Source organism: Rhinoderma darwinii, chromosome 6 (assembly GCF_050947455.1).
Source record: "Rhinoderma darwinii isolate aRhiDar2 chromosome 6, aRhiDar2.hap1, whole genome shotgun sequence".
Lineage (NCBI taxonomy): Eukaryota > Metazoa > Chordata > Amphibia > Anura > Rhinodermatidae > Rhinoderma > Rhinoderma darwinii.
Window position 1 is genome coordinate 15,190,803 of NC_134692.1, and position 576,716 is coordinate 15,767,518.

The following is a 576,716-nucleotide window of genomic DNA, read 5'->3' on the forward strand; positions in this document are numbered from 1 at the left end:
TACCCTTAATCCTCCACTAATAGGATGCAGCAAAAACGATTTTTCACCCTCGGTCCTTGCTGGGGTTTTATCTGCACAATCCATAGACGAGTTTGTTCATTTGATTAATTCTTAACAGGATAATATTTAGCGTCTGTGTCATGCGCTGACAGCTTCTTACTGGCGGAGCAGATAATGTGCCACCAGGTTTAATAAAGAGAGAAGGTGCCGGACCGCACTGGCGGAGACCTCAGATCAATTTTCATTTGCGTCCTGCAGCTAAGACGGCCATGGTGGACTGACTTTATGGATTTAGATAATGACTTATGGCCCGAGGACTATTGAGAAAATACCATTTATTGAAGTTTGCCTGTAAACATCAGCGTTTAAAGTGCCCCAGACGGCTACTTGAGATGGAAGGAGGCATCATAGGAGGGAAAAACAGGGACTGGTGAGAATATGGTCAATAGGTAGAGCAGATTTTAATCTTTATAGGAATTTTGTCCTTAGGCAGAACCTTTTAAATGAAGCGATTGGGAATATACGCCCCATTTATTAAAGCAGCGCCTTACGCCGCAGTGGGCGCTAAGAGGGTGTATTAATATTTATATGTAGAATTTTTTACAATTTAAAATGTTTTTCTGCAAGGTTGTGCACTGAAGCACTAATATACCTGAAAGATAACCTATAGCGCTGCTCATCCAGAGCTTCCTGGTTCATGTATGTACTGCCAGAATTACAGGCACAGGCAGAACAATGGGAAAGAGAGAAGAACGGGTAAAAAAAATAATGCTAATTAGTATGCCATTCAGGGTCTGTAGAAAGCTGGGTGATTGATAACCTTAATTCTTGCACTGCCGTCCTCTTATGTGGTCGAAAGGGACATTGCACCTACGCCAGCACCAGGGATGTGACTGCAACCTCTGCCCCCTATAGTTAGGTTTCCTTAGGTTTGGTTTTTTTAGGCTTTTTTTAGGCTTGTGAAAAAACGGCAAGAGTTTCATATGTTTATTCATCATACATTTTTTATTTGTGTTTTTTCGGGCGTTTTTTTCCCCTGTAGAGATGCCTAAGGTAAAAATGCTGGAAAAAATGGCACACTTAGGGTATGTTCACACGGCCTATTTACGGATGTAATTCGGGCGTTTTTGCCCCAAATTACGTCCGAAAATAGCGCCTCAATAGCGCTGACAAACATCTGCCCATTGAAAGCAATGGGCAGACGTTTGTCTGTTCACACGAGGCGTAATTTACGCGCCGCTGTCAAATGACGGCGCGTAAATAGACCTGTCACTTCTTTGGCCGTAATTGGAGCCGTTATTTTTGACTCCAATGAATAGCAGCACTAATTACGGCCGTAATGGACGCGGCGTTCAAGCGCCTGCACATGCCGGTACGGCTGAAATTACGGGGATGTTTTCAGGCTGAAACATCCCCGTAATTTCAGCCGTAACGGACGCCCTCGTGTGAACATACCCTTAGAGCATGCTGCGTTATGAAAAAAAATGGCATGGACCAAAAAAACACAAAACACCGAAAGTGAAGGAAAAGGCAGCAAAAATCAAACAAAAACACTATTGGGGAATCTATACATCAGAAACTGGCGTAAATTATGGTGCAATTCTATACCAGCTCATGGCTGATTTCGATTTCAATTTCTGGTGCAGGAGTAGCCAGAGATGCGCCTAACTTATTGAGAGGGGTGTCCCTTGTAATAAATAATAGGAGTTTTCTCATCTTAGACATATATGGCATATAAACAGGATACCGTATGCCATAAATGTCTCATACATGGGGGTCCCAGCTCTGTGGTCCGCACCTATATCGCGAACAGGGTTCTCCTGACCCCCATTCCATCTGGTGCAGTAGCCGCACGCACACGTCACCCTCTCTCCACTCGTCTCTGCCTGGATTCTGTGGCAAAAGCCGCACCGAGCGGAACGGGGGTCGAGAGAGGGTTAATCAGAAATACACTCTATACATTGATAGGGTATGTGTAATCATGTTTTCAGTACGAGACAGTTGTCCTGCAGCGAGGCAGGGACTCCTAGCATCGTACATAACTATGATGCTAGGAGCCCGGCTCCCTGCACTGTGTTCGGTCCGGGACTTGCGGCCAAAATACGTCCGTCAATTACGGACGTAATTAGTGTGTGTGCACATACCCTTAATGTGCTAAATGACTATTCTAGCTGCAAACGTCTGGTTTTTAATGCAATATCTACATAGGTGTAAGAGGCCCATTTCCAGCAACCATCACTCCAGTGTTCTAATGGTACATTGTGTTTGCTAACTGTGTTAGAAGGCTAATGGATGATTAGAAAACACTTGAAAACCCTTGTGCAATTATGTTAGCACCGCTGTAAACAGTTTTGCTGTTTAGAGGAGCTATAAAACTGACCTTCCTTTGAGCTAGTTGAGAATCTGGAGCATTACATTTGTGGGTTCAATTAAACTCTCCAAATGGCTAGAAAAAGAGAGCTTTCATGTGAAACTCGACAGTCTATTCTTGTTCTTAGAAATGAAGGCTATTCCATGCGAGAAATTGCCAAGAAACTGAAGATTTTCTACAACGGTGTGTACTACTCCCTTCAGAGGACAGCACAAACAGGCTCTAACCAGAGTAGAAAGAGAAGTGGGAGGCCCCGCTGCACAACTGAGCAACAAGACAAGTACAATAGAGTCTCTAGTTTGAGAAATAGACGCCTCACAGGTCCTCAACTGGCAGCTTCATTAAATAGTACCCGCAAAACGCCAGTGTCAACGTCTACAGTGAAGAGGCGACTCCGGGATGCTGGCCTTCAGGGCAGAGTGGCAAAGAAAAGCCATATCTGAGACTGGCTAATAAAAGGAAAAGATTAATATGGGCAAAAGCTCAGACATTGGACAGAGGAAGATTGGAAAAAAGTGTTATGGACAGACAAATCGAAGTTTGAGGTGTTTGGATCACACAGAAGAACATTTGTGAGACGCAGAACAACTGAAAAGATGCTGGAAGAGCGCCTGACGCCATCTGTCAAGAATGGTGGAGGTCATGTGATGGTCTGGGGTTGCTTTGGTGCTGGTAAAGTGGGAGATTTGTACAAGGTAAAGGGATTTTGAATAAGGAAGGCTATCACTCCATTTTGCAACACCATGCCATACCCTGTGGACAGCGCTTGATTGGAGCAAATTTCATCCTACAACAGGACGATGACCGAAAGCACACCTCCAAATGATGCAAGAACTATTTAGGGAAGAAGCCGGCAGCTGGTATTCTATCTGTAATGGAGTGGCCAGCGCAGTCACCAGATCTCAACCCCATAGAGCTGTTGTGGGAGCAGCTTGACCGTATGGTACGCAAGAAGTGCCCATCAAGCCAATCCAACTTGTGGGAGGGGCTTCTGGAAGCATGGGGTGAAATTTCTCCCGATTACCTCAGCAAATTAACAGCTAGAATGCCAAAGGTCTGCAATGCTGGAATTGCTGCAAATGGAGCATTCCAAGACCAAAGCAAAGTCTGAAGGAGAAAATTATTATTTCTAACCTTGTCAATATCTTAACTATATTTTCTAGTCATTTTGCAACTCCTTTGATAAATATATACACAGAACAAGAGCAAGTAAACACAGCACTCCACAGATCCAAAAACTCAGGCGATGTGCTCGTCACCAGGGGATGAATCAATTCCCCTTCTTTTTAGATAGAAAACAGCATAGGACGTAGTAACGGCACCAGGACTTCAAGCTTGAGAAAGGTTCCTGTTGAACCGAAACGTTGCTGTGTTTGAGGTGAATAAATCCACCCTGTTTTTCATCTACCTTGAAGTCCTGGTGCTGTTACTACGTCCTATGCTGTTTTATATATATATATATATATATATATATATATATATATATATTAATATATTAATAAAACAGTGTACCAGTGTGTTTGGAGCAACTTTGTAATTACTTTTTATTAATAATAATTTAAGCTTTTTGAGATACAGCTGCTTTGTATCCTGTATATAGAGCAGCTGTATCTAGCGCTGAATCCGTCAGGTCCACGGGACTGACGGGTTCAGTGTCAGCGGGCCCTGTGTGTCTCTGACATGCAGGATCCAGCTGTTATCGAGCACATCTAAGTTATGAACTTGGATATGATCGGCAACAGCTCGATCCTGCGTGTCAGAGACACACAGGGCCCGCTGACACTGAACCCGTCAGTCCCGTGGACCTGACGGATTCAGGATTCAGCGCTAGATACAGCTGCTCTATATACAGGATACAAAGCAGCTGTATCTCAAAAAGCTTAAATTATTATTAATAAAAAGTAATTACAAAGTTGCTCCAAACACACTGATATATATATTGTTTTAAAAGGTGGATCTGCCCTAAATGTCAGATAGATGCGGGTTGCAGCTCTGGTTGGTTTCCCCCCCCCCCCAAACAGGAGCCCCGGGCAATTTCCCAGTTTGCCAACCCATAATACCGGGCGAGTCTGGATGTCCAGAACTTATGAGTGTGCTGTAGGCCACACGTCGGCTCCATATGGAGGTCAATCACCTCCTATACAGCAACATCCCCGACCTCTCCTCTCCTACCCATGAAATAAAACATGCCCGGCACAGAGACTTATAGAAATAATCGAAATACTTTTTTTTTCCTTTAGTTATATTATTTTTGTTTCTCATTTTTTTATTTGTAGGTCAGTAAAACGTCTTCTTTGTTGATCACGGTTATTGCGATGGTTGAGTCATTATCACAGCGGACTATTATCACCGTGCACTATACAATACAGAGTGTATATTGATCAGGAGCCGTATACTGACTGTAGCATGTTTAGTGCACAGCTGTGCATACAAATCAAGGGACCCTATGCCGGGGCGTCCGCCATTCATTTCCTGGGGAGATCGTATCTCCGACATTCATCTTCTGTAGGTCAGGACAGATGGAGTCGCACATTCAGGAAAATTACCCCATTGATGTGAACATGATAATGAGCCTGAAAGTGAATCCTTGAGATCTGAGATTTATAGTGACTTTAATAAAGATTTATTTTCCCTTTTTTAATCAATATTGTGAATATGAAAGCGCATTTCCCCCTATAATTATATAAAAAAAATTCACATTATATAAAAATCTTCCTCTGTCAAGTTAATTCCATAAATTTTTGAGTTTTATCTGCTTCTGGCAAGGCTAGGTGGCTATTAATATGTTTGCTATGTATCCCTCCATAATTAGGTAGGTTTGCCATTCAGGATTCTAGGAAAGATGGATACAAGCCCCGATAGAGGTAATAATGGTGGTGCCAAAGACATAGCTTGAAGCTCCTGGGCCCAAATACAAAATATGTAACAAGCCCCCCCCACCCCACCATGTACCGCCTATCATACTGGTGTCTTATTATGTGGCATTGGGAACTTTGCACCTCCCCTAGGACACCAAAACCTGGGTGTGACTGCTACCTCTGCAGCCCCTATAGTTATGCCCTGGGTGACTCTATTGGATGTCACCTATTATTCCCAGAAACAGATATAACCGATAAATGGCCAAATAGAATTTTTCACATTTGACAGAAGAGGCAACATAATGACTTACTGGGGATATTGGGGTTTACGGTCTTGTTCTTAAAATGATTATATTAAAGGGGGATTCCGGTTTTAGCAGATTAAAGATTTTAAAGATTATTCTTTGCCTAATGAAAAGTTATACACGTTTCCAATCTACATTCTGTATCAATTTCCCACAGTTTTCAAAATCTCTGCTTGCTGTCACTCAATAGCTCAATGTTAATTTTTTACTTCCATAGGATAAAAATCTGTCCTGGTCATGTGATGGACACACAGATGCATGGCTCGTTACGAGACACAGCTCTGATAACTGTACTGTAACCAGGGTGGGATTTTAGGGAGGGTACAAGGGGTCTCCACCACTCACCCTTCCTTCTGTATCTATCTATCTATCTATCTATCTATCTATCTATCTATCTATCTATCTATCTATCTATCTATCTATCTATCTATCTATCTATCTATCCCATATCTATCTATCTATCTATCTATCTATCTATCTATCTATCTATCTATCTATCTATCTATCTATCTATCTATCTATCTATCTATCTATCTATCTATCTATCCATCCATCCATCCATCTATCTCTTTATTTTTATATATGTAACTGTGCATTGTAAAGCATTGTGCCATTTGTATTTTATTAACTATAATTTCTCCAGAGCTTAGTGGTGCTGTAGAGGATTGTGCTGCAGAGACCTTCTGCTCTATAAAGTCTACGGATACAAATCACTGCAAATTACAACAGCAAACCGTGTGGTCAGGCTTGGTATTACAAGTAAAACCTAAAAACACTAAATAAATAAAAACAATTTATCTATCTATTATGGCTGCCTCTCCTATGTGTTGCTGCTATAATGGGTCAAGTGGTCTAGGTTCCAGAAGTGGGATAAGGCCTCACCAAATCTTTTGCCCAGGGACCTCCACCAACATGAATCCACCCCTGACTGTAACTGAAATGTGAATCAGTATCCCTATATTTCTATTTGCTGGGCTCATTATTCAGCACAGTTGGGCTACGTTCACACGGTTAACAAAAAACGGCTGTAAAATACGGAGATGTTTTCAAGGGAAAACAGCCTCTGATTTTCAGCCGGTTTTTATGCATCAAGTCTTTTTTATGCGTTTTTTACGGCTGTTTTTGGAGCTGTTTTGCTTTTGAGACAATGAAAAACGGCTCAAGTAGCGACGTGCACTTCTTTTTTACGGGGAGATTTTTGCGAGTCGTTTTTACAATCGGCACGTAAAAAAATGCCCCGTGGGAATGAAACACCGTTTTTCCCATTAAAATCAGAAGACAGATGTTTGGAGGCGTTCAGCCCCCGAATTCTCAGCCATTTTTGGGGGCGTTTACGGCCCAAAAAACGCCTGAAAATAAGCCGTGTGAACATACCCTTGCCATTGTTTGTGTTCTCTTTCTTATAATGGCAAAACTCTGCTGACAATGTTGTGATTTCCATACATGGCCCAGTGCTAGGACTATATACAATGACCAGGCCGCGTAGGGAGAAAATAAATTGTGTTTCCAACATTCGCAATCCCTCTTTATCATACAGGGAAATTTTCCAACACATCTCAACATTTATCTCTGAAAATGTGTCACCCGTGAGAACTCATCATGGACCCAGAGTTTGAAGTTTTAAGCTTTTGGAGCCTAGAGGTTCTCAACTCTGGACATAGGCGACACGAAGCACTCATCTTGGCATTTTTCTGAACTCCCATTAAAGATCAAAGGGCTGATAACAGTAGACAATAGACTGCATTTAACTGCATAGCACTTGAAGATAAGTTTAGTGTCCCTTTAAGAGTTTCAACTTTGCTGACAAGAAGGAAGCCGTATAAATATGGATCAATATCCCAATACATACGGCATCTGATAGAATTCAGGCAACAGATGGCGCCAGTCATGTCCTATTACACTTTACAGGGCCCTGCGGGGTGATATGGACTATTTATACCTTACAAACAAAACAAAATATAGAAGAAATCACAATACCTGTGCCCGCTGACCGGCTCTTCTTTATTCGTGGAAATAGCGGCAAAGGTAATTCTGCGCAATAAACCATAGGCCGGTCTGGATACATTAACCGGGCAGTCGGATTCTTTCCAAGGAATTCCAAAGTCTTCTCTTGAAATGTCAGACCACTTAGTGTTATAATTGTACTTTTTTCAGGTCATCGGAACAGTTTCTTCTGAATCTGCACGTCTACATTTTAAATAATGGATGATGTCATGGCGGCCGCTCTTTTATCGGAGGCTGGTGTGGCCCTCACTCTCTAGCCGGGGCCTCGGTAATAATTTAAGTGCAAGTAAATGGATCTTCGGTGTCATTGCGCTGAATATAACCTTTCACCTATTACTGAGTATTAGATTGCGCCTCTGGGGTGCCGCCATCTGTCGGTGAAAATAACAATTTTTTTTATATATTTGTTCCTTTATGATATTCGCTTTAAAGGGACATGTCAGGTATAAGGGAAAAAAGTGTTCTTTTATTTAATGTGAAGTTTAATGCGGCCTGATCCGTACGAGCGTTTCCATTCTGTTCAATCTGCTCTTCCGGTCGTGTTCCGGTAATATTCTCTGTGACAAATTAGTTTCTTTGCGGAACGCTTTTCTGGCTCACGGTTTTCTAGATGTTGATCATTTCTTTATAACTTTGAGTTGCGGAAGCGCTGAGTTCTGACCCTGGGCATACATGGGCGATGATCGTGCCTTGTATACACCCTGTCACTATACTGTAAGTGAGATCCCTATGGAGACACCATGGCAGATGGTGTGGAAACGCTTAAGAAGTTTTTGAAGAAATGGCGGACTAAGGCTATCGCAGAGGGCGCATAAGTCACACAGGTTGGCTGGCACCGAGGCTTGTGACCACCACAAGTCTTTATAGTAATTGTATAGCAGTATTATTTATACATTTTATATAGACGTTATAAGATTATTTTATGTATGGCACTTTTTTTTGGTCACTGTATGTTGGCATTATTTGAGCACTGCATGGTGGTATTCAGAAGCCTGACTACTGTAGGGCTGCTGGGGCATGTGCCCTGGGTAGTGGGTGCCATGGGGCACCAACAGTCCATTCTGACTTGGCCAAAGTATTCAGATATAGATCTAGGGCCATGAACTGAATCTTTGCCCTGGGTGAAGGAAAGCCTAGCTACGATTCTGGTGGTATTTACATGCACGTAGGCACTGCACAGTATATTATTTTTGCAGTGTACGGTGGTAGTGGCCAGAGCTATTCTTATGTTGGATTGCGCCCTATGCGGTACTTTCTCCTGGCGCCCCCTGTATGGTGTACTGTCATACAATGAACAAATAACTATCACATACAGTGCCTAATTATGAGTGTCATACAGGATGGTGCCCAAATAACAAGGTCATAAGTTGGGCAAATAAAATCCATACAGTTGTCTAAATAACAATCCCATACAGTGCCACCACCACCATACACTGCAAAAATAATATAGTGTGCTGAGTAGCAGTGCCACAAAATGCCTAAATAAATACCACCATACAGTGCTCAAATAATACTGCCATACAGTTCTCAAATAATACCACCATACAGTGCTCACATAATACCACCATACAGTGCTCAAATAATACCGCCATACAGTTCTCAAATATTACTACCATACAGTGCACAAATAATGCCGCAATACAGTGCTCAAATAATACCGCCATACAGTTCTCAAATATTACTACCATACAGTGCACAAATAATGCCGCAATACAGTGCTCAAATAATACTGCCATACAGTGCTCAAATAATAACACCATACAGTGCTCAAATAATAACACCATACAGTGCTTAAATATTACCAACTTACAGTGCTCAAAAAATACCAACATACAGTGATCAATTAATACCGCCATATAGTTCTCAAAGAATACCAACACACGGTGCTCAAATAGTACCAACATACAGTGCTCAAATAATACTGTTATACTGTGCTCAAATAATACCACCATATCGTGCTCAAATAATACCGCCATACAGTAATTAAATAAAACCAACAAACACTGATCAAATAATGCCGACATATAGTGACCAATTAACATCTCCATACATAAAGTAATCTATTAACAATGATATACAATGTATAAATAATGCTGCTATATAATTGATACTAAAAATAATGGTGGTCACATGCCTCACGTGTCAGTCCATATGGCTCCTCCTTCAACAGGGAGGACTAATGCGACCGCACAGGTTGCACACCCCTAAGGCCACCCCTGGTGGTGGCACTATATAACAATGTTATTTAGGCAACTGTATGGAAGTGTTCTTTGGCAAACCTACTGTATGGCGCTTATAATTTGACACTGTATGGTATGATTATTTGTACACGATATCACCACACACCATATGGGGGAGGGGGGACCAACAGAAGGTAAGGTACGGGGCATCGTCCATGCACTATGGAGGGCAATGTTCCAGCACAGGGATGTCTTTATTTTGAGGGCCATTGTAGGTTAATAATCTATGTATGGTTTTTCACCTTTTAATACATAATATTAAATGTTAGACGTTTTTTATATCAGACATTTGCATTACAAATAATAGAGACAGCCAGTGCAGCTGCTATGAGGCCCATGAGATCTGGGGCCCGGGTTGACTTACCCCAATACTTTTGGGCTATAGAAACCTGTACAATGTTCCCCCGTTCAACCATTGCCACAATGTTATCAAGCAAGTGAGAAGGAAAGGGCTTGAAGGAATCGGTACGTGATATGGGCAGGCGACAAGCACTGGGTTCTCCTTTCCCAACAAAAAGAGGGACCCCAATTTTTGTTGTGAGTCTCCCTCTGGCCTGCGTATGTCCATGAGGACAGCGAAAATGTCTTGTATGAGATATAATGAGCTCATTTGACAATCGAAAGGGTGGAACGTTGCCCAAAGAAGAGCGTTCTGGTGTATAAGAACAAGTTCCTTATGGGAATAATATAAAAAAATTATGAATTTCTCAATGTTCTTATATTAGCAATTTTCATGGACGATACGTCACGTGACTATAACGCAGTTGGCCTATGTCATCCATAGCCCATCTGCCACCATCACGTGACGTGGATGACACATCACTATGCAGAAGAGTGAAGGCCAGTTCACACAGAGTCTTTTTACACGTTTTTTGACGCAGAAACCGGGTCGGAAAAAGTGCCAAAAAACGTCCGAAAGTGCCTCCCATTGATTTCAACCGGCTCGCGGGAAAAAGAAGGGACATGCCCTATCTTCGGGCGTTTACGCTTCTGATCTACCATTGACATCAATGTGAGGTAGAAGAAGCATATATAGCAGCGTTTTTTGCCCGTGGTGCTCAATGGCCACGGGCAAACAACGCCGCGAAAATCGGCGTGCAGGCAGAGCAAAATCTGCCTCAAAATTCCAAACGCAATTTTGAGGCAGATTTTGTGCCTGCAAAAAACTCAGTGTGAACCCAGCCTGAGAATGGGAAATATGAGTCATGGAGATAACAGCCGCAGATTGTAAGGGCATGTTCAGACGTGGCGGAATTGCTGCAGACACTGTCCGCATCAATGCCGCACATAGTCCGCGTTGCGGATTCTGATGCGGATTTGGCTAAAATGTTCGGTAAAATGCTGCGGATTTGTCGTTGCGGATTCAGGTTCGGATCAGACCCTGCTCTCTTTCAAACATTCCATCCCAGTCTGGGTAGAGACCTCGACACACATAAGTCCAGCCTTGATCCCGTGTATTGCGCTCACTATTCCCTGCACTGGAGGTGTCCCACAATTCGGGACGGTTATGTACCTGAAAAACAAATAGACAGTGCATATTAAAGTTTGATTTGTACTTATGAATAATGTTATATATGTTTTATGTTTAACTTTGTTATAATGTTTACATACTGCAAATGCTACTAGTCAGACATCATACATACAAGTAAACTAGTGAAAACATGACATAAACATGTAAAGTTACTTACAAGGTTAATAAGAGTGGACACTTCCATATCCATTCGCCTATATCTGGCCATGGTAATGGCTCCGTGTTCATGTAATAAGCCTGGAAGGCAAAAATTGAGGTTTTCTCTTCCTCATCAGAATGATGAAATATCCTGTTCCTGAATAAATCCGCAACGCAACACACAGGAAATCCGCAACACACATTATATCTGCGTCATTTTGAAACTACATTGAAGTCAATGGGGAAATTCCGAAACAAGTCCGCAACAGACAGTGCATGCTGCGGTCTGAAAATTCCACACCGCAGCCTATGTTCCGCAGCGGAGTTTTCCGCAACGTCTGGTGTTGAAACCAATGGACAAACTGTCCGCAGCGGAATTCCACAGCAATTCCGCCAGGTCTGAACGTGCCCTAACAATGTAGAAACCATAGTGTAACAGTGCAAGGAGAATAGCGCCATACAGAAAGCAATACAAGCCCCATGTTCCGGACCAGGTTGACTGGAATATTCCTTTTATCCTACCATCAGTTTTCGAAATGAAAAGTTTTGATTTTCCCCTCTTACATCCCCATCCCCATGTTCCACAATCTTTACACCATTTTTCGAACATGTTTCACATCGTCTTCTTGTATTAACATTTTTTATAAATGTCCCCCAATGATTGCAGGATTGAATAATGGCAAAGTCAGGGTTTAAGGTCGTGCTACGCTTTTGTTATGAAAACCACAAAAAAGGCCATACTCACTAGGTAGGTGGGTGGGTGAAAACCCGTTCCCATCAGGACGCAGACGGGTCAAAGAATGCTGCAGAAGGAGTGTGCATTAAATAGTGATAGCCCCTCCCACTAGTCTTGAGGGGAGTGGCGGACTAAGTGCTCAAAGGTGTGCGATAAATGAGTGTCAGTGTAGTGCTAGGGTGTGAATGGATGGTAAAAAATAAATATGTATGTATGAAAGTGTGTAATAATGTAATAAAAATAAATAAATAAATAAATAAATGTGATGAATAGGGGTCAGTGCTGTGAATAGTACATGGGGTGTCAGTACTATGTGTAATACGTGGAGGGATAATGTGCTGGTCGTCAGGCATGGCGTATCTTGCCGAATAACAGCCTATTTGTAACGCCGCTAGTGTTAGCTAAAGCGGGCTGCTCTGCATTCCAAACCAAACGCCAGCACATCATGCCCTCCCAGCATATAAGACCCGGCTGCGTCCTGAAAAAAAGTGTAGTATACGTAGTAAGAAATATCCATGAAACATGGGGTATTAGTTGTTATTTTGGCCAAAATACGCAAAGCTCGCAACCCAACGTCAAGGGTCCCCAGTGCCTTGCGAGTCCCTAACCAGAACTTTTCGTTCCTAATTTAAAAACACAAACAGAAAAAATGGGACATAAAGATCATCAAAACCACAAAAAAGGCCATACTCACTAGGTAGGTGGGTGGGTGAAAACCCGTTCCCATCAGGACGCAGACGGGTCAAAGAATGCTGCAGAAGGAGTGTGCATTAAATAGTGATAGCCCCTCCCACTAGTCTTGAGGGGAGTGGCGGACTAAGTGCTCAAAGGTGTGCGATAAATGAGTGTCAGTGTAGTGCTAGGGTGTGAATGGATGGTAAAAAATAAATATGTATGTATGAAAGTGTGTAATAATGTAATAAAAATAAATAAATAAATAAATAAATAAATGTGATGAATAGGGGTCAGTGCTGTGAATAGTACATGGGGTGTCAGTACTATGTGTAATACGTGGAGGGATAATGTGCTGGTCGTCAGGCATGGCGTATCTTGCCGAATAACAGCCTATTTGTAACGCCGCTAGTGTTAGCTAAAGCGGGCTGCTCTGCATTCCAAACCAAACGCCAGCACATCATGCCCTCCCAGCATATAAGACCCGGCTGCGTCCTGAAAAAAAGTGTAGTATACGTAGTAAGAAATATCCATGAAACATGGGGTATTAGTTGTTATTTTGGCCAAAATACGCAAAGCTCGCAACCCAACGTCAAGGGTCCCCAGTGCCTTGCGAGTCCCTAACCAGAACTTTTCGTTCCTAATTTAAAAACACAAACAGAAAAAATGGGACATAAAGATCATCAAAACCACAAAAAAGGCCATACTCACTAGGTAGGTGGGTGGGTGAAAACCCGTTCCCATCAGGACGCAGACGGGTCAAAGAATGCTGCAGAAGGAGTGTGCATTAAATAGTGATAGCCCCTCCCACTAGTCTTGAGGGGAGTGGCGGACTAAGTGCTCAAAGGTGTGCGATAAATGAGTGTCAGTGTAGTGCTAGGGTGTGAATGGATGGTAAAAAATAAATATGTATGTATGAAAGTGTGTAATAATGTAATAAAAATAAATAAATAAATAAATGTGATGAATAGGGGTCAGTGCTGTGAATAGTACATGGGGTGTCAGTACTATGTGTAATACGTGGAGGGATAATGTGCTGGTCGTCAGGCATGGCGTATCTTGCCGAATAACAGCCTATTTGTAACGCCGCTAGTGTTAGCTAAAGCGGGCTGCTCTGCATTCCAAACCAAACGCCAGCACATCATGCCCTCCCAGCATATAAGACCCGGCTGCGTCCTGAAAAAAAGTGTAGTATACGTAGTAAGAAATATCCATGAAACATGGGGTATTAGTTGTTATTTTGGCCAAAATACGCAAAGCTCGCAACCCAACGTCAAGGGTCCCCAGTGCCTTGCGAGTCCCTAACCAGAACTTTTCGTTCCTAATTTAAAAACACAAACAGAAAAAATGGGACATAAAGATCATCAAAACCACAAAAAAGGCCATACTCACTAGGTAGGTGGGTGGGTGGGTGAAAACCCGTTCCCATCAGGACGCAGACGGGTCAAAGAATGCTGCAGAAGGAGTGTGCATTAAATAGTGATAGCCCCTCCCACTAGTCTTGAGGGGAGTGGCGGACTAAGTGCTCAAAGGTGTGCGATAAATGAGTGTCAGTGTAGTGCTAGGGTGTGAATGGATGGTAAAAAATAAATATGTATGTATGAAAGTGTGTAATAATGTAATAAAAATAAATAAATAAATAAATAAATGTGATGAATAGGGGTCAGTGCTGTGAATAGTACATGGGGTGTCAGTACTATGTGTAATACGTGGAGGGATAATGTGCTGGTCGTCAGGCATGGCGTATCTTGCCGAATAACAGCCTATTTGTAACGCCGCTAGTGTTAGCTAAAGCGGGCTGCTCTGCATTCCAAACCAAACGCCAGCACATCATGCCCTCCCAGCATATAAGACCCGGCTGCGTCCTGAAAAAAAGTGTAGTATACGTAGTAAGAAATATCCATGAAACATGGGGTATTAGTTGTTATTTTGGCCAAAATACGCAAAGCTCGCAACCCAACGTCAAGGGTCCCCAGTGCCTTGCGAGTCCCTAACCAGAACTTTTCGTTCCTAATTTAAAAACACAAACAGAAAAAATGGGACATAAAGATCATCAAAACCACAAAAAAGGCCATACTCACTAGGTAGGTGGGTGGGTGGGTGAAAACCCGTTCCCATCAGGACGCAGACGGGTCAAAGAATGCTGCAGAAGGAGTGTGCATTAAATAGTGATAGCCCCTCCCACTAGTCTTGAGGGGAGTGGCGGACTAAGTGCTCAAAGGTGTGCGATAAATGAGTGTCAGTGTAGTGCTAGGGTGTGAATGGATGGTATAAAATAAATATGTATGTATGAAAGTGTGTAATAATGTAATAAAAATAAATAAATAAATAAATAAATGTGATGAATAGGGGTCAGTGCTGTGAATAGTACATGGGGTGTCAGTACTATGTGTAATACGTGGAGGGATAATGTGCTGGTCGTCAGGCATGGCGTATCTTGCTTTCATACATACATATTTATTTTTTACCATCCATTCACACCCTAGCACTACACTGACACTCATTTATCGCACACCTTTGAGCACTTAGTCCGCCACTCCCCTCAAGACTAGTGGGAGGGGCTATCACTATTTAATGCACACTCCTTCTGCAGCATTCTTTGACCCGTCTGCGTCCTGATGGGAACGGGTTTTCACCCACCCACCCACCTACCTAGTGAGTATGGCCTTTTTTGTGGTTTTGATGAGCTTTTGTTATGAAGGAGCATCACGCCAAAATAGATCTCACCCAGAAGGGGAGTTCTGGCTTGTACAAATTGATCCATAATTCATAAAGATTCTCCTACTACAAGTCAGAATGTTAATTCGCAGCCAGGCTGTAAGTGTAACATCGAGAATAAAAGACACTCCTTGACTTTCAAGTCTGTAATCTGGGATATTTATTTCCAGCATCTCAAAGTTAAATTCGGAGGTGAATTATTATTCAGATAAAAAGTCCAAATGTAGTGAAATGCTGGGGGTAGAAAACCCTCTCACGACACCTAAAGGGCATCTGTCACCCGGGCAGACCCCTATACATTAGAAAAGGGGAAGCGCTGTGTGCACTATATACAAAGGGGGAGCGCTGTGTGCACTATATACAAAGGGGGAGCGCTGTGTGCACTATATACAAAGGGAGAGCGCTGTGTGCACTATATACAAAGGGGGAGCACTGTGTGCACTATATACAAAGGGGGAGCACTGTGTGCACTATATACTAAGGGGGAGCACTGTGTGCGCTATATACTAAGGGGGAGCACTGTGTGCACTATATACTAAGGGGGAGCGCTGTGTGCACTATATACAAAGGGGGAGCGCTGTGTGCACTATATACAAAGGGGAGCGCTGTGTGCACTATATACAAAGGGGGAGCACTGTGTGCACTATATACAAAGGGGGAGCACTGTGTGCACTATATACTAAGGGGGAGCACTGTGTGCGCTATATACTAAGGGGGAGCGCTGTGTGCACTATATACTAAGGGGGAGCGCTGTGTGCACTATATACAAAGGGGGAGCGCTGTGTGCACTATATACAAAGGGGAGCGCTGTGTGCACTATATACAAAGGGGGAGCGCTGTGTGCACTATATACAAAGGGGGAGCGCTGTGTGCACTATATACAAAGGGAGAGCGCTGTGTGCACTATATACAAAGGGGGAGCACTGTGTGCACTATATACTAAGGGGGAGCACTGTGTGCGCTATATACTAAGGGGGAGCACTGTGTGCGCTATATACTAAGGGGGAGCGCTGTGTGCACTATATACAAAGGGGGAGCGCTGTGTGCACTATATACAAAGGGGAGCGCTGTGTGCACTATATACAAAGGGGGAGCGCTGTGTGCACTATATACAAAGGGGGAGCGCTGTGTGCACTATATACAAAGGGGGAGCGCTGTGTGCACTATATACAAAGGGGGAGCGCTGTGTGCACTATATACAAAGGGGAGCGCTGTGTGCACTATATACAAAGGGGGAGCGCTGTGTGCACTATATACAAAGGGGGAGCGCTGTGTGCACTATATACAAAGGGGGAGCGCTGTGTGCACTATATACAAAGGGGGAGCGCTGTGTGCACTATATACAAAGGGGGAGCGCTGTGTGCACTATATACAAAGGGGGAGCGCTGTGTGCACTATATACAAAGGGGGAGCGCTGTGTGCACTATATACAAAGGGGGAGCGCTGTGTGCACTATATACAAAGGGGGAGCGCTGTGTGCACTATATACAAAGGGGGAGCGCTGTGTGCACTATATACAAAGGGGGAGCGCTGTGTGCACTATATACAAAGGGGGAGCGCTGTGTGCACTATATACAAAGGGGGAGCGCTGTGTGCACTATATACAAAGGGGGAGCGCTGTGTGCACTATATACAAAGGGGGAGCGCTGTGTGCACTATATACAAAGGGGGAGCGCTGTGTGCACTATATACAAAGGGGGAGCGCTGTGTGCACTATATACAAAGGGGGAGCGCTGTGTGCACTATATACAAAGGGGGAGCGCTGTGTGCACTATATACAAAGGGGGAGCGCTGTGTGTACTATATACAAAGGGGGAGCGCTGTGTGCACTATATACAAAGGGGAGCGCTGTGTGCACTATATACAAAGGGGGAGCGCTGTGTGTACTATATACAAAGGGGAGCGCTGTGTGCACTATATACAAAGGGGAGCGCTGTGTGCACTATATACAAAGGGGAGCGCTGTGTGCACTATATACAAAGGGGAGCGCTGTGTGCACTATATACAAAGGGGAGCGCTGTGTGCACTATATACAAAGGGGGAGCGCTGTGTGCACTATATACAAAGGGGAGCGCTGTGTGTACTATATACAAAGGGAGAGCGCTGTGTGCACTTTATACAAAGGGGGAGCGCTGTGTGCACTATATACAAAGCGGGGAGCGCTGTGTGCACTATATACAAAGCGGGGAGCGCTGTGTGCATTATATACAAATGGGAGCGCTGTGTGCACTATATACAAAGGGGGAGCGCTGTGTGCACTATATACAAAGGGGAGCGCTGTGTGCACTATATACAAAGGGGGAGCGCTGTGTGCACTATATACAAAGGGGGAGCGCTGTGTGCACTATCTACAAAGGGGGAGCGCTGTGTGCACTATATACAAAGGGGAGCGCTGTGTGCACTATATACAAAGGGGGAGCGCTGTGTGCACTATATACAAAGGGGGAGCGCTGTGTGCACTATCTACAAAGGGGGGAGCGCTGTGTGCACTTTATACAAAGGGGGAGCGCTGTATGCACTATATACAAAGGGGAGCGCTGTGTGCGCTATATACAAAGGGGAGCGCTGTGTGCGCTATATACAAAGGGGGAGCGCTGTGTGCACTATATACAAAGGGGAGCACTGTGTGCACTATATACAAAGGGGAGCGCTGTGAGCACTATATACAAAGGGGGAGTGCTGTGTGCACTATATACAAAGGGGGAGCGCTGTGTGCACTATATACAAAGGGGGAGCGCTGTGTGCACTATATACAAAGGGGAGCGCTGTGTGCACTATATACAAAGGGGAGCGCTGTGTGCACTATATACAAAGGGGAGCGCTGTGTGCAATATATACAAAGGGGAGCGCTGTGTGCAATATATACAAAGGGGAGCGCTGTGTGCACTATATACAAAGGGGATCACTGTGTGCACTATATACAAAGGGGAGCGCTGTGTGCAATATATACAAAGGGGAGCGCTGTGTGCACTATATACAAAGGGGGAGAGCTGTGTGCACTATTTACAAAGGGGATCACTGTGTGCACTATATACAAAGGGGAGCGCTGTGTGCACTATATACAAAGGGGAGCGCTGTGTGCACTATATACAAAGGGGGAGAGCTGTGTGCACTATATACAAAGGGGAGCACTGTGTGCACTATATACAAGGGGGGGGGGCTGTGTGGCGCTATCCACAGCGGTATGTTTGTGGCGCTCTTTACAGGGGGGCTCTGTGGCGCTATATACAAAGGGGGAGAGCTGTGTGCACTATATACAAAGGGGAGCACTGTGTGCACTATATACAAAGGGGGAGCGCTGTGTGTACTATATACAAAGGGGGAGTGCTGTGTGCATTATATACAAAGGGGGAGCGCTGTGTGCACTATATACAAAGGGGAGCGCTGTGTGCACTATATACAAAGCGGGAGCGCTGTGTGCACTATCTACAAAGGGGGAGCGCTGTGTGCACTATCTACAAAGGGGGAGCGCTGTGTGCACTATCTACAAAGGGGGAGCGCTGTGTGCACTATCTACAAAGGGGGAGCGCTGTGTGCACTATATACAAAGGGGGAGCGCTGTGTGCACTATATACAAAGGGGAGCGCTGTGTGCACTATATACAAAGGGGAGCGCTGTGTGCGCTATATACAAAGGGGGAGCGCTGTGTGCACTATATACAAAGGGGAGCACTTTGTGCACTATATACAAAGGGGAGCGCTGTGTGCACTATTTACAAAGGGGATCACTGTGTGCACTATATACAAAGGGGAGCGCTGTGTGCAATATATACAAAGGGGAGCGCTGTGTGCACTATATACAAAGGGGGAGAGCTGTGTGCACTATATACAAAGGGGAGCACTGTGTGCACTATATACAAGGGGGGGGGGGCTGTGTGGCGCTATCCACAGCGGTATGTTTGTGGCGCTCTTTACAGGGGGGCTCTGTGGCGCTATTTACAAGAGGGGGAGAGCTGTGTGGCACTCTCTACAGGGGGGCTGTATGGCACTATCTATAGAGGGCTGTGTGTAACGCTCTCTACGGGGGATGTGTGTGGTGCTAGCTATAGGGGAGATGTGTGAAATCTACAGGGGGCTGTGTGTGGCGCTATCTATGGGGGTGTGTAATATCTACAGGGGCTATGTGTGGCACTATGTACAGGGGGCTGTGTGTGGCACTATGTACAGGGGGCTGTGTGTTTGTGGTGGTTTACAGTGTATGGTATTATTATATTCAGGGGCGCAGTGTTTGGTGCTATTATATTTAGGGGTACAGTATGTGGCACTATGATAATTTTATTTTCAATTATAGGTGTGGAAATGTTGGAAAAGTGAGGAGCCGAAGACATCTGAGTGGCAAATTCTGCAGAAATGGGTCATGGCCGGGAGAAGTCGTCATGAGCTCTGGACCGGATGGAGAAGAAAATAGAAAAAAAAATACTAGAATCTGAGAAATAGTCACCTGTGAGTCACTAGATTTATAGAGAATTTGTCACCTCTCCTGACATGTTTATTATAGGACATCCTTGTATTTCACAAAAAGTCTTTCTGCAGTCCAGGACTGATAGACAATTGCCCTTGTCAGGAGGACGTGTCCCAGCACAGTGTGATACTGTCAGTATGTAGGGACACAACCCTGTGACAAGGGGGGTTGTAGCACCCATTTGTTAATGCTTGCACAAAAGGTAGTGTTAAAAATAGTTACGGTGCGGCAGGGCGGAAGGCGGGGGCCCAAGGTTTGGTAACAGCCCAGGGCCTATGGTCTACTTAATCCGCCACTGGATATGATAGATAGATAGGACAGACAGACAGACAGACAGATAGATATGAGATAGATATGAGATAGATAGATGACAGATAGATAGATAGATAGATAGATAGATATGAGATAGATAGATAGATAGATAGATAGATATGAGATAGATAGATAGATAGATAGATAGATAGATATGAGATAGATAGATAGATAGATAGATAGATAGATAGATAGATAGATCGATCGAGCGAAAAAGAATAGACTATTTCCCTCTCTCATTGTTAAAGAACATTATTGTCTGTAAATAATAGCAGAAAACACTGAGTATTGGATGGAAGTCACTACATTCCTATATATATATGTTGGGGGTCAGTATTGAAGAGGCTATCTTGACAGTGCCCCTACCCTATGATGTTGCAGGCAGCCAGGTGGGCACATGCTGTACAGCAGGTAGTAGTTGTGCACATACATGTACGGCATGCATCCCTGAGACTTGTGCGGAGACAGATGGCATCACAGCCAGGAGGTGGGTCTTGCTGCTGGTAGCATTGGTGATGTTGGGGCTGAGGAGCAGTGTTTTGCTGAGCCTGTGCTGTGTGTGATGTACCCGGGACCACTGCATCCCTCTCCTTCCAGCCATTCCCACCTAAAAGTGGATTATACTTCTCTCCAGCAATGGATCCTGCAAACCTAGGGGGATCAGCTGCCATTAACCCCCTCCATCCCATGCAGCTGTGAACAATCTGAATGCTCAATGACAAGATCTGGGCACTTTCCTCAATGCTCTGGCTCCAGCTTCTTCCATTTATCCTGCAGTGTCCAAGATGCTCCAGTGTTCATTGCATGAAGCGGGTCTCCAGTGTGCACGGTCTTCTTAGAGGTAAGTGATGGCCACAATTGCTATATGCTCATCTGACTTGTGTGCTCTTTAGCTTTTCAGCTGTTGGGAAACTACAAGCCTCTAGCTAGCCGAGCATGCTGGGGGTGGTTGTTCTACTACTGTATACTCAGTGACAGGCAGCAGGAGTACAGTCTACAGATCCTCTAGGTGACAAGGATGCAGAAGTGCTGTCGTTGACTTGTACTCCTCCACAGCTATGATTTGCCCCTAATAAGAAATGCAGCCTATTGTGAGATTCATTGGTTAATAGAAGTTGACCTTGCTTGACAGAGATCAGCAGGGAAAAAAAGGAAAACCATTTGTTTTCTCTGAAGAAGAATTGTTCTGATCTATCTATCTATCTATCTATCTATCTATCTATCTATCTATCTATCTATCTATCTATCTATCTATCTATCTATCTATCTATCTATCTATCTATCTATCTATCTATCTATCTATCTATCTATCTATCTATCTATGAAATAGCACTCTCAGATTGGATACATTGTCGCTCTTATACTTATACACTTGGGAATTGCATAACTAACAATTGCATAATATAGAGGTATTATCCATTGCTACCTTCACAGGTTGGGTGGTTGCAATTACTAAGCAGGGAATCTTAAAAAAAATCCTATTCCCAGCAGCATCCCCCCCCCCCCCTCTGTGATTACCAAAAGATGTTTGAATTCCCATCATCCCTGTTGGGCTTTCACTTTGGGTGTCCCTTTAAGGAATTGTTATTTTTGCAACTTCTTCATGTGTAAGGTGAAGCATTGCTTTCATGCCATTGTGACCACCATATTGGAGAACATGTGTCAATCTAGGCGCATGGGACATCCATAAGACTGGTGCTCTAAGCCTTGGCGCACACCCTGGCACACAATCACAGCTGTTCTTCTACATGTGTGCCATTTCAAAAAGTTTGTTCCTCATGGACTCAAGGGCTGTGACATAAAAAAAAACAAAAAAAAAACTGTCTGATGCCATCTTTGCCTCCTTGGCACTGCCAGTGGAAGTGGTGTCCATGAATATAAGTACATGCCACCACCTCTCCTCCAGTATAATGAATGACACTGCCAGATTTCCAAAGATTTGATGTAAAAAGTTGTCCATTAGGGCAATGGTTTCCAACCTATGACTCTCCGGCTGCTCTCCATAGACACTGAACAAGCAGGGGCTACCAGGAGATGCGAGCTCAGCAGCCAACAGATCTGTAAATGCTCCTCTACATTATAATACAAGCTGTAAACATTGTGGTGGGCGCATTTCAAAATCCCTACCTTGGGCACCAAAATAACTTTTTGGTGAGACTGGTCCTGCCCTGATCTCAATTACTATATTGCAAGAGTAAGGCCACACGGAGCGGCACTAACCCGGCCACTATAATCTGCCATCTAATAATCTGGCATTTTTATAATCTGAAAAATATATTGTAGGTCCCACCAAATTCCTTTTATCTACCATCCAATAAACCAGAAGTCTAGTAATCCGGCACTCGTTTCTAGCGCAGAACTGAAATGTAATGGTGAGTTTCACAAGCCCAAAGGTTATGGCAGCAGATTATGTGTATAATGCATGATTGATGATGATGATGATGATGATTGATGATGATGATGATGATGATGATGATGATGATGGTAGTAGTAGTAATAATAATGATGATGATGATGATGATAGTAGTAATAATAAGTTGAATAACTCTGAATTAATCAAGGGGGACGGGGATTCGGGATTATCCGACCTGTTCATGACTCTCATCAATTAGCAAAAGAGGCGATCAGCCACCAAGAGCATCTCCCACTTTGGAGGACCAGGCATGCCCATGCATTGCACAGACACTACATTGATTTCAATGCTTCATTTTTCCTGTGGTGGCGCTGCAGAGAAATTGAACACGTGCTTCCACATATTATAGCTGATTCCTAGGGGTCTAAGCAGCGGGACACCTTGTGATCATCTCATTATCCAGGGACCTGTCTAGCAAGAGGGATTGTCCAAAATTGACAACTCCTTTGATACGTTTCGTTAATATAACAAAATTTATGTTATAAGATCACTATTCCATATGTCTGAATGTGTTGTTTATGTCTGTCAGACAAAATTGAGTATGATGTTTTAGGGCGGTTGTATGAAATTGGAAAAAAGGGCCTTCTTTTTCTCTTCCCCCAGAAACAGCGCCACTCTTGTCCATGGCCATGTCTGGTATTGCAGCTTCATTGAAGGGAATATTGCAATACCAGCCTATGGACAAAAAGTGTTAGCGTTACTGGAAAAATTTATAAAAATAACCCTTCTTTCCAATTTCCTTCAACCCCCTTTAACTTCAATCTGGAATTATTGGCTTGACTTTCTTTTAAAGGGGACTTTTCAGTAGGGTTATTCTTATATTTAAAAAAAAAAAAAATTCTACTTCAAGCTCCGTCTTACCGGCTTATTATACTGGGTTCTTGATTTGATAAAAAAATGGCACACGTGAAACATCATCTAAGTACTGTTTGATTTTTGACTTTTTCACCACTAGGGGCGCTGTTTCATTAGAGACTATGAATAAAGTAATTTTTAAATTAGCTATAAATCAATGCAACACCTCTCAAGGATTGGTGAACGGTGTAACAACTTAGGTTTTAGATGTGAAATGTCAGTATGACTTTATAGAAAAGCTGAAGTGATAAAAGGCTAAGAAAAAACAAGTCTGTATAAGGGTTGATGGATACTGATGCTTAGGGGTTTGCCAAATAAATTGGATAATTTTGGTAAGCTGAGCTCATTCTAGATTGAAGATAGGCAACCAGTGATCTTCCAGGAGTAGTTGTACAGGATCATACAGAGGCCTGGATCAAGCGTCAACACGATGAATGAGGATGGTGCTGCGCTCAGTATAGCTATGCTCCATGGTGGGCAGCTCCTCTTGTCCCTTTAAATTAGACATTAAAAAAAAAATGCCTAGTCGTATCCTTCATAAATCTTAATTATTCTGTAATGAAAAGTTCTGCAACTTTCTAATATAATGTGTGTTTCAATTTCTGCTTGCAGTCAGTGAATGAAAACATTCCGGTTTAAAATGAGACCTAATTGTTTGTTACAATTGTATCCAGTCTAGACAATCCCCTGTGAGCTAAATAAATCAACATCAGCAGCACAAAGCTCTCTCCTGTCCTGATAGTTTGCTACAATGTATTAGTGCAGGTAAAATGTATCAGTCTGGAGTCCAGGTTGTTATGTTTACAGAGAATTATCTAAGTTTGATAACATTATATCCACCTCCTGGTTGTGTGAGCAAGACTAGCTCAGAATCGGTTTTGAGCTTCTCGATGTAAATACAAATTTATTTAACTGACAGCAAGCAGAGATCTTGAATATTGAAAGGAATTGAAACACAAATTATATTAGAAAATTTTGGAACTTTCCATTATACAATGATTCAAATTCTTTAATCAAAAAATAAAAAATAAAAGTGGTTAACCATTTGATTACATGGACTATTAAGACTTTGACGATAACACTGTTGATCGTGTGATCCATAGGGTTGTAGGGATTTCATCTGATTGGGTACAAATATATCCCAGTAAAAGGGCCACGCTGTATTGTTGAGCTGTCCCTTGCTTGTATTGTTTGGGGGATTGCGGTTGCATAGTGCCTCCTCTCTCCTGCGCTGTATGTAGGGTATTTAAAGGGGTTGTCTGGTTTAGAAAACCCATTATAAAATACTCTACAAATGCATTTGAACCTAATAAAGGGAATCTCTCACTTGAGACCACCATAAATTAGCTGGAGTAGACAGCAGCTACAAAGAGTTTCCATCACTCTGGAGGACCTGGCACATTTGTGCATTACACAGGCAGCCCATTGGCACTGTAGGGAGATTGAACATTTGCTGTTCGGTCCCCCCATAGTTAACAAATGATCGCAAAGGGTCCCAGCAATGTGATAACCTATAAACAGCTTATTTTTAGAAACCCTCATAACAAAAAGAGATTGTCCAAAGTGGAGAACCCCTTTAAAACCTGTCCTAATTCCTCATACAATGTGCCCCTCGAGCCTTCTTTTCAATACTCAGTTTGCGCATTACTTATAATTTGTCTTGTTCCTGCACCCCCCCCCCCCAAACGTTCTCTTCTTCCTCTTCTTTTAGGGTATGTTCACACGCTTACTAAAAGACGTCTGAAAATACGAAGCTGTTTTCAAAGGAAAACAGCTCCTGATTTTCAGTCATTTTTTTTAGCAACTCGCTTTTTTTGCTGTGTTTTTTACGGACTTTTTGGGGCTGTTTTTCTATGGAGTCAATGAAAAACGGCTCCAAAAATGGCTCAAGAAGTGACATTCCCTTCTTTTTCGCAGGTGTCTTTTTATGTGCCCTTTTTGGAAAACAAGGCGTAAAAAAACGCCCCGTCGTTTCAGCAGTTTTCGGAAAATGGCCGAAAATAGCCTGTGTGAACAAACCCTTATACTTTTATGTAGCATGTTGCAGTCTTCCTATGATTTCTGTTGTCTGAGTTGGAGGAATCTAAAACAAGTCTGTGTAATATGGGGAGGTGGTGCAGTATACAGCAGGAGGGGTACAGAAAGAAAAAAAATTATATTCTGCAGAGTTTACCAATTTCACACTGGAGTCTGAGCCTTCACAATATTCCGATACTTCCTATCACTATTCAACTTGTGCTGTGTACACTGAGGGCAGGAGCAGCAGTCATATCATTATAATCTGAAAGGATAATTATAATGAAAGGTAAAACCTCTATTATACAGCTTGAGGCAGATAACACAGGGTCACATCATTGACAGTAGGTGATGGGGACAGCTCATCTCCTCCCCTCCCTGCACAGTGACTACTTCACATGTCACAGAGCACGCTCACTACATTCTCCCACTTCACATGTCACATAGCATTCTCACCACATTCTCCAACTGCACATGTCACAGAGCACGCTCACTACATTCTCCCACTGCACATGTCACAGAGCATGCCCACTACATTCTCCCACTGCACATGTCATAGAGCACGCTCACTACATTCTCCCACTGCACAGGTCATAGAGCATGCACACTACATTCCCCCACTGCACATGTCACAAAGCATGCTTACTACATTCTCCAACTGCACATGTCAGAGAGCATGCTTGCTACATTCTCCAACTGCACATGTCACAGAGCATGCTTACTACATTCTCCAACTGCACATGTCACAGAGCATGCTCGCTACAGTCTCCAAATGCAGATGTCATAGTGCATGCACACTACATTCTCCCGCTGCACATGTCACAGAGCATGCTCACTACATTCTCCCACTACACTTCACAGAGCATGCTCACTACATTCTCCAACTGCATATGTCACAGAGCATGCTCACTACATTCTCTCACTGCACATGTCATAGAGCATGCACACTTCATTCTCCCACTGCACATGTCATAGAGCAGGCACACTACATTCTCCCTACTGCACATGTCACAGAGCATGCTCACTACATTCTCCCACTACACTTAACAGAGCATGCTCACTACATTCTCCAACTGCATATGTCACAGAGCATGCTCACTACATTCTCTCACTGCACATGTCATAGAGCATGCACACTTCATTCTCCCACTGCACATGTCATAGAGCAGGCACACTACATTCTCCCTACTGCACATGTCACAGAGCATGCTCACTACATTCTCCCACTACACTTCACAGAGCATGCTCACTACATTCTCCAACTGCATATGTCACAGAGCATGCTCACTACATTCTCTCACTGCACATGTCATAGAGCATGCACACTTCATTCTCCCTACTGCACATGTCAGAGCATGGTCACTACATTCTCCCACTGCACATGTCATAGAGCATGCACACTACATTCTCTTATAAAAGTCAGTGAGTCACTTTCTGACTTTGCTTTCTTATGTCCAGGTACCTGCTGTAAAGCAGATCTCTGCAGCTGAACAGTTGAGTCAGCTGCTGCCCCATAATCATGTAAAGGAAATAGAAGTAAAAATATATGAAAAGCAATACAATGAAAATAATACATTTTCTTTTAACAGAATCTTTTCATCATATTTTTCTGTTGATATTTTGAGGTGAGTGCCCTGGTTATACAATACTGGCGCTGCCTTCATGTTTTCTGCAAGAAAGAAATCCCGAAGCAGCAGTAAAGGGATCCTGGAAGTTTATCAGGTGCTGGGAACAACTTTATTACAGGAACAGTGAGACTAGCGGGGACAGAGGTTGTATCTCCTGCACGATTGTTGCCACTGCATCAGATTTTCCAAGTTATTGTTGTTGTCTGGGGAGCTGGTTTATTGGGGATGAGAGAGGGCAGCACTTACTCCAATATGATCTGCCTCATGCCCACAGCAAATCCGTGCACACAGCGATATGAAGGCCCATACAACCCGCTATAAGGCACCTTCTTACGACACTGTATTTTTACCACCAATCTCCCCTACGGAAGAATACCTGTAAAATAGCAAGTGGTGAAACATACAACTTTTTTTTTTCCATAGGAATACATGAGAAAAAAAACTTCTATGAAATCGGAGGCACATGGAGGTAATGTATGGGCCCATAGACTTTAATGGGGGCCCTAGAGGTTGCCTCATAAATTTGGGCAAATGGATGTTATAGAGGAGGATCCAGTACTTCCATGCATTACGTGGTTTGCCATTTATTTGGATGACGGCCACTACAGGTAAAGCTACATTTAACCTATAGTGGCCGCTGCAGGGGAAATGTATAACACCCCCTATCCTGGGGATCAGAGCAGATTGCCGAAACTGCAGCTTCTTGGTTCAAAATTAGAAAAACATGGCTGCTTTCTTTTCAAAACAGTGCCACATCTGACCACAGGTTCTATGTGGTATTGCAGCTCAGTCCTATTGACTTCAATGGAGCTGATCTGCAATACCAGACACAATCCACATTCAGGTGGGGTGCTAAAAAGCAGCCATGTTTTTCTAATCCCGGACAACCATTTAAAAAAGGGATTGTATTCACAAGACAACACTTTTAAGGACAACATGGGTCTATTATATGGCCGTGTGCACGAAACCTTCAACAAATGTGAACTGCTCATCCAGTAAGTCGAAACATTGTGACTATGGATCCCATTTATTATATGTATTCTGTCACTGGATGGTCAGAGCGCCTGTTGTGATACACATGGTGAGCAGCAGTCCTATATACATGGTGAGCAGTCCTATATACATGGTGAACAGTCCTATGTACATGGTGAGCAGTCCTATATACATGGTGAGCAGTCCTATATACATGGTGAGCAGTCCTATATACATGGTGAGAAGTCCTATATACATGGTGAGCAGTCCTACATACATGGTGAGCAGTCCTATATACATGGTGAGCAGTCCTATAGTTAGATGATGGCGCCTGCAGGACACAGGAGGAGAATTTGATTACCTTGCTGCCCTGTAGGGTTATTATCTGATCTTTCTAGCTGTAATAATAACATATAAAGGAATTTCCTAAACGTGAACTTCACTTTACAGCATGTAAATTATCAAAGGGAGAAAAAAATTGTTAATAGAAAACTCACAGAGTCTCCAGTTAAGGCCATGTTCAGACGTGGCAGAGTTTTTCCGCTGCAAATGTTGGTGCAGATTTGGGGCAATTACGCAACGAATCTGCACCAACATTTGCATATTTGACAGGTAATTCAGACGTTGCAGATATCACAGCGGACTTGCCACAGATTTCAGTTTTTGCATTGCAATGGCTGAAATCGGCAGTGAAATTCCACTTCTTCTCTGCAACAGACAGTGCATGCTGCGGAGGGAAAAATCCGCCCCGCAGTCTATGGTCCACAGCGGAGATTTCCGCAACGTCTGAACTAACTTGCCTAAAAATGTATAGAAACAAATGTAAGAAACGGCCGCTGGAGAATTCCACTGCAATTCCGCCACACCTCAACGTGCCATAACTGGCTTTACCCCATTTCAAACACCCTATTTGGGAATTCTAAGTTAATAGTGGACAAACCCCAGTTCAGGACCCCTTTCTATTAGCCAGAGGGACGAGCAGATACAAAGAGCTTTTCTCGCTCCAGAGTACCCGACACATCCGTACATTACACAGACAGCTCATTGATTTCAATATTAACTGTATAATGCTTCATTACCCCTGTGGTGGTGCTGCAAGGGAATTAAATACTTGCAGTATTATAATAATTATTTTCGTGTATATAGGGGGCAGTATAAGGGCATGTCCACACGTGGCGTTTTTCTTCCGCAACTGTCCGCATCAATGGCGCACATAATTTGCGTTGCAGATTCTGTTGCGACTTTGCCTAAAATGGGCATTAAATTGATGCGGACTGGCCGTTGAGTATTGAGGTGAAGAGGGCTTCCCTTCTCTCTATCAGTGCAGGATAAAGAGAAGGGACAGCCCTTTCCCTAGTGAAAGTAAAAGAATTTCATACTTACCGGCCGTTGTCTTGGTGACGCGTCCCTCTCTTGACATCCAGCCCGACCTCCCTGGATGACACGGCAGTCCATGTGACCGCTGCAGCCTGTGATTGGCCTGTGATTGGCTGCAGCCTGTGATTGGCCTGTGATTGGCTGCAGCCTGTGATTGGCCTGTGATTGGCTGCAGCCTGTGATTGGCCTGTGATTGGCTGCAGCCGTCACTTGGACTGAAACGTCATCCCGGGAGGCCGGACTGGAGGAAGAAGCAGGGAGTTCTCGATAAGTATGAACTTCTATTTTTTTTACAGGTTGCTGTATCTTGTGATCGGAAGTCACTGTCCAGGGTGCTGAAACAGTTACTGCCGATCGCTTAACTCTTTCAGCACCCTGGACAGTGACTATTTAGGGTATGTGCACACACACTAATTACGTCCGTAATTGACGGACGTATTTCGGCCGCAAGTCCCGGACCGAACACAATGCAGGGAGCCGGGCTCCTAGCATCATACTTATGTACGATGCTAGGAGTCTCTGCCTCGCTGCAGGACAACTGTCCAGTACTGTTATCATGTTTTCAGTACGTGACAGTGGTCCTGCAGCGAGGCAGGGACTCCTAGCATCGTACATAAGTATGATGCTAGGAGCCCGGCTCCCTGCACTGTGTTCGGTCCGGTACTTGCGGCCGAAATACGTCCGTCAATTACGGACGTAATTAGTGTGTGTGCACATACCCTTACTGACGTCGCCTAGCAACGCTCCTGTAATTACGGGTGCACACACGTAGTCACCCGTGATTACGGGAGCCCCATTGACTTCTATGGGCCTGCCTGTGCCGTAATAACGGCCCATAATTACGGGCGTTTTTACGTTAGTGTGCATGGGGCCTCAGTGGCTGTAGACCTAGAAATACACAGGTCCAGCCAGAATGAAGAAATGTAATGTTCGTAAAACAAATACGCTACGCAGCACACATAACATCTGCGGACTTCATTGCAGAATTTTGACTCTCCATTGAAGTCAATAGAGAAATTCCGCAATGAGTCCGCAACAAGTCCGCTACACGTCCGCAACAGTCAGTGTATGCTGCAGACACCAAATTCCGCACCGCAGCCTATGGTCCGCAACGTGTAAACGAACCTCACTAAAAAGCTGTGGAAAGCAATGGAGAAACGTGCGCGCTGCAGATTTCCGCAGCGGACTGTCTGCAGCGGAATTCCAGAGCAATTCCGCCACGTCTGGTCATGCCCTTATAGTATTTATGTTCTTGTATATAGGGGGCAGTATTATAGTAGTTATATTCTTGTATATAGGAGCAGTATTATAGTAGTTATAGTCTTGTATATAGGGGGCAGTATTAGGCTGGGTTCACACGTGGCGGAATTTCACTTAAATTCCGCTGCGGACACTCCGCAGCGTTAATCCGCAGCGGAGCCGTTTGTCCATTGACTTTCACTTTAATTTAGCAGTGTTCGTTTAGACGATGCGTAAAATTCCGCTGCGGAGCATAGGCTGCGGAGCGGAATTTGGTGTCCGCAGCATGCTCTGTCTGTTGCGGAGCAGTGGCGGACTCATGGCGGAATTTCTCCATTGACTTCAATGGAGATTCTAATTTCCGCAATGAAGTCCGCAGCTGTCATGCACATGTTATGTGTGCTGCGGATGCGTCTTGCTTTTTTAACTTGACATTTCTTCATTCTGGCTGGACCTATGTATTTCTAGGTCTACAGCCAGACTGAGGAAGTCAATGGGGCTCCCGTAATTACGGGAGCGTTGCTAGGAGACGTCTGTAAATAGTCACTGTCCAGGGTGCTGAAAGAGTTAAGCGATCGGCAGTAACTGTTTCTGCACCCGGGACAGTGACTACCGATCACAATATAGAGCAACCTGTCAAAAAAATAGAAGTTCATACTTACCGAGAACTCCCTGCTTCTGTCTCCAGTCCGGCCTCCCAGGATGACGTTTCAGTCTAAGTGACGGCTGCAGCCAATCACAGGCCAAGCACAGGCTGCAGCGGTCACATGGACTGGCGCGTCATCCAGGGAGGTCGGGCTGGATGCCGAAAGAGGGACGCGTCACCAAGACAACGGCCGGTAAGTATGAAATTCGTTTACTTTCACTAGGGAAAGTGCTGTCCCTTCTCTCTATCCTGCACTGATAGGAAGAAGGGAAGCACTTTTCCCGCAGTCCGCAGCAGCTAGTCCGCATCAATTTTCTGCACATTTTGTGCAGATCCGCAGCAGAATCTGCAACGCAGATTCTGTGCGGCATTGATGCGGACAGTTGCGGAGGAAATCCGCCACGTGTGGTCATGCCCTAATAGTAGTTATATTCTTGTACATAGGGGGCAGTATTATAGTAGTTATATTCTTGTATATAGGGGGCAGTATTATAGTAGTTATATTCTTTTACATAGGGGGCAGTATTATAGTAGTTATATTCTTGTGCATAGGGGCAGTATTATAGTAGTTATATTCTTGTATGTAGGGAGCAGTAGTATAGTAGTTATATTCTTGTATATAGGGGGCAGTATTATAGTAGTTATATTCTTGTATATAGGGGGCAGTATTATAGTAATTATATTCTTGTATAGAGGTGGCAGAATTATAGTAGTTCTATTCTTGTATATAGGGGCAGTATTATAGTAGTTATATTCTTGTATATAGGGGCAGTATTATAGTAGATATATTCCTTTATATAGGGGAAGTATTATAGTAGTTATATTCTTGTATATAGGAGCAGTATTATAGTAGTTATATTCTTGTATATAGGGGGCAGTATTATAGTAGTTATATTCTTGTATATAGGGGCAGTATTATAGTAGTTATATTCTTGTATATAGGGGGCAGTATTAGGGCATGACCACACATGGCGGAATTCCTCCGCAACTGTCCGCATCAATGCCGCACAGAATCTGCGTTGCAGATTCTGCAGCGGATCTGCACAAAATGTGCAGAAAATTGATGCGGACTGGCCGCTGCGGACTGCAGGAAAAGTGCTTCTCTTCTCCCTATTCAGTGCAGGATAGAGAGAAGGGACAGCACTTTCCCTAGTGAAAGTCAAAGAAATTCATACTTACCGCCCGTTGTCTTGGTGACGCGTCCCTCTTTCGGCATCCGGCCCGACCTCCCTGGATGACGCACCAGTCCATGTGACCGCTGCAGCCTGTGCTTGGCCTGTGATTGGCTGCAGCCGTCACTTACACTGAAACGTCATCCTGGGAGGCCGGACTGGAGACAGACGCAGGGAGTTCTCGGTAAGTATGAACTTATATTTTTTTTTTACAGATACATGTATATTGAGATCGGTAGTCACTGTCCCGGGTGCAGAAACAGTTACTGCCGATCGCGTAACTCTTTCAGCACCCTGGACAGTGACTATTTACAGACGTCTCCTAGCAACGCTCCCGTCATTACGGGAGCCCCATTGACTTCCTCAGTCTGGCTGTAGACCTAGAAATACATAGGTCCAGCCAGAATGAAGAAATGTCATGGTAGTAAAAACAATACGCTCCGCAGCACACATAAGATCTGCGGACTTCATTGCGGAATTTTGACTCTCCATTGAAGTCAATGGAGAAATTCCGCCATGAGTCCGCAACCAGTCCGCCACTGCTCCGCAACAGACAGAGCATGCTGCGGACACCAAATTCCGCTCCGCAGCCTATGCTCCGCAGCGGAATTGTACGCATCGTGTAAACGAACACTGCTAAATTAAAGTGAAAGTCAATGGAGAAACGGCTCCGCTGCGGATTAACGCTGCGGAGTGTCCGCAGCGGAATTTAAGTGAAATTCCGCCATGTGTGAACCCGCCCTTATAGTAGTTATATTCTTGTACATAGGAGCAGTATTATAGTAGTTATATTCTTGTATATAGGAGCAGTATTATAGTAGTTATATTCTTGTATATAGGGGGCAGTATTATAGTAGTTATATTCTTGTACATAGGAGCAGTATTATAGTAGTTATATTCTTGTATATAGGAGCAGTATTATAGTAGTTATATTCTTGTATATAGGGGGCAGTATTATAGTATTTATATTCTTGTACATAGGAGCAGTATTATAGTAGTTATATTCTTGTATATAGGAGCAGTATTATAGTAGTTATATTCTTGCATATAGGGGCAGTATTATAGTAGTTATATTCTTGTATATAGGAGCAGTATTATAGTAGTTATATTCTTGTATATAGGGGGCAGTATTATAGTAGTTATATTCTTGTATATAGGAGCAGTATTATAGAAGTTATATTATTGTACATAGGGGGCAGTATTATAGTAGTTATATTCTTTTACATAGAGGCAGTATTATAGTAGTTATATTCTTGTATATAGAGGGCAGTATTATAGTAGTTATATTCTTGTACATAGGAGCAGTATTATAGTAGTTATATTCTTGTATATAGGGGGCAGTATTATAGTAGTTATATTCTTGTATATAGGGGGCAGTATTATAGTAGTTATATTCTTGTATATAGGAGGCAGTATTATAGTAGTTATATTCTTGTATATAGGGGGCAGTATTATAGTAGTTATATTCTTGTATATAGGAGCAGTATTATAGAAGTTATATTATTGTACATAGGGGGCAGTATTATAGTAGTTATATTCTTTTACATAGAGGCAGTATTATAGTAGTTATATTCTTGTATATAGAGGGCAGTATTATAGTAGTTATATTCTTGTATATAGAGGCAGTATTATAGTAGTTATATTCTTGTATATAGGAGGCAGTATTATAGTAGTTATATGGTATATAGAGGCAGTATTATAGTAGTTATATTCTTGTATATAGGAGGCAGTATTATAGTAGTTATATTCTTGTATATAGAGGCAGTATTATAGTAGTTATATTCTTGTATATAGGAGCAGTATTATAGTAGTTATATTCTTGTATATTGGGCAGTATTATAGTAGTTATATTCTTGTATATAGGGGGCAGTATTATAGTAGTTATATTCTTGTACATAGGGGGAAGTATTATAGTAGTTATATTCTTGTACATAGGGGGCAGTATTATAGTAGTTATATTCTTGTATATAGGAGCAGTATTATAGTAGTTATATTCTTGTATATAGGGGGCAGTATTATAGTAGTTATATTCTTGTATATAGGTGGCAGTATTATAGTAGTTATATTCTTTTATATAAGGGCAGTATTATAGTAGTTATATTCTTGTATATAGGGGCAGTAGTATAGTAGTTATATTCTTGTATATAGGGAGCAGTATTATAGTAGTTATATTCTTGTATATAGGGGGCAGTATTATAGTAGTTATATTCTTGTATATAGGGGGCAGTATTATAGTAGTTATATTCTTGTACTTAGGGGGTAGTATTATAGTAGTTATATTCTTGTATATAGAGACAGTATTATAGTAGTTATATTCTTGTACTTAGGGGGTAGTATTATAGTAGTTATATTCTTGTATATAGGGGACAGTATTATAGTAGTTATATTCTTGTATATAGGGAGCAGTATTATAGTAGTTATATTCTTGTATATAGGGGGCAGTATTATAGTAGTTATATTCTTGTATATAGGGGGCAGTATTATAGTAGTTATATTCTTGTACTTAGGGGGTAGTATTATAGTAGTTATATTCTTGTATATAGGGGCAGTATTATAGTAGTTATATTCTTGTATATAGGAGCAGTATTATAGTAGTTATATTCTTGTATATAGGAGCAGTATTATAGTAGTTATATTCTTGTATATAGGTTCAGTATTATAGTTGTTATATTCTTGTATATAGGGACAGTATTATAGTAGTTATATTCTTGTAGGCACGTTTTGATTATTTGTATCTTCACTCTGTTCCCTGTGTCTTGTCCTCTCTTCGTTATTAATCTCCCAGTCATCTACATGTCTTTTCCTATTCTTGCCTGTTATCATCTACTTTCATCACTTACTACACCTTACCTCTGAGTATAATTTGGGCCTTTAAAGACACGTCCAGACATGGCGGAATTGCAGTGGAATTCTCCAGCGGCCGTTTTTTACATTTGTTTCAATACATTTTTAGGCAAGTTAGTATAGACATTGCGGAAAACTCCGCTGCGGACCATGGGCTGCGGTGCGGAATTTTCCCTCCACGGCATGCACTGTCTGTTGCGGAGAAGAAGCAGAATTTCACTGCGGATTTCAGCCTTTGCAATGCAAAAACTGAAATCTGTGGCAAGTCCGCTGTGATATCTGCAACGTCTGAATTACCTGTCAAATATGCAAATGCTGGCGCAGATTCGTTGCGTGATTGCCCCGAATCTGCACCAACATTTGCAGCGGGAAAACGCCGCCACGTCTGGCCGTGCCCTAATTGCTGGGCCCCATAGCGCTGGTATGCCTGCTACCCTGGTTGTTATGCCCTTAATTATAATCTTTCTCTCTTTCATTTGTGACTGTAATGGCATTTTTCTGTGTTCTACATTTATATTATATATTTTTTATTATTATTATTACTATGAAAAATAATTAGAATAGTAATTTGACCACATAAGAAGTGTTTTCCACTAGCCGGGTCCTTACAGATACATTTGCACTGATTCCATCAATAAATGTCCCCTGCTGTGTCGCTGCATTGCAATTCCTCATCCTCCATCAGAATGTAGAAGGTGTTATATACAGCAAACATCTTAAGTACGTTTTGCAGCATGCAGCAGTGTCAGGGGGTGATGGATGATGCATGCCGGTATATTCTGCTTCCCAAGTGTGGTAATCACTTGTAAAATAGGATATATTCTACCTCCAACATGTTTTTATTAGATTTCACAACGCATTGGTGCATGCCCGCTTCTGAGACTTCTGCTGCTGGGGTGTATTTATATTAATCTCGCTCTTTGGCAAGGACCTTTAACTAGGTAGACATCACACAGCACATACATTGCACACGTTTCCTAGGCCATTACATGAGTAAGGACATGTATTAACCTTTTGGTCCTGGCTGACTAATGTTGTGTGTCGCTAACATAAGATTGTCATCCCAAGGACGCATATAATTCATGGTTGTGAATTCATCTGCAGCAGAAAGCATTGTTGAACTACAAATCCCAGCATGAAAGGCTATGAGACAAATAAGAAGGACAGAAAGAAAGAAAGAAAGAAAGAAAGAATAAAAAGATATGGAAATTAGATATATAGTAGATTGACAGACAGATAGATATATTTTTAGATTGAGGTAAAAAGAAAAAAATATAGATAAAAATGAGATATAATGACATTTCAAAAGACCACCCCCGATCTACACCAGATTTTTCTGTGACCTGTATATTTTTTTCTGAGAGCACTAGCCCTCTAGAAAACTATTTTTTTATGAAATTCTGGATGGGTGGCTCAAAGTGGTATAAGGATAGATAGATAGATAGATAGATAGATAGATAGATAGATAGATAGATAGATAGATAGATAGATAGATAGATAGATAGATATGAGAGATAGATAGATAGATAGATATGAGATAGATAGATACATGGCCGGCCTTAGCTATGTTCGACCAGTGCGGTCGCACAGGGCGCCTGCCGCCAAACGGCAAGGGGGGCACCAGCGGGTGTGTGTATCCCCACGCCGTTGCAACTACCAGCGGGGATACACACATTAACTGCAGTCGCACCCGGGCACTTCTTCACTTAGTGGCCATCGCTACCGCTGTAGCAGCCATAGCGGTTGCTAGCGGTGACACCCGGCATGAGGGCGGTGGCGCCGCTAGCAGCTGCTGTGGCTGCTATAGCGGTAGCGACGGCACTATAGCAGAGAAGGGAGATATCTCCCTGCTCTGCTGTCTACTAGCGCCACTGTAGCTCCCTTCAGCTACAGTGGCGGTAGTAGACAGCAGAGCAGGGAGATACATCCCTTGCTCTGCTATAGTGCCCCCCTGTAGATATCAAACCCCCCCTTCCAGGATAGCGTCACCGTAGCTACCTGAAGGAGCGGAATCACCGTGTGACCGGGGATTACGGTGCTAGGGCGCTGCTTGATGCCTCGGTCCATATATGGACAGTGACATCAGGGAAAACTCCTGAAGCGGAATCCCCGGTCACAGCATTGCAGACTCTATGATCGGGGATTCCACTCCAGGACACAGATGTCAGGAGCATCTCCTGGAGTGGAATCGACGGTCATAGCGTCTGCAACGCTGTGACCGGGGATTCCGCTTCAGGAGTTTTCCCTGATGTCACTGTCCATATATGGACAGAGGCATCAAGCAGCGCTCCAGGACCAGAATCCCCGGCCACACGGGGATTCTGCTCCTTCAGGGAGCTACAGTGGCGCTATCTTTACTGGAAGGAGTGGGGGTTGCTATCTACAGGGGGGCTGTGGGCTGTGTGGCACTACCTACAAAGGACAACTGTGCAGGAGCACACAAAATACCCAGCTTTCCTGGGTATCAAAAAAAAAAAGTGTGGAAATAAACTAAGATATAACTTTTATTTAATCTAGCTAAAAGGATTAATCCTTTACTCAGACTAAATAAAATGTATAACTTAGTTTATTTCCAGACATTTATTTGATAGCTGGGAAAGCTTGGTATTCTGTGTGCTCCTGCACAGTTGTCCTTTTTTGAATGTCTATTGCCCGCCAGCTATCGGTCATTTCGTAGTCCTTGCACTACCTACAAGGGAGCTGTGGGCTGTGTGGCACTACCAACCAGGGGGCTGTGGGCTGTGTGGCACTACCAACCAGTGGGCTGTGTGGCACTACCTACTAGGGGGATGTGTGGCACTACCTACCAGGGGGCTGTGGGCTGTGTGGCACTACCAACCAGTGGGCTTCGTGGCACTACCTACTAGGGGGCTGTGTGGCACTACCTACCAGGGGGCTGTGGGCTGTGTGGCTCTACCAACCAGGGGGCTGTCGGCTGTGTGGCACTACCAACCAGTGGGCTGTGTGGCACTACCAACCAGGGAGCTGTGGGCTGTGTGGCACTACCAACCAGGGGGCTGTGGGGCAGTACCAACCAGGGGGCTGTGGGCACTACCAACCAGGGGGCTGTGTGGCACTACCAACCAGGGGGCTCTGGGTTGTGTGGCACTCCCTACCAGGTGTCTTTGCGACACTTCCTACCAGGGGGCTGTGCGGCACTCCCTACAGGGGGCTGTGTGGCGCTACCTACAAGGGGGCTGTGTGGCGCTACCTACAAGGGGGCTGTCTGGCGCTACCCACAAGGGGCTGTGTGGGGCTATCTACAAGGGGCTGTGTGGCGCTACCCACAAGGGGCTGTGTGGCGCTACCTACAAGGGGCTGTGTGGCGCTACCTACAGGGGGAATCTGTGAGTGGGGGTCTGATGGTCATTTTACTGAGTGGTGGGCTGATGGTCATTTTACTGTGAGTGGGGGGTTGATGGTCATTTTTCTGTGAGTGAGGGGCTGATGGTCTTCAAGTGGTTTCCACCTCTGACCTCCAATTGAAATTAATAGGAGGCAGAAGATACCTGCGGCGCTCGTTTGGAGCTTTTTTTCCTGCGTCTTTTGCATTCGCTTCAACAGCTTAAGAAAAAACACAAAAAAAAGGTCAAACAACGCTGTCAGTTGCTGAAGGAATTTTGAGGCAGATTTTTTTTGCCTAACAAAAAACGTGTGTGAACATGCCCTACGAGTGGAGTGCTTGTTCTTAACCGTTTTCTGTCTTTCTCAAAACAACTTTTGGTAGGGGGGCCCTGAGGAAATTTTGTTTTTCCAGTGCTGCCTCGAGTCCGAAAAGGTTGGGAAACTCTGTACTAGGCTACAGGGTCCCGTCATGGAGCAGCTCAGTTCGTCATGGGAACGGGGCCTAGGTGAGTGCAATTTATGTTTTTGTTTGGGGGCAATGTCTACAAGTGGCAGGTGCGGGGACTGTATGGCACGATCTACAAGGGGGAGGTGGGGGACTGTATGGCAATGTCTACAAGGGGGAGGTGGGAGATTGTATGGCACTGTCTACAAGGGGGAAGTGGTGGGGGGCTGTATGGCACGATCTACAAAAAGGAGGTGGGGGTTTATGGCACTGTCTACAGGGAGGCTATATGGCAAAATCTACAGGGGGGCACTATACTGTGTGGGGGCCACTAAGCGGATATTATACTGTGTAGGGGTACTACAGGGGGCATAATACTGTGGGCACAATTAGAGGACAAAATACTGTGTCCTTGAAGGGGTTGTAATATATTATTAAATATTATTATTATACTGTATGGGGGCACTAAAGGGGCATTATAATTGTTTTATGGGGAATTTTTTTTTAATGATGGGGTGGGGCACCGAGAGATCATTTCGCACAGGGCGCCATCTATCCTAGGGCCGGCCCTGGATAGATATGAGATAGATTAGATAGATAGATACATCACAACAAAACAAGAGGCAACCTATTTACGCACGGAAGCCGCGGCAGGTAGCGATGTGAGGAGTAGCCCAATTGGATTAAGTGTTAAGCGAAAACCACAATGGAGTTTTTCGACTGAAAAATCCTTAGTGTGTACATTTAAGTCAAAAATTGCAAAAAGTTATTTTGGCCTTTGAGATATTTACACAGAAACGTCAGGATTTCATTGAACCAGCAGCAGAATGATAATTTTCATCCTCCGTTTCTTGAGCAGTGTGACCTGCGCGGTGCGTGATTAAAAGCTGTAGATCAGGATAAATAAGCCTGAGGTCTCTTCTGTTCTAGTGACTGTGACAGCAGTTTTTATGTTACTTGTAATGACAAACAGCATCTTGTAGTCAATACTGGCAGTCATTTACAGCCGGGCAGCACGGGGCCATCTCATTTACTAGAGGTTAGACTTAATTTCATCTGTTTGCTGCTCTTTGCAGAACATTTGCTCATTTTTATTTGTAACCATTTTAAAACAGAGAACACAAAAGTACACAAGACTTATTCCCGGAAGCCCGTAGATCGCACACGGCTTAAAAAAGTGAAAAGTTATACTTTATGTCCCCAAAAAATTCAGTGTACTGTGGGATCAATGTGGATAAACAGCTGGGATCATTGATTTCTCTGACTCTTGTAGTAAGAGCAGGAGCTTCGCTGTCAATCACAGAAGCGAATACAGTACAGTTTTATCTAGTGACTCACAGGTGACGTCTTTTCAGATTGGTGTAGCTCACTTTCCCCTTTCTTCTCCATCCGACCCAGACCACCATGCCGACTTCTACCAGCCACCACTCGTCTCTGCCGACTATGCTGCCCAGACATCTTTGGCTCCTCACTTTTCCAGCACCCTCTGCTTCTATTCTTTACCCTCTACACAAACTTCCCATCCTGCCTCCCCTTTAACAGTACCATCTTGCTTTCCCCATTACTTTGCCTGCTGCTGCCCCAGGTGCCCACATTACTGTAGCTACTGCATAGTAAATTGTCCCCAAATACTGTACTTCAGAAATAATTGGCATTACTATTGTAATCCCTAAATTTATAGACAGTGCCTAAGATGATAATTGTTCCCCACACAGTAATGTGTCCGTCTTTGTGCCCTACACAGTAATAGTGATGCCTTGGTGGCATCAACACAGTAGTAATGCCCCTATTTGTGCCCCTACACAGTAAGGCCACGTTCACACGTGGCAGAATTTTTCCGCTGCAAATGTTGGTGCAGATTTGGGGCAACGAATAACGCAATGAATCTGCAGCAACATTTGCATATTTGACAGGTAATTCAGACGTTGCAGATATCACAGCGGACTTGCCACAGATTTCAGTTTTTGCATTGCAATGGCTGAAATCCGCAGTGAAATTCTGCTTCTTCTCCGCAATGTAATGAGCTGCTGCGGAGGGAAAATTCTGCACCGCGGCCTGATTTCCGCACAGTTATTTTCTGCAACGTCTGAACTAAGTTTCCTAAAGATGTAGAGAAACAAATGTAAAAAACGTCCGCTGCAGAATTCCACTGCGGAATGTCCGTAGCAGAATTCAACAGCAATTCCGCCACGTCTGAACGTGGCCTTGTAGATGATAGATAGATAGATAGATAGATAGATAGATAGATAGATAGATAGATAGATAGATATGCGATAGATAGATATGCGATAGATAGATATGCGATAGATAGATATGCGATAGATAGATAGATAGATATGAGATAGATAGATAGATAGATAGATTGATAGATAGATAGATAGATAGATAGATAGATAGATAGATAGATAGATAGATATGAGATAGATGGATAGATAGATAGATAGATAGACATGATAATTTTTTTAATGATCAATTACCAACTTTCAAACCCTGTGTAATCCTCTACTTTACTAGTTCTGCACTGGGCTCTATAACATCTTTTGCCACCAACCTTATCAGATACAGAGAGAAAAATGTAACGAGTGGAACTGAATTGTGCTGCAATTCTCTGTTTATCTTTGCAAATGACCTCATTCATGGATCTTTACATTCATATATTTGTGCAGTTGTCTGCAGAATTGGGAAGGAGATGTGAACTGTTACCCTAGAAATCTACAACTGTATGACAACCGAAGATGTCTCTGTTCTAATTGCAAATCCTTTTTTTTTGTTGTTATTCTATTAGGCCAAGTTCCGACGTGGCAGAATTATTCCTCTACAAATGTTGGTGCAGGTTCGGGGCAATTACGCAACGAATCTTCTGCAGCATTTGCATATTTGACAGGTAATTCAGACGTTGCAGATATCACAACGGACTTGCCACAGATTTCAGTTTTTGCATTGCAAAAGATGAAATACGCACTGAAATTCCGCTGAGCAGAGCATCACCAGACTCCAGTACTGCTGCCGACGTCATTGTCCATATACAGACAGTGACAGTGACGTTGGCAGAAGTTGTGGAGTCCCCAGGCAGAGCATAACCTAGGAAACCCACGAATTGACCAAATATGGACGTCGGCAGCAGGGCTGGAATCCCGAGCAAAGCGCTAGCTGATGCTCTGATTGGGACTCAAGCAATAGGCAATGTGACTGCCCCTTGCGGTCATGTTCACGAACAGCACAGGAAGCAAGAGCTCAGTCACGTGGGAGCGTCATCATTATTAGAAAAGCTCCAGCACTTCCGGGAACAATTCACGGGGTTTGAACTGTACCTTTTAGTACAGAATTTTTTATTAAAGTACATTAGTAAGTTACTTTATTTCACATAAATATATTATTGCAATGCAATTTTTGGTCCCCGGATAACCCCTTTAAGCTTTATGTATATTTTTGTCTCATACCTATTCAGTTATAGTAAGGCTTTACTTTACCAGGGACAAGATTAAGGGTATGTTCACACGAGGGCGTCCGTAACGGCTGAAATTACGGGGAAGTTTCCGCCTGAAAACATCCCCGTAATTTCAGCCAAAACGGCATGTGCAGGCGCTTGAACGCCGCGTCCATTACGGACGTAATTGACGCTGCTATTCATTGGAGTCAATGAATGATGGCTCCAATTACGGCCAAAGAAGTGACAGGTCACTTCTTTGACGCGGGCGTCTATTTACGCGCCGTCATTTGACAGCGGCGCGTAAATATATACGCCTCGTGTGAACAGACAAACGTCTGCCCATTGCTTTCAATGGGCAGATGTTTGTCAACTCTATCGAGGCGCTATTTTCGGACGTAATTCGGGGCAAAAACGCCCGAATTACGTCCGTAATTAGTGCGTGTGAACATACCCTAAATCTGCTCTCTCAACGCTATATTTTATTATCCTGGCAAGGCAGAGAAACTTGTTGGTAGCCTCTACCTCTAGCTCAAACCACCAGGGGCACCATCCACCAGCCCACCTATAGATATACCTATCCTATCTATCTATCTATCTATCTATCTATCTATCTATCTATCTATCTATCTATCTATCTCATATTGATCTATCTATCTATCTATCTATCTATCTATCTATCTATCTATCTATCTATCTATCTATCTATCTATCTATCTATCTATCTATCTATCTATCTATCTATCTATCTATCTATCTATCTATCTATCTATCTTTATTATTTCTGAATGATTTTTACACCAATAGGTCATCAACCACCTAGTAATATATTACTACCGTGTTATGAGAAATATACACTGCAGTAGACGCACACGATTTTTCAATTAAGCCACATTCTGGATGACTTCTACCGTGGCTATAGACACGTGTCCATGGTGTATATGTCTGACATTTACCTATAAATGTGCCAAGTAGTAGTGTTAATCCTCAACAGCACTTCTGCTTTGGGTCTGGATGATTAAGTAGACGCAGGTCATAGCCGCTGGTGTTACTGGCTCATTATAGTCCACAGCTTGAGGGCTGTGGAGGGGATGAAGCTGCTCCTACTGTGGGATATGAATATTACAGAACTACACTGGCTTCTCATGTCCTACTATGTGAGTTACATGCTGGAGTCTCCAGCTGATCCAACCATGGAAAGTGATCATTATATGACCCAGGACCTTGTCTTTTCCAGCCCTGGGTGTCGCTTCATCCGTTTTCTGCTCACACGCTGTGTAATTAATGTACAATATTACTGCCCTTACTGCAGTCAGCATCATGATTTATATGAGATTGATCCTTAGGCTTCTAATAGAACGTTACCCTATTATGTGCTTGTATAATTTGTCCTAAATCCAAATAAAAAACACCAGTAAATGTAAGTCCCCGGCTGTTAGTTATATTTGCTTCTGGGAAAGATGGGTGCCAGCCAACTGATTGCAATTAGAACGCCCATAAAGATAATCACTCAGCTTTCCAAGACTAATAAGTGTCAGGATTGCCGTGTAATGAAGCAGGATGGAAGCCGTGGATCTATCAACACATACACAAATTTGATATCTACAAAACTGGGAAAGTTGATTGACAAACCCTATGAAAGCTGTAATGGAAGCCATATGAGATATCATTCAACTTTGGCAGAAACACAACTAAGACATCTTTAACAACTTGGCTGATGGACTTATATTTAGTGTGTTTTTAATGGAAAAAGGCTCTTTGAGTTCTGTAAAAATGTTATTACTTTCAGTGGAAATATTTACTAATGAAAGTGTGTGTATTAACACCTGATACATTGAAAATAACAGTAAAGTATAGAAAGCAGAATGTTAACATGTATAATACTGCCCCTATGTACAAGAATAGAACTACTATAATACTGCCCCCTATGTACAAGAATATAACTACTATAATACTGCCCCATATGTACAAGAATATAACTACTATAATACTGCCCCCTATATACAAAAATATAACTACTATAATACTGCCCCTATATACAGGAATATAACTACTATAATACTGCTCCCTATATACAAGAATATAACTACTATAATACTGCCCGCTATATACAAGAATATAACTACTATAATACTGCCCCCTATATACAAGAATATAACTACTATAATACTGCCCCTATATACAGGAATATAACTACTATAATACTGCCCCCTATATACAAGAATATAACTACTATAATACTACCCCCTATATACAAGAATATAACTACTATAATACTGCCCCCTATATACAAGAATATAACTACTATAATACTGCCCCCTATGTACAAGAATATAACTACTATAATACTGCCCCATATGTACAAGAATATAACTACTATAATACTGCCCCCTATATACAAAAATATAACTACTATAATACTGCCCCTATATACAGGAATATAACTACTATAATACTGCTCCCTATATACAAGAATATAACTACTATAATACTGCCCGCTATATACAAGAATATAACTACTATAATACTGCCCCCTATATACAAGAATATAACTACTATAATACTGCCCCCTATATACAAGAATATAACTACTATAATACTGCCCCCTATATACAAGAATATAACTACTATAATACTGCCCCCTATATACAAGAATATAAATACTATAATACTGCCCCCTATATACAAGAATATAAATACTATAATACAGCCCCTATATACAAGAATATAACTACTATACTACTGCCTCCTGTGTACAAGTATATAACTACCATGATACTGCTCCTATGTACAAGAATATAACTACTATAATACTGCCTCTATATACAAGAATATAATTACTATAATACTGCTCCCTATGTACACGAATATAGCTACAATAATACTGCCCCCTATATACAAGAATATAACTACTATAATACTGCCCCTATATACAAGAATATGACTACTATAATACTGCCCCCTATATACAAGAATATAACTACTATAATACTGCCCCCTATATACAAGAATATAACTACTATAATACTGCCTCCTATATACAAGAATATAACTACTATAATACTGCTCCTATATACAAGAATATAACTACTATAATACTGCCCCCTGTATACAAGAATATAACTACTATGATACTGCCCCCTATGTACAAGAATATAACTACTATAATACTGCCCCCTATATACAAGAATATAACTACTATAATACTGCCCCCTATATACAAGAATATAACTACTATAATACCCCTATATACAAGAATATAACTACTATAATACTGCCTCCTATATGCAAGAATATAACTACTATAATACTGCTCCCTATATACAAGAATATAACTACTATAATACTGCCACCTATATACAAGAATATAACTACTATAATACTGCCCCCTATATACAAGAATATAACTACTATAATACTGCCCCCTATATACAAGAATATAACTACTATAATACTGCCCCTATATACAAGAATATAACTACTATAATACTGCTCCTATATGCAAGAATATAACTACTATAATACTGCTCCCTATGTACAAGAATATAACTACTATAATACTACCCTTTATATACAAGAATATAGCTACTATAATACTGCCTCCTATATACAAGAATATAACTACTATAATACTGCCTCCTATATGCAAGAATATAACTACTATAATACTGCTCCCTATATACAAGAATATAACTACTATAATACTGCCACCTATATACAAGAATATAACTACTATAATACTGCCCCCTATATACAAGAATATAACTACTATAATACTGCCCCCTATATACAAGAATATAACTACTATAATACTGCCCCTATATACAAGAATATAACTACTATAATACTGCTCCTATATGCAAGAATATAACTACTATAATACTGCTCCCTATGTACAAGAATATAACTACTATAATACTACCCTTTATATACAAGAATATAACTACTATAATACTGCTCCTATATGCAAGAATATAACTACTATAATACTGCTCCCTATGTACAAGAATATAACTACTATAATACTACCCTTTATATACAAGAATATAGCTACTATAATATTGCCCCCTATATACAAGAATATAACTAATATAATACTGCCCCCCCCATATACAAGAATATAACTACTATAATACTGCCCCAAATGGTTCAAAATATAACATGTAAGCAATTTTTCATCATTTTGCTGGTTTACTGTTTCAAGAGAACATGTTGGAGCTCAGATCATAGTTATACAATTAGATCTAAAATGTTAGGTCACATGTGTAATAATGTGAAGGAGCTAAATAGCTGTTTCTTCCCAAGGACAACCAGCAGAGGCTTAAAACCAGCTATGTATATATAAATAGAAAAACAATACATAAAATAACTTAAATTCAGAACAAAAACATTAAAACAAAGTATCTGCAAAATTACTCGGCTTCTTCTGTGGATTCGAATTGTGGAATGTTGTTAAAAGCTACATTTTGACTTTTTAGTGACTGTCCGCTGTAGAGCACCATTTGTTTTATTTAAATATCCACAATATTCTGTGTTGAACAATTTTTCTATATATCGTTGTAGGGGTTAAAGCTATTTTTTGTTTTTTAAATCCTCTGCATAGACATAGAGTGAACTGATACAATTATGATTGTCTGCAGCCACCACTAGGGGGAGATTAGGAGTTTACTGTGTACTGTTTATCAACTGAACTTCATAATAAATCAGTCTGCAGTTAGCTCCTAAGCTCCTCCTAGTGGTGACTGTCCAGCACTATATTAAGACTATGTACACCTTTGAAAGAAAATAAAAATGTGTATCAGTGTGATTGGTGAAACTTTGTAATTACTTTTTATTAAAAATTATTTTTACTCTTTGAGATACAGCTGCTTTGTATCCTGTATACAGAAGAGCTGTATCTTGCGCTGAAACCTGTATTTGTCAGGTCAGCGGCACTGACAGGTTCAGTGTCAGCGGGTCCTGTGTGTCTCTGACAGTTCATAACTTGTAGGTGATCGATTACAGGTGGATCCTGCGTGGACTCACTGTCACGGAACCCGTCAGTCAGATTCAGGTTTCAGCGCAAGATACAGCTGCTCTGTATACAGTATACAAAACAGCTGTATCTCAAAAAATTAAAGTAATTTTTAATAAAAAGTAATCAAAAGTAATACAAAGTTGCACCAAACACCCTGATAGACATTTTTCGGAAATTGGAGGCACACAGAAGTGCAGTACAGCCCCATATATTTCTATGGGTGCTGAATTAATAATAATAATAATAATAATAATAATCAATTAATAATCTATACAAACCAGATCCATAATACGGCCGTCTGCTTAAGGGCTTATATATAAATGTTTTATAATGTGAAGACAGTGAATTGTGAAGTAAAATAAATTTCAATTTACACAATTTAGTATAAAAAATGGCAATTACTACAGTATATGGAGGAAAAAGAGGGCATATTGTAGTGTAGCATGTAAGCCTTTTATGTTCTGTAAAAAGCCCATTATAGCTGTGTGTAGGAAGAGTCACACCTTGCAGGGGGTCTTGTCAAGTGACAACATTGAAATCCAAAGGTCACGACTATAAAAAGCATCTGACAGGTTTTCAGAGGTAAAGAATCTAATTACTGAATGCGGGAGCAGAATGTGAAAATTAATTCTGGATCCAGTGGGGCCAGACAGTGCGAAATCACAAGGTGGGTACGATATGTGCTCAGTGGCAATGTAACAGTGGATAGATGTCGAAGGCGGCATTTCCACAATATATTGACATAGATGTAACCTGCGTCTAGGTCTTTGGGTGGATATTACATCGGGAAAACCAGCACAGAGCAAATCTGAAGATGTCGGCCGTAGAACTTGGTATTTTTCTCCCATTGACTTTGATGGACAATGTAAAAAAAGATTTAAAAATCTATAATCTGATGCGGTTTTCTATGGGGCGACTTAAGCCACATTTTCTAGAACTGTTTCCTTGAGAAGTTCGGGTACAGCCCTGCCGGGACCTTCCTTCTCAATGCCATCACCATGTAATTACAATTCTATGCACTCCAGTGTGTGGTGGGCCGGACGGACTTACATTGGATAATGCCCTGTGCAGTATCTTCTGTCCCCCCCTCCATATGGTATATAGTCATACAACGTATAAATAATCATACCATACAGTTCATAATCAGAAGCATCATACAGTACGGTGACTTCAAAACAGTGCCATACTTTAACCAAATAACATTTGCATATTTGTGCCCTAATAACAATGCTATACTGTGCACCGCCACCCTACACAACAAAAATAATAGCAGTGCCACATAATGTAAATACTGCCATACAGTGCTTAAAAATTTCCAACATACAGAAACCAAATAACAGTTCTATACAAGGTCTAAATACTATTCAATTTATATTAAGATTCGTGGTGGTCACAAGCTTTGGGTGCCAGGTTATCTGTGGCGCCCCCTTTATCAGGCTCAGCTGAGTGCCCCTGGGCAACTTCACGGCTCGCTCTTTCCTGAGGCTGTCCCTGGTGATGGGCATAGCTATTCCTGCAGAGTTTGGGCTCTACTTGTCTCTCTCTATAGAGGTATATCAACTGATTATAGGGCTCCATACCAAAAATAAGAATGCGGACCAGTTTCCGCCATGGCAGAAGAACGCAAAATGCATGAAATTAACATACTAAAAACCATTACCCACATAACAAAATAAAAATGCTTGTGTAAACACTCATACACTCCCATACATGCACGTACTTAAAGGGGTTGGCCACTACCGTTAATCCGCTCAGGCTGCCTCCGAGCACCGGACGTACATGCCAGAAGCTGTTGCCTCCAGCCACTGAAAAGCGGCAACCTGCCATGCTGCAGCTCTGCTCCTATTCAAGTGAATGGGAGGAGAGTTGCGGCACGGCCGCTATGCTTTGTACAGAGGCAACTGCTTCCGGCTACGTACATAGCATAATGGGCCATAACATCCGGTGCCTGGAGATAGCCAGAGCGGCTTAACGGTGTGGGGTCCGGGTGTCGGACCTGCACCGATGATATACTGATGACCTATCCGGTGGATAAATCATCAGTTGTTCAGTAGTGGAAAACCCCTTTAGCAACATTTAGGCCCAGTTCACACAGCATTTCGGGCGCTGATTTTGGTGTAGAAACCGTGTTGGAATCAACACCAAAAAAATTACCCAAATCTCCCTCCATTGAGGTAAAGGCGTTTTTTTGTTCCTGGTGGTTTTTGACCACTCGCAAAGAAACCAAAACCTTCATGCCCTATCTTGGACCAGTTTCTGCCTCTGAACCTCCATTGAAATCAATGGGAGGCAGAGAAAAAAGGTGCCGCTCGTTGATAGTGTTTTTGAAGCGTTTTTTGCATATGTTTAATAAGAATAAACACCTAAAAAAAAGTCAAAAAAAGCGTCAAAATACTTTTGCATTTGAAAATCTGCCCTAAAAAAATTGTGAAAGAATTTAGAGGCAGATTGTTTTGCTTGACAAGAAAACTCAGTGTGAACATACCCTTAAGTCCCAAATAATGGGGCATTTGTAAGCCCCTCCTTTTCAGTCCAGAAACACTCCTATTAATGCAAAATTTGCATAATCACAGCCTTTTGCCCCTTAAAGTAGCTCTAAAACTGAACTTGGCCGCTTATAAAAGTCCAACAATGTTATAAAATGAGAACATGACAGCCGGCCTCGTCCCAGTCTGAACTGGCTGATAACAGGGAACAGTAGATTGCATTCAAATCCATATCCAATGTAAATTAGACAGGTTTAACGTTGAGTGTCCCTTTAAATGAGTCACTTTAACTAATGTCTTGAGAAAAAGACAGAAACTTGTTAATGTGAAAATGTGAGAAGCGAAGGAGGTGCGAGCAAAGTTTCTACGTGTTTGTCACTTCTCTACCTGATGAACCGCATCTTTCAGGTCAGGCCCCCAGGAAACATTGTCTGCTTTAATGAACATTGGTTGTGAAGTGACTATTACTTCATGGGGTAAAGCTTAAGATGGAACCGCAAATTGTCAGTAAGCCGTGGTTAACCATCTCCAAGACCTTTTATAAAAATCAATAAGACATTGCCGCACTCAGAGTTTTAGCTCTCACCCTGGACTGTAATTGTAGTGGTGAAGTGCGGTGCCAAGTAAACGACTGCGGATAAAATGTGCTAGAAAGTAAAAGGATTGACCAATAATTTCTCGAAAAAGGTTTCTGTTTAATAGGTTAGTCATTAATCCATATTCTCTATCCTAAAAGGATGAAATGGGCAGAATGTAGACTTCAGTAAATTGAAAACATGATGATGTCCATTGAGTGTAAAACGGGTTACTTCAATGAAGAATGTGAGAACATATAGAGATGTGGGGCAGATTGTGTTTTTTCATCTGTGACACGCTCATAATGAAAGTGGTCGAGAGCAACTTTGAGAGTAGCTGAGCAGAATTGATTGTAGTTCCACTCCCGGAAACAGTGAACATAGGTATGTCTGCATGGGGCCTTGTGTATAGACTACCCACCCCCCACCCAAATGCCGATCCCAACAGTATGCTCTATAGGTTCGGGACAAGGCGTAGGCAGAGTAGGGGGAAGCGAAGCTTACCAATGAGTTGGGCAATTTATGGATAAGAGTACGTGAGGTGAGGGATGTAGCTGGGAGAGGAGATGGTGCCAGAAGACCCTACTACATATAAGCGTTGTTAGGAAGGAGGGGGTGCGGTATTAAATAAATGAATGCAAATCTCACAGCTATCATGCTGAACTTCGAGGAAGGAAGTATTGTGGGGCACATTATGAAACCCCTGAGATCTGCAACGTCTCTACATGTACTGAACTAGTAAGGGCTGCCAGGAAATGCGAGCTCAGCAGCCAGCAGATCTGTGAATGCTGCTCTAGGCTTTATTTTAGGCTTAGTACAAGATAAAAAAAACTAAATATCTGCAAATGTCCTCAAACTATGTAGATTATATCAAAATACCAACTGGCAGGTGGGATAAAATACAGATCAATAGGGGGCAGACTTTTTCCTGTTTTTGAAGGGAGTTTCCCACTAACATATATTATCTATCCACAGGATTGGTGCTATATGTTAGATTGCTGGGGGGCCTTCACTGAGACTCTCACAATTACTAGTATGGGGGTTCCCAGTCCTCCTCACAAGCATGCCCACAGTGAAGAGGAGCATGCCCACAACTTTGTGGGAGATATCAAAACAAACGGGCTGACAGTTATCAGTGAGGATATCCCTTTAAGTATTTCCATTGAAGAACATTAACACCAGCCTCTCCTCAACCTGAAATGGTTGATAACAGAGAAAAAGAGATTATTTAAAATTTAACAAGTATAGATAGCTTTTAGGTTTACTGTCTCTCTTTAAAGCACATTGCACCCAATTTGTAAATTCCCCTAGGATAATATCCATTGGGAGTAGTGATAATGGCAGAGCAGGTCCTCCCAGGTAACGGCTTTGGGGCAGCTGCAAAAGTAACAGCATCTCTGAGTGCCCTCTTGTGGAGGGAAGAGGGATTGTCATGTCCCTTGTCTATATAGCAGTGAACAGAAAGGGAGATATCCCAGCTCTGGGAGAAGACCAACCCAGGTGTAGAGCTGCTGCTGCTGTTGCTGCTTACTAAAGGGTTGAGAGGATGAGCACATGTAATCACCCCCTGCACCTAATGAGGACATTTGTTGACTCTGTGACCGGCATCTGGATCGCAGAGATTGTTGGTCTCTTTGGTTCTGGTGATTATGTTCTTATTGCTCTCACCCACAAAGCTCTCCATCTTCTTATATCTCCTCCCTCATCTCTGTCTACCACCCAACTCGTGCTCTACGTTCTAACATCCTCCCTGATCTGAACCGCCCACTCCCGTCTCAGACTTCTCTCGTGCTGCACCGTCCTCTGGAATGTTCTGCCCCGGACAATCAGATTAATTCTCAACATCCACAGTTTTAGGCGTGCCCTGAAAACACGTCTTTTACACAGTCCTAAAGCATTCCCTAATCAGACTCCTTTCCTTTGCCCCCTATTACATTATTCATCAGAACCTGACCCCCTCATTCAGCAGTATCCCAATGCACCCTAATGCACTTCATGTCTGTCATACACAGAGACTGCCTGGTGACCGGCTCATGCAGCTTTATGTTACTACCCCATGTGTATAAAAGATGGCCGGACCATTGTACTGAACAAGCACTTTATATTTTATGTCTCTATCTCCTCATAGATTGTAAGCTCTTGTGATCAAGGTCCTCACTCCTCTTGTGTCTCCTCTGTCTCCTCATAGATTGTAAACTCTTGTGATCAGGGTCCTCACTCCTCTTGTGTCTCCTCTATCTCCTCATAGATTGTAAGCTCTTGTGATCAAGGTCCTCACTCTTGTGTCTCCTCTGTCTCCTCATAGATTGTAAACTCTTGTGATCAGGGTCCTCACTCCTCTTGTGTCTCCTCTATCTCCTCATAGATTGTAAGCTCTTGTGATCAGGGTCCTCACTCCTCTTGTGTCTCCTCTATCTCCTCATAGATTGTAAGCTCTTGTGATCAGGGTCCTTACTCCTCTTGTGTCTCCTCTATCTTCTCATAGATTGTAAGCTCTTGTGATCAGGGTCCTCAGTCCCCTTGTGTCTCCTCTATCTCCTCATAGATTGTAAGCTCTTGTGATCAGGGTCCTCACTCCTCTTGTGTCTCCTCTATCTTCTCATAGATTGTAAGCTCTTGTGATCAGGGTCCTCACTCCTCTTGTGTCTCCTCTATCTCTTCATAGATTGTAAGCTCTTGTGATCGGGGTCCTCACTCCTCGTGTCTCCTCTATCTCCTCATAGATTGTAAGCTCTTGTGATCAGGGTCCTCAGTCCCCTTGTGTCTCCTCTATCTTCTCATAGATTGTAAGCTCTTGTGATCAGGGTCCTCACTCCTCTTGTGTCTCCTCTATCTCCTCATAGATTGTAAGCTCTTGTGATCGGGGTCCTCACTCCTCGTGTCTCCTCTATCTCCTCATAGATTGTAAGCTCTTGTGATCAGGGTCCTCACTCCTCTTGTGTCCCCTCTATCTCTATGTAATGTCTGATATTGTCTGTACGTGTTCCCTCTGAATTGTAAAGTGCTGCACTATATGTTGGCGCTATATAAAGATTATTATTATTATATTATTATTACTACCATTACAACCATTATTGTTATTACTATTATTTTCATTATTATTGTTATTATTATTACTACTATTATTATTATTTGGATATATAGCTGTAGAGATAGACATAAATGTCATGTATGAACTCTACAGATCTTGAACTTCTATTTTTAGGAGGTTTTGTGCGTCTCAGGTTCTGATTGGGTGAGACTTTTAACCACAAACATGAATGTTTACACATTTTTCACAAGTTACGTTCTGATACAAAATTGCATGAAGGTGCCAATGAGTGTGGTTGGCTTTTTCACAATGTGCCTGGCGCATACTTGCAGAAAATATATGGGTATGGTGGTATAATAGGATTTTATAATTCAGATTTTATTTGTGTATATGAAAAGTGTGAAAATTGCCACGGCAGTGAAATGGTTTTTAGGTGACTTCTTGGTCCTTCACCCTAGATCCAAAGTAGAGAAGCCTAATCTATTTTCAGTGTGGGAAATTAAATATAATCTCCATAATGAAATAATGTAACACTTCCCAAACAAATTGACCTTTAAATATACAGTAAATGTACATTCTGCATAATTATAAGGGCGCATCTGTATTTGCATATTTAATCCATATGGCTAATTAAGTATTCCAGAGCAGACAGCGACTAAAAGGACAGATAATCAGCTCCATGGTGGGGGATGGAGATGGCTCTGGATGTCAGGATTATAAATCTTGGAAATCTCCCCACAAGTAGAATACTAAAACATTTCAGATGAAGAATAATTGCTGTTTAGGGAGTTACTGATTGAAAAGGAAAAAAAAATTGTTGCTATATCATTTTCCTGTTTTTCATGTTCTGTGGTCCACAAGGGGGAGATCCTTCAAATCTTTCTAAATGACTCCTAGACTTCTTCCACTAATAAATTATTACTGATTATTAGCATGTGGCGTTTACTTACACACAGCAAAAGCAACCATATTATTGCTGAGAAAACATTCCCATGACAACACTGCCTGGCCTGTACCATGATATTTAATGTCTACAAAAATGATGAGCAACTTACAAAATAATTTGTAATACTTTGTAATACTGCGCAGGTCCTCAAGTCTGAGTTCTATATGACATGCTGCGGTTGTCAGGCTGTGATGGTGCTTCCTCGGGGAGGTGGCAGGTCTCTTTAAGTTGAGCTCTGCAGTTTGTGGAACGTGGATGCGTGGTATGCCACGGCCACACATTCAGGAGGCGGGGGCAACAGGAATTTACAAAAGTTGGGCATATGACCGTGGTGAGGGAAGGAGGTAGAAGTCAGTAACCAGGTCCCAAGTGGTGACACGGCGGAGCGGAGGAGGCCAAGAGTGGGCCAGAGACAGTGTGCCGTGAACGGGGTCTGAGTGTCTGATAAATAATTTGGCTAGGGAGTCATGGGATGTCTGACACCCGTTTTGGGCACAACACTTTCTTTAACCCCACTTTTCAATAATTACCCTTCACATATAGTTTCCATTATCTCCAGCGGGATAACACTGCGACAGCAAATCCTCAACAGAAACTGCAATTATTTGTAAACTTCTGCAGCTGGTGAATTACAGATCCATCGAATCGCATAAATTATTATTGTCTGTCGTATGCCTAGTGACCCTGATATCAGGGACTTATATGATCCGTGTTCCCAGATTAGCTGCATTGTCTAATAGGGGTCGGAGGCCCCCTGAAATCCATCTCCAGTTTGAGGGTATGTTCATACGTAGTGACCAAAAACGTCTGAAAATACGGAGCTGTTCTCAGGCGAAAACAGCTCCTGATTTTCAGACGTTTTTGTAGCAACTCGCGTTTCGTTTTTCGAGTTAATGAAAAACGGCTCCAAAAATATCTCAAGAAGTGTCCTGCACTTCTTTTGACGAAACGTCATTTTACGCGCCGTATTTTGACAGCGACGCGTAAAATAAAGGCTCGTGGGAACAGAACATCGTAATTCCCATTACAGGCAATGGGCAGATGTTTGTAGGCGTATTAGGGGCGTTTTTTCAGGCGTAATTCGAGGCGTAAAATGCCCAAATTACGTTTGAAAACACTGCGTGTGAACATACCCTTAGGCTGCTCCTTAGTTCCTCCCCATGCTTTACACTGCAGCTCTGCTTGTTTTCATTCGAAAACAAGTCCACAAGGAGGTAATAGCAATAAGGGATAATGTTCATTGCAGCAAGGATAGAATCTGTGGTGTGTCTATAGGGGGGTCACAGTTGCAACCCAGCCCTGAAGACAGGGGGGCCCAGGTGGCCCTGCACCACGTCTGTCCACATTTACTGGGGCCTATGTAGTTTCCAGTAGGTGATACTACACAACCCCCTTATTAGGGCATGACCAGACGTGGCGGAATTGCTCTTGAATTCCGCTGCGGACAGTCTGCTGCGGAAATCCGCAGCGTACACGTTTCTCCATTGCCTTCCACAGCTTTTTAGTGAGGTTCGTTTACACGTTGCGGACCATAGGCTGCGGTGCGGAATTTGGTGTCCGCAGCATACACTGACTGTTGCAGACGTGTAGCGGACTCGTTGCGGACTCATTGCGGAATTTCTCTATTGACTTCAATGGAGAGTCAAAATTCCGCAATGAAGTCTGCAGATGTAATGTAGATGTTATGTGTGCTGCGGAGCGTATTGGTTTTATGAACATGACATTTCTTCATTCTGGCTGGACCTGTGTATTTCTAGGTCTACAGCCAGACTGAGGCCCCATGCACACTAACGTAAAAACACCCGTAGTCACGGGCCGTTTTACGGCACGGGCAGGCCCATAGAAGTCAATGCGGCTCCCGTAATTACGGGTGACTACGTGTGTTCACTCGTAATTACGGGAGCGTTGCTAGGCGACGTCAGTAAATAGTCACTGTCCAGGGTGCTGAAAGAGTTAAGCGATCGGCAGTAACTGTTTCTGCACCCTGGACAGTGACTTCCGATCACAATATACATCAACCTGTAAAAAAAATAGAAGTTCATACTTACCGAGAACTCCCTGCTTCTTCCTCCAGTCCGGCTTCCCAGGATGACGTTTCAGTCCAAGTGACGGCTGCAGCCAATCACAGGCCAATCACAGGCTGCAGCCAATCACAGGCCAATCACAGGCTGCAGCCAATCCCAGGCCAATCACAGGCTGCAGCCAATCACAGGCCAATCACAGGCTGCAGCGGTCACATGGACTGCCACGTCATCCAGGGAGGTCGGGCTGGATGTCAAGAGAGGGACGCGTCACCAAGACAACGGCCGGTAAGTATGAATTTCTTTTACTTTCACTAGGGAAAGTGCTGTCCCTTCTCTCTATCCTGCACTGATAGAGAGAAGAAAGCACTTTCACCTCAATACGCAGCAGCTAGTCCACATCAATTTAATGCCGATTTTAGGCAGAGCCACAACAGAATCTGCAACGCAGATTATGTGCGGCATTAATGCGGACAGTGGTGGAAGAAAAACGCCACGTCTGGTCATGCCCTTACAGTAACTCCTCCATAGACTTATGCTCCTGAGTCGGTTCCCCTTCAGCACTGTTCAATGTCAGGACGTTGCATGCGTGGAGCACAAAACGTCTTAATGTTGAAAGGCTACCGGACCCAGTGCTGCGCCCAGAGCCCAAAGAGGACCCAACTCAGGAGCAAAGGGGGAAAGAGTATGGAAACTGTCTACTTAGCCGCTGTATCTAAGCCTATCATTTGTAATACTACCTGCTAAGTAGCTGTATCTAAGCCTATCATGTGTAATACTACCTGCTAATTAGCTGTATCTAAGCCTATCATGTGTGATACTGTCTTCTGAGTGCTGTATCTAAGCCTATCATGTGTGAAACATTCTGCTGAGTAGCTACGGTATATCTAAGCCTATCATGTGTGATACTGTCTGCTGAGTACTGTATCTAACCCTGTCATGTGTGACATTGTCTGCTGAGCCTCTGTATCTAAACCTCTAGTTTGTAATACTGTCTGGTGAGGTGCTGTATCTAAGCCTATCATGTGTGATACTGTCTGATGAGCAAGTGTATCTAATCCCATCATGTGTGATACTGTCTGATAAGCCAGTGTATCTAATTCCATCATGTGTGATACTGTTTGCTGAGCCGCTGTATCTAATCCTATTCAGTATGAACGATGTAGGAGGCACAGCTATGGATATGCTGTCTTCGATGTGTATATATATATATATATATATATATGTATACACATATATATATTTGGGGGGTTATCTTGCGGCTGGTGCCCCATGTTTTTTAAGACCCTGGCTGTGCCCCTGGCTGCTTGTGCTGCATTGAATGATGACTTGAGAGAACCAGCGAGGCAACTGAAAGTTACGGTCGGGCCGCGGCCGTGAAGAGAAATTGCGCAGGGGAAGCTTAACTTTTGCGCCGGTGACCTTGAGCCTTCAGCTTCACCCCTGGGTAGAATAATAATAAACTGCAAGCAACTAAATCAGCAGTTATAAAAGAAGATTATCCGGTTACTGCCGTCCGTAGAGGGGCCACAACGCCGGCGGTCCGGAGCTCGGCTTTACTTTATTAACACGCGTATTTTATGTATTCTGCGTAATTAAATAATGAAACGTTCCAGGAATCCGTTGTGCTCATACTTCATAGGTATCTTTATTCCTCGCGTGATACTTTTCATAAACTAGTTATCGTCTCTCAGCCATAAACGACACATGACAGGAGATGAGGAGCGCCGCATATTCACCTCTCAGTCTGCATTCATTTCCAGCGGTATTTGATTTATACAAGTGGAATAAGAATGTCAGACGCTTTATTTATCTTCCAATCAAACATGGGAATATGACGGAGACATTAAAACTAGTAACTGTATCTTGATTGTGTATTCTGCACACATATGATACGGCTGTAGTGATAGCGCTGGTCCAGCTCTGCTATAACTAACACTGGATCCATCATCTGTGACGTCATTTTTACTGATCACTGTTTCGTCACATCAATCAACTTTGGAGCTGGGAACGAGGAACTGGTATATATGGCACAGGCTACAGCAGATATAAGGTTGCCCATTAATCACATTGCCTCAATAACAATACAACTTACAGTGCCCCATAGCAGGGAAAATATAGTGCCCTTATTACAGTGCCAGTCACAGTGCCCCATAACAATGTCAGTGTGGTGCCCTTATTACAGCACACCATAATAGTGCCAGTACAGTTATCTCATCACAGTGACATCCACAATGTCACATAACAATGCCAGCATAATACATTCATCACAGTGCCAGTGTTGTGCCTCATAACAGTGCCAGGGCAAGCCATTACATCTCATAACAATGTCAGTGTGGTGCCCTCTTTACAGCACCCCATAATAGTGCTAGTATAGTGGGGTTCTCATTACAGTGCCCCATAATATTGCCAGTGTGGTGCTCATAACAGTGCCAGTGCAAGCCACAACATCTCATAACTGTGGAAGTGTAGTGCCTTTATCACAGTGCCAGCCACAGCGCCTCATAACAGTGCCAGTGTGGTGCCTTCATTACAGTGCCAGTGTAGTGCCTTCATTACAGTGCCAGTCGCAGTGCCTCATAACAGTGTAAGTGTGGTGCCTTCATCAGTGCTAGCCACAGTGCCTCATAACAGTGCCAGTGTGGTGCCTTTATAACAGTGCCAGTGTGGTGCCTTTATAACAGTGCCAGTGTGGTGCCTTTATAACAGTGCCAGTGTGGTGCTTTCATTATAGTGCAAGTGTGGTGCCTTCATCAGTGCTAGCCACAGTGCCTCATAACAGTGCCAGTGTAGTGCACTCATCACAATGCTACTTCCGATACAATACAATATTTCCTAAATATTATAAAATCATATAAAACTTAAGTTCAGGTTTTCATTTTTCAGGTTACCAGTGAACAGCTCTGTGTCCAGACTGTGGATAAAGCAGTTCTCTGTCTCCCTCTCCCAGCTAGAAATCTCAGCATAATCTAAAGCCTCAACCAGCAGCTCAATAAAATCCAGTTAATCAATTGCATCTAAGTCCCAGCATCTCTTGCTCTGGAGGATTACACAGACAACACATAGATTGAAATGGGGATCTTTGTGGCGGCACTGCCGAGGAATTGAACACTTGATGCCGTTACAGGTTCTCTCTAGGGTACTAGCTATGGGAGGACCCTTCAAATGAAACGTGGTTGTCCAAAGTGGACAACCACTTTAGGCCATGTTCACACGTTCAGAATGCTATCCGAATTTAGGCGCAGATTTTAACATTTGTCCATTATTGGAGCAGATTCTGTTACAGAAACATGTATTTATGTTTTTATAGTAACCCACTTACAGCAAATCAATTATTATTTTACCTTAAAAATATTCCATTTGCTATTATAATTTATAGTCTTTTGGAATTTTTAGCCTTTTATTTATTTTATTTTTATTTAAATATATTTTTCCTAAATAAAGTCTAGTTTCCAGTCATCAACATTTTGCAAATAGATTTGGAGACAAATAATGTTTTGTCGAGTCTTTCCAGATTTGTGGGTGGCCCGCGGGTCACCTTGTAACGAACCTCCTTCATCAATTAAAAGACTGGATTTTATAACAGTTGGCATAATCATTACAGATGCCAACAGGGGGTATATTTTTTTCATCCAATTACCCACAGTACGAGAACTATAGGACCTCGGGCACTGGCATTGTTCATACTTCTAAAAATAATTAATTCCCCACCAGGGCGTGCAAATTCTTGAACCAAAAGTCAACAAAGAAGCTTTAATGGGTTATCTTTCCCTCATGCTGACAGCAAAGCGTATACAGAGAACAGAGTCCTTGGCGTGAGAGTCCTTGTAGATAGGAACGTGTGGTCGCCCGCGTTTCTAAAGGAATAGAGACCTTGCTACGAAAACAAAATCGGAATGATTTTAGCAGAACAAGAACGCAATGTTTCTGTCTTATAGTAGACGACTTGTCACGAGGAAGATGAGAAGAATCTGGTCCATTCATGTAACGAATAATGGGGTCATTTTCCTTATTGTGAATGTTCAACCAAAAACATGGCTGTGTTGTATAGATCATGACCTGTCAGGTCATGTGATGTAACATCGATAAGACCTAAAAGATAATTTGGGTTGAACCTGGACCATCAGTGGATTCTTTAGCCCAATGGTTGCCAACCTATGGCTCTCCAGCTTTTGCAAAACTACAACTCTCTCCGTACCCAGACAGCACTGCTCAATGTGATAGACCCCGATATAGGTGGGATTGATCCTGGACCATCAAGGGACCCTTTATTCCAGTAATGTCCAAACTGTTACAATGTTTCCATCTGTTGCAAAACTAGAACACTCTGCATACCCTGACAGCACTGCTCAATCCGATAGACCCTGATATGGCTAAACTTCAACCTGGACCACCAGAGGATCCTCTAGACCAGTAATCTCTAACCCGTGGCTCTCCTGCTGGGAGTTATAATTTTGCAATAGTGGGACAGTGACAGGTTGGAGGCCACTGTTCTAGCCCTAGTGGGGTTTTAGATCACCCCTGAATAATACGGCTCTATTCCCATGTTTGACCCATACCGTACATCTGACATACACATCCTGAATATCATAAAAAAAATATTCTGTAATAATCTCATAGGTTTCTAAGGGGCAAATGTGCCCCGAAATGATAATAGAAACTTTTTTTAAATTTTTTTTTTATTTTTCACCAAGCAAATTTCCTATTATAAAGTCATGTGTAGGACAATAAAGGTGGAAATGCCTTACTATATCACAGATACTATATATATCTATCTATAAATTCTATAGATCCCCTAGATCAGCCCTCATTGTCTTATATGGGGGAAGTACAGCACCTGTAAGGGTATGTTCACACGGCCTATTTACGGACGTAAGTCGGGCGTTTTTGCCCCGAATTACGTCTGAAAATAGCGCCTCAATAGCGCTGACAAACATCTGCCCATTGAAAGCAATGGGCAGACGTTTGTCTGTTCACACGAGGCGTATATTTACGCGCCGCTGTCAAATGACGGCGCGTAATAAAGACGCCCGCGTAGAAGAAGTGACCTGTCACTTCTTTGGCCGTAATTGGAGCCGCTATTCATTGACTCCAATGAATAGCAGCGCTAATTACGGCCGTAATTGACGCGGCGTTCAAGCGCCTGCACATGCCGGTACGGCTGAAATTACGGGGATGTTTTCAGGCTGAAACATCCCCGTAATTTCAGCCGTTACGGACCCCCGCCGTGTGAACATACCCTAATAGGAAATTTGTCCTTCGGCAAAATGGCAATTTTCGCAAGTTGCTCATCTCTAGTACCCAATGGAAGTTTTTTCTTCTTCTTTACAGTAGAAGTCAATGGCCAGATGCCCTCAGCGTACTAAATAGAGACACATAATATAAGTGAAATAGGTTGATAGTGATTAACCTGCTTGTTGATGGTTTCCAGGGAGTAACAGAAGCATATTCTTTCCTGAAAATAGGTAAGAAAACAAGATAATGAAGATATTTTTTTATAAAGATACATTTGTTGACTTCGAGTCAATGTTAATAAAAGGTGGCGCTCCACTTATAAGCCTCAGCAGATTTCCCATGATGGATTGGGAGGTTAATAAGAGTTGCTTTGATTTTGAAAATGATTGACTGAGACTGATGAATGTGCCGGATTGTTCTTCCCCTGTCATATGTGCTTTACTGCTGAGAGACATTCAATGGTTTATGAAAATTATCATGCAAATTTTTTAAATTTTTTTTTTTCTGGCAAGAAAATCAAAGCCTGAAGGGAACCTGTCAGTGATTGGCATAAAGCAAAGAAAATGACTGCTAATCAGGGAGAGTATGAACTGGTCTGTGCTCCCACATCATGCAAGAAATGTACTGGGTTATAATTACAAGGGGCTTCGGTGGAGTAATTGTATGAAAATAAGATCACGTCGAGGAATTGTCACAGATCTTCAACACAGATTTTACCCATTGCAATGTAAAGAGTGAGATCCACGACAAAATCCACGACAAATCCGCAACGTGTCTGCCTTACGCCACTGTCACCAATACTACCTTCATCTAAATATTGACTGGTTGATGATGCGTGACGAGTGTGCTCATCCTGATCACATGGGCATAGCAAGTGTACCCATGTGATCAGGAGCGGGGGAATGGCTGTAATACACAGCCGCAGCCCCACTCTAATGGCGGGGATCAGAGGAATCACCGGGGGGGGAGGGGGGGGGCGATATGCTGTCGGAGTAGGCGGCCCCTTTTTCTAGCGGCTTAGATGCCATGGTCGCTATTTTTTATTTTGTGCATTATTTTAGAGGGAAAATGAAGTTTTTTTTGAACTTGTAATATTTTTTTTTTCACTACTAAAAACGTTATTTCACTTTTTTCACATTTTATTAGTGCCTCTAGAGGACTTGAACCAGCGATTTTTTTAGATCGCTGGTATAATACACTGCAATACTAATGCAGTATATTGTAAATTTTACAAGCTTCTGTTAAGCCCTACCGCAGGCTGAGCTTAACAGAGGCAGAGTGAAGGCAGTCATTAGGCCCCTGGGCTGCCATGACAATCATCGGCACCTCCCAATTGCGTTGCGGGGGGGGGGGGGCGCTGAGCTGTCGGAGGGAGGTGCCCCTTCTTTCTAACGCCTCAGATGCTGCAATTGACTGCAGCATTTGAGGGGTTAAACAGCCAGGAACAGCGTGATCGGTGTTCCTGGCCATTAGTCCTGGGTGTCAGCTGTAAAACACAGCTGACACCCGCAGCGTATGGAGCGCACTCAGCCCGTACCATACTTCTCCCCCTGCACGAGGACGTATCGGCATGTCCTGGTGCGTGAAGGCGTTAACAGATGCCTGTGACGTATGCCATACAGTGGCTTATGTCACCTATAGGTTTCTATCTTTAAAAAAATGTATAGCGCACGTTATAAGTTTTTTTGCAAAAAAAGAAGATATACCGAGATATACCAGCCCGACGGAGGCCCGAGAGATTCTTTTTTTACCTCTATTGGCTAATAGGCACATTTGGCGTGCCCGCCGGAGGCTTTCCTGGCATACACGCTAAACGTACATCACGTACAGGGCCTTATTAATAGCCAAATTCACATTAACAGACTCTGTATTTTATATGTGTTCACGTTCCGCTTGGTAATCCAGAATATTTGATAATCCAGCACCAACCCAATTTTTCTACCAATAGAATTTTTTACATTTTTATGTATTTAACGCTCATAAAAGCCATAAAAACCCTGGACATTTAGAGACTATATAAGATGCAGCTTTCTGCGGCCTCCCACTGTACGTTGTCTCCTCCGGGGGAGCAGGATGTCATTCACCGAACACTTTACTTGCTGCTACAATCATCGCTAGATTGGAAGTTGCCATCTCTCATCAGTCCGAGTCCCTTGATACAATCAACTTGTTTCACCTTCAGCCTTATTGAGCTTGAAGAACCCAGCGCATTCAGTGACTCTGACAGCCGGCCGCGTGATTAGCGCCTGATTCCCCTCCACGTAATTGTTGTAGAGATGCGGCTGAATGCCGCCGGTTCCATACAGCCGAGTGACTAAATTGTTCACAACGTCTCATTCTTCTCCCTCACACATTGGTCACTTTGCAGGGATTGTATTAATTGTATTACAAAGTGCGTTTGGCATTCCAGCAAATTGAATTCCCATTATGTTTCGAGGATGAACAGATTGATGTTGTCACTGTTTTTTTGCCGCTTCGAAAGGTGGAAATAATTTTAATGATAATATGACGCTGATCGTCGCGGGAAATATTAATGAAGCTCTTGAATCAAATTGTAACATTCAACAATGTCAACATTGTGCGAATATAAAGAAGAAGAGCCTCAGATCTGTCGTATGGATGCACAATGATTTTCCTATAATCCGGCATCTAATGACTGTCCAATAATCCAGAGCACATGTGAATCCTGCAATCAGATCCCATTACTTGTATATTAAAGGAATTTTACTATATATATATAAAATAAAGGGGGCACATAGGTTCTGAATTTTGCTATGGGGGTCACGTGATTTCTAAGTCATAGACTCACTGTTCATGTCTCTTTCCTCTGCATCTGGCTCAGACCCTCATCGAGGCTTCTTACAGATATAATTTGCCTGCTGCTACCCCTAATGTTGTTCCTAGTACTGTCTCCGATACTGTGCTCGCTGTGCCCCCTAATATTGCGCCTGCTATGCCCCCTTGTACTTTGCTTGCTTGTCCCATTTAAATGGGTTTTCCTACCATGCTGCAATGTTTCCATATCTCCCATAGACTTTAAAGGTTTTCTCAGGTAGACAACCTTCTCTCACATGTCTATGTTTTACTTGATTGGCGTTCATTTCAATGGCCGGCATGTTATCCTACTTATCCAGACGCATCTTCCCCAGTGATAACTGCTGATCACCGGAGATGATTAAAACCAGACTCATAGCGTCATCTAAAAAGCGGTTGCCTTGATGAGAGAACCCCTTTAATGGAGAGCGTCCACACAAGGACAGTCACTTCTCCACCTGGTACTGGACTGAGCCCCCCCCCCCCCCTGTTGCCCCATTCGTTGGGCACCACCACCAATCTAGAGATGATATATCACAGTATAGATCACAGATTTTGTTGGCTTGACGAATACAGAACCATTGAATCTGTTTTATCTATCTATCTACCTATCTATCTATCTATCTATCTATCTATCTATCTATCTATCTATCTATCTATCTGTCTGTCTGTCTGTCTGTCTGTCTGTCTGTCTGTCTGTCTGTCTGTCTGTCTGTCTGTCTGTCTGTCTGTCTGTCTGTCTGTCTGTCTGTCTGTCTGTCTGTCTGTCTGTCTGTCTGTCTGTCTGTCTGTCTGTCTGTCTGTCTGTCTGTCTGTCTGTCTGTCTGTCTGTCTGTCTGTCTGTCTGTCTATCTATCTATCTATCTATCTATCTATCTATCTATCTATCTATCTATCTATCTATCTATCTATCTATCTATCTATCTATCTATCTATCTATCTATCTATCTATCTATCTATCTATCTATCTATCTATCTATCTATCTATCTATCTATCTATCTATCTATCTATCTATCTATCTATCTATCTATCTATCTATCTATCTATCTATCTATCCTCCTGCGAGGACGGTCCCTGACAACTCAACCTGACATCACTGGACCCACTTTAGATTCTCTCCTTCATCTCGTGCTCACCAGTAATATAATTTTTTACTGCACACATGGGCGTCATTTGCGGACTGAACCACGTTAGGCAGGAACAGCCACCTTTTATCACTTAAGCACCACCCAGTGTAAGGCATGCAGCGTCCTTCGTACCGCTGTTGGCGTAACAAAATATACTAAAGATGGCAGCGAAAGAATAAAGGATAAATATATACAGATATAACATAGCAGGAGATGGACCTGTGGAGGACAGCAAGTTAAACAACATAGATTGGTTAAAAGCTATATCTGTGTGCAATGTTAATACTAAGCAGCCAACCCCCCTCTTATATAGTATGCGTGTGAGTGGCTGTTCATCAGTATATTGCACCTGTGTGATCTCCCTCTATGTAGCATTTTGGTTTATCTGCGTCCTGCTGGGAAGTGGTGTGTGTACCTAACCCTGTGATTAAGCATGGCCTCTTCAGTGATTTATAGATCAGAGATAGTAGTATCTTTCTTAGAACGAGAGACTCCTCCACATCCTTATATCCACAGCGCTGCGGAATATGCTGGTGCTATAGAGGAAATAGTATACAAATCAATACACATTGGCTGGCCTTATTATTTAGCCATTTAGGAGGGATCTGAGCCAAAACAAAGTTTAGCTCACAGAAATAAGCAAAAATGCTAAGGATGCAAGTAACAAATCTGCCGCCGCGTGAGCCAAGGAACACGCCATGCCAGCCTTGCAAAATTGAAGCTGTGCCTGATTAACGGTTCTTCCGGCTGCTATCATTTATAACATCATGGTGGCTGCAGAGTCTTCAGCTCTCCATTTTCTGAGCCATTTAACAGGAAACTGACAACCCCGCTGATTTGATCTCTAGGGTGTAAAAACAGTGAAAACAGATAAATCATAGGTTTATATGGCTGTATAAATGGCTTTATATGGCCGTCTCTGGCTACCGGGAATTCTCCGGACAATTACTATAGAGGATCTTGTCATCAGATGAGAAGAGATCAGAACTGGTCTGTAGAAGATGAATTATGTATTATTGATAAGTCAGTTATGTATTGAGGTTATAGTCATAGAAAACATGACTGCTGCTTTGAGTTATAAGAGAAGAGACCCTATAGAATGGATTAAAATGGGGACTGGGGTGCCCAATGCTTGTTCACCCCTCCCATCCATTAGGGTATTGAAGAGCGGCATGAAACTAGGGACAGATCCACCTGGTGCTTGTAGAAAGAGAGATGGGACAATCCTGAGATGGTGGGACCTCCCTCTCTCCATAGCAGTCATAAGGCTCCATGGTCAGTGATGGGTCCAGTTGTAGGTGGGTTTCTGGAAGATAGAGTCAAAGTGAGCCCTCTGTTTATCCCACCCTTCGTGTCATAGAGCATTCTTACCCACATAACTGGTTGGCTTCCGACGCCCAGTTGGCCGGACATCTAGTCAAACTTGCCCTCCATGTGGTACATACAGAAGAGAGAGGTTCATCTGATAGCCGTTTCCTTGAAGCCTACTAGGAAAGAGAAGACAAAGTATATTTTCTAGAGATTTGAACAATGTGGACAATAAAACTTCCAATTTTCTTTTTATATAACTGTCCCAGGTTGTGTTCATTTGTATTGAACTTAAGAAAGAGGAGAAGCTAGCTACTTCCTTCGTCACTTATGTCACCATTGAAGCACACAACCCTATATTCAACTTTTTTAACTCATAAAGGTGGAGGCTCTGGTCTATCTGGCACATTTCTGAGGGACAAATAATGATTGGGTTTCTGTTATCAAATTAGGCTTCATACTATGCAGGCAAGGAAACAATCACAGTGAAACAGATGGGAGAGGGAGGGTATTCTCACTGTGATTGACTGTCAGGGAAAGGAGAGGGAGGAGGAGCCTCTGGGTGACAAAACATCCACATGAGAGATAATATCAGCCAGACAGCTACTTCCTGTTTCAGAAACTGAAGACAGGAGCACCAACAACTAGATAACAGGAGAAAAAAGTTGCTACTAACATAGCATTGAAAAGGAACAAAGAACTGAAGGTTCAGCTCAGGATAAAGAAAGTTTAAAGGCTGCTCCAAAAGTTCAGTATCATGAATAAATGATATTTAGACCATTGGGGATCTCCCTGCAAACTCTTTTTTTTTTTTTTTTACATTGAACTTAATAATAAAACAGTATGCTGTAAAACAGTATACTTGGCTCCCTCTAGTGGTGGCTGGAGACAGCTAGAATTTTATCATTTAAATCTTTGTTTATACAGGGCATTTGGAGAACTGTATCAAAAACATGGAGCTCTGACTGCTATAAAGATATATCAAGAAATTATTCAGCACAGAATGTTGGACTTGGTGCATTGGTGTTAAAGGGTTGACATTCTCTTTAAGGATTTATACTATTAATCTGATAATGATCAATGCAATGAAGCTACTGAAACTTAAAGGGGTTTTCCGGTCTTTAAAAATTGTGTACAGTTGGTGTAACTGCAGTAAGATTAGTCACTTACTAATCTGATGTCTGTAGCTGACATTTGTTAGCCAATAAAACATGCACTTACTTGACCATGCTACTGGTGTTTATCTGCTTCTGTACACTGAACACGTGGTTATGTCCCCTCTCCCCCCTCCCTGTCGTAGAGGACCATACACATAAAATGCTTCTTATTTTCACTGTTCCCTGCTCTCTCCGCTTCCTGTCTCTGGAGGGATCGTGTTTCACATGCTCGGCAGCAGATAGTGCGGAGTCTAGCGGAAGAACTGTGTCTCAGTAGCACTACCTTACACCTTGTAATAGAGGGGCATGCAAGCAGCTATAAATATAGGCTATGTCTGGAAGAGGAATAATGGGAACTATAGTACTTTACATGGATAATCCCACCCTGAGCAAGCCCTAGCAATTGGAAAACAACAGTGCTGTACAGAGCAACATAATAAAATGAAAAATAACTACTTCTGAGCTATGGTGACCGTTCAGACACATATAATATACCTCATTCCTCACCAATGTCCCTGCTTCCTGCTGAATAGATAAACTATAGCACATTACCCTATGTATTGGTTCACTCCCACAAATGACCATTTCCAGTACATGTAAGGCTATGTTCACATCAGGGCTCCGTTGCGACGTTTCGTCTGAGCTTTCCGTCGAAATGGAGCCCTGACTGACACAAACGGAAACCATAGGTTTCCGTTTCCATCAACATTGATTTCAATGGTGACGGATCCGGTGCAAATGGTTTCCGTTTGTCTCATTTGTGCAAGGGTACCGTCGTTTTGACGGAATCAATACCGTAATCGACTACAGTTTCCGTTTGTTTCAGTCAGGGCTCCATTCTGACAGAAAGCTCAGATGGAACGTCAGAATAGAACCCTGACGGATATGTGAATGAAGCCTAAGACTTCGTTTACATCTGCGTCGGGACTCCGTTCGTAGGTTCCGTCGGACCTTTCGGTCAGGGGAACCCATGAATGAAATCCAAACCTAAAGAAACGGAAAACATAGGTTTCCGTATTCATCACCATTGATTTCAATGATGGCGGATCCTATGCAAATGGTTTCCGTTTCCCACCATTGTGCAAGGGTTCCGTCGTTTTGATGGAAACAATACCGTAGTGGACTGCGCTATTCATTCCGTCAAAACAACGGAGCCCTTACACAATGGTGACAAACGGAAACCATTTGCACCGGATCCGTTACCATTGAAATCAATGGTGATGCAAACGGAAACCTATGTTTTCCGTTTGTTTCAGTTTGGATCCGTTCGTGGGTTCCCCTGACGGAAAGGTGTGACGGAACCCATGAACGGAGTCCTGACGCAGATGAGAACGAAGTGCGTTCTGGATTTATTGCCTTTTTATCAGCCGTCCGTTGGTCGATCTCATTATTCAGGGACGACTCCGTCCGCAGGTCCTGTCCTGCTCATTATCCGGGGAAGGTTTTATGTTTCATTGGGCTGGGTTTGAAGATAAATGACATGCATCTGAGCTCCTGGTGGCATATTTTCCATTCCATAAAGAATTCAAATATTTGTCCAAACGGAATTGGTTTGCGAGACGCTGCGCGGGATGACACATTAGAAGAAAAGGCTTTTGTCTGAATTAATTGTGCTAGTGACAGAAGTTTGCTACAAAGAAAATATGATATGAATTCATACTGTCATCTCCAGATGTACGATAAGAGCGGGCGGGAGGCGTCTCTGCTTTGTGCTGTTCCGTCGTCTAACAAAATAAATGTACATTTTAGCCAAGGACAATGTTCATTAAAGAGCCTTTCCCTTTAAAAGTCCTTGAGTCGTCCTATTCTGAGAAGGTGTTTATACACTTTATACAGCTGTCGGCCAAACTATTCCTCCCGACTCCCCCATACACATGGTCACTCAGCTCGGCAGCGGCTTTTCTCACGCAGGAACAAAGAATTCAAATTTAATATGCCCGATCTTTCTATTCCTCATCATTTGCCGTTGGGGTAGAGTCAGGACACCCCCATACACATGAAATAGTCGGCAGCGTACGCTATAACTGCGCCTGTAAAGCTGGGTGACAAGTAATCAGTACGTCTCATAATACAGTACATCATATAATACACAATATACATAGTATAGTTCATAATGTCAGTACATAATATACATAACATACATACAGGGCCGGCCTTTGGGGTGTGCGACCTGTACCATCGCAAAGGGCGCATCACTCCAGCAGGTGGAAGGGGGCGCAGAGCTGGCACCCTTCCTCTGCTTGTGTTTCTGAAGCGGTAGTTACGGCGAGACCAAAGAAGGAGAGCCCGGGCGGAAAGGCAGCTGCAGAGTCGCCGGGGCTGGACGCTCCCTTTCTACTCTCGGCGTAACTACCACTGTAGCAGCCATAGCGGCTGCTATGGGGCTTGTGCCATGCGCCGGGACTGGTCCCCGCATGCCAGGTGGCGCCGCTATCAGCCGCTATGGCTGCTACAGCAGAAGCGACACCACATAGTATCTGCGTCCTTAGGATGCCTAAGCAAGGATCCTGTTGCCGTTCTAAAGCAGCTCCGTTAGTTGCAGTAACGGGGCGTAGGCAGGGCCGGCTCCAGTTTTATGTGGGCCCTTGGGCGACACAGACTTAGTAGGCCCCTTTACGGGGGAATGCACGGCGGCAGTAAAATGGCAGAAAACATCACTTTGTGCCTCCATATAGACGTTAAGCCCTGTTTATGCACCCATATAGAAGTTAGGCCCCCAATTTGTATCCCCATAAATTTAGTGCCCTCTGTACATAGTGACACACAGCCCCCCATCCCTGGTAGTACCACACAGCCCCCCTCCCAGGTAATTCCACACAGCCCCCACCTCCCATGTATTGGCACACTGTCCCCACCTCCCAGGTAGTGCCACACAGCCCCCACATTCCAGGTAGTGCCACACAGCCCCCATCTCCCAGGTAGTGCCACACAGCCCCCTCCTGCCAGGTAGTGTCACACAGCCCCCTCCTCCCAGGTAGTGGCACACATACCCTCCTCCCAGGTAGTGGCACACAGCCCCCTCCTCCCAGGTAGTGGCACACAGCCCCCTCCTCCCAGGTAGTGGCACACAGTCCCCTCCTCCCAGGTAGTGGCACACAGCTCCCCTCCATGGTAGTGCCCTACAGCCACCCTCCCTGGTAGTATCACACAGCCACCCTCCCTGTAGGTAGCACCTTTGGGGCTGGGGATTCTGCTTCAGGAGAAACCCCTGATGTCACTGTCCATATATGGACAGTGTTGTCAGGGGCAACCCCCGAGCCATAGTCCCGGTCAGAGCACTACTAGCATTCTGCCTGAGACTCCTGCTCTGCTCCTGAGATCACTGTCCATATGTGCATAGTGATGTCTGGAGTAGAGATGAAGTCCCAGGCAGAGCGCTATTAAAGCCTCTGCTCTGGTACTTCAGCTCCAGGAAGCCCCTGACATCACTGTCCATATACAGCTAGTGATTTCAAGGGCAACCCCAGAGCAAAAGTCCCGGGCAGAGCGCTACTAGAACTCTGCCTGGGACACTGCTCTGCTCCTCACAACACTGTCCATATATGGACAGTGATGTCAGGAGCTTCCCCAGAGACGGAGTCCCAGAGCAGAGCCGCTAGCACTCCGCTTGGGACTCCTTCTCTCCTAAGGACATCACTGTCCATATATGGACAGTGATGTTAGAGGCTTCCCCGGAGATGGAGTCCCGGAGCAGAGCCGCTAGCGCTCTGCCTGGGACTCCTTCTGACATCACTGTCCATATATGGACAGTGATGCCGTGATGACGGCAGCGACAGCACCCGGCGGCCGAGTGGGCCCCCCCAAGGGCAGTGGGCCCTGGCACTTGCTTAGGTTCGCCGATTTTATACCGTGTAGGGGCACAACGGCAGGCAATATACTGTGTGTGGCACTTAGAGGCATTATACTGTGTGGGAGCACTAAAATGGGCATTATACTGTGGGGAGGCACCATACCTTTTTTTGGGGTATTTTTTTTACGATGGGGGTGCGGCGCCGAAAGGAATTTTCGCGCCATCTATCCTAAGGTATTGTTGATATTAGAGCCTCCAAAGGTGTTGCGATCCGGCTTTCCTAGACTCCTGAGTGTCAAATCTGCCTCTTTATGTAATCATACATCTACCATTCCTGTAGTGCTTCATAATTAGGCAGATTTGCCTATCAGGACTCTAGGAAAGCTGAGTCATAGCCCATGAGAGCTGCAATGGAAGACATATAGCTGTCACCCAGCTTTCCTAAAATCAGATATAACTACAAAACTTTGAAATATCATTTTTTAACGAGCTGACAGAAAAAGACGATTCAATTATTTCTATTTACTGCTGTTTTTTATGTTGTTTTTTTATTTTAATGGAAAGGAATGGAAACAAACTGGCAGATTGGCCTTTCAGAGCTTTAGGAAAGCTGGGTGATAGCTCATAGGTAGCTGCAATAGCAGATGTATAACGTGTCACTCAGCTTTCCTAGAATCAGATAACATCTGAATAGAATTGTTAGCAACCTGACAGGAGACGTCTCAGGGATTTATATATATATTGATAAACTAATAATGTGTCTTATTATTTCTGTGATATTTTTATCTCCTTGTAAGTTCCTTGTGTGGTTACTGAGATCCATATGTTTGGAAACCCCAAAAAAGTCCCTGCGCAGAACTGTCCCAGCATATCCACAACATAGTTATACAGTCTATGCCATCTAAACCGGCTTGTAGCGCACTCCACACTGCTACTCCTCCACTCCACTCTGCTACTCCTCCACTCCACTCTGCTACTCCTCCAACAATTCTGACTTCTTCTACCTGTAATTATTGTTGTGATGACGTTTCCGCTAATTAACCATACGCATTGTTATCAGCGCTGTCATTATGCTGCCGAGAAGAGCATTTCATAGGAGAACTAACAATATGGAATTAATTGCATCTTCTTATTTGAAAGGATTGGCCATTATCCGGCTACAAACACAAGGTCTGACTCTGCGTTATTTCCCATAAATCCTGCTCTATGGAGTTGAAGGTGGAGATGTGCCAATTGGTATATTATATGCCCTCTATAGACCCCCTATTGAATGAATGCAGCTGCGTTACATCATGGATGTGGTGGAAAAAGTGGCGCTATATATACAGATTACTTATGGTTTTATATACTTGCCTTGGTGGTGTTCCGCCTCTTGGTGGCACTACAATTTGCATGGAGACTACATTAGGGAATGTCACAAATAGTATTAAAGTGATGCCCAGATGCAGTTACAAATTGAGATTTATCTGGGCCTGCAGGCAATATGTGCCCCTTACTACCCATGATAAAGGTTTTTTTCTTGACTTTAAAAAAAAAAAAAAAAAAGCTTTTCTCATCATAGACAACCCCTTTCCTATGGGAGCTGCCGCAGCAATCAGCTGATCGCCCCGAGTTCGGCTTATGTAGCCATCACCAGCCAGGCATTTCATCCTTATTACCTTGTCACTGTGGGGTTATTGGTAGGGGTCATACTGGTGGGGCAACCCATTTAATTCAATACTTTGATTTAGGCTTCATTCACATCTGCATCGGGACTGCGTTCATGGGTTCCGTCGGATCTTTCCGTCAGGGGAATCCATGAACGGAATCCAAACTGAAACAATCGGAAACCGTAGGTTTCCTCTTGTATCACCATTGATTTCAATGATGACGGATCCGGTGCAAATGGTTTCCATTTGTCACCGTTGTTTAAGGGCTCCGTCGTTTTGACGGAATCAATACCGTAGTTGACTGCGCTATTCAATCCATCAAAACGACAAAACCCTTACACAACGGTGACAAACAGAAACCATTTGCACCAGATCTGTCACCATTGAAATCAATGGTAATGCAAACGGAAAACTATGCTTTCCGTTTGTTTCAGTTTGGCTTCTGTTCATGGGTTCCCCTGACGGAAAGGTCCGACGTAACCCATGAACAGAGTCTCGCCGCAGATGTGAACGAAGCCTTAAACATCACTTCGGATAACATCCCCACACACTATAGACATTGGACGACGCTGGTTCACGACTGATTATCAAGACCGGAGACAAGGATTGGTCGGGAATTTTTACAGATATGATATACTTTTTTTCAAATATTGAATGCTTTCACAGGAGCTTAGTTTTTCTTACAGAGAGCCCCAAATCTCCTGTTTCCCATCACACAGCAATAGCGTTAAATTTTAAAATATTGGCTGCCTGCAGTCGCCACTAGGGGGAGCTCACTGCATGGATTTATACAGCTCTTATTAAACACAATCAGACGCCAAGTGGACAGAATTACATAATTTAAAGGGGTATTCTCATTACAGACAGCACACTCGGCTGTCTCCATAACTCCATAGAAGTAATTACGCAGCTCTTCTCCATTCATTATCAGCCTGGATGTGTTAGTCCACGGCCACCTCAACAGGCAAGTCAGGGGACCCTTATCCTCGAATTGCACGTCCCAGTCCCATTGATGGCATATCCTGTGGATAAGAAATACTATGGGAATATCCCAGTGAAGTCAGAGCTCTATATAAGAAAAACCGCGGTCCCCCCCACAAAGTTATATGGTGAAAGTCTGTTGGCCCACCCAATGCTCTGGGCCCTTGTGTACTTCCCAGGCATCCAGGAACTGTAGGCATCCTTTAGTCTAAGACCAAGAAGGAATAATCACGAGATGCATTGCGATTGCATACTACAGTATACATGGACGTAGCCATGGCAACCAGAATGAAAATACCCAATGTTTACACTGCCGGCTGCATTCAGACAAACGGAAGCCATTGCACAATAATACAAAACATCTTTTTAAAAAATCATTCAGCCCCTTTGACCAAAAATCATTTCGCTGTGTCCCATTAGACTAATACATTAAACTCTGCAAAGAAAAAAAAAGCGATAAGGTCTGGGGATTAATAGCCGATCTGTACATCCATGACCCAGTTATCAGTCTGCACTTTTCTACATTGAACCGGCAAGGCTTAAAGTTTCTGCTCTCAAAGATTTATTTCCAAGGGGAAAAAAAAATCAATTCAGCATTTCTTGAGCAAAACTGTAAAACTGGCTTAGGGTTTCATTGGGTGAATTGTATTTTTAAGCTTTCCACAAAGGGGATTTTGCTTTTTTTGTTCTTAGCAGTCATTTTCACTTACAGTCTCTTCTTTTAACTTTACGTTCTCCTCCTTCTGTTTCTGCAGCATCTCTGGCTCCCTGGAGCGAATTCATCTGCAATATAGAGTAATGAGCACATAATCGGATATTGAGGGTCGTCTCATCACAGACATTGGTGGCCCATCGCTACGCCACCAATTTCCAGTTGGCAAGGGGCAGACCTTTGACTCCTCCTGATCGATAGAACAAAATAAGATCAGCGCTAGAATAAGCGCCATGACATCTGTCACTTCCGTTTGGTTTCTTCTGGGCGGCCACATGAGCTGCGATATGCCAGCAATATCTGTGATGAGACAGCCCTTTCAATACTGAAACACATATGTCGCCATATCTAACAGTTAGAGGGACTGCCATCACCACCAGGCAAACCAGGGCAGATACCAGGACCCAGTGGCGGATTAAGTAGACCATGGGCCCTGGGCTGTTACCCAAACTTGGGCCCCCCTTCCCCACCGCCGCCCTGCCGCGCCGTAACTATTTTTAACACTACTTTTTTGGGCAAGCATTAACAGTGTTACGATTCCCCTTGTCACAGGGCTGTGTCCCTACATACTGACAGTATCACACTGTGCTGGGACACGTCCTCCTGACAAGGGGAATTGTCTATCAGTCCTGGACTGCAGAAAGACTTTTTGTGAAATACAAGGATTTCCTATAATAAACATGTCAGGAGAGGTGACAAATTCTCTATAAATCTAGTGACTCACAGGTGACGACGTCTCAGATTCTAGTAGTTTTTTTCCTCTTTTCTTCTCCATCCGGTCCAGAGCTCATGACGACTTCTCCCGGCCATGACTCATTTCTGCAGAATTTGCCACTCAGATGTCTTCGGCTCCTCACTTTTCCAACATTTCCACACCTATAAACGAAAATAAAGTTATCATGGTGCCACATACTGTACCCCTAAATATAATAGCACCAAACACTGCGTGCCTGAATATAATACCACACACTGTAAAACGCCACATACACACAGCCCCCTGTACATAGTGCCACACACAGCCCCTGTAGATATTACACACCCCCATAGATATCGCCATACACAGCCCCCTCTATATACCACACATAGAGAGTGTTACACACAGCCCCATATAGATAGTGCTATACAGCCCCCCTGTAGAGAGCGCCACACAGCACTCCCCCTCTTGTAAATAGCACCAAAAAGCCCCCCCTATAAAGAGCACCACACACATACCACTGTGGATAGCACTACACAGCCCCCCCTTGTATATAGTGCTACACAGCCCTCCCCCTTTTTATATAGTGCCACACAGTGCTCCCCCTTGTATATAGTGCCACACAGCGCTCCCCCTTGTATATAGTGCCTCATAGCGCTCCCCCTTGTATATAGTGCCACATGTACACATTTAAAAACTTTATATTATATATATATATATATATATATATATATATATATATATATATATATATATATATATATATATAATGTATGTGTGTGTATCAGTGTGATTGATTTTATTAAAAAATATTTTTACTTTTTGAGATACAGCTGTTTTGTATCCTCTATCCGTCAGGTCAGCAGGACTGAAAGGATCAGTGACACGCAGGATCCACCTCAAATCTATCACATCTAAGATTATAATTTAGCGCAGGGCCCGTTTCACTGATCCTGTCAGTCCTGCTGACCTGACGGATACAGGATACAAAGCAGCTGTATCTCAAAAAGTGAAAATATTTTTTAATAAAACGTAATTACAAAGTTGCACCAAACACACATTTTTATAAAAAAAATAAAATTAAATATAATAACTGCTGAGAGCTCTATGGGGTGGGGGGGGGGGAGAGTTATACTGTAAGGGGGTCTAACCATCTGACTGCAGGCAGAGGGCTCTAGGAATAATCCCGCCTTCCCCCATAGGGTCCTCATTAGTTACTATACTGCAAGGGGGAGGGGGGTTGAACGTCTAACTGACTGAAGAGAGCTCTATGGGTGGAAACTACTATCCCCCCATAGAGCTAGCTGCCGTCAGTTAGATGGTAAGCCCACCCCCTTACTGCATAATCCCCCACCTAGCGTCGGCCAGTGACTTTAACCAGGACCGGGCTATTTTGAGCCTTCAGGACCAGACACCGTATATAAATTTTTAGCATGCGTTAGTTAAATGGCTATAACTTTTTTATTTGTTATGCTAACGACGTGAGTTTTGCGACATTTTTTATGTAGACAATGCAGGTTTCTTTTTTTATCGTTTTTATACACACCTTTTTTGCTATTTTAGAATTTTTATTCATAAAGTTTGAAAATAATAGTAAAAAAATAAGCTTTTTAACGTTTCAGCTATTTTTTTTGGTAATAACATAGTTTTACCCTAAAATAGACCTTTTATTTGTGATCGTCATTGTTTACCGTAAATTTTAATATATTACATGTCTATATTAGGGTAATTTGGTCAGCGCTAGCGTTACAACAATTATTGGCGGGGGGGAACGTTTTTTTTGGGGTGGGTATTTTATGTGTATTTATTATTTTATTTTTTTTGCACTTTACGTTACTATTTTTTTATTACTATGGTCTGTCCCTCAAAAGGTCAAAAAAGACCTTTGGGGAACTTTATATATATATTTTTTTCTTTCTTTTACACCATGTTTTTCCACTGTAACAGGGGAAATCAGCCCTCTCATAGTGACGATTGTCACTAACTGGGCAGTGCTGGGTCTAGTAAGACCCAGCAGCAGTCTGTCACTACCGGCACCCGGCGATCATGTGACCAGTCACATGATCACCGGGAGGAATAGAGACAGCACCGCTGCTGCTGTCTCTATTCCTATACACAGCGTTCATTGATCGCTGTGTAAAAAGACATCGGAGAAGACAGAAGCAGCGAAAGCTGCTTCTATCCTCTCCTCAGGGTCCCCGGCAGTCACTGACAGCCGGAGACCCGACATTCAGCTGCCCGATCGCGCGGGCAGCAAGTTAAAACCCGAGCCGTAAAAAGTCTATGGCTCAGGTTTTAAGCCGTAAAAATACAGCAAACGGTCGGGAACCAGTTGGGCAGGAGGATAAACCGGCAGCCAGTACTAACCTCAGCGACGGTGACCGCCCGCCCGGCTCTTCTCTTCCAGCTTTGGAGTAACAGAACAGCCGTCCGTCGCTGTTCTATTACTCAATTGCGGCGCCCGCACTGTCAGGGAGGCGTGTCCTAAGCACTAGCAGACGTGCTTAACGCCTGCTACCTACCCCGGCCAATTCCCTGCTCCTTCTCCCCATCTCCGTAGCGGCAGTTAGCAGCGCTAGCGCGCTGAATAGTTTTATAAGACGATGTGCGGTTCGGGCTGCCATGGGCCCCCTGGGAGCCTCGGGTCCCGGGCGGCCGCCCGAACCGCCCATATGATAATCCGCCACTGCCAGGACCTATTGGACTTGGTGGGCCCATGGCAATATGGGTAAACATGCTCTATTCATGTCGTATAGACGGAGCCCAATGTGCCTGCCGCTCGAGGCTCCTCATAGACCAGACTGTTTTTGCCAATTGTCATCCAATAATTGGTAACGTTCTCGACAAGACAACTGAAAACAAAGACATGTTGATGTAAAGGTCTTGTAGTTGGCATCTCTTCGCCCACTATAGCCAAGTATAAAGATTGGTGGTAAAATGTGACTGGTTTTTAGGACGGATAAAAATAATGAGTTGTACTGCCGTAATACTTCCCAAATAAGTGTATATTACACTAAAGACAACAATTGTTCAATGCCAAAAGAAGTGCAACATATACAGTGCCCACATAATATGGCCAAAAAATGTCTACATAACACTACCACACAATACCTAAATAACACCTAAATTTCAGAGGACCTTCCCGGGTGGAACTTTATAGTAAACTGCGTGTTAAGAAAATTGGATGACTGAGACCCTTAACGGCTCTTGGACACGACCGAGTGCCACTCGGGCCGTTTTTCACCGAGTGGCACCCAATACTTTTCATGGACCCATTCACTTCAGTGGATGAATCGGATCTGTGAAAACAGATCCGACTCTCCGATCCGTGGAAAGATAGAACATGTCTTACCTTTCCATTTATCACGGATGGGACTCGGGCGGCACACACAATCATGAGCAAGAGCCCGAATTGGGGGAGGTCCCAGGGCATTAGCCCCTTTTGCCCATGCTATAATCTGGCCCTGACTTTTGCTCTACCAGAAAAAGGTGCCCCACTGTGACAGAGTAGAGATGGGCAGAGGCAGAACCTGAAGCTCATGGGCCTCAATGTAAAATCTTTAACAGGAGCCCCCACCTCCGATGTGCCATTTACACTACTGGTATCTTTCTACGTGCCAGTGCGACATTTGAGCCCCTCAGGCACAAGGTCCCAGGGGCGACTGCTTCCTCTGAACCCGCGTCCCTGGAGACATGTGATCTAATTCAGGAACTTTAGAGTAGTGTAAAATATGTCTCAATATGAAATAAAGTTATTGCCTGTCTTTTAACCACGCGTTATTTAAGATGTTCTGTAAGACTGTCTCCCGCAGAATCCACAATCCATCACTGTCACACATGGGCAAAACAGATTGTCAAGATTGAGAGTTTGATGGATTGTTTGATAAGTGGAATTGCTAAAAATCGTTTTCTAAATTATATGTCTGGCTTTCTCAATTTTTTTATTTCTCAAAATTTGGTGAAAAAAGTTGTTTTTTTAATACCAATCCTATAGACATTTGTAGTCAGTTAGTTGTACTCCCTGGTAGCATACATAAGTACATGCCAAAGTTGCTAAGTTTAAGTAGTCCATCAACTTTGTTATTTTGATATTGAACTTTGCTGTATTCAGGTAGTTTTTCAATCTCCCCCTTACACTATTCTGGACGGGAGCAATAGATAGAAGAATACATGCCTCCAACCAGACAGGCCCACCAGAAGTTCCTCTAGTGGGCAAGGTCTTTGACAATAATGGTCCCCAAAGGTCCAGCAGAAGACAACCACATTTGGAGTTGACTTCGCCAATGACTTACCTCTAGGGTCTATTTCTTATAGATTTATCACAAAAGATCTATTAGATCTTATTGACGATGTCCTGTGGGTACAATGATAACAACAAAGATTTGGAGGAATTAAATGTGGACGATCAAATGTTTTGTATACATGGAAGGTGCCCCTCAGAATCATCTCCTCTGGTGGACCCAAGGATCCCAGTCCGACTCCGTCTACAGCCATTAATCTCAATGCAAGTGGCTATACTAGGTCTACACTAGAAAGAATAGATCCAGGATTGTCACCCGGCAGCCTTATTGCTCAGTACAAAAACGCGGCCCAAATATGTGCCGGCCACAACCTAGTATCTAGCGAATAGATCTCTAGAATCTCTCTATGAATATTTATTTTTACAAAATTTCCCTTTTATAAGGTTTCACACAATTAACTTTTATAGTACATCAATTACACAGGTGTGATAAGTGGGGGTCTTACCTCTGGGACCCCTATGAACCCAAAGAACAGGAGGTTGTGTGGCCACTCTCCCAGTCCCATTGTTTTAAAGTAGAGTGATTCATGTCCACCATTTATTGATGTTCTAGTAACAGTCAGTTAGTGGGTGGTGGACGTTGGCATATGTACCATAGACTGGGCAGACCATGCAGCTGCTATAGTTTCCTGGAGAGACAGGGCCCAATCCAGGTTGGCTCCATCTTTTATATTATCTCATAGGAACAATTCTTGTCCATATGCCCTATTAGTGGACTCGAGCCCTCATCTGAATGGCCGCTAAGTGATACTACATTTACCTGGCAGATGCTATTGTGGGGTAAATAGCTGGCCAGAGAAGACTTTCCAGCTGTTTGCCGAGAGCGTCAGGAGAAGGTAGGGGCCCAAAATACTTCTTGTTATGGAGCCCCCTCACCTCTATGTATGCCCCTAGTGCCAGAGCTACATTTTCAATTCTGCTGGTTGTCATTGGAAACAGTCGACAAACTTGTCAGACACTCCCCTAAAAGCTGTACAGCCCCTGGTATAAAGCTTTGTGCAGACACTGAGCAAGCAGGGGATACTAGGATTTTTAAGCTTTGAAACCTGCAAAATTAATTAATGTATTGACAACTTTACTGAACTTTTTATGAAAATGAATCCTATACACGTGTTCTGGGGGGTCTCTCTGGTGACTGATACTTTTTAATATAGTTCGATCCAACGCGCCGTGTTATAGAAAAATACCCATCCCCCCATCCTACGCACCCACAAATACAGTAAGATTAGAGTCAGATGCAGCTGCCATTAGCTTTGAACCCACACAGGGTTGCAAGACTTTTTTTTTTACAGACGTACAAGAAAAGCTTTTTACTTGGTGAGGAAAACTGACACATTAACTTCTATAATTGCTCCTAAGGCGTCCATTATTTCTCGCTATCTGCTGGTTTTACAGCATCTCAATTAGGTCGGGGGCACAGTGCTGACTTAGCTGAGTACGTCTTTATGTTAGCGCTGCAGTTTGACACATCTCACGAGTCAACAGAAATGTTTGTTCACAATACCTTGTATTAGGATAAGAGAAAGTCTCATCATTGCGGGAAAATGGGGAGATACATCCTGTCTCCGGCATCTGCTATCAAGGAGAAAATACAGCATATTTATCTGCTGCCTGTTTCTTCTCTGTTTTTCTATAAACGGTCAATAAATCAGCCGCATATCGGTTAGTCAAAGGCTGCGTCCTTAAACCATTGCTGTGTTTTAAAGGCGTTGTCCATTTTGGACAATCCCTTTTTGTTAAAAAGGTCCATTGATAAGCATAGAATAGGTTGTTCTGCTGAAAGAATTACCCTCAGTTGCAATCTATGGGGGAACCAAGCAACAAGTGTTCAATTTCTCTGCAGTGCCACCACAGGAGAAGTGAAGTATTACACAGTTCTCATTAAAATGAATGGGCTGTCTATGGGATGCATGGATGTGCTGGGTCCTCCGAGGCAAGAGATTCCCCATGAACCAGCTCTGGTTAATAGATGGGGGTCATAAACAGGGTTCCTCCTCTATCAACCCAGAATTAGCTAATAGGGTATTTAAAATTGGGGTTTCCAAACAAACAATCCCTTTAAGAGAGTAATTAATGTGCAGTATTAGTGTTTAGGCATTTCTGTGACTTTTAGGGTTTTTATCCCCCAAAATTTTTTAGAATGCAAAGAAAAATGGTGGCAATTCCCATAACAATTTACCTTTCTGACACGTTAAAGAGATATTCCAGTAGCCAGTAGTAGTTGGGCTGTTGCCAAGCAACAAAGGCCGTGGCTGGCAAGTGACAACCCGAACATCCAGACTTGCCATATAGTAGAACATTGATCTTTTAAGCTGGTAACGAACTACCACTCCCAGCTTCCTGTAGTTTTGCAACAGCTGGAAGTCACTGGTTGGAGACCTATCCATTAAAAGGACTGTTGGCACCAACATAACCGGTACCTAATGCTGTATCGTAGACTTCTTGGCATTTATTTATTCATTTTCATATGTTTACAAGTTAAAGTTATAGAGGGGCACCAACACCAATTTTGGATCTCCCCAGAAAGGCACCCACATGGGATTTTTGTGACTCCTCAGGAGAGTTTTTCTTGGCGTAGGTGGGTGAGGGGCACAGGCAGAATAATTTTGTGTCTTCTTGGCGTAGGTGGGGGGAGGGGTGGATTTTGTGTTTCCTCTGTAGCTTTACTTGGTAATGATGGGGGAAAGAGACTGATAAGTGGATTTTGTGTTTCCCCAGTAAAGTTTTTCTTGGTGACAGTGGGGGAGGGGCACCGACAAGGGAATTTTGTTTCTACTTAGCAGAGTTTTTCTTGGTGTCAGTGGGGGCAAGGGGCTCCAACAAGGGAATTTGTGGTCTCCAGCAGAGTTTTTCTTTTATACTGTGGAGTATTTGAGACACATGCTGTTTCTTTATCCTTTTGACACAAAGCCTAGAAATTATCCTATTTGTTAGTCCCTCAAAATTGATTTCCAGGTGAGTCTGAAACTTTGGAGCTTCTATAAAATTTGGTTCAGTGCCTTCCCTTTGCAGCATGCTGTGACCTAACTTTCAGAATAATAGTCGCTTTTCAGACTCGCAATTTAGTCGGTGATTCTTTTGTAAGCCGCATATTCCGAAAAGCCGAAAAAAAAAATTATTCTGATTCAACAAGATTTTTACTTGTAAATGATTCAGTTCAGTAGTTCAGATGAGAGAGGATTTCAAGCCAGCGCTCTTAAAATCTGTCAGCGACACTTGTGCAGATCTGCTGCAAATGCTGACATTATATTATCAGTAACATAATGTTTCAGTCAATCTCCTGTACGAAGCCAAAACTACTAGAAAATGTAAATTAATTGAGGATCTTACTTTGTGTAATCAGGAGATGAAGCTACAGGACTCCAGTGAGAAGAGATTTTTTTTTTGTCCCCATGATAACACTTCCTGTCCCTGTCCCCTGGCAGCTCAGTGTTAACTTAGTAAAACTTTCATAGCCACTCAACCACTCATATCTCTTCTTTCATCGTCATGGCTTCTGTTATTAATGGAGTCATGACAATTATGACAGATCATAATTTATCCTAACAGATCCCGTTGACTTATAACGGGATCCGCTAGGTTTCCTTTGTGGCTTTGTTTTTTACAGGAAAGAATAGTACAGCAGACTACACTATTCTGGCTGTCAAAAACCAACGCAAACCTGGTTCACACGGACATCGTGGCTTTCGTTTTTACAGGATCCATGATGGAAGCGATGAATGAGTTATGATTTGTTATGATCTGTTTTTTTCCCACTATTAACTAAGAATGGGTTCGTTAGCTTTTTGTCTGGTATCTTTTTTTTTTTTACTAGTTACAACCGCGCAGCATACTTTCCTATTTTGACAGAAAAGATCTTGGAAGGTACTGATTCTCCTTGTGGAGATCCAGCTGGTAGGGAGATTTAAGAGCAATGCTTCCTGGGTAAAAGTATGCAAAATAGTTCTCACTATCTCTAGTGCCACCTAGAGGTGATTAACATTTAAGCCAATGTCTGACCCTTTATAGAGCCTTGAAACAAGACCCTAGTTAATTGCCAAACCAGAGACACCTGTACCTTAGCTTTGTGTATACAGTGGATATAAAAAGTCTACACAACCCTATTAAAATGCCAGGTTTTTGTCATGTCAAAAAAACAGTACAAGGTGAATAATTTCAGAACTTTTTTCACCTTTAATGTGACCCATAATTTCTACAATTCCATTAAAAACAAACTGAAATCATTTAGAGGGGGAAAAAAAACTACAATAATGTAATGCCATAATTATTAACACCCTCTTATAATTGGGGATGTGGTTGTGTTCAGAATTAGCCAATCAAATTTAAACTCATGTTAAATAGTAGTCACTACACAGCTGCCATTATTTATAGTGATTCTGAGTAACCCCATATAAAGTTCAGCTGTTCTATTAGGATTTTCCTGACATTTTCTTTGTTGCACGTGACAGCAAAAGCCATGCTCCGTAAAGAGCTTACAACACATCAAAGGGATCTGATTGTTGAAAGACATCAGTCAGGAGAAGGGTACCAAATAATTTCCAAGGCATTAGATATACAATGGAACACAGTGAAGACGGTCATCAAGAAGTGGATTACATTTGGCACAACAGTGACATTACCAAGAACTGGACGTTCCTCAAAACTTGATGAAAACACAAGACGAAAATTGGTCCGGGAGGCTTCCAAGAGGCCTACAGAAACATTAAAGGAGCTGCAGTACTTTCTGGCCGGTACTGGTTGTGTAGTGCATGTGACAACAATTTCCAGTATTCTTCATATGTCTGGGCTGTGGGATAGGGTGGCTAGACGGAAGCCTTTTCTAACAAAGGAAAACATCCAAGCATGGCTATGTTTTGCAAAGACCTACATCAAGACTGCCAAAAGCATGTGGGAAAACGTGTTATGGTCTAATGAGACCAAGGTTGAACTTTTTGGCCATAATTCCAAAAGGTATGTTTGCGCAGAGCCAACACTGCACATCACCAAAAGAACACCATACCCACAGTGAAGCATGGTGGAAGCAGCATTATGAAGCATGGTGGAGGCAGCATTATGGAGCATGGTGGAGGCAGCATTATGAAGCATGGTGGAGGAAGCATTATGGAGCATGGTGGAGGCAGCATTATGGAGCATGGTGGAGGCAGCATTATGGAGCATGGTGGCGGCAGCATTATGAAGCATGGTGGCGGCAGCATTATGGCGCATAGTGGGGGTAGCATTATGAAGCATGGTGGAGGCAGCATTATGGAGCATGTTGGAGGCAGCATTACGGAGCATGGTGGAGGCAGCATTATGGAGCACGGTGGAGGCAGCATTATGGAGCATAGTGGAGGCAGCATTATGGAGCATGGCGGAGGCAGCATTATTGCATTATGGAGCATGGCGGAGGCAGCATTATGGCATTATGGAGCATGGTGGAGGCAGCATTATGGAGCATGGTGGAGGCAGCATTATGGAGCATGGTGGGGGCATCATTATGGAGCATGGTGGGGGCAGCATTATGGAGCACGGTGGAGGCAGCATTATGGAGCATGGTGGAGGCAGCATTATGGAGCATGGTGGGGGCAGCATTATGGAGCATGGTGGAGGCAGCATTATGGAGCATGGTGGAGGCAGCATTATGGAGCATGGTGGGGGCAGCATTATGGAGCATGGTTGAGGCAGCATTATGAAGCATGGCGGAGGCAGCATTATGGAGCATGGTGGAGGCAGCATTATGGAGCATGGTGGGGGCAGCATTATGGAGCACGGTGGAGGCAGCATTATGGAGCATGGTGGAGGCAGCATTATGGAGCATGGTGGGGGCATCATTATGGAGCATGGTGGGGGCAGCATTATGGAGCACGGTGGAGGCAGCATTATGGAGCATGGTGGAGGCAGCATTATGGAACATGGTGGGGGCAGCATTATGGAGCATGGTGGAGGCAGCATTATGGAGCATGGTTGAGGCACCATTATGGAGCATGGTGGGGGCAGCATTATGGAGCATGGTTGAGGCAGCATTATGAAGCATGGCGGAGGCAACATTATGCAGCATGGTGGAGGCAGCATTATGGAGCATGGTGGAGGCAGCATTATGGAGCATGGTGGAGGCAGCATTATGCTCTGGGGCTCTTTTTCTGCAGCTGGAACTGGGGCTTTAGTCAAGGTGCAGGACATTATGAACAGTTCCAAATATCAGTCAATATTGGCCTCTGCTAAAAAGCTGAAGATGAAGAGGAATTTCACCTTTCAGCACGACAACGACCCAAAGCAGAACCTCCAAATCAAGAAAAAGAATAGCTTCACCAGAAGAAGATCAAAGTTTTGTAATGGCCCAGCTAGAGCTCAGACCTGAATTCCATTGACAATCTGTGGGGTGACCTGGAGAGGGCTGTACACAGGAGATGCCCTCACAATCTGACAGATTTGGAGCTTTTGCATGGAAGAGTGGGCAACAATTGCCAAGTCAAGATGTGCCGCGCTGATAGACTTCTACCCAAAAAGACTGAATGCTGTCATAAAGTCAAAGGGGAATTCTACAAAAGTATTAGTTTTAGGGTGTGCAGATTTATGCAACCACATCATTTTTGTTTTTTATTTTTCCACCCTAATAGGCTAAGTTCACACAGAGTATTTTGCCAAGTTTTTTGACGCGGAAACCGCGTCGCAAAACTCTGCAAAAACGGCCCTAAAATGCCTCCCATTGATTTCAATGGGAGGCGTCGGCGTCTTTTTCCCGCGAGCGGTAAAACTGCCTCGCGGGAAAAAGAAGCGACATGCCCGATCTTCGGACGTTTACGTCTCTGACCTCCCATTGACTTCAATGGGAGGCAGAGAAAGCGTATTTCGCTGTGTTTTATGCCCGCGGAATTTTGAGGCAGATATTCCTCCTGCAAAATACCCCGTGTGAACATAGCCTAAGATTTCGGTTTGTTTTTCAATACAATTGTACATATTATGGGTCACATTAAAGGTGTAAAAAGTTCTGAAATGAATGCATAATAGCAGTAGCGCGCCTCAGGCATTATTATTTTAGGTTGTATAGTCATGTACATACTGTATTGAGAATTTCATGCTTAATTAAAATATGGGACAGGTCCCTCTCCGGAGCTTCTAACTTTAAATACTGTTAAGTGTTTGCTCTGATCTTTGGAGGAGCCGCGTTCATTAAAATACTTCTATCTGCTTTTGTAATTAAGATTCTTAATAACCATAATGAGGTTCAGCGTCTCAAAAGAAGATAGCAGAAAAGAGCCAGCATGCTACTTGTTACTAAAATAAGCGGGGGCCGTGTATCAAGAGCGTCGTGTCTACGACTTTGTCTCGTGTCGGCAAAGATAAAGGCATCTGCGATGAAGGTCTAAAAACCTGCACTAATGTCTGGCAAGTTTAAGTGGCAAGGAGCTTGTTTGCCAAGTCTAGTCTATTGCAAGAACCAGGGGCAAAAGTTGTAGCTCTGGGGCCCCAATGCACAATCTGTACCAGGGCCCCCACTTACCATATACTGTATAATACTGCTGTTCTTCTATGTAGAAGAGAGCACCAGGACTTGGGTGTGAGTGCTACCTCTCATGGGATAATCCTTGGAAAAAATGGACGGTGGACGGTTGGGAAAGGCTGAAAAAAGGCTAAAAATACGGAGGCTGAACGCGTCCAAACATCTGCCCATTGATTTCAATGGGAAAAATAGCGTCCCATTCCCACGGGGCGTTTTCTTACGCAACCGTTTTTAAAAACGGCCCGTAAAAAAAGGCCTCGTAAAAAAGAAATGCAGTTTTTCATTGGTTCAATAGAAAAACGGCTCCAATAATGGCTCAAGAAGTGGCATGCACTTTTTCAAACGACCACGTAAAAAAAGCCCGGTCTGAAGGAAACGCTAAGGGTAAGTTCATGCGCAGTGTTTTCAGATGTTTTTCTCCAAAAGCATTTTGTTCAGACGGGGCGCTATCTTACGCGTTTGAAAAAATGGTGCGTAAGAAAACACCCCGTGTACATAAGTGCGTGTCACTTCTTGAGACGTTTTTGAGCCATTTTTTATTGTGTCAATAGAAAAACAGCTCCAAAAACGGCACCAAAAAACGCCTGAAAAAAACGTTTGATGCTTTAAAAACAGCTGAAAATCAGAGTCTGTTTTCCCTTGATTACAGCTTTGTATGTTACAGCCGTTTTTACTTTAGCGTGTGAACACAGCCTTATATTTGCCTATGGGAAGCGGAGTCCTGCAAATTTTCCACGTCTCGAGTGACCAAATGTGTCGTGCAGCCCTAGTCTTAATTTTATCAGGGAAGTTGGGTAAAGCTTTGTAAAGAGCAGGCCGCCCGTGATCTGTGTCGTCTCCTCTGGAAATGTTGAATTGCTAATAGGGTAAATAAGAATCCCAGGATTAGCATCTTCACAGAAAAGCTGTAAAGTAGTAACAGAGATTTTCACAAAGAGGGACGTGAATATTATTTTGAAGAGCTGAAAACAAAAAGCACTAAAAGTATGAATTATTCATTTCACAGTCTAAGGAACAAACTTATTTAATATACTTAAAGGGATTGTCCAGTTTAGAAAACTTATTTCCATACACCCTATTAGGGAAATCTAAGTTAATAGAGGGGCGTCCTCTGTTCAGGATTCCCATCTCTTGGCCAGAATGGAGAGCACGACCCAATGGAGACCCAATTGTTGCCAGAAAAACGTATTTTTAGTGGAGTAACTCCGATCCTCTAGCCAATGAGCAGCACTGATAACTTTTACAATCCCTCTCGCTGGAGCCTGGATATGTGACTTGTCTGCCCTCCTCATGCAATCGTGCCCCTACTCTAAGAGCTGCCCATACTATGCTCCTCTGTATAGGCTGTATGTATGGAGGGGGGCTGCACAGAACTAGGATATCAGGATTTGTGCATATTTTTTTTCTTATTATTTTTTTGCCACTTGTGTTTGTAAATTAGCTAGGTCTAAAAATAAAAATAATGAGGAGGAGGTGTTGTTATTAGGTGGCTAATTTAGCCTATATTCACATACAGTGCCTCCGGAGCCTCCAGACAGAAATACAGATGTGTCTTGTGTTTACTGGATGTTACATTGTGTCACTTATATGTATGAGTTACATGCAGAGCTAATAATTCTTCATATAAAGTGCCTTGCAAAAGTATTCAACCCCCTACAGAAAGCCAAGAGATTTAACAAGTGATACATCTACATTAAAAGCATACTATTGTGCAATATAAAGACTATCTGGAACATTCTGTATAAGGGTCTCTTCACACGTGGCATTTTTTGCAGAAATGTTTGTGACTTTTCCATTCATTTGAACAGGGTTTGCAGAAATCCATGCACATGCCGCAGAACGAACCCTGTGAATACACCCTGAGGCCAGGACCACATTCACAGTTTGGATGCAGTTTTTGGCTCTGTTTTTTTAACCAAACACAGGACTGGACATAAAATAATGGAGATGTATCAGTCTTTGCTTTATACCTTTCCTTCCTTTTATATCCACTTCTGGCTTTGGCTAAAAAAAAACGGAGCCAAAAACGGCACCAAATACTGCGTGTGTGGTCCTGGCCTTAGTATCATTTGTAATTCAGATAAATATCTTGACTTTTTAGGGGGGTTGAATACTTTTGCAAGGGGGAATTAGGGAAGGTTTCTTCTTCTATTTCCTACCACATGACAACAGTCCCAACCAGTGGCAGGTTTGGAGTCCAGACAACCTATACACAACCAGAAAAGGAGCACAAAAGCCCAAAATAGCAAAAATATCAGACATCAAACATATATAGGACACTGTAAAAAATAGGACCATAGATGGATAGGAATACAGTAAAGGCAGGATGAGGCTGTGCATATGAAAATGTATAACCCACTGGTAGTCTAGTTAATTAAATAACCTCTTAATAAATTAACCAACGACACAACTTCTTTGAATGTGGGGTTGACCCGGGGGTCGGACACAGCTTTATTAATTTGAATAAATAATAAAATAACATTTTGTTAACCTTATCGAAATATCAAAACTCTAAATGACCTTAACCAAAGGTCAATGACAAACCCGTATGCATGACTATTCCAAGGACATGTAGGTAAATACCTTTCTAATACCGTCAGCATACAACAAAATTACACACCACCGTGCCAGAAATAAAATCATGAAAAGAAAATCTCGTCATGCAATCAGCAATATATATATATTTTTTATTATACATTTTTTTTAGCTCCGCATTGGTGTGCAGGAAGTTGTTTTTCATGTTGTAGTTTATTTTTTTATTTTTTTGTCAAGAGACCGCAAATGCAAAATAAAACCAAACAGGTACACAAATAGAGACATAAAATGACAAATGAAAAATTCCATCACCACCACCATTGTGCTACCAGGGAGGGAGGGAGGGAGGGAAAAAGTTAGGCCAAAAAGGGCTAATAAGGTGTAAAGGATCTGCCAGACACAGCTTCTGTGTCGACACCCGTGGTTAATCAGTCTGCATCTGCTCCTAGGCCGGATAGAGTGACTCGATCTGCTACCACTCAGGCTCGTAGGCTCAGGAGTGGGAGAACCTATCACAGCCTGGCCAGACAGAGCTAGCTCCCGCCCTCTGTCTATTTATACCTTCATTTCCTGCTCCTCCTTTTCCTGTGATTCTGTCTTGTTTCCTGGCTCTGCTGTTCCTGCTAGTACAATTGACCTCTGCTTCAAATTGACCCTGGCTTTACTGACTACGCTCCTGCTCTGCGTTTGGTACCTCGTACACTCCTGGTTTGACTCGGCTCGTTCACTACTCTTGTTGCTCACGGTGTTGCCGTGGGCAACTGCCCCATTTCTCTTAGCTTCTGTGTACCCTTGTCTGTTTGTCTGTTGTGCACGTATTGAGCGTAGGGACCGTCGCCCAGTTGTACGTCGTAAGTAGGCAGGGACTGAGTGGCGGGTAGATTAGGGTAGATTAGGGCTCACCTGTCTGTCTCCCTACCCCGTCATTACATAAGGAAGGGGAACTATATACTACCCCCCTATTAACATAATCCACCCCCCCTGCACAACCCATGCGTCCTCCTCCTCCTAGAATAGCTGACACCAGAGCAAAGGAGGGAGGGAAGACTACCCCAACCATAATTACCCCTTAGCCCGCAACAATCCAAGGCTCAGCGGTTATACACCTGTGAGCCTCCAAAAAGATGCCAGGTGGTATACAGTACAACCACCCACAGGTATAGCTTAACTACTGCATCTATGTAAAGCCTGCATATAGATATATAAATATAGAAATGAAAGAAGGATAACAATAACACAGGACTAACTATATGGAGCTACCAATAGTAGTTCAGGGTGTATAGATACCAAACATGAATACAAACCAGGCACAGGGAGGTGTATACAAGAAAAACTCCACGTTTAAGGCAGGAAAAAGATGAACATACCCTTAGATATGGTGACCCAGTAGTGGGCAGTAGAATGGATAGGCACAAAGACCTAGATGCGCATTTCGCCTAGGAAAAAGGATCGGCTTCATCAGAATTTTTTAGGGGGTTGAATACTTTTGCAAGGAGGAATCAGGGAAGGTTTCTTATTCTATGTCCTACCACATGACAACAGTCCCAACCAGTGGCAGGTCTGGAGTCCAGCACGGAAGCCTCCATCCCAGGTCTCAGGAGGTACCAACTTGGGCGTAACCCACCCTCACCATAAATAGTCATGTATTGCTAGAGGATGGGGACATGACATCACAATATTGATGGAATTATTGTCATTCTCATCATCAATTTGTTGCAATGTAGAGGGTGTATTATCCTGACAAAGCCAAATTAAATATACTGTATATTTGTATAATGTAGCAGAGACATCACATTAAAAAAGCAAATAGAGAAGCTAATAAAGATTACAGACGGATGAATCAGAAACAAATTACATTAGATTAGATTTTATTAAGGGGAGCACAGATGGAGCACACAGAGTGATTAAATACATAATTTATTTACTGCATGCCGTAATTAAATTGCTGTTTTGTTTATTGTGAGCGTCGACACATTATTTGATCTTTTCCGGATTCTCAAACTATTGACAGAAAGGATTCGCCCTTCCCGTATTCAGCGCCTGTCCTTGGAAAATATCCGGGAAAATTACAGCGTTTTTGGAGGAAACATACTGAAATAATTCAAAATGTGACTTTATTGTCAAAAGATTTTTACTTTATCAGTTCAAGTGAATAATTTTTTAAAGGGGTTCTCTGCTTTGGAAAATCCCTACTTATAAGAAGGGTTAGTCGAAAATAAGCTGATCACAAAGTGTCCCCCTGCTGGGATCCCCAGTGATCAGCTGTAATCTGTGGAGAAAACTGTCAGTAAGCGTTCAATTTCCCTGCAGCACCACCACAGGTGAAATTAAGCATTACACAGTGCTCATACACATCCAGAACAAGAGACACTCTATGTAACCGCTCTCCACTCTGGCCAAGAGATGAGGATCCTGAACAAGAGACCCCCCCCCCCTCTAATAACTCAGAATTCACTAATGACAATGGGTTTTCTAAACTGGACAACCAGATAAGCCATCAATATTGCCTAATAGGGTATTCCGCAGAACAGGTCGTAAATGTTTAAGATGGACATTACCCCTTTAAAGTGAATGTCCACCTTTGGCACAGTTTTGTTGTTTAAGCGAAGTGTGGTCTCACAGTTTGCTACAATTTATCAGCGTAGTTGAAGAGGACCAGTGACCTCTCCTGACACGTCTGTTTTAGTAAATAACTGTATTCACCATGAAATAAAAATTCTGCAACATATTTTCATAGAAGGCTACGTTGTGCCCTTCCTCTATTATTCCTCCTAAACAAATATGATTAAATTGACAACTGGGTGTTACCATTTACTTTGTCAAAGGGGCGTGTCCCTCCACAGTTTCTCTCTGTCAGCGCTGATTGGACATTGTCAGTCTGTGTAGAGACACGCCCCCAACTGGTAACGTCAAGTTATTCAAACATTTCTAGGAGGAATAACAGAGTAACGCCACAACACAGAGTTCTAAAAAAAAGATGGTCCAGAATTGTTATTTCATGGCGAATACAATTATGTACTAAAACAGACATGTCAGGAGAGAGGACAGATACTCTTTAAAAGGGTTTTACAGTTTTATATAAACAAAGCTTAATCATATAATGATAGGTCATATGGGCAGAAGTTCTTGTCGTGAGACAACCCGTTCAAGGTCAAAAATGGCCTGGTCTTCAAGGATTAAATAGCCAAAAGTGTGTAAAATTACTTATGTAATAAAACGAATAATAAGTGGTTCTAATGATTATAACTTCATGTAATTGAGCAAAGTAATCATTCCATATGCTCTGATAGGGAACAGGTCGACACTCATTATTATTTAATTGCATCGTATAATGACCCTCCAGATTAGGCTTCATTCACATATGCGCCAGGGTCCCGTTCTGACGTTCCATCTGAGCTTTGCGTTGGAACAGGACCCTGACTGACACAAACGGAAACCAAAGTCGACTACGCTATTGATTCCGGCAAAACGACGGAACCCTTCCACAACCGATACAAATGCAAACCATTGGGACCGGATCCGTCACCATTGAAATCAATGGTAATGGAAACGGAAACCTTTGGTTTCCGTTTGTGTCAGTCAGGGTCCCGCTCCGACGGAAAGCTCAGACGGAACGTCGGAACGGGACCCTGGCGCATATGTGAACGAAGCCTAACCTATACTATAAATTTCATAAATTATGCAATTTTATGTGGGAAATGGGCATATCCCTTGGGAAAGATGCCGCTCAAGAATCTCAGGCAGCTGGATGGCATTCTCTGTGGGAATTATAATGGCAGCCATATTGGTTGTCACCCAGCTTTACTGGAAATAGATGTAACAAATTTTTCACAACCTGACTGTTCAATGTGTCTTACGCTATTTAACCTTATTTCTGTTTGTAGGAGCAAAAAGGAAGTGAAGAACAGCAGCAGAATGTATGTAAGAAACGGGCCAGTCCCATGCACGGGTCCAAAGCAGACAATGCACAAGTATCTGCTGGTCATGACGTTGCTGCTGCCACTTACCAGAGCAGATTTTACAGTTCAAGAAGTCAAACCGTTCACATGGAAATCAGGTAACAGATTTTATTATATGGTATGGATTGTGGTGTCATATTTGATTCTCTTTGATGGAGCCTGTATCATCCTACACAATACGCCCAGTCTTGTTAAAAGTGCCGGCGTACCATACCCCTGATGATGCCGTGTAGACGGCAAAACATGACGGGGAGACACTAGGAGCCAATCACTGGATATAATTTCTAAAAAGACTGAATAAAAGTACATTTTAAATGACTTGTTAGCAAAGGGCTACGTCTCTAGTGGGGCGAATGGCCTTTGAGTGAATTATTATGTACCTTCTTAAAAGCAATTGTTAAATTTGCGTTGTTCTGCAGTAAAACAATAAACTGTCATAGTTGTGCTTACCTTCACCTGGGACAGAAAATCAGTTTGCAGACGTCTCTCTGTATCTAAAATAATTAGCCTTGTTGGCACCCCCATGACATCCATCACCAGATTAATATGCCCCAGTACCCAATAGATACAACCCAACACCCTTAGCAAATTTTCTAAGTGTTAGAGTTATCACCCAGATTTTCCAGAAAAAGATATTCCCAGATATTTCAAAAATTTCTAAAATCGTGAAAACAAAAGGACTACTTGAAGACCTGTCAGCTGTCCTGTGTGGTGTACTATAGAGGATCTGTCAGTTCTCCTGTCTGGTGTAGTATAGAGGATCTGTCAGTTCTCCTGTGTGGTGTAGTATAGAGGAGCTATCAACTCTCCTGTGTGGTGTAGCATAGAGGAGCTGTCAGTTCTCCTGTGTGGTGTAGTATAGAGGATCTGTCAGTTCTCCTGTGTGGTGTAGTATAGAGGAGCTATCAACTCTCCTGTGTGGTGTAGTATAGAGGAGCTGTCAGTTCTTCTGTGTAGTATTGAGGATCTGTCAGCTCTCCTGTGTGGTGTAGTATAGAGGATCTGTCAGCTCTCCTGTGTGGTGCAGTATAGAGGATCTATCAGTTCTCCTGTGTGGTGTAGTATAGAGGACCAGTCAGTTCTCCTGTGTGGTGTAGCATAGAGTATCTGTCAGTTCTCCTGTGTGGTGTAGTATAGAGGATCTGTCAGTTCTCCTGTGTGGTGTAGTATAGAGGATCTGTCAGTTCTCCTGTGTGGTGTAGTATAGAGGAGCTGTCAGCTCTCCTGTGTGGTGTAGTATAGAGGATCTGTCAGCTCTCTTGTGTGGTGTAGTATAGAGGATCTGTCAGCTCTCCTGTGTGGTGCAGTGTAGAGGAGCTGTCAGTTCTCCTGTGTGGTGTAGTATAGAGGACCTGTCAGTTCTCCTGTGTGGTGTAGTATAGAGGATCTGTCAGCTCTCCTGTGTGGTGTAGTATAGAGGATCTGTCAGCTCTCCTGTGTGGTGTAGTGTAGAGGAGCTGTCAGCTATCCTGTGTGGTGTATTATAGAGGATCTGTCAGCACTCCTGCGTGGTGTAGTATAGAGGATCTGTCAGGTCTCCTGTGTGGTGTAGTATAGAGGATCTGTCAGCTCTTCTGTGTGGTGTAGTATAGAGGAGCTGTCAGTTCTCCTGTGTGGTGTAGTATAGAGGATCTGTCAGCTCTTCTGTGTGGTGTAGTATAGAGGAGCTGTCAGCTCTCCTGTGTGGTGCAGTGTAGAGGAGCTATCAGTTCTCCTGTGTGGTGTAGTATAGAGGAGCTGTCAGTTCTCCTGTGTGGTGTAGCATAGAGGATCTGTCAGCTCTCCTGTGTGGTGTAGTATAGAGGATCTGTTAGTTCTCCTGTGTGTAGTATAGAGGATCTGTCAGCTCTCCTGTGTGGTGTAGTATAGAGGATCTGTCAGCTCTCCTGTGTGGTGTAGTTTAGAGGAGCTGTCAGCTTTCCTGTGTGGTGTATTATAGAGGATCTGTCAGCTCTCCTGTGTGGTGTAGTATAGAGGATCTATCAGTTCTCCTGTCTGGTGTAGTATAGAGGAGCTGTCAGCTCTCCTGTGTGGTGTAGTATAGAGGATCTGTCAGCTTTCCTAAGTGGTGTAGTATAGAGGATCTATCAGTTCTCCTGTCTGGTGTAGTATAGAGGAGCTGTCAGCTCTCCTGTGTGGTGTAGTATAGAGGAGCTGTCAGTTCTCCTGTGTGGTGTAGTATAGAGCATCTGTCAGCTCTCCTGTGTGGTGTAGTATAGAGGAGCTGTCAGCTCTCCTGTGTGGTGTAGTATAGAGGAGCTGTCAGCTCTCCTGTGTGGTGTAGTATAGAGGATCTGTCAGCTCTCCTGTGTGGTGTAGTATAGAGGAGCTGTCAGTTCTCGTGTGTGGTGTAGTATAGAGGACATGTCAGCTCTCCTGTGTGGTGTAGTATAGAGGAGCTGTCAGTTCTCCTGTCTGGTGTAGTATAGAGGAGCTGTCAGTTCTTTCTTGTGTTGACACACCCTTTTGACAAAGGGAAAGTTAACGGCCAGTAGTCAATTAATTTATACATTTTCAGGAGGAATAACACAGTAAAAGCACAATGCAGCGTTTTAAGAATTTTTTTTTTTTACAGAATTGTTATATTATGGAAAATAACAAGCATTTTCTAAAACAGACATGTCAGGAGAACAAGTACATCTTTTGAAGGGAGTCAAGGCTGCGTTCACATCTGCGTCAGGGCTCCGTTCCAACATTCCTTCTGAGCTTTCCATCGGATGCGGAGCCATGACTGACACAAACGGAAACCAGAGAGATTTCAATAGTGACGTATCCGGTGCCAATGGTTTCCGTTTGTCTCCGTTGTGCAGGGGTTCCGTCGTTTTGATCGAATCAATAGTGTAGTCGATGGAAAATTTCTATGGAACGTCAGGACGGAGCCCTGGCGCAGATGTGAAAGCAGTCTAAATCTGTTTTATATTTTTATTAAAAAACAGGGGCACCCTTTGCCAAAGGATGTGGCCAGGATTGCAGCATGCCCTTAAGTGAGGCTGAGCTGCAATATCAGAAACAGCCATGGACAAGGGTGGCACTTTTTCTAGAAAAAAAACCAATTTTTTTTGTTTTTACTAATCCCATATAACCCATTAAATAAAAAGTTAAGAACCCCTTTCAGTTTTTCTGGAAAATAAACATATTCAACCTTTTCTCACGTGTAAATCGATATAACTGCGGGTGCCTAAAAGATAACACAATATTTTAAATCAGTGCCTTTTTTGCTTGCGCCAAAATAATGGAGATTGATTGCTGGATTGTAAAATTTGGTCTCTTTATACTTTCCACCAATTGCTCTATTTTAGTCATCTCCATTTTTTTTTAAATTGAACTGTATAAATTGAGATCTTAGAATTTTGTACAATTTTACCACCAGAGATGATTTATTGCAGCAACAACTACTATTACGATTGCCCGAGGCTCTTTGCTTAGCATTTATCTGTGAAGAAGAGGCATTGTGCATATAGCCGCTGTATGCAAATCATTTTCATTTGTATAGTGAACAGGGAAATACTGTATATTATTTACTGCAGCCCCATCCCCCTCCTCCCCTTCCCCCAAATCTACTCTGGATGTACCATTGTTTAGTCTGCAGTGGAAAAAACTATGAATTTTCGTACAATTCTGCGGTTTGTACAGACACCACAGTGAGCTAGTTTGTACATCTGTCATAATCATACTGATAAATACGGCAGCCGTGGGATATAAAACACACTGATTTTATATTCAGCTGTACGCCTTCTGTTCTCTGCTTATTATACCACCAGAGAAGAAGCCTCGTCTATTAACATGCCCTGTGTGTTTAATAATTCACTGCACTTATCTCACTTGTGCGTCTCTCTGTTCTTGATCGAAAATGAACCCTTTATTGTAGTCGTTCATTACCCTTCCGCCATTGAAACGATGGTGCACAAATATATTTTTGAAAAAATTGTGAACAATACGGACGACTAACTAAATACCAGATGCTATAAAGCCTGAGGTGCCCGGTCACGTGATGGTAACTGTTGAACGGAATGTATCATGTATTTAATATCAATTGTATTACTTAGGCCCTGTTCACACAGAGTTTTTTTGCAGGAGGAAAATTCTGCCTCACAATTCAGTTTGGAATTTTGAGGCAGATTTTGAACTTCCTGCACGGCGTTTGCCGCGATTTTCAATGCGTTTTTTGCTTGCGCCCGTTGAGTGCTACGGGCAAAAAACTCAGCAAAATACTCTTCTCTGCCTCCCATTGATGTCAATGGGAGGTCAGAGGCGTAACCGCGCGAAGATAGGGCATGTCCCTTCTTTCTCCCGCGACGCTGTTTTACCGCTCGCGGGAGAAAACCGCCCCTGCCTCCCATTGAAATGGGAGGCATTTTCGGTCGGTTTTTGAAGAGTTTTGCAAAGCGGTTTCCTTAGGGGATGGGCCTTAGATTTAAGTCTGTAGTAATGAAATTATGTATTTTTTATTTCCTTAGATGTTTATTTTTTATTTTGAAAAACTTCCCTGAAAGTGGCCATATTGGAGGCACATACTCCGTTCCTGTATTGTCTGTGTAGACAGTGCAGCAGGGTATGTGTGCTTTATGGCAGCTGCAATGAATGGGAGTTAATGGTCGAAAAGTGCCCATAGAAATACAGTATAGCCCCCTGCCCCAGATACGAGGGAGTGATGAGGGAGCTTACACATAGGCTTATCTGCGTGTATAGTTTTACTCTCCTGCCTTATCTATTTCTCATGAAGTACAAAAGAGCTGTCATTAAATCCCTACTGTCTTAATATAATGAGATGACCCTGCTCATCCTGTCCCTGTCTACAAAGCAAAGCTAAAAATTGAGCTGCAGAAAACAGGAAATGTCAGTCTATTTTATGTGCTCCAGTAGCCGGTGTAAAAACTGGAATATTTCGGGATTTTTTTATATGAAAAAAAATCATGAAAGATGAAAAAAATCTAAAATAAGTGAATACAAAAGTTTTTATTTAAATAATGTCAGATGAAGAATGGACTTATCTGCTATGTGGCACATGTTATATGCAGTATTCTGTTCCAGTCAATGCAATTAGAGATGAGTGAATTTACCAAAATTAGTTTCTGTTCAGATTCGGTCAATTCAGATGTCCGATTCGATTCTGTCCGCATAAATTTGTCACAAATTGAAAGTTTTCCGATTTCCCTGAAAACTCTTGTCTAAATTTCTGATGTCTTCTAGAACTGTATACAAGTTAAATCCAACCCCTTTCAAGCTCTTTAACGCCTAATCAGGGCCTAGTTCACATCACGTACAATGGTCTATGTTTGGCCTATATGTTAATAGGATTTGACGAATGCCCTAACAGTGGCATTTGGCACAATAGACTGTAATGGTTTCCGTTAAACGAATACGGCATGAACTGGGGTCATAGGAGTTCATGACGTATCTGTTAAACCATTATAGTCCATGGGTGACAGATGCCACTATTAGGTATCGGTTTAACGCATCTGTCACCCATAGACAAGTGACAGCAACTGTAATGATGGGGTAGGGAGACAGACAGGTGAGCCCTAATCTACCCGCCACTCAGTCCCTGCCTACTTGCAACGGCCTGTCCTAGGCGACGGCGTACAACTGGGCGACGGTCCCTACTCTCACTAAGTGCACGACAGACAGACAAGGGTACAAAGAAGCTAAGGGAAAAGGGGCAGATGCCCACGGCAACACCGTGAGCTACAAGAGTAGTGAACGAGGTACCAAACGCAGAGCAAGAGAGTAGTCAGTTAAGCCAGGGTCAGTATGAAGCAGAGGACAAATAGTACAAGCAGCAGCAGCAGAGCCAGGAAACCAGAAGAATCACAGGCAAAGGAGAAACAGGAAACAAAGGTATAAATAGACAGAGGGCGGGAGCTAGCTCCATCTGGCCAGGCTGTGATAGGCTCTCCCACTTCTCAGCCTCCCAGCCCGAGTGGTAGATGATCGAGTCACTCTAACAGACTTAGGAGCAGGTGCAGACTGAGTAACCACGGGCGTCAACACAGAAGCTGTGTCTGGCAGATCCTTTACAGCAACAAATATAGGTAGAGAGAGGTACAGCTGCAGTGCATTTTGGGAAGGCTTCCTGAAGGCATTATGGGAAAGTCCGCCCGAGGTCATGTTATCCTCTTTCTAATCTGTAAAATGGCGGCCAGTGCTATTTTGCTGAGATTCATACACCACAAACCTCAAAAGTTTTGGGAATTCACTGAATCAGAAACTTATTCTAAATTCGAACCGAATTTGATTTATGTAGAATTGATTCACTCATCTCTAAGGCCCAGTTCACACCAGTTTTTTTTACGCTGAAATTGACGCGGAAATAGTGTCGGAATCAGCGGCAAATAAACGCCGAAACAACATCCCATTGATTTCAATGCGTTTTTTTCTGCGGCGGTTTTTTACTGCTCGCGGTAAAAAAAGCGGCATGCTCTTTCTTGCCATGGTTCTACCTCTGATCTCCCACTAAAATCAATGGGAGGCAGAGAAAGCGTTTTTCTCTGCGTTTTTTGCCTGTGTCCCTAAATGTCCGCGGGCAAAAAACACAGCGAAAAAAAAAAAAAATCACGGCAAGAATTTTCAAGTAGGACAAAGATCAGGTCAAAGATTTTTTTGCCTATAAAAAAAAACTCTGTGTGAACAGGGCCAAGTTGCAATGCATTAATCTATTTTGTAAGAGTTCTTTGAGTTATTAAAAGGGGTTTTACACTGGGCAATTCTCGGGCAATTATCTGGCAATCGCTCGATCATCTGCATATACTGTTGTGTTTGCTACATTTCTACCACCAAGTTGCAAAACAAAAACATGATTATTAAAGGAACACTCCAGGCAAAACTGTTACACTGAGTCTTGCCTAGTGCAAGGCCTGAGGAGGAGGAGCATGACTCAATGAATCAAAGACAAAATCCCTGTGTCAAGCCCCACCCCCTCAGGACCTACACTAGGCCTAACACAGTGTATCAGTTTTGCCCGGAATGTTCCCTTAAATGAGGAGACTACAAGTTCTGTAGCTTACAGTTTATAGTCCTTGTTTTAATCAGTCTTATCACTTTAGTTCAGTGTTATTTCCTAATGAGCACATTTATCTCCTAAGCGGCATGAATGTGTATATCTTCTACTATGTTACGTTTAGTAGTTGATCATATTGTGCAGAATTATTAGACTCTTGGCACATTTGCCTGCTGGGTTTTTATCTCCCATTTGCTGTCCCTTTCCAGCGACTCCATTGAATTTAGTTACAAATAGACTCCGACATTGTAATTCTGGGATAGAACATCCTTGTAGTTGATATCAGTAGGTAGACGAGGAGATTATTACAACGAGAATCCTCGGCTGGACCATTTATCTGCAGATCGTGATTAACCGCAGAATGAAATCAGTTCATTAATAGGAACATTCAGCATTTGGGTGTCTCTAAGTGTTTTCTTTTGATAATGTAATGAACGCAATTTACAGCCCCTGGTGGGCCACTATCTCCTTCCTGATGGGTTGTGACTCTTGGGGCATTCTATTAATCTTTCATTACTGGCCCACACGAGTTAATTGGAAATTCTTTATTTAAAAGAAAACTTTAGCACATTTCGAGATTAATTTAGGTCATAGAAATCCTCGTTATAGATAAAAGTTTTTAAAGGAATCTATTCAATTGGGTCCCCCAGAGTGAAGTAGATGTGGGCATTCTGGCTTCTAGGACCCCTATGATCATTGGGGGATCTTGTAACAGGCATAAAGCAAAGCCAACAAAGAAATTTGTTGAAGGTTTATGGAAAGGAGGTAAATGGCAAAAAGGCAACTATAAGCAGGGCTGTTTTAACACATTGGTAGGCCCAGTGCAAAGATGTCATTAGTGAGCCCTCCCTTTTCGAGTAAGGGGCCCCTATAGTGCCCCGATGTACCCGTATACACTGTATCATGCCCACATAGTGCCCCACAAAGTATAATACCCTCACAGTGCCCCCACACAGTATATTGCCCAAAGAGGGCCTCCACACAGTATCATGCCACTATAGAACCTCCTCACACATATAATGCCCTCATAGTGTCCCTCACACAGTATAATGTCCCCAAAGTGCCTCCCCGCACAGTATAATCCCCATCCCCACACAATATTATGTTCCTATAGTGCCTCTCCACACAGTATAATGCCCCCATACAGTATAATGCCCCTATAGAGTCCCCACAAAGTATAATGCCCCTATAGTGCCTCCCCACAAAGTATGATACCCCCATAGTGCCTCTCCACACAGTATAATGACGCCATACAGCATTAATGCCCCTACTGAGCCTCTCCACACAGTATAATGCCCCTATAGTGCCTCCTGAAAACACAGTATAATGCCCACATAGTGCCTCCACACAGTATAATGCCAAACGAAGGCCTCCCCACACAGTATAATGACCCTACAGTGCTTCACCACGGAGTATAATGCCCCTATAGTGCCTCCCCACACAGTATAATGCACCCATAGTGCCTCCATATAGTATAATGTCCTTATAGTTCTTCCTCACCCAGTATAACGACCCATAGTGCCTCTGCACATAGTATAATGCCCCCATAGTGACCCCTCATGCAGTTCATGCCCCCATCGTGCCCCTACACAGTTTATTGCCCCCATAGTACATCGTCCACAGTATAATGCCCCCATACACAGTATATAATGCCCCCTCACACAGTATGATGCCCCATAGTGCCCCCTCACATAGTATGATGCCCCCTTAGTGCCCCCACACAGTTTACTTCACCTGTAGTGCCCCTCACACAGTATAATGCTCCAATAGTGCTTCCACACACAGTATATAATGTCCCAATAGTACCTGCTAAAAATAATTTAAAAAAATACTCACATATCTCCGTTAATACAACGAATGGAGGATATCCGTCTTCAAGTCTGCTCCGGTCTGTGCTGTGTGTGTGTGGCTCGGTGCAGACAGGGGCGATTACATCTCTGCATCACATCTGTCTGCACCAATGTGCTCACAGCAAGCTGACAGCTCCCTAGCACATTATTCCCACCGCCACGTCCTGTCAAAAATGGCATTGCAGGTAGCCGATGGTTTAAACTGCATCCGCATACTGAGGACGTGGATACAGTTGAAAATGGTGCCGCTGCAAGGGGGCCCAGCTGGCAAGGGGCCCGGCGAAAGTGCACCGTTTGCCCTGTGGTTAAAGGTTTATAAGACCTTTCAGGGTAGAAGGAGGTTGTAGTACCATAAACCAACACCAGAAGGAGGCCTCCATCTTTAATTTTTCTATGGAAACCTCTCTTCTCTATGTACGTCTTCGTCTGATATTGAGGACTTTTATTCATGGATCAGATTGTCTGGATAACAGGAGCAACAGATGCCCAGCAGCTCTGAGGGGCAGGCCACCAATGTAAGAGGAACCTCAGAGGATATAAGATAGAGAAGGAGAATAGAGGCAGTGGGTCATTAACTGAAGAACATCTGGAGGAGCGATGACCATGATTTCATAACTTTTCAATGTCTAGAACACCCTCCCGGTCAATGATGGCCATCCCTGACCGTGGCTCCATAGTGACTTGTTACCTCTTTCTAATAATTGAAAATGCTCTTTTTGGTTTATTTTGGTGCTTTTGCAATATTCTAGACTTATATGAAATAAAATGAATTAAGTGTAACGTTGATGAAACCTTAGACGTTGGTTGATGATGAATGGATTTGCATATAATTACAGATAACTACAGATAATAACCACACAATTTGCAAATTAAACTTGGGTCAGATAAAGGGCCGGCAGGAACCGGAGACTCAAAAGCTTCAGTTTGAAGAGAACCCCTTCCCATGATATTGGATTTGAGCAGAATCATTGAGCCCATACTTCATCACCCTGGGTAGGATGTACGAGGAATATTAAGGGACGATGCCTCCGTTTAAGGTGTCAGGATAAAATCTTCTTTCCAAAAATGTTCTCAGCAGCGTGCGGCCTCTGATTTTGGATGCTGCAGCTCATTTGTCAATGTCCCAGCAATTTTATAGGCAGCCAAATTTCTCTATTAGAGTGTACGGCTACAATTCATTCATGCCTTCACACTCGGCTCAGTCCTGGCAAAGAGTTGGGACCCAGAACGGGTCTTAATTAACATCAGTCAGACAATTTATCACCGCAGAAAGCCCTGTCCTGGTCCGTTAAGCAAATACGAGAATGTAATGAACACGATGGGAAATGTAGTCCTGCGTGAGTCTCTGTGTACATGCCATAGAGGCAGACTATGTGGCTGCTATAAGGGGTCCTTGGAGAGGGTTGGGTCTTGTCCAGGTCGGGGTGTAACTTGAAGCTCCTGGGCGCCAATGCAAAATCTATAACAGGACCCCCACCTAGCATGTGCCATTTATAATACTGGTGTATTCTTATGCGGCTGAGGGGCTTTTGGACTCCCTCAAGCTCCTGGGCCCAGCTGTGACTGCTACCTCTGCACCCCTATAGCTACGCCCCTGGTGGGGAATTGGCCCAATGGTCAAGAAAAAAACACCAGGCCCCTTTATTCTGGGTGGCAAATCCAGGCACCTTAATGCTAATATCTGCTTTGACTCTCCATTTCTTATGTGTAGACCACTGACTGTATCACACATAATAGGCTTAGATACACAAGTCCAGCAGATCGTATTGCCCATTGGCTACACGACAATGGAAGTAATGTCACTGAGGAATGACACATGAGATCAAGAGCTGTGACCAGAAAAAGGTGTTAAGTATATTATCATTCTTCTTCTGTTTCTTACAGATTCCTACTAAACCCAAGAAAACCCATTGAACCCCTTCCCCTGCATTCTGGGCCTTAATGGCCAAGCAACTTTTTTTAGTTTTTCCATCGTCACATTCAAAGTGCTATAACTTTTTTATTTTCCCTTCGACATGGCTGTATGAGGACTTGTTTTTTGCAGGATGAGTTATATTTTTCAATGGCACCATTTTGGGGTATATAGAATTTTTTAATTAACTTTTATTAACTTTTTTTGTGGGGGGATATAAAAAACAGCAATTTAGCCATTGTTCTATGCATTTTAAATTTACGCCGTTCACCATGCGGCGTCAATATTTTGCTACCTTTATTTTATGGGTCGATACGATTACGACGATTCCAAATCCGTATAGTTTTTTATGTTTTACTACTTTTGCAGAATAAAAACACTTTTGAACTAAAATAATTTTATTTTGCATAGTCGCTTTCCAAGAGCCATAACTTTTTTATTTTTCTGTCGATGTCGCCATATGAGGGTTTGTTTTTTGCGGGACTTCATTTCTACCATTTTGGGGTACATGGGACTTATTGATTAACCTTTATTATTATTTTTTGTGGGAAAATGGGGATAAAATAGCAAGTTTGCCGTTGTTCTTTGTGTTTATTTTTTATGGCTTTCACCTTGCTGTTTAAATAATATATATATAATATAATATATAGGCCGCCGTGAAAAGGCGTATCGGCGGTCATTAAGGGGTTAAAGGAGTTTTTGAGTTGTATGTCAACACAGCTAGATAATTAGATAATGAATAAGTTCTGCAACTTTCTCATATACTTTTTGCTTTGATTGCTCACCATTGCAAGATCTCTGCTTGCTATCAGTGAATTTAGACATTATTGTTTACATTCAGAGACTGAAAACCAGTACAGACCTAATACTACTCACGGAAAATGTGGACATAATTGTAGTCTAGTCTAGGCAATCCTCTGTGAGCTAAATACATCATCAGTACAAATCTCTCTCCTGCCTGATGTAGGTTTTCTGAAGCAATATCACACAGGATCTGTCTCGATCCACTGCCTCCGTGGCACTTTATCCCACATGATAGGCTTAGATACATTGACTAAGAAGCATGCAGTTTACTAGGCTTTATTAGCAAAACGGCACAATATGTTTTGTGCCATCTGGGCTAATAGTAGAGTAGACGTGTCCCCATGCCATACTATAGTGCAGAATAGTATCCTACGCTACCTCTATTAGTGCCTTCTCTGCTGTCCAGTGCCCACAAATACTCGCTTGCAGAAATAATAATTCCCCAAAAAACTAATAATCAAATAATTACTATAGTGTTAACAAAAATAATAGTAAATATAGATAGTGCCCCCACAAAAAACAGTGCCCCCCCACAGTGAATAACACCATTCAATTAGTACACCACAGTAAATTCAGCCCTTCACATAGTACTCCCTCTAAAGTGCCCCATATAATGCCATATATACAATTTTTGCTATATACATAGTCCCCAATATAAAATCATGCCTCATTGTGTCTCCCAAAGTGCCCCATATGTAAGTATTTCATATAGGGTGCTCCCCGAAGTGCCCCATATAAAATGATATGAAATTATGCTATATGTAAAGTGCCCTATTTAAAATTATGCCATTAATAAAGCTTTTCCTCTAATGCCACATATAAAATTATATCATGCATAGCCCCCAAATTTCCCCATAACCGTGACCAATTCACATTACTTATTCAACGAGGAGGATACCCGCATTGCCTCTTCTTGCCTATTGCCTGCATTTATGTGCAGCCTCAGACTGATGGTACCCATCATGACGTCATCACACAGGTGAGCATGCGGTGTGTTACGTAGGCTTCGGAATACAAGAAGTTGATGGTCTATGTAGTGGATGGCGGGATAGGGAAACAAAGGTTCCTTTGAACCTGCCATCATTTGTCTCATAGAGATCCCGCCCATTGATGAATCTGACCAGAAGATAACAAAAATTGCACAAAAAAATATATTTTTTTATGTGTGTATTTACCCATTAAATGCCGCCTTAGGCACTGAACCTCCATCACTGAAATACGGCCCTGGGCCCACACTTGATCTGACGACTGTACATAATATGAAGTGAGAGAATCACAGAGAGTGTGCAGTCAGCCAGCGTGTCCTTGTCCAACCTAATGTTCAGCTCAGAGTTTGCAACTAAAAGGAATCTGAAAAATAACTTGTTTTGTCTTTGTTCTTTCCTGCTAAATATCAAAGTAATTTCCTTTAATCAATACCACAGAAAAGTCAAGTGAATGTGTTCTCGGAGATAAAATTGCTTTGTGCAGGTCTGTGACTCTGAACTGAGAATCCAACACTGAATAAATATATCTAACACACCTGGAGATGTAGCAGAGCTGACTGTGTCATGTAACTATTTCTTCTGTGTATCATGATAACTCTACAGATAAGCTATCACAGCACATCGGGTCAAATTACAAACTCAGCACTACTACATCTGTACATACAAACACTTTACAATATAAGGGAGAATAGTTACAATATACACAATTGAGTCACATTATTATGAGCAGCAGCGAATATCCAGAGTAACCGGCGTGTGCAGCACGGGCAGCAGCTAGACGGACGGGCAGTGACTCAATAAGGTACTGGTCGGCGGTCTCCGGTATCTGGCGCCGTGCTGACTGCAGTACATCCCACATTTGCTGGAGGGTGGGTGGGGGAGGATCCCTAGAGCGAACAAGACGATCGAGGTCCCACAGATGATCAATTGGGTTCAAGTCTGGTGAATTAGGGGTCCAGGGAAGTACTTGGAAGTCTTGGTCGTGATCTTCCAGCCACTGTTGGACATTTCTAGCCGTGTGACATGTCGCATTGTCTTGCTGGAAGATTCCATCTGCACCAGGGAAAACAATCAGCATGTATGGGGGGGACTTGATCTGCAATGATGGATTCACACCCAGATCGCTTCAGAGCCGTCCACATGGATGAGTGGCCCAGAGAATGCCATGAAAATATCCCCCAGACCATAACGCTGCCGCCACCGGCTTGTGTTCCTCCAGCAATGGTTGCCGGGTGTGTGCCCTCTGATGTTTCTCGCCTGACGTGCCAACGTCCATCCGTTCGATGAAGCAGGAAATGTGGCTCATCGTAGAAGACAACCTGTGCCGATCATCGCTGGTCCAATTCCGATACTGACGTGCAAATGAAAGCCTTTTTTTTTCCGATGCGCCTTTGTTACATAAGAGCAGTGACCATCCGTCTATTTCAGAGCTCCATACGCAGTCGGGTTCGATGAACGTTTGTTTTAGACACACGTCTGGTAGCCCTCTGGATGATTTTCACTATGAGCTGCTCCACTGTCGTTCGGCCCTCGCGCACCTTCGAAGCCGACGTTCACCTCTCATATCACTGGCACGTGGTGCTCCGCAGTTTCCACGGCGGTTATTCACAATGGCGCCATTTATCCACTCTTGATAAATTTTCACCACAGTAGCACGCGAACAGTTCACAAACTGCGATTTCTGAGAAATACCGCCATGCTGGGCCCGAAAAGCCAATAACAATCCATTTTTTGCAACTCTGATAAATCGCCCCTTTTACCCATGACCACAAGTTATATGTGATCAGACAGCCTATCCCACACCTTATATACATATCAAACCAGCCCACGACACATCATCACTTCCTTCACTGGCTAAACGCTGCCGACGTCGAAAGTAGGAGGTGGTCATAATAATGTGACTCGACTGTGTAGTGATTATAATAATAATAATAATAATAAGATTCATTATTTTTCTCTTTCCGCATTTTCTTTCTTATCCAACTGTCATAGGGGTTGTAAACTTTTGTTTTCGTTTCATGAAAAAAATACTTTTTCCCCATTGCAACCTGCAGTATAAAGCATGGAGGATTTGTATTCTGTTTTATCTAAGGGACATTTATATAAATAAATCTACAGGTTCTATGATTCAGTGCCATTTACTGCAACTTCTCTTTGCCATGGTTTTGCGGATGAGGAACAAGGTGTACCGGGTCCCTTGTTCTAGTGATCGATGGGTGCCCCAGCAGTCGGACCCCCACTGATCTAACATGTATTACCTATCCAATGACTATTATTTTGGGCTGTTTTGAATTTACATAATTTTCTATGACAATCTGATCATCCAGAATATCTGATAATTTGCCACTTATAACGTCTATTGATGCCAGATTAAAGGAATTTTACTATATATATATATATATTACACAGTTAGGTCCAGAATTATTTGGATAGTGACACAATCTTCATGATTTGGGCTCTGCATGGCACGACATCGGATTTGAAATGAAACAACTGAGATGCAATTGACGTTAAGGGCATGCCCCCACGTGGCGGATTTCCTCCGCAACTGTCCGCATCAATGCCGCACAGAATCTGCGTTGCAGATTCTGCGGCGGATCTGCCCAAAATGTGCAGTAAATTGATGCGGACTAGCTGCTGCGGACTGCGGGAAAAGTGCTTCTCTTCTCTCTATCAGTGCAGGATAGAGAGAAGGGACAGCACTTTCCCTAGTGAAAGTAAACGAATTTCATACTTACCGGCCATTGTCTTGGTGACGCGTCCCTCTTTCGGCATCCAGCCCGACCTCCCTGGATGACGCGGCAGTCCATGTGACCGCTGCAGCCTGTGATTGGCCTGTGATTGGCTGCAGCCTGTGATTGGCCTGTGATTGGCTGCAGCTTGTGATTGGCCTGTAATTGGTTGCAGCCGTCACTTAGACTGAAACGTCATCCTGGGAAGCCGGACTGGAGACAGAAGCAGGGAGTTCTCGGTAAGTATGAACTTCTATTTTTTTTACAGGTTGCTGTATATTGTGATCGGTAGTCACTGTCCAGGGTGCAGAAACAGTTACTGCCGATCGCTTAACTCTTTCAGCACCCTGGACAGTGACTATTTACTGACGTCTCCTAGCAACGCTCCCGTAATTCCGGGAGCCCCATTGACTTCCTCAGTCTGGCTGTAGACCTAGAAATACATAGGTCCAGCCAGAATGAAGAAATGTCATGTTAAATAAGCAAGACGCATCCGCAGCACACATAACATGTGCATGACAGCTGTGGACTTCATTGCGGAATTTTTAGAATCTCCATTGAAGTCAATGGAGAAATTCCGCCATGAGTCCGCAACCAGTCCGCCACAACTCCGCAACATCCCTTGCATGCTGCGGACACCAAATTCCGCTCTGCAGCCTATGCTCCGCAGCGGAATTTTACGCATCGTCTAAACGAACACTGCTAAATAAAAGTGGAAGTCAATGGAGAAACGGCTCAGCGGATGGAATAACGCTGCGGAGTGTCCGCTGCGGAATTCAAGAGGAATTCCGCCACGTGTGGCTTTGCCCTTAGACTTTCAGGTTTAAAAATATCCTGTGAAACGTTTAGGAATCGCCACCATTTTTCTACACAGCCTCCTCATTACAGGGGCTCAAAAGTAATTGGACAAATTAACATTACCAGAAATAAAATGTTTTTTTAATACTTTGTAGAGAAAATCTTCTCTTTATGGTAGACTTGGATACTGATACATCTACTTCCAGGAGAGTGTTCGTCACTTGGGTAGATGTTGTGAAGGGGTTTTTCTTCACCATGGAAAGGATTCTGCGATCAACCACCACTGTTGTCTTCCGTGGACGTCCAGGCCTTTTGGAGTTCACGAGGTCACCAGTGCGCTCTTTTTATTCAAGAATGTAACAAACTGTTGATTTGGCCACTCCTAAAATTTGTGCTATCTCTCTGATGGATTTCTTCATTTTTTCAGCCTACTGATGGTCTGTTTCACTAGCATTGAGAGCTCCTTTGACCTCATGTTGTGGGTTCACAGCAACAGCTTCCAAATGCAAATGCCACACCTGGAATCAACTCCAGACCTTTTACCTGCTTAATTGATGATGGATTGACGAAGGAATAGCCCATGCAGCCCATTATATAGCTCTTGAGATAATTGTCCAATTACCTTTGGTCCCTTGAAAAAGAGGCAGCTACATATTAAAGAGCTGTAATTCCTAAACCCATCCTCAAATTAGGATGTGAATACCCTCAAATTAAAGCTGAGAGTCTGCACTTTAAGACCATATTGCTTATATAACTGTATATTCAATATGTTTTGGTAAACAGCTAAAATGCCAAAACCTGTGTCACTGTCGAAATAATTCTGGACCTAACTGTAAATATATATATATTACAGTTTTCCTACAGTCAATGGGATTTTAAAACACCTGGAGTTTGGCGCTTTCTGGGTGACATAGAAAACACCATGGAATATAATGCACAAGTATAAAATAAAATGCCAGGCTGCCGCTTGTTTATTTCGATCCCGTGGCGAGCGGTTGCTATAGTGAGAACCTCCTGGTGGATGTGGAATCCTGAACAGACAACTCCAAAGAATAATTCTCCAAATTAGAACTTCACAAAAACTTTTTTTCCTCCGAGCGCTAAGCCTGTCTCCCAGGGCGATTAGCAGTTTCATTCCTTTCTCAGCAGTTGGGTAATGATTACGGCTCCAGATGCTGCCGGAGTGATAAAGAGATTGATTAATTTCACTTGAAAGGGCATATGTTCAAAGAGAATCCAATCGGAACACAGAGAAGGAGCATTTGACATCTTGCAAGTCAGACTACCAGGACTTAGTGTCGAGCAAATAAGAGTTATGTATCTTGTCTGTTTAGCGCGTGGGGAATCAGATTTGTTATGCAGCCGTTTAATACAGGGATTGAGCCGTGGCGGCGGAGAGAGTAAGCGCTGGGAATCACGAGTACGCACAGTCAACCCAATATGTGTTTTAGAGATTAATGCACAGCAAAGATAATCTGTTCAGTGGCTCGATACAATATCTTGTACGCTGAGCTTAGAATTGATGCCATTTCTATATCTCTGAACCTATTTGGATTTCAAATGGGCTTTTGATTTTGGAAATATATCCTAATAGAAGTAAGGGCCTGTTCACATCACTGTTCATTTCCGTTCCGGGGTTCCGTCTGAGGTTTCCGTCGGGTGAACCCCTTAACGGAAAAGTGAAAGCACAGCTTCCATTTCAGTCACGATTGAGCTCAATGGTGACGGAAATATCACTAATGGTTTCCGTTCGTCACCATTCCGGCAGGTTTCGGTTTTCCGACGGAATAAATAGCGGAGTCGACTACGCTATTGATTCAGTCGGAAAACCGGAAACCTGCCGGAATGGTGACGAACGGAAACCATTAGCGATGTTTCCGTCACCATTGAGATCATTGGTGACTGAAACGGAAGCTGTGGTTTCACTTTCACTTTCCGTTGCGGGGTTCACCTGACGGAAACCTCCGACGGAACCCCGGAACGGAAAGCGAACGGGGATATGAACAGGCCCTTACTCAGCCAAATATAACCCTCATGTCAGGGGATTAAATAGGTCAAACCACCAACCACCAATAATTTCCATACTAAAAGACTGGAGTTGACCTGTAGAATCCCTTTTGGCCCTTTCAAAAATTTCCATTGATGCAATCATCTAAGGTTGACCATATCCATTAGATAATTGTCAGTGAATTGGTGAGATGGTGGGTCTAATGTGTATGGGGACAGCCTAACTATCCACATTTTATTCTATTCTGTTGACCTTCATCACTTTAAAGTGAGTCTCTACCTTTTAACACTATGGTGTTTTTAGGTCCAAAACTCTGTGCTGATCAATTTCTTAATATATCTTTATAGTGGTCGGAGCTTTCTTTTCCTTATACAGAGCTCCAAAGTAAAACATACAGTAAAACTACAAAATTCAGCCTGCAGCAACCACTAGGTGGAGCTTAGGAGCTTACTAGTATGCAGTAAGCTCCTAAGCTCCCTCTAGTGGTGGCTGCAGGCACACCGAATGTTATCATTTATGTCTGTACAATGAATTTGGGGCTCAGCATTATAAAAATGGACCTCCGACCTCTACAAAGATATATTATGGAATTAATTTGCATATAATATTTGATCCATTTAAATTAACAATAAAAAACAAATAGTGATCAAAGCTGGACATTCACTTTAAAGGATCATACACATATATTTAGTTTGTTTTATGTCCATATATTAAGGTATATGGACCTGATATAAACTATAAATCAGGCTGTGTGAATGTACCTTAAAGGGGTTTTCCACGACCAGACAACTCATGACCTATCCACAGGATAGGTCATCAGTATATGATCAGTGGGCGTCCGACACCCAGACCCCGCACCGATCAGCTGTTCCGGCTGCTTCTGGACACCAGACGTCCATGCCGCAAGCAGATGGCTACTGTCACGGAATAGCGGCCGAGGTGCAGTACTGCAGCTCTGCTCCTATTTAAGTGAATATGAGCAGAGCTGCAGTTCTGCAGAACGGACGCTATGCAATCTACGGAGCCATCTGCTTTTCCGGCTCCAACTACTGCATACCGTTCAAAACATTTGGAGCGCGGAGTCAGCCGGAACAGTAGATCGGTGCAGGTTCCGGGTGTCGGACTGACACCGATTATATACTGATGACCTATCCTGCGTATAGGTCATCAATTGTCTGGTCATAGACAACCCCTTTAAAGCAAAATTGCTGTAAAAACGGAAAAATCACATGATGTTTGTATATGTTCCATTCAAGCCCAAGTTTTGTGTTCTCTGTGTACATTGTTACAGTATAGTTTCTACATTGTAGCTGATAGTGACTGTTAACATCCTAACATATTTTCCCATAGTATCAAATTTGTGAGACTCCATCCAATTATATTTTTTAGTGTTGCTTACAGTTGGGGGGTGCCCGCAGTCACATGACAACTAAGCTCCATCCAAGGTAGAAAAATAACATTAGAAAATTATGCCTCATTAGACTTTGAAAAGTTTTGTTACAATGTTCAGTATTGGCCATCACTGGTATTCTACTCGTGGTCATCATTATAATATGTGATGATCAAAATAATTTTTCAGTTTCTCAGTGGCTCAGTCTTGTATACATTACTATTCACAATGGCAATCCATGTGTTAACATCAGCACTAATGAATGAAAGTTAATGAACCATTATTTATCCTCTAATGGACTCTTACCATATTGAACAAGGAATGATAAAAATAGACTCCATATTGCCTGAATCTGTTCTGTTCCCCCCGCGCTCCGCAGAGTCTTGGTCTCTGTGCACATTCTTTAATAGTGAAGTAATGAAATCGTTATCACAATGCCAATATCTCTGCTGATTGCTGCAAGAAGGATTCCTGCTCTCAACCTCAAATCCCTTGTGGGTTTCTGATCAAAAAAAGAGATGAGGAAGTTTCATGATCAGTCAAAACAATTAATTGTTGTAGATGTTTTCACATTGCATCATGAATCAGTAACAAATGTTAAGTAAAAAGCAAATGATCTGATGAATTCACATGAAACAAGACAACGAATTATAAATGTCAAATAACAACTAAAACAAAGCAATATAAAAATATTATTGTAGTTATAGTATTATAGTTATATAGTTTTATAGTAGTTATATTCTTGTATATAGGAGCAGTATTATAGTAGTTATATTCTTGTATATAGGGGCAGTATTGTAGTAGTTATAGTCTTGTATATAGGGGGCAGCATTATAGTAGTTATATTCTTGTATATAGGGGCAGTATTATAGTAGTTATATTCTTGTATATAGGGGGTAGTATTATAGTAGTTATATTCTTGTATATAGGAGCAGTATTATAGTAGTTATATTCTTGTATATAGGAGGCTGTATTATAGTAGTTATATTCTTGTATATAGGGGCAGTATTGTAGTAGTTATAGTCTTGTATATAGAGGGCAGTATTATAGTAGTTATATTCTTGTATATAGGGGGTAGTATTATAGTAGTTATATTCTTGTATATAGGGGCAGTATTGTAGTAGTTATAGTCTTGTATATAGGGGCTGTATTATAGAAGTTATATTCTTGTACATAGGAGGCAGTATTATAGTAGTTATATTCTTGTATATAGGGGCAGTATTGTAGTAGTTATAGTCTTGTATATAGGGGGCAGTATTATAGTAGTTATATTCTTGTATATAGGGGGCAGTATTATAGTAGTTATATTCTTGTATATAGGGGCAGTATTGTAGTAGTTATAGTCTTGTATATAGAGGGCAGTATTATAGTAGTTATATTCTTGTATATAGGAGCTGTATTATAGTAGTTATATTCTTGTATATAGGAGCAGTATTATAGTAGTTATATTCTTGTATATAGGGGCAGTATTGTAGTAGTTATAGTCTTGTATATAGGGGGCAGTATTATAGTAGTTATATTCTTGTATATAGGGGGCAGTATTATAGTAGTTATATTCTTGTATATAGGGTCAGTATTGTAGTAGTTATAGTCTTGTATATAGAGGGCAGTATTATAGTAGTTATATTCTTGTATATAGGAGCAGTATTATAGTAGTTATATTCTTGTATATAGAGGCAGTATTATAGTAATTATATTCTTGTATATAGGGGGCAGTATTATAGTAGTTATATTCTTGTATATAGGGGGGCAGTATTATAGTAATTATATTCTTGTATATAGGTGCAGTATTATAGTAGTTATATTCTTGTATATAGGGGCAGTATTGTAGTAGTTATAGTCTTGTATATAGGGGGCAGTATTATAGTAGTTATATTCTTGTATATAGGAGCAGTATTATAGTAGTTATATTCTTGTATATAGAGGCAGTATTATAGTAGTTATATTCTTGTATATAGGGGGCAGTATTATAGTAGTTATATTCTTGTATATAGGGGGCAGTATTATAGTAGTTATATTCTTGTATATAGGAGCAGTATTATAGTAGTTATATTCTTGTATATAGGGGCAGTATTATAGTAGTTATATTCTTGTATATAGGGGGCAGTATTATAGTAGTTATATTCTTGTATATAGGAGCAGTATTATAGTAGTTATATTCTTGTATATAGGGGCAGTATTATAGTAGTTATATTCTTGTATATAGGGGGCAGTATTATAGTAGTTATATTCTTGTATATAGGGGGCAGTATTATAGTAGTTATATTCTTGTATATAGGAGCAGTATTATAGTAGTTATATTCTTGTATATACGAGCAGTATTATAGTAGTTATATTCTTGTATATAGGAGCAGTATTATAGTAGTTCTATTCTTGTACATAGGGGGCAGTATTATAGCAGTTCCCTTATGTCCTAGCACAATAATGGGGAAAGCCTGCCCCTGTGAACTGGTAGGACAGATGAAACTTTTAATAAATTTAAATATTTAAATAACTGAGACCTACCCCTATACTATATAGGCCTAGACAGTCCGACCCACAGTGCATTTTTTTGTGTATTGTGGACATGTGGCGGATGTTTTGTAGCGAGATGCTGGTTTGGCATCTCACCTCTTAGTAGTAGAGTTTTTTTTCTCCAGCGGTTCTCTTCTGTATCAGGGAATTGGCTGGTGTCTCTGCTTCTTTTTGTTGTAACATCACTTCCGCCCCCCCCCCCCCCGTATTTTATTGGGGGTGGTTTAGTTTGTATTTCTTTACTTTTAGTACAGAGTTTCAAGAGAAAACTCTGCGTGGTTTAGTCACTTCAAGGGATATCTCCCTTTTGAATGAACCTGAGCTCTCATAATTTAATTAGGGTGTTCCCTAGCCTTGTCTGCTGGTATCTATGAGCCAGTGCAGCGAAGTGTTTTTCTTCTCTGGTCATTGAGTCCCATTGTGTAGAATTGAGAGTTATAAAACATGTTCTGCTTCTTTCAAGGTGTTTTTTTCCTTTCCAGTTCCTTTTCTAATTTATTCCTGTACTCCAGATTAATTTTTCTGTATTGTCTTTTAGATGTCCTCTGCAGGGTCAGGTGAACGTGTTGCAAGTGGTAGGAAGGTGAATTCCAAATGTAAACATCTATCCTGTGATGAATGCGGAGTTCCTTTACCTGACAGTTATGAGTTTAATAGATGTCAGACATGCCGTCCGCAAGTGCCGGCTGCAGAACCGTTCCTGCAAGACGTCATAATCTGGGTGAAGGATTATGTGCATGAATCCATGAAGGAGATGATGGAATCTTTTGCACAGATGTCGAAGTTGTCTACACGGCACGCTAAACGCGGAAGATTGGTTCGTCAACCTGAAGACGAATTTCAAGTTATTGATGAAGCCTATTCATCACCATCAGAGGAGGAGGAAGAGGAAACAGGAAAGACCCTTTTATTTTACTATTGTGAAGATCCAAAAATTATTAAAATCCATTCGCTCATGCGACCAGGATGTTTATCAGGGGGAAGCTCCAGAGTCCACCTCTAGGGAGGCTATGGCCTTCAAAGTGGATGAGACTTTATGTAAGTCTATGATGGCTAAATGGAAACATCCAGATAAAGGTCAAGTTTTTTCAAGAAGATTTAGCAACATGTTCCCTATACTGGAGGAACAGTATGAATGGGGACTACCACCAAAGGTTGATATGGCAATTGCCAAACTTTCACGTCATACCATCCTACCTTCAGGAGATGGTTCAAATTTGCAAGAGCCTGTGGATCGGCACTCAGACTGTGCCCTCAGGAGGGATTACTCTATTGCAGCAGCCCAGTGTTAAGTCGGTAAAGCCTCTGATGAGGTTTCTAAGAGTCCCCGGAAATGAATCCTTCAACTCCTGAGGGATATTGATTCCAGGGTTCCCCGAGACTATATGTTAGCCTCTTTCAAATATATCAATCTGGTGACTAATATCCTGTGCGACGTCTCCTATCAACAGGTAATATTGTCAGCCAGAGCATGGCCCTTTCTACTGCCGATATGCGCTCCCTGTGGCTAAACCTCAGGATAGCTGATAATGCTTTTAAATACAATTTATATAGGCTTCTATTTGAGCCAGATGGGCTCTTCGGATCTGAGCTGGATAAGCTCATGGAGAGCTTCTCTGACAAGAAGGGTAATTATATTATCCCAGTCCTTTTAGGTAGTCGTGGTCCATCTTGCTGGTATGTAATTCCAGCGACGATCTAGTTTTCAGAGAGGGGCTAGGCATGCTAGTGGGGCCAATAGACAGAGAAGGTCTAATTTCTGATGCCAGGGTTTCTCTGTTACTTCCTCCAGTCTCAGAGAACATTCCTGTAGGGGGTTGCCTGTCACACTTCCTAGAGGCTTGGATTTCCTCCATCTCAGACCCTTAGGTCTTGAACATCATCCGCTTCGGCTACTCCATCTATTAAATTGACATTCCTTCAGACAGGTTTGTTCGAACCAGCCTCCAACCTTCATTAAAGAGGCTCTGTCACCAGATTTTGCAACCCCTATCTGCTATTGCAGCAGATCGGCGCTGCAATGTAGATTACAGTAACGTTTTTATTTTTAAAAAACGAGCATTTTTGGCCAAGTTATGACCATTTTTGTATTTATGCAAATGAGGCTTGCAAAAGTACAACTGGGCGTGTTGAAAAGTAAAAGTACAACTGGGCGTGTATTATGTGCGTACATCGGGGCGTGTTTACTACTTTTACTAGCTGGGCGTTCTGATGAGAAGTATCTTCCACTTCTCTTCAGAACGCCCAGCTTCTGGCAGTGCAGATCTGTGACGTCACTCACAGGTCCTGCATCGTGTCGGACACATCGGCACCAGAGGCTACAGTTGATTCTGCAGCAGCATCAGCGTTTGCAGGTAAGTAGCTACATCGATTTACCTGCAAACGCCGATGCTGCTGCAGAATCATCTGTAGCCTCTGGTGCCGATGTGTCCTCGCTCGTCTGACACGATGCAGGACCTGTGAGTGACGTCACAGCGTGATCTCTCGAGAACACGGCTGTGTCTGCACTGCCAGAAGCTGGGTGTTCTGAAGAGAAGTGGATGATACTTCTCGTCAGAAAGCCCAGCTAGTAAAAGTAGTAAACACGCCCCGATGTACGCACATAATACACGCCCACTTGTACTTTTACTTTTGAACACGCCCAGTTGTACTTTTGCAAGCCTCATTTGCATAAATACAAAAATGGTCATAACTTGGCCAAAAATGCTCGTTTTTTAAAAATAAAAACGTTACTGTAATCTACATTGCAGCGCCGATCTGCTGCAATAGCAGATAGGGGCTGCAAAATCTGGTGACAGAGCCTCTTTAAAGCAAGCGGTTCTGGAGCACTCCATTCAGGATTTTCTCCTAAAGAGAGTACTGGAAGAAGTTCCAATTGATGAAAGAAGAAGGGATGTATTCTCCTCATATTTTCTAGTTCCCAATGTCACGAGGGGTACATGGACCCACTGGGCCGTACTGCCTTGATGGTATGTCATCTGGCCAACAACACAGGTCACAGTCTATAGTTCGTATAGGTGTACCTGTGGTAGCTCAGACAGTAGCAAGACATGCTCGGCTGGGACTAAGCAGCAGGCAGGCATGGTACTCAGCGCAGCGCGGCTCAAACTCAATACGGCACTTGACCAGGATAACATGGGATACAGGTTACAGGTAGCAGGAATGCGAAAACACTTAGGAGACCATTCGCATAGACAGACTAGGATAACGACAACAAAGCTCAGGTATTGCAGGGAGGGGCACAGACCTTCTTATAGTCCTGGGTGCTCTCGGAGCAATCAGCTCAATCTCCCACCTGTGAGTGCTCTGGCTCCTTAAGTCTGGACTGAGCTCGCGAGCGCACCCTGGTGGTCACTGTGGAACAGGACGGCCGCATGTGCAGACATCTCTGGAGAGAGGGGTGTCGACCGGATGGAAGAAGTTCGTGGTCAGCGACCACAGACGTTACACCCAAATCATCAGGAGATTGGAGTATAATTTTAGATTTAAGAAACCTTAACAGTTTCATTCGGGAAAATAAGTTCTGTAAGGAAACATTACGATTTGTCATTTCTATCCTAAATCCAGGAGACTTTATGGTAACTTTGGATATTAAGAGGTATCTCAGTACCATAGAAGGTTTTTGAGGATTCCTGTTCAGTTAAATGATGCGGTCAAGCAGCTTAAATTTACCACTTTTCCCTTTGAGATAACCTAGTTTCCACATACGTTTACCAAGATAGTCTCGACAGTGGTATCTCCCCTGAGGACTCGTGGAATCTCCATCATCCCCTATCTGGATGATTAGTTATTGAAAGCATCTTCAGAAGATCTGCTACTGGATCATCTGCAGAGTACTCTCTCTTTTCTACAACATCTCGGGTGGATGATCAATTGGGAAAACTTATGCGTTCATCCGTCCACCACGGTGGTGTTTCTGGAGTTTATTGTAGACCCTCAAGGGATGTCGCTGTCCCTACTTGCAGCAAGACGAACAAAGATTCCGGCAGCGTTGTATCTTCTGTCAGTACCTAAGCGGGCCTCAAGAACGCTAATGTGTGTACTGGGTCTGATGTCATCTGCTGTTGAGGCAGTTTTCTGGGCCCTGTGGCACTTACGGCTCCTACAGAGGGAAGTCCTGTGTCTATGGAATCACAATCTCAATGAGTTAGATGTAAGGTGCTGCCTGTCTTTGGAAGCTCGAAGCTCCCCCAGCTTGTGGAAGCATCCCAAGGATGGAAAGTCCAATGTTCAGCCTCGCTGGATCCTGTTGACAACTGATGCATACCAAACAGGTTGGTGAGCCCATCTAGACGGTATCCCTGTACAAGTCACATGGAACTATCAGGAAGTGCTGATGTCTGCAAACCTAAGGGAGCTCAGGGCCATTAGTTAAGCCCTTCAACATTTTGCCTCTCGGATCAGGGGGAAGGCGTTCAAAGTAATATCGAACAATATGACGTCTGTCCTGTACATAAACAAACAGGGAGGCACTCGATCCCAAACTATTCTTGGGGTAGTGAGATGATCCTATTATGGGCAGAGAAGAACCTTTCCCATTTGTTGGCGGATCACATTTGTGGATTCTTGAATTTGGTGGCCGATCATCTGAGTCGAGGACACGCCGAACTGGTCCTTAAGCACAGAGATTTTTCTTCAGATATGTTAGAGATGGGGAATACCAGAGATAGATCACATGGAGACGAAGTTCAATGCCAAGGTGAGGAATTTCTGGTCCCTTTACCAGTAGAACAGTCCCTTGGCAGTGGATGTTCTGTCCATACCTTGGAAGTTCAGGCTGCCCCCCATTTTCCTTGATACCGAGGGCATTGATGAAAATCAGGCAGGACCAGGCCATGGTAACAGCCATCATACTGTTTTGACCAAAGAGGTCTTGTTTACCCAATTGATTCAGATGAGTCAAGGGTGCTATTGAAGACTTCCCCCAGTGCAGAACCTGGTTTCTCAAAGCTCGCAGCTCTGCCCGGACCTAGCCAGATTCAACCTGACAGCCTGGAGGTTGACCAGTCCCTACTACAAGCTAGAGGGCTTTCTGAGACTGTCCTAAGGACAATATCACAGTCAAGGTCGGATGCCACAAAGAAGGTCTACCCCAAAATCAGAATTATATTCTCGGCCTGCTGTCTAGAGAAGGATGTGGACACGCAAAATACTCAACACAACAAGATTCTGGATTCTGGATTTCCCTCAGGACTGTCTAGACAAAGGGCTCAGTCCCTCTACTCTAAAGGTTCAAGTTGCTCCTATGTCAGAATTCCTTGACACACAGTTGTCGCAGGAGCCCTTAGTGAAAAGATTTCTCAAAGGTTCTGTTAAACAGAAACCTTCCATCATGAGACATGTTCCTCAGTGGGACTTGCCAGTTGTGTTAAAAGGCCTATGCTCTTCATCATGTGAGCCTGTGGCTTAGTTTAATCATAAATATCTATCTTTTAAGATAGCTTTTTTTTTTAGCCATTACCTCGGCCAGGAGAATAGGGGAACTTAAAACTCTATCTGCAATTGATCCATATATTATCTTTCTTCTGGACAAAGTCTTATTAAGATTTTTTTTTCCTTTCTCTCATTGTTTTTTCCTTTTATTATTAAAATATTTTTTATTTACTTGTCAGTTAGTTTTCCAATTGTAAAGCCTTGTAAAATCCATCTATCATTCTGTCTGTCAATCTTCCTACATATATACACATACATACATACATGATTGCATACATACTGTATATGTGTATATATTGTATTCTCACACTAGTATGTTTGTATTTTTGTTTTTTGTTTGTTTTTTTTAGCTATTTTTAGATTTGAGCTTTTGTTCGCATACAGAATCAGAAATAATGTCCTCAATTTCTGTATCCTCTGCTCTTGCCGCTGGATTTTTACTGTACTTTAATTTTATTTTCTCTGTTACTTTTTTTTATTTTATGGGGTTTGAGGATTTCTGGCAATTTACCATCAGCCACACATCACTTCAGAAACACAAAAAGTCATTTATTGCTATTCAGTCCTTCTATCTTTGAAGAAATCTTGAGATATAATCATTTTTTTCCTACATAATATATAAACCCAAAGGAACGGCAGAACAAGTTTGAGAATCTTTTCATGTGGGCCGAGCTCCAGCATCTAAGCATTATTCGGGGTTTTATTTTTCACAGTGATTCACAGACGATCACGTCTCAGTTGGGAGTTACTGTACAATCATCTTTGTGAGTGTAATGGGAAAGGCAAACTGAATAGATTAACAATGTTACCACCGTCTTGTAAACTGTAAGCTCTTGGGACCAGTAAACCAAAAATGCTTTGTATTACTAAAGAGCGCCTGTCGCTGCGAATTAACATTTTAATAGCGTAGTAAAAACGCTCAGATTTCATGCTTTCAATTTTCATGCTTTCATTCTATTTTTCTATTTGACTTTTAAATGGTGATGGTGTATTATGTAAATAAGACATATTCTGTAACTTTTGCGCAATAGAGAGAATTAAGATGTCCCCTGTTATTGCGACTTGAGAAGGGGAAAGTAAGAAGTCATTGCTAAAATGAAGGAAATTCAGTAACCCGGGGTGAACTGAAAGTTTACTGAGCCCAATGCGGAGGAGATCACCCGTTAAATTCTGTCAATGAAGTAGTTAACTGCTACAGGTGGGGACTCACTGCTATCATCACCCACACGGGTTGGAAAGTGAAGTCTAGGGGGTCACCTCAGCTATGGGACCCATGGGCGTCAGGGTTGTTCAAGAAAAGCCCACCTAAACATCTTCTGAAATCATTCGGACGACTCAGAAGATTCATTATTGAAGGTCCATGAGCCAAGACCACCGCCAATTCTAAGGACAAAGAACAATGACGCATGATCAGGACGAGGTTTTAGAAACGTAATATATTAAAAAAATTAATTCTGTTTATATTCAAAGACAGCAAGCAGAGATGTTGACCACTGTGACTAATTATGTTGTATCATTGCTGCATATATGCCATTCAGGAGTCTGGGGATGCTGGACAACGACACCTGTGGGAGTTGGTGGTTATATTGGTTGTTGTCGAGCTTTCCAAGGTATGGCTGACTGGGAATTTTTCAGATGACTTTTGGACTTAGATTTACTAGAAATATTTGATTGCGGGTAAAATGCTCTTAAGTAGATGATTATATTATTATTCTGTACAAAAAGCATGAAATGGTCCTTGCAGTGAGTTCTGTGTTTTGCTGCTGTGATCTCACAGCCGGGGACCCTGATCTAAAGAGTTGTACAAACAGAGATATACTGCGCCCTACTCCATAGTTATCTATAGTGCAGCGATTGCACTTCATCCTGCTAAAGAGCTCTCCAGGGCTGATTTATAAGAGCTCTTCCCTCAGCATACATCCAAATTAAATGTGAGAACCTCCGACTAAAAAGTAATTGCTCCAAGGCCATGATTCAAAAGGATAAAAAAAAATCAATTTTCGTTTTATTTAAAAAGGAAAGAAAGTTTAGATCCACAGTTGTCTCCCATCTAATACTGAAATCATTGATTGAGCTGATTTACATTGTAAATAAATATATTTCTTACAGTAATAAACAGGAAAGGATATTTATTTAGGTAGCGCAAGGGAAACTCAGCTTATCCTTTGCATTACTTTTGATGTATTTCCCCCTGCAAAAATATAACTACTGTGGTACTGCCCCCTATGTACAAGACTATAACTACTATAATGCTGCCCCCTATGTACAGGACTATAACTACTATAATGCTGCCCCCTATATACAAGAATATAACTACTATAATACTACTCCTATATACAAGAATATAACTACTATAATACTACCCCTATATACAAGAATATAACTACTATAATACTGCCCCCTATATACAAGAATATAACTACTATAATACTGCTCCTATATACAAGAATATAACTACTATAATACTGCTCCTATATACAAGAATATAACTACTATAATACTGCCCCCTATATACAAGAATATAACTACTATAATACTGCCCCCTATATACAAGAATATAACTACTATAATACTGCCCCAATATACAAGAATATAACTACTATAATACTGCACCCTATATACAAGAATATAACTACTATAATACTGCCCCTATATACAAGAATATAACTACTATAATACTGCCCCTATATACAAGAATATAACTACTATAATACTGCCCCCTATATACAAGAATATAATTACTATAATACTGCTCCTATATACAAGAAAATAACTACTATAATACTGCCACCTATATACAAGAATATAACTACTATAATACTGCTCCTATATACAAGAAAATAACTACTTTAATGCTGCCCCCTATGTACAAGACTATAACTACTATAATGCTGCCCCCTATATACAAGAATATAACTACTATAATACTGCCCCTATATACAAGAATATAACTACTATAATACTGCCCCCTATATACAAGAATATAATTACTATAATACTGCCCCTATATACAAGAATATAACTACTATAATACTGCCACCTATATACAAGAATATAACTACTATAATACTGCTCCTATATACAAGAAAATAACTACTTTAATGCTGCCCCCTATGTACAAGACTATAACTACTATAATGCTGCCCCCTATGTACAAGACATATAACTACTATAATACTGCCCCCTATGTACAAGAATATAAGTGCTATAATACTAACCAATATGGAGACGATTATTATTATTAGTCCTCATTCACACATTACAGATTTGGTTAGTATTTTGCATCAGTATTTTGAAGTAAATCTGTAGTAGATGGAAAGAAGGGAAGAAGTATGAATTCTTCCAATATATTTCCCGTGTTCAGTATCCAGTCCTGGTTTTGGCTTACAAATACTAATGCAAAATACTGATTAAAAGTTGCAATATGTGAATTAGACCTTATCATTGATACTGCTATGAATAAGAATATGCACATACAGGAGAATAGTAATTTCAATATAAAGTTGATATTAGATGACTCTACATAACCAGGAAATGTTTCTATACTTATGAAGGCTCTTTCATTGATATAATTTTGAGATGTGCTGTTGCTGTTTACGACTCCTATTGGTCTTTATTAGCTGCTTTAGGGCATGCCCACATGTGGCGGTTTTCCTCCGCAACTGTCCGCATCAATGCCGCACAGAATCTGCGTTGCAGATTCTGCGGCGGATCTGCCCAAAATGTGCAGTAAATTGATGCGGACTAGCTGCTGCGGACTGCGGGAAAAGTGCTTCTCTTCTCTCTATCAGTGCAGGATAGAGAGAAGGGCCAGCACTTTCCCTAGTGAAAGTAAAAGAATTTCATACTTACCGGCCGTTGTCTTGGTGACGCGTCCCTCTTTCGGCATCCAGCCCGACCTCCCTGGATGATGCGGCAGTCCATGTGACCGCTGCAGCCTGTGATTGGCTGCAGCCGTCACTTAGACTGAAACGTCATCCTGGGAAGCCGGACTGGAGACAGAAGCAGGGAGTTCTCGGTAAGTATGAACTTCTATTTTTTTACAGGTTGCTGTATATTGGGATCGGTAGTCACTGTCCAGGGGGCAGAAACAGTTACTGCCGATCGCTTAACTCTTTCAGCACCCTGGACAGTGACTATTTACTGACGTCTCCTAGCAACGCTCCCGTAATTACGGGAGCCCCATTGACTTCCTCAGTCTGGCTGTAGACCTAGAAATACATAGGTCCAGCCAGAATGAAGAAATGTCATGTCAAAAAAGCAAGACGGATCCGCAGCACACATAACATGTGCATGACAGCTGCGGACTTCATTGCGGAAATTAGAATCTCCATTGAAGTCAATGGAGAAATTCCGCCATGTGTCCGCAACCAGTCCGCCACACCTCCGCAACAGACAGAGCATGCTGCGGACACCAAATTCCGCTCCGCAGCCTATGCTCCGCAGCGGAATTTTACGCATCGTCTAAACGAACACTGCTAAATAGAAGTGGAAGTCAATGGAGAAACGTCTCCGCTGCGGATTAACGCCGCGGAGTGTCCGCAGCGGAATTCAAGTGCAATTCCACTACGTGGGGCTTTATCCTTATAGTTTGTATTGTCCAAGCATAGAAAGTTTTTCTAAAATCTGTAGTGGAATTGCTGCAGTTGCTTTGTTTGGTGTTGATTTCCTCCCGAATCACTTGCATAGTCCACTTGGTTTCCCATCTGTTCATTGCGAGGCTTCCAGGTATTACCAGCTGAGCACATTGATACCCATGAGGCGCTAGTAACTCGATTGGACAGCGACTGTTCAAGTGCTGACACATCCGTCATTGGTCGGATTATCTTTGTCGCAATGACGATCTACAGTTGGGATTTTAATATTACGTTAGGTTTTAGGAAACTTTTTGTTCAAAGTGACTGTTAAAATGGAACTTAAAAAGTAGTTACAATAAGATACATAACATCCCTATTAATATTTTTAGTCTTTTATGGATTTTTTTGTACATTTGACAGTCCGGTCAGAAGATCCACAATGTCCACTAACCTATGATGCAGATAGATTTATAAACTGAGACTACCTCAAATTTTTTTACAAAATGTTTTCAATTGTTTTCATTTACATTTTTTTTTAAATCATTTAAAAAAATAAAATAAAAAAAGACTGAAGCCTTTTCTTTTGTCTCGACAGGTCCCCTTTAAAACAAATTTGTTAAAGGGGTTGTCCTATTTGAGCAATCCTTTTTTTTGTTGGGAGGGTAGAAGTTGATCACAGACTATTCCATTGCTAGTATTCCCAGCAATCAGCTGTAATCTGTGGGGAATCGTGGTAGCAAGTGAATCATTTTCCTGCAGCGTCACCACAGGGGAAATTAGGCATTACACAGAACCCATTGAAATCACTCGTCTGTTCGTGGGTGTGTTCAGTCCTCCACTGTGAGAGACACTCTTTGTAGCCACTCTGGCTAAGAGATAAAGGTCCTGAATGGGAGACGCCCTTTATTAACTCCAAATTCCTTGTTACGGTATTTGAAAATGGGTCTTCTAAACCAGACAACCCCTTTAAGAAAATTGGGGGCCATTTGGCAGCTCATCTGTAAAGTGAATGTCTTTGAAACCCTTTCATAATATATATGTATATGGGCAGGAGCAAAGTTTTTCTAATACAGATCTCCAAGTCTCCTGTTTTCCCTGACACTGTAATAGATAAATGATAACATTCTGCCTGCCTGCAGTCTCCACTAGGGGGAGCTTACTGAAGGAGCTTACTTACCCCAGGAGCTTACTGAAGATCGATCTATAATTGAATATTGTAATATTGAAATAATAAATTCATATGCATTAAACTCAAAAGGGAAACGGTCAGTAGGTTTGGCGCCACTAAACCACCAGCATGCCATTCTGCAGTTTGGGTTTTGGGTCTACGTCAAAAATGTATGTTTCAGGAATTATTACCAAAGTAAATTACAACCTCCCAGAGAGGAGTCCAGGTAAGGGGCTCAGCTGCATTGGGCGCAAGCGCATTGTGCACATGAAGTGGAGGACAGTTCACCGTATTTCTCTGTGCATGCGCAGTGTACTGTCCTCAGCTTCATGGGCATGCACCCGATGCAGCTGGACTCCTTTCGGTAAGTTGTAATTTACTTTACTAACTATTCCTGAAACGCCCATTTTTTACATCGGCAGGTTGCATAGTGGCGTGCCTGTGGTTTAGTGGATCCAAACCTACTGACAGGTTCCCTTTTAGCTCCCCTAGTGGTGGCTAAAGGAAGATAGAATTTTATGGCTTTGAAAAAGGAAGCAAGGAGTTTGGGGATCCATGAGCTTTATTTTTCTGATATAGAACCCCAAAGTTGCAACGTTTTGTAGGGTCTCTTAAAACCCAGGTGCTATTTCAAAGCAGCAAATCTAGGTTATATAGTGTAGAGTATTTTTCACTCCGATTTGTAAGTGTCTAACACAAAATACCATCTATTCAATATATTCAGTGTTCCCATGTGCAGCTCTGGGATCTAAGGCAACTAGTCTAATTAAAATAATTATAATTGCAAAAAAAAATTCTCTTTAAAATGTTCTTTGTGTAGGAGTTCTTCATATCTGCGGCAATACAAAAATGCCCCCCCCCCTTTCTAAAGGCCCCTATTATTACATATTTGTCACAATTATGGTTTCTGATTTTCAAACCAAGTATAATATTAAATGAAGGTAACTTGATTAAATATTCATTTATTAGTTTACATCCATATCACCCATATGAAGATGCAGTTGGTTGAGCACAGTTTATTATACCAAACCCTAATGTGTATTTATATGTGCAGATTGCGTGGGTTTTTTGCTACATTGGGTTTTCCATGGCATTTTTGTGTAACTCTGCCATTTATTTGCCTTGATTTTGCTACAATCACTGCAAAAAATACCTTAAAACCTGTACATGTAAATACATACTTAAAGGGGTTCTCCGCTTTAGACAATCCCTATAGTGAAAAGGGTCCCTTTACAATAAGCAGATCACAAAGTGTCCCCCTGCTGGGACCCTTAGTGATCAGCTATAATCCGTGGGAAAATCTGGGATGAAATGTTAAATTTCCCTGCAGCACCTCCACAGGACAAACTAAGCATTACACGGCGCCCTTTTAAATTAATGGGCTGTCTGTGTAATACAGGACAGGTCCTCCAGAGTGAGAAATGCTCCTTGTAACCGGGGAAAGTTTAAAGGTGTTATGTAGGGACCGAAAAATATTAGCAGTGTTGCTGTAAGCTATGTACAAGCAGTAGCAGTAGTACAGCGATTACATAGAGTACAGCGGGATCGGCCACATGACGAAGAGTCATATCGTCATCAAAGAAGGCTGTGCAACCAGACTTACGGTCCCTCGGAAGCGCTATTAAAGATTTAAATCTCAGAATCAGTGCGACGGGGGACCGGAATATATATTAGCGATTTTATTCACATCCTGCAGGGACTACAATGCTAATAATTTTTGGTCCCCACATAACCCCTTAAATTTAGCTTTGCTAGTCCTATATCTAAATACCCTTGCCAAGGCAGAATTGCTTCTTGGTGCCCTCTGGCACTCATCACCCGGGCACATGCCCTGCCAGCTCCCCACTGTCCTTGCCCCTGGCAGGAACAATTCATGAAATATCCCAGAAGAACAATCACGGGAATGGAGGACTCCTGATGCATTGGAAGGTAGCTCACTTTGGTGGGTGGTAAGGGGCCAATGACCACTCGTAGTCTACCAATTGTGGGTGTTTACTTTTACATCACTATCTTGACGATGTAGCCATCGTATTAAGTACGTACGTATGGAATATAAGGTTATTGACTATGTTGGGGCAGTAGCAGATGAAGGGGGACAACCTCTTTCTGCACTTTCTTACACACAATGGAGAAGATTTATCAAAACTGGTGGAAGAGAAAAGTGGAGCAGTTGTCTTGCAGGTCTCATTTCCGACACGTCCGCCACCTGATTGGTTGATATGGACAACCGCTCTACATTAGTATTAATACATCTCCCCCAGTGACTCTCTGACTAGCTACAATGGGCAAACTTACAATCTGATAGCGAATCACCCCTCCGACTCTTTATTCCAATGTCATACATTGACGAATCGCTCTGCCGCACCGCGGTCGTGAACTTTACCTTGTGTACTATGTATCCAGACAGTATTTGAAACTAACATTTATTACACGCAGCACTTGGTGTTAGGAAAACAGTGCTCTTAAACAGATGGATACGCTGCTATAACAGCCAGGAGCAGATGGGCTTATTAGGTTTTAATACAAAAAGTTCGAGAGAAGAAATGTGCGAGGAGCGGTTTTCGTTTCCAGACAAAAAAAAAAAATAGTAATCATTGAGCAGGAGCCGAGCATAATGAGTCCTGCTGGATAAATACAACTTGCTTGTGCATTATAGAAGTGGTGCAAAAATCTGTTCCTTGTTCTTTGTGTTGTAGTGATTGGTGCTCATGTATAAGTAATGGGGGAGATGCCGTAATGTAGTCTTTATAAAGTGTTCAAAGAGGAGCAGTGTGAAACTTTTTTTTACTTACAAAATCTTTTTAAGACGTCTTGTTCATTTTGCAACATATGCGTAAGGCAAGGTTCACTTTTCATTGCTGCACCGCATCTAAACACCATGGCATAAAGACACAATAATATATGTGCTTTTGTTACAATTGTTGGTGAAATCGTTTTTCTTAAAGGCTATGTACACCTTAAAATTCGTAAAAATTCGTAGTAGTCCAGTGACAGTGCGTCCTGTGTGTCTCTGAGACGTAGGATCCATCTGTTACTGATCACATCTAAGTTATGAACTTAGATGTGATCGATAACAGCTCAATCCTGTGTGTGAGAGACACATAGGACCCGATGACACTGAACCCGTCAGTGCTCCAGACCTGACGCAGCTGTATCTCAAAAAGTAAAAATCATTTTTAATAAAAACTATTTATAAAGTTGCACTAATCCCACTGACTGACATTTTTATTTAAAAGAAAAATTACATTCAAAGGTTTACATAGCCTCTAAGGAAGTATTATTTGGATAATGCATATTATTTGGGCACTATGAGGTGGTATTTTGTGGGCTGCATATGAAGTATTATCCGGTCATTTTAAGAGAGTATTATCTACAAACTGTATAGTGGCATTATTTGGACACTGAGTGGCACTATTATTTGGGCATCTTTTGCAGCTTTTCAACTTGCAAGAAAAAAACATCTAAAAAATGTTGTGTGGGGACCCTACTTTGCTGGTCCTGGTTCTGGAATTGTCACCCAGCTTTTCCAGACTCCATCATGGAAAATCAAGTTATATAGTGACATGGATGTCAGACAGATTTCCCAGACATAGATATACTTAGGCAAAATATTGTCTTATCGGTTAGTGCAGTATTTATGCAGTTTCACTGGTTTTAGCCGCATTTTTATCTTTTCACAAAGTATAACCTTGAAAAGGGCTGAAATACAGAAATATGGAAAACGACTAAGCTGTATGAAGAAACCCACGTAGACGGCAGAAGATAACACTTCCAGCAGCAAATAATGACAAGTCTCTTAAAATTAACAATTGCATGCATTGAGAATGTTGTATTCCATAATGAGGTTATAGTTCTCCTTCTCTGTACTCTGTATAAATGTGTCTACATATAATTGTTTCCTTTGTTACTAAAGCCCAAGTAATGACCCCAGATAACTTAAAGCGCAGCTCAAACTCCAAAAGATATTTACATCAAGGAAACTTTTACAATCAACGGAAAGAAAATAAAACACATTGGGGCAAATTAATTAATAATGGCTTAAAGAGCATCCTTCTGCAGTGATAAAGGCCATGAGAGAATCTAACTACTATAATACTGCCCCCTATGTACAAGAATATAACTACTATGATACTGCCCCCTATGTACAAGACTTTAACTACTATAATACTGCCCCCTATGTACAAGAATATAACTACAATAATACTGCCCCTATATACAAGAATATAACTACTATAATACTGTCCCCTATATACAAGAATATAACTACTATAATACTGCCCCCTGTATACAAGAATATAACTACTATAATTCTGCCCCTATGTACAAGAATATAACTACTATAATACTGCTCCTATATACAAGAATATAACTACTATAATACTGCCCTCGGTATACAAGAATATAACTACTATAATACTGCCCCTATATACAAGAATATAACTACTATAATACTGCCCCCTATATACAAGAATATAACTACTATAATACTGCTCCTATGTACAAGAATATAACTACTATAATACTGCTCCTATATACAAGAATATAACTACTATAATTCTGCTCCTATGTACAAGAATATAACTACTATAATACTGCTCCTATATACAAGAATATAACTACTATAATACTGCCCTCGGTATACAAGAATATAACTACTATAATACTGCCCCCTATATACAAGAATATAACTACTATAATACTGCCTCCTATATACAAGAATATAACTACTATAATACTGCCCCCTATGTACAAGAATATAACTACTATAATACTGCCCCCTATATACAAAAATATAACTACTATAATACTGCTCCTATATACAAGAATATAACTACTATAATACTGCTGCTATATACAAGAATATAACTACTATAATACTGCCCTCGGTATACAAGAATATAACTACTATAATACTGCCCCGTATATACAAGAATATAACTACTATAATACTGCCTCCTATATACAAGAATATAACTACTATAATACTGCCCTCGGTATACAAGAATATAACTACTATAATACTGCCCCCTATATACAAGAATATAACTACTATAATACTGCCCCTGTATACAAGAATATAAGTACTATAATACTGCCTCCTATATACAAGAATATAACTACTATAATACTGCCCTCGGTATACAAGAATATAACTACTATAATACTGCCCCCTATATACAAGAATATAACTACTATAATACTGCCTCCTATATACAAGAATATAACTACTATAATACTGCCCCCTATGTACAAGAATATAACTATTATAATACTGCCCCCTATATACAAGAATATAACTACTATAATACTGCTCCTATATACAAGAATATAAGTACTATAATACTGCTCCTATATACAAGAATATAACTACTATAATACTGCCCCTATATACAAGAATATAACTACTATAATACTGCCTCCTATATACAAGAATATAACTACTATAATACTGCCCTCGGTATACAAGAATATAACTACTATAATACTGCCCCCTATATACAAGAATATAACTACTATAATACTGCCTCCTATATACACACGAATATAACTACTATAATACTGCCCCCTATGTACAAGAATATAACTACTATAATACTGCTCCTATATACAAGAATATAACTACTATAATACTGCTCCTATATACAAGAATATAACTACTATAATACTGCCCCCTATATACAAGAATATAACTACTATAATACTGCCCCCTATATACAAGAATATAACTACTAGAATACTGCCCCTATATACAAGAATATAACTACTATAATACTGCCTCTATATACAAGAATATAACTACTATAATACTGCCCCTATATACAAGAATATAACTACTATAATACTGCCCCCTATATACAAGAATATAACTACTATAAGGGCGGGTTCACACATAGCGGAATTTCACTTAAATTCCGCTGCGGACACTCCGCAGCGTTAATCCGCAGCGGAGCCGTTTCTCCATTGACTTTCACTTTAATTTAGCAGTGTTCGTTTACACGATGCGTACAATTCCGCTGCGGAGCATAGGCTGCGGAGCGGAATTTGGTGTCCGCAGCATGCTCTGTCTGTTGCGGAGCAGTGGCGGACTGGTTGCGGACTCATGGCGGAATTTCTCCATTGACTTCAATGGAGAGTCAAAATTCCGCAATGAAGTCCGCAGATCTTATGTGTGCTGCGGAGCGTATTGTTTTTACTACCATGACATTTCTTCATTCTGGCTGGACCTATGTATTTCTAGGTCTACAGCCAGACTGAGGAAGTCAATGGGGCTCCCGTAATGACGGGAGCGTTGCTAGGAGACGTCTGTAAATAGTCACTGTCCAGGGTGCTGAAAGAGTTACGCGATCGGCAGTAACTGTTTCTGCACCCGGGACAGTGACTACCGATCACAATATACATGTATCTGTAAAAAAACATATAAGTTCATACTTACCGAGAACTCCCTGCGTCTGTCTCCAGTCCGGCCTCCCAGGATGACGTTTCAGTGTAAGTGACGGCTGCAGCCAATCACAGGCCAAGCACAGGCTGCAGCGGTCACATGGACTGGAGCGTCATCCAGGGAGGTCGGGCCGGATGCCGAAAGAGGGACGCGTCACCAAGACAACGGGCGGTAAGTATGAATTTCTTTGACTTTCACTAGGGAAAGTGCTGTCCCTTCTCTCTATCCTGCACTGAATAGGGAGAAGAGAAGCACTTTTCCTGCAGTCCGCAGCGGCCAGTCCGCATCAATTTTCTGCACATTTTGTGCAGATCCGCTGCAGAATCTGCAACGCAGATTCTGTGCGGTATTGATGCGGACAGTTGCGGAGGAATTCCGCCATGTGTGGTCATGCCCTAATACTGCCCATATATTCAAGAATATAACTACTATAATACTGCCCTCTATATACAAGAATATAACTACTATAATACTGCCCCTATATACAAGACTATAACTACTATAATACTGCCCCCTATATACAAGAATATAACTACTATAATACTGCTCCTATATACAAGAATATAACTACTATAATACTGCCCCCTATGTACAAGAATATAACTATTATAATACTGCCCCCTATATACAAGAATATAACTACTATAATACTGCTCCTATATACAAGAATATAAGTACTATAATACTGCTCCTATATACAAGAATATAACTACTATAATACTGCCCCTATATACAAGAATATAACTACTATAATACTGCCTCCTATATACAAGAATATAACTACTATAATACTGCCCTCGGTATACAAGAATATAACTACTATAATACTGCCCCCTATATACAAGAATATAACTACTATAATACTGCCTCCTATATACACACGAATATAACTACTATAATACTGCCCCCTATGTACAAGAATATAACTACTATAATACTGCTCCTATATACAAGAATATAACTACTATAATACTGCTCCTATATACAAGAATATAACTACTATAATACTGCCCCCTATATACAAGAATATAACTACTATAATACTGCCCCCTATATACAAGAATATAACTACTAGAATACTGCCCCTATATACAAGAATATAACTACTATAATACTGCCTCTATATACAAGAATCTAACTACTATAATACTGCCCCTATATACAAGAATATAACTACTATAATACTGCCCCCTATATACAAGAATATAACTACTATAATACTGCCCATATATTCAAGAATATAACTACTATAATACTGCCCTCTATATACAAGAATATAACTACTATAATACTGCCCCCTATATACAAGAATATAACTACTATAATACTGCCCCTATATACAAGAATATAACTACTATAATACTGCCCCTATATACAAGAATATAACTACTATAATACTGCCCTCTATATACAAGAATATAACTACTATAATACTGCCCCCTATATACAAGAATATAACTACTATAATACTGCCCCTATATACAAGAATATAACTACTATAATACTGCCCATATATTCAAGAATATAACTACTATAATACTGCCCTCTATATACAAGAATATAACTACTATAATACTGCCCCCTATATACAAGAATATAACTACTATAATACTGCCCCTATATACAAGAATATAACTACTATAATACTGCCCCTATATACAAGAATATAACTACTATAATACTGCCCTCTATATACAAGAATATAACTACTATAATACTGCCCCCTATATACAAGAATATAACTACTATAATACTGCCCCTATATACAAGAATATAACTACTATAATACTGCCCATATATTCAAGAATATAACTACTATAATACTGCCCTCTATATACAAGAATATAACTACTATAATACTGCCCCTATATACAAGAATATAACTACTATAATACTGCCCCTATATACAAGAATATAACTACTATAATACTGCCCCTATATACAAGAATATAACTACTATAATACTGCCCTCTATATACAAGAATATAACTACTATAATACTGCCCCCTATATACAAGAATATAACTACTATAATACTGCCCCTATATACAAGAATATAACTACTATAATACTGCCCCTATATACAAGAATATAACTACTATAATACTGCCCCTATATACAAGACTATAACTACTATAATACTGCTCCTATATACAAGAATATAACTACTATAATACCAGAACAGAAAAAGAGCTAATGTAGAACGGCATGCCACCAAAATGTGTTCCTATTCCGTTTTCATATAAATCATAATACACAGTAGAACTGGTAGAGTAAACTTCAGTATATATTGACAATTACAATTTAAAAAGGTCACTGAATCATTGTACAAAAATAAAGATTATTATTAATATTATTATTACATTTATTCTTAGAGGCTATTAAAATGATAGATAACACATGTGTATATTTTGTATCTTTCCCAGCTAATAAATACTTAATGGTTTTCCAGGTACATGGGGTCAATGCATAGGTGAATGTGGACCTGGTGGACTACAAAGCCGCTCAGTTTGGTGTGAGCATGGAGAAGGTTGGGTGGCTCATATCAAAAACTGTGATCCACAGGATGAGCCTGCAAGCCAAAGGAACTGTTTTAAAATCTGTGACTGGCACATTGACCTCTATCATTGGGAGCCTACAGAATGGGCCACTTGTGTTCTTGTGCCCTCTGCCCACAGTGAGGTTAAAACCGGATCCTTGGAGTGTGTCACTGCTCAACGAGGCTTACAGCAGAGAGAAATCACCTGTATCCACAACATCAACAGATCCATTGTTCATTCTGAAATCTGTGAACATTTTTCACCACGGCCACCAATTGAACAAGCTTGTCTGGTACCTTGCCCCCAGAATTGTATAGTTTCCGAATTCTTACCATGGTCTACATGCAGTACAAACTGTGGAACCCATCTCCAGCACAGAACTCGATCCGTCATCTCTCCACCTTCATATGGTGGAGCAGATTGTCCAAACCTCACAGAATGGAGGTCATGTCCATTTCGCAGCTTCTGCTCTTTCGGAGAAGAGGAACATACATACAGTCTTAAGGTTGGACCATGGAGTGAGTGCAGACTGCCACATTTAAAAGAACTAAACCTGAGTGGAAGGACCATGTTGGATTTTGGGTCGGATTCTGGGGAAAGAAGTACATTCAGACAAGACGGTTCCAGGTCTTATGAGCGTTCAGATACCTTGGATTTGGTGATTGGTTATCAGACAAGACAAGTGCAATGCACACGGAGCGATGGAAAGAATGCTTTACTAAGGTAGGAACGACTATTAGTAAAAAACCTTTATAACACATGTCTAACTTAGGCTTCGTTCACATCTGCGTCGGGACTCTGTTCATGGGTTCAATTGGACCTTTCCGTCAGGGGAACCCATGAACGGAATCCAAACTGAAAAAAACTGAAGCCATAGGTTTCCGTTTGCACCACCATTGATTCCAATGGTGACGGATGCGGTACAAATGGTTTCCGTTTATCAACATTGTGTAAGGGTTCTGTTGTTTTGATGGAATCAATACCGTAGTCGACTGCGCTCTTCATTCAGTCAAAACAACAGAACCCTTACACAACGGTGACAAACGGAAACCTTTTGCACCGGATTCGTCATCATTGAAATCAATGGTGATGCAAACGGAAACCTATGGTTTCCGTCTACTTTAGTTTGGATCGTTCATGGGTTCCCCTGATGGAAAGATCCGACGGAACCCATGAACGGAGCCCTGATGCAGATGTGAACGAAGCCTAAAAAGGCAAGAATGCCCTTATGCCCTCATCCCAATTGTGTCTGACTTTGATAGGTAAATGCTAAAAATTGGTGAACCAGGAGTGGGAAAAGGTTTATGGCACCTAAGCTGCATTTTGTTGAGCCAGAGCCAAGTGATTGACCGGCTACCGAAAAACTGGGTCTATCCTCCACCCAGAGGCAAAAGGAGGGCAAAAACGACAGCCCATGACAGGGCATTTGGCAGTCATGAGGAGTAGTAACTAAGAACATAGAGCGCATAAGACAAGCTGTTAATATCGTTGACACAGATATGTGTGGAACTTCCCAGAACTGGAGATATGTACGATAAGTGTCTGTAATTCCCACGAGAGAGCACGGCCAACTTATCCTTTAGTCTCATTCTGGATGAGGCCACCACTGGCCACTTTTGCTTATAGCAGCAGGGTACCCCACATTTCCAATAAGTCGAGGCCTAGAGGTGGAACCCGACTTATCAGATATTTCTGTATTATATCCTGTGCATATGCCAATTAATGTCTAAAATGGGAAAACCCTTTAAATGTAGTGTCCTTTTCCCAGGCAACACTACAGTTTTTCTTACCTTCTGCCTCTATAAATGTAATGTCCAATTGAGGACGTTGTGCCAAAACCTATCAATTAGACATCAGTCATTAAAGTCTGATGAGTAGGAGTAATCTCATTAACAGGCTGGTGCTGGTGTTCGTGGTACTCATCAATGGTGCCGTGAGAGCACTTGTAGGTTTCCATAACTCCCCTTCAGTTTAATAGGGAATGCACAGCTGCTTTCCACTGATGGATGGCAACGACGTGTGAATAAAGGGAATGCGTCATAAATTATATTTTATTTCTTATTACTTGAATGTAAGAATAGTAATCAATTGTTGTCGTTTTTTTATTTTTAAAAATATCCCTGGTGGCAACAATATTGGAGACACATACTTCCTTCTTGTATAGTCTGTATTGACAGTGCAGCAGGGTGTGTGTGCTTTATGGCAGCTGCAATGAATGGTCAGAAATGTATCTATAGACTAATACATTCTCAAGATGGAATAGAGCCCCTCCCCATGAGACCAGGGAGTGGCAGGGAAGCTGCATACAGAGCCTTAACTGTGTATATAGTGTTACTTTCCAGCAGTACAATAGAGCTGTCATCTTTCATTAAATTCCCCACCTTCTAATAATGAGATGACTCTGCTGAGGCTCTCCCAGTCTATACAACAAAGCTGAAAGTGAGCTGCAGAAAAACGGAAATATCAGCCTATTGTCTGTGTTCCACTGGTTCAAAAAGAGAATATTTCAGAAGATTTTTATATATAGTCACAAAAAAATAAAACACCAACAAAAATGTTTCAAAATATGTTTACGTTAAACTTCTGATGACACATTCCCTTTAAAGATGTATGAGTTTAGAAAAAAAGTGCTTTCTTTCCAGAAACTGTGCCACTCTTATCCATGGGCCACATTGTAGCTCAGATCCATTCAAGTTAAATACACCGCAATACCAGACACAACCCATGAACAAGAGTGGCGCCATTTCCAGAAGAGTGTGCAGATCAAAATGCAAATCTATGAGTAATTTTGATGACACTTGTTTTTTTTGCCGTTTAATTTTTCCTTGAATAAAAAAGATAAAAGTTTCTGCCTTCCGTACTGGGTGTCTCCCCAACACGTGATCGCAGCTGCAGTATTGGGATACGTACACTTTATGCAAATTTGTACGCTTTAACTACATACATATATGAATTTAATAAACAAAAGAGGCACTCATGAAATGTATCTCCCCAAAACAACTTGAATGCTAATAATATGTAACTTTGTAAAATTATTATCGATATCTTTTTTTTATTAGAGACATGTAAGGGTATGTTCACACGTAGTCAACAAAAACGTCTGAAAATCCAGAGCTGTTTTCAAGGGAAAACAGACCCTGCTTTTCAGACGGTTTTTTACCAACTCGCATTTTTCGCGGTGTTTTTCGCGCCGTTTTCGCGGCGTTTTTTACGTCCGTTTTTGGAGCTGTTTTCATTGGAGTCTATGAGAAAACAGCTCCAAAAACGTCCAAAGAAGTGTCCTGCACTTCTTTTGACGAGGCTGTATTTTTACGCGTCGTCGTTTGACAGCTGTCAAACGACGATGCGTAAATAACAGGTCGTCTGCACAGTACGTCGGCAAACCCATTCAAATGAATGGGCAGATGTTTGCCGACGTATTGTAGCCCTATTTTCAGACGTAAAACGAGGCATAATACGCCTCGTTTACGTCTGAAATTTGGCCGTGTGAACATACCCTAAAGGAAAAACATCATGACGTGTCATTTTTGGAGAACTTAACGGCTATGAACACCTTTGAAGATTTCTTTTTTACTAAAATAATTTATTATAGTGTTTATGCAACTTTGTGATTGGCTCTCGTTAAAAAATTTTTTTTACTTTTTGAGATGCAGCTTCTATGTATCCTGGTTACCTAGAAGCTGTATCTTGCACTGAAGCCCAAATCCGTCATTTCAGCGGGACTGACGGCTTCGGTTAGGATCTTAGATGTGATAGATAACAGGTGGTTCCTGTGGATCAGAGACACGCAGGACCCGCTGTCACTGAAGCCGTCAGTCCTGCTGACCTGACGGATTCGGCCCTTAGCGCAAGATACAGCTTCTATGTATCCAGGATACACAGAAGCTACCTCTCAAAAAGTAGGAAAAAAAAATGTTTAATAAAAACAAATTAAAGTTGCACTAAACACTGTAATTTATTGTTTTAATAAAAAAAAAAGTATTCAAAAGTGTGCATAGCATTTAAAGCACTTCAATATTTTTGCCACTAGGGGGCGCTTTAGAGTTTTGCGTTACATGTGCCTGAAAGAAAGCACTTTGGGGCAGTTTTACTAAGATTTAGAAAGCATCAACTTAGACCAGGCAGTCTAAAATTGGGCCAAATTTATCACAGAGGTGCATGCCAGATTACCAATTTGACGCACGCATCTTGCTATACACGCTAGACAATTTTCTCTTCCTTACACCATCTCTTGGTTGTATTAGTTTTCGTTTGGGCACTTTGGTGAGTTTAAGCCGCGCCCATTCCCGCAGAGCCACACCAATTTCTAGACCATTTTTTAAAGTGTCCAGTGAGGTGCAAAAATCTGTTCTCAAATTAGTCTAAACTGAAATGCGCCAAACTACACCTAATTGCGCCAGAATTTGGCGCATTTTAAGACACATTATGGATGCAGACACAGTAGTAAATCTGTCCCTTTGTGCTCTCCATTCCTCATGGCATGCTTTCTCTTAACAGCGCACCATGTGGTCAAGTATGGTATTGCAGTTAAAATGAAATGGTTTCATGGAAATCATTGAAGTGCAGAATTACTTTATTAGAACAGAATATATTTATGATGTCATCACTTCCGTCAGAAATCCCAAATAAGGTGTTTATTCTTCATTTAAGAATAGTAGTTGGAGTTATTTAAATCATTCCCTGTTGTCCCTTGAATTATTATTGTAATGATTAAATAATACAATGTGACATAATACGTAAGTACTAAAGGACAATACATAAAGTAATTGCTATAATTTGTCGTCCTAGCATCTGCACTCAGGACAACATGCCTCTACATTACCAGTCGTGTATGATGACAAAAGACTGTGAAGTATCAGGGTGGTCTGAATGGAGTGTCTGTTCTAAGTCCTGTCAGTCGGAAGGGACCATTCTTGGACTGCGGAGCAGGAGGAGGAACGTCAAGCACATGGCCATTGGAGGGGGGAAACCCTGTCCGGCACTGGAAGAAGCGGGGGCATGTGAAACAGGAGGACGTCAGCCTCCATGTCTTGGGTACGTCGCTTTTTATCTAGGTCCCATGCTACCTCCTGTTTTAACTTCGTCCCATGTGGCTTCTATGAGGCCCTTGTAGAGTGAGTCCTCAGCCCTATTTAGTCCCATCTTCTTTGCTACTGGATGATGATAATCCCTGAAAGTCTCCCCTATACAGAGAAACTGTAGGGTATAGAGGGGAAACAACGTCAAGCACTTCTGTCCGTAGTGGAAAAACCCAGTGCTATAATGGGGGGCACCATTTGTTCTCAGCTCTTCTATGTACACCACTGACTACTGCTTACAGCTTATTATAGACCTATAGCTTTATAATTTCATGTGAAAGTTGCCGGCAGATTAAATATTGACTACATGTCCCTATGTCTCATATATATTATTTATATTGAGCATCAATTAAATTGTTTACTCGCAGCCAATAAAACAGCAGTTTCAGATATTGTGTAGTGAATACAATGAAAATTTCCTAAGTGTGATGCTACAGTTATACTCCATTTTTTAAAGGGACACTCCAAGAAGACTTGATAAGCTGTGATATGCCTAGTGCATGGAGTGAAGAGGCGGTGCATGACTTATATATATTTTCTAAGCCTCTGAGTCATTCACCGCACTCTCGGCCCTGCCCTAAGCATAAGGAGAGGGGAATGTATCAAGAGGCACACGCCATAGTTGTGCAAAAATTTGCGTCTTTTTACTTTCCTTGCCACTCAAAAAGTGTAGAGAAATGGGTGACATGGTTCAGCTGAAGAGGAGGGTCCTCCCTGGAACGACACATTTATCATATCCCACGGACAGCCAAAAATATGCTAAATATATTAAGAGGTATAATTCTCTTATTACCTTTGGTTCATTTACCGCCGGCATAAATACGTTTAAGACTGCCATTTTAGGAGTGTTCCTTTACGTTTTACACTAGTTGTGTTTGACTTGACTCGCATGGAGCCCCAATGTCGTCCGTTTTCCTTCTTGATATAGATGCTCCTTTTTGATGGAGTTTTTTTTTCGTGCTCCTTCATTTCTTAGACCTTCTTATTGTATAATCTAACATCGAGAACAGATTTGCAATAGGATAGTCAAAGACTTCCAATTAAACTCTTCCCTATCATGTAAAGAAATGTCAAATCAGTCAGATGGTTCATCTGTAATGTTGAAAACACTTTTCATTTAATCCCATAATAGATTTATATGACACGTCATCAGGCACATCACTCACATAACTCCCATTGATTTAATTTGAGAAGTGACTGTATTTGCCTTTTTATATAACTTTAAAATTAGCACAGGGGCCAATTTTCTTCTAACAATAATATGGATCCTGTTACGACTCTCCCATAAGAGGGTATGGTCTTTCCCGGTTGCATCTCATATAGTAGTCACCGATTGGCGGCAGGTGAGCGGTTAGGAACATCAGGAGCAGATGCAGATACGAAGTCAGAGGTCAATACCGAGAGAGCGGACAATGTTCTGACAAAGCCAAAAGAGTAGACAGAGAGGTGACCTGGGATTAAGCCGGGGGTTCAGTAACGCGGGGCGCGATCAAGTACCAGATGATGGAACCAAGACGATAGCAAAAATCCAGGGGCGAAGCGAAGGTCAATATCAGGGTCAAAATGCAAAACAGACAACGACTAGTAGCAATGTAAATGTACCTATATCCACAGGCAGTGATCTATAGAAGAAACTCTCCTTTAACCCCTTAGGGACCAGCCTATTTTAGGCCTTAATAACCAAGCTATGTTTTACGTTTTTCCATCGTGTCATTCAAAGACCTATAACTTTTTTTATATTTGCATCAACATAGCTGTATAAGGACTTGTTTTTTGCGGGACAAGTTGTATTTTTTAATAGCACCATTTTGGGGAACATATCATTTATTGATTAACTTTTCTTAACTCTTTTGGGGGGGGGGGGTAGAAAAAGAACCAGCAATTTCGCCAAATTTTTTTTGCGTCCTAAATTGACGCTGTTTCAAATGTTGTATAAATAACATAACTGTATTCAGCGGGACATTACGAAATGTAATATTTTCTAATGTTTTACTACTTTTACACAGTAAAAAAAACTTTTTACAGTTATTTATTTTTGTGTTGCCATATTTTAGGAGCCATAACTTTTTTATTTTTCCGCCGATGCAGCTGTATGAGGGCTTTTTTTTTTTGCGGGACGACTCGTAGTTTTTATTGGTACCATTTTGGAGTAAATGCGACTTTTTGATCACTTTTTATCAAAATTGTTTGAAGGCAGGATGAACAGAAAACAGCAATTCTGACATTGCTTTTTTATTTTTTACAGCGTTCACCGTCCGGGTTAAATAATGTAATAGCTTTATAGGTGGGGTCGTTACAGACGTGGTGATACCAAATATGTGTGACTTTTTGCAACTTTTTTTTTATAATAAAGCATTTTGTAAAAGGTCAAAGTGTTTTTTTTATTTTTTTTACTCTGGATTTTTATTTATTTATTATAAACTTTATCAAACGTTTTATTTTATTTTTATTAGTCCCACTATGCGATTATTTGATCGCTTTTATAATACACTGCAATATTTCTGTATTGCAGTGTATTACTGCCTGTTAGGGTATGTTCACACGCTGAGTCAAAAACATCTGAAAATACAGAGCGGTTTTCAAGGGAAAACAGCTCCTGATTTTCAGACGCTTTTTAAGCCACTCGCAATTTTCGCTGCGTTTTTCGCAGCGTTTTTTATGGACATTTTTGGAGCTGTTTTCCATAGAGTCAATGAAAAACGGCTCCAAAAACATCCCAAGAAGTGACCTGCACTTCTTTTTCGCGGCCATTTTTCTACGCGGCCGTTTTTCAAAACGGCCGCGTAAAAAAAACGGCCCGTAGAAACAGAACGCCGTTTTTCCCATTGAAATCAATGGGCAGATGTTTGGAGGCGTTCTCCCTCCTATTTTTCGGCCGCTTTTCGGGTGTTTACAGCCCGAAAAACGGCCAAAAATAGGCCGTGTGAACATACCCTCAGTGTAAAACTGAGAGACATCTGTTAGGCATTGACTAGCGGCAGACCTAAGGTCCCACGGCTGCCAGAGAAACCACCGGCACCCTGCGATCGCATCGTGGGTGTTCCGGTGCAGTGAGAGAGGGAGTCCCCTCACTCTAAAACCACTCAGATGCGTCACTCGCTATTGATCTGAGGGGCTAAACGGGCGAGATTGATACTGATTTCGATCCCGCCCGTTCGAGTAGGTCTGCTTCCAGCCCTCAGCTACCTCCGTATTTACTGTACCCGGAGGCATTTATTTATTTTGATGCAGCGCCATAAAAAGGCTCCTGTATCAGACTAAAGCCCGTTAGTGGCCGCCGTAAAAACACCTACGGGCGGTCACTAACAGGTTAATCCGCTGTCATGTGTGGCACTATCAGAGCACGCCGATTCCCGGGGTGTTAGCGGGATAGCAGCGCTGGTCCCAGTTAATAGACCAATGGTGTGACCCTATGAACTATTTTCCAATTGACACATATTTTTAAGTATATTATTGGACAGTCCCTTTAATACAGCTGGAATATCAGAGGTCTAGTTGTCTTCCATTGATTTCAGAGGACAAGAATTATATTTTTTAAAAATATTCACAATTTTTAATTGAGCCACCACTTTTTTATTCATCAATTGAGAAATATAAGAAGGGAACACTTGTCTCCAGAGCCTAAAGTAGCTTGTCTCCTGCTAATCGGCAACTGGCCCTTTTTGTCCGGATGCCGCATCAGTTTGAATTTAATCAGATTCTGTTTTGGTTTTTTTTACATCAAATTTTCCGTACGACATTAAACAAAATAAAATAGGATTCGGCTGTCAGGCATTTTTTCGCAGTCTGCAAACACAATTTTAATTTCCGCAATCTCCATTCTTCCCTTGGCTAAGATAGTAATATGATGGCTTTCCTGCTCGGCAGATAATGTACTGTAAGTGCCTAATAATGCGTTTTATCCGCTCTATTAAACATGGTAAACATTACTTCTCTTCCTGGAGGATGAATTTATTGAGAAGTTAAAAGAGATAACAAGTTATTGCGCTTATTGATTATAAATGAAAAGTTGTAATTTAAAAAAGTTGTCAGCGTTCCCTGTGTTTAAATATTAATGATGTGGGAGAAACCATATCTATGCTGAGAGGGGCTGCAAGAATGTTTTTGATTTTCACTTTTGCATTTTCTAGTGGAGATGATGTATAATAATGTCTATTGGAGGGGGGCGGATAATAGTGCATGTCAGGCACCCCAAAGAAACATCAAGAGCCACAGAGTGAGGAAACACAGACATAGACATTGTAGAATGGCATATATTGTATTTTTCAGGCAATAAAATGCACACCAACACAAACCCAAGTTATGACACAGGAAATAAGGAACATATATTTTTGGGGAAGTTTGTCAGCTATTCAGCTCTGTGTCTTTAAATAGCTGATTGGTTGGATTTACATATTATGCATAACTCCCAACTGTCAAGTAACACAAAAAGGGACAATCAAAGCGATGCGCGCAGCGCAACATTTTTTTTTCCATTTTAAGCCACGCCTCTAATCCCACCCAATCCCCGCCCATACACACCTGATTCAGCCCACACAGTATCATACTCCCATAGTGCCTCCCACACAGTATAATACCAAATAGCTTCCCCCACACAGTATAATTCCCTCTAGCTGCCACCATACAGTATAATGCCCCCATAGATGCCACCATACAGTTTACTGCCCCATAGATGCACCCATACAGTATAAAGCCAACACAGATGCCCCCATACAGTATAATGCCCACACAGATTCTCCCGTGCAGTATAATGCCCATACAGATGCCCCAATGCAGTATAATGCCCAAATTCCCCCTTACAGCATAATGCCCACACTCAGTATAATGCCCCCTTAGCTGCCCCTTGTGCCAGTGCCCATGTAGATAGTGACACAGTGCCCATGTAGATAGTGCCCATGTACATAGCGCCACACTGTCCCCTGTAGATAGTGCCCCTATATAGTGCCACAGTGTCCATGTAGATAGTGTCCATGTAGATAGCGTCATTGGGACTCCCTCTATGAGCGGAATCCCCAGCCAGAGCATATGCCGGAGATTCTGCTCCTAGAGGGAAGCCCTGATGTCACTGCCCATATATGGACAGTGATGTCAGTAGCTACTCCATGAGCTGAATCCCCGTTGCCGACTCTGTCTGGGGATTCCGCACCAAGAGGAGCCACTGACGTCAATGTCCATATATGGACAGTGACCTCAGGGATTTCCTCTAGGAGCGGAATCCCCGGCCAGATCAGCAGCAATGTGGATTCCGCTCAAGGAGTAGCCACTAATTCTGAAGCAGGGAACCATCAGCTCCCTGCTTCAGAATTCGTTCAGAGCAGAGGGAGCGCCTCCGCTCATTGAGGACTCCCCCGGCACAGCGCTACTTTAAGCGCTGTGCTCGGGGAAGCCCTTGGCGGTACTGCCCATATATGAACAGTGACGTCAGTGGTTACTCCTTGAGCGGAATCCCCGTTGCCAATGATCTGGCCGGGGATTCCGCTCCAGGAGTAGCCACTGAAGTCACTATCCATACATGGACAGTAACGTCAGGGCTTCCCCGAGCACAGCGCTTAAAGTAGTGCTGTGCCCGGGGAGTCCTCGGTGAGCAGAGGAGCTCCCTCTGCTGATGGTTCCCTGCTTCAGAATTAGTTTGACAGCGGGACATACCCTCGGCCGCCCGGGACTGTCCCGCTGAATCCGGGACGGTTGGGAGGTCATTATGTATCCCATCACAGCCAATCATATTCATTATTTTGTGATTATTATATATCTGTAACGTGTGGTATAAATGACAGGCTGCTCCCAGTGACTATTTTTTAAAAGTCAGGTTCCCCTGCACAGCCTCAAGGTTATAGTACAGATTGTGGAACAACAAGATTTAGACGTCTTACGGTTTAGGCCCAGAACGGGCATTATGTGTCAGTATTATATATCTACAGCAGTGATGATAACTTCAAATACCTGTCATTGCTTTCCTGTTAGAAACAGGTTCAAATTTGACCTAATCCCATTCAAGTCCCCATCAGTCATTCTGTATCTTGTTAATATACTTGGTTGACTCCACTCATAGTTTATTGACAGGTCAGGGAGTTTAACAGCAGTTTAATTATAATTTCCTTTGGAGTTGGATCTAATGGGCGTTTTCACCTTCTCTGAGCAGAACTAGACAACATATAGGTAAAATAATAATAAATGATTATAAATGATTCTGTCATAAATTACGTAGATAAAAAAATAACTCCAGTCACATATAATACTGGCCTGGGTCCATATTCTAATCAATAGTTGACAGTATTAGAATATTAGTTATATTCTTTACATAGGAGGCAGTATTATAGTAGTTATATTCTTGTATATAGGGGGCAGTGTTATAGTAGTTATATTGTACATAGGGGGCAGTATTATAGTAGTTATATTCTTGTATATAGGGGCAGTATTATAGTAGTTATATTGTACATAGGGGGCAGTATTATAGTAGTTATATTCTTGTATATAGTAGCAGTATTATAGTAGTTACATTCTTGTATATAGGGGGCAGTATTATAGTAGTTATATTCTTGTATATAGGAGCAGTATTATAGTAGTTATATTCTTGTACATAGGAGGCAGTATTATAGTAGTTACATTCTTGTATATAGGAGGCAGTATTATAGTAGTAATAGTCTTGTATATAGGAGCAGTATTATAGTAGTTATAGTCTTGTATATAGGGGCAGTAATATAGTAGTTATATTCTTGTATATAGGGGCAGTATTATAGTAGTTATATTCTTGTATATAGGAGCAGTATTATAGTAGTTATATTCTTGTGTATAGGAGCAGCATTATAGTAGTTATATTCTTGTATATAGGAGCAGTATTATAGTCGTTATATTCTTGTATATAGGAGCAGTATTATAGTAGTTATATTCTTGTATATAGGAGCAGTATTATAGTAGTTATATTCTTGTATATTGGAGCAGTATTATAGTAGTTATATTCTTGTATATAGGAGCAGTATTAATGCAGTTATATTCTTGTATATAGGGGGCAGCATTATAGTAGTTATATTCTTGTATATAGGAGGCAGTATTATAGTACTTATATTCTTGTATATAGGAGCAGTATTATAGTAGTTATATTCTTGTATATAGGAGGCAGTATTATAGTACTTATATTCTTGTATATAGGGGGCAGTATTATAGTAGTTATATTCTTGTATATAGGAGGCAGTATTATAGTACTTATATTCTTGTATATAGGAGCAGCATTATAGTAGTTATATTCTTGTATATAGGAGGCAGTATTATAGTACTTATATTCTTGTATATAGGGGGCAGTATTATAGTAGTTATATTCTTGTATATAGGAGGCAGTATTATAGTAGTTATATTCTTGTATATAGGGGGCAGTATTATAGTAGTTATGTTCTTTTATATAGGGGGCAGTATTCTAGTAGTCATATTCTTGTATATAGGGGGTAGTATTATAGTAGTTATATACTTGTATATTGGAGCCGTATTATAATAGTTATATTCTTGTATATAGGCGCAGTATCATAGTAGTTATATTCTTGTATATAGGAGCAGTATTATACTAGTTATATTCTTGTACATAGGGGGCAGTATTATACTAGTTTTATTTCTGTATATAGGGGGCAGTGTTATAATAGTTATATTCTTGTATATAGGGGGCAGTATTATAGTAGTTACATTATTGTACATAGGGGGCAGTATTATAGTATTTATATTATTGTACATAGGGGGCAGTATTATAGTAGTTATATTATTGTACATAGGGGGAGTATTATAGTAGTTAAATTAATGATAAATATATATTTAGTAAAACCTGTTATTCAATTAATGTTAAAACGGTTACCTACTTCTTACAAGTCCTTTATGTTAGAAAGGTCCCTCAAAATCACTGATCACAGGGTGTCCTGCTGCTAGGACCTCCAGTGATCAGCTGTAATCCGCAGGAGAACCCTGCAGCAAGTGTTTAATTTCACTGCAGCGCTACTACAGAGGAAATAAAGGGTATGTTCACACGGCAGCGTCTGTTACGGCTAAAATTACGGTGCTGTTTTCAGGAGAAAACAGCACCATAATTTCAGCCGTAATGGCAAGTGCAGGCGTCTTTCGCTGCGTCCATTACGGACGTAATTGGAGCTGTTTTTCCATGGAGTCCATGGGAAACGGCTCCATTTATGTCTCAAGAAGTGACAGGCACTTCTTTGACGTGGGCGTCTTTTTTACGCGCCGCCTTTTGACAGCGGCGCGTAAAAATAATGACCGTCGGCACAGAACATCGTAAGAACCATTCAAATGAATGGGCAGATGTTTGCAGACGGTTTTGAGCCACATTTTCGGACGTAATTCGAGGCTAAAACGCCTGAATTACGTCCGTAAATGGGGCGTGTGAACCCAGCCTAAGCATTACATGGTGCACATTCAAATCAATGGGCTGTCCATGGAATACGTGTGAATGTTGAGTCCTCCAGAGCAAGAGTAGCTCTTTATAGATAATTAATGAGGGTCCTGAATTAGGACTGCTCATCTATTAACTCATGATGCCCTTATGTTTTATTCTAAGCCTGACAACTCATGTAATATTAATAGGGACAGGAATCGCTTGAAAAGACAAACCCTTAAATCTGCATGGTTAAGCAATTTGTAGCTGAACTCTACTTGTGGGATTTTTATTGTAAACCCTGTGTTTGTTGGAAACAAATTCATTTGTCACTATATCACTTTGCCTCCAACCACTGCAAGTGAAGGGAAAAAAATAATAATGGAGCGTTGTAGTGCTGTCAGCATTAGTACATTTCCTTTAAATTACAGTCATTACCAGATCATCAGATTGAGCTGTTTCCTCGCTTAATGACACCCTGCCGCTTGTGATTCGGGAATCCTGCAGGTTCACTAAGAGGAAAACTCTCCGGCAACATTGTAATTATATGTTTGTATAAATGTTTCTCTAAGAAAAAATCTGTGTGCGTTTTTTACTAGAGAACAAACAAACACGGCTGCTAAAATATTAATTTGTAAGATGCCACATTGTCGCTAGTGAGGTCCACCCGCACTGTACGGAATATAAAAGTGAGCGAGGACTCCGCCATTAGCAGAGACTAATGCGCTAATTCTGCCCGACGCCTCGGATCATGTAATCATCTCTTGGTGGAAATTATAATCTTTATTATATTTGTTTATAAATGGACACCACTTTCCGCAGACTGGTGAAATTAATCTGCATTAGTGGGAGCCCCCAGCGGGCACACGCAAAGCCTGGGAACGGGCAGAGAAAATGAATACGGTAAATAAGCAATTGATATGTAATTGCAAACCTATACAAATGAGAGATTGTTAAACATCGGCGCTCCGGGACTGCAGTGCTGTGAGGTGGATTACGCTATCTCCAGCCCTGGTTTATTCACCTACTAGTCCGGAGAGTAGATAGGAGCAAGGACGGGGCTTCACTGAAACTTTTTGTAGTGCTTTTGATTGATTTTAACTGCTGCAGTCCACATGAATACATTGAGTTGTATGCAATCCTGTGGACTGCAGCTGTCACTCAATAGTTAAAATCAACCATTAGCACCACAAAAAGCCTAAGGGTATGTTCACACGGCTTATTTTCGGCCGTTTATGCCCCGAAAAACGGCCGATAATCAGAAGCAGAACGCCTCCAAACATCTGCCCATTGATTTCAGTGGGAAAAACGGCGTTCTGTTTTCCGACGGGCCGTTTTTTTACGCGGCCGTTTGGAAAAACGGCCGCGTAAAAAAACACCTGCGAAAAAGTAGTGCATGTCACTTCTTGAGCCGTTTTTGGAGCCTTTTTTCATTGACTCCATAGAATATCCGCTCAGTGCAGTTTTCCTCAGCAGACATTATGGCCGAAAAACTGCACCGCAACTGCATGCACCATATCCGCCCTGTGTGAACATAGCCTTAAATTTCATTGACCATGAAGATCGGAACACATTTTACATCCCTTTGTGTTAACTATGACAGTTGTGGTTGATTTGTACTTTCAGTGTGACATCGAATTATCGCTAAATGGGACTTCTATTGTATTTATTTAATTCCTGTTGCGTATATAGTGGCAACACATTCTGCTGCACTGTATAGGTTTCCATCACTCACATCAGTCCCTTCCTCCAATCTAATTTCCCTTTCTCAGACACAGACTTGGCTCAATTTTATTCGGAGCAAATTAACCTATCAGAATGTTTTTGGAGTGTATGGGTAGGCCAGAGTACCCTGAGGAAACCCAGGCAGACGTGGGAAGAACATACAATCTGTATGCAGATGTCCCTGGTGGGATTAGAACCCAGAACCTAAGTAACTGTGCTAACCACTGAGCCACCATTGTGCTGCTGGATACTAGATAGGCAGGACTACACCACTGGCAGTAGCAGAGGGGAGCGTGTATTATACACACATTCTGCTGTTTTTGACCGCTATATGCACTTTACCTACCTTTTGGCCTTGACGAGCAGTTTACCCTTTGTAGTCCCATTAGCTCTCATCCCCAAAAACGCTATAACCGTTATTGCATGTGTTGCAGTTGCTCTGAATTATTATTTTTTTTCTTCCAGCTTTGTTTGGAAAACCTCTGAATGGACAGAATGTAAGATATCACTGCTCACCGACTGGGACACTGCTTCCCAGGTGGAGGACGCAGCCCAATGTGGTGGTGGCGCTCAAACTCGTCAAGTGTTCTGTGCCCGACGCATCATGGAGTCTGGAACAAATAAAGAAGGTGAATGGGGTGACCATCATGATCATCATCTATCATGTTCAGCATTTCATATTAATAATAGTGATGTACTACACCTAATATGCTCAATGTTTTTGGACCCCCCCATGCATCAACATTCTCAGATCCAAAATGGTAATATTCTATAAGTTTGGAGTCCCATATGGGAAGTTTCTAAGAGAGTGTTCTGCATAAGTCATAATACAGAGATGTGCTTTAGATAATCTTAAATCATGTGGACAAGATTGAACTTTGGAAATGCCTACAAATTATTTTTTTTTAAATGTGGGTTCCGGAGCAGTATATGGGGTATGTATCCTCCTGATCGAAATAATTTAGTCAGACAACCATATGCCAAGAAACAGCTGTGCCCACAACATCAGTAAAAATTACAGCCACAATTCCCTGGCAACGGTCAGGATCGGAGAAATCCCCAATCCCGGGTTTTTAACCCCTTCTATGCTGCGATCAATAGTGATTGCAGCACCTATGTGGTGCTAATAAAGAAAAGTGCTCCCTTTCTTCACACTCCGTCAGCCCCGCCGATCTAATAACACCGGCTGACAGATTTAAATGGAAGGCCCAGGGTCTAAAAAAGGCCCTGGGCTGCACAGTGATTATGCCTGTTAGTTTATTACTGACCATCAGTCATGCATTGTAAACTTTTTTTTACAACTTTTGCTTTACTTTTTATTTATAATGCATTGGAATACATTTGTATTCCAATGTAGTCGTGCCTTGTCAAAAATTGACAAGCAGCTGGTAGGGCATAAGTAAGGCATGCCCTAAACATAATCACAAGACAGGCCTAGGAGCCTTTGTTATGCCCTGGGCTGATGGTTTTATATAGAGAGCCAATGGCCGATTTAAGAGCCCCAGGGCAGGTGATCATGCCCGCTAGAGAACAGCTTATAGGTACGCCCTAAAACCTGCCTGGCAGTTTTTCACTGTCAGGCAATTATACATTGTAATATGAAAATAATTTTAAAAAAATTGTTGCAAATTAAGTTTAAAAAAGTTTTTCTATAGAACTTACTAAAGTAAAGAAATAAAACAGTATTTATTAAATAATTAATAAAACAGGAAATTATACATATTTGGTGTCCTCATAAGTGTAATAACCGGTACAATAAAGTTGATTTGTAATTTTTAGAACAGGGCAAAGCCCAACAAATTAAAAAAGATGAACTGTCTTTTTTTTTTCACCCCCCCAAAAAAGATCGGTACACATTATGCTTTATACGGCCTCAAATTTTACCATATAAAATATAACTGGTCCTGCAAAAAACAATTCAGCTACGTAAACGCGTAAAATCTCCCCGAGGCAAAGACTACAAACCTTTGCTGCATCCTCAGGCTTTGTTCACATCACATTTGAGGCTTGTGTTGAGAAATGTTACCAATGTATCGTCAACTTTCCAACGTATGCCACTTTATTGGTATGTTCACCCAGGGCGGATACGCTGCATAAAAGCACACAGCCTATCCGCCCGGGTCACCGCGGGGAATTCTGGCCAAAATAAAAAAACAAAAACATTTCATACTTCTGTAGACGTGGCGACACGTCTCTTCCATCCTGCAGCCCGGCCTCCTGGGATAATGTTTCATCAAATGTGACCCCCTGAAGTCTGTGATTGGCTGCAGCAGTCACATGGTATGAAACGTCATGCCAGGAGGCCGGCCTCGACGAAGAAGCACAGAATTCTGGGAAAGATTTTTTTTTCCTTAGTTGTGTTTTTTTGTGGCGGAATCGCAACTTTTTCACCTAAAAAATCGCAACAACTGCTATTTGTTGCCGGTTTTACCTCCCCATTAAATTCAATGGACAAAACCCGCAACAAAAAAGCAGCAATTACCCAAATACAATTGAAATGCTGCGGATTAAAAAACCGCACCGCAGGTCAATTTCTGAGCGTTTTTTCTGCTTATCATTTACGTAGCGTGTGGTGCAGATTTGTTCAAATCTGACCCACTTTGCTGCTACTGTATTATGCTGCGGATATTCTGCAACAAAATCCATTGCGGAAAATCCGCAGTATTTATGCTACATGTGAACTGACCCTACAGGTATACAGTGGCATATGTAGCCCATAGATACCCATGATAAAAACGTATTCTGCGCAGTATACATGACTCTGTATAGGTAAGTGCAGGAGGCTATCCTTTCCTAAACCGACATTTACCCTACCGACAGATGCCAAAAAGGACACTCGTTGGCATCCGTCAGGTAAATGAGACCCTATGATTACATTCCACAAATGCATCGGGAGCTTTCCTGGCATATATATGCAGAACGTAGTCTAGAAACTCTATGTGAACGGAGCCTTAGGGCTGTGTCCACACATCGAGGACAATTTGCACACATGGCACGATTTTACAGAAATCGCGGCAAAATAACACGATTTGACTGCGATATGTGCACACAACCCGAAGGGTTAAAATGTTCTAAATAATACGAGTTTCACCTGTAAATGTAAAACAATTTTTTTGGGTGCAGTAGTAACATTTCCAATCCTCCGTCGTCCCTTTACTGCATCTAAACTGTGTAATTGGTTTACATTTTCCGAGCTTGTAAGATGAAAGTAGCGATTTAATACGGTGAACGCAGCTTTAATTAAAATTGATGGCCACTGGAATAACTATTAAAGAAACGCTGCTATGATCCATTGGGGCTTCTGCTAATCGAAAATTCTCAAATTATTAGACCGGCACAAACGTGATACATAATTTGCAATGTAAACACATCATCTCCCCGGAATCTGAGATACGGCCTTATGGGTTCATTAAATTATTCACCGCAATGTCTCTGAATAGTTTGTATTGTCAGATAAAAGGATGATCTGAGTGATACTCCCCGATATAAGCTGAAAGTCGCTTCTCTCTGAATCAGTGGGAATTGAAGAGCAGTTCTGAAAATAGAATGTATGGATTATATTACTAATCCGCGGCCTACAGATGTATGCAAGTCAATTATTTTGACACGTTCAATTAAGTCGCTGAAGAAAATTACAGTCACGTTACATCGAGAAGGTGAGACTCGTCTACGCCGTTATATTGTTATTTCGCTTTATCTACTTTGGTTTTAAGGTAGATTTCTTAAAGGGAACCTGTCACCAGCATTTCACCTATTAAACCAGCAACACCTGGTGGAAGTGGGTGAAAAATCATTTCTATGTAACTTATTCAGATATTTAGTGTTCCCGTACCGTATGCTAATGAGCATAAGAGCCATATCTTCATTCTTCAAGGCTTTCCGAGTTGACCCCGCCTCCTTACTTGTGATTGACAGCTCCTCGCCTCCCCCCAGCGCACATGAAATCTTGCGCTTGCGCATCGATGTCCTGTACTGGTGCGTGCGCACAACGGGACACCATAGCGGCGCATGCGCAGTAACTAGATTTGAGGCCTTGATAAATCAGGGAAGGGTGTCAGACCATATGTGACGGGCGCATGCGCGTTATCTCAGACGAGATTTCGACATTCGGGGCGGGCCCGTTTTCATCGGTGGGCGGGCATAAGAAGAGGAACGAATGAGACTGCCGGATTATTACCATAAAAGGTGCGAAATGTTTGCAGACCGTTTACGGTCAGAGGAAGAGTTTAGGAGCGGGGATAACAACAATATACTTTTGACTGCAGCGGCCAGCGAGGGGTGAGGAGAGTTCTATAGGTGAAGGCTGGTGACAGGTTCCCTTTAAAGAAATTTGCGGGACTGTTGTGACAGTGCAGCGAAACTTTCAGAATAAATTTGGTAAATGTGCTCCGCATAGAAACTGCATTTCACGTTGGGTGGAGCAACCACTGGGTGTTTACGTCATCGGAAATGTCGGGGCCGCCCAAAGACTTCGGAAGAGTCAGTGAACAGGATTCAAGCCGTGTATAAATGTAGTCCTAGAAAGTCGACCAGGCTGACTAGTATGGAACTACAGGTGCCACAGACCACGGTATGGTGTATCTTACATAAACCTCTGCGTTGTAAGCCACACATATTACAACTTCTTTAGGAGCTGAAACCAGACGACAAACCGAAACGCTGTGACTTTTGCATTGACTTGCAGGGCCGATTGGAAGAGGATGAATTCGCTGGCAGCCTTGAGTTCAGCGATGAGGCGACCTTACATCTCAGTCGGAAGGTCAATCGCCACAATGTTAGAATTTGGGGACCAGAAAAACCATGTGTCTTATCGAGCACATGAGGGACTCACCCAAAGTAAACGTATTCAGTGCAATGAGAAGGCGCAAAGTCTACCGTCCCTTCTTTTTTTGCAGAGGATACTGTCACTGCCCGCTCCTACCTGGACATGATAAAGGAATGGCTTATACCACAGGTAGATGAAGATCCGCCAAACGTAGTCTATCAGCAGGATGCTGCACCTCCACATTTCCATTTGGATGTTCGCCGATACCTGAATGAAACTCTACCGGAACGTTGGATCGGCCACGCCGGAAACAACCATTCACCACTGTTGCGCTGACCTCCACGATTGCCAGATCTAACACCCTGCTACATCAAGGACTCAGTGTATCTGCCCCCCCCCCAGCCACAGGCACTGAATGACCTGAGACAAGGCATCACTGAAACAGTGGAGTCCATATCTGAGGATATGCTGCACGCGTCTGAACAGAACTGGACTACCACCTAGACATCTGCCGTGTCACCAATGGAAGTCACTTTGAACATTTGTAGTGTATAGATAAAACTTGTACAGATAGTGTGTCTTGTCATGTTAATAAATTTGTGTTATGTTCTCTCGGTTATGAATACCGAGGCTATAATTTTGCACCATCCTTTTATAATCACCTTGTATTGTGGGAAAAAAATTAGGTATAACTTGTCATTTATTGATTGATATCCCTGCTTTGTGGATTTAGGAGTCCAGTGGGCGGTGCTACTCAGTGATTGACAGCTGTCTCTGCATGTTCATTCAGGGAAGACAATCAATCGCTGATTAACTCCACCCGCTGGACTCATAAACCCACAGAGCTGGGATTTCTATACATAAATTACAAGTTATACTAAATATTTTCCTTCAAAACCATTAGAACAATGTTTATTTTCACATATTTTATCTTAGCAGACAATTCACTACTTGTGAGACTTTTGTGGCCTGGCAGTGAATGGAAGCATTCTTAAAGGGGTATCGCAGTTTCCACACATATAGCTTATTCATCTTACAATGAAATGTTAGGCATTGTTTTCAAATTCTCTATGGTCATTGAATGGAAACCATCTTGCTTGTAGCCAAAGGTTGAAAATCCATTTCTGGTCATGTGATGCTCACACAGGTTCAAGTTACGTTGCAGTTACAGTACAGTTATCAGAGTTCTGTTTTGTAACGTGCTGAGCACCTGTGTGAGAATCACATGATTAGGACAGGTATCCAGCCTCCACAAGTAAACAAAGAAGGTTTTAATTCATTGACACATGCATCATATGTCCTAGGGGGCGCTACACTGGCGGATTCACTTGTTGAGAAGGATCTGGGTGTACTTGTAAATCATAAACTCAATAACAGCATGCAGTGTCAATCAGCTGCTTCAAAGGCCAGCAGGATATTGTCGTGTATTAAAAGAGGCATGGACTCGCGGGACAGGGATGTAATATTACCACTTTACAAAGCATTAGTGAGGCCTCATCTAGAATATGCAGTTCAGTTCTGGGCTCCAGTTCATAGAAAGGATGCCCTGGAGTTGGAAAAAATACAAAGAAGAGCAACGAAGCTAATATGGGGCATGGAGAATTTAAGTTATGAGGAAAGATTGAAAGAATTAAACCTATTTAGCCTTGAAAAAAGACGACTAAGGGGGGACATGATTAACTTATATAAATATATTAATGGCACATACAAAAAATATGGTGATATCCTGTTCCTTGTAAAACCCGCTCAAAAAACAAGGGGGCACTCCCTCCTTCTGGAGAAAAAAAGGTTCAAGCTGCAGAGGCGACAAGGCTTCTTTACAGTGAGAACTGTGAATCTATGGACTAGTCACCGCAGGAGCCGTCACAGCAGGGACAGGAGATGCTTTAAAAAAGGGTTAGATAATTTCCTAGAACAAAAAAATATTAGCTCCTATGTGTAGAAATTTTTCCTTCCCTTCCCTTCCCTTGGTTGAACTTGATGGACATGTGTCTTTTTTCAGCCGTACAAACTATGTAACTATGTAACTATGTAACTATGACTTCAGGGGGGATTCACACGAACGTGTATTGAGTCCGTGCGGGCCGCGTGGTTTTCACGCGCCACGCACAGAACAATACAAGTCTATGGGGCAGTACAGACAGTCCGTGCTTTTTGCGCAGCGTTTGTCAGATGCGCAAAAAGCGCGACATGCTCAATATCTCCGCGTATTTCGCGCATCACGCACCCATTGAAGTCAATGGGTGCGTGAAAACCACGCAGGTCGCACGGAAGCACTTCCGTGCGAACCGACTGAAACAGCGCACCAGCTGTCAAAAGGATGAATGTAAACAGAAAAGCACCACGTGCTTTTCTGTTTCCAAACATCCAAATGGAGTGTCTTTGAGATGAGCGAACCCGGACAACCGAACCGAACTTCACCGGGTTCGGCCAAACTCGTTTTGGCCGAACCCGGCAAAAAAAATTCCGGTACGCGACGTCAGGAGATAGTCACTGTCCAGGGTGCTGAAAGAGTTAAACTGTTTCAGCACCATGGACAGTGACTTCCGATCCCAATATACATGAACCTGTAAAAAAAAAACGAAGTTCTGACTTACCGATAACTCCCGGCTTCTTCCTCCAGTCTGACCTCCCGGGATGACAATTCAGTCCAAGTGACAGCTCCAGCCAATCACAGGCCAAGCACAGGCTGCAGCGGTCACATGGACTGCCGCGTCATCCAGGGAGGTGGGGCCCGATGTCAAGAGAGGCGCGTCACCAAGGACGCGTCACCAAGGCAACGGCCGGGAGGGAAGTTCTCGGTAAGTACGAACTTTTTCTTTTTTTTTAACAGGTTTCTCGATATTGTGTTCGCCATTCACTGTCGAGGGTGCTGAAAGAGTTACTGCCGATCAGTTAGCTCTTTCAGCACCTTGGACAGTGACGGGCGTCGACTAGCCTCATCTCTATGATGGCGGCTGCGCGAAAATCACGCAGCCGCGCATCATACACGGATGACACACGCAGCTGTCAAGTGGTTTTTGCGTGCGCAAAACGCCGCGTTGTTTGCGCGCGCAAAAACGCAACGTTCGTCTGAATCTGCCCTCAAACAGAGATTGCAGAAACTGTGACGAATTGACATTGAAAATATATTAGAAAATGGCATAACTTTTCATTATACAATCAAACTTGTTTTTTTTACTGACCTAGTCCTGCTTACAACTGCTGGGTTTGTTACAATGTATCAGTGCAGGTAAGGGTACGGCCACACGGAGTGGCCCTGACACGGTCGCAACGCGACCAACAACCGCGCTGGCACTATGTAGGACCGGCTGTCAAATACCTCGTTAACGGGTATTCCGGTTACATGCGCATTCGCACTGCCACTCCATTCATTCTCTATGGGAGCGCCGGAGTTAGCCGAGTGCAGTGTTCGGCTTTTTCCGTCGGTGCCATAGACAATGAATAGGAGGTAAGTTGTTGTAATTTGCAAAATTGTGGCGCCATAAAGGATGTATTAATTCATGGCCGCATGATTTTGCAGATAAAGGGACGGTTTATCCGCGTTAACATGCGGCCACTAACAGGCAGTTTGACAGCCGCACCAAACATGGTGCCGGTGCGGTTGTTAACCGCGTTGCGACCGTGTCAGGGCTGGTCCGTGTGGCCCTACCCTGAGACTTGGAATGGGAATTGTCTTGTTTAGACCCAGAGGCTGAAAATTTATCCTGCTCATGTAATGATCACACAGGTGCACATCTCGTTACCGTACAGTTCTGAGCCCTATTTTGCAACGAGCCGTGCTCCTGTGTGAGCATCAGGGTATGTGCACACACACTAATTACGTCCGTAAATGACGGACGTATTTCGGCCGCAAGTAGTGGACCGAACACAGTGCAGGGAGCCGGGCTCCTAGCATCATACTTATGTACGATGCTAGGAGTCCCTGCCTCTCCGTGGAACTACTGTCCCGTACTGAAAACATGATTACAGTACGTCATAGTTGTCCTGCAGAGAGGCAGGGACTCCTAGCATCGTACATAACTATGATGCTAGGAGCCCGGCTCCCTGCACTGTGTTCGGTCCGGTACTTGCGGCCGTTATACGTCCGTCAATTACGGACGTAATGACCTCGTGTGAACATACCCTCACATGTAAGTAAACATAGTAGATATTGTGAAAACTGAGGAATTGATACAGAAAGTATATACAAAATCTGTAAAGCATTATATTATACAATTATCAAGCTTTTTTTGTTGAAAACTTTCTTGACCTAGTCCTGCTCACATTGCTTAAAGAGGCTCTGTCACCACATTATAAGTGGCCTATCTTGTACATGATGTGATCGGCGCTGTAATGTAGATTACAGCAGTGTTTTTTTATTTAGAAAAACGATCATTTTTTACAGAGTTATGACCTATATTAGCTTTATGCTAATGAGTTTCTTAATGGACAACTGGGCGTGTTTTACTTTTTGACCAAGTGGGCGTTGTACAGAGGAGTGTATGACGCTGACCAATCAGTGACCAATCAGCGTCATGCACTTCTCTCCATTAATTTACACTGCAGATAGCGATATAGCAGCCACATAAACACCCTATAGCGTTACTGCAGTATCCTGACAATGAATATACATTACCTCCAGCCAGGACGTGATGTGTATTCATAATCCTGACACTTCGCTAACACAATCCCGACACTACAGCACAGCAAGCGTAATCTCGCGAGATTACGCTGTAAACTGTCATTTCAAACGAGATTACGCTAGCTGTGCTGTAGTGTCGAGATTCTGTTAGCGAAGTGTCAGGATTCTGAATAAACATCCCGTCCTAGCTGGAGGTAATGTATATTCATTGTCAGGACACTGCAGTAACGTTATAGTGTGTTTATGAGGCTGCACATAGCGATATAGCTATATCGCCATCTGCAGTGTAAATGAATGGAGAGAAGTATTTGAAACTGATTGGTCCCTGATTGGTCACTGATTGGTCAGCGTCATACACTTCTCTTCACAACGCCCACTCACTTGGCCATTAAGAAACTCATTAGCATAAAGCTAATATAGGTCATAACTCTGTCAAAAATGATTGTTTTTCTAAATAAAAAACACTGATGTAATCTACATTACAACGCCGATCACATCATGTACAAGATAGACCACTTATAATGTGGTGACAGAGCCTCTTTAATGGTTTGTTACAATGTAACAATGTAGGTAAGAGCTGGAATTTAGGATAGGAGAGAAATATTTGCTGCTAATGTCTTGAGCAAACAAGGAATTGCCATATCTCCCAACATATGGCTCCCCATCGGCGGGACGTTATTGAGCCACGACCATGATCTGCCCAGGAACGCCCACAAAACCTCATGAAACGCCCACTTTTGACATATTTGTATACGCGCCGCTCCCTTAGTGGTCCGTTTTGCAAGACAGTCCCGCAAAAAACGGGATGTTGGGAGGTAGTGATTGGGTAAACTAATATGTAATTAGAAAAGGTATACAGCCAGCCTAATTGAATGGTATTTTTTAGATGGAGTTACCAATGAAATGGTGGCTTGATATGAAAATGAAAAAAAATATTTGCAAATCTTAAATACTCAGCCGTGCCCGATAATCACACATAATTGACAGCTCTGACCCTCACTAATAAAGCTCCATAAAGTAACATATTCCTAGTTGGCATTTCCAAAATCATTTGCTTGTGAAATGCTCAAATGTCGCTAAGCTGTGGAAATAATTACGTTTGTACGACTGGCAAATGACTAGTTCATTTAAACGACTGTCCTACCCTGGAGATTGCTACCTCAGAGAAAGGATATATAACTTTATAACCCGATTCATTATTCCCAGCTGGTGAAAATGAAGCGAAAATGATTGCAAATGGCACAACTCAAACTTTTGGCAGAACATTGATATTAGGCAGTGGAATAATTTAATTTGATATCATCTGCTCAACGTATCTGGGGCTGAAATCTGCCGGGCAGAGTTTAGTGCTGAAAACAAGGTGGTTTTATTGAGGTGACTGCAATTCTCTAGCTGTGCAGATCGATCACTGAAAACAGATATGCAATGTAGATTTATAGTATCTGTAAGGTTGGGCATAATAAAATGTCTCTACGCCCCATGAATTGTAATTTACTGATATATATATATACACAGGAAAACTCCTTTAATCTGGTGTCCGACAATCCAGAAAGGATAATAATTTAGCACTTGCTTCGAGCATAGGAATGTAAGATATAGGGGAACACATAGAGGAGCCCTCTTCTATAGCTCTCCTGGGAGAGGAGAACTTGGCGCTTGTTTGACACTCAACTGCTTCCCATGAACCTTAGGTTAATTCTCCATGCCCTTGTTTGTAGGACCTGCGGAGATACCCCTTCATTGAGTTCACTTTTTCCATAACTGAACTAGGTATACAGATGCATAATTGGCAGTATAAAAAACATACCTTGGATATTTTTTTATTATTTTCTAATTATTTAAAAGGAATTTATAATGAGGACATTACATATTGATCTATTTTAACATGACTATGCAAATGAAGAAAAAAACAAATCTTGAGATATTGTGCCGCTGGTGGTGCTCAAGACCACAACACTAGACAACTGCTATCACATGGGTGAAGCACGCATCAACACTGACAGAAAACAAAAGCCACAAGTTACTTACCAGTAGATGAGTGGGACCGAACACCGAAGGCAGTAGAAGATGGACACGATACATAAATGGAGTGGATGGTAGATGAATAGCATGCAAGCAGTTAACAGATGAATAGATGGTGGCCAAGAATTAACAGACTCACTGACCCTATCTGAATACTATCCCACAGCAGGGTAAGACAACAGCTTGGCAGCAGACCAAATGCACAGGAAAGACAAACAAACCAATGGAACTACTGATCCAGGATACGTATAAAACCACTATACAAAAGCTAGATCTCTCAGAGGACCAACACGTCCCACCGTACAAACAAACACTAGACAAAAACAAAGTCACAAAAAGAATCTGGAAAAAGTTAACACATGCCAGAAAAAGTATAACCAGCACCTGAGTAATCCAGACCTGAAGTATATATAGGCCCAAAAAAGGTACTTCGCCCTAACAAGGCAAAGCTAAATGATGACCACATACTGATTCAGACCAAAGGCATTGCCTAGCAGCGGCCAAACAAAGAGATAACAGAATCATTGATTAGCACATTTCTGCTGCTAATCGTAACAGATATTCCAGTTTTCACATCATACACTGGAGAAGACACAATAGGCTGGCATTTCAGTTTTCTGTGGATCACTTTTTACCTTTGCTGTATAGATTGGGATATAATAAGCAGAGACATCTCATTGTCATTAGGGATTGAAGAACAGCTCTATTGTATTACTGTAAGCCTACATAATGCAATATAGAAACACCTTACACACAGATAAGGCTCTGTACACATCTCTTCTGTCACTCCCACATTTCTGTGGGAGATAGCAGTACTAATCACTTCCTGGAGACTGTATAAGTCTATGGACATTTTTCTGTCCATTAACTCCCATTTATTGCTGCAGATATAAAGCACACACCCTGCAGGATTTCCACCAACAATACAGAAAGGATGTGTAGGATGTGTGAGCCTCCAATATGACCCCGAGGTAAGTTTTTAACAGATTTGTAGTTGATATACTGGTGAACATGGGTTATCTATAACTAAAATCGATTGGTTGGTGGGTTTGGAATATATCCAATAACATGAGATACAGAAATGCCCTTGTTAATCTCATTGTCTCACACTGGAAGATAAACCCCTTATTGACCGCCCATGCGTGCAGAATAGCGGTTGCATAGGGGTACTCTGCAGTCATAGGTCTGGTGCTGTTAGAGACAGCTGAGCTCCAAGGAGAGTAGGCAGAAATGTTTTTTCACCGTTCCTGCCTTCTTGATCTGTGGATACAATAGAGGAAGCGGAAGTGCAAAGACAACTGACAGGTGACACTGCTGCTGGGTCTAACTAGTATAAATATATTGTGTCATATATAGTGGTCATTAAGTAGAAAAATATGTGCAGTATTAGGCGGGGTTTTCCCCCTTTTAGGCCACCTAGCCTTTATCTATTAAGTAATAACCTTCCCCGACCATCATCTATGCAGAGATAATGAGCTTTATACATGCATTAAATATGAATGGAAGATAATTGGTCGAAACTTCTTCAAGCTCCAGTTACTTTTATCTTTAATTATAAGAACTTTGATCCAAATTAATTGTTTTACTTGGATTGTAGTATGACCATTAAGATACATCTGGACTGTTATCCTCTCTATTATACAAGTATGTAATTATAATAGCGGCCCCAATGCCGGAAACGTATACGTCTATTAATACTAATTCTATCTGTGCTCGGTTTTAGAAGCTTCTGGAAGTATTTTTAAGTAGTCTGACCGTTTTGTTCTTTTGTCTGTAACCCAAGGGGCAATGAGTTGCAATGTATTGTGTTACTGTACGATAATATCCCACCAAATTATACCAATTAGAGATAAAATTTTCATATCAGCCTCTTGGGGCCGGATCTGTTATTATTATGTAATTGCTATATAGGAATAATCCTGTAGTAAGTTTTATTTTTCCGCATGATCTGCCCAGACGCTTTGCTGGTGGCTGTAGAATTTCTTATGAGATTTTAAATGGAGACGGGAGAAAGTCAGTCTAATGTTGGGAATGCGACATATCAATGCTCTTGAATGAGCTATTAAGAAATTAATCTTTTCCTTCTAGGGGGGGGGGGGAATCTCACATATACGACACCGGATGGAGCACCATATGGCAGCACATGGAGTCCACGCGGCCCCTAGTATAGAGTCAGGGGACTCTGTGTGCCTTCCTGCACAGGGGGAATCTAACTTGTCTAATTTTTTAAAGTGACTGTGGGGGCAAAAGCTTAAAATCTAGCTTTAACCCAAGAGTTGATATGGCCTCCCTTGCGCAGAGAGTTAGGTCCTGTACAAGTTCCTGGGCGGGTCATGACAAACTACTGCCCCGGATCTGAGCGTGCAGCCATGCCTACAAGAACACCCCCATGAATCTCTGGATCGGCAGGGACCAGGTAAGTATTATATTGGGGGTAAGATGGTTTAGCGCCTTAATTGGATTTTCAGCTTTTGCCCAGAGGGTCACTTTAAATCAGAGTATTTGTAATATTAATAAGGAATAATAATCCATATTAATATGGAAGCTGCCATATTGAAGGCATACCACCTTATTGTGTTGTTTGCTGCAGGATATGTACGTTCTTTAATGAAACAGCAATAAAATGGGGCTGATGGGACTGAAATTAAAGTCTACATGAAGAAGAGAGTTATTGCTCCCCGCCACTACCTCCTCTTATACTTAGTAAAAGCAATATTTATACGGATATACATCTCTTTTCTTTAATCCTTGCCTGTCTAGTCCCAGCAGTGTGATCCTTGCCTGTCTAGTCCCAGCAGTACAATAGACTTACAATTCAGTCATTGTATGGATTGTCACGAAATATTAAAACTAACATTTTTTACAATGCTTGTTTCAAATTGTCCTTTTAGGGTTATAGTTGTAGGCTAAATGGCTGGATCTGACTTCTACTTGTAAGAAATGTCCTTGTCAAACGTCTCCATCGTCATCAGTTCCAAGTTGTAGACTGCTTCACCTTATACTCTTGCATGCCCTCTGTATTATGTAAGTTGTGTCTTGGAGTAGGAACACTATAGCCAGGGGCGTAACTAGGAAAGACTGGGCCCCATAGCAAACTTTTGACTGGGCCCCCCCCCCCTCTGCTGGGTATTACACAACCCCCCCCCCTTGTAGATAGTGCCTCCCTATAGATTCCACCACACAGCGCCCCCCTATAGATAGCACCATACACAGCCCCCTGTAGATAACGCCATACAGCCCCCTCTGTAGATAACGCCATACAGCCCCCTCTGTAGATTACGCCATACAGACCCCCCCCCCCAAAAAAAAAAACGGCCTATAGTTTGTCCTACAAAAGACATGCATCCCCTATCCACAGGATAGGGGATACATGTGTGATCGCTGGCAGCGATAAGGAGAACGGGGGACCGAAAGTCCCCCGAAGTTCTCCATGACTAACCTCGGACTTCCGGCGTCTGCGCAGTTCAATAAAAATGAAAGGAGCGCTGGTCACGCATGCACACAAGCACGACCGGTGCGCAAGTCATTTCCATGGAGCTGCAGACAGACTACGGAAGTCCGAGGTTTGTCATGGAGAACTTAAGGGGGACTTTCGGTCCCCCGTTCTCCTCATCGCTGGGCGTCCCAGAGATCCCACATGTATCCCCTATCCTGTGGTTAGGGGATGCATGTCTTTTGTAGGAACAACCCCTTCAGTGGCGTCGCGCTGTAGCAGCCATAGCGGCTGCTAGCGGAGCCTGCGGCCATGGGAGGGGCCGTGCGGTGGGTGGCACGGGCCCCCTCATGCTGCAGGCCCCGTAGAAGTCGCTACGGCTGCTATAGCGGTAGTTACGCAACTGCGCATAGGTTTGTACCGCGTAAAACTACAGCTCCCAGCATGGCCGAAACAATGATAAGGATATGCTGGGAGATGCGGTTTCACAAAAAAAAATCATACCACCCATCATCTCGCTGCAGATCATACAGTGACTACAATACTGATTAGAGGCAGAATAAACATTTACATTAAGTGACTCACCGGTGACGTATCAGATTCTAGTTCTTTTCTTCTCCCTCCGGTTCAGACATCTATGATGGATTTCTCCCGGCCATGACCCATTTCTGCAGTTTTCTGTTTAGATGTCTTCAGCTTCTCACTTTTAAAACATTTCTGCACCTATAAACAAAGTTAAAATTCTCAACACCTCTAAATATAACTGTCACACACACACACACACACACACACACACACACACACACACACACACACACACACACACACACACACACACACACACACACACACAGTGCCCCCTGTAGATAGTGCCCCCTATAGATTGTGACCTACATAGAAGCCCCTGTAGATAGTGCCCACATATGGACTCCAGAGCTGCAAGGCAATAGTACTAACCACTGAGCCACCGTGCTGCCCTACATATAGCTTCCCTTATAGTTAGTGCTCCACGTATAGCCCACCTCTGTAGATATTGTCCCACATATAGCCCACCCCTGTAGACTGTGCACTACATATAGCCACCCTGTTGCTAGTGCCCCACAGGTAACCCACCCCTGTATATAGTGTCCCACACATAGCCCACCCCTATAGAAAGTACCCTAAAAAATAGCTCCCCTATAGATAGTGCTCTACATATAGCCCACCCCTGTATAGTGTCTCACATATACTGCCCCACATATAGACCCCCCTGTAGATAGTGGCCCACATCCCCACATACAGACCTCCCCTGTAGCTAGTGCCCCACATATAGACCCCCCCCTGTATATAGTGGCCCACATATAGACCCCCCTGTATATAGTGGCCCACACCCCCACATATAGACCCCCCTGTAGCTACTGCCCCACATATAGACCCCCCTGTAGCTACTGCCCCACATATAGACCCCCCTATATATAATAGCCCACATAAAGACGACCCCCCCACTATAGATAATGCCATTCTCATTTTTATGAGGAAAAAAATATATAAAGTTGACATACTCACATTCTCCGGTTCCCACGCTGTTCACTGGCGATGCAGACATGCTCTCTTCTGAGCATGTCTGAAGGAGCTGAATGAGCGTCCTTCAATGACGCTGATTGGCGGGGCAGAATGACTTGCCCCGCCAATCAGCACCTTCCAAGCATGGAAGCGGCGCGATGATGTCATCGCGCCGCTAGCCAATCAGTGTCATTGTAAGGCACTGGATGGTCAGGCACGGAACATGCCCGGCCATTCAGTGCGAATACATGTATTTGGCTGCCGCTAGCACCGGGGCCCCCTCCGGTGCTAGCGACACCTACAGGCATGAGAGTGCCTGTGTAAGGCTCGGTGGCGCGGGCCCCACAGTAGCGGCGCCACCCCTGTAGCAGCCATAACGGCTGCTAGCGGCGCCACCGGGCATTTGGGAGGGCGTGTCGGCTGTCGGCACGGGCCCCCTCAAGCCCCGGGCCCCGTAGCAGCCGCTACTGCTGCTACCGCGGTAGTTACGCCACTGACTATAGCAAAACATTTGAGTTGCAAAAGTTTAGAAAAAAACGGCTCTGGAGATGAATGTTGCTGATTAGAATGGATAAATGCTGTATATACGATGAATGTCACATTTTAAGACCTTTAAATGTAGATATAGACGGTTGTAAAGTCCCAAACCTCAGTCCTGTTGTTTGTAAAGAACTTCTTTTCTTATCAAGACAAAGATTCATGTGCCGCACGGAGGGAAATGAGCAAATGTGGTTTTATCTTATAAAAATAATGTATTGAATTGATTCTAAACAATTTCTCCTTTCTTATGGCCGCCAACCTCCTTCCTTCTATTATCTGAATGGAAGACGGATTTTATCTGCTTAGAAAATAGTTTATTTTTAAACTGTTTTTTTATTCTTTACCTTCACAAATTAGGAATAAAGATACTGGTACTGCATTCCAGGAGGGTCCGCATAGAGATCACAGGGACCAATATAGACTTGTTTTAGGCTAACTTGTGCTAATCTATTGTTTAGGTACCGTATATATCGCCATTTATTCACTTTTATTTTTGATCTTACAGTTGCCTGCACTGCATATAGGAGATAACAAGGACAATGCTCATCCTGATCCTCCTGGTGCACAGATATAATCTACATTGTTATTCCTCTTTGCTTACTATCTTCTACTACTCTGCCTATGTAACATTTATGTTTATGGATTAGAACCCCTATGGGCACTCTTATACCAGCATTAAGACATGTTATAAAACACTGACCAGTTGGAATCCCTACCATTCATGAGAATGGGACATTTTTAGTCCTGGCTGCTCGTTCGTGGCCACTGTCCAGTGAAATGAATGGGTATTACAGAAGGTAAAAGCGGCAAAGCTATATGGGGTGCCGAGGTAGCAGTCGCCCCCGGGCCCTGGTGCCTGAGGTTCCCAAATGCCCCTCTGCCATATAAGAAGACACCAGTATTATCAATAGCACATGGTATATGAGGGGCCATGTTACTGATCTTGCATTGGGGCCCAGGAGCACTCAGACTAAAACAGACCCATAGATAGGATTGCTGTGGGTCACAGTGCCCGGACCCCACTGATAAGTGTTTTATCATATGTCCTATTGACATTTTCGTAGGAAAAACCCCTTTAAGGACTCATTGGGAATAACAGACTATCTGAACCTGGAAATGTATCTATATCTTAAATGTCACATTTATTATTGTGTCTTGTTTAGCTTTTAGACCTGTAGAGCCTGAATTTTGTGTGGAATCGGCACCATCGACAGTTCAGATGTGCAACGTCCCCTGCCCATCGGATAGCTTGTTGTCTCCATGGACTGACTGGGGCCCATGTATACATGAAAATTGTCTGGACCCTCATGGGAGAAAAGGTACAGTTTTTTTCTTTGAAAAGGTATTTTTTCTCTTTTTTCTTTAGTACAAAAAAAGATACATGAAAAGGATAAAGCTTGTCAGATATAATAACCTATCTTTGCAAACACAGTCACAAAAACAGAAAAAAAAAAAGACCCATGAATGATCATAAATCTGGGCAACGCCATATCAACAGCCCACAAATATAGCATTTTGATATATATGCTCCCTTAAAATTTCTTAGAAAAATTGCCAGGGCCGGCTCCAGGTATGTGGGCCCTTGGGCGACACAGACTTAGTGGGACCTTTGCGGGGAAACTCACGGTAGCAGTAAAATGGCAGAAAACTTCACTGTTTGTCCCCATATAGAAGTTAGGCACTGTTTATCCCTCTGTAGTTAGTGCCACACAGCCCTCCCTCCCAGGTAGTACCATACAGCCCCCTCCCTGGTAGTGCCACACAGCCCCCTCCCTAGTAGTTCCACACAGCCCCACTCCCTTGTAGTTCCACTTAGCCCTCTTCCCTGTAGGTAGCGCCTTTGGAGCTCCCTCTAGGAGTGTAATCCCCAGCAGAGCATTGCTGTCGCTCTGGCCGGGGATTCCACTTCAGGAGCTGCCCCTGACGTCACTGTCCATATATGGACCGTGATGTCAGGGGCAACCCCAGAGCCATAGTCCCGGGCAGACCGCTACTAGGACTCTGACTGGGACTCTTGCTCTGTTACTGACATCACTGTCCATATATTGATAGTGATGTCTGGAGCAGAGCTGAAGTCCCGGCAGAGTGCTAGTAAAGGCTATGCTCCTGTACTCTGGCTCTGTGGAAGCCTCTAACATCACTGTCCATATATGGACAGTGATATCAGGGGCAACCCCAGAGCCGGAGTCCTGCCTGGGACTCCAGCTCTCCTCCTGGCATCACTGTCCATATATGGACAGTGATGTCAGGGGCAACTCCAGAGCCAAAGTCCCAGGCAGAACGCTACTAGCACTCTGCCTGGGTGTCTGTAGCCTAGTAAATGGCAGAGGAGGGAGATACCTCCCTGCTTTGCCATAGCGTTCAATAGTATCTGCGTCCTGGGGTGGCCCGTGACGGCGTGCAGCACAGGGCCCCCCATGCCGCTATGGGTGCTACAGTGGTAGTTACGCTACCTCCAAGACAGGGGCTCCCTCCAGAAGGTGATTCCACTCCTGGAGTAGCCTTGATGGCAGCGTCAGCACCTGGCGGCTGAGTGGGCCCCCCAAGTGTAGTGGGCCCCCAGGACTTGACCGGGTTCGCAGGGTGCTGATGCCGGCCCTGGAAATTGCAATTTAGTTTTGTAGTAAAAATATTTTTGTTTTTAGACAAAGTAACACTGCTGTTGTTTTAGGTTTTAAGTTCAGAAGAAGACAAGTGGTAGTGGAGCCTGCAAAAACTGGTGGAAATTGTCCCCATTTAGTAGAATCGGTCCCGTGTGACGATCCTGTGTGCCATAGATGGGCGGTATCTGGAGCGTTACACTGTGTACCTGAAAATAGAGAATGTGGACATGGAAAATACAACATTAACACAACATGCCTGGGGGAGAATGGTGAGTCTTCTGTGCAGTTCTCTTTCTCCGGTTTATGATGTCTATTCAATAATTAATTTCTCTTGGAAGGTACTGATTCTTCTTGTGGAGATCCAGCTGGTAGGGAGTCTTTAGAGCAATGCCCCCTGGGAAAAAGTATGCAAAATAGCTCTCCTTCAGAAGTGCCACCTACATCTCGAGTGCCACCTACACGTTACCGACCACCTTGTACGTGATACTTTTGTAGGTGTGTTGAGTGGCCTTGTGTATAAAGGGGGGGTCGATATGCCTCTTTCTTTCTGTCAAGTGCTGGTTTATGTCTATATTCCCTTCTCATCTCTTGTATGGACTAACCCACAGGTTGATTCTCTGCTCCTTTGAGTGTTAACCTTACTGTACCTTATAGATTGGACTGGAGAAATCCATTGCAGATCTCCCCACCCAGAGAGGAAAGAGAATAGTTCCAAGATGAGTTGCCCACCCCCTCCAACGTCATAGTAGTCACAAGACCTGCCTCTATGTATCATATACCCCTCTGTGCTTGAATAGAAATAGCCCACGTAGAAAGAGGTGTTAATTAGACTGTGTTAGAGTATTAGATTATTGGGATTTTAAATTTTAGTCTTTTTTTTAAGAGTTTCCCAGTTTGCTGTAAAGCAAGATCCCTGCTTGCTGTAATTGAACAGAAACTTTATTATTTATATCGCGAGGGTGAAAACCAGTCATAACCTACTACATCTCACAAGATTGGGCTATAGTTGTATCCAGCTTGGGAAATCTTCTACACTTTACTTGCAATTATACATTGTAGGAAAAAACTAATCAGGACAGTGGAGAAATTTGCGCTGCTAGTGATGTTTTCTATGTAGCTATAGTATGTTGCCGGCATTTCATGCAATTCATTCTACAACTCAGCAGTGAGAATTCGGTTTATACAGGATTTAAGCTTGGTTTTAAACAAGAATGTTTCCATTCATTGACAGCAAGCAGATACCTTTAAAAAAAAAAAAAAAAAAAAAGTGTCATTGAAAAACAAAATATATGAAAAAGTTGCAGATTTTTTCTGTTTTATGATGAATACGTTTTATTTTTATTGAAATGAAAAACCCCTTTAAGGAGCGCAGTCATCGGTATAGCCATGTTGGCTCCTGGTGGCTCATCCTAATCTGCAATGTTTATGTTCTATGGACCTCCTTTATTTTACATGGTTGTCTTTTTAGCTTTTTTGGTCCACCAATGCTGGAGTCCTAAGCAGGAGGTCCACAATTACCATCGTCTAATATAATATAAATAGGTTATTAATGCCATGGGCAGATATCCCTTTTCTGCTGCTCCAGGATTATATATGGTTAATCTTTTAATCCCGTTCCCTACATATCAGTCCACAGTGGTACAGAACAGATTTTGATTAACGATAGTCCTGGGAATCAGCGTGTTGCTTGTTATCGTGGCAGGGGTTACTGATATATGTAATAAAAAAGAATTACGTTCAGCAGGCTGGTAGGGTGCTTGCTCAAAAAGTTATATAAATATATTGAACTTTATGTCTAACACAGTTTAGTACATAAAACCCAGAGTTTAAGGCCTAGTTCACACAGAGATTATTTGCAGGCAGGAGAAAAAAATCTGCCGCAAAATTCCTTCAGGAATTCCTTTTTTGCAGCATTTTACAAGGACCATGGGCAAAAAACAGCGAAAAACGCTCGGAATTTCTTCCTCCCATTGATTTTAATGAGGTGCAGCCAATCGCAGCAAGAAAGGACATGCCGCTTTTTTTTTCTGCGAGCAGCTATAAGCCACACCGGAAAAAAAACGCCCCTGCCTCCCATTGAAATCAATGGTGGGCGTTTTCCGATGTTTTTTGGCGCTGATTCCAATGTGGTTTCAACGTCAAAATCAGCACCAAAAAACTGAGCGTGAACTGGGCCTTGCACTTTCAAAAACATTGCTATGAATTTATTTTGACTATGTAAATTTAAAAAGGTTTGATTGATGTGGAGATATAATATATAACTGTACAAGATTATTGATAAAAAAAAGAACAGCCATGTTACAAATGCAAAGTAGTGAATTTAAAGGGGTGGTCCACTTTGGTCAATCCCTGTCTATTAGACAATTCCTCCGATGATAAGCGAAGTGACCCACTATTGGAACTCAAGCGATCAGCTGTAAACTCTGTGGGAAACTGGAAGCAAGTCTTCCATTCACCTGCAGCGCCACCACAGGGGAAATAATGCATAACACAGTTCACATAGAAATCAGTAGGCTGTCTGTGTAATGTGTGAACACTTTGGGTCCTCCAGAACAAGAGACTCTTTATGTAACATCATTGCCATTCACACCCCCAAAAAAAATTATAAAGTTAGTCAATAACACAACAAAATGGTGTTAAAAAAAACCCTGCGATTCGCTTTGCAAAAAACCAGCATTTCTCCATGCTACATCGTCAGAAAACAAAAAACTAATTTCTGTGTCCTGGAGGCCCAAAGGCCATGTTCTTAAAGTGATTTCCCACGAATGGCACTTACCACCTAACCGCAGAGCAGGTGATAAGTGTCTGAGCACTTAAGGGCCCCACCGCTGGGACCCCTGATCACAAGAAAAGGGGGTCCCGAATCTCCCGTATGTAGCAGTGGTCGGGCATACGTACTGATACTCCATTCATCTCTGGAACTGACAGAGATAGTCGCGTACAACGCCCAGTAATCTCCATCAGTCCATGGTAGCTCACATGCCGACCATTGCTCCATTCAAATGGGGGACACGGGACCATTGTTCTTGTGATGAGCAATCATGGGTCTTGTGGATAGGTGATAAGTGTCGTTTGTGGGAAAATGTATTTAAGGGGTTAAAAGACTAGGGGGCCTAATGAGAGAGGTGGGTGGAACAAAATGTTTCAGCGCCACAGGCGGAAATGGCAAATCGTGCATCGGAGCCTGGATCCATCAACAGCACAAGAAGTGGTACTAGAGCGATCACCAGGTTTAATATACGTGTAACTTGTTCACAACTGGCCACATATGGTTTTCCTAAGTAAAATGGACTCCAGCCCAGAAGAGAGCAAGCGGCAGCAGCTGATGCAGGGCTGAATTAAGGATTCTTAGAACATGGATCAGTTCATTGTTGGAGGGCGCCCCAACTAACCGAGCCCCTCCACCAACCACACTGGGAGAGATTTCCTAAGGAAACGTGCCAAAGTTCTATTGCCCAATTTGTACCGGGAAAAAAAAATAATTACATGTCATGCACCGAATTTTTTATAATGCATTTTTTTTCTGAAAATCGCAGCAAAAAATTACACCAAACCACCAAAATTCATCTACATTGCATGCCATAAATTAAGTAAAACCCATACTTGCGAGGGGCCCCTTATGGGCTGTAATGTACTGGGGCCCAGAGTTGGAGCTCCTCTAGCTCTAATGATATGCAGCACTAAGCTTATGTCCAGCAGCAGGGTTGTATTTTTCACTGTTTAGCAGGGTCCCTGATGGCTGTACCAGTCCTGATCATACTTGTCCATACTTATTGATCAAGATGATAACCATTAAAAGGTTAATTGCCCTATAGTCCTACAGTGGCTAACCCTACAATAGGGACTAGTTGACCTATAAGGGCATGTTCAGATGTGGCGGACTTGTTGTTTAATTCCACTGCGGACAGAAATCCGCAGCAGCCGTTTTTCCATTGCTTTCTATACCTGCTTAGGTAACTTTGTTCAGATGTTGCGGAAAACAACAGTGAAGAATTCCCTCGCTGCAGATTCGTTGCGTAATTGCCGCAAATTTGCAGCAACATGTGCAGCAGAAAAATTACGCCAGGTCTGAACATGGCCTAAGATGACCATTAAGGGGTTAGTTGTTGACCATTAAGGGGTTAGTTGTCCTAAATGTCATGCACAAGATGATAACTACTGAGAGAATATGTGAGATTTTCTTACCGCCCAAGATATAGAAGCCCTAGTTGTACTTGATGCAGAAGATCGTTATCATTGAGGGACTAGTTGACCGACTCTTTTAGCTCAAAATCAAGATCTGTACGGTTCAAGATCTTAGCCACTGATGGATTAGTTAACCCAAACCTATAGTATAAGACTTTATCCACTGAGAGACTAGTTGACCGATGCTCACAGGTCAGGATATTACTTGTCATGGAGCTGGTTGACCCAACTCTTTCTACGGATGTAAGCCACTGATGGATTAGTTGAGCATCTGTATGCTTACTACTCAAGATGTTAAAGTGTAGCTAAACGTTTAACAAACTTCTGACATGTCCGAGCACTGAGACCCCCACCAATCGCTAGAACGAAGCAGCTGAAGCGCTCGAGTGAGCGCTCATCCGCTTAGTGTCTGTTCGGCTTTCTCCAGAAATGAATGTATCGGAGTACGGACTCAATAGAAAGTCTATGAGCCCGTACACCGATACATTTATTTCTGGAAAAACCCGAACAGACACGAAGCAGCTGAGTGCTTATGTTGGTGACTGATTCCATATACTAAACATTGAAGCATGGCAACTAACTAGGACATTGTATGACTCCAAACTCCTCTGATTATGGACTGGATGGGGTGATTAGCCATCAAAGTCAAATGGTGTGGTCAATAAATGATATACCATATATGCAGTTTGTTACGACCAGCAAGTTGTGGACCCACTGTCTACTCCATTGGCTTGTGGCCACCTCGAAGTACATTAACTAAGTAGCCACCCCAGTCTTCCCCCTTTAACCCCTATACAGGGATCTGGTCTTCGCTGCGAGGAGGCTACCAGGTCGCTACCTCTTGAGGTGTTCCCGGCAGAGTGTCTGCTGGCCCTTTGGAACAGTCACTGGCAGATGGTACCTTGAGGGATGGAAGCTTCAGGCTTGTCACCGACAGTAGGAGGCAGATTGGCAGCGGGCAACTGGATGGTAACTGATAGTGGAACGCTGGACACAGGTGGATAGCAGGTAGATGGACACAGTCAGGTAGCGGGTAGCTGGATACTGGCTGACAACAGGCAGCAATAGCGGACTGGATACAGGCTGGCAGTGGATAACTGGATACAGACTGACATCAGAGAGCAATAGCAGACTGGATACAGGCTGGTAGCAGAAAACTGGACACAGGCTGACAACAGATAGCAATAGTGGACTGGAATTAGATGTACACAGGAACCTACGACTAGGTTGTTCCAAAGTTGCTCAGGCACCAGGTGTATTGTGGAGGTGCCGTAAAAAGTCCAGGAGCAACAGGGATGATATTTGAATTGCGTGCGTGCTGGCCTTTTAAGAGACAGCCGGAGCTTGCGCGCATACACTAGGGGACATGCGGCCGTGGCCAGAGGAACACAAAAGAAGCCACCGGCCAGAGAAGGTACAAGACCGCTGGCGTTACAGAGTTGCATAGGTACCGTATTGGTAAGGGAGACCATCCCAATAAAAAAGAGAGAGATTGGCACATCAGTGAAGGATTTGCGATCAGAGAGGAGCTCTATGATGATCACTTAGCTCTTGACAGGGGCCCACATACTGTTCATCCACAGGAATTTGGATCCCTACATATGTGAAGAACCTTTTTTTTTCTGCTAAGTTCTTAAGTTGGCAGCCAGAGTAGAATATATTTCGGAGGTGTCTAGCAGAGAAATTTATTTCGAAGTCCAACCTACAACCCCCAAGGGATCAGCGACTTTCTTCATTTCAACCTTTATATTTTGTTCCTAAAATATTTACACACATTCTGAATTAATTATGAGTAAAAGAACTTTTGGAGTGAAGGAACATCCCAACACTACTTGGAGACATCACACATCTGTTTTACTACATTCACTGAATTTCAAGCTCATCTAAAATGCATGTCCCTAGTTTTTGGGGACAAGTCCAAAACAAGTCAAGCTGCATGCATAAAAATAGACAGCACGTCCCTAGGGGAGCCCTAAATGTACCGGAGAATAAAATATGAATTAACCATTGTGGCACTTTCATGTGCTTGGAGCACAGTGAGCTAGATAAGTGCCGGGCCTTTCCATTGACTTCTATTAGAAACTGACACCAGCCCCGAGACATCATGAACACGTCAAAGCCATGTACAAGGAGCGTGTATAGCGGCACTTGGAGTATCAACGTTACTGTATTACAGAGCCATAGGAACTCTGTGTGAGGCCATATCGGGCCTTCGTATGACACCAAATACTCCTCAAGAAGGAATTGGTCACAGCATGCCGTAATAATTCTTTTCTCACACAGCCTGTATGAATCTGGGAGGGAAAAAGCTGCCCTTTGCCTCCATGTGAAATCAGAAGCATACTGAGATACAGTAAGGGCCCCTACATTTCTATAGACACCGTATTACCAATCCGTACAACACAGAGGTATGAGGCCTCAAGGTACTGATTCTCATTGTGGAGATCCAGCGAGAGGTAGGGAGCAATGATCCATGGGAAAATTATGCAAAATAGGTCTCCACCAGAAGACTTAAAATAGACTCTCTAGTGCCATCTATAGGGGACTGCCCTGTAAATTATTTTGTGCAGTAAAGGAATTGTGGGGAATGATCAAAAACAAAAATTCCTGATAGAAAACTTGAGGTTAGAAAATCCCTTTCCATCTACCTAAGTGAACTCTTCCGGCAAAATACATGAGAGAAAATATACCAATCTGGGCAAATGTGGGTAACACATTCAGATTTTTGTTGCTTCTTAGGGTCTGTATTAATGCTTCATCACCATGGGGTTCTATAAGTCCAGGCCCTAATACGGACCCTAGAATGGCGCTTTATTATAGCGGTGTAAAACCTGCCGTCTTGGCGCTTCTTGCCATTATCAGTCCGCCAGATTCTTTGGTCGGGCATATTGTGGGACAATATTATCTTCTTATTTGCCTGGTTCCTCGGACAACTCGGGTCCACACAACACTAATACTGTTACAAAGGGACCGAATTCATGAAATTATTCTCACCATGTACACAACTTGATTCATTTTCTTGACATAAATATTAATTACCAGTGTTTGTCGCCTTTCACCTCTGAAATGACAAGATCTCAGGCAGCAGTGCCACCGCCACACGAGGATTCTCAAGTCCTAGCACCTGGTGACTCATTTCATTGAAATACCAAGATGATGCGTCCGATGGAAAAGAATCATGGGTTATATAACAATATATGACAATGCCATCATGCACTGCTGTATACGAGGATCAGATATAAGGTTCAGCTATGTGGCAGGTATTATCATTTACTGGAGTCCCACTGGATTGCACAAGGAGGCGTGATAGCAAAAAGTATTTTCGGAGTATATCCTGCTAACGGGTTGCCCGTTACTTAGATCCAGGGGTCTGGATAGAGGAATCCCCCTGCCTGGCGTTGGTTCTTGCCACCACAGACCATTATCCTGGAACATAAGTCATTGTCCCCAAATATCCATCCATTGTAGGAGAGAAACATAGTGTAACTCCAAGGCCAGTTCCTCGTCCTTGGAATAATAATTTACTAGTGCTGGGGGGAGGGGGAGGCCATTGTACATGTTTGGCTCAGCATCCACCTCGCCTTTACCTTGACACCTTCCCTCTGCCACCAATGTAGCTGCAGAGATGACTTCTATGGCAAGTCCCTATTAATACCTATTCTACTGCTTCTATAATTGTCACGGAGCGGGTTAGTGGACCCACTAGGCCGTACCGCCGCAGCGGGGAGGCAGCTGGCCAAGCAACAGGACACCCCAGAAATACAATGTCCCGCACAAGGGTACCTGAATAGTCCAGATGGTGGCCGCAGCTCTGGCACAGATGAGATGGGTGCAGCAGATGGCACCAAACGTGGCGGATGACACAGGAGCCGCAAGTTGCGCCAGACGTGGTGAATTCCTCCGGACGTGGCAGACGACACAGGACGTGGCGGATTCCTCCGGACGTGGCAGATGATGCAGGACGTGGCACGACTCGATACTAAGGCACAGCACGGGAAACAGGAATGGGTAACAAGGCCGGGCGCGAGCGTGCACGCGCACCCTACGGGACACAGCCGAACGGAGCGGAAGTAAGCGCTGGCGTCTCCTAGGAGGGAGACGGGGACCAGCGCTCACGGATCCATGGCTGCGGGCGTCGGGAGGTAAGTGAACCCGATGGCCCGCGGCCATGGATGCTACAATAATGATATACAGATGTAGCAGAGATGAATTTGTCATTTAGCTCTATGAGACTACATTGTTTGTACATTGGAATAACTATTTGAGTATAGATCATGCAGTCCTCAAAACAGTATATAATGTGCCTTTTACTTCAACTTGTGGAATAACATTGTGGGCTACAAATTCATATACAAAACCTATGTCAGGGCTCTCCCAACCATTACACTGTATGGTATCTATCTATCTATCTATCTATCTATCGATCTATCTATCTATCTATCTATCTATCTATCTATCTATCTATCTATCTATCTATCTATCTATCTATCTATCTATCTATCTATCTATCTATCTATCGATCGATCGATCGATCGATCGATCGATCTATCTATCGACTGACCATTAGGGCAGGGCCTAAGTGATCAGCTGTAATCAGTGGGGATACCTTTTAGTAAGTGTTCAATTTCCCTGCAGCGCCATCACAGGGGAAATAAAGCATTACACAGTGTCCATTTACATCAAGGGGCTGTCTCTGTAATGCAGGACAGGGCAGAGCGGGATATGATCTTTATATTCGCTCTCCACTCTGGCCAGGAGATGAGGATCCTGAGCAGAGGACCCCCCTCTATTACCTAAGAAATCACTAATAGGGTGTATGGTAAGGGGTTTTCTAAACTGGACAATCCACTTAAGCCAAATAAAGAGTGTCATGGCTATAGTAGTTGAAAAAGGGTCATGGCCTTTAATGCCCACTGGCCCAGATTAATCTCAGTTCTCCCATTTATCTATTTATTATAAAATATGATGGTAATTTGTACGATAGCTCGGGCTCACACCTCTGCACTGACTTATAGTACTGCCGTCTGTCTCCTGATGTGGCAGAGGGACCCTCGGGTGCAACCTCTGCACCCGCTATGGTCACACAACCAATCAAATCCACTGAATCAAACTATAAATTGACTTGGTTGCTTTCCAAAATGATTCCTGCTCACTTAGCAATCCACCAATCAAGGCAGAGGCAAATAATTCCTATTATCGAATGTGTCATAAAGAGCGAGGTTCATATCTCCGAGACCTCACTCTAAAATGCAATATCTCTACCGGCTCCCATACAATGGTCGTCTCATTGCTCGATTTCTCAGGCATTGCTTTTACTATCAGCTTAATATTTTGCAGTGACTCAATCAGAGAGCGAAATATTCAAATAAAGGAGATTTTGAGAAAAGAGACGTTCTAGGAACTAACAAGATTGTGAGAAGCAGCCATTGCCTGGTGTGATAAATTCATAAATCATACATGTGGATAATATTGGGCTTGAGTTTCTAAATTACTTTCCGTTTCTCAGCTCTGCTTATATTTATCTCACCCCTGAACTCTTATTTATTGCGTTTTCGAGTACCTGGGAGAAGTAATGCATTGCCGTCTGGATTCTATTCATGCATATTTAATGAAAATGCCGCAGACTCATCCACTTCTTCACATGTCGTGGGTGGGCTGTGGCGGGTAAGTGTTTGTCCTAGACCTACCAGGACCATTCATGTTGGGTTTTAGATTGGAATGAATTTGCTTTCCGTCATCTAATTGAAGAGGTTGTCTTGAATAAGTTTGTGCTGATCTTAAGATCCCGCATTAATATTACCAGCGTAAAAATGTGGCGTGCATTGTCATAAAATACAGCAGATTAAGTCATACATCAATTCCCTGGCTATATGACGGCGGATATAAATTTCCCTTATCAGAATTAGGGTTGTCATATAAAGATATATTGTAACAAGAACAGGTCTTAACTTTTTTCCAAGCTGAACAAGCCCCGATTTTTCTATTCTGGCATCCCATTTAATAATCTAGTCACGAGCCCAAAACTGATTCCCATATTTAAGATGTGGTCTTACAAGGCATCTCTAGAGTGGTAATATTACCTTTGAATCACAGCTTTTTATCTCTCTTTTTATACACCCTAAAATCTTATTTGCTTTTGCAGCTGCTGCTTGACATTGAGTATTGCTGCTTAGCTTACTTGTAACCAGAATAGGTCATTAATAAAGGTATTAAATAAAGAGATTAAAAATAATTGCGTCTAACACAGATCCTAGGGGTACCCCATTGCTGACTTTAGCCCATTTTTAGTATATACCATTTACAATGACTTTTTTCTGTCCGTTAACTAATTCTTGAGATATGTGCATACATTATCCCCATGTGCCTGCATCTGTTGCTTCAGCACAAGGTTGTTGTGTGGTACAGTATGAAATGCTTTGGCAAAATTCAAATAAATCTCATCAGCCGCATGACCAACATCCAGATTTGCACTTAACTTCTTATAGAAACTAAACATGTTGGTTAGGCACGACCTGTTTTATCCAAGTCCCCCCTCCCCCCATGGCATACGTCGGAGTATGGTCTGAAAATCAACATAGACATGAGATTGTCATTGAATTCCAGTAAAATTGGCCTCAATAGCAGGTGTCACACTGAACCTTCATGCAACTTTGTCTTTGTATTGCAGCTGTCACTATAGTACAAGTCTGTTCATAGCCTCAGCCTAAGAGATGTGAATCATGTTTATAGACTATAATGGACGCACACGAGAGATTATAGGAGTTTCATAGCAGTAAATGAATGTCCTGGATGAAGTAGCACAGTGATCGTGAGAAATTAATCTCGTGAGATTTAATAACAGAATAAAAACCACTCATGTAGTCCGTTACCTCTGCATAAGAGTCGGTAATTTTATGTTCTGTACTCAGAAAGTACTGAAAACATAAAACATCTTCTGATATAATTATCATTTGGAGGATCTGGATTTAAAAAAGAGAAATTAAAGTTGACTTTTCACCGTAAAAATCTACATAGACCTACAGGCGCATTTTAGCATCTGTATTATGGCTACAAAACCTTCCACGGTTTAAGTACCTTCGTGGTACTTTGCTTTATTATTTTTGAAACAATTTTGAGTTATTTCTTATGGTTTCTATACCGTATACTTAGATCATTTCAAAATTCTGCTTGTTGCCCTTTAAAGCAGATTGGGGTTTTAGCTCCACCCACTATTAGACATGTGACCTAACAAAATGTGTGTCCTATTTCATATAGAGGTACAAAAAGTTTTCGTTTTTTTTAGATTCATACAGAAGCATTATCAGTTTGTGATGCTGCTACAAGGCAAGCTACAAACTTTTTTTGTTGCTGTCTTGTAGACAAAAGGTTGAAAGAGGTTGCGCCACTCTACAACTTTTACCTTTCCACTACCAAATACAAGACTTGCTTAGGCCACGACAGCAGTGTTTATTACTGAGTGCGTATACAGATCCGTAGTCATCCACAAGTAATCCGCAAGTCATCCGCATATCTGGTGCGCTGTCCGCAAACATAATCCGTAGTGTATCTGTAGTGAATCCGTATTTACGGATCCGCAAGGAAAAAAAGGGAGGCTACAAATGATGTCACCAATATGTCCCAACCACTTTAAAAGGTCACTTGATCGCTCAGGCGCAATTTTCTTTGGGAATCCCCTGCCGTCGCATAGCAACACTTCCGCAATTACGGACAGCTGCGGGTGAACATCCGTAGCCGTCTGCAATTTTGCACGTGCCCATAGACTTCTATGGGCGAGTCTGTGCCGCATTTGCAGACTGGAATAGGACATGTTCTATATTTTGCGCATCATTTCTACACCTCGTAGCCTGTAGAAATGAATGGGTTCTCCGATTATCCCTAATTACTGATTCGTAATTGCAGATAAAAACTACGTTCGTGTGCATGAGACCTAACTGGTGGTGGAGGTCTACCTAAGAAGAGTTTTTTAAAGGGTAACTAAAGTATTGAAAAACTTCTGACATGTCATTGTGACATATCCGAAGTTTTGATTGGTGCGGGACCGAGCACTGAAACCCCCATCGCTTTCTTTACGCGATCGTTGGGGGACCCATTGCTCAGACCCCCACCGATCAAAACTTCTGAAATGTCACAATGGTATGTAAGAAGTTTTTCGAAAGTTTAGTTACCCTTTAAAGAAAATCTGCCAACAGGACGGTTTCCCCGCTCCAAATTGGCAATCAGAGGACCAGGAGAAGCATAACCGTCCCTACCTGACCCCTTAGAAGCCGGAAGAACCATGTTTTATAAGAATCCGAGTTAAATTGCTTATGGGGCACACACCGAGAAGGGGCATATGTGGCAAACTATCTTTCAGCCTCCCGAGATCACTGATTGGTATTGTGGGTAGACCCAATACACCCTCTATTCCTCCATTATTCCCATAAATGTGTCTCTGATATAATCCCACAAGAATTACACTGTGCCCATAGTTGCAGACACCCAAATTGGTCCTCATTTACTTTTCTAATAGTGTATGAGGTTTTCCATGCGTTGTATTGTGCAATGTGTTGTTCTAATATTAAAAAATATAATAATCATTAAAAAGCCATAAACAAGAATAAAGCAGTAAAACTGCAATAAGCAGAGACTAAACTTTTGTAATGAGGCTCCTCTCCAGAGACCCCACCAATGCAGAGATGCTGAACGGGAGTAAAATCCAGCTAATATTCCATGTTTTTCCACACTGAAATATTTATTAGTTCAGATTAAATTTTTAAAGGGCTTGAGGCAAAATATAATGCACGAGATGCCGTCACTTTCTTCTTAAGCTTAGGCATTCTGGCATTGTTCTCTGGTTCTAATAAACCAATATTAAACCTTTCCTGCAAAAAGACATAAATATACGTCCTAGCGGGTCCGGAGAAGAATGGAATAGCAGTTATGGTGACTGTTTATTACATCTGACCAGTGGCGTAACTACCGCGGTAGCAGCCGTAGTGGCTGCTACGGGGCCCGTGGCTTGAGGGGGCCGTGCCGCCAGCCGACACGGCACCCCATATGCCCGGTGACGCTGCTAGCAGTCGTTATGGCTGTTACAGTGGTAGTGCCGCTACTATGGGGCCCGCACTGCCGAGCCTCCAACAAGTATGGGCCGGGCGACACAGGCCCTCTCATGCCTGTAGGCGTCGCTAGCACCGGAGGGGGCCCTGGTGTTAGCCACAGCCAACTAAATGCATTAGCACTGAATGCCCGACCATTCAGCGCCTTACAACGACGCTGATTGGTGAGCGGCGCGATGATGTAATCGCGCCGCTTCCATGCTTGAAAGGCGTTGACTGACGGGGCAAGTCATTCTGCCCCGCCAATCAGCGTCATTGGACAATGCTCGTTCAGCTCCAGCATTGCCAGCGAACAGCGTGGGAGCGGGATCATGTAAGTATGTAAAGTTTTTTTTTCTCATAAAACAGTGAGTGGCATTATCTATAGTGGGGGCTCTATCTACAGGGGGGTCATCTATATGTGGGCCACTATATACAGGGGGGTCTATATGTGAGGCACTATCTACAAGGGGGAGGTGGGGGCGCTGTCTACAAATGGGGTGTGACACTGTCTATAGGCGGGGTTATATAGCACTGTCTACAGAGGGGCTGTATGGCACATTCTACAGGGGGCACTATTTATAAGGGGGGCTGCTTGTGGCACCCAGGGGGGGGACCCGGTCAAGAGTTTGCTATGGGGCCCAGTCTTTTCTAGTTACGCCCCTGCAATATATGCCAGGTAAGCCAAACGTTCATAGTGTAATATGTATTATCAACTATGTGACCAAGGATAGGAACAGTGACCAGTCACACTATGGTAGGTAGAAAAGCAAAGACCATATTCAGACCGGAGTCGGCTACAATGTAGGTACCCTCTGCTGTGTCCCCTCACCACACCCTCCAATGCGCATTTTGGGAGCCTTCTTCAAGTCTTGCTCACATGAAGTCTGGTTAAGTCTATTCTGATCTCTCTGCTCTTGCATTCAGTCTGGCCTCCAGGGATGACGTTTCATCCCTTGTGACCTCTGCAGCCAATCACAGGCTGCAGCGGTCACATGGGATGAAACGTCATCCCAGGAGTCCGGGCTGCATGATGTCAGAGTGACGCATCACCATGGCTACAGGTAAGTATAGTTTTTTGGGTTTTTTTATGGGCTGTTTTCTACAGCAATCTCATTGGCTGAAAATCTGCACCACAATTTGGTGCAGTTTTTTTGTCCGGAGTTCCCTGTGGGCTCCAGGGCAGATACGCTGCTTACCTTTACACAGCGTTTCCGCGCTGTGTGAACATAGCCTAATTGTGAATTTTGGGGTCCATGCAAAGCACTGCTGATCATGGCCGGCGAACATATATGGACAGTGATGTCAGGAGGAAAGAAGGAGATCAAGGCAGATCGCTAGCGGCTCTTCTCTGGGACTCCGTCTCTGGGGAAGCCCCTGACATCACTGTCCATATATGGACAGTGTTGTCAGGAGCAGAGCAGTGTGCCAGGCAGAGTGCCAATAGCGCTCTGCCCGGGACTTTGGCTCTGGGGTTGCCCCTGACATCACTAGCCGTATATGCACAGTGATGTCAGGGGCTTCCCCAAAGCCAGAGTATCGGAGCAGAGCCTTTACTAGTGCTCTGCCTTGGATTTCAGCTCTGCTCAGGACATCACTATTCATATATGGACAGTGATGTAAGGAGCAGAGCAGTAGTCCCAGGCAGAGTGCTAGCAGTGCTCTGCCGGGACTATGGCTCTGAGGTTGCCCCTGACAACACTGTCCATATATGGACAGTGACGTCAGGGGCTTCTCCTGAAGCGGAATCCCCAGCCAGAGCGTCGGCAATGCTCTGGCTGGAAATTCCACTACTAGAGGAAGTCTCAAAGGCGCTACCTACAGGGAGGGTGGCTGTGTGGCACTAACAGAGAGGGTGGCTGTGTGGCACTACCAGGAAGGGGAGCTGTGTGGCACTACCTGGGAGGAGGGGGCTGTGTGGCACTACCTGCGAGGAGGGGGCTGTGTGGCACTACCTAGGTGGAGGGCTGTGGGGCACTACCTGGGAGGTGGGGGCTGTGTGGCACTACCTGGGAGGGGGGGCTGTGTGGCACTACCTGGGAGGTGGGGGCTGAGTGGCACTACCTGGGAGGGGGAGATGTGTAGCACTACCAGGAAGTGGAGGCTGTGTGACACTACCTGGGGGGGAGTGTGACAATACCTGGGAGGAGAGGGCTGTGTGGCACTACCTGGGATGGGGGGCTGTGTGACACTACCTGGGAGGGGGGTCTGTGTGGCACTATCTACAGAGGGCACAACATTTATGGGGGTACAAACCGATGGCCTAACTTCTATATGGGGGCATAAACAGGGCCTAATGTCTATATGGGGGCACAAAGTGAAGTTTTCTGCCATTTAACTGCTGCCGTGAGCTCCCCCGCAAAGGGGCCTACTAAGTCTGTGTCGCCCAAGGGACCACATAAACCTGGAGCCGAACCTGATACTGATGCCCACATCTTCAGGGCTTCCAATCTTCTGGCTGACGAAGGGTTTTCTCTCTCACCCTATGTGATGCGGCCCTTTCCAAGGCGAGCTTTGTACAACTGGAGGCGCCTTTTTAACTACCAGGTGACCAGAGTCGGTCGGAGTGCGCCTTCAGAAAACTTTTCAACAAATGGATGGTGTTCATGTCGTCCATACAGACGGATCCGGACAATGCGACCCTGGTGATTCAAGCCTCTGTGGTCTTCCACAATTTCACCAGGATCCACAATGCTGCCTTGGATGGTGATCTGGACCAATACGTGACTACCTCACCGGACACTGGACCAGACCCTGCATGGACGACCTGGAACATCAGGACTGGTTATCCAGGGACTTTATGCTGACTTCTTCATCTCTTCTGAGGGAGCAGTTCCATGGCAGCTGAACGATATCCGTGGCGGTCATTAACTTCGTTTGGACTCCGGACTGTTTAGTTTAGCTGTTTCCTAGTTAATTTTAATGTTCCCGTTTAGTTAGTGTAGGAACTCGCAAGAGAATGAAGACCCTTGACGTGGTCTTGTGAGATGCGGTATTACTGGCAAAATGCCATATTTTTTAGATTGGTATGGACACAATTTTTACTACATTTATTATTATTTTATATACAATTTTACATATTTCATATATAATATCAACATTGAAATTTTGTCAGAAATACTTTCCAATACCTCATTAAAATAAAATAAATACAAAATGTCTTCAGAGTGTTCATGTGTCTGCTATCAGCCAAACAATATTGGACCCATGGAAAGGTAAGTAGCATCTGTTCATTTAATTTTCTTTTTATTGAAAACCTTGAATGAAAAGAGCAATTTTACACAACGGACTCTGCTGGAAACAGAAACCAAAAATTCACTGTGTTGTGGCTTTGATGTGTTTCATTAAACTCAAAAAACATAAGACAAGCTGCAACAAGCCGTCACAAACTCAACACTATGGATGCGTCTTTTTGTTTCCTGCTCAACCCGTTGTCTTTACTCCGGTAGGGTGCAATTCACATCATTGTTGTTGTTTCAGTTGTTCTGCTCCGTTACGAAGTGCTGGATTCGGCACATAACTGAACAGAGCAAAACAGATGTCATTGAATATAATGTGGTCCGTTTGGGACTACGCATTTTAAGTGGAGAAAAAAAAGTTCCGCATGTGGACTTTTCTCTACACTGTTTTTGATGGAATCTGTGACAGAGGCTGCGAAAATAACCTCCAATGTAGATGTGAACAAGCCCTTATAGACAACCCACCAACCCAAGAGATTTCGCTATTGATAACCCTTATGCCTCATGCACACGACCATTGTGCCACGTGGGCCGCTTTTGACGGCAATTGAGTGGCACCCGATAGTCTTCAGGGACCCATTCACTTTAGCGGGTGAATCGGGTCAGTGAAAAATGATCCGAGTCTCCGATCTGAGGAAAGATAGGACATGTTCTATCTTTCCTCGGATCACTGACGGGACTCAGCCGGCGCACACGGTCGTGTGCATGATGCGTTACTCGCCCTCAATATCAGATCAGTGTTGGTACAACACCAGGCACTGCCGCATATCAGCTGTTTCGTTGTAGCTCCGGCACCGGAACAATTGAACAGCTGTCTGGTGGTGTTGTGTGGCTCCAACATTGATCTAATATTGAGGGTCTTTCCTGAGGATAAGTCATTAATTTCTAATACTGGGACATAATCCACCAACCACCCGATCCAAAACAAGTAACTTAAAAATGACAGCAGACATTTTTTTTTAAAGAACATTCATATTGAATAAACAAATGAAACAAGTATCACTGGTGCAAAAACTAAATGTACAATAGCACAGACCAATGGCATTAACATGTTCTGACAGCGTAGCTGGCGGTCTTTTGGCACATGTTGGAGTTGGGACACGAGACCTGCGAAGGAAGATAGCCTCCGGACCTTCATCGTTGCTCTGATTCAGATAGTCGAGCACGCTGGTGTCAATCATGGCTCGTGTATCAGGTTTGGTTGTGGGTGCAGTGTCGCTACGCCCCTACTACAGCACGGTGCAAGGCGATTTGGCCGCGTGTCTGCAGCCACTCTGAAATTTTTAGAATGTTGACTTCCTCAGGGATTTGTTACTGGGAGGTGCTGGTGCTCCTCTCAGCCGATTCCACCACTAGTGCCTCAATTTGGGTGTTATCAGAATCCTCCTGTGGGTCATCCAGACTGTCAACGGTTCTACAATGGAAAAATAAATCATAAACCTAATTATAATTAAAAAGAAAAAAAAAAGATAGAATAAAGTGACATATGGAAGAATGGTCCTCACCCTAGGCCTATGTGGTACATACCATTACTTCCATGCTGGCACTTTCAAGACAGCAAGACTACTTTAGAAGAAGAAGGGGGAGGGATCCTCCAGCTCACCTGACACTATGAAATGTGTCTCAGCAGCGCCCGGAATCTCGTGTCGGCACACGTTCAAAAGCACGGAAGGAGAGAAGGAAGTGTTGTTCCAGCGCTGCATGAAGTTTTAAAATGGAAACAGGTTTCCAAGTTTAATGGTATTCAATTAAAAAATAGTCCAGAGGTATAGTCCTGATGTGAGGGTAAGCGGGCGGTAGTCCTCAGAGCCTACGTGTTTCGGATGCTACTGCATCCTTAGTCTTGGCTGTAATGTCTGTTTTGAAAAGCGCGCGTTGTCTCATTTTTATCCTCGTCTCTGAGATACAGCTGATTGCTGAGTGCGTTCCACTGTTGTTAACCATTTGGAACGCAAACCGGAAGTGAAAGTAGTAACTACCCATTGTGTTGTTTATATTTTCATTTGCGTACTGTAAGCTGACAGCTGAGTCAGTATTGTGATTTGGGGTATAGGTTCGACCTAACATGGGCTTACTTCACACTCCAGGTGATGTTTATCGTGTGGAGTGGAAGCTTGATAGACGGAAGGTCTCGTAATTCACCCCTCCCCTGTGGCTCGGATGACTTCCTAACAGACAGTGATGTATATGAAGTAGGTAAGTGTTATATATATTTGTTTAAATGGAATACTACTTGGTCATAGTTATTTTGTATCGTCATACAAATGTTAACATCTTTTCTTTTGATTTATGGAATGGTATGTATTGTGATGTCTGTAGGTGGTACGTTATTTGATAATTGCTGTAAGTGGGTAGTAATAATGTATACTAATAAACGGTGTTATTAGAGGGGTTTTCTCCATGTTCCCAGGAGACGGACGCGCACTTTTGGATAATGAGGAACTGACGTGGGAGGGAGGTGAGGGTAGGACAACAACTGGAGCAAAAATAGTGTGTGATATAAAACATGATTAATGAGTGTAACTAACGAAAAAGTGGTTTAAAAAATATGAACAGTGGTGTACATAGCAAAAAGCACATGTTATGTATGCACAGACTGTAAATATACAGGGAAGGGAGTCTTGGAGAACCATGGAGTTGGATCTTTCTTATAGTTAGATTATTATTATATTATCTTTTAATATGATTTCGTTCTTGGGTTATTAATACTGAAACATTAAATCTCTTCTGAGATTGAGGCCATCTGGATATCTGGTTTTTAATCTGTAAATCCAGTATGCCTCCCTGAGGTGGGTTTTGTGTTTAAGGTCGCCTCCCCTTTTGGGGGGGTAGATTTTTTCGATAGCATAACAGCGTAAATTTTTTGTGTTACGGTTGTGTTGTACAATAAAATGTTTTGAGACATTGGAGATGTTAGTGATATTGATATTTCTCACGTAACTGAGATGTTCGAGAATTCTTGTCTTTAATTTTCTGTTTGTACAACCCACATATTTTAGTTGCCATTCCGTACATTCAATAACGTAAATAACAGATTCACTGTTACAATTGATATAATTCTGGATACTGTATGTATCTGTTTGTGTGGAGTTACTAAATGTTTTGGTTGGATGGGCAAAAGAGCAAGTCTTGCATGGATGCTGCCCACATCTGTAAAAACCTTTTGTTTCTAGCCATGTTGTTTTAATATTTTCGTTTGGTGTGAACAGTGACGGAGACAACACGCTGCCTAGAGAGGGTGCCTTTCTTGCCACAATACGACAACAACCTTCGGCCAGAATAGAGCGTAGACTATCGTCTTCTTGGAGGATAGGTAAGTTGTTGGTAACTAACTTTTTGATTTGCATAAACTGGTTACTTTGTTGCAAGATTAAAGTAGGTTGGTTGTCCTTAGATGGAATTTTGGAACTTTTTTTAGTATGTTTTTTACTGTATGCAAGTAAGTCGGTTCTGGGTATTTTGGTCATGATTTCACTTGCTCTATTTAGTGACCATGTGGGATACCCTCTTGCTCTAAGTCTGGTTTTGATTTCATTTTGTTCAACTTCAAATTGACTGTGGGAGGTGCACTGACACTGACATCATCCCTGCCTTTGTAGAAACCCTTAACCAAAATCACTGCAACCTCAAATTCACTTATAACTTTGATTCCACCAATATCGTATTTTTAGATCTTGAATTAAAAGGCAAAGAAGGGCAAATAATTTCTACCCAGACTCACCGAAAACCTACCTCCTCAAATAATATCCTTCATGCAAGAAGTAATCATTTAATACAGACCATAAAGGCCATACCAGTGGGGGAGTTGCATCGTGCAAAACGAAATTGCACCTCCCACAGTCAATTTGAAGTTGAACAAAATGAAATCAAAACCAGACTTAGAGCAAGAGGGTATCCCACATGGTCACTAAATAGAGCAAGTGAAATCATGACCAAAATACCCAGAACCGACTTACTTGCATACAGTAAAAAACATACTAAAAAAAGTTCCAAAATTCCATCTAAGGACAACCAACCTACTTTAATCTTGCAACAAAGTAACCAGTTTATGCAAATCAAAAAGTTAGTTACCAACAACTTACCTATCCTCCAAGAAGACGATAGTCTACGCTCTATTCTGGCCGAAGGTTGTCGTATTGTGGCAAGAAAGGCACCCTCTCTAGGCAGCGTGTTGTCTCCGTCACTGTTCACACCAAACGAAAATATTAAAACAACATGGCTAGAAACAAAAGGTTTTTACAGATGTGGGCAGCATCCATGCAAGACTTGCTCTTTTGCCCATCCAACCAAAACATTTAGTAACTCCACACAAACAGATACATACAGTATCCAGAATTATATCAATTGTAACAGTGAATCTGTTATTTACGTTATTGAATGTACGGAATGTCAACTAAAATATGTGGGTTGTACAAACAGAAAATTAAAGACAAGAATTCTCGAACATCTCAGTTACGTGAGAAATATCAATATCACTAACATCTCCAATGTCTCAAAACATTTTATTGTACAACACAACCGTAACACAAAAAATTTACGCTGTTATGCTATCGAAAAAATCTACCCCCCCAAAAGGGGAGGCGACCTTAAACACAAAACCCACCTCAGGGAGGCATACTGGATTTACAGATTAAAAACCAGATATCCAGATGGCCTCAATCTCAGAAGAGATTTAATGTTTCAGTATTAATAACCCAAGAACGAAATCATATTAAAAGATAATATAATAATAATCTAACTATAAGAAAGATCCAACTCCATGGTTCTCCAAGACTCCCTTCCCTGTATATTTACAGTCTGTGCATACATAACATGTGCTTTTTGCTATGTACACCACTGTTCATATTTTTTAAACCACTTTTTCGTTAGTTACACTCATTAATCATGTTTTATATCACACACTATTTTTGCTCCAGTTGTTGTCCTACCCTCACCTCCCTCCCACGTCAGTTCCTCATTATCCAAAAGTGCGCGTCCGTCTCCTGGGAACATGGAGAAAACCCCTCTAATAACACCGTTTATTAGTATACATTATTACTACCCACTTACAGCAATTATCAAATAACGTACCACCTACAGACATCACAATACATACCATTCCATAAATCAAAAGAAAAGATGTTAACATTTGTATGACGATACAAAATAACTATGACCAAGTAGTATTCCATTTAAACAAATATATATAACACTTACCTACTTCATATACATCACTGTCTGTTAGGAAGTCATCCGAGCCACAGGGGAGGGGTGAATTACGAGACCTTCCGTCTATCAAGCTTCTACTCCACACGATAAACATCACCTGGAGTGTGAAGTAAGCCCATGTTAGGTCGAACCTATACAACCTTATACCCCAAATCACAATACTGACTCAGCTGTCAGCTTACAGTACGCAAATGAAAATATAAACAACACAATGGGTAGTTACTACTTTCACTTCCGGTTTGCGTTCCAAATGGTTAACAACAGTGGAACGCACTCAGCAATCAGCTGTATCTCAGAGACGAGGATAAAAATGAGACAACGCGCGCTTTTCAAAACAGACATTACAGCCAAGACTAAGGATGCAGTAGCATCCGAAACGCGTAGGCTCTGAGGACTACCGCCCGCTTACCCTCACATCAGGACTATACCTCTGGACTATTTTTTAATTGAATACCATTAAACTTGGAAACCTGTTTCCATTTTAAAACTTCATGCAGCGCTGGAACAACACTTCCTTCTCTCCTTCCGTGCTTTTGAACGTGTGCCGACACGAGATTCCGGGCGCTGCTGAGACACATTTCATAGTGTCAGGTGAGCTGGAGGATCCCTCCCCCTTCTTCTTCTATTTTTGTGACAATCATCGGCTTTTCCTACGAGCTCCCTATAGTACTCTCTCATGTTCTAACACAGAACACCGGAGGATCCAAAATAGATGTGTGCATCCTAAGCGTGACTATATATAACCTTCAATAATACAAGGGTCTAAACAACTAACAAAAACTATATATATTATTGGAACGAATACGCTGGTTTTATACTGTGAATCACATTGCTTTTAAATTCACTATATTTTGTACCTGTGTCCTGGAGAACTTTCTTGGTCACAATATGATGCATCAATCTGCCAACATGCCCCCTGGGGTTCAAATCACTCGCTCAGAACTAGCTGAAAAAGTTTTTGGCAATCATGGCAATCATACCGAAAACAACCAAGAGTTGGAAGATTTGTTTCACACCTTAGAAAAGCACCTCGCACAACAGGCTAAAATCTGGTGGGACCTCACAACGTTAAAGAATTATATCGCAAAAGATATGATACCCAGAGGTCTACGCCTCAGGAAAACTCCAACTTTCATCTATACCGAAGATTTTCAAAAGGAATGGAACCAGACCCTCTCCACATGTTCCATGAGTTTGATGAAACTAATTACCAAACAAGAGGAGCTTAAACTATCTGAATTTGACATCAACATCACTGACATTAGAAAATCAATTGATGTTTTTTCAGACTCACCTTCCTTTTCTCTTCTTCAAAATCGAACAACGACTGCCATTGATAAACTGGATCAATCCATTGCTGAAACAAAAAAAAGCAAGTTCCAGCGAGACATAAGAGACTATACACATAACGAAATTTATAATTGGAGCCAGAGAACGAGAAATTATACAAGACCGAGACCCATCCTCAAAAAACGCAACCAATATCGCAACCAATACAGAGATTTACCAAACAGAGTGAGTTTCAGCTCCACAGAACCGGATTCCGCTGATGGTTTGTCAGAAGATGACAATACAAGGACTCGCCCATACTCTGCCCATAGAACACAAAACTCAAGTCACCAGTCAAAAAACGAGGCAGGAGGGGGGGCAGGAAGCACAAATCGAATAAACCAGGACTTCAACCGTTGCCTCCGCCCCCGGAAATTTCAACAGTACTAGAAATGAATGTTACCAACCTATCCTCCTTCACTCTAACCACGGAACAAACTGAAGTTCTATCCTTGGGCCTCAATTTTGCTCCAAAAAATAACTTCAACCTATTTAATACATTACTGGACATTAATAAATTTATCCGAAATTTGACTGTGAAAAAACATTTCCTAACGCAGGAGAATATCCCTCCGGATGATGTTCCAACTTCATCTCCTCCTACTATTCTTGTTGAAGAATTTGTCCTTCCAGCTCACCCACCGCCTAGTTTAGACCAATTCTCTTTTCAAGAACTTACCACCCTAGCGTGTTTAGATCACTTACGTACAGAAACTCATAATCAAACGGTGACTACAGCTCCGAATTTTCATACCTCCAACCCTAAGTTCTATCCAACGAACTCACGAACAGACTCAATGGACCGTTTCCAAACGGTAATGGAAAAAGAATTGCAAAACTTGGCGGATAGCCTCAAATTTCAACATCCAACAACCAATATGACGACCAAACACAAACAAGCGGTCAAGTCCTTACATGACAACAAAGACATAGTGATAAAAATGGCTGATAAAGGAGGTAGTGTTACTGTAATGAATAAGAACGATTATAAACAATCCATTACCAACTTGCTATCTGACAAAACAACCTATAGGGTGCTAGAGAAGAACCCAGTAGACAATATAAAAAATCGCATGAACAAACTCTTAAATGACGGTCAACGAGGAGGCTTTATAAACAAAAAACAAGCTGAATTCATTCTTGTTGATCAACCCATTACGCCAATTATTCATGCACTCCCAAAGACCCACAAGTTAATTTTTCCACCTCCAATGAGACCAATTGTCTCAGGCATTGGGTCAATTTTGGAACGATTGTCAGAATGGCTAGACACACTACTGCAACCATTAGCACAAACAGCTCCCGGATTTTTAAAGGACACCAAAAATGTCCTTAATTCATTATGTCACAAAAGATGGGAAAAAAACTACACATGGCTCACATGTGATGTCGTGTCCTTATATACCTCTATCCCTCATCACATAGCTTATGCCGCCCTTGACTACCACTTAACCAAACATAGCATGTATGAAAAAAATTTCCAAATATTCATTCTGGAAGTACTCATGTTTTTAATGACCAATAACTACTTCCAATTTGACACAAAATACTATCTTCAACTTAAGGGCGTATCCATGGGTGCCAAATTTTCTCCATCGATAGCCAATTTAGTCATGTCCTGGTGGGAACAGTCCTACATTTTTTCTACCGATAACACATATGGCCACTGTATTGAATGGTACGGAAGGTATATTGACGATATTTTACTTATCTGGAAAGGGGACACTGACATCATCCCTGCCTTTGTAGAAACCCTTAACCAAAATCACTGCAACCTCAAATTCACTTATAACTTTGATTCCACCAATATCGTATTTTTAGATCTTGAATTAAAAGGCAAAGAAGGGCAAATAATTTCTACCCAGACTCACCGAAAACCTACCTCCTCAAATAATATCCTTCATGCAAGAAGTAATCATTTAATACAGACCATAAAGGCCATACCAGTGAGGGAGTTGCATCGTGCAAAACGAAATTGCACCTCCCACAGTCAATTTGAAGTTGAACAAAATGAAATCAAAACCAGACTTAGAGCAAGAGGGTATCCCACATGGTCACTAAATAGAGCAAGTGAAATCATGACCAAAATACCCAGAACCGACTTACTTGCATACAGTAAAAAACATACTAAAAAAAGTTCCAAAATTCCATCTAAGGACAACCAACCTACTTTAATCTTGCAACAAAGTAACCAGTTTATGCAAATCAAAAAGTTAGTTACCAACAACTTACCTATCCTCCAAGAAGACGATAGTCTACGCTCTATTCTGGCCGAAGGTTGTCGTATTGTGGCAAGAAAGGCACCCTCTCTAGGCAGCGTGTTGTCTCCGTCACTGTTCACACCAAACGAAAATATTAAAACAACATGGCTAGAAACAAAAGGTTTTTACAGATGTGGGCAGCATCCATGCAAGACTTGCTCTTTTGCCCATCCAACCAAAACATTTAGTAACTCCACACAAACAGATACATACAGTATCCAGAATTATATCAATTGTAACAGTGAATCTGTTATTTACGTTATTGAATGTACGGAATGGCAACTAAAATATGTGGGTTGTACAAACAGAAAATTAAAGACAAGAATTCTCGAACATCTCAGTTACGTGAGAAATATCAATATCACTAACATCTCCAATGTCTCAAAACATTTTATTGTACAACACAACCGTAACACAAAAAATTTACGCTGTTATGCTATCGAAAAAATCTACCCCCCCAAAAGGGGAGGCGACCTTAAACACAAAACCCACCTCAGGGAGGCATACTGGATTTACAGATTAAAAACCAGATATCCAGATGGCCTCAATCTCAGAAGAGATTTAATGTTTCAGTATTAATAACCCAAGAACGAAATCATATTAAAAGATAATATAATAATAATCTAACTATAAGAAAGATCCAACTCCATGGTTCTCCAAGACTCCCTTCCCTGTATATTTACAGTCTGTGCATACATAACATGTGCTTTTTGCTATGTACACCACTGTTCATATTTTTTAAACCACTTTTTCGTTAGTTACACTCATTAATCATGTTTTATATCACACACTATTTTTGCTCCAGTTGTTGTCCTACCCTCACCTCCCTCCCACGTCAGTTCCTCATTATCCAAAAGTGCGCGTCCGTCTCCTGGGAACATGGAGAAAACCCCTCTAATAACACCGTTTATTAGTATACATTATTACTACCCACTTACAGCAATTATCAAATAACGTACCACCTACAGACATCACAATACATACCATTCCATAAATCAAAAGAAAAGATGTTAACATTTGTATGACGATACAAAATAACTATGACCAAGTAGTATTCCATTTAAACAAATATATATAACACTTACCTACTTCATATACATCACTGTCTGTTAGGAAGTCATCCGAGCCACAGGGGAGGGGTGAATTACGAGACCTTCCGTCTATCAAGCTTCTACTCCACACGATAAACATCACCTGGAGTGTGAAGTAAGCCCATGTTAGGTCGAACCTATACAACCTTATACCCCAAATCACAATACTGACTCAGCTGTCAGCTTACAGTACGCAAATGAAAATATAAACAACACAATGGGTAGTTACTACTTTCACTTCCGGTTTGCGTTCCAAATGGTTAACAACAGTGGAACGCACTCAGCAATCAGCTGTATCTCAGAGACGAGGATAAAAATGAGACAACGCGCGCTTTTCAAAACAGACATTACAGCCAAGACTAAGGATGCAGTAGCATCCGAAACGCGTAGGCTCTGAGGACTACCGCCCGCTTACCCTCACATCAGGACTATACCTCTGGACTATTTTTTAATTGAATACCATTAAACTTGGAAACCTGTTTCCATTTTAAAACTTCATGCAGCGCTGGAACAACACTTCCTTCTCTCCTTCCGAGCAAGACTACTTTCTTCTGAAAGTGACATGTGGAAGTATGGTAGGAACCACAGAAGTCTGGGCTGCATACTATACTTCCATACGCAACTTCCAGACAAAATTTGTCTTGCCATCTGGAACAGCATGTTCCTCCTGGAAATGTATGAATAAATTAACAACTGGATGTTAGCATTATCCCTGTGAATAGGGTGTGTCTCTACACTGTCTAATATTGCCAGCACTGATTGGACAGTTTCAGTGTGTGTAGGGACAAGCCCCTTTGACAAGGGGATTAATAAGAGGCAGTTTTTAATTTATTCATACATTTCTAAGATGAATAACAGAGGAACAGCACAACGCAGAGTTCCAAGAAAAGATTCTCCAGATTACAAGTATACACTGATAAGTCCTTTTTAAAGCAGTTTATACCTACAGTACAGGTGTGTGAGTGTGTATGTGTGCGTGTGTGTGTCCCCTGCAGAGCACTAGTATAGGCTCTGCTCCGGGACTCTGTGGAATTCCCTGACATCGCTGTCCATATATGGACAGTGTTGTCAGGGTCTTCCCCAGAGCGGAGTCCCGGGCAGACCGCTAGTAAAGGCTCTGCTCCGGGACTCTGTGGAATCTTCTGTCATCGCTGTCCACATATAGACAGCGATGTCTCGGGCTTCCCCAGAGCTGGAGTTCCGGGCAGAGCGCTAGTATAGGCTCTGCTCCGGGACTCTGGGGAAGCCACTGAGATCGCTGTCCATACATTGACAGTGATGTCAGGGGCTTCTCCAGAGCAGGAGTCCCAGTGATGTCAGGAGCACAGCTGGAGTCCCAGGAAGAGCCTACTAGCGCTCTGCCTGGGACAACAGCTCTGGGGTTGCCCCTGACATCCATGTCCATATATGGACAGTGATGTCAGTAGCAGAGCTGGAATCCCAGGTAGAGTGCTAGAAGCGGCTATGTGCAAAGGGCACTGTGGCAGCTTCTGCAGAGGGCATTGTGGCAGCGTCTACGGAGGGCACTGTGGCAGCGTCTACAGAGGGCACTGTGGCAGCGTCTACAGAGGGCACTGTGGCAGCATCTACAAGTGTGTGTGGCAGTATCTACAGAGGACACTGTGGCATTATCTAGGGGTGTGTTGCATTATCTACAGAGGGCATTGTGGCATTATCTACAGAGGGCACTGTGGTATTATCTACAGAGGGCACATTGGCAGTATCTACAGGGGGCACTGTGGCAGTATCTACAGCTGGCACTGTGGCATTATCTACAGAGGGCACTGTGGCATTATTTACAGAGGGCACTGTGGCATTATCTACAGAGGGCACTGTGACATTATCTACAGAGGGCATTGTGGCATTATCTACAGAGGGCACTGTGACATTATCTACAGAGGGCACTGTGGCAGCATCTACAGAGGGCACTGTGGCAGCATCTACAGAGGGCACTGTGACATTATCTACAGAGGGCACTGTGACATTATCTACAGAGGACTCTGTTGCACTATTTAAAAAGGGGCTGCCCAATCTTGACATGTGTGTCTGCCAAACGCTGCCAACTGATCCCCCGGACTGCATTTAGCGACACTTAAACTGGAAAACTGGATTGTTGAAATAAGCACGTGGAGAATTCTCTCTTTAAACCTAGCTCTATTATTATAGTGATGTAGTGTTGTTGTTATTATTATAGTAATGTAGTGTTGTTGTTATTATTATAGTGATGTAGTATTGTTGTTGTTGTTGTTATTATAGTAATATAGTGTTATAGTAGTTCAAATAACTAATTGATTAGCAATAATTTTGTATTATATCAAATTTGAAAGTAATGCGGCCCGTCAACTTCCCTTTTATTCTATATGTGGCCCACTTACCCGGCCGAGTTTGAGACCCCTGGACTAGAGTCTATGGAGGGATGCATGTCCTATTTTTCACGAACCCTTCATACGCTCCATTGAAACAACGGTCGTGTGAGCGGCCCCATTGAAGTACATGTGTCTGTGTGACGGTGGTTGTTTTAACGGCTGTCACACGGACTACATATATTCTCGTATGAATGAGCCCCAACTCTGAGAGAACATTACATTCTTTACACATTGATTTTCTGATCCCTCCACTGCTTTCTGTCATTACCTGAGATGAATGGTGATAAAATGTGTAAATCACTGGTGGTATAAAACATAAGGGGCACAACGTTCAAAGACTTGGATTTCTGGGCCTGGAAAGATATTGAAATAAAATTAGATTTATGTTAGTGTAACATTACATTATAATCTCAGCGTTCAATGAAAGCCCAAATCTTACTGAATTCTGAACATATTACATTTTACTAAATAAAATAATGTGAATGTAAATATTCCCAAGTCAATACAAACATAATATATAGTACAGGAAAGTCAAATTATAGAGACCATAATATTACACCCACTAAACGGCTCCTGAAGGGCTGAACTGGGGGGGGACAAACAAAATAGATCAGTGGCTGCAATCTATAGGGGCCTTATGGAATAGTGATTATGTAGTTGTATCAGGAAGACATCCCTCTTCTATATGTGCTATTAGGGTAAGTTTACACGTTGTGCAAATACTGCAGATTCTCCACAACTAATTTCATGCAGAAAATCTGCAGCATAATAAAGTAGGAGCCGAGTGGATGAGGTTTGAACAAATCTCCTCCACACTCTGCGTAAATGATAAACTGAAAAAAACGCTCAGAAATGACGTGCGGTGCAGTTTTTAATCCGCAGCGTGTCAATTGCGTTTCCGGAATCGCTGCTTTTTTGTTGCAGGTTTTCCCCATTGAATTCAATGGGGGGTAAATCCTGCAACAAATAGCAGATGTTATGTTTTTTTACAAAAAAGAAAAGCAGCGATTCCACCGCATAAATCGAAATTCAGAAAAAAAGAATCCTATACTTACCCAGAATTCTGTGTTTCTTCATCCAGACCGACCTCCTGGGATAACGTTTCATCCCATGTGACCGCTGCAGCAAAGCATAGGCTGCAACAGTCACATGGGATAAAACGTCATCCCAGAAGGCCGGGCTGCAGTGGGACACATCGCAATGGCTACGTAAGGGGCAATTTTCCGCAGCAGACATTCCGGTTGAAAAACTGCACCACAATTTGGTGCGGTTTTTCGTCCAGAATTCTCTGCGGCCCACAGGGCGGATACGCTGTGTGCTTTTCCATGTTTGAACATACCCTTACGAAAGGAAGATGTCATAGTGGAGCATCTCCTGCTCGGGAACCTCCTCTAAAACGTCCATTTTAAAACATTGGTGGTCCCAGTGCAAAGGCTTCATGAGTGCCCCCCCTCCTAATTATGTTACAATGTTTTCACATTCAATTAAACATAACAACAATTCTATTCATTTAGAGGTGATTTGTTAGACACATTAATGGGAAAGGTTTGGACTCACAGGTGACGTCTTCTATGATTTGAGTCATTCACTTTCCCTTTTCTTCTTTATCCGTCCTAGACTACCATGATGATTTCTTCTAGCACGACTCAATACTGCCCCTAAAAACAATAATGCCAGATAGTGACCCCAACAGTTATAATGGCTAAGACAGTAATAATGTCCTGCAAAAGAGAAACTTGGCCTTTAAATAATATAAAATTGACATTTCTCTTATTTGAGAACAATCCTGAGTTCTATAGTGATGTTTTTTCCAAACAATCTGTAGGTAAAAATGACCAAATAACAGCGTACATGATGTCACCTTATATCAGATTTCCAGATGATTTACAAAAATGAAACGAAAATCAGTCAGGAAATTACTAGAATAGCAGTTACCAAGATACCAAAGAGGAATAGCATGGGTAAGTATGTTGTCAGCATCTTCAAAATACCATTTGGGAGAAACATATATTGTCATACCCCTAGGGGTACTTATACAGGAACACCTCCCTATGTAATTGTCTCTCAAGCAATTACCGAAGCTTAATATAAATGACTGAATACTCTGCCCCTCACACTATTGCAGCGTGTCCAAAGCATTCCGCATATGTTTGGGCCCTACCCTTCCTAGTTCCATAATTTTAGGGCCTTGATAAATCGCCTTTTGAAACAGAAGAAATGTTTCCCTCGGGCCGGCACAACTGAATATTTTTCTTTCCTGACATATTGGAGCCTTAACTAATTTATTTTTTCATAGACGTAGTGGTATGAGGGCTGTTGTTTGTGGAACGAGCTGTAGTTTTTATTGGTACCATTTTGGGGTACATGCGACTTTATGATCACTTGATTTTTTTGGGAGGCAAGGTGACCCAAAAAACAGCAATTCTGGCATTGTTTTTTATGGGTTTTTTTATACAGCGTTCACCATGCGTCATAAATTACATGTTAACTTTATTCTGCGGGTCAGTACGATTCCGGCGATACATAATTTATAGAACTTTTTTATGTTTTACAACTTTTTGCACAATAAAATTACTTTTGTATAAAGAATGTCTTTTTTCTGTCGCCGTGTTCTGAGAACCATAACTTTTTAATTTTCTCATTGACGGAGCTGTATGAGGACTGTTTTTTTTGCAGGACAAGCAATATTGGTACCATTTTTGGATACATGCGACTATTTGATCACTTTTTATTCCAATTTTTGTAGCGCAAAGTGACCAAAAAACAAATTCTGGCATTGTTTTTTACGGGTTTTTTTTACATAATAATTTTATAGTTCAGGCCATTGCAGACGCAGCGATATCAAATATGTATGGTTTATTAATTTTTTTCAATAATAAAGGACTTGATAAGGGAAAAAGGGTGATTGTGTTTTAATTTATTACTTGAAACTTTTATTTTACTTTTAACAACTTTTTTTTTTTTTCACTTTTCTTTAGTCCCACTAGGGGACTTGAAAGTCCAACGGTCAGATTATTTTTCTAAGACATTGCACTACCTATGTAATGCAATGTATTAGATCTGTCAGTGATTCACTGACAGCAAGCCGATTAGGCTTCGCCTCCAGACGAGGCCTAATCGGCTTCCGTATTGGCAAAGCAGGAGGCCATTGTTAGTGTTAGGCGTCCTGTTGCCATAGTAGAGGTCAGCAATCCTGCGATTGCAGGGCAGAGCTGCCGATCCAACCATTAAGATGCAGCAATCGCTTTCGATCACTGCATCTAAGGGGTTAATGGCAGGAAGCGGAGCTAGCTCCACTTCCTGCCATTACAGGGGGATGTCATCTGTAACATACAGCTGACATCCACCGCTGATGACTCTGGCTCAGCTCCTGTGCCAGCACCATCTTGCCGTCGGCTATGGAAGACTTTTAGGATCCGCCTCCGGTCGGGGCCTGAAAGTCTTCCATACTAGGCATACCGCTCACCTCCGCTTGCCTTTGTAGCCACCGGCATCCCGGCAATTTCATTGCTGGGGTGCCATGAGCTGCAAACACCTTAAATGCAGCGATCACTTTTGACCACTGCATTTAAGGGGTTAATGGCGGTGATCGGAGCAAACTTCGGTCCTCGCCATTACCCCATGGTGTCAGCTGTAACATGCAGCCGACACCCAGGGATGTTGGCACTGACTCAGCTTCTGAGCCGGTGTCCACCATTTGACGTATGGATACAGCAAAATGCGGGAAGCACTGGCTTTCTATGACGTTTCCATGTGAAAATGTAAAGAAGGGGTTAAAGATAAAGATCTTCACTAGTTGATAATTAATGAGCATTTCCCCCTCAGATGAAAATATTGCCTTTAAATATACGTTTTTAGTTGTCTTCTTGTGTGAAGTCACTTATCATTCTCATTATTAGGTCTAGCTGGCTGACAACCAATATGGCCACCTAAAGTGGCGCTGGTTTTATTCCAAGAAACATGACATTTTGCATGTTGCTGATGCTCTGGCCGGGGTCTCCGGCATTGTAGCTCCTGACATAACTGTACATATATGGGCAGTGACATCAGCAGCTCCCCTGGGCACCACCCGTCAGGTAGCGCCGACATTTCCCACTGTATACCTAAACAGTGCGATACGTTTCAGACTTCCGTCAAGGGGTACACAGCGGAAGTCCCCCGGAAGGCTATAACATAATGTGAACAGGGCCTAACATTCCATTAAGCATCACATCAAAGTGTATAGTTAAGGCCTTATTTACACGAACGTGTTAAACATCCTGGGGACAGCTGTTGAAACAGCGGCCGTCCTACGGACCTATGTAATTCAATGTGGCCGTTCACACAGCTGTTGTTTCAACGGACCGTGTGAAGGGTCCGTGGGAAAAAAGGACATGTCCTATCTTTTCACGCATCACGCATCCCTCTCAACTATGGGGGATGTGTGACATCACGTCCCGCAGCGCTGAGAACGGATGCACCTCGGACTGCTGTTTTTCACGCCCGAGATGCGCAGCGTTCGTGTGAATCAGGCCTAAGTCTGTGTTCATACATTGCGGTCAGATCACCGTTTTTGCAACGATTTTCACTAAATGACAACAAGGACACAGTGGTTTTGCAAAAAAGCTGCATTTTTGCCATGGAATCTTGACAAAAAAATTTTATATGACTGCAATGTGTGAACACAGCCCAAGAGGTCAAGGTAAAGCAATGAGAGTGGTCGTGTGAACGTGTAATTCAGACTACAGAATCCTGAAGAGACATCATGTAAGAAGTATTGGCACATACTAAATTATCATCAGGGAACACAGTGAGTATTTAGACTTACCATCACCGTCCATTATAGTCCATTCATGAGTTTCCAGGATTATTCTTTTATGGTGGTGACGGAGTTTCTCGATGGTGATGGGTCAGGAGTTTCCTTTTCTTCAAGACTTTCAGAGCTGCAGAAGGTGTTGTGATGACATAATGATGGATATTTTTCGACATTATTAGTTTGATGGGAATCTTCATTTGTAGGCAATAATTTCGGTGTAATGATGAGATTAGTCAAAATAGTCCAACTCTGGGGGAAGATATTTCAGCTTTGGGGCCAGTGTTTTCTCTACGGTAGAGACATCTGGATGAAGAATTCTAATGAAGTCGGTGACTTAGAGACCAAATCCAGGATTCCTCAAAGTCAATTGTGGTTGAATAGGGATTGTCCTCCTATGTCCATAATTGTTTTTTTCCATTTCTTCCTCCATTTCCACATTTTTATTAATCAGTTCATTCTGTGATTTGGCAATGGTCTCCTGATTGGAGCAATTCCTCTTTTAGAGAGTCAACAATTAATTACATTTTATACAATTCTAGTTGCCTCAACAGATGCTTTATGAACTTCTCAGTTCGCAGAGGATTCATGGATAAACAAGTCTACTCCATCAGCTGGAATACTGTGACATGGAAAGGATGCCTCTTCTTTCTTTTTATATAGAGTTATCCTAGTACTGAGGTCCAGAGTAGAGTCAATTACTAGAGTAAGTTGTCCCAGAGATAGGCATGGGCCCTTTAAGAGTCAGTACAACAATATAGGACATTTCGATCTTTCTTTGATCAGATGAAGAGGCAGCAAGGATGGTTTCCTGTGGGATATGACATTCTCCCGGTTGGGCCCTCAACAAACACCTCATGGACTACTTAGCTACCAGAGGGTGCAGGGATGAGGGAGTCTCTCTCCTACATCAACTAAAATACTGTGACAGGCAGAGGAGGTCTCTGATGAAGACCCCAGTTGACAATTATTCAATCGATGAAAACATTCAGTAAGTCTGGCAGGACTGCCTTTGTGTTTAGACTTGCCCATGCTATAGCAGGATTCTGCGTGGCATAGTGGGAGTAGTAGTGCCGTGCTGATACCTCCACAAGGCCATCAAGTAAAATGTAGGAGGCTGAACGCATTGTTTAATACAGGAGGGTGCCCTTAAATACAATTATCTTTGTGTTGTTTAGGAGGAGACAAATGCGGATATAAGGGTCAAATTAGAGTCATTTACCAGAGCCCCTTAAAGTCCAGCAGCTTTCCCAGGGATTGGGCCAGCGGGACAGCAATAGTGTTTATGTTCAATGGTCCAATTGTTGAATAAAGAGACCGCTGCTGGTTGGCGCCCATCAAGTAAAATGTACATCAGTGCAAAAGGTAAAATCTGCTTAAAAATCACCAGGTACCGCTCTCAACATTGGTTTTGACACCACCCTGCACATAGAGAATACAACGGCAGTAGTGACCGGCCCACGTAAAGGGGGTTTCAATCTTCTCAACACTTCAAAACTCTCACAAGTCTTACAAACTTTTAAAATGATTACCCATTGCTGCCCTATAGTGTTGCAGAGGGAACATCTTTTGATATATCTATCTGTGTATATTTATATCTGTTATAATATCCTACGTCTTAGGAGGCTGCAGCGCTGTGAACCATGACAGGGACAGTTGAATGCAGCTGTAGAAGAGGGTACAAGTCAAGGCCATAGAGTTTCAGCGTCCACTGGGTAAGGGATGAGATCCAGTATGACCATTCCGCTACATTTACGTGTTACACTCCAAAAAACATTTTATTGCGCCAAAATGCAGCGGTTTTATTTAGTCAGTCAAGGCACAACGCGATTTGACTGCAAGTATATTCAAAACCAGCATTAAAGGTCTAGGGGTCACAACCTAAAGAACGTTCCATAGTGTAATGGTTAGCACTCTGTGTATAGGCCAGACTGTCCATCAGCAGTCAGGAAACTGAGGATGCTCCGTGCGTGCCAGCCCAGAAACCAGGGGGGCACTGAAGTTACCCATGTACTAGGAGGATACACAGGGGGTATGAAAAGGAGACCCCAGGCAGTAGTGGAGAGTTCTGGTGTGGAATTTGGAGTCTGGTCTAGGGGTCATGACCTAAAGTACGTTCCATAGTGTAAAGGCTAGCACTCTGGACCTCGGCCAGACTATCCACTAACAGCATGGACATAAGGGTACTAAGCATATACAGGGCTGGCCGGCCTTTAAAGCAGGGAGCACAGAAGGTACCCGTGTGCTAGGAGTAGACAGGGGACATAAAAAGGGGACCCCAGGCAGTGAAGTAGAGTTGTGGTGTGGGAATTAGAGCCTCGTCTAGGGGTCACAACCTAAAGAACGTTCCATAAGTGTAATGGCTAGCACTCTGCATCTAGGCCAGACTATCCATAAGCAGCCGGGATGCGAGGTAATCTAGGATTCTCAGCCTAGAAAGCAGGTGGGCACTACATATATTTTGCAGGGAGCGCCCTGATAAGCAGCACAGCAGTGGTGCTTGTGGAGCCGGGAGCAAACATAGTCAATATGTGGGCCAGGATCAGGCAGGGCAGGCAGCAAATAAGCATAGTCCATGAACAGGCTGAGGTCAGGGCAGGCAGCATACAAGCGTAGTCCATAAACAGGCTGAGGTCAGGGCAGGCAGCATACAAGCATAGTCCATGAACAGGCTGAGGTCAGGGCAGGCAGCATACAAGCGTAGTCCATAAACAGTCCGGGGTCAGGGCAGGCGGCAAATAGGAATAGTAAAAAAACAGGCAGAGGTCAGGGCAGGCGGCAGTCAAAAAGAATAGTCAAAAAATCAAGCCAAGGTCAAAACCGGAAAATCAATCAATTGGAAAAGCAGCTAGTGCACTAAGATGGTCGTTGCACGCTGCAGGAGACTCCACCACTAGACTTTTTGAGGTGACATGATGTTTTGGTATGGTGTACTTCTCCAGTAAGATGGTATTTCCGGAGAAGGTGTACCTGACATACTCTCCCTCGTCGCTGGCAAAGAAACTGCGAGTATCCGGCACTGTCCTGTTCAGCGTGGCTCTCAGGATCCTGCGTGAATCACAACCCAAAAGGACACATAGTGGGTCGTCATGCAGCTGTCTGGCAGTCACCTTAATGCGCGGTGGTACGACATAAGGTGCACTGCGGACCCTCGATGATCTTGCCACTGCTGACCCTTTCTGACTTGACAAGATGGATGACTGTCTTGCAAGAAAGTTCTCATAGGCATATGGTCTCCTGAGCAATGGGGCAGGGACCTCACCTGGTCTTTTGGTGGGTTTTGGTACCTGAGGATCGTCGCTTGCTGCGCAGGTGTTGGCCACAGATGTTGATGCTGGTGGTGGTGGTGGTGATTTTAGTCTCCAGTATCGGCCAACTTCTTTTTCAGGTGTTTTCCACAGCTTTTTAATGAATGGCACGATATTTAAAGCTGACGTTAGACGTCCAAAATAGCCAGTCTGCCTCTCATGTTGTTTAGGCTCCTGGCTGTACGGGCTCTTCCCGGGACGATGGAGATGTCTCCGGGGCTGGAGCTTTCCAGCAGCCCCCGGTGCAGCCATCTGGCTGCCTCTTCCTCCACACACTCAGATATGTGTGTCTGGAAGGTCTAACAAAAATGTAAAAAAAATAAAATAAATAAAAAAGATATAAAAGAAATAGAAACCCAGCCGGGACAATCGCAATAGTGCTTAGCCGCTCCTCTCTCCTCGATACCTGCCTCGCACTGACGTTCTTGCTGAGTATTCCGTGACTGGATGACGACGCTTCTGTGATGTAATAATGCTGTCCATGGCAACAAGGTCCTAAGTGGTGCCGCTCATGGCATCCAATCAGATTCTAGCTCTCACTGTACAAGTTGTAGGTTAGAAAATAAAAATGTGCCCGGATTGGCATGGACAGATTGTACCCAATGTGTTTTTCTTCCACCTTCTCTGTTCGATGAGACGCCAATAGAGATGCTATGGTTTAAAAAGTCTAAATGTATCCATGTAGTTAATTTCTTTCTGACAGTAGAAGATCATGCTGGGATCTGTAGTGCACACTATCTGTGCTGTTGACCAGATCAATTTAAAAAAAAAAATCAGTTGGATTTTTGCTGTTGAAGGGGATGGGAGAGACGTGATAGGGCGCTCTCCCAACAGTTAGGGTATGTTCACATGCAAGAGAAAACAGCTCCTGATTATCAGACGTTTTTTGTGCCACTCACGATTTTCGCTGCGTTTTTCGCTGCGTTTATTACGGCCGTTTTTGGATCTTTTTTCAATAGTGTCTATGGAAAACGGCTCCAAAAACGTCCCAAGAAGTGTCCTGCACTTCTTCGCGGCCGTTTTTTAACGCGTAAAAAAACTCAGCGAAAAATGCTCCGTCGGAACAGAACGCCGTTTTCCCATTGAAATCAATGGGCAGATGTTTGGAGGCGTTCTGCTTCCGATTTTTCGGCTGTTTTTCGGGCGTTTACGGCTGTGTGAACATACCCTTATTTCTCACTGCCATATAAACCGTACATAGGTTATAGGAGTTATGTGCGCCGGGATCTTGTGGCTGCTCCGCTGTATAACCACTGAGAGATCTTCTCTTCGCTGATGCACAGACCACAAATATGGCGGTTTTTATTGAGCTCTTACATGCCACACAGTACAGTCAGTGGAAAAGTGTACACTGTAATCTATATAATAATGTCAGGTGCAAACCTATCCCTACAGGTGTCCATATGTTGGAAGCCATTCATTTCAGTCATAAGACGACAGACATATTTAATCCAAATTTCTATGGCAAAAGAACACGCACCTCAAATCTATAAAAGCATGGATAAGTTCAGAATCTACGAATAGGGAAAATAATCATAAAGATGAGATCTGTCAGCCAAACCATTTATACAAAGATCCAATTATGGCGATGGAAAGATCCATTTGATATGATGTAAAGTCATAGAGGCGTGCGCTAATGAGGGACCGGCTCATAGTAAAACAAATATAGACCACCCACCTAGTGTGCCCTTAGAACCTACAGTGTGCCTTGCTTACTACTCCTATGCAATGCAACACATCCGCAAATTTTGGAACTTTGGCGCATTTCAGCCACATTTTAGGACGCATACTACGGTTGCCACGTTTGGAGCCTATGCGGTACTACTCAACCAAACTTAGGTCACCATACAGCTCTTTAGTGATCTAAGTTCTGTTCAGCAGGTTGTGATGCTGCAGCCGCAATTGCGACCCTAAAATGTGGCAAAAAATTAGGATCCAATGCCAGAATCCTCCTCCTCCAAGTGTCCATTCCAGAATTGAGAACAAGCACTTTGGGATTACATGGGTAACAGGGAAGATTTGGTGACAACCCCTGATAGAAATGTAATTGCAGCCATACCGGCAGTATACGGCTTTCTCAGGACGTGATAGAACTATGAAATCATTGAATAGAAGAATTTTTTTACAATCTCACACAAGACGAAAACTTAAGGACTTGTTTCCAAGGACAATCTTTTTTTTTAATTTAGACTGAAATCGCTTTTAGTGACTGGGTATTATTAACATTTTTGCATCAAAATATCCCCCCCCCCCCCCCTATCTGTGTAGAAAACCATTGGAGTAGACATAAGTGAAGCTATAATCAGAATCTACCGTAGCCCAGAGGATGCAGCTCAACGCCAAGCTACAGCATACAAAGGAAATGAAAGCAGTAAGAAAACGTCCACATACAGCAGTGGAATATCCTAATAAAAGAGAAAACACTGAAGGAGCATGGCCGATTATTTTCTCTTTTTTTAACCCCTTAGTGTCTAAGCCTGTTTTGGCCTTAAGGACCAGACCATTTTTTTTCAAATCTGACATGTATCACTTGAAGTGATAATAACTTGGGAATGCTTTTATTTTTTCAAGCAATTCTGAGATTGTTTTCTCGTGACACATTGGACTTTAAATTAGTGGCAAAATTTGGTTGACATATTCAATGTTGATTTTTGAAAAACACCAAAATTTTGAGAAAAATTGCAAAAATTTGCATTTTTTTAAATTTAAATGTATCTTCTTGTAAGACAGATAGTAATACCACACAAAATAGTTACTAGTTTACCTTTCACATATGTCTACTTTATGTTTGCATCCAGTGGTAGAACTACCGTGGTAGCAGCCGTAGCAGCTACGGGGCCCGCAGCTTGAGTCGGCCCGTGCCGCCAGCCGACACTCCCCCCCATATGCCTGGTAGCGCCGCTACTATGGGGCCCGCACCGCCGAGCCTCCAACAAGTATGGGCCGGGCGACACAGGCCCTCTCATGCCTGTAGGCGTCGCTAGCACCGGAGGGGGCCCCGATGCTAGCGACAGTTAAATACATGCATTAGCGCTGAATGGCCGACCATTCAGCGCCTTATAATGACGCTGATTAGCTAGCGGCGCGAACATTGCTTGAAAGGCGTTAATTGACGGGGTAAGTCATTCTGCCCTGCCAATCAGCGTCATTGGACGATGCTCGTTCAGCTCCAGCATTGCCAGCGAACAGTGTGGGAACTGGATCATGTGAGTATGTAAAGTTTTTTTTTTCTCTCTCATAAAACGGTGAGTGGCATTATCTATAGTGGGGGCTCTATCTACAGGGGGGTCATCTATATGTGGGCCACTATATATAGGGGAGGTCTATATGTGGGGATGTGGGGCACTATCTACAGGGGGGTCTATATGTGGGGATGTGGGCCACTATATACAGGGGGGTCTATATGTGGGCCACTATCTACAGGGGGGGTGTCTATATGTGGGGATGTGGGGCACTATCTACAGGGGGGGTCTATATGGGGGGCACTATATACAGGGGGAGCTATATGTGAGACACTATACAGGGATGGGCTATATGTAGAGCACTATCTATAGGGGAGCTATTTTTAGGGCACTTTCTATAGGGGTGGGCCATATGTGGGACACTATATACAGGGGAAGCGATATGTGAAACACTATCTACAGAGGTGGGCTATAGGTGGAGCACTATCTATAGGGAAAGCTATATGTAGGGCAGCACGGTGTCTCAGTGGTTAGCACTATTGCTTTGCAGCTCTGGAGTCCATATGTGGGCACTATCTACAGAGGGTTGTATGTGGGACACTATCTATAGGGGCTTCTATGTAGGTTACTATCTACAGAGGCTCTATGGGGGTCACTCTCTACAGGGGGCTATGGGGGCACTATCTACAGGGGGCACGGTGTGTGTGTGACAGTGTATGGTACTATTATAATCAGGGACACAGTGTATGGCACTATTATAGTTAGAGGTGCAGTGTATGGCACTTTATTATATTTAGGTGAGAAGCTGAAGATATCTGAGCGGAATACTGCAGAAATGGGTCTTGGCCGATAAAAATCCATCATAGATGTCTGGACCGGAGGGAGAAGAAAAGAACTAGACTCTGAGACGTCACCTGTGAGTCACTTAATGTAAATGTTTATTCTGCCTCTAATCAGTACTGTAGTCACTGTATGATCTGCAGCGAGATGATGGGTGGTATGATTTTTTTTTGTGAAACAGCATCCTCACCAAACCTATACGGCAGGGGTTGCACTAAATTGAACTGTATTTGTTCTGGTGTTGTGTATATGTACTGATCTTGGTTCTGATGTATGTAAGTACTGAGATTGCTTTTGGTGCTGTGTATATATGTAATGAGTTTGGTTCTGGTGCTGTATATATGTACTTAGCTTGGTTCTAGTGCTGTATTTATGTACTGATCTTGATTGTGGTACTGTATTTATGTACTGAGCTTGGTTGTGGTACTGTATATATGTCAGAGCTTGGTTCTGGATCTGTAGTTTATATAGGATATATTTATAATAACAAAATTGCAGGGCAGATGGAATTGTTCTCAATTCATTGTATATTTAATGGGAATCTTTCAGGTAGTTTTAACCCCTTGAACCGCCACCATGCGGTAATACCTGACAATAATTCCAAACATTCCCTTGTATGTTTTTTTCAGATGCAGCAAAATCCTTAAAATCCACTTTTAAAATGGCGCACACTATATGCTAATTACTCATTAGAGGGTCCATGAGCGGTGCCGCTATCCTGAAGAGTCACACAGTCCTGCCTCTAAACCCACCTTTCCATGTTTGAGTGACATCTCCCTGGCTGATACAACTTTCTCGGATGCGCCATTGCCTTGTGGCACTATACACAAGGGGGGGGTGCTGTGTGGCACTATACACAAAGGGGGGCTGTGTGGCACAATACACAAGGGGGAGCTGTGTGGCACTATACACAAGGGGGAGCTGTGTGGCATTATACACAAAGGGGGTCTGTGTGGCACTATACACAAGTGGAAGCTGTGTGGCACTATACACATGGGGGAACTGTATGGCACTATTTACAAGGGGGAGCTGTGTGGCACTATACACATGGGGGAACTGTACGGCACTATTTACTAGGGGAGGGCTGTGGCTCTATCTACAGGGGGCTGAGTGTGGTGCAATCTACAGGGGTCTGTGTGTGGCACTCTCTACTAAGGGGGGCAGTGCTGCACTTTCTACTAAGGGGGGCTGTGTGGCACTATATACAAGGGAGGGGGCTGTGTGACACTATATACAGTGGGAGCTGTATAGCGCTATATACAGTGGGGGCTTTATGGTGATATATAATGGGGGGCTGTATGGCATTATCTACAAGGGGGAGGTGGGACCGCTACCTACAAATGGGGTGTGACACTGCCTATAGGTGGGGCTATATAGCACTGTCTACAGGGGGGCTGTATGGCACATTCTACAGGGGGCACTATTTATAAGGGGGGCTGCTTGTGGCACTGGGGGGGGGGGCCCAGTCAAGAGTTTGCTATGGGGCCCAGTCTTTCCTAGTTACGCCCCTGCATCTGACCCATTGCTCTAACCGCTTTTAGCGACCGCAGCATCTAAGTCGTTAAACAGGGAGGGATCCTCCCTTTCTCATCCCATTGCCCCCCCCCCACACGATCGTGGTGTGTCGTTGGATTGTCATGGAAGCCGGGGGTCTAATAAAAGCTCCCAGGTCTGCCATCACGGTCCTTCTATTAAGCCCTGCCAGAGCCAAGGCAACAGGAGGCTGTTGGAAGTACCATCGAGGGTATTGTACCAACGATCAAGCGATCGCATGTTCGAGTACCTTAGTGGGATAAGAAATAAAGAGATGGTAAAACTAATTTTTTTTATAAAGATTTGAACAGTAAAAACAAAAAATAATAAAAGTTTACATTTTTTCCCCATTTTTAAAAAAATAATAATATAAACAATAAAAAAATAAACATAAGGGGTATTGGCGCCTCCGTGAAAGTCCAAACTATTAAAATGTAACATTATTTGTCCCGCATGGTGAACGTCGTAAAAGCACCAAAATTGCTGTTTTTTGATCACCTCATCTGCCCAAAAAAAATGGAATACAAGGGGATTGAAAGTCATTTAGTATATGCCCTAAAATAGTATCAATGAAACCTACAGCTCGCCCCACAAAAAACAAGCCCATGCGCAGCTTCATAGACAAAATAATAAAAAGTTATGGGCCTCAGAATATGGCAACACAAAACAATTTTTATTTATTTTTTTAAACAAATTATTTCTATTTTGTAAAAGTAGTAAAACATAAAAAAAAAGTTATAGATTAGTTAAAATTTAACATGTCGTTTTTACCACTCGGTTAAAATCCTAAAAACGTAACAAAAAAAAACAATGAAGGAATTGCTGTTTTTTTTTTTTACATTTTTCCCTACAAAATAATTTGTAAGAGTTTTCCAATACATTATATGGTACATAAAATGGTGCCATTAGAGCTACAACATAGTTTCTGCAAATAAAGGTTGTTCAGTGTATATTGAAAAGCTATAGAGTTTCCTATATACTTTCTGTATCTATTCCTTACTATTTTCAAGAACTCTGCTTGCACTCATTCAATTGGGACCTTCATTGTTTACTTCCAGTGCATGAAAAGTGATGGACACGCAGGTGCATGGCTCGTTACAAGACAGAGCTCTGATAGCTGTACTGTAACTCATGGATGTAGCTATACGGGGTGCAAAGGGAGCAGTCGCACTTACACCTTGGTGCCTAAGGGGGCCCCGCCTACCACATCAGAACACATAATAAATAGCACATGGTAGGTGGGGGGCCCGTAACAGATTTTGCATTAGGGCCCAAGAGCTACGCCTCTGCTATAACTTTAAATCGGTCTGCACCTGTGATCACATGACCAGGAAAGATTTTTATCCACTGGAAGGTTCCTATTGAATGACATCAAGCAGATATCTTGAAAGCCGAGGGGAATTGAAACAGAAAGTATATTGCAACATTGTGTAACCTTTGAATATGCAATGAGTCACCTTTGCTGAAACCTGTGTCTGGAAGATTTAGGGTATGTGCACACGTAGCCGTATATGCACAGTGATGTCAGGGGCTTCCCCAAAGCCAGAGTATTGGAGCAGAGCCTTTACTAGTGCTCTGCCTTGGATTTCAGCTCTGCTCAGGACATCACTATTCATATATGGACAGTGATGTAAGGAGCAGAGCAGTAGTCCCAGGCAGAGTGCTAGCAGTGCTCTGCCGGGACTATGGCTCTGAGGTTGCCCCTGACAACACTGTCCATATATGGACAGTGACGTCAGGGGCTTCTCCTGAAGCGGAATCCCCAGCCAGAGCGTCGGCAATGCTCTGGCTGGAAATTCCACTACTAGAGGAAGTCTCAAAGGCGCTACCTACAGGGAGGGTGGCTGTGTGGCACTAACAGAGAGGGTGGCTGTGTGGCACTACCAGGAAGGGGAGCTGTGTGGCACTACCTGGGAGGAGGGGGCTGTGTGGCACTACCTGCGAGGAGGGGGCTGTGTGGCACTACCTAGGTGGAGGGCTGTGGGGCACTACCTGGGAGGTGGGGGCTGTGTGGCACTACCTGGGAGGGGGGGCTGTGTGGCACTACCTGGGAGGTGGGGGCTGAGTGGCACTACCTGGGAGGGGGAGATGTGTAGCACTACCAGGAAGTGGAGGCTGAGTGACACTACCTGGGGGGGAGTGTGACAATACCTGGGAGGAGAGGGCTGTGTGGCACTACCTGGGATGGGGGGGCTGTGTGACACTACCTGGGAGGGGGGTCTGTGTGGCACTATCTACAGAGGGCACAACATTTATGGGGGTACAAACCGATGGCCTAACTTCTATATGGGGGCATAAACAGGGCCTAATGTCTATATGGGGGCACAAAGTGAAGTTTTCTGCCATTTAACTGCTGCCGTGAGCTCCCCCGCAAAGGGGCCTACTAAGTCTGTGTCGCCCAAGGGACCACATAAACCTGGAGCCGAACCTGATACTGATGCCCACATCTTCAGGGCTTCCAATCTTCTGGCTGACGAAGGGTTTTCTCTCTCACCCTATGTGATGCGGCCCTTTCCAAGGCGAGCTTTGTACAACTGGAGACGCCTTTTTAACTACCAGGTGACCAGAGTCGGTCGGAGTGCGCCTTCAGAAAACTTTTCAACAAATGGATGGTGTTCATGTCGTCCATACAGACGGATCCGGACAATGCGACCCTGGTGATTCAAGCCTCTGTGGTCTTCCACAATTTCACCAGGATCCACAATGCTGCCTTGGATGGTGATCTGGACCAATACGTGACTACCTCACCGGACACTGGACCAGACCCTGCATGGACGACCTGGAACATCAGGACTGGTTATCCAGGGACTTTATGCTGACTTCTTCATCTCTTCTGAGGGAGCAGTTCCATGGCAGCTGAACGATATCCGTGGCGGTCATTAACTTCGTTTGGACTCCGGACTGTTTAGTTTAGCTGTTTCCTAGTTAATTGTAATGTTCCCGTTTAGTTAGTGTAGGAACTCGCAAGAGAATGAAGACCCTTGACGTGGTCTTGTGAGATGCGGTATTACTGGCAAAATGCCATATTTTTTAGATTGGTATGGACACAATTTTTACTAAATTTATTATTATTTTATATACAATTTTACATATTTCATATATAATATCAACATTGAAATTTTGTCAGAAATACTTTCCAATACCTCATTAAAATAAAATAAATACAAAATGTCTTCAGAGTGTTCATGTGTCTGCTATCAGCCAAACAATATTGGACCCATGGAAAGGTAAGTAGCATCTGTTCATTTAATTTTCTTTTTATTGAAAACCTTGAATGAAAAGAGCAATTTTACACAACGGACTCTGCTGGAAACAGAAACCAAAAATTCACTGTGTTGTGGCTTTGATGTGTTTCATTAAACTCAAAAAACATAAGACAAGCTGCAACAAGCCGTCACAAACTCAACACAATGGATGCGTCTTTTTGTTTCCTGCTCAACCCGTTGTCTTTACTCCGGTAGGGTGCAATTCACATCATTGTTGTTGTTTCAGTTGTTCTGCTCCGTTACGAAGTGCTGGATTCGGCACATAACTGAACAGAGCAAAACAGATGTCATTGAATATAATGTGGTCCGTTTGGGACTACGCATTTTAAGTGGAGAAAAAAAAGTTCCGCATGTGGACTTTTCTCTACACTGTTTTTGATGGAATCTGTGACAGAGGCTGCGAAAATAACCTCCAATGTAGATGTGAACAAGCCCTTATAGACAACCCACCAACCCAAGAGATTTCGCTATTGATAACCCTTATGCCTCATGCACACGACCATTGTGCCACGTGGGCCGCTTTTGACGGCAATTGAGTGGCACCCGATAGTCTTCAGGGACCCATTCACTTTAGCGGGTGAATCGGGTCAGTGAAAAATGATCCGAGTCTCCGATCCGAGGAAAGATAGGACATGTTCTATCTTTCCTCGGATCACTGACGGGACTCAGCCGGCGCACACGGTCGTGTGCATGATGCGTTACTCGCCCTCAATATCAGATCAGTGTTGGTACAACACCAGGCACTGCCGCATATCAGCTGTTTCGTTGTAGCTCCGGCACCGGAACAATTGAACAGCTGTCTGGTGGTGTTGTGTGGCTCCAACATTGATCTAATATTGAGGGTCTTTCCTGAGGATAAGTCATTAATTTCTAGTACTGGGACATAATCCGCCAACCACCCGATCCAAAACAAGTAACTTAAAAATTACAGCAGACATTTTTTTTTTTAAAGAACATTCATATTGAATAAACAAATGAAACAAGTATCACTGGTGCAAAAACGAAATGTACAATAGCACAGACCAATGGCATTAACATGTTCTGACAGCGTAGCTGGCAGTCTTTTGGCACATGTTGGAGTTGGGACACGAGACCTGCGAAGGAAGATAGCCTCCGGACCTTCATCGTTGCTCTGATTCAGATAGTCGAGCACGCTGGTGTCAATCATGGCTCGTGTATCAGGTTTGGTTGTGGGTGCAGTGTCGCTACGCCCCTACTACAGCACGGTGCACGGCGATTTGGCCGCGTGTCTGCAGCCACTCTGAAATTTTTAGAATGTTGACTTCCTCAGGGATTTGTTACTGGGAGGTGCTGGTGCTCCTCTCAGCCGATTCCACCACTAGTGCCTCAATTTGGGTGTTATCAGAATCCTCCTGTGGGTCATCCAGACTGTCAACGGTTCTACAATGGAAAAATAAATCATAAACCTAATTATAATTAAAAAGAAAAAAAAAAGATAGAATAAAGTGACATATGGAAGAATGGTCCTCACCCTAGGCCTATGTGGTACATACCATACTTCCATGCTGGCACTTTCAAGACAGCAAGACTACTTTCTTCTGAAAGTGACATGTGGAAGTATGGTAGGAACCACAGAAGTCTGGGCTGCATACTATACTTCCATACGCAACTTCCAGACAAAATTTGTCTTGCCATCTGGAACAGCATGTTCCTCCTGGAAATGTATGAATAAATTAACAACTGGATGTTAGCATTATCCCTGTGAATAGGGTGTGTCTCTACACTGTCTAATATTGCCAGCACTGATTGGACAGTTTCAGTGTGTGTAGGGACAAGCCCCTTTGACAAGGGGATTAATAAGAGGCAGTTTTTAATTTATTCATACATTTCTAAGATGAATAACAGAGGAACAGCACAACGCAGAGTTCCAAGAAAAGATTCTCCAGATTACAAGTATACACTGATAAGTCCTTTTTAAAGCAGTTTATACCTACAGTACAGGTGTGTGAGTGTGTGTGTGTGTGTGTGTGTGTGTGTGTGTGTGTGTGTCCCCTGCAGAGCACTAGTATAGGCTCTGCTCCGGGACTCTGTGGAATTCCCTGACATCGCTGTCCATATATGGACAGTGTTGTCAGGGTCTTCCCCAGAGCGGAGTCCCGGGCAGACCGCTAGTAAAGGCTCTGCTCCGGGACTCTGTGGAATCTTCTGTCATCGCTGTCCACATATAGACAGCGATGTCTCGGGCTTCCCCAGAGCTGGAGTTCCGGGCAGAGCGCTAGTATAGGCTCTGCTCCGGGACTCTGGGGAAGCCACTGAGATCGCTGTCCATACATTGACAGTGATGTCAGGGGCTTCTCCAGAGCAGGAGTCCCAGTGATGTCAGGAGCACAGCTGGAGTCCCAGGAAGAGCCTACTAGCGCTCTGCCTGGGACAACAGCTCTGGTGTTGCCCCTGACATCCATGTCCATATATGGACAGTGATGTCAGTAGCAGAGCTGGAATCCCAGGTAGAGTGCTAGAAGCGGCTATGTGCAAAGGGCACTGTGGCAGCTTCTGCAGAGGGCATTGTGGCAGCGTCTACGGAGGGCACTGTGGCAGCATCTACAGAGGGCACTGTGGCAGCATCTACAGAGGGCACTGTGGCATTATCTACAAGTGTGTGTGGCAGTATCTACAGAGGACACTGTGGCATTATCTAGGGGTGTGTTGCATTATCTACAGAGGGCATTGTGGCATTATCTACAGAGGGCACTGTGGTATTATCTACAGAGGGCACATTGGCAGTATCTACAGGGGGCACTGTGGCAGTATCTACAGCTGGCACTGTGGCATTATCTACAGAGGGCACTGTGGCATTATTTACAGAGGGCACTGTGGCATTATCTACAGAGGGCACTGTGGCATTATCTACAGAGGGCACTGTGACATTATCTACAGAGGGCATTGTGGCATTATCTACAGAGGGCACTGTGACATTATCTACAGAGGGCACTGTGACATTATCTACAGGGGGCACTGTGGCAGCATCTACAGAGGGCACTGTGACATTATCTACAGAGGGCACTGTGACATTATCTACAGAGGACTCTGTTGCACTATTTAAAAAGGGGCTGCCCAATCTTGACATGTGTGTCTGCCAAACGCTGCCAACTGATCCCCCGGACTGCATTTAGCGACACTTAAACTGGAAAACTGGATTGTTGAAATAAGCACGTGGAGAATTCTCTCTTTAAACCTAGCTCTATTATTATAGTAATGTAGTGTTGTTGTTATTATTATAGTGATGTAGTGTTATTATTATTATAGTAATGTAGTGTTGTTGTTATTATTATAGTGATGTAGTATTGTTGTTGTTGTTGTTATTATAGTAATATAGTGTTATAGTAGTTCAAATAACTAATTGATTAGCAATAATTTTGTATTATATCAAATTTGAAAGTAATGCGGCCCGTCAACTTCCCTTTTATTCTATATGTGGCCCACTTACCCGGCCGAGTTTGAGACCCCTGGACTAGAGTCTATGGAGGGATGCATGTCCTATTTTTCACGGACCCTTCACACGCTCCATTGAAACAACGGTCGTGTGAGCGGCCCCATTGAAGTACATGTGTCTGTGTGACGGTGGTTGTTTTAACGGCTGTCACACGGACTACATATATTCTCGTATGAATGAGCCCCAACTCTGAGAGAACATTACATTCTTTACACATTGATTTTCTGATCCCTCCACTGCTTTCTGTCATTACCTGAGATGAATGGTGATAAAATGTGTAAATCACTGGTGGTATAAAACATAAGGGGCACAACGTTCAAAGACTTGGATTTCTGGGCCTGGAAAGATATTGAAATAAAATTAGATTTATGTTAGTGTAACATTACATTATAATCTCAGCGGTCAATGAAAGCCCAAATCTTACTGAATTCTGAACATATTACATTTGACTAAATAAAATAATGTGAATGTAAATATTCCCAAGTCAATACAAACATAATATATAGTACAGGAAAGTCAAATTATAGAGACCATAATATTACACCCACTAAACGGCCCCTGAAGGGCTGAACTGGGGGGGAGGGGGGGACAAACAAAATAGATCAGTGGCTGCAATCTATAGGGGCCTTATGGAATAGTGATTATGTAGTTGTATCAGGAAGACATCCCTCTTCTATATGTGCTATTAGGGTAAGTTTACACATCGTGCAAAAACTGCAGATTTTCCACAACTAATTTCATGCAGAAAATCCGCAGCATAATAAAGTAGGAGCCGAGTGGATGAGATTTGAACAAATCTCCTCCACACTCTGCGTAAATGATCAACTGAAAAAACGCTCAGAAATGACCTGCGGTGCAGTTTTTAATCCGCAGCGTGTCAACTGCATTTCCGGAATCGCTGCTTTTTTGTTGCAGGTTTTCCCCATTGAATTCAATGGGGGGTAAATCCTGCAACAAATAGCAGATGTTATGTTTTTTTACAAAAAAGAAAAGCAGCGATTCCACCGCATAAATCGCAATTCAGAAAAAAAGAATCCTATACTTACCCAGAATTCTGTGTTTCTTCATCCAGACCGGTCTCCTGGGATAACGTTTCATCCCATGTGACCGCTGCAGCAAAGCATAGGCTACAACGGTCACATGGGATGAAACGTCATCCCAGAAGGCCGGGCTGCAGTGGGACACATCGCAATGGCTACGTAAGGGGCAATTTTGTATTAGATCTGTCAGTCATTCACTGACAGCAAGCCGATTAGGCTTCGCCTCCAGACGAGGCCTAATCGGCTTCCGTATTGGCAAAGCAGGAGGCCATTGTTAGTGTTAGGCGTCCTGTTGCCATAGTAGAGGTCAGCAATCCTGCGATTGCAGGGCAGAGCTGCCGATCCAACCATTAAGATGCAGCAATCGCTTTCGATCACTGCATCTAAGGGGTTAATGGCAGGAAGCGGAGCTAGCTCCACTTCCTGCCATTACAGGGGGATGTCATCTGTAACATACAGCTGACATCCACCGCTGATGACTCTGGCTCAGCTCCTGTGCCAGCACCATCTTGCCGTCGGCTATGGAAGACTTTTAGGATCCGCCTCCGGTCGGGGCCTGAAAGTCTTCCATACTAGGCATTCCGCTCACCTCCGCTTGCCTTTGTAGCCACCGGCATCCCGGCAATTTCATTGCTGGGGTGCCGATGAGCTGCAAACACCTTAAATGCAGCGATCACTTTTGACCACTGCATTTAAGGTGTTAATGGCGGTGATCGGAGCAAACTTCGGTCCTCGCCATTACCCCATGGTGTCAGCTGTAACATGCAGCCGACACCCAGGGATGGTGGCACCGACTCAGCTTCTGAGGCGGTGTCCACCATTTGTCGTATGGATACAGCAAAATGCGGGAAGCACAGGCTTTCTATGACGTTTCCATGTGACAAATGTCGGGAAGGGGTTAAAGATAAAGATCTTCACTAGTTGATAATTAATGAGCATTTCCCCCTCAGATGAAAATATTGCCTTTAAATATAAGTTTTTAGTTGTCTTCTTGTGTGAAGTCACTTATCATTCTCATTATTAGGTCTAGCTGGCTGACAACCAATATGGCCACCTAAAGTGGCGCTGGTTTTATTCCAAGAAACATGACATTTTGCATGTTGCTGATGCTCTGGCCGGGGTCTCCGGCATTGTAGTTCCTGACATAACTGTACATATATGGGCAGTGACATCAGCAGCTCCCCTGGGCACCACCCGTCAGGTAGCGCCGACATTTCCCACTGTATACCTAAACAGTGCGATACGTTTCAGACTTCCGTCGGGGGTACACAGCGGAAGTCCCCCGGAAGGCTATAACATAATGTGAACAGGGCCTAACATTCCATTAAGCATCACATCAAAGTGTATAGTTAAGGCCTTATTTACACGAACGTGTTAAACGTCCTGGGGACAGCTGTTGAAACAGCGACCGTCCTACGGACCTATGTAATTCAATGTGGCCGTTCACACAGCCGTTGTTTCAACGGACCGTGTGAAGGGTCCGTGGGAAAAAAGGACATGTCCTATCTTTTCACGCATCACGCATCCCTCTCAACTATGGGGGATGTGTGACATCGCGTCCCGCAGCGCTGAGAACGGATGCACCTCGGACTGCAGTTTTTCACGCCCGAGATGCGCAGCGTTCGTGTGAATCAGGCCTAAGTCTGTGCTCATACATTGCGGTCAGATCACGGTTTTTGCAACGATTTTCACTAAATGACAACAAGGACACAGTGGTTTTGCAAAAAAGCTGCATTTTTGCCATGGAATCTTGACAAAAAAATTTGATATGACTGCAATGTGTGAACACAGCCTAAGAGGTCAAGGTAAAGCAATGAGAGTGGTCGTGTGAACATGTATTCAGACTACAGAATCCTGAAGAGACATCATGTAAGAAGTATTGACACATACTAAATTATCATCAGGGAACACAGTGAGTATTTAGACTTACCATCACCGTCCATTATAGTCCATTCATGAGTTTCCAGGATTATTCTTTTATGGTGGTGACGGAGTTTCTCGATGGTGATGGGTCAGGAGTTTCCTTTTCTTCAAGACTTTCAGAGCTGCAGAAGGTGTTGTGATGACATAATGATGGATATTTTTCGACATTATTAGTTTGATGGGAATCTCCATTTGTAGGCAATAATCTCGGTGTAATGATGAGATTAGTCAAAATAGTCCAACTCTGGGGGAAGATATTTCAGCTTTGGGGCCAGTGTTTTCTCTACGGTAGAGACATCTGGATGAAGAATTCTAATGAAGTCGGTGACTTAGAGACCAAATCCAGGATTCCTCAAAGTCAATTGTGGTTGAATAGGGATTGTCCTCCTATGTCCATAATTGTTTTCTTCCATTTCTTCCTCCATTTCCACATTTTTATTAATCAGTTCATTCTGTGATTTGGCAATGGTCTCCTGATTGGAGCAATTCCTCTTTTAGAGAGTCAACAATTAATTAAAATTTATACAATTCTAGTTGCCTCAACAGATGCTTTATGAACTTCTCAGTTCGCAGAGGATTCATGGATAAACAAGTCTACTCCATCAGCTGGAATACTGTGACATGGAAAGGATGCCTCTTCTATCTTTTTATATAGAGTTATCCTAGTACTGAGGTCCAGAGTAGAGTCAATTACTAGAGTAAGTTGTCCCAGAGATAGGCATGGGCCCTTTAAGAGTCAGTACAACAATATAGGACATTTCGATCTTTCTTTGATCAGATGAAGAGGCAGCAAGGATGGTTTCCTGTGGGATATGACATTCTCCCGGTTGGGCCCCCAACAAACACCTCATGGACTACTTAGCTACCAGAGGGTGCAGGGATGAGGGAGTCTCTCTCCTACATCAACTAAAATACTGTGACAGGCAGAGGAGGTCTCTGATGAAGACCCCAGTTGACAATTATTCAATCGATGAAAACATTCAGTAAGTCTGGCAGGACTGCCTTTGCGTTTAGACTTGCCCATGCTATATCAGGATTCTGCGTGGCATAGTGGGAGTAGTAGTGCCGTGCTGATACCTCCACAAGGCCGTCAAGTAAAATGTAGGAGGCTGAACGCATTGTTTAATACAGGAGGGTGCCCTTAAATACAATTATCTTTGTGTTGTTTAGGAGACAAATGCGGATATAAGGGTCAAATTAGAGTAATTTACCAGAGCCCCTTAAAGTCCAGCAGCTTTCCCAGGGATTGGGCCAGCGGGACAGCAGTAGTGTTTATGTTCAATGGTCCAATTGTTGAATAACGAGACCGCTGCTGGTTGGCGCCCATCAAGTATAATGTACACCAGTGCAAAAGGTAAAATCTGCTTAAAAATCACCAGGTACCGCTCTCAACATAGGTTTTGACACCACCCTGCACATAGGGAATACAACGGCAGTAGTGACCGGCCCACGTAAAGGGGGTTTCAATCTTCTCAACACTTCAAAACTCTCACAAGTCTTACAAACTTTTAAAATGATTACCCATTGCTGCCCTATAGTGTTGCAGAGGGAACATCTTTTGATATATCTATCTATCTGTGTATATATATATCTGTTATAATATCCTACGTCTTAGGAGGCTGCAGCGCTGTGAACCATGACAGGGACAGTTGAATGCAGCTGTAGAAGAGGGTGCAAGTCAAGGCCAGAGAGTTTCAGCGTCCACTGGGTAAGGGATGAGATCCAGTAGGACCATTCCGCTACATTTACGTGTTACACTCCAAAAAACATTTTATTGCGGCAAAATGCAGCGGTTTTATTTCGTCAATCAAGGCACAACGCAATTTGACTGCAAGTATATTCAAAACCAGCATTAAAGGTCTAGGGGTCACAACCTAAAGAACGTTCCATAGTGTAATGGTTAGCACTCTGTGTATAGGCCAGACTGTCCATCAGCAGTCAGGAAACTGAGGATGCTCCGTGCGTGCCAGCCCAGAAACCAGGGGGGCACTGAAGTTACCCATGTACTAGGAGGATACACAGGGGGTATGAAAAGGAGACCCCAGGCAGTAGTGGAGAGTTCTGGTGTGGAATTTGGAGTCTGGTCTAGGGGTCATGACCTAAAGTACGTTCCATAGTGTAAAGGCTAGCACTCTGGACCTCGGCCAGACTATCCACTAACAGCATGGACATAAGGGTACTAAGCATATACAGGGCTGGCCGGCCTTTAAAGCAGGGAGCACAGAAGGTACCCGTGTGCTAGGAGTAGACAGGGGACATAAAAAGGGGACCCCAGGCAGTGACGTAGAGTTGTGGTGTGGGAATTAGAGCCTCGTCTAGGGGTCACAACCTAAAGAACGTTCCATAGTGTAATGGCTAGCACTCTGCATCTAGGCCAGACTATCCATAAGCAGCCGGGATGCGAGGTAATCTAGGATTCTCAGCCTAGAAAGCAGGTGGGCACTACATATATTTTGCAGGGAGCGCCCTGATAAGCAGCACAGCAGTGGTGCTTGTGGAGCCGGGAGCAAACATAGTCAATATGTGGGCCAGGATCAGGCAGGGCAGGCAGCAAATAAGCATAGTCCATGAACAGGCTGAGGTCAGGGCAGGCAGCATACAAGCGTAGTCCATAAACAGGCTGAGGTCAGGGCAGGCAGCATACAAGCATAGTCCATGAACAGGCTGAGGTCAGGGCAGGCAGCATACAAGCGTAGTCCATAAACAGTCCGGGGTCAGGGCAGGCGGCAAATAGGAATAGTAAAAAAACAGGCAGAGGTCAGGGCAGGCGGCAGTCAAAAAGAATAGTCAAAAAATCAAGCCAAGGTCAAAACCGGAAAATCAATCAATTGGAAAAGCAGCTAGTGCACTACGATGGTCGTTGCACGCTGCAGGAGACTCCACCACTAGACTTTTTGAGGTGACATGATGTTTTGGTATGGTGTACTTCTCCAGAAAGATGGTATTTCCGGAGAAGGTGTACCTGACATACTCTCCCTCGTCGCTGGCAAAGAAACTGCGAGTATCCGGCACTGTCCTGTTCAGCGTGGCTCTCAGGATCCTGCGTGAATCACAACCCAAAAGGACACATAGTGGGTCGTCATGCAGCTGTCTGGCAGTCACCTTAATGCGCGGTGGTACGACATAAGGTGCACTGCGGACCCTCGATGATCTTGCCACTGCTGACCCTTTCTGACTTGACAAGATGGATGACTGTCTTGCAAGAAAGTTCTCATAGGCATATGGTCTCCTGAGCAATGGGGCAGGGACCTCACCTGGTCTTTTGGTGGGTTTTGGTACCTGAGGATCGTCGCTTGCTGCGCAGGTGTTGGCCACAGATGTTGATGCTGGTGGTGGTGGTGGTGATTTTAGTCTCCAGTATCGGCCAACTTCTTTTTCAGGTGTTTTCCACAGCTTTTTAATGAATGGCACGATATTTAAAGCTGACGTTAGACGTCCAAAATAGCCAGTCTGCCTCTCATGTTGTTTAGGCTCCTGGCTGTACGGGCTCTTCCCGGGACGATGGAGATGTCTCCGGGGCTGGAGCTTTCCAGCAGCCCCCGGTGCAGCCATCTGGCTGCCTCTTCCTCCACACACTCAGATATGTGTGTCTGGAAGGTCTAACAAAAATGTAAAAAAAATAAAATAAATAAAAAAGATATAAAAGAAATAGAAACCCAGCCGGGACAATCGCAATAGTGCTTAGCCGCTCCTCTCTCCTCGATACCTGCCTCGCACTGACGTTCTTGCTGAGTATTCCGTGACTGGATGACGACACTTCTGTGATGTAATAATGCTGTCCATGGCAACAAGGTCCTAAGTGCACACTGGATGGCATCCAATCAGATTCTAGCTCTCACTGTACAAGTTGTAGGTTAGAAAATAAAAATGTGCCCGGATTGGCATGGACAGATTGTACCCAATGTGCTTTTCTTCCACCTTCTCTGTTCGATGAGACGCCAATAGAGATGCTATGGTTTAAAAAGTCTAAATGTATCCATGTAGTTAATTTCTTTCTGACAGTAGAAGAGCATGCTGGGATCTGTAGTGCACACTATCTGTGCTGTTGACCAGATCAATTTAAAAAAAAAAATCAGTTGGATTTTTGCTGTTGAAGGGGATGGGAGAGACGTGATAGGGCGCTCTCCCAACAGTTAGGGTATGTTCACATGCAAGAGAAAACAGCTCCTGATTATCAGACGTTTTTTGTGCCACTCACGATTTTCGCTGCGTTTTTCGCTGCGTTTATTACGGCCGTTTTTGGATCTTTTTTCTATAGTGTCTATGGAAAACGGCTCCAAAAACGTCCCAAGAAGTGTCCTGCACTACTTCGCGGCCGTTTTTTAACGCGTAAAAAAACTCAGCGAAAAATGCTCCGTCGGAACAGAACGCCGTTTTCCCATTGAAATCAATGGGCAGATGTTTGGAGGCGTTCTGCTTCCGATTTTTCGGCTGTTTTTCGGGCGTTTATGGCTGTGTGAACATACCCTTATTTCTCACTGCCATACATACCGTACATAGGTTATAGGAGTTATGTGCGCCGGGATCTTGTGGCTGCTCCGCTGTATAACCACTGAGAGATCTTCTCTTCGCTGATGCACAGACCACAAATATGGCGGTTTTTATTGAGCTCTTACATGCCACACAGTACGGTCAGTGGAAAAGTGTACACTGTAATCTATATAATAATGTCAGGTGCAAACCTATCCCTACAGGTGTCCATATGTTGGAAGGCATTCATTTCAGTCATAAGACGACAGACATATTTAATCCAAATTTCTATGGCAAAAGAACATGCACCTCAAATCTATAAAAGGATGGATAAGTTCAGAATCTACGAATAGGGAAAATAATCCTAAACATGAGATCTGTCAGCCAAACCATTTATACAAAGATCCAATTATGGCGATGGAAAGATCCATTTGATATGATGTAAAGTCATAGAGCCGTGTGCTAATGAGGGACGGGCTCATAGTAAAACAAATATAGACCCCCCACCTAGTGTGCCCTTAGAACCTACAGTGTGCCTTGCTTACTTCTCCTATGCAATGCAACACATCCGCAAATTTTGGAACTTTGGCGCATTTCAGCCACATTTTAGGACGCATACTACGGTTGCCACATTTGGAGCCTATGCGGTACTACTCAACCAAACTCAGGTCACCATACAGCTCTTTAGTGATCTAAGTTCTGTTCAGCAGGTTGTGATGCTGCAGCCGCAATTGGGACCCTAAAATGTGGCAAAAAATTAGGATCCAATGCCAGAAGACTCCTCCAAGTGTCCATTCCAGAATTGAGAACAAGCACTTTGGGATTACATGGGTAACAGGGAAGATTTGGTGACAACCCCTGATAGAAATGTCATTGCAGCCATACCGGCAGTATACGGCTTTCTCAGGACGTGATAGAACTATGAAATCATTGAATAGAAGAATTTTTTTTACAATCTCACACAAGACGAAAACTTAAGGACTTGTTTCCAAGGACAATCTTTTTTTTTAATTTAGACTGAAATCGCTTTTAGTGACTGGGTATTATTAACATTTTTGCATCAAAATATGGAGTAGACATAAGTGAAGCTATAATCAGAATCTACCGTAGCCCAGAGGATGCAGCTCAACGCCAAGCTACAGCATACAAAGGAAATGAAAGCAGTAAGAAAACGTCCACATACAGCAGTGGAATATCCTAATAAAAGAGAAAACACTGAAGGAGCATGGCCGATTATTTTCTCTTTTTTTAACCCCTTAGTGTCTAAGCCTGTTTTGGCCTTAAGGACCAGACCATTTTTTTTCAAATCTGACATGTATCACTTGAAGTGATAATAACTTGGGAATGCTTTTATTTTTTCAAGCAATTCTGAGATTGTTTTCTCGTGACACATTGGACTTTAAATTAGTGGCAAAATTTGGTTGACATATTCAATGTTGATTTTTGAAAAACACCAACATTTTGAGAAAAATTTCAAAAATTAGCATTTTTTAAAATTTTAATGTATCTTCTTGTAAGACAGATAGTAATACCACACAAAATAGTTACTAGTTTAAATTTCACATATATCTACTTTATGTTTGCATCCAGTGGTAGAACTACCGTGGTAGCAGCCGTAGCAGCTACGGGGCCCGCGGCTTGAGGGGGCCCGTGCCGCCAGCCGACACTCCCCTCCCCATATGCCCGGTAGCGCCGCTACTATGGGGCCCGCGCCGCCGAGCCTCCAACATGTATGGGCCGGGCGACACAGGCCCTCTCATTCCTGTAGGCGTCGCTAGCACCGGAGGGGGCCCCGATGCTAGCGACAGTTAAATACATGCAGCGCATTACATTCAGCGCCTTACAATGACGCTGATTAGCTAGCGGCGCGAACATTGCTTGAAAGGCGTTAATTGATGGGGCAAGTCATTCTGCCCTGCCAATCAGCGTCATTGGACGATGCTCGTTCAGCTCCAGCATTGCCAGCGAACAGTGTGGGAACTGGATCATGTGAGTATGTAAAGTTTTTGTTTTTTTCTCTCATAAAACGGTGAGTGGCATTATCTATAGTGGGGGCTCTATCTACAGGGGGGTCATCTATATGTGGGCCACTATATACAGGGGAGGTCTATATGTGGAGATGTGGGGCCCTATATACAGGGGGGTCTATATGTGGGGATGTGGGCCACTATATACAGGGGGGTCTATATGTGGGCCACTATCTACAGGGAGGGTGTCTATATGTGGGGATGTGGGGCACTATCTACAGGGGGGGTCTATATGGGGGGCACTATATACAGGGGGAGCTATATGTGAGACACTATACAGGGATGGGCTATATGTAGAGCACTATCTATAGAGGAGCTATTTTTAGGGCACTTTCTATAGGGGTGGGCCATATGTGGGACACTATATACAGGGGTGGATTACCTGTGGGGCACTAGTAACAGGGTGGCTATATGTAGGGCACTGTCTACAGGGGTGGGCAATATGTGGGACACTATATACAGGGGAAGCTATATGTGAAACACAAAGATGTATGTATGTATGTACTAGCCCGCCTATATGAGGGCATACAACAACAGTTACATGTACATACAGATAAGCAAATGCAGTGATAGTCTGAGTAAATCTGAAGGGCTAACAAGAACCCTAATGTGAATGCTGGAGGATCAACATTGAAAAGTCATGTCGTTCCTCTGTCATCCTTTGTGAGCCCATGTGTATTGTACACCTGACTTTTCAATGTTGATCCTCCAGCATTCACATTAGGGTTCTTGTTAGCCCTTCAGATTTACTCAGACTATCACTGCATTTGCTTATCTGTATGTACATGTAACTGTTGTTGTATGCCCTCATATAGGCGGGCTAGTACATACATACATCTTTGTTGGATTTCATTGGACTGTTCCTCTTGTCATAACTTACCTCGGCTCCATTAGACGTAGGTCTGCATGTATACCTACATCATCCTTGCTGTTTTAACAACATGTTTAGTGCTTACATAATCACTTGATATTTACATCCGGTGCGCGATCGATTTGATGTCTTTTTATTGAGTGACTCATTCCCTGTTTCAATTTTATCCTGTTATGTTTTTATGTCAATAAAATTTTGTATCTCTTTCCATAAATCTCATGTGCTTGAGTCGATCATATTTTCTTGGATTCATCTTATGTCAATTTTTGATCGATGCACCAAGGTTATCTTGGTTATTCTAGGACTTAATACAGTAGATTCTATATAGTTCAGCAACGTTGCCTTACATTGAACATTACTCTGTATTTGTGTCCTTCTCTGTTGGTATCTCATCGGTGTATATCCTGAAGAGTCACACAGTCCTGCCTCCAAACCCACCTTTCCATGTTTGAGTGACATCTCCCTGGCTGATACAACTTTCTCGGATGCGCCATTGCCTTGTGGCACTATACACAAGGGGGGGGGGGTGCTGTGTGGCACTATACACAAAGGGGGGCTGTGTGGCACAATACACAAGGGGGAGCTGTGTGGCACTATACACAAGGGGAAGGTGTGTGGCATTATACACAAAGGGGGTCTGTGTGGCACTATACACAAGTGGATGCTGTATGGCACTATACACATGGGGGAACTGTATGGCACTATTTACAAGGGGGAGCTGCGTGGCACTATACACATGGGGGAACTGTATGGCACTATTTACTAGGGGAGGGCTGTGGCTCTATCTACAGGGGGCTGAGTGTGGCGCAATCTACAGGGGTCTGTGTGTGGCACTCTCTACTAAGGGGGGCAGTGCTGCACTTTCTACTAAGGGGGACTGTGTGGCACGATATACAAGGGAGGGGCCTGTGTGACACTATATACAGTGGGATCTGTATAGCGCTATATACAGTGGGGGCTTTATGGTGATATCTAACGGGGGGCTGTATGGCACTATCTACAAGGGGGAGGTGGGACCGCTACCTACAAATGGGGTGTGACACTGCCTATAGGTGGGGCTATATAGCACTGTCTACAGGGGGGCTGTATGGCACATTCTACAGGGGGCACTATTTATAAGGGGGCTGCTTGTGGCACTGGGGGGGGCCCAGTCAAGAGTTTGCTATGGGGCCCAGTCTTTCCTAGTTACGCCCCTGCATCTGACCCATTGCTCTAACCGCTTTTAGCGACCGCAGCATCTAAGTCGTTAAACAGGGAGGGATCCTCCCTTTCTCATCCCATTGGCCCCCCCCCCACACGATCGTGGTGTGTCGTTGGATTGTCATGGAAGCCGGGGGTCTAATAAAAGCTCCCAGGTCTGCCATCACGGTCCTTCTATTAAGCCCTGCCAGAGCCAAGGCAACAGGAGGCTGTTGGAAGTACCATCGAGGGTATTGTACCAACGATCAAGCGATCGCATGTTCGAGTACCTTAGTGGGATTAGAAATAAAGAGATGGTAAAACTAATTTTTTTTATAAAGATTTGAACAGTAAAAACAAAAAAATAATAAAAGTTTACATTTTTTCCCCATTTAAAAAATAATAATAATATAAACAATAAAAAAATAAACATAAGGGGTATTGGCGCTTCCGTGAAAGTCCAAGCTATTAAAATGTAATATTATTTGTCCCGCATGGTGAACGTCGTAAAAAAAAACCTCAAAGCACCAAAATTGCTGTTGTTTGATCACCTCGTCTGCCCAAAAAAATGGAATACAAAGGGATCGAAAAGTCATTTAGTATATGCCCTAAAATAGTATCAATAAAACCTACAGCTCGCCCCACAAAAAACAAGCCCATGCGCAGCTTCATAGACAAAATAATAAAAAGTTACGGGCCTCAGAATATGGCAACACAAAAGTATTTTTTTTTATTTTTTTTTAAACAAATTATTTCTATTTTGTAAAAGTAGTAAAACATCAAAAAAAAGTTATAAATTTGTTCAAATTTAACATGTCGTTTTTACCACTCGGTTAAAATCCTAAAAACTTAACAAAAAAAAAACAATGAAGGAATTGCTGTTTTTTTTTTACATTTCTCCCTACAAAATAATTTTTCCAATACATTATATGGTACATAAAATGGTGCCATTAGAGCTACAACATAGTTTCTGCAAATAAAGGTTATTCAGTGTATATTGAAAAGCTATAGAGTTTCCGATATACTTTCTGTATCTATTGCTTACTATTTTCAAGAACTCTGCTTGTGCTTGCACTCATTCAATAGGAACCTTCATTGTTTACTTCCAGTGCATGAGAAGTGATGGACACGCAGGTGCATGGCTCGTTACAAGACAGAGCTCTGATAGCTGTACTGTAACTCATGGATGTAGCTATACGGGATGCAAAGGGAGCATTTGCACTTACACCTTGGTGCCTAAGGGGGCCCCGCCTACCACATCAGAACACATAATAAATAGCACATGGTAGGTGGGGGGCCCGTAACAGATTTTGCATTAGGGCCCAAGAGCTACGCCTCTGCTATAACTTTAAATCGTCCTGCACCTGTGATCACATGACCAGGAAAGATTTTTATCCACTGGAAGGTTCCTATTGAATGACAGCAAGCAGAGATCTTGAAAGCCGAGAGGAATTGAAACAGAAAGTATATTGCAACATTGTGTAACCTTTGAATATGCAATGAGTCACCTTTGCTGAAACCTGTGTCTGGAAGATTAAGGGCATGACCACACGTGGCGGATTTCCTCCGCAACTGTCCGCATCAATGCCGCACCTAATCCGGGTTGCGGATTACGGCTGCGGATCTGCCCAAAATGTGCAGTAAATTGATGCGGACTAGCTGCTGCGGACTGCGGGAAAAGTGCTTCCCTTCTCCCTATCAGTGCAGGATAGAGAGAAGGGACAGCACTTTCCCTAGTGAAAGTAAACGATTTTCATACTTACCGGCCGTTGTCTTGGTGACGCGTCCCTCTTTCGGCATCCAGCCCGACCTCCCTGGATGACGCGCCAGTCCATGTGACCGCTGCAGCCTGTGCTTGGCCTGTGATTGGCTGCAGCCGTCACTTAGACTGAAACGTCATCCTGGGAAGCCGGACTGGAGACAGAAGCAGGGAGTTCTCGGTAAGTATGAACTTCTATTTTTTTTACAGGTTGCTGTATAGTGGGATCGGTAGTCACTGTCCAGGGGTCAGAAACAGTTACTGCCGATCGCTTAACTCTTTCAGCACCCTGGACAGTGACTATTTACTGACGTCTCCTAGCAACGCTCCCGTAATTCCAGGAGCCCCATTGACTTCCTCAGTCTGGCTGTAGACCTAGAAATACATAGGTCCAGCCAGAATGAAGAAATGTCAAGTTAAAAAAGCAAGACGCATCCGCAGCACACATAACATGTGCATGACAGCTGCGGACTTCATTGCGGAAATTAGAATCTCCATTGAAGTCAATGGAGAAATTCCGCCATGAGTCCGCAACCAGTCCACCACACCTCCGCAACAGACAGAGCATGCTGCGGACACCAAATTCCGCTCCGCAGCCTATGCTCCGCAGCGGAATTTTACGCATCGTCTAAACGAACACTTCTAAATAGAAGTGTAAGTCAATGCAGAAACGGCTCCGCTGCGGATTAACGCTGCGGAGTGTCCGCAGCGGAATGCTAGTGAAATTCCGCCACGTGTGAACTCAGCCTTAGGGTATGTGCACACGTAGTGTTTTCATCAGTTTTTCGGGCCGTAAACGTCCCGAAAACCGGCTGAAAAATCGGAAGCAGGACGCTCACAAACATCTGCCCTTTGATTTCAATGGGAAATACGGCATTCTATTCCGACGGGGCATTTTTTACGCGGCCGTTATGTGAACATACCTTTAGGTTATGTTCACAGAGTTTTTTTTACGCTGTTTTTAAGGCGGAAACCGCTTTGGAAATATTCAATGGACGGCGGAGGCGTTTTTTTCCCGCGAGCGGAAAAAAGAAGCATCATGCCCTTTCTTCAGGCCTCTCCATCTCTGACCTCCCATTGACATCAACGGGAGGCAAAGAAAGCAGTTTTCGCTGCGTTTTTTGCCCGCAGCACTCAACGGCTGTGGACGAAAAACACTGCAAAAAACGCGGCAAAGAGAATGCAGGCAGGTCAAAATCTGGCTCAAAATTCCTGGCGGATTTTTCCGCCTGCAAAAAAACTCAGTGTGAACAGGGCTTTTTAGAAACACGCACAATTTCCATGTAGCCGAGAAATAATTACGACTCGCTATAATCAGCATAAGAATGAAGCAAACGTGGACCCAGCTGCAAATCCATATTTTTTGGCCGCAGAGATTGGCATCCAGAGCGGTTTTCATCATTTTTCACATTTGGCAATCTTCTGACTTTGGAATAATAGATGAGCGGATCGCGCTACTGTTTTATTTGTTCTGCCATGAAAAGTTGTGAAATATCAGTTATGGATAATGTTTGGGAAGTCTCTTGTGGAGTTGGACCGCAGACAAAAAACGATGTATAATAGATGACGGCTCTTTCATTTCTCGGGAAGTGTTTGGATAAAATAGAGACGTTCGTGGTCTTCACTTTGTGCATCCGGAGCAGCCGCTCACTGCTAATGTTTTATGCATTTATGGAATTAATAGACGTTTAGGGGGATGGGAAAATGGAGCACGACTGCGGCGGCTCCGTCTTGTGTTATAGGTTTTTATAGTTTCTCTAGTAAATGGATGAGATGATGACGCTTTTTAAGTACAGACCAATTCCTTTCGTCCTGCACTACATGGTCTTGAGATCCAACCAGATGTGTAGCTAAGGTTTTCTTCAGTTCGCAGCCCCAGTTTTGTATCTAAATACATTGGCCAAAGCAGCCTTGCCCCTGCTTCTAACATCAATAAATAATTGTATGGATTGTCCAGGAAAAATACAAAAGTTATCACTCTCATGATGCGTTAATTAAAAAAATAAAAAATAAAAATGCAACATCCTAAAGGCCAAAATAGTCCTTACGGTCTAAGCGGGGTTGTCTGATAAAAAACAACCTCTTTTCAAAAAGAAGGCGGCGCGGCGATCATCTCCCTGCCCTACATTTCTCCTGCTGTGGCCATCCATGTAATGCGAGGCTGCGGCGTGTACGCCATAGCTCTTACAGAGCGCCTCTCTGTTCCGGCACATAGAGAGGGTCTGGATTTCCCCAGGACATCGTTTACATAACACTGGAAACCTCCTTTAAGCTTGTTGACCCATCTGCAGACCAACCCTGGTGAATTTAAGGCCCCCATACACAAGAGATTAATGTTGGCCGAACTCGCCGATTCCAGTGGGAATGGCCATACATCTAATTTATATGAGGGTTTCCGGGCACCATTTATCGGGGGAAGGAAGAATTGACCATGTTGAATTTCAAAGCTCCATCCTTTTGTTCTCAGGGGAGATAAGCGGTCGGCAGAGGTGTCTGGCAGCAGCTTATTCCACTCTTCCCATTGAATTCCCATGCACGCTCGGCCGGATGAGCGTTTGGCCGACAGCTATTGAAAGTGTATGGCCACCTGTAATCCTGTATATAATTATGGAAACTTCTGCCGGGCTAAAGGGAAGCGATTTCATTGCTCTACTATGGAATTGCAATTTGTGCTGTTTTCTGACATATTCTTTCGCATTTGAAATATAAGGACTTACCGGGTTAGGTAGATAGTTAGGCGTCAATTAACAAGTGTCCAATACGCCTCGTTATATATAAATAATGTAGCAAACGTAGCGCCCCGTTGTCAGGCTGCAGTGCGGGGCTTCTTATCACGTCCATCTCTATGGGTAAGCCCAGCTTCACACTCTCTATGTAAGATATTTGACTCTTTCCCTGGCGTACTCAGTCACACTACTATATTCTGATCCTAGTTTACTTTATTGCTACATCCTATCTTTTGTAATGCTATAACTTACTATGTTTCAATTTTCTAAACACTTTGAATAACCTTTGGAGGAAACATATGACTCTTTTAGCGAGTCCTTTTTTTCGCTCCAAATTTGCGGATACTTTGCATTTATTATCTCCACTAGCATTTTTTTATCTTCATTGTTACGTATGCAATAATTAATTTATTTAGACTGGATCACCTATTATCCATTCTGGTTTGTGACTTACTGCCAGGGATTTTGTGTTACGGTGGGCCGAATACCCCTAATTTATAAAATCCTTGAAGCCGCCACACTGTGCTCCTATTTTTATTCGGATCTGTTTTTGAATTTTATGTAATACCCTTTATGTTGTATGTCCCAATAAAATATGTTAATTTTTTCACTACATCTATGGCGTAATGACTTCTTTTTCTCTAAGTTTTCCATATTCTTTCGCATGTAAACCAAGATTCATGTAAGAAATCTTGTTTCGAGCAGCCGCCTGTATGATGACCTTACGTCCTTTTTTTGAGCACACATAAAGAAGCATTGCCCGATCCCTTTACTGGATAATGAGCTGTCGTTTTTGGTATGCAGCTCACTTCTCAGCGCTTACATCGGCTTTGTTAACAATCTTTCAGGCTTATTTCCCTACTGATGTAAGTGTTCTCTGCTGCGCTCGGCAGACATGGCAGCATATGCCGGCACAGCGTGGTCAGTGCGTGTTTTACTCAAGAGAAGGAGGCGATTTATATAATTGCGCTTTCTATCGATGCCTCTTTTCCAGTTTATTCTATCATGCAATGTGAAAATGTATCTCGTTTTATTCACCATTGAATATGTTTCTCTACAAGTTTATTTGCTGCTTTTCAACCACAACGTTTCTTAGCATTGACACTATTCTGAAGGTAATCTGAAATAGCTAAAAGTTGTCTAAATCTGTCTTAAAGGGGTATTTTCATTTTACACATTATTACACACCCACCTACCCATTAAATTCAATGATAAAAAACCACCTGCGTGAATTAGCGAACAGGTCAACCGGTAACCTATCTCCCTTTCATGCATTTATGGGATATCCTAATTTATATGCCATACATTTATAAGATAGGTATACCCCTTTAATGATCTCTGTATTCAGCCCTATTTGTTTATACAGTAACTAGAAAATGTGCAATTAGCTCTAGGAGAAGCTGATCATATGATTGGACAGGTTACTGCTTTCCACAAGATCATAATACGTATCTGCTTAAATACTCTGTGCTGCTGAACATTCATCCACTATCAACCTGGGTACCTTCACCTTCTCAAATCATGAACCTATTCAGCTATGCCCTCTCTAACATAACCCATACCCTGCAATATTCTAGGATAAAAAGTAGTCACAGCAGAACAATTATCAGATATGTACGATAAAGCAGTTTTCTCTTGCTCCTTTTTAAGTGCCCCCTCTAGCCCCCCATAAATGGCCACAGCGCTTCCATCATAGTGTCAGTCACAATCCCCCCCATAAAAGAGTAAGCCAGTGTGCTCCCTCAAGTGCCACCCAAAAAGTTCCCATAAGAGATAAACAGAGCCCTCAACCGTGACCCCAAAAGTGTCAACCACAGTGCCCCATTAGTACCGATGCCAGGGAGAGGTACAACTAAGAGCGACCTCGGATGAGATTAAATTTGTCACTAGTGCCCCAATACATTATAGGGGCCTTCTGGTTTAGAAAACTCATTTTCAAATATCTGATTAGTTTCTGAGTTAATGGGGGGGGGGGGGGGAGGAGTAGTCCCATTTGGGACCTCCATCAATTAGCTAATACCAAGCTATAGAGATCTCCTCCCTCTCTGGAGGACCCGGCATATCATTGCATATAAGGATAGTCCATTGATTACAATGGGCACATTGTAATACTTCATTTCCCCTGTGGTGGCGCTGCTGGTAAATTGAACACTTGCTGCCGGGTTCTCTCATAGATTACAGCTGATCGCTAGGTATCTCAGCAGTGGGACACCCTGTCAGGGCATGCTGGGAGTTGTAGTATTTATGTAATTTCCTGTATGAAAAAGGTTTGAATGCTCCTAAACGTTTCCACCTATAAAACTCTATTCTCTCCTCACCCCATAAGTCACCATGTTCATTTATATTTAGAAAACGTAGTCTTGAAAATAACTGAGAAAAGTGGTGGAAAAATAAAGACAATTCAATTACAGCAAGAAGCCAACGTGTTCTGTCCATGCAGATTGATCACAGTCTGGAACACTGCGCAGAGTTTCCTAACAAACAGCAGATTGGATCCCGTGAATTTTTTATAGTGGAAACAATATGTTATATTGCGGCAATAAAATATATGGCTCAGAATGGAATTTAAAGGGGAAGCAACATATTAATACTGAAAGAGTAAATTCACATTTCTAACTAAGGGCATGACAGGGATTTTGCACCTTAAGGGCATGCCCAGACGTGGCGGAATTCTTCCGCAACTGTCCGCATTAATGCCGCACAGAATCTGCGTTGCAGATTCTGTTGCGGATCTGCCCAAATGGGCATTAAATTGATGCGGACTAGCCGCTGCGTATTGAGGTGAAAGTACTTCCCTTCTCTCTATCAGTGCAGGATAGAGAGAAGGGACAGCCCTTTCCCTAGTGAAAGTAAAAGAATTTCATACTTACCGGCCGTTGCCTTTGTGACGCGTCCCTCTTTCGGCATCCAGCCCGACCTCCCTGGATGACGCGGCAGTCCATGTGACCGCTGCAGCCTGTGATTGGCTGCAGCCTGTGATTGGCCTGTGATTGGCTGCAGCCGTCACTTAGACTGAAACGTCATCCTGGGAAGCCGGACTGGAGACAGAAGCAGGGAGTTCTCGGTAAGTATGAACTTCTATTTTTTTGACAGGTTGCTGTATATTGTGATCGGAAGTCACTGTCCAGGGTGCAGAAACAGTTACTGCCGATCGCTTAACTCTTTCAGCACCCTGGACAGTGACTATTTACTGACGTCGCCTAGCAACGCTCCCATAATTACGGGTGCACACACATAGTCACCCATAATTACGGGAGCCCCATTGACTTCCTCAGTCTGGCTGTAGACCTAGAAATACACATAGGTCCAGCCAGAATGAAGAAATGTCATGTTAAAAAACCAATATGCTCCGCAGCACACATAACATGTACATGACATCTGCGGACTTCATTGCCGAATTTAGAATCTCCATTGAAGTCAATGGAGAAATTCCGCAATGAGTCCGCAACCAGTCCGCCACACGTCCGCAACATCCATTGTATGCTGCGGACACCAAATTCCGCACCGCAACCTATGCTCCGCAGCGGAATTGTCTGCAACGTGCAAACGAACCCTACTAAAAAGCTGAGGAAGGCAATGGAGAAACGGGTCCGCTGCGGATTTCCGCTGCGGAGTGTCCGCAGCGGAATTCCAGAGCAATTCCGCCACGTCTGGCCATGCCCTTAGTGTACGAACACACAGAGTAAACACTGCGCATTTTCCTCAACGGAATCATTGCAGAAAATCCGCAGCGTATTACAGTAGCAGCAGCGTGGGTGAGATTTCAACAAATCTCGTCCCCACACTGCGGAAAAATGCAGTCGAAAAAAAACACAAATTGACCTGCGATTTCTTCAACAGCGGCATGTCAGTTAATGCTGCGTATTCGCAGCTCTTTCGTGAAGGGTTTTCCCATTGAATTCTATGGGGTGCTTAAACCCGCAACAAAGTGGTGTGTGTTGCGACATTTGCGGCGGAATCACAGCGAACCCGCCGCAGAAATTGCAAGTAAGAAAAAAAAAAGTTATACTTACCCAGGGTTCCCTGCTTCTTCTCCAGTCCGGCCTTCCTGGATGACGTTGCAGGCCATGTGACCGCTGCAGACAATCACATGGCCTGCAACGTCATCCAGTGGGGCCGGAGAAAACGTCAGAGGAGGAAGGGGGTAAGTATCTGCGATAATTTACGCAGCGGAATTTACGCTTGACGCAGTGTATCCGCCCTGAATACGCTGTGTGTGTTCCTACCCGAAGGGCAATGAATTCGTTGCGGAAAATCCACAGTGTTTACGCTGTGTGTGTTCGTACCCTGAGGAATCAACTGTTTCCACCCTATGAACTATCTCGGCTCTGACTTGCACCCTTCCACAGCACTTTTAGGCTATGTTCACACAGGGCGGATACGCTGCGTAAAAGTACACAGCGTATCTGCCCTGGGCGCCGCAAGTCATCCCAGGAGGCCGGCCTGGATGAAGAAGCACAGAAAACTTGGTAAGTATAACTTTTTTTTTTGAGTTGCGATTTTTGTAATGCGGAATCGCAGCTTTTTCACTGCAAAAAAACACAACATCTGCTATTTGTTGTTGGTTTTACCTCTCATTTAATTCAATAGGGAAAACCCGCAACAAAAAAGCAGCGATTACGCAAATACAATTGACATGCTGCCGATTAAACAAACGCAACTCAGGTTTTTCCGCTTCAAATTTTATCCACTCTGCTGCTACTTTGTTATGCTGTGGATTTTCCACAGCGACATACAATGAGGAAAATCCGCAGTATTTACGCTACGTGTGAATTTACCCTTACTTATACTTGCCAACTCTTCTGGAATGTTTGAGAGACTCCTGCAAAAAAGGGAGATCTCCCAGACTCCCAGAAAAGCCGGCAAATCTCCCGAGCACTGTCATCTTAAAGATATACTCACATCTCCCGTTCCTGTAGTCCTCTACTCTCCCCAACATGGCAGTCAATGTCCTGATGCCAGTCCTTGATCCCACGAGTAAAGAGGACTGCAGGAACGGGACGAGGTGAGTATCTGCACATCTGGTCTGAGGTCTGTATTTAGGGAGGTCTGGTCTGTGGTCTAAAAAAAGGGGATCTGGTCTGAGGTCTTTATTAAGGGGGTCCGGTCTAAAGTTTATATTGAAGGGGATCTGGGGTCTCATTAGGAGGTCTGGTCAAAGAGACTGTATTAAGGAAGGGTTTGGAATCTGTATTACGTGTTTCTGGTCCGAGGACTATATTTGCTGGGGTTTGGGGTCTGTATTTCTTTAGGGGGTCTGTAGGGGGTCTATGTTTATTAATTGGATTTGCACTGGGGTCTGTATTAGTTTCAGGGTACAGGGAGGTTTGTATGTTTATTTGGGGGGTCTGGTCTGGGGTCTGTATTATTTTAGGGGGTCATTTTAGTATGTAATGAAGGTGGGGGTCATATGAACTTTTTGTGTTTTAAATGCCATAGGTTGGGGACGTGCCCTTAATTAATCGGCTGGGCAAAAGGCCAACAACTTTGCGCTATATAGCATTTTTCGGTGTCTCTCTGATGTCCCTTCTCAAAAGTTGGCAAGTATTCTTTAAATGGAGAAGGAGCCAAAATTTTTTACTTGGGATGGGTAACTATATGCCAGGCTCTTTTCACATGTCCCCTATGGTGGAAAACCCCTTTACTGTCGGACATATATGTTGTACTGCACTAAATATTTGCTCTTGAGCTGCAGAGATTGGAAACAATCTTCAGGTAATTGGAGAAAAGGGGCTCCCCAACTACACCGTGCAGGACAAGCAATACAAAAACGGGGTTATCCAAACCTGGCATACTTTAAAAGTCACTAAAAACCAGACACTAGGTGGCGATAGAAGGTGTGGAGGTGCACATGGGCTTGGTGGGCCACAGGCTGCCAAGCCACATATGAGGTGAGCAGTAATGTAACAGTGGAGCCGGCATATATTCATCTTTATAGTGTAGATGAATCCTATACAACAAGATAGATGTCGTATGGTCCGGCAGCACTCAATGTCATTGGTGGTGGGCCCCTGGTATGGCTTTTGCTTCAGGGCCCAGGACCTTCAATCTATGCTGATACTAGGTCTGTAGATAAAATATGGGACCCCTTGAGTTAGATTTGCCTCTCACTTGGGTATGCGGAGTGGTTCATTAATGTTAATGGCACCATAGTCTTCATTTTACAGGAGTCATTGGATTTTCATTACAACCTATGAAAATACAAATCTTAATTTTGGTATTCCCGTTTCTTCTTTTTTGCTGGTAGGGTGGAGAGAGACCAAATCAATGTGGGCATATACAATATAAGTTATATGACGGAATGATAATGTTATTACAGAGGTGACTGTTATTTCATGCCCGCGGTTGGCTGAAGACTCATGTCTTTATTCTCTTGTAGACCTTCCTGTCGCCCCAGAGCTGTGTGTGGACGGGCCCCCGGTGCAGCTGGTATGTAAGGTGCCCTGCAGTCTGGATTGTGTCATCAGTGAGTGGTCAGACTGGTCACCGTGCTCCCGGACTTGTTCTACTAAAAATGCAGAAGGGAAGCAAAGCAGAACCAGATCGATCCTTGCCTACCCTGGAGAAGGTGAGTGCCCAACAGTACTATGTATATGGGCACCTATGATATTACCGGATCCCTCAGATTACCAAACATTCTGGTTTATTAGCCATAGAGAAGTAAACTTTACAATTACCAGGCAGGATCTGATCATCTTGTTGGCAGGGTGGCAACTTTATGGCTGTCCGTTTATCTCTAACAGGAGTAGTCGCCCATCAGAGTGAGCAAGGCAAAGTTGTGCAATGTTACAGGAGCTGAGTGACAACCCTCAGGGCCATATCGGTTGTCGCTCAGCATTCGGGGAAACGGATATAACTAAGAAACGATCCTGAGAATGTTGGGGCCGCAGTGATGGTCTAGTGATGGCCCTGTGGCGGATTTGGCCAACTTCTGGGGGCGCTGCCCGATTCCATTCAATAGAGTGGGGTTGCTGTCAAATGTACAGCCGGTGGCCGGGAGTGCCGCTGGATGAGGAAATCTTTGAAGGGGGTGAGCTGCTAAAGAAGCGCTGCAGCCCCTTCTATTTTAGGATTGTTGTGGGTCCTGGCAGTCCAGACCGACTGGGCTGGGGGCCTGGGAACAATATATTGTAGAATTGTCACATTGTTGTGATTCATATATATGTGTAGTGTGGACAGAGGAAAAATGACCATACAGACAACTAGGCATTCAGAGCATTAGGGGAGGTTTACAGCCAAACGACACTATAGGGATTCACGGGGGCCGGATCTCAGTTTTTTTGTTTGGAGTTCCCCTGTTTCCCATCATACAGTTAAATTATATAATTCTTTGCGCCTGCAGCCACCAGTAGGGGGAGCTTACCACATACAGATATATACAGCTCCTATTCAGATAAGTGGGAGCTATATAAATACCAAATTTTGTCTCATCACAGACAACACTTTTAAGGCCCCATTCACATCATGTTTATTTGTCTATGTTTAAGGTCTATGCCGGGAAAAGCTCCCAAGGTATACGTTAACTATAGGCTGTGACCCATAGGCTACAATGGCATCCATTTTACAGATACTTCATGAAAAATCTATTGAAAAGCTCATGAAATATCCGCGTAACGGATGCCGTGGCGGATCTTATACATTGGCATATGTCCCCCATAGACTCACAAAAATTTTTTACTTTTCATTTTACTGGACTCTGCTGGATAGAATAGTGTAGGATAGAATAGACAAGTTTAGCTTATAGGTTTGGAGCTTTCCGGACGTACGCGCTACATGTTAACAAAATACGTGTTGTGAATAGGGTGCAATATGAGAGTCCAACTCCTGAGACCCCCCCCCCCCCAGCTGATTTTAATGGGGGAAGTTACCGGCCGGGATGTGAAACATTACATGTGGGCCGTTCACATACGCTTGTTAGCGGCACTTAACTCTGGCTGATAGGTGGCGATTCCCAGTGGCGGACGCCCCTCTATGACGTTCCATATCACATGATAGGGCATATGGACTGGGGTTGTCCTGATAGGAAAACCCCTCGAAGAAGACGTCTCCACATTTTAAGATCATTCTGAATTTTCAGTCATATTTTTTTGATGATAGAAAACATCAGACTTTTAAGTGTTGGATTGCAGCAAGTAATATCATGGGTTAAACTGAATTCTACTGAGAAGTTTGAATCTATTTTATTGTAATTATCAACATGATGCAATGATATTATTTACTCCTCCGCCGCAGGTGGAAAACTCTGTCCTTCAAACCAAGCCTTGTATGAGTATCGATTGTGCAACGACCATCCCTGCTCGACATTTTACTGGGAGGCATCACCATGGGAACCGTGCGCTGCAGCCGCAAAGATAACACAACTAAACGGCACCGTCAGCTGGAACAATGAGGCGACATGTGGCCTGGGGGTGCAAACCCGGGGAGTCGCCTGCATTAAGAGTCATGGAGGACAAGTCACGAGCAAAAGGTCATTTTTACTAAATGTTAATGTAATACAAGATAAAAGCTTCTGTACGATGTTCCAAAACAGATTGAAGTAAAATTCGTCATTGTATCTGGAGAAAATTCTTACAGAAAAATTTAATAAACACGGATAGTCTTGGTTTTCTAGGAGTCCATAGCTTGGGGCAACCCCATGATAGAGTTTGGAGAAGGAGGTTCAGGCAGGGCTAAGTTGGGCATTGGGGTGCAGATAGGGTTACCACCTGTTATATTCAAAAACATCGGCCAGGTTCAGGGTATATTTACACATGTTGGTTTTGTTGTGCCAAATACGCCACAAAACCAGAATCTGTAAGTATCCTCCAATATGGGTAACAAGGCGTCAGAATCCTCCGACCTCAGCTCTTGACTCTCAGATCCGGGGTAGACAGGCACTGTGTACATGTTCGACTGCTGAATGTGAGGGTCTCCAACTCCCTGCCGCCTTGCCCACTGCAATTTTCCACCCGCGCCAATCTCAAACTTGACCTAGTCCAGAAGCTTCTGACGTTCCCAGGGCTGGGTGGCCTGGTAAAGGAGGAGTACCCAATGCAAATAAGTAGTAACCTGACTGCACATGCAAAAATACAGACACTTGCTCTTGCTGGTAAATATATTTTACTGCTACCTGCCTCCCAGTTTAAATACCGGCTGGGCCAAAGGTTTATCGGCCTGGTGGCAATCCAAGGTGAAGATAGGGGACGACGACAAGAGTAGGCACTTGCTAGACCAGAAGAGGAAGCGTTAAGTTGTTCACAGGTATCTGGGTTTGGAAGATGATTGAATATATTCTGTAAGGTCCATCAGATGTATGGTGAACATGGCTATGATGGCGCAAATAAAGAAGTTTCCCAACTTATCCAATCACTTTACGATCCCTGGGGGTCTGACTGCTGGGATTCCCACCGATCCTAAGAGTGTAGGTGCCACAGTGCTAGTTTAGTGGTGGCCCTGTGGTGGACTTGCCTTGAGGGACTTGTTGCCTGATCCCATTCAATAGAGTAGGGCCATGCTTCAGTTACCTGCACAGCCGGTGGCCGGGAGTGTCGCTGCATGAGTAAAACTTTGAAGGGGTTGTGTTGCTAAAGCAGTGCTGTGGCCCCTTCAATTTTAGGATTGGTGGGGGGTCGGGGCAGTCAGATTATCCGACTGGGCTGGGGGTCTGGGAACAATATATTGCAGTATTGTGGTATATTTGTCAGTGTGGTGTGGTGCTTGTGCTCTCAGTTTGGCCACTGGGGGTGCATGGCAAGGTGAGCTCTTTCCATCTGTACACATGTTGTGGTGCTGTATGGTGGTGTCTGTTGCTGTAGTGCTGCACTTGTGGGGGGACGTGGCCCAGAGCCAAGGAGGCTTGGCACGTTCTGAAGGCATGGGTGCTTTTGGGCCCCTGGGTTGCTCCCTCTGCAGGAGCGGTGCTGCGGTGGCGGTAGCCGCCATGCGGTGCTGCAACCGCTAGAGTAGGGACCCACTTTAAAGAGGTCGCCGTGAAGTGGCAAGTGGGCTTATACAGTTTGATCAAAATGTTTACAAAGAACCTCATGTTCATGTTTCTAAATTATGCCTAGCGGCTCAGATCAACGTATATACTGTGGATTGTGCGGTCCATGTCTAGTTTCTCACAATGCTGATATTGTGGTATATTTGTCAGTGTGGTGTGGACAGAAGAAGAATGACCATACGGACAACTAGGCATTCAGAGCATTAGGGGAGGCCCACAGCCAAACTGCACTATAGAGATTTACAGGGGCAGGATCTCCGTTTTTTGTATGAAGCTCCCCAGGTAAATTATATAATTCTTCGTGCCGGCAGCCACCAGTAGGGGGAGCTTATTGCATACAAATTTATACAGCTCCCATTCAGATAAATGGGGACTATATAAATCCTGATTTTTGGTAGATAAGTATGTAGATATCTTTAATTGAGGATATTTCAAGTCAGGTGGGTTCCAGAAGTGTCTAGGTTTAAAATTTGACTTCTGCTTTAATTTCAGATGCCCGGAATCGACTAAACCTGAAACAGTTAGATCCTGTACTTTGCCTTGCGCTAAAGATTGTATTGTAACTTTATTTAGTGAGTGGACTCTGTGCCCCAAAACATGCCAGACTGGTGAGTATATAACTCTATGACCATTGTGATGTTTAATATTTAGGTCACCTTGGGCTGGCTTTAAAGAGGTTGTCATACAAAAATCATTTAATAATAAAAGTATAACTGCCGTAGTGATCACTAGGGTCCCGTGGCCCCAGTTTGTATGGAGCAGTGGTCATGCATGCGCACTTCCGCCCCATTTATTCTCCATGGGGCTGACTGAGTACCTCGCTTGGTTATATCCATCTGTTCCATAGAAAGTCAATAGTGTGGTATCGCTCAATATGTATATATTTAATGAGACATGAAGTTTCAGTTTCCAGGAGTTATATTCTTCTATATAGGAGTCAGTAATAAAGTTGTTATATTCTTGTACATAGGGGGCAGTATAATAGTAGTTATATTCTTGTGTATAGGGGAAAATATTGTTGTAGTTATATTCTTGTATATAGGAGCAGTATTATAGTAGTTATATTCTTGTATATAGGGGGCAGTATTATAGTAGTTATATTCTTGTATATAGGAGACAGTATTATAGTAGTTATATTCTTGTATATAGGGGGCAGTATTATAGTAGTTATATTCTTGTATATAGGAGCAGTATTATAGTAGTTATATTCTTGTATATAGGGGGCAGTATTATAGTAGTTATATTCTTGTATATAGGGGCAGTATTATAGTAGTTATATTCTTGTATATAGGGGGCAGTATTATAGTAGTTATATTCTTGTATATAGGGGCAGTATTATAGTAGTTATATTCTTGTATATAGGGAGCAGTATTATAGTACTTATATTCTTGTATATAGGGAGCAGTATTATAGTAGTTATATTCTTGTACATAGGGGCAGTATTATAGTAGGTATATTCTTGTATATAGGAGCAGTATTATAGTAGTTATATTCTTGTACATAGGGGGCAGTATTACAGTAGTTATATTCTTGTATATAGGGAGCAGTATTATAGTAGTTATATTCTTGTATATAGGGGGCAGTATTATAGTAGTTATATTCTTGTACATAGGGGGCAGTGTTATAGTAGTTATATTCTTGTATATAGGAGCAGTATTATAGTAGTTATATTCTTGTATATAGGAGCAGTATTATAGTAGTTATATTCTTGTATATAGGAGCAGTATTATAGTAGTTATATGCTTGTATATAGGAGCAGTATTATAGTAGTTATATTCTTGTATATAGGAGCAGTATTATAGTAGTTATATTCTTGTATATAGGGAGCAGTATTATAGTAGTTATATTCTTGTATATAGGGGGCAGTATTAAAGTAGTTATATTCTTGTATATAGGGGCAGTATTATAGTAGTTATATTCTTGTATATAGGAACAGTATTATAGTAGTTATATTCTTGTATAAAGGGAGCAGTATTAGGGCAAAGCCCCACGTGGCGGAATTGCTCTTGAATTCCGCTGCGGACACTCCGCAGCGTTAATCCGCAGCAGAGCCGTTTCTCCATTGCCTTCCACTTCTTTTTAGTAGGCTTCGTTTAGACGTGGCTGAAAATTCCGCTGCGGACCATAGTCTGCGGTGCGGAATTTGGTGTCCGCATCATACAATGGATGTTGCGGACCAGTGGCGGACTGGTTGCGGACTCATTGCGGAAGTTCTCCATTGACTTCAATGGAGATTCTAAATTCCGCAATGAAGTCCGCAGATGTTATGTACATGTTATGTGTGCTGCGGATGCGTATTGGTTTTTTGACATGACATTTCTTCATTCTGCTTGGACCTATGTATTTCTAGGTCTACAACCAGACTGAGGAAGTCAATGGGGCTCCCGTAATTACGGGAGCGTTGCTAGGAGACATCAGTAAATAGTCACTGTCCAGGGTGCTGAAAGAGTTAAGCGATCGGCAGTAACTGTTTCAGCACCCTGGACAGTGACTACCGATCACAATATACAGCAACCTGTAAAAAAAATAGAAGTTCATACTTACCGAGAACTCCCTGCTTCTGTCTCCAGTCCGGCTTCCCAGGATGACGTTTCAGTCTAAGTGACGGCTGCAGCCAATCACAGGCTGCAGCGGTCACATGGACTGCCGCGTCATCCAGGGAGGTCGGGCTGGATGCCGAAAGAGGGACGCGTCACCAAGACAACTGCCGGTAAGTATGAAATTCTTTTACTTTTACTTTTACTCTGGGCAGGTCATACAAAGCTCATTACTCTGTAGGGGTTAACAGTGAGCACAGAGAATGTTCTTTTAATGAAAATCTGAAATACAGTATGTGCTCCTTCAGGCATGATGAGGCAGAATGAAAAACTTGTTTAGGCTATTTTTCTTAAATTTGCTTGCTATTTTCATATAAGTTAGGAGCTATCTGGGCAATGATGCCCCATGTAAAGAAAGTCATTCTATATTTGTTGTAAATAAAGTCCCAATATAAATGAATAGTGAGCGGAGCGTTCTGAACGTGCAGTGAACCTGACAGAGCCACCGTGTCCCCAGGCTACACCGCCTGAACATTCAAGAACTAATGAAAGGAATAACAGTCTGATGCGCTCCTTGAATGGATTCTGCACCATCTGTGCTACTGTTATTTGCAGCCCAAAATATCTGCTCAATTATAAAAAGAAATGACATAACGTTCATGGGGAAAGCACTTTTCCTCAGCGTGTGAGATTGAAGTTTCTGTGTAAATAGTTCTGCAGAAAACAATAGGGGGAATTTATGAAGCACTCTACATCAGTTTTCTGGCGTGGAAAAGTTGCATTTTGCGCAAAATCTATCTTTTTGTGCAAAAATGTTGCAACTTTTCTACATTTACACTTTTGAAAAATAGATGTACCATAATTTACTACAGCTTATGGCTGGAGAAGATTTTATTTTCAGGCGCACGGACGGCCAGAGATGTGCCTAATTTTTTCAGAGGTGTGCACCTCTGAATAAATTAGTTACTCCAACTTTCTTTAGATTAAAGGGGTTTCCCAGTCCTGTGAAATAGATGGTTTGTCCTCAGGATAAGCCATCAATATGTGATCAGTCGGGGTCCAACTCCCAGCACCCGCGCCGATCAGTTATTTTGAAGGAGCCGCAGCCCTCACTCCCTTCATTTCCTTTACTACTCGCACTGTGAATACCCGACACACTTGTAGCGGCGGTTCACAGCATTACAGCCTTCTCCCATACGATCGCTGCGGCCCCTTAAAAACAGCTGATTGGCGGAGCTGCCTGGAGTCGGACTCCGACCGATCACATATTGATGGCCTATCCCGAGGACAGATTTTCATTTTCCCAGGACTGGAAGACCCCTTTAAGACACCAGTCTTAATAAATTGCTCCCAATGTATTTGATGACATATTGCTGAGGGGAAACTTAGCCCTCTAAATGCCAATTTGAATGTTTTAATATGTAAGGTTATGATCAGTTATTATTTGGTTATGACCAGTGGTGTACATAGAGAAAAGGGCCCTATGGCAAAGATTAAAATGGGGCTCCTTCTGGTGTTGATTGACACCCCCACCCATTTCCCTCTGAGGCAGGAGGACTTGGTTCTGGTTTGTCCCCTATCTCTTTTGCCATGATCCATGAGTTGATTGCCAACTTTGTATGGCTTGGCTAAAGGTGATCCCGGAGAAACAACCTAAAAAGCACAAAAGCGCAGGGGACATAACACCCCAATAGAGTATAAAGATAAATCACTGCCATATATTGTAAAAAATATACATCTTTATTGATACATAACAATACATGGTATCACAATAATAAATATAGTAAGAATAAGACGGATCATATATCGAAAGAAGTAGCGATCAGGTATAGATGACAACATACCATAAGGGAAACAAGAGACAACCAATGTCAAAAACGTCCCAGTACTAACATGCCATGAATGAAAGTGTAACAAGATGCCAATAAGGCAAAAGATGCAAAAATGTCTATATCTGTAAAAAAGATGCTGCCTAATGCAAAACATGCATAGCAGACACCCGCTGAAGATAGACAACGCATATATAAAAAAGCACTAGTACATGCCCCATGTAATGTATAAAAGGGACAACATACCTGTGGACATGATAGAGGCAGGGAACGTGAAGAGATGGCACAGAGACGCCTCGACGCGCGTTTCGCCTGCGACCGGCTTCGTCAGGAGGCTGACTATTATTAAAAACAGGGGGTTTATATAGCGGTGCTGGCATCAAATGATTCATTGGTAGCACCTGTGGACTGCACATTCAAACGGCGCTCAGAAACCATGATGCGAGCACTGATCACCAGAAAACGCCAAGGTGTCCACGTCGTGACGGTGCGTCTCATCAGATGACGATGTACGCACGTCACTATGGTAACGTAAACAACAAGAGAGGCACTCCAGTATACAGTACCCACAGCGCGTGCGCCAATGAGCGTCTGTACAAATAGAGCACAGATTTTATCAAGGGATAGATAGAAGAGCAAAGATCCCATATATACAGAAGAAGAAATGAAGGGAGGAAACCTCCAGCTCACCAGTTAAGTGCGTCTCCTGACTCTCCGCTCGGATTCCCGCTACGGCTGGCGGTGTATAATGGAAAAAACAGAGGAAGTAATCCAGCGCTGAGTCCAGTTGTAAATTAAAAAGGAAGCGTTGTTCCCATCTTTATTCGGGTAATATAATTAAAAATCGTAGGGAGACGCAGTCCCAGAAAGATTGTGAGTAGGCGGTATGCCCTGGCCTACGCGTTTCGAGCAGCTCCTGTGCTCTTAATCATGGCAAAGATTAAGAGCACAGGAGCTGCTCGAAACGCGTAGGCCAGGGCATACCGCCTACTCACAATCTTTCTGGGACTGCGTCTCCCTACGATTTTTAATTATATTACCCGAATAAAGATGGGAACAACGCTTCCTTTTTAATTTACAACTGGACTCAGCGCTGGATTACTTCCTCTGTTTTATCCCATATATACACACATGATTGAATAATGCTGCATGATAAATAAGGTTGTCATACAATACCCAAAATACAGAAAATAATAAATAAATCTATATTATTAAACATACATGATAAATAAAGAATGTATAAACAAATATAAAAAAGAAAAATAATAAATATTTATCAAAAACGAATAATATATAAAACAAATATATGAAAAGTATATTAATACAATATAATGTCTAATCAATACATAATAAATCATTTAATATATAGATACATACATAAAATACAAATAATAAATATATTGAATAGATAAATAAATAGACAAAAATATATGAATATATGCAATAGATTACATAAAAAAACATATATATGTAAATAACAAATATGTGTAAAAGTGAAACATTTTGAAAAATAAAAAATATAGAAAATAAATAATAAAACAATATATATGGGGAAAATATTTATATGACCAACTAAATATTAAGTTATATAGTGTGAATAATTAATATGAAAAGTGTATAATTATATAATGCAATAAAGTGCAAAAAAATATAAGTAAAATTAATTAACGCTGAAGAGAGCATTAATATGTGCCAAACAAAGACAACCGTGTATGATGCATACATAAATATATAATACACATATGAAAAACAATGAATAAATTTTTTTATGATAAATGATAAAAAAAACAAAAACATTTATCATAAAAAATGTATTCATTGTTTTTCATATGTGTATTATATATTTATGTATGCATCATACACAGTTGTCTTTGTTTGCCACATATTAATGCTCTCTTCAGCGTTAATTAATTTTACTTATTTTATGTATGCATCTATATATTAAATGATTTATGTATTGATTAGACATTATATTGTATTAATATACTTTTCATATATTTGTTTTATATATTATTTGTTTTTGATAAATATTTATTATTCTTTTTTATATTTGTTTATACATTCTTTATTTATCATGTATGTTTAATAATATAAATTTATTTATTATTTTCTGTATTTTGGGTATTGTATGACAACCTTATTTATCATGCAGCATTATTCAATCATGTGTGTATATATGGGATCTTTGCTCTTCTATCTATCCCTTGATAGAATCTGTGCTCTATTTGTACAGACGCTCATTGGCGCACGCGCTGTGGGTTCTGTATCCTGGAGTGCCTCTCTTGTTGTTTACGTTACCATAGTGACGTGCGTACATCATCATCTGATGAGATGCACCGTCACGACGTGGACACCTTGGCGCTTTCTGGTGATCAGTGCTCGCATCATGGTTTCTGAGCGCCGTTTGAATGTGCAGTCCACAGGTGCTACCAATGAATCATTTGATGCCAGCACCGCTATATAAACCCCCTGTTTTTAATAATAGTCAGCCTCCTGACGAAGCCGGTCGCAGGCGAAACGCGCGTCGAGGCATCTCTGTGCCATCTCTTCACGTTCCCTGCCTCTATCATGTCCACGGGTATGTTGTCCCTTTTACACATTACATGGGGCATGTACTAGTGCTTTTTTATATATGCGTTGTCTATCTTCAGCGGGTGTCTGCTATGCATGTTTTGCATTAGGCAGCATCTTTTTTACATATATAGACATTTTTGCATCTTTTGCCTTATTGGCATCTTGTTACACTTTCATTCATGGCATGTTAGTACTGGGACGTTTTTGAGATTGGTTGTCTCTTGTTTCCCTTATGGTATGTTGTCATCTATACCTGATAGCTACTTCTTTTGATATATGATCCGTCTTATTCTTACTATATTTATTATTGTGATACCATGTATTGTTATGTATCAATAAAGATGTATATTTTTTACAATATATGGCAGTGATTTATCTTTATACTCTATTGGAGTGTTATGTCCCCTGCGCTTTTGTGCTTTTTAGGTTGTTTCTGAGGCTTGTTGGGGACTTCCCTTCTGTTCTACCTTGTTCTGAGGTTTTTTGTAGGTTTATTAAAGGGGATCCCTGAACAGGTTCTGACCACCCATTAAAAAAAGGAAGGGCACCAACCAAGGCAGGGCCTTCTTGTTACAGGGGACCTAGAATTGTCACATTGGGTACCTTCATGGAACGTATACCCCTAGTTATGACTTTCAGCCCTAATTCATGTTTCACTGTGTGTATTTCACCTAAATCACCTCCTTTTCTGTGGACTTTAGTTTCAGTCTCAAGTACTCAGATGGTCCCAATTGAGAATGAGGTGGTTTTCCCCAGGTCCAATCCCCTGGACATGTTGTAGTGATGGGCTGGTGAGACTAAGGCTCTGTGAACATCATGTTCTAGCCCTCTGTATATCTGGAAAGCTCCGAAAGGACGCACTGAACGTGTCTGTAAGGCTCCATTATATCAAGCAAGGCTAAAAGAGTGTCCTTTTGGCCCACGTCGGACTGGTATACATTGGCATACCATTTTTTCGGTGGATAGAATAGCATAGTAGACTACACTTTTCCATTTGGAGGGATCCCACAGGAAAAGCATGTACCGTGCAGTATACTTTTTAACATGGGAGCTTACGGGTGACGTATGCCACTGTATGGAATACGCCATAGGTATTGACTTAATGGATACATCACAGACATTTCAATAGCTTTTCATGACGTATACATTTAACGTACACCATTAAATTCTATGGTGATGGATGCCACTGTTATAGCATCCGTCACAGCCTACATTTAACGTATACATCAGGAGCTTTTCCCGGGGTATACGTTAAACGTAGGCCAAAAGCGTGATGTGCACAGAGCCTAATATAGATTAACGAGAGAAGACAGTTAGTAGTGCTAATATGACAGGAGTAGTAGTCCAGGCTGGCAACTCCTGTGGTGGTTACAGAATGGGAATGGAGTGGGCATGGAAAGGGAAACTCAGTATTAAATCAAGCAGCCAATGTATAAAAAAATAAAACCACTTTACAGAAGGACTAGGTCATCAGTTGTCAGAAAGTGGAAAACCCCTTTAATTATTTGCCCTATTAGTGAATGTTATATGCTAATCTGACTGAGAGGTTTTTCCCCTGTTGAGTCTTTTTTCTCTGGAGGACTCTAACTGTCCATTGAAATCAACTTATTCCCCTTTATTTTATTGAGCGCTGTGTAATTCCTCATTTGCCGTGCAAAGGCACTGCAGGTAAAATTTACAATTCTACTTGTCTCCAGTTAACCACAAGTATAATTGTATATTCTCCCTAGAGCGCCTCTGCAGGGCAGATGAGGAATTACACAGCATTGGGGCCCCAATGATCAGTTAGTCGTAAGAAGACAGGCATTCAGAAAAAGACAACCACAACCCCTTTTATAACAAGCAGAGGGGATATAAAGATGGTATCTTATCTATATAATGAAGTGCAGTACTGTTGATAGGACACCAGATTGCTAGGTATAGTGTCATGGCGCACCAGCAGAACGGGAGCAGGCGCAGGTAAAATAATGAATTTCTTAGTGCATTGCTGAAGATTTGATGAGGCCGCAACGCTCGAGAATGTTCTACTGCTGTCTAAAGCAAAAAAGTTACCCAAGTCTGTTCATAGGCGCACAGCTAAGTGACAAACCAGGCATCTATGATGATAAAGCTGTCTTTTCTGGCTGAAAACGGATTATCATGGCATATATAGATTGTTTTCATATTTGTTACAGGAAAATTAGGCTAATCTTAACCAAAAAACAAAATTCATATTCATAATCTATAAAAGCTTTGACAATAAAACCATCAATATAAATGTTTGAGGAAAGTCTATAAATAATATTGAAACAGTCCATGTAGAGGCTAAGCTTTACAGAGTTATAAATATTATAGGATTAGAAATAAACAGCGCCACTCTTGTCTATAGGCTGTGTCTGGTATTGCAGGTTAAGCCCCATTCAAGTGGATTCTGCAATACCAAGCACAGCCTATTGATAAGAGTGGCGCTGTTTCTGGCAAAAAATTATAAAGCATAAAATGTAGTATTATAACACTGCTTAATCTAGTTAGTCCACTAGAATGGGAAACGACTCTTCAATCTGTGTGTGTGTGTGTGTGGGGGGGGGGGGGTCTTGCTGAGTTGACTGTGCTTTTGTATTACGTCTATATGCTCCAATTAGGCATTCATACAGGGTTTGTCCACTTCAGACAACTCCAAATTAATGTGCTGATTGCTGGGGGAGGGGTATGGGTACAGTTATTTGACTATTCCTTATCATTTTAGGGAACAACTCTGTGGTCAAGCAGTCGCGATACAGGATAATATTACAAGATGCTGTTAATGGGGGTCAGGAGTGTCCGGATACTCTGTTTGAGGACAGAGAATGTGAGGATGCCCCCGTCTGTTTGATGTACAGGTAAATTCTGTTTACTTTTAGCCTCGTACTATTGATCTGGCGATTACCACATTACTGTTTTTTATTGGCCAAAACCTGAAGGAACCATTATAACCTCTCATAATAGAAGTGACCCTTTAAAGTGATGGTCACCTTTTTAACGCCATGTCATTTTAAAGGGTAACTAAATGTTCAGCAAACTTCTGACATGTCATAGTGACATGTCAGAAGTTTTGATTGGTGGAGGTCCGAGCACTGAGACCCCCACCAATCGCTAAAACAAAACAGCTGAAGCGCTCGGGTGATCGCTGAGCCGCTTAGTTTCTGTTCTGCTTTTTGTGGAAAGCCGATGTATCAGAGTACGGGCTCATAGACTTTCTATTGAGTCCGTACACCGCTACATCGATTTCCGGAAAAAGCGGAACAGAAACTAAGTGGCTCAGCGCTTAAACGAGCGCTTCAGCTGTTTTGTTTTAGTGATTGGTGCGGGTCTCAGTGCTCGAACCCCCACCGATCAAAACTACAAGATTATGTGCTGATTGATTTCTTAACGTTTCTTTAGAACTCTGATACAAAGCTCCAAATTTCCTGCACAGACATGAAATTAAATGATACAATTCTTGTTGCCTACAGGCATCACTAGGGGGAGCTTAAGAGCTTACTGCAGACTGTTTAATTATTACATTTATGGGGGGTTTTCAGGACATGGATATTGATAACCTCATTTGGACCGTGAAAACGAGTGCTGATCAACGAGCCAGCTCTTTGATGGGCGATCGTTTACTCCTTTCACAAGGAGCAGTGATTGATTATGTATGGGGACGAGTGCTCGTTACTACAATCGTTCGTCCCCATACATTTCCATTATGTCGGTAGCGCGTCTCCCTGTTTACACAGGGAGATGCGCTGCCGACTACAATAATATTTCTTGCTGCATAAACTAGCAGATAAGTCGATGAATGAGCGTTTGCTCATTCATTGGCTGATCGTTGACCTGTTTACACAACGCAATGATCAGAAACGAGCATTCTTATGAAAGCACGTTTGCCCAATCATAGGCCCATGTAAAAGGGGCTTTCTCCTAGAGATAGGTCATTATAATTAGACCAGTGGGGGTCCAACTGCTGACACCCCTTACGATCTGCTGATTGCTTAAAGTGTAGCTAAACGTTCGACAAAGTTCTGACATGTCATAAGTTTTTATTGGTGGGGGTCCGAGCACGGAGACCCCCACCAATCGCTAGAACGCAGCAGCTGATGCGTTTGTGTGAGCGCTCAGCTACTTCGTGTCTGTTCGGCTTTTTCCGGAAATAAATGTATTGGTGTACGGACTCAATACAAAGTCAAGTGAATGAGACAGAGCTGCAGTACCAGCCACAGCCACTACTGAATGTACAAAGCTGTGTCTGGTAATCAATGAAAAGGCTGCAGTGCACACCAGAGCGCTGCAGCCCCTTCAATTTGCTGATCATTGGGGGTGCCGTGACTCAGACCCTCACCGACGTGTTATTGATGACTAATCCTAAGGTTAGGTCATCAATACACAAGTCCCTGCTAACCACTTTAATGCATAAACAGTAAAATCTTAAGCTCCCTCTAGTGGTGGCTGCAGGCATCCAGAATTTGATCTTTTAACTGCATGTCTATGACCTCTGACCTCTCTAGACATTTTTTTAATAAATTGATCAGCATAGAATTTCGGATTTTTTTATATTAAAAACAAAATAATGTTCAATGGTAGACATTTACTTTACCTCAGCCACAGATTTCCCTTTTCCTTATACTCTTTCCTGCTTCCTTGGTTTGGTCCTACAACCTACTCCTGTGGGGCACTATTTCTTAATAGTATAGGACCCCCCCTATGAAGGGCTAATATTTCACTGTAGAACAAGCATACAAAGCAGCATAAACCTCAGGACGGTATAATGTAATGTAAACATAACCTGCGCTACCTCCTTACTGTTAGTTTTATCCTTTTAGTATTTGTTTCTGGATGATAAAATGAAGGTTAATAACTAAGCAGATCCGGTGTCAATGATTACGATTAACCGTAGAAGATGTTTTCGGAGATTGCAGGAGATTCATTCTCCACTGTATTTAAAAAAGAATTTCAAAGTAAATTTATGTCCGACGCCGACCCGTGTCCCAGTGATATAATTACCGTTATGTTGGCTGCAATGTTGGAGTAATTACGGATAATACCTAAAATAAGAGTTTCCATGTATTAGCGGAGACAATACTGTGACCTGCCGCATCCCGCAGACGTCTATCTGCTCCGGTATTTATTCTGATCTGGGTAAATTAACCTCAACTCAGTTCATTAATAGCTATCAGGCGATTGTTTGACATCAATTAATTATTTCAGCTTTGGTTTATTCAAATTACATAGTGATAGGAACACATAGCAACTGGAGATGAGCGAATCAATCCACTTGATTCACCAATTTTGCAGCCCATAGAATACTAAAGGCGAATCCACTTGATTCGCCAATTGGTCGAATATGAATAAAAGAATTATCATATTCAATGTATCCAATGTCAATATATAATAATGTAGGACAGATAATGCCACGGATAATAAGCAGATAATCTCATTGATACCCATAATTGGCGAGGGATCGGCCCACCCTTAGGCACTTGTATGGCCATTGAACACCATCCTTCCCTTTTCAATGAAGTTTTCAGACCAAGAGTCACGTAAAGTTGGTGGAGACAAAAAAGTACCTTGCCCGTATGGGGTGGGTGGGGAAGAGTGTAGTGGCATGAGCCAGCATTGGGACGGGGGCCTGTAAACTGGAAATGTTAGCATTCAAAATTGCTGGTAGAGCGATTATTGAACTTTAAGACTTTGATTAGTATAGTCTTTCAACTAAGGCTTTCAAGTAAGGCTTAGGAGGAACATTGGTACTAGGCGTGCCCAGGTGAGCCTAGCGACATGCTAAGATGATACCTAGCGATCTAAGGCTTCTGGCAGCTACCGGTGGAGGTCCAGAGCCTAGCGACATGCTAAGATGATACCTAGCAATCTAAGGCTTCTGGCAGCTACCGGTGGAGGTCCACCGGCGGTTCTAGTTGTCTATGTGGGCTTAGTCAAGGGCCTACAAGGCCCTCAGGAAATGCTAAATTTCTAAACAGACGACCCTGATGGAAATTTCCAAGGGTATAAGAACCCCCTTTGAGATGATCAATATTGGGACAATTCCATTTCATCCTAAATCAGAGAAATAAAAAGATGTTAAGGCAGACGTGGCCCGATGTCCGAGGGTGACGGGGTCAAACGTAATGAAAGTGAGTTTTGTTCTGATCTCGATCCCTGAAGCTCTCGGCTTTCTGGATTGATGTAGAAAGATTGGCACCTAAGGAATTATTCTGTATGTTCCAGGAAAAAGGAAACGTATGTTCAGAGACTTGATGTAAAACATCTAAAAGCGAACGTTACGGTTCAATGTGTGCCATGTAATTGTAGGTTCTTATATATCTGTCAGTGAATCTATGAAGATAAATAGCATTTCTGGCCTACAGTTGACGTTGTGTCTGATGCAGTGAGTGCTGTATAATTACCGATAAGTGGAATAATTTGGTAATCGGGAGGATATTAGGATCAGTTCTGGGGGTTGTGAGAAAAAGCATTTGCAGCTCAAACATAAGAGAATATTTCATTGGCAAAATTGTTAACAAGTTCGACAAAGTGTATACGCATATTAGTAAGAGATGGTATATACATAGCGGACGTCTGACTGCCGGGACACCCACTGATCCTCAGAATAAAGACTTTGCCATACCCGGGAACGGCGCTGTGCAGGATCGCTGGGGTTACCGGCGGTCCCAGATTAATGCCCCAGATACTACAAGGGCAAAACCCTACCGATCATAATGTTGTGGTATATAGTAGTGATGGGAATACCTCTTTAAGGAGGAAGCATCACCATTGATTAACATTGGCCATATAGTCAGCAATTGTAACATTTATCAACCAGGGGCGTAACTAGAATTTATAGCACCCTATAGTAAAATCAGAAATATTCCCTGTGCTGGTGGAAGAATCAGCTCCATCCACTATTATCCCTCTGTCTTTGACCTCCGCCTTGTCATATTTTCTCTTCAATCATGACGATACCCCCTATGTCTCATGCAGTCATGTCTTCACTAACATTATCACATGAGTGGACAGGTCACTATCCCTACAAGATCAGCATAATTCTCTCCTGAAATAATATGTGCTGCTGTTACACATTACTTTATTTTCTGTGTCATCCCTTGCCTTCCATAAGATCAGCATACTTCTCTCCTGAAATACTCTGTGCACCGGGGTACCCTGCAACACCCACTTTTAGGCTGTGACCTTAAGCGTGTCTCAATCCCCCTCCTCACATCATAACATTGCCACATGCTTCCCTATTCTCAATAACATCCTCACATCAGTGAACAGTTCACTCCCCCCCTCACCACAAGATCACTAAACCCATCTCCTGAAATACTCTGTGATGCTGGGAATGCTGTAGATTTTACTTTCTAAGCTTACATTTAAATCCTAAACCCCCCTCCTCACATCCTGACAATGCCCTTGTCCCATGCAGCCCCTACTAACACAACAATAATTGGACAAGTCACTGCCTGCAAACAATGTCAACACACTCCTCTCCTGAAGTCTTCTGTGTTGATAGGAGATCCAGCTTCTGATACTACTACTTCTTATATCTAACACTTTGACCTCCCCCTTGTCGTATTCTTCTTACACTACAACGCGCCCCCTTTCACATGCAGCCCTGTCCACAGTAACAATATCATATGAATGGACAGGTCACTGTTCACCTCAAGATCAGCACACTCTTCTTCTGCTGTCATCAATTCTATCATCTGACTGTGAACAGGTTGTGTTAACCCCATCTACTTCACACCTAAGAACATGGAAAGAACATAATAAGATGCTCAAACATTAGTAGTCAAACAGACCTGAAGAATAGCCACAGTCCACACAGAGGATCCGGTACACAGGTGTGAAGATTTTGTGAAATATATGTATTTATTTAGAAGGAATGACGTGAATAGGGTTTAATTAGCTTTCGATCTTCACTTCTACAAAAATCAATTTTCTCCCATGCACGTTCAGCTGGTTTATGCCTCACAATTAAATGGGAATCAGCAGGAATAGATCCATCGATATCATAATAATTGATTTCCCAGTACACAAGGAAATAGGGAGATGGGGGGGGCGTAAGCGCACCTGTTCTCATATCCATGTCTTGTAATGGTTTGCAGGTGGAGCCCTCAGGAGTGGAGTCAGTGCGTCCTTGTGCCGGATTATGTTAGACAGGGCATTGCGGGGGCCACGGAATCATGTGGCCCCGGGATACAATCTAGAGGTAAGTCTTGTCGCTGTAGAAGCCGTAACGTCATGTTGTTTGTCACCCAGTTTTCCCACTTACAGATATGACTGAGAAATGGAGACGAGAACAATGTAAGCACTGGTAATTTCTTAGCCCGGAAGAAATGATCTAGTTGCCCTCAGATATGTTTTTTTTTGTTGTTGCCAGTAATTATCTATAATTTGTGATAATGTAAAATAAATTACTATAAAAATGACACCTGACATCATTAAATCGTGTGGTAATTGCTGCAGGTTCCATATATCCGCACGCAGGCAAAATCATATAATATAGTGTGTGGGGGAGGGGCTGTGTATTCATTCAGTCTTTGTATAAAGTAATTATTGTGACAAGATAGAAAAACTATTTAATAGACCAATCAGATGGAATAAAATAGAGGTACAAGAATTTAGGTGGGACATGGGAACTTGAACCTCCTACAGACCAAAGTGAAGCCAAATTCAGACGTGGCACGTTTGTTGCGGATTTTGAAGATCCGCAGGATGCCTATTATGTTGATTTTTGCCATGGATTTCACCTCTTGCAATGCAATGTAACAAATGCAAATTTTGCTGAGCATTTGCGGAAAGATTTACGCCAGAATGATTTTTTCCCGTAACTAAAATTACCCTAAGGGTACGTTCACACGCCCTATTTTCAGTCGTTTTTCGGCCCAAAAAACTACTGAAAATACAGGGGCTGAATGCCTCCAAACATCTGACTGTTGACTTCAATAGGAAAAACGACGTTCTGTTCCCACCAGGCGGTTTTTACGTGGCCGTTTTTAAAAATGGCGTGTAAAAAATGTCCCATAAAAAGTGCATGCTTGATTGGGTCAATAGAAAAACAGCTCCAAAAACGGCCGTAAAAAAACGCATCAAAAACGCTTGATGCATAAAAAACAGCTGCAAATCAGAGGCTGTTTTCCCTTGAAAACAACTCTGTATTTTACAGCAATTTTTTGTTTGCCGTGTGAACATAGCCTAATAGTCACAGCCACCGTGTCCCCATAATAGTGCCAGCCACAGTGCCCCTAAAATAGGTGCCAGACACAGTGCCCCTATTATAGTGCCAGCCACAGTGCCCCTGAAATAGTATTAGTCACAGTGCCCCTATAATAGTGGCAGTTGCAGTGCCCCTATAATACTGAGTCACAGTTCCCCTATAGTAGTAAGAGCCAAGGTGCCCCTGAAATAGTGACAGCCACAGTGCCCCTATAATAAGTGCCAGTCATAGTGCCCCTGAAAAAGTAATAGTCACAGTGCCCCTATAATAGTAACACACAGTGCCCCTATAATAGTGCCAGTCACAGTGCCCTTATAATAGTGCTATTCACAGTGCCCCTATAATAGTGCCAGACTCAGTGCCCCTAAAATAGTGCCAGACACAGTGCCCTATAATAGTAAGAGCCACAGTGCCCCTTAATTAGTAAGGGTATGTTCACACGGCCTATTTACGGACGTAATTCGGGCGTTTTTGCCCGGAATTACGTCTGAAAATAGCGCCTCAATAGCGCTGACAAACATCTGCCCATTGAAAGCAATGGGCAGACGTTTGTCTGTTCACACGAGGCGTATATTTACGCGCCGCTGTCAAATGACGGCGCGTAAATAGACGCCCGCGTCAAAGAAGTGACCTGTCACTTCTTTGGCCGTAATTGGAGCCGTTATTCATTGACTCCAATGAATAGCAGCGCTAATTACGGCCGTAATTGATGCAGCGTTCAAGCGCCTGCACATGCCGGTATGGCTGAAATTACGGGGATGTTTTCAGGCTGAAACATCCCCGTAATTTCAGCCGTAACGGACGCCCTCGTGTGAACATACCCTAAGAGTTACAGTGCCCCCATAATAGTGCCACTCACAGTGCCCCTCTAATAGTGTCCATCACAGTGCCCCTAAAATAGTGCCAGTCACAGTGCCTCTATTATAGTGCCAGTCACAGTGCCCCTAAAATAGTGCCAGTCACAGTGCCCCTACAATAGTGCCAGTCACAGTGCCCCTACAATAGTGCCAGACACAGTGCCCCTAAAATAGTGTCAAACACAGTGCCCTATAATAGTAAGAGCCACAGTGCCCCTTAAATGGTAAGAGCCACAGTGCGCCTATAATAGTGCCAGTCACAGTGCCCCTATAATAGTGCCAGTCACAGTGCCCCTAAAAGAGTGCCAGACACAGTGCCCATAAAATAGTGCCAGATACAGTGCCCTATAATTGTAAGAGCCACAGTACACCCATAATAGTACCCATCACAGTGCCCCTGTAATAGTGCCCATCACAGTGTCTCTACAATAGTGTCATTCACAGTTCCCCTATAATAGTGCCAGTCACAGTGCTGCAATAGTGCCAGTCACAGTGCCCCTATAATAGTGACAGCCACAGTGACCATACAATATTGACTGCTGTAATGTTTCTATCACCATACAATTTTGACAGGAAACTTTTTCTGACACAAATTTCCGAGGAAATTCTCATTCAAACTTTCACACGGATTTTGGTGTAGATTTTACCCTATACATTACATAATAGAGTATGGGACAGTGCCCCTATAATAAGTACCAGTCATAGTGCCCCTGAAAAAGTAATAGTCACAGTGCCCCTATAATAGTGCCAGTCACAGTGCCCCTATAATAGTAACAGACACAGTGCCCCTATAATAGTGCCAGTCACAGTGCCCTTATGATAGTGCTATTCACAGTGCCCCTATAATAGTGCCAGACACAGTGCCCCTAAAATAGTGCCAGACACAGTGCCCTATAATAGTAAGAGCCACAGTGCCCCTTAAATAGTAAGAGCTGCAGTGCCCCCATAATAGTGCCAGTCAGAGTGCCCCTCTAATAGTGCCCCCATAATAGTGCCAGTCACAGTGCCCCTCTAATAGTGCCCCTAGCCAGTCACAGTGCCCTTATTATAGTGCCAGTCACAGTGCCCCTAAAATAGTGCCAGTCACAATGCCCCTACAATAGTGCCAGACACAGTGCCCCTAAAATAGTGTCAAACACAGTGCCCTATCATAGTAAGAGCCACAGTGCCCCTTAAATGGTAAGAGCCACAGTGCCCCTATAATAGTGCCAGTCACAGTGCCCCTATAATAGTGCCAGTCACAGTGCCCCTAAAATAGTGCCAGTCACAGTGCCCCTATAATAGTGCCAGACACAGTGCCCATAAAATAGTGCTAGATACAGTGCCCTATAATTGTAAGAGCCACAGTACACCCATAATAGTGCCAGTCACAGTGCCCCTATAATAGTGCCCGTCACAGTGTCCCTACAATAGTGTCATTCACAGTGCCCCTATAATAGTGACAGCCACAGTGACCATACAATATTGACTGCTGTAATGTTTCTATCACCATATAATTTTGACAGGAGACTTTTTCTGACACAAATTTCCGAGGAAATTCCCATTCAAACTTTGACACAGATTTTGGTGTAGATTTTACCCTATACATTACATAATAGAGTATGGGACAGTGCCCATATGATAGTGCAAGCAACTGTGCCCTTATAACAGTGCCTGCCCCAGTTGTAATAATTCTACAGTATGTAGGTATTGCAGCCTTCTCCCATGGAGGTGAATCGCTGCTAAATGCGTGTCGAAGATTCACAGTGAGCAAGAAGAAATGAAGGGGAAGCAGCGGCCCCTTCAAAACAGCTGATCAGCGGGGGTCCTGGGAGTCAGACCCGGTCGGTCGGTTCAGCTATGGAGATGATGTATCCATGTGGCCCATAGGAACCAATCAGAATTCAGCTTTCATATCCTACATAGCTCGGGAAAAATGGAAACTGAACTCTGGTTGCTATGGGCAACAAGGCCTCTTCATCGAAGACGGTTTCATCCAATACCCTCCTAGATTACGTAATCATTTACTGTCCTCTTCTTGGAAGACGTCGTAGTGTGAAGTTAATATCTTTTTTCATGTCTCGAGTACGGAGCTCCTTGTCATAGGCCCGAAATAATCTTCTTATAAGGAGATATCATTGTTATTAAGTCTCGGGAAGAAAATATAGACAATTAATTTCATTATACAAATCACATTAAATTTGCCAGTAGAACATTTCAGACGTTGTGTCCTGATAGAGCAAAGTATGCGGGAAAAAGTCAGACCTCATTACCAGGAGGAACAACCTAATTGCATGTATTAGATGTATTTATTGTACTTGTTATAATCTCACGCAAAGTTCCTTTCAAGCTTTGAATTGGTGATAGTTCTATTAACGGACGGTTTTATTACAGCTTCAAATGGCGCGAAGGCTCCATGCTGTGTAATGCACCAAAGTCTTATGTCCTGTTAGGCTGGATTCACATAGGACCGTAGTCCGCAGCGGAGCACAGTCCAGACATGTGGATGAGATTGGAACAAATGCCGCAGAGTATGCCGCGAATTCTCAAATCCGCAGCACGCTCATTCTGTTCTGGATGTTCACTGTGGATTTTTGCCTTTTCAATGTACAGTAAAATCGTGAAGATCCGCAGCCATTCCATCCTGTGTGAATCCAACCTAAGGGTATGTTCACACAGTTTATTTTCGGACGTTTTTCGGGCCGTAAACGAAAAATCGGAAGCAGAACACCTCCAAACATCTGCCCATTGATTTCAATGGGAAAAACGGCGTTCTGTTCCGATGGGCCGTTTTTTTACGTGGCCGTTTTGAAAAACGACCGCGTTAAAAAAACGCCCGTGAAAAAGAAGTGCATATCACTTCTTGAGCCGTTTTTGGGGCCGTTTTTCAATAACTCTATAGAAAAACAGCACCAAAAATGGCCGTAAATAACGCCGCGAAAAATGGTAGTTTGATTAAAAAACGGTTGAAAATCAGGAGCTGTTTTCCCTTGAAATCAGCTCTGTATTTTCAGCCGTTTTTTATTAAGCGTGTGAACATACCCTCAGGGTACAAACACACAGGGCGGATACACTGCGTAAAAGTACACCGCGTATTCGTCCTGGAAACCGCAGGTAATTTCGCCCGAAAAACCGCACCAAATTCTGGTGCAGTTTTTTGGCCAACATGACCGCTGCGGAAATACTGCAGGAATTAAAAAAAAAGTTTATACTTACCACCCCGGTGTTGTCATGGCGATGCATCCCTCTCTTCTGAGCGCCGCCTGGCCTCCTGGAATTGATGTAAACGATAATGTTCCCATTCACTGACAGCAAGCAGCGATCTAAATTAATACACAAATTGTACTAGACAGTTGTAGAACTTTTCATTATACAGTGATTTAAGAGGACCTGTCGTGTACCCAAAAACTTTAAATTGCGATTTTCCCTGGATTCCAGCGCCATTTTTTAATCTCTCATTCCGCTGCAATCAGCCCTGTTCATTTCGGCCATCTATCAAAGCGGCTTAGTTTCGCAACCTGTTGACGCTGGGTGGTGGAGACTGACCCGTTGTTCATTTTTTCATGTATTAGCAAATAAGAGGGCAAAATTAATAGGGCTGATTGCGGGGGAACGGAGATAAAAAAAAATGGCGCTGGAATCGGGGGGTGGGAGGCAGGAATTTAGTTATGGACACAATTTAACATTTTTGAGGACATGACGTAAAACCAGAATTCTTCGGCGCAGTCTCCACCATTGCTGATCCTATGTCATGTTCTAGAAATAAAACCTACATAGAGAACATTACTACCCATGTTGTTTCCTTGCCTCCTGCTGGATTCGCAGCGTTAGTCGTTGTGCAGATCATTTAATATTCACTCAACCACTTCACACCCGCGATTCCTGACATGGAAACTGCATTAACACTCTGCCCCCAAACCTGAGCCCGGGCCGCGGGAAATGCTCGGACTGCTGCATTTATAACATTATTGGCTCGGCTGGCACTCTTTTTTTGACACTTGTGAGAAGACGCTATTACTGCGGGGGAACTTTCACAGCCATTGGTCACACAAGACAATCAGTAAAGTGTAAAAACTTCAGTGGGTGCAGCAAAACATTAGCGCTGAGGTTGTTGTACGGTTCATCCTCATAGACGTCCCCGAGCAATGAACCGGTGCGGTGATGGGTAAGAGGCCGGTCACGTCAGATCACCGCACGCAGCAACACGAAGAGAACAGGCTCATGGAAGTGTAAAGCTTGTGTTTACTGGAAGGTGCCGTTGGGCTCGTCCAGACGTCTATTTGTGATAATTGCAGGATTGTTTTTGGCTTCTTCATCCGGTGAGAAGGTGGTGGATGCAGCTTCAGCTCCCAGTGCCAAAAAGGCATTTTAAATTTGGCTACAAAACATCTCGTCATTCTGCATTTTTGTTTCTTTTCATAATAAGCACAAAAACAAATCTAGAAAAAAAGATAATAAAATATATGACCGATACGATTGTAAGAGTTGTAATATATTATTATTATTAGTATTATTATTATTATTATTATTATTATTATTATTATTATTATTATTATTAGTATTATTTATTATTATTATTATTATTATTAGTATTAGTATTCTTAGTAGTATTAGGGTATGTTCACACGGCTTATTTACGGACGTAATTCGGGCGTTTTACGTCCGAAAATGCGCCTCGATAGCGTTGGCAAACATCTGCCCATTCATTAGAATGGGCTTTACGATGTTCTGTGCACACGGTCATTTTTTTTACGCCCCGCTGTCAAAAGGCGGGGCGTAAAAAAGACGCCTGCGTCAAAGAAGTGCCAGTCACTTCTTCAGACGTAAATGGAGCCGTTTTCCATGGACTCCATGGAAAAACAGCTCCATTTAACGTCCGTAATGGACGCAGCAAAAAGCGCCTCAACATGCCATTACGGGTGAAATTACGGTGCTGTTTTCTACTGAAAACAGCCCCGTAATATCAGCCGTTACGGAGGCTGCCGTGTGAACATACCAGAAGGGTTCATGCCCACAACTTCCGTAAGCCTCTGAGACTTCTGCTGCGGAAAGTGCATGGATTTGTTGCAGATTTTCTTTATTAAATGCACTGGGGAAGAAGAAATCTGCAAACAAATCCAAATGTGGCAGAATTTGCAGCAGATCACCTACGAATCCACAGCAAAATCCGCCAGTCCAGATAGTTTAAAATATGTATACTATGCTCACCTCCCGTGGCAATGCTTCCCTGGACCCCTGTACAACCAGCCTCCCTTCCACTGTACAGAGACCGGCGGGATACATGGGAAACATTGCCCTGGGAGCGCCGGGGGGTGGGGGGGTGAGTGATGTGTTTCTTTTTTTTCAGATACTCGCCGCATGATCTATTGAGGCTTTGTGGCTGGTGATTTCCCTGCAGCTGTCAATGGATTCGTTGTGGAAATTTTGTGCTGCAAATCTGCTACGTGTGAACATAACCTAATACACCTGATATGGGCTCTAAAAAATGGATCAAAAATACAGACCAAATATGCACTGTGTAAAATAGGCCTAAGGGTATGTGCACACGTAGTGTTTTCAGGCGTATTTCGGGGCGTTTACGCCTGGAAAAACGCCTGAAAAAATGGAAGCAGAACGCCTCCAAACACCTGCCCATTGATTAAAAAAACGCCCCCTGAAAAAGAAGTGCATGTCACTTTTGCGCCATTTCTGGAGCCATTTTTCATTGACGCTATAATAAAAACAGCTCCAAAAACGGCTGTAAAAACCGCGAATGGCTTAAAAATTGTCTGAATATCAGGAGCTGTTTTCTCTTGAAAACAGCTCTGTATTTTCAGACGTTTTTGATTTTGTGTGTGCACATACCCTTATTCTAGTGCGCCACTGAGATTTTGCTACAATGTATCAGTGCAGGTAAAAGTCTACAGGCTGTCAGAACATTCTGGGAGTTGTAGTTACACCACAGGTTGGAGACTACTACCCTTATTATATTATATAGAACGGCCTCTCCTATGTATAATATAGTCATAATTACAGAGCGGACTTCACAATCTGAGATCATTTCACATTTTCTTTCATGAAAGCCGGTGCCGGGGTCATTTATGTTTTACAGATTTACAGATCTTTTTCATTGCTCCGTATTATCTAACACTGGAATCACTGCTAATTAGTGCAGTCGGATTACAGCTCCCGCCTGAAAAGTCGCACTTCTCTCATTCACACTCATTATACAGTCATCTTTATGAAGGTTGCACGACCTTGGTTTTTTTTAGGGTGAAATAAATAAAAGTACAGAGGACGACCCACAGGAAAGAAAAAAGCCATGTTATTATTTACTATGACAAATTGCTGCTTGTTAAGAAAATATTAAAGATCACAGACTGTATTAATATTATAAAATGTGCAGCATGGTAATCATTTATATCCACAAAAACATCAGCCTATGACTGCAGTTATGGGCAAGTTTTTAAGTTGGTGTTTTGAAAAAAAAACAAAAAAAAAAACAGCGCCTCCTCATATCCACTGGTTGTGTCTGGTATTGCAGCTCAGCCTCATGTAAGTTATTTTGTACATGAGTTGCAATACCAGACACTGACACACACACACACACACACACGTGTGTATATATATATATATATATATATATATATATATATACACACACACACACACACACACACACACACGTGTATATATATATATATATATATATATATATATACACACACACACGCACACACTTTTGATGTAGCACACACACACACGCACACACGCACACACACACACACACACACACACACTTTTGATGCAGTTATTGGTGCCTCTTTTTGAGCCACAGCCAGAAGTAGATCCAAAAAGAAAGAAAGGTTTGAAGAAAAGACTGCATCTTTTTTCTTTTGTGTCCAATCCTAGCTCAAAAGACTTCATCAAGGCTGCATGTGTGATCCTGGCTTTACGGACTTGCCTCATGGAAGCTCCACTTTCGGCGGAGTACATGGAGTTATTCGAGCCCCCTGTCCCTATGGCTTCCCCTCTTACTTGTTTTAGGGTTCACACAGCCCATAGAAAGGGAAATGGGGCTATCCTGTGCCGGCTGTAACTAAATACCGTGGCCAACGCAGAATTGCCTGTTGCCCCCCTGACCTTGGTATCCAGTAAATGGCTCACGTTCCCCCCTTGCCTTAGCTACACCCCTATTCTGTGCTGGGCCCCATAGTAGCTTCATGTCCTTGTCCATTTCTATCCATCTTCTGAGACACCATCAGATGATGACATCATTGGGCAGACATATCAGATGATGATCAGGGTCTATGGGCTGGGACTCCACTTATCACTAGAACACACTGCTCAGGGGTGATGAGCTAAAATTCCTGCTCCAACTGGCCACATATTTTTCTTTGCAGCACCCCCTGCTGGGGAAACATGGTGTTACATGCCTTCCATTTAAATGAATGACTGACCATGTCGAATCGGGTCTGCCAGAGCGGCTCTGCACTCGGGCTAAGGCCGCCTTCACACGCAGAAACTTTTTGGCAATTTAAACTGCACCAAAAATGCTTCTAAAAACGCGTTTTTTATGACGTTTTTAGTGCAGTTTTTTTTGCGGTTTTTATCTAGTGTAATTTTGTACATGCATTTTTTTTTTTAGGGTGTTGTTAAAGTCCTATAGAAAAGCCTATGGCAAAAACACCTGAAAAAACGCCATACCCAGAGCATGATGCGTTTGAAAAGAACGGCCACTGACCTTAAAATTGCCTCGTAAACAACACAAACCATGTAGTGCATTTGATATTTTACTATAGACTTTAATGTAACATTTGGCCGCACTAAAAAAAACACATAAAAAACGCAGCAAAAATGCCTTTAAGGCCGGGTACCCACGGGACGTATGCGACCTGGAACCTGCAGGACTTTCTGTCCGTGCGATTTTTCGGACGGAAATTCCTCTGCATAATTAAGCGCACATACTTAGGTTTTATTCGAAAGAGCGTATTTCACATCCGTGTTACGCGCGTTAAAACAACGGACGTCGCACGGACCTATGCAATTCAATGGGTCCATTCAGACATTCCGTATTTTCCACGCAGCGTATGTCCGCTGCATGTCCTATACTTGTGCGTTTTTTGCGCATCACGCACCCTCTGAAGTCAACGGGTGCGTGAAAAAAACTAAAAGCACACAGACATCATCCGTGTGCTGTCTGTGTTTTTCACGCACCGGTTGCAAATGTAAAAAACGCGTGACATACGCGCGTAAAAAACGCAGACGCGCACCGTACACGGATGTCACGTGGAACTGCAATGCAATAAAAACGCGAGGGGTTCCAGAGCTGGGGATACACTCATTTTTTTGCATTCCCAGTCAGTATTTTCATTTAGCGAGAGTTTTGATGTTGGCAGTAACTTGTTCTTTTGCTTTTTTTTTTTTTTTTTTTTTTATGTTTTTATGTCATCAATGTAGTTGCAGATACAATGCTACAAAGAAAATCAGTTTACTGCGGTATATAGAGGAACAAAAAAAAAAGGTTTCCAATTTGTACAAGCAGAACAATGGCAGCTGCTGCTGTACATCTTGCCGCTGGTTCCGCTCCGTAAACTTAATGGAGCTGTTTGTCAGCGCACTAAGTGCACATTAAGTATAATTTCAGTCCCACAGCCCTTGATTTTCAGTAAACTGAGACTTTTTTCATTCCCCACAATTTCCTCTGATTTATTTTATTTTTATCTCAGAAGGTAACAGTTACCATCGACGGCCCCGGCAAGGTATTCACAAGTATAGCATTAAAATGCAATTTGAAATGAATTAGTTCACCCCGAAGAAAACCCGCTGAGGACTCGTTACATCTATAACAAATAGAAGCAATCAACATCAAATTCACAGAAATGTTTCTTTTTTTTTTTCTATTATAAAACGTACTTATCACTATCAATTACCAAAAACGACAGTCAAATGTTAAAAATATAAAATCTTTCAAAACCAATGTATAAAAATGATTCCAATGATTATAACGGGCATTTTATAAAGGGTAATTTTCGTAAATTTGCCATAGTTCAATGTTTATTGGTCGGAGATTGACATATAAAAGAGAAGTAAACAGTTATGTACAATGCTAGGAGTCCCTGCCTCGCTGCAGGACAGCTGTCCCGTACTGTAATCATGTTTTCAGTACGGGACAGTAGTTCCACGGAGAGGCAGGGACTCCTAGCGTCGTACATAACTATGATGCTAGGAGCCTGGCTCCCTGCACTGAGTTCGGTCTGGGACTTCCGCCCGAAATACGTCCGTCCATTACGGACGTTAATGTGCTCGTGTGAACCCAGCCTTAGGGTACATGGAGGGTAGAAGAGGAGCGAGAAGATGAACATCATTTATATTTATTTAATTATCTGATGGGGCGGTTGTCTGATGGGGGTAGTCTGATCTGGGGGAGGCAAGGTACATTCTACCTCGCTACACCACACAGGGTGAAATCTATGCCAGCTAGAAGTTAGTGTAGATTTCCACTATACTTCACGCCAGTTTTCTGGCGTAAATTATAATAAATTTGTTATTCGGGGTGACCCGCCCCTGTATAGAAAGCCACACCCCTTTTCACAAAAGTTATGAGGCTCGCGTAAAAAGGCCAAAAGTGCATTGCAAATTGCTTTGCCGATTATGACTTTTGCAACTTTTCTATGCCAGAAAACTGTTGTAGAAAGTTGATCAATTCCCTGCGTATTCAGCAGCTGCGCCATATGAATTGGGGCCGCACATCTGCAACGTAAGGGCCACTGACACTGATATTTTTCTATAACCTAAAGCATAGTAATAAAAGTTGTGATAAAGATATACAAAATAAGAAAGAGCTAAAGGCTAAAACTTGAGATGACCTCACAATGTATATATATATATATATATCTCCAGTTTCCACACCGGTGAAGCATTTTACCAGACTGGGATGAGATTTACTTTTACCCTCTTTTCTGTCCTAACGCAAGGTGTTCTGTATCGGCTGCTGCGCCGCTAATCCCAACCAGGGGAGTCTGTCAGCTTTCTAATTTTTTTAAGAAGTTTATTCATTTGTGTGACTGCTTGTGCGAGGAATTGTGCACCAGGCGTTGAGATTTCTAGAAAGCAGGAATAGAGCGAGGCGAGCTCTGACCTCGCAGAACATCATGAAGGTGGAAATGAGTTCTGCAGAGCTGCTGGTGGAGGTTTAATAACCAATCCCACTGAAAGCTTTTTATCTTCACACCGGGTGCTGCCAACTCTGTATCTGTGTGAGGCCTCTCCGACTGTGACAACTAAAATCTAAATGGACGTCTTGTAAAACTCCCAGAAGACATCAACAAAGTAAAGAGAATTCTTCATCATTTGTATCTGTGTCTCCAGTACTTAGTGGATTCTAATGTTCCCAAAGGTGCCAGTCTTCAGGCGGATGTGGGCCCGCACTTTACTAATAACCAGAGAAGTGGTTCCCCTTCCACAGTAGTGTTATTGTGATCGATGCATTTAGTTGTGTGGGTTATCTGCAACCCGTGAGGCGCTATTACCCAGAACTCCCAACATTTGAATCACCACTCAGCTCAAAAATGGCCACAAAACCGCCCAGAAATACCCACTTTTGAGTACGTTTGCATAAGCTTTGCCCCTTTGAGGTCTGGCCAGTTGGAAGGGATGGTATCACCTAACCGGTGGCTTTGAGGTTATGTTCACACGGGCTATCTTCAGACATTTTTCGGGCCGTAAACATCCCGAAAAACGGCTGAAAAATCTGAAGCAGAACGCCTACAAACATCTGCCTATTGATTTCAATGGGAAATACGGCCTTCTGTTCCGACGGGGCGTTTTTTTTTACGCCTCATTTTAAAATAACAGCACGTAAAAAGACGACCAGTAAAAATAAATGAATGTCACTTCTTGAGCCGTTTTTTAAGCCGTTTTTCATTGACTCAATAGAAAAGCAGCTCCAAAAACGGCCGTAAAACACGTTTTTGGAGCCGTTTTTCATTGACTATTGAAAACCGTAAAAAACGCAGTGAAAATGCAGTGAAAAACGCGAAAGTCGCGAGTGGCTTAAAAAACGTCTGAAAATCAGGAACTGTTTTCCCTTAAAAACAGTTCTGTATTTTCAGAGGTTTTTTGCTAAGTGTGTGAACATACCCTAAAGCCAATTGTGGGATTTGGGTTCCCTTGTTGTTGGCATCTGCAGATATTATCAACTATAACTGGCACTGGGGAGGTCAAAACATTAGGGTATGTTCACACGCTAGACTAAAAACGTCTGAAAATACGGAGCTGTTTTCAAGGGAAAACAGCTCCTGATTTTCAGACTTTTTTTAAGCCACTCGCGATTTTCGCTGCAATTTTCGCTGCATTTTCGCTGCGTTTTTTACGGTAGTTTTTGGAGCTGTTTTCAATAGAGTCAATGAAAAACGGCTCCAAAAACGTCCCAAGAAGTGACCTGCACTTCTTTATCGCAGCCGTTTTTCAAACGTCTGCTTCTGATTTTTTGGCCGTTTTGGCCCAAATAACGGCCGAAAATAGGCTGTGTGAACATACCCTTACTGGGTAAAAATTAACAAGAAACTTTGTGACTATCATAAAATTCCCAATTGACCAATAATTAATATTAGATAACAAACAGAATTTAAGAGTCTATGACCTAACAAGCTGGGTGTAGACCCAGCCTGTTAGGTAATTGAATGGAAAGTATCATCAGAAAATAACGTATTATTTAAATCTGTTTTCATTATAAACATTTTTTGTTTTTAGTGTATATATATATATATATTTTTTTATTTATTTATTTATTTATTTTTTTACGTGACTATTCTTATTAGAAATCTCCTGATATATTCCAGTTTTCAAACTAGTCACTTGGACAGACAATAGGCTGACACGTCCTGTTCTCTAGAACTATTTTTTTTTAGCTTTGCTGTGTAGATTGGAACAGAGGGCAGGGGAATTTATTCACAGCTCTGTTGTTCTGCTGTAGGCATAGATAAGGCAGGAGACTAAGGATCCTTTTACTCGGCCAAACGTGGAACTACTGTCCCGTACTGAAAACATGAGTACAGTACGGGACAGTTGTCCGTCAGCGAGGCAGGGACTCCTAGCATCGTACATAACTATGATGCTAAGAGCCCAGCTCCCTGCACTGTGTTTGGTCCGGGACTTGCTGCCGAAATACGTCCGTCCATTACGGACCGAACATGCTCGTGTAAATCCAGCCTAACACATGCAGACTGTGCCATGTAGTTGCTACAGATAAGGGACAAAATCCACCGTTATAGAGGGCACCCAGCGATGGCTCAGCAGTGGACTCCTAGGTTTTATTCCGACTAAGGCCAACATCTGCGTTGAGTTCGTTCTCCCCGTGTTTGCGTGGGTTTTTTCCTGTTTCCTCCAACACCCCAAAAATATATTGATAGGTTAATTTTATTCTAATAGAACTGGCCCTGGGGTGTGTAATATAGGGAACTTAGATCGTGAGCCTATTGGATATAGGGGACTGATGTGAATGTTGACAATCTCTGTACAGAGTTGCGGAATATATTGCCGCTAGATAAGCAACATGAAAAAAATAATTTGCCACACGGTACTTTGCACAGACTTTTTACGGTAGCACATGGCATCCCTACGTATCCATATTTCGGACTTATAGGCACTCCATGTGGTAAGGCACCATATTCTCCCCTAGGGACAATGCTAATTTGACATGCAATGAAACATACCATAACTTGTTTCTCTTGGATTCTGCATAAATCTGTAAGGAAAAACCTCTGTGAGTCTCCATATAAACCAGAGAACTGTGTATGGGCCATAGCATAGTATGGCCGCCGTCTTATAGATCCGTACCACACAGATCAGTAATACAGTCATGGGCTGCGGGCCTTCAGCTGTGTATTCAAAAGCATAAACTGCTGTATACTGTCTGTCTGCGTCTACTGATACAGGCTTCGAAAACAAATTGAATTCTCCGCGCACATTTACTACAACTTTGAAAAGTGAAATACTAATCTCTCCGCTGTCACTGCTTATTTCCCAGCCATACAGCGGTAACCTGGTGAGTGAAGAAACGTCTGCGAGGCATTTCACAAATGACGCTTGAAAAGATTTCTCTGGCTGAGTGAAACTTAAATCTAATTTTACTTTTTTTTTTGCTTTTGAAGTTGCAAATTCCTTCTGGATTATTTACTGTTAGGTGCAATTCACACTGAGTTTGCTCACGCACGTGCCGAACGTATCCATAGGTCCCCATTCTGGCATCCTTTGGGCCAGTATACGTTGTCAAGCCTATTTTTCCACTACTCTATTTCATACAGCGGCATCCAGTATCTTTATTTTTTTGAACATGGGACCCTTGTGGGGGACTTATGCCCTTCCATGCCTAAACCGTGGCATACATCGGAGACTTCCATTGAAGTTATACGCCAGAAAAACCTCTGATTGTATACCTCTAATGTACACTTTTACGCCGTGAGAATAGACCCTTAGGTCCCATGCATACGATCGTGCCCATAATCCAGGTCCGTGATTATGGGCACGGCCAGCCACTGACAGCTGTCCGCATTTGCGGGCCATGCTTCCATTATAAAGTATGGGAGCACGGTCCGTAAAATAAAATAATAGGACGTGTCGTATGTTTACGGAAGGTTTCTACGGCACGGACACCTTCCCATAGAAATGAATGGGTCCGTAATTACGGATCGTAATTACGGTCTAAATCTACGGTCGTGTGCATGGGGCCTTAGTGAAGCTGAATGTGATCTGACACAGCTCATATTTACCCCAGGGGCCTCAGACAATGAGACCAGTCTGGTTGTTGACCTTGAACTGGTCTATGCAGTAGATAAAGAACAATGTTTTTTCCAGAGTTGCTCCTGGACCCCGTTGTAAAATCTCAAAAAGGCTCCCAACCTGTTAGTCACCCTATGATCAGAGGAGCTCATAGCTGGATCTACATTCCCATCCACACGGTTTGACTTGGGTGGGTACATGAGTGGCACAATGCGGCCCCCTACATATAACTCAAGGCTATGTAATTTACTGAGACATTAGTTGCTACCTGGTACCCCAATGGCACCATTGTTGGTCTGAGATTATCCTGCCCATGATACTGCCAAGGACGTGTTGCATAATTTCTGTTTCCCCAATGGGTGTTAGGTAATGCATTGACCATGGGACACGTTGGGAGGCAATGTTACCATGCGCTACGCTGTATCCTATCATAAAGTTCTTTAATTGCTACATTCTTTTTCACACAATGGCTACATTGTCTATAGCATTGGTCTCCAACCTGTGGTTCACCAGATATTGTGATACTACAACTCCCAGCTGGGAGCTACAGGATGGAGACCACTGCTCTATAGTTTTATACAATTACTTTAAAATAGGGTACCTACCTATAGGTGGCACTAGAGAGACAATTTTTCTCCCTTTAGAGGCGAGCTAATTTGCATGCTTTTTCCCAGAGAGCATTGCTTGCAAGACTCCCTACATCAACTGGATCTCCACAAGGAGAACTAGTTACCCCCTGAGAGAAATAGGGTTAGTAAATCGAGTAGAAGAACAAAAAATCATAGGAGGAATTCATCAGCCACTCTACGCCAGTTTCCTGGCATAGAAAGTCACAATTTGCACAAAAACATTTGTATTTTGATGCCGCCTCTGCCAAGTTTTTAGTGGAGTTGCAGCTTTGTGAGAGGGGTGTGGACGCTCTTGGCCCGACAAATTTATTCTAATTTGCAGCCCAGCACATTTATTTTAATTTACGCCAGTCTTAATAAATCTACCCCTAGTTGACAAAAATAGGTTGACTAGAACTTAAAAGGGAAGGTGTCACTTAAAGGGAAGGTGTCATGATTTTTTTTTTTTTGTAATTATATTGCTTTTTATATAATGTAAAGACTTTTTTTTAATTTATGCTGTCACTTTCAACTTTTTAATGTATTCATACTTTTACTACTCTATGGGGTCTGCCATTTTTTTCATCTCTGTATGTGTCGATTAACGTCACATACTAAGATGCTATACGGCACATACAATCCCATAGAGAATGCGAACGGGAGCCGTTCCATTCTCAGAAGCGTGCGCCGTATGTGTGTGCTTGCGCAGTTCACACACAGACCTGAACGAATCTCGTTCCTAGAGAGAAATCCGGCGCCATTTTCATGTGGAACGGAAGCCGCTGCCGGACAGTAAGATGATGACTTCCGGCCGCGGCTTCCGGCCATATGTTCAACGAAGCGAAGGCACAAGGAAGAGGAGCGTAGGCGGCAAGAACTTGATAAGACGCTCAGAAAATGGCGGCACACAGTATAGGCGGTTTGACGACATTCAAACCCCTCCCTCGCCTGGCAGTAGCCAGAAGAAGGGAGGGGGGATTGTGTGAGGACACTAGAGGAGAGTGTGTCCACCCCAAATTTGCAGCATAAATCAATGAGGTTGCTTTACCACCGTGACCATGCTGCGATTTTGGGAACTGCTCCCTCTAGTGGCCAGCCCATGGAAATATTATAAATTAGAATCTAATTTATAATATTTTCTGACTTGTGAAAAAATTAATAAAACATTAAAACAATGTGTAATCAGTTATATACTCATTGTTTAACTGAAAAAATAAAAATAAATTTCTAGCGACACATTCCCTTTAACAGGAATCCTGTTCTAACACTAATTTGTCAACCAATCAGGCTGCTAGTAGACTTGCTGACACGTCTTATCTATACAGATGGTGCCTAGGGCCGCCCCATGGTGTGATCCTATATAGGGCAGGCATTGTCATTTATTTCAGATGTTCAGTAGTGAGTGTTAGCGGTCCCGGGCATGCTGTGAGGGATGTCACTTATTAACGGTCACAGGTTGTGAAGATGACAGATCTCACTCCATTTAAAGACTTTTTCTTTACACAGCGTGCGGTGACTTTCTTCCTAACAAGCAGCAGCTCGTAAATACTCACTTAAATAGGTTCTTCTAAGGTACGAAACAAAGTGTTTTGGTACTTTAACGTACATCGACCTGATACTTGTGGCAAGTTACTATGGTGACAAAAAATATAATATACTTTTATGATCCACTGCTTGTCCCTGCTATTCACAACATATTTCTACTTATTCTGAGAGCTTTGTATCTGTTGTCTGCATGAAAGACATTTATGCCGCTGCTGTGTGTTACAATGAATAGCAAACAAAAGTATCAACCATTCATGAATAGCGAAAAATGTTTTGGAATTAAATTTTTTATGTAAAACTAAAAAAAAGTTAAAAGGTTAGGAAAAAAAAAATGGTTGTTGACTGTGAATGAAACTATAATCTATGATCTAATTGTGTTCCTTCCCTATCTCTACATTGCTTGTATGTCCCCTGCTGGGTGGGGATCGGAACTCTCAACCGCCAATCACAGCAATGGGAAATAAGTTTTGACGTGGGTGGGATCATAGAACACGATGTAGCCAATCAAATCATGGGAATGATGAGAGCAGCAGAAGAGGAGTGTGCTGATCTTGTGGGGGAAATAACCGGGATCCTCCAACACACATCTAATGTGTATAACCAGTTTTTAAAGGGGTTATGGGTTACCCCATAATAAAAAACAACAACTTTCAGAAACACTAACCTTGTGAATGATGTCCCGGTCCCTTGTTACCATCACAAGCCTCGGGTCCTCTGTTTTGATCGCGGCAGCCAATCACTGCATGACACAGGGACATTGCAGCCATTACAGCAGTAGTCTTCCACCAGTGGGTCTCCAGTTGTTGGAAAACTACTACTTCCAGCATATCCCGATAGTCTGTGGTCAGGACATGCTTGGAGTAGTAGTTTTCCAACAGATGAAGAGCTACAAGTTGGAGATCACACATTCTGGTCATCATATCACTACTTTTTAATCAAAACATTGGACTGGAGGCATGCGGGGGATTACCTAGTCATCAGATCCGGCCAAAATATTTCACTGCTTCTATTCATCTTGGCTCTGATACAGCTCCTTCACATGTAAGGCCCCGTACACATAGGTGTTGTTTTAGGTTTCGTTATGGTTCCGGTGTTTTCGAGGGCAAGAATAACGTAGTAGGTAGCATTATTCTTCATGTCAAAACCACCATAATATTATATGTTAATGGGATTTTTTTCAAAACAGATATGTCATAGTTACCATAAAAAATGGAAGTCCTAACCCTGGCCTCACCAGCAAAAACGGGGAAAAAACACTCCCCCCTTCAGTTGACAGCCCAATGATCTGGCCGGTGTTGTTTTAGCCCTGCTCTATTTAGAATGCTGGACATACTGATGAGCAGAGACGGTTTTAGGGGGTGGCAAACAGGGCAATTGCCCAGGGCCCCCATTTCCTAGGGTAGCCCGAGAATGGGACATCAATATTCACACTACAGTGAAATGTACTGTAAACAACTATCAAGAAAGTTCAGGCATGATGTATTTTGTGGTCTTGCCTTCCAGAGGTCAACTGTGTCACTGCTGATGGTCGTCCTGCAGATGTAACTGAATGTCTTCGATTTGCCGGGCCAGTCCCACCCTCGGCACAAGAGTGTAAGGTCCCGTGTAAAGAGGATTGTACATTTACTCCATGGACTAAATTTACCTCCTGTACCTCAGACTGCACTTCAACTAGAATTAGGAGAAGATCGCTCACCGGTAGGTTACTTCTTCCCCTCCTAGGAATAACATGTTGGCTATCTTCTCGAGTTATACTTACCATGAAACCTGTTAAATAAACCAAAATAAAAAGTCCATGGTATGTCATTTTTTTTAGATACTTGGGGGCATTCATACAGCCTAAGGCCTCATGTACACGTACATAGTTTTAAGCCGCAATTACGGATCCGTAATTGTAGATAAAATAATGACTCATTCATTTCTATCGGCCACGGACACCTTCCCGTATTTTGACGGGTGTGTGTCCGGGCCGTAGAAATGAGCCGCAAAAATAGAACATATTTATTGCATTTACGGACCGTTTTCCTATACTTATTACTGTGAGCACGGTCCGCGGCCCGTCCGGTTGTGTGCATTTATCCTGTTTCCAAGAGAGAAAATGATCAAGTTTATCTACAAAAGTTAGTCACAAATTTTTACACTCCCATAGTCTCTAGTTTTAAACTATCAATCAAAATATAAAACTATAACTTATTTATCAACTCGAGTCAATGTAGTGAAGTCTCTTATCTCTTTGTTTGAAGCGTATGTTCACCTCTATATACAGTCTGAGTTACAGACTGTATTATAGGCTAGAGCTGCATTCACAATTCTGCAGGTTGTTATTAGAAAGAGTCAACCAGCCTGTTGTCAGAAACACCTCTAAGGGTAAGTTCATATGGAGGTTTTTGTCAGGCAGAAAAACACACAAGGCCTTCATGATTTTTGAGGTACATCTTGAGATGTCAATTCACTGTATTTAATATATATAATTGTGCTCCCACAATATAGAAAAATTGGAAATTCACTGAAGTGACATTTGAGTAAAATATACCTTTTATTATAGTAACTCGCTAAAAACAGGGGTAACACACCACTGTGAAAAAAGCCCCACCGTGTATATTAAAAATGTATTAAACAGTAAACACTGAATCATTTAGATAAGTATATCTCAGTGTTTATAACGATATTCACCGGAATCAGCATTTAACCTGGGCACAACAATAGTACGAGCCCCAAGAACACACCAGGGTCCGTGATCAACACCGGAATCTCCTAGCGCTGGGTCCACCACAATGCTACTGTCCCCTATGCAACAATCCCATATACAAAAACGACCCTACGCGTTTCAAATACTCATCCTCAGGGGTCTGTATCTTGGTCACTCTGGCCTGATTACCAGCGATAAAAATATTCGACAGCAGATATTCTGCTGCGCATCACGGAAGGATGCTTCCGTGATGCGCAGCAGAATATCTGCTGTCGAATATTTTTATCGCTGGTAATCAGGCCAGAGTGACCAAGATACAGACCCCTGAGGATGAGTATTTGAAACGCGTAGGGTCGTTTTTGTATATGGGATTGTTGCATAGGGGACAGTAGCATTGTGGTGGACCCAGCGCTAGGAGATTCCGGTGTTGATCACGGACCCTGGTGTGTTCTTGGGGCTCGTACTATTGTTGTGCCCAGGTTAAATGCTGATTCCGGTGAATATCGTTATAAACACTGAGATATACTTATCTAAATGATTCAGTGTTTACTGTTTAATACATTTTTAATATACATCTTGAGATGTCAGCATTTTTTGATGCTTTCTTTTTACTGATTTTTTGGGCAGTTTTTGACAGTTTTTTTTTACGTATTTTTTATGAAGCAAATGCAAAACCATGCCAAAAAAAACTGCTTCAAATAAGCGGCACTTTTTTATGCCTCCCATTGATTTTAATGGATGTTGAGGGATTTCAGCTCTGACGTCTGCAGAAGTGTGAATGCAGCTCGGGTGTATAATATAGACTGTAACTCAGGATCACTACAGGATAAGTAATGTAATGTATGTTCATAGTGACTCCACCAGCAGAATGGTGAGTGTAGCTCTGGAGTATAATACAGGCTATAACTCAGGATCAGTACAGGATATGTAATGTATGTACACAGTGCCTCCACCAGCAGGATAGTGAGTGCAGCTCTGGAGTATAATACTGGATGCAACTCAGGATCAGTACAGGATAAGTAATGTAATGTATGTACACAGTGACTCCACCAGCAGAATAGTGAGTGCAGCTCTGGAGGAGAATACAGGATGTAACTCAGGATCAGTACATGATAAGTAATATAATGTACTTATACAGTGACTCCAGAGCTGCACTCACTATTCTGCTGGTGGAGTCACTGTATACATACATTACATTACCCATCCTGTACTAATCCTGAGTTACATCCTGTATTATACTCCAGAGCTGCACTCACTATTCTGCTGGTGGAGTATAATACAGGATATAAGTCAGGATCAGTACAGAATAAGTAATGTAATGTATGTACACAGTGACTGCATCAGCAGAATAGTGAGTGCAGCTCTGGAGTATAATACAGGATGTAACTCAGGATCAGTACAGGATAAGTAATGTAATGTATGTACACAGTGACACTACCAGCAGAATAGTAAATACATCTCTGGAGTATAATACAGGATGCAACTCAGGATCCGTACAGGATAAGTAATGTAATGTATGTACACAGTGATTCCACCAGCAGAATAGTGAGTGCAGCTCTGGAGTATAATACAGGATGTAACTCAGGATCAGTACAGGATAAGTAATGTAATGTATGTACACAGTGACACCACCAGCAGAATAGTAAATACAGCTCTGGAGTATAATACAGGATGCAACTCAGGATCCGTACAGGATAAGTAATGTAATGTATGTACACAGTGATTCCACCAGCAGAATAGTGAGTGCAGCTCTGGAGTATAATACAGGATGTAACTCAGGATCAGTACAGGATAAGTAATGTAATGTATGTACACAGTGACACCACCAGCAGAATAGTAAATACAGCTCTGGAGTATAATACAGGATGCAACTCAGGATCCGTACATGACTCAAATAAGTCGAGTCGCTTCTCCCCTTATGTAAATCTACCCTCCCAAAGCAGACACTGAAACAGAGTTGGATTTTAATGGCCACAGCAGCCGTTTATTATTTAAATAACAATAACTTTAAATACCATAATTTTTGAATCCCCAAAAAAGGGGATACATCATAACAACAAATAACCCACTGCGACCCTATCAGGGTCATAACATTATAAACCAACCAGAATGACAGGGGCAAGTCCTTGAAGCCACCGATACTTAATTTTGGCCATCTGCCCACAAATACCTTACCCCCAGCCGTAACCCGGCCCAGGAGCACCAAATTACCTTTTTGCAGATGACCACCATATATATATAAATATATATAACCCAGCTTTCAAAAGGGGTAACACCCTAAGAAGCCGACAAATTGGGGGTGCATCCCGTGATGCATTCCCCCCCACCACTTTTTACGACCTACTTCAAGGACTCCCCCCCGCAGCTGCAATGACAAAATTTAACCTCCCCCAAAGACAAATGTCAATAAGCAAATAAACTTTGACGAGAAGAACCACCATCCGCAGCAACCTTTTGCCGCGGTCAACCGATCCACATCAGGGCGGGCGGGCGGGAACATGTTCCTGCTTCTGTGTCCTGGCGAAGAGAGGGAGAGCACAAACAGGAAACAGGTACATCCCCTTCAATCCCCACCCCTTCTCACTCAAGCCCTCCTGCTGTCCCCCCCCCCTTTCCTCTCATAGGCCAGCCAACTCTGTGTCCCTCCCATCTATTTTAGTCATGGAGGCCTTCCCTTATTCCTTTTTTCTTCTTTCAGTACGGCCTCTTCTTGACTCAAATAAGTCGAGTCGCTTCTCCCCTTATGTAAATCTACCCTCCCAAAGCAGACACTGAAACAGAGTTGGATTTTAATGGCCACAGCAGCCGTTTATTATTTAAATAACAATAACTTTAAATACCATAATTTTTGAATCCCCAAAAAAGGGGATACATCATAACAACAAATAACCCACTGCGACCCTATCAGGGTCATAACATTATAAACCAACCAGAATGACAGGGGCAAGTCCTTGAAGCCACCGATACTTAATTTTGGCCATCTGCCCACAAATACCTTACCCCCAGCCGTAACCCGGCCCAGGAGCACCAAATTACCTTTTTGCAGATGACCACCATATATATATAAATATATATAACCCAGCTTTCAAAAGGGGTAACACCCTAAGAAGCCGACAAATTGGGGGTGCATCCCGTGATGCATTCCCCCCCACCACTTTTTACGACCTACTTCAAGGACTCCCCCCCGCCAAAGCGAAACAGGCCTTGACCACCTCACGCCTGCGAGCTCCTCCACACTCCCACCGCTCGCTCAATTCCATCGGTCAAAGCCAGACTCCACATATCCATCCCCACCTCATTGAGGTGCACACCGTCCTCTCTCCAGTAGCTGCCTGTCCCAGCCTCCAGATCCCAGTGGCGCACCGCAACCCCACCATTACGCGTCACGAAGCTCGATATGGCCCTATTAGCCTTAATGCGAGCCTTGTTAATTTTTCCCACAGAACGGGCCATCCGCCAGTTCTTCCTAGGGACCATCTCAGACCACACCGTCACCAATTTAGGATAAGTTGCCCATAAGCAGAGCAAATCATGCTTGACGTCCCGTACCAACTCCCGGAAAGGGCGTATACCCAAATCGTTGCCTCCCACATGCAACACCAGTACCTCCGGCGCCCTGTCAAGCAGTACAAAATTGTGAAACTCGGGCAATACCCTGTTCCATGTCATTCCCCGTATACCCATCCACCTCACAACCGCCGCGTCCCGCGGAATCCTGAGCTGTCGACCGTCCGGCCGTACATCCACGCGAAGGGCACCCCAGTACACAAAAGAATGTCCCATAATCCACACCATGCATGAGTCACGGCCTGCAAAACAAATGAAGAACATACACGCACCACCTCTTGCTGCCGCGTATCATTAATACTCAGGCGGAAACGCACGCACCCGGAACATGCTATACATCAAGATATCACAACATGTTCAAGCGCACATAAGAACGGAAACGTGCCGACTCCCAACGCCCTATCCGCTGCACGCCTGCATCATCTAAACCCCATCTCACCGCCTCCGTCGCTGCCCCTATACGGAAAGAATGAGACGAGTATTGCTCTGCCTGCACCCCGCTAGCCACCAGACACTTTCTGAAAACCGAAATAAACTGATACCGCGACAGAAACGAGCCATCCTCGTGCCGCAGCAACGGCCCGTCTGAGAGATCTAAACCCGCCAAGTACTCCTTGACACACAACACTGGACAAACCGGATTCTTTGGGACCGCCAGCAAAACCACTCGACGTCCTGCCCCTCCTTGGTCCGTTTTGGACCTTCGCAACACTATCTCCACCCTGTCTTCATACAAATCGACATTATCCTGCAACAAGCCCCCCGCTCTCACCGAACTGGGGGAAACCAATTCCCCTACCCGAAAAGCACCAAAAAAGGCTAACGCAAAAGCCAACCGGAAAAGCTTGCTCTCATACTCTGAACGACACACCTGCCGCACCACCACCTCCAGGGAACACAACAATTGAAATGACACGGGACGCCTCTTATCCCTCACCACTACACCCCGTCTCAGCCCTTTCAATGCCTGGCCCACCAAAAACCGCTTCGTGATATCTGCCAACCCCCGTAACTTACAACCGAAAGCAATGGCCGCCACGAAGCGATTAACCTTAGCGACCGTGCAACCCCGGGCGAACGCATCCCCCAACCAAAACAGCAAGGCCACCATCCTATCATCATCCGAGCACACATCTCCCAAAGATCTCACCCACTCCTCCCATTGCCTCCATCCAGCCGCATACGACGACCACGTCGCACTGGCCAGTGAACGTTTAATCAATGCACCTGCCGCCTGGATACCAGCTCCCACAGATGACTGGGACAGTCCACCCCTGTTAACTCCGCGTCCGGGACCAGCTGCCGGAAACGATCCCACTGCGAGCGAGAAAGCGCGTCAGCAATACAATTCTCTACCCCGGGAACATGCACCGCCACCACCCATGCATTTAAACTCAAACAGGAAAGCACCAACTGACGCAACAAGCGAACCACTGGAGGGGACGACGCCGAAGTATTATTTATAGCCATCACCACCCCCAAATTGTCGCAATGAAAACGCACTTTTTTGTCCCGGAACCTGTCTCCCCAAATGGTGACCGCCACCACGATGGGAAACAGTTCGAGTAGGGCCAAGTTACGCGTCAGTCCCGCCTCCACCCATGCAACCGGCCATTTTCCCGCGCACCATTGACCTTTAAAGAACGCCCCGAACCCCACCGCCCCAGACGCGTCAGTGAACAATTCCAAATCGAAGCTATCTAACGCCCGGGACATCCAAAGAGAGCGCCCATTATACTGTGCCAGAAAATGGAGCCAGACCTGTAAATCTTCCCTGTGCTCTGCAGCCAGACGAATGAAATGATGGGGTTCCCGAACCCCCGCCGTCGCCGCTGCCAACCGCCGACAAAAAACCCTGCCCATCGGCATGATGCGGCAGGCAAAATTCAACTTCCCCAATAAGGACTGCAATTCACGTAGCGTAATTTTCCTAATCCGACACGCTCGCTCCACTACCAACCGCAAATCCCCCAACTTATCCTCCGGCAATCTGCACTCCATTGCTACGGAGTCGATAGTAATTCCCAAAAAACAAATGGTCGTCACCGGACCCTCAGTTTTTTCCACAGCCAAGGGTACACCGAACTCCCTTGACACCCAATTGACCGTCTCCAACAAATTTGCGCAAACCCCCGAACACGACGGGCCAACGCACAAGAAATCGTCGAGATAGTGAATAACTGATTCCACCCCCGCGACCTCCCTGACTACCCATTCCAAAAAAGAACTAAACACCTCAAAGTACGCGCACGACAACGAACAACCCATGGGAAGGCATCGATCAATGTAATAATCCCCTTCCCAATAACATCCCAACAACCTCTGGCTGTCCGGATGAACCGGCAACAAACGAAACGCCGCTTGAATATCAGTTTTTGCCATCAGAGCCCCTCTTCCGTAACCACGTACCAACGCTACCGCCGCATCAAACGACGTGTAGACCACAGAACAGAGATCCTGGTCAATGCCATCGTTAACCGACGCCCCCTTCGGGAAGGACAAATGCTGAATAAGCCGGAATTTGTTACCTTCTCGTTTTGGAACCACCCCTAACGGTGACACCACCAAACCTGGAACTGGGATCGTGCTAAAGGGGCCCGCCATTCTGCCCAGATCAATCTCCTTCCGGATTTTTTCCGAGACTACCCCCGCATGCTGATATGCCGACTTAAGGTTGCGCTGCGTGAAAGGGACCTCATGCAAAGGGGGCGGAATAACGAAACCGTAACCAAAACCTAAACTAATCAACCGCGCCCCCTCCTTATTGGGGTACCTACTTAGAAAGGGGGCCATCTTTATGAGTTTCACCGGAGTCTCCCCCATAACCAGACGCACCGCTGGCTCCCCCTTGTCGTTTACCCTTCTTAAAACATTTAGACGCTCCATGTGACTGCCCGCTGCAATGTGAACACGCATGCTTGAATTTACACGTCGCTCCAAATTTGCACTGCCCCTCATTGAACTGCCAACACGTCCCAAATTTTGAACCTGAGGCCTGACTACCCCCGCCGGAAGTTCCTGCTGCATTCCCGCTCCCGGGAAAGGACTGCCCCTGCTTATAAAGTGCCGTCACTTTCAACCATAAGGCTATGTCCTTATGGTCCCACCGTATATTCGGCCGCACCGCTTTCCTCTGCCGAAACTGCTCATCGTAACGAAGCCAGGCCTGGCCCCCATAAACCCGATGCGCCTCCCCCACCGCATCCAAATAACAAAACAAGCCGGAACAATTATCTGGCGCCTTTTCCCCAATAACGCTCGCCAAAATTGCAAAAGCCTGCATCCAATTGACGAACGTTTTTGGAATCAACCTGTACCGTCTCTTTTCTTCCTCATCCTTTTTTGTTTCATCCCGCTTCACTTTATCTAAATTAAACTTCTCCAGCGGAAGCAAGGAAAAAATCTCCACATACTCGTCCTTCCAAATCCTTTCCTTTACCTCCTGCTTTAAATGCGCCCCTAACGGGCCCTCATAACAAACATAAACCTCCCCGCGCGCACGATCATCAAGACGCACCCTATCAACCTCCTTTGGCGAGTCTGTTTGAACCGCCGCCGCCACTGCCACCGCTGCCCCGGCATTCAACCCCCCACCGTTTTGACGAACCGGAGCGCTTCCAACACTGCCCCCCCCACACCGCGGCCGGCGCCACACCTGACTATCCCCCGCACCCGCCTGTAGCGACGGGACCCCCGACTCCGCCGCGACGCCCACCGCCTCGACACCCTCTACACCGATACCCGACATCAATAAAGCTGGAAATGGTAACGTAGGTGTCAACTCACCAGGCTGCCCAGGGGCTGTGAACCCGTCAGCCGGACCCCCATGTCCACGTGGAGAGGCCCGCCGCTCACCGTCCTCCAATGCTCCGGACTCCCTCTGGCGCTGTCCGCATTGGCAATGTGTGCACGGGGAATTCCGATTTTCGTCTGAGTAAAGGGGGGGTGACATCGCATCATCCAATTGGCCGAGGTCCAGTTCATGCCTCATCCGTCCCGCTGAACCAGCTCCAAGCTGTTCCGTCCCTGGCACTCCAACCACCGACCTCATCCTGCGACCTCTGGTCGTTTCCACCTCGACGACACCATGAGCCGACCCTCTGGCTGGCACATCACCATGCAGGGTCGCCGTTGCCCTTCCGCCACGTGCTGAAGAAGGAGAGGATGTGACCGGAAGTGAAGGCCGCGTCCTCCTCGCCGCTGCCGCCGGGCGCTGCCGCGTTTTGGGATTCCTCCCAGGACCAGACGAAAGAGCAGCAGCAGGCCGCCCTGGGGTCTGGCCTGCAGGGTCCACTGATGGGCTCCTCTTGCGCCACCGCGCCCGCGGGATGTCTTCAGGACACAGCCTTGCGGGCGGGCGCGAGCGCCTCGTGCTGCGCGTCACGCCGGGAGTGCCAGCCCTGGCCTGAGTCATGGGGGAAACGGGCTCTCCTCTTCTCCTGCCCAACCCCCTGGTACGCCGGTCCTGTACCTCGGCCTGCTCCAGCAGCCCCGCGACCACCGGCATGACAGAGCGCTCCCCGCTTGCTCCAGCCGACTCTGCTCGCTCCTGGACCGGAGCGCCCGATTGTCCCTGCAGCAGCGTCGCCACTCGTGCTCCGAGCCATCCAGGACCCTGAGAGGCTGCCGCGGCCCGCAACAGCTCCATAGCCTCCTCATCAGACGCAGCAGGGGTAACAAACATGTTCCTGCTTCTGTGTCCTGGCGAAGAGAGGGAGAGCACAAACAGGAAACAGGTACATCCCCTTCAATCCCCACCCCTTCTCACTCAAGCCCTCCTGCTGTCCCCCCCCCCCTTTCCTCTCATAGGCCAGCCAACTCTGTGTCCCTCCCATCTATTTTAGTCATGGAGGCCTTCCCTTATTCCTTTTTTCTTCTTTCAGTACGGCCTCTTCTGGATAAGTAATGTAATGTATGTACACAGTGATTCCACCAGCAGAATAGTGAGTGCAGCTCTGGAGTATATTACAGGATGTAACTCAGGATCCGTACAGGATAAGTAATGTAATGTATTTACAAAAGTTACATGTAGATTATATCTGTATTTAAACTGTAAAATAATGGTGAAATGATGGATATATACTTTAGGGGTAAGTCCACACGGTGTGTAGTTGACGCGGTTCTGTTGCAGTTTTGTTGCTTTTGAAAACCGCATGCGTTTTTGTCTCGGTAATGCTGCAGTCCTTTTGCGTTTTTTAAAGGAAATAATTGATGGACATGGTTTTCACTGGTGTTGAAGTTTGTTAGGTGCTTCCTGTATATAGTTCATTACAATGCATTGCAGAACTGTTAGGGTCCGGCTACACGGAGCGGCCCAGACACGGTCGCAACGCGGCCAACAACCGCGCTGGCACTATGTAGGAGCTCCTGTCAAATACCTCGTTAAGGGGTATTCCGGTTATATGCGCATTCGCACTGCCGCTCCATTCATTCTCTATGGGAGCACCGGAGTTAGCCGAGTGCAGTGTTCAGCTTTTTCCTTCGGTGCCATAGAGAATGAATAGGGGGAATGTTGTTGTAATTTGCAAAATCGTGCGGCCATAAATGGTGTATTAATTCATGGCCGCACGATTTTGCAGATAAAGGTACAGTTTACCCTATAAATAATTTAATATAATAGCAGCAGTCTGTCCATAACACAAATTTCACCATTGACTTCTATTGAAAAATTACTTGCTGCGTTTAAAGACGCAACATAAACGCAACTTGGCCGCACCGTGTGGACTTACCCTTAGTGCTGTTATTTGATCAAACTTTCATCTTTGCATTCCTAATTCACCTCATTTATAAGATCTGGTGTTACATTATACTTTCTGAGAATGGACTTTAGTATAATCCACCTCCTCATTACCAAATATAACGTATCCTAATCTAGCCGTACTTAACATCCTCCTGAGATACAGCTGCTGTGTCCTGCTGTGACGTTAATTACACTTAATAGATTCATTTATTGTAGGAACTCCGTCTACAACTCATGTAATTAAACTTTAATTACTGTTCTATTACAATTTCAGAAAATAAGGGTAATTCTTTGTATAATGAGTTATACAATTTTTCAATCTACTTTTGTATCAAGTCTTCAGTGTTCAAGATCTCCACTTGCTGTCATATCAGAGGAATCTTTAAGATTTACTTCCAGTGGATAAAATCTAGCCTGGTCATGTGATGATCACACTGGTGGTTGGCTCATTGCAAGACACAGCTCTGATAACTGTAAGGGCATGCCCACACGTGGCGTATTTCCTCCACAACTGTCCGCATCAATGCCGCACAGAATCTGCGTTGCAGATTCTGCGGCGGATCTGCCCAAAATGTGCAGTAAATTGATGCGGACTAGCTGCTGCGGACTGCGGTAAAAGTGCTTCCCTTCTCTCTATCAGTGCAGGATAGAGAGAAGGGCCAGCACTTTCCCTAGTAAACAAATTTCATACTTACCGGCCGTTGTCTTGGTGACGCGTCCCTCTTTCGGCATCCAGCCCGACCTCCCTGGATGACGCGGCAGTCCATGTGACCGCTGCAGCCTGTGATTGGCTGCAGCCGTCACTTAGACTGAAACGTCATCCTGGGAAGCCGGACTGGAGGAAGAAGCAGGGAGTTCTCGGTAAGTATGAACTTCTATTTTTTTGACAGGTTGCTGTATATTGGGATCGGTAGTCACTGTCCAGGGTGTAGAAACAGTTACTGCCGATCGCTTAACTCTTTCAGCACCCTGGACAATGACTATTTACTGAGGTCTCCTAGCAACGCTCCCGTAATTACGGGAGCCCCATTGACTTCCTCAGTCTGGCTGTAGACCTAGAAATACATAGGTCCAGCCAGAATGAAGAAATGTCATGTCAAAAAAGCAAGACGCATCCGCAGCACACATAACATGTGCATGACAGCTGCGGACTTCATTACGGAAATTAGAATCTCCATTGAAGTCAATGGAGAACTTCCGCAATGAGTCCGCAACCAGTCCGCTACACGTCCGGAACATCCATTGTATGCTGCGGACACCAAATTCCGCACCGCAGCCTATGCTCCGCAGCGGAATTTTTAGCCTCGTCTAAACTAACCCTACTAAATAGAAGTGGAAGTCAATGGAGAAACGGCTCCGCTGCGGATTAACGCTGCGGAGTGTCCGCAGTGGAATTCAAGAGCAATTCCGCCACGTGTGGCTTTGCCCTAATGTAACGAACCGTGCACCTGTAGAAGTCAACAATGAAATTGCCTATTAAATGACAGCAAGCAGATATATTGAAAACTGTGAGGAACTTATACTGATAGTATATTGGAAATTTGTACAACTTTTCATTATACAAACAATAACATTTATTTGCTGAAACTGGACAACCCCTTTAAGAGCTAATCAAAATCGAAAGAAAAAGTTATGCATGGTGGGAACCCCTATGTGGACCTTCTGTCGGCCACTGTAAAATCAGTACATACAAGGAAAAAGAGGCAGCTCTCCTGATTATATCAAGCCAAAGCATGACTTTAAAGGGGTTGTCGAAGATATTCCAAAAACAGTGCCACTCTGTCACAGTGGTGGTGTCTGGTATTGCTTTCAATACCAAGCAAATCCCAAGGACAAGAGTGGCTCTGTTTCTGGAAAAAAGCAGACACCCTTTTTTAGTAGGGCCCCATAGATGTCTATAGGTGCTGTTTTACAGCTCTGTAAAACACGAAACTTGAACCGAGCCCTAATGCGTTAGTGTGAATTTGGCCTTACTGGTATTAAAGTCCAATACTGATTCAAGCAAAATACTGTCACAGGCAAATAATATAAGAAATATCGAGATCTTGATTCTATGACCTAACAGGACCCACGCGAGCTCCATAACTTGTTCCAGTTGATCTTACGACAAGTTTTTCAACTCAAGTTCATTACAAGACTCTATAAGTCTGAGTTCATTAGAAGAGCCAGCAGGCGTAGAAATCCAAGTTCATTAGAACAAACAGCATAAAACATCAATAAAAACATAAAAAGCATAATCCTTCTCCATTTCACCTTCATGGGCTTTAAAACTTCAAAAAGAATTGTGTACGGAAAATCTCATCTTCACGTTAAATTTCATTTATTGCCTTTGGTGTAAAATTCAGCGGCCGCCCGAGACAGCAGAAAATTGAGAATAACACTTGAAATGTTTATTGAAAACAAAGGCAGAGTAATTGTTTTACACGGGGCATGTAATTGACGGACATAAATAGCCCATATAACCTTGGTATTAGTAAAGCGGCACAATGGCATTCAAGTCCTACTCTTTGATATACGGTCGGTTTTTCGAGTCTTTCATGAATTACGGTTCTGGAGTCTTGTTCATTCCAATGAGTAATTATATTTTGTATCATCCATTGTTATTATTTGCTAATACAATGTAGCACTCAGATCTATGTCCAAAAAAAAGCTACGAGGGAGGAAATTCGTAATTTTAGGATAGAGACGAGAGGTATAGATATTGTCCTCTATGTCCCAAGTGGTCAACTATAGGTACAAAAAAGTTATTACAGAAACATGTCCAAGGGCATACATAACATACCTAACATAGAGTCAGACCGTGAGACGGCTATGATACCCTTAGATAAAGGGGCCCATTTTGATCTTTGCTATGGACCACCTCTATTTTATGCCTTACCACTGTCTATGTTTGGGAATAATGAGGCCTATCAAGCCCAAAACAATGGCTCTGTTCTGAAAGGAATTCTCCGCTTTGGACAGTCCCTACTTGTTAGAAAGGTTCCTTGACAATAAGCTGATCACAAATTGTCCCCCTGCTGCCCCCACTCTAGCGATCACTTGTAATCTATGGGGAGATTGTCATGTAAGTGTTCAATTTCCCTGCAGTGCCACCACAGGGGAAGTTGAGCATTACATAGTTCCCATTTATATCAATGGGCCTTCTGTGCAATGCAGGACAGACAGAAAAAAACACTTTTTGTTACCGCTCCCCACTCTGGCTATGAGATTAGGATCCTGAACAGAGGACCCCCTTCTATTAACTCAGAATTCCCTAATAGGTTGTTTTCCTATGTCAGAGATCTCCTCTGAAGGCTGATGTCCTCCTGTGCCAGGTGTACGTTACTATGAGTGGTCTCACACTGAGCACTTACAGTAACCCCCTGAGTAGCACCATGGGAGCATAGTAAACTAAGAGTTTTGATATTGTGGATGGTACTGTTATGGGGGTACTTAGATAGACACAGCTGACTTTTATAGGATTATTGTGTGGGGTTCCTATGGGGGCACTGTATTTGTCATTATGACGGGCTCATTTTGGTTGTCTCTGTTAAGGTGGAATTGTAGTTGTCACTGTTAAGGGGGCACTGTGATTTTCACTGATGTGTAGTTACTATTATGGATTTTCAGTGGTTGACACTGTTATGGGGCCACTGTAGCTGTCACTCTTATGAGGGTATGAGTGTTGTCATTGTTATTTGGGCACTTTGACTATCACTGTTTCTAAAGAAAGATGTTCCAGTATTGTTATTTCATGGAAATACAAGTATTTACAAAAAAAAAATAGATCCGCTTTAAAGAGACAGCGTCTCTTTAAAGCGGATCTGTCATCAGACTATGCTGACCAATGTAGTCAAAACAGCACAAAAAGAAAATATTGCGCCTTTTGGCTAATTAGGAGCAATCAAAGAATACACAGGGCTTATAATAAGGTGATTCTTGTATACAAGGCAGCCCACCAGACACTATTAGGATGATGGGGGTGGTCGGAGGGGGAACGTTTCCCTCAGGAATACACCAGACACATAACTATGAGGCACTATACTTTTTTTGTCCTGTTTTGCCTAATAGGAGAGCGGACCATCCCCAGTCCCCACACTATTCTGCCATCACCTAGGGTAGCATAGTCTGATGACAGATCCTTTGACGAGTTCTTTGCTATGGACAGTCCCTATTTGTTAGAAGGGTCCCTGGACAATGAGAAAATCACAAGGTGTCCCATGCTGGGTCCCTCAGTGATCTGTTGTTATCTGTGGGCAAATATCAGTAAGTGTTCAAATTCCCTGCAGCGCCACCACAGGCAAAATTAAACATTACCCAGTGCCCACTCATATCAATGGGATGTCTGTGTGATGCATGGACAGGAAAAATCCTCCAGAGCAAGAGACACTCTTTGTAGCCGCTCTCCATTTAACTCAGAATTCCCTACTAGGGTCTATTGCACAATATGATATACGGCTTTTAAACACTTAGGCACCTGACACGATGAATATTTCCTTATTTTGCAGAGTCCCTTTACACTTACACATTATTTTGTATTTCAATAATACTATTCCGTTCTCGTTACAGGGAGAAGCAAGAAGCGGGACAGGTGTCAGCTCGCAGAAGCTTATCCGTTAGTGGAGATGGAGGCTTGCGCCTGTGAAGTATATAAATCTCAGCCATATGGAAATTGGTCGGACTGCATAATACAAGATGCAAGAAATGAGATGCAGCTGGGAGTAAGAAATCGGGGAATCATGAAAGGCTGCGGCGGAGGCATCCGACTCCGAGCCATCGCTTGTTATGATTTAACTGGCAGCATAGTTGAGCCCACACTCTGTAGTCATTCTGGTAAGAAGAAATACTGCATTATTTTTAGCGCTGCCTTTTATCACTGAATGGTTTTAATTGTGAAGGTTGGGAAGGAGTTAGGTTTTAGATTTAAGCAAACGGAGTTATGTAACATTTACGAGATCCCTGACTGGGCCATGTAGGAAAACCTCACAGAGAGCAGGTCCTCTAATTACAGAACAAGATAAACTGAAAACGTGCCCGAAATGGTCCATATTTTCTTAATTAAAAAGTAATTCCAATGATCTGAGAGTTTACCTGTGTATATTCTTGTACATAGGGGGCAGTATTATAGTAGTTATATTCTTGTATATAGGGGGCAGTATTATAGTAGTTATATTCTTGTATATAGGGGCAGTATTATAGTAGTTATATTCTTGTACATAGTAGCAGTATTATAGTAGTTATATTCTTGTATATAGGGGGCAGTATTATAGTAGTTATATTCTTGTATATAGGGGGCAGTATTATAGTAGTTATATTCTTGTATATAGGGGCAGTATTATAGTAGTTATATTCTTGTATATAGGGGGCAGTATTATAGTAGTTATATTCTTGTATATAGGAGCAGTATTATAGCAGTTATATTCTTGTATACAGGGGGCAATATTCTAATAGTTATATTATTGTATATAGGAGAAATATTATAGTAGTTATATTCTTGTATGTAGGAGCAGTATTATGGTAGTTATATTTTTCGACATATGGGGCAGTATTATAGTAGTTATATTCTTGTATATAGGGAGCAGTATTATAGAAGTTATATCTTTGGATATAGGTAGTAGTACTATAGTAGTTTTATTCTTGTACATAGGGGCAGTATTATAGTAGGTATATTCTTGTACATAGGGAACAATATTATAGTAGTTATATTCTTGTATATAGGGGCAGTATTATAGTAGTTATATTCTTTTATATAGGGGGCAGTGTTATAGTAGTTATGTTCCTGTACATAGGGGTCAGTATTATAGTAGTTATATTCTTGTATATAGGAGCAGTATTATAGTAGTTATGTTCTTGTACATAGGGGGCAGTATTATAGTAGTTATATTCCTGTATATAGGAGCAGTATTAGGGTATGTTCACACGGCGGGGGTCCGTAACGGCTGAAATTACGGGGATGTTTCAGCCTGAAAACATCCCCGTAATTTCAGCCGTACCGGCATGTGCAGGCGCTTGAACGCCGCGTCAATTACGGCCGTAATTAGCGCTGCTATTCATTGGAGTCAATGAATAGCGGCTCCAATTACGGCCAAAGAAGTGACAGGTCACTTCTTTGACGCGGGCGTCTAGTTACGCGCCGTCATTTGACAGCGGCGCGTAAATATACGCCTCGTGTGAACAGACAAACGTCTGCCCATTGCTTTCAATGGGCAGATGTTTGTCAGCGCTATTGAGGCGCTATTTTCAGACGTAATTCGGGGCCAAAACGCCCGAATTACGTCCGTAAATAGGCCGTGTGAACATACCCTTATAGTAGTTATATTCTTGTATATAGGGGCAGTATTATAGTAGTTATATTCTTATACATAGGGGGCAGTATTATAGTAGTTATATTCCTGTATATAGGAGCAGTATTATAGTAGTTATGTTCTTGTACATAGTGGGCAGTATTATAGTAGTTATATTCCTGTATATAGGAGCAGTATTATAGTAGTTATATTCTTGTATATAGGGGCAGTATTATAGTAGTTATATTCTTGTATATAGGGGGCAGTATTATAGTAGTTATATTCTTGTATATAGGGGCAGTATTATAGTAGTTGTATTCTTGTATATAGGGGGCAGTATTATAGTAGTTATATTCTTGTATATAGGGGCAGTATTATAGCAGTTATATTCTTGTATACAGGGGGCAATATTCTAATAGTTATATTATTGTATATAGGAGAAATATTATAGTAGTTATATTCTTGTATGTAGGAGCAGTATTATGGTAGTTATATTTTTCGACATATGGGGCAGTATTATAGTAGTTATATTCTTGTATATAGGGAGCAGTATTATAGAAGTTATATTTTTGTATATAGGTAGTAGTACTATAGTAGTTTTATTCTAGTACATAGGGGCAGTATTATAGTATGTATATTCTTGTACATAGGGAACAATATTATAGTAGTTATATTCTTGTATATAGGGGCAGTATTATAGTAGTTATATTCTTTTATATAGGGGGTAGTGTTATAGTAGTTATGTTCCTGTACATAGGGGTCAGTATTATAGTAGTTATATTCTTGTATATAGGAGCAGTATTATAGTAGTTATGTTCTTGTACATAGGGGGCAGTATTATAGTAGTTATATTCCTGTATATAGGAGCAGTATTATAGTAGTTATATTCTTGTATATAGGGGCAGTATTATAGTAGTTATATTCTTATACATAGGGGGCAGTATTATAGTAGTTATATTCCTGTATATAGGAGCAGTATTATAGTAGTTATGTTCTTGTACATAGTGGGCAGTATTATAGTAGTTATATTCCTGTATATAGGAGCAGTATTATAGTAGTTATATTCTTGTATATAGGGGCAGTATTATAGTAGTTATATTCTTGTATATAGGGGGCAGTATTATAGTAGTTATATTCTTGTATATAGGGGCAGTATTATAGTAGTTGTATTCTTGTATATAGGGGGCAGTATTATAGTAGTTATATTCTTGTATATAGGGGCAGTATTATAGCAGTTATATTCTTGTATACAGGGGGCAATATTCTAATAGTTATATTATTGTATATAGGAGAAATATTATAGTAGTTATATTCTTGTATGTAGGAGCAGTATTATGGTAGTTATATTTTTCGACATATGGGGCAGTATTATAGTAGTTATATTCTTGTATATAGGGAGCAGTATTATAGAAGTTATATTTTTGTATATAGGTAGTAGTACTATAGTAGTTTTATTCTAGTACATAGGGGCAGTATTATAGTATGTATATTCTTGTACATAGGGAACAATATTATAGTAGTTATATTCTTGTATATAGGGGCAGTATTATAGTAGTTATATTCTTTTATATAGGGGGTAGTGTTATAGTAGTTATGTTCCTGTACATAGGGGTCAGTATTATAGTAGTTATATTCTTGTATATAGGAGCAGTATTATAGTAGTTATGTTCTTGTACATAGGGGGCAGTATTATAGTAGTTATATTCCTGTATATAGGAGCAGTATTATAGTAGTTATATTCTTGTATATAGGGGCAGTATTATAGTAGTTATATTCTTATACATAGGGGGCAGTATTATAGTAGTTATATTCCTGTATATAGGAGCAGTATTATAGTAGTTATATTCTTATACATAGGGGGCAGTATTATAGTAGTTATATTCTTGTATATAGGGGCAGTATTATAGTAGTTATATTCTTATACATAGGGGGCAGTATTATAGTAGTTATATTCCTGTATATAGGGGCAGTATTATAGTAGTTATATTCTTATACATAGGGGGCAGTATTATAGTAGTTATATTCTTGTATATAGGGGCAGTATTATAGTAGTTATATTCTTGTATATAGGGGCAGTATTATAGTAGTTATGTTCTTGTACATAGTGGGCAGTATTATAGTAGTTATATTCCTGTATATAGGAGCAGTATTATAGTAGTTATATTCTTGTATATAGGGGCAGTATTATAGTAGTTATATTCTTGTATATAGGGGGCAGTATTATAGTAGTCATATTCTTGTACATAGGGGCAGTATTATAGTAGTTATATTCTTGTACATAGGGGCAGTATTATAGTAGTTATATTCTTGTATATAGGGGCAGTATTATAGTAGTTACATTTTTATACATAGGGGGCAGTATTATAGTAGTCATATTCTTGTACATAGGGGCAGTTGTAAAGGATCTGCCAGGCACAGCTTCGGGGTTAACTCCCTTAATTAATCAGTCAGCACCTGAATCTACATCCCTGAGACTGACTCCAGCTTCCACCACTCAGGCTGGCAGGCTTAGGAGTGGGAGAGCCTATCGCAGTCTGGCCAGACTCAGCTAGCTCCCGCCCTCTGTCTATTTATACCTGCATTTCCTGTTCCTCCTTGCTTGTTATTCTTTTTCGTGTGGTTTCCTGTCCCAGCTACAGCTCCTTCTATTTTGTTCCTGCTCCATACAGACCCTGGCTTACTGACTACTCTTCTGCTCTTCGTTTGGTACCTCGCACGCTCCTGGCTTGACTCGGCTCGTTCACCACTCTGGTTGCTCACGGTGTTGCCGTGGGCAACTGCCCCTTTCCCTTGCTTGTATTCCCTTGTATGTTTGTCGTGTTTGTCGTGCACTTACTGAGTGCAGGGACCGCCGCCCAGTTGTACCCCGTCGCCTAGGGCGGGTCGTTGCAAGTAGGCAGGGACAGAGTGGCGGGTAGATTAGGGCTCACTTGTCCGATTCCCTACCCCCCGGTCATTACATAATAACAAGCCCATACCTAGTCTACCCTGGTCCCTGACACCACTATGGACCCCCGTGAGACCCTGGCTCAGCAAATGCAGGGTCTCTCCCTACAGGTCCAGGCCCTGGCTCAGAGGGTCAACCAGCCTGATGCTACCTTGGTAGTTCCCCTCACCGCACCTCTTGAACCCCACCTCAAGTTGCCCGACCGGTTCTCAGGGGATCGGAGGGCTTTTCTCTCCTTTCGGGAGAGTTGTAGGCTTTACTTTCGTTTAAAGCCTCATTCCTCAGGTTCTGAGAGCCAGCGGGTGGGTATAATTATGTCCCGGCTCCAGGAAGGGCCCCAAGAGTGGGCCTTCTCCTTGGCTCCTGATGCCCCTGAACTTTCCTCCGTTGATTGTTTCTTTTCTGCTCTCGGACTTATTTATGACGAGACTGACAGGACTGCCTTTGCCGAGAGTCAGCTGGTGACCTTACGTCAGGGTAAGAGACCTGTTGAGGAGTATTGCTCTGACTTTAGGAAGTGGTGCGTAGCTTCTCGGTGGAATGACCCTGCCTTAAGGTGCCAGTTTAGGTTGGGTCTGTCGAATGCCCTGAAAGACCTGCTAATTAGCTATCCCTCTTCTGACTCCCTAGACCAGGCTATGGCTTTAGCGGTACGACTTGACCGACGTCTTAGGGAACGACAACATGAACGTTTATGTGTTTTCTCCTCCGACTCCCCCATGATGCCTCCCGAAGTTCCGTTGCTTCGTTCCTCCCCGAAAGACTCAGAGATACCTATGCAACTCGGGGCCTCCGTGTCCCCCCAACAACGTAGAGAATTCCGCAGGAAGAATGGTCTCTGCTTCTACTGTGGGGATGACAAGCATCAAGTGAACAACTGTCCTAAGCGTAAGAATGCAGCCAGAGAACTTCCGCGCCTAAGTGATCATCGGGGAGGTCACTTGGGCGCACAGGTATTTCCAGTAAATAGGAAACGTACTAAGATCTTGCTTCCCTTTCAGGTCTCTTTTGGTGGAAGGTCTGCTACCGGCAGTGCCTTCGTGGATTCAGGGTCCTCTACTAATATTATGTCTGTGGAATTTGCTATGTCTCTTGCTATGCCTCTGATTGATTTGCCTAAACTTGTCCCGGTAGTGGGTATCGACTCCACTCCTCTTGCTAATGGTTATTTTACACAGCATACCCCTGTTTTTGAACTCCTTGTTGGCTCCATGCATTTGGAGCAATGCTCTGTACTGTTGATGCAGGGATTATCGTACGATTTGGTTCTAGGCCTTCCCTGGTTGCAGTTGCATAATCCCACGTTTGACTGGAATACTGGGGAGCTAACCAAATGGGGTAATGAATGTTGTACGTCATGTTTTTCTGTTAATTCTATTTCTCCCCCTGAGGAGGCGAATACGCTACTCGAGTTTGTTCAGGACTTCGCTGATGTTTTCTCTAGGGAGGCCTCCGAAGTGTTACCTCCTCATAGAGAATACGATTGCGCTATCGAATTGGTACCAGGAGCTAAGCTTCCTAAGGGTAGGATATTTAATCTTTCTTGTCCCGAACGTGAAGCCATGAGAGAGTATATCCAGGAATCCCTGGCCAAGGGTTACATTCGTCCCTCTTCTTCTCCGGTAGGTGCTGGCTTCTTCTTCGTGGGGAAGAAGGATGGTGGTCTTAGGCCATGCATTGACTACCGTAGCCTGAATAAGGTCACGGTAAGGAACCAGTATCCCCTTCCTTTGACTCCTGATCTCTTTAATCAGGTTCAGGGGGCCCAATGGTTCTCTAAATTGGATCTACGGGGGGCGTATAACCTTATTCGCATCAAAGAGGGGGATGAGTGGAAGACTGCGTTTAACACGCCCGAAGGCCATTTCGAATACCTCGTCATGCCCTTTGGGTTGTGTAATGCCCCTGCGGTCTTCCAGAATTTCATAAATTAGATTTTGAGAAATTACCTGGGGATATTTCTTGTAGTGTACCTTGATGACATACTGGTGTTTTCCAAGGACTGGTCCTCCCACATTGAGCATGTCAGGAAGGTGCTCCAGGTCCTTCGGGAAAACAAACTGTTTGCCAAAACCGAAAAATGTGTGTTTGGGGTACAGGAGATACCATTTTTGGGTCAAATCCTCACTCCTCATGAATTCCGCATGGACCCCGCCAAGGTTCAGGCTGTGGCGGAATGGGTCCAACCTGCCTCCCTGAAGGCGTTACAGTGTTTTTTGGGGTTCGCTAATTATTACAGGAGATTTATTGCTAACTTCTCGGTCATCGCTAAGCCTCTTACGGACCTCACTCGCAAAGGTGCTGATCTCCTCCACTGGCCTCCTGAGGCTGTCCAGGCTTTTGAGGTCCTTAAGAAGTGCTTTATCTCGGCCCCGGTGCTGGTTCAGCCCAACCAAATGGAGCCATTTATCGTGGAAGTTGACGCATAAGAGGTGGGAGTGGGGGCTGTCTTGTCCCAGGGTACCAGGTCCCTCGCCCATCTCCGCCCCTGTGCCTACTTCTCCAGGAAGTTTTCGCCAACTGAGAGTAACTATGATATTGGCAACCGCGAACTCTTAGCCATTAAATGGGCATTTGAAGAGTGGCGCCACTTCCTGGAGGGGGCTAGACACCAGGTAACGGTCCTTACCGACCACAAGAATCTGGTTTTCCTAGAATATGCCCAGAGGCTAAACCCGAGACAAGCTCGATGGGCGTTATTTTTTACCAGATTCAATTTTTTGGTTACCTATAGGGCTGGGTCTAAAAATATTAAGGCTGATGCACTGTCGCGTAGCTTCATGGCCAGCCCTCCTTCGGAGGAAGATCCTGCTTGTATTTTGCCTCCAGGTATAATCATTTCCTCGATCGATTCTGATTTAGTCTCTGAAATTGCTGCTGATCAAGGTTCAGCTCCCAGGAACCTACCTGAAAACAAGCTGTTTGTTCCACTGCAATTCCGGCTAAGGGTACTTAGGGAAAATCATGACTCCGCACTATCTGGTCATCCAGGCATCCTGGGTACCAAACACCTCATTACCAGAAATTATTGGTGGCCTGGGTTGCCTAAAGACGTTAAGGCCTACGTCGCCGCTTGTGAGGTTTGTGCTAGGTCCAAGACTCCCAGGTCCCGACCAGCGGGCTTACTGCGTTCGTTGCCCATTCCCCAGAGACCTTGGACACATATCTCCATGGATTTTATCACCGATTTGCCTCCATCCCAAGGCAAGTCGGTGGTGTGGGTGGTGGTAGACCGCTTCAGTAAGATGTGCCACTTTGTGCCCCTCAAGAAACTACCCAACGCCAAGACGTTGGCTACCTTGTTTGTCAAACACATCCTGCGTCTCCATGGGGTCCCTGTCAATATTGTTTCGGACAGAGGGGTACAATTTGTTTCATTGTTTTGGAGAGCCTTCTGTATGAAGTTGGGGATTGATCTGTCCTTCTCCTCTGCCTTCCATCCTGAAACCAATGGTCAAACGGAGAGGACTAATCAATCTCTAGAACAATACTTAAGGTGTTTTGTCTCTGACTGTCAATATGATTGGGTCTCATTCATTCCCCTCGCCGAATTTTCCCTTAATAACCGGGTCAGTAACTCGTCAGGGGTCTCTCCCTTTTTCTGTAATTTTGGGTTTAATCCACGGTTCTCCTCCGTTTCACCTGGTAGTTCCAACAATCCCGAGGTAGAGGTCGTTCATCAGGAACTGTGCACAGTCTGGGCCCAGGTTCAGAAGAACCTAGAGGCGTCCCAGAGCGTACAAAAAACTCAGGCTGATAGAAAACGTTCTGCTAACCCCCTGTTTATGGTCGGGGATCTGGTGTGGTTGTCGTCTAGGAACTTGCGTCTCAAGGTTCCGTCCAAGAAGTTTGCTCCCCGGTTTATTGGGCCGTATAAGGTTATTGAGGTCCTCAATCCTGTCTCCTTCCGGCTGGAGTTACCCCCGTCTTTTCGTATACACGACGTGTTTCATGCCTCCCTCCTTAAACGCTGCTCCCCGTCCTTGGCTCCCTCGAGGAGACCTCCTGTTCCCGTCCTCACCCCTGAGGTGGTGGAATTCGAGGTGGCCAGGATTGTGGACAGCAAGATGGTCCAAGGCTCCCTCCAGTACCTGGTCCATTGGAGAGGTTACGGACCCGAGGAGAGGACTTGGGTACCCGCCCGGGATGTTCACGCTGGGGTATTGGTCAGGAGGTTCCACCTGCGATTCCCCAGTAAGCCAGGTCCACTTAGAAAGGGTCCGGTGGCCCCTCATAAAAGGGGGGGTACTGTAAAGGATCTGCCAGGCACAGCTTCGGGGTTAACTCCCTTAATTAATCAGTCAGCACCTGAATCTACATCCCTGAGACTGACTCCAGCTTCCACCACTCAGGCTGGCAGGCTTAGGAGTGGGAGAGCCTATCGCAGCCTGGCCAGACTCAGCTAGCTCCCGCCCTCTGTCTATTTATACCTGCATTTCCTGTTCCTCCTTGCTTGTTATTCTTTTTCATGTGGTTTCCTGGCCCAGCTACAGCTCCTTCTATTTTGTTCCTGCTCCATACAGACCTGCTTACTGACTACTCTTCTGCTCTTCGTTTGGTACCTCGCACGCTCCTGGCTTGACTCGGCTCGTTCACCACTCTGGTTGCTCACGGTGTTGCCGTGGGCAACTGCCCCTTTCCCTTGCTTGTATTCCCTTGTATGTTTGTCGTGTTTGTCGTGCACTTACTGAGTGCAGGGACCGCCGTCCAGTTGTACCCCGTCGCCTAGGGCGGGTCGTTGCAAGTAGGCAGGGACAGAGTGGCGGGTAGATTAGGGCTCACTTGTCCGTTTCCCTACCCCCCGGTCATTACAGCAGTATTATAGTAGTTATATTCTTGTACATAGGGGCAGTATTATAGTAGTTATATTCTTATACATAGGGGCAGTATTATAGTAGTTATATTCTTGTATATAGGGGCAGTGTTATAGTAGTTATGTTCTTGTACATAGGGGCAGTATCATAGTAGTTATATTCTTGTATATAGGAGCAGTATTATAGTAGTTATATTCTTGTACATAGGGGGCAGTATTATAGTAGTTATATTCTTGTATATACGGGGCAGTATTATAGTAGTTACATTCTTGTATATAGGGGGCAGTATTATAGTAGTTATATTCTTGTGTATAGAGGGCAGTATTATAGTAGTAATATTCTTGTACATAGGGGGTAGTATTTTAGTAGTTATATTCTTGTATATAGGGGACAGTATTATAGTAGTCATATTCTTGCATATAGGGGGCAGTAATATAGTAGATATATTCTTATATATAGGGGGCAGTATTATAGTAGTTATATTCTTGTATATAGGGGTCAGTATTATAGTAATTATATTCTCGTATATAGGGGCAGTATTATAGTTGTTATGTTCTTGTACATAGGGGGCAGTATTATAGTAGTTATATTCCTGTATATAGGAGCAGTATTATAGTAGTTATATTCTTGTATATAGGGGCAGTATTATAGTAGTTATATTCTTGTATATAGGGGGCAGTATTATAGTCGTTATATTCTTGTATATAGGGGGCAGTATTATAGTAGTTATATTCTTGTATATAGGGGGCAGTATTATAGTAGTTATATTCTTGTATATAGGAGCAGTATTATAGTAGTTATATTCTTGTATATAGGGGGCAGTATTATAGTAGTTATATTCTTGTACATAGGGGCAGTATTATAGTAGTTATATTCTTGTAAATAGGGGGCAGTATTATAGTAGTTATCTTCTTGTATATAGGGGCAGTATTATAGTAGTTATATTCTTGTATATAGGGGCAGTATTATAGGAGTTATATTCTTATACATAGGGGGCAGTATTATAGTAGTTATATTCTTGTATATAGGGAGCAGTATTATAATAGTTATATTCATGTATATAGGGAGCAATATTATAGTAGTTATATTCTTTTATATAGGGGGCAGTATTATAGTAGTTATATTCTTGTATATAGGGGGAGTATTATAGTAGTTATATTCTTGTATACAGTAGCAGTATTATAGTAGATATATTCTTGTATATAGGGGGCAGTATTATAGTAGTTATATTCTTGTATACAATAGCAGTATTATAGTGGTTATATTCTTGTATATAGGGGGCAGTATTATAGTAGTTATATTCTTGTATATAGGGAGCAGTATTATAGTAGTTATATTCTTGTATATAGGGGGCAGTATTATAGTAGATATATTCTTGTATATAGGGGGCAGTATTATAGTAGTTATATTCTTGTATACAATAGCAGTATTATAGTGGTTATATTCTTGTATATAGAGGGCAGTATTATAGTAGTTGTATTCTTGTATATAGGGGGCAGTATTATAGTAGTTATATTCTTGTATATAGGGGGAGTATTATAGTAGTTATATTCTTGTATACAGTAGCAGTATTATAGTAGTTATATTCTTGTATATAGGGGGCAGTATTATAGTAGTTATATTCTTGTATATAGGGGTAGTATTATAGTAGTTATATTCTTGTATATAGGAGGCAGTATTATAGTAGTTATATTCTTGTATATAGGAGCAGTATTATAGTAGTTATATTCTTGTATATAGGGGGCAGTATTATAGTAGTTATGTTCTTGTACATAGGGGGCAGTATTATAGTAGTTATATTCTTGTACATAGGGGGCAGTATTATAGTAGTTATGTTCTTGTACATAGGGGGCAGTATTATAGTAGTTATGTTCTTGTACATAGGGTATCCGTATTATATTAGCTACATAATCATATGTGTCATTTTAACACAGACATACATGCTAGACTTCTGGTTGCTGCCAGCCAACAATAAGTGGAGTTTCAGAGCTTACTAATGATGGATTTATTATTGGTTGGCTTTGAATGGGAGCTGTGTTATTTACCGTCTCTTAGCAGTGGCTGTAGGCCGTCATTTAACTCCATGTCTGTTTTAAAGGAAGGAGGAGATATAAAGCTATGTAATATAAAAATGAATCAATACAAAAGAAAAAGATATGTACTTTCTTCCACTGGTTCCTCGTCCATTGATGAAAATTTCTGTCATGACTAAAGGGTCACTTTAAAATGTTACAATACTAGAAAGCGCAGTGTCCACTTGCACATTACTTTTTTTGTTACATTGCTGCGATAAAACAAAGCATGTAATCTTTTTTCCCTATTCCCCTTTCCCTTACAAAACCTTTCATTGCTTTCTCATAAACTGTCTTATTTTGTCACAACAGGCGGCATTCTCTGCCGGACAGATTATATCTTGCAGGTTAAGGCACTATTATAGATAATCTTGTTTCATTTACCTGTAGCGGCAGTTCTGTAAGGCCTGTGATAAGGCGATTCAGCTTACATGAGATGTTCCCATTATAAAATGGATGCAGTTACAGCTGGATCAAGATAATTGTACAGGGTATGTGTAGAAAAGCTGATACACCGTTACCAGGAGATAATGCGTGTTTGTGTTTGAAGGGTCAGAGCTGAATGAATAGACTGGGCAGAGTTTTCCCGAGCTCCCGTATGTTACGTCAAGTGCCGCAATAACTTTCTTATCGCTCCTTGCAGACGTTCAAGGGGTCAGTGTAAGTTGGCAACAATAAAAGACGATGGAGACAGAAGCAGGACTCAGCGCTAGATCATTGCTCCTGCCCTTTTCTGACAACTTTAAATGAAAACATCTTATAATTAAAGAGTAATTCCAGTCACAATATATATTAATATTATTAAATAAGAGTAGGAATGTCAGCTCACCCTCCCAGGTGCACGAAGTAGACCGCGATCTCCATGCCACAGAAACCGTATTCAGGCGGAAAGGATCAGCACTCCGCACGTCTGTACATATTGTTATATTGTCTCAATTTGGGAGTCATGGCTCAGAGGGAATGTGATTATATTTTTGTTGAGAAACCGTTAATTCACATTTTTCATTCCCTGCCCAAGATCCACAAGGGTCGCTTCCTGCCCCCTATGAGTCCTATTGTGGCGGGTATCGGCTCTTTGAACGAGAAACTCAGCGACTGGGTAGACTCATTACTGCAACCTTTGGTTACACGTTGCTCTGGGTTTCTTCAGGATACCGAGCATGTGTTATCGTCTGTACAAAACATTAAATGGCAGAATAATTTTGTATGGATAACTTGTGACATTGAGGCATTATACCCACATGTTTACCCCACAAATTAGCGTTAAAGGCAGTCTCATATCATCTAGACATATATTCTAAATACTCCGCAGATCTTAAAAACATTATCATCATGGCAATAGAGTATCTTCTCTCTTCCAACTATTTCATGTTCCATCAGCGCTACTATATACGAAAAACAGGCGCGGCTATGGGGGCCAAATTTTCCCTTTCGCTCACCAACCTATATGTAGCATGGTGGGAGGAATGTTTTCTATTCGCTGACAGCAATTCTTTTGCTCTCAATTTGGTCTGGTATGGTCGTTGCATTGATGATATGATCATCATCTGGTCCTCTGATGTGGCGACCATAGCAGACTTCATCAACTACATCAATAATAACCCATTCGGTTTGACTTTCACCTATGCTTATGATTGCCAAAAAATTACATTCCTTGACCTCACTTTGAGTTGTAGCTCCAGTTTAGAGACTGTTCAGACAGGCACTTATCGCAAGCCTATTTCTGTAAATGCAATTTTGCCTGCTAAATCTTGCCACCCAGAACATACTATTAAGGGCATCCCGGTAGGAGAAATACTTAGAGCAAAAAGAAACTGCTCGTCTGAACAGTTATGTAGGGACGAAACTAATAAAATATGTAGTCGCTTAAAGGACCGAGGCTATCCCCAGTTGAACCTAGATAGGGCCATCAATATAGGTGAGGGCAGAAAACGTTGTGAGTTATGTTTGTTACATCCTATAGCAACGAATATTATTCGATACGATCTATAGTGTCCAAATACTTATCAGTCCCTTTTCAGGATGAAGACTTACGGCACATTCTATAGCCGGGATGTAAATTTTCTTCTCGCATAGCGCCTACTTTGGGTACTATGCTCTCACCTAGTTCAACACATTTTATACTCGAACAAAACACCTGGCTTTCGCCCAGAGTTTTTTTTCCTTGTGGAGCAAACATATGTATGTGTTGCAACCATGTACATCAAATTCCACAAGTTAGTTCGGCCATTGAGGGAAATATACATAAGATAAAACAATTTATCAATTGCAACACACGACATGTGGTATACCAAATAAACTGCACGCTTTGTGATTTATCTTACGTTGGGTGTACAAGTCGCACCCTTAAGGTCAGAATTAGAGAACATCTTAATGGTGCCACTAATCCTGAAGTCAGAAATCCTTAAGTTGATGCATATGAAAAAAATGTCTAGATGCATTGGAACACCAGCAGCTTTCAGTTTTCAGGAATTGTGAGGGTTAATAAACCAGTGTGAGGTGGTGATCATAGGAGGGCACTACTAAATCGTGAGGGATACTGGATTCTTATGTTAAATACTATAGTCCCCAATGGTCTTAATGTGAGAAATGATCTTATTATGAACTACTAATGCATTGTATAAATTTTGTACTTTTTTGAGCTCTTATATGTATTTTAACATTTTTGTATGTTTTATTTGTCAACCACTTTTTGATTATTGTATACACCTGATTAAAGTGGGTGGTTTCCTTTCCTGGCTACTATTTCAGCCACACACTTTCACTTCTATCTATGAGTAGTGGCTCTTTAGAGCTAGAAACGCGTCAGAGGGGACAGACGCTTTATGTTATATGCCCACTTCATGTTGCTTGGTTTTATCCGCTGGCTATTCTAAATAAAGAAGATATATTTTTACATTCCACAAGAAGTGCTGATCCTTTCCTCCTGAATATTAATATTATTGGCAGTAATCATTTCTAAGTTATATGCTAATGACATTTAAAGAACAGATTCTGCTAAATTAATTTTTTTATATCCTTAATATTCCTCCCATCATGTGTTTAGGTAAGAAGTACTTATTTCTATGTTCTTTTTACTTCTGAATGAGCTATCTCCTGTGCTTATTGTCACCCCCTGCTGTTTTATTTTGCAAGAATATAACTACTATAATACTGCCCCCTATGTGCAAGAATATAACTACTATGATACTGCCCACTATGTACAAGAATATAACTACTATAATACTGCCCTCTTATGTGCAAGAATATAACTACTATAATGCTGCACCCTATACCAAAGAATATAACTACTATAATACTGCCCCTATATACAAGAATATAACTACTATAATACTGCCCACTATGTACAAGAATATAACTACTATAATACTGCTCCTATATACAAGAATATAACTACTATAATACTGCCCCCTATATACAAGAATATAACTACTATAATACTGCCCCCTATATACAAGAATATAACTACTATAATACTGCCTACTATATACAATAATATAACTACTATAATACTGCCCCCTATATACAGGAATATAACTACTATTTACATAGTTACATAGTTTGTACGGTTGAAAAAAGACACATGTCTATCAAGTTCAACCAAGGGATGGGAAAGGGGAAGTGGGATGGGAAAGGGGAAGTAAAAAATTTCTACACATAGCAGTTAATATTTTTTGTTCTAGGAAATTATCTAAGCCTTTTTTAAAGCCATCTCCTGTCCCTGCTGTGACGGCTCCTGCAGTCGGCTATTCCATAGATTCACAGTTCTCACAGTAAAGAAGCCTTGTCGCCTCTGCAGGTTGAACCTTTTTTTCTCCAGACGGAGGGAGTGCCCCCTTGTTTTTTGAGGGGGTTTTACATGGAACAGGATTTCACCATATTTTTTGTATGCGCCATTCATATATTTATATAAGTTAATCATGTCCCCCCTTAGTTGTCTTTTCTCAAGGCTAAATAGGTTTAATTCTTTCAATCTTTCCTCATAACTTAACTTCTCCATGCCCCTTATTAGCTTTGTTGCTCTTCTTTGTATTTTTTCCAACTCCAGGGCATCCTTTCTATGAACTGGAGCCCAGAACTGAACTGCATATTCTAGATGAGGCCTCACTAATGCTTTGTAAAGTGGTAATATTACATCCCTGTCCCGCGAGTCCATGCCTCTTTTGATACACGACAATATTTTGCTGGCCTTTGAAGCAGCTGATTGACACTGCATGCTGAAATTTAGTTTATGATTTACAAGTACACCCAGATCCTTCTCAACAATTGACTCCCCCAGTGTAGCTCCCCCTAGGACATATGATGCTTGCAGGTTTTTCGTACCCAGATGCATAACTTTACATTTATCTACATTAAACTTCATTTGCCAAGTGGACGCCCAAACACTTAGTTTGTTTAAATCTGCCTGCAATTCACAAACATCTTCCATAGTCTGAACTATATTGCATAGCTTGGTGTCATCTGCAAAAATGGAAATAGTGCTATTAATCCCATCCTCTATATCATTAATAAGTAAGTTGAATAATAGTGGTCCCAGCACTGAACCCTGGGGTACACCACTTATAACTGGGGACCATTCAGAGTAGGAATCATTGACCATAACTCTCTGGATACGGTCCTTGAGCCAATTCTCAATCCAATTACAAACTATACTTTCTAAACCTATAGTCCTTAATTTACCCATTAGATGTTTATGAGGGACAGTGTCAAATGCCTTTGCAAAGTCCAAAAACACTATATCCACAGCGGCCCCTCTGTCTAGGCTTCTGCTTACCTCTTCATAAAAACAAATCAGGTTGGTTTGACAACTTCTGTCCTTTGTAAAACCGTGCTGGCTGTCACTTATAATACTATTTATTGTCACATAATTCTGTATATAGTCCCTCAATAGCCCCTCAAACATTTTCCCCACAATTGATGTTAAGCTTACTGGTCTATAATTACCCGGCGAAGACCTAGAGCCCTTTTTGAAAATAGGCACCACATTTGCCCTGCGCCAGTCCCTTGGCACTATACCACTCATGAGAGACTCTCTAAATATTATGAAGAGGGGGACAGAAATAACTGAACTAAGCTCTTTAAGAACTCTAGGGTGTAACCCATCTGGTCCCGGGGCCTTGTGTACATTTATTTTATTTAATTTAGCTTGGACCATATCTACATTCATCCAATTCAGTATATCAACTGATATATTAACAGCACCGGCAGCGGCTACATCAGCTGCTCTTTCTTCTGTTGTATATACAGAGCGGAAGAACCCATTTAGTAACTCTGCCTTCTCTTGATCCCCTGTGATCAACTCCCCATTACCACTATCTAGGGGTCCTACATGTTCAGACCTGGGCTTTTTTGCATTTATATGCTTAAAGAATTTTTTAGGATTTGTTTTACTATCCTTGGCCACCTGCCTTTCATTTTGTATTTTTGCTGATTTTATTACATTTTTACAGATTTTATTAAGCTCTTTATATTTTACAAAGGCTGCAGATGTACCCTCAGATTTGTATTTTTTAAATGCCCTTTTTTTGTCATGTATTGCCCCTTTCACAGAAGGTGTAAGCCATGTGGGGTTTAATTTTAGTCGTTTATACTTGTTACCTGTAGGAATACATTTTGCACTATAATTACCCAAAGTAGATTTGAAAATCTCCCATTTATCATTTGTTCCATTATTTGACATTAGTTCTTCCCAGTCTATATCCTGAATTGCCGCCCTCATCCTGGGGAAATTGGCTTTCTTAAAATTAAATGTTTTTGCCCTCCCAGCCTGCGTTTGTTTTTTACAGTATAGGTAAAATATAACTATATTGTGATCACTGTTACCGAGGTTTTCACGAACATTAACATTCCCAACAAGCTCTGCATTATTAGAAATGACCAGATCCAACAGAGCTTCACCTCTAGTCGGGTCTTCCACAAACTGGCACATAAAATTTTCCTGCAACAGGTTGAGGAAATGTCTCCCCTTTGCAGTTGAAGCCGAACCATGACACCAATTAATATCCCGATAATTAAAATCTTCCATTATCACAACAGTACCCGCCTGTGCAGCCCGCTCCATTTGTTTATATATTTGACCTTCTATCTCTTCAGTTATATTGGGGGGTCTATAGATTACACCAAAAGTAATTTTTTTCAGTGTTTACTTCCCTTTGTAATTCCACCCACAAGGTTTCAACCTCCTCACAGTCTTCACCCTCTAATGTCTCATTTACACTCCCCTTCATATCGCTTCTCACATACACTACTATAATACTGCCCCCTATATATAAGAATATAACTACTATAATACTGCCCCTATAGTCAAGAATATAACTACTATAATACTGCCCCTATGCACAAGAATATAACTACTATAATACTGCCTCTATATACAAGAATATAACTACTATAATACTGCCCTTTATATACAAGAATATAACTACTATAATACTGCCCCCTATATACAAGAAAACAACTACTATAATACTGTCATTTATATACAAGAATATAACTACTATAATACTGCCCCCTATATACCAGAATATAACTACTATAATACTGCCCCCTATATACAAGAATATAACTACTATAATACTGCCACCTATATACAAGAATATAACTACTATAATACTGCCCCCTATATACAAGAATATAACTACTATAATACTGCCCCCATATACAAGAATATAACTACTATAATACTGCCCCTATATACAAGAATATAACTACTATAATACTGCACCTATATACAAGAATATAACTACTATACTACTGTCCCTATATACAAGAATATAACTACTATAATACTCCCCCCTATATACAAGAATATAACTACTATGATACTGCTTCCTATTTACAAGAATATAACTACTATAATACTGCCCTCTATGTACAAGAATATAGTTACTATAATACTGCCCCCTATATACAAGAATATAACTACTATAATACTGCCCCTATATACAAGAATATAACTACTATTATACTGCCCCCTATGTACAAGAATATAACTACTATAATACTGCCCCTATATACAAGAATATAACTACTATAATACTGCTCCCTATATACAAGAATATAACTACTATAATACTGCCCCTATATACAAGAATATAACTACTATAATACTGCTCCTATATACAAGAATATAACTACTATAATACTGCTCCTATATACAAGAATATAACTACTATAATACTGCACCCTATATACAAGAATATAACTACTATAATACTGCCCCTATATACAAGAATATAACTACTATAATACTGCCCCATATACAAGAATATAACTACTATAATACTGCCCCTATATACAAGAATATAACTACTATAATACTGCTCCCTATATACAAGAATATAACTACTATAATACTGCTCCTATATACAAGAATATAACTACTATAATACTGCACCCTATATACAAGAATATAACTACTATAATACTGCCCCTATATACAAGAATATAACTACTATAATACTGCTCCCTATATACAAGAATATAACTACTATAATACTGCCCCCTATATACAAGAATATAACTACTGTAATACTGCCCCCTATGTACAAGAATATAACTACTATAATACTGCCCCTATATACAAGAATATAACTACTATAATACTGCCCCTTATATACAAGAATATAACTACTATAATACTGCCCCTATATACAAGAATATAACTACTATAATACTGCCCCCTATATACAAGAATATAACTACTATAATACTGCCCCCTATATACAAGAATATAACTACTATAATACTGCCCCCTATGTACAAGAATATAACTACTATAATACTGCCCCTATATACAAGAATATAACTACTATAATACTGCCCCTTATATACAAGAATATAACTACTATAATACTGCCCCTATATACAAGAATATAACTACTATAATACTGCCCCCTATATACAAGAATATAACTACTATAATACTGCCCCCTATGTACAAGAATATAGCTACTATTATACTGCCCCTATATACAAGAATATAACTACTATAATACTGCCCCCTATATACAAGAATATAACTACTATAATACTGCCCCCTATATACAAGAATATAACTACTATAATACTGCCCCCTATGTACAAGAATATAGCTACTATTATACTGCCCCTATATACAAGAATATAACTACTATAATACTGCCTCTATATACAAGAATATAACTACTATATTACTGCCCCTATATACAAGAGCATAATCACTGCAATTCTGCCCCGTGTGTATGGGGAAGTAGCTTTCTGACAGCTGGCTTTGTAATCTATGTTGGCTGCAATTGGAACAATTTCTTTGTATCTTAGTTCTTTCATTCTGTCAGGTCCCCCTTTCAGTCAAAATAGTGGGTGAACCTTCCCCCTCCCTATACAGAGTCTACAAAGTGTGAATTATGATCTGGTATCAAGGACAAATTATTTATTTTTCCATCGGGAATATGTCAGACATACCTAAGCTTTTGCCAATCAACTTGGTGGTACATTTAATGTAGGCTGGTGTAGTTTAATAGTAATGGAGGAAGTAGCTAGCTTCTCCTCCTACTGGGTTTTTATTAGAAATTAATAAAACTCCAGCCTGGGACATAAGTGTAGGACAAGAAAGGTGGACTATGAGATTTTAAAGATTTGTTGTTTTAAAAATCTCTAAAAATACATTTTGTTATGTTGTTTTTTTTTATCAGATATCTATATTCTGGTGTATATTATTATTGTACTTTCAGGTTACCAAAAATTCAAAGAGCCTCGTTTGTGATAAATATTTAGTAGAAATACTGCATTTCATATAAAATCTATTCCTATTCAGTTTTGGAAATGTAACTTAAATTTTCTCCATTTACAGAAAATGCATTTTTACCCCTTCTCTGATTCCATTTCTGTAATAAACAGCTACTGCCGTTCATTACAGGCCCCAGTAAACGCAATTATCGCCATCAGAAAACCATTGAATGCTTTTACTGCAATGAGCTGTTCCCAGAGAGGTGTTAGTAGTCTCTGCCGCCCTTGCAGGTCATGGAGCGGAGGAACACAGCGTGCCGACTGCAGTTATTACCTGTCACTCCCACAGCACAAGTGACACTTCTATAAAGCTACTAGCTCACAGAGGTACAATGTACTCAGGCACTTTACAAGAGCAAATCAAATAGAACGAAAAGATAAAAAAAATAATGAAGAGGAAAGACCACTCAGGGACTTAATTCTACAGCATAAAACTCCATTACTCTTACACTTTTCAAGCTAAAATAAAAAAAAAGTGAACCTATCCTTTTACTTTTTTTTTGTAATTTGCATTTATTAATTTCAGAATAAATCTTTTGCCTGTCCATAGAGTTAAATCATCAATTTCTGTCTGCCTGAAGCCACCACTAGGGGGAGCACAGTGCACACATATTTTTACAGCACTCATTCAAATCAATAAAAAATCCATGTGCAGTAATAAAGCTCCCCCTAGTGGTGATTGCAATCTTCCAGAATTTCACCATTCATTTCTGTTATATAGCTCTCACCGCTCCAGCGCTGCTCCTCTACGCACTGTCAGGGGTTGCACCACGTTGCTATGGCATATCAGGGATTTCAGATTGTGTCCAGGTTCTGGAGGTCCTTGCGTAAACTTCTGGATCTTTTGCTGGGTTACGCCTCTGTCTATCATCCGGACCAGTAGACAGACCAAACATAATAATCAGTCCCTGGAACAGTTTTTGCACTCCTACATCAGTTCACACCAAGATAACTGGCTCGACCTTCTGCCGTGGGCAGAATTTGCTCATAATATCCACGTCTAGTTTCTGGTGTCTCCATTCAAATCGGTTTTCGGACACCGACCCAGATTTTTTGCTGCCTCTATCTTGCTGTCATCCTTTGCAAAAATCTAAGCTTGATCTACAAAGAAGTAAATCAGAGAATGCAACAGGCTGCAAAAAAAACAAAAACTGTTTGAATATTCTGCCGAGTTTGGTTGTCAGCCAAGAATATCAGGCTAAGAGTACCCTCCTTCAAGTTGGTGCCTTGCTGCATTTGTATCTTCTAGGTTCTCAAACGCAACAAACCTGTGACTTACAGTGTCCATCTTCCTTCCAATCTCCGAATTCCGAACTGTTTCCATATCTATCTGCTGCGATTTTGAACAGTTTCTCCAAATCCCTCAACACTTCCAGACCACCGAGGTTAATCATATCACTAACTCCCAAGTTTTTTCTGGGCAAACTCTACTTCTTCATCGATTGGAAGGGTTACAGTTTAAGGGGAGAGATCATAGATATCGTATCCATGCTCCTCGACTGATTAAGGACTACTTCAAGAAACATCTCAACTCTCCTCACAAAGGGCATACTGGGAGGAACCCTAAGATGGGAGTTACTGTTATATACTTCTCCCTCTAGCCAGTGGCGTAACTACCGCTATAGCAGCCGTAGCGGTTGCTACGGTGCCCGCAGCATGAGGGGGCCCGTGCCACTCGCCAGCACGGGCCCCCCATGGCCGGAGGCTCCGCTAGCAGCCTATATGGCTGCTACAGCGCAACGCCACTGAAGGGTTTGTTCCTACAAAAGACATGCATCCCCTATCCACAGGATAGGGGATACATGTGGGATCGCTGGGACACCCAGCGGTAAGGAGAATGGGGGACCGAAAGTCCCCCTGAAGTTCTCCATGACAAACCTCGGACTTCCGGGGTCTTTCTGCAGCTCCATAGAAATGACTTGCGGATCGGTCGCGCTTGTACGCATGCGTGACCAGCGCTCCATTCATTTTTATTGAACTGCGCAGACTCCGGAAGTCTGAGGTTTGTCATGGAGAACTTCGGAGGACTTTTCGGTCCCCCGTTCTCCTTATCGCTGCCAGTGATCACTCATGTATCCCGTATCCTGTGGATAGGGGATACATCTCTTTTATAGGACAAACTATATGGCGTTATCTACAGGGGGGGTCTGTATGGCATTATCTACAGGGGGGTTCTGTATGGCGTTATCCTAAGGGGGGGTTCTCTATGGTGTTATCTACAAGGGGGGTCTGTATGGCGTTATCTACAGGGGGGCTGTATAGCGTTATCTACAGGGGTGGCTGTATGGCGTTATCTACAGGGGGGGCTGTATGGCGTTATCTACAGGGGGGCTGTATGGCGTTATCTACAGGGGGGATTTGGGGCTTTAAGATGTTATCTACAGGGGGCTGTGTATGGTGTTATCTATAGGGGCGCTGTGTGGTGGAATCTATAGGGAGGCACTATCTACAAGGGGGGGGGTTGTGTGATACCCAGCGGAGGGGAGGCCCCTGTCAAACGTTTGTTATGGGGCCCAGTCTTTCCTAGTTACGCCCCTACCTCTAGCGCTTCCCCTCTGCACTCTGTCGGCGGTTGGTAGAGGTCTATTTAAGCCGGGCGAGGGCCTCCTGACCCTTTCCTGAGTATTAGTTGCCATCTTGGACACTGCCTCTAGCTTGTGACTGTATTCTTCTGTCTGCCTGTGTTGACCTGTGATTCTTCCCTGGACTTTGCCTCTTTCTTTGCCCCTTGGATTTTTCACCTTCCATTGTGCCCCTCCTGTTAGACCTTCAGCTTGGACTTTTGACGCTGTCTCCCTATTACGCCCACTGGATTTGACGTCCTGTGCTGACCTCCCAGTTCTGACAGACATCTGCCGCCAGTTTTATGTTTGTTCTTGATGGGTACGGACCATGACTATTGTAGGGTCTGGGGTCATGTACTCCGCATTAGGCCCCATGCACACAACCGTAAAAAATTTCCGTAATACGGTCCGCAATTACGGACCCGTTCATTTCTATTGGCCGTGGACACTTTTCCGTATCGCTACGGATTGGTATCCATGCCATAGAACTCTGCCGGGAATTATGGAGCATGTCATACTTCTCGTATTTTACGGGCCATGCTCCCATACTTTGTATTGGAGAACAACCCGAAAATGCGGGCTGCTGTCTGTGGTCGTCGGCACCCAGTTGTGCCCGCAAGCCATGCTGTGATTACGGGCATGGCCATGTGCATGAGGCCTAACACAGTGGGCCTCAGTGATCAAAACTGACCTTGTTGCCCATAGCAACCAATCACTGTGCTGGGTTTCATTTTCCCTCAGCAGTTTAAGAAATGAAAGCTGAGCTCTGATTGGTTGCTATGGGCAACAAGACCAATTTTTCAGTTAGCAGTTTTGATAAATGAGGCCGAGGATATCAGTTTTATCTGGAGTGTTCCTTTATCTTTATTAGGGAAGTCACCTAATGGGTTTGAGCTTCTGTGTGAAACTTGTAAGAATATGAAAATGACTGTAATCCTCATTTAAAAAATAATTTCCCAATTACCTTGATGTTTCTGTTCAGATTATAAAACATATTGGTTGGAAATAATAATTTAACTTTGTTCCGTATATAAAAATGATATTTTTCCTCCATCACTCGTCCAACAACGTAACAAATCATGAAGACACGGGGGAAATCTCAGATAAAATTAGCTGTGTGCATTGAGAAGGCATCGGATACTTTATTACTGATATAGAATACAAATATACTTGTACTTGACGTTCACACCCGGAATAACGAGGTTTGATTATAAGTGAAAGAGTAAAGCAGACTTATATCACAGCCCGCGTCACCGACCGTCCGGACGAGAAGAAGAGGAGCACTTTAAATTGGTTTTATGCTGACAGAGCGACAAGCGGTTATTAATATTACAAGACACTGTTGGTTCTGCATTTATGGATGACTGAGCTGAGTGATTTGGTCTCGAGCTGCAACATAAGCAATATATCCGGAATATATTGTACACATTCAGAATCAGGTCTCCAGGCAATCGCCAAGAAATTCTTCTTACAGGAAACTATGAAAAACAGACTCAAGTGTCCAATTTTAGAAAATGGCATCAAAATTGGTAAAATAATATAGAAAGAAACATAGATAGATAGATAGATAGATTAGATAGATAGATAGATCTGAGATAGATAGATAGATAGATAGATAGATAGATAGATAGATAGATAGATAGATAGATAGATAGATAGATAGATAGATAGATAGATAGATAGATACGAGATAGATACGAGATAGATAGATAGATAGATAGATAGATAGATAGATAGATAGATAGATAGATAGATAGATAGATAGATAGATAGATAGATAGATAGATAGATAGATAGATATGAGATAGATAGATAGATATGAGATAGATAGATAGATAGATAGATAGATAGATAGATAGATAGATAGATAGATAGATAGATAGATAGATAGATAGATAGATAGATAGATAGATAGATAGATAGATAGATAGATAGATAGATATGAGATAGATATGAGATAGATGATAGATAGATATGAGATAGATAGATATGAGATAGATAGATATGAGATAGATACGAGATAGATAGATAGATAGATAGATAGATAGATAGATAGATAGATAGATAGATAGATAGATAGATAGATAATGAGAAAGATAATATTTATTAACAAACAATGAATAGGGGCTATTAGCCTGTTTACGGCATAGCCCCTCATGGTAACACGGCGCTCCCCGCCCCCCTTTTTTTCTCCTCTTCTCTCCTTTTTACTATTCAGTTTATTATTATGGTCTTTATATTAATTATTTTTTTGTTTAATCCTTCTTTCCCTATTTCATTTGGTACTTACCTGTTCCAGGTCAAGTTCAGGACAGCGGTGCTCCCCCCACCCCTTTTTATTCTGCGATGCGCAGGTTCTGGATAATTCCATGTTGTGGTGGGAAAATCCTGTGTTTTCATTGGATCCTTTCAGTAAAACGGCAGATTATGGGTATATATTCCCAGGTTTTGAACGGTGTGTTGCCCGTCCGAGCTGGAGCTGAAGAGGATCATCATCGCCCCGCCCTCCCTCTCTTATTCTGTTGCAGTATTTGTTAGTGGGGGTTTAGTCGCCCAGTTTATGGGTGGACATGATCATGAATTATTGGTATATTTTGTATTGGTTTTTAAATATTTGGTATTTATTACAAGTTTAATATTTATTTATTATCTATTTATTATGTAACCCCTTAATAAATACTGTGGCCAACTTATTCCATATGAATAGTCTCTTGGTCTTTATTTATTTAGTGAAGTCATGGTATGTGTGTTTTGTATGTTGGGTGGCGCCTGTGTTACCATGTGCTCCGTTTTAGCTCACTCAATAGTGCCCATCTCAAGCTTGAGAAAGTAATTATTATTATTATTATTATTATTAATAATAATAATAATAATAATAATAATAATTATTATTAATAATAATATTATTTAGTATTACAGGACAGGCAATCAATATAATATTCCTGGAACACCCCTTGTAGTGAAGTTTTACTTCTGTCTAATATATTGAGGTAATGGAGACCACTGATGTGACCCTTAGGGCCGTTTTACCAACATTTGACTTTATTGTATTCATATTGGGTTTTCAACGACTTTGAAAGTCTTTAGTCGTGTCCTGAATTTTCAGATGGATTTTCTAATGCAGTTTTAGGTTAGTATCTGATCATATTGTCACCACTTACTCTAAACTTTTTTTTACTATTTTCTTTTTGCAGGATATATTGAGGAAAAATGTGAAATTCCTTGTCCATTTGACTGTAAGCTGAGTGGCTGGTCCGGCTGGTCCTCGTGCAGCGCCTCATGTGGGATCGGAGTAAAAGTTAGATCTAAATTTTTGAAAGAAAAACCTTACAATAGGGGACGGCCCTGTCCAAAGCTTGACCTTAAAAATCAGGTGGGTAATAATAAAAATAATCATCATTTATTATTTTCAAAATGAGGACTTGGGGTCTTTGTTTCCTTTAGGTGCAAGTTTTCTGTAATTTGGTGCACATTACATTTAGACATTTCTGTTCTTTTTATATTTCTTGCTGCCTATATCCACAAATCTTTTATCTATCTATCTATCTATCTATCTATCTATCTATCTATCTATCTATCTATCTATCTATCTATCTATCTATCTATCTATCTATCTATCTACTTATCTATTTAGCTATCTTTATTTGTACCATATATCTATTAATATCTATACACATATGTATGTATATATATATATATATATATATATATAATGTGTGTGTATATATAGGTGTTTATAATATATCTAACCATTGAATATATTCATATTATACGTACATACATTTGCAGTGATAATTTCTTCCTTCCTACACGGACTATGATAATTGTATTGCTTTTAAATATTGCATTAATTCCCCTACGCAGCGTCACCGCAGGGAGTCTTAACTAGATTATATATAAACACATGCCAAGTTTAGACTCCACAAACATAATGAATTTCATTTCTAGCTGTTTTCACCAGATGTTTTTAACGCCAAATAATACTATTATCTGAGTCACAAATGAGGTTAACAGGCGAGGGGTAAATAAAATCCCACAGCAGTGGTGCAATGCTGCGCTCTACATATACGTCTAATGGTATTAGAATACGTGCGCAGTGGGAAGTCTATTACTTTGGCTCAGAGCTGCATTAATGGTGTTGAATCATTTTCAATAACTATGTCACAATGGGTTATTCAATCATTATGGGGCATAGAAAGATTGATGAAATATATGACTTATCCAGTTACAGCCAATAATGTCATACTGGACAGGGGTCATGTGGCTTTCGGAGAAGTTTACAGATAAGCAAATACTCAAAGTTTTAGCTATACCACAGATGTAACCTAAAACTCCTGGACCCCAATGCCAAACCTGTAACAGGGGAAAGATACGGGAAAAAACAGACACAGAGACACAGAGCGCTCCTCTAAGGTGATAACTTAGGTTCAAAGACAAATGGCACAAACATAGGTGACAGAGGGGTGTGTGATTATACACTCACCTTCTGCGGTTGAGCAAGATGGTCTGCAGAACATGAACATCTTTCATGTGGAGACCATAGGCTCCATAGATTGGCAGTCTGCTGGCCGTCGGGTGGACACCGGTAACTGAAGGGTCTGCACGGTCTATCAGGCTGAAGACCTAAGTACTAGGTCGAAACGCGTAGCTTCTAGATCTACCTATAGTGATACATGCTGTTTTTAAGTACAAGTCGTTTTTTTTATGCAATAAAGCTGTTTTATACTTTATTCACCGAGAAGCCTTTCCGTTATTGGGAACCTAGCCGACTATCCACGCCTGTGCAGGAGCGCCTTCAGTAAGGAGTGAATTCTTTTTTCGGGTATCTTTAAACCTGTAACAGGGCCACCCACCTACATGTGCGATTTATAATGCTGGTGTCTTCTTATGTGGCAAAGGTCAAAGAAAGACACCAGTTCCTCTGCACCCCTAAAACTACACCCGTGCATGATCCCACAATGATTATACCAGCTGTGATCCTATAATAATTATACCAGGAGTGTAATGACGGGGTAGGGAGACAGACAGGTGAGCCCTAATCTACCCGCCACTCAGTCCCTGCCAACTTGCAACGGCCCGTCCTAGGTGACGGCGTACAACTCAACAAGTGCACGACAGACAAACAGACAAGGGTACACAGAAGCTAAGGGAAATGGGGCAGTTGCCCACGGCAACACAGTGAGCAACAAGAGTAGTGAACGAGCCGAGTCAAACCAGGAGTGCACGAGCTACAAATCGCAGAGCAGGAGCGTAGTCAGTAAAGCCAGGGTCAAAAATGAAGCAAGGTCAATAATCATAGCAGGAGCAGCAGAGCCAGGAAACAGAAAAGAATCACAGGCAAAGGAGGAGCAGGAAATGCAGACAGAGGGCGGGAGCTAGCTCCGTCTGGCCAGGCTGTGATAGGCTCTCCCACTCCTCAGCTTCCCAGCCTGACTGGTAGAAGATCGTGTCACTCTCTCAGACTTAGGAACAGGTGCAGACTGATTACCCACGGGCGTCGACACAGAAGCTGTGTCTGGCAGATCCTTTACAAGGAGTGTGGTCCCCAATGCAAAGTCTGTTTCAGTCCCCTCCCTAATGTGCCATTTATAATACTGGTGTCTTCTAATGCTTCTGAGGGACCTTTGGGTCCCCTCAGGTTCCAGGGCCCTGTTGCGACTGCTACCTCTGCTCCCCTGTATTATCCCATAATAATTATACCAGCATTGATCCCTTAATGAGTATACCACAAGTGATTAATTATACCACCACTGATCCCATAATAATTATACCCCCACTGATCCCATTCTGATTATACCAGAACGCATCCCGTAATAATTATTCCTGCACTAATCCCATACTTATTATACCACAGTGATCCTACAATGATTTTACAAACCGTGATCCCATAATAATCAGCACTGCTGTTCTCTAATGTGTCAGAAGTGCTGTTAAGCCCCCTTGGGCACCAGGGTACGACCGCAAACTCGAAACCATGTGATCCATAATACGTATTTATACCACTATTGTTATATTAGAATTTCTAAAAATGTGATTACATTTAAAAAGTAGCAAAATTGGAATTGCAACATTTTAGAATTGTTATGATCATTATTTTTTCTTCTTTTTTTTCCTTAAAACTGCAATAATGGAAAGGGATAATATGAATTTGTTGTCCAAAAGTTTTCAGCACCGCAGGAAAAAAGTAAACCTAAAAATAAATCAATATTCCCACCATGTTCTAGTACTTTTTTATTTATTTAGAGTTGGTTTATATTATTACGGAGTCTGGATAAGCAGACAGAAGACTGAAATCAATTAAACGTACTTGAGCCAATATCTGTAGTAACCAGCGTGGAACACTCTTTGATTTTCTTTGGCGCTGTCATTTTTATACTGTGATAATAAATCTCAAAAACACGACCGTTCCTGCGTGTATTTACAAAGTCAGTTCCTATTTATCAGTTCCAGAGCTGTAATGATGCTCCTCACTATTATACGATTTATACAATAATCATGATAAATGTGCACTCTACATGACAAATTTTAGCTTCAGAGTCGAATTTGCTAATTAGAGAACAGTATCATGTGCGGAGTGCAAAAACATCTAGCACAGTTATCTAGTCATAGCATAGATGAGAGGAAGGGTAATGGGGCCCATGAAGAGGGAGTTCAGCTCAAATTGTCTCCATTCTTCTCCATGGGCATTGTAAACCTGTGTAGGTCTCCATCCATCTACACAAATGGTCACTGTGGATAAGGAGGAGCGTGAACAAGCCCTGGACCATCCTGTTACCCAGACAACATGGGGCATGAATAAATTAAGGAACAGTACGATTTGCTGAGTGCTAAGTCAACACTTTTCTGGTGCTAGTGCAGATTAGGGGAATGGTTGAGGTGTAGAATGTCAAGAATGAGGTTGTCCACCATAGTTTTGGCACAAGTGGCTGCCCGTCGAAAGGGGGTTTGGCTCAGATTGGTTTCATTGAGGGTCACAAAGGATGGGAAGCAGATTAATAAACTCCATAAAGGGTAATCTCGTCAGAGGAAAGGTAGTCAGCTGATACTAAGGAAGGCGGTACATGAGGCTGCTATGGGGTCCATTGAGAAGGGGCTCAGCTCAAGTTGTCTTCATTTTTCTTCCTCATGGGCAGTGTAAAACTGTGGTGGTATCCTTTCGTCCACAGGAGGGGACAACAAGGGTCACAAGGCATGGGAAGGAGTATGAACAAGCACTGGACCTTGACGTAATACTAGAACGACATGGGGAATTAATTAATAAGGGAAAAGTAGGAATTGCTAAGTACAAAAGCAACACAACTATATGGTCATTGTACAGATTGTCATTGTATAAAGGGGGAAGGACATACGGGGGGGGGGGGGAAAGACATATGTAGGCCATGTGGCTGCTATGGGGTCCATGACGGGAAGTTTCAGCTCAAGTTGTTGTTATTCTTTTTCCCCATGGACAATGAAATCCTAGGGAGATCTTCACCCATCCACGGGAAAGACTACCGATCAAATAAATGGACATGGGTCATAGGAGATAGGCAACAGAATGCCCCAGGCCCCCTTAATATTTAGAGGATGACGTGGTGCAGGAACCAATTAGGTATCAGTACAATGTGCTGCATGAAAAAAGCAACACAGTTATCTAGACATAGAGCAGATTAGATGAAGGATAATCCACTTATACCTGGGGACAAGAACATACATACCATAGAACTAGCCCACGTGGCTGGTATGCGTCCAATGGAGAGGGAGCTCAGCTAAGGTTGGCTCCATTCTTCTTGCCTTTGGGCAGTGGAAGTGCCACCAGGCCCAAGAGCGGGCAATAATTTGACCTTGCAATGATGTCCCATTTCTTCATAGTTAGATTATGTTCACACGTAAGAATTTTGCGAATTCTGACGCAAAATTATGCCTCACATTCATTTCAATGGGAGTCGGACGCTTCTTTTTCCCGCTTGCTGATTATTTTAGCTAGCGGGAAAAAGAAGAGTCCTGCTCGATCTCCAGGTGGATTCCGCCCGAACCTCCCATTGATTTGAATGGGAGGGAGGAATAGTTCCGTGGTGGATATTGCGGCGGGACCCGCTCCGCAAAATCCGCAATGTGAACAATCCCTTACAATCCTGATTTGGAGCTTCTCTGGACACTTATAGGAGGCAAGTGATTCTCATACAACTCTTCCATTAAAAATATATAGAATAACTAGCAGTACATGACAAGCCATACATTATTACTATATGTATATCTAAAAGAATCAAGACTGAGATTTGCAATGACAGTTCTGGGTCCAGGGCAGGGGTGGACTGACCATTCCAGCATTAGGGCAGTACCGAGTGTCCATGGCCATAAGAGGTCCACAGACCTTGAGTCAGATGGCATAACCTGGCTCAAGTGTATTATAACTATGTTGGTTAGGGCTCATTCAGACTAGCATGTTCCTATATTGGTTAGTTTTTGCAGATTGTCGCCCATTGAAGTCTATGAGTGTGCTGTCCACGTTTCATGCATCAGAAATGCAGAGAAATAAAACAGGAAGTGCTTGCCGAAGATAATCACGGACATGAAAAAAGGATACCACACGCAAAGCACACTGACATGAAATGCAGGAAATACGGTCCGTTTTTTTGCTCACACAAATCGGACATGCTTGAGTGAACGTAGCCTTAGGAAGGAGCTCAGACCACTATTAGTCCACCATTGGTCCAGGGAAAGCTAGTCATAGAAATGATGATTCTTCACACAATACAACTATAAATGCTGAATATGAAATATAATCAATATGTCTCCATTTTTGTAATGGAGACAAGTATTTGGGCTCATTTTTGTGTCCATCTTTGATCTTTGTAAAGAGCAAAAACCACTTTCAAGTAATTGTATAAGACTGATTTCCTCCAGGCTTTAAAAACATTGTCCCATCATGTTAACCCCCTTTCCTAATGGAGCTATTGGATTCAATGGGCAACCATATAAATACATGGTCGAGTCCTCCGTGGCTCTGTGCAGTGGATCTTCACCCTGACTTATGGGGGGTCTTGATTAAGGGATTGGGATGGTGGGATATGGAAGAGGTGCTGAGTTAGGGGAGCCTCGAGTAGGGCCCTAATAGAGTGACCCTCTAAACAGGATGTATCCTCATAGGACATCCCATTTATTGAGGTTCTACACCTACAATAAATGTATTTTTAGAAAAAGCGGATTAATAAATCAGACTGAGAATCTGGGACTACTGCCGATACAAGACAGGGCCAATCCATTTCTGAGCTGAACTGCTTTGAGACAGCCTGATTGGTCGGGATACACCACATAGCAACCCCAGTCAGGCAGCACGTTCCATAGCAACCATCCTGTCACAGATTGCTCCAGCACAAGGAAACCTTGCTGCTGAACTATGGACAGATAAGGGGCAACAAGGCTTAATCGACTCCACTTATTCCCTATGTAGAAAAAGTTAAAAATAACAAAATTTACCAAGATTGCTTGCTCCTTTTCCCCCTTTTTATTTCTTTATTTTTCTCTTTCTTTTTTACTTTTTCTGTTTATTTCTTCTTTCCTCCTCTCTCTCTTTCTCTCTCTCTCTCTCGTTCTTTCCTTCTTTTTTCTTTATTTCTTTCTATATATGTCTTTCTTTCTTTCTTTCTTTCTTTCTTTCAATATGTCTTTCTCTCTTTCCTTTCTATATGTTTTTCTCTCTTTCTTTCTATTAGTCTATTTAATATCTATTTCTCTATCTCATATCTATCTATTTAATCATATCTCTCTATATTATCCTATCTATCTATCTATCTATCTATCTATCTATCTATCTATCTATCTATCTATCTATCTATCTATCTATCTATCTATCTATCTATCTATCTATCTATCTATCTATCTATCTATCTATCTATCTATCTATCGCCAGCTCCACCCTCAGCTCTTACAATGGAATCTTAATCAAATTATATATAAAGTTTAAAATAAAGATTGGAATATTATTGTTTCACAGTATTTTACCTGTAACTGGACCTCTGGAGGCCCATGTAGAATTTGATCAGGATCTCTGTCATCGTGGAAATATATGCAGCTGTTTCACTGTACAAGTAGCAGAAAAATTCCACAAACTGCTGTAATCTATCATTAGCTGCCAATTATGCCTGGCACCAACGCACGGCAGCAGTAATGGGGTTTACCACACAACGTGGCAGCGTCCATTGTGCTGTAGCCGCGTCAGAACACAGTGTTTTATTAGACCCACAAAGAAATTAAGAGATTTTGACCTCATGACCAAGTGTAACCATGCACGGATCAGAAACAGCAGTAACTGCATATGTTCTCCCCCTAAAGGGAATGATAAACTGTGTGTAATTGTGGCCATTTAAAGATCCAGATGCAATGAGAATGGAGAATAATAGAATTAGTAGCTAAAAATAAGATATGTCATGAACAAATACACAGTAAACAGTGAGGTCCCTGTTCTTCCCAAACCTCTGTCCCTACCTACTTGGGCGGCGTTCCCTATACTGGTACAAGTGAAACTGACAAACCGATAAGACAGAGACGGTACGAAATAACAAAGGGTCACCTGGGAAGACATGGAGGGAGAGGCAGGGCAATGGCACCGTGGACAAGTCTGGGCGCAAAAGGCAGGGGCAGGCAGGGTCAAACCGGGAGAGTGCGGAAAAAACAAAAGTCAGAAGGCAAAGAAAAGTCAGGAGTCCAGCCGAGGTCAGGTCACAAGAAGTCAAAAAGCAAGTCCCTCAGGGGAGTCTGAAACAAGGGAAAACACCAGGCAAGGAAACTCTAATTACAGACAAAGGCCAACTATCCCAGGCTGAACTAAATAAGGAGAGGGCAGGAGCTCAGGAACATCAGCCAGGCTCTGATTGGCCTGACGCTCCTGAGCTCCTATTGGCTGCACACTGCCTCAGTCTGCCAGGCTGGGCGACGCCCAAGCGAGTAACTCTCGATGTCCTGGAGACCGAGGGAGCCGCAGGCAGAGAGTATGTGGCAATACACAAGCGGATGGACACACTGAGAACGGTAACCAACATTTTTAAATTTTTGGGTGGAATTCTCCTTTACACTCGACACAGTGCACCTGAGTCCCCGTCACATGACCAGGACCGATTTCTTCCCTGGAAGTAAAAAATGAAGGTTCCCATTAAAAGACAGCAAACAGAGATCTTGAAAACTATGAGGAATTGATGCAGAAAGTATATTGAAAAATTGTATAACTGTTTAATATAAAAAAAACGAAAACATTTATTTACTGAAACTGGAATACTGAGGTAGTTTCAATGAGAACAATAGCATTGTAACATTGCTTATTGCATACATTGTGCTAATTGTTGATAAATTATGGTGCCTACATCGAACTTTAAGGGTATGTTCACACGCTTAAAAAAAATGGCTGAAAATACGGAGCTGTATTCAAGGGAAAACAGCTCCTGATTTTCAGCTGTTTTTTAAGCAACTTGCATTTTTTATGGCCGTTTTTGGAGCTGTTTTTCTATAGAGTAAAATAAAAACGGCTCCAAAAACTGCTCAAGAAGTGACATGCACTTCTTTTTACGGGGCGACTTTTTTTTTTTTTTAAACGAGGCGTAAAAAAACGCCCTGTCGGAACAGAACGCCGTATTTCCCATTGAAATCAATGGGCAGATGTTTGTAGGCATTCTGCTTCCGATTTTTCAGCCATTTTTTGGGACGTTTACGGTCCAAAAGAAGGCTGAAATTAGCCCGTGTGAACATACCCTAAGGCAGGGGCTACACGGTTACACAGCTGGGGATGCATTGAGTGGTCACAATGCAACTTCTATTATTTCCTAAGGGGAAAAAGGAGTAGGCAATCTTGGTAAATTTTTAAAGCAGGAATAAAAGAAAGAAAGTACGAAAGAGAGAGAGAGAGAGGAGGAAAGAAGAAAGAAACAAAATAAAGTAAAAAAGCGAGAAAGAAAGAGAAAAATAAAGAAAAAAAAGAGTATGAAAGAAAGAAAGAAATAATGAAAGTAAGAAATATAAAGAAAAAAAAGAAAGAGGAAAAAAAGAAAGAGAAAAGGAAAAAAGAAAGAGAATTAAACGAAAGAGCAAGAAAAATAAAAAGAAAGAAAAAAAAAGAGAAAGAAATTGGTGGATAGATATGAAATAGATGTCTATGTCGTTTTTAGTGGGGGAAGTCTGACACCAGAGATATGAAATATGCGGGGTCATTCTTTTTACACGTCAGATTTAGAAGAGTTACGCATTTTTCCACAAATTCGCTGCAAAATCCGCTGTGTCTGACCTTAGATATGCTCTTGTTCTGGATAGCTATAGGGTGGCCACTCAAAATCATATTATTTGCCAGGCCCTGGATAGCAATGTGCCAACGTCCATCATACCAAGTGATAAACTCAACTCTACTATATTTGCAGGCTCACCTGTCCTATACCTATATACAGGACGAGTCTAAAGTCAGGAACCACCCCAAGTTCTGTAAGGTCATCATTCCCACTATGCATGAGACCAATGACCAGAGGATGTACCAATGACTTATGTTACCCTACCCCTCCGCCAGCTTGAAAACCACCAACTTGACTGCATCTTTATAAAGTCGATGAGACTCCTGCCTCCTCTATAACTAAAAAACGGAAATCATCTCGGTCAGTTTCTATCTCAGTGCGACAAGAACTTGTGTCATTAGTAACCGCGATTCCACACCACATTTTATTGTAAATTGATCACAGTGCGGAACACCTACAAATCAGACCTGAAGAGGTTTGTGAAGTTGTAAAAGGCGTCTAAGCGTCTGGTGGGCATTTGTCATCAAGCAGGTGAACTAATGGCTATGTAATTTTCTTTTCTCTTTGCTTGTCACGCGCACTTCTAATCTGGACCTCGACAAAGGCTCAGGTTGGTATTTCATTCTATGTATTGATTATCATTTCAAATACAGTGTTATTACTCTTCATTATGAGCCGGCAGCTTCTCTATTTTGTCTACGCTCTATGTGTAAATACTAATTTGCCTATGAAGTGTTGTATGTCATTTCCATAATGCAGACTGGCGGGGATGTCAGATAAAGCTCCGGGGAACACGCGCCGGCTTATCTGCTGCTTTCATGTGCTGTTTAGTTACCGCACAGGAAATAACGTTGCGTTGTACGAACTTTTCTCCTCATTCAGACGAGCGTATATCTCGTCTTTGTGACGGCCGTTATGTCCTAATTTACTGCGTGTCACGCATCCCTCCATAGACTCTAGACTCACGCACGGGTGCACCTCAGACGTGAAAAACATCCGTTTTTTACATCCAAGGTTGCCGACGCTCGTCTGAATGTAGCCTAAAGGGGTTATCCGGGATGTGAATTTTTTTTAAAAGGGGCAGAAAATTAAATATATAAACCAAAAAAGCAATACTTACTCATCCTTGACCCGGCGATCCAGCGCTGAGTCTCCAGCGGCACTCCTAGTGGTTGTTTACATGCAGGTAGCAGCCAATCAGAGGACTTAGCGGGACTCACTGGTGACATAATGCCAGAAATACAACATATGGTTTCTGAGCCCCGCTGAGCCCTCTGATTGGCTGCAGCAGTCACATGCTACGTGCATGGAAACAACCACTGGGACTGCCACCAGAGCGTCAGCGTTAGATCGCCGGGGTCAAGGATAGGTAAGTATTGATTTTTTGGTTTATTTATTTCCTTTGCAGCACCTAATAAAAGAAAAGTGCACTCCAGATAACCCCAGTTTAAAAATAAAAAGCATGTGATCATTTTCGACAGGTTGCATATTCCCGGACGATCTAAAACGTTAAATAGGGGCGTACCTACCATAGTGGCAGCGCGCGTTATTGCCATGGGGCCTGTAAAGGTAACTAAACCACCTCTTCTGCTTGCCGTGGCACTGTCATAGTGGCTTCCTACAGTTACTAGTAAGGGGGGATTCCTTTCAGGTCAGTGCTAGCTGTATAAATCTATATGCAGTTAGCTATAGCAAGTTTTAATTTCCGATTAAATAACAATTCTAGAGCACATTTTCTTTGAACTCTGTGTTAAACCATTCCTCTGTTATTCCTCTTGGAAATCTATGAATAAATTGACAACTGGCCAATTTTATTATCTTTGTCAATAATGTGTCCTGACACAGTTTGACACTGCCAGAGTGTATAGAGACACACCTCATTGCTGAGGGGAATGGAGTAACGAATTGTCAATTTGTTTATACATTTCCAGGAGGAATAACAGAGAAACTGAATAATGTTGAGTACTGAGAACAGATGCTTCAGAATGTTTTTTTTGGGGTGGAATGCAATTATTTACTAAAAAAGACATATATATAATATAATTTACAGCATCTATTGTAATGTGGGTGCTGGTGAATGGCAAAAGGAAAGACAAAAGCCAGATTTTTGGGGTTTAACTTTGGTAAACCCCATAGTTCTACAACCAAATTTTTCTAATGGGTGAACACATTAAGGGTACGTCCACACGGCACGGATACGCTGCGGATTTTCCATCCGAACTTGCGGGCAGGAAATTCTGCAGCACATTAAAGTAGCAGCAAAGTGAATAAGATTTTAACAAATCTCATCCACATGGAAATTGACCTGCGTTGCAGATTTTTAAAACCGGTGCATGTCAATTTATGTTGCGGATTTCCACCAAGGATCTCACTCCTTTCATGATGGAAACCACAACTAAATCCGCAGCAAAATCCACCTGTGCTTCCGCAGATTAGCAATGCACTCCACAGGTGGATTACCGGCAGAATGTTCTGGCCTGTGTGGATTTACACTTAAATGGAACTGGCACTATTCTTAAAACAAACAAAAAAACAACTTAATTTAAGAATTTCCATAAACATTTTAAAAAAATCAATAATAATTTTTTTTTAAATATAAAATTTGATTTTGGCTATCATGTGTAATTATCCTGTGTGTACTAACCGGAAGGACACTAGAGAAGAAGCTTATCACTATATTGTGTATTCGTAATAAGCAATCGTTCATGTTATCGAAAAAAAAGGAAGGTGATGAGGGCCAAACAAGAAAGGCACATTAGACCCCCTCTTTAGTTCCCATTGACTAATTTGATGACAATGCCTAGACCATTATTGGCTTTTAGATCTCTCATATATATATAGACATAGACTGGTAGAGGTAATAACACCCTAACTGACTCATTCTCCATTCCTGAAGTAATGGCGGAGCACCAGAAAGCCTAGTTCACCCTATATATCCTACGTTGGTCATGAAAAGCAGTGATATAATTACAGTAATCTATTTCATGCAGTCCTGTTAGTCCCGATACATCATGGAAACACATTTGCAGTTATTTAAGGATTTCCAGTGATAAAAGAGGGAACTATTCTGGGAAAGCAAGGACACCTGCAAGACACTGTAATTACCCATTCCTCAGCTGTGGTAGCTTTACAGTATATATTATATCTTATATCAAATACAATGTGCGTTCACCGTAAATTATTTAGTAGCATTTCAGATTCTTCACAAATGTCGCACTAAGAATTGCTCGTGTATTGTACAGCAGTCAGCAGTGCTCAGCCAAATGAATCCTTTTAAGAATAAGTGAAATTACACCCACAATGCTCGGTCTAGCAGCTTCAAAAGAAGCACAGGAAATGAGAAAGAAGTACGAAAAGGTGATACTTTTTTTCTGGAAGAATTTAGAACAATCTATATTTAAAACCTCAACCTATTTAGGTATTGATAATACATGGAAGATTGTATAAAATGTAATACATTTGTAGGGTACTTTAAGAGTAAACAGGGAGGATGGGTGTCACGACTGTGGGGTATATGGACCCACTGGGCTGCTCCGCCGTAGCGGAGTAGCAGTTGGCCAAACAAGAGTCAAGGATAGTCTTTAGGACAAGAGTAGCTGGATAGGAGACTTGGCAGATGCTTGACTTGGCAGATGCTTGACTTGGCAGACGCTTGACTTGACTGACGCTTGACTTGACTGACGCTTGACTTGACGCTCAGGCAAGGAGGAAGAGGGCAGAGACCTTTTTATAGTCCAGGGTGTATTTGGCATTGAGTAGGGACATTTTTACTGGTGCGTTCTGCCCCTTTAAGGCTGGGAAGGAGCGCACGTGCACACCCTAGAGGAAGCAGAGGAGAGCTGCAGCCATGTGCGCCGGCGTCTCTGGAGAGGGAGACGCCGGCAAGCTCTGAGTGCCCTGTGGTCACGGCTGCCGGTGAGTAGGACATGACGGTGGTCAGCATCCGTAGGCATAACAAGGGGGATGTAGCTGCAGTACCTCTTAGTGTCTTTGTGACACTAAGCTGAGAGAGGGGAGATGGAGCAGCAGGAGGGAGATATCTGATTGGCTCAGAGCTCACAGCAATGCCCTTACATACTTGCCAACTGTCCCAAATTTGCCGGGACTGTCCCGAATTTACAGAGACCATCCCGGCAAATTACTGTCCCGGGACTTGTTCCGGCAACTGCTACATTCAATTGTATCTGTGTCCTCAGGCTGCAGATACAATTTAATACTGTGGCAGAGCAGGAAACTATCCGCTGCCTGCTCTGCCATTCACTCCTCCTGGAGCAAAATCCTCGGCCAAAGTGTTGCCAATACCCTGGCCGGGGATTCCACTCATAGACGGGGTCCCTGACTTCACTGTCCATATAAGGGCTGTGACGTCCATGCAGGACACCTCCTGCAGCGGAATCCCCGGCCAAAGCATTGCCGATGCTCTCGCCTCGGATTCCGCTCATAGACGGAGCCCCTGACTTCACTGTCCATATATGGACAGTGATGTCAGGGGCTTCCCCAGAGAAGGAATCCCAGAGCAGAGACTATACTAGCGCTCTGATCCAGGTCTCTGGCTGGGGAAGCCCCTGACGTTACTGTCCATATATGGACAGTGATGTCAGAAGCAAAGCAGGAGGCCCAGGCAGAGTGCTAGTAGCGCTCTGCTCTGGGACTCTGGGTTGGGAAGCCCCTGACATCGCTATGCATATATAGACAGTGATGTCAGGAGCAGAGCTGGAGTACCAGGCAGAGTGCTAGTAGCGCTCTGTCCGGGACTCCTGCTCTGGAGTTGCCCCTGACATCACATTCCCGTCCTGGGGGATCTCCTGACGTCACTGTCTATGGACAGTGAAGTCAGGGGCTCCTCCAGCAGAGGAATCCCCGGCCAAAGCATGGCATCTACAGGAGGGGCTGTGTGGCATCATCTACAGGTGGGCTGTGTGGCATCATCTACAGGAGAGCTGTGTGGCATCAAGTACAGGGGTGTTGTGTGGCATCAAGTACAGGGGGACTGTGTGGTATCATCTATGGGGGACTGTGTGGCATCATCTATGTGGGGATGTGTGGCTCTATCTACAGGGGGCTGTGTGGATCTATCTGCAAGGGGGCTGTGTGGCACTATCTACAGGGGGCAGTGTGGCACTATCTACAGGGGGCACTGTGCTATTATCTACAGAGGGCACTGTGGCACTGTTTACAGGGGGCATTGTGGAATTATCTACAGGGAGCAGTGTGGCAATATCTACAGGGGCAGTGTGTTGCACTATATACTGCGGCCAGTGTGGAGCACCATCTACAAGGGGCACTGAGTGTGGCACTATCTACACTGGTTTTTACGCTACCAGTAGTGGTTAGCACATATGGCCTAGCCCTGCTGATATAGTGAGACATCACCTGCCTGTAAACAACCAGAGACATACTGGCCACCATAGTAGTTGTCAGCCAAACTGGTTCAGACACTTTTGTTTGTTTATTAGTATACAGAAATTCTGGAAAACCACGACCCCACCAGATAAGCCATGCCCCCGAGTACACCACACCCTATGTGTCCCTGGAAAAAAAAACAATTGTTGCCAACTATGCCCTTACATCCCACCAGGAAGAGCAGGCCAACTCTTAGAGAATGGAGGCAAAATTTACATTTACAGAAACCAGCAACGGGAAGGAAAAATACACAAAATATGCATGTTTCACATTTATTTTTGCTATTTGCATTACATCTTAAAGTGTAATGTTTCTTTCTAACAATAGGTACCGTTTGAACAATACATCCCAACTATTTCTTATTCGGTGGGTTTGCCCTTTAAAACGTGTCACAAAGTGGGTGGACTCTTAAGCAAATTTGCCTAAAAGTGGCCATTTTATGGGCATTCCCAGATGGGTTAGGGCAGGGATTAAAAGTGTTTTGCAAATTGGGATGCAAACGTTGGGAGGTATGTTTGAACAAACTTGGTTGAAGCTTTAATACACTTTCAATCTTGTCTCCCAAATAAAAGTTTTCAATGTATTCTGTACCTACAGGTCCTTAACACAATTAGCAATAACAACTACTGCTGCATGTTACTCAGTTGTTCTACAGAAGATGCCAAAACAACACCCCCTTCTCTTTCATCACTTCCTGCTTTGCAGCTATTGGCTGATACCGCCCCTCACAGACTTCCTGCTCTGCTTGCACTCTGCTCATAATACTGTTAGTAATAACTTTCTGGCCAAAATGCAACAGGAAGCAGCTGAAATGGAGTAGAGAGCTCTCAGTGCTACCAGTATTATGTGTGAGTGCATGCAGGGGTCAGGCAGAGAAGGAAGTCTGTGAGATGCAGCTTCAGCCAATAGCTCAGAGCACTGAGTGATGTCAGAGAAGGGGCATAATTTTGGCAGCTACTGCTGTACAGTACAGTCCACTAATATGCAGCTGTAGTTGTTACTGCCTGTGATGTTAAGAACCTATTGTGTACAGAGCACTTTTGGAGTTTTCAGTTGGGGGGGGGGCGGGCAAGAATAAACAAAATAATGGCACTAGTATATTTAATAGTATATTTAATGATTAGATTTTACTAATCATAAAAATTTGCCCAGAGTTTTACTTTAAGGATGAGTAGTTTAAAATCGGAAACTTTATTAGAAATCATTTTATTAAATGGCTTTGTCTTTCGGTAATCGGACTGGAGGGAATATTGCAACGGCAGCACGAAAATGAGTGATTCACTGTGTCCAGCAAGAATAATGGGTTTAGAGAGGTCTCGTCATTTACCAAATTATGCTAAGATGTGTCATAATTATGATTGATGAAATGCTTTATCACATGCCAGCACTTACTCTAATGTGTTCAGTGGTGAGTGTAAGCTTGTCATCGTTCTCTTTTATAACCCAATTTCAAAATTAGTAGCCCTGAAGCCAGATTACTACTACTATAAATATAAAATCCTTTCTCTTTTTTTTTTTTAAAGGGGTATTACAGTCAAAAACATTTATCACCAATATACTGGATAGGTAATAAATGTTAGATCAGTGGGGGTATGACTGTTGAGACCCCCACTGATAGCTAGAACAGGGGACACTGCTACCCTTTACTGTGGCACTAGGATACCAGGAACCAGGAGCAGAGGCCACACATGTACCAGGAAAATTGCCGTACTGGAGAAATAGAATTTTGCACCAGCACTTGCTTAAAAGAGTTGTCTGGGCACGGGGCAGTTTTTCAAACTGATGACCTATCCACCGAATAAAACATCAGTATATGATTGTGGGGGTCCTACACTCCAACCCCACACTGATAAGCTGTTCCGGCTGCCTCCGGCACTGGATATCCGTACCCGAAGGAGATAGCACCGATCACAGTATAGCGGCCGCGCTGCACATATTCAAGTGAATAGGAGCAGAGTTGCAGTATAGCCGCTATACAGAGTACAGAGCCATATGCTTCCGACACCGGCCACTGCATAACATCCGGTGCCTAGAGGCAGCCGAAACAGCTGATAGTTATGGGGTCCTAGTGTCGGATCCCCACCGATCCAATACTGATGACCTATCGTGTGGATAGGTTATCAGTATGAACAACCGCCCTGTTGCCGGACAACCCCTTTGATTGAAATATATCTAAATTATTGTGTAATTTGATTTCCCAACCTCATCCTGTTTTCTTAAAATACCAATTGAAAGAAATACCCCTTTAAGGATAAATCTAAATAGGAGACATTTCCTTTAAATCAGTAAAATACTTGCTTAGATCCAGTAATATATAATGTATGTAATTTTTAACCATAATTAGTTGCAGGATGCTATTAAAATATATTTATTTTTTTCTCCAAAAATGGAGATGATGAATTTCTATCTATGTTACCTATGGGGATGGGGATTATTTTGTTTGTTCTATCAAAGCCGTCCAGTTGTGAACAGAGCGGAATCTTAGTTTCTCCTCTTTTTCTGATATTCATTATACATGAATGGAAGCGTCTAACTATAAGATGATGTGGATGTGTCTTTAATGAGACATGAGAGTTTTTTTCTTCTCTTTGCTGCGATCCTGAGCACTGAACTTAAGTTGAAAAGCTGATCTTGAAATGTCAATCTTTGAAGTCTCTCAGCACAGACAAGACTGGAGAGCCTTTCTCTATTGAACTGCAATGAAAATGTCACAGCAAAAGTACAACTATTCGTAAGGTTAATGATGGAGGTGGGAGCTGAGGATGGAGATTCTAGTTGATAGATTTCACTTTTATACCCCGGACTCTAAAAATGTGAAAATTGAGACTGATATTATAGCATAATTATTTTATTTTAAAAAAAGGCAAGATTTTGTGAAGGATTTGCCCGACACAGCTTCTGTGTCGACGCCCGTGGTTAATCAGCCTGCGTCTGTTCCTAGGTCTGCTAGAGTGACTTGTTCTGCTACCACTCAGGCTGGTAGGCTGAGGAGTGGGAGAGCCTATCGCAGCCTGGCCAGACGGTTCTAGCTCCCACCCTTGGTCCACTTATACCTTCATTGGCTGCTTGTCCTTTGCCTGTGATTCTCCTGTTTCCTGGCTCTGCTGTTCCTGCTGTTACTATTGACCTCTGCTTCATATTCACCCTGGCTTGACTGACTATTCTCCTGCTCTGCATTTGTTACCACGTACACTCCTGGTTTGACTCGGCTCGTCCACTACTCTGTTGCTCACGGTGTTGCCGTGGGGAACTGCCCCACTTTGGCCTGTGATTATGTAATGACAGGATAGGGAGACAGACAGGTGAGCCCTAATCTACCCGCCACTCATTCCCTGCCTACTTTCACAGCCCGTCCTAGGCGACAGCGTACAACTGGGCAACTGCCCCACTTTCCTTTACTTTTGTGTTCCCTTGTCTTGTTTGTCTGTTGTATGGCTTACCTGTCTGTCTCCCTATCCTGTCATTACAGATGTCTAACCAATCATTCCGAATAAATTTTCATTGCTTATAATGTGTAGTGGACAGATCTCTATAGATTATGTACCATAAAGAATCTACCTGTATCTGAATAATGAACCCTTACATGCCCATATACTCAAGAATGTTCCTGCTCTCTTAGTCTACAGCAGTCTGTGCTCAAGAGCTGCTCTTCTCTCTGTAACTGTAGACAGATAATTGCAACCGTAATCAGCCATTTTGGAGGCTGTGGAGAGCTGTCTATTGGTCACCCTGTCACCCACTTACAATACATAGACACATAACTGCTCCTTCCTGCCCTGATACTGTCAACATGGTTGGACTGACACACCAGAGTAGGTTAAGGCCAGGTTTGGACAGAATAGATGGCCCAAAAGGTCCAACATCAAACAACCCAATTTGGAGTTGACTTTAGAGCCAATCACATGCCAGTAGGGTCTATTTTTTTAACACAGAGACCATCACCAATAGCTAAAACAAAGCGGCAGAAGCGCTGTGCCGCTTCGTGTCTGATCGGCTCTGCTCAGATTTCCTCGGAAAGCCGAGCGAGCAGTGTACGGGCTCAATAGAAAGTCTGAGTCCGTACACCACTGGCTCGGCTTTCCAAGGAAAGTCGATCAGAAGTGAAGCCGCACTGCGCTCACCTGAGCACTTCTGCTGTTTTATTTTAGCGATCAGAGGGGATTTCAGTGCTCGGACCCCCACCGATAAAAACTTCTAACATGTCACTATGGCATGTGAAAAGTTTTATGAAACTATGGACCAGAATATGGAACTGAACTGGTTGGAGGATTATTTTTGTTGGGTCCTTTAAGATTACCCCTCACATAAGACTACTGAGGAGCAGGAATATAAACCAATTTGGCCGAATGTGTTTATAATTGATGTTGAAGTGTTAAAGATACTTGTTATTGCCGTATGGAGCTTCAAAGAGCACAAACCTTGAGGACGCCTCACACAAAATCCAACTATCTCAAATAGATTTCACACATTTTTTGGGACAGAAATTTAAAATATGTACATTTTCTGTTTGATTCCAGCTTTTCCCAGCCTCTGATATCTACAAGGAATGATTCGTTTTGTCTCTTCGGACTGCCTCTTGTTTTGCGTTTCTGTCAAATGAAATTCAACGTGATGACATTTAAGGCCGTATGTTGTATGGGTGGAATGCTTTTTTAGAGTCAGTCAATTGAAACTTCTTTGTTTCTCTCAGATCACATTGTAAATCGACTTCATACATCTCACAAAGTGAAGGGAAACGTTTCACTCAATAAATATGCTTGTCTATACAGTCTATTGGAGGAAAGATTCAAGCCTTGCAGAACTGGGTTAATAACACAGAGGGTTGTGCTGAGAAACGGCAGGATATTGGGCCTGGACAGTGGCATAAATATAGGGGGTGCAGAGGTAGCATTTGTCACTGGGCCCCTACTGCTTAGGGGCCCACAGGTGTCATAAGAAAACAGCAACTCTATATGCAGACAATGTGTAAATGCAAAGGCTTATGCTAATTGCACACTTGTTTGTACAATATATATATATATATATTTAAAACATTTTTACAGTACTGTGGAAAAAATATTTGCCCCCTTTTATTTATCTACTTTTCTAAAGATTGGCTGCATTGAATAGTTGTTGATCTTTAAAAATGAAATCAATGAACTATTACTGCAACTTTTTTCAACACGTGTATATAGTTTACATGAAGATGTAATCTACATAAATTGTTGAGTAACTTTGTAGATACTTTACATTATTTATCCTGTACTGATCCTGAGTGACATCCTGTTTTATACTCCACAGCTGCACTCGCTGTTCTGCTGGTGGAGTCACTGTGTACATACATTACTTATCTTATACTGACCCTGAGTTATATCCTGTATTATACTCTAGAGCTGCACTCACTATTCTGCTGGTGGAGTCACTGGGTACATACATTACATTACTTATTCTGTACTAATCTTGTGTTGCATCTTGTATTATACTCCAGAGCTGCACTCACTATTCTGCTGGTGGAGTCACTGTGTACATACATTACATTACTTATCCTGCACTGATCCTGAGTTACATGCTGTATTATACTCCAGAGCTGCACTCACTATTCTGCTGGTGGAGTCACTGTGTACATACATTACATTACTTATCCTGTACTGATCCTGAGTTACATCCTGTATTATACTCCAGAGCTGCATTCACTATTCTGCTGGGGGAATCACTGTGTACATACATTGCATTACTTATCCTGTACTGATCCTAAATGACAGCCTGTATTATACTCCAGAGTTGCACTCACTATTGTGCTGGTGGAGTCACTGTATACATTACATTGCTAATCCTGCACTGATCCTGAGTTATATCCTGTATTATACTCCAGAGCTGCTTTTTCAATTCTGCACACTTCACAGCTGAAATCTCCAAGCATCTCTTGCTGGATAAATGACTGCATAGAGGTGTGCCTGTGTCCTCCACTGTACCTCTGTATGCCTTCGATTTCATACAGAATTTTTTTTTTTCTGTCTGATTCCTGTAAAAAAAAAAAAGAAAAGGACTTTGTATATGCGGAAGTTTTCTTCCCTAGAAGCAATTGCTTTGGTGCCATATTCATGCTCAATTTATCACTGTGGATCCTTAACCTTAAAAAGATGACATTACAGGAAATTAGTGTTGCTTGCTTGCTCTGATCGTTGCAATATTGAGGAATTTTTGGCACCTTACCAGTTAAAAAGTCATCCATGTACCTGCACTGTTAAACTCAGGGTAAAGATGCACAATGCACCAAACAATTGCTTAAATAGCAACTCCTCAGTATAAAAATAGTTATTGGAATTGTACCTGTGAGCTGTGGGGGGTAATTCAAGGAAACGACTGGGCTGCTAGGGCGGTCTCTAACTCCTGTTGCCTTCCCTGATTCTATGTCAATAAACTATGGACGGATTTACAACATTCTGTAGTTTGTAGGAGGGATCTAGACTACAGAATGTCCTAAAACAGTGCAGAAAACTTGCCTGAAAGCCACAGGGAACTGGACTGCCCCCAACCCCCGGTAACCATATAGAAATTGAAATTAGTCCTGTGGGTAATGGGAAAGATACCGATAAGAACTTTACATTGGGGAATTATTTCATTTAAAGGAAAAGTCTGGTTTCAGCAAATTAATGTTATTTTTTTGTATAATTAAAAGTTATACAATTTCCCAATATACTTTCTGTATTCATTCCTCATGGTTTTCAAGATCTCTGCTTGCTGTTATTCAGTAGGAACATTCATTGTTTACGTCCAGGAACTGTAACAGGAACGAGCCGTGCACCTGTCTGTCCATCACATGACACTGTAACAATCCCGGCACCTGTGTGTCCATCACATGACCATGGACAGAACTTTATCCACTGGGAGTAACCAATGAATGTTTCTACTAAAAAACAACAAGCAGAGATCTTGAAAACCGTGATGAATAAATACAGAAAGTATATTGGAAAATGGCATAACTTTTAATTATACAAAAAATAACATTAATTGGCTAAGAAGTGGACAACCCCTTTAATTTCGAAATGTTTTAGGAAAACACTATAAGATTATAAAATCACCACGTGCAGCAATGTTTAATGTTTGTATGACATATATTTTTAGTGGACCTATGACGAATGATACATATATATTGTGCAGCCGGTGGTTGTATGGGATGATCAGGGTTTGACACTGTTAATACTGATTAGTGTTGTTTACACCCTGCACTTTTGTGTTTTCTGACAGGTCTATGAGGCCGTCCCATGCTACAATGAATGCAATCAGTACTTGTGGGTGACTGAGCCGTGGTCTGACTGCAAACTGCACAGCGAGGAAAAGACGGCTAACTGCGGGGCCGGAATACAGATCAGAAGAGTGCGGTGAGTGACGCTGCCACTGACTAACAGATACATTTCCTGCTGCAATGACAGATCCTCCATAAGGACATTACACAAATTATTACATAGTTACATAGTACATATAGTTACATAGTTACATAGTTACATAGTTCGTACGGTTGAAAAAAGACACATGTCCATCAAGTTCAACCAAGGGATGGGAAAAGGGAAAGGAAACATTTCTACACATAGGAGCTAATACTTTTTTGTTCTAGGAAATTATCTAACCCTTTTTTAAAGCCATCTCCTGTCCCTGCTGTGACGGCTCCTGCGGTGACTATTCCATAGATTCACAGTTCTCACAGTAAAGAAGGCTTGTCGCCTCTGCAGGTTGAACCTTTTTTTCTCCAGACGGAGGGAGCGCCCCCTTGGTTTTTGAGGGGGTTTTACATGGAACAGGATTTCCCCATATTTTTTGTATGCGCCATTCATATATTTATATAAGTTAATCATGTCCCCCCTTAGTCGTCTTTTTTCAAGGCTAAATAGGTTTAATTCTTTTAATCTTTCCTCATAACTTAGATTTTCCATGCCCCTTATTAGTTTTGTTGCTCTCCTTTGTATTTTTTCCAACTCCAGGGCATCCTTTCTATGAACTGGAGCCCAGAACTGAACTGCATATTCTAGATGAGGCCTCACTAATGCTTTGTAAAGTGGCAATATTACATCCCTGTCCCGCGAGTCCATGCCTCTTTTAATACACGACAATATCTTGCTGGCCTTAGAAGCAGCTGATTGACACTGCATGCTGTTATTTAGTTTATGATTTACAAGTACACCCAGATCCTTCTCAACAAGTGAATCCCCCAGTAAAGCTCCCCCTAGGACATATGATGCTGCAGATTATTACACCCAGATCCTTCTCAACAAGTGACTCCCCCAGTGCAGCTCCCCCTAGGACATATGATGCTGCAGATTATTACACTCAGATCATTCTCAACAAGTGATTCCCCGAGTGTAGCTCCCCCTAGGACATATGTTGCATGCAGGTTGTTGGTACCCAGATGCATAACTTTACCTTTATCTACATTAAAGCTCATTTGCCAACTTGATGCCCAAACACTCAGTTTGTTTAAATCCGCTTGCAATTCACGAACATCTTCCATAGTATGAACTATATTACATAGTAATCAATATATGCACTCCAAAACGCATTAGTACTGCGGGCTAGGTCTGGATCAAAAACCGACCTCCCATATATGATCAAATAGGCAACTCCATTTAAGTATATCAAAAACACGGAAAGAAGAGAGTTTAAAGCCTGGGATATATATCAAATGTACAAATTTTTATTAACATATACAGACATACAATTATATAAAAAATATATGTATATAATACAATATATTAAAGGGACGAGACTCTAGTAAAAAGGTTCAGGAAGCAGATATCGGCAATATTGATATATAGACTGGGTTGGCTATATTGTCACAAAAGCAAAGTCTCTCAAGTACGTTAGGGAAATCCCTCCTATAGAACGTAGTAGAATTGAATGGCCTCAATATAGAGTAGCAAAGTTTGCATAAATCTCGATATTAAGTATAGCACATGGACAGGGGGATTCCAAATATCTAACTCAAATACTTAGTGAGAGAATACATTGGACAAGGCTTACCCATAGTTTGTTGAAGTGGCAGTCCAATAAGTGCTCCAGCACAAAAGTCTGAACTATATTGCATAGCTTGGTGTCATCTGCAAAAATAGAAATAGTGCTATTAATCCCATCCTCTATTTTATTAATAAATAAGTTGAATAATAGTGGTCCCAGCACTGAACCCTGGGGTCACCACTTATAACCGGGGACCATTCAGAGTAGGAATCATTGACCACAACTCTCTGTAATTGGATTGAGAATTGGCTCAAGGACCGTATCCAAACTATATTTTCTAGACCTATAGTCCTTAATTTACACATTAGACATCTATGGGGGACAGTGTCAAATGCCTTCGCAAAGTCCATAAACACTATAGCCACAGCGGCCCCTCTGTCTAGGCTTCTGCTCACCTCTTCATAAAAACAAATCAGGTTGGTTTGACAACTTCTGTCCTTAGTAAAACCGTGCTGGCTGTCACTTATAATACCATTTATTGTCACATAATTCTGTATATAGTCCCTTAATAGCCCCTCAAACATTTTCCCCACTATGGATGTTAAGCTCACTGGTCTATAAATACCCGGTTAAGACCTAGAGTCCTTTTTGAAAAAAGGCACCACATTTGCGCTGCGCCAGTCCCTTGGCACTATACCAGTCACTAGAGATTCTCTGAATATTATGAAGAGGGGGACAGAAATAACTGAACTAAGCTCTTTAAGAATTCTAGGGTGTAACCCATCTGGTCCCGGGGCCTTGTGTACATTTATTTTATTTAATTTAGCTTGGACCATCTCTACATTCAGCCAATTCAGTATATCAACTGATATATTAACAGCACTGGCACCGGCTACATCAGCTGCTCTTTCTTCTGTTGTATGTACAGAGCTGAAAAACCCATTTAGTAACTCTGCCTTCTCTTGATCCCCCGTGACCAACTCCCCATTACCATTATCTAGGGGTCCTACATGTTCAGACCTTGGTTTTTTTCCATTTACATACTTGAAGAATTTTTGGGGATTTGTTTTACTATCCTTGGCCACCTGCCTTTCATGTTCTATTTTTGCTGATTTTATTACCTTTTTACAGATTTTATCAAGCTTTTTATAATTTACAAAGGCTACAGCTGTACCCTCAGATTTGTATTTGCTCTTTTTTTTGTCATGTATTGCCCTTTTTACAGAAGGTGTAAACCATGTGGGGTTTAATTTTAGTCATTTATAGTTGTTACCTATAGGAATAAATTTTGCACTATAATTACCCAAAGTAGTTTTTAAAATCTCCCATTTATCATTTGTACCATTATTTAACATTAGTTTTTCCCAGTCTATATCCTGAATTGCAGCCCCCATCCTGGGGAAATTGTCCTTCTTAAAAGTGTTTTACAATCCAATTTTTTTTTTTTTTACTGATATTGCATTATACTATGTTATAATATATAAGACCAGGTCTTCTTAAAGGCTGTGTACACCTTTAAAAATGTGTTGTTGTTTTAGTTTTTATAAAAAAAAATGTGTATCAGTGTGTTTGGTTGAACTTTCTAATTACTTTTTATTAAAAATTATTTTAACTTTTTGAGATACAGCTGCTTTGTATCCTTTATACGGAGCAGCTGTACTGAAACCTGTATCCGTTAGGTCTGCGGGACTGTATACGTCAGCTCTGCGGTACTCATGGGTTCAGTGTCAGAAGGACCTGCTGACTCTAAAACTGTCAGTCCCGCTCACCTGACGGATACAGCTTTCAGCGCTAGATACAGCTGGTCCGTATACAGGATACAAAGCAGCTGTATCTCAAAAAGTAAAAATATTTTTAAATAAAAAGTAATTACAAAGTTGCATCAAACACATTGATGCACATTTTTATTAAAAAAAAGAAATAAATAAATAAAAACCTTTTCAAAGGTGTAGATAGCCTTTAAGTATCCTAAGTGCAGTAAGATATTATAGAAGGTTGGGAACCAAGTAAAAACTAGAATAAAGGCAATGATTGCTCCTCTTTCTGATTCTGAGATTTTCACATTTCTGACTACGCTGCCATTGAAATCAATAGGATTATAAGGCCGTGTTCACACAGTCAAGAAGGGAGTTGTAAATATTGCGCCTGGCATGCAACTGAAACAGACATTTGGGAGAAGCATTGTGAGAACACCAGGGGCGGACATACCGCATGTGCAGCCGGTGCAGCTGCACAAGGGCCCCGCGTGGGAAGGGGGCCCGTTCCTCTGCTGGCCGACTCAGTTCTCAGCTGCGCGATGCTGAGGACTGAGACAGAGGCCCGTGGACCACTGGCGTAGCTATAGGGGTCGCAGCGGTCGCAATTGCGACCGGGCCCCGAAGCCAGGGGGGCCCACGGCCCCCCGCACCACATCAATAAAAAGTTACTATAGTAACTCGGGCCGCGGGCCCCTGTTACTATAGTAACATACTTTACTTACCTTCCTGGTTCCGGATCGCAGCGGAGGTCCTGACGTCAGGCGCTGTGCGCAGCACATGACGTCACAGCGCTATGCGCCGCGCACAGCATCGAGACGACAGAACTCCCGCCGCGGCCGAAGAGGAAGGTAAGATAGCCCTGACTGGCGGGGTCCGACTCCTGGGACCCGCCAATCAGCTGTTTTGAAGGGGCCGCAGCACTCGTACGAGAGCTGCTCCCCTTCATTCCTGTCACTTCATTCCGGTCACACTGTGAATCGGTTTCGGCGATTCACAGTGTGGGCGAGTAGTGAAATGAAGGGGAAGCAGCTCTCGTACGAGTGCTGCGGCCCCTTCAAAACAGCTGATTTGCGGGTCCCGGGCGACACATCAGCTATTGATGGCCTATCCTGAGGATAGGCCATCAATGTTTAGGGACTGCACAACCCCTAAGCCTACGATGTAGCAGGCTTAGGGGGCCCATGAGACAGGATCACAGATTGTGTGATGCTGTCTGCTGGGCCCTGTATCTAAGCCAATCACATGGTAGGCTTAGATACATGGCCCATGCGTGATCCTGTCTGCTGGGCCCTGTATCTAAGCCTACCACACTGTAGGTTTAGATACAGGGCCCCAGCACACAGTAATCTTATACTGTATAAGATTACTGTCTGCTGGACCCTGTATCTAAGCCTACCTTGTGGTAGGCTTAGATACAGGGTCCCACAGACAGTATCACACATGGGCCCTGTATCTAAGCCTTAGGGTATGTGCACAGACACTAATTACGTCCGTAAGTGACGGATGTATTTCGGCCGCAAGTACCGGACCGAACACACTGCAGGGAGCCGGGCTCCTAGCGTCGTACTTATGTACGACGCTAGGAGTCCCTGCCTCGCTGTGGGACAACTGTCCTGTACTGTAATCATGTTTTCAGTACCGGACAGTTGTCCGGCAGCGAGGCAGGGACTCCTAGCGTCGTACATAACTATGATGCTAGGAGCCCGGCTCCCTGCAGTGTGTTCGGTCCGGTACTTGCGGCCGAAATACGTCCGTCAATTCCGGACGTAATTAGTGTGTGTGCACATACCCTAACACATGTGTTACTAATCATTTTTTGTGTGTTTTCTTACAGGTTCGGTCGTTGGACTACGGCGGATTCCAGGACTACTTCGATGACAGCTTTTTTTTTTATTAATAAAATGGTTAATGAGGGTTGTGTTTTTTTTTTTTATTTCAATAAAATATTTTTTCTATGTCTTTGTGGTTTTTTTTAAACTATATTACTACCGCCTTAGTAATGTCCGCCGGCTGATTGACAGCATCCATTGCTAAGGCAGGGCTTAGTGTTAGCCGGTGCAGAGGCTAACACTAACCCCCTTTATTACCCCGGTACCCACCGCCACCAGGGGTGCTGGGAAGAGCCGGGTACGATCCAGTACCTGACCATCTGTAGTGATGGTCGGCCACTGGGGTGGCCGCAGGCTGGTATTATCAGGAGGGGAAAGGCCAGATACAGTGGCCCTTCCTACCCTGGTGATGCTAGGCTGCTGCTGCTTTATTGTATCTGGCTGGTTATGAAAATGGGGGGGACGCCACGTCATTTAAAAAATAATTGGAAAGAACGATGTCGGGTCCCCCCCAATTTTCATAACCAGCCAGATACAACACAGCAGCAGCAGGCAGCATTACAAGGGTGGGAAGGGCCACTGTTTTTGGCCTTCCCCAGCCTAATACTACCAGCCTGCGGCCACCCCGGTGCCTGCCCGTCACTACAGCTGGTCGGGTACTGGTTTGTACCCGGCTCTTCCCAGTACCCCTGGTGGCGGTGGGTACCGGGGTAATAATGGGGGTTAGTGTAGACTCTGCACCGGCTAACATTAAGCCTCGCCTTAGTAATGGAGGTTGTCAATCAGCCAGCGGCCATTACTAAGGCGGTGATAATAAAGTTTAAAAAGATACAAGCACATAGAAATTTTTTTTATTGAAATAAAAACACAACCCTCATTAACCATTTTATTGAGAATAAAAAAAACGCCGTCATTGAAGTCCTCGTATCCGAAGTCCAACAACCGAACCTGTAAAAAAAAACACAAACACACAAAAATAATCAGTAACACATAAAGAAGCAAAATTATTATTCTTACCTTTCCTGGGTCCAGCGCTGGAGCCGCAATGTCAGCGAGCTGGGCCCTGTATCTAATCCTATCATGTGTGATACAGTCTGCTGAGCTGTGTATCTAATCCAATCATGTATGATACTGTGCTGGGCCCTATATCTAATCCGATCATGTGTGATACTGTCTGCTGAGCCACTGTATCTAATCCTATCATGTGTGATACTGTCTGCTGAGCCACTGTATCTAATCCTATAATGTGTGGTACTGTCTGCTGAGCCACTGTATCTAATCCTATCATGTGTGATACTGTCTGCTGAGCCACTGTATCTAATCCTATCATGTGTGGTACTGTCTGCTGAGCCACTGTATCTAATCCTATCATGTGTGGTACTGTCTGCTGAGCCACTGTATCTAATCCTATCATGTGTGATACTGTCTGCTGGGCCACTGTATCTAATCCTATCATGTGTGATACTGTCTGCTGAGCTGTGTATCTAATCCTATCATGTGTGATACTGCCTTCTGAGCCACTGTATCTAATCCTATCATGTGTGATACTGTCTGCTCAGCCACTGTATCTAATCCTATCCATAGTTTATAGGGTCGTAGTGCTATAGATATGCTATGCTGTCTCCTATACACACACTTTTTTTTGGGGCGGACACATATGTATTGGGGCTATTTCCCGGACATTTTAAGCCCTGAGGGTATGTTCACACGGCAGCGTCTGTTACGGCTGAAATTACTGTGCTGTTTTCAGGAGAAAACAGCACCGTAATTTCAGCCGTAATGGCATGTGCAGGCGTCTTTTGCTGCGTCCACTACGGAAGTAATTGAAGCTGGTTTTCCATGGAGTCCATGGAAAACGGCTCCATTTACATCTGAAGAAGTGACAGGCAGTTTTTTACGCGCCGCCTTTCGACAGCGGCGCGTAAAAAAAAATGACCATCGGCACAGAACATCGTAAGACCCATTCAAATGAATGGGCAGATGTTTTCCGACGCTTTTGAGCCGCATTTTCGGATGTAATTCAATGCTAAAACGCCCAAATTACGTCCGTAAATAGTGTGTGTGTGAACCCAGCCTTAGTGACGCCCCGGCTGCTAGTGCTGCATTGTTGGGTCACTTAGGAGACCCAGCGATGCAGCTGAAAGCGGACCGTCGGCCATGAGAAGTTTGCGGGGTGGGGGGGGGGGGCCCTGGCACATTATCTGCACAGGGGCCTTTTGCAGTCTGTGTCCGCCACTGGAGAACACGCCAGACAGTACTGATTGGTTGAGAATATCTGATTGACAGATGGCTGCTCACAAAGCTCCTCCCAAATGTCCTTTTCAGCTGGAGCACCAAATTCTTGTTCTTGGAGAATTATTGGGGGGGGGGGGGTCCTTACAGGTGTCTTATACTTGTCCTTGTGTAAAGTGTCTCATGACAGAGGTGCTTTAAATAATATCCAGACCTATCAAACTGTCTTTTTTCGCAGTGAGATAATACTTCTATGTTTCCAAGCTTGTTTTCCTACAGCAGTTGTTTAGGCAGTTAATTATCTTGCGAAAAATACATTTTTGTAACATCGGTTAAGAAATTCAACCCAGGTCATTGCAGCTGAAGAGAAACAGATTATTATCTGACTGTGAAAAGAAGTCCGGATGTAGAGATTGAATATTATTAGTCTAAAGGCCCATTCTTCAGCGAACACAAACCTCCCATTGCAGCAAGACCTCAACCTTGGCCACAAATGTCCACATGCTCAATTGTGCAGATATAGACTGGGCAGCACCCAAAATTACAAGTAGTGGCAGAATTACAGCTCCTTTGGTGCTCAGGTGCAGATTAGTGATGTCATGGGTTGCTAATAGAGTATTGGTGATGTCATGAATAATCATTTGAGGATTAGTGATGTCATTGTTTTCAAGGAGAGGATTGGTTATAGCATGGGTTCCCAAGGTGAAGGTTATTGGTATCACAGGTTTCTAGTGGCGGATTGGGGATGCCATATGTCCCTAGGTAAGTATTAGTGTTGTAATGAGTTCCTAGAATGAGTGCAGTGTAAATGAATGGAGAGAAATGTATGACGCTGACTGGTCACTGATTGGTCAGCGTCATACACTCCTCTGTACAACGCCCACTTGGTCTAAAGTAAAAACACGCCCACTTGGGCATTAAGAAACTCATTAGCATAAAGCTAAAAATCACTCATAAAGTGGTAAAAATAGATTGTTTTTCTAAATAAAAAGCACGGCTGTCACCTACATTATAGTGCCCATGTCCTTATGTAGGAGATAGGGCACTTATAATGTGGTGACAGAGTCTCTTTAAGTTGATTTAGCCCTTTAAATGGTTTGTGTGACGGCTATGACCATTTTTGCAGTAACTCGAGGCATCTCTGCAGCCCGGGGTGGAGAAATAAACTTCTTGGCATGAAGAACAAAACTTAATTCATTTAATTGATTAGTGACACCGTCTGATACAGTCACCTGGTAATCAGAACGACCGCATTAGAACATCAAAGAAGATATTTACGCCGCTGCTGATTCATTTATTTTTGGGCAGGTGACCCAGTAGTTAATTTCCACACACATTAATGAATTGCGACGTGGCCGTTAAATCATCGCCCTGGAATTGCTGCGCTGTTTATAGGGTTCGAAAATAATAATAGAAATACATTGTTTAGATTTAATTAAATTCCGGAATCTTTTTATCCGGAGATTTTATTCTGCATGGCTGACATTTATACAACGTAGGAATACAATAAATGAACTGTGTTTGATGGGTATGGAGATTTATGAAGGTTATTGCCATTTTCATACACTATTCATAAACCTGAGCGTAAATATTGAAAATCGAGCATTGTATGGGAATAGTCTGTAATTTAAGAGGAAATAAGATTCAGAAAACGAAAGATCTGAACAGATTTAAATTTATTTTACAAGTACCTATAATTATATAGATCGAGTAGGGAGGAAACTGTGATCTATGTGACAAGCCCTACGTCCCAGACCTCCCAACAGTCCCGTTTTTTATGGAGGTGCGGCTAATATATATTTACATAAAGAAGGCCTTTTCTAGTCCGTTTTGGCAGAACAGGGCGGGGCTTAAAATGTGAGGGTATATTGTCACTTGTCAGCTGATTGCACAACTTTTTAGAGAGCGGCTTGCTCCCGTAAAATTACCGGTAATTATAAGACATCATGTCGCCCTCTGTTAAATATTCCATGCATACTCTACTTCTGGGTAAGCTGGATGACAAGTAATAAGGCCGCTATTATAGCTCCCATAAAACTTGTCTTTCAAGTTCTTTAACAGAAATTCTGCCTAGTTATATAATGATGGAGCCCCAATACCCCATAAAAATAGTAAGATTTTCCGCAGTCTTTCTAGGTGCCAACACTAGAAGAACTTAATAGAAGCCATATTGGGTATTATCGCCAAGTTTTCCCACAAAAAGATATAAAACCAACACCCCACCCCCATATCACAACATAAATACACAGATTTCTTTCTAGAGAGTTTAGGAAAGTTTGGTGGCACCCTGAAATATCTATAATGGCAACCATATTGTTTATCATCAGCCCTTCCCAGAAACAAATATAACAAATTCATGGATTTATATAAGTTTTTAAAACTTAAAAGAAGAGGACGACTCAAGAAATTATATTTATTGGTGCTTTTTTGTTTGAGGGCATGGAATAGCATTGGCAATTAGGTTATTACATTTATTCTTTAGGGAGGAACCTATAGCAGTGTTCATCCTGATCCTCCTGCTTAGTACAGGACATTACACTTACACGGGGGGCATATTTCTTTTAGTTAGTCAATATTACAGTATTTTCAAATACTCTATTAGGGAATTCTGAGGTAATAGAGAGGGGTCCCTCATTTTGTGATCAGCTATCTTTGGAGGACTGTGCATTACATAGCCTATTGATTTCAATGAGAACTGTGTAATACTTAATTTACACCACTGGTGGCACTGCAGGGCAATTGAACACTTTCTGTCAGGTTCCTCCACAGATTACAGCTGATCGCTGGATGTCCCTGTAGCTTATTTTGAGGAAACTTTTAGGAATGTCCATATGTGCCTCCTATAATTAATATTTCTAATAACGAAATCATTTTTATATTGTAATGATAGGGGTAGGGAAACGGACAAGTGAGCCCTAATCTACCCGCCACTCTGTCCCTGCCTACTTGCAACGACCCGCCCAAGGCGACGGGGTACAACTGGGCGGCGGTCCCTACGCTCAGTAAGTGCACGAGACAAACATACAAGGGAATATAAAGCAAAGGGAAAGGGGCAGTTGCCCACGGCAACACCGTGAGCAACAGAGTGGTGAACGAGCCAAGTCAAACCAGGAGAGCACGGGGTACCAAACGCAGAGCAGGAGAGTAGTCAGTAAGCCAGGGTCAGTATGGAGCTGGATCAAATAGTTAGGAGCTGTAGCTGGGCCAGGAAACCACAAGGAAAGAATCACAAGCAAGGAGGAACAGGAAAGGCAGGTATAAATAGACAGAGGGCGGGAGCTAGCTCCATCTGGCCAGGCTGCGATAGGCTCTCCCACTCCTAAGCCTGCCAGCCTGAGTGGTGGAAGCTGGAGTCAGTCTCAGAGACATAGACTCAGGTGAAGACTGATTACCTATGGAAGTTAACCCCGAAGCTGTGCCTGGCAGATCCTTTACATATATACAGTAAAATGAACCAAAATATTGTATAATTTAGAATGTGTGTGTGTGTGTGTGTGTGTGTGTGTGTGTGTGTGTGTGTGTGTGTGTGTGTGTGTGTGTGTGTGTGTGTGCATTTCACCTTTTAGAGATTTTTTTTTTTAATCTATCCAATACCTATGTCATTTATATGGAAATCTAGAAACATCATTTACTCATGAGTCTGATACGGTTGATGAAGTGAACCCCCCTGCTCTACAATATGGAATATAGAATTATTTAGCAGTATGTATGTATTGTAATCCGCATGATAAATTACTACATGTGGGGTTATTGAGGAGCGCGCTTGTTAATATTTAATAATGCCCAGGTCAACAGATCCACCTAATCCTTTATCTCTGCACTTGTTCTATGTACATGTAAAAATTGCAGGAGCCCCATTGACATGAATGTACGTGGCTTTCAGGGTAAGCGTGAAATATAGGATAGGAAAATGCATGTGATGTTAATGTAGGCAGAAGAGCAGGGGGCATTCTATCAAAGGAGACGTGTATACATGACTAGCCGGCACATAATCCCATCCGGTGGGGCTGTTACAGCGTTCAGAGACCTCATTCATCATCAGGACGGACTCTATCTGTTGATGTTTCCTTCTCTTTTGTAATGTAATTGCTTCCAGCTACAATATTATAAGCTGGAGCTGTTTTCTACAATATTTTACAACTTTTTATACAATATTGTAAAATTATCTTTATTTGTAGATTTTATTTGATCACTTTGATTTATTTAATTTGATCCATTTTTTATTTGACATTTTTATTTATTGGATTTTCAAGCTAAATTTTTGGAGGACATTTTTTTTCAAATGAATTTGATCAATTAATAATATAAAAGTTTAATTTTAATATTTAAAGGGGTTATCCAGGATTAGTAAAAAATGGTTTGTTTTGTTTTCAGAAACAGCGCCACATCTGTCCATGGGCTATGTTTCGTACTGAAAATCATCCATGTTCAAGTGAATGTAGCCGAACCATATTAACAGACACCGCTAATGACCAAACATGACACTGTTTCTGGGGAAAAAAAAGCTATCCTTAGGATAGGCCATCAATATCTGATCGTCTCGCCAGTCAGTGTATTAGTATCAATGTTTACTTAGACACAGTGCCATACCGTACATTTGGTTGTGGCTGTGCCTGGTACTGCAGCTTAGTCTAATTCACTTAAATGAGACTGAGCTGCTGTGAGCTGCAGTACTACACACTGCCACAACGTTGTCGCTGGATAAACAATGAAGGAAACACTCTTTAAGAAGCTGATCGGTTCGAGTGCAGGGGGTCAGACCCCCACCAATCAGATATTGATGGCCTATACTAAGTATAAGCCGTCAATATATCGTTCAGTCCTGGAAAACCCCTTTAGGCTATTTATGCTGACATAAAAGGGTGTAGGCTTGTTTGATGGCCTGTAGGGTCAATGCAACCTGACAATGATCCGTCACAGTTTACATAAACTATGGAATTGGGGTTTAGATTGTCCATGCATGACCAGGTTTGGTCCCAATTAGCACAATCAGAAGGTAGGAAGAAAGTTGGACCATGAATGGTGGAGCTTTAGAGGAAGCCTGTTATGATCTTTCCATCATAAAAAAATTAAATATGATGCTCGCTCCTCGTGTGCTACTAAAGATTCCTGCTCTTCCCAGGGTTTTGGACTACTAGACCTTTTTTCTACGTGGTTAGCTTTTTACTTTGGTCTTGTAGGGTGTCAGTTTTCTTCTTCATTGTGTCTGTGTGGAGATTTGTCTGGAGACACAGCGACGACTGACACCTTATAGGGCCAAATTGGAACAGTGCTGTGGAGTCGGTAAGCCAAACTTCCAACTCCGACTCCTCTATTACCAACTGTCCAACTCTGTGACTCCACAGCCCAGACTATAAGGTCAGTCAACTCCATACGGGTCGGAAATGGTCTAATTGTCCAAACCTTAAGGTAATAGCTATTGTAGAAGCAGGAGATCCTGAGTCACGGTGAGGTATATGTTACTAATAAGCAAGGTTGTCCCACTATGACACATCTTCTTTAAGAAGTTGTTGCAAATTAAAAAGAGTCTCATGGTCAACCACCATGACCAATTATCACCAGAGGGTTAGGACTATATTTCTTTGCCTTGACATGATTGTACTAGTGTTACTGTCACACCGATACCCACAGATGGAGCAGACTGTATTAAAGTATGCCACCATTTAAGTACATTACCACCTCTTTTAAATGTAACTAGTGTAATTAGCGTGAAGCCTTCACATATTGGTGGATCTCCATGCTTGAACTAAGGTCTACTCTACATGTACATGACCCTAAGAGGAGAAACATGGATTAAAGCTCTGCCCAAGTAATACAATTATATTAATTATTAATAACTCTGCTTTTCCTTCTGTGAGACAAAGTTGTAACCATGGTCAGCCATATTGGAAGCTATCGAGCTGATTCATCGTGTCACTTGCCTGCAAATAAATTCATACTTACTCTTTTTTTTGTCCCTCACCTTTCTCCATTTGTCATTTATGTGTATGTTACTTCAGTAGAGATACCCCTGGATTGGTACACCGGGGGTATACACACATGCACTGATTAAAGAGGCTCTGTCACCAGATTTTGCAACCCCTATCTGCTATTGCATGTGATAGGCGCTGCAATGTAGATTACAGTAACGTTTTTATTTTTAAAAAACGAGCATTTTTGGCCAAGTTATGACCATTTTCGTATTTATGCAAATGAGGCTTGCAAAAGTACAACTGGGCGTGTTGAAAAGTAAAAGTACAACTGGGCGTGTATTATGTGCGTACATCGGGGCGTGTTTACTACTTTTACTAGCTGGGCGTTGTGTATAGAAGTGTCATCCACTTCTCTTCACAACGCCCAGCTTCTGGCAGTGCAGCACTGTGACGTCACTCACAGGTCCTGCATCGTGTCGGCACCAGAGGCTACAGATGATTCTGCAGCAGCATCGGCGTTTGCAGGTAAGTCGATGTAGCTACTTACCTGCAAATGCTGATGCTGCTGCAGAATCAAGTGTAGCCTCTGGTGCCGACACGATGCAGGACCTGTGAGTGACGTCACAGTGCTGCACTGCCAGAAGCTGGGCGTTGTGAAGAGAAGTGGATGACACTTCTATACACAACGCCCAGCTAGTAAAAGTAGTAAACACGCCCCGATGTACGCACATAATACACGCCCAGTTGTACTTTTACTTTTCAACACGCCCAGTTGTACTTTTGCAAGCCTCATTTGCATAAATACGAAAATGGTCATAACTTGGCCAAAAATGCTCGTTTTTTAAAAATAAAAACGTTACTGTAATCTACATTGCAGCGCCGATCTGCTGCAATAGCAGATAGGGGCTGCAAAATCTGGTGACAGAGCCTCTTTAAGAGTGTCCACATGACAGCCCACATGCTTATTAGCTAGCAATACACCACCTATTTCATATTTTTACCAAGACTATTGTGAATATTTTTAACCAACAAAGGAATTTCGTTGTTTTATCCTAGATGTATTAATATTTCCGAAAATGCCGAAGACACTTTTGTAAATGATACTTATTGTAACCACCTGGAAGCTCCTTCAGCCATGCAGGAGTGCGCCATTTCTTGCCCCGGGGAATGTGTAATGTCTAACTGGGGTCAGTGGAGCCTGTGCACAAAGGTAACGTACCAACTTCTCTATGGTTTATTTATTTTGCTGAAAAAAAAATAATTAAATAGTGTAAAGATGAAAGGTTACGCTGTTATATTTTTGTATATTGATGATCATATAACTGTGGGCTAAAACCAAAGGACATCAAAAATAGTCCAAGTTACTGTTCCTTTCAGTACTGGGGCCATTGGTTTACATCTATCTAGGCTATGGATCCTAGGGGAACTTATTAAGACTGGTGTTTCATACGCAAGTCTCAAACTAAAGTAAGTCAAAGTGAAAAGCATCAATTTCATTAAGAGGCACTCACCTACTAATAAATTTGGCGCATCTCGGGAAGTCCTAAAGACTGAAAATTAAATCTATGCCTCCGCCATTCTTCGTCTTTGGAAATGATAAATCTGTACCAAACATGCTGACCTCGCCCCCTCTCAGTTAACCATGCCAACTTTTCTAGCCACTTGTCAAAAGTGGTAAGAGGAGAGAAAATTTGCAAATTTCGCCGCACGTCCTATTTGCGCCAAAATTAACGACTTTTCTCTCCTCTTACCACTTTTGAAATGTGGTATAAAGTTAATAATAAATTCCCCCTGTATGTTTTCCTTTCAAACTCTGATTTCCTCCTCCTTTTCAAAAACATACTGATAGGTTTACTGTAGAGTATGAGCTAAGCTTCCTAATTATCCAAGGGTGCAGGAAGGTGTATGTACAGTAGATATGCTATATGATATGCATTGGTAACATTTGCTTCATAGTAAATATACCACTAAGTGGCTTTAGATTGTTTTAAAGTAACACGCTTTAATGACTGTGGACACCGTCGTAAAGTTTTTATTATTGCAAAAAATGCATTTACATGTGGTTTTGATGAAAAAGTTTGCACCGTTTGTCTTCCACAGCTTGTATGTTTTCAACTGCGGGATGCCATTCCCTGCATTGGCCTCATGTTCACATCCTTCACCATTTTCACGTCGGTTAAAAACGGATCCATGTGTCAGTTGTGACATCCGTGTGGTTTCTGTTGTCGCGTCGCTTCCGTTCCTTTGTTCCGTTTTTAACTGATGTTGTGCTTCCGTTTGTCTTCCGTTTTAAACGGTCCGTTAAAATCCATCTTGTGTGTTGAATGAAGGGCAATTTGGCACGCCCTGTCTTTGCTTTGCAACGGATCCCTGAAAAACGGACGGCAAACGGATACCTTCCGTGTGCCGTCCATTGTTTTGATGGATCCATAGGCATCAGACAATGGAATCCAGCATCTTGTATTGTATTATAAGACATAAATGCTACAAAAGAGAAACAGTGCAAATTATTTTTTATCAACTACATACATTGCAATAATAAAATAAAATGTCGGCAAATGTGTCTACAGCCTTTAAGGTGTAACTAAACGTCCAAAAACTTCTGACATGTCATAGTGATATGGCAGAAGTTTTGATCGGTGGGGGTCTGAGCCCTGAGCCCCACACCTATCGCTAAAACAAAGCGGCAGAAGCGCTTGGGCGAGCGCTGAGCTGCTTCATCTCTGATCAACTTTTCTCTGAAAGCCGAGCAATTGGTGCACGGGCGCAATAGAAAGTCTATAAGCCCACACACGAACTGCTCGGCTTTTAAGTAATATAGCGGGACAGATTTACTTATAGTATAAGGTGAATTCCTAATGCATGATTAAGAATGGTGTTCATTTTGAACAACAATTGTATGAAGTATTGTTGACACCTATTTTCAGTTATGTTAATAAAAAGTGGTATTGCCATCCAGTTGCACCAATATTTCCCGGACTTATTTCAGTAGCACGAGTCTATTCCATAAATGATGTGTTTTATTGAGTAATATGGTGCATACTGCACTGATCATTTTGACAGATGCCCTTGAGCTCAGTTCCGCCAGTATTAGTAAATCTAACTGTTCATTCTTTACCTAACTAAGCTCCCTAAACACCCAGGGGTGCAATTATGTGCCTGTATTTTTGGGCTATAAATACATATAGGCTTTAGATTTAGATTTAAGATAGAACACAAAATAATGTCAGATTCTCATTGGCCAAATCCACAAGAGTACAATGAAATATACTTGATATCCAGGGGCATGACAAGTAACTATAGACCCCCATAGAAAAACTTGGAAAGGAGCCCAATCAGCTCCTAAGTCTTTCAGTGCTCAGCAATTTACTACCCTCTAAGGCTCCTCTCAATAGTGGACGGACCCCTTTAGCTGCTGGGCCCATGGTGACATTTATATATGATGCGTGTGCCGTCTATTCTAATAGGCGATTGTGACAGTGTTTTAAATCCAAATAAAGACATTTCCATTATAATAATTTACCTAAAACAAAAAGCTAAAATACCATTTTCAGGGGGACCTCCTAGAGATTAATCAGGGAACTTAATAATAACAGTATTTTAATTTCCTCTATGTATTTGTGTGAAATCGCTCTAAATACAATAGCTGCTCATTACTATTCCCCCTGATGCTGGAATAAATTGCATTGATGTTGTACACTTGACTCCGCTGGAAATTGTCAGTCTCTTCCTTGAATTTGGATTCTGAACATACAAAACGGCAACTTGTTTGTCAAAGCCGCTTCTTCTTCTTCTTTCTTTTTTTTTTTTTTTCATTATTGTGAAATTTCCATAAGCAACATGGACACATTCATGGAGAGGCCATATGAGACACAGATGTATTTTCTGTGCGTCCTCCCCCTGCCAGAGAGGAACACATTCATTAACATAAACCCGAGAATGTATTCCTAGGAAACATGTTCAATATGGATAAAAAAAAAGATGGATGGCGTCTTAGTGCGGCGGAGTGACAGTCACCTCTGTCTTACATTTCCATTGTTCTAGGTGCTTTGCCCTAAGGAAGATTTGAATAAAATTGTAATTCTTTGAATGCCATACCTTCCAACCCAACAGATCGGAATCATTTATCTGAAGAACAAGACATAAGATGCCCTCTGTGGGTAGCACCCCACAATACAATGGCCATTATCTAAGAAGACATTCCTCTGGGCGACATTGTGGCAGGCACCACAATATACTGTGTATATATATATATAATTTAACTGTTTATTTCATAATTATTTAGGACCAAAATCAAAAATTTTCGAATGTATTTCCCTAACCGCAAATCGTGGGTGGCGCACAAAGCCCAATTTCTAGATATTGTATATTCACGGTGGCTTAGAAGATAGACCACGGCCGCACTGCCCATGGTGCACATTTATTGTACGGCAAACGTAGACAGTTATGTCTTTATGTATGGCACAAAAGCTAATATACCAGATTTCATCAGCACCCAGATCCCAGAAGCAAGACTGTCCAGCAGACTCCGGACCTCAGATGGTGACCCCGAATACTCACCGCATAGCATCACAACCCCACAGGCTGAGGGGTTACTCTGACTTCCCATACTACAGACTCCTCCGTGCCAAGTCTCTACTATGGAATTGACAAGAGCTTGCATGCGGGAGAATTTCCTTTTCTTACGGAGGTCTTAAGAAGTCTTCCCTTTTTTGTCAATACTCTCGTAGACATTCCGGGAGAGTAGGCAACACTGCGTGACCGTCTCCTTCTCAGAGCCTGAATCTGTAGGCCATTTGCTGCCACCGCAACATCATGTCCATAATGATTGACGGCTACTGACTGTCTTGTTACTAAGAGGTACTACATGTGCTCGTGTCTCAGTAGTTCTGGCAATATATTTATGAACCAGGGAGATCGGGATGAACACTGCTCTTTTCCATTTTGCAGAGCATAGAATAGTGCATACTTGCAACTCTCCCGAAATGTCCAGGGGACTCCCGGAAAAAGGTGAGATCTCTTGGTTGACAAAATCACCATGTTGGGAAAAAATACTCACCACTCCCCATTCCTGCAGTCCTCTTCGCTCCCGGGCGCCAACGCAGACAATGTCCTGACAGCGGTGCCAGATCAGGATATTGTTTGCCGCGGGGCCTGGGAGTGAAGAGGACTGCAGAAATGGGGAGTGGTGAGTATCTTCCCGTCTGATCTGAGGTCCTTATTTAGGTGATTTGGTCTGGGGTCTGTAGTAGTTTAGGGGTCTGGTCTGGGGTCTTGTTTTTGTATTTTGAGGGTCAGGTCTGTATTTATTAAGGGGTGATCTGGAGCCTATATTTATTTAGAAGGTCTGGGGTTTGTATTTGTTTAGGATGTATAGGGTCTGCATTAATTTTGGGGTGTGATAAAGGGAGTCTAATACACTTTTTGTGACTTTAACGCCATTGTTGAGGGGTGTGTCCTATATAAATGGGTGGGGAACAAGGAAAAAAAATTGCACCATGCGCTGCTTCGGTCAATGCTGTTGATTATTTCCCAGATATCGCTTCTCAAAATGTGGCAAGTATGGAATAGTGGAGGAGCAAACAATAAAACCTGGGATTATGCCCGGTCTGATGCCAGCTGTTCTCTCAGGGCAGGGACCTCAGTCTTTCCTGTATGTGATCTTCGGATGTCTCTGCCGTTAATTTTATTTTTATCAGATTTGCACTGTTAAAATATAACACTTTTTTTTAACACTCATTTTTGACAGCCCGTCCAGGGAGCGCGCTGATATCTGCCGCGCTCTTTAATCATTACTTTGATCAACCTAATTAATGCATCAAAGGGTGAAAGGGAAATATATTTCTATATACGGAGACATTGATGAGGACTATGGAGAGAATACGCTGACATACAATATACACAGGAACATTTAGATGGCAGATAAAAACCAATTAGCCGTCTCGTCCGTCCATTGTGGGTATTAATAGTTCCTCTCAGAACGGACTCAGTAAATTAATTCACTGTTGTTTTCCATTAATAACCGCACGACCCGCGTTCATCGGATCCAGACCCCATTCCTCTAGATAATGAGCACGTCTCTTTCAAAAGGAGCAGAAATGTAATAAAACTCGACCAATTTCCTGTTTTTTCAGTACACATTTTGTTTTTTTCACTTATTTGCGCTTATCAGTCCAGAGTAATTCATCGCGCTGCCGGCATTGAGCGAGGGAAGTTAATTAGTCACAAGAGAATGTACAATGAAATGTAGAAGGACAGTGAATTATTGACAAACTTTAATAACAGTCAGCTCCGAGAGTTAATCGGCAGCACAGGGTGCCGGTTATTGGAAAGTAAATTTGCAGGGAAATGTCGGTGCGGCCTTTAATAAATCTAAAAAAAACAAACAAAACAAAACATTACTTCCTCCCAAAAAAATCAGAGGTGGACGCAAAAATCATAAGGCCCCATAGCAAAATTCAGAATTGGCCCCACCCTCTCTTAAAGCTCTGCCCAATGGACTATACCTTTTATTATTTTCTGTTTTCAGGACAAAAATTGTGTGCTGATTAATTACATAACTTATCTACATAGAGGAGCTTTGCTTTTCTGACTTGATATATTATATAATTCTGGCTACCGGAAACCACCACCAGGGGGAGCTGACAGCATACTGTATATAGCTAGTAGCTGTATGAATCTGAATGCAGTGAGCTCCCCCTAGTGGTTGCTGCAGTTAACCGCTATGAAAGTTTTAAGGTAAGTGGGAGAAGCAGGTTAGCCCCCCTCCCGTCTTGGTAACTGTCTATAGCAGTCACGTGCCCTGCCTATGGTAGGTACATCAATGCTTTTAGTTGTGCTCCATTACTGTATCTTTTCTCATTTATGTCTATTTTTGTGAAAACTACGTAGGTGACCGCCACTATATCTGCCTGTAGGGGTTGTCACAGAACCACTGTCACCTAAAGAGAAGTTCCCTGCTGTCCACTAAATGACTTATGCTATTCAAGAGCAATATATTGTTCTTATACGGGTGCCCTCTGCTGTCTGTGTCCCTTGGTTGTCACCCAACTTTCCCAGACCCCTGAACAGCAGATTTATATTTTTTTAATATAACACATTCCTCGACTAGAACTTGTCTAATTTGCGCCTGATCTTCGCACCGCAATCTTGAGTTTAGTCAGTGTTTGTGAAATTTGCTTTGTATCCTGCAGAGGTCGGATGCAGCGTTTGTGATACTAACCGTCTTCTCCTCTGCTTTTTCCATCAGTCATGCGACACCAACTCGGAGAGGTCAAGGACAAGATTTCCACTGAGAATTCCGACTAACGGAAAAACTTGTCCTGAGGACTCGGAAACTGAGCCGTGTGTCCTGAACAGTAATTGTTTCCACTACCAGTATAATGTCACAGGTACGAGTGCACCCTCCGGATATTATAATCTGTACTACCAGTGCGGCTTAATAAAATCCCTCTAGAGACATCCTCAGTACATAGATGTGCCCGTATATTATTCATTTGGTCTTCCTCTCGTCAGGTGTATCGGATTTGTCACTTACTTAGGGAATTGAATACAGTAAATTTTATTATACAGTATATTGAACCTGGTGAGGTGGTCACTGGTCGCCGTCTCCAGCCAGGGAATTAGTGGGGCTCGGCTGTTTCAGTAGCTCTGTGCTACGCTGTTTACGTAACTCCTGTTCACCTCAATCGGAGTCACAGAAACAGCCTAGCTCCGTAAGCTCAGCTGTTTCTGAAATCACGTCCACATCTCCACTGATTCCACCATAGAGGAATAGGGGCCTATCGCTATGTTCAACGTATGCGCTGATAGTTTTCCGGCACGTACGTCAAGCGTGTTCACATAGCGTGATGTGAACAGAGCCTAACCTACTTGTAAATAAAGTTATGTTTCCCGGGCTGAATTTAGATTGGGGAGGCCCCTGGATGAAAACATTTGGTAGGGGCCACTATAATTTTAATATAACTGGTACACGTGAGAGGCTTTGTGCAATGTAAATGAGAGAGAACAAATTCATTTCTACACAAACCGCCTGAATACCAGTGCAAATAAAAATAGCTTTGTTAAAAACACTGACCTATCAAATTACATCACTCATTTTTTTGTCAGGTTAAAAAATAAAATTAGTGACCTGATTGGTATTTTTTGGTCCACTACAGAAGAGTTAATGACTATAGATAGATATGAGAGACGATAGATGGATGGATGGATGGATGGATAGATGGATGGATGGATGGATGGATGGATGGATAGATAGATAGATAGATAGATAGATAGATAGATAGATAGATAGATAGATAGATAGATAGATAGATAGATAGATAGATAGATAGATAGATAGATAGATAGATAGACTTTACCTTAAAGATACAATTATAATGTAAAATATCATCATAACTTGCTACATAAATCTTACATTACACAAAGTAAAATGAGGATATTGGATCTTTTAAACATTTGTTATCATTAATACCACATTGCCCCCTCCTGTCAGTAATGTAGGACTTAACTGTCTGCAGCAATATATTTCTTGAACCTATAAAATCAGTAGTGTAATTTTCCCTCCGTATATAGTCATTAACTGGTTTAATGATGCACTGGGAGAAGAATTATTAATTGTATATTTCTTAGGCCCATAAATACACTGAGTTCACGCATCATTACTTGTGGTCCTCAGCATATTAATATTGCCCAGATCTCAACAAGTTTGCTAATTGAAAACTTTGAAACTTCAAATCTCAAAGTATCATTTATAATTTTCATTCTCCACTGTGCAAATACTGCTCATATACAAGACAGAAGTGTCGCTGCTACTTATCTGCAAAAGGGAATTCTTCCCAACACCCTACTCCAGTGCTGCACTCACTGTTCTGCTGGTGGAGTCACTGTACATACATTACATTACTTATCGTGTACTGATCCTGAGTTATATCCTGTATTATACTCCAGAGCTGCACTCACTATTCTGCTGGTAGAGTCACTGTGTACATACATTACTTATCCTGTACTGATCCTGAGTTATATCCTGTATTATACTCCAGAGCTGCACTCACTATTTTGCTCATGGAGTCTCTGTGTATATTACATTACTTATCCTGTACTGATCCTGAGTCAAAGCCCATGTTATAATCCAGAGCTGTACTCAATATTCTGCTTGTTAAGTCACTGTGTACATATATTACATTACTTATCCTGTACTGATCCTGAGTGTCATGGGGGGTACGTGGACCAACTGGGCCATACCGCCTTGATAGTATGGCAGCTGGCCAACATGATACAGGTCACAGGCGTGGAGAAGCAGGACAGGCGTGGTACTCAGCACAGCACAGCTCCGACTCAATATGGCACTTGACCAGGATAGCACAGGATACAGGTAGCAGGAACGGGAAAAACTGGGAAGTGGAAAACACTAGGAGAACAGACTAGGGAAACGACAACAAATCTCAGGCAAGGCAGGAAGGGGCTGGGCCCCTCTTATAGTCCAGGGTGCTCATGGGCTAATTTTACTTCAGGTGCGCACGCTGGCCCTTTAAGAGCGGGCACGTGCCTGCGCGCGCACCCTATGGGACCTGGCTGGGAGAAGCGGAAGTGAGTGCTGGCGTCTCCTGAGGACGAGATGGGAACCAGTGCTCACAGATCCATGGCTGCGGCCGTCAGGAGGTGAGTGAGCCTGACGGCCCGCGGCCATAGGCATGACACTGAGTTTATCCTTTATTATACTCCAGAGCTGCACTCACTATTCTGCTGGTGGAGTCACTGTGCACATACATTACATTACTTATCCTGTACTGATCCCGAGTTACATGCTGTATTATACTCCAGAGCTGCACTCAACAATTCTGCTGGTGGAGTCACTGTGTGCATTACATTACATAACTTATCCTGTACTGATCCTGAGTTACATCCTGTATTATACTCCAGAGCTGCACTCACTATTCTGCTGGTGGAGTCACTGTGCACATACATTACATTACTTATCCTGTACTGATCCCGAGTTACATGCTGTATTATACTCCAGAGCTACATTTACAATTCTGCTGCATGTTACTAGAAACAGTCAACAGACTTTTTGTGGGACACAGCTTAGCTGAGCTCCTATAATGCAGGGGGACAGTTCGCTTTTCCTTAATCAGATGACAGTTCTTTGCCTGGTGTAAAGACAACTTTTCCCAAAATTCAAATAGCCAGAATAAGCTCTGTGCAGACACTGAACAAGCAGGCGATGATGGGGAATTTAAGCTCTAAAACCTAAGGCTGGGTTCACACGACCTATTTTCAGACGTAAACGAGGTGTATTATGCCTCCTTTTACGTCTGAAAATAGGGCTCCAATACGTCGGCAAACATCTGCCCATTCATCTGAATGGGTTTGCTGACGTATTGTGCAGACGACCTGTCATTTACGCGTCGTCGTTTGACAGCTGTCAAACGACGACGCGTAAATTGACTGCCTCGGCAAAGAAGTGCAGGGCACTTCTTTGCAACGTAATTTGAGCTGTTCTTCATTGAACTCAATGAAGAGCAGCTCAAGATATACGAGCGTCAAAGACGCCTCGTATATTACGAGGAGGAGCATTTACGGCTGAAACGACGCAGCTGTTTTCTTCTGAAAACAGGCTGTTATTTCAGCCGTAAATGCCTGCTATCGTGTGAACATACCCTAAGGCTGGGTTCACACGACCTATTTTCAGACGTAAACGAGGCGTATTATGCCTCGTTTTACGTCTGAATATAGGGCTACAATACGTCGGCAAACATCTGCCCATTCATTTGAATGGGTTTGCCGACGTACTGTGCCGACGACCTGTCATTTACGCGTCGTCGTTTGTCAGCTGTCAAACGACGACGCGTAAAAATACAGCCTCGTCAAAAGAAGTGCAGGACACTTCTTTGGACGTTTTTGGAGCTGTTTTCTCATAAGGTATGTGCACACACACTAATTACGTCCGTAATTGACAGACGTATTTCGGCCGCAAGTACCGGACCGAACACAGTGCAGGGAGCCGGGCTCCTAGCATCATAGTTATGTACGACGCTAGGAGTCCCTGCCTCTCTGCAGGACAACTGTCCCGTACTGTAATCATGTTTTCAGTACGGGACAGTAGTTCCACGGAGAGGCAGGGACTCCTAGCATCGTACATGAGGCTGGGTTCACACGACCTATTTTCAGACGTATACGAGGCGTTTTTTGCCTCGTTTTACGTCTGAAAATACATCTCAAATACGTTGTCAAACATCTGCCCATTACTTTCAATCGGTATAACGCTGTATTGTTCCCACGACGCGTAATTTTACGCGTCGTACGGCAATTACGACGCGTAAAATTACGCCTAGTAAAAAGAAGTGCAGGACACTTCTTTGGACGTTTTTGGAGCTATTTTCTCATAGACACCAATGAAAACAGCTCCAAAAACGGACGTAAAAAACGCCGCGAAAAATGTGAGTTGCTCAAAAAACGTCTGAAAATCAGGGGCTGTTTTCCCTTGAAAACAGCTCTGTATTTTCAGACGTTTTTGGTCACTACGTGTGCACATACCCTAAGGGTATGTGCACACACACTAATTACGTCCGTAATTGACAGACGTATTTCGGCCGCAAGTACCGGACCGAACACAGTGCAGGGAGCCGGGCTCCTAGCATCATACTTATGTACGATGCTAGGAGTCCCTGCCTCGCTGCAGGACAACTGTCCCGTACTGAAAACATGATTACAGTACGGGACAGTTGTCCTGCAGCGAGGCAGGGACTCCTAGCATCGTACATAAGTATGATGCTAGGAGCCCGGCTCCCTGCACTGTGTTCGGTCCACTACTTGCGGCCGAAATACGTCCGTCAATTACGGACGTAATTAGTGTGTGTGCATATACCCATAGACTCCAATGAAAACAGCTCCAAAAACGGACGTAAAAAAGGGTATGTTCACACGCTGAGCCAAAAACGTCTGAAAATACAAAGCTGTTTTCAAGGGAAAACAGCCCCTGATTTTCAGACGTTTTTTGAGCAACTCGCGTTTTTCGCTGCGTTTTTCGCGCCGTTTTCGCGGCGTTTTCTTGCCGTTTTTTCGCCCGTTTTTGGAGCTGTTTTCAATAGAGTCTGGGTATGTTCACACGGCCTATTTACGGACGTAATTCGGGCGTTTTTGCCCCGAATTACGTCAGAAAATAGCGCCTCAATAGCGCTGACAAACATCTGCCCATTGAAAGCAATGGGCAGACGTTTGTCTGTTCACACGAGGCGTAATTTACGCGCGTAAATAGACGCCCGCGTCAAAGAAGTGACCTGTCACTTCTTTGGCCGTAATTGGAGCCGTTATTCATTGACTTCAATGAATAGCAGCGCCAATTACGTCCGTAATGGACGCGGCGTTCAGGCACCTGCACATGCCGTTATGGCTGAAATTACGGGGATGTTTTCAGGCTGAAACATCCCCATAATTTCAGCCGTAACGGACGCCCTCGTGTGAACATATCCTCTATGAGAAAACGGCTCCAAAAACGTCCCAAGAAGTGTCCTGCACTTCTTTTGACGAGGCTGTAATTTTAAGCGTCGTCTTTTGACAGCTATCAAACGACGACGCGTAAATGACAGGTCGTCGGCACAGTACGTCGACAAACCCACTGGCGTAGCTATAGGGGTCGCAGCGGTCGCAATTGCGACCGGGCCCCGAAGCCAGGGGGGCCCACGGCCCCCCGCACCACATCAATAAAAAGTTACTATAGTAACTCGGGCCGCGGGCCCCTGTTACTATAGTAACATACTTTACTTACCTTCCTGGTTCCGGATCGCAGCGGAGGTCCTGACGTCAAGCGCTGTGCGCAGCGCATGACGTCACAGCGCTATGCCGCCGCGCACAGCATCGAGACTACAGAACTCCCGCCGCGGCCGAAGAGGAAGGTAAGATTTGCCCTGACTGGCGGGGTCCGGGACCCGCCAATCAGCTGTTTTGAAGGGGCCGCAGCAGTCGTACGAGAGCTTCTCCCCTTCATTCCTGTCACTTCATTCCGGTCACACTGTGAATCGGTGTCGGCGATTCACAGTGTGGGCGAGTAGTGAAATGAAGGGGAAGCAGCTCTCGTACGAGTGCTGCGGCCCCTTCAAAACAGCTGATTTGCGGGTCCCGGGCGACACATCAGCTATTGATGGCCTATCCTGTGGATAGGCCATCAATGTTTAGGGACTGCACAACCCCTAAGCCTACGATGTAGCAGGCTTAGGGGGCCCATGAGACAGGATCACAGATTGTGTGATCCTGTCTGCTGGGCCCTGTATCTAAGCCAATCACATGGTAGGCTTAGATACATGGCCCATGCGTGATCCTGTCTGCTGGGCCCTGTATCTAAGCCTACCACACTAGGTTTAGATGCAGGGCCCCAGCACACAGTAATCTTATACTGTATAAGATTACTGTCTGCTGGACCCTGTATCTAAGCCTACCTTGTGGTAGGCTTAGATACAGGGTCCCACAGACAGTATCACACATGGGCCCTGTATCTAAGCCTTAGGGTATGTGCACAGACACTAATTACGTCCGTAATTGACGGACGTATTTCGGCCGCAAGTACCGGACCGAACACAGTGCAGGGAGCCGGGCTCCTAGCGTCGTACTTATGTACGATGCTAGGAGTCCCTGCCTCGCTGCAGGACAACTGTCCCGTACTGTAAACATGTTTTCAGTACGGGACAGTTGTCCGGCAGCGAGGCAGGGACTCCTAGCATCGTACATAAGTATGATGCTAGGAGCCCGGCTCCCTGCACTGTGTTCGGTCCGGGACTTGCGGCCGAAATACGTCCGTCAATTACGGACGTAATTAGTGTGTGTGCACATACCCTAACACATGTGTTACTAATCATTTTTTGTGTGTTTTCTTACAGGTTCGGTCGTTGGAATACGGCGGATTCCAGGACTACTTCGATGACGGCTTTTTTTTTTATTAATAAAATGGTTAATGAGGGTTGTGTGGGGTTTTTTTTTATTTCAATAAAATATTTTTTCTATGTCTTTGTGGTTTTTTTTTAAACTATATTACTACCGCCTTAGTAATGGCCGCCGGCTGATTGACAGCATCCATTGCTAAGGCGGGGCTTAGTGTTAGCAGGTGCAGAGGCTAACACTAACCCCCTTTATTACCCCGGTACCCACCGCCACCAGGGGTGCTGGGAAGAGCCGGGTACGATCCAGTACCTGACCATCTGTAGTGATGGTCGGCCACTGGGGTGGCCGCAGGCTGGTATTATCAGGAGGGGAAAGGCCAAAAACAGTGGCCCTTCCCACCCTGGTAATGCTGCCTGCTGCTGCTTTATTGTATCTGGCTGGTTATGAAAATGGGGGGGACCCCACGTCATTTAAAAAAAATAATAATAATTGGAAAGAACGATGTCGGGTCCCCCCCAATTTTCAGAACCAGCCAGATACAACACAGCAGCAGCAGGCAGCATTATCAGGGTGGTAGGTGCCACTGTTTTTGGCCTTCCCCAGCCTAATACTACCAGCCTGCGGCCACCCCGGTGCCTGCCCGTCACTACAGATGGTCGGGTACTGGTTTGTACCCGGCTCTTCCCAGTACCCCTGGTGGCGGTGGGTACCGGGGTAATAATGGGGGTTGGTGTTAGCCTCTGCACCGGCTGACATTAAGCCTCGCCTTAGTAATGGAGGTTGTCAATCAGCCAGCGGCCATTACTAAGGCGGTGATAATAAAATTTAAAAAGATACAAGCACATAGAAAAAATATTTTATTGAAATAAAAAAACAACCCTCATTAACCATTTAATTGAGAATAATAAAAACGCCGTCATTGAAGTCCTCGAATCCGAAGTCCAACAACCGAACCTGTAAAAAAACACAAACACAAAAATAATCAGTAACACATAAAGAAGCAAAATTATTATTCTTACCTATCCTGGGTCCAGCGCTGGAGACGCAATGTCAGCGAGCTGGGCCCTGTATCTAATCCTATCATGTGTGATACAGTCTGCTGAGCTTTGTATCTAATCCAATCATGTATGATACTGTCTGCTGGGCCCTATATCTAATCCGATCATGTGTGATACTGTCTGCTGGGCCCTATATCTAATCCTATCATGTGTGATACTGTCTGCTGAGCCACTGTATCTAATCCTATCATGTGTGATACTGTCTGCTGAGCCACTGTATCTAATCCTATCATGTGTGGTACTGTCTGCTGAGCCACTGTATCTAATCCTATCATGTGTGATACTGTCTGCTAAGCCACTGTATCTAATCCTATCATGTGTGGTACTGTCTGCTGAGCCACTGTATCTAATCCTATCATGTGTGGTACTGTCTGCTGAGCCACTGTATCTAATCCTATCATGTGTGGTACTGTCTGCTGAGCCACTGTATCTAATCCTATCATGTGTGATACTGTCTGCTGGGCCACTGTATCTAATCCTATCATGTGTGATACTGTCTGCTGAGCTGTGTATCTAATCCTATCATGTGTGATACTGCCTTCTGAGCCACTGTATCTAATCCTATCATGTGTGATACTGCCTTCTGAGCCACTGTATCTAATCCTATCCATAGTTTATAGGGTCGTAGTGCTATAGATATGCTATGCTGTCTCCTATACACACTTTTTTTCGGGTGGACACATATGTATTGGGGCTATTTCCCTGACATTTTAAGCCCTGAGGGTATGTTCACACGGCAGCGTCTGTTACGGCTGAAATTACTGTGCTGTTTTCAGGAGAAAACAGCACCGTAATTTCAGCCATAATGGCATGCGCAGGCGTCTTTCGCTGCGTCCATTACGGACGTAATTGGAGCTGTTTTTCTATGGAGTCCATGGAAAACGGCTCCATTTACGTCTGAAGAAGTGACAGGCACTTCTTTGACGCGGGCGTCTTTTTTACGCGCCGCCTTTTGACAGCGACGCGTAAAAAAAAATGACCGTCGGCACAGAACATCGTAAGACCCATTCAAATGAATGGGCAGATGTTTGCCGACGCTTTTGAGCCGCATTTTCGGACGTAATTCAATGCTAAAACGCCCGAATTACGTCCGTAAATAGTGTGTGTGAACCAAGCCTTAGTGACGCCCCGGCTGTTAGTGCTGCATTGTTGGGTCACTTAGGAGACCCAGCGATGCAGCTGAAAGCGGACCGTCGGCCATGAGAAGTTTGCGGGGGGGGGGGGGGCCCAGTAAGAATTTTTGCATCGGGGCCCATGAGCCTCTAGCTACGCCCCTGGACAAACCCATTCAAATTAATGGGCAGATGTTTGCCGACGTATTGGAGCCGTATTTTCAGGCGTAAATCGAGGCATAATACGCCTCGTTTACGCCTGAAAATAGGTCGTGTGAACCCAGCCTTAGGAATCACTCCTCTCTAGGCTCAGACTTATTTACTTCATCCTTCCAAATGTAATCAATTTTTCTGACAGTAAGTCAATTTAGCTGAAATAAAAAGGTCTTCTAATGTGTTCCTGGGTCTCATACCCAATGAGTGATCTCTAACTTCTAGTTTCCCAATGTTGGGTGCTAGAGCTGAAAATAAGAGCTGAAAAAGTAGGGGTCCTCATTTGGGCCCCTCTCTATTTTTCAGTTTTTAGTGCAGCTATTGGCTTTAAAGTGTATGATTTTCAATGGACATCCTGCAAAGCTTCGGTGCCTGGACATTGCGGCCCCTATGATAAATAATTTGGGGAGGTTCCCAGTAGCAGGAACCCCATGTACTGCAATTAGCCGAAACCAAATAGAGTAATATCCAAAGTGCACAACCCCTTTAAAAAGGAAATAAGTAGCATATAACATCTTATGCATGCAGCCTCTAGCAGCTGAAGTGGCTGACAACAGAGAACAATAGATCGCATTCAACTTCACGGCAAATGGGAATAAGATAGACTGTAGGTGTAGTACCTCTTTATTGTGTAGCATAACTGTAATATGAGGTGTGTTGATCTCATGTTATTCACTTTTACTTTATCGCCAATGCAGCGTAATATTTTCGTTTCAATTTTCCGTTTTTTTTTATCCAAATATATTTTTTATGTAATATTTCAATAGCTTTCTAATAATCTAGCTCTCCACACACCGATCAAAGAAAACATTTCCCATTTTTATTCACTTTAAAATATTCACAGAAATTTCTCGCTGATTACAATGTAAAACAGACATTTAATTAAAATGCAAATGACTGTATTTAATTTAATTATAAAACAATGATAAAATGTAATTAATTTTGCTTGAAATTCATGTAATTGCTTAATTACGAGGACTATTCCATCCATTACCATCCACTCTAATATTTATTACATTATTCCCATGAAGCATCTGTCGTTATCTAGCAATGGGATATTTTGGGAATCGGTTCTAGTGTGAGATGCTCTGTGTTTCTTGCTGAGATTATACACGTTCGCCACATTGGGGGCTCATTTTTATATTGGGCCAATTTCCCAGCAACCAAATGTTGTCATAAACGAACTCGCATTAGACAGACAGAAGCCATTCACTGATTGGTTTACCGAGGCCTAGGTTCTAAACCTGGGGTATGTGTACCCGAGGGGTTCATCCCATGTATGTAGGGGGTACTCATAATGTGCTTATGCTTTGCTTCTAAACGGCAGCACGCTGTAAGATCATAACATTGGGGGTACTTTGATGTCATTTATTTGAGTAGGGGGTACCTAACTTAGAAATGTTGAGAAACATCGGACTAAGGTACTTGACGCCACTTAGTATGGTAATAGTCTATATGATCTATAAGAGTCAGAAAGCGGCTTAGAAGATCTTTGAGTGACAACAGAAGGTCACATAGGATGATGGAGGTCTACTGTTGGCACTCAATGACTGTTGCTATGCAATAAACAAATTAGCATAGAAAAATTAACGGGGAAAGGGGAGTTCTTGGAGCTACAAAAATCAGGCCCAAAAATTTGCCCATCTGCATAATATTTACCCCACAGGCTCAGGGGCACCGTCATAACTGCAGTTGGCTGTTCTTAAGTGCCACCACTCCCCGTGACACCACTTAGCAGGAGTCCAAATTGAGCCAGACCACGGATCAGTTATATAATTCGGGAGGAACTATACCCACGATGAATCCCCCCCAAACAATTTACCACCAACTCCAAAGACCCCCAATCCGCCAACACATGGATCAACTGTGCATCAACTGCCCCACAGCGTCCATAAATCTGTGAAAAAATAAAAAGAAAGAAACGAGCAAAACAGCAAAAAAAAGCAAACAAGACAAACAAAAACACTCAAGCAACATTCAAGAACACCAAAAATTAGGGAGGGCGAGCAGGAACTAAAACCACTATCTGACTCGTTAATGGCGCCAACTCCCCTGCCTCACCTTCTATAACTTATGCCTCGCCCTGTTATTCCCCCTCCCCTACATGTCTTCTACTCCTCCCCTACGCTTCCTTAACTCTTTCCCAGAGGCGTAGCTAGGTTCTCCAGCACCCGGGGCAAAGATTCAGTTTGGCGCCCCCCCCCCAACCTCTTTCCCCCTCGCCGTGTTTGTTTTCTCTACCAATCGACGTGTCATTTCTTTTTATGTAACGCGAGCATAAAATTATTTGTACATTTCACAAGCAATATGGTTCTATACACAACACCAGAACCAAGCTCAGTACATATATACAGCCCCAGAAGCAAGCTCACTACATATATACTACACCAGCACAAATACAGCTCAATTTAGTGCAACCCCTGCCGTATAGGTGTGTACGGCGTAAAACTACAGCTCCCAGCATGGCCCGAACAATGGTAAGGATATGCTGGGAGATGCCGTTTCACAAAAAATAAATCCTATCATAATCATCTCGCTGCAGATCATACAGTGACTACATTACTGATTAGAGGCAGAGTGAACATTTACATTGAGTGACTCAACGGTGACGTCTCAGATTCTAGTTCTTTTTCTCCATTTGGTCCAGACCTCTATGATGACTTCTCCCGGTCCATTTCTGCTGTTTGCCGCTCACATGTCTTCAGCTTCTCACTTTTCCAACATTTCTGCACCTATAAATAAATATAAAGTTATCATTATACCACACACTACACCCCTAAATATAATAGCGCCAAACTATGCACCTCTAATTATAATAGCACCATACACCGTGTCCCACACACACACTGTGCCCCCTGTAGATAGTGCCTGCCATAGAGCCCCCTGTAGATAGTGCCCCCATATAGACCACCCCTGTATATAGTGTCCCACAAATAACTCCCCCTATAGTGCTCTACAGATAGCCCACCCCTGTATATAGCCCCCTGTAGATATAGCCCACCCCTGTATATAGAGCTCTACAGATAGCCCAACCATGTATGTAGCCCCCCTGTAGATATAGCCCACCCCTGTATATAGTGCTCCACATATAGTCCACCCCTGTATAGTGTTTCACAGATAGCCCACCCCTGTATATAGCCCCCCTTGTACATATAGTCCACCCCTGTATATAGTATATACAAGGGTGGGCTATCTGTGGAGCACTATATACAGGGGTGGACTATATGTACAAGGGGGCTATATACAGGGGTGGGCTTTCTGTGGAGCACTATAGGGGGAGCTATTTGTGGGATACTATATACAGGGCTGGGCTATATCTACAGGGGGACCATATCTACAGGGCTGGGCTATATCTACAGGGCTGGGCTATATCTACAGGGGGACTATATCTACAGGGCTGGGCTATATCTACAGGGGGACCATATCTACAGGGCTGGGCTATATCTACAGGGCTGGGCTATATCTACAGGGCTGGGCTATATCTACAGGGCTGGGCTATACACAGGGCTGGGCTATACACAGGGGGGCTATATCTACAGAGGGGGGCTATATACAGGGGTGGGCTAAACACAGGGGGGCTATATCTACAGGGGTGGGCTATACACAGGGGGGCTATATCTACAGAGGGGGGCTATATACAGGGGTGGGCTATACACAGGGGGGCTATATCTACAGGGGTGGGCTATATACAGGGGGAATATATCTACAGGGGGCTATATCTACAGGGCTGGGCTATATACAGGGCGACTAGATCTACAGGGGGGGCTATATACTGGGGTGGGCTATCTATGGAGCACCATATACAGGGGTGGGCTATATCTACAGGGGGCTATATACTATATAGCCCACCCCTGTATATGGTGCTCTATAGACAGCCCACTCCAGTATATAGCCCCCCTGTAGATATAGTCCCCCTGTAGATAGCCCCCCTGTAGATATAGTCCCCCTGTATATAGCCCAGCAGATATAGTCCCCCTGTATATAGCCCAGCCCTGTAGATATAGTCCCCCTGTATATAGCCCCCCTGTAGATATAGTCCCCCTGTATATAGCCCAGCAGATATAGTCCCCCTGTATATAGCCCAGCCCTGTAGATATAGTCTCCCTGTAGATAGACACCCCCCGTAGATAAAGTCCCCCGTGTAGACAAAGTCCGTCCCCCCCCCCCCCCGCAGATACAGCCGCACACTTCTATTGCAATTAAAAAAAAAAAAATTTCAAACTCACCTAATTCCCGCTCCCACGCCGTCCGGCAGCCGTGGAGACCTGCTCTCTTCTGCGCAGGTCTCCAGGGGGTTGAACGCAGCGTCTATGAAAGGCGCTGATTGGCTGGGCAGGATGACTTTCCCTGCCAGTCAGTCAGCGCCTTTCATCGACGGAAGCGTCACTGGTACAAAAGGTACCAGTCGCTTCATTCGTGGAGAGGCGCTGAATGGCAGGGCACGGAACGTACCCGGTCATTCATTGCTACTAATTGTACCTGTGTCCTTGCGACACAGGTGCAATTATAGTGCAGGAGGAGGTGGCGCTGGCGCCCCCCTCCGAACTGCGCCCGGGGCACATGCCCCGCTTGCCCCCCCCCCTAGCTACGCCCCTGTCTTTCCTACCTACGCCCCTGGTCATGCTGGCCTACCCGAAGTCCTCCGGCCTATGACCGGCCTGTACTTTTCCATCGCTCATGTGCGTTCACTTTCCAATTGAATAAATAGCAGACATGTAAATCCAGGAGTATAATAAATCATATCCTAAGGATAAGCAATCAATGTTATAGTCCTGGAAAACCCCTTTAATTGTCAAATGAGTTTAACATGAGATAAATGGGTCTGTAATAGGAAAATTTATCTGTGAACCCCACCGGGGTCTGGGATGGATATCAGTGAGGGTCACAGTGCTAGGACCCCCACGTGTAACATAACGTGAAACAAGAATTAAAACAAGAGTTAAGGAAGAATTAAAATCCAAACTTAAAGGAGCACTCCAGTCACTGATATAAACTCCTCTATGTTTCCTAACTGTACATTGTATAAGATTTATGCTTTCCTTGTATTCGCTGTTACAGTTTGGTTTCTACATTGTAGCAACTTGTGGCTGTTCTTTCCAGGACATCATTTTCCAATCCCAACAAATGTGTCAGCCGTATGTTGATCACTTTCATAGTCATGTGACAGCTAGGCTCCTCCCTGATTTCAAAAATGGTGGCTGGAAATGATTCATTTACTTGCACCATTGGGGATACATGAGAGACAGATCCTATAGCGTTAGAAGTGGAAGCGAGTGATATTTCAAGAGCTCAAGTGGCACTTAAAGGGTCAGTGATGTAGGAAAATGGATAATGTATTGCAGTGTCTGAATCTAAATAGGTTTTTGTTGGTGATTTCAGAGTGGAGCGCCTGTCAGCTCAGTGAAAAGGCCGTCTGCGGAGAGGGAATAAAAACTCGACTTTTAGACTGCACCCGCAGCGATGGAAAATCTGTAAAAATGGCCTTTTGTGAGCAGGTAATGTTTAGCTTACAAAACTGATCCAGCCGGCCTCCCTTAACCTCCGCTGTGCTGGGCCCAGCGTGACGGCGCACGGTTCACTCAACGCGCCGGTTTTATCTCCGAACAATAGTTGTTACATATAGCAACTTGAAAACCTCTAGCTCAAGTTTCCATAAAGAATAAACCCATACAAAAGTAAAATAAAATAAAAAAAAATCATTGTAACTCGGTTAAAACATGTATTCCTCTCAGTGAGGCCATTATTTAGTTTCTCATTAGGAAAGACGATAAAAAAACAGTGTTGGAGTAAAAACTCCTCTTCTCAAAACATAATTGGATTCAAGAGGCTGCGGTGAAAGCTCAAGGAACAATTCAACACACAATTTTGCTTTGAGGATAAATGTTTACACCAAGACCTGGATGATACAGTAGAATCCCATTGATCCGGCATCCAATAGTCCAACAAAAAATTGCAAAATAATCTAGAAATCTACCAAACTAGGAGACTTAGTGGATATAATTGTGAAAATGATAGTTGCAGGTTATTTGTACATTTTAATTTCATTTTTTTAGTAGAAAATTAAAAAATATTAGAAAATCCAGCACCTGTCAGGCCCTGATAAAGCCAAAATTAAAGTTTTTTTTTTTGTTTTTGCTTTTTTTTTTACAAAGCTTGAATGGAGTTGGACTGCAATACCAGTCGCAGCCCATAGACAAGAGTGGTGCTGATTCTGGTAAACAGTCAGACCATTTTTTTTTTTTATTGCAATGCCTGTAAAGTAAATATTTAGCATGAAAAACATTTTTTTTTAAATCTAAATCAGTTCAAAATTCCCTGCTGTTTAAATTCATGATATTGCTTAATTTATCTTTATAGAGGTTAGAGCTCTGCTTTCCTAAAATTGAGCTCCAAACTACCTGCATAAACATAGATTTTAAAAAAAATAAGGCTTGTGTTCACCACGAGGGGGAGCTTAGGACTTTACTGCAATAATAAACCAGTATGCAGTAAGCTCCAGAGCTCCCTCTAGTGGAGGTGGCAGGGAGATCAAATGTAATAATTTAACTCTGTCTATGCAGGGGATTTAGAGCTTTGTATCAAAAGACCAGAGCTCCCATGTATAAAGAAATTAATCCGCACAGAATTTTAGACCTAAAAACGACAAGTTGTTAAAAAGAGGACTTTCCCTTTAAGGTCACTTTGGACTTTGTCAAGTAAAATGTGAGTCTTCTTTTGTTTTTGACCAGTATTACACATCTCTGGAGGGTTATCTCTTATCAGGTAACAGGATGTCTTAAGTTTTCCTCTTTTCTGCCTTTTAGCTTAAATTGAAGAAACCTGATAAGCTGAGCCTTCGATGTCTGGTAGAATGTACCATTGACTGTCGTGTCTTTGATTGGTCGGCCTGGTCATCCTGTTCACTAACGTGTGGAGTCGGAGGTGAGTAATACCAAGTTAATTCTGATTTACATGGTAGTATGTATTGGGAAATAGGTCAAGAACTTTAATAGAATGATATTACTAGTAAGTGCTGACAGTAAAAGGGGAGGGGCTGTGACAACCTCCCTTTCATTCTCAGATGATGGTTGCTATTTATATAAAACTGAATAGCTGTTACTATAGTATAAAGTGTGGGTCTCTCATGAACGTTTCATCAACAATTAAATCTCTTTCAGGGGGTAATAAAGGGAATTTGTCTTTTGTCAAAGTCATAGAGGTCCATACAACGGGACTTGACTTCCATTTTTTATAGCTTATTACATGAACAGAAGCTTATAAACATTATCCAGACTTGTTGCCAGTTTGCCATTCTGAAGTTAAATAGATTAACTAATAATCAGATTTATAGGCAGATGAGGGCTATTGGCTGATGACCAAAATGAACACTAGTTTGCAAAGCTGAATGACCAGCCCTTGTGTAATTCGGTAAGAGAATATATTCACTTTTTTCTTTATGACAACTAAAGTATAGCGCTGTATGTTGTATATTTGGGTTTTTCAATGCGTCAGTTCTCCTGTGTGGTGTCGTATAGAGGAGCTGTCAGCTCTCCTGTGTGGTGTAGTATAGAAGAGCTGTCAGCTCTCCTGTGTGGTGTAGTATAGAGGATCTGTCAGTTCCCCTGTGTGGTGTAGTATAAAGGAGCTGTCAGCTCTCTTGTGTGGTGTAGTATAGAGGATCTGTCAGCTCTCCTGTGTGGTTTAGTATAGAGGAGCTGTCAGCTCTCCTGTGTGGTGTAGTATAGAGGATCTGTCAGTTTTCCTGTGTGGTGTAGTATAGAGGAGCTGTCCGTTCTCCTGTGTGGTGTAGTATAGAGGAGCTGTCAGCTCTCCTGTGTGGTGTAGTATAGAGGATCTGTCAACTCTCCTCTGTAGTGTAGTATAGAAGATCTGTCAGCTCTCCTGTGTGGTGTAGTATAGAGGAGCTGTCAGCTCTCCTGTGTGGTGTAGTATAGAGGATCTGTCAGCTCTCCTGTGTGGTGTGGTGTGGTGTAGTATAGAGGAGCTTTCAGTTCTCCTGTGTGGTGTAGTATAGAGGAGCTGTCAGTTCTCCTGTGTGGTGTAGTATAGAGGATCGGTCAGCTCTCCTGTGTGGTGTAGTATAGAGGAGCTATCAGGTCTCCTGTGTGGTGTAGTATAGAGGATCTGTCAGTTCTCTTGTGTGGTGTAGTATAAAGGATCTGTCAGCTCTCCTGTGTGGTGTAGTATAGAGGATCTGTCAGCTCTCCAGTGTGGTGTAGTATAGAGGATCTGTCAGCTCTCCTGTGTGGTGTAGTATAGAGGATCTGTCAGTTCCCCTGTGTGGTGCAGTATAGAGGATCTGTCGGCTCTCCTGTGTGGTGTGGTGTAGTATAGAGGAGCTGTCAGTTCTCCCGTGTGGTGTAGTATAGAGGAGCTGTCAGTTCTCCTGTGTGGTCTAGTATAGAGGAGCTGTCAGCTCTCCTGTGTGGTGTAGTATAGAGGAGCTGTCAGCTCTCCTGTGTGGTGTAGTATAGCGGAGCTGTCAGCTCTCCTGTGTGGTGTAGTATAGAGGAGCTGTCGGCTCTCCTGTGTGGTGTAGTATAGAGGATCTGTCAGCTCTGCTGTGTGGTGTAGTATAGAGGAGCTGTCAGCTCTCCTGTGTGGTGTAGTATAGCGGAGCTGTCAGCTCTCCTGTGTGGTGTAGTATAGCGGAGCTGTCAGCTCTCCTGTGTGGTGTAGTATAGAGGAGCTGTCAGCTCTCCTGTGTGGTGTAGTATAGAGGATCTGTCAGCTCTCTTGTGTGGTGTAGTATAGAGGATCTGTCAGTTCTCCTGTGTGGTCTAGTATAGAGGAGCTGTCAGCTCTCCTGTGTGGTGTAGTATAGAGGAGCTGTCGGCTCTCCTGTGTGGTGTAGTATAGAGGATCTGTCAGCTCTGCTGTGTGGTGTAGTATAGAGGAGCTGTCAGCTCTCCTGTGTGGTGTAGTATAGAGGAGCTGTCAGCTCTCCTGTGTGGTGTAGTATAGAGGATCTGTCAGCTCTCTTGTGTGGTGTAGTATAGAGGATCTGTCAGTTCTCCTGTGTGGTCTAGTATAGAGGAGCTGTCAGCTCTCCTGTGTGGTGTAGTATAGAGGAGCTGTCGGCTCTCCTGTGTGGTGTAGTATAGAGGATCTGTCAGCTCTGCTGTGTGGTGTAGTATAGAGGAGCTGTCAGCTCTCCTGTGTGGTGTAGTATAGCGGAGCTGTCAGCTCTCCTGTGTGGTGTAGTATAGAGGAGCTGTCAGTTCTCCTGTGTGGTGTAGTATAGAGCAGCTGTCAGTTCTCCTGTGTGGTCTAGTATAGAGGATCTGTCAGCTCTCCTGTGTGGTGTAGTATAGAGGAGCGGTCAGCTCTCCTGTGTGGTGTAGTATAGAGGATCTGTCAGCTCTCCTGTGTGGTGTAGTATAGAGGAGCTGTCAGCTCTCCTGTGTGGTGTAGTATAGAGGAGCTGTCAGCTCTCCTGTGTGGTGTAGTATAGAGGATCTGTCAGCTCTCCTGTATGGTGTAGTATAGAGGAGCTGTCAGCTCTCCTGTGTGGTGTAGTATAGAGGAGCTGTCAGCTCTCCTGTGTGGTGTAGTATAGAGGAGTGTTCAGATCTCCTGTGTGGTTTAGTATAGATGACCTGTCAGTTCCCCTGACAAGTCTGTTTTAGTAAACACTTATATTCCCCATTAAATAATTCTGTGTATATATATATATATATATATATATATATATATATATATTTGGGAGTTCTGCATTGTATCTATCCTCTGTTATTCCTCCTGGAAATTAATTAATTTACAATTGGTTGTTATGATTCCCCTTGTCAAAGATATTTGTGCCTAGTCATTTTAACACTATACAGTCAGTGCTAACTGTGTTGGATTGTATATGTGACATACCCTATTGACAATGGGAATGGTAACGCCCAGGTGTTATTTTATACATACATTTCCAGGAGAAATAAAAGATGAATGTTCTAAAGGAAAGATCCCCAGCATTGTTTTTTCATGGGGAATACAAATGTTTATTAAAATAGATATGTCAGGAGAGCTGACTCTCTTTAAAGTCTTCCAGTCCTCCTATGATGTCAGATATTGGTGAAGAAGCGACCAGACAGATGGATCTTTTACTATTCAATTCTTTGTGTCAATTCTCTTATCTATTGTGTCCCCCAAAAGGTCCCCGGCAGCAGCCTTTCTTATCTGTTTCCATAGAGTTACAGTAAGGCCTGATTTACACGAGCGTGTGCGTTTTGCGCACGCAAAAAATGCGTCATTTTGCGTGCGCAAAATGCACTTAACAGCTGCGTGTGTCATCAGTGTATGATGCGCGGCTGCGTGATTTTCCGTTTGGATGTTTATAAACAGAAAAGCACGTGGTGCTTTTCTGTTTACATTCAGAGTTTGACAGCTGTTGCGTGAATCACGCAGTTCGCACGGAAGTGCTTCCGTGCGACCTGCGTGGTTTTCACGCACCCATTGACTTCAATGGGTGCGTGATGCGCGAAAAATGCTGAAATATAGAACATGTCGTGAGTTTTACGCAGCGCACTCACGCTGCGCAAAACTCACGGACTGTCTGCACTGCACCATAGAGTAATATAGGAGCGTACGACACGCGTGAAAAGCACGCGCGTCGCACGCACGTATATTACGCTCGTGTAAATGATGCCTAACATGCACATTCAGGCTAACCAAGTGCACCCGTAAATGGGGCATCAACCATTTTAATTGGTGGAAAAAAGATCTTCTGGTTGGTTATTTGTTCTAAAAGTTGGGGACCTGCATCTCTCAGACATTTATGTCATATATTTCGTGAATATTCCATAAATGTCTGAGATAGGGATAACCCTTTAAATATTGTGTAATGTGCGATTCATCTACAATCATGCCAACGTTGTGTTGGAATCGCACCCAGTAATCCCTATATTTTCAATATTGTATATGTAGGATTTATGCCATGCCCTGTGACTCTGATCAGTGGGACTATGAGGTGTCTGAGGGCTTTGGAGATGAGTTCTGAATCTGAATTGGCCTCAGCTCATTTTTAGCATACTGAGCGCCTCTATTTCCTCTAGAATTGCAATGCAAGGCAGAGAAATTAACTTAACGCTTTTCTCCTCTTATTAAGCGAGATAGAATTAGGAGATCTGCTACAGAGAACATTTCAATTCATTTCTGCTCAAGGTCGCATTAACTTTCTGCTTGTACTTAGGAGTTCTGAGAACTTTGAGGTGTTTAGTCTTTAACCAGAAATTCACTTGAGACCAGGGAAGATTCAATAGTGGTATTCAATGTCTGATTGTTGGGGGTCGAACCTCTGGGAATCTCTTCCAGATCAAAATGATGGGGCCATGCTGCTCTATAGTGAATCCTTCGACCTTTCAATCTAAGAGGTTCTGCAAAGAAATCTATTTTCTATAGTAGCAAGAGATACAGAAAAGTTTGATGTTGCATATTGCAAGCACTCTTTCTGCGGGTGAAGTGCCATTTCTGCCTTGAGCTGAAGATCTGAGTAATCTGAGACAGACTGGTTGCTAGGAACGCGTTGCCTAACAACCTTATTTAAAATGCTGGGGTTTGGCTGTGTATCCCTAGCAACCAGTCTGTTTAGTTTAAAGCTGGATTGTCACCATGCTGCAAGCTTGACAGCAGCCATATCATGCCATTCCCCATCTCAGCCTCCACTATTAATTTATTTTTTTATTTTTTAAAAACATAAATTTGCACTGGGAGCAGGAGAGCAATATATTTGATAGCAGGCGTCTCTTCCTCTTCAAAGTGCAGCATATAAGTTAAAGAAGCACTCCGTCAATTTCTTTTTTTCTGCACATATAATGCTAACTCACCAGCAATATTCTAGCTGTGTCCGCTTCATCCATACATTTTGAACCCTTTTATTATGGCCAGCTGTGTCATGTGATCTCAGTCTTGCCAGCAAAATAGACCACGCTCTCATGTGTAGACAGGAGGTCACTCCTGACTTCCTGTGAACTTCAGGATTATATCATCACCAATCAAATCCCTCCCAGCAGCTCTGAGACCCAAAACAGGAGGCAGAGGAGGCAGGCTGAAGCTGCATCACACAGGAATACACAGACTCTGCAGTGTCAGTGCAGAATTTCTATGTCACTGATCTATCACTTTCTGCACTTAGATAGGACTCAGAGTGGAGCAAATGCAGTGTGATGAGACTCTGCCCCCTCTGCCTCTGTAAAGCTAGAAGCTTCATGGGAAATGTAGCCTGCATTAGGGGAACCGTATTAGAGGGGAAGAAGGAACCAAGATGGTAGACAACCCATAAATGACACATCAACTAGAACAGGTATACACAAGGCATACACAGGAGTCTCTATATTATTCTTTAATAATAACCTATGCTGAACTATATAGGTAAAAATAATATATTGCTGGAGTGCTTCTTTAATTTGATTTCACGATCCTGTAGTAAAACAGAATCTTGAGTGGCGCCAATGGCGATTAATCAAAATAATTTGATTAATTGCCCAGCCCTGGATGGACAACGCAACCATTTTGGTTCTCTCCGGTTGTTATGCATGTGGCTCATCGCCCACCTATAAATCTGCATTCAGCCTTTGACCATAAATGAGTTATTATTCCCTTTTTTTTATGTATCGTCATGACAGCCCCTTTCTCACGCAATTGACATCCTTATTATAGAGAGGGATATGTGGCGTCTTCAGAGGAGGTTTTTTAGATGTCAGTAAAGCCAGCAATGAAGGAATACATTTATAAAAGTCAATTTCTATTTTTAATAAGCAGATAAATCCATATTTTATTAAAAAGTGAGGAGATGTTTGTATGACAGGTTCATTTTTAGTTGCTGTCAGTGCATGAACAGGCTTTACTTGTATTTAAACATGCAGAACCGTTCCCTTTCACTGCTTCCTTATTTTCCAACACTTTATACTATTTCAGGGGCACTTTGCTATTTGCTGGGTAAATCTTTACAAAATAAGCAGCGTATACTGACAAAGAAGACTGAAATGTAATAACTACACAATAGTCAACATCACCCGACCAGAGGAAAATAATGAAAACACAGTTCTATTAACTTTATACATAGAACACTACAACCCCCAACATGACCTAACCTCTAGACATGACCATAATACAATCTATTATACTTTATACATAGAACACTACAACCCCCAACATGACTTAACCTCTAGACATGACGATAATACAATTATTTTATACATAGAACACTACAACCCCCAACATAACCTGACCACTGGACATGACCATAGTACAATTCTATTATACTTTATACATAGAGCACTACAACCCCCAACATAACCCGACCACTGGACATGACCATAGTACAATTCTATTACACTTTATGCATGGAACACTACAACCCCCAACATAATCTGACCACTGGACATGACCATAATACAATTCTATTACACTTTATGCATGGAACACTACAACCCCCAACATAATCTGACCACTGGACATGACCATAATACAATTCTATTATACTTTATACATAGAACACTACAACCCCCAACATAACCCGATCACTGGTAATATAAATAATATGATTCTGTTCAGTGACGTAGCTATAGGGGTCACAGCGGCCGCAGTTGCGACCTGGCCCCCAAGCCTGGGGGGCCCACAGGCCCCCCGTTGCCACGCAGCGCGCTGATACAAACTTTGTATGTGCCGTGATGCCGGCACTTCCCGATTATGGGCATGGTTTGTTTAGACGTCACAGTCACATGGTACACTCAGTGTACCTTGTGACCGTGACGTCACGTGAGGGGGCGTTCCAGCCACTGTGGAAGAGCCGATGCGGAAGAGCATGGAAGACTGCAGGTGAGCTGCAGAGGGGGCCCGTAATGTATGTGTGTTATATTGTATTGTATTGTACTGTCTGTTGTATTGTACTGTCTGTGTTTGCGGTGCAGAGAGGGGCTTTACATTACAGGCCCCCCTCTCCTCTCTCCACCGCAAACACAAACTGCACGACACAATACATTATAAACTGTGGGACGCACTCCCCCTGGGGGGTCGTGTGAAAACCTCCGGGGGTCGCGAACCACTCACCGAGGTCCTGATTCCAACTGTATTTGCATCCTCAGGACGCAGATCCAGTTGAATTTAATCCTCGAGCAAGGAGCTGATGGCTCCTTCCTCCAGCATTCACTGCCGTGAGATATTAGCGGCTCTTGGCGCAGATAGACGCGATTTAGTGACATGATCGCGCCTGTCTGCGCCGAGTGACTAAACACAGGGCAAAGAAGGAGAAGGATCTGCTCCTCCACCCGTCGTGGGAACGGGGATAGGTACGTAACTTTATTATTTTTCTATTATGCTCATTTGGAGGAATTACACTGTATAAGGAGGGGGGCTGATATCGTGGCAGCTATGAGGGGCATTATACTGTCCGGGGGGGCTGATAAGGTGGCAGCTATGAGGGGTATTATACTGTATGGGGCTGCTATGGGGGCATTATACTGTGTTGGGCAGCTATGAGGGACATTATACCATATGTGGTCTGCTATGGGGGCATTATACTGTCTGGGGGGCTGATATGGTGGCAGCTATGGGAGCATTACACTGTAGGGAGACAGCTATGGGGGCTTTATACTGTGTGGGGCGGCTATGGGGGCATTATATTGTTTGGGGAAGCTAAGGAGGGCATTATACTGTGTGGGAACAGCTATGAGGAGCATTATACTGTATGGGGCTGCTATGGAGGGCATTATACTGTATGGGGGCATTATACTGTGTGGGGTGGCTATGGGGGCATTATACTGTGTGGGGCAGCTGTGAGGGGCATTATACTGTGTGGAACAGCTATGAGGGGCATTATACTGTATGGAGCTGCTATGGAGGGCATTATACTGTATGGGGGCATTATACTGTGTGGGGCAGCTATGAGGGGCATTATACTGTATGGGGCTGCTATAAGGGCATTATCCTGCATGGGGGAATTTATGAGGGGCACTATACTGTATGGGGTCTGCTATGGGAGGCATTATACTGTATGGGGGCAGCTACGGGGAGCATTATACTGTATGGGGCAGCTAATGGGGGGCATTATACTGTGGGGGCGGCTATGGGGGGAATTATACTGGGGGGCTGTTGGGCAAGGCGGATGGCCATAGGCGAGGCAGGGTTCTTGTGGTGTTGGGGAGGGGGCCCAAGCTGAATTCTTGGACCAGGGCTCATGAGCCTTTAGTTACGCTCCTGATTCTATTATACTTAATACATAGAACACTACATAGAACACTACAACCCCCAACATGACTTAACCTCTAGACATGACCATAATACAATTATTTTATACTTTATACATAGAACACTACAACCCCCAACATAACCCGACCACTGGACATGACCATAGTACAATTCTATTATACTTTATACATAGAGCACTACAACCCCCAACATAATCTGACCACTGGACATGACCATAGTACAATTCTATTATACTTTATACATAGAGCACTACAACCCCCAACATGACTCGACCACTGGACATGACCATAATACAATTCTATTATACTTTATACATAGAGCACTACAACCCCCAACATAACCTGACCACTGGACATAACCATAGTACAATTCTATTATACTTTATACATAGAGCACTACAACCCCCAACATAATCTGACCACTGGACATGATCATAATACAATTCCATTATACTTTATACATAGAAAACTACAACTCCCAGCTTGGTTTTCTCTTAACGTTTTTGCTCACAATTATCTTAGAATAGAAAAGATTATAAAGTTCACTTATTACCACCGGGACGCAGTTTCCTAAGTGATTTTTCGGGGAGAGATCCAGAGTAATATGTGCAAGAAGAAAGTGAATCCGTAACGAGGTTGAGTGATAACAATGGGATGTTGCAGAAAATCAATGATCGGTTTATTACAAAACATCTCTTCAAAGACGAGGGAGCTGCATCGTGCGGCCCCTCTAATTGTATCCCGCTACATGTGACCCGTCAGGAATATTAACACCGCATGGAGACGGGGGATCAGGAAGGTTTTCTCCGAAATTACAGATAATTTATTCAATAATTATAACCCGTATGCTGCAGACAAAATACCAGTCAATGTTTCCCGTCACTTGCGCTCGAATTACATTTGTGTTTTCATCTTGGATAATTGTGAGTACTGTACTCTCAGGAATACGCTCTTCACTCTAGATGGGGCTCGTTGTCATCTTAATAATGATATAAAATCGTTGGTAGGTTTTCTAGCAATTTTGAGACAGTTACATATTTTACACATTTCTTCCTCCCTTGAAGCGTTGCTGAGAAGCTTTTCTTGTTCTATAGAAAGGACAGGCGCCGTTGTTTGACTGCATTGCTGTATGTAGATATATAAAAACTGGGCCGGCCTTAGGAGCGTGTGACCTGTGCGGTCAAAGAGTGTATCGGTTGCTTCTGCTAAAGAGGGCACCATAGATAGCCTGGTACCTGAGGCTTGCAACCCCCAGGTATATTAATATTAAAGGAGTTCTTAGATTTGGACAATCCCTGCTTCCGTGACCATAATCTGATCAAAAGTGCCCCCAACCCCAGCGATCAGCTGTAATCTGTGGGGAAACCTGGCTATAAGTGTGCTATTCTCCTGCAGCACCACCACTGGGGAATTGAAGTATTACACAGTATCTATTATTATCAAGAGCGAGAGACGATCTTTCTAACCTCTCTTCACTCTGACCAAGAGATGAGGATCCTATATAGGGGACCCCCCTCTATTAACCCCCCTCTATTAACTCAGAATTCCCTAATAGGGTGTATGAAAATAGGTTTTCTAAACTGCACACCCCTTCTATTGTATATCAATATTATATAAGCATTTTATTACACTGTTATTAGATTACTTTATGTTTGTATCTGTTATTTGGTCGCTGTATGTTGGTATGATGGTTATTTGTACACAGTATATACTATATGGGAGGGAGCACAAACAGAAGATACAACCAGGCTGGACTTTGGCAGTGGCCCTGGACGTTTTTTTGTGGCCCTCTGTGTAGTTGCACAATGTTTGAATTTCTAGAGTCTCAATTTGTATATTTCATTTATGTTTCCCCTTTATTATGGGCTGCAATGAAGTGACCATTAGGTTTCTGTCCTAGGCCAACAGATGCGATCACGCCTCATCAAAATGCAAGCTGAAGGAAACGGGAGACCTTGTCCAATGCAACTCACCCAAAACAGAAGTTGCGCAGTTTACCCCTGCTACTCCTGGGGCTTTGGGGAATGGTCAGAGTGTAAAGTGGAGGTATGTAAAATGATACAGCAATACTACAAGCATATCCACAAGAATTTTGTATCCAATTGGAAATGCTTTTTTAATATAGGTTACAACGTTTAAGGTGTTAAAGGGTTTTTGCATCTCTCCTACTTAACAAATTCTTAAATAACTCGGAAAACCCCTTTAGTTGGTCGATACACAGCAGCACAGTCAAAGTAGGCAAAAATAACTGTTCTGTCAACAGTAGCTTGCTGACAGTTTCCAGGTAGCACCACAATAAGTTATTGCACTGTGCAGAGTAAAAACAAATCGAAAAATATATGAGAAAAAATATACTGACTGGAACGTATAAGATGGACATTGACTTTGATTAAAGGGGAATTCTGGTTTTAGCAAATTTAGGTTATTATTTTATATACTGAAACATTATGCAATTTTCCAATATACTTTTCGAACACACAGGTGCATGGCTCGTTACAGTACAGTGATGAGAGCTGTGTCTTCTACCAAGACATGTATCTGTGTGATCATCACATGACCAGGACAGATTTTCAAGTCAACAATGAAGATTTCTATTGAGTGACTGCAAGCAGAGGTTTCGAAGACCTTTTAGGAATTAATACAGAAAGTATATTTTAGGAATTAATACAGAAAGTATATTTGAAAAATTAAAAAAAATGTCATTATACTATGAAAACCATTTATGTCCAAAAACAGGTATATTCCTTTAAGTGTAATTTAAAGGATTATTGCTAAAGAAGTAAAAATAACAACAAATATGATATATATGCATTACAGAATGGGAATTCTCATGTTTACTGATTATTTAGCCAATTTAAAGGGTAATTAAATGTTCAACAAACTTCTGAAATGTCAGAAGTTTTGATTGGTGGGGGTCCGAGCACTGAGACCCCAACGATCGCTAAAACGAAGTGGCAGAAGTGCTCGTGTGAGCGCTTAGCCGCTTCGTTTCTGTTCGTCTTTTTCCAAAAATCAATGTATCAGAGTACAGACTCAATACAAAGTCTTTAAGCCCGTACTCTGCTTAATCGGCTTTCCAGAAAAAGCCAAACAGAAACTAAGCGGCTGAGCCCTCACATGTGAACTTCTGCAGCTTTGTTTTAGCGATCGGTGGGGGTCTCCGTGCTCGGACCCCCACCAATCAAAACTTCTGCCATGTCACTATGACATGTCAGAAGTTTGTTGAACATTTAGTTACTCTTTAAGTTAAATTGAAACACATTATACGAATAACAGATCCGTCAACAGCAGCTTGATGGCAGTCTTCAGTGTCAGCAGGATATTTGGTAAGCTGTAGAGAGTTAAAAAATAAATGATTGCAAAGAAAGAAAAAATAATACGGATATACTAGAATTATTATACTGATTATATAGCCAATGGGAATTAAGTCTGGGCTTCATAATTTAAAGGGCAATTGCTAATATATAATTACCGAGCCATGAAGTGAGTGTCAGTGAGGAGCCAATTTATGCGATACATTGATTGATCATCACTCACTCCTCCAATGTTCACCGTCCCTTCTAACGTCACGTACATTTACATGGTTATTAATTAAAGGTCATTGTTACTTAGACAAACATTGCTGACACATTCCCGGTTGATCTTGCTGTTTACAATTAGAATAATGGTTCTCAGAATGCAGGTGTGTCCTCCTCGGCTTATAGGACGTTATTGATCAATAAGTCATTATAAAATACATGGAATACTTGTACTTCATTTCTGTAGCTCTCAGAAGACCCTCTGCAATACATTGCAGCACAGTATGATGGTGACCTGCACAGCAATAGTCTCATTTTGCTGTATATCATGGGCAAGGGATAATTATAGGCAGTATTACTAACTAGTATTCCTCTGATGGATAGTGCCATTGGAGATGCCACTGCCATCAAGCTTATGTTATAGCATATTATGACAAATATACTAGCATTGCCTATAGGTGTTAAAGCGTACCTATCCTTACAAAAGAATGCTAATCACTCCTCTAGATGTGGTACGGAAATGTTAGGTGATTTGGAGTCTATTTCCTTCCCGTTGTTGGTTCCTATAAATGTATATCCTGTCTCTCCATGCTTGCTTAATGGGTAGGCTTTTCCTTGTGTGATGTCAGAGCTGTGCTGTATGCTCTGAGCCAATCAGATGTTTACCCTGCTGCTCTTTCTCCCATCTCACAGCATGCAAACACACACACACACACGCACGCACGCACACACGCACGCACGCACACACACACAGACACACAAATTGAGGGAGATAAACTGCAGCTGTGTCCCCCTCCTATCCCCTGTGTAGCCCCTCTGTCTACTACTTAAAGGGGTTGTCCGAGATACGATTAAATTTTCAAAAAGTGTGTCATACATTACCCCTTATACAGACAACCTAAATAAAGCAGTATTTAAAAAAAAAAAATCCACTTACCCCATATCTTCTTTGAATTTAGCGCCCTTTGTTTACATGCACTTCAGGTCCAGTTTGTTGATGTTTCCTTCTCCTGAAACTTCTTTTCCCTGCATGCATTGCAAGAGTTCACGTGAGCTGTCCTTGCTCGTCACCGCTGAAATCCTTCGTGTTTCCTTGCAGACCTTCTTTTTTTGCACCCCAACACCTCCGTAGATGTCATCACCCACCTCCATAGATGTCACACTCCCCTCCCCCACCTATACCTAGCGCTATTGTACGTAGCGCTATTGTACCTCACCGAAGGAGCGGAATCCCACTGTGGTTGTGGATTCCGCTCCTAGACGCTTCGCTTGATGTCTCTGTCCATATATGGACAGAGACATCAAGCGATCCGTTCTGGACAGGAATCACCGGCCACAGTGGCGCTATGTATATAATTGCGAGGGGTGTTTGTGGGGGGTATCTACAAGTGGCTGTGTTTCGCAGGTGCCGTCCTTGTTCACTGTGAACACGCACAGGCGTGCTCACAGTGAACAACTACATAGGCTGGGCGGGCACTAAAAAGCAGCACCCGCGGAAACGACACGTCACCAGTGACGTGTCGTATATCATCCGAGGTCTCTCTGGTCCGAGACCATGTGATGGGTATACGACACGACAGTGGAGGAGGCAGAAAACGTGACGTCGGAGCTCACGTGATCAGCAGGAAAAAGCAGCCAGAGCGGAGAACAGAAGCAAGATTGCAAGGGTAAGTATCATTTTAAATTGTAAATATATTATATTATAAATATATTATATTATATATTATATTATGTGGTTTTAAATGTCCAAAAAATAATAATCTCGGACAACCGCTTTAATAGATTATTTTTTGGAGGCTGAACATTTACAGAAAGCCACCATGCAGGGAAAGGGAGAATATAGGCTGCTGGGAGGTGGGGAAGGTGACACTTCTAATAGTAGATAGTACAATGTTTCATGTATTCACATGCACTACTGAGTTATATATACGGATGGTTACACAATTCAGGCTTCTGCTCTGCCATTCTAAATTGCACATGTTCTATTGCAATGCACAAACAGTATTCAGTTTTGTTTATTTTGTAGCCCATGCCAAAGGTGATGTCACCCTTGTGACTTGATTGTAATTACGTGTCCACCAAAAATTATGCGGAGAACATGTAACAGATGTATATTCTCAAAAGATTTACTATTATCAATGTTAAAATAATTTGTCCACGTATGATTTGAATGTACTTGTTGTTTCCTATATAATATATTGGCAGCATGTAAGGCACTACCTTAGAGGTTGGCATGAGGCAATGAAGGTAGTTTCCCTATTCAAAGCTGTTGTTGTGATTCCTATTGCAATGTAAATGGCATTGAAGCTGCTGTCAGATGACAGCCGTTCTTTTAGTTAAAGAGAGGAGAGCTGTTAAAAGATGACAGCCGCTTCATTTGCTACATCCTGTATGAATCTAATAGACATAAATGACAGCAGTGTCAGTAAGCTTGAGACCAGAATATCAGTAACTAAGGTGCCCAGGCAGTGGACGTAAGAATTTTGCCCACTGGGCATCAAGGAGTGGGGCACCCAACTATTTCTTGCCAAGGAGATGGTCTTAAAGCCACTGATACTTCAGGGACACAATGTGGGCAGCTTATTTTAACATCTTTGCCATGGGCTTTGCACAGGGTTCTGCTGATATATCAGGGGGGGGGGGGGTGTCTGGAAGATCGGATCAGGGCGATATAATCATGCTTGGCACCTGGTTTGTTTTTCATTGTGGCTTTACATGGGGAGTAATATAAATCTATCGTGAGTCTCAGTTTGTCATTGCAGGGTAAAGAATCACATTTCCTTATAACATGATGTGTGGAGCTCATGAAACCTTAGTATTTCCAGAATATGGTAACCAGTAAGTTTTATAGATTTTATACTGGTGACCTCCTGCTCCCAATAACAGGAGTTAAGAGGCAGTAAAAGTGACGGAGAGCTCGGTTAATCTTAGCAACTGCGAAGATGAATACACATTTTACTCCTGCAAGGATTTCATAAAGACACGGCCTTTATAGGACGCTCTCCATCTACGGCGCCGCACAAATATATAAACAGCGATCTATCAAACTGCCAGGCACATCCATAAACGGCAAGACCTATAGAAATATCATCATGTTTAGTGGCTTAAAACGCGTGTTTTTTATTTGATAATGAGACAACAACTACTTTGAAAATTGAAGAATAGATGTTTTTATTAAAATATTTATCTACGTGAAAACTGAAAACTATGGCTGTGGGTAAAGTTGGATCAATGTGATATAGTTTAGGAACTTCTACTTCATCTTTCATCGTCTGTCCTGATGGACCCCTTGACAAGGTAACTGTTCAAGAATAAAATGTATATAAAAGGTCATACTTTTCGATTGTCTGTTTATATTTTACTTCTTATAGGCTCCAAATTCTGTGATGAATCATTACATTATATATCTTTATGGGGTTTAGAGCTCCAAATCCTCTGCTTCCCTTCAAAAAGGGGTTGTCCATAATGGACAACTGATGACCTATCCACAGGATAGGTCATCAGTATATGATCGGTGTGGGTCCGACACCTGGACCCCGCACCGACGGCACCGATCCACCACTCTGGATGATAAGGGATAGGTCGTCAGTTGTCTGGTGACTGGTCGTAAACAACCCCTTTAATAGGAAACAAGCTAAAGTAAGATGTGATAAATTTATTAAGAGGAGCATGCTTCTCAATAACTTTGTTGCATCTCCGGCTGTCCGTGTGCCAGCAGAAGCTGGCATAGATTTCCGGCCATAATTTCCACCAGTTTCTGGTGTAAATGACAGTAAATGTGTCGGTAGATCTGTCCCCTTTCACTCAGACCTGGCCACTTGTCAAGTCGAAATCTTGTTAAATTCCCCCATAGAGTTAAATGATACAATTCTCGCTACCTGCAGCCACCTCTAGGGGGAGCTTGGGGGGTTATTGAAGACAAATTTATTGTTGAGTTCTATCACAGCTGTCTAAATATGTATTTAGTAAGCGCCCTCTAGTGGCAGTTGCAGGCAGCTAGGATTTTATAATTTAACTCTATCGCTGCATAAAGTGGATTTGGAGCTCAGTATCAGAAAAATGGAGCTTAAATCCCGATAAAAATATATTATGAACTTAATAGTGTTATCAGAGTCACTCTCTTTTTAAGTGGGGGTATAAATACAAAAATAAAGCAGGGGCGGAGAGACTTGATTTTCTGACGCTACGTTCAGCATATTACAACTGCTAATTACAGTAATCTGTACTATATAAATGTCATTCTCAAAGGGATTCTGCGATCGTTGAACCATTGGATAAATCATGGAAACCATACAAGGATATAGCACCTGAATTTAAAGGAATTATCCCCTTTTGAACAATTTTTGCCAGCTAAATTCTACATAATAAGTTGAGTAAAGATGTAAATACTGATTTGGAATTAGTAATGTTCTTCTCCATTCACAAATAAAGTAAATTTAGCTGTATCCTTCTTACAATCTGTATGCAGTTTATCTCCACCATGCTATCAGACATATCACCTAACAGCTATTATCTGAGCTCCAACAATGGCTGCTAATTATGTTTCAGCAATTCTATATACCCAGGAACATCGCTAGGTGGTGCGAACAGAGCATGTGCCCCAGGTGCTGGGTGCTAGGGTTATATGGAGCTAAGTGAATATTTCCCCACATAAAGTAAAGCCTAGCTGCACCTCTAGATTTACCATAGTACTGATAGTTTTACTTTTAGAGTATCTTTCTATACTGCACATAATAAAAACTATCTTTTGACTCGAAACCCACCAGCAAGCTGCTGTTTACAGATCTGTTTTTCTTCTAAGTCCTATTGTTGAGTACTTTTAAGCACACAGTGATGTACTGCTTATAATAAGGGATGAATAGGCGGTACAGAGGTATCAGTTGCACCCAGGTCTTGGAGCCTCAGCGGGGGCAAAGGCCCATCTGCCACATAGGAAGACCCCAGTATTATATAGGTGGGGGCACTGTTAAAGATTTTACATTAAGGCCCAGGAGCTTTAAGATGAATGGCAGTTTGGCACCCATAGAAGTCTATAAGGTTTTATTGTACTTTAATATTCCTCCGAATAGATACAGAGGCACATGGAAATTAATTTTTGTCTGGCTTGTACAACAGAAAAAATATTGTGCCATGTTTTATTAAATGTCTTATTACAGACGTATTCTCCTAGTATTATTGTTCCATAGAGGCACCATATGGCAGCATGCGGAGGGCCTACACTCTATGTGCCGCCATACAGGCTCCGTGAACATGGCTCAGGCAAATACCCACTAATGACAGATGCCCTTTTTAAATACAAAACCGCAAATTCAAAAATGTGACATTTTCATAGTACCCCCTCTCCCCGCTTGTGTGTCATGTGCAGTTGGGGATTTGTGGGGTTATTTCCTCTAGAACCGAGTCTTGTATATTGTTTATTTTCTTATCTATACGGTGGCACTCGTTTTATTGGTTCCTTTTATTTACTTTTATTCTTGGTTATCGTTTAACATGTCGCAGTGATACGCTCGGCTGGAATTGGACTATTGCTTTATTTTATAAGACGCACTTTGAATTAACATTATAGCTTTCAACGAAAAATGATGTCGTTTTCCCCTGTCACATTTCCCCTGGATGGGTTTATAACAAGAATCGTGGGTTTTTCCAAGTCGACTGCAGGTCTTCTAGACAAATATCGGTTGGTAAAGACTTTTTGGAGTTAAGATATAAAGGAAAGCAGTTGCTCATAGCAGCCAATCAGCAGCAGAAAGATGGCACCCAAATACTAGGTTCTTCCTGGGGAGGAGGTATTGGTCAAGTGTCCTAAATGATCGTATGGGACACAGTAGGACAGTAATCCAATATGGAAATGTTATTGCCTAAATTCATACTTGGCACCATCCCTAAATATGGTTAGTATGTTCACATTCAGGGATGTTGGTAATTCAAATATTACATCCTGATGGGCAAAAAAATGTTTTATCTGAGCTTGTACGTCAAGATGAACCTAGAAGAACAAAGTTGCAGGAAGGTGTGAGGTTGCAGGAATGTTGGAGGTTGCAGGAAGGTGGGAGGTTGCAGGAAGGTGGGAGGTTGCAGGAATGTTGGAGGTTGCAGGAAGGTGGGAGGTTGCAGGAAGGTGGGAGGTTGCAGGATGGAGGGAGATTGCAGGAATGTGGGAGGTTGCAGGAAAGTGGGAGGTTGCAGGAAGGTGGGAGGTTGCAGGAAGGTGGGAGGTTGCAGGACGGAGGCAGGTTACAGGACGGAGGCAGGTTGTAGGAAGGTGGGAGGTTGCAGGAAGGTGGGAGGTTGCAGGACGGAGGGAGGTTGCAGGAAGGTGGGAGGTTGCAGGACGGAGGGAGATTGCAGGAAGGTGGAAGGTTGCAGGAAGGTGGGAGGTTGCAGGAAGGTGGGAGGTTGCAGGACGGAGGCAGGTTGCAGGAAGGTGGAAGGTTGCAGGAAGGTGGGAGGTTGCAGGAAGGTGGGAGGTTGCAGGACGGAGGCAGGTTGCCGGACGGAGGCAGGTTGCAGGAAAGTGGGAGGTTGCAGGAAGGTGGGAGGTTGCAGGAAGGTGGGAGGTTGCAGGACGGCGGGAGATTGCCGGAAGGTGGGAGGTTGCAGGAAGGTGGGAGGTTGCAGGACGGAGGCAGGTTGCAGGACGGAGGCAGATTGTAGGAAGGTGGGAGGTTGCAGGAAGGTGGGAGGTTGCAGGACGGAGGGAGATTGCAGGAAGGTGAGAGGTTGCCGGAAGGTGGGAGGTTGCAGGAAGGTGGGAGGTTGCAGGAAGGTGGCAGGTTGCAGGACGGAGGCAGGTTGCAGGACGGAGGCAGGTTGTAGGAAGGTGGGAGGTTGCAGGAAGGTGGGAGGTTGCAGGAAGGGGGTATACTGACAGTTGTATTACCCTTGGTGGATTTGTAGGCAGAGTGTGTTCTACCTTTTATATGTACTAAGGTTGCGGGTGCAATGTGATAGTCTGCCAGTTGCCAAGTATCTATGCTGGCAATGATCCTACTGTACCAAATAAATTTGGTGCAAATTGAGTAATTTTCACCATTTCATAAATTGATGCATCCTCTGACACTACTGATAAAGTTGCCTACATAAGGTCACATCCTTTTATTGTGTAGCACGAATTTTAAAGGGGTTGTGCATGTTGGACAATCTCTTTTTGTTAGGTCCTCTTACAAGGCCTGACATTGGCTGTGTAAACGAACGCCGATCAACGAGACAGCTCGCTGATCGGTGCTCGTTTGCTCCTTTCCCAAGGAGCAATGCATGGAGACGAGCGATCATTACTATGATCACTCGTCCCCATACATTTCTAACATGTCGGCAGCACGTGGAGATGTGCTGCCGACAACAATAATATTTTATGCTGCATAAACGATACGATCAGCCGATTGAATGAGCGTTTGCTCGTTCATCGGCCATCATTGCCCTGAATGTTTGCTCGTTTGCCCGATATTTGGCCCATGTAAAAGGGCCTTTAGAAGAGTCCATTGACAATAAGCTGATCACATATCCTGTTAGGACTCCCAGCGATCAGGTGTAATCTATGGGGGAATCTGGAAACAAGTGTTCAATTTCCCCACAGCACCACCACAGGGAAAATTGAGTATTACACCATTCTTATTAAAATGAATGGACTGTCTGTGTAATCTGTAGTCTTGATGGGTCCCCTCCTCCAGAGAGACACTCTTTGTAGCCGCTCTTAACGCTGGCTAAATGGAGGGACCCCCGCCTATTACCTCCCTAATAGGGTTTTCGAAAATGGGTTTTCTAAACCAGACAACCTCCTTAAGTACAAAATTGGTACCTTGGATGACCTTGAACCTGTATCTTGCAGTTTTCGGTGAGGACCGGACGGAAAATCATAAAGAGATTACTTTCTTCTACGTTACTTTTCCCGATTGACATTTAAATTGCTTCTACCGTGTTCCTAAATTCTTCCAGCTGAGGCTCAGATTTGTCAGAAGAAGATAATGGATTTTCTAAAAGATGTTATTTACTGGGACATTTCTACAAGTCTAAGAATATGTACATACTGTACAAGGTACTGATAGCACAACAGAATACATTTAGTGTTTACTGCAGATTATATACTTAGCATAACGTACCCAGCAGGAGCAGTCCGTATTTCTAAATGCAAAGTAAACATTCCCATTTCATGTGACAGAGTCGGAGCAATTTTCTCACTTTCTTGTTTTCTTTACCTCCTGGGGGACTAAAGTTTTGAACATTTTATAGAAGTTTTAGAAATGTAACTTAGGAGTCTAACAAGTTGTCAGAGCTTATTGAATTAGAAACTCATGTATCATAGATATACAAGGATAGTTCCCATTGGAATAGGTCCAATAAGGGCCCAGAGCATTAGGGGGGCCTAAAGCCCCTCATCTAGAAACAGTAACATATATTTTTATAGAGGGTTTAGAGCTCCTTTTTTCTTATACAAGGCTCTAAGTCCCTTGCTTTATGTTATCGAGTTAAACAATAAAATTCTGACTACCTGCAGTCAACACTAGGGGGAGCCCACTGCATACAGATTTATACAGCTCCCATTGAGTTAAAAATCCAAAGCAAAACAAAAATCGTTTGTAGATTGACATTTAGTGGAGTAAAATGCACCCAAATTTATTAAAAGGCGCAATTTGACGCATCCTAAAGACAGTAAATTTAATTTTGCGCAAATTTTGCCGTTAGTTATAATAAATCTGTTGGAAAGTTTTCTCGACAATATTTAAAACTGTTGAGTTTTGAGAAAAGTTGCAAATTTTATTGCAAATATGGCGTGCTCCAAAATGTCTGACTTTTTTTTACGCCAAAAAACTTTTGAAACTTGTAATTCTCTCCCCTTCTCGAACAGTAGACACAGATCCTGGAACATCTGATGATCAGTTGTAATCACCCTTGAGAATTTCCTGCTAAAAACGGGGAAAATGCCACCAGCGGCCTGACAGATTTACTGTAATTTTTGCCAGAAAGTGGCTTAAATTGTAGTGGAAATCTATGCCAATTCCAAGCTCCTTGTAGATTTCACTCTGTGGGGAAAAGCAAGGTAGAGGTCTGTGCCGGTCCCCGTACCTTGCCCGTTCCCTGATCAGACTACATCTTAGGCTTCGTTCACATTTGCGTCGGAACTCCGTTCAATTTGTCTCCGTTGTGCATTTTGACGGAATAAATACTGTAGTTGGCTGCGCTATTCATTCCATCAAAATGATAAAACCCTTAAAGAGGCTCTGTCACCAGATTCTCAAACCCCTATCTCCTAGCATGTGATCGGCGCTGCAATGTAGATAACAGTAACGTTTTTGTTTGTTTTTTAAAAACGTTCATTTTTTGGCCAAGTTATGAGCTATTTTATATATATGCAAATGAGCTTTGAAATGGACAACTGGGCGTTTTTTTTCGATATGTCCAACTGGGCGTGTATTGTGTTTTTAACTGGGCGTGTTTATGTGTATGACGCTGACCAATCAGTGACCAGTCAGCATCATACACTCCTCTCCATTGATTTACACAGCAGCGATGTGCAGCCACATACACAGAGATTAACGTTAATCAAGTGTCCTGATAATGAATACACATGAAATCCAGCCTGGACGTCATGTGTACTCAGAATCCTGACACTTCTGACTCTTTTCTCTGAGATTTCTAGCAAGAGAAACAAAATCTCGTTTACCTCGTAATCTCGCGAGATTACGCGTGGCTTGCTGGAATCTCACAGAAAAGATTCAGAAGTGTCAGGATTCTGAATACACATGACGTCCAGGCTGAATTTCATGTGTATTCATTATCAGGACACTTGTGTATGCGGCTGCACATCGTTCTAGTAAGAACGCTGTGCTGCTTGTAAATGAATGGAGAGGAGTGTATGATGCTGACTGGTCACGGATTGGTCAGCGTCATACACATAAACACGCCCAGTTAAAAACACAATACACGCCCAGTTGGACATAACGAAAAAAAAACGCCCAGTTGTCCATTTCAAAGCTCATTTGCATATATATATAAAATAGCTCATAACTTGGCCAAAAATGAAACGCCACCTTTGTGTTATAATTCTTCACCATTTGCAAGCTGCTCTTCTTGCTGTCAGTGATTAGGACAACTTTTGTTTACATCTAAAGGCTGAAATGCTTTACAGACCCAATACTTCTAACAGCTGAGGATTTGCTACAATTTTATCAAGTCCTCTGTGAACTAAACACATCAGCAGCGCATATTTATTTTCTGATTCAGAACTCTGAATGGACACCCATCAAAACAAGGGTGCTCCCCCTGTAAGAATTCTCTATGGTAACAGCAGAGTTTTGTCAGGATTATTAAAAACAAAGTACAAACGATCCGGTGTTAATGACAATGTTTTCTTCTGATACAGACTGACCAGTCTGACCCTGTATACTGGATATTGTACTAATTACATAACACAATAATGAAGGGGCAAGTGTCTTTATCGCCGCCCATTGGTCAATACTGGAACTGCAGCATTATCATTATTTTAAAGTTGCAGAGTGAGTTGTATTATATGATTCTGTTTCTAGATGTTATAAAAGGAAGTCTGAATTTACAGTCTATAAGGGGTTGGTATAATCTGCAATTAAAACGGTCAACAGAAATACTAAGATACTTATAAGTGCAATTTTAAAGAGTATGAATTTTTTTACTTGCCCCAAATAGTGGTATTTATAGAGGAATATTGATCACATCAGTTTTCCTGAAAAGCAGTTTTTTCTATCTTGACTATTTTTGATCTGTCTTTGATGCACGCATTTCTTTGATTTACTTCATCTCAAAAAAAATTCTGTTGTGTATTAAATCCCTCTAAATTGCAATTCCAAAAATGCTGAAAGATTTTGAGCGATAATGTCGAAATAATGAATTTGGCTAAAAAAAAACTTCTAAGCAACTTATTAGTTCTAAAATTGTTCTATTTTTACCAACTGGATTATTTTAATGGTTTTGTTCTTAGATTCATGTGTCCACTTCGGCCCCCTCCCTCGCTCATTATCTCCCCTGCTGATAGAATATAGATTTCCTAACCCGCCATTCCCCAGTCTACTTTCCCTACTCCGACAAATAATGAATTGCTCCCTCGTTTACAAGTCTCCATTTTCTGCAAATTTAGTTTTTTCATTTTCCTTTGACATTTGTCAGAATAATAATTATAAATGGAGTTGACGTTTTACATCTGAGGAAAAACGATGAAAAGTCAATATTATACAGTAGCCGCAGAGTTAATGCCGCACTCAAAAACAGGGGAATGCAGCATCCGGGTGTTTTATGTGGGTCAAAAACTCAGTCATTATCCTCACACTCAAGCTCATTTGGTTCTCTATTGTAACGTAATATGATGCGCTCTATATAGACAGTACAATCCGCATAGATGAAGATTATGTCGTTTTGATAAGTATGTCCACTTATGAACACTAAAACTCATTATATATAGAATTATTCTACATAAAAAGCTGAGTCACTGTGTACATACATTACATTATTTATCCTGTACAGATCCTGAGTTACATCCTGTATTATACTCCAGAGCTGCACTCACTATTCTGCTGGTGGAGTCACTGTGTACATACATTACATTATTTATCCTGTACAGATCCTGAGTTACATCCTGTATTATACTCCAGAGCTGCACTCACTATTCTGCTGGTGGAGTCACTATGTACATACATTACATAATTTATCCTGTACTGATCCTGAGTTACATCCTGTATTATACTCCAGAGCTGCACTCACTATTCTGCTGGTGGAGTCACTGTGTACATACATTACATTATTTATCCTGTACTGATCCTGAGTTACATCCTGTATTATACTCCAGAGCTGCACTCACTATTCTGCTGGTGTAGTCACTGTGTGCATATATTACATTACTTATCTTGTACTGATCCTGAGTTACATCCTGTATTATACTCCAGAGCTGCACTCACTATTCTGCTGGTGGAGTCACTGTGTACATACATTACATTACTTATCCTGTACTGATCCTGAGTTACATCCTATATTATACTCCAGAGCTGCACTCACTATTCTGCTGGTGGAGTCATTGTGTACATACATTACATTACTTATCCTGTACTGATCCTGAGTTATATCCTGTATTATATACTCCAGAGCTGCACTCACTATTCTTCTGGTGGAGTCACTGTGTACATACATTACGTTATTTATCCTGTACTGATCCTGAGTTATATCCTGTATAAAACTCCAGAGCTGTACTCACTATTCTGCTTGTGGAGTCACTGTGTACGTACATTACATTATTTATCCTGTACTGATCCTGAGTTACATCCTGTATTATACTCCAGAGCTGCACTCACTAATCTGCTGGTGGAGTCACTGTGTACATACATTACTTATCCTGTACTGATCCTGAGTTACATCCTGTGTTATACTTCAGAGCTGCACTCACTATTCTGCTGGTGGAGTCACTGTGTACATACATTACTTCACTTATCCTGTACTGATCCTGAGTTACATCCTGTATTATACTCCAGAGCTGCAGTCACTATTCTGCTGGTGGAGTCACTGTGTACATACATTACATTACTTATCCTGTACTGATCCTGAGTTACATCCTGTATTATACTCTAGAGCTGCACTCACTATTCTGCTGGTGGAGTCACTGTGTACATACATTACATTACTTATCCTGTACTGATCCTGAGTTACATCATGTATTATACTCCAGAGCTGCACTCACTATTCTGCTGGTGGAGTCACTGTGTACATACATTACATTACTTATCCTGTACTGATCCTGAGTTACATCCTGCATTATACTCAAGAGCTGCACTCACTATTCTGCTGGTATAGTCACTGTACATACATTACATTACTTATCTTGTAGAGATTTTCACGCCTATGAGGTTTGTGGAACCACTAGGCCGCTCCGCCGTAGCGGAGTAGCAGCTTGCTAAACTACAGTCAATACCAGTCCCTGGGGTAGGAGTACCTGGGAGGATGTTCAGGCAGATGCTCGGAGTAGCAGACACATGGCACAGGTGATGCTTGGCATGGCAGATGACACCAGACGTGGCAGATGACAACACGTCACCAACATTAGTTGCAGCTCAGGAAGAATCACAGTTACAGTTACGGGATACAGGACACAGGAAGCAGGATATGGGAACAGTGGGAGCAGGATAACAACTAAGGGACCACTTGCAAGACTAACATGGGAATACAACAACAAGGCAAGTAGTGGAAGGGTTTGTGTTCGTTAAGTTTCTGATTTTTATTTACTGAAGCAAAAGTGCAGTCTGCAGAACTTTTGTTATTGTGAATGAAAAAACGAAAACCTAGCGAACGGAGACAAACGGAAAGCAACTGAAACAAAAGAATTATCATTAAAAACAGTAGTAATTCTAACGGAACCGTTGCTTTTCTGTTTAGTCTTTCGATCCTCGCTTCCTCTGACGGAAGAGAGGTAAACGTATATTAACGCTAGTGTGAACTTAGCCTAAGCTACATGCTGACTGTTTCCATTAACAACCAGCATAATTGTAAATGAATCAGTACATGATAAAGAATGCAATGTATATACAGATTTAATTAATTCTATGTGTAAAATGGTGTTCAGAGATGGACAGACACTTTCAATTAAGCTTTTGATTATTTTTTTTTTGCAAAGTGATTATCATTATATTGGCGCCATACCTTCAGACTACCGCTTACCTGGACATAGGAGGGGGGTGGTGCTGCCTGATCGCTCTATGTCCTAACTTCTGATCAATGTAATCAGTGATCTATGGGGGCGGCAGTGTTTGGTTACATGTTCTAAGTCGTTTCATGGAAGGATAGCATTTATTCCATTGATCTTTACAGAACGGTCAATGCGGAGAAGGACTGAAATCTCGGAACCTGACATGTCGGGTGCACAATGCCTCCACCTCCGCAGTGAAGATGCAGGTAGACCCTAAATTCTGTGGTCAAGTGCCAAGAGAGGAAAGTGCACGGAGTCTGCCCTGCTATGTGCCCTGTCCAGGTAAAGTCACTTCCCTAATTTATCATCATCGGATTCATATTGCAAAGGGAACAACTATGTTGATATAATCAACTATTACTGTATCAGAGTAATGACATTTCAGGGGTTTTCCTGGTTCCCTACAGTAGGTATTGGGGTCAAATAGTAACAAGAGCTATAACAGGGCCTATCACTTCAATTTCCACAGACTGTGATATCCGTTCCGCCCTCTCTCCTGCAGATCTGCCTATGTGAGTGTCAGTCCTCACTGTAGTTCTCATATTCTATTCATATATCCAGGGCTGTAGTCTATTGAAAAGCGATTTAAAGTTAGGAGGACATCTATATATTGCCCCTAAAGAGTTAAAGCTGTCTACGATAAGTCATTGGGTTTTTCGCTTGAGGCAATCTAAATCAGCAGAGCAGCGGAAACAGCATACAACTCCCCTGAACCCCAGTATGGGGGCTCCATAGTGGACACTGCTGGTATAGAGGGAAACTCAACAGGACAGATTCTTTTAAGGAAACACTCCAGGGAAAACTGATACATTGTGTCAAGCCTAGTGCAGGACCTAAGGAGGCGGAGCATGGATCAGGGAATTAAAAAAAAAACTAAAAAGCCAAGTCATGCTCCGCCCCCTCAGGTCCTGCACTAGACATGAAACAATGTGGCAGTTTTGGCAGGAGTGTTCCTTTAAGTAACAGCATCTTGGAGCTGTTTTTCATTGTGTCAAAAGACAAACAGCTCCAAAAACGGCCGCAAAAAACGCCTCAAAATACGTTTGTGGTTTCAGATTCTGTGTTCCCTTGAAAACAGCTCCATATTTTACAGCCGTTTTGCGTGTGAACATAGCCTAATTCTGTAGGGGGCGACACCATATAGATGCCTATAACTACAGTGGAGAAGGAGTTGTGTAAATTAGATTTTTGCATTATTATTATTATTCCCTGCACAGGTTCCAGATACAGAGCTGTGAAATATAAAGCTGCCCCTCTATTCCCCTCTACACGATTTTCTCCACAGCTTTATGTTCACTTTGCATTTTATTTCCCTGAAATGTATGCAGCTTTGCATAAAAAGAGCGGCCATATTCAGTGCGGCGGTGCGGGTCGTGTCCCAGGTGTGTCATTACACACAGTGCGATATGTTCCTGCTCATTGACATTTCCAGATTGCATAATATGAGGCTTCATTGAGAGGACGTTACATTATAATCACCCTGATATGTCTGCCTGTGTTTTAGGTGACTGTCATCTCACAGAATGGTCACAGTGGAGCTCCTGCCAGGTCGCCTGCATCGATGGACGCAGTTTTGAAACTAGTGGTCGCCGGTCCCGATCTAGAACTTTCATTGTGCAGTCCTCCGAGAACCAGGAAAATTGTCCGAAGCCGGTCATTGAGACTCGGCCGTGTGCAGGTTAGTGAATAAACATGACATCTTTTTCCGATACCATCACAAATTAGAAGTGTTTGTTCGCCTTTTCCTGCCTGTAAATATTCATAAACGTCCCCAGTCACCAGAAAAAAAATATCCATCTAGTGTAAAACAGGAAAGAGAAGAAAGGTAGGAGGGGGATGCAGCTGCAGCTTTCATTCAGTATTTCAGTAAAACAACAGGAGGGGAGGAAGTAACAAGCGGGAGACATCTGATTGGCTTAGAGCACACAGTACAGCTCTTACATCACACTAAAAAGAGCCCACCCTCTCAGCACACATGGACAGAGAAAATGTACAGATGTAGTCATCTTTATTTTGACTTTTAACGCATTAAACAAAGTGGCAAGAAACATTAAATTAAATTTTTTAATGTCATTTGTTGCGTGATGTCACGCTGCAGCAGGTTATCAGAGTCAAGATAAAGTTGGCTACATCTGTACATTTGCACAAACCAACATGGAAAGACAAATACAAGTTATGTAGGTATACAGTATATGAAACAGGTCACACCATTCAGATCTTTACATAGCTTTACCAATGTGTGTGCATTTATATTTAAAGTGAATCTCCATTATAGACTGAAAATACATTGTTGTCTTGGGTTATGATAGGTGTCTCGATTCCCAGAATTTTACATATCTGGGGTGGCAAGATGCTGAGATCTAGGGGGTTCTTCTCCTAAAGCAGGGGTGGGCAAACTTTTTGACTCGCGGGCCACAATGGGTTCTAAAATTTGACAGAGGGGCCGGGCCAGGAGCATTTGGAGGGAGTGTTTGGGCCGGATATACTAAAGCAGACATGGGCAAACTACGGCCCGCGGGCCACATACGGCCCGTTAGGCTTTTTAATCCGGCCCGCCGAACTTGTCCAAGATATATCCGTCCTCAGCAGCTGCTAGTTCGCGCAGGAGGACGGATATATCCGTCCTGTGATCGCGCTGGTACTGACAGTTTACCCACGCGATCAGCGGCAGGAGCACGGCTGTTATACACAGCCTGGCTCCTGCTGCAACTGCCGGAATCGAAGCACGCGCCGATTCCGGCAGTTTAACCCATTAAATGCCGCTGTCAACAGTGACAGCGGCATTTAATGTGTTTGACAGAGGGGGGAACTCCCTCTGTCTCCCGATCGGCGCCCCCGCAAACAAATCGCGGGTCGCCGTCGGGTTTCCATGACAGCCGGGGGTCTAACAAAGACCCCCAGGTCTGTCTTCAGCATCTGCCTGTTTGGCGATGCCGGAGGCATGACCTAACAGGTTGCCTGTCAGTTTTACACTGACAGGCAATAATGCTTTGGTATACGAAGTATACCAAAGCATTATATATGCGATCGGCATATCGCATAGTGAAGTCCCCTGGTGGGACTAAAAAAAAAAAAGTAAAACCGTTAAATAAAGTTTGTGAAAAAAAAAATAAAAAAAATTACAGTCAAAGTCAAAAAAAATTACTTTTTTGCCCCAAAAAGTGGTTTTATTTAATAAAACGGTCAAAACAAATCACACATACACATATATGGTATCCCCGCGATCGTAACAACTTGACCAATAAAATGAACACATTAATTAAACCGCCGGATGAATGGCGTCCAAAGAAAACGCAAAAAACAACGGCAAAATTCTCTCTTTTCTCCCATTCCCCCCATAAAAAATAAAATAAAAGTTCATCTATAAGTCCTATGTACCCCAAAATAGTACTAATGAAAACTACACATTGTCCCGCAAAAATCAATGCCACGTACGGCCACATCGACGGAAAAATAAAAAAATTACGCCTCTTGGAACGCGGCGATGCAAAAACAAGTAATTTTTTTCTAAAAGGGTTTTTATTGTGCAAACGTAGAAAAAACATATAAAACCTTTACACATTTGGTATCCCTGTAATCGTGCCGACCCATAGAATAAAGTTAACATGTTATTTACGCTGCATAGTAAACGGCGTAAATTTATAACGTGAAAATTAATGCTGGAATAGCTGCTTATTTTCAATTCTCTCCTAAAATAAAGTTAATAAAAGTTAATCAATATGTTATAAGCATCTAAAAATGGTACAATTACAAAATACAACTCGTCCCGGAAAAAACAAGCCCTTATACGGCTATGGCGACGGAATAAAAAAAGAGTTACGACTCTTGGAATGCGACCGTGGAAAAACAAAAAATAATCCTTGGTCATTAACGTGCAAAATGGCCCGGTCATTAAGGGGTTAATGTGGCGCGTATTTCTCTTTATTTCACTTTAATTTTCACTTCGTTTCACGTCACCATTAAGCCCTTCGGTTTTCAAAGAGTACAATATCAGCCGTCACTTTGCCACGAAGCATGCAAACTATGCTAGCAAGCAGTCAACACAAGAACGGGCGGCTACTGCTCAGAGGTTGGCAGCTAATTTACAGAGTCAACAGAACTTTTTTCTTGATAAATCACAGTGCGTATGTTATTTTAATCTATTTACATTTCCTCCTCCCAGTATCTGCGAAATAGTATGTAAATGCCATATCTTGCATATTCCTTGAGACAAATTTATTAACTGATAAGGGCTATTTTTCACATTTGAAAGACAGTTAATAAATTGGGTTGTAGTGTTCTTACTGTGCTATGAGGTTTGCACACACTACATTTAATGCTTTAGTACAGGGGTGGGCAAACTTTTTGACTCGCGGGCCACAATGGGTTCTAAAATTTGACAGAGGGGCCGGGCCAGGAGCATTTGGAGGGAGTGTTTGGGCCGGATATACTAAAGCATTAAATGTAGTGTGTGCAAACCTCATAGCACAGTAAGAACACTACAACCCAATTTATTAACTGTCTTTCAAATGTGAAAAATAGCCCTTATCAGTTAATAAATTTGTCTCAAGGAATATGCAAGATATGGCATTTACATACTATTTCGCAGATACTGGGAGGAGGAAATGTAAATAGATTAAAATAACATACGCACTGTGATTTATCAAGAAAAAAGTTCTGTTGACTCTGTAAATTAGCTGCCAACCTCTGAGCAGTAGCCGCCCCTTCTTGTGTTGACTGCTTGCTAGCATAGTTTGCATGCTTCGTGGCAAAGTGACGGCTGATATTGTACTCTTTGAAAACCGAAGGGCTTAATGGTGACGTGAAACGAAGTGAAAATTAAAGTGAAATAAAGAGAAATACGTGCCACATTAACCCCTTAATGACCGGGCCAGTTTGCACGTTAATGACCAAGGATTATTTTTTGTTTTTCCACGGTCGCATTCCAAGAGTCGTAACTCTTTTTTTATTCCGTCGACATAGCCGTATAAGGGCTTGTTTTTTCCGGGACGAGTTGTATTTTGTAATTGTACCAGTTTTAGATGCTTATAACATATTGATTAACTTTTATTAACTTTATTTTAGGAGAGAATTGAAAATAAGCAGCTATTCCAGCATTAATTTTCACGTTATAAATTTACGCCGTTTACTATGCAGCGTAAATAACATGTTAACTTTATTCTATGGGTCGGCACGATTACAGGGATACCAAATGTGTAAAGGTTTTATATGTTTTTTCTACGTTTGCACAATAAAAACCCTTTTAGAAAAAAATTACTTGTTTTTGCATCGCCGCGTTCCAAGAGGCGTAATTTTTTTATTTTTCCGTCGATGTGGCCGTACGTGGCATTGATTTTTGCGGGACAATGTGTAGTTTTCATTAGTACTATTTTGGGGTACATAGGACTTATAGATGAACTTTTATTTTATTTTTTATGGGGGGAATGGGAGAAAAGAGAGAATTTTGCCGTTGTTTTTTGCGTTTTCTTTGGACGCCGTTCATCCGGCGGTTTAATTAATGTGTTCATTTTATTGGTCAAGTTGTTACGATCGCGGGGATACCATATATGTGTATGTGTGATTTGTTTTGACCGTTTTATTAAATAAAACCACTTTTTGGGGCAAAAAAGTAGTTTTATTTGACTTTGACTGTAATTTTTTTTATTTTTTTTTTCACAAACTTTATTTAACGGTTTTACTTTTTTTTTTTTAGTCCCACCAGGGGACTTCACTATGCGATGTGCCGATCGCATATATAATGCTTTGGTATACTTCGTATACCAAAGCATTATTGCCTGTCAGTGTAAAACTGACAGGCAACCTGTTAGGTCATGCCTCCGGCATCGCCAAACAGGCAGATGCTGAAGACAGACCTGGGGGTCTTTGTTAGACCCCCGGCTGTCATGGAAACCCGACGGCGACCCGCGATTTGTTTGCGGGGGCGCCGATCGGGAGACAGAGGGAGTTCCCCCCTCTGTCAAACACATTAAATGCCGCTGTCACTGTTGACAGCGGCATTTAATGGGTTAAACTGCCGGAATCGGCGCGTGCTTCGATTCCGGCAGTTGCAGCAGGAGCCAGGCTGTGTATAACAGCCGTGCTCCTGCCGCTGATCGCGTGGGTAAACTGTCAGTACCCGCGCGATCACAGGACGGATATATCCGTCCTCCTGCGCGAACTAGCAGCTGCTGAGGACGGATATATCTTGGACAAGTTCGGCGGGCCGGATTAAAAAGCCTAACGGGCCGTATGTGGCCCGCGGGCCGTAGTTTGCCCATGTCTGTCCTAAAGCATCACAATTGAGGGAGTGGTCATGACCCACCTTAGCCTCTGTATACTCAAACACTCCCCCTGCTGGATCCTGGAAATCCTGCAAGGACCTTTTCTTTGCCAGATGTAAGCTTATTATATGGTCTACGGCACAAATAGTGGGGAAAAGTATCAAGTGGGCAATTTCTTCCTTTTTCCGTTGCAGTTTTTTATTGTTTTTTTTATCCCCAATGTGTTTTTAAAGGCATTTACAGTTGTCAAAGTATTTATTGCCACAACTCCTACCAAGGCTGATTTGGCAGCGAAACACGCAGCTGAGATTCAGAACTTGGCAGCGCTCGGACTGTAATAATGGCTGGCATACATTTCAGGTTATTCTCTCGGCCTCTTAGTGTTTATTAATAATCCAGGAACCCGGCTCCACATTAGATGCTTTTGCACCTATTTGGCTCCGGCATCCTATTTGCCCAGTGCTCGGCTTCACTGATATTAGATTTTATATCCCCAAGATTGAGTCTGTCGGTTTCATCTAATTCAAGCAATTAGTCGCCGACAGCTGAGCGTTTCCTGCTTTGGAAAGAGAAACGATAAATAATAATACACGGGTGACGCTGCTTGTGTTTCTTCGCAGGGGGAAAGTGTTTCCGATACTTGTGGAAAATGAGCCCTTGGATGGATAATAAGAGGACGGTCTGGTGTCAGCGGTCGGATGGAGTGAATGTTACGGGTACAGGCAGCGGAGTCATTTCCATATATCGTCTATACTCCAGCGCTATTTATTACCATCTTGCCTTTTAATTGTTTCTTAATGTCAAGTCTCTGAGGATGGAGATATCACATCTTATGGGATCAGTGCCGCGTCTCTGGAGACGTTTGGTTTCCAGGCTTACAGTCATTTGTTACTGTGTTGAAATGATGACCCGAAAAATTACTCATTTTATTTGGATCCTACCTCCTAAATTTTTGATTTTGTAATAGGAAAGAAGGACAGATATATGTGGCACCATGGCAACTTTTTTAGATTCTCAGCGCCCCCATAATAATGCCAAGCAGAGTGCCCCGTAACACTGTCAGCCAGTCATAATGTCCCATAACTTTGGCAGCAATTACAGCGCCCCCTAGAGGCATAGCTTAAAGTTTTTAGGTCCTTATAGAAAATTTGTACTCGGACCCCCACCATTATATGCCCAGACATGTCAATTCGCCCATATTGTTAGTCTCCTTCACCCGGTGATATATCATTATCAGACGGTTGTGAGGGTGGAAGGCTAAAAATAGGGCGCATGCGGAGCAAACATTAACAAATCGGGCAATAAATATTGAAATTATCCGTTAGACAGCGGCCTGTATACTTACCCTCCTCACTTCTGGCTCTTGTTCACTGAGCCCTGGCAATATCCGGCATCGGTGCACGCAACGTCCTGACGCTGGACGGCGTCAGAACCCAGCACGTTGGTGCCAGAGATAAAATAGAGCCGGTAGCGAGGAGGGTAAGTACATAGTCTGGTCTGGGGTCAGAATATTTTTTCAGATATTTATTTGCCTAATCTGGGGTCTGAATGAAGTTAAGGGGTTAATTTAGGGGGTCTGGTCTCAGGGTCCAAGTGCACATAATATCAAGAAATTCTTCTCCACAGGAAGAAAGTCATATGAACAGAGTTAATCCTCAGATTCTTCCTCTTCCTGTGCCAGAGATTGGCAGAGCTCTCTTCTGATCTATTACTGGTCACTTCTGCCAGACAGCCGTGTGGATTCCCAGGACAGTGGGACAGGGGCAGGCAGTCTGGGATATTGGGGAGCCATGGGATATTGGGGTTGTTGCTTGTGTAAGAGATTTATTTTGCAAGTATTCCATCATAGAACTGATAGAGGATAAGAAAGATAAAAATGAGGCCCCTTTCAGTAGCTGCTTGACACTACCACACTCCTAACCACTCAAGACATCTTGGTACCCCCATCCTATATTCATAACGCCAGTACATTTTGTACTTCCTTCTTTGCTACCAGTGCAGCACCACGTCCCTGTGCAGGCTCTTACCACCCATTAAAATGGGGACAAAACCAACCTGAAACCAACAAAAAACACCCGCATGGGCTGCTCCTATGGTACATACGCCCTTAAATGGGTTGTGACATGACGATAACCCTTCTCTATATGCCCTATTAATTCGAATAGACATCGTAGATGGGGGTTACCCACTCAGGACCTACCTCTATGAGCCAGAAAAGAGAGCCACCATGTAATACTTCCCTAGGCAAAAACAGCGGTTTGCTGGGGTTGCCGGGAGCGGGAGCCGTGGCGATCTGCCGATCGCCACAGGGGCAGCATTATGAAAAGGGCTGTCTCTAATGAGACAACCCCTTTAACGTACACGATTCATCCATATCACATGGATCCTAAATACAGAGCCCATAGACTCGGTGGTGCCACGCCGTATCCCATGTGCCAACGATTTTACATGCGGCATACTCTAACGCATGTTGTATTATAGAAGTATTCTGTCCTAGAAGCAGAAAATTTGGGGGAGGATATAGTGGTGCAACATGGGTCCATATACGGAATTGTTGTGCACAGTGAGGCCCGGGCACATCTTAGTTTTCTATGGGTGCTGACACGTTTCACACAGAGAAGTTCATAGAGATAAAACGTGTCCTCATTGCTATGGGCAGAGGCGTCGCTTCATCGCTGATATACTACGTACATTGCTCATTTCAATCAACTTTATTAACAAAATTGCTTTTAATCTTCCTGTGACTAAATATTAACCCCGTTATATTTGTGTGTAAAACTTGGCTAATATAGTCTACGGACATATTTAAAAGTTAATGAATATTCCAGTCATTATTTGGGAGCTGCCAGGTGCAGTTATTAACAGATTCTTATTCAAGTGGGAAATACATAAAAGTACATGCGAAGAAGAAATAAAATACAAATAAATTGAATAAAATTCAAATAATGTAACAAACAATTATAGAACATTTCTACCCCCAGAGACATATTATTAGAATTCTGGTATAAATACAGTGTTAGGGATGACTTACAAAAACAAATCTCATTTAAAAACATCCAAAAATTTTAATTATATCCAAAAACAGTAGTTAAAACTATTGGCTATGATATTATTGCTGCCAATCATATAGACTAGCGCTACCCCTTTAAGGCAAAATTGACAAGATGTCGAATATATAAAGTGGTAGCCTCAAAAAGGACCCGACTCCTCTCCCGTGAGAGCAAAGGATTGGGCATGTCGAAATCCAACATGCCCGATCCCTCTTTTGCCCAACATCAGCCATCGAGGGAGAGTCAGGATGCTGCCATACACATTAGATAGTCAGCTGGTCCCGCCGGTATTGGTGGGTTTGGCCGACATTAATCTAATGTGTATGGGAACCTATAGCCTTTAAAAATCTGCGTTCTCCAGCATTACATCATTTGTTTTTTGTTCTTTTAGGGTTTATGTTTAAATTGGCGCAGTAGGTTTACCTGCAGTCCTACGTAAAACCACTCACCGCCTATCATGCTCTTATATTTTTTCTATAAATGACTGATTTTGATCTCATAATCCTGCAGCTTGAGTGCTGCCTCTGCGGAATTTCCCAGATATATTTGATCCATCAATTTAATGGGCAGTTGCCAAGAACTGCAGATTTGCTTATCTGGTAGGATTCATGATAAATAAACCGTAATTATGACCCCGGAGAAATGACTGTATCGTTCCTGATAGCCTGTCAGTGATGTTGGGGATTAGCCGGTATTCCCTATATGGGAATCCCATATGTCCCATTGCTATTAAATCCCTGGACTGGTAATATTTTATTTCTAGATGAACCCAAATTATTATCACACATCTATTCTCTACTTACATTTTTATAGAATTTTTTTTTTCATTTCAGGGATATGGTGACAATGTCAGGTAATATGCCTAGTGTAGCTCTTCCCACTTGCCACCAGTAGGGGGCCATCTGCATGAAGCTCCTATTTAGGTCAACAGGATTAGTATGCTGCTGTATACAGATTGGCCCCCTAGTGGTGGCAACAGGCAGTCAAGATTTTTACAAGTGTGGGGTAACAGAGCAATGTTGCAGGGTTGTAGCCTTACCAAGTATGTTAGGAAAAGTATCTAAATATTTTATACTGCTTGTTTCTTTAAAAAATAATAATAATTGTAACAGTAGATGCACTTTAAATGACCAAATAATAGGGGTTATGTATCATTAGTGGTGTTTGTTATATTTGTTATAATTGAGATATCCCATGACCTGAAACCAAGCCATTTTATTATTTTTTATTTATTTTTTCATAAAAACACGGTTAGTTACATCATGCCTTATACTCCAGTCACATCCAAAACTGCATTTATTATACCCTCTTCTGGTTAATTGCTTTACAGAGCATGCTCTACTTTACGGGATTATGGGAAATGGAGTGTTTACACTATCCACCGTACAATAGTCTAATGTTGCAAAAAAGCTACATCTCCCTCAATGCAATGCAGCAGATTACAGTGGATTGCGTACAGTAAGGAGTCTATCTGTCAGCACAGAGCTGTTGTATACCAGATGGCAACTAATAAATCTCTGTGCGTTTTATTTTTCTGACTTTTTATTTATTTATTTTTAGGTCTATTTTATTTTCTGAATATTTAACTATTCTGAAGTTGTTGTTTTTTCCCGCATATATGAATGCTAATAATGTTTACTCTATATGATAACCTCTCTCTTTTTACTCGTACCGCCACCATCATTGTTACCCTGCAGAATACTTTGCTGTGCTTTATAATAAACTGTATAATAGACTATTTGCAGCAAGCACAATATCATGGACTTCTGCCTGTGCCACTTAGTATCAGAGAACCTCCTCACAAGCACAAAAGGAAGGGAACAAAAACACAGCCAGAGTGGAGAACATTTTGCAGGGGGGCTGCTGTAAGGATGGGGAGGAGGGTGAAGGTGGCTGAAATAATATCTAGTATTGATGTTTTTCTCCTTGTAGGAGGCTGCGCCCCGAACTCCAGGCCGGCAGCTCTTCGCCACTGCGACCCACCGTGCAAAAAACCCTTTTCTTATTGTATGCAGGTAACCTACTTAGAAAGGAGCTCTATAATCAACCCACTTTCTGCAGGAATACATGCACAGGATTGTCTTTTTAAAGGATATAGTGCCACCTAGTGGAGGTTTATGGTACTAGTTAAAGGGACATGGACAATGATCATGTTGTAGAATATAAATTTTTAAGGATAGAGTTCGATGGAGAATTTTACAGAGCTAATGCCAACCCAAATACATCATGAGAATGTGCAGCAGGGACATCTCCCCATTTCATAGCACACATTAGCGCAATCTTAATACACTTCCCATGCATGGGTCTGCAGCCCATTGAAAAGCAAGCGTTTCTGTGTAGACCCAGCCTTGTGATGATCAGAATTGTAGTTACATATCTGTGCTGAGAAATCTTTAAAGGGGCTCTCTGGAATTATATGAACCAAATCTTAACATAGGTTAATTTATCATTTATAGCAGTAGAGAAAGTCAGAGAAAGCCTTAAAGCAGACCCCCCCCCCCCCTTATCGAGGATCATTTGCCTCAGTCTATGTGCTGCAGTTACCTTATAGTCTTCTAGCACCGACTTCCTGGGTTGAGTTTGTGCATATGGACAGAAGCCAATCAGAGCAGGCAGAGCTGCAGTATAAAGCATGGAGCAGGAGAGAGCCACAGCCTGAGCCTCCAATTTCAGACTACCCCACAATGAATAAATTAAATCGCAGGTGAGCAATGCCTATAGAGGGTGATTTATAAAGACCCACAGATATATTGTGATCCCTTTTTTAAGTTACTCTTAAAGGAAAACTCCACTTTTGAACAAAAATTCCAAACATAAAATCTACTGCTGTGTGACATTCTAAAAACTCAGGGGAGAGGGGTCCCTAGTACCCGGAATCCCCCTGTATAAATCTGCATAAATCTGTATGTAGTGAGCTCCCCCTAGTGGCAGATGCAGGCACCCAGAAGGTTGATGGCCGTGTGAAGGGAAACAGGGAATTTTGAGCTCTGTATGATGGACTTGCAATAAAAACTTTCCTTAAAAGGGTAAATCAGTTTTTCAATAGCTATATGGAGCTAAGAATAAATTAAAAGGGTTCTCTGAGATTAGAAAAATTTGGCTCAGAAACAGCACCACTCCTGCATATGGCTTGTGTGCGGTACTGCAGCTCAGGCTCCTTCACTTGAATGGGGCTGAGCTGCAATAGCACACACAGCCCATGAACAAGGGTGGCGCTGTTTCTGAGAGAAAAAACAGTTACATTTTTCAATCTCCGACAACTCCTTTAAAAACCTATTAAAATTACAAATGTTAAAGGAATGCTCTACATTTGCACAACATTTAAAGGGTTAAATGTACATAAAATGTTAAATATATTTTCATTTACTTTGCTTTACTTATCTTGTTCTGGTTTCCTGTTCCAAGAGAACAGTGCATTGTGGGAGCTCAGATTACAGTTACACAGTTAAAACTCAGTTGTTGGGTCACATGTCTGATAGGGGGTGGAGCTAATCTGCATAAATGTCCCAAGAAGGAAGCAGCTGAATCTTCACTTTCATTTTGGAAGTGAATGGTTAAGAAAAGTACATAGAACTCAAAATCAGTGCAAGATAAGTAATGAAAAGTATTTACAAAGTTAATGAACTTATTATGCAGATTTTAATAATGAAATGTTGTAAAAAAAAAAATGGAATTGTCTTTTAAATTATTTGCAGTTTCTGAGATCCTCAAAGTCAATCTCCAACATGTGAATAAAGATGATACTTATTGGTGTCCAGTCGTTACATGCTGGGTTAGGAAGGGCCATAAGTGCCAGAGGGCCCCGGCTCTGACACGATAATAAACCCCATTTGGAGATAAGTTTAGAGCCACTTACTTGTCACTAGGATTTGTTTCTTATGGGTGGATCATAAATAAATATTAGATGTTATGAAATGTCCTGTGTGTACAATGATAAAATTTACAAAACAATTAAAAGTGGACCATCAGAATTATTTCCTCTATTGGGCCCAAGGGACCCTAATCTGGCACAGGTTACATCCAGGGCACTTGTGATGTGATTCTCGGTTTGCTCATAATAGAGGGTATGCTCTTAGGGTTCTTGCACATGACCGATTCCCGTCCGTGATCTGTGGAAAGACCGGACATCTTTCTTTCCACGGTTCGGTGAGTCAGTCCGTTTTCACGGACCCGATTCACCTACCGAAGTAAATGGGACAGTGAAAAGTATCGGGTGCCACTCGGATGACATGAAAAACGGCCCGAGTGGCACTCAGTCGTGTGCAAGTGGGCTTACACAGGTGACCATCCATTCATTTGGATTGAGACAAAGTATGATCCCTATAGGAAATGTACAAAGCAGGCGCCAGACTTGTACTGCTGGTCAGGTGCTTGTGTCACGATCTAGGGGTATGTGGACCCTCTAGGCCGCTCTGCCATAGCGGAATGGCAGCTGGCCAAATAACAGTCTATAAAGTCTACGCAAAACCTGTAAGAGTCCAGACAGTAGCAGAGGCTTTGGCACAGATGAAACTTGATGTGGCGGATGACGCCAGACGTGGTATATGACCGCAGCCCTGGCGGATGACACAACACGATTCCAACACTAGATAACACACAGGAACAAACTCAGCACAGGATACAGGAAGCAGGATACGGGAACACTGGGAACAGGATACAACTAAGGGACCATTTGCTAAAACTAACATGCGAATACAACAACAAACGCTCAGGCAATGAGTGGAAGGGCAGAGCCTTTTCTATAGTTCACGGTGATCTAGGGATAATGCAATAATTAAATGCATGTGCGTGCACTGGTTCTTTAAGACTGGGGACGAGCGCGCGCGCACCCTAGAGGAAATCACAGAGTGGTGCGGCCAAATGTGCTGGCATCTCCTGGGAGGGAAATGCCGGCAAAGAAGAGAGAGGTCTGCGGTCGCGGCCGTCAGGAGGTAAGGAGAGGCGACTGCGGCCGTTACCGTTTCAACATAACATGAGATCAATACATGTTCAAAAAGAGGAATTCAATGAGGTGCCGAGACTTTTGCAGCTGGGTTTATGATGCTGGATGAACTACAAGTCTTCCCCGAATAAGGAAATAGATACTGATATGCTGGGCATGTTGTATGGACGTGTCTGGCAGGGGGTTCTGAATTCCGGTATAGGTCCCAGGTGACCTCTTTAATATACCATGTATATATATTTCCCTTTATACATTGATATCTGCTGTTTGAACATCCAAGTCTTGTCTTGCTTTATATTCATGACATGAAAAGCCCAGCATATGAAACCAACCATCAATAACCCCAAACCAGAAAAGCAATCAGTGATCGATCATCCCTATTGATCAACTCCACACAGAGATCAATAATCCCTCTTTATAGTTCGGCTCAGACTGCATTCACCGTCCATTGAACTCCACCTGTGAAAACTTATGCTATGTAGGCGGTCGACATCCGGAGTGTATGACACCAGTCTGTCATTTATTTCACAGGGAGCGTTTATGACTTTTATTGGATAGTTTTGGTGATTGTTCATTTTCGTTCCCTAGAGTGGAGTCTGCGGCTGTGAGGACGGATACACGCAGATCCTGAGATCTAGCGGAGTACTCGACTATTGCTTGAAGATGCCGGGCATCGAGTCCAAGAAGGCTGATGTGAAAACGTTTATTCCGAACAGCAAGCCCATTAATTCCAAACTCCCGGAGATATTCAACTGGTCAGTTCAGCTATTTGACCAAGGCAAGTATGGGAACGTTCAAGAAAATGTTACAAAATGTTCAAAGAGTTTATTGGGTTCTTATAGTTACCAAAAGAAAATTCACAATCCCTCCTTAGGTATCTGTAGATGTATATGAGTCGTAGTGCGGCCAGAAATTTGGTGTCTAACTTTTTATTGCATTATTTAATGAGTGGGCCGGTTCTTCTTGGGGGGATGTTGGCCTTTACTTCAGTGTTGTTTTCTGCTGCCTACACATCCTATAGTACAGTACTCAGCAACCTCAGCCAATTAGATCACTTCTGGTTCCCCCTCCCTTCCTAAGAGAGAGAAAAGATGCAGCTGCATCTCCCTCTTCCCCGTCTACTACTTACATATTAGTGCAGATGGATTATTTTTAGGCCTTTAGTAGGTTCTTGAAAATTTTCAGAGTCCTCGAGCAGAAAAAGGGGGGCTATAGGATGCTGGAAGTTGAGGAAGTTGCGATTTACCCAAAATTAGATAAACTACAAAGTTTAATTTTTTGTGTAACTATAGGTACAATTTATTTTCTTAAAAGGGGTTTCCCACTACTGGACAACTGATGACCTATCCACCGGATAGTAGATGATCTATGGGGGTCTGACACACGGACCCCGCACTTTTAAGCCGCTCCAGCTGCCTCCGAGCACCGGTCGTACATGCCGAAAAGCAGTTGGCTCCGGCCACTGAATAGCGGCCGAGCTGCAGTACTGGATGGAGCCAACTACTTCCGGCTCCATACATAGCATAATGGGCCATAACATCTGGGGCCAGAGGCAGCTGGAACAGCTTAACGGCTCAGGGTCCGTGCAGTTGTTCAGTAGTGGACAACCCCTTTAATAGCTGTGTGTGGACAGCTCTAATTACTCAGATTTCCAAAATTGTCTGTGTTCTTACTTGAAGAAAATACCGGATTGTATTAATGACAAGGAAACGTGATTTTGATGCTACAAAATGGAAAGCTCAAGGCCAAGTAGATGTATTAGGATCCTATGAAGCGTGTCTAGAAGATGCTCAAGGTCTTATTGATATTCCATCTTATATTGTAGATCCCAATGGTGATTCCAAAGACCAATCACGTGACCAACCCCATGAGACAATGCAGAGAGAATGCGGCAAACTGGTTTTATAGAGTTGTCCCCATTGTTGTTGACGTGTCTTGTATCTTATTTTCAGATGGACGAGTGAGTCTTTGGGTCTACGTCGTATGTGTTGGGAGCTTCCTCATCTTGTTTTTCCTCATCATCATTTCCTACCTAGTCTGGTAAGTATTTTTGGTTGAACATTAGATTGTAAGGATACAATTGCTGCTATGCTGACAATCACTGTGAATGGTCCCTGCCCAAATTGATGTCCTATCCTCGGGATAGGCCATCAATATCTGATCGGTTGGGGTCCGACTCCGACGAGTACGAGCTGATCGACGAGGGTCCAGGGAGTTGGGCCCCCACCAATCAGATATTGATGGTCTATCCTGAGGATAGGCCATCAATTTTTAGGGACTGGCAAACCCCTTCAAGAAAACCTTAGAGATTTTCACATGGAAGATTTTTATGGCATATCCACAGATGTTACCACTGGTGGATTGGGAAACCCGTTCATCAGGCACCTCACCTCTACTCCTCAAGTGCATCCCATATCCTATATATTCACATGTCCTCTTAGGGCATAGAGTGGTTTCCCTGTAAGAGTGCTGACCATTCTAGAAGGCTTGAGTTGACCATGTATTACATGTTCGGCCATTCACCTGACCAGTGTAAAGAGCTCAATGATATTTCTAACCATTTAGAATAGTAAAAGCAGAAAAATCCTCTTTCTAATACATTCCGCATTCATCCGTTTCAGTAGGGTGTCACAAAGGGCACACAGCTCTCCCAATCCCCGTTTTAGGAGAATGCCCCTAATGCTTTTAGGAGAATGCCCCTAAAGAATTGCCCCTAATGCTTAAAAAGGAAAACGCATCTAAATAAATCTTGGGCATTTGGAATTGTTTGACTGTTTGAATTTCTTTTTACGTCTGCTATCGCCAGCCGTATATGTGTCCACTAATTTGAGCCTTTTTTAACCTTTGTCTTTGATAAATGAGTCTCGTACATTTACAGCATGACCTCACCCACTTTTCTCGCCTGATTTTCAGGTGAGAGGACAAATGTCGCAAAAATTGGTGCAGTTTTAGATGCAAGTTTTTAACTGCATTACGAGGTGTACATATGTAGACATTGATGTGAGTGGTGGTTTGGAGCCACATAGATCTCCAGTCCACCAACATCACCGCCTACATACAATGCTTTCGGAAAGTCTTAGGACCCTTTCACTTTTCTCACATTTTGTTATGTTGAGGACTTGTGCTAAAATAAAAATAAAAATGTACGTTTTTCCCCATCATTCTGCACTCAATACCCCATAATAACAAAGTGAAAACAGAATGTTAGTTTCTTTGATATTATATTGAAAAGGAGAAACTAAAATATTGCATTGACATAAGTATCCATATCCTTTACTCAGGACTTAGTTGAAGCACCTTTGGCAGCGATAACAGCCTCCAGTCTTCTTGGCTTTGATGCCACGAGGTTTGCCCACCTGGATTTTCTGCAATTCTTCTCTGCAGATCCTCTCACGCTCTGACAGGTTGGATGGTGACGTCGGTGGACGGACAATTTCAGGTCTCTCCAGTGATGTACAATTGGGTTGAAGTCAAAGTTCTGGCAGGACATTCACAGAGTTGTCCCCCCACCTCTCCTCTTGGCTGTGTGCTTAGGGTCGTGGTCTTGTTGGAGGTTGAACCTTCGGCCCAGTCTGAGGTCCAGAGAACTCTAGATTAGGTTTTCATTAAGAATATCTCTGTACTTTGCTCCATTCATCTTTCCCTCAACCCTGACCAGTCTCCCTAACCCAGCCGCTGAAAAACACCCCCACAGCATGATGCTGCCACCCCCACGCTTCACTGTAGGGATGGTATTGGGCAGGTGATGAGCGGTGACTGGTTTCCTCCAGAAACGACGCTTAGAATTGAGGCCAAAAAGTTCAATTTTGGTTTCAACAGACCACAGAATCTTGTTTCTCACAGTCTGAGAGTCCTTTAGGTGCTTTTTGCAAACTCCAGATGAGCTTTAATCTGTCTTTTACTAAGGAAAGGCTTCCTTCTGGCCTCTCTGCCATAAAGCCCAGTTTCATGGAGTGCTGCAGTGATAATTGATCTTCTGGAAGTTTCTCCCATCTGCACACAGGATCTTCGGAGCTCAGTCAGAGTGACTATTGGGTTCTTGGTCTCCTCTCTTACCAAGGCCCTTCTCCCATGATTACTTAGTTTGGTGGGAGGCCAGCTCTAGGAAGAGTCCTGGTTGTTCCAAACTTCTTCTATTTAAAAATAATGGAGGCCGCTGTGCTCTTGGGAACTTTCAGTGCAGCAGAATTTTTTGTGTACCCTTCTCCAGATCTGTCTCCACACAATCCTGTCTCTGAGCTCTACAGGCAGTTCTTTCCTCCTCATGGCTTGGTTTTTGCTCTGATATACATTGTCAGCTGTGAGACCTTATATAGACAGCGGTGTGTCTTTCCAAATCAGGTCCAATCAAGGAGTAGAAACATTTCAAAGATGATCTAGAGAAATGCGAGGCCCCCAGAGATAAATTTCAAGTGTCATAGCAAAGGGTCTGAATACTTATGTCCATGTGAAATTTGAGTTTTTCATTCTTTAATAAATTTGCAAAAATGTCTAAAATTCTGTTTTCACTTTGTCATTATGGGGTATTGAGTGTAGAATGATGGGGAAAATAATTTTTTTTATATAGATATTAGCACAAGGCCTCAACAAAACAATATTTGAAAAAAGTGAAAGGGTCTGATGACTTCCCGAATGCATTGTATATACCGTACACATATTTAAGCCGGTTAAGGTGTGGACATTGAATGGCAATTGGTACCCAAACAATGTCTCTGTGACAACATTGAACTTAAAGGGGTTGTTAGTTATTTTCATACAACCTATTAGGAAGTTCTGAGTTAATAGAGGGTGGTCCTCTGTTCAGGATCCTCATCTCTTGGCCAGACTGGAGAGCGGTTACATAGAGCATCTCTCACTCTGGAGGACCTGTCCTGTCCTGTATTACACAGACAACTAATTGATATGAATGGGCACTGTGTAATGCCTAATTTCCCCTGCGGTGGTGCTGCAGGGAAATTGAACACTTACTAGTAGGTTTTTCCACAGATTACAGCTGAGCACTGGAGGTGCCAGCAGGGGGTACTTCGTGATCTGCTTATTGTCAATGGACCCTTATATCAAGTAGGGATTTTCGAATCAGGGAATCCCTTTAAGAAGAAATAAGAATAGGAAAAGTTGTCATCACCTACAAGCAGAACAGCCTCAGGCTTCGGGCCTGTGACTTCAAGCACTGATAACGTAGCCTAGAAGTACGATCGCCATGGAGCCCTAGAATAAAGAGCCTTTTATGTATTTCTTCTAGCAGTTCTTCTTCGAGCAGTTTATATGACATTGTTATTTTCTCTTTTTCAACTTGCAGCAGAAAGCCCCCGGAACCGAAAACTATATTTCCTCAGCAAAAGCCCCTCACCTTGGCCTATGATGGAGATTTTGACATGTGACTTCAAGTTGGACCATTAATATTCCGCTGCCTTAACTGCTCCTCTGTATGAGAATATCACATCTTCCCAAGATGTCTACAAAAAAAATTAAGGAAAATGCATTGTGGGCCTAAATCAAATTTATCTGGAAATATAGAATTTCATAGTTGAGACTAAATAAAATTAATTTGTTGGAATCTCTATTAAAACAGAGGACAAGACACACTTGTGAAGATATGGAACGGCAGAACTCAAATCAGTCGTACAATATTAGCCCCCATGGTTTTTCTAAATATCGGACCCCACATCTAGTTGCCGTTCTGGACTCCTGACGTCTTGTTGACAACGAGATAGAACTGCGAGATCTGTTTTAATGTATCTTGATCCATTCATGAAGAAATGTTGATGACAAATTGAACCTTTTCAGATCAAAATGGCCGCCAAACAACTTATTCTGCCAGCTCTCTCTCAATACTAAGCTTAGTAGTGCCAAGTCTCCTTGTTCCATTTCTGCTCTCACATTGGAATTTCCAGCTTGAATTGAAGACCTGAGTGCAGTGAGAGTGGTTGCTAGGGACATGATGCTTGACAACCCCAATGATGGTTGTTAAGCGGTGTATCCCTGGCAACCATACAGACAGGCATATCCATCTCAATGCTGGGTTGGCTGTGAGTTGGGTTTACTGGCAATATTTGTTTCCCCCATTGAAGTCAATGGGAACATAACACACAAGCCATTGGTAATGGTTTTGAAAAATAGACGCGGTTTGCCCGTCCGTCATAAAATAAAACCTACAATTCTTACCCTCAATGAGAGAGATATAAGCTCCAAATAACTGGAGTACAGGCCGTGCATAAATGTATTAGGTCTTTTTGACACTTTTTACGCAAATTTTTTTTAAAGGCGATAAAAATTGTCTTGGCTAAGAGAAGACATATTTACTACAGACATGCACCATTTTTTGGCGCATAATATTGGTGTTAATGTTCATCAGCCATTAGGTGACATAAGGAGATATGCATAGCGAGCGGCACCAAATTGATCATGCCCCATGCGCCATTTAGATACATTCGGCAAAATTTGTACCATTTCTGCCAGCTGCCAAAATCTTATAAAAAATTGGAGGTGCACTTTAACCCATGGACGAGCGCTTTTATTTGGCGGTCAAAACGGACAGAGCTCCAATCACTCAGCAGATGTCATAGACCAATAATCTCCGAGCTGTGGTACTGCAACTGTCAGGGCATGCTGGGAGTTGTAGTTTTGCAATAGCTGGAGAGGCACAGCTTAAAGATGACTTAATCCCCACAATCATTCTTGAGCTCCAGAACATAGGTGGCGCTGTCATGAGTAAGTCATGTGAATGCCGGTGGGCTCTTCTTGCCCCCAGTATACTATATAATTGTATATACTGTATATACTTGAACTCTTACCACATTTTAACACCTGCAAAACAGTTTTTTCTACATGGGATTTTGTGATATATTTATAACCCAAATTTTGTATTTATGTACAAATCTGTCACATCCGACCAGTGAAGCCTTCAGCTAAAGACTCATGATGGATCCAGTTATTATTGCAAATAAACTTCAATGAGAGACATTCCATGGATTGTCCCAGTGTCCCGTCTCGTGTGTATTATGGGATGCTTTGAGGAGACCACATGGAAAATAAGCTGTGTAGAAGTAGTCTGTCTAGGCGGGCGTGATGTCATCGAGAATCTACATTTAAGGGGTTTTTCCACTGAGCGACATTTATGACATATCCATAGGATATGTCATAAATGTCAGATAGATGCGGGTCCTACCTCTGGGACCCGCACCTATCTCTGGAACGTTGCCTGCTATCACTGACTCCTGGCCACTTCCTGACTTTATGGTCGCTGTGCTACGCTGTTTCTGTAACTCCCATAGTACTGAATAGCAGTTACGGAAGCAGCGTAGCATGCGAGCTACGCTGTTTCCGTAATTGCCATTCAGTTCTATGGGCTTAAACAGCGCTGTTTTCACCTTCATGGTCGGAAATCAGCCGAGGTAGAATGGGGTTTAGGGGCCCCCGTTCTAGAGATAGGTGCAGGTCCCAGAGGTGGGACCCACATCTATCTGACATTTACGACACATCCTGTGGATATGTCATAAATGTCCCTCGTGGGAAAACCTTTTTAAGTGTCATAGCTATAGGGGTTACAAAGAAAGCCATCGCTACTGGGACCAACTTGGCCGACACCTTGTTGGCTCATAGTCAACACAGTCTCATAAGCGGGCAGGTCGGATGATGAGAAGGTAGTACCGTAGTGATATAAATTCATTGGCGCGAGGTATAGCTTTTGCAATGGGCAATAGGACATCCAAAATACGTCTAAATATTTAACCCTCTCCTATCTAGGCAGAACTTATAGGGTCTATTGTGTAATAGTGGCCATGAGTGGTTGTCACCCAGCATCTGGTATCTCTGGCCAAGATTACAACTACTCATGGACTTGTCCAATGTTCAAGGAGGACTTTTTAAAAGGGTTATCTAGTTCAGACAGTCCCTTTTCATATGTCTTATTAGGACATTTTAGGTCATAGAGGTGTCCTAGTCAGGATCACACTCTATTAGTCAGAATGGAGGGGACCCGACACGTCCACTGGAGTCTATGGGAGGCCCGACGACTTCAAAAGGACGCAGTGTATTACATCCCCTGCAGAGGAATGAGCATTGGTCTCCAGGTCCTCCCCTATTGATAATAGATAATAATGGGACTGTCCAGACCGGAGGACTCCTTTAAGGCAAGATGAAGTGTCAATGGAGAAGAACAGATATCGGGATATACCATTGACCATTTGGTTTCCATGATTGTCACCCTAGAAATCCCATTTCTAGAATATATTAATTTGACAGCATGTAACGTACTTACTATTGGCAGAGTCTAAACCTAAAAATGATTAATCCTGTTACGCATAGGAGGATGCAGTCATAAAAAAAATCGTAAAAAGTATTACATACGTTCAAAATGCAGAGCTAAAAGTGGGATCCAAATACAGAACATTGTGCGTGCTTGTGGATTATCCAAGTCTCCTAAAAAATGGAGATCTTCAGGGCTCCTGATAGAGTCTCCCACAAAAGGCCACTAGGGGGAGCTTTATGTATTTACTTTACTTGACTTCAATGCGAGCTGTATAAATCTGTATGCGGTGAGCTCCCCCTTGTGGTGGATGCAGGTAGTCCGAATTTTATCATATTTCTGTCTGTGTGAAGAAAAGCAGAGGTTTGGAGCTTTGTATCAGCAAATGTAGAATAGAAGCAAAATACAAATGTTACATATTTTTAAAGGTTTCATTGAATTCTATAGGTGTGAACACGGCTGTAATATCAACCTCTGATAGAACATAATTTATATTAAAAAATGCAGACCGCAGATACAATTTGGAATTGTAGGTAATTTGGGGAGTATATAGGTTCATGTGAACGAGCCCTCACTTTATCACTCCCCTGGAGGAGTATAAGACTATGAAGCCCCGGGTCTACATAAGGGCATGACCACACATGGCGGAATTCCTCCGCAACTGTCCGCATCAATGCCGCACCTAATCCGGGTTGCGGATTACGGCTGCGGATCTGCACAAAATGTGCAGAAAATTGATGCGGACTAGCTGCTGCGGACTGCGGGAAAAGTGCTTCCCTTCTCCCTATCAGTGCAGGATAGAGAGAAGGGACAGCACTTTCCCTAGTGAAAGTAAAAGAAATTCATACTTACCGGCCGTTGTCTTTATGACGCGTCCCTCCTTCGGCATCCAGCCCGACCTCCCTGGATGACGCGGCAGTCCATGTGACCGCTGCAGCCTGTGCTTGGCCTGTGATTGGCTGCAGCCGTCACTTACACTGAAACGTCATCCTGGGAGGCCGGACTGGAGACAGAAACAGGGAGTTCTCGGTAAGTACGAACTTCATTTTTTTTTACAGATACATGTATATTGGGATCGGTAGTCACTGTCCCGGGTGCAGAAACAGTTACTGCCGATCGCTTAACTCTTTCAGCACCCTGGACAGTGACTATTTACAGACGTCTCCTAGCAACGCTCCCGTCATTACGGGAGCCCCATTGACTTCCTCAGTCTGGCTGTAGACCTAGAAATACATAGGTCCAGCCAGAATGAAGAAATGTCAAGTAAAAAAAGCAAGACGCATCCGCAGCACACATAACATGTGCATGACAGCTGCGGACTTCATTGCGGAACTTTGAATCTCCATTGAAGTCAATGGAGAAATTCCGCCATGAGTCCGCCACTGCTCCGCAACAGACAGAGCATGCTGCGGACACCAAATTCCGCTCCGCAGCCTATGCTCCGCAGCGGAATTGTACGCATCGTGTAAACGAACACTGCTAAATTAAAGTGAAAGTCAATGTAGAAACGGCTCCGCTGCGGATTAACGCTGCGGAGTGTCCGCAGCGGAATTTAAGTGGAATTCCGCCATGTGTGAACCCGCCCTAAGACTTACGTCGGCTGTCAAGAGCCCAGAGAATTGCGACATGAAACGTTTACAGATTACACTGAGCGAACCTCCGGGAGATCAGAGCTGGACGGAGGAATCTTAATAGGCTTGACCAGGGAAACGCTGTGTATTGTAGAAATGTCACGCTGCACCGGGAGTTGTATCAAAGGCAGATCTTCAAATGAGAATGTATCAGATGGAGATGCAGCGACCCGGGAGAACGTCTTCCCACAGGGGCATTTTGCCCCCCAACAGCAATGTTTGATGGGAATGTATCATCAGAAATTGATCTATTATTTTTAATGTTAAAAATATTATTTTTTTTATTTTACGTTTTTTTCCCCCCATGTCAATCTATATTAACCCCTTCCCATCGCAGCCTTTTTTAATTTTTTGCATTTTCTTTTTGTCCACCCCAACTCCCCAAATAAAAGTTTTTATTTTTTCATGAATATAGCCATACGAGGGCTTGTTTTTTAGCGGGACGAGTTGTCGTTTTTAATGGCACCATTTATTGTAGCATATAATGTACTAGAAAACGGCAAAAAAAAGGATTTGTGTAGTGGAACGGAACAAAAATAGCGATGCCTCCACTCCTTTTTGGGTTTTGATTTTACAGCGTTCACCGTGCGGTAAAGATTAGATGGATACTAAATTGATATCGTATTTTTTAATGTTTTACTACTTTTAGAAGGAAAAAAACATTTGTTAAAAAAATAGTTTTATGTCGCCATATTGTGACAGCCAAAACTGTTTTATCGGGGCGGTGTGAGGGCTTGTTTAATATTTAACTAATAGTTTTTTTTACGGTGTTCATCCTGCGAGTTAAATAATTGCATAATGTAATAGTTTGGACTTTCATAAACGTGGTAATACCAATTATGTTAATTTTTACAGTGAGGTGGTTATGGAGAAGGCCGTGAGCCAGCTCCATACCCCCCCCCCCCCTTGATGGCTGTGACGTAGTTACATCACATGTCGCCAAGAGGTAAAAAAAACTAGCCACTGACCCTGATACTTCCATTTTTCAGCATTCATCTCATTATCAAAGGTAGCGCCTTCCTCCTCCCCTTCTCTGCAGAGTGCATGTCATAGAGCATGCCCACAACACTTTCCCACAGGAGTCAATGAGTCATTTCTTATCTCCATGTGGCTGCTGTAGAGTAAATGTGCGCAGCTCGGAGCAGAAGCTCAGGCAAGATGGCTGCCCCATAATAATATACAAATCAATTTCCTTTAAAGTAAAGTACACCTATTATTTGATTGCCTGGTTCTCTTCACAGACATAAAGTTCAACAATAATGATAAAATTCTGGCTTATTCTGGTGCCACTAGGGGGAGCTCACTGCACACAGATTAATACAGTTCTTTATCGTTCTTAGAGTTTTTTCTCTCTATAAGAAAAAATGGACCCGCATGTGTGAGTGAACCATAAAGGTCTATACATATAACAGTTTTTGCAAAATCACGGGGAAAAAAAGCAACGTGTGACTAGACCCTTCTATAATGACTAGCCTGTGGTAGATCAGTTGTACGTTGTAGAAATTGAATTCCCTTTAGCTGCTCTCCCTGATGCTGTCAACAGAATATAGGATGTGTAAACTTTTGCAACCAATCTTGTTACTACAGACACAGATTATCAGTCCATACAACCTATATGTCTATATCACAGGGGCCCAGGCTCTGACACTCAGAAGACCCTTGAAACTTTTTGCAAGAATTGAAATGGTTAAAAATCAGATCCAACAATTTCTGGCAGCTCGCTACAGCAGGAATTGTCTGCAATGGAGACCAGGCGTGATAGACCACGCCCCTTTAAGTAAACCACACCTCCTCAGTGAGTCCCCAGCTAAAATGAGGGATTGGGTGACTGGTAGAAGACAAACCCCTGTTTTATTTCGGGATCCTGCAGAACATCCTGAGGACTGAAAAGTAGAGGTTTTCCTTTAGTTTCTGGGTGTTCTCCCCCTAAGAAATGTCTTTCCATGAGTTTGATCCTTATAGAATTCTGTAGGCAGCGCCTATATGTGACAATGGGACAAAGTATTTAATTGGCTGTACACCCATAAGGCACAAGATATGGGCCTATAGTATGACCGTCATTTATTTCCCTTTTCTTAAAGTAACACCCTTCCCCCAGAGGCAGTGACAATATTCTGAGGCCCTATAAGGACTCCATTGCAGCCGTCCTACAGCGGTCAAAATGTAAAGTCGCTGAATTTTTCCAATAAACACTAAAGTAAACATAAAAAATAAACCTGTTGGAGGAGGAACAACTGCCAGAGATAAGTTCAAGGTAAAAAAATGTATATTGCCTGTGTTAGCGCTAAATGTTTACATCTGTGGCAGGGGGTTACCCATGGTAGATGGAGGCCCAGCACTTATCTGCTTCCCCTGCTTACAGTGACTCTGTCATTGCTACTACCTGCAGCCCCCACTAGGGGGAGCTCACTGCATACTGATTTATACAGCTCCTATTAATTTAAATACTAGCTCCCCCTAGTGGTGGCTGCTGGCAGCCACAAATATATAATTTATCAAGTCAAAAACAGTACTCCACTATAGAGATATATTATAAAAGTAGTCTGTCAGAGGTTTAGGTTGCTGCTTTGCCCCTCCCCCATACTTTACACTGCCGCTTTGCTTGTCCAGATTGGTTGCTGTGAAGTTAACGCATGGAGAGCTGATTTCTATTCCAGCAAAGATGTAACCATTATAAAATACAAGAAACTTATCTACCAGAGCAAAATAAGATATTATGAGAAAAAATGAAATGGGAATGATCCTAAATAAGCCTGAATATGGTTTTCTCCGACAGGATAGTAGAACATTTTGGCTCCCCATTATACTTACGCCTCTAGCTGTAAGTCCCAGCAATCAGATGTAATCTATGGGGAACCAGGCAGCAGGAGTTTAATTCCCCTGCAGCGCCACCACAGGGGAAATGAAGCATTACATGGTGCTTATAAAAATAAAGGTCTGTTTGAAAATGAGTTTTCTAAACTGGACAACACCTTTAGACACAGCAAAGTAAAATTAGGTCGAGTTTATTCAGTGCTGCCTAGAAAAATATTGAATTCTATTCTGCAGCGTCACCTTCAGGGATCTGCCATGTCAAAGTCTTACCCTAGAAGGACATATGGGGGCGATAAAGACTTGCATAGTAGCTTCCTGTAGGGGGCACTGCAGAGATAATATTTTTCCTTCTGGAGGAATTCTATTTCATAATAATATAGTATGCAAGGCTGAAAAGAGACATGAGTCCATCCAGTTCTGCCTATTCGTCTGCAACGTTGAGGAAGGCAATTTCCTCAAATAAAAAAACATTTGGAAATAGTATTATAGATAAGAACCGATAAGTGTGTGCTTTATAAATGTTCCCAATTTGCAAGAAAAGTTTTGAAAATTTATGGTTGCCCTTGGAAATGTTCCCGTCATTTCTCCTATTGATAAATATTTCCAGAATTTCTAATAATCTTTTCATATTCTCTGGAAATACACATTACACGCAGTATAACATCAAATATGGCATTTCAAATACACAGCATATATAATAAAACATTAGATGTGACATAACGCAGCCCGGCAGCCTTGATTGTAGGAAATAAATCCCAAATCTTGAGCTTCAAACTTCAATGAGAATCATTTCTAATGTGATGGCTCATTATTGCCATCTGGTGGCCATTTGTGGTAATGCAATTACTTCTTGTTCCTCAAATTTGTTGCAGGGGAAATTGATTTACATGTTGTTTCCAAAGTATGAGAAATAAAATAGACTATTTAGCCAAGTCAGGATCAGATATATCTTTACAAGTTTAAGTAATTTCCCTACCAGAGTGTGCAGAAAAAGGGAGAATATCTGCAGTAAAAAAAAAATCCTTGGGAGATTTAAAGGTTCTTACCCCAACTTTCTTCTAGACATAGTGATCAGAGATGAACTGTAGCTATAAGTGTGTACAGGTAGCAGTCGCACCTGAGACCTTGTGAATAAGGGGGCCCACATGCCCCTCTGCTACATAAGACATGGCTGTTATTATAAATTGCACATGGTAAATTGGGGGCCCTGTAACAGATTTAACATTGGAACCCAGCGGCTTCAAGTTACTCTCCTGATAGTGAAGGCCAATATTAGTTTAGTTTTAAGATATATCTGTTTCTGGCAAAGCTGGGTAGAAACAATAGACTTTGTTATAGAGCAATAATGGTGATATATTGACCACTTTTTTCTGAGATCGCCTCTCCATTCGCCTGATTAAACAGACACTGCAAAGATCGAGCGTCGCTCTGGAGGACTTGGTGCAACCATGAATTATATAGTCACCCATTGACTTCAGTGGGCGCAATGAATATTTTACTGGATCCACTGGCGGCTTCCGTTGCTAACAACAGCTGAGCACCAGGGTGTTATCCTAGGTGGTCCATCCCTTACAGGATTTGTAGCATTCATGCCACTATGGTCATATATAAGCAATATGATCCCAAGCAAGGCGATGTAGAGTTGTACGATTTCTATGGCATCAGTGGTGATTTTCTTTTTTTCTAGATAACTAATCTCATGCCTCTAACCTGGAATATGTGGAATAAATGGAACACAGACGAGTAAAAACATGAAATAAAGCAGGAAAGAAGTGAAGAAATGTGACCTTATTCATATGGGGAGATCATCACAACCCATGAACGGAGGCAAAAGCCCTGAACCCGACTCCATTTATTTGTATCAAGATGATGGTGGTCAGGATTATTTATTTCTGTTGCCTATATAGCGCCAACATATTCCGCAGCGCTGTACAGAGGTCCTCTTTTACTCTTTTACATTGGGGCTCACAATCTAATTTCCCTGTCGGTATGTTTTTTGGGGTGTGGGAGGAAACTGGAGTACCCGGATTAAGCCCATGCAAACATGAACAGGGCACCCTGTGATCTGCTTATCATTGGGGGATCATTCTAACGCAAATAGGTTGTCCAGAGCAGATAACTCTTCAAAAAGTGATATTCTGGGCCAAAGTTAAAAATACAGCTATTGCCCGGAGTAGAGGCGCCAACCCCAGCCCCAAAGTCTCATCTATGTGATCCTGGCTGATCAGCAGATCTCTGCGTGTTTTCTGACAGACCACTCCTGCAGCCTTATCTTTTTCATACTATTCTCTATGCAGACCGTGCACTCGTGGGGTCCGCGTCTCGCGGCTGTAATACGCATGCTAAAATGCGGCTGCATTACGGCCATCTGAATGAGACCTGAAGCTATTTTAGGGTCTGTATTACTGGGGTTGTACCAAAACTGAACATAGATCAACACAGCATTGCTTTAAGAAATGTCAATTAAGGCAGAGTGCAGGGTTTATATAAAGAACATAAACTAAATTATATGTAAGAGAACTGGGAAAGGGTTTGCGGCGATGCCTTGTTCTTGGCCTGGGCGCAGCCCAGAGGGGACAGGCCATAGGGTACAGGATTGACTGTGCTGGGTGGCAATTGCCCTTTTTTGCCCTTCCTTAAATCTGTCCCTGCCACTTTGTGTGGTCATAATTCAGACATTCTAAATATCCTTTCATAATTATGTATTTGACCACTAGATGGCAGCAGTGCAGGATATCACTAAACCAGTATTCAGTAATATGCTGCACTGCTGCCATCTAGTGTTCAAAACTGAGAAGAACTACTGAGAAATGACTATTTCCTGACTAGCGATCAAAGAAATTTAATGTAGGAATTGAATTTGTCAATCCAGAAGCATGAAATTAGAAAATATACGTAAAAATAAAATATAATTCATCCGAGAAAAGAAAGACTAATTTCTTACCCTAATAAGATCGGTTGTCGTTTTTGGCCCTAAATGTATAGATCTAAAATGAAATAAATCAGAAATGAACATAATGGTGCAAGGAACTGCAAAATATGATAATAGGTATTATTTTTTTACTTAGTAGGTCACTTGTTTGCTCCTGTAAAATAATTCACATTGAACTTCACAAAACCTTTCACTTGTTTGGTATTCAGATGAATGGCGGAAATGGAACACTGCCCCCCAGTGTTCAGAAATGTAAATTTCTTTATACCTTATGGGAGCAGTCCCTATATGCACAAAATATTATATACCAATACTGGACTTTACTGGTATATAGAAGCTGAGCGTACCGGGTCACCTACACATCCTGTGGCACGGGTGTATAGCTGTAATAAAACATGCGATTGAGTGGCACACGTCCTCGTGATTTGTTACTTAAGCCTAATAACTCTATCTATTATTTAATCATGTAATCTCTGGGTGCCCACATATGAAAGCACCAGTTACTGGGGAAAACCAAATGCAAGCGCATTATTTTTAAAATGAGTTCCATGTGCCTTGGGGTCTATGGTGGAAATGGCTAAATTAACCTCAATTTTACAGACAGCACAGGTATTGACGTGGTCTAGACAAGGAAAAGTATCTAGAATTTTATTTAATTCACTTTAAATAAGTCCAAAATCCATTACGGGGTTAGAGTCTTGTTTTTATTAGATAGAACTTTAGATTCCCTGCTTCCCTCCACACAGTCATAGAGTAACGTGATGCAATTCTGTCTGCCTGCAGCCACCACTAGGGGGAGCTCACTGCATATGGCTTTATACAGGTCCTATTACCCTCTATAATAAGTCTATTTGCAGTGAGCTCCCGCTATTGGTGGCAGAAGGAATTTTATCATTTAACTTCACTTCTCATGAATGGCTCAGGGGGGTTTCCAGGTACTAGGAAACCCCCATAAGTGCGCCCCTGGAAAACAGTAATGCAAAAATAACTATAAAGTTAAGATAAAGTGTACCTAACCATTCAGAAGACTTTTCGGAATAAGCTGTTATATGTGTGTACATGAGGAATAACACTTTTTCTTGCCATTATATGACTGGTATTCTGCATAAAAAGTTGCCGTTTTCCCCCTGCAGGCTGCATCTCTAAGTCTCAGTTTTCTCTGACCTAGTGGGTGGAGCCTAACTGCTATCATGTTTTCCATACACTGCACACACAGAAGAGGATAATCTTGGTCTCCTATCTCTAATCTCTATCACATATATAGAAGCTGAAGCAGCGTAGAGGACATTATACAACAGTAATGAGCAGTGTACCTGTGAATCCTGCACTGGGGTGAGATATAACCCTTACTAGAAGCTTCAGCTGTGTTTCTGTATCTCTCTGCCTCTCTCTCCCCCTGCTGCTTCTCCCTCCTCCCCCTCCCCTCCTGTAGACTTCTATGGGCAGCTTTAACTGATTCCCTCAGTGAGCTGATAATCTGTCTTTTCTGGAGAAGACAGAGAGAGCGGTAAATTCTGTGTATTAGAACAGTTAAGAGGGGGTGAGTGGGGGGAGCCTGATAGGTGGAGAAAGAGACATTTTTATTTAATAAGATATATTCCAAAGTTTCTTATATTCACTTGTACTATTGATTTATGCAAAGTTTGTTCAACGTGCAGTGAAAATTTAAAGTGGATCCGTCACATTTCTGCTGCCCTGTTTGAGGGCTGCACATAGAAGAGACAGACGCTCTGATTTCAGCGGTCTGTCACTTCATAGGTAATGTGCCAGAGTTTGAGAGAATTTAGTCGTTATACTTGTGGCCACCGCTGCATGCTTGAGTCTCAGTATATTCCTATATACATAATGTCCCCGCCTCCCACCGCCCTACAGATAATGATTGACACTTTTCTCCCTATGAGGCTACATGAAAATATGCAGCAAAACGGCAGGAAACCGCAAGAAATTCGCAGGTAAAAACCGCACCTGAATGTGCTATTTTGGTGCGTTTTTCTGTGCGGTTTTTACAATTTGCTCCGTAAATTGCAGCGTTTTCATGCTGCGGGTTTTGCTGCGTATTTCTCCAGAACTTGGGAGATAGAATTCTCAAGCGGAATCGCTTGATAAATAGCCATGCTGCGGTTCCGAAAATACGTGCGGTTCCAAAAATACGCGCTGTCAATTTACGTGCAGGAAAATACGTCCATGAGTTTTCCTGGAATCTCATTGCCTAGGCTGGTACTGTAAATAGACGAGGCAAAACCGCACTTAATACGCATCGTGTGCATTGACCCTGACTGTGCATAGGTAGAAAAGTGTCAATCAGCGGCTGGAGGGCAGGGGGAGGCGGGGGGAACGTGAATATATGAATATAATTAAACTTAAGTTTGCAGCAATGGCCACGCTGCAAGTTTAACTACTAAATTCCCTGAAACTATGGACGTTACCTAATAAGTGACGGACCCCTGAAAGACCCCAGACAGGGCTGCAAAAATATATGACAGATTCGCTTTAAGGGTCTCTTTTGACTTTATTGTAAACAAAATAATAATAATAATAATAATAATAGTAAAGCAAAAAAAACAAAAATAAAAATAATTATATATATATGTGTATATATATATATACATATATATATATATATATATATATATATATATATATAAACCAGATGTAGCCGTCTTTATGTTGACTTTTAAAGCATTAAATACACCGTGGCAAGATCCTTTATCTTGACTTTTTTTATCACTTTTTTAATGGCTTGTGTTGTGTGATATCACGCTGCAGTCAAGATAAAGATGGCTACATCCGTACTAAAAATTGGTCAACTATGTCTAATCATTAATGGGGCTAAATACTCTAGTACTGAAGTGGTTAAAGTGCCAAACCACCCCCAAAACTCTCCTAGAGGTGCATTAACGTTGTCTGTTAAAGTTGCAGTTCACAATCCAAACAGCAGGTGGCAGTAGCTGCTCTGAAAAGTCCACAAACCGCAACGCACCGGAAAATAGTCGTATTTAGAAACATTACTATTGCAATGATATAGGTGTCATTTTTTTAACAGTTCTAGAAAATAAAAACACTTTTTCTGAAAAAAAAAATGTAAATAAACTTTATTAAACTCTGAGTATTTTTTTTGTCCCACTCGGGGACTGCTCAATGAAATCTACTGATCGCTTTCATAACCCTGTCAGCAACAAACTGACAGGCAATGTATCAGCCAAAGACTCGGCCTAAGGCTTTATTCAGACGAACGGGAAAAACGTCCGTGCAACGCACGTGATTTGCACGCACGTTGCACGGACCAATATGTGTCTATGGAGCCGTGCAGACATGTCCGTGATTTTTCATCAGCGTGAGTCCGCTGAAAAAAAGTCACGACATGTCCGTTCTTTCGGCGTTTTGCACGCATCACGCACCCATTGAAGTAAATGGGTGCGTGAAAACCACGCATGCCGCACGGAAGCACTTCCGTGCGAACTGCGTGATTCACGCAAGAGCTGTCAAAAGGATGAATGTAAACAGAAAAGCACCACATGCTTTTCTGTTTACAAACATCCAAACGGAGTGTCTTTGAGATGAGCGAACCCGGACAACCGAACCGAACTTCACCGCGTTCGGCCGAACTCGTTTTGGCCGAACCCGGCAAAAAAATTTCCGGTACGCGACGTCAGGAGATAGTCACTGTCCAGGGTGCTGAAAGAGTTAAACTGTTTCAGCACTCTGGACAGTGACTTCCGATCCCAATATACATGAACCTGTAAAAAAAAAAAGAAGTTCTGACTTACCGATAACTCCCGGCTTCTTCCTCCAGTCTGACCTCCCGGGATGACAATTCAGTCCAAGTGACAGCTGCAGCCAATCACAGGCCAAGCACGGGCTGCAGCGGTCACATGGACTGCGGCGTCATCCAGGGAGGTGGGGCCCGATGTCAAGAGAGGCGCGTCACCAAAGACGCGTCACCAAGGCAACGGCCGGGAGGGAAGTTCTCGGTAAGTACGAACTTTTTCTTTTTTTTTAACAGGTTTCTCGATATTGTGATCGGCATTCACTGTCGAGGGTGCTGAAAGAGTTACTGCCGATCAGTTAACTCTTTCAGCACCCTGGACAGTGACTGACGTCGACTAGACTCATCTCTATGATGGCGGCTGCGCGAAAATCACGCAGCCGCGCATCATACACGGATGACACACGGAGCTGTCAAGTGGTTTTTGCGCGCGCAAAACGCCACGTTTTTGCGTCCGCAAAAACGCCACGTTCGTGTGAATCCAGCCTAATGGGCATATAGCTATGGTAGGTCGGGGGCATTTGTTAGTCCCCAGCTGCCTTTACAACCAATAGGTGCCCTACGATTGCGTCGCACGTTGCTGTTGAGGCGAGTAAGGTAACCCCCTAGGTGCTGCGGTTGCTATTGTCTGTGGCATCTAGGGGGTTAAAGGAGTAGCAGTGCTGTTGCAGTACTCCAGGGTCTTCCCTGTGCTGTTCTGTATAGTAATAGCGCAGTCACAGGGATCCACTTCACTACCAGATGCCGGCAGAATGTAGCCGCCATTTAGAAATGATGGTTCTCAGTTAGGCCTCATTCACATCTGCGTTGGAGGCCCCGAAAAAAACCGACAGAACCCTTTAAATCCAATGGATCGCCGGTGGTGTCCGTGGTGCAACGGAACCTGTGTGTCCGATATGTTCATTGCTATGACGGCACAAAGCAGCGGAAATACCGAACACAGATATGAACGTAGCCTTATTGTCTACTGCTGCGATGAATATAATCGTTCCGCAGTAAGCAAGTAGTTAATGATCCCCGTATTTGTCCTTACTAATAAAGAATTTTGCAGTGAATATTAACCATTTCATAGCAGTGCAATGTTCTCTGACTTAAAGGGGCTTTCCAGTTTAATTTAAATAAAGTTACTTTTTTGTATAATGAAAAACTCGGCAACTTTCTAATATACTTTGTGTTTCAATTCCTCATAGTTTAAAATCTCTGCTTGCTGTAAGTGAGCAAGAACATCCAGAGGGTGAAAACCTGACCTAATACTTCTCAGAGCTGAGGAATTGTTACAATTGTATCCAGTCTAGACAAACCCTTGTGAACTGTGCAGCATGGACTCACGGCTGGTACATTTTACCTACACTGATACATTGTAGCAGAGGAATGTCTAGACTGGATACAATTGTAGCAAACTCTCAGCTGTGGGAAGTATTAGGTCTGTACAGAGTTTTAGCTTCTGGATTAAACAAGAATATTCCCATTCACTGAGACCTTAAAACTTTGTTACAAAATAATTCTATCTTTTAAACTTAGTTCCTGAGGGGACTGTCACTGGGCTCCCCACTGCTTCCTGTCATCTCACAGTGATCACATGTGACTCCATGACACTTGGTTACGTCAGGTCGCGGTAGTGACGTCACTATTTATATTTCTCATCGCTCCTGTCAGGAGTTTTTCCTGTATTGACTTCTGGCACAGGAAAAGGACGCTACATGTGACTGGCCATGGAATTACTGCTCATATGTAACTACTACAGGAGGAGAGGTGGACAGCAGCTGGACAGGCACTGACTATTTTGGAGGGCAGTTGCTTGTCATCGTACCGCTACCGTTGTTGAAGGGCGCTGATTGACGGGGCATGTCATTGTAGGTTCATTGTGGCCGAAACTAAAGGGAACGTCGAGGCTGACACTGGGGATGCATTGTGCCTGACACTAGCGGGGTATTACCGCTGGCATAGCGAGTACATTGTGTCCTAAACTAAGGGGGCATTTTCACTGGAACTAGGGGTTACAAAGCGGTAGGCACTGGGTGACATTGTAGCCGGTATTTAGGGTAAATTGTTGCTGACACTAGGTGGGCATTGTGGTTGACACTGTGTAGGACCGGCCGCTATTGTTGGCACTGTAAGTTCATGTGTTTTAGAAAATCCACTGTAGAAATCGACAGCTGCCACCTACTGGCCAGAGGATCCACACATGGGTTAGACAGATTCTAATTCAGTGGAGCTAATCCTCACTATTGCCGGAAACCGTGGCAATAGTGAACATGCTACATATTTTTTATTATTATTATTTTTAATATTATGATTATTATTATTATACTGTCCTACCCTTTATGACCAGCAGGTGTCACTGTTGCTATTGATATTAGAGCATCTTTTTTCTCATACCATCATGCAAAGGGCGGGTTCACACATAGCGGAATTTCACTTAAATTCCGCTGCGGACACTCCGCAGCGTTAATCCGCAGCGGAGCCGTTTCTCCATTGACTTTCACTTTAATTTAGCAGTGTTCGTTTACACGATGCGTACAATTCCGCTGCGGAGCATAGGCTGTGGAGCGGAATTTGTTGTCCGCAGCATGCTCTGTCTGTTGCGGAGCAGTGGCGGACTCATGGCGGAATTTCTCCATTGACTTCAATGGAGAGTCAAAATTCCGCAATGAAGTCCGCAGATCTTATGTGTGCTGCGGAGCGTATTGTTTTTACTACCATGACATTTCTTCATTCTGGCTGGACCTATGTATTTCTAGGTCTACAGCCAGACTGAGGAAGTCAATGGGGCTCCCGTAATGACGGGAGCGTTGCTAGGAGACGTCTGTAAATAGTCACTGTCCAGGGTGCTGAAAGAGTTACGCGATCGGCAGTAACTGTTTCTGCACCCGGGACAGTGACTACCGATCTCAATATACATGTATCTGTAAAAAAACATATAAGTTCATACTTACCGAGAACTCCCTGCGTCTGTCTCCAGTCCGGCCTCCCAGGATGACGTTTCAGTGTAAGTGACGGCTGCAGCCAATCACAGGCCAAGCACAGGCTGCAGCGGTCACATGGACTGGAGCGTCATCCAGGGAGGTCGGGCCGGATGCCGAAAGAGGGACGCGTCACCAAGACAACGGGCGGTAAGTATGAATTTCTTTGACTTTCACTAGGGAAAGTGCTGTCCCTTCTCTCTATCCTGCACTGAATAGGGAGAAGAGAAGCACTTTTCCTGCAGTCCGCAGCGGCCAGTCCGCATCAATTTTCTGCACATTTTGTGCAGATCCGCTGCAGAATCTGCAACGCAGATTCTGTGCGGCATTGATGCGGACAGTTGCGGAGGAATTCCGCCATGTGTGGTCATGCCCAAATAGTGAAGTCGTCATTGATATTAATTTCAATTATAAATGTATTCAGTCATTTATTACGTTTGGTTACGATACCTGCACATTTATTATTACCCGTCAGAACAGCGGTGATCCATTCATATACAGCACCCTCTTCGGCAATGCCTAAAGACACCCCAGTACTAGATGTAAATCCATACATTGCCTAATCCAATGAAAATTTTAATATTAACAAAGTTTTATTTTCTTCCATTGCAGAAAATGTTATTATAGCGACGACCAGGTAAACACGTCTCCCCCAACAAGCCGACACAAGCAAATCACAGGATTTATTTATTTCAAAGGACGCCTTGTGATTAGGTTTCTGGAGAAGACGAAGATAGTACAAGCTCATCCAGCGGACTCCAACACCAGATCCTTCATCAGGATGGAGAGAAGTGTGATTTTATGTCAATTATCATGTTGTTTATTCCGGGGCCGCTGAAGCCTCTCCATACATTATCTGAGAGACACAGCCGCGCCGACTTCACTTTTTTGTGAATTGAAACAAAATTGCATTTGGACGAGATCCTGAAACTTGAAAAAGATTCTGGAGACCGAGGAGCTGTTCAACCTCTGAGAGCTGTGGACTCGTCAAAGGGGGTTCACAATCACGGAGCGCAGGGGTCATTCATAGTCAAGATCCCAGGACTAAACTCAAGAAGACCTCTGTATAGGAAGACAGTAACTAATGAGGGAATCTTCACCAGTGTAAGGATGGGCGATACTTAAAGGGGTTGTGAACTTTAGGCAATCTCTTCTTTTTAGACCGAATTCAGATGAGCAGACATCTCGTCCGTGTGATGGTCGTTAAAACAACGGACCATGTGAAGGGTCCGCTGGAAAACAGAACATGTCCTATTTTCGTCCATTGTCACAGATCCCTCGATAGACTCAAATCTATGGGGATCCTTGAAAATGGGTCCCGCACGGGTGCAACTCGGATGTAAAAAATTGCCGTTTTTCATGTCCGAGTTTTCAATCGGTCATCTGAATTCGGCGTTATACTCCCAGAAATAAAATAATTTCAGAAACCTCCAGTGATCATCTTTGATCCATGGAGGAACCTTTTAGCTAGTGTTAAAGGGGTTCTAGAGCCCCTAAAAATTGATGGCCATCAATAGCTGATGGGTCGGGGTCCAATTGTGGGGAGACCCATCAATCAGCTGTTTTGAAGGGGCCGCAGCGCGTGTACAAGCGCTGCGGCCCTTTTAAAACAGCTGATCAGCGGGGGTCCCGACAGTCGGACCCAGACCTATCAGCTATTGATTGCCTATCCTGTGGATAGGCAATCAATTTTTAGTGTCTGGAAAACCCCTTTAAATCCCCTTGCAGCGCCACCTCAGGGGAAACGGATCATTAGAGGAGATGTTGGCCATTAAAATCAATGGGCTGTCCATGTAATGCACAGATGTACCGGGTCCTCCAGAGCTAGAGATGCTCTTTCTGCTCTAGCTTCTTGACGAGGATCCTGAATGAGAGACTTCCCCCTATTAACTCCTTAATAGGATATAAGAATATTAGACTACTCCCATAGTTGTTCTATAATGAAAAGTTCTGTAACTTTTTCATACATTGCATGTTTAAATTCCTTTAAATAATTTTCAAGACCTCTGCTTGCTTTTACATTTTCAACATATTCCTATTTACTATCCATTACTTGACTTCCCGTCAATCTTTGTGTTTGAGTTGAGTTTTAGTGAATAACGTAAAAACGAGACACATTACCATATCACAGCCGAGAGACGGGCGTCCATTAGAGATGATATCAGCGAACAGCTCTTCAATGATTTAATCAATGTTAATGAACTTCTCCCGTACTAATTAATTCACGTCCTGTACAAAGGTTTATTACACTGCGTCTATTCTGTTCAATCAAATGGACTAAACAATCTATATGTAATTACAGAATCCCAACCAATGTGTCCAGCTGACAGCAAGTGGCTGAATAATGATCACACTCCATTGGCGGCAGGTCAGGAGGGGAAGGAGTGCAGGAAAACTAATATAGATACTTCAAGGTATAACAGTGCCCAAGAAGAAGAACACCAGGCTGCGGAGTAATCCAGTATGAACAAAAAAAAAAACAACCCTTACTGTGTTAACCTACAGGTATAATATGCCCAGTTGCTTCCCAGTCAGTTATATTGAGCTCACCCATTTAAAGAATAAAAAAAACAACAAGAATATAACTTCTATATTACTTCCTCCAATAGAAAAAATATGACTACTATAATACTGCCCCCTATGTACAGGTATATAACTATTATGATACTACCCACTATGTCCAATACTATATTTACTCTAATACTGCCCCCTATGTACAAGAATATAACTACTATAAGGGCATGACCACACATGGCGGAATTCCTCCGCAACTGTCCGCATCGATGCCGCACCTAATCCGGGTTGCGGATTACGGCTGCGGATCTGCACAAAATGTGCAGAAAATTGATGCGGACTAGCTGCTGCGGACTGCGGGAAAAGTGCTTCCCTTCTCCCTATTCAGTGCAGGATAGAGAGAAGGGACAGCACTTTCCCTAGTGATAGTAAAAGAAATTCATACTTACCGCCCGTTGTCTTTATGACGCGTCCCTCCTTCGGCATCCAGCCCGACCTCCCTGGATGACGCTCCAGTCCATGTGACCGCTGCAGCCTGTGCTTGGCCTGTGATTGGCTGCAGCCGTCACTTACACTGAAACGTCATCCTGGGAGGCCGGACTGGAGACAGAAACAGGGAGTTCTCGGTAAGTACGAACTTCATTTTTTTTTACAGATACATGTATATTGGGATCGGTAGTCACTGTCCCGGGTGCAGAAACAGTTACTGCCGATCGCTTAACTCTTTCAGCACCCTGGACAGTGACTATTTACTGACGTCTCCTAGCAACGCTCCCGTCATTACGGGAGCCCCATTGACTTCCTCAGTCTGGCTGTAGACCTAGAAATACATAGGTCCAGCCAGAATGAAGAAATGTCAAGTTAAAAAAGCAAGACGCATCCGCACCACACATGACATGTGCATGACAGCTGCGGACTTCATTGCGGAACTTTGAATCTCCATTGAAGTCAATGGAGAAATTCCGCCATGAGTCCGCCACTGCTCCGCAACAGACAGAGCATGCTGCGGACACCAAATTCCGCTCCGCAGCGGAAGTTAAGTGAAATTCCGCCATGTGTGAACCCGCCCTAATACTGCTCCCCTATATACAAGAATATAACTACTATAATACTGCTCCCCTATATACAAGAATATAACTACTATAATACTGCCCCCTATTTACAAGAATATAACTACTATAATACTGCCCTTATATACAAGAATATAACTACTATAATACTGCCCCCTATTTACAAGAATATAACTACTATATTACTGCTCCTATGTACAAGAATATAACTACTATAATACTGCGCCCTATGTACAAGAATATAACTACTATAATACTGCCCCCTATGTACAAGAATATAACTAATATAATACTGCCCCCTATGTACAAGACTATAACTACTATAATACTGCTCCTATATACAAGAATATAACTACTATAATACTGCTCCTATATACAAAAATATAACTACTATAATACTGCCTCCTATATACAAGAATACAACTACTATAATACTGCCTCCTATGTACAAGAATATAACTACTATAATATGCCTCCTATATACAAGAATATAACTACTATAATACTGCCCCTATATACAAGAATACAACTACTATAATACTGCTCCCTATATACAAGAATATAACTACTATAATACTGCCCCCTACATACAAGAATATAACTACTATAATACTGCCCCCTATATACAAGAATATAACTACTATAATACTGCTCCCTATATACAAGAATATAACTACTATAATACTGCCCCCTATATACAAGAATATAACTACTATAATACTGCTCCCTTTATACAAGAATATAACTACTATAATACTGCCCTCTATATACAAGAATATAACTACTATAAAACTGCCCCTATATACAATAATATAACTACTATAATACTGTCCTCTATGTGCAAGAATATAACTACTATAATACTGCCCCCTATGTACAAGAATATAACTACTATAATACTGCCCCCTATGTACAAGAATATAACTACAATAATACTGCTCTCTATGTATAAGAATATAACTATTATAATACTGCCCCCTATATACAAGAATATAACTACTACAATATTGCCCCCTATGTACAAGAATTTAACTACTATAATACTGCCCCTATGTATAAGAATAGAACTACTATAATACTGCCCCTATGTACAAGAATATAACTACTATAATACTGGCCCTATGTACAAGAATAAAACTACTATAATACTGCCCCTATATACAAGAATATAACTGCTATAATACTGCCCCTATATACAAGAATATAACTACTATAATACTGCCCCTATATACAAGAATATAACAGCTATAATACTGCCCAGTATATGCAAGAATATAACTGCTATAATACTGCCCATATGTATAAGAATATAACTACTGTAATACTGCCCCTATATACAAGAATAGAACTACTATAATACTACCTCCTATATACAAGAATATAACTAATATAATACTGCCTCCTATATACAATATAACTACTATAATACTGCCCCTATATACAAGAATATAACTACTATAATACTGCCTCCTATATACAAGAATATAACTACTATAATACTGCCCCTATATACAAGAATATAACTACTATAATACTGCCCCCTATATACCAGAATATAACTACTGTAATACTGCCCCCTATATACAAGAATATAACTAATATAATACTGCCCCCTATGTACAAGACTATAACTACTATAATACTGCTCCTATATACAAGAATATAACTACTATAATACTGCTCCTATATACAAAAATATAACTACTATAATACTGCCTCCTATATACAAGAATACCACTATTATAATACTGCCTCCTATGTACAAGAATATAACTACTATAATACTGCCTCCTATATACAAGAATATAACTACTATAATACTGCCCCTATATACAAGAATACAACTACTATAATACTGCTCCCTATATACAAGAATATAACTACTATAATACTGCCCCCTACATACAAGAATATAACTACTATAATACTGCCCCCTATATACAAGAATATAACTACTATAATACTGCTCCTAAATACAAGAATATAACTACTATAATACTGCCCCCTATATACAAGAATATAACTACTATAATACTGTCCCTATATACAAGAATATAACTACTATAATACTGCCCCCTATATACAATAATATAACTACTATAATACTGCTCCCTTTATACAAGAATATAACTACTATAATACTGCCCTCTATATACAAGAATATAACTACTATAATACTGCCCCTATATACAAGAATATAACTACTATAATACTGTCCTCTATGTGCAAGAATATAACTACTATAATACTGCCCCCTATGTACAAGAATATAACTACTATAATACTGCCCCCTATGTACAAGAATATAACTACAATAATACTGCTCTCTATGTATAAGAATATAACTATTATAATACTGCCCCCTATATACAAGAATATAACTACTACAATATTGCCCCCTATATACAAGAATATAACTACTATAATACTGCCCCTATGTATAAGAATATAACTACTATAATACTGCCCCTATGTACAAGAATATAACTACTATAATACTGGCCCTATGTACAAGAATATAACTACTATAATACTGCCCCCTATATACAAGAATATAACTGCTATAATACTGCCCCTATATACAAGAATATAACTACTATAATACTGCCCCTATATACAAGAATATAACAGCTATAATACTGCCCAGTATATGCAAGAATATAACTGCTATAATACTGCCCATATGTATAAGAATATATCTACTATAATACTGCCCCTATATACAAGAATATAACTACTATAAGACTGCCCCTATGTATAAGAATATAACTACTGTAATACTGCCCCTATATACAAGAATATAACTACTATAATACTGACCCCTATATACAAGAATATAACTACTATAATACTGCTCCTATATACAAGAATAGAACTACTATAATACTACCTCCTATATACAAGAATATAACTAATATAATACTGCCTCCTATATACAATATAACTACTATAATACTGCCCCTTTATACAAGAATATAACTACTATAATACTGCCTCCTATATACAAGAATATAACTACTATAATACTGCCCCTATATACAAGAATATAACTACTATAATACTGCCCCCTATATACCAGAATATAACTACTGTAATACTGCCCACTATATACAAGAATATAACTACTATAATACTGCCTCTTATATACAAGAATATAACTACTATAATACTGCCCCCTATATACAAGAATATAACTACTATAATACTCCCCCCTATATACAAGAATATAACTACTATAATACTGCTCCCTAGGTACAAGAATATAACTACTATAATACTGCTCCTATATACAAGAATATAACTACTATAATACTGCTCCTATATACAAGAATATAACTACTATAATACTGCCTCCTATATACAAGAATATAACTACTATAATACTGCCCCTATATACAAGAATATAACTACTATAATACTGCCACCTATGTGCAAGAATATATCACTATACTACTGCTCCTATATACAGGAATATAACTACTATACTACTGCTCCTATATACAAGAATATAACTACTATAATACTGCCCCTATATTCAAGAATATAACTACTATAATACTGCCCCCTATGTACAAGAATATAACTACTATAATACTGCCCCCTATATACAAGAATATAACTACTATACTACCTCTATATACAAGAATATGACTACTATAATACTGCCTATATATACAAGAATATAACTACTATAATACTGCCCCCTATGTACAAGAATATAACTACTATAATACTGCCTCCTATGTCCAAGAATATAACTACTGTAATACTGCTCCTATATACAAGAATATAACTACTATAATACTACCTCCTATATACAAGAATATAACTAATATAATACTGCCTCCTATATACAATATAACTACTATAATACTGCCCCTATATACAAGAATATAACTACTATAATACTGCCTCCTATATACAAGAATATAACTACTATAATACTGCCCCTATATACAAGAATATAGCTACTATAATACTGCCCCCTATATACCAGAATATAACTACTGTAATACTGCCCACTATATACAAGAATATAACTACTATAATACTGCCTCTTATATACAAGAATATAACTACTATAATACTGCCCCCTATATACAAGAATATAACTACTATAATACTCCCCCCTATATACAAGAATATAACTACTATAATACTGCTCCCTAGGTACAAGAATATAACTACTATAATACTGCTCCTATATACAAGAATATAACTACTATAATACTGCTCCTATATACAAGAATATAACTACTATAATACTGCCTCCTATATACAAGAATATAACTACTATAATACTGCCCCTATATACAAGAATATAACTACTATAATACTGCCTCCTATATACAAGAATATAACTACTATAATACTGCCCCTATATACAAGAATATAACTACTATAATACTGCCCCCTATATACAAGAATATAACTACTGTAATACTGCTCCTATATACAAGAATATAACTACTATAATACTGCCCCCTATATACAAGAATATAACTACTATAATACTGCCCCCTATATACAAGAATATAACTGCTATAACACTGCCTCTATATACAAGAATATAACTACTATAATACTGCTCCTATGTACAAGAATATAACTACTGTAATACTGCCCCCTATGTACAAGAATATAAAATATATATATAAAATTCAACTCTTGTTGTCCTATAGAAAATGTAGATATTCCCAGTGTCTTTGATTTGTTAATTTCTAGTAACCTGTAAGCAGCTGCTTTGATCCTGCGCGCTCTGCTTCTCCTGGAATTTCTTCACCTCTGGCACAGTTAATTACCTTTCTGCTCACTAATGAGAGAACTAGCCGCCTGTTAAATTGTGCTATGATATAAGCAGGAGGATGTGTAGATTGCTATTACTTTTGTTATATAGAACATGATCATGACGACATACATAGGACACTTTAGTAGATTTATAAATGCTTATACATAATATTTATATTAATGATGATGGTGATGTCATAGTTACTGTTGCAGGAATACGCAATTACTTAGATAATAGGCCCCAAAGGTTAAGAGACTGATGAGAGTAAATACAATCTATAGGTCGATGGAAATTAATTTTGGTTTTACAGTGCATGCCTTAAAGGGTATGTCCACCTTTGGACATCCTTTTCCATGTTATACATAAAATTAATCTACATAAAAAGCTGAGTCACTGTGTACATACATTACATTACTTATCCTGTACTGTTTCTGAGTTACATCCTGTATTATACTCCAGAGCTGCACTCACTATTCTGCTGGTGGAGTCACTGTGTACATACATTACATTACTTATCCTGTACTGTTTCTGAGTTACATCCTGTATTATACTCCAGAGCTGCACTCACTAATCTGCTGGTGGAGTAACTGTGTACATACATTACATTACTTATCCTGTACTGTTTCTGAGTTACATCCTGTATTAGGGCATGACCACACGTGGCGGATTTCCTCCGCAACTGTCCGCATTAATGCCGCACAGAATCTGCGTTGCAGATTCTGCTGCGGATCTGCACAAAATGTGCAGTAAATTGATGCGGACTAGCTGCTGCGGACTGCGGTAAAAGTACTTCCCTTCTCCCTATTCAGTGCAGGATAGAGAGAAGGGACAGCACTTTCCCTTGTGTAAGTCAAAGAAATTCATACTTACCGCCCGTTGTCTTGGTGACGCGTCCCTCCTTCGGCATCCAGCCCGATCTCCCTGGATGACGCGGCAGTCCATGTGACCGCTGCAGCCTGTTATTAGCCTGTGATTGGCTGCAGCCGTCACTTAGACTGAAACGTCATCCTGGGAGGCTGGACTGGAGACAGAAGCAGGGAGTTCTCGGTAAGTATGAACTTCATTTTTTTTTACAGATACATGTATATTGGGATCGGTAGTCACTGTCCCGGGTGCAGAAACAGTTACTGCCGATCGCTTAACTCTTTCAGCACCCTGGACAGTGACTATTTACTGACGTCTCCTAGCAACGCTCCCGTCATTACGGGAGCCCCATTGACTTCCTCAGTCTGGCTGTAGACCTAGAAATACATAGGTCCAGCCAGAATGAAGAAATGTCAAGTTAAAAAAGCAAGACGGATCCGCAGCACACATAACATGTGCATGACAGCTGCGGACTTCATTGCGGAAATTAGAATCTCCATTGAAGTCAATGGAGAAATTCCGCCATGAGTCCGCCACTGCTCCGCAACAGACAGAGCATGCTGCGGACACCAAATTCCGCTCCGCAGCCTATGCTCCGCAGCGGAATTTTACGCCTCGTCTAAACGAACACTGCTAAATTAAAGTGTAAGTCAATGGACAAACGGCTCCGCTGCGGATTAACGCTGCGGAGTGTCCGCAGCGGAATTTAAGTGAAATTCCGCCAAGTGTGAACCCAGCCTTATACTCCAGAGCTGCGCTCACTATTCTGCTGGTGGAGTCACTGTGTACATACATTACATTACTTATCCTGTCCTGATCCTGAGTTACATCCTGAATTATACTCCAGAGCTGCACTCACTATTCTGCTGGTGGAATCACTTTCTACATACATTACATATCCTGTACTGATCCTGAGTAACATTCTGTATTATACGCCAGAGGTGAACTCTGTCACCACATTATAAGTCCTCTATCTTCTACATAATGTGATCGGCACTGTAATGTAGGTGACAGCAGTGTTTTTTATTTAGAAAAACAATCTATTTTCACCAAGTTACGACCTATATTAGCTTTATGCTAATGACTTTCTTAATGCCCAACTAGGCGTGTTTTTACTTTTGACCAAGTGGGCGTTTTGGAGAGAAGTGTATGACGTTGACCAATCAGTGACCAATCACCATCATGCACTTCTCTCCATTCATTTACTCTGCACATAGTGATCCTGCGTTGTTCACTATGTGCAGTCACATACACACACATTAACATTACTGAAGTGCCTTGAGAGTTAATAGACATCGCGTCCAACCAGGATGTGATGTCTATTCACAATCCCCACACTTCGCTAATGTTTCTGTGGTACTTACAGCATAGCAAGCGTAATCTCGCGAGATCTCGCTGTAAATGACAGTTTACACCGAGATTACGCTTGCTGTTCTGTAAGTCCCACACAAATGTTAGCGAAGTGTCGGGATTGTGAATAGACATCGCATCCTGGTTGGACGCGATGTCTATTAACTCTCAAGGCACTTCAGTAACGTTAATGTGTGTGTATGTGGCTGCACATAGTGATCTAGTAAGATCACTATTCTGTGTAAATGAATGGAGAGAAGTGAATGACGCTGATTGGTCACTGATTGGTCAGCGTCATACACTCCTCTGTACAACGCCCACTTGGTCAAAAGTAAAAACACGCTAACTTGATCATTAAGAAAGTCATTAGCATAAAGCTAAAATCGCTCATAACGTGGTGAAAATAGATCGATTTTCTAAGTAAAAAAAACACTGTTGTTACCTACATTACAGCGCCGATCACATTATGTAGGAGATAGGCACTTACAATATGGTGACAGAGCCTCTTTAAGACAAAACTTAAGGCTGAAAGAGCCAAAAACAAGCAACAAAGTGAAGACGCTGCAGTAAAGGCCGGGCAAAGCATCACAAAGGAGGAAACCAGCATGTGGTGATGTCCACGGGTTCCAGACTTCAGGCCGTCATTGCCTGCAAAGGATTCTCTACAAAGTATTTAAAAAAAAACATTTTATTTCTGGTAATGTTAATTTGTCCAGTTACTTTTGAGCCCCTGTAATGAGGCGGCTGTGTAGAAAAATGGCGGCAATTCCTAAACGTTTTAAAGGATATATTTTTTTCAACCCCTTGAATTAAACCTGAAAGTCTAAACTTCAATTGTATCTCAGTTGTTTCATTTCACATCCAATGTGGTGGCAGCAGAGCCCAAATGTTACATAATTTTAAAGCGGAATGGACAAATTGTTAATATTCTTTATTAGGACTTTATTAGGAAAAATTATTTGAAGCCCCGCCCCCTGTCAATAAAACAATGTCCTTCCCTCCGCTACTCGTTTGGGGCCATATATCTGACTTATATGTTTGGTTACCCTAAAGAAGTATACAAATATATAACATAAAGGGGTTTTTGCTTTGGGCAATTTATTTTTGTTAGCAGGGTCCCCTGATAATAAGCTGATGTGAAGGACCGCCAGGGATCAGCTGTAATCTGTGGGGGAACCTGACAGCAAGTATTGAATTTTCCTGCAGCGCCACCACAGGAGAAATAAAGCATTACACAGTTCTCATTGAAATCTATGTGTGGATACTGTGTAATAAGTTTGAACCCCCTTTTTGTGTAGTATAGTTTTTGCAGATAGAAAGAGAATCTAACTTACACAAAACATCCATACATCATGGGATGATGAATTAGGAATTTTCATAGATGTAAAGTTCAATAAAATGAAAATAATAAAACAGAATCAATTATATTATACTTACATTACTGATTCTGCCCGGTACCTGCACTGCCACACCCAACGACTCAGAATAAACCCCTTTAAAGTGGACCTGACACCTCTCCATCTTTTCTTAGAAATCTTCGTTATGCTGTTCCTCTGTTATTAATCCTAGAAATGTATGAATGAATTGACAACTGGGTGTTACTATTCCCCTTATTAAAGGCGGCGTGTCTACACAGTCTCCGTCAGCACTGATTGGACAATGTCAGTCTGTGTAGGGACACGCCCCCCAACTGGTAACACCCAGTTGTCAATTCATTCATTAATTTCTAGGAGAAACAACAGAGGAACGACACAATGTAGAGTTCTCAGAAAAGATGCTCCAGAATTGTTATTTCATAAGGAATACAATTATTTACTAAGTCATGAGAGGTGACAGGTCCTCTTTAATGTGCAAATAGGGACCAGATGGAATCTCTCTGGAGTATTATAGCAAATTAATTATTGCAGAATAAATTAATCAGCTCCAAAACAGGAACATTTCAGAAGCAACCAGGGATAGAAAGATTTGGGTCACTAGTACGGAGTGACACGGGGAGGTATGTCACCACTATGACACTTCTATACACACAGATCTAACATGACATTGTTCTGCAGTCTCATGGGCTGGAATCACTTCCTGGGCACTCGGTTGTAGAAGAATCTGTGGGAGGGGAAAGTCGAGGCTGAGTCTACGGAAACTTTCACATTCCATTCACAGCTGCTGGTGGTGAGTACACAACAGAAGAGAAAGCTGCAAACAAGTCTTCTGCTAAAGGACCAACATAATGTCCCTGTGATGGCGGAAACTCGGGTAGTCATAGAGGGTAGACTAAAGGGTAGTCATAGAGGGTAGTCATAGAGTACAATGTTCATTCTATACTTTCACTCTCAGATCCAGCCGCCCCCTCTCCTGGCCTTCCTGTTTTTCCCCTGCTCTTTTCTCTGTCTCTAGAAATTTGCATGAAAATGTGAAGGAAAGTGACACAGAAAATGCAGACCTGAGATCGAGGAATGGAAATCTGGGCACAGACATTCAATCTTAGTTGGCGGTTCTCCCTGATAATCGAATATCTAAGATAGCTTCCAGATGTACTGTTCTATGATGGACTATTTGGGCTATCATATCAATGATGACTCTCATATGTACAGTTCTATGATAGACTATTTGGTGTGTCATATCAATGGTGGCTTCCATTTGTACAGTTCTATGATGGACTATTTGGGGTGTCAACTATAAGGTGGCTTCCAGATGTACAGTTGTATGATAGAGTATTTGGGGTGTCATATCTATGGTTTCTTTGAGATACACAGCGGGTTGGAGTGTCATATCTATGGTGGCTTCCAGCTATAGAGTTCTATGATGTAGTATTTGGGGTGTCATATCTATAGTTGCTTTCAGATGTTCAGTTCTCTGATGGACTGTTTTGGATGTCATATCTATGGTGGTTTCCAGATACATAATTCTATCATGGACTATTTTAGGTGTCATATCTATGGTGGCTCCCAGATATAGAGTTCTATGATAGAGTATTTGGGGTATCATATCTATGGTGGGTTCCAGTTATACAGTTCTATAATGGAGTACTTGAAGTGTCATATCTAATGTGACTTCCAGATGTTCAGTTCTATGATGGACTATTTGGGGTATCATATCTATGGTGGCTTCCAGATGTACAGTTCTACGATAGAGTATTTGGGGTGTCATATCTATGTTTTTTTTCAGATATACAGTTCTGTGATGGACTGTTTGGAGTGTCATGTCTATAATGGCTTCCAGATGTTCCATCAACTTCTGATGTCGGTGGAAACACGGATCTGGATGGATTTTATCTGTCCAAGGCTTCTGCTTCCACAGAGATAAGCATCATCAGACCTGTGTGGTGGCTGCTTATATCCTTGTACTCCATTGAAATAACATGCACGTTAATGCGGGAACCAGAACTGTAGATCGTTGGGAGTATAATCATGTGGATGAAAGTATCATACAGTATGTCTACAGAAGCTTTAGTAAATAGTGAGTGTGACTTAAGAGGTAAGAATGATGTATCGTTTTTGAGTGACGTTATAAGTCTGACGCGGTTATTTCATCTCAGCAACCCCTTTATATATGCCCTACTAGGCCATACAGATGTCATAGATGTGGTCCTGGTTAGACCTGGATAGTCCTAGTGTCCACCACACCTCAGTAAATTCCTCTAACATTTCTGTGTTTGCCCCGGGAGGAATGTTAGTCAGGAAATACTGGTGTGGTGTGTTGCTATTGCAGCAACCACGAGGAAGAGCTTCCCAGGAGGATGGGAGCAGTAGTGAAGTGCACGGTGTATGGCCTGAGGTATCTGTAGGAATCTCTACCTCTCCTCCCTCGCTCCTTCTCGGGCTGGCACAGTGACAGGGGGGCTGCACTATGGATGATGGTGGTAATAGTCTTTTCCCCCGTAGCAACTCCCGTGATGGTGGTAGTAGTATGTGTGCGCCTGGCAAGGTGGTATGTGGGGTGCCCTTGATGTTATGCAGTGCAGGGACCAGACGACACAGGGGATTTGAATAACTCACATTTACTGAAGAACTTTATACAGTCTTCCAAAATGGAGGCACGTTATCTTCTGTCCACTTCAGCAGTTGAGGGGAAGAAGGGACCAGTGGGTGACCAATGAGGGTTTCAATTGTCCAGCTATATCTAGAAATCATTCACTTTTCCAGCAGCGTGTGTAATAAATGAACTCACTTTTCTCAGTGATGAGGGTTGTAGTTGAGTGACTTGATAGACACTTCTTATATTAATTGTGGCGTGCGGCAGAACCGGTAACAGCGCCAGCAGGAGTTCTGAGGCCCAATATTATATAGACTTCTCCTCAGAAACAGACAGACAGCTTTTCAGCTAAATAATACTTGCTGTGGTGATGATAGAGATGATATGCTGGTTACAATCTCCTTACTGTTCCTCCTCTTGCATTGGGCTGCAGGTGCTGAGACCTGTTGCCAGTTGAAAGGATTGTATTAATCTGCTGTGTCAGAGCAGCTAGCAGACATGTCTGTCTCCTCACAGACACGACCCGACTCCTCTGTGCAGACTGTGAGACAGAGTCAGAGTGAGGCTCTCGGGCTGTAGCCAGGCTCCACCCCCTTTTCAAACAATGCTAGATGTACAATGCACCCTCTAGTGGCTCCCCACTGATACCTTCATCCTACTCTTCAGCTGGTGAACAGCACACTGTGTGAAAAATAATAAAGACATGTAAAACACATACAATGCATGACATACAAATAACAGGGAACCAGAAGGGTATCTTCTGGGATGCTGCATACTCCCGGACTTAAGACAAGACGTCCTTGTCGTTTTCTTGGATATGAACAGCCTAAAAGATGTAAAAAGGGTTAACATGAAATGCAAACATCTTAATAACATTGTATTCCTGTATTCTTGACTCTCGAAGGGGGAATAGGGGCGAAGATTTCTTCTGTAACAGTTGGAAGATGAGGGGCAGAAGTCTCAAGTCAAGATGAGCGGCAGTGTCCAACAGTTTATGGCACTTAGGATATGAGGGGCTCTGGTACGTCAGAGTCTATGGGGATATTCCCTCTTGAACGTAACAAGGGTTGGTAGGCTTCGGCCTAACTTGGATAGGAATAAATGAAGAAATGAAGAAGGGGCTCTAGAACATAAGAGTCTTTCTTGTTCCCTACTTGCAATTATATTCAATCCCTAAAGCGAACTGGTTTCACTCCTTTAGTGGTTCTCTCTGATCTCCTGACAGGTTCAGGTACAACAACAGCAGGTACATGATGTGATCTGTCCCCTGTGTGAGTTGTAGACACTGTAGGTGTAGGATCAGGTGCAAGGAATGACAAAATTGGGGTAAACCACCAACTCAGTGGGTTCTTTATGTCCAAGTGTTGCTCTTGAGTTGAGGACTCAGTAGTTGTTGCTTCAATAGCTTCAGTTACTTCTGGTAGATCAATTGCAACTGGTTCTTCAATTGATATTTCCTGTTCAATGGTAGGCAACTGTTGATCTTGTAGGCACAGTTTAAGCCTGTTACGGTGGACAATTTGCGGTTGTTTACCATCTCTTTGGATCTCATAGATATCTGTTCCTTGGTATGGGACAGCCTTGATGGTATAAGGGATTCTTTCCCACTTAGTGTCCAATTTGCTGGTTCTTTGAAAGTTTTTCAACCAGACAAGGTCTCCAACTTGAAAGGGTTTAGCATTAGCATGTTGGTCATAATCATGTTGTTGCTTCTTTCTCGCTTCTTCCATCCTAGCTTCAACAATTTCATTTGCATCAGCCATGCGTCTTTGGTGTTCACTCACCCACTCTGTGGTTGGTAGAGGGTTCAAGTCATCTGGAACGGACACATTCAATGAAATGTCTGAAGGCAGCTTTCCTTGTCTTCCGAACAATAGGAAGTATGGGGTGTAACCTGTGGAGGCTTGCATAGTGTTGTTGTAGATGTACACCAACTCAGGCAAATGATTTGGCCAGACAGCTCTCTGATGAGGCGGTAAAGTTCTGAGCATCTCAATCAGAATCTGGTTCATCTTCTCACACAACCCATTTCCTTGGGGATGGTAAGCGGTTGTTCTTAGTTTCTTACAGTTGTACAGCTGACAAAGTTCCTGAAATAGTTGGGATTCAAATGCAGAACCTCTATCTGTCAAGATCTTCTCAGGACAGCCATAGGGTAGAAGGAAAGTTTTTAGGAAGACTGCAGCGGTGGTCTTTGCTGTCAAGTCCTTTACTGGTACTGCGACTGTGAATTTGGTGTAATGGTCGATGATGGTCATGGCATAGGTGTATCCTGTTCTACTTGGCTCCATTTTCACATGGTCGATGGCCACGATCTCCAGCGGTCGATGACTCACGATAGGATGCAGAGGGGCCTTTTGGTTTGGCTTCTCTCCTCTTGCTAAGGCACAAGCAGTACATTCTTGACACCATTTCTCGACATCACCTCTAATTCCGATCCAATAGAATCTTCTGCGAATTGTAGCTTCTGTCTTTTGAACTCCAAAGTGTCCAGACTTGTTGTGGTATGCCTCAAGGACAACTTTGGCATCTCTCCTTGGGATGACAATTTGGTGCAGCCGATTACTGGTGATGGGATCCAGCACTCTCCTCAGCAGCAGACCATTCTCTTCAAAGAGACGTTTCCTTTGTCTCCAAAGGCGAAGTAGTTCTGGGTTTGTGTTGCCTCGGCGGATTCTAATGGGTATTTTTTTGGTATCCAGGTAGTCTAGGATATCTCCAATCACTCTGCTCTCAGCTTGCAACAGGGCCCATTGTTCTTGTTCTGGTGACTGCTTCTTGGCCTGTTGGGAAGAACAATGTACCTGGGTTTTGTTGTTGATAGCATCAGGATCTGCAAAGCGGTTGTAGAATGCAGGCATCTCTACTTCCTCTTTGTGGTTGTCATCATCAGGATTCTCCGGGTCTTCTCCTGTAGGCAGGCGGGACAAGGCATCCGCATTGATGTTGGACTTGCCTGTTCTGTATTTGACCACGAAGTTGTAATTTGCTAATCGTGAAGCCCATCTCTGTTCTAAGGCTCCCAGCCTTGCGGTGTTCAGGTGTGCTAGCGGGTTGTTATCTGTGAAGACAGTGAAGGAAGAAGCGGCAAGGTAGTCCTTAAACTTCTCTGTGACGGCCCAGACCAATGCAAGGAACTCCAGCTTGAAGGAACTATAGTTCTGATCGTTTCTTTCAGCTCCTTTGAGTGCTCTACTTGCATAGGCGATCACTCTTTCTTTGTCTCCTTGTTGTTGGGCCAGCACTGCACCAAGTCCTTGGTTGCTTGCATCTGTGTAAAGATGGAAGGGCAGGCTGTAATCTGGGTAGCCCAGAATGGGTGGTTCAGTCAATAATCTTTTTAGTAACTGGAAGGCAATTTCTTGTTCTTCTTTCCAGTTAATGGGAATTCTCCTCTTCAAGTGTTCTTTAGGGTGCCCCCTCAAGAGTTCTTGTAGCGGTTCAGCGATGCGGGCAAAATGAGGAATGAATCTCCTGTAGTACCCGGCAAATCCGAGAAAGCTTCTTACTTCCTTCACAGTGGTAGGTGTAGGCCAACTGTGGACAGCAGCTATCTTCTCAGGATCTGGCTTTATGCCTTCTGCGCTCACTATATGTCCCAAGTACTGGACTTGAGGTTGGAGGAGGTGACACTTGGAGGGTTTGATTTTTAAGCCATTTTTGGTTAGGACCTGGAACACTTCAGCTAGATGCTTGAGATGATCTTCATAGGACTTGGAGTAGACTATGACGTCATCCAGGTATAGGAGCACAGTCTCAAAGTTCCTGTGACCTAGGCATCTTTCCATCAGCCTTTGGAATGTTCCAGGAGCATTGCACAGTCCGAAGGGCATGCAATTGAACTCGAATAAGCCCATTGAGGTGGTGAAGGCTGTCTTCTCCCTATCAGCTGGAGACATTGGTACTTGCCAGTAACCACTTGTGAGATCCAGTGTAGAGAAGTAGGCAGCTGATCCCAGGGCTGTCAGAGATTCTTCAATCCTTGGAAGAGGATAGGCATCCTTGTGGGTAATATTATTAATTTTTCTGTAATCCACACAGAAGCGAAGGTTGCCATCTTTCTTCCTGACAAGAACTAGTGGTGCAGCCCAGGGGCTGTGACTTTCTTGGATGACTTTGGCCTCTTTCATGTCGTGGATCATTTGTTTCACGTCTTGGTATAGGGCAGGTGGTATAGGCCTGTGTCTTTCCTTAATGGGAGGATGAGTACCAGTGGGAATAGTGTGCTCAATGCCTTTTGCTCTCCCATGGTCCAGAGGATGCTTACTGAAGGCTTCATGGTTATCCTGAGCCACTTCAAGTACTCTTTGGATCTGGTAGGCAGGTGTTGTTGCAGTTCCCACATGGATTTCTCCCCACCAGGGTGTTACTGGTGCTTCTTCTGACGTCTTTAGTTGCTGTGCAGCCTGTTTAGCGGTGACAGTTGGAATGTCCACCAGGTCTTGCACACTGAGTTGGGACAGCTGTGCTACAGGGTAGTACTTCCTCAGGGTTACTGAATGGTCTCCTAAGTTGAGAAGACGGATGGGTACTTTCCCTTCGACCACAGTCACTAAACTTCGGGCAGCCATAACCATTGGATGTTCATCTAGTGGTATTGGTTCCACTAGGGCTTGGTAGTCAAGTCCTTGTAGGCCTGAACGGGCCCGACACCATAGCAGTGTTTCTGTGCCAGGTTTTAGGGTTACTGGATGGTGGTCCTTGATGCGAGCTCTGCAGATCTCTCCTCTGGCGTTGGTGAATCGCTGTTGGGCAGCCAGTACACGGATGGTCTTGTGTATTACCTTCTGGGCAGCTTGGGAAGCCGTGGGGACGGATTGTCGTAGGGCCTCTAGCATTTCTCCATAGCAGTGCTTTAGGATGTTCATTCCCAGAATTACTGTGGGTTGTCCTTGATCTTTAACTTTGATCACGAGGACTCCTTGCTGAGGTAAGTGCACTCCTCCCACTTGGACAGTAGGCTCCCAGTACCCGTGCAGAGGTAGGGACTGGCCGTTGGTAGCGATGACGTCTAACCAGGCTTCTGGAGGTTGCATCAGGATCTCGCTACTCCAGTGTTGTTCAAAGGCGGCCTGCTGGATGGTTGTCACTTGGGATCCCGTATCCAGCAGGGCAGCAAATGGTACTCCATTGATGCAGATGGTAACTTCTGGACGAGGTCCGACAAACCGTGGCAGCCATTTTGGATCTTTGGGACCTATTATTTCTCCTCCCGAGGAATGGTCCTCTGCCTCGGGAGACGTCCGTTTAACGCCCAGCATTGACGTTCTTGGTGACCTATCTTATGGCAGTGTCTGCAGGCAGGTCTCCCATGTTCATCAAAGCGATCTGTCGACGTTTTGTTGGGACTATTGCGGTAGCCCTTGCTAGGACTATTTGGATAACTGTCTCTAGATGTTGGCAGCTCACATTTTACTGGAGAGCTGGCTTCTAGATTCTCCAGTCGTTGGCAGACTTGCTCCAGGCTTTTGGCAATGAGTTTCAGTTGATCTTGGTACTGATCTCCTCCAGCTGTGATTTGAGCCTGTGTAGCCTGGTAGGTGATGGGCTTGCAAGGTGTTGGATGTGGTGCTACTGGGGCAGGTTCCTCTTCTGCCTCTTTAAGAGGGGTGGTAGCCCTGACTGTTCTTCTTCTGGGCCTTCTTTCTAGTACCTCTATGGCCAGTTCTTTAAACTCATGGAAGGTGCTGTCAGGGTTCTGGACGGACATCATTTGTAGTTGATGACTCATGGAATCTGAGGCGACTCCTTCAATGAACTGCTCCCTCAGGATTCTGTCTGCTTTTTCAGCCTCATGGGGGTCGGCTTGTATCATGGCCCTCATGGTCTCCTGTAAGGAAAGAGCAAAATTTCGGAGTGTCTCACCTGGTTGCTGAACTCTGTCCATGAACCTCATCCTGAGCTCAGAGATGGATTTGGGCTCAAAGGTGGTACGTAGCTGGACCAGGATCTGATCCACAGCCTTCTTTTGGATACGTGGCCAGGACTCCACTTCTTTTAGGGCCACATCTTGTAGTTGTCCCATTAAAATCTCTACCTTCTGTTCTTCTGGAATGGGGTAGAGGCGGAACATGGCAAGCATCTTTTTTCTAAAGTCTTTTAAGGTGTGTGGTTCACCTTTGTAGTGGGGCAGCCATGGGGCCCCTGCATAGTAGGGCATGGACAGCTGTATGATGCAGGGTGCTGCAGCAGGTGTTGTTCTTTCTGTCATGGCCGGTGTAGTGACCGTGCTGAGACCGGGCTCTTCCGTGTCACTTGAGTCCGACATTGTTACTGTCCCTTTAAATTTTTCCAATGTCTATTATTGGCGCTCCCGGACTTTTAACTGAGTCGGGGGTCTTGTTAAAGGTGCTCCCGGACTTTTTATTGGGTCCGGAGTGATGTCCAGGATGCTCCCGGGCTTTTTATTGGGCACTGGTGGTGGTACAGCAGGGGTTAACTTGATGGCCAATTGAATCGGGACTCACCGATGGTATGCTGCTGCTTCCCTCTGGGCTGTACTTTGTTACCGGGCTGTTCCGTTGCTCTCCTGTGATGTTTTTGGGAGAGTTGCTGGTTGCAGGGGATCCGCGGTGGAGGTGCCGTGCAGAGGCTTCACTCATCCAAGATGGCGGCGCCTAGCAGTTTTCGGCCGTTCCCTCTTGCCTGTGCTGGATATTGTGAGTTCCTATAATCATCCAGATGGTGGCGCTAGACTGGCGCCGCAGGTTAACCTGTCTGGAGCGGGTAAATGGAACTGTGACGCAGCAGTTTGTGAGGTAAAATGGCAGATTAACCCCTTTTGGGCTGGAACTGCCGGGAAACAGTGATTTTAACCCCTTTTGGGGCTGAAATAGTCTCTTGCAGCTGCGGTTGCAGCTTTATACGGTGGGGACCAGGGCTTTGGGACAAAGTCTCTCTGGTTTGGGGCCCACATGAGATTTAAACGTATCCTGTTCGTGACGCCAAAGTTTATATGCAGCAACCACGAGGAAGAGCTTCCCAGGAGGATGGGAGCAGTAGTGAAGTGCACGGTGTATGGCCTGAGGTATCTGTAGGAATCTCTACCTCTCCTCCCTCGCTCCTTCTCGGGCTGGCACAGTGACAGGGGGGCTGCACTATGGATGATGGTGGTAATAGTCTTTTCCCCCGTAGCAACTCCCGTGATGGTGGTAGTAGTATGTGTGCGCCTGGCAAGGTGGTATGTGGGGTGCCCTTGATGTTATGCAGTGCAGGGACCAGACGACACAGGGGATTTGAATAACTCACATTTACTGAAGAACTTTATACAGTCTTCCAAAATGGAGGCACGTTATCTTCTGTCCACTTCAGCAGTTGAGGGGAAGAAGGGACCAGTGGGTGACCAATGAGGGTTTCAATTGTCCAGCTATATCTAGAAATCATTCACTTTTCCAGCAGCGTGTGTAATAAATGAACTCACTTTTCTCAGTGATGAGGGTTGTAGTTGAGTGACTTGATAGACACTTCTTATATTAATTGTGGCGTGCGGCAGAACCGGTAACAGCGCCAGCAGGAGTTCTGAGGCCCAATATTATATAGACTTCTCCTCAGAAACAGACAGACAGCTTTTCAGCTAAATAATACTTGCTGTGGTGATGATAGAGATGATATGCTGGTTACAATCTCCTTACTGTTCCTCCTCTTGCATTGGGCTGCAGGTGCTGAGACCTGTTGCCAGTTGAAAGGATTGTATTAATCTGCTGTGTCAGAGCAGCTAGCAGACATGTCTGTCTCCTCACAGACACGACCCGACTCCTCTGTGCAGACTGTGAGACAGAGTCAGAGTGAGGCTCTCGGGCTGTAGCCAGGCTCCACCCCCTTTTCAAACAATGCTAGATGTACAATGCACCCTCTAGTGGCTCCCCACTGATACCTTCATCCTACTCTTCAGCTGGTGAACAGCACACTGTGTGAAAAATAATAAAGACATGTAAAACACATACAATGCATGACATACAAATAACAGGGAACCAGAAGGGTATCTTCTGGGATGCTGCACTATGAAAGAGTCTTATGACAATAGCGGGTATGTTCACACTGGTCAGATTTGCTGGGGAAAATTCCCCAGCAAATCCGACCCAGATTCAGCAGAGAATTCCAGACAAAAATCTTCAGAAAATCGTGTTTTATTCGGCACAGATTTTAGGACGGATTTATCGCAACGGACACCAGAAGAGGGGATGAAAAAACTACCCTGCTCACCGCATCTCATCCCCCCCCCCCCGACTGGTCTCTGACAAGGGAGAGCATGTGCCCTGCTGCTCCATTCAATGTTTGTGAGACAGATGGAAACAGCCAAGTGCTGTACTGAGCTGTCCCTGTCAATCCCATAGACTTTGAATGGAGCGGTACCACATATGCTCAACCACAGCTCCATCACTGCGGTCTTCAGCAAGAAGGAACAGGGGGTTCGGGACCCCCATTCTAGTGATCGTTGGGGCCAGCGATCAGACACTTATCACCTATCCTGTAGATAAGTGATAATTGTTAATTCTGGGAATACCCCTTTAATAGCCAGATATACTGCAGCTGTGGGTATCCATGTGTAAAAAGCATATAAATACAGTACAAACCTCTATAAACTGTATGGCATGTGATATTAAAATGTTTTATTGAATATGTGTCCTCTTACAAAGTCAGACATGGGCCATGTAAACGAGCACCGATCAACAAGACAGCTCCTTGATCGGCGCTCGTTTCCTCCTGTCTAAAGGAGCAATCAATGGGGAAGAGCGATCGTTACTACGATCGCACCTCCCCACACATTTCTATCATGTGCTGCCGACAATGATAATATTTCATGCTGTATAAACGATACGATCAACCGATGAACGATTGTTTGCTGTTTCATTGGCTGATGATTGTCCTGTTTACACCGGGCTATGATCGGGAACTAGCGTTGATTTGAACGCTCATTTTCCTGATTATGGGCCCGTGTAGAAGAGCCTTAAGACACATAAACATGTATGGCGACCAAGGGAGTGCCCCTATAATCGGCCTTTGGGTCGCTTTTACTTGGATATCAGTATACAGTATTTTTTTTGTGTATCGATCGAACATCATCAAGAACAGATAAGGAAGCCGTGAGTTAGTACTTACTAAGGAAGGATCCGTGCAGACCTTCATTTATAAGAACGTGCAGTGGCATAGCTATAGGGGTCGCAGCGGTCGCAATTGCGACCGGGCCCTGAAGCCAGGGGGGCCCGCGGCCCCCCGCACCACATCAGTAAAAATTTACTATAGTAACTCGGGCCGCGTAACTCGGTTACTATAGTAACTGACAGTACTTACCTTCCTGGTTACGGAGCGCAGCGGAGATCCTGACGTCACAGCGATATGCGCTGCGCACAACATCGTGATCCTGGATAGAGTCAGGATAGAAATTCCGCCGCGGCTGAAGAGGAAGGTAAGATTAATATCCCTGTCTGCTGAAGCTGATTGGCGGGGTCCGTCTCCCGGGAGCCGGCCAATCAGCTGTTTTGAAGGGGCCACATCACTCGTACGAGAGCTGCTTCCCCGGTCATTCCGGTCACTTCATTCCGGTCACACTGTGAATCGGTGTTGGCGATTCACAGTGTGAGCAAGTAAGTGAAATGAAGGGGAAGCAGCTCTCGTACGAGTGCAGCGGCCCTTTCAAAACAGCTGATTGGCCAGCTCCCGGGAGACGGACCCCGACCCATCAGCTATTGATGGCCTATCCTGAGGATAGGCCATCAATGTTTAGGGACTGGACAACCCCTTTAAGCCTAAGATGTAGCAGGCTGAGGGTATGTTCACACGGCCAAATTTCAGACGTATACGAGGCGTATTATGCCTCGTTTTACGTCTGAAAATAGGGCTGCAATACGTCGGCAAACATCTGCCCATTCATTTGAATGGGTTTGCCGACGTACTGTGCAGACGACCTGTAATTTACGCGTCGTCGTTTGACAGCTGTCAAACGACGACACGTAAATTTACTGCCTCGGCAAAGAAGTGCAGGGCACTTCTTTGCCACGTAATTTGAGCCGTTCTTCATTGAAATCAATGAAGCACGGCTCAAGGTTTACGAGCGTCTCAGACGCCTCGTAAATTACGAGGAGGAGCTTTTACGTGTGAAACGAGGCAGCTGTTAACAGTCTGTCTTTTCACACGTAACTGCCTCTCAGCGTGTGAACATACCCTTAGAGGGCCCATGAGACAGGATCACAGATTGTGTGATGCTGTCTGCTGGGCCCTGTATCTAAGCCAATCACATGGTAGGCTTAGATACATGGCCCATGTGTAATCCTGTCTGATGGGCCCTGTACTACCAAACGGTAGGTGTAGATACAGGGCCCCAGCACACAGTAATCTTATACTGTATAAGATTACTGTCTGCTGGACCCTGTATCTAAGCCTACCTTGTGGTAGGCTTAGATACAGGGTCCCAGAGACAGTATCACACATGGGCCTTGTATCTAAGCCTAACACATGTGTTACTAATCGTTTTTTGTGTGTTTTCTTACAGGTTCGGTCGTTGGACTACGTCGGATTCCAGGACTACTTTGATGGCGGCTTTTTTTTATTATCAATAAAATGGTTAATGAGGATTGTGTGTTTTTTTTTTATTTCAATAAAATATTTTTTCTATGTCTTTGTGTTTTTTTCGAAATTATATTACTACCGCCTTAGTAATGGCTGCCGGCTGATTGACAGCATCCATTGCTAAGGCGGGGCTTAGTGTTAGCCGGTGCAGAGGCTAACACTAACCCCCTTTATTACCCCGGTACCCACCGCCACCAGGGGTACTGGGAAGAGCCGGGTACAAACCAGTACTTGACCATCTGTAGTGATGGTCGGGCAATGGGGTGGCCGCAGGCTGGTATTATCAGGCTGGGAAAGGCCAAAAACTGTCGCCCTTCCCACCCTGGTAATGCTGCCTGCTGCTGCTTTATTGTATCTGGCTGGTTATGAAAAATGGGGGGGACCCCACGTCATTTAAAAAAAAAAAAAAAAAAAATTATTGGAAAGAACCATGTGCGGTCCCCCGCAATTTTCATAACCAGCCAGATACAACACCATAGCAACAGCAGCAGCAGCCTAGCTTTACTAGGGTGGGAAGGGCCACTGTTTTTGGCCTTCCCCAGCCTAATACTACCAGCCTGCGGCCCCCAGGTGCCCGACCATCACTACAGATGGTCGGGTACTGGTTTGTACCCGGCTCTTCCCAGCACCCCTGGTGGCGGTGGGTACCGGCGTAATAATAGGGGTTAGTGTTAGCCTCTGCACCTGCTAACATTAAGCCCTGCCTTAGTAATGGAGGTTGCCAATCACATAGAATAAATATTTTATTTAAATAAAAAAACACAACTCTCATTAACCATTTTATTGAGAATAAAAAAAACGCTGTCATTGAAGTCGTCCTCGGATTCGAAATCCAACAACAGAATTTGTAAAAAAACACAAACACAAAAATAATTAGTAACACATAAAAAAGCAAAACAATTATTATACTTACCTTTCCTGGGTCCAGCGCTGGAGCCGCAATGTCAGCGAGCTGGGCCCTATATCTAATCCTATCATGTGTGATACTGTCTGCTGAGCCACTGTATCTAATCCTATCATGTGTGATACTGTCTGCTGAGCCACTGTATCTAATCCTATCATGTGTGATACTGTCTGCTGAGCCACTGTATCTAATCCTATCATGTGTGATACTGTCTGCTGAGCCACTGTATCTAATCCTATCATGTGTGATACTGTCTGCTGAGCTACTGTATCTAATCCTATAATGTGTGATACTGTCTGCTGAGGTACTATATCTCATCCCATCATGTGTGATACTGTCTACGGAGCTGTGTATCTAATCCTATCATGTGTGATACTGTCTGCTGAGCCACTGTATCTAATCCCATCGTGTGTGATACTGTCTGCTGGGCCTTATATCTAATCCTATCATGTGATACTGTCTGCTGAGCCACTGTATCTAATCCTATAATGTGTGATACTGTCTGCTGAGCCACTGTATCTAATCCTATAATGCGTGATACTGTCTGCTGAGCCACTGTATCTAATCCTATAATGTGTGATACTGTCTGCTGAGCCACTGTTTCTAATCCTATCATGTGTGATACTGTCTGCTGGGCCCTATCTCTAATCCTATCATGTGTAATATTGACTGCTGAGCCACTGTAACTAATCCTATAATGTGTGATACTGTCTGCTGAGCTGTGTATCGAATCCCATCATGTGTGAAACTGTCTGCTGAGCCACTGTATCTAATCCTATCATGTGTGATACTGTCTGCTGAGCCACTGTATCTGATCCTATCATGTGTGATACTGTCTGCTTGGCCTTATATCTAATCCTATCATGTGTGATACTGTCTGCTGAGCCACTGTATCTAATCCTATCATGTGTGATACTGTCTGCTGGGCCACTGTATCTAATCCTATCATGTGTGATACTGTCTGCTGAGCCACTGTATCTAATCCTATCATGTGTGATACTGTCTGCTGAGCCAATGTATCTAACCCTATCCATAGCTATAGGGTCGTAGTTCTATAGATATGCTATGCTGTCTCCTATATACACACACGCACACACATTTTTTTTGGGGCGGACACATATGTATTAGGGCTATTTCCCCTGACATTTTAAGTCCTTAGTGACGCCCCCGGCTGCTAGTGCTGCATTGTTCGGTCACTTAGGAGACCCAGCGATGCAGCTGAAAGCTGCGGACCGTCGGCTACGAGAAGTTTGCGGGGGGCAATAAGAACTTTTGCATCGGGGCCCATGAGCCTTTAGCTACGCCCCTGAGAACGTGTATACATACATACATATATATATATATATATATATATATATGAGGACATTACAAGAGTGGAGCCCTATTTGCAGATAAGCTGCCGCAGCTGTGTCTACGGGTGAGATCGTCTCATGGCCGTGCAGCAATCCCCCTGAGAAGAGATCCGCTCTCAGACAGGAACTTGTGCTGAGGCCAAGAAAATAACAAGAAGGGTTCATTCTCTGCTCTCCTCCTCGCAGCTCAGGAAGAAACATGGAGACTGGGATGAGGAGCCTGCTCTCCGATAACGGCAGATACGTGGAGTCTTTCCGCCTCTTCCTTAAGAATTCTACAGAACACGAGTGCATGCAGCAGTTTATAGAGACCCGGCTGCCAGACGTTGTATCCAGGTAAATCATCTTCACTATATAATATACAGTGTAATGCAAATAAGACGCATATACTAGAGAGCTACATGTGTTGTCCTGATACTGTCTGTCCCTGTAGAGCAGAACACTGGCTCATACCGTAAGATCTATGGATCGGGTTTATATATAAATCTCTATTTATATTTCCACGTCAGCGCCCCCGTCCTAAGCTGCAGTCCCCTAGGTCAGCTCCTTTGGCTTAAATGTTATAATAGTATATAATGTTGTCTGAGTAACTGCTTAAAGGCTATGTACACCTAAGAAATAGGCATTTTTATTTAAAATTATTTTTACGTTTTGAGATACAGCTGCTTTGTATCCTGTATATAGAGCAGCTGTATCGTGCGCTAAGACCTCAATCCGTCAGGTCCACGGGACTGACGGGTGAGGTGACAGCGGGTCCTGCGTGTCTCTAGTATGCTATTGATTCCATCTAAAGGACGGAACCCCTGCGCAACGGAGACAAACGGAAACCATTGGCACCGGATCCGTCACTATTGAAATCAATTAGCGATGGAAACCGTTTGTGTCTGTCAGGGCTCCGTTCTCTGTTCTGAGCTTTCCGTCGGAACGGAGCCCTGACAGACACAAACGGTTTCCATCTCCATTGATTTCAATGGTGACGGATCCGGTGCCAATGGTTTCCGTTTGTCTCTGTTGCGCAGGGGTGAACGCAGCCTTAGCTCAAGAACAAAAAAATGTACACGTTTCTAGAACTAAGAACGGACGCAAATGTATAAAAACGTATACTACAAAAAACTTAAGCGTACGTTACAAATGCATACGTTTTAAAAACTTGTACGTCATCGTATACCACAAACGTGAACTTAGCCTAAGGCTCAGCCAGCATCACTGGAGAATATGATACAATATAAGGCTGGGTTCACACGACCTCTTTTCAGGCCTAATGGATGCGTTTTACGCCTTGAATTACGTCTGAAAAAACGGCTCCAATACGACCTGTCATTTTACGCATCGCTGTCAAAAGACGGCGCGTACAATTACAGCCTCGTCAAAAGAAGTATGCGTATTAAGATGAATGTGTGGTTTGGGAATAGTAATTGTCAGTATTTTTTTTTCTAACCAGCTAATAGATTGGTGTTAAATTACTATTTGGGCGGATTCACACGAGCGTGTGCGTTTTACGCGCGCAAAAGGCACTTAACAGCTCCGTGTGTCATCACCATATGATGCGCGGCTGCGTGATTTTCGCGTAGTCGCCATCATTATGACACTCTGTTTGTATGTTTGTAGCACGTGGTGCTTTTCTGTTTACATTCATAGTTCTACTGCTGTTGCGCGAATCATGCGCGTCCCACAGAAGTGCTTCCGTGTGCTGCGCGTGATTTTCACGCACCCATTGACTTCAACAGGTGCGTGATGCGCGAAAAACGCACAAATATAGAACATGTCGTGCGTTTCACGCAGCGGACACACGCTGTGTGAAAAATCACGGACTGTCTGCACGGCCCCATAGACGAACATAGGTCCGTACGGCGCGCGTGAAAACCATGCGCATTGCACAGACGTATATCACGTTTCTCTAAATAAGTCCTAACGCTCAGCAAGCATCACTGGAGAATATGATCCACTATAATTTGCATCTACAATGAGTTAATCTATAAGGGTATGTTCACACGCTAGCTGTCATTTACGGCTGAAATGACAGACTGTTTTCAGAAGAAAACAGCTGCGTCGTTTCAGCCGTAAATGCTCCTCCTCGTAATATGCGAGGCGTCTGTGACGCTCGTATATCTTGAGCTGCTCTTCATTGAGTTCAATGAAGAACGGCTCAAATTACGTTGCAAAGAAGTGCCCTGCATATAATGTATATGTGTCCTGCATATAATGTATATAAGTGTCCTGCATATAATGTATATAAGTGTCCCGCATATAATGTATATAAGTGTCCCGCATATAATGTATAGAAGTGTCCTGCATATAATGTATATAAGTGTCCTGCATATAATGTATATAAGTGTCCTGCATATAATGTATAGAAGTGTCCTGCATATAATGTATATAAGTGTCCTGCATATAATGTATATAAGTGTCCTGCATATAATGTATATAAGTGCCCTGCATATAATGTATATAAGTGTCCTGCATATAATGTATATAAGTGCCCTGCATATAATGTATATAAGTGTCCTGCATGTAATGTATATAAGTGTCCTGCATATAATGTATATAAGTGTCCTGCACTTCTTTGCCGAGGCAGTCCATTTACGCGTCGTCGTTTGACAGCTGTCAAACGACGACGCGTAAATGACAGGTCGTCTGCACAGTACGTCGGTAAACCCATTCAAATGAATGGGCAGATGTTTGCCGACGTATTGTAGCCCTATTTTCAGACGTAAAACGAGGCGTACGCCACGTTTACGTCTGAAAATAGGTTGTGTGAACCCAGCCTAAAATAAAAAGACATTACAGTATTATAAATATCACATGGTAGGTGGTTTCTTGTCACAGATTTTGCATAGGGGTCCGGAAACTTAGAAGTTTCACCTCCAATCTTTACTTTGACTTTCTAGGTAAATTGATTAAATAACGATTCTGAACCATCCTATGATTAGGGTGAGTGCTTGGTTTGGGAATAGTAACTGTCTGTCGTTTTTTATGATATATGGCAAGTTTGCTATTGATTCGTGTGTATATATATTGAGTATGTATGTCTGCTCATGTGTAGTTAGTGTGAATATATGTGTAAGAAGTATCGGTGTGTATATATATATAATGCATTTGGAAAGTCTTCAGAAACGTTTACTTTTTTCACATTTTGTTATGTTGAGGCCTTGTGCTAAAAAAAATAACGTTTTTCCCCCATCATTCTGCATCCATAATGCAGATAAAGTGAAAACAGAATGTTAGTTCTTTGCTAATTTATTGAAAAGGAGAAACTAAAAACTTGCATTGACATAAGTCTTCAGACCCTTTACTCAGGACTTAGGCCTCATTTACACGAGCGTGTGCGTTTTGCGCACGCAAAAAAACGCAGCGTTTTGCGTGCGCAAAATGCACTTGACAGCTCCGTGTGTCATCAGTGTATGATGTGCGGCTGCGTGATTTTCGCGCAGCCGCCATCATAGAGATGAGGCTAGTCTACGTCAGTCACTGTCCAGGGTGCTGAAAGTGTTAACTGATCGGCAGTAACTCTTTCAGCACCCTCGACAGTGAATTCCGATCACAATATACAGCAACCTGTGAATAAAAAAAAGACGTTCATACTTACCAAGAACTTCCTCCAGTCCGGTCTCCCGGCCGTTGCCTTGGTGACGCGTCCCTCTCTTGTCATCCGCCCCACCTCCCTGGATGATGCGGCAGTCCATGTGACCGCTGCAGCCTGTGATTGGCTGCAGCCTGTGCTTGGCCTGTGATTGGCTGCAGCTGTCACTTGGACTGAATTGTCATCCCGGGAGGTCAGACTGGAGGAAGAAGCCGGGAGTTATCGGTAAGTCAGAACTGCTTTTTTTTTTTTTTACACGTTCATGTATATTGTGATCGGAAGTCACTATCCAGGGTGCTGAACCAGTTTAACTCTTTCAGCACCGTGGACAGTGACTGTCTCCTGACGTCGCGTACCAGAAAATTTATTGCCGGGTTCGGTCAAAACGAGTTCGGCCGAACCCGGTGAAGTTCGGTGCGCTCATCTCTAATTTGACACTCCGTTTGGATGTTTGTAAACAGAAAAGCACGTGGTGCTTTTCTGTTTACATGCAGTTTGACAGCTCTTGCGCGAATCACGCAGTTCGCACGGAAGTGCTTCCGTGCGGCATGCGTGGTTTTCGCGCACCATTGACTTCAATGGGTGCGTGATGCGCGAAAAACGCACACGATTATAGAACATGTCGTGAGTTTTACGCAACGCACTCGCGCTGCGCAAAATTCACGCATTGTCTGCACTGCCCCATAGAGTAATATAGGTGCGTACGACACGCGTGAAAAGCAAGCGCGTCGCACGCGCGTATATTACGCTCGTGTAAATGAGGCCTTAGTTGAAGCACTTTTGGCAGCGATAACAGTCTCCAGTCTTCTTTAGTTTTATGCCACAAGGTTTGCCCACCTGGTCTGAACCTTCAGCCCAGTCTGAGGTCCAGAGCACTCTAGATTAGGTTTTCATTAAGAATATCTCTGTACTTTGCTCCATTCATCTTTCCCTCAACCCTGACCAGTCTCCCTGTCCCAGCTGCTGAAAAACACCCCCACAGCATGATGCTGCCACCCCCACGCTTCACTGTAGGGATGGTATTGGGCAGGGGATGAGCAGTGCCTGGTTTTCTCCATACACAACGCTTAAATTTGAAGCTAAAAAGTTCAATCCTAGTTTCATCAGACCACCGAATCTTGTAAAGCCCAGATTGGTGGAGTGCTAAAGTGATGGCTGACCTTCTGGAAGTTTCTCCCATCTGCACACAGGATCTTCGGAGCTCGGCCAGAATGACCATTGGGTTCTTTGTCATCTCTCTTACCAAGCCCTTTCTTTCCTGATTACTTTGTTTGGTGGGGCGGCCAGCTCTAGGAAGAGTCCTGGTTGTTCCAAACTATGGAGGCCGCTGGGCTCTTGGGAACTTTCAGTGCAGCAGAAATTTGTTTGTACCCTCCCAAGAGCGGTGCCTCCACACAATCCTGTCTCTGAGCTCTACAGGCAGTTTTTTCCTCCACATGGCTTGGTTTTTGCTCTGCTATACATTGTCACCTGTGAGGCCTTATATAGACAGGGGTGTGGCTTCCCAAATCATGTCCAATCAAGTGAATTTACCACAGGTGGACTCCAATCAAGGTGTAGAAACATTTCAAAGATGATCTAGAGAAATGCGAGGACCCCAGACCTAAATTTCAAGTGTTATAGCAAAGGGTCTGAATACTTCTTTCCATGCGAAATTTTAGTTTTTCATTTTTAATAAATTTGCAAAAATTTCAAAAATTCTGCAGGTGCTGTGTTGCAGCTGCATTGGTTGCCATGTGGTTGGATACTACCCTTGGTAGAGTAGGGACTCACTTGAAAGAGGTCGCCGTGAAGTGGCAAGTGGGTTTATACAGTTTGATCAAAACGTTTACTAATAACCTCACGTTCATACATTTTATTTTGCTGAGCCGCATTAGATCAAGTATAGCAAGTGGATGTGCGGTCAAGGTTTTCTTTTCTCCCCTGTGGATATTTCTAAAATTCTCTTTTCACTTTGTCATTATGGGGTATTGAGTGCAGAATGATGGCGAAAAACGTAATTTTTTCTTTTATTTTAGCACAAGGCTTCAACATAACAAATTGTGAAAAAAGTGGAAGGGTCTGAAGACTTTCCGAATGCACTGCTTATAAATATATATCCTCACTACCTGTGGACTGCTGTCATTTGATATTACTAGCGTGTGTATATAAACATGTTCCTGTCTGCTTCTCAGTATAGGGGATGGAAAGACCGTCATAAATGTCCTCGGTGTAGGAAGTGGTTCAGGTAAGATCAATATCTTTTATTAGCAGAAAGCAAATGCAAAGTCTTATGTATGGTTTAATAAATGGTTATTCCTGCAGGTCCTCTATGGGGGTGATTAGTGTATAAAAAATATTTCCAGATTCCCTTGAAAATGAAGGTGCCCATACACATCAGATGAAAGTCTTCCAAACCCTCAGATTTCAGCGGGACCGGGTGACTATCTAATGGGTATGGTGGTTTCCCGACTCTCCCGCAATGGCAGATGGATCAGGCATGTTGGATTTCAACATGCTCAATTCTTTATTCCCGTGGGAGATTAGCGAACAAGCGTTTGACCGACGATTGTCTAAAGTGTATGACCGGCTGTAGTCCCAGGAACATACAGCCATGGTTTTACTTCCCATACAGCTTTGTAGTCCATCACGTGACAAGTAGCGTTACTTAAGTGTCATGTGAAAATGTCAACTAGAGCCATTCCCAGTTACAATGCCAATTTACCAATTAGAGAAAGTGGTTGCCCTAATGGTATGGAATATGGCCAAAAAGATAAGTACATGAATAAAAGGGGGCTGTAAATGGGAATTAGGGGCTTACAATGCCTTTGTGTAGCTAATAAACTGGTGGTATAATTCTCTGGCGCCCCCTATGCTCGCTAAATTAAGACAAGTGACAAATCTAGTGCTTTAAATGCGTGTCTTGCCTTGCTTTGCTTTTCCTGCGGTGGCGCTAGTTATTTGGAGAAGAAGATATTACATGATAGATCAGTATTATTATTAGATAAATCTTGTGTGACACAATTTCTTTTGACAAATTCCACATTTAGGTGAAATAGACCTAAAAATATTCTCCAAAATACAAGCTCGATATCCTGGAGTCCCCATCAATACTGATATTGTAGAGCCAAGCCCAGAGCAGCTCCTAAGCTACATGGGTAAGTATATTATCCTGGCACCATATTTTATGTACTTTGTCCTCGTTTTATTGAGTGTCAATGTGTCGCTCTCGGGTGAACTTTGGAAGGAACGAAGCACTTCCTGGCATTGTTTCATGGCAGTAATCTGATTCTACCTCGTGTGTTTCAGAGCGCGTTGCCAAGACCCCAGGTCTTGAAAATATAAATTTCACCTGGTACAAGAAAACATCTGCTGAATTTGAGCTTCAAGTAAAGAAAGAGAAGTTAGAAACAAAGTATGATTTTATCCATATGATCCAGGTAACTGTATTGTAGTCTTCAGATATCCTGCACTGATGAGTGCTAACAAGTCTGAAACATCTGTATATTCTAATAGGTGATATACAGCAATTCCGTCAGTCCTTGTCCCCAATGAAGCAAAGAATCTGATTTGATCTCAGACATACACTAAGGCCAGTTTCCTAGGAAGCCCACTAACCTATCGGGATGTTTTGGGAATATGGAAGGAAACGGCGGTACCTATAGGAACCCACTAAACATGGTTACGACATACAAACCCCATGCAGATGCTGTTGCATTTGAACCTAGGATTAAGCAGTGATCCCCTATCAACTATCATTACAAGAACACTCCAAGGAAAACTGATACATTGTGTTATATATAATGCAAGGGGGCGGAGCATGACACAGTTATGGTAAATACAATTCTTGGTAGCCAAAATGTCAGTTGCTGCCCTCTAAGAATATGAATACCATTAACTTGACCGGAACAATTCTCTCTTAAAGAGGTTGTCCAGTCCTAAGAAATTGATAGCCTATTCTCCGAATAGGCCATCAATATCTAATTGGCGGAGGTCCTACTGCCGACACCCCTACTGATCAGCTGTTTTGAAGGGGCTGCGGCACATGTACGAGTGCTGCTTCCCCTCCATTCCTTACAACACACTTGTAGCGGCGGTTCACAGTATTACAGCCTTGTCCCATTAAAGTAAATGGGAGAAGGCTGTAATACTGTAAACTTCCACTACAAGTCTATCGGCGACACACAGTACGAGCAGTGACAGTAATGAAGGGGAAGCAGCACTCGTATGAGAGCCGCGGCCCCTTTAAAAACGTCTGATCGGAGGTTGGACACCCACCGATCAGATATTGGTGGCCTATTCCAAGGACACACTATCAATTTTCTTATGAATGGACAATCCCTTTAAGTCATTTACTCTTAAGATCCTATTTGGGATTCATTTTAATGGGTACATGCGTATCACTGTGTTTTTTATATGGTGGGATACAGCATGCTCCTTCAGAAGTCATCTCATTGGACAACAATCTTACCTAGAAGCACAGGGAAAATATGATGAGATGAATGGCAGTACGTAACAGTACTGACAGCAGTAAAATGTACACAAGAGAACTGACGGAAATACAATGTACACAAATGTAAATGTTCTTTCAGAACTTCTGTAATGTCCTTGGAAAAGATTTCTATTGTTCTTTATGTTTCCAGATGATGTACTATGTAAAAGATGTGCCAGCAACAGTGAAGTTCTTCCGCAGTCTCTTGGCACCAAATGGAAAACTCCTTATAATACTTGTATCTGGTAAGACACTGAAAAGCAGCATTTTACCTCCCACCATACATAGGAACAAAAATCTTTATGTGTGGACCATCCAATAGAAGAAAATGTACTGTTGTGCATCACAACCATAGGTCTTGGTATAGGAAGAAGATAAGACATAAGATAGATAATTTGGCCAACATCTGCCCTACTGGACTCTAACATTAGCATGGAATTTTATTTATATGGTGGTAGATAAGAAGTTCCCAGACAACTCTAGTACCCCTTTACTCGGAGAGGAAAAGGTTTACCCCAATAGGAGATGGCACAGTTGGTTTGTCTCCATAGACATTAGATTGTGTAAAGATCCCATTGAAATTGGTGGGATCCTTCAAGAAATATATCGTCTATAGCCATATAAATGGGGAAAGTAATGTTTTTTTATCCTGGCTGTGTGGACTATGGAGTGTTGGAGTCTTGCTGTGATTGCTACATCTACAATTCCTCTAGTTACGCTAATGACATCATATTAATTTTTGCTTGCATCGGTGACATCATAAATGTTTACATACTCGAGTTACAAAATACTTGAATGCACGAAAAATCTTTGAAGGATGCAAAGGCAAGCAAATAGATGAGAGAAGAGAGAGATAACTAGTACAAAATAGAAACTCTCCACATGTCAGTACACACAGGATATAAAGGAATGGAGCGGCTGCCATTTGACAGCTGATCCGTTCCCAGAGATCTGAAGGAGTGGCTGTTAACTTATAACCACTTTCTCTTTTTTGATAAGCAGGAGTGTTATGTAGTGGCTTCTGCTGATTTGCATTAAGGGGCAGCATAAAGAGCCCACCTAAAGAGGGGACACCGCTGTACTGAAGGAGCTTCTGTCCATCCTGAATGCTCAATGGAAATTATCTCAATTTTCTACATGTTATGTACTTCTCTCGTCTTCCTTACAACTTTTCTTTCTGCTCATCAGGAAATAGTGGGTGGTCTACTCTGTGGAAGAAGTATGGATCCCGTTTGCCCCTAAATGACCTCTGCCTGTACATCACCGCAGGCGATATCGCGGACATGCTGAGTTCAGAGGGTGCAAAGCAGGAGTGTTATGAGCTACCATCTGACATGGTGATCACAGAATGTTTCATTGATGGGAACAGGAATGGGGACTTGTTGCTGGATTTCCTAACAGAGACCTGCGATTTTAACAAAAATGCCCCTCCTGAGCTGAGAGAGGAGATAATTCAAGATCTAAAGAGCCCGGGATGCAGCTCCGTAAAAGACGGAAAGATCATTTTTAATAACAATCTCAGTGCTATAGTGGTGGAGAGCGACTAGGTATCAGATGTCGGATAATAGGTGAGATTAGACCACTGAGAACAACTATTTCCAAGGATTGCAAAAACAGTCATGGGTGGAAAATGAACTTGGCTAAACCTTGACTCATTCTTAGGGCTCATTCAGATGAGCGTATATGTAGTCCGCGTGATGGCCGTTAAAACAACGGCCGTCACACGGACTCATGTACTTCAATGGGGCCATTGACACGACCGTTGTTTCAACGGAGCCTGTGAAAAGTCTGGTAAAAAATAGGACATGTCCTATTTTTTTCTGTGCTTCACGCATCCCTCCATAGACTCTAGTCTATGGGGGAGGCGTGAGAACGTATCCCGCACGGGTGCACCTTAGACGTGAAAAACTGAAGTTTTTGACGTCCAAGGTTGGCTACGTTTTGTCTGAATGTAGCCTTATTGTTTTTGGATGATACATTTAAATAGATCGCCAGGTCATATTTTTGATATTGTACGGACCATTGATACAGCCGATTCAAGATCCGGGGAGGACATTCTTTGGGCACGATCTAAACACCTGCATAGTCTATCCCAAACTCTTTCTTACGTTTAGGTAAATTTACTCACCGCTTCCTGCTATATCACTGGCGTGTACGTGCGGGGAAGCGGTTCCGCATCCTCATGTAGATGTACATAATATTGGGCTCACGTGCACAGGAGCAGAGCCCGCAAGCCCAGCCGCAAAAGAACGGCTGTGATTGACGGCCACTCTGCTGCAGCTAGGGCCGTGATCGGAGATAACTCTGATTATGTCGTTTAACCCCTTCAGTACCACGATAGGTAGCAACTAGCGATCGCTGTGCTGTTAAAGAGAGGGGGATCACTTTGGTCAACAATTGGCGCCCCAAGATTCCATTTCTTCATTTTTATTTAATAAAGGTGCATAAAAATGATGAATCTATAGCTATATTTGGTATTTGCATACATATAAAGACCTGCGCAATAACATGGTATCATTTAGGGGGAATTGGTGAACGGGGTAAAAAAATAAAAAGATTGAAATCTAGAGTGCAATTGCTTTTTTTTTTTTATGTAATCCCCAATTTTTTTTAAATTCAAAGATATTAAACGCCGACCTATATGTATATACCACAAAATGATGCCTGACAAAATCACATCCTCCCAAAAAAAAAACAGGTCTCGAAAAGCCTAATAAAAAAGTTACGGAATACGGGGAGGCAAATACTAAAACACTCTTGAGGTCCTGAACGTAAAAATGCGCTTAGTGCTAAAAGGTTAATCTTTTTATGTGCAAAGGGCAATACATGATACCATCTCTTCAGCCCCAATATTTTACCCACTGACCATGCCCACGCAGTGATATCTTGCACATGATGAACATTTTTGAAAACGATACCATATCTAAAGGGTCAGTAAACCCAAAGGCTGTTTTATCCACATGCTGTCCAGTAGATTGCAAACTATTTTTTTTCCTATTGTCGACTTTGAATAGTTACACAGTGACAACCATCATGTAAGGTGACTTTAGATTGTAAGCTCCTTTGGGGAATGTTCTCCTTTCTATTGTTTCATGTCTGCTAATGTTTTATTATGTCGATTTTGGATGACTTTATACGTGTTACTTTCTTTATACCGAGTCAAGAAACATTCTAAATAAATCACTAACAATAATGATACTGATGATAATCCGAATTAAATGGTGTCCACAGAGTTTTAATGTTCTTCTTGTATACATGAGACTCCTCCAAGTACTGTGTTCTCCTTCACTGTGTCCAAGACTGACGGCAGCTCATAATGTCCAAAGGGAAAGCCGGTTATAAATGGGTTTAATATTCTGAAATATTCGGACAGAATAGAATAGAGATGAGGATATTCACAGAGAAAATAATATTTTATTTTTTTCTGTACTTTCTACATTTACTGTTCCTTTAAACCAACGTGAATATACTTCTACAATTTCCCAATATCGTGTTATTTTCGGAGCTTCTCCCTCCAGTATTGGGATGATCTTGTCATCAGTTCTGTGGGGCATTCCAGTCTCGCTGAAAAAAATCACCGATCAACTCTTACACCTTGAAATTTGGACACCTCTGAGAAAGGTCCACTCAGTAGAATATGCTCACCTTTGCAACCATTTTTTTTATTGTCCCTTTGTATCTCAAGTAAAAAAATGAAGCAAATTTGCAGTAGGTCTTGATTAAAAATGTCCTACTGTTTTGTGTTTACATTGCCTCTGCAGACTTATGTGTCTCCATGGTACCAGACCACAAACAAACCCTGTGTAGTCGGGTTCTGTAGTCATACTTACTTCCATTTGTCCTCTACTTTTTGCAAACGTAACAAATGTATGTAGAGGACAGTATACAGTAGCCTATGGCAGAGCAGGGAGATACCTCATATGTCATAGTGTTCAATAGTATCTGCATCAGACGGACGCACACACTATTGAATGTGGTGTCGCTACCGATGTAGCAGCCATAGCAGCTGCTAGCGGAGCCTCCGGGCATGAGGGGGGCCATGCCGGCTGGCATCATCGGCCCCCTTATGCCGTGGTCCCCTTAGCAGCCGCTATGACTGCTACAGCGGTAGTTATGCCACTGAGGACAGATGAAAGTGAGTATGACTACAGGATCAAACATGATGACCCTGCCTTCTACAGATCTGCTATTCCTGGGACAGTGACAGAATCCCCATCTTTGAAAGGGTTTTCTTAGACTTTGATAATGATGATCTATTCTTAGGACAGGCCATCAAAGTAAAATCGGGGGAATCCCTTTCCCGGCACCCGCACCAATCAGCTGATTAAAGGGTCTAAAGTGCTCAAGCGACCACTGCGACCTCTTCATTGCTTACCAGGAACCGCTCTGTACATTCGGTAGTGGTTGTGCCTCGTGCTGCAGCTCTTGATGAATGGGACTGAGCCGCCTTATTGAGCACAGCAACTACCAAATGTATGGAGCGTGTCTGGTAAGTAATTAAAAGGCAACATTGCAGTGGCCATTTTAATCAGCTGATTTGTGGAGTTGCCGAGAGTCTAAGGATTGGCATTAATGTCATAGTCCCGGGAAACCTCTTAACGTAAATATCTGTGGTGATAAGGGAAAGCATCCTGAAAAGATCTGATCCGAGATGAATGTCTGTAGTACCTCACCTATGTCTTAAACGTTGAAATGAAGGATATCCACCTATAGGTGGCGCTGTAGAGAGAATAATTTTTCATGCAATGCATTGGTCGACCTTGAAGAGGTATTGCACAGTACATTTTCAATTTTGTAAATTAACACAAAGTATTATGTTACAAATGGATCTGGATTAGTTGGACGCTTGGGCAGAGAAGTGGCAAATGAGGTTGAACACTGATAAATGTAAGATTATGCACTTGGGAAGAGAAAATACATGTCACTATTACACACTAAATCGGAAAACAGTGGGTTACACCGACAAGGAAAAGGAATTATGAAGCCCGTAAACTTAACTGCAGCAACTTGTGTCAGGCAGCTGCTCCCAAAGCAAAAAAGATCAGGGGGTGCATCAGCTGGGGCATAGATTCACATGATGAGTGTAACGTCCACAGCCGCGGACCGTTGTTCTGACTTACCCCTCGACGGACACGGCCAAGGATGTGTGAGTGCTGGGCAGCATCTCCCTACTGAGAGATACCGGCACTCCCTTCCGCTTCGCTATGCTGGTTTCCGTAGGGTGCGTGCGGACATTTAGGGCCAGTGCGCGCACATGTAAAAAAAATCACTAATTAGCCCATGATCACCCTGGACTATAAAAAGGGTTCTGCCTGTAAAGGATCTGCCAGGCACAGCTTCGGGGTTAACTCCCTTAATTAATCAGTCAGCACCTGAATCTACATCCCTGAGACTGACTCCAGCTTCCACCACTCAGGCTGGCAGGCTTAGGAGTGGGAGTGCCTATCGCAGCCTGGCCAGACTCAGCTAGCTGCTCCCGCCCTCTGTCTATTTATACCTGCATTTCCTGTTCCTCCTTGCTTGTTATTCTTTTTTGTGTGGTTTCCTGGCCCAGCTACAGCTCCTTCTATTTTGTTCCTGCTCCATACTGACCCTGGCTTACTGACTACTCTTCTGCTCTTCGTTTGGTACCTCACACACTCCTGGCTTGACTCGGCTTGACTTGGCTCGTTCACCACTCTGGTTGCGCACGGTGTTGCCGTGGGCAACTGCCCCTTTCCCTTGCTTGTATTCCCTTGTATGTTTGTCGTGTTTGTCGTGCACTTACTGAGTGCAGGGACCGCCGCCCAGTTGTACCCAGTCGCCTAGGGCGGGTCGTTGCAAGTAGGCAGGGACAGAGTGGCGGGTAGATTAGGGCTCACTTGTCCGTTTCCCTACCCCCCGGTCATTACACTGCCCTTTTACTCATTGCCTGAACGTTGTTGTGTTTACCCATGTTAGTCTTAGCAAATGGTCCCTTAGTGTTATCCTGTTCCCGTTGTTCCTGTGCCCTGCTACCTGTATCCTATATCCCGTTCTTTATTTGTTCCTGTGCTTTGGAGTGTTGGAGTCGTGTTGTGCTACCTGTCACGGCTGCTGTCCCAGACCACATCTGGTGTCATCTGTCTCAAGTTCATCTGTGCCTAGCCTCCACTACTGTCTGGACTATCAAAGGTATTCTTGGACTAGGACTCTTTTTTTTGGCCAGCTGCTACTCCGCTATGGCGGTGCGGCCCAGTGGGTCCACATACCCATGGATCGTGACAACGAGAACATAGTTCTGCCACTTTATAAATCTCTAGTAAGACTGCACAGGGAATACACCGCGTTCCAAATTATTATGCAAATTTTATTTTTCGCTGATTTTCCTAAATAGTCGATGCAAATGACAGTCAGTATAATCTTCAAGCCGTCAACCGTTGGAGTATAATGCGAATTTTATTGAATAAATCTCCTAATGATAACAGATTTTTTTTTAGAAGTAAAAAACTCAAAATGCTTCACATTATTGTGCACAACAGAGATCAAAACATTTTAAAGGTTGTAAAGAGAACTAAAATGGTAATTTGTTGAATTTTCAGCATCAGGAGGTCATATTTACAGAAATCAAAAGCTCTTTCAATCAAAAAAAAACTTAACAGGCCAAGTTACATGTTAACATAGGACCCCTTCTTTGATATCACCTTCACAATTCTTGCATCCATTGAATTTGTGAGTATTTGGACAGTTTCTGCTTGAATATCTTTTCAGGATATCAGAATAGCCTCCTAGAGCTTCTGTTTTGATGTGAACTGCCTCCCACCCTCCTAGATATTTTGCTTGAGGATGCTCCAAAGGTTCTCAATAGGGTTGAGGTCAGGGGAACATGGGGGCCACACCATGAGTTTCTCTCCTTTTATGCCCATAGCAGCCAATGACACAGAGGTATTCTTTGCAGCATGAGATGGTGCATTGTCATGCATGAAGATAATTTTGCTACGGAAGGCACGGTTCTTCTTTTTGTACCACGGAAGAAAGTGGTCAGTCATAAACTCTACGTACTTTGCAGAGTTCATTTTCACACCGTCAGGGACCCTAAAGGGGCCTACCAGCTCTCTCCCCATGATTCCAGCTCAAAACATGACTCCGCCACCTCCTTACTGACGTTGCAGCCTTGTTGGGACATGGTGGCCATTCACCAACCATCCACTACTTCATCCATCTGGACCATCCAGGGTTGCACGACACTCATCAGTAAACAACACGGTTTGAAAATTAGTCTTCATATATTTCTGAGCCCACTGCAACTGTTTCTGCTTGTGAGAATTGTTTAGGGGTGGCCGAATCATAGCTTTATGCACACTTGCAAACCTCTGGAGGATCCTACACCTTGAGGTTCGCAGGACTCCAGAGGCACCAGTGGCTTCAAATACCGGTTTGCTGCTTTGCAATGGCATTTTAGCAGCTGCTCTCCTAATCCTATTAATTTGTCTGGCAGAAACCTTCCTCATTATGCCTTTATCTGAACGAACCCGTCTGTGCTCTGAATCAGCTACAAATCTTTTCACAGTACGATGATCACGCTTAAGTTTTCTTGAAATATCCAATGTTTCCATACCTTGTCCAAGGTATTGCACCATTTCACGCTTTTCGGCAGCAGAGAGATCCTTTTTCTTTCCCATATTGCTTGAAACCTGTGGCCTGCTTAATAATGTGGAACGTCCTTCTTAAGTAGTTTTCCTTTGATTGGGCACACCTGGCAAACTAATTATCACAGGTGTCTGAGATTGATTACAATCATCCAAAGAGCCCAAAGACACAATATCATCCATGAGCTTAATTGAAAAACTAATAATTAAATGTTTATGACACTTAAATCCAATGTGCATAATAATTTGGAACACGGTGTATTGTGTACCGTTTTGGGCACCAGTGCACAAGAAAGACATAGTAGGGCTTGAGCGGGTTCAAAGATGGGCAAATAAAGTATTAAATGAAATGGGTGGACTAAAAGTGCCCAAAAAGGTTATCAAAATGATGGTTATTTAGTTTAGAAAGAAGGTGGCTGAGGGGTCACCTCATAACTATGTATACATATATCAACGGTCAATACAGAAATCTCTCTCATGATCTATTTAACCTGTAACTATAACAAGGGGACATCTTCTACATCTAGAGGAAGGAAGGTTTCTACACAAACATAGAAGGGGATTCTTTACTGTAAGAGCAGTTACATTATGGAACTTGTTGCCAGAAGAAGTTGTCAGTGCATTCACTAGTTAAAAAGGAGTTAAAAAAAAAAAGGGGCCTGGATGCCTTTCTGGAGTGTAGTAATATTACAAGGTATAGTTATAAGATTACTGTAGTTGAGTCGTTAATCCAGGGATTTTTTCTGATAGACATATTGGAGTCAGGAAGAAATTCTAAGATGACGAAAATTGGCTTTTGCCTCATGGGGGCTTTGCCTTCCTCTGGATCAACATTGCAGAATAATAGGCTGAACTAGATGGACATATGTATGTTTTTGGCCTTACAAACTATGATACTATATTGTCCTACCTTCTTGCGGTGTCTTCTTAAAGGGGTTGTACAACATTAGAAAACCATGGCTGTTTCTTACAAAAACAGTGCCTCCCCTGTCTATAGGTTGTGTGCGGTATTGCAGCTAAACTCTATTCACTTCAATGTAGTTGAGCTGCAATACCAAACACAAAACATGGACAGGTGTGGTGCTATTTTGGGAAGAAAGCAGCCATGTTTTTCTAATTCTGCGCAACCCCTTTTAGAAAAAACAAAAACTTATTCCTAATGAACTATCTACAAGTCAAAGGCCCAAAGTTACCTAAGACCAAGACAATATTACCAGCCTTCTAGAAGCTAATTAACGTCTTTAGATGTTATTAACACTATCTGAAGTAGCAGGTGAAGTTGACCTGTTTCTTATTTCTACTTTTTAAATATTCCACCAGGTTTTTAAAAAACCAAATATGACTTTTTAATGAGTCACACGGCTATTATGAGTCGGTTGTGCTAACAAGCAAAAATAATAAAACCACAATATTGAGTAGAGACTCTGGGTCAGGCCGTTATGTCAAGTGCCCCAGGAAAGGCTTGTGACTCCATCCCCGCCATTCGTATTTTCTTTAATTAAAATGTATTATTTTTTGTATGTGCCAGCTGTCAGGCTGTCCATGAACCTCTGTAGTAGTGGGGGACGTGAATGCCCGTCTCCCTGCCACTGCTCTATTATTAAAGAGGCGTTGTGATTTTATATGGGCACCATATTCTTAAAGCATACCTCCAAACTTTTGAATTCGGAAAAGAGGGACATTTTAAGCCACGCCCCTAACCACACCCAATATCCCGCATAAACACATCAAATCACGGCCAGATCCTTCTGCAAATAACACGCGCACATTGTCACTGCAGATCTCTGGACTGTCTGGATATCACAGATATTATGGATCTGGTTATATCGTCTTTGTGTTACTTTTCCTATCTTGGGTATAACATTTTCTCATCACGGTGACAGCAGCTGCAGGACAAACCAAAAGGCTGAGAACAATGAAAGTCAAGAGGGAGACCCTGTGGTGGATGACTTTTCAATTGACAGGTAGCAGAGTTATATGATGGGGATTTTTTTTTTCAGTTGTGTAACTCTGCTACCGGTCAATTGAAAAATCATCCACCAGAGCCCCCCTGTAGATCGCTCCACACACAGCACCCCTATACATAGTGCCAGACACAGACCCCCTGTAGATAGTGCCACACACAGCCCCCTGTAGATAGCACCACACACAGCCCTCCCTGTAGATAGCTCCAGATACAGCCCCCCTGTAGATAGCGCCAGACACAGCCCCCCTGTACATAGCATCAGACACAGCCCCCTGTAGATAGCTACACACACAGCCCCCTGTAGATAGCTACACACACAGCCCCCCTGTAGATAGCTACACACACAGCCCCCCTGTAGATAGCTACACACACAGCCCCCCTGTAGATAGCGCCAGATACAGCCCCCTATACATAGCGCCAGATACAACCCCTGTAGATAGCTACACACACAGCCCCCCTGTAGATAGCTCCAGACACAGCCCCCCTATACATAGCGCCAGATACAAACCCTGTAGATAGCTCCACACACAGCCCCCCTCTTGATAGCTCCAGACACAGCCCCCCTGTAGATAGCTCCAGACCCAGCCCCCTGTAGATAGCGCCAGACACAGCCCCCCTGTAAATAGCTCCAGACACAGCCCCCCTGTAGATAGCTCCAGACACAGCCCCCCTGTAGATAGCACCAGATACAGCCCCCCTGTAGATAGCGCCAGATACAGCCCCCTGTAGATAGCTCAACACACAGCCCCCCTGTAGATAGCTCCAGACACAGCCCCCCTGTAGATAGCGCCAGACACAACCCCCCTGTAGATAGCTCCAGACACAGCCCCCCTGTACACAGCGCCAGATACAGCCCCCCTGTAGATAGCTCCAGACACAGCCCCCCTGTAGGTAGCGCAACACACAGCCCCTTATACTTTGTGTGGAGAGCGGTAGAGGTAGCCGGCCCTACTGCTGCCACTCTCCGCTCTTCTTTGACCTCACTCACCGTCAGAAGAAGGCAGGAGTCTTGCAGCGGCGTTCTCACTGGTGTCGATGCCGGCCCGGGAGTGGACCAGTCCAGTCACCTGACCGGTGAGGTCAGATGACAGGTCAGGTGACTGGACTGGTCCACTCCCGGGCCGGCATCGATCCCAGTGAAAACACTGCCGCAAGACTCCTGCCTTCTACTGATCGCTGCTGCAGTCAGTAGCGATCAGCTGTTTGGATGCAGCGCCCAGCAGGGCATTTTGAAGACCGGCCGGGACAGCGGTAAGAAACCAGGACTGTCCCGCCGGAATCGGGACGGTTGGGAGGTATGCTTAAAGGGGATTTCCAATCTTTTGAAATAAACTGTAATCATTGTATAATGGGAAAAAAAAAATCAACTTTCTAGTGTCATTTTTTTGTACTGTGTCGATTCTTCAACTTTTTTAAGAACTCAGCTTGCTATCAGTGAATGGAACTCTACGCGGATCTGTCAGCTGAATATGCTGTCCTATATAAGGCCCTGTTCACAACACATTAGCGATGTACATTTAGCGTGTGTATGCCGGGAAAGCTCCCAACATACATGCTAAGAGTGTCCATAGGGTTATATTAGTCTGAGGGAGGATAAAAGAGCGCCCTTGTGGCCTTAGTCAGGCTGGTATACAGTGGCGTAACTACCGCCGTAGCAGCAGTAGCGGCTGCTACGGGGCCCGCGGCATGAGGGGGCCCATGTCGCCCGCCGGCACGGGCCCCCACCATGGTCGCAGGCTCCGCTAGCCATCTCCCCGCTCTGCCATTGAACAAAAGACATGTATCCCCTATGCACAGGATAGGGGATACATGTGTGATCGCCTGCAGCGATAGGGAGAACGGACTTCCGGGGTCTGTGTCGGTAGCTCCGGAGAAATGAATGGAGCGTCGGTCCCGCTTGTGCGCATGCGTGACCAGCGCTCCTTTCATTTTTAGTGAGCTGCGCAGACGCCGGAAGTCAGAGGTTAGTTATGGAGCACTTCAGGGGGACTTTCAGTCCCCCGTTCTCCCTATCGCTGCAAGCGATCACACATGTATCCCCTGTCCTGTGGATAGGGGATACATGTCTTTTATTAGGACACACTGTAGGTCGCATTTTTTTGGGAGGGGGGACGCTGTATGGCGTTCCCTACAGGGGGGGGGGACGCTGTATGGCGTTCCCTACAGGGGGGGGACTCTGTATGGCGTTCCCTACAGGGGGGGACGCTGTATGGCGTTCCCTACGGGGGGACGACGCTGTATGGCGTTCCCTACAGGGGGGACGACGCTGTATGGCGTTCCCTACAGGGGGGACGACGCTGTATGGCGTTCCCTACAGGGGGGACACTGTATGGCGTTCTCTACAGGGGGGAGACGCTGTACGGCGTTCCCTACAGGGGGGACACTGTATGGCGTTCCCTACGGGGGGGACGCTGTATGGCGTTCCCTACAGGAGGGACGACGCTGTATGGTGTTCCCTACAGGGAGGGGACGCTGTATAGCGTTCCCAACAAAGCAGACAACGCTGTATGGCGTTCCCTACAAAGGGGGAAGGTTTTTGGCGTTCCCTACAGGGGGGCACGCTGTATGGCGTTCCCTACAGGGGGGGGCTGTATGGCGTTCCCTACAGGGGGGGCTGTATGGCGTTCCCTACAGGGGGGGCTGTATGGCGTTCCCTACAGACCCCCCTGTAGATAACGCCAGACAGCCCCCTCTGTAGGGAACGCCATACAGCCCCCCCGTAGATAACGCCATACAGTACCCCCTCTGGATAACGCCATACTGTCCCCCCTGTAGATAGCACCATACAGTCCCCCTGTAGATAACACCATACAGCCCCCTGTAGATAACGCTATACAGCCCTCCTGTAGATAACGCCATACAGCCCCCCCGTAGATAACGCCATACAGCTCCCTCTGTAGATAACGCCATACAGCCCTCTCTGTAGATAACGCCATACAGCCCCCTCTGTAGATAGCGCCATACAGCCCTCTCTGTAGATATCTACAAAGGGGGCTGTATGGCGTTATCAAAAGGGGGGGTTTGTAAAAAAGGCACTATCTACAAGCGGGGGGGTTGTGTGACACCCGGGGGCGGGGGGCCCCAGTCAAAAGTTTGCTATGGGGCCCAGTCTTTCCTAGTTACGCCCCTGCTGGTATACGTTAGAAACTGTCTACCGTGCGGTATACTTTTTTTTAAACGGCAGCCTCTAGGTCATTGGCACCCGTTTAACGAATATAGATATTGCAAAGTTTAACTTGACACTTAGCATGTTAAATACAAAGTTGCAGCAAACTTTAAATTGACACTTTAATAATGGTATGTTCATACAACGTTTTTTGCAGGCAGAAAAATCTAACTCAAAATTCCTTCAGGAATTTTGAGGCAGATTTTGACCTGCCTGCACTTTCTTTGCCGCGGTTTTCGTGCACGGCCATTGTAGGCCACGGGCAAGAAACGCAGCGAAAAACACTTTCTCTGCCTCCCATTGATTTCAATGGGAGGTCAGAGAAGGAAACCGAGAGATGAAAGAGCATGACGCTTCTTTTCCAAAATGGAACGCGATTCCTGCCGTTTTTTGGTCCGGTTTCCGCATCAAAAACAGCGCCAAAAAACTGAAAACTGTGTGAACTAGGCCTAAGGCCATGTTCATACAGAGTTTTTTTGCAGACAGAAAAATCTGCCTCAAAATTCCTTCAGAAATTTTGAGGCTGATTTTGACCTTTCTGCACTTTCATTGTCGCATTTCCTGCATCATTTTTCACTGTTTTTCGGCCGTGGGCATTAAGCGGCGTGGGTAAAAACGCAGCGAAAAATGCTTTCTCTGCCTCCCATTGGTTTCAATGGAAGGTCAGAGACGGAACCGCAGGAAGAAAACGCCTCCTCCTCCATCCCCGCGTCAAAAACAGCACCAAAATAACTCAGTGTGAACTAGCCCTAAGGTTGTATTTGCATGAGGTTTTTTTGACTTGGTTTCTGTTGCAGTTTTTTATGTCATTTCTGCAATCGCACAAAATCGTGCTATTTTTGTAAAGAAAATGACTCATGTAAGTACATAATACCATAAGGAAAGCCTAAGGAGCCCTAATACCTCCCTAATAGAACACTTTGGAGCATGAAACATTTTTTTCCTCACGTATTCATACGTATAAATCAGACACGCAGTATGGCACCGTAGCAGTCTATGGGCGCCATAATATGGCACCGTACTGCACAGACCCATAACATAGCCATGTGCATAGGCCCTAATACATGATTAAAGTTTATTAATGTAAGACTAGACAACAATCCAGCTGCCGGAGATCTGCTACAAAACCGGAACAACAAAAAATTGTAAAATAATAAAACCAGTTTCCAGCAATGGAAACTGGCAACCGTCTTAGGCCTCATGCACACAAACTTATTTTTTTTCCTCCTGTAAATACTGGCGTAAATACGGGTCCTTTGTCACACGTATTCGACCAGTATTCCACCAGTATTTATGGACCCGTTTTCTCTGCACTAATCGGCAGCCCCTTCTCTTTATCAGTGCTGGATAGAGAGAAGGGGCAGCCCTTTGGGGCAGAGTTTCCGCAGCGATTGAAAGTAAAAGCAGTTCATACGTACCCCGGCCGTTGTCTTGGTGATGCGTCCCTCTTTTGACATCCAGTCCGACCTCCCTGGATGACGTGGCAGTCCATGTGACCGCTGCAGCCTGTGATTGGCTGCAGCGGTCACATGGGATGAAACGTCATCCCGCGAGGCCGGACTGGAAGAAGAAGCCGGTAAGTTAACTTTTAATACTATTAACTCCAGCGGTAGTCACTGTCCCGGGTGCTGAAAGAGTTACTGCCGATCAGTTAACTCTTTCAGCACCCTGGACAGTGAATATCCCTTGACGTCGCCTAGCAACGCTCCCGTAATTACGGGTGCACACACGTAGCCACCCGTAATTACGGGAGCCCCATAGACTTCTATGGGCCTGCACGTGCTGTTATTACGGCCTGAAATAGGACAAGTTCCATATTTTTCAACGGCACGGGCACCTTCCCGTTTGCTTACACGTGGCCAATAGAAGTCTATGGGCCCCGGATTACGGGCCGTAATTATGGGCGTTTTTACGTTCGTGTGCATATAGAGAAGTTAGGAGAAGACATTATTTTTGGCATTATGTATAGAAATAGATCCTGCCATCCCTTTTGCTTTATAGTAAGTTATTCTGCTGGTTCTTAGAGGAGCCTTAAGTTGTCACCTGCCAGTAATGGCCCCTGTTGCTAGGTAACAGCCTTAAACTAAGCAGGACAGCTGCACATAGAACCCTATGGTGATCTAAGGCCAGTTCAGTGGAGGGTCCGTGTGTTGTGGCCAAATGATGGCCGCTCACAATGCTGCGACAGCAACTTCCTTATTCCATAAAGGTCATTTGTAGCATTCTTAGGCTGTGTTCACACAGAGTTTTTTGCAGGAGGAAAATTCTGCCTCAAAATTCAGTTTGGGATTTTGAGGCAGATTTTGACCTTCCTGCACGCCGTTTGCCGCGTTTTCCGCGGCATTTGTCGCTCGCGCCCATTGAGTGCTATGGGCAAAAAACTCAGCGAAATACGCTTTCTCTGACTCCCATTGATGTCAATGGGAGGTCAGAGGCGTAACCGCACGAAGATAGGGCATGTCCCTTCTTTCTCCTGCAAGGCGGTTTTACCGCTCGCGGGAGAAAACCGCCTCCGCCTCCCATTGAAATCAATGGGAGGCATTTTCGGCCGGTTTTTGACGAGTTTTGCGGAGCGGTTTCCGCGCCAAAAAAATCGTCAAAATACTCCGTGTGAGCAGGGCCTTAGGTGCTATTATTGCCCAAATTTGCAGCAAATGGAAACTACCGGTGATTGACGCGTTATACCTGGGGGTCCACAATGCTTTGCAATGGTCTGCAATGTAACCCTGCGCCGACTGATGCACCACGTTGTGCCGCAAAAGTCACTATGCCGCCTTTATCTGTTTTTATTGCAAAAACATTCCGATTTATTAGAAAATATTATTCAATTTAATCCAAGGCACAGTCATTTTCGTGATGTTCCCCGGTCCGGACATATTGACGTACAGCATCCTGAATGGACAATGACAATGAAAAGTAAAAACAAAAAAGAATTGATACAAAATACAAGGGAAAGACGAGGAAGAGATGATTTTTCTTACCCTGATACTACATCAAAATGAGTTACCTCAGCACTCGGATTTTCCGTGAGATAAAGGGTCTGTGTGAAGAATGGGTATCTTGAAGGTGAATTTGATTTACAGGTGCTGTCAAAAACCAGGCTGAGCGCCCGGGAGCCCTTGTTAGCAATGCAGTGGTCGGTCTCTGAAAAAAACAAATAATTCACTTAAAAGGGCGTTTTATTAAAGATATAACACCAGAGACGTGAGCGCGCATCTATAACAGCGGGTGTCGGAATATAACGTATATTCAAGGACCTGAATGTCACAACTCAAATAACAAATGTATATATATTGATGTGGCAGTGCTGAGTTAGTCACTTGGCACAACTTCATGTGATACCGTTATGTGTTGCCTATGGTTATCCACTTCACAGCGCCTGCCTGGTGACGCCATTCTGGCAGCTGTATTTAGTTACGATGTATCAGTGTACACCATTTAGGTATAACATTAAGACCACTGACACGTGAAGTGAATAACATTGGTGATCTGGTTACAAAGGTGTCTAGGATTGGATATATTAGGCCCTCTTCACACAGAGTTTTTTGCAGGCAGAAAAAATCTGCCTCAGAATTCCTTCAGGAATTTTGGGGCAGATTTTGTACTTCCTGTGCATTTTTTTTTCACGCTGTTTTTGCCTGCGGCCATTGAATCTAATGCAAGGACCGCAAGCCAGAAATGCTGCAAAAAACGCTGAGAAATTATTTGTTATGCCTCCCATTGATTTCAATGGGAGGTCAGAGGTGGAAATCCGGACAAAAATGAAATTAAATGCTGTTTTTTTTTCCGTGATCGACCAAAAGCCACCCTGGAAAACAAAAGTCTCTGCCTTTCATAATCAATGGATTCCGTCCGTTTTTTGGCGTTGATTCCGACTTGGTTTCCAAGTCGAAAATCAGAGACAAAAATCGTTTAGGCCGCAAGTGAACCGTCAGTTCTTGAAGTTGATGTGTTGAAAGCAGGAAGAATGGGGGAGCATAAGGATCTGACGAGGGCCAAATTGTAATGTCTAGACGACTGGGTCAGACCATCTCCAAAACAGCCGGTCTTGTGGGGTGTTCCCGGTATGCAGTGGTTAGAAACTACTGAAAGTGATCTAAGGAAGGACAATTGGGGAACCGGCAACCGGGTCATGGGCGCCAAAAGCTCATTGATTCTCGTTGGGTGTGAAGGCTAGCCCGTCTGTCCAATCCCACAGAGGTGATACTGTAGCCCAAATTACTGAAATAGTTACTGCTGGCTATGAAAGAAAGTTGTCAGAACCTGCAGAGCATCGCAGCTTGTTGCATATGGGCCTGTGTACCTGCAGACTGGTCTGAGTGCCCATGATGACCTCGTCCACTGATGAAAGCGCCTACAATGGGCATGTGAACATCAGAACTGGGGCATAGAGTAATGGAAGAAGGCGATTGGTCTGATAAATCACATTTTCTTTCACATCATGTGGACGGCCGGGTGCGCGTGCGTCGCTTACCTGGGGAAGAGATGGCACCAGGATGCATTATGGGAAGAAGACATGCCGGCGGAGGCAGTGTGAGGATCTGGGCAATGTTCTGAAATCTTCAAAAGAACCTTCAAACTTTATAAAGTTTTTAAACTAAGGAGCAGGAGTCTATGTCTCAGAAATAACTGGATGGAGACGTTAGATGGGAGCCGGCTCTTCCTGTAAGTATCTATTTCTAGAAGACGTTGTGTATTAGTCACAGAAAGATTGGACCCCATCATTAATGGAAGCAGAGGAGAGCCAAATGAAAGCTATTCATTTAAACAATTAATATGATTGAGACGCTCGCTGGACACTGTGAATATAGAGAGCGCTGATTACATATTAAATAAGATACATTATCATACACATCAATTTGCCGTTTTGACAGATTGAAATCGTTTCCCCTCGTTTCCTCTTTCTGCTTTTCGCATTTGTACAAAATATCATTTAAGAAAATATAAGATGTCATCTCATCAACACCAGTGCCATTTGCTGGGAACCTGCTCTATAATTCAAACTTTAAAGGAAACTTAAAACATGTGAGTTTATATGAAAGTGCCGCTAAGAACGTTTATATATTAATACGAATGTTTAAGGGACCAATGAAACAAGATTGCTGCTCAGACTTCTCGGAAAAGCGAAATGACCAATCATGTGAGGAGCTGTGGACGTTATCACTCAACTTTACCAGAAACTGATGGAACTGTTAAATAAGTATTACAGTATCAACAAATAAATGTTATTCTTTGATATTCTTCAATATACAGATACGATACCATATTAATGGTTTTTGAAAGGGCAGAATCATAGGGCGGCTTGTGGCTGGCATAGGTTTCTACAGGGTTGTCAATGATTCAGCAATGAACATAGAATTACATGAGTAGCGGCTGTATGTTCCCATGAAGGGCTGGATTATTGGGTGGCCGAAAGAGGTAATTGCCCAGGCGGCTCCACCAGGGGCCCCTACTACCTGAGGGGGCCTAAAAGCCCCTTTGCCACATAAGACAACATTGAAATTAAAATTTACCAGTTTTCACAGCGGCCACTAGAGCACATACAATAGGCTGACATGTCCTGTTTTCTACAGCTGAATTGTAAGCTTTGCTGTATAGAGTGTGAAAGCCTGAGCAGAGTCATGTCTTAATGATTAGAGGAGGGGTATTTAATGACAGCTCTATCGTACTGCTGGAGGCCTAGATAAGGCAGGATAGTAACACTGTGCATATAGGGCTCTGTATGCAGCTCTCCTGTCACTCATGGATGGACACTGTGTAATGCTTAATTTCCCCTGTGGTGGCGCTGAAGAGAAATTGAACATATACTGCCAGATTTCCCCACATATTGCACATAATTGCTGGGGGTCCAAGCAGGTAGACACTTTATGATCAGCTTATTGTCATGGAACCCTTCTAACAAGTAGGGATGGTTGAAAGTAGAGAACCCATTTAACCACCATTCATTGCAGCTACCATAAAGCACACTCACGCTGCAGCTGGATGCACACGAGCGTGGCGTTTTTGCGGACGCAAAAACGCACCGTTTTGCGCGCGCAAAAACCACTTGACAGCTCCGTGTGTCATCCGTGTATGATGCGCGGCTGCGTGATTTTCGCGCAGCCGCCATCATAGAGATGAGGCTAGTCGACGTCAGTAAATAGTCACTGTCCAGGGTGCTGAAAGAGTTAACTGATCGGCAGTAACTCTTTCAGCACCCTCGACAGTGAATTCCGATCACAATATCGAGCAACCTGTTAAAAAAAAAAAAAGACGTTCGTACTTACCGAGAACTTCCCTCCCAGCCGTTGCCTTGGTGACGCGTCCTTGGTGACGCGCCTCTCTTGACATCTGGGCCCACCTCCCTGGATGACGCCGCAGTCCATGTGACCGCTGCAGCCTGTGCTTGGCCTGTGATTGGCTGGAGCTGTCACTTGGACTGAATTGTCATCCCGGGAGGTCAGACTGGAGGAAGAAGCCGGGAGTTATCAGTAAGTCAGAACTTCTTTTTTTTTTACAGGTTCATGTATATTGTGATCGGAAGTCACTGTCCAGGGTGCTGAACCAGTTTGACTCTTTCAGCACCGTGGACAGTGACTATCTCCTGACGTCGCGTACCCGAATTTTTTTTGCCGCGTTCGGTCAAAACGAGTTCGGCCGAACCCGGTGAAGTTCGGTTCGGTTGTCCGGGTTCGCTCATCTCAAAGACACTCCGTTTGGATGTTTGTAAACAGAAAAGCACGTGGTGCTTTTCTGTTTACATTCATCCTTTTGACAGCTCTTGCGCGAATCACGCAGTTTGCACGGAAGTGCTTCCGTGCGGCATGCGTGGTTTTCACGCACCCATTGACTTCAATGGGTGCGTGATGCGCGAAAAACGCCGAAAGAACGGACATGTCGTGACTTTTTTTCAGCGGACTCACGCTGAGGAAAAATCACGGACATGTCAGCACGGCCCCATAGACAAATATAGGTCTGTGCAACGCGCGTACAAATCACGCGCGTTGCACGGACGTTTTTCCCGTTCGTCTGAATAAAGCCTGCTGCACAGTCTATACCAAGGGTCTCAAACTCGGCTGGGTAAATGGTCCGCACATAGAAAAAATGTGAAGTTAACGGGCCGCATCACTTTCTCATTTGATACAATACAAAAGTATTATTAATCGATGAGTTATTCGAACTACTATAACAATACTACATTACTATAACAATACTACATTACCATAACAATACTACATTACCATAACAATACTACATTACTATAATAATACTACGTTACTACAATAATCCTACATTGCCATAACAATATTACATTACTATAATACTACAATACTATAATAATAGCGTTAGGTTTAAACTCAATGGAAATTTACCCCACGTGTCTATTTTAACCCCTTTGCGCACCCTGACATGCTATTGCGCCTGGGTGCGGGGGGTGATGTTTGGAGCGCGCTCCATATGCTGTGGGTGTCGGCTGTATTTGACAGCAGACACCCGGGACTAACAGCCGGGAGCAGCGATCGCGCTGCTCCTGGCTGTTTAACCCCTCAAATGCTGCGATGAATCGCAACCACAGCATCTGAGGCGTTGCAAAGAGGGGGGGGGCCCTCCGACAGCTCATCACCGCCCCCGGAGTGAGATCGGGGGGTGACAACTGTTGTTATGGGACCACAGGGCTGCCTTCATTTTGCCTCTGCTAAGCCCTGCCTGTGGCAGGGCTTTACAGATGCCTGTAAAAATGACGATATACTGTAATACATTAGTATTGTTCTGGTTCAAGTCCCCTAGGGGGGCTAATAAAGTGTGAGAAAAAAAGTAAAATAAAGATTTTAGTACTTAAAAAAAATAAAAAAAATATTAAAAGTTAAAAAAAAACATTTTTTCCCATTTTCCCCCTAAAGTAATGCAAAAAATAAAAAAAAGTAAACAAAATAGGTATTGCTGTGTCCGAGAAAGTCTGAACTATTACGATATAGCATTATTTAATGCGCAGGGTGAAAACCGTAAAAAATAAAAAATGTAAAACGCTAATCGCTGTTTTTTTGTCAACTTAGCTTTAAAAAAAATGTAATAAAAAGTAATCAAAAAGGTCTACGTACCAAATAAAAACTACAGCTCGTCCCGCAAAACATAATCCCTCACATCGCTCAATCGGTGAAAGAATAAAAAAGTTATGGCTCTCAGAATGCGGCGACACAGAACATTTTTTTTTTTTAACAAAAAGTTTGTTATCAATAAAAGTAGTAAAATATAAAAAAACAATATCAATTTGGTATCACCATAATTGTATTGAGCCACAAAATAAAGATAAGTTGTCGTTTTTACCGCACATTGAAAACCATAAAAAACGAAACCCAAAAAACAATTGAGGTATCGCAGTTTTTTTCATTTTCAGCACGCAAATAATTTTTTTTCAGTTTCTTAGTACTTTATATGGGACTATAAATGGCACTAAAAGAAACTACAACTCCTCCCGCAAAACATAAGTCCTCACACCATTCTATTGATGGACAAATAAAAAAGGTATGGCTCTTGGAATTCGAGGAGTGAAAAAACAAAAATGAAAAAGCAAAAAATGGCTTCATCCCAAAGGGCTTAACAATCCAGTATTCCAGTTTCAAGTGTTGCTAAATTCAGTCTGGCTGCACAGTTGGCAGTGGTTGGCAGACACAAGCATATCAAGATTGGGCAGCCCCTTTTTATACAGTGCCACAGTGCCCTCTGTAGATAATTCCACAGTGCCGTCTGTAGATACCACCACACAAGCACCCATAGAAAATGCCACAGTGCCCTCTTTAGATAATGTCACCCCCCCAGATAATACCACAGTGCCATCTGTAGATAATGCCACAGTGCCCTCTGTAAATAATGCCACAATGCCCTCTGTAAATAATGCCACAATGCCCTCTGTAGATAATGCCACAATGCCCTCTGTAGATAGACACACACACACACACACACACACACACACACACACACACACACACACACACCCCTCCCTGTAGATAGCTCCATTGGGGAGTGATGTCAGGGGCAAGCCCAGAGCCGTAGTCCCGGGCAGAGCACTGGACAGTGATGTCAGGGGCTTCTGAAGTCGGAGTCCTAGAGCAGAGCCGCTTCTAGCAATCTGACTGGGACTTCTGCTCTGCCCCTGACATCACTGTCCATATATGGACAGTGATGTCAGGGGCTTCCTCAGAGCAGGAGTCCCGGAGTAGAGCGCTAGTATGAGCTCTGCTCTGGGACGTCATGAAGGAGCACCGGTGCACTCCTCCTTCAGTCTGCTCTCTCCTCTCCCAAGGGTGCTACGTTGTACCGCGGGCCACATGTTTGAGACCCCTGGTCTATACAGACAATACAAACAGGGAGTGGGAGTCTCCAATATGGCCACCTCCAGGGAGGCCTTTAAAATGATAAAATAAATAGCTACAGCTTTTTACAAAAAGAACAAAACACATTGAAGGAGATTTGTTAATACTGTCTTAAAGTTAGGCAGGATAGTACTAGACCAGACAGGTAAAATAATCATAGTGGCGCATGGTATATGATGAATTTAGCGCATCTTGCTATACATGTCAGACACTTTTCCATATGCCACCGCGTAACTGTCATAATTTACACCAATAATGCATCAAAAGAATGGCACATGTCACATTTTACGACTCCTCTTAGACATGACCCTTTTTCTAACTTTTCAAAACTGTCGAGTAAGGTGTAAAAAGAGTATAAAAAAAACACATAACAAATGTATCACATGGTTTGTACCCCATTTTTTTTCCCGCAATTTAAGGCAAAAAATCCTGGCTCATTTTGATTTGTAAATCTCCCCCATTAGTGCTCATTTACATACTTAAATGGAATACATGAACCAATACAATAGACTATAGCTACCAAAGTATGCCCTAACAGGCGGTATGAAAGGACAGCCCTGTGGGTCATTTCTATGGGGAACTTTCCTTTTTGTGAACGTCCCAATCAATATTGTGATCGTCCATGATAAATTCAGACCCAATACCAGATCCCAAAAATAATTAAGACCCCTAATTTAGAACAAACCAAGGACTAGATCCTAAAATTCAGACCCCTCTTTTTCGTTACCCACCTCACTCCCGAGTCCTCTTTACCTTCAGGTGCCGCCACACTGGATCCTGATGCCATTCAGTGCCGGACCCAGTGTGACGTTGCCCGGAGGTGCGAGGAGGCCAAATAAATGGAAGAGCTACTGTTAGTGGGGGAGCGCGGCTGATTTTTTTTGCCACCCAAAAAATAGTGTCAACACCTATATCATTGGGGCACCAATACCCTGGTACAATTCCTTTCTTGATTTTGAATCCCTTAAGAACTAATTTGACCTTTTACTCAATGGAAGAGGAACCAGTGTTCACACACTTATTTTACCGCCTGACAAGTGGAGATGGATTCCGCGGCTCTATAATCCACGTAGCGGTCTCTCCACGATGATATTAATTCCTATGAAATATACAAAATCTGATCAGAATTTCCCCGAGCTTCGCGTTTGTAGTTTAGACGAGCGCTTTGATATATTCGGAAGTTTGCACATTGCACTTATTTAGGCAAATCTCTAACGGGCAAGGCCAGCAGGTAGCATATTGTAATTTACTACATGAAGGCTGTTCGCAGACCGGATCAATGCAAATGTAAAATGTAACCGGCGCTGACAATTCTGTCATATCGCTATTTAATATTAATGGTAAAGAATTAAGATCAAAGATCTCTCCGATTTTTTTTTTTATAAGGCTTTTCATCGGGACGTGGCTTTAAGTGAAGAAATTAATGTAATCAAAGCCGCGTTTTAACAAGGGATTGAGGAAGGAGAGCGTCGTCTCCGATTGCCAGATGCTGGTTTTCTTTGCAGGACGGGTTCTCCTTACAAAAAGCAACCTGCTGCAACTCCAGAGGCTGCGGCTGGAAGATAAGCCTATAAAGCTGGCTATCTGCATGCAGCGAGGACGCCGCACACATGAAAGGCGTAATGATGATACAAATACGCTGAGACTGTCTCGCACTAGACAGCTCATTTTTCATACTTCAGTAATTTATGGAAACATAGTCAGTTTTGTAAAGATGCTCTTCCCCAACATTGTTTTGGAAAATATTTTTCTGTTTTTTTTTAAGGGGCGAGAGGATATGAGGGGGTGTTGAGAGGAAACCTATATATATTGAGGCATGTAATCAGCATTGCATTTTTTTTCTCTTATTTTTTGTCTATTTTTTTTTTATTTATTTTTTTTTTGCTTTTTAAATTTTTTTTAGCCTAACCACTTTTCTATACCACATAACTTTTTTTGCTGAAATTGTTGTGTAAGGACTTGTTTTTTTTATTTCTTTTTACAAATAACATTTAATTATTTTTTTTTTAGCAAAAGGAAAAAAAGAAACAAAAAAAAAAACTATTTCGCCATTGTTTTTTTTATTTTTATGTCGTTTACCATAAGTTGACAATACTGTATGTGTTGTTATGATTACGGGCAGTATGTGTATTTTATGTTCTCTTTTATTTAATTAAATCTGTCATTGTTTTTTGTTTTTTAAATAATTGCATTTATTCTTTTTTTTTCTAGTTTTTCCATCTATTTTCTTACTTTTTCCACTAGGGAACTTTTCATTTACATTTTTTTAATGCATTGGAATACCTATGTGCTCCAGTCAATCAGAGGCAAAGCTAAAGGCTCATGGGTCTTAATGCAAAAGTTCAGATTAGCCCCCCCCTTTCCTACCTCCACTACATAGGACAAAGCCGATGTATGTATACATGATATGAGCAAAGGGCTCATGCACACAGGCATATTACGGCTCTGTAAAGCTATGAGGTATAATTTGACTCCGAGAGCAGCCTATAGGGCCTTACTGTACCTCCGTCTGCCTCTGATTTCATATAAAGGCATACCGTTTTTTTTGTTGTTTTATGAATCTGGCAAAAAAAATTGTGGCTTCTTCATTGCATATTTCTTGGGGAAAATAACTCTGTAATATAATGCCGTACATCCAAAGATTACAAGGCTACAGTGGCAGTTATGTCATTCTAATCTGTTCTTTTTTCACATTGTTTTGTTTTTTCTCTGAAATTTTTGGAAAATTCCAGACCCCGAAATTAATTCAGACCCCCAGACCTTTAAGATAATCCCTACTTAACCACAAAATAAATCCAGACCCCCAAATTAATCCAGACCCCAATTTCAGACCTTTAATATAATCCAGACCAGACCCCAAAATAAATCCAGACGCTTAGACCCCCAAATTGATTCAGACCTCCAGTGCCCAAAATGAATTCAGACCCCCGACCAGACCCAAAAATTAATTAAAACCCCCTCCATTTACCCTCCTCACTCTCAAGTCCTCTTCACCTCCAGGAGATGCAGTTCATCCCACGGAGGTGAAGAGGATTCGTGAGTAAAAAGAATAAGTAAATGGAGGAGTTACTGTAGTAACATGTCCCCGTGTAGTCTCACCTAATGGAAACTACACAGACCCCAGTTACTAACTCTGCTGCTCAGCATCAAACAATTACAATGTTGCTGTCATTTTTTGATGACAGACATGGGGTAGGGGTGCCCCTTGTTTTGAGGACCAGTCGCAACTGAGGTTATCGCAATCCCTATAGCTCCGCCCCTTTGGCTACACCCTCTTTTCCAATGCAACCTATGCATACTTGCCAACAGTCCCGATTTGAGCAGGACAATTCCGACCACAAAAGGTGCGGAGTTTATACAAATTAACCTGAAAAGTGGGTATTGTCTGCATTTTGGGGCTTTCCCATGTGGAATGGGAATGGGGCTTAAAATGCCCCGATTTTGGTGATTTAAATATTCGTAAATATGCCTGTGCAGTCATTATCTCAGGACAGCGCTCAGATCCTTTCATAGGCCCAGTGCTGTCCCATAAATCCATGTCTGATGATGGGGAGAAAATCGGAGCCACCATTGGCTATTCATCATTCGTTGCCATAGTGTGCCAGCTGTCAATCACAGTCACCTCTCCTTGGGTGAACTTTCGGGCGCTACTACTGTTTTTCCTTGATCACAGCTCTGTGAATAGACAGAACTGGGCCTTAAGACCCATCTGCCAGGGCTATACATTTATATCATCTGTCTCTTATTTAAGAAATATCTGTCTTGAGTGTCTGTTCATATGTCCCTTCCTGGAGGAGAGAATTGGCGCTGCAAAGTAGAGGAGGTGTAGAAGGTATTGTTTAGGGGGCACTCTGGCACTGATAATCGTGTGCAGCGGGCGCTCTCTGTCTGGTATGGTTTATGGGGCACAAGTAATTTTCAGTCATTTCAAAAACTCTAACATGTTGGGATTTTTCAGTAAAAATTACAAAATTGCTAAATTATGATTTTCTCCCATAGGCAAGAAGGACACCTCTCTGATACCTGGGGCCCAGTGATTTCTTCCCAGGATTCAATGTGTACTGCTCCATTATACGTACTGAAAAACCGTCTTAATAATTACAATTATGTATTTCACATAAATATTTTTGCACATGTTAAATATGTAAATTTAGTCAATAACAGTAAGGAAATATAGCTAGATTGTCCTTTAAATGAATGGAGGCGACCGCTGAGCTGAGTGACATTACCTATATGAAGCAAACAGGAGGTAAAGTGTTTTCATAAATATGCAAATCTCCCCTACTAAGGTCTTCTACTGTATCCAGCTAATATGAGGCATATTAAAGACAGGCAATTAAATACTGTAAATATCTTTTTCCTTCTTCTTGGAAACATTCACCATAATTAGCTACAATTTACAGAGTATTTCCACCTCAAATTTTTTTTCTTTTTGAATGAAGTAAATATAAATCCTTGGGTCATCTTCTTCTTTCAAATAATTAACGGGAAACTATAGCCAAAACCATACTTTCCTATGTGACTTCTCCCCAGTAATCATGAGGTCTGATGTGACTACTGTCTTTTGTAGGTTTCGAGTAATGAAATATTGAATACAGAATGTGGCTCGGTTGTTGCCTTACAAAAATCCATAATTAACTGGATGGCAACTATAAATCTTAATGATGTGTATTCTGTTGTTTGCTGTTGATATAAGACTATTACCAGCCAATTATCTCTGCCACTCCCCTGCGGCTGGAGTTTGCAAACTGCATGTGACATGAATGCTGCTGCTCAGAGCACAGTCAGTGCAGCCTCTCGTGTGCCTTATGCCTAGATATGTGGATTTCCAGTATCCTACTCCCAATTTGGAATAATCTTTATAACTATAGCATCTGATACATGTAATCTGGGTGCACCTTCCTATGTGAAGCTTGGATAAAGCATCATGGGACATGCAGTTATCAGAGCTACTGCCTGCAGACAGTGATTTCTACAATCAAGATGGCGGATAGAAGCTGGATTATTCCCTTCTGAAAAAGAAGTTAGAAGTAGAATGGGGGGAACATAGAAGAACACGAATATTATAGTGTTGACTAGGTTAGAGGGTGGTGGGAATAATGTCATATTTCTGCTGGAGTTTCCCCAGGTGTATATGATGTATAATGAAAAGTTATACAATTTTTTTTAATAGACTTTGTTTTCAAGATTTCTGCTTGCTGTAATTTAAGGGGAACCGTCAGTGTTTGCTTCAAGATATTGAAAAACTGTCCTGGCCATGTGATGGGCACACAGCTGGATGGCTGGTTACAAGACAGATCTCTAATAACGATGCTGTAACTATAACAAGTCAGGCACCTGTGTGATCATCATATGATTAGGACTAATTTTCAGCCTATGGAATTAATCAATGAAGGTTTCCATTGTAGTAAAGAAAGCAGATATCTTGACATTCCTCAGGAATTGATACAGAAAGTATATTAGAAAGTTGTATAACTTTTTAATATACAATTATTAAACTTTCATTATAGGAAACCGTAAAAACCCTTTAAATATGTGTTACGGGGAAGGCTGGGTGACAACCAATATGACCACCATTACATAAGGATTTGACAATCAGCTTTCCTTTTCTTATATGACAAATCTGCTTAGGCATACAGAGATAAAGAAGTAAGGGATGTATCAATGCATACATCAGAAGATTTACCATTCAGAAATCTAGGAAAGCTGAGGGAGAGCTGCAATGGCAGCCATATTGGTTGTCTCCAAGGTTTCCTGAAAAAAAGATATTACTGAGAAATGGGTGACCAGAATATTTAACTTGACAAAAGAGAATAAATCTGTTAGTTTCCAAACTTGTTGCTTGAGTTGGGAAAGAGAGAGAAAGTATCTCCATGAGCTAATATGGCTGACAGGAAGTAGCTATCAGACAGCTACTTCCTGTCCCAGAAAGTGATGGCAGGTAAAGTCAGGAGCACAAATATCACACAGGGACGGCACATACGGATTAAGGTAGGGGTGTAGCTATAGGGGGCGCAGAGATAGCAGTCGAACCTGGATTTTGGTGTCTGAGGGGTGCCTCAAGGCCCTGTTACAGAATTTGCATTGGGTCCTTGGAGTCACATTAAGCTTCTGTATATAGGAGTACAGGCAAGTGTTACTCCAACTATCTATATGGATGACATAGTCCCAAGTATAATGGCAGTGGTCTAACCCCAACCAGTCAGAATAAGAAACCACAGCCTTAGGTGAATCACAGGGGGCTCTAGTTGTCCCCAACACAGCGCCAATCCAGATCAGCCCCATTCAAGTGAAAGGGGCTATACTGCTGTTCCAATACATTGCTCGGCCATGAGTTATAGCAAAGCCAAAAGGGGTCCTTGCAATTTACCTAAACATTCTTCTACGTGTCAGTGGGGGTCCCACAAGGTAGGACCACCACAATTCAGGCATTGATGGCAGATGCTGGCTGTATGCATCAATGTCTATTGTCAGAATAACCTTTAGGCCCCATGCACAAGACAAAAGACTTAATTCGTAATTACGGACCCATTCATTTCTATGGCCAACGAACACCTTCGCGTATATTTACGGGAAGGTGTCCGGGCTCTAGAAACCTTCCGTAAAAAATAGTACAAGCCCTATTTTTTTTATTTTACGGGCCAGAGCACGGGCCGCAAATGTGGGTGACTGTCCGTAGCCGTCCGTGCCCATAATCACGGACCGTAATTGCGAAACGGTCATGTGCATGGGGCTTTATGCTTCTACTTCTGGTCTTGCAAAATTCAGACAGGTCCAAGTAAACAAAAATAAAAAAATTCGGAACAACTGGAATTCCAGATTATTTAGTCAAAATAATTATAAATGACTCAAGTTATGCTTCTGCCCAAATGAAATGGTTAATCTGACTTTGCACCCACGTGATCCATAGTAGTTCTGCTGACTCCTCCAGAATGTATGTTCCTTGTGGGCCAGTGTTAAACTGTGCATAGGAAATGAGCTGGAATTTAATGTTGTGTTACAAAAGGATCTGGTCCCCGGGGCTTGTCCTCTCCTTATAATATGTAATCATACTCTGTCTTCTGGCTTTTTATTGCATCGCCTTTCATAGAGTCGGGCATTTCTTTTAATTAAATGAGCTTTTGGATTGTCAGAGGCTACTCCTAAAAGGTGTCCTGTATAATACCAGATAAGTGAGTCAGCCCCTAACTATAGTAGAGTATGAAAAATGTTGCTAATACCATAAAAAGTCTCGATATTTTATATTTAATTTGCAACTCAGTTTTTCCTAACAGGTTTTTTAAGTAACACAGTTTAAAGAACATTTCCATCTAAAATGATAAAATCACAAAACAAATATGAATGAACCACATCTAGTGCATATAAATAGTGCTCACCATAGTGCATATATAATAGTGCTCACCATAGTGCATATATAATAGTGCTCACCATAGTGCATATATAATAGTGCTCACCATAGTGCATATATAATAGTGCTCACCATAGTGCATATATAATAGTGCTCACCATAGTGCATATATAATAGTGTTCACCATAGTGCATATATAATAGTGCTCACCATAGTGCATATATAATAGTGCTCACCATAGTGCATATATAATAGTGCTCACCATAGTGCATATATAATAGTGCTCACCAGTGCATATATAATAGTGCTCACCATAGTGCATATATAATAGTGTTCACCATAGTGCATATATAATAGTGCTCACCATAGTGCATATATAATAGTGCTCACCATAGTGCATATATAATAGTGCTCACCATAGTGCATATATAATAGTGCTCACCATAGTGCATATATAATAGTGCTCACCATAGTGCATATATAATAGTGCTCACCATAGTGCATATATAATAGTGCTCACCATAGTGCATATATAATAGTGCTCACCATAGTGCATATATAATAGTGCTCACCATAGTGCATATATAATAGTGCTCACCATAGTGCATATATAATAGTGCTCACCATAGTGCATATATAATAGTGCTCACCATAGTGCATATATAATAGTGCTCACCATAGTGCATATATAATAGTGTTCACCATAGTGCATATATAATAGTGCTCACCATAGTGCATATATAATAGTGCTCACCATAGTGCATATATAATAGTGCTCACCATAGTGCATATATAATAGTGCTCACCATAGTGCATATATAATAGTGCTCACCATAGTGCATATAAAATAGTGCTCACCATAGTGCATATAAAATAGTGCTCACCATAGTGCATATATAATAGTGCTCACCATAGTGCATATATAATAGTGCTCACCATAGTGCATATATAATAGTGCTCACCATAGTGCATATATAATAGTGCTCACCATAGTGCATATATAATAGTGCTCACCATAGTGCATATATAATAGTGTTCACCATAGTGCATATATAATAGTGCTCACCATAGTGCATATATAATAGTGCTCACCATAGTGCATATATAATAGTGCTCACCATAGTGCATATATAATAGTGCTCACCATAGTGCATATATAATAGTGCTCACCATAGTGCATATAAAATAGTGCTCACCATAGTGCATATATAATAGTGCTCACCATAGTGCATATATAATAGTGCTCACCATAGTGCATATATAATAGTGCTCACCATAGTGCATATATAATAGTGCTCACCATAGTGCATATATAATAGTGCTCACCATAGTGCATATATAATAGTGCTCACCATAGTGCATATATAATAGTGCTCACCATAGTGCATATATAATAGTGCTCACCATAGTGCATATATAATAGTGCTCACCATAGTGCATATATAATAGTGCTCACCATAGTGCATATATAATAGTGCTCACCATAGTGCATATATAATAGTGCTCACCATAGTGCATATATAATAGTGCTCACCATAGTGCATATATAATAGTGCTCACCATAGTGCATATATAATAGAACCACATGTAGCGTTTATAAAATTCTGTCTGTCATAGTGAATATATATAAGAGTACTGTAGTAATAGTTACATATAGTGCATATAGAATAGTGCTCACCATAGTACATATATAAGGGCACATTCAGACGTGGCGGAATTGCAGTGGAATTCTCCAGTGGCCGTTTTTTACATTTGTTTCTATACATTTTTAGGCAAGTTAGTTCAGACGTTGCGGAAAACTCCGCTGCGGACCATAGGCTGCGGTGCGGAATTTTCCCTCCACGGCATGCACTGTCTGTTGCGGAGAAGAAGCGGAATTTCACTGCGGATTTCAGCCTTTGCAATGTAAAAACTGAAATCTGTGGCAAGTCCGCTGTGTTTTCTGCAACGTCTGAATTACCTGTCAGATATGCAAATGTTGGTTCAGATTCGTTGCGTAATTGCCCCAAATCTGCAGCAACATTTGCAGCGGAAAAACTCTGCCACGTCTGAACGTGCCCTAATAGAACCACATGTAGTGTCTATAAAATTATGTCAGCCATAGTGCATATGATATATAATAGTACCAGATGTAATGCATATAAAATAGTGCTCACCATAATCCATATATAATAGAACCATATGTAGTATCTATAAAATGATGTCAGCCATAGTGCATATATAATAGTGCTCACCATAGTGCATATATAATAGTGCTCACCATAGTGCATATATAATAGTGCTCACCATAGTGCATATATAATAGTGCTCACCATAGTACATATATAATAGTGCTAACCATAGTGCATATATAATAGTGCTCACCATAGTGAATATATTATAGTGCTCACCATAGTGAATATATTATAGTGCTCACCATAGTGCATATATAATAGTGCTCACCATAGTGCATATATAATAGTGCTCACCATAGTACATATATAATAGTGCTAACCATAGTGCATATATAATAGTGCTCACCATAGTGAATATATTATAGTGCTCACCATAGTGAATATATTATAGTGCTCACCATAGTGCATATATAATAGTGCTCACCATAGTGCATATATAATAGTGCTCACCATAGTACATATATAATAGTGCATATATAATAGTGCTCACCATAGTGAATATATTATAGTGCTCACCATAGTGAATATATTATAGTGCTCACCATAGTGCATATATAATAGTGCTCACCATAGTGCATATATAATAGTGCTCACCATAGTGCATATATAATAGTGCTCACCATAGTACATATATAATAGTGCTCACCATAGTGCATATATAATAGTGCTCACCATAGTGAATATATTATAGTGCTCACCATAGTGAATATATTATAGTGCTCACCATAGTGAATATATTATAGTGCTCACCATAGTGCATATATAATAGTGCTCACCATGGTACATATATAATAGTGCTCACCATAGTGCATATATAATAGTGCTCACCATAGTGAATATATTATAGTGCTCACCATAGTGAATATATTATAGTGCTCACCATAGTGCATATATAATAGTGCTCACCAGTGCATATATAATAGTGCTCACCATAGTGCATATATAATAGTGCTCACCATAGTGCATATATAATAGTGCTCACCATAGTGCATATAAAATAGTGCTCACCATAGTGCATATATAATAGTGCTCACCATAGTGCATATATAATAGTGCTCACCATAGTGCATATATAATAGTGCTCACCATACTGCATATATAATAGTGCTCACCATAGTGCATATATAATAGTGCTCACCATAGTGCATATAGAATAGTGCTCACCATAGTGTATATATAATAGTGCTCACCATAGTGCATATATAATAGTGCTCACCATAGTGCATATATAATAGTGCTCACCATAGTGCATATATAATAGTGTTCACCATAGTGCATATATAATAGTGCTCACCATAGTGCATATATAATAGAACAAGATGCAGCGCACATAAAAGAGTGCTCATTATAGTATATAATAGAACCACATAAAATAGTGCACAGCATTGTTCATATTATATAAAAGAACTACATGTAATGCATACAATATATTGCCTGGCATAGTGCACATATGATAGCATCACACATAATACTAGTGCCTATAAAATAATGTTTGTGCTGTAATAATACCAACCATAAAGTAAGCCCTAACTAAATGAAGACGCAGGCGTAGTGTAGGGGGAACACGAGGAGGTTGTTTAGAAGGGCATGTAGATGGTTTAAGTAACATGGGAAGGGGATTAAAGAGTTAATAGAAAAGGGGTTGGTGAATGGGCCGGATGAGAAAAAGGGGAGGAGTTTTAGGAAATATAAGGCCTGGTGGGATAGAGGCAATCCCACTTTCCCGCTGGACACTGTAAGGAGAAAGTTTCCCGCCCGCACTATACATATTGATTACTTGGGTAAATGTATTGTAGCTGACTGGTTGTGGCGGCGGCAGTTGGCGGTAGTAGAGGGGTCCATGAAGGCTCAGAGTGGGCAGAAAGTACAACAATAAAAAAGATAAGTTGTTGGAGGAAGAACTTGGGGCAGGGTTTAATTTATGGTCTGGGGTTGGTTACCCAGCTTTATTTATATATCCCTGATGGGCAGGGTCCCCGGGAAGGGTGAGGTCTTGGAGATGTTTTGGTGCCCTTTGAGTCAGGTGCCGCACGGCTGAGGGCAAAGTGCCAGACCTGTCAAGAGAATGAAGGATTCCAGAAATATTGTTTGTTGGAGCGCCTTCAAGGATCCTTTATCAGGGGAACGTCCTGCAGTTTAGTGCAGGGTTATTTATTTACATGACTGTTTTTTTGTTAGGCCCCATGCACACGACCGTAGAATTAATCCGTATTTCTTATACTAATTTTTGAATATAACGTTTTTAAATACTGTGTAATTCAATAAAATGGCTGCTGTGGCCTTTTTCACCAAGAATTTGTTGTAGTGAAGAGGGATTGGTGGGAAGTTCACAGACCGAACATATAAAGCACGTCGTATACATAACACCAGCCTTACTAACAGCCATAGTGCCCCCATAATAGCATTCTTGGTGCAAATATTTTTTTAGAAAAGTGCAGTGAGCATCGAAAATGGCACAAGAGTCAAGATTTTTCAGACATATTGTGAATTCTGTGCCGTTGGCAAATTTTCTACGCCGGAAAAAATGGCATAGAAAAGTAGTAAATTCTCCCCATAGTACTCCATAATACCAGTCCCAGTGTCAATAATACTGCCCATAGAATTGAAGTTCTAAGGTAACATAATGCCAGGGGTAGTTCTCCAAAATGCTCACAATAATATTAGCCATAGTAGACATGTGGTAGACGAGGTCTCCTGCCGTAAGTTTGGGTGATGGTATTTAGGTCCAATTAATAAGTTGGTTAAGAGGGGCCTCCTGTCAGGCACATAGGAGTGGCATACACTGCACCTCAACAGAAGGTATGCTAATGGTTGCCACCCAGCTTTCCAAGGTACAGATAGAATTAATAAACAACATAATTTAATTTTGACGTATAAGCAAGATCATTTTTTTTATTTAGGGAAATGCATTATCTGTATCTTTGGTGCATTCCGAGCTACTGAATTATGTAGCAGTATGGGAAATTTACATATTGCAGCAGATCTGACATATTTCACGTCCCGGGGAAAGCAGCAGATCCGATTGGTTGACAAGCCTATAAGCCCTGGTGGATAATTTCACACAGTAAGCGCTAATCACATTTGCATACACAGCAATTGCAAAACAGCTCTGAAGGCATGATGATAGCAAAACCAGCTGTGCTCCAATCTAACAACGGAACATACAGTTAAAAGATCGAAAAAGTGGTTAACGGTATGTAAACATATCCATATCCGACAATGCAGCAAATACAGAGCAGAGCTTTGGTCCAAGCTTCAGAAGGAGAAAGAACAGATTTGGGATCCTCACAAAACAATAGGAAATGTATGTGGTAAAGAGCAGTCTTACCTACTGTATATAGATGTGTACACCCTTACCTTTTCTTGAATTTGGTTAAGGACTCCAATTTCGCCATTAAATTATTTCAATACAATACCGCGACATGCTGGCAAAACTCTTGACAGGCTGCAATTCACATTACAACCACTGGATGGCCACAAAAAGCATAGACATCTCGTGACAGAGTATCGCAAAATCATGTTTTTTTTTTCAAAGCTCGTCATCTCGAACCACGCGTCGGGATATGTTGAGATAAGGGGAAGGACACATCTGTACTTATAAGTGTAATCAGTGTCCTGGTATAAATATGGCATTAGGAGTTCATGGGCACAAGGGTTTGCTAGTATCCAGAAAACCTCTCTGAGCAGTTAAGGCATTAAAAAATAAAGCTAATTATGGCTCACACTTTTTTATGCTGCCATGGCCACTTTTTGAAAACAGTGGGCAGGGCTAAGTATAAGAGGGCAGGGCCAGCCATGGCATGGAAAATTTATCATAATTTAGGCCAGAAGCTGCTGTCAATTATAGCAAAAATCTATGCCAGTTTATAGCTGTCATAGATTTGCCTTTCCTGTGCACGGTTGGCCAGAGATTTTCCTAATTTATTAATTGGCTTGCGTCTTTCAGGCGCATTTTACTCCAGCGCTCTTTAGATTAAAACTAGCGCATGAAACGCCGCTCTTCATAAATTCCCTGCGTTAAGATAAATGACACAATTTAATGATCGATTTTTTTGGGGACATAGATTTCCATTTTGTCAAAAAAAAAAAAATCATTTTGAGACACAGAATTTAACTTTGTGAAATGACTGCAAGATCAGACTACACAGTAGTCTGTAACCATGGAGACGCCTAGATCTGTTAAACAGCTGTATACACAAAACGGTAGGAGATTTTGAATGAAAGCTATTTGCAAAGTTTGTTTATTCTTTATTTTAGATGCATCGGAGTAATAAAACAATGGCTTCCTTTAAGTATTGGCTGTAAATGCACATAATACATGCTGTACTTTTGATCCCTCATACTGTAGGAATGGACATCATCCTTGCATTAACACTACCCAATGTCTTCAATTCATCTTGCACAGATTTTTCCTAGAAGGTGAAGCGATGTACGTTTTCTGCCTGACCTGCAGTGAATTATGGGGCGCGAGTGCAATTCCTTGACTTTCTAATCAGTGCAGAGGTGTCTTCTATAATCTACCATATATGCAGCAAGATGGTCAGCACCAGCAATGTTATATCTCAAGTCTAATCACAGATCACTAGAGGACAGCACAGCCACACAGAATAGCAGAGCTGTATCTGTCTCCTGCATTCATATACACAGAATCAGGAAATATTACATCTTAATTCGAAACAGTTTCAATTATAAAGTAATTTCTTTTAATCCAGCATATAATAGCCAGATAATTCCAAGAGTCTGAGAATTGTCCTCTTTACAGACCTACATAATAATAATAAGATTTCTCCTAGTATGTCTTGTATCAATATATGAAAAAAATATTGTTACAGTGTTACAGGTCTTTATATAGTTCCTAAGCGGGAGCGATTCTAGATAGCCTTTCTACTGCCTGCGGTAGAAAATGGAAAGGCGCTATCTCCACCGCCCCAGATATCCCCAAGTGTTGTTAATGCCACAGTTAAAATCGACATGATATGCTGAGTACATTAGTAATTGCCTTGGTTAACTTATCTTGGACTGCTTTTGAGTTACTTGATGGTTTCTATTCCATTCACATCCAGAGCTGCATTCCGAATTCTGTTGGTTACCATTATGATTGACAGGTGGAGCTAAACCGTTGTCTGTTTCCAGGGGCAACCAACAGTATTTTGAAAACAGCTAAGGATATGAATGGAGAAAACAAAATAAATGATCTAAACACCTAAAAAAAAAGGAACAAAGTTACTCAAATTTCTATGTAAGATGTAAACCATGAAATGTTTCTTAACGGGAACCTGTCACCAGCATCTCACCGATTAAACCAACAATGAAGTGGGAGAAAAAAAAACATTTTTATGTATCCTATAATTATCTTTTAACCCCTTAAGGACGCAGCCTAGTTTGGGCCTTAAGGCTCAGAGCCCATTTTTCAAATCTGACATATTTCACTTTATGTGGTAATAACGTCGGAATGCTTAAACCTATCCAAGCGATTCTGAGATTGTTTTCTCGTGACACTTTGGGCTTCATGTTCGTGGTAAAATTTGGTCGATATATTCAGTCTTTATTTGTGAAAAATTGCAAAATTTAGAGAAAATTTACCAAAAATAGCATTTTTCAGAATTTAAATGCATCTGCTTGAAAAACAGACGGTTATACCACCCAAAATAGTCACTAGTTCACATTTCCCATATGTCTACTTTAGATTGGCATAGTTTTTTGAACATTCTTTTATTTTTCTTGGACGTTACAAGGCTTAGAACATAAACAGCAATTTCTCATATTCTTAAGAAAATTTCAAAAGCCTTTTTTTGAAGGTGCCAGTTCAGTTCTGAAGTGGATTTGAGGGGCCTATGTATTAGAAACCCCCATAAAACACCCCATTTTAAAAACTAGACCCCTCAAAGTATTCAAAACAGCATATAGAAAGTTTTTTAACCCTTCAGGCATTTCACAGGAATTAAAGCAAAGTGGAAATTAAATTAGCAAATTTCATTTTTTCTGCTGAATTTCAATTTTATTCAATTTTTTTTTAGTAACAGAGAAGGTTTTACCAGAGAAACACTACTAAATATGTATTGTCCAGATTCTGCAGTTTTTAGAAATGTCCCACATGTGGCCCTACTGCGCTCGTGGACTAAAACACAAGCCCTAGAAGCAAAGAAGCACCTAGTGCATTTTGAGGCCTCTTTTTTATTAGAATATATTTTAGGCAGCATGCCAGGTTTGAAGAGGCGTTGAGGTATCAAAACAATGGAAACCCACCAGAAGTGACCCCATTTTGGAAATTACACCCCTCAAGGAATTCATTTATGGTTTTTGTTATCATTTTGACCGCACAGTTTTTTCACAGCACCTATTTGAATTGGGCTGTGAAATGAAAAAAATGATATTTTTTCCAATAAAATGTCATTTTTGATCAAATTTTCTTATTTTCACAGGGAACAACATACCCCATTTTGTTGCCCAATTTGTCCTTAGTGCGGCAATACCCCATTTGTGGTGATAAACTGCCGTTTGGGCCCATGGGAGGGCTCAGAAGGAAAGGAGCGCTATGTGTTTGTTGGAGTCCAGATTTTGCTGGATTGGTTTTCGGGTGCCATGTCGCATTTGCAGAGCCCCAGAGGTATCAAAGCAATGGAAACCCACCAGAAGTGACCCCATTTTGGAAACTACACCCCTCAAGGAATTCATTTATGGTTTTTGTTATCATTTTGACCGCACAGGTTTTTCACAGCACCTATTTGAATTGGGCTGTGAAATGAAAAAAATTATATTTTTTCCAATAAGATGTCATTTTTGATCAAAATTTCTTATTTTCACAGGGAACAACATACCCCATTTTGTTGCCCAATTTGTCCTTAGTGCGGCAATACCCCATTTGTGGTGATAAACTGCCCTTTGGGCCCATGGGAGGGCTCAGAAGGAAAGGACCACCATTTGGCCAATTGGAGCTTTTCTGGTGCTAAGTCATGTGTGCAGAAGCCCCTGAGGTACCAGTACAGTTGAAACCCCCGAGAAGTGACCCCATTTTAAAAACTACACCCCTTAAGACATTCATCTAGAGGTGTAGTGAGCATTTTGACCCCACAGGTACTGTGTAAAAGATAATGCGCAGCAGATGGTGCAGTGTGAGATTTGCTATTTTATATATATATGCCATTTCAGTGTCCAATATATTGTGCCCAGCATGCGCCACCGGAGATATACACCCCTTAAATTGTAATGTGGGTTCTCCTGGGTACGACAATACCCTACATGTGGCTGTTATCAGCTGCCTGGGCATACGGCAGGGCTCAGAAGGGAAAGATGAGGGGGGTAAGCTGTGCGGAGTGCATCAGGGTAAATTGAAAATCAAGGGATGTATGATACATTTTAAAACAATCTTTTATACAGAGCCCTGGTTTTTCGGGACACGTGTCACATTGGTATATTGTGTTCTTCCTTATCCCCCTCTTATAGCAGACTCTGCACCTCTTTTGACTCTTTCCCTTTCCACCGGTTTGGGGACCTTCTCCTGGAAAGTGTTACCCTGGTATGATGCGCCCCCCCTTCCTGGTCCCTAAAGATTAGATCTTGAAATTCCAGGAAAGTTCCCCTCTGGCCTGCACATCGACGTAGCACATACGCATTGTACAAAGCCATCTGTATGATGTGCCCGGCCAGCTTCTTATACCACACCGCATGGCGCTGTAGGGCTTCAGGACTTGATTTGACAAGTCCATCCCTCCCATGTACCTATTGTAGTCCAGGATGCAGTCTGGTTTGGGGGTGGCCTTTCCTTCATATATCCTAAATCTGTAGGTATACCCTGATGCACTCTCGCACAGCTTATACATCTTCACGCCATACCTTGCCCTCTTACCTGGCAGGTACTGGCGGAATTGAACCCTCCCTTTAAAATGTACCAGGGACTCATCAATAGAAAAACACTTCTCGGGGGTGTATGCTTGGGAAAACCGGGCACTGAAACGGTCTAATAGGGGTCTCCGTTTATACAAACGGTCAAAACTGGGGTCATCTCGGAGTGGGCATGCCTCATTATCAGTATAATGTAAGAAGCGAAGTATTGCCTCATTTATTTAATTTTTTAGGTTCCAGTTCATTTCTGAAGTTGCTTTGAGGGGCCCATATATTAGAAACCCCTATCAAACACCCCATTTTAGAAACTAGACCCCTCAAAGTATTCACAACAGCATTTAGAAAGTTTATGAACCCTTTAGGTGTTTCACAGAAATTTAGAGCAAAGTAGAGGTGAAATTTACTCTTTTTATACCATTTTTTTTATAACACAAAAGGATTTATCAGAGAAACGCAACTCAATACTTATTGCCCAGATTCTGTAGTTTAGAGAAATATCCCACATGTTGCCCTCGGGCGGTAATGGACTGAAGCACCGGCCTCCGAAGCAAAGGAGCACCTAGCGGATTTTGAGCCCTCTTTTTTATTAGGCACCATGTCCGGTTTGAAGAGGTCTTGTGGTGCCAAAACATTGGAAACCCCCCAAAAGTGACCCCAATTTGGAAACTAGACCCCTTGAGGAATCCATTGTAGTTTTCTTGGGGTGCATGCGGCTTTTTGATCAGTTTTTATTCCATTTTTATGTGGCGCGGTGACTAATAAACAGCAATTCTACTATTGTTTTTGTATACTTTTTTTTTTACAGCGTTCACCGTGCGCTATAAATGACATATTCACTTTATTCTGCGGGGCGATACGATCACGGCGATACCAGATGTTTATAGTTTTTTTTTTATGTCTTATGGCGTTTGCACAATAAAATACGTTTTGTAAACAATCATTCACTTTTTGTGTTACCTTATTCTAAGAGCCATAACGTTTTTATTTTTCAATCAATAAAGCCGTGCGAGGACTTATTTTTTGCGTAACGAACTGTATTTTCCATCAGTACCATTTTTAGGTACATGCGACTTTTTGATCTCTTTTTATTCCATTTTTTGGGAGGTGAAGTGACCAAACAATTGTGATTGTGGTACGGTTTATTAATATTTTTTTTTACGGCGTTCACCGTGCGGGATAAATAACAAAATAATTTTGTAGTTCAGGCCGTTACGGACGCGGCGATACCAATTATGTATAGTTTATTTGTTTGTTTATATATTTTTATTAATAATAAATGACTGATAAGGGAAAAAGGGGGACTTTTACTTTTATTACTTTTAAAACTTTTATTTTCTTATTTTTACACAACTTTTTTTAACTTTTTTTTTACTTTATTACTTTGTCCCACTAGGGGACATGAGGGCAGGAGGCCCTGATCGCTATTCTAATACACTGCACTACATACGTAGTGCAGTGTATTAGAACTGTCAGCTACTCACTGACAGCAAGCATAGTGGGTCCTGACGTTGTCAGGACCCACTAGGCTTCCGTCTATGGCATAGCCGGACGCCATTGTTTGGTGTCCGGTTGCCATAGTCACCATCGCCGGCCGCTATCGCGTAGCAGGCCGGCGATGGCAGCTTAACCCCTAAAAAGCCGCGATCTCTATAGAACGCGGCTTTTAAGGGGTTAATCAGCGGGGACACAGCGATCGGTCCCCGCTGTAGGAGCTGTGACAGCTGCTGAACAAGACAGTAGCTGTCACAGCTCCTGTATGTGTCGGGAGGACGGCCGAAACGGCCGTTACTCCCGAGACGTACTATTACGGCATGGAGCGCGAACGATACAGCTGCCATGACGTAATAGTACGTCAAGGAGCGGGAAGGGGTTAAGTAGGTTCTGTACCTTTAGTATTCCGTATTTTTGTGTTCCCGCGCCGCATGCTAATGAGCATAAGAGTCATATCTTCATTCTTCAAGCCTTTCCGAGTTAACCCGGCCTCCTTACTTTGATTGACAGCTCCTCGACTCCCCCAGCACACACGAAATCCCGCACTTGCGCATCAATATCCTGTACTGGTGCGTGTGCACAACGGGACACCATAGCGGTTCATGCGCAGTAACTAGATTGAGGCCCAGATGAAGTAGGGAAGGGTGTCGGACCATACATGACGAGCGCATGCGCACAATCTCAGATGAGATTTTGCCATTCAGGGCGGGTCTGTTATCATCGGTGGGCGGGCATAAGAAAAGGAATGAACGAGACTCACGGAATATTACAATAAAAGGCGCAAAATGTTTGCAGACCGTTATTTACAGTCGGAGGAGGAGTTTAGGAGCGGGGAGAACGGCAATGAACTTTTGACAGCAGCGGCCAGCGAGTTCAATAGGTGAAATGCTGGTGACAGGTTCCCTTTAACATTTATATTCTGTAAAACATTCAAGCAAGGTTGATGATGTGGAGTTACTGTAGTAGATATATACATCTGATTTTGCTCATAGTCCATATAAAAAGATGGTTGGTAATATGTTGGTCAAATGGCCCCCATGCCGCCCATGGAGACCCTTTTTTCGAAATTGTCAATAATCTGTTTAGAAGTATGGTCGCTTTATATCTAACATGTTGGCTGTTGTTTAGCCTACTCTTCTTAAAGGGGTTCTCCAACAAAGACAAACCCTTTTCTAAATGTAGCCCCAATAGAAATCAGCTGATTGTGGGGATCCGGTACCTGAATCCCTCAGTGAGATCAGCTAATCATTGCAGGGGGATTGTTGTATCAGAGCCCATGTAAGTACTCTTTGCAGTGGCTTTCTGCTCTGACTGATAGGGAGGAGTATTGGGGTGGGAGACCTCACCCCAATATGATGTCCATGTACCCTAATTGTGAACAATGCTTTTAATTAGCAGACAAGCCGAGCCTATAAAAGCAGCAAACCCAGTTTCGTGACATTATTTCTCCGCTAAGGCTACATTTACACGAACGTGGCCAACCTCGGATGTGAAAAACTGCAGTTTTTCACGTCCGAGGTGCACCCGTGCGGGACGCGTTACCACACATCCACCATAGACTACAATCTATGGAGTGATGCGTGAAGCGCCAAAAAATAGGACATGTCCTATTTTTCACTGACCCTTCACACGCTCCATTGAAACAACGACCGTGTGAAAGGCCCCATTGAAATGCATGAGTCCACGTGACGGCCATTGTTTTAACGGCCGACACACGGACGTCATAGATGTTCATATGAACGAGCCCTAACTGGGCCAATTCAACTCTGTCTCAGATGTGACCTGTAACAGCAAAGCAGCAATTCTGGAGCTACAACCAGCAGGGGGCGCTTAAGGGATAGGGAGAATGAATGATTGTTTTGGGATTAGCTTTCATTTGTGCGTTATTAAGGCAGTCCAACCTTTAAGGGGTTGTCCAGCATTAGAAAAAGGGGCTGCATTCTTCCAAAACAGCACCACACCTGTCCATGGGTTGTGTCTGGTATTGCAGCTCAGTTCTATTAAAGTGAATGGAGCTGGGCTGCACTACCACACATAAACTATAGACAGGTGTGGTGCTGTTTTTAGAAGAAAGTAGCCATGTTTTTCTAATCCTGGACAGCCCCTTTAAGAGGGACTGGGGTCATCTCGATTGTAATATGGGGCACCCCATCCTTAGCAAACATGCCTGGTTATTAATATGAAAGTTCTCAAGAAAATCAAAACTGTAGTGCAGCCAGTGGGGGGCGCTATAATATTTTTTGAAAGTATGGCCACACCTCATCTATATGTATTAGTATCATGTACATCACAAATACAGGAACATTTTCTATATTTGTATTATGAATCCCAGGCATCCATCATACATGTATAAGACGTCTTGCTGACACATTTCATTATGGGAAAATCCTCTTTGGCTCGTCATTGCCCTTGACTTGTATAAGAACATCTGAACTTGCCCTTAGCTCCTTCTAAATAAAAGACACGAGCCCTGGGGCATTCTTATGTCCAGAAATAAAACTACAACTGTCTTACATCTGGCAATAATCCTGAGTAATGTTTCCATTTGGTTGGCCAGATGGCGGGAGATTTACAACATTCCTAATCTCAGGGACAGAAAAACATAAGAAAAAAAGGAAAAAGCAAGAAATGGTGAAAAGGGCCTGGTATTCTGGTATAACGCACATCCACAGCTGGGGTCTCAGAGGACCGTGTTATGGTGGCTCTTCTGGAACATTTGTTTCGATAGATAGATAGATAGATATATAGATAGATAGATAGATAGATAGATAGATAGATAGATAGATATAGATGTGTGCCGTACCTCCTGGCCGCACGGCACACGGCCTCCTATGCCGCCGTTCTCCTCCTGGATCTCTATGGCTTCCTAGTGCGCGCGCACGCTGACCTCTCTTCCCATAAAATGGACATGTCACATCTCCTGACACGTCAGTAAACAATTGTATTCCCCATGAAATAACAACTCTGGACCATCTTTTTTTAGAACTCTACCTTGTGCCGTTCCTCTGTTCTTTCTTCTAGAAATGTATGAATAAATTGACAAGTGGGTGTTACCAGTTGGGGGCGTGTCCCTACACAGACTGACAATGTCCAATCAGTGCTGACAGAGTGAAACTGTGTTGGGACACGCCCATTACACAAGGGGAATGGTAACACCCAGTTGTCAAATTATTCATACATTTCTAGAAAGAATAACAGAGGAACGGCACCACACAGAGTTTTAAGTAGATATGTTTCACAATCAATATTTCATGGGGAATACAAGTCTTTACTGAAATAGAGATGTCAGGAGCGGTGACAGGTCCCCTTTAAGGGGTCACTAGTACTGCTGTTCTGTTTGTTGCATTGGATTATCTGTTGCCGTCCCTGCTTATTCTTGACCATGTCCTGTCTGCCGCCTGCCCTGACCTATTACCTGTTTATCGTGATGACTGTCTGCCACCTTTCCTGAACTCTGACTCTGCTTACGTCGGTGACGGTCTGCCGCCAGCCATGACCTTTTCTAGTATGGATCTTGCACCTAGTCATCTTTTATTGTACCTCGCCTGCCCCTGTTCACCTTTGTCAACGAAGACTACTCTGGGTGTAGCGACCTGTTTTCTAATTTCTAGGAGGAATAACAGAGAAACGGTACAAAGTAGAACCCTAAGAAAAGATGATCCAAAATTTTTATTTCATAGGGAATACAAGTATTTATAACAATATAAATATCAGGAGAGGTGACAGCGTCTCTTTAGCTTAGGAAACAGAGGATTCGGAGCTCTCTATAATAAAAACTGAACTTTAATCCCCAATGAACGTATATGGCGGAGTTTCTAGATGGAAGATGTGGGCCTCCTAATACTCTGGGCCCTTGGCAGTTCCCGAATGGTAAATCTGCCCCTGATTAAACTTTATTTACTTTAAATTAGAAAACCCTTTTAATCTTTATGACGCATGCATTATGTAATTATTGCGCAATTTATGCAAGAGAGAAACCCTTTGCATAAGTATCCAGGGCCTAATGACATTCAACTGTGCAAAAATATATGATTCTGCAAGTGGGAAGTTAATAAACAGATTAGATCTCCGCTTCCTGCACCAAAACAGTGATAAAGAGAAAGGGTATGTTCACACGCTGAGAGGCAGTTACGGGTGAAAAGACAGACTGTTAACAGCTGCCTCGTTTCACACGTAAAAGCTCCTCCTCGTAATTTACGAGGCGTCTGAGACGCTCGTAAACCTTGAGCCGTGCTTCATTGATTTCAATGAAGAACGGGTCAAATTACGTGGCAAAGAAGTGCCCTGCACTTCTTTGCCGAGGCAGTAAATTTACGCGTCGTCGTTTGACAGCTGTCAAACGACGACGCGTAAATTACAGGTCGTCTGCACAGTACGTCGGCAAACCCATTCAAATGAATGGGCAGATGTTTGCCGACGTATTGCAGCCCTATTTTCAGACGTAAAACGAGGCATAATACGCCTCGTATACGTCTGAAATTTGGCCGTGTGAACAGGGGCGTAGCTAGAGGCTCATGGGCCCCGATGCAAAAATTCTTACTGGGCCCCCCCCCCCCCCCCGGAAAACTTCTCATGGCCGACGGTCCGCTTTCAGCTGCATCGCTGGGTCTCCTAAGTGACCCAACAATGCAGCACTAGCAGCCGGGGGCGTCACTAAGGCTGGGTTCACACACACTATTTACGGACGTAATTTGGGCGGTTTAGCATTGAATTACGTCCGAAAATGCGGCTCAAAAGCGTCGGCAAACATCTGCCCATTCAGTTGAATGAGTCTTACGATGTTCTGTGCCGACGGTCATTTTTTTTTCCGCGTCGCTGTCAAAAGGCGGCGCGTAAAAAAGTGCCTGTCACTTCTTCAGACGTAAATGGAGCCGTTTTCCATGGACTCCATGGAAAACCAGCTTCAATTACTTCCGTAATGGACGCAGCAAAAGACGCCTGCACATGCCATTACGGCTGAAATTACGGTGCTGTTTTCTCCTGAAAAGAGCACAGTAATTTCAGCCGTAACAGATGCTGCCGTGTGAACATACCCTCAGGGCTTAAAATGTCCGGGAAATAGCCCCAATACATATGTGTCCGCCCCAAAAAAAAGTGTGTATATGAGACAGCATAGCATATCTATAGCACTACGACCCTATAAACTATGGATAGGATTAGATACAGTGGCTGAGCAGACAGTATCACACATGATAGGATTAGATACAGTGGCTCAGAAGGCAGTATCACACATGATAGGATTAGATACAGTGGCCCAGCAGACAGTATCACACATGATAGGATTAGATACAGTGGCTCAGCAGACAGTACCACACATGATAGGATTAGATACAGTGGCTCAGCAGACAGTACCACACATGATAGGATTAGATACAGTGGCTCAGCAGACAGTATCACACATGATAGGATTAGATACAGTGGCTCAGCAGACAGTATCACACATGATAGGATTAGATACAGTGGCTCAGCAGACAGTATCACACATGATCGGATTAGATATAGGGCCCAGCAGACAGTATCATACATGATTGGATTAGATACACAGCTCAGCAGACTGTATCACACATGATAGGATTAGATACAGGGCTCAGCTCGCTGACATTGCGTCTCCAGCGCTGGACCCAGGATAGGTAAGAATAATAATTTTGCTTCTTTATGTGTTACTGATTATTTTTGTGTTTGTGTTTTTTTTACAGGTTCGGTTGTTGGACTTCGGATACGAGAACTTCAATGACGGCGTTTTTTTTATTCTCAATAAAATGGTTAATGAGGGTTGTTTTTTTATTTCAATAAAATATTTTTCTATGTGCTTGTATCTTTTTAAACTTTATTATCACCGCCCTAGTAATGGCCGCTGGCTGATTGACAACCTCCATTACTAAGGCGAGGCTTAATGTTAGCCGGTGCAGAGGCTACACTAACCCCCATTATTACCCCGGTACCCACCGCCACCAGGGGTACTGGGAAGAGCCGGGTATGAACCAGTACCCGACCATCTGTAGTGACGGGCAGGCATCGGGGTGGCCGCAGGCTGGTAGTATTAGGCTGGGGAAGGCCAAAAACAGTGGCCCTTCCCACGCTTGTAATGCTGCCTGCTGCTGCTGTGTTGTATCTGGCTGGTTATGAAAATTGGGGGGGGGGCCGAAATCGTTCTTTCCAATTATTAAAATTTTTTATTTTTTTTAAATGACGTGGGGTCCCCCCCATTTTCATAACCAGCCAGATACAATAAAGCAGCAGCAGGCAGCATTACCAGGATGAGAAGGGCCACTGTTTTTGGCCTTTCCCCTCCTGATAATACCAGCCTGCGGCCACCCCAGTGGCCGACCATCACTACAGATGGTCAGGTACTGGATCGTACCCGGCTCTTCCCAGCACCCCTGGTGGCGGTGGGTACCGGGGTAATAAAGGGGGTTAGTGTTAGCCTCTGCATCCGCTAACACTAAGCCCCGCCTTAGCAATGGATGCTGTCAATCACCCGGCGGCCATTACTAAGGCGGTACTAATATAGTTTTAAAAAAAAACACAAAGACATAGAAAAAATATTTTATTGAAATAAAAAAAAAAACCACACAGCCCTCATTAACCATTTTATTAATAAAAAAAAAGCTGTCATCGAAGTAGTCCTGGAATCCAACGTAGTCCAATGACCGAACTTGTAAGAAAACACACAAAAAATGATTAGTAACACGTGTGGTAGGGTATGTGCACACACACTAATTACGTCCGTAATTGACGGACGTATTTCGGCCGCAAGTCCCGGACCGAACACACTGCAGGGGGCGGGCTCCTAGCATCATACTTATATACGACGCTAGGAGTCCCTGCCTCGCTGCCGGACAACTGTCCCGTACTGTAAACATGTTTACAGTACGGGACAGTTGTCCTGCAGCGAGCCAGGGACTCCTAGCATCGTACATAAGTACGATGCTAGGAGCCCGGCTCCCTGCACTGTGTTCGGTCCAGTACTTGCGGCCGAAATACGTCCGTCAATTACGGACGTAATTAGTGTCTGTGCACATACCCTAAGGCTTAGATACAGGGCCCATGTGTGATACTGTCTGTGGGACCCTGTATCTAAGCCTACCACAAGGTAGGCTTAGATACAGGGTCCAGCAGACAGTAATCTTATACAGTATAAGATTACTGTGTGCTGGGGCCCTGTATCTAAACCTACAGTGTGGTAGGCTTAGATACAGGGCCCAGCAGACAGGATCACGCATGGGCCATGTATCTAAGCCTACCATGTGATTGGCTTAGATACAGGGCCCAGCAGACAGGATCACACAATCTGTGATCCTGTCTCATGGGCCCCCTAAGCCTGCTACATCGTAGGCTTAGGGGTTGTGCAGTCCCTAAACATTGATGGCCTATCCACAGGATAGGCCATCAATAGCTGATGTGTCGCCCGGGACCCGCCAATCAGCTGTTTTGAAGGGGCCGCAGTACTCGTATGAGAGCTGCTTCCCCTTCATTTCACTACTCGCTCACACTGTGAATCGCCGACACCGATTCAGTGTGACCGGAATGAAGTGACAGGAATGAAGGGGAGCAGCTCTCGTACGAGTGCTGCGGCCCCTTCAAAACAGCTGATTGGCGGGTCCCGGGAGTCGGACCCCGCCAGTCAGGGCTAACCTTACCTTCCTCTTCGGCCGCGGCGGGAGTTCTGTAGTCTCGATGCTGTGCGCGGCGGCATAGCGCTGTGACGTCATGCGCTGCGCACAGCGCTTGACGTCAGGACCTCCGCTGCGATCCGGAACCAGGAAGGTAAGTAAAGTATGTTACTATAGTAACAGGGGCCCCCGGCCCGAGTTACTATAGTAACTTTTTATTGATGTGGTGCGGGGGGCCGTGGGCCCCCCTGGCTTCTGGGCCCGGTCGCAATTGCGACCGCTGCGACCCCTATAGCTACGCCAGTGCGTGTGAACATACCCAAAGAGAGAGAGACATCAGGACATCTCGCTGAGCCTCTAATGCTCAGTCCCTGCTGGAGAACGTCTTGGCCTGATCCCTGACACAAGTCCTGAAACTCAATGTGTTAGAAAATAGAAATACACTGTTACCAGATGCAGCAGAGCCGAGCAGCACTGTTTATTTCTGTAAAGGATCATTGTTGGGGCATGTTCACACGTGGCGGAATTGCTGTGGAATTCTGCTGCGGACAGTCCGCACTGGAAATCCGCATCAGATAGTCTGTCCATTGGTTTCCACACCTTTTTAGTTATCTTCATGCAGACATTGCTGACAACTCCGCTGCGGACCATAGGCTGCGGTGCGGAATTTGGTGTCCGCAGCATACACTGGCTGTTGCGGACATGTTGCGGACTTGTGGCGGAATTTCTCCCTTGACTTCAATGGAGTTGGAAAATTACGCAATGAAATCCGCAGATGTTATGTGTGTTGCGTTGCGGATTGCTTTCACGAACAGGATATTTCTTCATTCTGGCTGGACCTATGTGTTTTGAGGTCTATACCCAGACTGAGATGGAATGTTTTAAAATACAGCAGGTTGCACTCTTCACCTGAATACGCAACGACCAATCCGCAGCAATTTACTTCACATCGGAATCTGCAACGCAGATTATGTGCGGCATTGATGCGGACAATGTCTGCAGAATTCTGCCACGTCGGAACATGCCCTTAGAGCGCAGCCAAAACGTCTTGCCAAATTCTGACTTATTTCCTAAGGGCATGTTCACACATGGCGGAATTCTGCAGACACTGTCCGCATAAATGCCGCACATAATCTGCGTTGCAGATTCCGTTGCGCCTTTGCCTAAAATGTGAAGTAAATTGCTGCGGATTAGTCTTTGCGAATTCAGGTGAAGAGTACATCCTGCTCTCTTTTAAAACATTCCATCTCAGTCTGGCGGACACCAAATTCCGCACCGCAGCCTATGGTCCGCAGCGGAGTTGTCCGCTACGTCTGCACGAAGATAACTAAAAAGGTGTGGAAACCAATGGACAGACTGTCCGCCGCGGAATTCCACAGCAATTCCGCCATGTGTGAACATGCCCTTATTCTACTGTTCTGTGGACAGGAGGCAGTGGTTACATTGTGTTCTCATAAATTGTTCTAGGAATGAATATAATATTTGTGTATTTCACAGCTAAAACAAAGGTGTAAATATGAAATAAATGATTACACATGTAAAGCTCTTGTGCTGCGCAGCTGGAAAAATTTGGCAACATTTTTTGCACATTCAGCATCATAGGCATTAAAAGATTATAGTAGTTATATTCTTGTATATTGGGGCAGTATTATAGTAGTTATATTCTTGTATATAGAGGCAGTATTATAGTAGTTATATTCTTGTATATAGGAGGCAGTATTATAGTAGTTATATTCTTGTACATAGGGGGCAGTATTATAGTAGTTATATTCTTGTATATAGGAGGCAGTATTATAGTAGTTATATTCTTGTATATAGGAGCAGTATTATAGTAGTTATATTCTTGTATATTGGGGCAGTATTATAGTAGTTATATTCTTGTATATAGAGGCAGTATTATAGTAGTTATATTCTTGTATATAGGAGGCAGTATTATAGTAGTTATATTCTTGTACATAGGGGGCAGTATTATAGTAGTTAGATTCTTGTATATAGGAGCAGTATTATAGTAGTTATATTCTTGTATATAGGGAGCAGTATTATAGTAGTTATATTCTTGTATATAGGAGGCAGTATTATAGTAGTTATATTCTTGTATATTGGGGCAGTATTATAGTAGTTATATTCTTGTACATAGGAAGCAGTATTATAGTAGTTCTATTCTTATATATAGGAGCAGTATTATAGTAGTTCTATTCTTGTATATAGGAGCAGTATTATAGTAGTTATATTCTTGTATATAGGGGGTAGTATTATAGTAGTTATATTATTGTATATAGGGGCAGTATTATAGTAGTTATATTCTTGTATATAGGGGGCAGTATTATAGTAGTTATATTCTTGTATATAGGGGGCAGTATTATAGTAGTTATATTCTTGTATATAGAGGGCAGTATTATAGTAGTTATATTCTTGTATATAGGAACAGTATTATAGTAGTTATATTCTTGTATATAGGGGGCAGTATTATAGTAGTTATATTCTTGTATATAGGAACAGTATTATAGTAGTTATATTCTTGTATATAGGGGGCAGTATTATAGTAGTTATATTCTTGTATATAGGGGCAGTATTATAGTAGTTATATTCTTGTATATAGGAACAGTATTATAGTAGTTATATTCTTGTATATAGGGGGCAGTATTATAGTAGTTATATTCTTGTACATAGGGGCAGTATTATAGTAGTTATATTCTTGTATATAGAGGCAGTATTATAGTAGTTATATTCTTGTATATAGGGGCAGTATTATAGTAGATATATTCTTGTATATAGGAGCAGTATTATAGTAGTTATATTCTTGTATATAGGTGGCAGTATTATAGTAGTTATATTCTTGTATATAGGGGCAGTATTATAGTAGTTATACTCTTGTATATAGGAGCAGTATTATAGTAGTTATATTCTTGTATATAGGGGCAGTATTATAGTAGTTATATTCTTGTATATAAGGGGCAGTATTATAGTATTTATATTATTTTATGTAGGGAGCAGTATTATAGTAGTTATATATTTTTGTAAACAAAAAAAGTTTTTTTAGTTCTTTAGGTGGATCGTCGACTTTCTAAATGATTATCACTGTTAGACTCAATGGGTGAATAATTATTATTTTTAACTACTATACTTTGCCTTTTTGTTTTTTAAAGTGAATGTCCATCCTTGAATACGGTTTGCTTCCAAAATGTCATTGTAGGATGTACATGACTATGCTTTTATTTTTCGGTATGCTTAATTGTGTAAAAAACGAGTAAAAAACCTAAAAACAAATAAATATTATTAAAATGGTTTGAGCGTTGTTATTTTTCAGCTTACTGCATATGCCTTACACATTGTACTTAATAATAAAACAGTATGCAGCGTTGTCCTAAACTCCCCCTGGTGGCTGCAGGCAGTGCAAAGTTTTGCACTTAGAAGCAACATAGTGTTAAAAAGATATTCTATTTAAATATTTTATTAAACTTACGCAATGAATGTCATGAAAAATTTCCATGCAGTGCCCCTCCTATATTATATTATGTTGTTATAATCATTATTATTATTACTATTATTATTATTATTATTGCTACACGAAAACAGAAACAATACAATGATGAGGGAGCAGCAGGTATAAAGTCTGGCAGGATCACGCTTCGCAGGCCCAGCAATGCCCCTCAGGGGGTTTTATCAAGTGACTAAGATGGATAGCAGGAATTTTCACACACTGGCTGCACAGATTACAATGTCCATGGTGAGAGTGATCCACGGCCTAAATCCTCCACACTGATCAGATAACTTTTCTAATTAACCTGGGATAATATAAGCAGCGATGTTTCTCTCTGAGGATACAGGAATTATAAGAATCATGATAAATCAGGTTCTTTTATAAGTATAGGGAAGCCTGGAACACACCATACTATACATAGGGGTTTACAATACATGGTCTACAAAAAGTCCTGGGGCCCCCTATACATCGCTTAAAGGGGGGAGGGATCATGTATTCATATTTTTATATGTAAAAAAACCAAATTATATTACACTTTCAGCAATTAAAAGTTATTTATTGCATAATGAAAAGTTATATCATTTTCCAACATACTTTGTGTATTAATTTTTCACTTTTCAAGATCTGTGTTTTTTTCAGTCAACTAATTAAACAGAAGATGGGAGGGGTGTCACTTTACTGCCTGGCTATACAAGTCTATGGATAAGGCAAGTGGAGCAGGAGGAGGGAGCAAAGAGAGAGTGCGTCAGCAACAACATGCTGCCTATACAAGTCTATGGAGAAGGGAGTGGGAGCAGAAAAATGGAGCAGAAAGAGAGTGAGTCCGCAACAACATGCTGCGTATACAAGTCTATGGAGAAGGGAGGGGGAGTAGGAGGAGGGAGCAGAGAGAGAGATGCACACGCTGCTAATACAAGTCTGTGGAGAGGGGGCAGGTGGAGGGAGCAGGCAGTGGGTATGTTAGCAACAGACACACTACATACAAGTCTTTGGAGAGGGGAGGGGGAGAAGAGAGAGAGTGTTAGACAGCAACAGACACACTGCATACAAGTCTATGGAGAGGGAAGGGTGAACAGAGGGAGGAAGCAGCAGCAGAGTGAGGATTCACTTCTCTATGTGTGCAGTGTCTATAAGACATGATAGCAGTTAAGCTCTACCCATTAGCTGAGAGAAAACTGAGACTTAAAAAAAAATGCAGAATACAAGTCATCTAATGGCCAGATATTGTTGTATTACTCATGAACACATATGGCAGCTCATTCTAAAAAGTCACCTGAAAAGTTAGGTATGCTATAAATGACCCTAGTAGGTCCATTTTACTAATTAGGTAAATTTGCTAAGAGTTTCACTTAAATCAGTAAAAGAAAGGCAGATCTTTACTTTATAGTAGTAGTAGTATTGGTGGTAGTAGTAGTATTATTAATTATTATTATTAGTAGTAGTAGTAGTAGTAGTAGTAGTAATAGTAGTAGTATTGGTAGTAGTAGCAGCAGTAGTAGTAGCAGCAGTAGTAGTAGCAGTATTGTTAGTAGTAGTAATAGGAGTAGTAGTAGTAAAAGGAGCAGTAGTAGTATTGTTAGTAGTAGTAGTAGTAGTAGTAGTAGTAGTAGTAGTAGTAGTAAAAGTAGCAGCAGTAGTGGTGGTGCTGGTAGAAGTAGTGGTGGGGGTGGTGGTGATAGCAGTAGTGGTAGTAGTAGTGGTAGTGGTGGTGGTGCTGGCAGTAGTGGTAGTAGTGGTGGTGGTGCTGGCAGTAGTAATGGTGGTGGCACTGGTAGTAGTGGTGGTGCGGGTGCTGGCAGTAGTAATGGTGGTGGCACTGGTAGTAGTAGTGGTGGTGGTGGTGCTGGCAGTAGTAAGGGTGGTGGCGCTGGTAATAGTAGTAGTAGTAGAAGTAGTAGTAGTAGTAGTGGTGGTGCATACCTCCCAACTTTCAATTATCCCAAAGAGGAACGCGCCAATTTTTTTTGCTTTTAAGCCACGCCTCTAATCCCACCCGATCCCCGCCCATACACACCTGATTCGGCCCACACAGTATCATGCTCCCATAGTGCCTCCCACACAGTATAATACCAAATAGCTGCCCCAACACAGTATAATGCCCTCTAACTGCCACCATACTGTATAATGCCCCCATAGCTGCCACCATACAGTATAATGCCCCATAGATGCAAACATACAGTATAATGCCCCATAGATGCACCCATACAGTATAATGCCCACACATTCTCTCATGCAGTATAATGTCCATACAGATGCCCCCATGCAGTATAATGCCCAAATTCCCCCATACAGCATAATGCCCCCATAGCTTCCCCCATACAGCATAATGCCCCCATAGCGTCCCCCATACAGTATAATGCCCCCATAACTGCCCTTATACAGTATAATACCCCCAAAGCAGCCCCTAGTGCCTGTGCCCTTGTAGAGCATAGGCCAGGGATTCCACTCCTAGAGGGATGCTATGATGTCACTGTCCATATGTGGACAGTGACGTCAGTGGCTACTCCTTGAGCGAATCCCCGTTGCCGACTCTGGCTGGGGATTCCGCTCCAAGAGGAGCCACTGACGTCAATGTCCATATATGGACAGTGACCTCAGGGCTTTCCTCTAGGAGCGGAATCCCCAGCCAAATCATATGCAACAGCGATTCCGCTCAAGGAGTAGCCACTAATTCTGAAGCAGGGAACTATCAGCTCCCTGCTTCAGAATTAGTTCAGAGCTCCTCCGCTCGCCGAAGACTCCCTGGACACAGCGCTACTTTAAGCGCTGTGCTCGGGGAAGTCCTTGGCGGTACTGTCCATATATGGACAGTGACGTCAGTGGCTAATACTTGAGCGGAATCCCCGTTGCCGACTCTGGGCGGGGATTCCTCTCATAAATGGACAGTACCGTCAAGGGCTTCCCCGAGCACAGCGCTTAAAGTAGCGTTGTGTCTAGGGAGTCTTCGGCAAAGAACTAAGGGCAAAGCCCCACGTGGCGGAATTGCTCTGGAATTCCGCTGTGGACACTCAGCAGCGTTAATCCGAGCGGACCCGTTTCTCCATTGCCTTCCACTTCTTTTTAGTAGGCTTCGTTTAGACGAGGCGGAAAATTCTGCTGCGGAGCATAGGCTGTGGTGCGGAATTTGGTGTCCGCAGCATACAATGGATGTTGCGGACCAGTGGCGGACTGGTTGCGGACTCATTGCGGAAGTTCTCCATTTACTTCAATGGAGATTCTAAATTCCGCAAGAAGTCCGCAGATGTCATGCACATGTTATGTGTGCTGCGGATGCGTCTTGCTTTTTTGACATGACATTTCTTCATTCTGGCTGGACCTATGTATTTCTAAGTCTACAGCCAGACTGAGGAAGTCAATGGGGCTCCCGTAATTACGGGTGACTACGTGTGTGCACCCGTAATTACGGGAGCGTTGCTAGGAGACGTCAGTAAATAGTCACTGTCCAGGGTGCTGAAAGAGTTAAGCGATCGGCAGTAACTGTTTCTGCACCCTGGACAGTGACTACCGATCCCAATATACAGCAACCTGTAAAAAAAATAGAAGTTCATACTTACCGAGAACTCCCTGCTTCTGTCTCCAGTCCGGCTTCCCAGGATGACGTTTCAGTCTAAGTGACGGCTGCAGCCAATCACAGGCTGCAGCGGTCACATGGACTGCCGCGTCATCCAGGGAGGTCGGGCTGGATGGCGAAAAAGGGACGCGTCACCAAGACAATGGCCGGTAAGTATGACATTATTTTACTTTCACTAGGGAAAGTGCTGTCCCTTCTCTCTATCCTGCACTGATAGAGAGAAGGGAAGTACTTTCACCTCAATACGCAACGGCCAGTCCGCATCAATTTACTGCACATTTTGGGCAGATCCGCCACAGAATCTGCAACGCAGATTCTGTGCGGCATTGATGCGGGCAGTTGTGGAAGAAAACCGCCACGTGGGGCCATGCCCTAATTCTGAAGCAGGGAGCTGATGGTGTCCTGCTTCAGAATTAGTTTGAAAGCAGGACATACCTCCGGCCGCTGGGACAGCGGGACACCGCGCTTAATCCGGGATTGTCCCGCTGAATCCGGGTTGGTTGGGAGGTATGAGATAGATAGATAGATAGATAGATAGATAGATAGATAGATAGATAGATAGATAGATAGATAGATAGAGGGGTGAGCAAAAAAAAAATGTGCCTGGAAACACAAGCGTTTCTAAAATCATAAAATAATGTCATTTATTTTATGATTTTAGAAATTTGGGATTGTTTAGACTGTGTACTCACCACTGTCCTGTGGCTTCTTTGCCTCTGCAGTGCTCCGCTCCGGTGTGTCTGCTACACTCTGCTTCCTCGCTCCAGGCAGACTGCTGCGCAGGCAGCGTCTTTGCAGGGGGGCGTGGCTGGCAACAGGGAGGGACCGAGGCCAAGGGCGGGACATTGCTCAGACCGCCCGGGACGGCGGGACAGAGGTGAAAAACCGGGACGGTTGGGAGCTATGGCGGTGGTGGTGGTAGCAGCAGTAGTTTTAGAAAAGGGTGCACCGTGTCTGGTTTTACAACTATTTCTGTGGGCAGTATGGTGGCTTAGTGCTGGGGTCCTGGTTCAAATCCAACCAAGGACAACATCTGCATGGAGTTTGTATGTTCTTCCCGTGTTTGCGTGGGTTTCCTCCGGGTACTCCAGTTTCCTCCCGCACCCCAAAAACATACTGATGGGGAATTTAGATTGTGAGCACCAATGGGGACAGTAAGTGAGGATCTCCGTACAGCGCTGCGGAATAAGTTGGTGCTATATAAATAAATCAGGGGGACATAAAATGCATCGAGCGTCCATGGAGTCAGGAGCTTAGTTATGCAAATGACATATTGCATGAGAATAAAATGAACTGCACGTTGCTCAGAGAGAGGACGCTGCATTTAAAAGCACATCGGAAAGGATGAGCTTTCAGATAAGATTCAAGATTACCCATGGATTGCAACAGCTTAGTGAGGGAAAGAAGCTTATTCTATGTTAATTCCAGCAACTACATTCAATTAATGTTAAAGTTCTTTTGAAAGCAATAATATAAAGGAAGATTGATAAAATGTTATCCTTTTTCCATTACTCAGAAACTATGATGGCAGATTAAAAGTTTAATCATGCAGTCGCGGTCACATGTCTTCCATCAGGTAACCGGCCTCTACCGGCATTTACTACTAAAACACATCAGGAACATTTAGGTCATGGATGAGAATATTAATGGGATGAAAGAATATTTATATATAGCTGAAAAGGTTGTATAAAGGGGTTGTATAAGACCATAGCACCACTCTTGTCCATGGTGGTGTCTGGTTTTGCGGCTCAACGCCATTCTAGTGAATGCTGTAATACCACACACGGCCATAATCAAGGGTGGCGCTGTTTAAAAATATTTTTTTTCTGTTCTCATACAAACCCCTTTAAAGGTGTTATAATTTATTGCTGAAAGTTTTAGACTTTCCTGAGTTCATCATCTTGGTGACCTACACTAATATATTAAGGTATTGGTTGACTAGCAATTCTCTATTATATTAATATGGATGGAACTGCACATGTGGAAGTGGATAGAAATTCCATAGTCTTACTAATCCATCGCCAGAGCACATTCATCCATTTACAGCAGCCTGTATTATGCTTATGGTGCAGCAGAAACAGGCCGTCATAAAACAGCCTGGGTCAGCGAAAGGGCTGACTGGAAGACAATATATTGTGGAATTGCTATTCGTGCAATTCCCTATGATCTCCTTAAAGATTCTCCACAGGTACTGTATGTAAAACCTACTCAGCTAGATAGGGGAGGTTGCTTTACAGTATAGAAACTTCTATGAGCATTAGCACAGTGACTACCTGTAGGATCATTTATCATAAAAGCACCTATCCGACATTTAAAGGGGGTCTCCAGTCGTATGTAGATAAAGCTTAATTATTGCATAATAAAAAGTTCTGAAATTTCCCAATTCCTTACCATTTCTAAGATCTCTGTTTGCTATCAGTGAATGGAAGCTGAAAACTCATCCTGACCCAGTTCTGTTTCATAGCTGCAGTTTGTTACAAGGTGCCAGTCCAGGTAGAGTTATCAGTCTGGAGTCCAGGACAGGAGAAAGATTTGCAGATCATCTAAATTGACTTATTTTCGAGGTGCAGTACATATTTTGACTGGTCGGCTACTCTCACACCTCTCATGTGATACCAGTTTTACTATTCGCTTAGCGTCATTTAGTAAAATGCTGTTCCTGCTTTGTCGAGGGAATTCTGGTGTTGGCATTTATAAGGGCACTTTATCTGGCAACCTGGTACTTATGGGATCATTCTGGCTGGAACTTCTGGGGATAAGTGCTGATGCTTATGGGGGCTTATTGGTTGTACTTATGGGGCATTTTGGCTTGTCTCTTGCATTGGCACTGTTAGGACACTTAAAAAGCGGCATGTATGTATATTGGGTGGCATTGGGGACTCGCTTAGGGGGTTCCTGGAGACCCCACCTCTGAGCGGTTAAAGGGTAACTAAACGTTCAACAAACTTCTGACATGTCATAGTGACATGTTACAAGTTTTAAAAGGTGGGGGTCCGAGCACTGAGACCCCCACCAATCGCTAAAACGAAGTGGCAGAAGCGCTTGTGTGAGCGTTCAGCCGCTTAGTTTCTGTTAGACTTTTTCTGGAAATCAATGTATCGGAGTACGGGCTCAATAGAAAGTCAGTGAGCCCGTACTCTGATACCACGGCTTTCCGGAAAAAGCTGAACAGAAACGAAGCGGCTGAGCGCTCACACGAGCACTTCTGCCGCTTCGTTTTAGCGATTGGTGGGAGTCTCAGTGCTCGGACCCCCACCAAGCAAAACTGTTGAACGTTTAATTACCCTTTAAGAAAGAAAAATCCAGTTGAAGACTACAATTCTTTCTGCCACCACTAGGGGGAGGTCACTGCATATGAATTTATTATTGAAAGCTGTAAAAATCCCTATGCAGTGAGCTCCCCCTAGTGGCAGCTGCAGGAAGACACAATTTTATCATATTACATGTGTGAAGGAAACCAGATTTAGAGCTCTTTATAAGCACAATAAAAAAAATAAGTAAATAGAGCCCGACACTATTATATAAAAATATAATTACAATAAATGGTAAAGTGTTAACCATTAGAGCACCGTAGACCTCCAGTGATATTAGATATTACCCATAACAACTGTATATAATGCATATCAATATTAACCCCATATTAGGCCCGACGAAAAAATCTGTAACAGAGCCCCCCAGCACAATAGTATTGTACTCTAATATGGCAAAGGGGTCTTCAGGCACCCCCAGATGCGACTACAACCTCTGCACCCTCCTCGTAGCTACTGCCTTGCTTAATGCAGTAAGATGATATTATTCTTCTCATTAGACATTGTTGGGTTCAGGTGCCGACGCTCGGTCTCCCCTCAGGCCACGTTCATTCACAGGGTCTTAGGTGATGCATAAATAATACTAATAATCTCATCATTTCAAATAGTTAAAAATGAATCTTCTTTCCAAAGTTCAGCGTTCGGTGTGTATTACTCATCCAGCCCAATCATATTATCTGCTCGGCCCTGGACTGTAGCAATGTGTAATCGCTGGAGATATTGATTTTACACTTCTTGTTCCAGTGGCCGGACTGACAGTTACTATAACAGAATGGTGATCCATAATCCTTTTTCTATAGCAATTACCAGGGAGAATATAGATTTGTTACTGTTTCTCGGTCTGATTACAGGAACGGGTTGAGTCTTTTGTCAGATTATTACAGCTGATCTTGTTGGGGGGGGGGGGGACTTGTTATAATCATTATAATGTTTCGTTATGCAGAGAGACTTTATATTTCTAGATTTTACTAAAGGGGTATTTCTATCTGATACATTCATGGCATATCTCTTCTTGGGGTCCCCCCCCCAACCCCTGTCCTATCTGGTGAGGGGGCCGAATGTGGATATGCCATATATGTCTAGCATAGTAATAGGTCTAAAGCCCTGTTCACACAGAGGTTTTTTTGTCGCTGATTTTGCGTCGGAATCAGAGCCAAAATACGGCCAAAATAGCCCCTCATTGATTTAATGGGAGGCAGATGCGTTTTTTCGTCCGGGTGGCTTCTGGCCACTCACGGGGCAAAAAAAGCAGCATGTTTTTTCTTGCCGCTGTTTCCCCTAATCTGACCTTGTACGTACATGGGAGGTTGTTTGTAAACTAAATTTTGGGTCACAACGTGGGATAATGAGGCGCAACATATTAATCTGTGTCACAAAAATGTAACAAAATGACGTGTCACAAAATTCCGTTAAGTATCTCAAAAATGGCATTTTATGTAACAAAATTGAATTGAGTCACAAAATAGTATTCTGTGTATCACAAAATGGCATTTGTGTGACAAAATTCTATTCTGTGCCACAAAACATTATTCTGTATTATAAAATAGCACTTTGTATCACAAAATGCCATACGGCGTCACAAAAGTGCATGATGTGTCTGAAAAATGTACAATTATTAGTACGCGGCCCCTTCGTTGCGCTGATCGGTGGGTGTCCCGGAGGTCGAACGCCAACTATTGACTAAGAATAGAACATCTGAGAACCCCATTAGTACTATTATTATTTAGTATTGATTTTGTTCATTAGTGCATACACATCGCTCATGGTGCCTGAGGCGACATATCAGAGCAGATCCCATATAATGTAGGTAACATATTGTGGATCACTGATGTGCGTGTCACATGAAGACCCCTATGGAGCGAGATGCTGCCTCATTGTCACACTCCAGTTGTTAGATTGCTGCTACGATCTGATTTGTTACACAACGCTGGCTCTGGTAAAGTAATATCATACGACATGTGTCAGATTTGGGGACTTGGATGTAAGATTAATGTTATGAGAAAATTAATGGTAAGGGGAATTTGCAAGAAATTAAACGGTTAGGTATGATGTTAGAAATGATAATATTTAAAGATATGGCATTTGGGAAAGGAACGCAGGATACAATTATAGACGTATCATCCAATTTATGTAAGGCTACATGCACACGTGAGTGTGCTATCCGTTTTTTTTTTTTACAGATATCACACTGACCAATTCATTTCTATGGCCCCATGCACACTACCATGTTTTTTACGGATCCGTATGGGGTTAATGGGACTAACCCCATTGCTGAAGTCATAACCCATGATAAAACCTGCAAGCTACGGATATTTGTTATCTACTCGACAAAGGCAAACTGAATGAGCCACTGTACCATGGACGTATCTATATCTAGAAGGTAGTAACGCGCGATTTGCAGCAATTCCTTTGCAGAGTTCGCACTAAATCTGATGAGTCAGTGTGTGAAAAAGGGATTTCACCGTATTGGCTCTGCTACATATTATTACATTGAATGAAAGGTTCAGCATCATTTGCACGGCAGATAGGGAGAGATAGTCCACTTTTAAATCTGCGGTTTATGATAGACATTAGAGAGCCTCATAATAGATGACATCTCTTTTTTATACGTTACACCTTGAAGTAGACAACAGGGTTTTCAATCACTAGATAACCTTGGAACTACTGTGATACCAAATTGCCATCATGAATATTGTACAGACGTAGATATAACTCAACAAACTCCCGCTGTGCATACTAATGGACACAAATAAAACATTCAGGTGAACATATTAGCTGCCGCACCTTCCAGTTTATCCCCTGGCAACATTTACTGCTGAATCAGCCCTGGGTGCTTTATGGCATTGATGTCATATCCACCACTGAACACCATTCTTTTTTTCAATATACTGCAAATAGGCCCCAAATTCTGGGCTGATAATTTTCTGTGTATGTATATATATATATATATATATATATATATATATATATATATATCTTTATAGCGTTTGGTGCTTTGTTTTCCTGATACAGAGCTCCAAAATCTTTGCATTGCCACAAGGATAAAATTCTATGTGCCTGCAGCCACCACTAGGGGGAGCTTAGAGGCATCCCATGTATGTACAGGGTCACTTTGTAAATACATTACATTTAGAGATTAGTGAATCGATTTTACACTGATCGAATTCGAACCGTATTTTCCAAAAGTTTCAGATCCGGCCAAGCAAACTCCTAAAAGCTTAGATGATATCCTATAATTCATTAGGACACTTCGTTTTTCCTACATAAGGTTACCGTAAAATATCTAGTGTAACGAGGACACTTCCTAGAATGCAAATCTCCAGGGCAAGCTTTGCGTATACATTGAGCCGGCAAGGAATCCTGGGTGATATAAGCTCAAACGCCTGTCGAATTGTGAATACAGCTCAAGGCCTTGTATACACCGTGCAGTTTGAATGCCGTTTTTTACCCAACTCATTATTGATGTAATCGTTTTAGGGTATTCCTTTTTAATAAAGCATCAAGCTGTCATGGCATTGTAGCAGTACCCAAAAAGCTATTCCTCCAGTGCATTTAGGAAGACTAATGAGCCAGACCATCCAGGCAGCCACAGTGACATCATTGTGCGTACTGCCACTGATCGCCAGATGCTGGTTGCTGATGGTACCACTGACCACCAGGTGCTGGTTGCTGATGGTACCACTGACCACTAGGTGCTGGTTGTTGACTGTACTGCTGACGACCAGGTGCTGGTTGCTGACTGTTCCACTTGCCACCATTTACTGCTTGCTAACTATACCAATTAACTCTAGGTTCTTGCTGCTGACTATACCACTGACAACCAGGTACTTGTTGCTGACTGCATCATTGACAATAAAGTACTGCTTGCTAACTGTACCAATTAATTTTAGTAATTGGTTAAACACTATAGCAATAACTTCCAGGAACTGGTTGCTGACTGTAACCCTGACCACAAGGATCTAATTGCTGACTGCACCACTAACCACCAGGTACCAACTACCAAGTACTAGGGACTCGCTCAACCTCTGAACCACCAGATATTAGTTGCTGACTATATTACTATCCACCAAAGACTTTTTCTGATTGGACCATTAACCACTAGGTACTCATTGCTTACTCTACCACTGACAATGAAGTACTTCTTGCTAACTGTACCAATGAACTCCAGGTACTGGTTGAACACTATGCTAATAACTTCCAGGATCTGGTTGCTGACTGTACCACTGAACATCAGGATCTGGTTGCTGACTGTACCCCTGACCACCAGGATCAGTGTAATGAATCGGGGTAGGGAGACGACAGGTGAGCCCTAATCTACCCGCAACTCAGTCCCTGCCTACTTGCACGGTCCGTCCTAAGTGACGGCGTACAACTGGGTGACGGTCCCTACGTTCAGTAAGTGCAAGACAGACAACACAAGACAAGGGCACACAGAAGCAAAGGGGAGTAGGGGCAGTTGCCCACGGAAAACCGTGAGCAACAGGCAGTGGTGAACGAGCCGAATCAAACCAGGAGAGTACGTAGTTGCAAAACAGATCAGGAGAATAGTCAGGCAAGCCAGGGTCAAAAAGGTACAGCGGTCAATCAGGTAAATAGCAGGAATAGCAAAGCCAGGAAACAAGAGAATCACAGGCAAGGAACATGCTGCAAGTGAGGGTATAAATAGACCAAGGGCGGGAGCTAGAACCGTCAGGCCAGGCTGTGATAGGTTCTCCCTCTCCTCAGCCTGCAAGCCTGAGTGGTAACAGATCACGTCACTCTAGAAGACCTTGGAGCTGATGAAGGCTGATTAACCCCGGGCGTCGACACAGAACCTGTGTCTGGCAAACCCTTTACAATCAGGTTGCAGACTGTACCACTGAGCACCAGTTACTGACTGCCAAATGTATCAATGACTACCAAGTACTAGTGTCTGACTGAACCTCTTAACTAGCAGATACCTGTTGCTGACTATATTACTCTCCACCAATGACTTGTAAGACTTTTGCTGACTGTACCATTAGGTGCTCGTTGCTGACTGTACCACGGACAATGAAGTACTGCTTGCAAACTCTACCAATGAACTCCAGGTACTGGTTAAACACTATACCAATAAATTCCAGGATCTGGTTGCTGACTGTACCACTGACCACTAGGTACTTGTTTCTGACTGTACCACTGACCACCAGGTACCTGTTTCTGACTGTACCACTGACCACCAGGTACCTGTTTCTGACTGTACCACTGACCACCAGGTACCTGTTTCTGACTGTACCACTGACCACCAGGTACCTGTTTCTGACTGTACCACTGACCACCAGGTACCTGTTTCTGACTGTACCACTGACCACCAGGTACCTGTTTCTGACTGTACCACTGACCACCAGGTACCTGTTTCTGACTGTACCACTTACCACCAGGTACCTGTTTCTGACTGTACCACTAACCACCAGGTACCTGTTTCTGACTGTACCACTGCTGAACCTCTCAAGCACCAGATACTAGTTGATGACTATATTACTAACCACCAACGACTTGTAAGACTTTTGCACTTCAGGCTACATCTGTGCCAAAGAACGTCTTACTTTTTATTAAGACTTCCCATTATGAGCAAGAGAACCTTCCATTATTTTGGGTCCCTGCGAATAGACTGGTTTACAAAGAAGCCAAGTGCAATTATGATCAAACAGCTCATTTCCCCACATTAAACGTTTCATGATTTCCCTCCTTTTAAGTATTAATAGAGGATGTGCCCGAGCCAAGATTTAAATACAAAAGGGTCCACGGCAGAGATACTCCGAAAGTGTTTGACTTCTGAAACGCGAGAACTAAATGAACAAACTGAAGTTTATAAGTACTGCCCTGTGCAATCTGACCAATTGTGTCACCAAGCAATGAATAGAATGCAAGATGATATAATTCAGCTATTATAACTACAATTATTTCTCCTGGTAACAACAGGCATTGAAATTATTTAGGAAGGAATATAGAATTATCCGTGACATTGAAGAAAAACGTGGTGATTACCTTCTGCCATATTTGTCGCTATTGAAAAAGAACAAGAGAATCTAAGTAGGATAATTGATTGTCATTTACAAAGGCAAAGAACATTGGCATTTTCATAGCCGCTGCCATACATATATAGATATATCCGGAGACAGGAGGGAAACATCCAGGCGCCAACATCAGTTCTCCGCTTCATTAAGATCTCTTTTTATCGGCGCCTTTTTGTGTTAATTTATAGATTTCTCTACATTGTAAATAATATGTGTTGCTATTTGAATCTCTGCATTGAGCTGTGGCCTGAGCCGGGAATATTTTAATAGAAATAATAAAAGTGAATGTTACATAAAAGGGCTTAAAATAAAATAGATTATGTTGTAACTGGCAACATAGTGTCGGGTTCTCCAGGTTTACGATTGGGTACTTGGAACTTCTCAGATCGTCTTCAGGTAAAGAGAATATTTAATTAGTGAAGCCCGAGTCATGAATATATAAAGGGAACATAAAGCAAAAGCTCTGAATTTTAACAAAATGTGAGGATAGCGGATTTAAAATCAAAATACAAATTACAATTAATGTTAATGTGACCTAATTATAGTAAAATTTGCATATAAATAAATATATCCATGAAGTAGACATTGTTAAAAGCACTTGAAGTAGCAAATCACTTTTCGAAGTTTCAACTCTTGAAGTTAGAGACCTGTGTCCCCATGACAAAACTTCCTGCCCCTTTGCTCTGAAAATTCAGTGTTCAGTGGATTCTGATTGGTTTATATGAGTACCATTGGCATCATAGTCTTAATGCTGGTTGTCCTTAAAGGGTAACTAAATTAAAAAAAACTTTTGACATGTCATAGTGATATGTCAAAAGTTTTGACTGGTGGGGGTCCGAGCACCGAGACCCCCAGCGATCGCTAAAATAAAGTGGTAGAAGCGTACGGTTGAGCGCTGTGCCGTTTAATTTCTTATTGACTATCCTTGGAAAGTCGAGCGAGCTGTGTACGGACTCAGACTTTCTATTGAGCCTGTATACCACTCCGAGGAAAGCCAACCAGAAACAAAGCGGCACACCGCTCACCCGAACACTTCTGCAGCTTCGTTTTAGCGATTGGTGGGGGTCTCAGTACTCAAACCCCCACCGATCCAAACATCTGACATGTCAAAAGTTTTTTAAAAGTTTAGTTGAAGTCTACGTCAAGGTGTTTTTCCACCATAGACAGTTTTGGCATTTAAACTGAGACTTAAACCTAGAGCCAATGTCAGGTCCAGGAAAACCTGGGTAGATACCATAGAAGCCATTGACTCGGTAGCTATTTGAGGAAACAAACTCTATGCTTGACAAGGTTGGGGCAGATAGAGAACCCATTGCAGGTTTTTTTTTGCCCATGAGCCCACAAACACCTGGAGCAAACCATGCCACCACAATATGGTCATACCCCCAGATGATGCACACATGTACAACCACTTCTCCACTGGGATCAGACAACCCCATTCTCGTGGGAGAGCATGGGATCTAGGTGATCCACCATATCCTATACACATTCTATATAAAATAAGAGACTCACGGAAGTATGGGCCAACAGATTCCGTACTACGTATCCGTACAACAAGAATCGGTGATATGGCCGTGTGTATGATCCCAGATATATATAACTAAGGAACATGTCCAGGTTTGCATTTTTAAAATTTATTTTTTATTGAAATAAAAAATTAGATGTTAGTATCTTGGACAATAATGCATTTAGGTGGATCAATATTTTATGACACATGGAAAAGAACAATTTCCTGATCATAAATATGTTTTGTCGTTCCTATGGGAAGCAAAGTTTAATTCCTGTATAAAGGCCCTTTTACACCGGCCTGTAAGCGGCCGATGCAGCGAGCGCCGATCAATGAGACATCGTTGGTCGGCGCTCGTTTGTTCCTGTCACACGGAGCTATGGATGGGGACAAGTGGTCGTTTCTCCGATCGCCTGTCCCCATACATTATCATGTCGGCAGCGCGTCTCCCTGTTTACACATGTGCTGCCGACAACCATAATATTTTACTTTTTTTAAAACGATACGACCAGCTGATGATCGGGCGTTTGCTCGTTCATCTGCTGATCGCTGCCCTGTTTACACTGGGCAATTATAGGCAACAAGCGTTATATGAACGCTCGTCTGCCCGATAATCGCCCAGTGTAAATCCCCCCTTAACACACAAGGGTCTCATATTATTATATACTTAGACCGTAAGCAGCAAGATTGGTTAATGCCATTATTCTGGGTTACATGTTGTGTTTAAGTAGCTTCCAGCTAGAAATCAATACAATGCTATTTTTACTTGGGGTTGGTAAAATAATTTTTTTTATTTCATATACAAAAAGAAAAGAAAAAAAAGTTGGAAAATACAGAATTATTAGACCAGGTCTGTGGCACGGCAGAATAATAAAATGCTTGAGGAAACCCGAAGGACGGAAATAACCTACATACAGCTGGGAAACTATTCTGCCTGTATGTGTTTTTTTTTTAATGTATAATTTTGTTTGCATGTTTTATGCGTCTGTGTCCTTATGACAACACTTCCTGGCCCTGTGGTTTGGCAACTTAGTGTTAACATAAATACTGAGACTCACAGCAACCAATTAGAATCCAGTTTTCATTATGCTAAAAAATAAAGGAATATAGGTGATCAGTGGCTGAAGCCCAATGTCAAACACATCACAGATATCACATAAGTTTATCTTGTTTTTATTTGGAAACTTTTCCTTGAGTACGCAGAAAGTTTTCATTGAGTCTTTTTGTATCTTTTTGTCTGTCCTGGGTTGGCTTACCTCATTGTTCGTTCATCGGAATTAAGTAGCTGTTTAAAAAGACAACCCCCTTCTTCAAAAAAACAACTCCCCGGTGATCAGCTGATCGTACCTGGGGGTTTCATCCCGCAGCAGGGAATGGGTGACAATGTCATAAATGGTGGTCCTGAGTCTGCCGGAGCGGAGGAGGGGGGCTACTCTTACTCAACAGTTCTGGCCAATAGAAAGGAGTTCCAAGTGGGGAGACCTCCCTCTATGACGTCCATCTGAGACAACCACTTAACGTGTGACGAAGCAGCAGTTGCGAGATTTAGCCACCTTATTAATTCTTCATTAGTATTGAGCCTATACTAAGGGTAGGGACAAACGTAAAAGCCCCAGGAAGGCCAAGGAACGGCCACACCCACCTGCTTTTTACCTGCCCAAACCGCGTGGACATTAGCAATCACTATAAAAAACGAATGTTGTCGCAGTTTACGGCCACATTGCACCCATACCTCAAACCAGACAGGAGCCGCTATGTGTGATGAGACGTTTTCATATCTGCGTTCACTTGCCAATCACCCAACTGTACTCCTCTGTCTAACATATGCCCTAATGGCAAAGAGGAATCAAAAATGTGCCTTATCTAAAAAAGTGCATGCCCTAGGCAAAGAGGAATCACCTGACCGGCTCATGCCCCCTTTCTTTCAAAGTCCCGGAGCGAACAAGTGGGCCCCTCTGAGCCATTCCTAGGGGCAGGCTATTTTCCATAAAGAGCACACTTCTATACCCTACAATTCAGGGGGGCATTCATTGGGTGCTATTGCACCCTCCAAGTTTTTGTTAGGTCATCTGAAACCTTTATTTAAAGAGGTCCACACCGTGAAAGGATCTCTTTAAAAAGGGTTTGCATTGAGCTAGCTGGCATAAATCACTAGGTGACATGTGTGGGCAAGGGTCATGGTTTTAAATACCGAAAACAAATTTTTGTAACTCAACAATTTGTATGTTTCCAGCTTCACAGGTGTCAGGATTTCATGACACCAGTCTGTCTTCTATTGCTCTGAAACAGCTGTAAGCTGACAGCCAACCCCAGGCGCTGCACATTTAATACAATAGCGGCACTCCATGTGCCCCCATGGGCAAAGCCAGTGATTTTTGGAAAGATTCTTGGTTTTCCTGACAAGTAAAATATATGATAAAAATTTTTATGGTAATGGATTTTTATATTTTACTATTCAATCCACAGAACAAAGGATAAAATATGGTGACATTTCCCTTGGACAGTTTAGTATGTTCCGCCACGGCATGGCGACTATGAAATTTAAAAGATGTTTGCCGGAGGGAAGGGGGCTAAAGGCTAGCGGTACTGCTATACAACTGATTGTATGCTTCAATGGATTAACACTGCATTTGGTCTTTGGTGTTGATTACATTGCTCTTATGGAACATGAAGGTCATTTAAAAGGCAAAAGAATGAATGGTCTATGCGACGATATGCCCAACAGCAACACGTTAATGTCAGGACTCAATTATTAAAAAATGAAAAAAAAATTTTTTTTATGTTGATCATATTTAAAACCTGACAAGGGCAATGCCGTCGTGACGCTGCCTCCTGTAACCCTTGCCCAGAAATCACTATTTCATAACTGCAGCAAAACATTAAATCTATATAATTATATATATATATATATATATATATACACACACATAAACACAAAAGCTTGAACAGCACATTCCAACAAAAAGAAACATGACGTATATACAGGTGCAAGAACGCCCGTGACTGCAAATATACAGCACACAAAAAAGTGGCGACAGCACACTGCGAACACTAATGTCACCTAAGCCGCTAAATATAAATAAATATGCATTACTGCTAAATCTACTTACAATAGGGAGGTTCTTAGCACACATTTTTATCAAATTGTGGGAGCCCACCTGCCACGACAAGGCGACCTACATAGGTGGGGACCTACTCTGCACATGCACCAAGAACTGTTTCATTTTGTTGGAATGTGCAGTTCAAGCTTTTGTGTTGTTTATGTGATCCATATATGTGGGGTTAGTGACTGTCTCCATTTTTTGTTCTTGCACTCCTCCCATTCTGCCCTGGGCGATTTTAATTAGTTTAATGCTGGTTCCTACCATCCCCAGGTATATATGTAGGCTTAGTCCCAGTTCCGGGTGCATGTGCAGAGTAGGTCCCCACCTATAGAGGTCGCCTTGTCGTGGCAGGTGGGCAAAACTTTTTGATCAAAATGTGCACTAAGAACCTCCCTATTGTAAGTAGATTTAGCAGTAATGCATATTTATTTATATTTAGCGGTTTAGGTGACAGTGTTCGCAGTGAACTGTCGCCATTTTTTTGTGTGCTATACACACATATATATATATATATATATATATATATATATATATATATATATATATTTATTTATAGCCATTATGAAGTGTTGATCCAGCCAATTTAATCTATCAATAATCTTGTATACATTCCCTAGGAGACCATATAGACTTATCTACTTTCTCGCTCTTGTAGTTACTTGCAGACCATTTGTTTTGCAGTTTCATACTCAAGGCCTTATACACATCTCCAGCATCTATGCTGTTTGTTATGAATAAAATACAATTACTATAATACTGCCCCCTATATACAAGAATATAACTACTATAATACTGCCCCCCTATATACAAGAATATAACTACTATAATACTGCTCCTATATACAAGAATATAACTACTATAATACTGCCCCCTATATACAAGAATATAACTACTATAATACTGCCCCCTATGTACAAGAATATAACTACTATAATACTGCCCCCTATATACAAGAATATAACTACTATAATACTGCTCCTATATACAAGAATATAACTACTATAATACTGCCTCCTATATACAAGAATATAACTACTATAATACTGCCCCTATATACAAGAATATAACTACTATAATACTGCCCTCTATATACAAGAATATAACTACTATAATACTGCCCCCTATATACAAGAATATAACTACTATAATACTGTCCCCTATATACAAGAATATAACTACTGTAATACTGCCCCTATATACAAGAATATAACTACTATAATACTGCCCCCCTATATACAAGAATATAACTACTATAATACTGCCCCCTATATACAAGAATATAACTACTATAATACTGCTCCCTATATACAAGAATATAACTACTATAATACTGCCCCCTATATACAAGAATATAACTACTATAATACTGCCCCCTATGTACAAGAATATAACTACTATAATACTGCCCTCTATATACAAGAATATAACTACTATAATACTGCTCCTATATACAAGAATATAACTACTATAATACTGCCTCCTATATACAAGAATATAACTACTTTAATACTTCCCCCTATATACAAGAATATAACTACTATAATACTGCCCCCTATATACAAGAATATAACCACTATAATACTGCCCCCTATATACAAGACTATAACTACTATAATACTGCCCCCTATATACAAGAATATAACTACTATAATACTGCTCCTATATACAAGAATATAACTACTATAATACTGCTCCCTATATACAAGAACATAACTACTATAATACCACCCCTATATACAAGAATGTAACTACTATAATTATCTTTTTTATTTGAAAACTTGCAACAAATTATTACAATACCTTTGCAATACACTCATAACAGATAAAGAAAATAAACATTTGTCTCTTAATAACATCACAATCAGTAAACAAACCATAATATATGAATATTGCTCCAGTATAGATTGTTTCAACTATTTTTCATGATATTATTCTAGACAGTATTACAGGAGAGTTCTTCTTTATTGGTGACCGGGCAGCATCGCGCACACCACAGAGGGTACACGGTCACCATATTTATGACATATTGTGAACCTCTATGATATAAACGGAGTTCGGGGTTGAAGTCTCCATACAGCAGCTGAGAGTTTCACTGTCCCACTAGATGTGGTGACTGCAGGGACACAGCAGGGACATTACTCTGTAGATAAGTCTCTTGTATAAAGAGGACATTGGTTTTGTCGTCAGACGGACGCTGGAATATCGCCTGCCGCCTTCTCCTATTCTTCACGCTGTTCACGTTACTAGGAGGTGATTTTCAGCCTCATCCTGGTTACATGTCTTTCCTACTTTTTTTTCTTCTTCCACTACTATGTCCTGTAACACCCCATCTTTTGGTGGACATTGGGCGGTCAGCATCTTCATCCTGAGGTTCGTCATCTGGGTTGTGTGAGGCGACTTGCTCCATCTCTGCTTCTTCTTCCTGGTCATCTTCTCCCAGAGCACAGTAACGTCCCCCAGTTATCGCCAGCACTGGAGACTCCGGTGATTTCTTTGCAGCAGTGATTTTTTTCCTAGAAGAATCATCTGTTTTACTTCTCCTTTTAACCGTCTGAAATCCCTCCTCATCCATACTGGTCGCTGCGGCTGGATCAGCTGGTTTTTTACTGGTCGCTGCGGCTTGAGTAGCTGGTTTTTTACTGGTAGCTGCGGCTGGCTCAGCTGGTTCCTTACTGGTCGCTGCGGCTGGATCAGCTGGTTCTTTACTGGTGTTGGGCAGATGTTTAGATGTTTTGGTGACAGAGTGACTGGATATTTTACTTTTAGCATGACCTCTATTTTCAGTGGCTGGTGACACTTGTGCAGCATCCACAGATGGGACATTCGTCTCTGGAGCAGGGTCTCTGGTACTTTGGCTCACATCCTCGCTGGGACTTCCAGGTTCTGGGGTCGTATCTACACATATGGAGACATCCTCCTGGTCTTCCTCCATGGCTTCTTTAAAGGTCTCCTCTTTATTATGTTCTGCATGCGGACTCTCCCGGAATGTATGTCCAGGTCCCAAGCACAGGTTACAGATGACAGGTCCTGTACAATCGTCCTTCACATGCCCAAACTGACCACATAGTGAGCACTTAATACGGGAACAGTTGAATGCCAGGTGTCTGCCCCCACATCTATGGCACAGTCGCGGTTGACCAGGGTAGTAACATACGCCTCTCTCCGAGCCCAGGTAGAAGGAGTGCGGCAGATGTCTGGTCACTCCATTCTCCTGAACCAGCTGGATCTTGATAGAATATCCTCCATTCCAGATCTCCTCCTCATCATAGATCTTTGTTGGCAGTCTCTTCACCTCACAATATCTGCTCAACCAGTGCTGCAAATCAGCCAGAGCCACCACCTCAGACTGGAACAGGACGGTGGCGGTGACTACCTGGGGTTTAGTCAGCTGGATGACATGTAGATGCTCCCACATCGCGTGCTCCTTTGTATCGTTATAAATACTCCAGAACAAGTCTAGACTATATTGCAGCTTGAAACTGATGTCATAATTCCTGCTGGAGGGAACGTGGATCAGAGCGAACACCTCAGAAGCTTTAAACTTCATAAACTCCTTCAACAAAACTTTCCCAATGTAGAGTCTGGAGGGGAGGTTTTCCTCTGGTCCTGAGTACCTGATTCTGACCGCGTTCCTCCTCTGAGGTGTGGGGTTAGTCGGTCTTGTGACGCTGGAGAACAGTCTCCTGTACTGAGGTCTGTCAGCAGGTGGGTCAGGACTGGACCTCTCCTCAGCTGATTGTACTGCAGATCCTCCTGTGTCTGCTCCTGATCGCTGTGTAACCTGCACTCCATTCACTGACACTGCGGGCGGCTGAACCTCCAGAACAGGGTCTGCAATGTCCGCCTCAGCCTGTGCCGCTGGTTCATCAGATATCAGACTGTCAATCACCGCGCTGAGCGAGGTCTCACAATGTCAGTATATGCGGCACTTTCTTGCTCACTCCCAGGAGTGCCACTCGAATTCACTTCATCAGTACTGCACATAGAGTCTACTGCAGTTAACCCCTCGTCAACTGGCACACATTTCTCTGCAGCTTTAGCAGCATTTTTGTTGACTGATTGCACAGACCCCACACATGATGAGAGATGTGATCCTCCAGCCACTGCACACTCATATCTTCCAGGGTTTCCCTGCTCCACAATATTATACACAGTCTTATAGTCAGTGTCTTTTTTTGCAATGATATTTTTTCTCTTCACAGTTTGGGCTCTGGTCTCCCTTTTGTTCTCAATTGCCCAGTTCTTTATTTTGGGTACTGTGCATGATTCTTTCTGCAATCTCTCCTTCAATATCACCAACTCACGTGTGCAAACATCCAGACACTCACATTTCATCAGCTTTGCCTTTGGATCAGTCTCTTGGTTAATTTCAGTTCTCAATTTGCGAACTTGCATTTCCATTTTAAAGATATTTTTCTTTGTCATTTTTGTGCACAATTCACCAACATCATGAGATTCAGTTGACTCACCAGCCACCATTTCCAGATCATCACCTCCACCATCTCCATGCTGCAGGCCAAACTCCAGACTCTGGGCTTTCCCAGGATCATCAGCCCAGGACCCCTCCCCTCCACCTGGGTCAGAAGCCATGCATAGTCCTAACAGGGAGCTCACAAGCACACGTCTATCCTCTCCTATGTACAAGAATATAACTACTATAATACTGCCCCCTATATACAAGAATATAACTACTATAATACTGCCCTCTATATACAAGAATATAACTACTATAATACTGCCCCCTATATACAAGAATATAACTACTATAATACTGTCCCTATATACAAGTATATAACTACTATAATACTGCCCCTATATACAAGAATATAACTGCTATAATACTCTCCTATATACAAGAATATAACTACTATAATACTGCCCCTATATACAAGAATATAACTACTATAATACTGCTCCTATATACAAGAATATAACGAATATAATACTGCCCATATATACAAGAATATAACTACTATACTACTGCCACTATATACAAGAATATAACTACTATAATACTGCCCCTATATACAAGAATATAACTACTGTAATACTGCCCCTATATACAAGAATATAACTACTATAATACTGCCCCTATATACAAGAATATAACTACTATAATACTGCCCCTATATACAAGAATATAACTACTATAATACTGCTCCTATATACAAGAATATAACTACTATAACACTGCCCCCTATATACAAGAATATAACTACTACAATACTGCCCCTTATATACAAGAATATAACTACTATAATACTGCCTCCTATATACAAGAATATACCTACTATAATACTGCCCCCTATATACAAGAATATAACTACTATAATACTGCTCCCTATATACAAGAATATAACTACTATAATACTGCTCCTATGTACAAGAATATAACGACTATAATACTGTCCCCTATATACAAGAATATAACCACTATAATACTGACCCTATATACAAGAATATAACTACTATAATACTGCTCCTATATACAAGAATATAACTACTATAATACTGCCTCCTATATACAAGAATATAACTACTATAATACTGCCCCGTATATACAAGAATATAACTACTATAATACTGCCCCTATATACAAGAATATAACTACTATAATACTGCCTCCTATATACAAGAATATAACTACTATAATACTGCCCCCTATATACAAGAATATATCTACTATAATACTGCCCCCTATATACAAGAATATAACTACTATAATACTGCTCCCTATATACAAGATACAACTACTATAATGCTGCCTCCTATATACAAGAATATAACTACTATAATACTGCCCCTACATACAAGAATATAACTACTATAATACTGCTCGTATATACAAGAATATAACTACTATAATACTGCTCCTATATACAAGAATATAACTACTATAATACTACCCCCTATATACAAGAATATAACTACTATAATACTGCCCCCTATATACAAGAATATAACTACTATAATACTGCTCCTATAGGCAAAACTTGGACTTGAAGAGTTAGCAGAATTTTCATATTTGACTAGAGTGGCTCTTTAAACAGGGATAATATTTCAGGTACATCATTGCCATTTATGAGGTTAGGTTGGGATCGGTCACCTCTGGAAGTAGTATTTCCCTTTCTGGGGATCTCTTGCGGTTTTCCCCCTGGATTAACACATCTAGAACATAAAATAAACGGTAACATTGTGAACAGGATTGTGTCTTTATAATTAGAACATGTGTAATTATTTTTTGTATACAGTGTGGGTGCGTGTGGTACGTAGCAGTCATGTGATATCTGTGGTTGTCCAGATATTGTAAAACTACAACGTGGTCTTCAGGACGCAACTATTATTTTCATTTTTTCACCACCTTATTATAGAGATTTTTTTTTTCTTTTCTGTTTTACTGTCCCATCGATGTAGCCGTATGAGGCTTGTTTTTTTGTGATATGAATTGTAGTTTTTATTAGCACCATTTTGGAAAATATTAAATTGGACAACATTTTTTAGAAATTGTATGGTCATTACATAGATATATTTATTTTGTTATGGTTTGCTGTATTTAAAATATATATTTTTCATGTAAAAAAGTTATGTATTTTTTTTTGGACCATTTATTTTTTTTTACACTTAATTTTCTTTTACACTTTAACTTTATTTTTCCTTATAACTTGATTGCATATATAATGCTTTAAAATGATTAGAGAGTGTTACAATGACAGCCAATGGCAGAACTGGTGGCCTGTGTTAGGCCCCTAGCTGCCATGACAACCCATCGTCACCCAGTGATCGAAATGTGAGGGCGCCGATGGACTGACAGAGAGAGCCCTTCATTTTCTCAAACTTCTATGGTGCTACGTTAGCTATTGGCTACGGCACCTTAAGGGTATGTGCACACACAAACTCAAAAACGTCTGAAAACACAGAGCTGTTTTCAAGGGAAAACAGCTCCTGATTTTCTGACGTTTTTTAAGCCACTCGCGTTTTTCACAGCGTTTTTTACGTCCGTTTTTGGAGCTGTTTTTCTTTAGAGTCAATGAAAACTGGCTCCAAAAACGTCTCAAGAAGTGACATACACTTCTTTTTCGTGGGCGTTTTTTACGCGGCCGAACAGATTTCCCATTGAAATCAATGGCCAGATGTCTGGAGGCGTTCTGCTTTTGATTTTTCGGCCGAAAATAAGCCGTGTGAACATACCCTAAGGATATGTGCACACGCAAAATCAAAAACGTTTGAAAATACGGACCTGTTTTCATGTGAAAACAGCTCCTGATTTTCAGAAGTTTTTTAAGCAACTCGCGTTTTTCGCTGCGTTTTTAGAGTTGTTTTTCTATAAAGTCAATGAAAAACGGCTCCAAAAAGGGCTCAAGAAGTGACATGCATTTTTTTCGTGGGCGTTTTTTTTCTTCGAAAATGAGGAGTAAGAAAACGCCCCGTCGGAACAGAACACCGTATTTCCCATTGAAATCAATGGGCAGATGTTTGGAGGCGTTCTGCTTCCGATTTTTCAGCCGTTTTTCGGGACGTGTGCACATACCCTAAAAGTTAAACAGCTAGAATCGGAGTGATCTCTGATCCCAGCCATTAGGGTGGGATGTTCTCTGAATAAAATAGTCTATTATCTCAAGTGATGGCGCAAAGTACAGCTCCTGTGCCCGCATAATCAATGTGCCATAATAATGCTTCGGTTTGTGGGTAACGACCCACGAATCGCAACGTACGATTACAATTTGGGGCCGGGAAGAGCATGCTGGGAGAAGTAGTTTTACTATAGCTGGAGTTTCTCATTGTAGGAATATTTACATACAGTATAGCAACATATAGACCTATTTTTGTCTTTATCACTTGCATCTGTAATAGAAATATGTGACTTTATCATCTTCTTACATTAATCACCATGTATCCATGATTATTATTACCCATTAAATGTGCAAATACTTAAAGGCGAGAAGAAAGTGCGGGAAAAAAAGTGTTTCAGAGACAGGAAACTAGTGCGCTAATTAGATTTAATTGCTATCACCTCCATGAGGTGACAGGAGCGGGAACAGAAGCTCCTAACATAGGTTGAGAACACAATAGTTTCATCAAAAATGGTGAAAGAGCAATTCCGCCAGAAATCCATCACCCAGCTCCCCCGACTCCTCAATGAACTCTGCCTAGCCACGTCTTAACAGATAAGCGGAATATGTGTTACTGTAAAAATAGACAGATTGACAGTCAACTGCTGAATGGTGGCCATATTGGTGGCTTTCCCAGAAACCAAGAAGCAGCTGAAGAGACGTTTTAGCAACTTGACTAAAGAGCATGACTAAGGGATTGAGATTTTACTGCCACTTTTTTTTTTGTTCCCCACTACTTATCTGGGCATGGTCTCTGGGGGGTACACATTTTCCTTGGGGAGATCCAGCTGCAAGTATTTAGGGCAAAGCCCCACGTGGCGGAATTGCTCTGGAATTCCGCTGCGGACACTCCGCAGCGTTAATCCGCAGCGGACCCGTTTCTCCATTGCCTTCCACTGCTTTTTAGTAGGGTTCGTTTAGACAATGCGGAAAATTCCGATGCGGAGCATAGGCTGCGGTGCGGAATTTGGTGTCCGCAGCATACAATGGATGTTGCAGACGTGTGGCGGACTGGTTGCGGACTCATTGCGGAAGTTCTCCATTGACTTCAATGGAGATTCTAAGTTCCGCAATGAAGTCCGCAGATGTCATGCACATGTTATGTGTGCTGCGGAGCGTATTGTTTTTTTAACATGACATTTCTTCATTCTGGCTGGACCTATGTATTTCTAGGTCTACAGCCAGACTGAGGAAGTCAATGGGGCTCCCGTAATTACGGGTGACTACGTGTGTGCACCACGTAATTATGGGAGCGTTGCTAGGCGACGTCAGTAAATAGTCACTGTCCAGGGTGCTGAAAGAGTTAAGCGATCGGCAGTAACTGTTTCAGCACCCTGGACAGTGACTACCGATCATAATATACATCAACCTGTAAAAAAAATAGAAGTTCATACTTACCGAGAACTCCCTGCTTCTTCCTCCAGTCCGGCCTCCCGGGATAACGTTTCAGTCTAAGTGACGGCTACAGCCAATCACAGGCCAATCACAGGCTGCAGCCAATCACAGGCCAATCACAGGCTGCAGCGGTCACATGGACTGCCGCGTCATCCAGGGAGGTCGGGCTGGATGCCGAAAGAGGGACGCGTCACCAAGACAACGGCTGGTAAGTATGAAATTCTTTTACTTTCACTAGGGAAAGTGCTGTCCCTTCTCTCTATCCTGCACTGATAGAGAGAAGGGAAGTACTTTCACCTCAATACGCAACGGCCAGTCCGCATCAATTTACTGCACATTTTGGGCAGATCCGCAACAGAATCTGCAACGCAGAATCTGTGCGGCATTGATGCGGACAGTTGCAGAAGAAATACGCCCCGTGGGGCCATGCCCTTAGGGCAATGCAAGTAGAATGAAAACTGTCTCTCTCTACTGCCCCCTATAGGTAGATCCCTCTAAGTCATGGTCCAACTTTTTATAAAGCTTTGAAACAGTGGAACAGAGACTCTCATGTGGAGACAGCGGTGTTATGGAGTAGTTGCTCCTCACTAGTACAGATTAGGGTAGGGAGCATTGCCCTGAGACCGGGTTCCCACTGAATGGATACGCTGCATAAAAACCACGCAGCGTATCCGACCTGGAACCCTCAGGACTTTCCGTCCTAAAAATTGCATCACATTGTGGTGCGATTCTTCGGACGGAAATTCTGCTGCGTAATTAAGTGCACATGCTTACCCCCTCCCTCCTCTGACATCCGCTCCGGCCCCCCTGGATGACGTCTCAGGCCATGTGACGCTGCAGCCTGTGATTGGCTGCAGTGGTCACATGGGATACCACATCATCCCAGGAGGCCAGACTGCTCGAGGATGAAAGACGTGATTTTTTTATTTTTTCCAGCATTGCGATTTTTGCAGCGTAACTGCTGCGATTACACCGCAAAAGTCTGCAACGGAAAATCAACAAAAACGCAGCATAAATTGTAACTTTTTTTTTTCCGCAGTGTTGGCATGAGGTTTCCTATATTTCCGTTGCGGAAATTCCGTGCCGTTTACGCTATGTGGCAGCCCTGCCTTAATACTCTCTACCAGCTGGATCTAGGAAGGAGAATCAGTACCCTCCAAGAGTCCATACACATGGTATCTCACACAGCCAACTAGAACCATGCTCAGTACTGATGAGGAGCAACAACTCCAAAACAGTTCTGGCTACACACCAGTGTTTGTAGTGTGGCCTTTTGGGTAAGATACAGTGTAGTATTGGTGTAGTACCGGCTCTAGTATTGCATGTATTCTATGAATAGGAAAGCTTAGACCTGGGGGTACACCGGTTGGCCCAACAGCTGCTTGTAAACGCCGGATCAATGCCATTAGGTCAGTTTGGAAGCCTGAGATGCAAAGTACCCCAGACTGATGACAGAGTGGGCTCCCGAAAATCATTTGGGGATGAAAAACCCACTTGAGTAGTAGGGGTGCACTTTCTTTCATTCTATTAGAGAACAAACCTCTATTTGAGCCTGGGCTTTCTAACTAGCTATAATATATAGAATTATATACTCCTGGCCGGCTTGCACAGTATTTTTATTTTATTTTTGTATGTTACGGAGTATTCACTTTTACATGTGTTTCTCAAATAATTTTTCAGGGTGTGGTTCCCTTATGGGTATCACTCCTGAAGGTCTAGTTGTGTTGTGTTGTAATCCGTTTTCTCATCCACGCTGCAACTTGGCTCTCCCTTCCGGGGGATGTGTGGGCGGCAGCCTATAAAAATGCCGGAGCACAGGCAGGTTCTCCCTAAGCTTTGGACCTCAGGTCCCTGAGCCTTGCAGGGCAACCGGCTTGGTACGTTAAGGGTCCATGTTCTTTTGGCGATAGACTGCCTTTAGAAGAGAGCTAATTTGCATATCTGGGCACTACGTGGAAATTTCAGAGCATTGTATTTTCTAGATATTGTATGCAGAATTTATCTGGCCACTGTCTGGCACTATTCTGGCAATGATTGACAGTTTTAACCCCTTCAGGACCCAGCCATTTTTGGGATTTTCATTTTTTCCTCCCCACTTTTAAAAAGCTAGAACTTTTTTATTTTTACATTATTATAGCCATATGATGTTTTTTCCCGGACGAGTTGTTGTTTTTAACGGTACCATTTGTTGTGCCATATAATGTATTGGGAGACTGTAAAAAAATTATTTGTCGGTGGAATAGGAAAAAAAAGAGCGATTCGTCAATCATTTGAGGGGTTTTGTTTTTACGGCTTTCACTGTACAGTAATAATGGCATGTTATCTTTATTCTACGGTCAATACGATTATGGCGATACCAAACTTATATAATAATTTTTTTATGTTTTACTAATTTTACAAGGAAGAAACGAATTGTTAAAAATAAAATTTGTGTTTTGTCGCCATGTTCTGAGAGCCATAACTTTTTGATTTTTCCAGCGATTGAGCGGTACTTTTTGCGGGGCGAGCTGTAGTTTCTATTGGTACATGAGACTTTCTGATCACTTTTTATTTAACATTTTGTGAGATATGAAGTGAGCAAAAAACCGCAATTCTGTCATTTTTAATATTTTTTTATTTTTACGGCGTTCACCCTGCGCATTAAATAATGCTATAGTGTAATAGTTCTGACTTCTACGGATGCAGAGATACCAATTTTGTACTTTTTTGTTATTTTTTTTACATTAAAATAAAAATGAAATGGGGTATTTTTTTAACATTTTTACAATGCTAAAAACTTTAACTTTTTTTTTTACACATTTTATCAGTCCCTCTAGGGGACTTGAACCAACAATTGTTAGATTGCTAGTACAATACATTGCAATACTAGTGCATTGCAGTGTATTGTCATTTTTACAGGCCATAGATGAAGAAATGCAGCCCTGGGGGCCTTCATTAGGCCACTGGACTGTCATGACAATCATTGGCGCCCCCGGATCGCTTTGCTGGGAAGCCGATGAGGTGCCAGAAGGGAGCGTCCCCCAGTTTGTAACGTCTTAGATGCTTAGATCGTGCTTGATGGCAGCATCTAAGGGGTTAAATAGACAGGAACAGCGCGATCGTTGTTCCTGGCTGTTATTCCCGGGTGTCAGCTGTAAAACAGAGATGACACCCGCTGCATACGGAGCGGGCTCAGTGGGAGAGCCCGCTCCGAACATTACCTCCCCCACCACGACGCAATAGTACCTCGTGGCGCGGGAAGAGGTTAAATATTCTTTAACCCAATAATGCACCTCAACTAGAATCTTTGTCAGGAGAGATAATAACCGCTATAATGCACATCCACAATCCATTGACTCTGATCTCTATTATTTAACCCCTTCGATGCCGCTATCAAAGCGCATACAAGGAAACTGACATAGGGTGGGACTCCCCTTTGATTGCATCACTGGGCATTCCTGTGGCATGATGGTCCACAAGGCTGTCGAATTACATTGCCTATTATCTGAGCATACCTAGAGCTAAGGCCTCATGCACACGAACGTGTTTTTGCGTCCACAATTCACCCGCAAATTTGTGGGTGAATTGCGGACCCATTCATTGCTATGGCACCATGCACACCATGCACACCACCATGCACACCGACATGTCTTATTACGGCCCGCAAATTTACAACGGACTTGCCCATAGAAGTCAATGGGCCCGTGGAAACGCCGGATACACCTCCGTGTGAGATGCGTAAGTGTTGCTAAGCGACGATAGGAAGTTTTCCTTGCACTTTTTTTTATATGATCCACATTTTGCGGATGACACACGGATGACAATTCATTTGCAAAATACTGGCCACGGTTCTGGAATTTGCGGACCAGATAAACACTACGGTCGTGTGCATGAGGCCTAAAAATAATAATGTTATGGCCCCTGGAATGCTAAATTTATGAATTCATCAGATCCCCAATCCCAAAATTGTCTGGTTCCTCAAAGAGTCCATTTAATTTGGGAGAAGGTGGGTCAGTTATGATGGTACACAGAACCGCCATCAGGGGGGTATTAGGGGTAGTGGTGTGAGGGGCCCGGCCAAACCTAATTGAAAGGGGGGCCCGGCCACTGCTGCGACTTGTCTTTGGTAGAAAAAAACGGGCCCCTGAATGTCATGAGCTGCGGGCCCCCCCGTCAAACACCGCCGACCGATCATGCGCACCCGCAAACTCGCGACCGTCCGAGCACGCACCCGGCAAAAGCGCGCAACCGCGACAGCACGGGCGCTCGCAGAAGCAACAGCACGCACGCTCGCAGCCTCGACAGCACGCGCGCACCCGCGATCGGCCGCGCGCGCACTTGCGATCGGCCGCGCGCACACCCGCGAACGAAGCGCGCGCAACCGCGGACACACATGGACCCAACTTACCTGGAGCCTGGCTGGAGGTGAAGGACTGGACGTCTGGACCGAAGACCTCGCCTGAAAGACCTCGCCTGAAAGAGAGGACTGGAGTGGGAGCAGTTCTTCTGACACGGTGAGTAAAGTGTGTCAAAGTGCTGTTTATGTATGGCCCTGTTCACACAAAGTATTTTGCAGGCAGAAAAAAAATCTGCCTCAAAATTCCTTAAAGAATTTTGAGGCAGATTTTGCCCTGCCCACACTATCTTGCTGCGTTTTTTTGCTGCGTTTTTTGCCCGCTGCGATTGAGGACAGCAGGCAAAAAACGCCGCGAAAAATGCATTTTCTGCCTCCCATTGATTTCGATGGGAGGTCAGAGGCGGAACCGCGGCAAGAAAGGACGTGCTGCTTTTTCTTTTTTCCGCGACTGGCTCCCATTGATTTCAGATTAAATCAATGGGAGGCGGTTTTGGAAGTTGTTTGGTGCTGATTCTGACGCAGTGTCCGAGTCAATATCAAGGCCCAAAAACTCTGTGAACTGGGCCTTATTGTTAGGGCTTATTCAGACGAACGTGTAATACATCCGTGCAACGTGCGTGATTTTCACGCGCCTCGCGCGGTCCTATGTTACTCTATGGGGCCGTTCAGACTGTCAGTGATTTTCACGCAGCGTGTGTCCGTGTGTCCGCTGCGTAAAACTCACGACATGTCCGATATTTGTGCATTGTTCGCGCATCACGCACCCATTGAAGTCAATGGGTGCGTGAAAATCCCGCCCACCACTTCCGCAGCCGTATAAACTATGAATGAAAACAGAAAAGCACCACGTGCTACAAACATACAAACAGAGTGTCATAATGATGGCGGCTGCGCGAAAATCACGCAGCCGCGCATCATACGAGGGTGACACACGGAGCTGTTATGGACCTTTTGCATGCGCAAAACGCCACGTTTTTTGCGCGCGCAAAAAGCACACGCTCGTGTGAATCCGGCCTTAGGGTAGGAACACACTAGGCATGAACACTGCGGATTTTATGCAACACATTTTATTGTGGATAATCCGCAGCGTATCACAGTCGCAGCAGAGTGGATGAGATATGAACAAATCTCATTCACACGCTGCAAAAATAATGGACCTGCAGTGTGGCTTTTGGCTTTTTAAGCCGCAGCATGTCAATTTATTCTGTGGAATCGCCGCTCCTCTGTTGCGGAAATGCTGCGGTTCTGCCGCAAAAATCACAAATGAGAAAAAAAAAGAAGGTACTTTTTTAAATTGATAAAGTTTAGACTTACCCCGGCCGTAGTCCTGGTGACGCGATCCTCTATTCTTAGAGCAGCCCCGCCTCTTGTCATGACGTTTCATCCCATGTGACTGCTGCAGCGGTCACATGGTCTACAGCGTCATCCCAGGAGGCGGGGCTACGTTCAGAAGAGAGAGATGCGTCACCTAAACTACGGCCGGGGCAAGTCTAAACTTTTTTTTCCTGCAGGATTCCCGCAGCGGACACGCCTCACCAAACCTGCGCCACTATTTGGTGCGGTTTTGCTGGCAGAATTCCCTGCGGCTACCGGGGCGGATAAGCTGTGGAGTCTTACTCAGCATATCCGCCTAGTGTGTCCCTTATGATGTCGCTCCTGGAGCTGCTGCCGGTCTCTAAATAGGCAATTGGTCCAGTAGAATTTGGAATTATTTTTTTTTGTGAACCAGCTTAAAAAAATACAAAACTTTTGTGTTAGGGCCTGTTCACATCACCGTTCGCTTCCGCTCCGGGGTTCCGTCTGAGGTTTCCGTCGGGTGAACTCCGCAACGGAAAGTGAAAGTGACAGCACAGCCTCCGTTTCAGTCACCATTGATCTCAATGGTGACGGAAACATCGCTAATGGTTTCCGTTCGTCACCATTCTGGCTGGTTTTCGGACGGAATCAATAGCGTAGTCGACTGCGCTAATGGTGACGGAAACGGAAGCTGTGCTGTCACTTTCACTTTCCGTTGCGGAGTTCACCCGACGGAAACCTCAGACGGAACCCCGGAACGGAAGCGAACGGTGATGTGAACAGGCCCTAACACAAAAGTTTTGTATTTTTTTAAGCTGGTTCACAAAAAAAAATAATTCCAAATTCTACTGGACCAACTGCCTATTTAGAGACCGGCAGCAGCTCCAGGAGCGACATCATAAGGGACACACTAGGCGGATATGCTGAGTAAAACTACACAGCTTATCCGCCCCGGTAGCCGCAGGGAATTCTGCCAGCAAAAACGCACCAAATAGTGGCGCAGGTTTGGTGAGGCGTGTCCGCTGCGGGAATCCTGCAGGAAAAAAAAGTTTAGACTTGCCCCGGCCGTAGTCCTGGTGACGCATCTCTCTCTTCTGAACGTAGCCCCGCCTCCTGGGATGACGCTGTAGACCATGTGACTGCTGCAGCGGTCACATGGGATGAAACGTCATGACAGGAGGCCGAGCTGCGCTAAGAATAGAGGATCGCGTCACCAGGACTACGGCCGGGGTAAGTCTAAACTTTTTTATAAATTTAAAAAAGTACCTTTTTTTTTTCTCATGTGTGATTTTTGCGGCAGAACCGCAGCATTTCCGCAACAGAGGAGCAGCGATTCCACAGAATACATTGACACGCTGCGGCTTAAAAAGCCAAAAGCCACACTGCAGGTCCATTATTTTTGCAGCGTGTGGATGAGATTTGTTCATATCTCATCCACTCTGCTGCGACTGTAATACGCTGCGGATTTTCCACAATAAAATGTGCTGCATAAAATCCGCAGTGTTCATGCCTAGTGTGTTCCTACCCTAAGGCCGGATTTACACAAGCGTGTGCTATTGGCGCGCGCAAAAACGTGGCGTTTTGCGCATTCAAAAGGTCCATAACAGCTCCGTGTGTCAGCAGCGTATGATGCGTGGCTGCGTGATTTCCGCGCAGCCGCCATCATTATGACACTCTGTTTGTAAGTTTGTAGCACGTGGTGCTTTTCTGTTTTCATTCATAGTTTATACGGCTGCGGAAGTGCTGGGCGTGATTTTCACGCACCCATTGACTTCAATGGGTGCGTGATGCTCGAACAATGCACAAATATCGGACATGTCGTGAGTTTTACGCAGCGGACACACGGACACACGCTGCGTGAAAATCACTGACAGTCTGCACGGCCCCATAGAGTAACATAGGACCGCGCGAGGCGCGTGAAAATCACGCGCGTTGCACGGATGTATTACACGTTCGTCTGAATAAGCCCTAACAATAAGGCCCAGTTCACAGAGTTTTTGGGCCTTGATATTGACTCGGACACTGCGTCAGAATCAGCACCAAAAAACTTCCAAAACCGCCTCCCATTGATTTAATCTGAAATCAATGGGAGCCAGCCGCGGAAAAAAGAAAAACAGCACGTCCTTTCTTGCCGCGGTTCCGCCTCTGACCTCCCATCGAAATCAATGGGAGGCAGAAAATGCATTATTCGCTGCGTTTTTTGTCTGCTGTCCTCAATCGCTGTGGGCAAAAAACGCGGCAAGATAGTGTGGGCAGGTCAAAATCTGCCTCAAAATTCGGTGCGCGGTTCCAGGCGGTCGCGGGTGCGCATGCGCGGGAGTTTGCGGGTGCGCGCGATCGGTCGCACGGGCGGCGATCTTTGACGGCCCCCATGACGACCCCCATGCTACCCAGGGCCGCCATCAGGGGGGGTATTAGGGTTACTGATGTGAGAGGCCCGGCCAAACCTAATTGAAAGGGGGGCCCGCAGCTCACGACATTCTATTGGTGAAAAAAATGGGCCCCATTGCAGGGGCCTGTTTTTTTTCTACCAAAGGCAAGTCTCGGCAGTTTGCCGGGCCCCCCTTTCAATTAGGTTTGGCCGGGCCTCTCACATCAGTACCCCTAATACCCCCCCTGATGGCGGCCCTGGGTACCATGATATAGCTCTGGACGGAGTGCCGTTAACAGGCGGTGCCACGGTAGGGGGGCCCAGAAAATTTAGCTGTAGGGGGCCCTGAAATTCCTGATGGCGGCCCTGATGGTACATCTGTAATATATAAACACGGTATATCGGCATTAGGAAAAAAAATGGCCTCTGCCTCGTCTCCAACAGTAAAATGGCTGCAGGATTAGGAGCGCGTAATAGCATGATCTTCCTCGATAACGACCCCAGCTTTCCCCATTGTTGCACCTGAAGTTATTCAGTCGGAAACATGAGGCAATTAATTTAGACTGCCAAACAGAGGCGAGACGTAACGCTATTTCAAATATCAAGTCCAATTTCATTAAGACTTAAATGATTTTTCCGTTCTCTTTTCATGTAGATACCTCGGCAGTCAATTAGCATTGTCACTTTTAATCTCCCGGACTTGGAGACTGGTTATTTCCTATTAAAGTCTTATTAAGCGGGATCTTTCTGGAGAAAGAAAGTAAATAGGAAGTGGTGATTATCAGCCTGACATTTGCAAGGCGGTAACATCTTACCAGGTTCTCTAGCAAAAATATTGGAAGGATATATTTTTGTAACTTTAAAAAGGAAATATTTCCAAAATTCCTTCAAAGTTAAAAGGTTTTATATTGTGATGCAATTATTGTGGTGCCATGCCATCATTTTCTTCCCCTTTATATTTAGCTTTCCCATTAGTTCCAATCCCAGTTTTCGAAAAATCGGAAAAAAAAATAACATCGGGCAGAACAGAATACTGCCCCATGTGGCTAAATGTTCATAAGATTACTAGCTAAAGTAAAAGTGGTTGCCTTCATGAGATGGTACGGTCATCTGCTGGGTTAGGCTTCTCTACTCCCAGCGGTCTAATGACTGACCAGCCATATAATGCCGAGCCTACAGAGTGGGGATCGGTCTTCTAGAGCGGCTCTCTATTCTGGCACATAAAGGAGGGTCCTGAGTGGGAGACCCACTATATGACATTCATATGTCCTAATAGGCCATATAGACAAGTGTCTTCGTGGCGAGACAACCCCTTTAAAGTGAATATCTACATTTTAACACAATGTCATTTTAAAATCCAAAATTAGGTAAGTATTAATTTCTTAATATATCTTTAGAACAGCCAGAGATTTGTTTGTCTGTATAGACATAGAGATAAATGCTAACATTCTCGATGCCTGTAGCCACCACTAGAGGGAGCAACTGCATCCAGTTTTATTATTAAATAAGATGTATAAACAGTATGCATTCAGCTTCCCCTGGTGGCGGCTGGTGGCAGGTAGAGTTTTATCCAATATGTCTATGCTGGGTATTGGAGTTCTGTATCAGAAAATATATTAAGACATTTATCAGCACAGACTTTACTCTAAAGTTGGATAAAAATGTATCAAACAAACTAAAAAAGTACAGCTATTTCTTTAAATGGGTTGTATAAGAGTCGAAAAACATAGCTGCTTTCTTCCAGAAACAGTGCCACTTTTGTCTATGGAAATGGGCTCTGCCTGGTATTGCAGCTCAGCTCTATAGGAATAAATCGGACCGAGCTGCAATACCAGATACAGCCTGTGGATAAGAGTGGCGCTATTTCTGTAAAAACTGTTTTTTATTTGTAATCTCATATAACCACTTTAACCTATTCCTAAGATTTGACATAATTGTGCATTATAACTGGAAAGGGGGAGAATGGGACTAAGCCTGCTCTATACCCAGCAGGTGTCGGCTGTACATTACAGACGAAACCTCACTGCAAGGCCTCATTTACACGAACGTGATATACGTCTGTGCGACTCGCGTGCTTTTCACGCGGGTCGCACGGACCTATACAAGTCTATGGGGCCGTGCAGACAGTCCGTGAGTTTGGCTCAGCGTGAGTGCGCTGAAAGACTCACGACATGTTCTAAATTTCTGCGTTTTTCGCGCATCACGCACCCATTGAAGTCAATGGGTGCGTGAAAACCACGAAGCTCGCACGGAAGCACTTCTGTGCGAACTGCGTGATTCGCACAAGAGCTATCAAACTGAATGTAAACAGAAAAGCACCACGTGCTTTTCTGTTTACAAACATCCAAACGGAGTGTCAGAATTTAGAGATGAGCGAACCGAACTTCACCGGGTTCGGCCGAACTCGTTTTGACCGAACCCGGCAAAAAAATTTCCGATACGCGACGTCAGGAGACAGTCGCTTTCCATGGTGCTGAAAGAGTTAAACTGGTTCAGCACCCTGGACAGTGACTTCCGATCACAATATACATGAACGTGTAAAAAAAAAAGAAGTTCTGACTTACCGATAACTCCCGGCTTCTTCCTCCAGTCTGACCTCCCCGGATGACAATTCAATCCAAGTGACAGCTGCAGCCAATCACAGGCCAAGCACAGGCTGCAGCCAATCACAGGCCAAGCACAGGCTGCAGCCAATCACAGGCTGCAGCGGTCACATGGACTGCCGCGTCATCCAGGGAGGTGGGGCCGGATGTCAAGAGATGGACGCGTCACCAAGGCAACGGCCGGGAGACCGGACTGGAGGAAGCAGGAAGTTCTTGGTAAGTATGAACGTCTTTTTTTTATTCACAGGTTGCTGTTTATTGTGATCGGAATTCACTGTCGAGGGTTCTGAAAGAGTTACTGCCGATCAGTTAACTCTTTCAGCACCCTGGACAGTGACTGTCATCGACTAGCCTCATCTCTATGATGGCGGCTGCGCGAAAATCACGCAGCCGCGCATCATACACTGATGACACACGGAGCTGTCAAGTGCCTTTTGCACACGCAAAATGCTGCGTTTTTTTGCGTGCGCAAAATGCACACGCTCGTGTAAATGAGGCCTAAGGGTCGGGATCAGAGATAACTCCAAACCCGGCCGTTTAACCACTTAGATGCCGCAGTCAATAGGGACATCGAACAATCGCATGTTGAAGTCCCCTTGTGGGTCTAAAAATAATGTGAAAATTAGGTAAATAATGTATTTACCAATATAGGAAATCACATTTTAAAAAGTAATACAGGAAAAAATCAGAATTGGTATTACTGCATCCATAAAGTCCAAAGTGTTACAATATAACGTTATTTATCCCGCACGGTAAATGCCAGAAAAAAAAATCCGGAATTCACACCTCTGCTTTAATGCCTTGCAAAACGCAAAGATTGAGGATTCTTTCTTGGTTTAAAAGCTATGTACACCTTTGAATGGCATCATTATTATTTTTATAAAAAAGACAATCAGTATGTTTGGTGCAACTTTATAAAAAGTTTTTATTAAAAAACATTTTTTACTTTTTGAGGTACAGCTGCTCTGTATTCTCTATACAGAGCAGCTGTATCATTCGCTATGACCTCCATTAGTCAGTCCCCCGGGCCCGACTGGTTGAGTGTCAGTGGGTCCTGTGTGTGTCTCTGACACGCAGGATCCACCTGTAATCTATCACATCTAAATTCATAACTTAGATGTGATAGGCAGGTGGATCTTGCGTGTCAGAGACAAGCAGGACCCGCTGTCACTGAAACTGTCAGTCCCGCAAACCTGACGGATTTAGGTCATAGCGAAGGATACAGCTGCTGTGTATAGAGAATACAGAGCAGCTGTACCTCAAAAAGTAAAAAAAAAATTTATAAAAACTTTATAAAATTGCACCAATCAGACTAATGTTTTGAAAAAGATTTTTTTTTTTATATAATGCCTAATTCAAAGGTAACACCTCTTACACATGACCAAGATAGGGCCATGGAAAACGGTCGGAGTGTCGGCTGGATTTCCCGGCCCGACCGTGGTACAGGTGAATGGGACCCCTGGCATCATAAACATTTTATGATGCTTGGAGTGCCCGCCTCCCCGCGGAACTGCTGGTCCAAACTGTATCATTTTGTCAATGTCTATGATGCCAGGAGTCCCGTTCAACCGTACCGCGGTCGGGCCGGGAAATCTGGCCGACACACGGACGGACCGTTTTTTAAGGCCCGAACTCGGTCGTGTGTAAGAGGTGTTAGTGCTATTTTCTAAAGACATCCCGCTTGAAAAAGGGAAATTTACAAGATAAACAACATAATGGAGGCGAAGATCACCCGCTATACAGTCAGGGGTCGGTGGCTGTTGACTATTTCTGGTATTTAGATGAAAGGGAACTTTTAGCGGAAGCATGGGGGAAGCCTGTTCATCAGTTGCTCTCCTCAAATCATTCAGTAATCCCCATTTACTATGTTAGCCCTTTATGATCACCTATGACAGGTGCCCTTTAAGGAGATGTAGATGATGCAAATAACGACTTTGGTTTAAGTTGCACCCAGAAAATCATTCGAAAAATGTCGCAGTCAGATATTTACATACAGCTGTTAGTTTTAATTCTGGAAACTAGTATAATTTGTTGATCTTGACAATTATAGTCTTACTCCAGTCTACAGATTATTGAATTAGCTTAGATTTGGTTTATTGAGATATTTAAAAGTTTGCCCAATATATTTATTTTCATTCGTTTATTTAACCCAGAGTGAAAAAAATGAGTTCAAAACATCTATTTAAAGGGGAAATCCATCACAGTGGCGTAGGGTTCTATGGTGGGAACCCAGATGACAACAACCCAGTTAGAACTCGGCTGTTAGGTCACATGTCTGACAGTGAAGTCTAGATTTGCTTCTGTCTGTTTCCAAGGGAAACTAAAAGAATTTTGAAAAAAGTTCTGGATGTGAATGGAGTATAAGACACAAAGTAAGTGAACGGCTATGAACACCTTCGCCACCATTTTATTACTTCAATTCCTTTTAAAATAAAAAATTAAAGGGGTTTTCCGACCATGAATGCTTTTTTAAAAATCATATTTGCCGTATTACTTGTTCCCTCCAAAACCCATCCAAATATAAATGTAGCCAATCTTATCTTGACTCTGATCACTTGCTGCAGCGTGATGTCACACAACAAAAGCCATTGAAAAAGTCAAGTTAAAGTTTCTTGACACTGTTAAAAATCAAGATAAAGGTGGCTACATCTGTATCTTTTTTAAATATCATTCTTCCCCTCCAAATTTCGCCTCTTCTGCTTGCACCCTCCTTTGTTTACTTGCCGCTCTTCTGGTCCATGTATGCTTCCAGTCCGATCCCAGCATGTTGTGCGCCGATAAAGGACTGAGCATGCGTTGTAAAATATATCAACTGCGCATGCTCAGCCGATATGAGCTGTGAATAGCAGACGCTTCTATAGTGGAGAACGGGCGCATGCTCAGTTGAAGATGCCGCCCCACTAATGTGACGTACCCGTACACAGACCCGCAAAGGATTATGGATTATGTGTGCGTGACGTCAGCGGAAGAAGAGGAATTCTGGCAATAGGCATAACCTGACCGGCGGACCTAGCGGGAAAAAGTTAGTTTTTGGAAATTAAAGTTATTTACGATGTTGCTTAGGTTGCGTTGGATAAGAGATTGAGGCGGGGGTTCTCTCATCGGACAGCCCCTTTAATCTGTCCTTTACTTTTTGCTATTATACCAAATGTATGTTATGAGAAAGTAGAGGACAGAGAAGGGAATATGATTGCAGGATCAGACTACACAGGGTTTGTTTGTTGTCTGTTACTATGGAGACGTATGGGCCTGCAGAGGAACTATAGACACAAAATGGTGGAATACTTTTAATGAAGACTATTTGCAAAGTTGCTTTATTCTTCATTTTAAATGTATTGGAGAAAGAAACAAAAAAAAAAACAACAAACAAGTTAACATGTTAACAAACACAAAGTTACAGCAAACTTCAAAATCTGCTCTGGAAAAATTCTTCCTAGCATATGGGACAGACCTATTTAAATTACGATATCCCCTTCTAGAAATAAACTAGTGGGTTCATCTCCTCCTAAAGGGGGCAGAATAAAGAACATACTATATGTATATGAAGTCCTGTACCTCTCAGTGAGCCCTCAAGGCCAGTGAGAGTCAGTGGTGGCATAGCAAAGCAAAAAAGGGAACTGGGTCCTCCATTATGATGCCAGGTTTTGCCACTCAAGACAGTAGGACCTGGTGTTTGTCCGTTCTTCTAACCCCTTTACATTAGATGGGAGTCCTGGACATGTTCTCAACGCCCAGAATCAAAAGAGATGGGGTCAACAAGGACACCCTCTCGAAGGGACCCGTGGTACGCCCAATACTGATCTATGAGGTACCCTAGTGGCATATGTCAGCTTTCCCCAACCGGTACATTAGGGGAACACTTAGTGGGTGACGTATAGATGCCCAAATTAAAGTGGTCTGTCTGGAAGGTTTGTGTGTCATCTATATGTCCTACAACCACAATGATAAGACATTTCTCAGCCCTTCTTTGATATTTAGGGTCAGTTCACACGGCGGATTAGCGCACCGCAAAATCTGCCGCAGAGATTCCTCCTCCCATTGACTTCAAAGGGAGGTTCGGGCAGAATTTTCCCGAAAATCGAGCAGGACAATCCCATTGAAATAAATGGAAGGCGGAATTTTCCAGCGCAATCTGCGGCAGGTTCCGCAGCAAAAATTCTGCTGTGTGAACAGGGCCTAAGTTATATGAAAGAGCGTTTTTTCACAGTATATACCCCCAAATACCTTCAGCATCTTCTCCCAGCCGCAGTTATAGTACTTGGTAGAGACGCATTGTGCAGGGTTTGGAATACTGATCACAGACCTCCTTATCTTCAGCTAGAGTTCTCTGTTATCTTCATATGCCTTTATATCTTGCATGCAGTCTCCATTCATTCCCTGGTATTTCCGTCTTGTCCCCGGACACTTTTTTCTTTCTTTGCTCTCCCAGAAATGTTTAAATTAAAGCAGCTGCATCTGCTCTGTCAGGGGCTCGCCGCGCGCTACAGCCATCGAAGCAATTAAAAAAAAAATTGCACAGAAGGTAATTAAAAGCCTTACTGGTTCTTGCTATTAGACTGACATTTTAGATGTCTCTTGATGCTTTATTGTGCCAATATTCTATTTCCCTCGTCTCTGGGAGAGACACAGCTGACAATCAGTCATTCTCCAAAATTATCTTCAGGTAATGTTCTAGACTAAACAGTAATAGATATTAAGGCAGCGACATACTGGAGCACTCGACAAGATACTACTGCAGGGGACTTTGCCTTAACACCAGCCTTTATCCCTGACATTGCAGCCCATTATGTCATAATATCCCCGTGGTTAGAACAGCGACTGGTCCGTGGGCCGTGATACAATTGTGGTGCACAAAAGAAAGATGCAACAGATTTATTAAGAGGCTTGCACCACTTATTAAAGCTGCTGCATTTTACTCCAGAAATCTAAGACTTACATATGAGACGCCAGTCTTAGTATATACATTTAGGTTCCGAATTTTTTGGACAGTGACACAAGTTTGGGCATTTTAGCTTTTTACCAAAACAAATTGAATATACAGTTATATAAGCAATATGGGCTTAAAGTGCAGACTCTCAGATTTAATTTGAGGGTATTCTCATCATAATTTGAGGAAGTTTTGAGGAATTACAGCTCTTTAATATGTAGCTGCCTCTTTTTTAAGGGACCAAAGGTAATTGGACAATTATCTCAAAAGAGATTTAATGGGCTGCATGGGCTATTCCCTCGTTAATCCATCATCAATTAAGCAGGTAAAAGGTCCGGAGTTGATTCCAGGTGTGGCATTTGCATTTGGAAGCTGTTGCTGTGAACCCACAACGTGGTCAAAGGAGCTCTCAATGCAAGTGAAACTGACAATAGTTAGGCTGAAAAAAAAAAATGAAGAAATCCATCAGAGAGATGGCACAAATGTCAGGAGTGGCCAAATCAACAGTTTGGTATATTCTTGAAAAAAAAGAGCGCACTGGTGACCTCGTGAACTCCAAAAGGCCTGGACGTCCACGGAAGACAACAGTGGTGGATGATCGCAGAATCCTTTCCATGGTGAAGAAAAACCCCTTCACAACATCTACCCAAGTGACAAACACTCTCCTGGAAGTAGGTGGATCAGTATCTAAGTCTACCATAAAGAAAAGACTTCATGAGAGCAAATACAGAGGCTTCACCTCAAGGTGCAAACTATTAATCAGCCTCAAAAATAGAAAGGCCGGATTAGACCAAACAACATATAAAGAAGCCGCCCAGTTCTGGAACAGTATGAAACTAATATCAACCTGGACCAGAATGATGGGAGGAAGAAAGTATGGAGAAGGCTTGGAACGGCTCATGATCCAAAGCCATCACATCCTCTGTAAAACATGGTGGGGGCAATGTGATGGCATGGTGGAGGCAGTGTGATGGCATGGTGGAGGCAGTGTGATGGCATGGTGGGGGCAGTGTGATGGCATGGTGGGGGCAGTGTGATGGCATGGTGGGGGCAGTGTGATGGCATGGTGGGGGCAGTGTGATGGCATGGTGGGGGCAGTGTGATGGCATGGTGGAGGCAGTGTGATGGCCTTGTGGGGGCAGTGTGATGGCATGGTGGGGGCAGTGTGATGGCATGGTGGAGGCAGTGTGATGGCATGGTGGGGGCAGTGTGATGGCATGGTGGAGGCAGTGTGATGGCATGGTGGAGGCAGTGTGATGGCATGGTGGGGGCAGATGTTTGATAGGCCATTGATGTTTGATCGGTGGGGGTCGACTTTTGGGATGCCCACAGTAAAGGGTTACGGGTACAATACGCACGTCTATATGAGGCCTATGGCTGAACTTACCAAGGTAGCTGCATCTTCAGGGCAACGCAAGATTAGAGGTCACTCCAAGTAGTATTCTGTAATTTACATTGTGCTGTATAATGTTAGGTTATGGCAGGGCACGGCGAGATATGGCGATCAATCTGTGCAAACAATTTATTTATGCAGCGACTTAAAATAATATTTCCAATTATTCATTGTTATTCTGCAAAAAAGAGACTCTGCTTTATCCGCTTCCATTTCCTGACAGATTTGTCTTGAGATCTTCCCCCGACCTTTACATTATTGTGGGACTTTTTTTTTCTTCACACTCCAGTCATTCATCACTGCTGGCATTGCATTTGTCACTAGAATATTATGAAAATGTGTTATTCTTCTCCTTGAAAGGTTATAGTTGTTGAAAACTTAATTTTTTTGAATTTGCCAGAAATTCTAAAAACCACTTCATGTTATAATTGCATCATCAGCATTTCTATTGGTTCGGAAATACAGGAATTGTCCAATAACCCGGGACTATATGGACTATATTTCTCCAGAGCGAAAGCCGTGGCCGCCCATGTGTCTCTCTACTGTATATACAAGGGGCATATGGAAAGGGATGCACTGACTTTAAGGCCTCATTTTTTTTTAACGGCTAGCACACTGATGCATTCATTTGTATGGGGCATGCACACTTCCGTTGTTTTAGCGGAACCATGTGACCGTTCCGACAAAAATAGGACAGGTCCTACTTTTGTCCATTTTTGAAGGAACAATTTCGGCCTTTTCATTCATTCGGTCATCCGTGTGCAGTCCGTGTTTCAGGGGTCCGCCATTAGCAGCCGTACGACGGCCAACGGAAGTGTGCATGGGGCCTAAAGATGAGGTCCAGCAAGGATAAGGCGCTATTCCAAATGTAGTCCCCCATATTAATCAGCTGTAATCACTAGGGGAAGCCGCTGCCATTTTTGTAAAACATTAGTATTAGGTGGCACGCAGAGCCCCTTCGATTTTGTATGACGGAGATGTAAGCACTCCATGTGCCATTGAATAGTGTCCTCATATTGTCCCGTAATTTTCCCATTGCATTAATACGGCAATGCCGTATTATGGATTCCGGCAAAGACCGGAATCCATAATACGGCAGTGTGCATGAGCTTTACACATCGCCAATTAACTTTGAAGAACTGAAATTCATGGTCACGCGGTCCACCAAAGCAAGAGATAATTTTTGTAGAGGTTTTGCTCTCCCTTTGACAGGAGGGTCCTGAGTGGCTAACTCTTTATATAATATTCTTATTCCCCAATTGGGCATCCCCTTTAAATAAGACCTGTCACCACTCCTGACATGTCTGTTTTAGAAAATAATTGTATTCCTCACAATATAACAATTCTGGAACATCTTTTCCTAGATCTCTACATTGTGTCGTCCCTCTGTTATTCCTCCTCGAAATCTATGAATAAATTGACAACTGGGTGTCACCGATTGGGTGTGTGTCCCTACACAGACTGACACTGTCCAATCAGTGCTGACAGAGTGAAAGAGTGTAGAGACACGCCTCTTTGACAAAGGAAATGGTAACACCCAGTTGCCAATTAATTCATAAATTTCCAGGAGGAATAACAGAGGAATGGCACAACACTAAGAGAAGCTCCACTATTGTTATTTCATGGGGAATACAAGTATTTACTAAAATAGACATGTCAGCTGAGACAACATGTCCTTTGGCTTCAACTAGGATTAAAACTTTTTACTAAGTATTTTGACTCCTGTAAAGTTGGCATTGCCCGTAGTCAGAGTGGGCGAACAGCAGTGAGAAATTTTAATTCTTGTAGTCTGGGGCTCTGTGGTAACAGAAAGCAACGGTCCTAAAATGGCTCTACTGATAGAAGTGTATTTGTAAATTGCTATAAAATTAATTTCTTAAAAGTTTTTTCTGAGACTAATATTGATGGCCTATTTATCAGATGCCTTCAGTATTTACCCAGACACAGCGCCATTTATTGGGTTGTGGCTGTGCCTGGCATTGCAGCTCAGTTCCATTTAGTCTCTGTCATTTAGCTGATCAGCAGGGGTGTCGGGTCCGAACCCCCCCCCCCCTCCCGATCAGATATTGATGGCCTAAACTAAGGATAGGCTTTCAATAAGACAGTTCTGGAGAACTCCTTTAATATTTAGTGAGAAGCGTAGCTCCATGGATAGATATGGGACAAGACAGTGTTGTAGTATTATTCACAGTTTCACAGCTCTAATGGCCCTCTAAGGCTGGGTGACTATCCCGACCAGTGCTGTAATATCAGTCAAATTGGTTGTCCCCTCAAGGGAGCGATTTGATCTTAAAGGGGAAATGCACTTTCAGTGTCGGGGTTAAATTAATTTTGCTTCATCTCATAATTGTTTCATATGGTTACAAAAATAATACTTTGTATTTGTGATTTATACAGGGGGAGAAGGCTAACATGTTTAATGGCACATTCATCACATGCCTGATACAATCTCATGTGAGATATTATCACATCCGGCTATAGGGCTGATTTATCACACGGGGAGTCAATTCAGACACAATAATGAATCAGCCATATGGAATAACATCCCCTGTTGAGATATCTCCTATAAGATCATATCACATGTTTGATTAATACATTCTCTGTGTTTCCCCAGGAAAAGTGTTTTCAGTGAGATACAGACAGAGATCTTCCTTGCGGCTCGTCCTGGTCGCACGCCAAACATAATAGAAAAATGAATATCTCTGTAACTCCGTGGGGTATCGGAATGAAGGTGCTGTGATATTCCCCAGTAAATATTCCAGATCACTATCTTAAAGAGAGAAATATATGTTCTGGGTAATGTTACACTGCAGCAAAGCAGCTTTCACTTTAATTTCTATAATTCTGCACAGTCGTCGTTGAGTTCTGATGTTAGACAAGCAGCACATTTAAAGTGTATCTATCAATAAATGTTTTATTCAGTTATCTGAGCTGATCAGTTGCATAATAAATGTTTATAGGTTCGCAGGTCGATTTTTTTTTTTTGTAATACAAAGCTCCAAATCCTCTGCTTTCTAAAGCACAGCAAGAGAGATAAAATTCAGGCTACCTGCAGTTGCCACTAGGGGGAGCTTATTGACTGATTTCTACTGCTCACATTTAAAGGGGTTATCCTGTGACGTAACATTAATGGCCTAGCCTTGAGATAAATATCTGATTGGTAGGAGTCCGTCACCCCGGCCGATCAGCTGTTTGATGGGGCTGCGGTGCTCCGGTGAGAACTGTTTATCCTTCATTGTGTATACAGTTCTGCAGTGCACAGTACCGTCACATACATAGAGGCTCTGCACAGTATTCAAGTGAAGAGACGCAGCTGTAATACTATGCACAGCCGCTAAGAAAGTGACAACGTTGTGCAGTACGAAGCTGTGGAAGCAATGAAGGATAAGCAACGCACGCATA

The 576,716-nt window shown here is 42.7% G+C and overlaps 2 protein-coding genes and 3 long non-coding RNA genes across 11 annotated transcripts; 2 read left to right on the forward strand and 3 right to left on the reverse strand.

Annotated features, from left to right (window-relative positions):
• The first annotated feature begins 20,813 nt into the window (after positions 1 to 20,813).
• THSD7B (thrombospondin type 1 domain containing 7B) lies at positions 20,814 to 427,010 on the forward strand. Its single transcript, XM_075829232.1, has 28 exons — positions 20,814 to 21,187; positions 94,469 to 94,641; positions 136,604 to 137,414; positions 141,480 to 141,725; positions 152,325 to 152,488; positions 169,949 to 170,104; positions 171,457 to 171,657; positions 242,894 to 243,082; positions 244,747 to 244,981; positions 246,989 to 247,104; positions 256,162 to 256,294; positions 261,533 to 261,636; positions 280,898 to 281,092; positions 295,939 to 296,202; positions 322,011 to 322,189; positions 343,698 to 343,831; positions 358,185 to 358,338; positions 364,378 to 364,519; positions 378,763 to 378,878; positions 380,187 to 380,304; positions 390,475 to 390,620; positions 405,908 to 406,067; positions 407,290 to 407,463; positions 412,666 to 412,761; positions 417,028 to 417,110; positions 420,626 to 420,815; positions 421,990 to 422,077; positions 425,337 to 427,010. Exons 2-28 carry the CDS (start codon positions 94,500 to 94,502, stop codon positions 425,416 to 425,418), a joined length of 4,818 nt encoding a protein of 1,605 aa, XP_075685347.1. The 5' UTR covers positions 20,814 to 21,187; positions 94,469 to 94,499; the 3' UTR covers positions 425,419 to 427,010.
• On the reverse strand, positions 188,893 to 208,645 carry LOC142655286 (uncharacterized). 5 transcript variants are annotated; one of them, XR_012849465.1, is made up of 7 exons: positions 204,952 to 208,188; positions 201,702 to 201,802; positions 200,413 to 200,497; positions 197,777 to 197,881; positions 196,659 to 196,759; positions 194,392 to 194,454; positions 188,893 to 189,303 (listed from the first exon to the last, which is right to left on the reverse strand). It is a non-coding gene; the product is annotated as an uncharacterized LOC142655286 (long non-coding RNA). The 5 variants fall into 5 exon arrangements; XR_012849463.1 differs by having other exon boundaries at positions 197,773 to 197,881; XR_012849466.1 differs by lacking the exons at positions 194,392 to 194,454; positions 196,659 to 196,759; positions 197,777 to 197,881 and adding an exon at positions 208,224 to 208,645 and having other exon boundaries at positions 204,952 to 205,066.
• Positions 218,058 to 227,185, reverse strand: LOC142655287 (uncharacterized). Its single transcript, XR_012849467.1, has 3 exons — positions 223,490 to 227,185; positions 220,773 to 220,857; positions 218,058 to 218,466 (listed from the first exon to the last, which is right to left on the reverse strand). It is a non-coding gene; the product is annotated as an uncharacterized LOC142655287 (long non-coding RNA).
• LOC142655289 (uncharacterized) lies at positions 340,939 to 347,755 on the reverse strand. 2 transcript variants are annotated; one of them, XR_012849469.1, is made up of 4 exons: positions 347,607 to 347,755; positions 345,465 to 345,541; positions 342,422 to 342,471; positions 340,939 to 341,059 (listed from the first exon to the last, which is right to left on the reverse strand). It is a non-coding gene; the product is annotated as an uncharacterized LOC142655289 (long non-coding RNA). The 2 variants fall into 2 exon arrangements; XR_012849468.1 differs by lacking the exon at positions 340,939 to 341,059 and having other exon boundaries at positions 341,529 to 342,471.
• Positions 427,011 to 455,076: 28,066 nt separating the features above from the next.
• Positions 455,077 to 481,018, forward strand: HNMT (histamine N-methyltransferase). 2 transcript variants are annotated; one of them, XM_075829233.1, is made up of 7 exons: positions 455,077 to 455,144; positions 469,956 to 470,105; positions 475,524 to 475,576; positions 476,379 to 476,486; positions 476,638 to 476,768; positions 477,972 to 478,065; positions 479,009 to 481,018. In XM_075829233.1, the coding sequence occupies exons 2-7, from the start codon at positions 469,969 to 469,971 to the stop codon at positions 479,365 to 479,367; spliced, it is 882 nt and encodes a 293-aa protein (XP_075685348.1). In that variant the 5' UTR covers positions 455,077 to 455,144; positions 469,956 to 469,968; the 3' UTR covers positions 479,368 to 481,018. The 2 variants fall into 2 exon arrangements, with proteins under 2 accessions (XP_075685348.1, XP_075685349.1); XM_075829234.1 differs by lacking the exon at positions 455,077 to 455,144 and adding an exon at positions 455,210 to 455,228.
• The last annotated feature ends 95,698 nt before the right edge of the window (positions 481,019 to 576,716 follow it).

Excerpts from the sequence above, each read along its gene's own strand:
- HNMT (XM_075829233.1), top strand. The coding sequence starts at position 469,969 with ATGGAGACTGGGATGAGGAGCCTGCTCTCCGATAACGGCAGATACGTG. Across the intron at positions 475,577-476,378 it reads CGGTGTAGGAAGTGGTTCAG|GTGAAATAGACCTAAAAATA; the intron begins GTAAGATCAATA and ends TTCCACATTTAG. Across the intron at positions 476,769-477,971 it reads ATTTTATCCATATGATCCAG|ATGATGTACTATGTAAAAGA; the intron begins GTAACTGTATTG and ends TTATGTTTCCAG.
- THSD7B (XM_075829232.1), top strand. The coding sequence starts at position 94,500 with ATGTATGTAAGAAACGGGCCAGTCCCATGCACGGGTCCAAAGCAGACA. Across the intron at positions 243,083-244,746 it reads CCTTGCCTACCCTGGAGAAG|GTGGAAAACTCTGTCCTTCA; the intron begins GTGAGTGCCCAA and ends CCTCCGCCGCAG. Across the intron at positions 420,816-421,989 it reads AGTTCAGCTATTTGACCAAG|ATGGACGAGTGAGTCTTTGG; the intron begins GCAAGTATGGGA and ends TCTTATTTTCAG.